At 40.9% G+C, this 570456-nt stretch overlaps 35 protein-coding genes and 1 long non-coding RNA gene across 71 annotated transcripts in view; 19 read left to right on the top strand and 17 right to left on the bottom strand.

Annotated features, from left to right (window-relative positions):
* The window catches only part of gins4 (GINS complex subunit 4 (Sld5 homolog)), a 3797-nt gene extending 3039 nt beyond the window's left edge, over positions 1-758 (top strand). The window contains exon 8 of the mRNA XM_018669659.2: positions 1-758. This exon is cut by the window's left edge and continues 328 nt beyond it. The gene's annotated coding sequence lies outside the window, so the exon portion shown is untranslated.
* A 732-nt stretch (positions 759-1490) lies between these two features.
* On the top strand, positions 1491-3592 carry ppp1r3c2b (protein phosphatase 1 regulatory subunit 3C2, duplicate b). The gene is made up of 3 exons (XM_018669663.2): positions 1491-1631; positions 1747-1803; positions 2047-3592. The coding sequence occupies exons 2-3, from the start codon at positions 1784-1786 to the stop codon at positions 2915-2917; spliced, it is 891 nt and encodes a 296-aa protein (XP_018525179.1). The 5' UTR covers positions 1491-1631; positions 1747-1783; the 3' UTR covers positions 2918-3592.
* A 449-nt stretch (positions 3593-4041) lies between these two features.
* On the bottom strand, positions 4042-10166 carry LOC108878712 (phytanoyl-CoA hydroxylase-interacting protein). Its single transcript, XM_018669660.2, has 5 exons — positions 9855-10166; positions 7393-7569; positions 5677-5851; positions 5343-5460; positions 4042-5257 (listed from the first exon to the last, which is right to left on the bottom strand). Exons 2-5 carry the CDS (start codon positions 7567-7569, stop codon positions 4711-4713), a joined length of 1017 nt encoding a protein of 338 aa, XP_018525176.1. The 5' UTR covers positions 9855-10166; the 3' UTR covers positions 4042-4710.
* Positions 10167-12933: 2767 nt separating this feature from the next.
* polr3d (polymerase (RNA) III (DNA directed) polypeptide D) lies at positions 12934-16816 on the top strand. Its single transcript, XM_018669156.2, has 9 exons — positions 12934-13078; positions 14513-14680; positions 14818-14861; positions 14961-15115; positions 15220-15344; positions 15436-15598; positions 15723-15970; positions 16047-16199; positions 16308-16816. Exons 2-9 carry the CDS (start codon positions 14519-14521, stop codon positions 16422-16424), a joined length of 1167 nt encoding a protein of 388 aa, XP_018524672.1. The 5' UTR covers positions 12934-13078; positions 14513-14518; the 3' UTR covers positions 16425-16816.
* Positions 16817-17588: 772 nt separating this feature from the next.
* LOC108878448 (glycerol-3-phosphate acyltransferase 4) lies at positions 17589-29800 on the top strand. Its single transcript, XM_018669157.2, has 13 exons — positions 17589-17742; positions 18504-19151; positions 21649-21718; positions 21825-22125; positions 23859-23933; positions 24062-24151; positions 26212-26305; positions 26452-26567; positions 26696-26751; positions 26872-26957; positions 27108-27236; positions 27473-27552; positions 28369-29800. The coding sequence occupies exons 2-13, from the start codon at positions 18984-18986 to the stop codon at positions 28475-28477; spliced, it is 1374 nt and encodes a 457-aa protein (XP_018524673.1). The 5' UTR covers positions 17589-17742; positions 18504-18983; the 3' UTR covers positions 28478-29800.
* Positions 29801-31494: 1694 nt separating this feature from the next.
* Positions 31495-47800, top strand: inpp5l (inositol polyphosphate-5-phosphatase L). 2 transcript variants are annotated; one of them, XM_051074893.1, is made up of 16 exons: positions 31495-32064; positions 35902-35943; positions 36340-36440; positions 36824-36911; positions 40078-40141; positions 40802-40905; positions 41175-41227; positions 42590-42709; positions 42983-43115; positions 43221-43316; positions 43402-43476; positions 43811-43884; positions 43981-44092; positions 44607-44675; positions 44771-44830; positions 45854-47800. In XM_051074893.1, the coding sequence occupies exons 1-15, from the start codon at positions 32005-32007 to the stop codon at positions 44810-44812; spliced, it is 1233 nt and encodes a 410-aa protein (XP_050930850.1). In that variant the 5' UTR covers positions 31495-32004; the 3' UTR covers positions 44813-44830; positions 45854-47800. The 2 variants fall into 2 exon arrangements, with proteins under 2 accessions (XP_050930850.1, XP_018524676.1); XM_018669160.2 differs by having other exon boundaries at positions 31509-32064; positions 43031-43115.
* A 1872-nt stretch (positions 47801-49672) lies between these two features.
* Positions 49673-52355, bottom strand: nkx6.3 (NK6 homeobox 3). The gene is made up of 3 exons (XM_018668378.2): positions 51582-52355; positions 50763-50932; positions 49673-50282 (listed from the first exon to the last, which is right to left on the bottom strand). Exons 1-3 carry the CDS (start codon positions 51994-51996, stop codon positions 50052-50054), a joined length of 816 nt encoding a protein of 271 aa, XP_018523894.1. The 5' UTR covers positions 51997-52355; the 3' UTR covers positions 49673-50051.
* Positions 52356-54958: 2603 nt separating this feature from the next.
* LOC108878009 (E3 ubiquitin-protein ligase NEURL3) lies at positions 54959-57745 on the top strand. The gene is made up of 4 exons (XM_018668294.2): positions 54959-55105; positions 56019-56531; positions 56664-56822; positions 56952-57745. Exons 1-4 carry the CDS (start codon positions 55075-55077, stop codon positions 57122-57124), a joined length of 876 nt encoding a protein of 291 aa, XP_018523810.1. The 5' UTR covers positions 54959-55074; the 3' UTR covers positions 57125-57745.
* A 6058-nt stretch (positions 57746-63803) lies between these two features.
* Positions 63804-85570, top strand: sorbs3 (sorbin and SH3 domain containing 3). Of its 7 annotated transcripts, none has more exons than XM_018668934.2 (21): positions 63804-63943; positions 72309-72381; positions 73119-73307; positions 73525-73597; positions 73851-73984; positions 74135-74198; positions 74801-74839; positions 74938-75025; positions 75719-75827; positions 77393-77446; positions 77610-77717; positions 78388-78443; positions 79855-79925; positions 80540-80601; positions 80787-80833; positions 80963-81077; positions 81162-81287; positions 82286-82837; positions 82965-83056; positions 83174-83280; positions 84071-85570. In XM_018668934.2, the coding sequence occupies exons 2-21, from the start codon at positions 72370-72372 to the stop codon at positions 84130-84132; spliced, it is 2160 nt and encodes a 719-aa protein (XP_018524450.1). In that variant the 5' UTR covers positions 63804-63943; positions 72309-72369; the 3' UTR covers positions 84133-85570. The 7 variants fall into 7 exon arrangements, with proteins under 7 accessions (XP_018524450.1, XP_050930846.1, XP_018524452.1 ...); XM_018668936.2 differs by lacking the exon at positions 63804-63943 and adding an exon at positions 66639-66819 and having other exon boundaries at positions 80543-80601; XM_018668937.2 differs by lacking the exon at positions 63804-63943 and adding an exon at positions 66643-66819 and having other exon boundaries at positions 84694-85570.
* A 1385-nt stretch (positions 85571-86955) lies between these two features.
* pdlim2 (PDZ and LIM domain 2 (mystique)) lies at positions 86956-121147 on the top strand. Of its 2 annotated transcripts, none has more exons than XM_018668943.2 (10): positions 86956-87210; positions 95275-95403; positions 97365-97516; positions 100764-100833; positions 101377-101528; positions 102705-102768; positions 114254-114372; positions 118453-118601; positions 119365-119476; positions 119905-121147. In XM_018668943.2, exons 2-10 carry the CDS (start codon positions 95311-95313, stop codon positions 120092-120094), a joined length of 1101 nt encoding a protein of 366 aa, XP_018524459.1. In that variant the 5' UTR covers positions 86956-87210; positions 95275-95310; the 3' UTR covers positions 120095-121147. The 2 variants fall into 2 exon arrangements, with proteins under 2 accessions (XP_018524459.1, XP_018524457.1); XM_018668941.2 differs by having other exon boundaries at positions 86957-87314.
* Positions 121148-124634: 3487 nt separating this feature from the next.
* On the top strand, positions 124635-162307 carry adgra2 (adhesion G protein-coupled receptor A2). The gene is made up of 19 exons (XM_018669593.2): positions 124635-125999; positions 142699-142770; positions 153266-153337; positions 154382-154453; positions 154554-154625; positions 155095-155258; positions 155644-155857; positions 155997-156161; positions 156240-156438; positions 156564-156713; positions 156817-156978; positions 157485-157685; positions 157806-157995; positions 158257-158465; positions 158563-158690; positions 158773-158896; positions 158980-159128; positions 159879-159968; positions 160125-162307. The coding sequence occupies exons 1-19, from the start codon at positions 125695-125697 to the stop codon at positions 161542-161544; spliced, it is 4158 nt and encodes a 1385-aa protein (XP_018525109.1). The 5' UTR covers positions 124635-125694; the 3' UTR covers positions 161545-162307.
* Positions 162308-163930: 1623 nt separating this feature from the next.
* Positions 163931-176998, top strand: rab11fip1a (RAB11 family interacting protein 1 (class I) a). Of its 2 annotated transcripts, XM_051075052.1 has the most exons (6): positions 163931-164671; positions 169758-170194; positions 170306-171245; positions 172578-174350; positions 174701-174806; positions 175328-176998. In XM_051075052.1, exons 1-6 carry the CDS (start codon positions 164322-164324, stop codon positions 175529-175531), a joined length of 3810 nt encoding a protein of 1269 aa, XP_050931009.1. In that variant the 5' UTR covers positions 163931-164321; the 3' UTR covers positions 175532-176998. The 2 variants fall into 2 exon arrangements, with proteins under 2 accessions (XP_050931009.1, XP_018524905.1); XM_018669389.2 differs by lacking the exon at positions 172578-174350 and having other exon boundaries at positions 163935-164671.
* A 58-nt stretch (positions 176999-177056) lies between these two features.
* On the bottom strand, positions 177057-180903 carry prlhr2a (prolactin releasing hormone receptor 2a). The gene is made up of 2 exons (XM_018669390.2): positions 180346-180903; positions 177057-179369 (listed from the first exon to the last, which is right to left on the bottom strand). The coding sequence occupies exons 1-2, from the start codon at positions 180879-180881 to the stop codon at positions 178733-178735; spliced, it is 1173 nt and encodes a 390-aa protein (XP_018524906.1). The 5' UTR covers positions 180882-180903; the 3' UTR covers positions 177057-178732.
* A 6462-nt stretch (positions 180904-187365) lies between these two features.
* got1l1 (glutamic-oxaloacetic transaminase 1 like 1) lies at positions 187366-193164 on the bottom strand. The gene is made up of 8 exons (XM_018669674.2): positions 192905-193164; positions 191816-191997; positions 191366-191489; positions 190217-190434; positions 189957-190107; positions 189239-189404; positions 188866-189008; positions 187366-188240 (listed from the first exon to the last, which is right to left on the bottom strand). The coding sequence occupies exons 1-8, from the start codon at positions 193083-193085 to the stop codon at positions 188101-188103; spliced, it is 1305 nt and encodes a 434-aa protein (XP_018525190.1). The 5' UTR covers positions 193086-193164; the 3' UTR covers positions 187366-188100.
* Positions 193165-196625: 3461 nt separating this feature from the next.
* adrb3a (adrenoceptor beta 3a) lies at positions 196626-206812 on the bottom strand. Its single transcript, XM_051075221.1, has 2 exons — positions 204873-206812; positions 196626-197666 (listed from the first exon to the last, which is right to left on the bottom strand). The coding sequence occupies exons 1-2, from the start codon at positions 206183-206185 to the stop codon at positions 197648-197650; spliced, it is 1332 nt and encodes a 443-aa protein (XP_050931178.1). The 5' UTR covers positions 206186-206812; the 3' UTR covers positions 196626-197647.
* Positions 206813-242035: 35223 nt separating this feature from the next.
* Positions 242036-265237, top strand: LOC108878465 (AP2-associated protein kinase 1). Of its 10 annotated transcripts, XM_051075036.1 has the most exons (21): positions 242036-242914; positions 246781-246899; positions 247548-247656; positions 248151-248293; positions 248445-248566; positions 248642-248723; positions 248879-249011; positions 249151-249254; positions 249709-249788; positions 249867-250030; positions 250490-250680; positions 251767-251982; positions 252444-252631; positions 252925-253118; positions 253222-253290; positions 255761-255865; positions 256111-256212; positions 256820-256990; positions 257366-257455; positions 258028-258125; positions 262506-262630. In XM_051075036.1, exons 1-20 carry the CDS (start codon positions 242755-242757, stop codon positions 258120-258122), a joined length of 2637 nt encoding a protein of 878 aa, XP_050930993.1. In that variant the 5' UTR covers positions 242036-242754; the 3' UTR covers positions 258123-258125; positions 262506-262630. The 10 variants fall into 10 exon arrangements, with proteins under 10 accessions (XP_050930993.1, XP_050930994.1, XP_018524715.1 ...); XM_051075037.1 differs by lacking the exon at positions 257366-257455; XM_018669199.2 differs by lacking the exon at positions 258028-258125 and having other exon boundaries at positions 242037-242914; positions 262506-265237.
* Positions 265238-265940: 703 nt separating this feature from the next.
* Positions 265941-269062, bottom strand: LOC108878034 (homeodomain-interacting protein kinase 1). The gene is made up of 9 exons (XM_018668329.2): positions 268877-269062; positions 268310-268500; positions 267979-268170; positions 267621-267802; positions 267345-267465; positions 267097-267216; positions 266899-266982; positions 266625-266794; positions 265941-266533 (listed from the first exon to the last, which is right to left on the bottom strand). Exons 1-9 carry the CDS (start codon positions 268965-268967, stop codon positions 266173-266175), a joined length of 1512 nt encoding a protein of 503 aa, XP_018523845.1. The 5' UTR covers positions 268968-269062; the 3' UTR covers positions 265941-266172.
* A 2995-nt stretch (positions 269063-272057) lies between these two features.
* On the top strand, positions 272058-276027 carry med22 (mediator complex subunit 22). Of its 3 annotated transcripts, none has more exons than XM_018668987.2 (5): positions 272058-272210; positions 272432-272588; positions 272826-272906; positions 273665-273873; positions 275338-276027. In XM_018668987.2, the coding sequence occupies exons 2-5, from the start codon at positions 272466-272468 to the stop codon at positions 275528-275530; spliced, it is 606 nt and encodes a 201-aa protein (XP_018524503.1). In that variant the 5' UTR covers positions 272058-272210; positions 272432-272465; the 3' UTR covers positions 275531-276027. The 3 variants fall into 3 exon arrangements, with proteins under 3 accessions (XP_018524503.1, XP_018524505.1, XP_018524504.1); XM_018668988.2 differs by having other exon boundaries at positions 272102-272210; positions 272383-272588; XM_018668989.2 differs by lacking the exon at positions 275338-276027 and having other exon boundaries at positions 273665-274947.
* On the bottom strand, positions 276026-278672 carry lg13h9orf78 (linkage group 13 C9orf78 homolog). Its single transcript, XM_018668984.2, has 9 exons — positions 278501-278672; positions 278227-278286; positions 278061-278112; positions 277891-277961; positions 277724-277801; positions 277190-277387; positions 276931-277067; positions 276733-276837; positions 276026-276484 (listed from the first exon to the last, which is right to left on the bottom strand). Exons 1-9 carry the CDS (start codon positions 278575-278577, stop codon positions 276387-276389), a joined length of 876 nt encoding a protein of 291 aa, XP_018524500.1. The 5' UTR covers positions 278578-278672; the 3' UTR covers positions 276026-276386.
* A 14-nt stretch (positions 278673-278686) lies between these two features.
* nfu1 (NFU1 iron-sulfur cluster scaffold homolog (S. cerevisiae)) lies at positions 278687-282766 on the top strand. The gene is made up of 8 exons (XM_018668986.2): positions 278687-278780; positions 280604-280704; positions 280806-280941; positions 281379-281445; positions 281553-281670; positions 281769-281832; positions 281932-282106; positions 282354-282766. The coding sequence occupies exons 1-8, from the start codon at positions 278722-278724 to the stop codon at positions 282390-282392; spliced, it is 759 nt and encodes a 252-aa protein (XP_018524502.1). The 5' UTR covers positions 278687-278721; the 3' UTR covers positions 282393-282766.
* Positions 282767-283406: 640 nt separating this feature from the next.
* LOC108878362 (glutamine--fructose-6-phosphate aminotransferase [isomerizing] 1) lies at positions 283407-298938 on the top strand. The gene is made up of 19 exons (XM_018668982.2): positions 283407-283539; positions 285553-285660; positions 286134-286241; positions 286378-286503; positions 286629-286687; positions 286779-286913; positions 287004-287065; positions 287149-287228; positions 287328-287436; positions 287599-287762; positions 289411-289506; positions 289977-290074; positions 290295-290415; positions 290809-290966; positions 293867-293981; positions 294437-294564; positions 294947-295114; positions 295685-295846; positions 297003-298938. The coding sequence occupies exons 1-19, from the start codon at positions 283533-283535 to the stop codon at positions 297045-297047; spliced, it is 2049 nt and encodes a 682-aa protein (XP_018524498.1). The 5' UTR covers positions 283407-283532; the 3' UTR covers positions 297048-298938.
* Positions 298653-301254, bottom strand: LOC108878366 (uncharacterized). Its single transcript, XR_001960221.2, has 2 exons — positions 299767-301254; positions 298653-299632 (listed from the first exon to the last, which is right to left on the bottom strand). It is a non-coding gene; the product is annotated as an uncharacterized LOC108878366 (long non-coding RNA).
* A 918-nt stretch (positions 301255-302172) lies between these two features.
* Positions 302173-331148, bottom strand: LOC108878530 (anthrax toxin receptor 1). Of its 2 annotated transcripts, XM_018669341.2 has the most exons (21): positions 331003-331148; positions 330369-330444; positions 328773-328878; positions 325770-328681; positions 322714-322785; positions 322550-322621; positions 321877-321958; positions 321653-321686; positions 320947-321026; positions 320206-320274; positions 319461-319541; positions 318564-318624; positions 317957-318055; positions 313448-313517; positions 313257-313335; positions 312830-312925; positions 311044-311085; positions 310042-310137; positions 309614-309781; positions 308741-308821; positions 302173-304032 (listed from the first exon to the last, which is right to left on the bottom strand). In XM_018669341.2, the coding sequence occupies exons 4-21, from the start codon at positions 325949-325951 to the stop codon at positions 303607-303609; spliced, it is 1890 nt and encodes a 629-aa protein (XP_018524857.1). In that variant the 5' UTR covers positions 325952-328681; positions 328773-328878; positions 330369-330444; positions 331003-331148; the 3' UTR covers positions 302173-303606. The 2 variants fall into 2 exon arrangements, with proteins under 2 accessions (XP_018524857.1, XP_018524859.1); XM_018669343.2 differs by lacking the exon at positions 330369-330444 and having other exon boundaries at positions 331003-331144.
* Positions 331149-334005: 2857 nt separating this feature from the next.
* On the bottom strand, positions 334006-335126 carry LOC108878757 (beta-microseminoprotein). Its single transcript, XM_018669727.2, has 4 exons — positions 335020-335126; positions 334682-334763; positions 334414-334519; positions 334006-334320 (listed from the first exon to the last, which is right to left on the bottom strand). The coding sequence occupies exons 1-4, from the start codon at positions 335020-335022 to the stop codon at positions 334191-334193; spliced, it is 321 nt and encodes a 106-aa protein (XP_018525243.1). The 5' UTR covers positions 335023-335126; the 3' UTR covers positions 334006-334190.
* A 595-nt stretch (positions 335127-335721) lies between these two features.
* Positions 335722-348974, top strand: kansl3 (KAT8 regulatory NSL complex subunit 3). 7 transcript variants are annotated; one of them, XM_018669433.2, is made up of 22 exons: positions 335722-335930; positions 337176-337450; positions 337544-337714; positions 337858-337948; positions 338724-338909; positions 339034-339162; positions 339292-339408; positions 339514-339612; positions 340091-340162; positions 340260-340334; positions 340458-340615; positions 340705-340768; positions 340944-341132; positions 341933-342089; positions 342466-342543; positions 343666-343845; positions 344225-344327; positions 344551-344678; positions 345085-345191; positions 345967-346165; positions 347143-347258; positions 347910-348974. In XM_018669433.2, exons 2-22 carry the CDS (start codon positions 337239-337241, stop codon positions 347913-347915), a joined length of 2637 nt encoding a protein of 878 aa, XP_018524949.1. In that variant the 5' UTR covers positions 335722-335930; positions 337176-337238; the 3' UTR covers positions 347916-348974. The 7 variants fall into 7 exon arrangements, with proteins under 7 accessions (XP_018524949.1, XP_018524950.2, XP_050930987.1 ...); XM_018669434.2 differs by lacking the exons at positions 347143-347258; positions 347910-348974 and having other exon boundaries at positions 335723-335930; positions 344240-344327; positions 345967-346849; XM_051075030.1 differs by lacking the exons at positions 347143-347258; positions 347910-348974 and having other exon boundaries at positions 335723-335930; positions 344240-344327; positions 344592-344678; positions 345967-346113.
* Positions 348975-350821: 1847 nt separating this feature from the next.
* Positions 350822-381064, top strand: bmp1a (bone morphogenetic protein 1a). 2 transcript variants are annotated; one of them, XM_018669011.2, is made up of 20 exons: positions 350822-351216; positions 359331-359444; positions 362730-362855; positions 363441-363558; positions 364982-365160; positions 365667-365772; positions 370809-370933; positions 372608-372723; positions 372888-372990; positions 373375-373491; positions 373903-374048; positions 374150-374345; positions 374589-374714; positions 375794-375987; positions 376137-376317; positions 376437-376562; positions 376761-376888; positions 377366-377579; positions 377922-378172; positions 379594-381064. In XM_018669011.2, the coding sequence occupies exons 1-20, from the start codon at positions 351072-351074 to the stop codon at positions 379726-379728; spliced, it is 2946 nt and encodes a 981-aa protein (XP_018524527.1). In that variant the 5' UTR covers positions 350822-351071; the 3' UTR covers positions 379729-381064. The 2 variants fall into 2 exon arrangements, with proteins under 2 accessions (XP_018524527.1, XP_018524528.1); XM_018669012.2 differs by having other exon boundaries at positions 350824-351216; positions 375794-375954.
* disp3 (dispatched RND transporter family member 3) lies at positions 380553-396143 on the bottom strand. Of its 3 annotated transcripts, XM_018669010.2 has the most exons (22): positions 395352-396143; positions 394993-395094; positions 389805-390812; positions 389490-389709; positions 389234-389370; positions 388989-389123; positions 388461-388621; positions 388145-388284; positions 387932-388023; positions 387641-387805; positions 387092-387253; positions 386855-387001; positions 386630-386766; positions 386354-386526; positions 386122-386252; positions 385622-385806; positions 385394-385520; positions 384929-385074; positions 384633-384792; positions 384393-384506; positions 384086-384258; positions 380553-383891 (listed from the first exon to the last, which is right to left on the bottom strand). In XM_018669010.2, the coding sequence occupies exons 3-22, from the start codon at positions 390802-390804 to the stop codon at positions 383535-383537; spliced, it is 4062 nt and encodes a 1353-aa protein (XP_018524526.1). In that variant the 5' UTR covers positions 390805-390812; positions 394993-395094; positions 395352-396143; the 3' UTR covers positions 380553-383534. The 3 variants fall into 3 exon arrangements, with proteins under 3 accessions (XP_018524526.1, XP_018524523.1, XP_018524524.1); XM_018669007.1 differs by lacking the exon at positions 395352-396143 and having other exon boundaries at positions 394993-395344; XM_018669008.1 differs by lacking the exon at positions 395352-396143 and having other exon boundaries at positions 380553-383888; positions 394993-395344.
* A 326-nt stretch (positions 396144-396469) lies between these two features.
* si:dkey-32e23.4 (dynamin-1-like protein) lies at positions 396470-403956 on the bottom strand. 2 transcript variants are annotated; one of them, XM_018669641.2, is made up of 18 exons: positions 403780-403956; positions 403083-403209; positions 402724-402865; positions 402380-402418; positions 402100-402146; positions 401939-402010; positions 401757-401843; positions 401429-401591; positions 400759-400879; positions 400249-400587; positions 399712-399832; positions 399430-399585; positions 399232-399321; positions 399022-399120; positions 398703-398819; positions 398491-398600; positions 398197-398356; positions 396470-398066 (listed from the first exon to the last, which is right to left on the bottom strand). In XM_018669641.2, exons 2-18 carry the CDS (start codon positions 403182-403184, stop codon positions 398010-398012), a joined length of 2022 nt encoding a protein of 673 aa, XP_018525157.1. In that variant the 5' UTR covers positions 403185-403209; positions 403780-403956; the 3' UTR covers positions 396470-398009. The 2 variants fall into 2 exon arrangements, with proteins under 2 accessions (XP_018525157.1, XP_018525158.1); XM_018669642.2 differs by lacking the exon at positions 402380-402418.
* Positions 403957-404255: 299 nt separating this feature from the next.
* ubl4a (ubiquitin like 4A) lies at positions 404256-407765 on the bottom strand. The gene is made up of 4 exons (XM_018669755.2): positions 407562-407765; positions 406391-406496; positions 406054-406262; positions 404256-404857 (listed from the first exon to the last, which is right to left on the bottom strand). The coding sequence occupies exons 1-4, from the start codon at positions 407607-407609 to the stop codon at positions 404750-404752; spliced, it is 471 nt and encodes a 156-aa protein (XP_018525271.1). The 5' UTR covers positions 407610-407765; the 3' UTR covers positions 404256-404749.
* An 862-nt stretch (positions 407766-408627) lies between these two features.
* Positions 408628-416872, top strand: prkg1l (protein kinase cGMP-dependent 1, like). 3 transcript variants are annotated; one of them, XM_018668297.2, is made up of 20 exons: positions 408628-408795; positions 409805-409997; positions 410100-410223; positions 410427-410593; positions 411175-411288; positions 412861-412966; positions 413251-413314; positions 413595-413672; positions 413868-413962; positions 414162-414227; positions 414335-414412; positions 414508-414604; positions 414708-414847; positions 414945-415034; positions 415250-415391; positions 415481-415644; positions 415745-415867; positions 416157-416219; positions 416311-416377; positions 416483-416872. In XM_018668297.2, exons 2-20 carry the CDS (start codon positions 409808-409810, stop codon positions 416564-416566), a joined length of 2052 nt encoding a protein of 683 aa, XP_018523813.1. In that variant the 5' UTR covers positions 408628-408795; positions 409805-409807; the 3' UTR covers positions 416567-416872. The 3 variants fall into 3 exon arrangements, 2 of the variants coding, with proteins under 2 accessions (XP_018523813.1, XP_018523812.1); XM_018668296.2 differs by having other exon boundaries at positions 408629-408795; positions 409792-409997; XR_007814414.1 differs by lacking the exons at positions 416311-416377; positions 416483-416872 and having other exon boundaries at positions 408629-408795; positions 409792-409997; positions 415481-415640.
* A 634-nt stretch (positions 416873-417506) lies between these two features.
* Positions 417507-431164, top strand: acsl2 (acyl-CoA synthetase long chain family member 2). The gene is made up of 20 exons (XM_018669180.2): positions 417507-417614; positions 421958-422208; positions 422321-422435; positions 422860-422924; positions 423025-423126; positions 423782-423881; positions 425635-425813; positions 425925-425957; positions 426164-426215; positions 426372-426445; positions 426758-426835; positions 426922-427056; positions 427172-427306; positions 428939-429107; positions 429183-429271; positions 429359-429475; positions 429582-429725; positions 429832-429933; positions 430036-430107; positions 430206-431164. Exons 2-20 carry the CDS (start codon positions 421960-421962, stop codon positions 430344-430346), a joined length of 2151 nt encoding a protein of 716 aa, XP_018524696.1. The 5' UTR covers positions 417507-417614; positions 421958-421959; the 3' UTR covers positions 430347-431164.
* Positions 431165-431275: 111 nt separating this feature from the next.
* bin3 (bridging integrator 3) lies at positions 431276-460098 on the bottom strand. Its single transcript, XM_018669181.2, has 9 exons — positions 459968-460098; positions 453054-453102; positions 452258-452298; positions 447437-447498; positions 445663-445799; positions 441325-441365; positions 436384-436525; positions 435168-435302; positions 431276-432819 (listed from the first exon to the last, which is right to left on the bottom strand). Exons 1-9 carry the CDS (start codon positions 459973-459975, stop codon positions 432673-432675), a joined length of 762 nt encoding a protein of 253 aa, XP_018524697.1. The 5' UTR covers positions 459976-460098; the 3' UTR covers positions 431276-432672.
* A 2961-nt stretch (positions 460099-463059) lies between these two features.
* Positions 463060-469458, bottom strand: egr3 (early growth response 3). Its single transcript, XM_018669707.2, has 2 exons — positions 468927-469458; positions 463060-466248 (listed from the first exon to the last, which is right to left on the bottom strand). Exons 1-2 carry the CDS (start codon positions 469078-469080, stop codon positions 465170-465172), a joined length of 1233 nt encoding a protein of 410 aa, XP_018525223.1. The 5' UTR covers positions 469081-469458; the 3' UTR covers positions 463060-465169.
* A 5442-nt stretch (positions 469459-474900) lies between these two features.
* On the bottom strand, positions 474901-523405 carry LOC108878493 (phosphatidylethanolamine-binding protein 4). Its single transcript, XM_018669258.2, has 7 exons — positions 523268-523405; positions 521919-522022; positions 521512-521644; positions 501964-502062; positions 481896-481941; positions 481316-481432; positions 474901-475110 (listed from the first exon to the last, which is right to left on the bottom strand). The coding sequence occupies exons 1-7, from the start codon at positions 523271-523273 to the stop codon at positions 475019-475021; spliced, it is 597 nt and encodes a 198-aa protein (XP_018524774.1). The 5' UTR covers positions 523274-523405; the 3' UTR covers positions 474901-475018.
* Positions 523406-523443: 38 nt separating this feature from the next.
* On the bottom strand, positions 523444-534709 carry LOC108878492 (rho-related BTB domain-containing protein 2). 3 transcript variants are annotated; one of them, XM_018669255.2, is made up of 10 exons: positions 534256-534709; positions 532118-532319; positions 531880-531983; positions 531604-531789; positions 530534-531474; positions 530311-530429; positions 529493-529643; positions 529289-529377; positions 527905-528010; positions 523444-527399 (listed from the first exon to the last, which is right to left on the bottom strand). In XM_018669255.2, the coding sequence occupies exons 1-10, from the start codon at positions 534315-534317 to the stop codon at positions 527179-527181; spliced, it is 2181 nt and encodes a 726-aa protein (XP_018524771.1). In that variant the 5' UTR covers positions 534318-534709; the 3' UTR covers positions 523444-527178. The 3 variants fall into 3 exon arrangements, with proteins under 3 accessions (XP_018524771.1, XP_018524772.1, XP_018524773.1); XM_018669256.2 differs by having other exon boundaries at positions 523444-527384; XM_018669257.2 differs by lacking the exon at positions 534256-534709 and adding an exon at positions 534055-534238.
* Positions 534710-537565: 2856 nt separating this feature from the next.
* On the top strand, positions 537566-541912 carry ido1 (indoleamine 2,3-dioxygenase 1). The gene is made up of 10 exons (XM_018669773.1): positions 537566-537753; positions 538304-538399; positions 539974-540093; positions 540208-540326; positions 540436-540450; positions 540551-540650; positions 540794-540911; positions 541006-541057; positions 541153-541301; positions 541401-541912. The coding sequence occupies exons 1-10, from the start codon at positions 537661-537663 to the stop codon at positions 541775-541777; spliced, it is 1239 nt and encodes a 412-aa protein (XP_018525289.1). The 5' UTR covers positions 537566-537660; the 3' UTR covers positions 541778-541912.
* Positions 541913-570456: the final 28544 nt, after the last annotated feature.

The following is a 570456-nucleotide window of genomic DNA, read 5'->3' as shown; positions in this document are numbered from 1 at the left end:
ATCATGTCACAACATAAGTTTGGTTACATAATTCCAATGTATTCTGGTTTGTTGAGACTGGTAAAGACTCTTAAAGGCTCTGATTCAACATTCCCTCTGTTACTATATCCAGATGACTTGCATTATTGGGCTTTTGCTCTGCTGCTCAGTAACAGGATGCATCAGATGACCTGAAGGTGAAATTTCATCAGTTCACTTGGCATCACAATGCGTGACCATCCCAAGGTTCAGATGTTAATTTGTGTTTATATGTGAAAGAAAGCTGTTTCTTTTGGTGATATTCATACTTAAATAAATATGTATTGCTGTTATCATAGATAATATGACAACAGCAATACAACTTCACACTTGAAGTTTGTTTTTATTGTGTGTTTTTAGTTTCAGCCTAAGAGGATGTGTGTAGCTTTGTCTTCTCCGAGACATAATTGTTGTAACAGCATTGTTATGTAAGCGTTTCAGAGGGAGCAATCAGTGCTTATTGTTTGCCCTCACACAAATTACCCAGTAATTGGAACCAATGAGAGACTGAGAGAACTGAACTACATGTCAACAGATGGTCTGCTTGAGCTGCTCTGTTGATCTAGTTAATATCAAATCTTATAACCATGTGTTGTTAGATTAGGGATTTAAGCATTCAGAAATGACACGAATGCTGTAATTCATATTAAAATGTTGGAATACAGGTTCCCTTAGACCATGAGAATGGTTGATACTCTGGATTTGAGAAAAATAAAACCTTAAAAATGTAAGTGATTGAATGATTATGAGTATTTCAGTATATTTATTATTCACAACACCCTCAACCTCTATCAGCTTTCTGGATGTCAAATCTCAGCCAGTATAACCACTTTTATACTAATTTTGAGGTTTGAAGTCATCAAAATGTCCTTTAATTCGGTGTCCAAATGCACATCTATTAAAACTCAGAACGTATTTGAAGTAATTCAATATGTTCACACGTACTAGGCATGATTCTTGAATAGCTCTCTAGGTTAAGTGGCTGGCACGCTGAGACTCGTTTGTAATCCGGCCCCTAATCTGCGTCACACATGGTGATGGGTCTGTTGGACAAGGATCCCTTCAGGACACGGGCCAGCTAGCAGTGGTCTTGGATCCAGGCCCGGGCCTCAGTGGTATCCATGTCCATTGACAAGTCTGGGAATAGAGTCCAGGATGAGTGGAATAGTTTCCACAATGTAGAGTACAATTACAAGTACATATAGTAGACCTGTATGTGCTTTAATGCCATGTCAGCACAGGACAACATTGATCTGAGATGACAATACAAGGTCATAGTTTGACAGAAATCTTTACAGCTGAGCATACTGGTGTGACAACAAATTTTTGTACTGACCATCAAATTCAGAATTTGGCTACATACAAAGCACCTAAGTTAAAAATAAGAACTGATGTTGTACATGACTTAAAATCATTATTATATGCAGGTTTAAAATAACATCAGCAGGACACAGAACAACAATACTCAGCTGATTGGTCAGGAGAGAGAGAGGGTGGGGTATACGACATGACATCTTAACTGAGGTAGTATAAATAGGACATTGTGCCAGATTCTCCTGTGGGCAAAGGGATGACTGAGGCTACTCTCTACAACTTGCAGCTCATGCGTGTTTGTAAGTAAGATTTTGTTGTTTTTTCTCAAGGTTTGTGTGACAACAGTTATTTTGCAACATATCAAAATACTGTGCTGTGATATTGACATATTGTTTTTTTCCCTCTATTTTCTAGAACTCCAACCAAGTATTGAGGATAGTATTCCTGTACCATGGAGATCCCTAGTACAACGTAAGCACTTGTGTGGAGTGTGTGGTGATTCTGCTGCTGTGGGGTGCATTATCTTCCATCCCCTCTTCAATCATTTTTCAGAGAGAGAGAGAGTGAATTGTAATTATCACGGTTTTAGTGTCATCTTACTGTTGTGATGCATTCCTTAATGCACCTCACAGCCCAGTCACAGCACAGCTACAGAAGCTTAATCACACTTCTAGTGCAGCAGTCTTTATTAAAATCATCTTTATCTTTTGCAAGTGTTCAGCCAGCAGTTGGCCTCAGGTCAATGGCCCAGTCATCCGGACTTGTGGAGATTGCTGTCAGGCTGTGCTTGGACCAGCGTAAACAACTGTGTCCTCATGTCTGGGTTCCCATCCTGAAACCCCAGCGCCCTTGCATCCGTCCTCCAGTTTCAGATCAGCTACCCTCTGACATCTTGAGTCAAGCTTATCTGACCCACCCTCTCTCATCCTTCTTGGATGACTTGGATGACCTTGATGATGAGGTTTTGATTCCAATCAAGAACAAACGTGTGGTTTTCGCTGACTCAAGAGGATTGTCTCTAATAGCTGTGAGAGAGTTTTCTGATGAAGAGGAGCAGTCTGACCTCGACCCACTGCCGTCACTGCAGGGCTTGGGCAGCATGACAGACGACAGCTACAGCTGCACCGTCAGCACCTGCTGCCCAGGAACACGGCTCAAACTGGGCTTCTCACAGCCGTCTGCAGATTTCCAGGCCTTCCGTGCCAAGCTGGCAGAGAGCATGGTTATCCTGGAGAACTGCAGTGTTACTGAACAGGCCCTCCAAGGCACCGTCCGAGTCAGGAACATCAGCTTCCAGAAGGATGTGCGTGTCCGCATCACCTTTGACTCGTGGCAGAGCTACAAAGACGTGCCCTGTACGTACCTGCAGAAACGCTTTGGAGGACCACAGACAGACATCTTTGAATTTGACATTGCCATTCCTAAAGTGCTAGATGCCAAAAGGAAGATAGAATTCTGTTTAAGTTATTTACCAGGAGGGCAGAGCAAACCTTTTTGGGACAATAACAATGGACAGAATTACAGCATTGCGGTGTGTGTGAGCTCACATCTCTGTTGCGGGAAGAATCTGAGTGAAAGGGCATGAGCTGCTAAACTTACAGAGGATCCCTGTCTTACTTAAAACACGTGGGTAAAGATGAGGTGTATATATTTTTTTTATTACATTTGCATTGTTTTCACTCTGAATTGGTGCTTATATTTTCATAAAAGTTTAGACATTTCATTAACTGCTTTGTGTAAAAACTTTAAAACATATCACTTCTGCTGCATTTGGTTTCCTTTCCCAGTTCACATTCAACATCAAATGGGTGACCTTGCTTTTCAGTCCCCACTCTCTTGTCATGGTCCTACATGTTGGTCACTTATCAGCCTATGTGTTACTGTTGTGCACCAGGGAGGGGATCCCTTTTCACTCTGGGCATTTTTGGGATTCCCATATAGGTCAGAGATTACTGGGGAGGGACAAACAGAAGCAGGAGAGAAGCTAATCTTAGCTCAGCCCTGTTTATAGAGCCGAGGCTTGCTGTCAGAGACTGATTGCAGGGAACTTTGTGATACCATCTTCCCCATTACTTTCCTGTAGTTCTCAAAACACCAAACATACTAAATGGCCCTGCTCTGTGTCACATTGCACCATATTTTTCCACAGTAAAAGCCTGTTTGTGCAACATTTAAAGAAAGTGTGTCATTAGGATCACAATGAATTCCTGAATTATAACTTTACAGTTAACTTTAAGATGGATTAAAGGTGCTATATGTACGTGTTTGCTATCCTTACTTAGCTAACATTAGCATTAACAACTGTTTGCCTTCCAGTCTAGAAGAATCATTGTGAGCTCAACATCAAACTTCATTCCTTTACTCCACAAGAACTGTCTCTGCCGGAGGAAAGCACCACTAATGTTAGCTTGTTTCGCGTCTATGTCATGCTCTTATTATAATGAAGTTTGCATGCTAACCAGCTAACCCGGGCCTGTCCTGTCTCATAATATTTTGCCATAGTGAGACACTGTGGCATCCAGTCTGCCCTCAGTCCAACATGAGAGGATGAAGAAATAGCGCTGCTCAGAGAACGTATTCTAACTACAAAACACAACAATGACTGAGATTCTTAGTAAGTAGACAGTGGGTAATGCTAACTGGCTACGTAGCAGTAGCAAAAACTTACATACAACAAGTATCTGGCAGGAATGCTGAAAACTATAGTTAAAGCTACAATGTAGCATTAATGGTTATACATTTGACAGTAAGAAGTCTTTTTTTTTTAAAGACAAAGAACATCTGGCAGTAACTCCATAGAGCATCACAAGAAGCAGAAATAGCAAAATATTTGTTATGACCTCTATAATATTTAAAACCACTGACTTATAAAAGGGGCATGCTTTGAGCAGTTGAACTTCCAAGTTGTATCAAACACACAATCACATCAAACTAGCAGTCCAGCATAAGAAAAAAATAAACACATCTTAGGGGGAAAGCTGTAAATTAAAAAGGTTTGAAAAAGATACTTAAAAAACACCACAAAGACACCAGAGAGCACCGATGACTCTCAACAAATAAGGAGCTCAAATTTTCTCTGTTCTTCTAAAGCCTATCATGTTTTCAATTATGCTTTTGTTCAGCAGTCACGGATGGACGTTTACTGTATTTCCTGCTGTGATCATGGCGGAGTTCTGCGATACACATTGTAAAAGTCTAATACTCACTATTCTAGTCCAGGCAGGAGGGAAGAGGGAAAGCAGCATGCACACACCCCGAGAGGTGGGCTGTTTCCACTGTGTTCCGACCTACACCTGATGAACTCAAACTGTTTTGTCTTTGTCTTTCAGCATTGTAGGCTCACATGTTCCCAGCTCTGTATTAACATCAGCATCTCCATCAGCGCCCCACACTAATGTTGCACACTTTGCAGCTTGGGTCTTTCTTAGCGTTGGCTGTGGTCAGACTCATGAGCTGGTGGTGCCCACTGATCTGCTCCACACTGCCCAGATCCAAACGAACTGGCTCAGTAAAAAGCACCTCAAGGATGACGTCGCTGGCGTGGCAGTACAGAGGCTCCTCCCCCGGCCTCTGGGGGGCAGTGTATGTCAGGAAGGGGTTGGAGGCCAAGTCCAGCATAGGGAGGCGGGTGCGACAGAAGGTATCTCCCTCAGAGCCAACGGGGGCCAACACCAGCACCACATAGTGGTAGGCTGTGTACATGCAGTAGAAGTCTGCAAAATACAGGCAGATTTTGGGGTTCAGCAGGTGTCCAGCTGGGATTTGGAAACGCAAGGGGCCATAGGGGGAGTCTTTGGGAGGGAGGCCTGTGTCAAACTCTGTGTTGCAGCTGAAGAAGACTCCCTGCAGTTTGCCGTTGATAGGGGAGCCATGACTCCCACTGCTGTCTTTTAGGGCTGAACGCATTAGTCCTCCGCATTCCTTCCTAATGCAAGGCATGAGGAGGAAAAGAGTATTAGACTTAATTGCAAGAAGCACGGCTTTAGGTACACAATCAATGGCGCACTGACCTGACGTTGTCGAAGTAGTCTGGGTGCTGGTTGCGATAAAACACAGAGAATTTCAGCAGCCTCCCTGCAGAGCCCTTAGCCTTGTCAAGGAGCTGCTGTAGGTGTTCCATGGCATAGTCTGCAAAGTTGATCGGAACTGTGTAATTATTTCAAGTCTGCACTGCTTTCAAATGCTAATGACTACCCAGTGCTGAGACAGGATTGTTATTTTGCCACTTCTGGGCACTGCACTTCCTTGTCCTTATCTTGTATTGCTTCAGTTAAAGCTCTCATATTCCACCTCCTGCATACATTACAGTGTTAGTTTAGCTGTCACACATAGTATATGTCTTACCTCCAGTGCAGAACTCCACCACCTGGCTCCACTCTGACACCAGGTAGTCACCGTCTGGCTGTCGGACAGCAGTTTGAACAGCAACACAGTACTCGGTCCGCGGGCTGAGGAACCAGTGTCCCCTCACCGCCATGGGGAGGGGAACAGCCTTGGCCACTAGCTTGGTTGGCACATCCTGGAGGACAAAGCAGGAAAGAGTTGACATCAGGGACAGGATGCAAGGCTATAACAGGCTCCTGTGTGTTTTAATTTACATTTCAAAGCAAATGTAAATGCAATTGTTAAGTCAACCATTCTCCTCCATAAACTTTGCCTTATTAGCATGATATTCCACTTCAAGCCCAAGCTGCTGTAACTAGGATACATCTAATCAAATCAGCTGCTTTGTTTTGGCCAAGGCTTCTAAGAAGCACAGCTAATTACTACAGGCTCAGAGGCCCATATATCCCCATGGTAACATCTCTGATGCAACTTTGTTTGTGCCACTTTGTGAATCAGAGAGGGAGAGCTTATCACCCATTGAGGAACAGCTCACTCAATCCTACACCTGCCTTTACTTCACAAAAGCACTTTTTTCAGCTGCAATAATATGCCATAATTACAGTCAGTATTTTGCATCTGAAATGAACAGAGATCATGAATGTTAGTCTTTGGCTACTTGAGCTAAATTTAGACACCTGCTAGCATAACCACTGTCAGTGTAACACTGTGAAAAGGTAAAATCCTTCTTTAGAAATAAATAGACAAATAGGAGACTATAGCCATGCTAGCGGCTCTGTGAGGGAGCCAGCTACTTAGGCACAGCAGTGAGCCTAAATGTTAACATCAGCATTCTAACATGCTCACAATGAAAATTCTAACATGCTAGTGTTTACCACCTCACCCAATCCATCCAATAGTTGTTGAGATATTTTAGTTTGGACTAAAGGGGTGGACTGGCTGTGCAAACAACAGACAGGCTGACTTTGCCATGCTGCCAGCATAACTAAAAATAAATAGGTAAACATCTGTGTGGTACTTGAAAATATATGTCGTACATATTAGAGGTGCAGTTCATCTGCAGATCCAGGGACTGCAAATGGGAAGTAGCTGGCAGCTAAATTTGGTACAAAGCATCTTCTCTCACTGTTTGAGATAAGTGGTACCAGACAAATACATTTTTTTTAATACAAAAAGGGACAATAAACCAGCTCATATTGTCTTTTTGTCACTTTATGTCTGTGCTGCCTGAATTTTGCTTACTTTGGGAATTTAGTGATGTACTTTGGAAGTAATCAACATGAAAACTGTTCTGTGCTGCAGCTGAATTTGTCAGTTTTTGTCCACTTTATGAGGAAACAATGTACAAGTGAGTCAGTGGCCTGAAGCCGTTGACTACACTCATTTTCCTTTTACGCCTGTATTGGAAGTGACTGAAAGGGCGCAACCGCTGTTTTCTGTGTTCAGACTAACAGAGAATATTATATGGCAGTTAGACCCGTCTTTTAACACAACCAGACCTCAGTAAAAACATGTTTTCCTGTTTCATTTAAGCTGCCCTCTTAGGGGGGATGCAGTACAGGGTGGACTGCAATCATATGGTGAAAGGCAAATTTCTCAGCAGCAAAAACTGATTGGTGCAAATCTGGAATATGAGCGTAGGCAACACAGCAGGGAGCAGATTGCATTCAGGGAGCAGACAGGGGAAGGTTATGTAGCAGTTTCAAATTGTCAGACCCTGTGTTTAAAGCGGTTTGGGTCCCTGCTCTCCTTGCGGCTCAGGTCGATGAAGAAGTGTGTGGCTCTGGCAGTGTCCTCTGGGGTCATGTCCCACATGATGCGGAAGGAGTCGCAGGTCACCTCGCAAATCTGGATATTGCATGGGGTGGAGAGAGGGGCGTCCATTTCTGTCATCTGCCATTAACACGAGAGATAAGAGAGGATAGTTAGACTGGAGTGTAATCTGGGGTTGTAATACCAGTGCTGGAGAGCGGCAACATCTGGTAGAGGAGATTAAATTGTATCACCGAGAGCTACAAAGTGGACACTGTATAGCAGTTAAGAAACGCTGCAGCTGAAAACACCTCACAGAATCCAATTAACCTTTCATTTAGGGATCTGTGTCTTTTTTATTCACTGTCCTGCTCTTTTCTCTCCACCTCCTCCTCCCCCCTTTTCTTGCCCTTAACTGACATTTCCCATCATTACACAACTCAATGCGCTCCCAGCTGAGTGACTGGCCTCTGCTTTCCCCATGCATTTCATAATCCACCTACAGCAGTCTCCCGGCAACCACACGTCCGCAGCCTCCCTCTGCCCTCTCATGCGATTTTTTTGAGGAAGGGGTCACAAACACAAAAATTGCACCTGCACCCATCAACAACAATTTAAACTAAAGGCAACTTTTTAAACACTAACACTAAACCTTCTCAAAATAGCTGAGCAAGTGAACTCTCTTGCAGCTCAAGGGAAATCAAACAGCTTTTATTTTGTTTGGGCAGAAGTAGGGGAGGTTTAAGCAGGCATCAGCAGCAGGTGATGTATGATCATATTTCCTTAGTTGCCCATCAGCAATTCGATCCAGGCTGCTGCACACAGCCTTGAGCACCGAGATGGGGGCAATCAGTTGGTCAGCCTGAGTCCGAGTTTGATTAGTTGTCACCTTCCCTCCTCTGAACTGATGGTTAGTCTCTGCAGTGTGTGCACAGTGATCATCTTCCTTTGCCCTGAGACTTAGCGCACATCCATTCATCTGTAGTTTACTTGTAATTTTCATCCATCTTGAGTTTGTTATTGCTCACTGATCTAGTCATGCATTTTATGCCTTATCCCTCTGCACTCTAGCATCTCGACACCAAAGCCGCACGTTGCATGCTTTTCTTATTGAAACCACTCTCACACTGAGCATATGCTAAATCACAGATGCGCCTAAAATAACCTTAAAGCAATTCGGTACAAACAATATTAACATGCTCATTTTGTTGTCAGTGTGATCAGTCAGATTGCCCCAGCGTAGTAGTCACTGTCTGGTTGCCAGGTCTGCTGAGGTGCTCTCCAGTCAGTGTGATGGACAGGCTGCGGCAGCTCATTAAAGCCCATGAACTGTGAAATTTGTGCGGTAGCTCGTTCACACAGGGGCATCACGCACGTGTGTTTCCACACGTCTGTTTTCCAGCTGCTGTTCCCATTTCTTACCCGTGGTGTCTTTTCAGAGATAGAAACTGGGGCAAGAGGAGATTCTCGCAGGACAAGTCATCAAAGCTCCCATGTCTCTGCGTGTGCTCCACTTTTGGACAGAACACATGTGAGCACAGTTCAAACACAGGTTTCCATACCATTCATACAACCCCATTGCCCTAGTGTATAAAAAAAAAGAAATGTGAGCCAATTACTTCCATTAGCTTTTATAGACAGTTGCTACAAATAAGGCAACTCAGTCTAACTGATAATTACGGCAGGGACACGCATCATAAATCATCATTTACCAAGAAGATTATGATTCTTACACCAGCTGAAATAGATAACAGACACAGAGATGTTGTTATCTCTGTGAGACAGCATCATGAAAGAAGCTGCTGCATTCATGCATATGGAGCAGGGCGCAGAAAGCAACTCTTTTGTTCAAAGCCTGCTTTTTTTTTCTTCCAGGGAGAATACTTTAAAACACATTTCGATGGTTGCATGAGGGAGGCAGAAAAGGCACATTTTTCTCTGGATATTTCTCAAACTAGGGGGGGGGCTTATTAGCCAATATGAAACATTTCTGTGTGAAGTTCAATAAGCAAGCTGTTAAATGAGACATTGTGTGACTAACACAGTTTTGCACCCCCTTGTACGATTAAATAAAGCATTGACATTTAGGGAAACAAGCGCACTGAATCTCATCACATGCTGCTGTATGAAAGATCCTCACGGTCTCATGTGAACTGGCATGGAGTGGGTGGGAAGTCATAAATGTCATCTCACATGCATGTGTACATCAACAAGATAACATGCAGATAAAACTCATGCAGAATCACCTCAACTACTGCATTCATCTGATTTTATATCTGATAGTACTTGAGAAATGCACAAATGAAACGCTCCATCACAGCATAAGATAATTTCATGTCCAGCAACTTCAGAGTAGAATACAACAGATTCATTTTCTGAGCGCTTACAACCTTCAATAAGCAGCACGATTTTAAAGAATTCCTTACTTGTACGAGGTTCAAATTTGTGATGGGAGAAGATTGCAGCCGGGATGAACTGTACTATCTTCTTTTTCCGCTTTTCCACTTGCCTCCTCTGCTGCAGTCGATGATAGATCCCCCAGGAAAACTGATTAGGAGGTGAAACAAACACACAGGCTCCCCTCTCTCTCCCTATCTCCCTCTCTCTTCCTCTCTTTCTCCAGCTCTCCGTCTGTTTCTCTCTCACTCTCTGTGTCACACAAACGGTCTAACCCCCTCCACCTCCTCGCCCCCCCCCCCCCAATCTCATTTTTGCTCTGGGCTCTGCATGATGTTTACGTGACTCCTATGCAGCCACACAGGATGAATTAAACCTAAAAAAAGAAGGGGGAAAAAAGGCAGGGGGAGGGGGGTGGGTTGTAGTGGGATGGAGGGATTTTCCAACTGGAGTGTGACCACAGTGAAACACTCAGTCAGTCAAATACATCACTTGCCAGTAAGTCTGCCCCCGAGGCACAAAATCCACACACGCTCTAATATAAACTGAACACTTAGCTGCTCGCATAAATGTCATCTCTCAGATATGGAGGCAGTATGGACGCTGGGGGTGTGAGGAGGAAAATGAACCATTTTACACACACTCCACTCGCTGCCCGGTTAAGCTAGTTAGTGATGTCCCAGTGAATTACATACAGCACCATCAAGACCTCAAAAAATATACATGTGCCAACTGTTATGCCATATGGACTAACTCCACGGGGCATCTCCCCCACCCTAGCCCATTCGGAGGCGAGGGATGCCACTGTGTAAGTCCAGAGTAAGCAGATTTCCACCAGCATTAATTTTCAGAGGGGATGTTTTTGTAGTGGTTCAATCTCATCAGACATCCTCATTTAGGATTTCATCGCAGATTAAAAGAGACCCCTCCCAGATTAATGGCTATAATCTGCTGCTAAAACAATGGGTATGGGCATAGAATAAAGACAAATAACAAAGGGATAAACCAATAGTGAGAGTGCAGTCCTCTCACAAACACATATTTGTAAAATGACAAAGATACATTGCCATAATTCCACAGACTGTGTGAGGTATTGAAAAGCTTCATTTATTTCCAGCCAGCCGCAGATAAGTGATACCCTTAGAGTGTAATTAAACTGCAATCATCCATCATTAGTCATGCCATGACGGCCTGCCTCTGTCCAAATAACCCTCTCAGCTCCAAAGATGGGGACAGCCCGTTTGTTAGGGGAGGGCTGGCTGGGTGTGTTTATACAAGGGATTTTGGCCTCATCTATGTAAATTCATGATGTCAAAAAAAGAACAATACTTCTTGTATTTGAGTGATGCATACACATTGGTGTATTTTATGTACTCCAAAAACTGCAGATTTATTCACTGCAGTCCATCATATTACCAAGACCAACCCTGAGGTCTATGCATTATCAGCAGGACCAGACACCAGCAGGTTGGACTGGGTGTCTGGTCTGGAACACCAAAATGGTCTGAAGCAGCCTGGAGCAGGGCTTTATTTCTTTGTCTTGTTCCCCAGGCAGGATGGCACTGGAACAACTTCACAGATGTTTATGTATCATATCTGCATTTTCTCATATGAATCTGTGTGCACCAAATTATGGACAAATTTCACTAGTAACTTAATGCTGGCTTGATGCTCATGGGCGTTCAAATTTTCTTTGACTACATAAGCCACTCATGACTGCTTTTTCAGTCATGGATATACAAATATCCATGCATCCATTATCTATACTGCCTATCCTTAAAGGGTCACAGGGAGCTAGGCCAATCCCAGCTGATATTGGGTGACAGGTGGGGTATACCCTGGAAAGGTTGCCAGTGTATCGCAGGGCTGACATAAAGGGCAATTTTAGAGTATCAAGTAACCTAACCTGCGTGTCTTTTAGACAGTGAAAGGCAGCCTGAACCCAGAGGGAACTCACACAGGCACAAGGAGAACATGCAAACTCCACACAACTGAGGATTAAAGCTGGAACCTAAATTATACTGATGTTGTGATATTAAACTAAATATTGCCATGGATGGATTACTGAGTGGGCCTACAAAGTACATGCCCAGGAGCCCAAGAGGTCATGGGCCCTTAGACCCAAACAACTACAACTACACACTAAACAACCACAAGGAGACGAGATAACTACAAGGAGACACAAAACAACAGTAGACCACAAAATGACCACAGGGAAAGTCTAAACCTCTACAAAGAGATGTGTCAGTTGTGATCGTTTTGTTTCTCTTCACTCTGGGGACCTGCTCCTTTATAGGAGAATTCCTGTGCCCAGGTGCCCATTGTCTCATAATCCATCCATGGACATTGTTTTGGGTCCTATAGTCATTGTAATAATTCAGCTTTAGTGTGCTCCAATGTTTCTATTAAGTGATGCAATTTTGTTTCTGCTTTCATTGGAGCCTTCTAGCTAAGAGAGAGGATTACCTCTCCTCCTGCGAGTTGGTTACCATAACTATACAAGTAATATTTTTAAAAACATAAAATGGGTGGAAAGGCAGTTGAAAGAAGAGATTCATTAGATGTTAGCAGTTACGCAGATTGGAAAACACTGTCTCTTATCAGAGGTTAGTCTTTCAATTAATATGTTAATATGGCATGATGCATATTATTATTATTGTGCTGTATTATTATTCACATCCATTGCACTGTACTCTAGGCTATAAGAAATTCAGTGCATGACTGTTAATGTAGCAGGCCAACCCCATGATCTCTTCATTCAAATTCTGTAGGCCCAGTATGTAAATGTTGCCTTTAAGTGCTTGAAGTATAATGAATCTAAAAGATTCAATGAAAAAATGTGTCTGTTGTACAATGTGCCTTGTCCATTGTGGCTACCCTCATGACATTTTTACCCCAAAGAACAAAGTAAAGCAAAATACACTTTAAACTGTTCTAGATGCATCAGGCAATTAATATACGGGTTTATTGATTCATTGCAGACTCGAAGTATATATAAATTATAGGCACCGTCGGCGAAATTATTGATGGATGAGAAGTGAAAATAGAATTGAAATATGATAACGTTGAATATGCGAGATTTTCTGCGCAGGTTTGATCCACGTCAACACAGAGGCTGATGACACAGCGGAAGTGTCATGGCGCCGCGCGTTCTGCAGTGTCAGAAACATCGTTAGCACAACACAATTCGTAATGACTCTCCTCTTCCAAGTTTGGACTTAATATCTAAGTAGGACATCCGAGGAATCATAACGTAAGTATCCGGAGAAACAGAGTGTGTCAATATTTATACCTGACAGCCTGAAAATTCAGTATACTTGTAGAATATGTTTGTATCCGTGCTGTAATTTGGCCACGTGTTGCTGAATTTCTGATGTGTTGTTGACACAAATTCAGTAAAATGTTGATTAAAGAAAAACAGTGCGGTTTAAAATGGTCAGTTCTCTTGTACATTCAAAAACGACAGTCAGTCGTTTATGGCACTGAAATACCAGCGTTTCTGTGGTGCCAGACTTTTGTTTTCTCCATTCATAACAACACTATTTTTGTAATTAACTGTATTTCCCACATTTATATGACTGTATCAGCCATACAGTCTATGGAAACAAGATAACACTGAGGCAAGTAAAATCTGTTTAACAAACTTACTTCAGAATACTTCAGAATATTGTACTTTATAAACACAGTACATAATTCATTTACAGTATATTTTTGCCTTTCACGAAGACATCAACTTGCCATGACATTTAGATTACTCAAATAAAGCAAGTTTAGGCTTAGACCCTGTAATGTGTCTGTCCAAGTTTTACAACTGTCAAGATAAATGTTATCAGTTATGTGTAGATGATTTCTGTTTTACAACAGTTACTAATAAAATGCATGATTAGCTGCTAAGAAAACATCAACAGTCACGAAGACACCAACAACCACATCATCTTTGTTATTCCATTATCTGAAGAAGACCTGTATATCAGTGCTAAAGTAATCAGTGTTATCTAAAGTGGTCAGTTGTATTGCATTAGTGGTTGACTTGTCACTTTAGCAAAATGACATGTTGTCATTGTCTGAGTTTTTCGAGTGCTGTAAATTGCAATAAAATGGTAAGTGCTACAGAGCTGTGTTTTTCATGTTATAGTCAACACAAGAAGAATCAATCAAATCACCATATTTCTGACTAGATCTCTCCAAATGGGCCAGTATTTTAGGAATAACTGAAGTTAAAGATCTTTATGCACAAGAAACCTTGAGTGATGGGATTATGATAACCAGATAGGTTACAGCTGCAGTGATGATTAGTTGATTAACCCATAAATCAATTAGTCCACCGACAGAAACTTTAACTTTAATTGTTTTAGTCATCTTTAAGCACAGACTGTGAAATATTTGTTGTTTCCAGCTTTTCATATAAAAGGATTTAATGCCTCTGTTTGTCACACGTGACAGCAAACTGAATGTCTTTGGATTTTGGACCAATGGTCAGGCTAAGATTTTTGAAGATTTCACTTTACTCTGAGTGAAATTATGACTGATTTTATAGAAAATACTGTCTGTCAAAAAAAATTGTTGATGGGCAAATCAATAATGAATGAATAATGAAAATGATCGTTAGTTGCAGCCCTTGTTAATTTTACTCCTGTAAGCCTTTCAGTGCACAAACAAGTAAACAATAAAACCACAATGTCTTCAGTTTAGGATGGCTGATTCAGGCTCAGGTGACCCCAGTGGTCAACATGTGCCAGCTGCTGGAGGGAGCAGTATAGGACTGCTGATGAGCCGCCGACCATCAAACGCCATCTCTCCCGGCCGTCTCCCTTCAATGCGATCAAGGGACCTCACCTTAGGAGGAGTGAAGAAGGTAATGCACTGTGTTTGACCAAATATATTGAGTGAATTATATATAATGAAACAGTTCATAATAGGTAATGCATACTAACTGCTACTATTTGTGACCATTATAATAGTTGAGTCCTGGCTTTGTGTTTATTTTTTTAGAAAACGTTTACACCCAACATCATTGGCCGAAAAGCCAAAGAGGAGTAAGTCTGTGATTGATGTTAAAAGAACAAAATATGCCAAAGAAAATGGATTTGACTTTTTTTCTGACTGTTGACCAATAACCTTGTCTGTCATGACAGAACAAAAGTTGAGGGCGGGCAAAGGAGAGAGAAGAAGGATGCAGATCGAGGTCGAGGCCCGAGAGATAGGGGCAGGGGCCGAGGTCGCCCAGAGGTCATCCAGTCCCATTCTATTTTTGAACAGGGGCCTGCAGAGATGATGTTGAAAAAGAGAGGTAGGAGTTCAGCTGGATAACCAGTCACTCCGCACTTCTTTGACTGATTTATTAATTTATTTTTTTAACTAGTGCAGTCAAGTCAATTCTTGTATTAAACACAGGTGGCTATGAAAGTGAGAGAGATGCTCCGAGCGTGGGGCCTTCACCCATCATCAATATTAAAAAGGAGAAGAGGGAGACTGAGGAGGAGACCAAAGAGATCCTACGTGGTCTGGAACGGGACAATGTGAGTTCTGGTCGTCATTCATCTTTATTGAGTCCCTTTATTTTGCATTTCCTGTGTACTTAATTTGTCTTTTCCTGTTATGCGCTCTCAGTTTATAGATGATCCCTTCCTGAGGAGTGAGCAGGGGAGCTGCCCTGTCCAGCTTCCCTTGGCTGTGTCAGGATGGGGTTTCAAGGAGGAATTTAGTAAAGCTGCTGTTAAAATTGAGAAGGTGGAGGAGGATTGTGATGAAGCCATGGAGCCTGCAGTTGAGGGTATCGTAAAGATTTTATCATTTTAACTCCTTCTCTTGCTTATTTCCGATTGCGTGTGAAAGCAGGAAATAACTTTACAAGCTGGATAGCTGCTCTCTCAAAATACACATTGTCTTCTCTTCAGTCAAACAGGAGCCAGAGGAAATGGAAATAAAGACGACGGAGGCAGCTTTCAAGCCTCCTCCTCTCCCTGAGCCTGAAGTTCTGCCTGACCTGCTGCATAGGTGGAGCCTGAGCAAAGGGGAGGAGCTGTTCTTCATGCAGCTGCCTGACTCGCTGCCTGGCCAGCCTCCCACCAAAGAGCACAGACCGGTGAAAACAGAGGTTCAGTCAGAGGACGGACAGTCTGTGCTTCTGAAAACAGAGTCTCAGGTAGATCTTGTCTGCGTTTTAAATACATGATGACGCTGAGGGTTTATGTATAAAATGGTCATTTAATTTCAAACAGGAAGAAGAAACAGAAGACAACAGCTGCAATCTGAAAGATCTGCGGGAGGGTCTTATAGGAAAGATGCTGGTGAGGAAGTCTGGACGGGTACAGCTCATACTGGGACAAGTAACGCTCGACGTGTCTCTGGGAACATCATGCTCTTTTCTTCAGGTATGAGAGTTGGATATTTATTGAGCCACTGTTCTATTAATTTATCATAGTATAAATACATACTGAATTATGAACATGTCTGACGGTTTTTCTCTTCCGTTCTCTCAGGAGCTGGTCTCTATTGGTACAGAAGGAAAAACAGGTGACTTGACTGTATTAGGAAATGTCAAACACAAAATGGTTTGCTCCCCAGACTTTGAGGCTCTACTCGAGGGCAGCGCTTGATGCTCATTAGAGCAGCGCAGCCTCCTCAAGCCTGACAGACGGATGCACTTGTGGTGGGTTGTGATGTTGACAAGACGCTCACCGTTACTATAGACTGTCCCTTTGGAATGTCACATCCAGTAGAAGTTTGACTGCCGCTGATTGCGCTTTTGTGTTTACACTGTGGGTATAATAACATATTGAAATACACTATCTGTGAATATGAAACATAACTGAGCTTTCATTTTCTTCTTGTGGAATAGAAGTTGAATTAAATAAAATTAATTCAGGGCTCAAAGGCTGAATGGCGTGCCAAAATTTCAGAACTGTTTTCATTTCTCTACATCTGAAATTACTTGACAAGACTGTTCATGGATGTAAATTTGTGAATAAAAAGAATGTTTTGTTATTCATGTCGATGCCAAATGATTTCAATTGTTGGTTCACCCAAATTACAAAAACAACATTTTATCACACTGCACCGCACTGAAAGCACTGAAGAAATACATTTGAAAAATTGGTTTTCCTATTTAGTATTTATAAGAAGTATTCATACATTAAATAAATGTTTTACCATAATGTAGTTATGAGCAGCTATAGGGACATTTGTAAGTGTTTATTAATGTCAAGTATGTGTCAGCAATAATAATGTATAAAGACTATAATTATTAGATCTGTTTTTCACTATATTGTATATACTATTACTATTATGTTTTTAAGGCAGCCTCCATTTATGGTCTCCCACAGGAAGAGTTATAGTCATTACATTAATAAACACTTAAATCTGCTCACAACTACAAAGTAGTGTGTTGTCAATCATTTATGTAATGCTTAAAGATGCTAAATATGGAAAAACAAAAAGTAACATAGCCCCTTGCCCACCCTGCTCATCTTGTCCTAAGTCTTTTCAAGTGAAAAACAATGTTTTTAAGGTAAGTTCAAAGCTAAATGCAAAGCTTATGATATTTTAAATTGATTTAAATGCACCCATTCTAGCTTCATGTTTGCCCTTGCCACTCTGTAGAGGGATTGTGGCAAAGATGCTAATATCAAAACATTGCTCTACAGCGCCACTGGTGGTCAAAAATAGTACAAATCTAAATTTAAAAATCCGATGCAGTGTCCTCAGTTGGCCACCAGGTGTCAGGGCAGAGCTGAGCGTGTTGTCGGGGGTTTCGGGCGAGGGCTGGTCGTTTTCAAATACGTAGCCTCCGTCGAGCAGCCCGTCGTCTGCCCATGTTGTCCGCCGGGTGGAGTTTGGCTACAGTCCGCGAGACAAAGACAAGTGATGGACCAGTGAGGCGCTACTGTACCGGCGCTGTACACAACGTGACTGAAGGTGGGTTGACTACTGAGTCTATTAAACTGCGAATATTTGTAACTGTTAGTTAGGGTGATAACCTGTTAAAAAATAACGGGGTTGGCGCACCGAGCTTATAACAAAAAGGTTGGCTCAGCATTTCATGTAAACTCGGCCGGCACTCTCAAGGGCTCGGAGCGAGCTAGCTGAGCGAGGTGGAGCACGCCAGGAGACGAAATTTAGCATACCGTTAGCTCGGAGGCCACAAGCCAACTTAAACAGACACTTTATTTCGTTCGTGTGGACTCAGGAGCCCTCGGTGTCAACACTAGCTTAGTTCTTTATTGCATGTAATTAGCTTTGTGGGGTTTGGAGGCGTTGTGTAGCTAGTAACTCTGGGTACTGATGAGGCAAGCTAACCCAGTGTGGTGTTATCCGGGATGGAGCCTATCGTTAGCCGTGCTGCTGCATCACCCGATGGGATGAGGACGGAGGGCCTCCAACGTTATCTTTGCACCATGGCTGATAACAGTTAACATTTAAACTTATCTGGTCCTTCACAGAAAATGGAAAAATGACCATCGAAGCAACCTTTTCTGAGAACACTGGTATCTGTTTCTTTACACTATAGGCAGAGGGTTAGAAGTTTGTACACCGGTGTTTATCATGTACATAGGAGACACTGACGCAGCGACACGTTTTCTGTTTTGCATTATTATATTACAGGGTGTGCTCTGGCAGAAGAGGACATATTACTGTGACGTGAATCATCCTGAGTGTTGATTTGTCCGTGTTTGCAGGTCTGTGTGACACTGAGCTGCAGAGCCCCTGGATCTTCACCAGACGAGAGAAACCACCTGCTGTGCCCACTTGATTTTGTTTCCATTGTTTACATTTCCTTCACCAGCTGGAGGCTTTGCTCCAATAGCAAAGGACATCTGAAGCGAGGACAGACCACTGTTTCGCCGCAGCTGTTTTAAAGACTTTACCCTTCTTTTCCTGGAATTGGATTGAACTGAGGCCCAGAAACAGATTTATGAAATGAATTTAACTGATATTGTCCAAGAGGGCAACGTCAAGATGGCCACTTGTACTTTTGTTGATTCCCTGTTCAGCGTGAGGAGAAGCTCCATCCCCTAGTTATCTTGATGAAGTCTTTTTTCTGACAAAAGATAAGGGCCACTTAGGGCCAGGAGGTGGAGTGCAGTTCCTCCTCTGCCGTCTGCTCTACCCTCTGATTTCAACTATTCAATACATTTCATTGCCCTCCTGACTTCAAGATGGAGCTCTTCTTCAACCCTTTCGACAACTTGTTGTGTATCCTGCTGGGTATCTCCTTCACCGTGTGGTTCACCCTGCTCCTGGTCTTCATTATTGTGCCTGCCATCTTTGGGGTGTCCTTTGGCATCCGACGTCTTTACATGAAAACGCTGCTAAAGATCTTTGAGGTAAGAGCTTGCTGCAAAATGTCTTATTACTTCATGTTAATTTGAAGAAACGAGGAGTTATAGGATGTTAACTGCAGTTTGAATCATACGTGTTTACTTCTGGAATCAAGCTAAGGATAGGATGGCATAGGATAGGATAGAAACCTTGTGCACACAACATAAAAGTATAGTTAAAGACTTTGTTACGGTCCTTGCACAGTTCCCAGTTGAAATAATTCTCTGTGTCTTCTCCTTCCAAACATCCTGTCATTCACCAAACTATAGTTTGTTAAAGTTGTTGGCCCTGCTCTTCAAGGACAGTCTGTGTTTGCTCTGGCTGTGCATTTTTTTCCACCCTTTTAATCAACATAGTTTGCTTCTGGAAAGCAGCTGCCCTGTATGTAATTTCATTTCTACAGTTGCAATTCTGATTAAAGAAGTTTTAGAATATTTGCTTCCTCCACAGGCACATCTCAGAGCAGCTGGACAGGTGTAGGCTCTCTGCTTGCCTTTAGCCTCCAGCCAGTGCCCATTGTATTAACTGTCTGATGCAGATTAACAACTCAGCTACAGGGCCATTATTCCCTTGTTATGTAACCAGAGAGAACAGCGGTGTAGCCCTTGTCAGAAACTGTCGTCTGTGACGTGGCCACAGCAGCCTGGAATATTGCTTATGGATTTGCCACTTTCACTTTCTAGAAATTAATATGAATCACTATTGGTGGCATTAATGCATTGGCTTCACTGTGCAACAGGGCTAGTTCAAGATTTACCTTTTAATAGTCATCTCACTTATTTGACTTCAGACACAGTTATCCAGTTTCTCTCCTCCTGCTATCTCTGGTGTATCCTCACTAGTAAAGCTGTCATCACTTTACAACATGTACATGTACCTCTGAGAGCACATCTTGTGCCAGAAATAAACGGACTAGTGGGAGATGTGATTAGAGGTTTTCTCAGCACATGATTCCAGCAGCAACCATGAGATTTAGAGAAAAGGTCAAAGGACAAATGCAGTTCATGCATATGTCTCACTGCTTGCAGAGGTCTCTGTTCCAGGCTTGTTGAATTAAGAAGTGTCATGTTTGTCATGGGCATGATTAGGTGTATAACCAAGACTGCCCCTGATTCCCACACCTTTAATACATCAAAGGGGATAAGTAAGTTTTAAAAAACCCTCCTCTTGCACATGCAGCTGTGGATCCACATGTTAGCATGATAGACCCACTTTATTTTGTCATTGTTCTCTCGCTAGACTGAGCAGCTTTCTTTGTATCTCCTCTCCTCACCCAAAGAATCATTACTGTCACCCGCAGCTGCATTTCAACTGGATGACTCAGTAATACGTGTCACTACACGTTTTAAAGGTCGCTGTAAAAGTAAGCAAAAGAAATACTGGATGTCTTTTCTATTTGAGCAATGATAACTTGTGTAGATCAATCATATGGACTTCATTACTGTAGGCTAAATGTCAAAATCTTTTCAGAATGTTAGTGAAATGTCTGTTTTTAAGCCTTGTCAAACAACAAACAACGTATGTGCCTTTTTAGCTTACGTGAAGTATGTAGAAATACTAAAATCATGTGGCTAAGAGCTCCAAGTTTGTTTTTTTTTTCAGCATTACATCTGCAGCCATGGGGTGCAGGCAAAACCTCTGTATCACTCAACATTCTTGGCATTTTTTGTACATGTGCCCTTGGCTAATTCATGCAGGCATAGCATGACTGTATTTGAGTATACTTGAAAACATGCTACTTTCTTGCAGTTTGAGTTTATTCGCTATTATTGTTTAATTAAGTAAACCTTGGGGTTATCACCTGCTAATCTGAGACTACTGACTGTCACATCCAGCAACTCCCTGTCCATAGTTTCCTGATCTCTCCTGCTTGTCTTACGACGAGGAGAACACTGTGTCCTTTTCCGGCCTGTCGGTAGACATTACCTGTTTGTTTTTGTCTCAGCGTGCAAAGTGCACTCAAAGGGCAAGACTTTTACCTCAGAGTATATGTTTTATTGCGTACTGTAGTATAATACATCAAGACAAGATGTATGAAACTACTACAACAGGGAGAAGTGGGCATTATAATGTTAGTTTTTTAGAGCAACTCTGAGGTCACAGATAAGCCTTGTGTATTACTGGCCAAGGATGAGGTCAACTTCTGAGAATTCAGAATATAGTTTCCTCAGCAGTTTACAACATGAATAACCACACACAGAACAGACAGACTACGAGTAGCAGTCAGCAGTTGTGACTCTCTAACCATAATAACTTGCTGTTTTAATTGAGTTTCTTGAATATTCAAACGAAGAACATCAGACATTACATCAGTTGTGTTGACAGTGGCAGCTGGTTTCTACAGAATGTTTCTGCATGCTGTCTGGGCTCCATTTTGTATTTCAGTCTCAAACAAACATTTAATGTGAGAACATCTTTGTTTAATTTGTTTAAGAAGCAGTATGAGCAAGCTCTGTTCCATCCCGCATGAGTTTTTACACACTTTTTGTTCTTTCTCTGTAGTGGGCCACACTCAGGATAGAGAGAGGAGCAAAAGAGAAGAATCACCTACTGTACAAACCCTACTCAAATGGTAAGATGTGTTATCAGTTTGTTTTCATGCACGTGTGCATGTTCACCAGGTGTATTTGTTTTAGAGGTGAGTATTGCTGACCTCTTGTCTCTCTGGCTCACTCCAGCAATCATTGCCAAGGAGCCCACCTCCTTGGAGGAGGAGATCAAGGAGATTCGACGAAGCGGCAGCAACAGAGACCTGGACTCAGCCCCTGAGTTTGAGATGTCTGACATCTTCTATTTTGCCCGTCGAGGAGTGGAGAGCATCATGGACGATGAGGTGACCAAACGATTCTCTGCTGAGGAATTAGAGTCCTGGAATCTGCTGACCCGCAGCAACTACAACTTCCACTACATAAGCCTGAGGCTGACCGTCCTATGGGGGCTGGGCCTGCTGATCCGCTATGGCTTCCTGCTGCCTCTCAGGTAAGCTGTATCTCCAACATAGAAGTTGTTTGATATTAGAAGAGTAACCCTTATTGTCAAGCACATTCTCACCTACTGGAAATACTCCGATTGGTTAAGGTGAGGGGTTGCGCCTGGAGTGTGCACAAGGCAGGATAGAGATGTCATCAACATGCCTACTTGCTTGCTGTGAATTTTCTGGGCAATGACTAGGTCTCTTCACACATCTGCTCAGTCTATCCAAGTCTATCCAGGGTAGCCAGTTTAACGTTGGGTCCAACTGATTCACACTTACAGACACTTGTGTTCTCACATACAGCAGACATTGTCTAAATAAGTTCACAGCTGCAATGCATGTATCAAACCATCTTGACATTAGGGCTGTTTACAACAGTTTCAAGATTTTAAAGCTGCTGTCAGTAAAATATGGTTACTAAATACGGCTGCAACAATTTGAATTTCATATTTGACTGCTATTTGAGGAATCACAGCTGAATTATAAAAATGTGCCAGCTGTGCATGCTGGATGGTTCAGGAGGCCTGGGAGATTAGAGGTTAACAATTATGTCATTTGACTGTGGGAGCAGGCCCACACAGACGCACAGAAAGAAAACCTGCAAAAAGGCCCCAACCACCAGCGTCAGGGTCAAATCCTGGATCTTCTTGCTGTGACAGGACAGTGCTAACCAATGATCCACCATGCAACCCCATTGTCTGAAATCAAAGGCTTCAGTTTTCTTCAAGCTTTGTCTTGTTCTGCAGTAGAAGTCTCAAAAATGTTGAGGCTTGTTGTTGCACTAGCAAGAGGAATGATAGAACAAAAGCTGCTTTTATTTTCCCATATTTTCACTAATGAAATTGATATTATTTTCCATTATAGCTGTCATAAAAATGTGCCTGACATTTTGTTGGCCAGACCAGTGCTTACTCTATTTGGTCTAGGCATAATTTAAAAGTTGTGGTAAACTGATTTGGGGAAACTTCATTTATTTATATTAACAACTGTATTCATGATGTGTGCACACTATGATAAAGCAGAGTTTGAGACCACTCCACAACACAAAAGTAACATTAAATTTTGGCACATGCAGTGAGTAAACGAGGGAGATCCTCAATCCAGGGTCGGCTCAGAGAGATGCAAGGACAGTGCCTCAGTACTAAGCCTGGCTGGCTCACTTCCAGTTGCCAGTGGGGAGACGAATCAGGCCACCACTGCACAGACAGACATCATTCTAGTCTCCCGTCTAGCTAATAGATTCTCTCATTCAGTACTTGTCCAGTGCAGTCGAGTAATGGCCTGCCTCACCACTTGCATGAAACCCTCACCTCTCTAACGTTTTTCTAATCCTCGCCCAGTTTAATCAGCACCTTGTCTAACCCTGGATGAGCGGTTCATCCAGATTAAGTCGACCTGTTGGTCATCTTAACCATTGCCTAATATGCCCTCCTGCAGGTTCTGGAGTCTATTATCAGTGGTATGTAGAGGAGAGCGTGATATTTTTAATTGATAACAAGAACCCTGCTCTCCTGGATAACATTACTCATGACCTTTACATGTTAACTGAGTGCTTAATCCTCTCAGGGAAAAGTTGTAGTACAAAGGGAAACTTTAAACACTAATTGAAACTGAATTAGTTTTAAATGTGTTCAACCAAAACATGGAATTTCTCCCGTTTGTGTTTTACACAAGTGTAGCGTTGTAAGATTTTCTGTCAAAGGATTGTTTGTAACCTGCTCATCTGTCCAACCTCCAGGGTAACTCTTGCCTTCACTGGTGTAGGCCTCCTTGTGTTCCTCACCTCTCTTGTTGGGCTGCTGCCAAATGGAAGGTATAACGATGACAAGCTTGTCTGTTTTCATTTATCAAAAATATCAGCTCAGACCTGGATGTAATCATCTTAGATTTACTGTCTCGACACACAAAGTAAATCACGTTGATGTATGCTCCTTCTTGCAGGATGAAAAACTTTCTGAGTGAAAAAGTCCATTTGATGTGCTACAGAATATGTGTCAGAGCTCTAACGGCCATTATAACCTACCATGACAGGTAAAGGACCTATACTTTTGTCTATTCTTATTTTAATTTTATTTAAATATTTACAACCCCTAACAGATAAGGACAAGGACAAGACTGGTAAAAGGGAAGGTGGAGCACATGTGGGAGTTAGTACAGTCTCTGAAAGACTGTATGCAAATACATGAGGCAGTCAAGTCATCTAATTAAGTCAGATGCATATCAGTCATTATAATGATGTCAACAGAAATAATGGAACAAAATAATGATCCATTAAAGACCCAGAGCACCCAGACTGGTTTAGTCAAACAGTGACAGTTGGGTTACTAACACTTTGACATTCAAAATAGAAGCAGCAAGTGAAGTTATTTTGACACCACAGTGGTGATGATATATACAAGCTGTTAGTTTTACACATTTCTACAGACTTGAAAGGTACTTATGTATATATTAGAAACGACAAATTTTTCCTCCTTTTTATATGAAGGTTCTCTGCCATGTTCCCTACAATATTCAGTTGTTACTCTGAATGCTGTATTTCCATTTCCACTGCATGCATTTTTCCTGACAAATTGCCATTGGCTCGGTTGTTGGTTAGAGTTTGCTGGCTCCTTATCACTTCCGCTTTTTGCCTTCAGTTTGGTATGTGTTCTCCAAAAAGGTTAGCATGACATGTTCTGCTTGTTTTGGTTTTCTGCTTTTAGACATTGCTGCATCAGTGCAGTTTCTCAACATCTTGGTCAGTTTATTTTCTGTTCTTTTCTGTCCTGTGCCTTGCCTAATGAGCCACACCTTTTATATAAAGCTCCTCAAAAGCTTCTTCTAAAACATCAGTCACAAAAGTTCAGCTGTGCTGCTGTTTTGTTGGCATCATTAAAATAAACAAGTAGTAACTTGCAGGTTTGATGTTATAAAGCATTGCATTTTTGGCAAAACATTTTTTTCATCAAAGTAAGATAACAAGCATCTCTAGATATAACATAACATAATTTAAGATTTTAAATTATCAGAAATTTGAATCCAGCGGGGTATAATATAAAAAGTCACTGCAGCACTTTTTGTTCACATGGTCCCATTATTCTTATTCTCTCACAAACATGATCTGCCGCAGACCCTCTTGCCATGACAGGAGAGAGATCTGTGTGAGATTACATAATGACAGATGAGTTGTCTTTGGAGAACAGAAATCAGGGTGTGTTAGCAGTTGCACTGTGAGCACCCTGAGTGTGGGTATGAGAGGGAGGATGCCTAAGGCTAGACTCAGACTGTCTACATTTATATTCATTGCAGCAAGCATTATGAGCCTGGGTGCATCACAAAACCCTAGTCTATAATGTTGCCTTATACACAAAGCCAGAGCACACTCAACCAGGCTACAGTAGTTTACACAATGCATGGAGCTGCTGGATTCATATAGTAGATATACATACAGCTGAATAGGTGGCAGATTGTGCTCTGGTATTATAAGTAAGAATCGAGGACAAACATGAAACAGAAGACAGTGCTTTTATCAAGAGGATGGCACATACAACAGGATGTGGAGGAGGAAGTTGATGCTTCATGTATTCGCCCATAAACTGAAGTATACAACAGCTGGTGTTGTTTATGGTTAACTGCAGTGCAGGCTTGACTGAATTTCTTTCATCTTTCTCTAACCTGTAATTAATTGGGGAAAAACACATTGACACATATAAAGTGCTCATGTGAGACAAGCAACTTTATTATTTCTTGTGGCTTTCTGAATATCTGTCATCAAAGCCTATCGTGTTGTAACAAGTATTCCTCTTCAGTCTGGGGCTAAAAATATACAAGTGACATAGGAAGTGTTGGTCTCTCTCTATTTAAGATTGTAACTCTATCTTTGGAATGTGGACTCAGTACGTTCAGGTCCATGCTCTGGGGGTCAAACCTTTCCCATAGACACCATGAGTTACTTTGTTTTTGCATTTCAGTAAAGAAATACAGTTTGTCTTTGTGCACTGAAAGTGCATTTTGATACTTGAAACCACACTCAGACTTGTTTCAGTTCATGATAATAAATCCCCCCGGAAGCGGCAATAGATTAACAGTCTTCCTCTTTCCACATTTTCCAGTGAGAATAAACCCAAGAATGGAGGCATCTGCGTCGCCAACCACACTTCGCCCATTGATGTCATCATCCTGGCCAGCGATGGCTGCTATGCTATGGTAACTATACTGCTTCTTCGCAGGAAGCTAGAGAAAACATTGACACTGGTCACTTTTTCTATGGCAACTGCTTGTCTGTTGAAATGGCAATTCTCCCAGTAACAGATGTGTTGCTTTTTGCATGTGTTTGTGTTGTGTTGTGTCAGGTTGGCCAAATTCACGGTGGCTTGATGGGGGTCATTCAGAGATCCATGGTCAAGGCCTGCCCACACATTTGGTTTGAACGCTCAGAAGTCAAAGACAGACATCTAGTGGCCAAAAGGTAGCATTACAATCTTTGTTTTAATTCAGGTTTTTGTTGTTGTTTTTTACCCTGCAGATTGTATTTTTTGTTTTGAGAATCTCAAAATGAGATTTTTAACAATAACCTACATACTTGTTTTATTGCAGGTTGAGTGACCATGTAGAAGATAAATCTAAACTACCCATTCTCATTTTCCCAGAAGGTGAGCTTGTTCAGTGATGTGATACTGATTATAATTAGAAATTACATAATAGTCATCCAGTTATCTTAAAAAGACTCAAAAGTCTCAATTTATTTAGTTATAATTACTCTAAATCCTCAGGTACCTGCATTAACAACACGTCAGTTATGATGTTTAAGAAGGGCAGTTTTGAGATTGGTGCCACAGTCTATCCTGTGGCCATTAAGGTGAGAGTGATGTCTTTTTCTTGTTATTTTTTCATCAAATTTCCATCAATATTTCATTTTTTTCAAACATTTTTTTCCAACAGTTTATTCAAATATAAAAATTATAAAACACATGTTAATTAATCATTCTGGTGTGTTTAATCCTTGCAGTATGATCCCCGATTTGGGGACGCCTTCTGGAATAGCAGCAAGTTTGGCATGGTCAACTACCTGTTACGCATGATGAGCAGCTGGGCCATTGTCTGCAGTGTGTGGTACCTCCCTCCCATGTCTAGAGAGGTGAGACTCCATAATTAGCTCCAGATTTATCAACAATTTTTTTTCCTCATTTGATGGTTGAAGTGGTTTTACTGCATCATTTTACACCCAACCTTCAACAGATATGGATAGCATGTCTACAAGCTCTTGCACAATGATTTCAGAACTTACCAGGCATCTGTGTGCATCCACAAAGTTAAATCACTTACAATCACTTGTTTGCCTGTGTTTACATTTATTTCAATCTTCACCAATAGGAGGGAGAGGATGCTGTACAGTTTGCCAATCGTGTAAAGGCAGCCATTGCCAGGCAAGGTGGACTGGTCGACCTCCTGTGGTAAGATAGCACCCATTTAGCTCAATGGTTTCTACCACTTGCATAACATGCAAACCTTGACAAAGGATAATGAACACATAGGTGACCATCAGACATAGATGTTCTGACACGTCATCGCAGGAAAAGCACAGGTGTAATCAATAATATTATTAACAGCTGTATTCAGTTCAGATGATCCAGTCAGATGGTATCATGTATGCTCACTCACTGCAATGGTTTCATGGGTCGCTTAATACAATTGAGCCATCACTAATGTCATTGGTTCCACCTGTGCTCCTTGTTTCTATCAGTGATATATGTGGCCAATTAAAGTATCAAAAACAGCTCATAGTTTGTCATTTGCAGTTGACATTTTGACTTGTCGGTCACAGGTGTATCTAGTAAGATCAATTATGGCTGCACTCCTTCCGTAGTGTGCTGGTTCCTCATCCCTGCTATCATACATGTTGGTTGGTCAGTTAGTATGTATGTAACATCCATTACACCTGTGCTTTTTCTGCAGTAGCGAATTAGAAATAAGGCAAACCTGGTGTCATACATACCACTGAGATGAATTTAACACCCCTTTCACAGAATGTGAACTACAATTTGATTTTTTTTTTTATAATCTAAAGTAATAAATAGTAAAAGACTGGCAAATTGGATTGTGTTTTATTTGTGATTCTGGTCAGCTCTGTGATAACAGTATACTGCATAACATGTCTGTTGCAGCGTCAGAATCACTGTTTGTGTTACATCTTATTTGATGTGCATTTCATTTCTTTGTCCACTGCATCAGTAACTGCATCAGTCGCTAATTTCACTGTCTTTTTGTAGGGATGGAGGATTGAAGCGAGGAAAGGTAAAAGACACCTTTAAAGAAGAGCAGCAGAAGCTGTACAGTAAAATGCTGGTGGGCACCCAAGAAGACCGCAGTCGCTCCTGAAGGACTTGTGTGTAGGTGGACTGGCTCAGAGACCCACATGGGCACCTCTGACTAAATAGGCAGTCAGCGGGGGCTCACTCTCTGTTGGAGCTCCTAGACTGGAAAATTCCCTCTCAGATGTCAACAGCACTCCATTTGGCTTCCTCTGTCACTGCCTCAGCCTGGCATGTTCAGTTTGCATCGCTGTTATGGGTCTTTCTGAGTCTGCTGCCTTTTGTTGGATTAGCTTGACTGAAGCCCTGCTTGCATTAGAAATGAAATTAAGGTGTGCACAGAAAAAGAGTATTGTCTTCCTCGGTGGCAGTCTTTTGAGGGAAAACTTATATAATTATCTATCACTGAGTTCCTGTCTTTGTTTGATAGTTTCAACTTTTTAATTTTTTCATTTTACTGTCATGTTTGTATCACACTGTGTTAACATTACAGACCTAATTTTACCTGGGATGTAGGAGAGATATTGTAGATAAAAACTAGTTTGTTCTAAAGCTAAAACCTGTTACTAAGTTGGGGTTTTGCATGACTGGCTGGTGCCCATGATTTAGGGCACGATGCCAGGTTTTGTTACATTTAAAATATTTTTATGGGCTTTTTTCCAAGAGAGAAAAAACTTGTATTTTAAGCTTTGTGTTTTACATTAAGACTTGTATCTATACATGTGGTCACTATAGGACTTGCGTTGCAGATGAGCTCTTGATATGTTGTCTGTTCCTATGTTTTTTCCACAGAATGTGTAAAATCTCACATTATGAAGTGGAAATCGTGTTCCCACAGTTACTCTGATGGAGGTTTATGGACTGAGGAAGATATTCCTGTTCCAGCTAATGGAGTAAAAGGGTTTATTGTCCATTCATTAAGAATTTATTTTGGATGCTTTTAACATTGTCCCTTTAAGGCCCATGGCACACAGGTAGTGATGTAGGATAATGACCATCACAACTGGTCTCCTGACTAAAGCAGTTATAATGGCAGTTAGCTGACTCACATTCATACTAATACACTTCATAACAGTCATCATGTTTTCATGGGCTTCCTGCTTGTGCAGTGACCATCTTGCCTAATTTATTTTAAGTGAACTCTAAAAGCTATTGTCTTGATTTCCCCCTCTCATCAGTGATCTTTCTCCTACTTGGCTGCCTCTTCAGTGAGGTTTCAAGGAGAGACAGAGTGCAGCTGTGGTTTTGACTCCCCGTTAGGCTGAGGAACATGGTGGACAGCCTCATGGATTTCTCTCTGAGGCGTTCATCCCTCTAGTTTGCTGTTATCAGGGATAGTCATTTAGATTGTGTCAAATCTGTTCATCAAAATAAATGTTCAAGAATGTGACTACCTTTTTGTGTGTTTGTCACACTGTTGATCACATTTGCTTTCCCCTGATAGTAAGGATACTTTAAGGAAAGTTTTGTCTATAAAGATAAAAAGATTAAATTCAAATTAGACATTTTTAAAAGCAACTACTGATGAACTACAACTAGAATACATATGTTATTAAGTGTATTTTAGCCTTTCTCATCTAAGAGTTTGGGTTATTTTTCTTTTACTGGCAAATATTTTCCAAAAACAAATCATTTTCCATTTGATATTTTTAGTTTAATTTAATGTTTTTGTTCTCAACAGTTCTGACTTAATTAGCTGTAGCTTTTGCTGTGCTATTCTTGGCGGGCAAGCCAAGACTCTGGTAACATTTCCTGTCTGATTTATTGTCCAGTGGGCACAAAGCTACAATAACACAGTCTGGGATGAGGACTGAGAGCTTTATTTTGAACACAATAAATTTTGCATTTACTCCCCTAGCTGACCATCAGGATCAAGTCTAAATAAGATCAATCTCTGTGGATGTTTATGGCTAATTGTTTTGCTCTGTCCAAACCCCAGGCCTTTCCTCCTGGCTTCAACAAAGTCTCCTTTCAGAGAGGTTTCCCCTGTTACTGTCTTTTGTTTCCAAACCGGTGATGGACATGGCAGCATTCTTTTGCATCTCTGTTACAATAGTTTCTAATGGATCTGTTGATGCTGGTGAATAATGCACACAGTGCTCGGAGGAGGAGTAAGAGGAAGCAGGGAGACAAGCTCAAAAGGTTGCCTGCGTAAACCACGCCATGGTTGAACAGCTCACTAACGGCACTATGGAGAGCCAGAGTTAGGCCCCCCAGCAATCTTTGCTTTACCCTGGGCCGGGGATCAAACAGTGGGATGGCACAGATCCATCTACTCCAAATAAGCTCTGCGGTTGACTGGGTAGAGAGCAAACTACTGTAGCTGTGCTGTAAAATATTGTGGTTACTCTGCTGTTGTGATGACTGGAAGCTGTAGGAGGCAGGTTGTTCTAGAGAAAATGACTAAACTGTAGGTCACGCACATAAAAACAAAACTACTCCCAACACTGATATGTTATCCACTGCTGGTGCAGGAGTATACACAAGAACAGGACATAGGGCCGTGTATTCGTTGCAATGAGGGTAAAGGTAACAAAAGTGATTACTGGTGATCACACGTAATGCAAAGTCACAGATAAAGATAAGACCCCCCACCACATGTTGTGTAATTTTTATGAGGCTTAACAGCTTTAAAAGAAAAAAAAACAGGTATGAAGGAGAAGTTACAGAAACGAAAGCAAGCTGCCCTTTATTGAAAGGATATTTCATTGAAAGAAAAGGGTTTCACAAAGAGAAAATGACTGACTTCCTGTTGAGACTGCACAGAATGAGCCTGTGGTATGTTGAGTGGTGAGTTGAGAGCCATTTCAGGTATTTTTTAAGTCCCTGGGTATAGTCAAGCTGTTAAAACTATACAATGGCTTTTCATGCCATCTTCATCAAGTCAATAATGCAATGCATTTTAGGGATTTGAAGTGGATTGAAAATGATTATGCTAATTTGCTCACTTGCAATACAAGCTATGAACACAGGTTTCTTTGACACTCAGATTTTATGGGATTTTCTTCAGAGGAGCTTTTGGAGTGATGGGCACGACGTTTGCTTAGCGGTGATAAACTTGACATAACACGAGGAAGACTCACTGTAATTGACTGGCTCATGCCTAATGGGCGGAGCAGCACAGCAGTTCCCAACACAAACACCGCCTGTGTGTGAAGTCTTCAGTCCGGTTGTCTGAACGGTTTGTAAGGGCGACAGCAGATGCACTGTCCAGCCTGGTTTTTTAAGTCTGCTAAGAAGCTACTAGTCCAATTAACCGAGGGGAGGCGGAAATCCACGCGCGCAGGCTGTTACGAGCTAACTTACCGCTCCTCCTCGGCTCGACGATGGATATGAGCGCCGCTCCGGTGCTGTATGATGACGACCTGACACCACAACAGCCCGCCATCCGCGAACAAGTTGGACCAGAAGCGACGCGGCGTCTTCAGTGAGATGCTTGTGTATTTCGAGCGGTCGTAGACACGATTCGGGCTCTCACAGTGTAAAGCCTTTATAAGCTCCTGGAGAGGAGCCGCTGACAGGCCTAGGCGCGCGTCGTTTGGTGAGGACGCTGCGGAGTTTCCTCGGACTGTCTCGTGAAGGTGTATTGTTAACATGGAAACGTTCACCGACGTGCTGCTCGTCACCGCAAATGTCGGCTCACTCTTTGACAATGTAAGTAGCCTGGTAAGAGTAAAATTAAAACTACACCAGACTGCAGCGCTGCCAGAGGATTAAACTTAATGCTGTCAGGCTGATAGAAAAATTATTAGCGGAGAGGGAACAGGAGATAGGTTATTTTTATTTATTTATTTTACCTTGAATGAGCTCCATTGCTAGTATATCTACTAGAACAAGGATGTAACGAAGAGTGTTAAAGTCTTCACGCGGTTAATGGCCTATTACTCTAATTAGAAGTCATTTATATCTTGTATCTAGCCACACAGTCGAGTTACTCAGTCGTGTTTCCTTGTCAGCTGTCAGTAGCATGTGTTCAATACTACTCATCCGCCGTCGTTGACTTTAAAAAATGCCACGAGCTAAAGTTGATGTGGGATGCCCAAGTTTCACCCCTCACGTGACCCACTCGCTGTCTGACTAGACAAGTCCCTGCGACCTGTCAGATAGAGTGACACTGAAAGAGCAGCTGTGAAAAAATACTGAAATGTTCAACAAACACTGATGGTGTGGAGACCTTGAAATCATCACTTAACAATTAAATTGTTTCATTTTTCAAGTGGTGTACACTTGAAAAAAATAAATAAAATATATATTAAGGATAAACTAAAATTATGGGGGAAGTTGTTTGTGTTGGGGCTGCCTATCTTTGGCAGAACCTTTTTAATCTCAAAGAGGCTACCTGGTTAAATAAACTGTTAAAGGACTGAGAGTCTCAGAATGTGACAAGTCAGAGACTTGACTCTGTTTACCTCAGTGGACTCCTGCGTAAAGTTGTTTTCATATCTTATATTCCCCCTAACATTTATGACATGTCACATCATTCAGTATGTGGATACCTGGGTCGCTGCAGGGGTCCTCCAACCCCTTTAGAAGATGAGATATTAAGGAGGATTCCTAGATATTTAGACTATACAAATTTCTTCTATGTGGACCCTGTCCATGGACCCTTTCTAGGTGTGTCCCCACAGTATCATCATCATCATCACCTGTCACAACTGTTGGTGTAGTCAATCCCTGTTTTATAATCACTGGTTCCAATGTTAGAATAGAGAGGATCTGTGTTACTCAATAGTCAGACAATAGTATGCTTATCACACAGTGTAGAATTTACAGCTGCAGTGGTATCACTGTATTTGCATAATGTTATATAAGTTGACGTTTATAGCCTAGTCTTAGATGTTCTCTAAAAAATGCAAGAGCATTTTTTTTTAAAGGGATCAAATTGATCTGACTGTAATTTAAGTCCTCTAAACACTTAGCTAAACATCCAGTGGTTTTTAGTTTTTGCGTAGGCTGGTTTGACAAAACTTTTAGACAGAGGAGGGAGGAGGGCTCTTACACTCATGGAAATTTGGCTCAGCACCATGTTTCCGGTTGCCCGGTCTGGCTCCAATGAAAACATGTTAGATCCCATTGTGGGAGATATGTAAACAGATGAATATCTTCCCCAGGGGACTAGAGCTTTTCTACTTACGTAGCCCCCCCCCCCCATTTCTATAAACAAACACTGTTCTCTCAGCCTTTGGGATAAGAGCAAGACCTTAAGCACATCACAGGATAAATCCTATTGCTTTACAGCACTGGAGTAGGCCAGTGTCCTGTCAGAGCAGCTCAGCCCGTGAGACGGTCAACTCTTCTGGCTGCCCTGTGCCACGAGTAACATTTCTGTGGCACACCATAGCAGTATCCTGGAGATTATGTCTATAGTTTCTTGTGAGCTTGTCTAATGACTCAGTTGCAATGGGCAGATATGTTTTTGTTACACAATCTTTCCCCTTACTCATACAGATGATGTTAAAATGACCAAATGCAAGAGTCTTAGTTATGGGAACACATTATTACCAAAGACACATTTCAGCAAATTTTCCCAAGAATTATGGGACAGCTTGGAACAACAAAGCCTTAACTTAATCACCATGCTGGATTCATTATGGCTAACAGTTTGTTTGGAATGGTTCTGCTGTGGAAGCCGGCACAGAATATCTTTTATTCAACGTGCCTGGTCTTGTTGCCTGGCACAGGGCTCATTTTTGCCTCAGAGGGCAGTGGCATGCATACCTAAGAACTGTTGTGAAGTGATTCAGGTTTTCCTCCTCTAATTTTTAATGTGCTATATTTCCTTCACTTGTAATAAGCAAGCACAGTTTAATTATGAATATAACTGCTGTATGAATTTTATCTCTAAAATGTATATGCTACAGTTAGATGTGGATGAATCAGGGTCGTGGACAGATCCACTGGTGTTTGTGTTCATGAGCACATATAGTAGCCACAATGATGTGCGAGGAGTCCTTCACGTCACGATTGCTGAGCTGCGGTCATGCAAATACACTATGCAAAGCCATGTCTCAGGTGGCATGAATGCATATGGCTACGCAACAGTCTGTGCATGACCCTGCAACTACACTGTGGGCCTAATGGAGATGAAATGCCGAAGTTTAGTTTTAGGGGAGATAGTTTGTTGTTGTACTACTTAATGCCTTTAAAAAGCCAGAGAAGCCAGTCGTAGAGTTAGGAAGGATCCTTTGGTATCAAAACCGCATTTACCATTACCATTTACCATTACAACAAAACATTTCATTTAGCTGAAATATTTCTTACATCCATCCGGGAGACTTTTTTTCTGTCACAATTCAATAAATTCCTCATATTATTCCTGAGTATAATAATATTATTTTGAAGCTACAGCAGCAAGGCACACTGTAGGTTGTAGGTTACTGTTTTTATGTGCTTGCAACCACACTTAAACTGCCAAAATTAGTTTATCTTCCTTACAAATTTTGTCCAGGGCAGCTTTAATATCTGCAGTATAAACAGAAGTCTACCTGTTGCTCAGGGAAGCACCTACTTAGTAAGCCTCGACCTTGTTTGACACATTGCCATGTGAAGAAGCTGCTTTTCTGATACATGTTTTACAACACACTCAAATGCCAAGTGACCATGCAATATTATACACACCTTCACGGATGATGCGTGTGGACAGGGGCCAGATTATGACAGGTGGAACTAAACTTGAATGAGACTACATCCTGGAACACTGAACCAATGGAACGCGCAGGATAATATTTCCAGGCAATCATTATTGTTTGTTTTAAATTGCTCAGTTAATATTAGCTTAGAGTGTTTCCTTTTTGTGATTAATGACTTCTTGACTTCCATTTGACCTGTTGTTCTGTTAGCTGGCAATGTAATTTTAAACCCAGAAACTTCATAATTAAAGCTGCTCTAGTCAATATTTTTGTGTTAATGACAGATTGACTGTGTAATGTGAAAGGAGTCGCTCATAGTGGCAAAGCCACAGATATAATTATCACCTGCAGATAGCTTTAGCCACCAAATTATTTTAGGTTAAAATTATTTGAGGAAAGGCCTAAAGCTTCTTATATACTCTCCATGTTGATTATTTAACCAATAGTGTTATTATTGATATATTCAGGTATATTTTTGTCTTATATCAGTCTGATATCTGTTTCCTACATTTTTAACTGTTTCGGGGCTCCATGATCCATGGTCCACCATAGCAGGTGAACATCGTAGAGTGTCTAGCTGCACATTATCCTCTGGAGTTGCTTAAGAACAAAACACAGCTAAATGAGACAGACCTGGAGAGCTGATCGTGTTCCATATGTGCTGGATGTGTTAATAGGCAATTTTATCTAACGTGTTTGTCATAACAACTTTATAAGGAAATGATACAGTTAAGTTAATATTGTGTTTAAAGGTTGTTGTGCTGCCCCCAGGTGGCCAAAAAAATAGTTAATGTAGGTTTCATATTTGATTTTGCACTGTTTCTTTCAGAATGATTGCATATCTATTTTTCTCTTTTTATAGTTGGGTGAAATTCAAAGCGAATGGTTACAAGAATTGTACAAGGTAAGTTTGGGCCTCCTAAGTCTTGCATTAATAATTCACAGTTTTAAACACATTACTCATTTCTGGCAGTATCATATTATTCTCTTAAATTTTACACAGCCAAATAAAAATTGTGTATGTAGCTGGGTCCAGCCCACTTTTGTAGGCTGCTGGCATCATCACCCTGGTCACATCCCAACATACACAGCTGCTCCATGTTCCTCTGGAAAACGGACACTGTGTTGATAACTGATAGTGTAGCCCAGAGCAGAAATTCAATAACAGAAAAAGTCTACATGACCTCTAATGGGTCATTAACCTCATCCTGTAACACACAGTGTTGACCCTCTTCACTCCTCATTACTCTGTAATATAAGACTCTGTAGACTGAGACCCGTTTGCTGCATTTTGTTACAGACTATCCACATCTACAAGCCACAGTTCATCGCCCTGCACTTCCAGGAGGTGGGAGGGAAGGACTACATGGTTAACATGGGCCATGCAGAAAACTTCTTCCGGTAGGATTAATGTCCTGTTCATAATCTGTGTTGTCCTGTTTAGTCATATTCTCTCTTCACCATGTATTTGATTTTATCACAAACTTTCATAAAGAGAGTCTGGTCTCTTTCTTTACACATTTCTTGGATTGAAAAATACTTTAATTATCAATAAATCTGTTGATTATTCTCCAACTCTTGTTTAGTCTATAATATGTTAGAAAACAGAATAAAGAATAAAAAAAAAAAAAAAACACTAAATAATTATCTGAATTATTCCAGATTAATTTTCTGTCCATCGACTAGTCAATTAATTGTCTAATCTCTTCAGCTCTACATCCAAAGCAACAAGCTTTTTAGTTCTGTTGCCTAATGATTGATCTGTTGTGCTCTGTTGTTTCCAGGACCATTGAGTCCAGTGAGGAAATGAAAGATTATGACAGGGTCTGCATCTACGTGGACAACCAGTTCCAAGCAGAGGACGGCTTCACGGTAAGAAAAACACAATCTTTTTTCTCAGCAAGAGTAGTTTGAACCTGCTTCCACTAGATGGAGCCCTCCTCCATGTTAGTGCTCAGTGGTGGTTAGAGGTGCTGGATGTGCTCTGCTGTTGAGGGTCAAGGAGCTGGGCTGGCTGTAGACCCCAGTGGAGCACTGGAAAAAAGGATTTCTTTTGTCAAGGCTTACATTGTAATGCATATTTTGGATTATAAAACAGGTTGTATCAGAGAATGTTATGTGGTCCTATATGAGAATTAAGTCAAGTTCCACATACACATCATTGTAGTCTTGGCTTTGTTTGTATATGTGTATTTAATCAGTTTAAAGGTGTGGATTCACTGTGAAAGATATATGGATAGAGAGCAGTCTGTTACAAGAACTGACAGCATGTGAAGACCGTAAATATCACCACAAAACAAATCTGAAATCTAAAAAAAGATGATATTTTATCAGCAATTCTCTTTTGATCAGGCGCGATGGCCATTATCGGATATTTGACCAAAGACAAGCTTGTCCTATATGTCTGACCTAGGAAGACCAAGAAATTAGAAATAAGAAAAAAAAGTGAAAATCTTGGTGTGCAGATTTATCTTCCTGACTGTAATCTGATTTGTTGTGTGTCTGTGTGTGTTTGTGTGGGTTTAAGGGTTTAGTGCATCAAGGCCCACTTCACAAGCTCAGACATGTGCAAAACAACGGCCTTATGTAAAAGCATAGATCTCAGAGATATAGTGTAAAACAATGTTGTAGTAGTTCCACAGCATGGGCACAGACAGAGGAAATATTCTTAAAGACAGGTTTGTTAAGTCACTCATGCCACTACCTACATCTCTTATCGCCATCTATTGTTGAACCCAGAGTCCGTCTCTATTGCTGAAGTCTGAGCTGGTGCTCTTCATGCTACTAAAGTACCATTACAGAGCTGCCGGGACATTGCTCGGGTCATGAGCTCAGCCTCAATCTTCACACCTGTCGGGAGAAGCCATTTCTGGCATCCAAGTTCTTTTTAGTGACCTAACACAGCCCAAGCAAGTTTTTCTAGTCTCTTTCTTGGAATTGCATGATGTTTGTAGTTGCTCACAGCAGCTTTGTCAGCGTCGGTTCATCTGATTTTCTGCCTTGGTTTGGAAGTAACACCTCCCTAGCCGAGAAAAGTGGCTGAGTATCTCGTAAACTATTAACCCTTACTCCTCCCAGGTGATACACTCACACTGGCTGTCTGACAGTAGGGGTCAATGGCTGCATCTGTAGACTGAAGGTACGTGAAGTTAAAAAGGGGAAAGTCAATGGCCAGGTGTTGGGAGGAGTGGGGACAGGCCAAAGTCAATACATTTAACTCTAGATTAAAACTATTGATTCCAGCCTATTTGTGTACGATAAATAAAGTGTGAGGTGGGGAGGGGGGTTTTGGAGGACAGCTGGGACTAAGTTTCCCCTGCACTCAAGAGTGTTTGCACCCTCTACTCTTTGCCCTGAGAGGGCTGCCCCCCCCCCCCCCCCCCACACACACACACATACACACATACACAACAACAGCAGCACTCCTAATGCCTCATTCTCATTTCGTCTGTGCCACCTGCATTGATTTTCAATTTGTTTCCCCCTGGCTGCGGATCATCAGTTATATGGCCAAGAGAGAGTTTGGGGGGGGGGGGGGGTTCTTTCGGAGGAGCTGCAGGAGTAGAGGGAGCAGACTTGCATGCATTCCCAGTACAAATGGTGTTTTGATAAAAAATCACTTGTAAGTCAATATTTTTTTATTAAACTGTGCACAAACCTGATTGATGAAGATAGGTGTTTGGCAGAGTATGTGGAGGGGAATGTGTATCTGTGTTTGAGTGTGTGCATGTGTACTTTGCTGTACGGTTTAAACACAACGTTGCTGATCCTCTGATCCAACATAAACTAGGCCAAATTTAGATGTTTTTGAGCTGATTATCAGAATATGGTCCTTGAACTTGCTCCAAGAATGGTAATTTGGCACCATTTGTGAGCTAAAATAACAATTAAGCTTTTTCCAAACTTGTTCCTCAGAAACAATCTTCAGTGAGCATGTATTTATTATTTTTTTAAAACCCTTTCAGACTAGTTTGAATAAATCCCTGGTCGTGCCCTAACCTCATTCCCTTACTTTGGACAAGTTGGTCACTAATTGCCGCTCACTGGAGCCGACAATGGAGCCTCTTCCATTTTATTAAATGAGGATGACTTTGGCACCCAAGATAAATGATCTCTTCAGGGAGAGATCTCTCATGCTCTGGCTGGATGAGGAGGGGGTGGGTTGCATAGTGGTCCGTCACGCCCCGAGCCCTCCGAGCGCCGGCTTATTTTTCTTCGGGCCCCCCCAGTCACAGCGGCGGCGTTGGCAGACAGCAGGCCTACTGCTTAATACCTTTTAAATTGTTTTAATTTTCTGTCTTTATTGATCTCACAGGCCATGATTAATCAGATCAGTGGAGCAGGCAGTTAGTACATTAAAAATTGTCAGCCCCGTGTCAGGGATGATTGGGTGCCGAAGTGTGTGTGTGTGAGGGGCAGCGTGTGGATGTGTCGTGCAGTTATGTGTTCACTTTGCACGTCTAAATTCTTTCATGTGTCTTTGGGAGAGTAACAATATACTGTGTCTGCTACTGTATCGTTCAATACGAGGCTCACAATTCAGCTCACATGAGGGGAAAATGAACAATTCAATCCATCATCTCAGTGCCTGAAATAATTTCCTGTTTTTGCCATTTAGTTGTCTTGGCTTCATTGTGGATCGCTGCTGAGGAACCCCTCTGGATGGGTCGGACAGAGCTCTATTGTTTAATTTAGCTCTGAAATATTTAATGCTTGTATAAAGTTTAAAGTTGCAATTTGAAGATGATTAGGCACATGTTCAGACACTCTACTCTGATGCCACTGACAGCATTTCAAATGAAACTAATGAGGCTGTGTTGTGAACTGGCTTTTGGTCATTTTCTTTTGTTCTTTGCAGCAGCAGGTTAAAAGTAAAGATGTCCACAGAAACAATAAAAGCAATGCTCCATTTTAGTTTGATTTGTCTTTTTAGATGTTTTGGTTTGAAGGTCTTTTGACTGAATCTTGCAAACTGTAACTTGTGTTGCTTTTATCAGATATTGTAAAATGTATGTTCTTTATTTCTGTCTTCTCACAGGCTCTGGGGAGCATGTACTTCATCCACAAGACCCTGAAAAACATCTATCAATATGACTTTAATGGTAAAAAAAAAACTTTATTTCTTACATGTGACATTAACATTCATTAAATATTGTATTATTTGTGAACATGTGATGGATTTCAGTAGCTTTTTTCCCCCTAAAAAACAAAGGAAGTGGTAGTCTTTGCACATCTGAAACAGACAATTTGAGAACTCAAAGTAAATCACTCCGCTTGCGTCCTTTACTGTTTTGGTAATGCCTTTAATGACGTTAGAGTAATGTTGGGTACAAATGGCAAGATTCTTGTCATTTTTTTGATACCAGGAATAGCAAAACATTTCCCTGTGTGTAATGACAGTTTGATGGCCACCCCACCTGGCCAGATATTTTGCAAAGAACCTGAATTTAAAGTGATGCTGTTATTTTCCTGCTGCATAGTCCAGTCACGTTAGGCGTGAAAAAGCTCCTCAGAAAAGCTTATGGAAGAACCATAAACATCCTGGAGCTGCCACTCGCTGTGTGGCCCAAACCGATTGTTGTTCACCAAACACAGTCTAATGGCTCGCTTATAGATCCTCTCTCATCACGTATGCCGCTCTGATGAGGTTAACACCAGTTTATTGATTGCTGTTTGCATGTTTTCTCACTCTTTTACATGTCACACCTCTCCCCCCTCCTCTCCATTCCCTCCCTCTTTCTGCCTCCCTCTCCCTCTCACAGTTAAGGATTTTAAAGCAGTGTCGGGGCAGAACAAATACGTGGGCTCTCTGGATGGGGTCACCACAGTGGAGAAAGAAAAATTTCCAAAGAATTTCTGGCCTGATGTGAGTATGTATGCATGAGTGTGCATCTGTGTATGCCTGCATGTGTGTGTGTGTGTGTGTGTGTGTGTTTGCAGGTGTGGGGAGGGGTACATGTGGGCCAAAGGGAGATGTTGGGACAAATGAGTCTACTGGGGCTGTAGGGGCTGTTGGCCCGCTCTGACAGGGAGATGAGACAAATTATGTGGGAGAATCAATAATTATCAGTTTGGCCCTTCAAAGACACGGCTCGCTGCCATTTACTGACTCACTCTGATTTGTCTCTGTTGCAGTTCAAATGGTCCAGGAAAGGCTTCATGAGGACCCGCTGGATCATACACAACCAGTACGTACTGTGCACTAACCTCACCTTGATAAACCAGTCAGGGCTGAACTCAACTCACTTTCACTTTTGGGTTTTTTTTTCCAGTTACTGGGAAACTCCCCTGACAAAACACTGTACATGGAATAAAACTGGCAGTTTTTGGCAAAGAAAGCCAGTGCTATTTATCTCTGTTCTGTTCTGTTCCTTTATTAGCAAAACAAAGATGCCCTGGTTTTTGAAGTTCTCAGAAATTGGACCTCAAAGAAAGTAAAGCATCAATTGTCTGTCAACAAAAGACAAGGTGTTATCGTTTCAGTTTCCAACTCTTACATACCTCTGAGTTGGGCTGGGTATGTTTTTTGTTTTGTTTCCCAGCCCTACCTACTTGTTGAAAACAAAACCTACCTGAAGATCTGTTAAAAAACAAAACTTCCTATAAGCAACTCTAATCACTATTTTTATATTAATGGATCATGTGACTATTTCTATGTAAAAGAGGTCACTCATAGTGACAAACCCAAGGTTGCTGTTTTGGGTCACTTTAACCGCTCTTACCAGTGTCGCTTTCAGATGCAGCAGGCAGCTTTTTTTTTTTGTGAAGAAGCTCTGATAAAGCTGTCCAGCACCAAACAGCAGACAGACAAAGTTAGCAACTGGCTGGTTAATGTAGTTGAGCATTTAGCAAAAAAAAAGAGCCAGATATTTCCTTAACTAAAACAGACTGAATCTTAAACATAGCCAGGGCATTAGCTTTCATTTGGATGGCAACTGTCCTGTTAAAACTTATCAGCTATTTTACATACAGTACAGACAATGCAGCATGTAACCCTGGTGCTAATCCACACTTTTATTTGATCAGCAAAGAACGTATCTTTACAATGTATTTTTTGAATTCACTGAATTGAATTGTTTATTACATTGAATTAAATATAGTCAGTCATTAAACACACAGAGCTGCTGCTACAGCTTGTGCTTTCTGAGAATTGTAGTCACTGTTTGCTTTGCCATGTTGTTAACTCTGGGTAATAACAAAAGGAACCCACAATGCGTGTGCCACAACATCATGCTGTGAGTCAACACCCCTCATTTGTTGGATGCACATTAATTGTTTTCCGGTGACAGCCAAAGAAAAGGAGCGAACGCTCAACACAAAAGACAAATGTGCTTGTTTGTGGACTCAGCATTAACACAAGTGCAATCACTGATAAGAGAGTGGCACCTGCGTTGGCAAACACACACACACACACGTACATACTCACCTATCAGATGTCAGGCTTTGGTGTTATCAGATTGTTTCCTGTTTTCTTCCTCCACCTGCCAAGTATCACTATATTTAGTCCACGATCCTGTGTGTGTATGTGTATGTGTGTGTGTTCTTCGCAGAGGTCTGGACCTGGTCAATGTCCACCTTTTCCATGATGCCTCCAACCTCACTGCCTGCGAATCCAGTCCTTCCATTTACTCAGCCAACCGCAAAAATGCTCTCAGATATGTCATAAACAGGTTGGATTTGCATCTACACACAACTATGCAAAAACATGACTGTAAAACACTCAGAATGACAGTATTCATTGAGTTAAACCAAAAAGTACAATTTAAGACTGGATTAAATAACCTGTGAATGGAATATGCGTCTGATACTGTCCTGTCCTATCATCTGCTATCATACAGCCTTTCCTGTCTTGTAAACAAGATATTTCGGGAATTTTCATGACCTCTATTAATTAGACTATGATGGAAATTTTATCATGTTAATGTGAATTTGTACACACTCAGAGCAAGGCTAATGGAAACAAAGACTACATCTTCGTGCTTTCCCTCCAGGATATCAGACAGCTGCTACACTCCTCTGCCTTTCTTCCTGTTTGGGGATTTCAACTTCCGTTTGGACACGCTTAGCCTGGTCCAAGTATGTAGCAACTTGAATTTCCCCTGAAGCTCATGTGATTAAGATGTGTATTAGCCTGGTATTTTGACACAGACCCCTTCTTGCATTTTGTGCTTGTATGAGCAGCATCTGTCCACTACGGCAGATGTGCAGACAGTGAAGAAGGACAGCAGCAACCAAGTAGAGAAAATCATCTGCGAAGAAAAAGACAATGACCACCAGGTGATTAAAACTATCACACAAGACAACAGCTGACATTTTGTTTTTAGTGCTGCTGTCACTTTACTTGAAATCATTTCTCATGCAGGTGTTGCTTCAAATCGAGGAGAAACTGTTCACCTACCTGCACCAAGCGTATTTCCGCGAGGACAATGTCCCATCAGTGAGACCATGAACTCAACTTTCACCCACATCAATCCCATCAGCTACACCACAGTCTCACAGAAACTCTGTGATGTAACATATAATTCAACGGACTGCTTAGCAACAATCTGGCATGTTTTCACAGATTTTAGATTAGATCCTATCAGAGGAAGTAAAGTCCTATGAATGACAGTACGGTAAATAGAAAAACTGGCAGGTAAACAAAACTGCGATAACCGTGACAGTAAATTGGCTGTTTACCTGTGCTAAAGTTGTACTCACTCACATCATGGTTGTTTTTAATGTGACAAGATTTCCCATAGCGCTAATCAGCGATGGCTTCTGCTCCCCAGCTTTTGAAATATGACAAAGAAGTTGCAGCCTTTCATGATGTTATTAGGGAAGAGGAAATAAAGTTTCCACCCAGGTAAGACTCCCTAACTGAACTACATGCTGATAACATGTTAAAAAACCTCCCAGCAACCCTTTTGATACCTTACGTGTGCTGTTGTCTCGTCCTCAGCTACCCTTACAGTGAAGAGTACACTAAACCCACCCAGTACATGAACACTCGCTGTCCTGCCTGGTGTGATCGAATCCTCATGTCACACTCTGCCCAAGAATTCATCCGCAGGGTCAGTCAGTGCTTACTGTCATTGTGTTTAAAGCTGAAATTCATAACTTTGTGTATGTTGTCTACTTCCACTTCCACACAGTGCAGAATCTAGTCTCTGGTAAAAGGCTTATACAGTATAAACACAGTGTTTAATACAGGATTGCTATTAAGAAGATGGTGGTAGATATAATATATAATAAAGTTTATTACAATATTAGTGTAATTTATCTCAGAAGCTAATCAAAGGTTGCATTAATATTAGTTATTCACCCTGGACTCCCCAGTGTTAAAATATGATGAGGTAAAATGTAACATCAGACTATTATACTCCAAGTGAAAGGTTAGATATATGCTAACTACTGAAGTCTATTATCTACATTTACTTTCAGTGTGCAAAAAAAAATTTGTAGCTTCGTTCTGAACAGATTTTTTTTTTTTGGCATGGTCATCATAACGTCACATAATCCAACCCAGGGGAATGTGCCAGTCTCAATATCTATTTTGTCGTTAATTTTGCTGTATTTTCTTCTCAGAGAGATGACGATGAGAGGGGCGTTGTTTACAACACAGTGGGCCCTAATGTCTGCATGGGAGACCATAAGGTAACAGTTTAAACAGCATGGAGTGCAAGGTTCAGACAAGCAAAGCAGCCATGCAGTTGGTTAACTCTGTGTGTGTTCCTGTGTTTTTCCTACAGCCCGTTTTCTTGTTCTTCTCACTGAAGACAAATGACCATTGACTTGGATCTTTCTCAATGGTAAGAGCATGTGCCAGTGAGCTTGTGTGTGTGTATACTGTACAACACATGGAGGTGTAGATGTAAACTCTGTGGTGATTCCAGAGGGAGGATTCAGCGTGTGTGAGAGCGATCACAGTAATCTCGCTCGTGTCCCAGGAGAGCCATAACCCAGGCTGGCCCAGTGGAGTCAGGATATGAACTAAGATGAAGTGCCTGTGGGACACCAGTGCTCCTTTGTGTCCAGTATAGTTGGGAGCACTAGCGATCAGCACCTTTCACTGATCTATGTCTATTGAATCCTCTCCACTTGTCACTGTGGCTACACGCTAAGTGCATTGCTGGCCCGCTTTTCATTAATTACCATCTGGATGGTCGGCCGGAGAGACATACATTGTGCCGGACAGCATATTGGCATTTTTACGGCCATGATTTTGTTTTGCTGCCGTTTAAATTTTTTTTTTTCCAACAATGAACTGCTTTTTCATGAGGGTCCTTCTTCACAGGACTGCAAAATGATGAGTTACACGCAGTGAAGGGACTTCAGAGATTTTCACTCTTCTTTTCATGTTTGACATTTTCAGACAGAGAACAAGTTCATTCCAGTGCATCAGCAACTTAGTATTTCTCAGGCTATATTTTAGCTCAAAGGCAGATTTGTCACACCATATATACAATGTAAGTTGATAGAGAGCAGTAGTTTATGTATGTAACATTTTACATTTTGTAATTTGAATAATGTAGAGCAGTTGCATAACAGCGTCATTTATGATCACATAGGATTTGTTTCTAGATGGAGGTGTTTTTGTTTGTTTTGTAAGCAGCTTTGAATGGCTGCCAATAGCATCTAACATGGTATACATACTTTTTATTATTTATAATCCCTGTGAGCAAAAAGCATTGTCTCCACCCATTGTATCCTGCACTTTGATTTACTTGGAGATGAAAGAGGAATTTCCATAATAGCCTGTTTATCTGCTCTCATCCCTGCACTTTTGTTTTTGTTGGTGCACAATGTATGATGCGTGTGTGTGCCTGTTGCAGGTCCCATCCTCGGAGCTCCGCCACAGTATCAGTACCAGAGGGTAATCAACATGATGGCTTACCCACTACAACCCACCCACCAGCCAGCCGCAGGCCCAGACTCAGTTAGCCTGCTGCTGTGAAAACCCCATCCTCACATCACTGGTGTCTCAGATCTGCTCATATTTTCCACAATGGCTTTAGTGACTCGAGCACAGATTTATCTGCAGCTGTCATGAATCTCTGAGGTAGTTCTCAGTGACACTGAGGGTGTTGCTGGAGTTGGACAATGATGACAGTGACAGTGATTTAAAGACTCAAGTGTGTGACTCTGGATCAGACCCTTTGCATGGATGTGTACATGCATATGCAAAACCTTCTTAAATTTCTGATTAGAGTTATTTTAGATGTTACATTTTTTTCAAAACATGCCTTTTTTTTCTATACAGACGCACCCCAGCCAACAGTTTGTCATTCCTCATTGGCCCCATGTTGTAGCAACTGAACTGGATAGCTTCTTTGCAGTAAGTTTTAAATTAGCAGTTGAATTCAGCCAATCATAATCCAGTATCATAAAAACATAGTGTAAGTAACTGTTGGTTAAAGTTTTAGAAGCATATTAGTGTTATCATAAACCATAGTGTGTGTAAAAATTAAATCATGAAAACTAAAAAAAAAAGGATTTTTAGCATCAAGTATTGACCTTGTAATGGACTACATATGTACACTTTTATTTTGAACTTGATGCCATTTTTAGTTCAGGTATTTATTTTTTTTAAGTTGTTTACTACGACCGTAAGCAGGATTTTACACCAGAGAGAAAACACAGTAGAGGAATGCTGCGACATCTCTGATCAGATGTTCTCTGTAGATAAACACATCATTTATGAAGGATTTTTTCTCACATGTTGTTTAATGTATATGAGATTTTTAATAGTGGCATTATTTAAAAATGACACTAGACAGTCATAACATTTTGAAGGAACAACAAACCAATTGCAACAGTTTTGTTTGTATATGAGCGCTGTGGTAGGGACCGAATTTATTAGCATAACGCAGAATCTTTTACCCTGTTGAATTTATGGTGACACTCTTTCTGTGTACCGACTGTACATTTATACCAAGTGCTTTATTCCACAAGCTACAGCTCAGCAATTTTCAGTTTGTCAGTTTTAATCATCTTCACTCAGAGAAAGTTATCTTTTTAGAAATCTCTTTCGTCCTGTTTTGGCTGGCACCGACCTTACTTCATTGCCAAAAGAATTATACTGCAGGCCTCATGTGTTTACTTCTAACTGTAAGGAGTGTGGATGTTCACATGGTCAAATGGCTTCACTACAACTTCACAAAATCCTGCATGTGTACAGTATATACACACAACACAAACATCTGCTTCAGGATTTCTTTGATTTTTGTTTTATTTTATTTCTTTGATTCATAGTTTCATACTGTAGCACCAGCTCTGTAATATATTTTTGATGTGTGGATTATTGGGTTTGATTTTTTTTTTTTCTGTTCTGGCTTTAATAATGACTAATTGAGAGACTTATATATTTGTGGTTTGTTACTTACTTAATTTGATTTTTTGATTTGATTTTGAGTGTTTTGTGAAAGTTCTTCTGTCTTAAACAGCTTGGTGGCACTCAGTATATATTCATACATACATACATGCAACTTTTTTCATGCATGAATTCACAGATATTCATATTAAGTTTGGACCCAGCAGACATATTTCTACAGAGGAACTGAAGCCTCGCCATTACAAGATTAAGTTAAGACTCAGTGATGCACGTGTCTGTGTAGGTTGAGAACAGTTTGTAAGTAATAAACTTTTAGCAGTTCATCGTTGAGCAGTCATGGGAGTGGAGTTGGTTATAAGGCCAGTATTACCTTTAGATTAACTCTGGTCCAACACTACATCATTGTGATATTTCACTTTTGTAAATAAAATATTACCCTCATAGATAAGTTGCATTGTTATTTGTTGGCTTTACCGGAACTGTGCTTTACTGTAAATGCAGTCTAATGTACGTTGCAACACAAAGTCAGGAATTTTCATGTTGACAGCTGTAGTTTCTGGGAAAAACCACAATCATTTCAGAACTATTTGCTTCAGTTAAGTCTTTCAGGAGAAGTGCTAAATGAAAGACGTGATCATGTCCTTCTACAGTCTCAGTAGTATCATTTCTCTCATGAAGTTGATGGACCTGATAAGCTGGGTAAAGTTCCGCATGCCACAGGCCGCATGTTTCTAAATACCACTGCCTCTCTGGTTTTAGCCAGTTATTCATCTTAACTGGAGTTACATAAACATTCCAAGAAATAAACAGATTACTGTACACTTGTATTATGACATTTTCATTCAGTTATATTGATGTGAAGAATGTAAAATTGCACTAATACTGACTTTTGCACAGGTTGGATTGAAGAAATGTGGACCAGATTCTGCAAAATGGACATTCAGCCTGCACTAACTTAACACAAGGTGTATATTACTATATGTCTGTGTCATGCATTCAGTTTCCATAGTTTTCTAGAATTTAGCCATGGGCTGACCTGCGCTTTGTGGCAGAAGAAAAATTATGTCTAAAACAGACGAGGTATCGAGTCTGTCCTCTAAAGCTGGAATGGGCTGGCTGTTTAGGACATGTTGTTCAGACTGAGAGTCTTCAAGGGCCAACAAATCAAGAGACTGATTCAGACCATTATTGCATTTCATTTGTTGTGTGTGCTCTGACACAGATAAATCCAGATTTGAAAATAAAAAAACATCAAACAGCAGCATGTATTGCCTCCTGAAAATCCCTAAATCACAAAGATTTCATAATGTCTGATCATTTTAAAATATTTGTGTTATCATAGCTCCAAAATGGACCTGAGCAACATTTGCATAATGACACTAACATTAATACAAACACAGAACATTGTTGGTACACTCCAGCGGATTTCCTTTGCCTTTGTGATGTGAGTGTCTCGGCAGCATTCCTCGGCTTTTCCTTTGACTGAATCATCTGGCCTGGTGTCAGTCGCCTGAACCAGATGGAGTCTAAACTCACTGAGTCTTAGTGGTGAATGAGTTGGTCTGTTGCTATTGATTTTGTGTTGGAGTGGGTTGCGGGGGTCATTGTCTTCAATTAAGCCATACCACAATGGTAAATCACACAAGATTTGACCTTTGACCTTTGCACTTCTCCTCAGCTTTTGTGCCTTTTCACTTGCTGTTTTATTTTGACTGTCATTCAACAGCAGATGCACTGGCAAACCCAAGTTTGATAAATAATCCACAATAATTTCCTGTGCAGTATTTCCAGTGTTTTGCACATTGTCCACCTTAATATTTTCAGCGTAAAGTAATGAAAACCAAAACTGTCAACTTTAGTTTAACCAGCTTCAAGTCAACAAATCCTACTTGAGGGATATTTTACTGGGTAACATTGTGTGAGCATAGACTGCTTCCTGTTAAATGTTTCCATTTCCTACTTCTTTGCTCTGCACTGATTTTATGTAAACAAAAATGTATTCCTGCCTTTTAACAGCACATAAACCCATATGCACTGTAACATAATATCCTTGTCCTATCCTTGTCTTCATTTTAAAATGTATTTTCTGTAGTATAGTTTTGACCGAAGGGCTAAGAATATTTGCCATATTTTACCTTTAATGTCTGCAAGTACGGTTTATTGATGAATTAAGAAAATTTCAAGTTGCTTTACTGTTATGGCACAACTCTCTTTTATTCGGTTTTATTTTGAAATTCAAATAATTCCAAAATAACCACAAACATCTTCAGGTGTTCAAAAAGGGGACACGTGAATGACGTCAGGATACGCTCTCTTTTTTTTATTCATTATTATTACCAATAGCATCATGCAGTTTTTTCATGTCATTTTCAAATGTTTTTACAAAATGAAGTGTATGACATAGTTCCCCTACATATCAGTGTAACATTAAACAGGCCACACATATAGTCTTACAGTAACTTATAAAAGTAAACATCTTCTTTACCTTCATTTTTTTCAGCCTGTTTGTCTATGGAAACTTTGATGCTCATTTGTTGGACGAGCTCAAATGATCTGTTCTGAACATGCGCAACTGCCCATTGATTTAAATTTGTATTCAAAACTAAAGATTTTCAGTTAATCATGCAGGTCTGCTGAGAAGCGTGTGTGTGTGAGTGTGTGTCTGCATGTGTGTAATTTACACGGTGTGTGTATGTGTGTCAGACGTGGTGTGGCCCGAGGCGCAGGACGGAGAAAGCCCTGCGGTGTTTGCGCAGCAACAGTCGGATCTTGTCGTCGTCAGAGTCCGGGTCCAGAGGCTTGTTGTACTCCTCGTCCTCCACCTCGTTCTCCGAGGCCTCGCCGCCCTGACCCGCGTGGCCGGCCTGCGTAGAGCTCGGCTCTGAAGCGCTCTTCTTCCTCCACTTAGTGCGTCGGTTCTGGAACCACACCTGCACACAATTGGGATGAGGGTTATATTTAGCGATCTGAGGCCTCGTGATGGGTGAACTCTGGTAGCTTAACAGGTGCGTCTTGTTTGCAGACGTTAAGACATATAGAAAGCTGTGATAATCATCAATGACCCCATTTCTGAAAGAAGCTGATAACCTATTTACAGTTGTATGTGGGTGACATAACCTGCCACTGTTGACTCCTTATGTGATGGTTGCACAGATTCAGAAGTGTAAGCGACTGCTTTTCTTCCACCACAAAGTAATAAACTTTATTTTTGTGGCACTTTTCAGAACAAGACTCACAGGGTACATCTCAAGTGCACATAAAGCCATAAAATATAATTAAAAATATAGGAATGGTCAAACATAGAAGAAGAGTATGCTTATATATTTAAAAGTCACCTACCAAGTTGCATGTCATCTCCCAGTAAAGAAATATTTTAAAAGCCATTATGTTAAATATGCCATCAACTTTACCTTGACTTGTGATTCAGTCATTCCCAGAGAATAAGCCAGTCTCGCTCTCTCAGGTCCGGCCAGGTATTTGGTCTGCTCGAATGTTTTCTCCAGAGCAAATATCTGATGTCCGCTAAATGTTGGTCTGGTGTGTTTCTTCCTGCCGGACATCTCCCCGAGTGGACCACTACCTGAAAATATAGAGGCAGAAAACATGACACACATGAACATTTTTGGTTGAGCTAATTTATCACATGGAATAAAACAGTTCAAGTTAGTGATTGTATTTCATGTGTGTGTAACAAGGAGGGTAAAAACAGAAGTATTTGCTTTCTTGTAATTTTAAACATAGACATTGTGTGCCATGTTCATGCTCTAGTCACAAGTTGTGTGTATTTATTTCTCATACACTGATTGATTATTTTTACATAGGGTTATAAAGAACTCTGTGTAATATCTACATTAATAAACACAATTTTATGCAGCATGATGTACACATCAACTACACATTATCAAAAAATGACATTTTATACATATTTGACTGCATGTTTTAAATGTCACCTTAAATTCTAGTTTTGTTTTTCTCTTTTAGAGCTTTAGAGCTAAGTCTTTAACCCATAAATATTACACTAAAAATAAAACCCTGACCTAACACACAATATACACATTATTTAATGTGTCAAAACAATTTCAAAAATACAAGTTTTGGGTCAAATCATGCTTTTAATCCACTTTTTCTCTCACTAATGTCTTTTGGTGAATCCTCATGGACAGAAACGGGGAGGTTGTCATGTAATGATGGGCTGGATGCTGAGCCCAGCCTGCAGTATTTAGACTCACTGTTGGTGCACTGCTGCCTCCCTCCTCTCCAGTCACAGCCGCTCTCTGCCCAGCAGCTCACATTGCGAGCCTTCATGGGGCACTCTGTGCCCGGCTTGGAGAAGCCGCCCAGCGAGGAGTTGTAGTCTCGGTTGTAGTACATGGACGTGCTGGTGACGGAGGGGCCAAACCCCCCCATGGTTGAGTATCCCGACAGCAGGGTTGTGGTGCCCGTGGAGCCCATGCCGACCATGGAGCGGCTCAGGATGTCGCTGATCCCGTGGGGCGTCCCTGCCTGCAGCTGGCTGTTCAGGCCCGGGTTGAGCTTGTAGAAAGAGTTGGGCACTGAGTACTGGCACACCGGTGCCTTGAGGTCCGAGGGGAATTGGTTTAGGCTGTTGTTGAACAGGAAAGACCCCTGGATGTTTGGATCCATGGAAAGTTTGTAACTCTGCCTCCAGGTCTCAGTAACACATCCAGTAAGATCCAGGCAGGAAAAGACCTCTGACGGGCCCACGAGGAGTTCTCTCACCCACAGGGGATGTCTGGATCTGGGATCACACCTGCCCTCCCCAGATATTCAAATAATCAAGTGTACCACTAGCAGTTTTAACAAAGTCCCTGGTGTTTGCCAAAGTTGCTACCACATCAGAAATGGTGCAACAGCAGGAAAACCCTTCACTCTCGCCTGTCACCTCTGCTCAGCCACAGTGTGGCGTGTGATAGCTCCATACCTGAAGTTTTGGGCGAGCCCTCTGGACACAGATTTTAGTGTTCTCCCAAAGACATGTACCTCCTGCCAGCTCTCGCCTCAGAAATCATAAATAAGCAGTATCTGGAAATGGAGTGGCACCTTGATAAAGATAGGCCACATTAGAATGCAGCCTGGGATTGGCCTGGGTCTCACTGCTTTAATGCCTTTCTATTGGCTCCTCTGTGAAAGCCAAGCCTTTTATTGGAAGGCAGCAGATTAATAGTGTTTTGAACAGGTGGAGTGGGAACAAGTTGATTTTTTGATGACCTGCCATGTCTGACCAAGTGTGGTGGAGCTGAGGCAGCTGGAGTACACAGGAGGAGAAGGGTTGCTCTGTTTCTGCTTTGATACTGGTGAAATGTAGATTTGAAACAAAAAATAGATATATCGTTTTATTAAATAACCATAACCCAACCAAAGCAAAATCTATGTTTATGCACCAGTTTATTTCAGTCATAAAGTTATACGATTCAGTTCAACCAGTTGTCTTGCAGTAAATAATGATATAAAGGAGAGTAGATAATAAAATCGTCATCCGTCCATCCCATCGTCATCCGTCCTGTTATATCTTACTGGTTCAACATCAGTTCTTTTCTTATCTATAGAGTATATAATGTGAGTCTTATAAATGTATTTTGTTAACATACTGTTGGTTTTGTTTTAGAAGAGAGCAAGTAACTGTTTCATTTTACTGTTAAAGATTTAAAAACATCTTTAAGTATGTATATTATATATATGGAGGACCATAAGTGTCACATTAATAGTAATAAAACATTTAATTGATTAATAATTAATTGTACAATAAAAGTAAGTATTAATACATTTGTTTACAAATTTATTTATTAATCTGTAAATAAATAGACAAAATGGCAAAGTAATCTATTACTTTATATTTAATGGTCGATAAAAAAAGAAATTATAAAAAGAATTTACAAACCAAATGATAATCTGAAATGTATTTTAAAAAGAGAAATACATAACTGGATTCACAAGTTATGAAAACATATTTTAATCAGGCATTTAAAAGGGCAATTTTCTTTCCTGTGTGCATTTCCATTTCACTGCTGCTATTAACTATTCAATTTGCTCAGCTTCTCCATTTAGCCTTTCTGTGACACTTTAGGCCTTGTGCTGGTAAAATGACATAAAACAACACAAATTAGCCATAGGGTGGCACAAGCACACACACTTATGTTTCTAAAAGGGTCTTCTTGGTGCCTTGCTGCTGGAAAAGACAGCTTGGGTATGAGGGGGTTCTGATATTTATTATGACATATGTTATTATAAGTATCTGTCACTGCATGTGACAAGAGAAATTATGGTTTTAATGCGTTTAATTCCACGTCACTTTATCACACCAACATAAGCTATATGATATTGTTATCCTTTTATGCTGTCTTAGTATGCCTCAGATGAATACTGCAAGTTATACAGTTGTTAACATTATGTGGTCTATTGTTATGTTTTTGAATTAGAGGGAGAAATGACAGAGCTTTACTAATATACAAATACATACATATTTTACTACAGAATGTACGGAAAATATTTCATTCTTATATGAAAAGAGTAAAAATCCACACCTAGAATCAAACGTTTGGTCTACAGGAGAAGTTTTGTTTTCCCTTTATGTCCTTATACAGTAAAAATGCAATTCATGTACAGTTGTAATGCTTAACACATTAAAATGTTAAATGTGTGCAGTGCTAGTTTATTTTCGGTGTTGCCTGCAGTGTCTGTCAAGGTGAAGGGATCGTGAAATTTCTTGGGAAAAGTCAGATGATTTCCAGTAACTTTCCAAGAGTGATGATGTCATTTTGGATTTTCAGTCACGGGCTCATCCTGTCACATGATCAGGAATAACCAATGCAGACTGAAGAAATGAAAGCATATGTTTCCTGTAGAGGGCGACAAAGCTATTTCACTGAAGCGTCTATGACTGCACACTAACTAAGAGGATGAGCATGATTTCACCGCTGAGCCATGTATGGAGTTCCTTCAAATGCCTAGAGCATTTCTGGGAACTGATATCCAGTTCTGTAGTGGCATTTTCCATTATAGGATCAGTCAGGTGACTCTGCCAGTGTTTCACCACAATGAGGCCATATTGCATTGCTTTACCTCAAGAGCAATATTCACAATATTCACAGTCACTTCAGCAGTGTAAAAATCTAAAACTAAATATATATATATATATATATATGTGTATGTGTGTGCGTGTGTGTGTGTGTGTATAAGGGAAAAACGTAGCAATTAGGTTAAGTTGTATGCCTTTCTCATATAGTATATAGTATATTGTTTCATATATGCTGTTGGTGATGTATGTAGTTTTTTAAGTCAATTCAATATTGTGCACAGAAAAGTACATAATCATGTGTTTGCATGCCTCATACCTCAACATAAAACATAATCATAAAACAAATGTGACAAATGATGAAAGTGATACTGTTGTGCATGGATTTATGTCTGCAGTGCTGCTCTAAAGGTCACACACACACACACACACACACACACACACACACACACACACACACACACACACACACACAGACGTACACACACACAGACAACGGAAGGTAAATTTCCAAAGTTTGGTTCCTCCCTCTGCCCCTCCCCTCTTCTGCTGCATGGGGAATGTTTGTGTTTTGAAGGTGCACGTGTGCCAAGTCTTAAAAGCAGCCAGCACTCCCACTTCAACAGAACTGAACCAAGACACAGACGCGAAGACATCTTTTCTCAAGACACAACGAAAAGTAGTTCACGATGGTGAAGGAGAACGACAATGGGAATTCTGGTGAGATATTTATTTTTGGTCTTTTATCTTGAGAGAGTTTAAATACTAAAATACTGCTTTAAATATCAGTGTGACAATTTTGCCATGTTGACTTTAGAAAATTTTGTTAATCAGCTAAATAGTAGATTTATTTCTGTGTGTGTGAAAATTTTAAAAACATTTTAACCTGTTGATCTCAAGCAACAAAGCTTATGATTTTATGGTAATAGTATAATAAAGTATGGTATGTAAATCCTTACTTTTCTCCACATCTACTGGAGGCTAATTACAATTGTCAATTAAAACAGTGATCATTATTGTTAAGAATATGATAAGGTGAGAAACAAAACAGAAGCAGGTTGTTCATGCCCAGGTCTTTTTATTTTCTGTTACAAGTGCTGTAAAACAGCTGATTAGATCTGAAATGAATAGCAGGAATCCAGGATTCATGACCTGTGCTGTAAATTGTAACTTAAAAGAGAAAACTAGACACTACAAGCTGTGGTTTAGTGGGAATGTGCAGCTTGTCACTGATGAGTAAAAGGCTTGTCATACTCATAAGAAGTTGGTTAATGCTATTGCTACATATGTGTGAGCCACACCTTGAAGATAAATGGTTTATTATTTACTGTAGCTCATCCTTTAGTAAACTAATAAATGCCTTCATGTGGAATTTTCATTATTATTTACAGTTTTACCTTCATACAGAAGTTGTTAGATCTTCACCATCATCAACTTTACACTGTAGTAAAGCATATGATTAACTAGTGGTCATATGGTCATAATTTGTATTAGTATTTATGAATTCACTGATGGTAAATCATACAACCAGATCTCAGTCAAGTTATTCACCTCCCATTGTCCAAAATTCAAGTTTGCAGAACAATTCGTTGTTTACTACACTATTAATAACGTTGGTGTTGTTCTCCTGCAGTTGTTGGATCAGAGACACCACACAGGTGCGGCCTGTTCTGCCTCGGCCCTCTGACCTTCCACTCTCAGGCTGTGGGACACAAGGTCCGCCTGAGCAAGGGGGGCCGACTTGCAGAGAGGACAGGGACCACGTTCAGAAATGGTCTGGTGCTCAGCAGCCGCCCGGTGAAGATCCGGGAGAGGATTCGCCTGAGGGTGGAGAAAGATTTGTTTACGTGGCATGGAGCTCTGCGCGTGGGCTTCACCAACGTGCCGCCCTCAGACAGATCTCTGCCTCTGCCCTCCATGGCCATCCCCAACCTCACAGACACCCCTGGGCACTGGGCTGCTCCCGTGCATGAATCCTGCTGCCGGGAGGGTTCAGAGCTGGAGTTCTGGGTTTCATACAGCGGCACTGTATATGTGTCATGCAACAACTGCACACAGCACAAACTCCTGACAGGGGTGGACCTCAGAGAGCCACTGTGGGCCATGATAGACATCTACGGACAGACGTGCTCCATTTTCCTCCTTGGTAAGTTTACTATCTGATAACCATGACGTAATGTTTACCTTACAGCCTGTTTTTCTAGTTGTTTGTTATTTGTCAATGACGGTTTGAATAACTATTAAAAAAGCTGAATGCCTCTCTCACTCTGTTCTGCAGGCTCAGAGAAAAGGGGGGTGTTACGCACTAGAAAATCCTGCCCTGCACCTAAACGCCTCCCCTCTCCAGATGTGGACAACCTCTCTGATTTGATTTCTAATCTCTCAACCTTCTCTGAAAGCAGTGATGAATCCCTCCCCTGGCCTGACAGCCCAGCAGGTAAGAAAGAGTCCTTCCAAACAAATTTTGTCATAATCTCACATTTTTAACCACAGAGGAAGAGGATACAATCGTGTCTGTGTTGAAGTCGTCAGTCCTCTCAATAAGATTCGTCTCCTCTGATCACAGGTGAAGATTGCGTGGTGTGCATGAGAACAAAGGCTGCTGTCACTCTTCCCTGTGGCCACCAGTGTTTGTGTGTCCCCTGCACCCCGAGAATCATACAGCAGTTTGGCACCTGCCCGCTGTGTCGACATGTGATTATAGCTCCATCAGAGGAGGAGAGACGTGGGCCCCTCTGAGCTCCACAACAACAGAAAGCTACTAAGTGATGGAAATAAAGAATGCACTATGAGTGTCACCTACTTAATGTGTCCTTGCAGCCCGGCGGTTGGGGATGTTTGACATGTGGCCACGATGTCCCTTGCTGAAGCCCAGCCAGGAACCACAGTTAGATGTTTCTGAACTCTCTCTCAAACAACAAAACTTACAATTTTCTGTAAGCCAAGGGGGTTGACTTGTAGAGAGGACAGGGGCCACGTTCAGAGGCCCAGTCAAGAAACTTTGTCATGTGTTTTTCAACTCTCTCTTCCTATATATGTAAATGTTGTACTGAGATATCTATGTGAAGACACTGGACTGGAGTATTTTTGGCTCATGTAAAAGCACATGTGAAACTTTACTGCAAGTTTATCTTGTTTTGTTAAATAAGGATGAAGGCAAGCATAAAATATGTGACCTGTAACATATCTATACATGTATAATATATATAATAGTAATATTGTACAGTTTATTTTCCCCTATGGATGTTGTAAATCTTAAATCAATCTTTATTTTTGTAAATGTAAAGTTTATCTGAAAATTATTTATATATTTTTTGATTATTGAAATGGCTGTAAAAATAAATGTTATTCTAAGTATGACTCAAGTCTCCTTTCTATTATTCTTGTGCCAGTTGAATGTGTTGATATGATACTAAAGTTAATATCCATTCCTTAACATTTTCTGAACAAGGTCAAGAATTATCAAGCTCAAAATAAGAGCTTGTTATTCAATGGATTTTGAAAATGCAAACTCGATGCAATGACTGGTAATTTTGATCCACACACTGCAGATAGACCACAGATGACATTAAACTTCTAACTGCTAATTATTACTCATTAACAAAGTGACAGTTAATCAAGCAATGGATAGACTGTCCCCTGATCATTTAACATCAAAACAATATATGTTGTTACATGTTTTCAGGGGGCTCTTCAAATGTGAAAGTGTGATAATCAGCTAGTTTCATTATTACGTGTCAGGAGGTCGAAGCAGCCGGAACCCTATTGTTTTTGTTCTGATTATTCTTCTTCGTGCTTATTTTTCTCTGCTAAAAGTGTTGGTGCTTCAGAAACCATAAGACCTAAACACATGAAATGGTTCCAAATTCCCTCCACTCCACTATACATATCCACTACCGCATTCACTGTAATTATTTTACACTTAACTTACACTCGAAAGTATGAGTGTCTTATTACTTGTTTACAATTTTATGTTTATATAGTGGTTATTAAATTGGCAATATAATCAACTTCATTGCTGTAGTAAAGCATATGATTATTTAATTGTTGTCTAGACCTTGTTACTTCCTCACAACAGCTTGGTTTTTGAGAAGGAGTTATTTGTGATTTCACTGGTAAATCATACAAAAGGCGTTCATTAATAGCATTAAACTCAAAGGGGGAAATAATTCATTATAAGAGGGAGGACTCCATTATTCACCTCTTATAGTCCAAGATTCTGCACTAATTTGTAGAACAATTTATTGTTTACTACAGTGCAGTAGATACAATAGTTCCTGGCTTCTTGTTGTTGTCATTGTCTGTTACATTGTTGTGCAGATGTAATCAACAAGACTGGACTGAAAAAGAATTCACTGTATGCAAACACTGTATGCACGTCAAGATTAATAACTTTCCTGGGAATGTGCAGCTTGTCACTGATGAGTAAAAGGCTTGTCATACTCATAAGAAGTTGGTTAATGCTATTGCTACATATGTGTGAGCCACACCTTGAAGATAAATGGTTTATTATTTACTGTAGCTTGTACTTTAGTAAACTAATTAATGTCTTCGTGTGTAATTTTCATTATTACTTACAGTTTTACCTTCATACAGAAGTTGTTAGATCTTCACCATCATCAACTTTACACTGTAGTAAAGCATATGATTAACTAGTGGTCATATGGTCATAATTTGTATTAGTATTTATGAATTCACTGGTAAATCATACAACCAGATCTCAGTCAAGTTATTCACCTCCCATTGTCCAAAATTCAAATTTGCAGAACAGTTTGTTGTTTACTGCACTATATACAATACGCACAGTGTTATACAGATATAATTGACAAGACTGGACTGAACGTGAATTCACTGTTTGCAAACACAGCTTGCGCATCAAGATTAATAACATTGGTGTTGTTCTCCTGCAGTTGTTGGATCAGAGACACCACACAGGTGTGGCCTGTTCTGCCTCGGCCTTCTGACCTTCCACTCTCAGGATGTGGGAGACAAGGTCCGCCTGAGTGAGGGGGGCCGAAGCCCAGCCAGGAAACTTTGTCAAGTGTTTTCCAACTCTCTCTTTCTTAATCTGTAAATGTTGTAGTGAGATATCTATGTGAAGATACTGAACTGGAGTATTTTGATCATGAAAAGAAAATGTGAAACTTTCCTACTTGAAAAATGAGGAAGCTGCACTTTTATTTTGTTTGTTAAATGCAGATAAAAGCAAGAATAAAACATCTTGGTGCGGGCAATCTACAAGTTATATATTTTTTGCACTCACAGTGTAATGTGTAATGTATTCTATACAATATAATATTGTACAGTTTATTTTCCGTTAAAAAGGAAAAAATAATTAGGAAAAAATAAAGTCTAAAAATGATGCTGTATATGATTTGATTTTCAAAATACGGCTGTAAAAATGAATGTTATTAGAATCACTTAAGTCTCCTCTCTGTTATTCTTGTACTAGTTGACTGCATTGTCATGATTCTTGTTGTAGAGTATGTGTATGATACAATTTCCTATTAGCTAATAAAGTTAGCAGGTAACTGTTAAAGTTACTTTTGAAAAATGAATACAATAGTTGCGTATGACATGAAACAATGATTCACACACTGCGCACTGCACATGGTGGTCAACAAATATTAGTCCTTTGATAATTTAAAATGAATACAGTGTCTATAGTATCTTTACAGTGGTAGTTGCATGTTTTCAGAGGGTTTTTCAAATGTGAAAGTACAACAATCAGCTAGTTTCATTATTACTAGTGTACAATCAAGAGCGTTTTTAACAGCTGTAAAGTAAATGTTTAACAGAGGTGGTTAAGATAAACCAAATTATAGACACGTGTTATAGTTTGACCTTGAAGACCAAATATGGCTCATGGTGCAAGAAATGAGCACAATCATCACCAAAGCTTTTTGTCACTTATTCACGTGTTCACAGTTTTTTTTTTTTTTTTTTTCATATCCATAACTGACAGAGCTCAATATGTTAATAAATGATTGCTTGTCTGTCACATGTAGGTTTAAGGACAAACCTACATGTGACTGACAAAAAAACTGCCTTTGTCTTTCCCCTGTAAGGTGGCCCTCATGGTTTGCATAACAAAAGAATGCATTTCAACAGTATAGACTTCACGTCGGCAGATCAAACTAATAACAGGTTTTGTTATTAGTTTGATCTATGAAGAGACACGCTCTATTTACTGGATGAGTTTGGGTGATGGCGTGCATTTCCTCTATGACGAACACGTTTTTTCCCCCCTCTCATTTATTACCTTGATATGTCACATGTGAAACCTCAGCCTAATAATAATATGAATATATGAAACAACATATGTATAACACTCATCTCTGACTGTCATGGCACCCAGATGTCTTGCCTCACTTGATGCTGACACTTGCTGCAGTGTGGACCTGAATGGAGTCAAGTTAAGGAAAATCTTAACACAGCCATAGAAACCCCTACAGGACCACAAATATTGTCTAAATATCAAAGAGAAAATAATTCTAATTTAGAGCAACTTATTGTTATGCACTTTGCACTGGGTCACAGAAACTATGTTAACTTGCTGTTGTTTTGACTTTTGTTTGCAGATGTAATCTACTTGACTGAACTGAGAAAAAATGTGTTGCTTGTGAAGAGCGGTTGTTTTCCTTCATTATAACCCTCATGATGTACAGTATATACATTCCAGGCAAATGTGTGTCCTACTGTGCGCCGCTCCGTCAGAGAGGTCACACAGGTGTGGTCCATGATACATATCTAATAGATAGACATGTTCCAGTTTGAGGTCATGATGCTATGCATTTAGAATTTAATCTTTTGTGATGAAATTATATGTTTCCCTCTTGAATATTTTATTCTGTGCTCTTGTTCACTGGCAGGGCACATACCCACATACAAAGAAATGTTACCAAACTTCCTCCTTCACAACTGCATGCTGTTTTTTTTTTTTTTTTTTTAACCCAGAGAAGGAAAGGCCTTGTTACTATTAATGATCTGTACTCTTGTTTTGCTCTACTCAAAGACAAATAGACATTGCAGACATTTTGAAACTTCTGACTCTCCTGATGAACTTTAGTCCGTACTGACCTTACACCAAAAAGTTGGTCTCTGTGTTTGTACATGTATATATGGGTCACAATGCACCATCTACACAGCACCTAAAGACATCTTGGGAGACTTGAATAGGAGTTGAAATTTCAGAAGATGCAATGGCTAAATGTCTTCACAGCATTCACGCTTACTCTGTTAACTCAAGACATCAGTTGATTCAGCATATGTTCATACATACTATCACCACTTTGTATTAAATGCAAAAAATCTGACAGAATGCTGGCTCATATGTTTTGGCTTTGTACCAGATTTGATCGGAGGTTTATGGGCATGACCTCCCTCTTAAATCCAGAAACTGTCATTCTGGGCAGCAATTAGAGACTCTAAGTCATTGGAAAACTTTGTCGATACAGTGTGGAATGCTCACTGCAAAAAGTGTCAGGGGTATCCCAGCAGCCAGGACCCTATTATTTTTGTTCTGATTCTTTTTCTTCCTGTTTACTTGTCTCTGCTAAAAGTGTTTGTGCAAGAGACACCACAAGACCTAAACACATAAAACAGTTCCAAATTCTCCCCACTACAGCATTCACTTTAATTATTATTATAACTAGTTAATTATTATAAAGTAAAAGCATGAGCGTCTGCTACTTTCGTTATTACTTTACAATTTTATGTTCATGCAGTTATTCATCAACAATGTCATAATCAACTTTATTGCTGTAGTAAAGCATTTGATTGGTCATATGGTCATAAGTTTGATTAATAATGAGTGTTATTTATGATTTCATTTATAAGTCATACAACCAGCTTTCATTAATGGCATCAAACTCAAAGGAGAAAATAATTAAAAAGAGGAAAGGTCTTCATTATTCACCCCTTATAGTGCAAAATTCTGCACTAATTTGTAGAACAATTTATTGTTTGCTGATGATGTGATCTCCCTCCTAATCCAGAAACAGCCATTCTGGACAGGTCACAACAACTAGACACTGGAAAATTGGAAAACGTTGTTGATCCATTATAGAATGGTCATTGCAAAAAAAGACTATTCTCAAGGTCTGGAACAAATAAATATTTCTTTGTCTTGAAAACTACAGAGTGGTGGTGGCAAGTTTGTGATTCTGGTGCCATCTGTCGGTGCACCTGTTAAAATACAAACCACACGGTTCTCTCGAGAACCACCAGGGGGCAGTGTGGTACTGCTAATCCTGTGTATGTCCACAGCAAAACAAGGTCTGTAAAAGTGAAATGAGAGAATATTTTGGCAAAAAGTCAAAAACCAGAAGGAATGATCCATTTATGAATATTCTAAATGCATTTTCAGACCAGGGGTGAAAACGAATTTGCAAGTAGAATTTTTCTCACAGTTGTATTAAAGGCAAAATATGAATCATAAACCAAATATGTCTTTCCACATCTGTTAGTTGCATAGTTCTCGTCTGAAAGTCATTAAAGACGTCACTGTGGAGCTGCTGGGTGACATCTCCTGGGTCCAGCGTGAGGACGCACTCCAGAGAAAGACACAGAGACGTGACCTTTGGTGTCTGATCTCACAGCCAACCTGTTAAATATTTATCTTGGATGGCAGAGCTGAGCGCTGCTTCTGGACTCAGGGTGCAGGAATCCAGTAGGGGTCAAAAAGCCTCACACTTGTACTGCAGTTACAGAAATACAGCTGATCTGCCATGATGACATGGTGTACTTAAAAAGGAAGGCAGTCAGTGCTACTTGTTTTGGCCTGGCTGCAGGGGGGTTTTCTAATGCAGGCTGAGTAAGTCGGGCCTGGTACTGGAACAGAACATGGAAATACTGAGGCTTCTCTCAGCCTCTTAAGTGTTTGAGTGTGTGTGGGCCTTAGCACATGTGTGTGTGTGTGTGTGTGCATTTGCACTCAGGAGTTCATTGAGAAATACTCCTTCCTGGACCTTGTAAACAAAGTGACAGGTGAACAAGACAACTGATCCATCTGGATTTCATAGAAATTGCTCCAGACTATCTTTTGTGCTTGATATGAATGTGACACACACAACATCTAAAGACCTAAGACAAGGACCAGACAATACTTTTATAATGAGTGTCACTCATGCCTATTTATTGAGATGGCTTTGGAATTCACCTCCTCTTCCATTGCATGTAAAACACTAGAGGGCGGTGCCACAGAGCCTGTGCGCCTGTATGGGAATCTCTATTATTTCCAGCTGTGGATGGAAACTATTACTGCGCGCCTTCTCCCTGATGAGCTTTGCAGTGCGCACTCACATACACACAGACATGCAAACATCAAGCCATACACACACACATTCATACACACGCCTACGGACACCCAGTCAAACATTCAGACCCACGCTGAATCATTCACCAAAGATAAAAGACACCCTGTTGGCCTGAGAAAGAGAAAAAGGGAGGGAGAGAGAGACACACAGAAGAGCAACAGTGGTTCCCTCCTTCTTTTTCATTCACTTCCTCTCCCTCCTCTGCGCTGAGGAGACCACTCTGCTCAGCCTGCACTCGCCTGTAAGTACTCTACAACTTGTGCTGCCACTTAATACCAGAGCCAGGGTTAGTATGACAAAGAAATAAATGCTCAGAATTCAAAAGATGTTTTTCCAAGCCTTTGTTACTGTCATGTGACTGACTGCAGTTTTGATTTAGTGGTTTTGAGTTTCATTTTGATTTGAAAGTGACTGCCTCTGGCACAGATTTGAGCATCATGTTGTTGCTGTTCTTCACTGCTGGATATTTTATCACTGGGAACCACCATGATAAACATGATAAGACAGGGCTGTTTATCTGTTGATCTGTCACTTTTTTCTTTTTGTATTTTTTTTTTTTCTCAGAATGTTGTTGAGCAACAGTTGAGCAGTTACATAGAAAAGGGTGGATATGAGGAGGACTTTACTTCAGCAGAAGCTAAATCTTTTATTGTCTGTGGTTCAGATGATGGTTATCACCAGCCCCTCTGTCCAAAGGCCACCTCCTGTTCCTGGCTTTAGTTGTTGTTCTGGTTTGAAACATTTTGGTGTGTGAATATTTGTGCTGTTATAAAAGTACTCATTCATTTTTCTTTCTAAACCAAACTTCTCAAAATAAGCATCCTCCAAGCAGCAGGTCTCACGAGGATTTATAACTATACTAGAGATGTTTGTCCTCATCAGCCAACAGTGTGACCCGCAGTCCTGGGGATGTGCACAACTCAGAAAAAATGTTGTTTACTGCTAAAATAAACCCTGATGCTTTTGTGTTTGCTCTCAGAGACATTCCATGAGGCCTACCTCACAGCACAACCTGTGTTATGAATGACACGTAGCAGAGCTGTATGATGTCCAGAGCTCCTTATCTGTCCTCCACAGTTACGGTGATGCTTGTTTACCTGTTGGCTCGTGTCTCTCTGGTTACATCCTCCTATTTGATGATAACTTTATCTTGTTATTTTTGCAGACTTGCTGTCTCTTGTTACCTCGGAGTAGACAGAACTGGCAGTTTAGAAAAAAAGCCCAAGGCTATAGTCATTAAGTGGTGTAGTTTTTGATTATATAAGAGATTTATGTCATGGTTTATTCACTCGCTGGAACCGTTGGCTGTCAGGCTTTTTAATGAGCTTCTGTAGTAACATACTGGCACATACCACTCAGTGTGTGAGAGGACACTGGTTGGCCTTTACAGCACAGTAAAGTGGTGTTGGAATCCATCCATCTCAGAGGGGCTGAGGTAAAACATCATGCCTCTTTCCTCCTGTCCTGACAATTGTTTCTCCGTAAGAGTGAAGCCTTGTGTTTGTTTAGCAAAGAGACAAAAGCGAACAAGGGTCCAGTGTGGGAGAGAGGTGTCGAGTCCCAGGCCAAAGCTCGCAATCACCTCTTGCGTGATTACCTCATTTAGCTGCAGAGTGACAGGGTGTCAGATGTGGACACAGTGGGGTGAAAGTCTGCTCCAGTGGGGACAGGGCACAGATTACAAAAGCGGAGCCTCTGCCTGCCCTGAGCTGAGGCCTGCACTGCCCTGGCCTGCCCCTCAGGTTTGGCGACTCAGGCCGTTTGGCAAAAACAACCATGTGAGGAGAACAGGCTTGGTAAATGGATATCTGCCCCGCTCTACCAAGCCAGACCACTGAATTATTAAAAAGAGCTGAGACCTTCAATTTCAAGTTGGAACCGACCAGCACATGCACACACACACACACACATGCACTTTAAAACAAACAGATAGACCACTGACTAGACTCTGTTACATGTCGGTCTTTGCCTGAACTTTAGTTTATTGCCAGAACCCATGGTGTGCATGAGATAAACAGCTAATTGCATCTGTCAGCAGGTGACTGCATCACCCACCTGCAACATGGACATTGTAACCCAGTCTACCTGCTGCAGGCTCAGCGCCAAAACGAGCCTGTCAGCACATTCAATTTCAGGTTTTGCGGTGCTTGTCTTCACTGGCAAGATATGTGGGCAAACTGGAAATCCTGGTTTTATTTGGGAAAGTGCTTATTGCAAGAGCAACAGCGGGATCTGAGAGTGTTCTTCATTCCTTTTTTGACTGTTGTTGGCTGTTTGACCAACCATCCGACCGGAATTTGACTGACTTATCAGTGCACATACCACATCTCCTACTTTGAATAATTTGTGGTTAAAAGTGCAAAACACGTCTAAGTCCTCAGTTATTTCCTTCAGCTTTGACGAACAACAGTGTTGCTGCTGCTGCTGCTGTATGTGTGTGTGTGTGTGTGTGTGTGTGTGTGTGTGTGTATGATCATGGGAGAGATGGCAGCAGGACTTGTGCTGTCAGTGTTTGACTGTATGTTGTAGAGTAATGACTGTGAAACACTTCCAGAACAACTGGAACAGAAAGAGCTACTATTCTCCCTTCATGCCTTTAGCTAGGCAGAGACCTGGCCTTTGTACACACACACACACACACACACACACACATATAGAGATACACACACACAAAAGGAGAGGGAGGCATGGGAGAGATAAAGTTAGGAGGGGGTGCCATGGAGTCACTGGTCAACATTTGGGAGGTGGAGGTGATGAACTATTTGCATTCCCCTCTGGTTAACCCTATGCTGTGAAATATCACCGTATCGCAACAATAGGGCCGCTTCACTGAAGGAGGTGCCCTGGACTGACAAGCCAAGAGCAGGGTGGCTTTTGAACGGGGGCCGAAGTGGGTTGCTATGGCGATGCCTGTCAACCGGGAAGTCCTCCGACGGAGGCAGGCCGAGAGAGGGCTGGGAGTGTGTATGTGAGAGAGAGAGAAAGAGAGAGAGAGAGAGAGGGCAAGCTTGTGTGTCCTGGCTAGTTTCATGAGTGAGAGGGAGACAGAGCAGGGAAGGTCTGCGGCGTGGTTTACGTGCAGGACGGGGAGAGGTGTCGAGGTGCTGCTTTTGAGAGGTGAGTACACCCTTTCCCATGGGAAGCACAGGTTTATATGTTTGCGTTGGAACTCTTGTCTGGCAGACTGTTTTGCAATTGTGTTTTTTTTAAAGTTGAGTAACCTGTCATCTCCCAGGTTGATGTTAACTGCTCAGGGCTGCTCTACAGGATTAGTGCTGCAGACTTACCCAGGAGTCCAGTGTCTTAAAAAGCTTTTGCTTTACACCTGAAAACAAGTTGACCCATGTGATCTGTGTAGTGTTGAAACACATGTGAGTTAAAGCCAGAGCACAGAGGGAGAGACAGAGTGAGGGCATTTGTGGGCAGTGTTTCCCAACATGCCATCCCTCATTGCTCTGCCCAGTGGGTAGACAACCTGACAACTGCCAGGTGAGCTGTAGAGAGTCAGAGGAAAACATTTGTTCTGTCAGAATACTTTCCCAGTCCCTGCAGCAGATATCGAGCCTAATGGCCCCAGGACCGTCCAGGCATCACTGGAGGCTCCCCTTACTGTCAGGATGATTTCCACAGCCGGCTCTGATTCCCTTTGTGATATTACTGAGGGGTCTAGCTGCCAGTGCTCATATCCACAGGTTGCACTCAGCTTTGAAGATGCAAAATGACAGGCATGAGGATTTGTGACATTTTTCTCCAGTTACTGTGTATTTTCTCATGGTTTGTCTGACAGATTTTGCCCTTACACACTCACACAAATAATGAGTTATGTTTAATGATGTGATGTCTGCTTGTTTTAAGAGCAGATCTGATAAAACTGCACAGTGCTTCAGCTCAGTGTTGGGCTGTTCTTGGAGAGAGAGAGAGAGAGGCTGTGATTTATTGCCACGCAGCTCCTCCTGGGAAAGCATTGCCTCTCCATTGACAAGAAGCACACAGACTGACTCCTCCTGGTGCTCGGGCTAGAGGAGCACCATACAAGGAGGTGAAATACTTCCCTCCCTGATAAATGTGTGTATCCCCCAATAACTGCATATCATAAACTTGCAGCTTCAGGACCTTGTATGGGCTGCGTCCGCGCATCTGCTAAGATGCAGGAGGGCAGCTTGATTGTGATATCAACCTCTCAGGACCCCTAACATCTCTCACATAGCTGCACAGTGACTCATTTCATGTGTTTAGAAATAAATGCCCGCTTTATTTATTCACCAAATGTGCTTGTAATTACCTTTCACCACTTTTTAAGGCAGTTTTATAACCTTGTTATGTAACTTGTCGGGCAGCAGTAACATTGTGTTCGTGCAAACGGGCGATAAGATTTGACCCTTCTGTCTGTCGCACCGTTCACAGTTAATATCCAGGAAGTTAACACTTCATTAGAGGATCTGGATCTGTTTACACTTTTTGAGGCTTGTACGATATCTGTAAGGGTGTTTGAGCTCCAATATGATGGAGGTCAATGCTCAACCAAACATAATGACCACCTTAAGCAAATATTTAGCTCATATTTTGGCCAGTTTCCATCATGTAAATGACTTAGATCCGTTCATAGGAACGTGTGCAGCAGTTTTCCTACTTGTGGTGTCAATGATTAACTCTGTGTTTCTGTGTTTTTACCATGGGGGTGTTGTCCTCTGCACACAGGAGCAGAAGACAACAGTTGTGCTAATGAAGTGGGGAGATCAATTCATAAGTGACAGTTTTATTTGTTTTATTTAAGCCCATTGTCCACACTCATTACCAGCGCATTCTGGGACGCCACTCGCTCTTACAAGTGATTTACGGACAACGTGATTCTCCCCCTCTGACCGCAAATCATTACTTTCCTCAGACGGCAGATCGCAGAGGTTCATGGGTCGACTACTGTGACGGTTATTCATCGGGGTATGTGTGGTCACCTTGACAGCCTTGTTCTTAGTGGGAACAATGTGAAAAGCTCTGTATGTGGTGGAGAAGGAGGGAGGTCATCGCAGGTCAGGGTCTCCTCAGAAAGACCTGGTCTCATCCTTCTACGGAACAAAGACAAGGAGGGAAATTTCATGACTAATGGGCGTTGAGAAATATTGACCTCACAGCAAGTTCAGATGTATAAGCTGACCTTGCTACTGAATGATAACCACATTGGATGGTTTCTCTTGTCATATGTGTTTGTTTTTTTTCTTTTGCAATAGTGTTACTATTACATTACTATTGTGTTGCTGTTCCCAGCTGTGGAAACCTCCCATTGTGATTCACAGGAATCACAGGGGTGTGGTGAAGTTCACTGACCTTGTAGCTGCTGAGTAGGTTTGCTCTGGCTCAGCAACTTCAGATAATAGTCTGGTTCCTCATCCGCTCCTTTCAGAAAAAAAGGAGAAGAAAATAAATCCCCATGCCCGACTAACGTAACTTTCTGTTTTAGAAATATGTCACGACACAAATGTGCAATTTTATATAGCTGACATATAGACTTCTGTTTCCAGGGTTTAGAGAGTTTAACATCTGGTCCAGTGCTTCGAGAGACCAGATGAGTTTCCTGGGAACAGAGGCAGAGATTTCCATACCAAAATCCCTTGATTCTCATTTTGCAAGTCCTCAGTTACCCTATGCTGCCGGACTAAATGTAAAGCAAGAGTAGAGTGCTACATGAGAAGCAGTGTGTTTTCAGTGAGCTGGAAGTATAATATGCTGGTGTTTTAGAAGCATGTCTAAAGCAGGACATCATCTCATCTTCATCTGAGATGCACATGGGCCTTTTATGGCTCTGTTTTTCCTCCATCACAGAGCTGATCCGGTGGTGATAATGGACCTCTCACCTAGCAGGGGTTTTGACTTGTAAATACATGGGCTATAACCTCCACATATTTCAGAATGATAGCATCAAATTGCTCGCACACTCCACCAACTCTAAAGCTCTCGTCTACATGAGAAAGCTTATAGCTGCCTCCACTGTTGAGTCTCAGTAATTACATAAGAATGCACTGGGCGTTCAGAGCAAACCCAGGGAGAGCCAGACTTCTGGACAGGGATTTTCTTGCTAGATATCAACACTGATTTTTCCTTATTAGGAAGGATTGTGTTTGGTGCTCTTAAAGGGGGAAATGCGTGCAGTGCTGGAGTATTTCTCTGTTGGATTTTCGCTCCCTAGGGAAATGAGACACAGACACACTGTTATGACATGAGCTTACTCATCAGGATGCTACTTTGATGAAGCAGGGGGTTTCAGCTCTTAGGACTCTGAGTGGAGGGGAGGGATCTCCAGAGTCAACTTGAAATGAAAACAAAAAGTAATCCATAATTCATGTTATATTAATTCGATGTTATTACTTTATTTACACAGGTTCAGCAATTCAGTCCCACAGAGAAATAATGAGGGGTTAAACTTCACTGCACTTCATATTGTAACATATTGCAGTGTGTGCTAAAGGGGTATTACGCCAATAGGTAAGGAGAGTTATATGAAAGGTGTTTTTGTGTTGCATTATGAGAAAAGGTGGGATTCAGGGTTTTTGGAGCTTGACCCATATTTAAGATTAAAAGTCATCGCAGCCACTGCTGCTTCAATCTCTTATGGAAGTTAATAGAAGTGCATTACCAAATCTATGGTGTAATTCTTAATTCTTAATTCTATTAATACATTTGTTAATATATTTCAAGTAACCACACAAAACTGTGTAAAGCTTGATTATGACAGAGGGCAGCTGTCATGGACTCCAGCAGCTGCTGCTGATGCTTGAGCAGTAAAGAAGTGAAAGTGTCTCCTGGATTAAAGAGGTTTACTTCTTCTAAATGCCATGGGATTACTTATCATTTGTTCATCAGTGTGATGGGGCCTTTAAAATGAGCAGCAGCCTGTTCGGGGGATCTGTGGTGTAAATAAGCACCAGCATGTCAAACACATTGTAAATGGGATTACTTTAAGCCATTATTTGTAAATTCTGCTTGTTTGCAGTATTGTCAACTGTGTGTGATTGCTCTGGGGGGATGATAGGTCATTTGTCATGCCTGAGCAGTAATGGTATTGTTGTAGACACAATCCTGCAGTTCCCATATTTTGCCTGTTATGTAACACTGTTTATTGGGAGATGATGACTCAGATAGAGTGACATCGTTGTCTGGAAACTGGAACATTGATTCTGTCACCGCAGGGACTCTGTGCTGTCTTCTAACCTTGTGCACAGAGACACAGAGTGCGTATAGTTTTCTTGGTCTCAACCACAATGATTATAGACTCTAATGCTCAGCTGCAAATGCCACATGGAAAACTCATCAGTGCAAACTGTGCTGGGCAGCTCTCAGCCTGTAGTAGCCTGGTCCACACTTGGTCATTACTTTCTTGCCAAGCTACAAAGCCATCGTATGCACCAGAACAGAAAAATAGTGTATTCCTTACATTAAAACAAATCTTTGGATCATTTTTTTCTTGTTGCTGTGAGCTCACAAAGAGTCACTTAACGACTTTCTTTTGCAGAGACCAGGGTTACAGGGATGCAGGGCTGTACACTGGCCTTGGTTCTTTTGCCTACACTGTCATTATGGGCCATTTAGCCACTGTAGATGAGAGTTGCCTGCCTCATACAGGAGCGGAAATGTCCTCCCCCTCATTCTCCCAATGCCTTTGATGTTGAAACAGCAGGCCCGATCTGTTTCTCTGAGGTGTGATTGATTAGGGGTCCAGAGTAGGTCTCCACTTTCAGTAGCAGACCTTCTCCATCATCTACTCCCCTCAAGTCCAGCTTATTACGGCATTGTATGACTGGGAAGAATGAGGCAGTTATGTGAGTCACACTCATTGTTTTGGGTGGGTTTTTCCATAGTAACAGGGAAAAAGTGGGTGACGCTAACTTTCCCTCTTTGGAATACTGGTGGGACGGGATAATGGAACAGTTGTCAGCTCTGCCTGGATGTAAAATGTGATTTATGACAGAGAGGCTTTGTGGAACCCCACACAACTATTGACTCAAAGGGTTAAAAAAGAACCTGCTGCAAGTTTCAGAATAAAAATGTAAGAGATACCATCTTCCGATTTTTCATTTCATTTCAGAGACATTGATTCAATATCTCCAATATAAAAAGCAATACATCTACAAACCATAAAGGTCCTACAAACCTATTTTCTCATTCAGCTTACAATTTGATTAACTGTAAACTGAATGAACATACAGTTTTCTGAAATACAACAGTTTCAGTTACAGGATTTAACAACATTTAACTTCTTGTTGTTGCTGATTTAGTCATGAATATTTGATTTCATATAGAGACAAAATTCAGGGGTAACAATGGGTAACTTATGTAAAATTTCTCCAGGATATCTCTAACAATTTATCCTCAAAGTGGTGCAATCATGAACTGGCAATATAATGTGCATGTTGAGAAATTCTTTTATATCTAAATGCACATTTGATTCAAGACACCAGTAGATTTCAAGTCTGTCTGGAGGTGCTTGTTACTTTCCCTTTTTAAAAATATAGCATGGCTAATGTTCATGATGGGGATATTGTAACACCTTTACAAAATATTTCAATAAAAAATGAAAAAAGTAAAATGATAATGTATCTTGTATGTCTTTGCAGACACTTTTGATGCTGGGTGCAAGAATTTGATATCCATCACGCAAGGACCATAACAGATCACATGCAGTCTCAGGTAAAGCCTTTTTTAACTGTTCTAAATATCCACATTTCCAGCTGTTTCACAAATGCCATTGTTTTTAATAAGCATGTTTAAATCCAAGAGGAACACTCATGAGTGACACACAGTCCAGTGTCACAACAACATGCCTTTGGTGCAGATAAGAATTTAACTGTTGGCTACTGTAGATGAGACGCACGGGGGTTTTCCCACGAAGCACCTGACTGAAATACATAGTTTTCCAATAGGAGAGCTAGACTGGCCATCATTAGCGGGAGGGGGGTTAAAAAGATCACCATGGAGACCACCGGACCACTACTAGCCCTGCTAGACTTTGAGGTTGACATCAACGACCCTTTCCCAACCTCTCTGGCCCCGGCTCCACCCTCTGGCTGGAGAATACGGAGGCCTGGTGAATAGGGAGTTAATGGGCTCATAATGGTCCTCTCCTGTTTCAGTGCCCCCGCTCTGCACCTTGAATGAGGCCTTTCTGCAGTTGTGGCAAGAGAGATGATGAAGTGGGTGGAACACCACATCCCACTGGTCCCGCTTTAAATAAATTAGGGGCCTTTTCATCAGAGGCTCCCCCACAGAGGCCAGTTATTCTCTGGAGAATAGCGGGGCTGCTAACAAGTTCACATGACCTTCCATAGAGAGCGATGTTTACCCAGAGCCAGCAGGAGGACATGACAGGAGCAAAGTTCACATATTGTTTTCGCTCATGCATATTTCTCATTTCCTCTAATGTTTAGCAACTCACGGAAGTAGTTGGCGATCCAAATGGCTCCCGGATTATCTTCTCCGGGGAGCACAGAGTCTCTTCAGGGCAGCAGATACTAACCTCTCCAGAGATGACCCACGAGGTGGTCATCTCCCCCGGCCTCCCTACTCCTCCTCTGAGCCCTTTTCGCTCTGCAAGGCTGCCATCTGGAGAGTTCAAGGTATGCACATAAATGTCTTGGAGACTGTTAATAACAATGCTGAGGCTGAGTGCTTGGAATTCAGTAAACAAGTGCTCCTCCCTGTGGAAATATGCAGCATCACAGTCTATACATACAGCCATGGACATGTCTTGAAACCACAGATATTGTAGTTGTCAGTCACTTTACTCTGAGATGTGTGTTTGAACTGATTGAAAATAATTCTGCCCTTCTCAAGGTTTCAGAAGTGAATGGAAGTGGCCCAACAACTCTCAGCTTTGGATCATACTATGGCCCCTCACAATCACATGGTAAGAATTTTCAAATTTCATCAGTGCTGGACAACTAGAAATAAGTTTTTGGGGAATAAATGATGATTAAGGTTAATTTCAAATGAGACTTAAATGAGACATCACAGGAGACAATGATTAGAAAATTCAAGAAAATAAGACATCTGGGTTTCATGTGATGTGGTAGGGTTTAAAATCAGATTCATTGTTGTATACTTTCCATGAAATCAATAATGAAACATAATTACTAAAACTGTTGTGTTGTTGTAATCAGGAGGGCTATCCAATGGTGTCCAGGGCTCCTCCACTTTACCACGCAGCTGGACTCCCACCAGGGAGGAGAGGCTTATCAAGTTCTCTGGAATTGGTCCAGTGGATGAAACTGGGATGCCCATTGCCTCCAGATCTGTAAGACAAAAAAAGCACTGCCTAATATCAAACACAACTTTTTTTGCACACCTTTTTTTTTCTTCTGTTATATCCAATGTGTTTCATTTCTCAAAGCCTTATTGGACAGGTTTGTTTACTCTCTGCACCTCCCCTCTCTTCTTATACTAGAGCGTGAACAAGCCCAGAGACTGGTACAAGAGCATGTTTAGACAGATTCACAAGAAGCCAGAGGGTAAGGATGTACCTCCTCCTCCTCCTCCTCCTCCTCCTCCTCCTCTCACACACTCAAGTCTATAGTGAATTCCTCTCTGTCAGTGTCAGGTACCACTGAGGTGATCCAGCAAACAGATTATGGCAGAGGCAAAATAAGATGCGATGAAAGAGCCCTAAAGTCTCATGTCATTTTGTCTTATTAACTCTGACAATAATCCAGCTTCTCATCTCAGCCCCTCCCAAATCTAGCTTTTCATTTGTCTCTTTTACGTGTTGCGTAATACTGTAGGAACACATTCCCTGTTCTTTGTGTGGTTAATGGCAAAGTCACAGCACAGAGGTGGTTTTAGTGGATTACTCTGGATCAGTTCTATTCCAGAGGAATATTTTCAGCTCTCTGCTTCTGTCATTTGTCCTCTTAAACAATACTGGATTTTAAAGCACTGAGAAGTGCTGCTGCAGTGTAACTTACTGATGACATTTGGCAGTTATAAAAGCAGGATTACTGTCTCACTGAGGGAAACATTTTTGTAATCCCTTACTGTACAACTATGATATTTTGATTGATTTGTTGATACAAAGTACTCTTTAAAAGGTGTCTGTGTTGTGTTTGTTTGCCAGAACCTGAGCTGGAGGATTCAGAGCGGTGGTCAACTGAACGTAAGTGAATTCACCAAAGTCCACATTGTTGTCCTGTCCACAGACACATTAACAACTCGTTCTTAACACCTGATCTCTACTGATCCACTGCTCTGCAGGGCTCAAGTTATCTGCCAACACAGAAGAAAGTCCAGATGCAGACAAGAATCTCTTCAGACTGACACCGTATGGGGCTCTACCAGACTGGTGAGTTCAAGCTGACTTGATGTAACTGCTTCAGGGTCACAGGGTGACTTAACATATCCCAGCATGCACTGGAGAGGAGACAGCCAAATTGCCAGTCCATTACATTACATTACACCCACAGCACAGTCTGACAGTCTCTCATTTTCACACCTTTGGGCGATTTAATTAAGTCTTGATTCAACCTGAGCTGCATGCTTATTGAGTTTGGTAACGCACGAGAAACAGGAGTCAAACTTAAAGGAACAGACATTTTGGGAAGTACGCTTACCCTAAATGTTTAAATATGTAGGTACAGCAGCCTGTTAGCTTAGCTTAGCACTGGAAACACCTGGAATATCTGGTGGCAACCTCGCAGTGCCTCCAGATTCTGAAATGCTGAATTCTAAATGTTTAGTTTTAACAGTATACTGATGTTTATGCATGTACTGTTGACTTTCAATTTCTTTTAACTACTAAAAGTAGAATGCACACCTTCATGCATTCATTCCTTACATCAGATAAAGGCTGCAGGTGACGTCTTTGCTTGAATACCAGCAAAAACTCAGGCCAAGAGCAGTGGAGGGAAAGTGTGTGGGAGAGACAAGTTTGGATTTGTTGTTACAGGCACTCACAATGAAACCATGATTAAGTTGCTGTCCACGGTGTTTGTGTCTATGTGGGTGTGTGTGTGTGCGTTGGGGTGTTATGTTTCAGGAGCGAGGATGTAGATAAGCTGTCAGACCCTGGGAAGCAGCACCCTCAACCGAAGAGCATATTCGACTTTGAGCCCGGGAAGACCACTGCCTCAGAGAGCCACAGCCAGGTACGACCCCACATACAGTCATGGTTTAAAAAACAAGCTCAGATATCACTCTGATTTCAGCAAGAAAAAAAAATGCTTCTGCCTGATTCTTTGACCTCTAGATTTACTCAGCATTGTTGTTGGCTCTAATCACGGGAGTTTCTTTTTGTAGTCTTGCGCTGATGTTTTCCCAGTGTGAGGCTCAAGAACAGGTTTGAGGATGGGCACCTTTTCTTTAAGGATTACAGCCTAAGTCCTCATATTTCATCTTCTCACGCAAGCTTTCTAATAACTTGTGAGTGTGGTCATCCACCAGTGTACCTGCTGCTTACCACCAGATGTGCTCATTCCTTTTATTCTATCATTCATTTAGCTTTTCAGACAAGAATAGACATGATCTAAGTATTTTTTATGAGGCTGACACTTAGACTCATACAGCATTTATTTACCACTGGGGTTGTACTTTATTGTCTGGTTTGTCTTGTCTTGAGAGTACAGCCGTTTTGACGTGTCCCTGTGTTAAAACACCCCTGGTGAGTTATGGAGCGGCGTTTCTAAAGTTTTTCTGAGTGGCTCTTGCAACATTGTCCCAGATCTGGTGCATATTGTGCCTTGCGTCTGCACTTGTGAAGAAAAGGAATCTTTGTTTCCACCCCACCCCCCCATAGGAGCTGAGGTGTCTTGTGATCCGTATTATGGTGTTAACCTCTTGTGGTGTATAATGGCTCACAGCATGGAGACTTATTTCATTTCCTTTTTATGACATGTTGTATCCCCTGGACAGCATTTAGAAAAGCAGTGCACAGACCATATCAGGTGTTTGTGCTGCTTCACAGTGACATTATGGTTTGTGATTGTAGTGAGGATGACTTCCAAATGAGGGGAAGGTCTTGGCATTCAGAGAGACACATTTAGCCAAAAAAAAAAAAAAAAAAAAAAAACCTGAAAATGGAACAGGGGGTCTGTAGTTCTCTCCAGCACAGCCTTTTAAAGTAATGCTTGACAGAATCGTTTGTATAAAGGGAGGGTGAAAGCAGTAATGGCTGGCTACTTAAATCAAGCTTACAAAAATATGGATGTTTCCTTATACCTCTGCTGGCATCTCGACAACCAGCCTGTGTCCTTAACTGTTGTTCACACATTTTTCATGAAGGAAGTTGAGTGCCAAGCTAAAACTAAAACTTTCATTGCTATAGCTTTGCCTTATGAAATTAGAACACTCATACACACTGACCTTTACAGCTATGTAGGTGGAATTTACCTACAAGGGTTGTGGGCCCCTATTATACATGGCAGCATCACTATAAAAACATAATTTATCAACCTAGAGGTCCTAAAATGAGATTTTGGTCCCTCTAAAGAACAAGCTATAACATTAAGTAAGGCCCAATATTAAGAAGTTGATATTGCTGCAAATTCCTAACCAACTTTGCAATTATAATTATATACAAGCAGTTGTTATGGAGTCTTTAAGGCTCCTGGATGTCTATGGCCTGGGACAGTTACCTGCTTTGCCTGGGTGGCAGGTGTTCATAAGTTAAGTTAACTTAAGCAACATCTGTCTAGTGTTGTTTTTCTGTCCTTAGACTCATCTATTCCCGAAGAAACAGCCTGAAAAACCAAAGTCCCCTTCAATTGAGGTGAGTAGCTTTGACACAACTTTGATTTCTGCCTCTCTGTATCCACTCTACCAAGACTTTTGTTTTTTAAACCATTAAAAAGGGACACCAGTAGCTCCAAAAATTAGACTCTGTATTATTGTTTTAATTTTGCCCTTCCAACCCCATCATTGCTCGGGCTCAGGCCAGTCTGGTCTCTGAGCTGAGTCGATTTGAGGCTGAACTTGACTCGGAGATCCAGGGCCTGGAGAGGAGACTTTCCCAGAAGAAGCGGCATCGAGGCCGGGGTGAGGTACTGAGCCCCCCTCCTGACTCTCTCTGCTGAAGCATCCCTCCTACCCCCCCCCCCCCAAAAAAATCTAGCAGAATCCCACCCTCACCCTTACTCCCCTCACGCTCCCAGTGAAGGCTGTGTGCCTCAGGGAGATCCCTCTGCTTGCTAGCTTTGACCACGTATGTTTTTGTGACCTGGATGACAGCCTTGAAACCGCCTGCTTGCCTTGCACTCAGATTGATCTGCTATGTTAATCACCTGCCTGCAAGCTCCTCCCCTCACCCACCTCAGCAAACGTAGACCTGGCTGCCAAAAAATGAAGAAAATCAGTTTTCTTAAAAAATCTTTTTTTTTTTTATAATGTTGTTTAGATTTTCCCTCTGCAATCCCACAAAGCTTGTTTTTAGAGAGCTGACTTGAACTTGGATGCCAAAAAATGTTGATTCTCATGCTTTTCCTGATTCTTGTGTGATTAAATCAGCTTTATAGGCTGTAATTTGACTGAAATCACAGACAGCCCAGACAGATCATGAGCGGTGTGCTGTTTGTAGCCCGAGGAGGATAGGACCCAGGGGATTTCTTGCTCCTTTGGGAGTGGTCAGCACCTCTACTTTGTCTGAGTTGTTGTGAGATTTCCTCCAAGCTGTGAGATACCGAAGGCTGAGTTTAATGCTCACTGTGCTTGCAGGAGGCCAGAGGCAGAGATCCTGTTACCGCTCCAAAGACTGTAACTGCAAACTACAGGTCAGTGACAACATTACTAAAGAAGGCAATATGCAGTATGATTACTCCAAACAATTGATCGGCAGCTTATAATGGCATCTTTACTGACCTTTTAACCACATTTTTACAGTTCAAAATGCATTTTTCTGTATGAGATTCCACTGAAGCACTAACTAAAAGTGCTTGTGCTCAAAGTGTACAGATTTTCAGGTCTTTCAATGGTGTCTTTTTGCTTTTATTTATTTTAAGTTATGGCACTCCTGTTTTCTGTCCTTGTTACTTTGTTGCAATGATGCAGTATTTTCACCAACAAGAGGACAAGTGGAGTCCATGTCAGGCCACCTGAGAAATTGAAAAAAGTTTTTCTGACAACTTAATGCTAATCATGCTATTGATGCCGATGTTTAGCTGTTATTAAAGTGGTTTTTATTTTAATTGTTTGGATTTTATTATAGACATGCAGGGCAGGTTAATGGAAAGGCCAGGGTCAATCACCACATAACACGTCTTCTCTTGGTAAACACCCCGCCTCTTAATCTACTTTAATATTGTTTCATCAAGTGGGAGTAACAGCCCATTGCTTCCTGCTGTTTTGAGAAATCGAGCACTGTGATTGGACCAAGCAATAATAATGCTTTGCAGGGTATCTGTTAGTTGATCAGGTGACTCTCTGTGCTACACACTCTGGTGAAGCTGGTGAACTTTAACAAGCTCAAGTACACTATTTGTTACTTCAAACAGCAGCAGACAGCATTCCACATTTCTCACCATGTGTGTAATGCATTCTTGGAGGATTCTCACTGTTGTTTGCTAAGTTGAGCTCATGGGTTTTGACCTTTCTGGCTAGGTGGGATGAGGGGCTTTTAAAAAAAGAAGAGTTTATTGCTAAGGATGTTAAATTTCAACTTAACGGCAGAAAGAAAGTGTCCATTTATTTTTTTTAGTTTCCAGTTATCCAGTCAAGTTGTTTATCTATGGGCATCCAGCTGCAAACGCTGGAACACAGAACAACACTGTCTGGAAATATGCAAATGAAAGCCGAGGCAGTTAGGCAGGAAGCTATGGGGTTTGGATTAATTCTTAACCCAGAAACGACCAGACTCATGATTCCGATCATGAATAAAGTCTCAGGGCTGTAAAGATAATTTAAGATCCAAACTTCATCCAAACCAGATTTTCAATTAGAGGATTACAACATGACTCAGACAAGTATCATCTGCATGTCCCTTTCAGCTGTCTGATTATTTGTCTCATCTCTGTCCAGTGTTTGAAAACCAGCATCTGCAAACAGATGCACTGTAATATAAATCTGCAGGACACACACACACTGCCTCCTCACTTCATGTGTGTGTCCTTTGATGCCATTAGAAACCTTTTCCTCTTACTGGGAGAATATAAACATGAAAAGCTCATGTTTTCTTCACTTTTGCAGCAATCCATCAGCATCAAAGCAGCCCATCCATCGCTCTGTTGGTACATTACTGGCGTCCGCTCCCACATATGGTAAACATGGACTTTATAACCTTTTTCTTCCCACATGCATACTGTGATTTTCCCACCAACTCTGTTGTTGCTTTGATAATGATTTTGATAAGAACCCTGGTAGTATTATTTCTAACTATTTCTAACAGTAATGTCCATACGTTTCTTGAAACCTCCTGACCCACCAGCAGACACGTGTACTTTCAGCAAGCAGGTCATTATTTAATCAGGCTGCATATATCTGATGAAAGCTTTTAGTAATCTAATGTATTCTGACAGTCTCATGATTCTCTTTTGTTGTCTCTGTTGTCCTCTGCTCTGGTATTTTACGTTTTAAATGAGGCTGTTGTGTGCATGGAAAGCTTTTTTTCCCTATAGAAACAGAAGGTGCTTTAGATGGGTGGGGAGGAAGCCCACAAAAATAGGAAGTGGAACTCAGAAGACCTGATCAAAGATTAGCTTTATCCAATTGTTTTTCCTGGAAATTCAAGATCCCTTTTTGAACTTATGTACTGCAGCTGTTAAGGCTCTGATTACTTTTTCATAGCAACACATTCAAAAACAAGACTTGCCAAAGAGAGCGTGCACATTTTGACTCTATTGTTTTACCATTGTGTCCTCACTTTGTTCCACAGTAGAACGTCTTTCCCCAGCAAATGAAACCATGGAGCTCCCGCCTAAGAAAGAGGAGAAAAAGGTATGCTTTTGTGACTTACTTGTCACTTAAAAGACTGGAAAATCTTTTTGAAATCCATTTTGTTGTGTGGTGATTTTAAGTTAAGGCCTTTTGTTTTTGTGATAAGAATAGGTTCCAAGTTGTTTGTATGATAAAGGCATGTGTACAAATTCCCAAAACACTGAATGATTTGTTTGTTTTTCCAGATGAAAGCTGCACGAGCCAAGTTCAACTTCCAGGCTCAGTCACCCAAGTGAGTTAGACTATTAGCTGATATAATAAATACAGCATTTCCTTTCCTTCATACTCACAGTTGCAGCAATATCAGATGTAAAGTTCTGGATTGAATCTGAAGTCTAAATTCTCTTGTTCCTTTCTTCAGGGAGCTGACACTGCATAAAGGCGACATTGTTTACATCCATAGGCAGGTAGATGCCAACTGGTTTGAAGGAGAACATCACGGAAGAGCTGGCATTTTCCCCACATCTTATGTGGAGGTGAATTTCTTCACTGTAAAATGTAAAATGTTTATAATTGAAGACCACATGACTAAAAATGATTTCCTTTTCTTTCCTTCACAGATTCTGCTTCCTACAGAGAAGCCGACACCTATAAAGTCTCCCACCCTACAGGTGTTGGACTATGGAGAAGCTGTGGCGCTGTATAACTTCAACGCTGACCTACCTGTTGAACTTTCTTTTCGTAAAGTGAGTATTAATATGGATTATGTTAAATGAACTGTTACTGAATTTATTGCTGCACAAGAGAGGATCTTTGTATAAATAAACACCCTGAGCTAAAAATTGGAACTGCAACAGAGACGAATATGCCAGCAGCTGTGTTGTTGTTTTCACACTTTACTTTTTATATAGATTGAAGATGAGATGCTTGTAAATGAAAGCTTTTTAATTAGTGAACTTTAAAGCTGCTGGTAGGTGGATCTTTAACCTGACCTCAGTGTTACTTTAAACCTAACCACTCACCTCTGCTACACCTAATCATAACCTAACCTAAGCCTGACCCTATCTGCAGAAAGGGTTGTCACAGGAGACACCATTTTAAATGGAGGAAAACACTGAAAGGGAAACACATTTTGACACAACACTGGGCTCTGTCCAGGGGTAACAAAATCCACCTACCAGTACCTCTAAAGCTCTCTAATTAACATTAATATTGTTATTCTTTCATTCCTGGAACTGTGCTGGGATTTTAAGACTCCAGGAGGTTACTGTTTCCAGTCTTTGTGTTAAGCTAAGCTTAGCTAATTGACTGCTAGCTATAGCTTCACATTTACAGAATACACTGGATCAGGAGTGCTATCAATCCTCTCATCTTACTCTCACTTATAAATAACGATTAACATATTCACCAAAATATCAAACTATTCCTCTTAAATCGTCTTATCAAAACCAAAATAGGTTTCTTAACCTGTCGAAAAATGAGAAGAAAAAAAAAAAGTTTTACACCTTTGCCACTTCAGGTGGTCAAAGCAAAAAGCTCCTCAGTGCAGTTTGAGAACATATTGCATTTTCAGAGGTTTATATCTAAGATAATGTTTCTGTCATTAATGCCATATCAGAATTGACTGATTAGAACTGACTTAGATCGGTGCATGATAAACAGACATCAGTATGTAACTCGCAATGTGGATGATATTTTTGTGTAATAACTAACTCTTCAAAATTCTATTTTATTTTTTCCTCAGGGTGAGGTGATCAGTATAACCAGGCGTGTTGACGATAAGTGGTTGGAGGGGAGGATCTCAGGGACCAGCCGGAGCGGCATCTTCCCGGCCAGTTATGTCCAGGTCAACAAGATGCCTCGTACCAAATTATCCACGGACGACTACTCGCCAGGCCCCATGTCTCCTGTCTCCCCTGGACCTCAAAGTCCAGGACGTCCACTTCACTCACCCTGTCCGCGGTCACCATTGTTCCCTTTCACCCCTACTTCCCTCAGCCCCAAACCCGAGCACTCCCCCCTGAAGCCGTCTTCACCTGTACCTTACAGCAGCCCAGCTTCACAGTCACGCTCCCCTACCCAGACACCCACACCCAAAGAAATGGCCAATCGGTGGCTCCACAGCACCTCCAAAACTGCTTCACCCACCAACCAGAACAACCACTGGGCTGGGACACCCTCGACTAACCAGAGCTCCACAGCTAGAGCCGTTTCACCTTCCACTCAGTTGTCAGCGTCTGCACACAGAGCAGGAGCTACCACAGCGAACACTCCCAGATACACTGACCCCTCAAAGGTCTGCTCTCACTGCTTCAGAAAGTCACTGCATGTCCTAACCCGTGGTGTTAGTGTTTATGTTGACAGGATTGTGGCTCATCATTTCTTATTTCATAATGCCTGACATGAGGTTTCTATTTTTTTAGGGTGCAATACCAAACCAGGTTGCTCCATCTAATCCACATGTCAACTCCCTGCCGCAAACACAAGTCCCAAACACAGTGGTGCAACACCAACCGTATGTCCCAAGATTTCAGTGTTTTATTTGTTGACATTTGTTGACAAGTGTTGCAGCTTTGGTGAAATTGTGGCTCAGACCATTTGTTTGTCTATTTATCTATGTTCTCAATTTTAGATATAAAGCAGTTTACAACTACAAACCACAGAATTCAGATGAGTTGGAGCTCAGAGAAGGAGACATTGTACAAGTGATGGAGAAATGTGATGATGGCTGGTTTGTAGGTAAGGAGTAAAAGATTTATTTTAAAATCACAAATAATTCTCAGGGTTTATTACACCCTCAATTGTTTTCCTGTGGAAACAGTATAGTGAAGCGGGACATTATGTAAAGATTGGTGAAAAAGTGTCTTGACTGTCGTCTGCCATGGGCCTCCAGAACAGCTTCAGTGCCTCTAGTGGAGGAATCAAATATCAATCTTCTAAAATATATCCTCTCATTTGGTGTTTTGTGATGGTGATGTGGTGGAGTGCACTCATTAACATGTCACTCCAACATCTCCCCAAAGTTTTTATTTGTATTAAGTTTAGGTGACATTGAAGGCCATGATTCAAAAATATTTTAATATTCGTCAACATCAGCATTTGTTATGTGGATTTTTTTTTTTTTTTTTTTTTCAATTTTATCCATTTTTTCCCCATTAATTTGTTCCCTTTGTAGATTGTACACCAATGGAGTGTCTGTTCGGGACAGTAAAGTAGGTTTTTACAATAGGGATTGATTAAAAAAAACAACAAAAAAAAAAAAAAACAAGAGCAACAACTCTGAGTCACTAAAGAAACACTTTCTATGAAGTAATGAAAGAATGGGATTTTACAGTAGGTCTGCAGTATTTAAAAATATTCAATAAAATTTCATTGAGATAAATATCAAAACATTTAGCAGTGTCAGCTCCCCCTCTAGTGGACATCATGAGACATTGCAGGTGTAATTAGCACAATGAAGATTTTGGATACATGCCTTAATATATTTGTTTCTGTTGTCTGACCACAGCGTGTGCTCTGTTTTCTTTAGGTACGTCAGTACGGACACAAGCTTTTGGGACTTTTCCCGGGAATTACGTGGCACCGGTTTGATTTCCTCACTTCCTGCTTGCCCACATCTTCACATCATCATCTGGACTTATAAGAGCCCAATTAATCACTCCAGCTTCACTCCAACAGATCCTGCTTTGACACCCTAGCATTTCTTCCTCCCATTACCCAAAACACTCCCAAACCTGGTTTAGTCAGACCTGCATGTTTCCCAGAACAGAGGCAAAGGCAGGGACATTGAGTGGTTTCTCACCTCCCTGCACGAGTGTATGCATGTGTGTGTGTGTGTGTTGCACTGAGACTCTGAGAGTGTTTTCACACACACCACTTGAGAGGAAAGAATGAATGCTGATGATACTGTTTCAGTTGCGAAGAATGGTCTTTTTTGTTCCACAACTATTTGCAGCTGCAGGAAATTTGCATTCCTTCCCACTGAAACAGCACTGTTCCCTCTGAGGTCCTGATACAGTATGACGCAGCATCCAGCTTTCTGTCGCCATAGTGCCATCACCAACCACTGCTGAGAATTTTGCTTGAGGATGGCACATTTTTCTAGGATTTTGTTGGATTATTAATGTTTCCTTCAAATATCCCCCACCCCAGACTTTCTTTCAGATCTCTGAAAATCCCCTGGGCAAGTTTTGCAGAAACAACACGAACATCTGTAGATTTGTGCTAAAAGTAAAGCACAGTAAGGGCTCAGACATGTCAAGATAAGTTTACAGCCTATAGGCTTTGCAGAAAAGCAAATATAATTAATGCATGTGCTGGTTTCTTAAGTAAGTTGTTTATTGTAGAATATTTGGCTTTGGATGACATTTGTCCCTCATAAGCCATGGAGTGGAATGCCAAAGTTGAAAGTAAAGAGGCAGATCATGTTGGGTGCTGTAATAGAAGTTGCTTTGTTCTGAAATTAAATGTAAAACCTCTGTACATTGTACAAGATAATCTGTGTTGAACAGCTGTAAGTTAAATCTAGACAATGCCTCCACAGCAAATGGTTGAATGATATTTTGAAGTATTTGAAGTAATGCTTTATGTGCCAAATCTAACCTTTGATGACATTTCGCCTTTAAATTCTCCACTGAAGAACCCAGGCTCACTTTATTTCTGCTATGTTTGCTACTACTGCTTTTACAGTGTTTTCTCTGCTTAATTAAGGAGATAGCATTTTCACTCTGAAAACAGTATTCTGAAGGTCACTTATGTCTGTGCCATGGTCACCTTTGATGAGTGTGATCTCTCTAAGCCTGATTAGAAATCCTCATCATGAAGTCATTTTGCTATTTTATATGATATATTCATGATTTCACTGTAAAAAAAAAATCATATGTAGTAGACACAGGAGATGATTGTACAGACTGTAACCTTTTATCAAATTGAAAGTATAATATATATTTGCTTATAAAACAATGTATCTCATATGTATGGTACGCACTTTTTTAAAGCAATTAGACATTACAGAGTGATACTGAAAGGAGTTTGTGATCTTGTGTTTTTTTTTCTCTTCATTTAACAACATTTGAGGCAAAAAGACCAGGAAATGGAAACTTGTATAGTTTCATACAGGTTTAGTATTGAATCTTATAAAATATACAGATATCTCATAACATAAAAGTGGCAACCAAAATGGAATTAAAATACATAAAAAACAATTGTAGAAGCAAGCCTCTTTTCAATTTCACTTTCTTGACTGCAAGACATTTACATCCACAATTTGTTGATATATTAATGAAACCCATTCTTCCCTCTGTACCACTGACAAACTCACAACCCCAAAAATGTATATTTCCACCCCCATGCTTGACAGTCGGCAAGGTGCTTCCAAAATGACTCTGGCTAATCCAGATGTGGCTTTCCAGGCCTCAGGCGTTGACTTTTGTGATGAGGTCACAAGTAAGGTTTCCCTCTGATCACGTTTCCATTTAGTTCCTGTTTGTGCATCAACGCTGCACAGTGGAAAAGTGCACCGCCACTCCTGTGTCAGCTAAACCTTCCTGCAGTTCCTTTGCAGTCATATGTGGGTTTTGTTTCACTTTTCTGCCAAGTACATGTGCAGTTTTATCTAAAGGTTTCTGGGATTTCCAGATCTTATCATGTTTTCCACAGTTCCCAAAAACTGCTATTTCTTAATGACATTTCAGACTGGAAATTACAAGTTAGAAGCACTTTTACTGCTTTTTGTAGCATTCCCTGCTGTGTAAGCACCAGCTATCTTTATTTTCAGATCCTCAGTTAGTTGTTGACTGTTACCACAAGGTTTGAGGAGTCAGTGAATTTATCAATCTCTGGAAATGTGATCAGCAGAAAATTTTTGATGACAGTTCTTGACCTGCCTTACAAGTCCTAACAAGTCAGTTAGGGCCTGAAGGGTTAGTTCTGAGTGTTTTAGAAGTAGGAGGGAGCCCAAACTTTTAAATGTGCCACAATAACTGTTTTTTTTTTTTAATAAAAAAATGTTTTGTAACTAAGTTCATAAAAGTAAGTGCATAAAAGTGCATTAATATTGAAGAAAGGCTTATTTTTATGTTTGTTTGCTGGAGAGATTGTATTCAACAAATCAACAAAATTAATTTAATTTGCTCTGGGACAGTCCAAACCACGTTACATACTTGACAAAAAACAGTCATCAAGTCCAAGCATCTAATGAGCGTCATGTTTACATCTGTGTCACCAGGTGAAAGTCATTAGCTTCAATTAGCAGACTAGCTGCGCACGTACTGCTGTTGCTGCACTCCACCAACAGATGGCGCGCGGACACAAAAACGCAGCCTCAATGTGATTCCTGATAAATGGCTCAATTATCACCGCGGCACCCTCCTCCCCTCCCCTCCCCTCCCCTCTGACGCGACACGCCCCGGTTTGCCGCCTGTGTCAAAACCTTTATTTTGGTAACAGCACATGGCATCGCGAGCTCACCCCAGTGACACTACTGCGCGCGCAAGCCACAGGTGGCGTTCATGCGTGCCACCTTAGCATCTGAAACAACAACCGAGACGACAGACGAGCGCTTCATCACAGCGTCAGTGCTCCTCTGCATTTTAACGGAGAGGTCTCCTGAAGTTGCTCTCTACTTTGTTTTTGTCCGCATTTTGGAGGCGGTCGTCGCTTCAGGCTGAGGTGAGCCAGGACCTGCTGTCTCCTGGGTGTGTATGTTCAGCGTTTTGTTGAGGACAGATTAAACAGGTCGAGAGGGCACCTTAAACCACACTGTACTCACCTTGGTAAGTAAACATTGTGCTATTAAAAGTCTCTCAGTGGCAAAATGTTTGTAATTTCTGTTTTACGAAGTTGTTTTTACGGCGGCTATGGTGATTTATTATAGGTTTATTATTGTCTTTAAAAACGAGAGACCCATACCTGTTCCTGAGTGTGGGAAACTCAGAGAAGCAGTGAAGCTTTTCTAAATTATGATTGATGTCGAGCATGTACCCCCATACAGTATGAGCTGTTTTGGTTAATGAAGCTTGATTTGAGTTGAAATTAAGTCTGTGTAACTTACTAGAAAAATTTTAAGCCCACACAGAGTGCAGGTTTCCAGCACCTACTGTAGACCCTCCACCCTCATCTGTATTCAGGAGAGCAAGGGAGGTTATTGTCGCACATTAAGCAGCCAGTGTGATTTGTGGAGGGCCTGGACCAGGTGCAACCTCAGGAAACTTTAAGGTGGTATTTATGCCTCATCTCCTTCACTTTAAGTGGCCTGTTGAAGGTGATGACTCTGAATTAGCAGGTCCACTTTAAGTTCAAGTTCAACCCCAGCTCTCCAGCACTGTAATTCTTCCTCTCTGTCTCCCTCAAAATGTCTAGACATGGCTATTCCTCCAGTCCACTTAATCAAGTGTTAAGAAATAAATAGGCCTGGTTTGTGAGCTCAGCAGGTAGGTAACTACTCAAGGTGTCTCTCGTGTACTAATCCAGAACAGTCCCAGTGAAACCTCATGTTCCCAAGCCCCCACCGCCTGCTGTATGTGTAACTTCTCCATTGTGATTGTGCCCGACTGCCTTTCATGTGTGTGCTGAGCTCTACCTAACCTCCTCTCACTTTAAATTGTGTTGGTTTCCTGATGGCTTTGCTTTTTTGGAGAGAGGGTGGGAGGGAGGGAGAGAGAGCTCCATGTTGTTACTCAGACAGGATAAAGCAATCCAGGAACCAAAAACAGACCACTGTAATTTTGGATAGAGCAAAGCAGTGGCTTTTTGAGAAAATAGGGAAACGGCCAGCTTGTTACCTTCTAACTCAGAAAATGTTTGTTTTTACAATTGCATTGAGGCCTTAACTGAGGCAAAAGAACATTTTAGGCGTCCTTTTGAGTTTCGTTAAGTATTGCCGTGTTGCTCTGTTTTCTGTTTAGCTCAAGGCTGCTTTTCTCTGTGATGAACATGTGCACAGTTATGCAGGAAGTCAGTGTAATCTGTTAAGTGAATGATGAAAGTGATTTTTGGCTCTTGTCTCGCAGTTGTGTGGTTTCAGTTTTAGCTGAGGCACAGGTTTTGCAGGATGGTTTTGACTGTCACTTCCTTAACATCACATCCCATCTAGAAGAAGCAGCAGCTTGTGAGGCAGGGGATGTCTTCAACTTTACCAATAAAAAGAAGTCGTTACTCACCAAGCATCAAACAAGTTTCTAAATGAGATGCTTCGTTGCAGCAGCATATTTTGTGAGAGTGTGCATCTAATGAACAAAGTGGTGCTTGGTGTGTGCCTTTTTTTTTTTTTTTGGTGAGGAGCGTCTAATGAGGCATGCAGAGGATGTGGTGAACTGTCCTGATTGCTGAGCGGCAGAGTGTGGAGTCTGCTCAGTGTGAACAGCAGTAACATGATCTCCAGATGATGATGCAGAGGGAGATAAGTGGAGCCAGTACCACAGCGTCCTTGTCTTGTTACACCAATACACTTCACAGTGGACACAATCCAGTCCACTGTAGCAGTGCTGCAGCACAGTGGTAAGGGGATTTCAGAAAGAGATGATGAATAAATATAGAAATTGTCTTTTTTTTTTTTTTTTACTGTAGTAGATAAGATTTTTAAATTTTTAAAAGTGTTACCCTACAGGAGTGTGCACCCTTAGAAGCTTTTTTACTGAAAAGGGAGTAACCCACAAAAATTACAGGTATGGCTCAGTCTATGATTGTTTTGATGATACATGAGCTATTAGTGATAGCAGTCATATGTCATGATACAGAAACGCATCAACCAACGCCTGTTTTAACATCATTTGTTATTGTTTGATATGTTCTCATCTCCTTAGTGACTGTAGCTATATCTGACCAAATGGGTGTGATTTGGAGAATGCACAGAATGTTATTTCACTCTGCCCAGTCTGGGGAGAGGTTTTCTGGTTGCATTCTTCTCCTTTTTACTCACTGGGTGTGTGTGTTCAGGTAGGACCGGCCAGCGTAATGTGTGACACAGAGGGTAGAGTCAACAGTGGGCCTACATCACCGACGAGGGCTGTGGAAAGTTCACACTGGCACATGGCCACCAGTGAGAGCTTTGACAAGCGTGATTCATACCAAGAATATTCCCCCGAAGCCACAGTGGTTCATCGGAGTGTTCCTTTACATCAAAGCTCAGCCTGAGCTTTCAGTTGGATGTATTGTGTCTGCTTTGTCCATCAGCCATTCTCTCAGTATTAACATGTTGGAGGGCCAGTGCTTGTTCATTTCGATCCAGTGGATTTTGGCGCAGAGTTCGAGGGGAAATAAAACCGTCTCAGTTAAGAACTCTGCTGATTCAGGGAATAGGTGAGGAGTTGATGTAGGTGGCCGGATTTGGCTGCCAGACGCTTTATTATACTGAGGCCTAGGCAGCTATTTACGCACTTAACCTAATGTTGTTCAGTTTACATGAATTTGATTTTCACTACAGAACATATAATAATAACTTGTTTTTCCCACATGTTTCATTCCTTGGATCAATTGAGGTGTTGATTCTAAGGATTAGCTTTGTCAACATTCTTTGCATCAAAAACATTTTCACTTCTCTGGATAAAACACTAATATAACCATCAACACAACTACTGGTTGCCATAACTGTGTTATGGTGACACACAGATCAAAGTTAATCACGCATCAGTCATGAGTCATCATTTTTGCAGCAGCAATTACACACACAGTTTCAGACATGTGTTAGCAGGTTTCACCCATTCAGCCCAAACTAACCTTAATGATGCATTACATTAAACACCAGTTAGGTGTTATTGTGTGTCTTTGAGCCTCAGTCTAATGACACTGAGATTTGCTGCCTCTGACCACCAGGAAGTTAGGCTGGGGCTTGTAGCATGTGTCATGAAAATACCTGCCATACTGTTTGCAGTTGCTCTCACAGCATTAACAGCAAACACAGTGTGACAGGTGGGTGATTGATTTTGTTCTTTAACTTTTCTTCAGTATTTCATAAAATAGTATTACCATCAGTACTGTCAAAAATTAATGGAAAATCAACATAATGCTGATTTTGGCACAGTGATCCCCATTAATAAGTTTTTTCCCCAGATGTATAAATTCTAATTAAAAATTCTTTGTAAATGAATCCCTCAGGGCTTTCTGCATGTTGGAGCAGTGAGTCTTGAATCTATGAAGGGCCCATTCCCCCTCATACCTCCACTATCTCTTTTTGCCTGCAGGGTCAGTCTCTCATAGATGTGACAGGAGCCAAAAGGCCTTTAACATATGGAGTGTATACATGACAGGCTTGAACTTCCCTCAGAGAGTGAGAATTTCCCTGTGGAAAGTAAAATGCAGCCTGACCCGAGTGATGTCTGAGCTCATTGTGGCTTTGTTTACCTTCTGAATATCTCATCAATCCTGCCACCTCAGAGTGTGCTTTATAGGCACAAAAGCATTTACACCCCAGTAGATCTGGGTCTTTGAACAACATGAATCCACATATTTCTCTCAGTCTCATATTTCTGTTTCTCTGGAACGTAATGTGACATCATCAGGCAAGACGCTGCATTGGCCAATCACGCAAGTGAACAATTAGATAAAAGATGCCCACAGGAAGAAGAATCTTTATTACCATGAAGCATTGTTACATTCTGCTAGAAGCTGAACATGGAAGATAACCTAACCTCAGTTGTACAACCCTGCCATGAAGAAGAACAAAAACATAACATCGCCGGGCATTTTTTTCCTCAAGTCTGAATTTTTGGTTAGTAATTTCCACTTGTTTGTGCAGGCAGCACAGCTAATCAAAACATTATTGAGACTTCTTTGTATGTTTCACTAGTATTCACACTCAAATCTTATATCATAATTCTAAGCATATGGCATGTGGCATTCCCCCAATGTTGGTGACCCCTGTATGATTTGCTGCATTGGGGGTTTTTGTGTGAATGCAGCCTAACAGTCCAGAACCCAAAGATATTTGGTTACTATCACTACTTACTATCACTATTTACTTAGACAAAGAAAAGTATCAAATCCTCACAATTTAGCAGCTGGCGTGGGGGAATGTTTGGCATTCTTGCTTGCAAAATGATTCTAGCCATAATTCAATCCTCAAAATGGTTGCTGATTATTTTTCTGGTGGCTGACAACAATTAAGCGACTAATTGTCTCAGCGCTACAAAATACTAGAACCCCTAGTCTTGAAATATCTTGTATCTTGTAATATTTTCCAGCAGCACATGCCTAATGCCTCCAGAATTACTATAAAGTTGAATCTACATCTCTTTTAACTAATTCTGAATATAGGATGTAGGATTTATCACAGTGTTGTTATATCACACTGCATTAGCTTAAACTAGGTGTAATAAACTGACAGGTGAGTGTATGAGCCAAACCCTCTAGGAAATGTTGTCTCTTGAAAACTGTCAGACTTGACACCTCACTGTTTGTCGGTATGTATGTAAGTATGCCGGTAAGTCGTAAACTTGTCCTCTGTGTTGGTTGGAAGTGAAAGCATTTCACTACAGTTACAGTACTAGTTTCCGTACTCCTCATGTTGACATACTGCTGTGCGACCGGTGCTGAACTGCGAGCCATAAAAATGACTTCATGACTCGAATTCCTCTCATTGTGTTGGGTGCACTGGATTGTCCCGCCAAACTGGCATGCTAGCAAAAGCAGCGAGATGTCACCAGAACAGAATTCACCTTTTATGTATATTGGCAGCTGCCCAGCAGCACTTTTGTGTGATAGGGAGGTTTCATCAAACTGTGTTCAGCACTTTTGTTTTATGTGAGAAGCAGAGCAGTGCAATCCTAAAACCTCATCAGTGGCCAATTAAGCACAGTCCATGAGTGTGCCACTTATCCTCACCACCACCGTGTTGTTTTTCTTCTCTGTTTGTTAGCTCCGCCGCATACCATCACTGTCCTTTCACTGAGATTATCCACCACTAACGCTTTTATGATGCAAACAGTGGACGTTTACACAGAGAATTAGCAGGGTGCTTGGTTGATAATGGCACTCTATAGGAGACGCTGCTGAGGCTCATGGAACTAATTGACACCTCCAGAGGCTGGGAAACTTTGGGGCGGCTGCTCCCTGTCATTATCACAACTGCACTTATTTCTGGAGGCCACAGCAATTAAGGGAACTTAATGATGGTGAGCCCAGTAACCCTGCTAATTGGCCCAGACTGTTAATGAGTAACTGGGTCTGCACTGCTTGTCCCAAACACTTGTGGAATGTGCAGACGATGAAATGGGCCAGTGTTTTGAGGGATTTAGGGGAGTAGTGTGGCTGATGTCCTAGATCCACTTTCTTTGGGTCTTTCTTGCTCCTCATATTGTCAGGAACTTTGATAAACTGTATTATGCAATATTCGTAATCATTGACAGGGCTTTATTACTTTATTTATAGAGACATTGAGCAAGATTGTCATTTACACACAGTTGGCTACAGAGTGTGTCAATGTGTACAATGCTTTGGATCAACCACAGCTTTCCGTATGATAAATTTTATTTTGCTCTTTAGACATTAACCTATGAATTGGCTGATAGGTGCAGTTAAAGGCACAATGCTACTCCACAATACTGCTCTACCATACTGCTGACCATGCTTTTGTCTGAACTAAAGCATGTATGAAAAGCTAATAATATTAACGTGGCGATCATAGTTAAATGTAATACAAAACAAAAACAATTGATGTGCAGTTTGTTGTGATCTGAAAAATGAATCCGTTACATCTCTGTAGAAAGTAACAGTAACTGCAACGTGTAAGTTCTCCATTTACTTTCTAAAGGTTGATGCAAGACCAGGCTTTGCGTTTGTGTTGAGAGTTAAGCAACAGATAATGGATCACTATTTGGGTGTAGACATTTTCTTTGTGTTTTGTGAGAAGCAGCCTATACTTAATTAGCTTATGTCATTGTCTACGAGTGCACCTATATATTAGAGTTACCCTAATGTCTTCAGCTTAAGTGAATGCACATTTTCTCAGTGAGCTGCGTTTCAGTCACAGACACAGTGGCTCTGTGTGTGTGTTTTGCAGTGTGCAGGTGTTGATGTGTTTATGAACCTGTAACCACTCATCCCATCATCACTGTATGCCACAGAGCTCTCCACATGCTGTTACACAACAAACTTCCTCTACAACTATGAGCAGAGTCTCAGTAACGTGGCAACAGAATCACAGGTTAATATTTCATTGCTTTTAAATGTTTTCTGCTCTGGTTTTGGGCCAAATATTAGTGTAGAAGATGGTGTAAATGTTAATTATGTAACAATTAGGTTAATTTGTTATTTGGGACTGGATCTTCAGTGACAGAGGTGGAAAATATTGCTTGAGACACCTCTTTAAAAACGCCTGTTGAGAATGGATTAAACCCATTGCCAACATTAGTCCCTCATTATGTAACACCCATCTTATTACCCTTTAGTACCCTGCTGATAGGGACATTATCATCTTGTCGTGCCATTCACGTCAGCAGCATACTCACTGGTGACTTGTGAATTTTGACACTGAGTGAATTGTATATAGGAATGCCTAGAAACAACCTCATCACAGGTCCATTCTTTATCATGAACCAGTTAAAGTCGAGTAACATGGATAATCAACAATCATTTCTAGGTCAGAGGTGCATTTATCAAACAGTTATTCACATGGATCTTTGTTTTTTTTTGTACGTCGACAAAGATGAGCTCATGCAGGCTTGTGGAAAAAATCTTCATACCAGCACACAGTAGCATACAAACCCTGTCATCACCAATTATACATTTAGAATATTTAAAAAAACTCCATTCTCACCAGTAATTAAAGATCCACATCTGGGGGATCTGTTACTTGTTCATCCTGTCATGTAGCTGTCTAGATTAATGATGGAGAAAAATAATTAGAAAAGGCTCATACATGATAATCAGTACTGACTGTCAACTCAAAATATTGTTCAGATTAATTTATTTGTTGCATATAAAAAATGAAAATTACTAAAATTTGTTCTTCCTTAATATTGCGTCAGTGCTGTTCCCAGCAAGTCATTCTACAGGAGAAATAGAACAATCATAACTCCGCACATGGTTTCACTATACACTGGCGTCTCTAGTGATTTGATTTTAAACACTAGATTTACAGTATTAAATTTTGAACTTCACAGCAGACTTTGTGGAAGGCAGAATCTGTACATTTCCGTGCAAACGCTCACCATACACATATAAAATATCCACAGAGGAACTACAGATTTACAAAACACTTTTACAACACAGCAGAAGTGATAGACAAGTTTGTTTATATGGCCTATTCTCATAAACTTGATTTAAAGGGCTGCCATACTACATGTCATAAATCATACTACGCTACTGTATACTGTATACATAAACATTATACTCAGTGGTCACAGTTGGACACAGTGAAACGTTGTGCGAAACGTTGTGCTTGCAAGACTTTTTGTTTGCGTTGTTTTCTGTCTCGAAAGAGCATTTGGATTTAATGAAACTCTTTGGCTTTGCAGGCACTTTAGCAATGTTAGTCATGTGTCTTTGGTTTCAGATTCTTCCCATTCCTATTTGATGTGGTTACACAATCCATGTCAAGGGGACTTAGGCCAGTGGAAGCGAAGTGTTGCTGGAGATGAAAAGCGGCTTATGCAAATGTTCACTGTCCTCACCTGTTGATCTAATGTATTAAGCCTGGTGAGCAGAAACATGTGACTGAGCCATGCACATGTTTCAGTGTCACATATTACTCACACTCAATTTCATGATCACCATGTCTCTTTTTGTGTTTTTTCTCAGGGTTTTGACGAGCGAGCGTGCTGACCCGATCACTCAATGGCGCTGACGGTGAACCTGATTGGTCCTTCACCATGGGGCTTTAGAATATTTGGAGGAAGGGACTTTAAGAAGGCCATAACTGTATCAAAGGTACTCGCCAGCAGCTGCCCCATTGCTGAACCTCATCACACCTTATCAAACCATATCCTCTGTTTTTGTCAAAACAGTCTGTAATGGCATGTCATGCAAAGTCAACTTCCTCCTCACTACGACTCTTTCTTTTCTTGTCTTTGTTTGTGTCCATGGGCCACTTCGTACCTATTTCCTTGACTACTGAACCCATTGGAACAGAATGGAAGTAGATTACATTAGGAGGAAACCACTGATTACAGTTACAGTGGAAGTTGTGGTGGGAGGTGAGGGGGGTCCTGATCCCAGAGTGCACACACGTGGGTGTGGATTTACGTTTCAGGCATGCATAATCCACGTGCATCAGTAAATTTGTACTTTAGCACGTGCATGTGGTTTTTACTGTCCATATTTTCCCAGTCGCTTAAAAAAAAAAAAAAAAAAGAGAAGCTCTATTGGAAGAAGCGGAAACATTACCACCGTAAGCAAACGGCCCACAGTAAACATCACCAGGAAATGTTCAGACTAACTTCTGCATGCCAGAGACACCCAGCTCTGCCCACTGCACATCCTGGTCCTATATCATCCCCTCAGCCTGGATTTTTCCAGGAGTCTCTCAGACCATAAAGGATAAATTATGGTAAAGTCATGGCAGAGTACCAATGCTTTCAAACATCAAGGTCCTTCAGAAGAATTTCTTGTTTGCCCCCTCTTGACAATTTATGCTAGAAAAACAAGTCTCCTCGTGAATAATGGGTTTTAAGTCTGATTTTATTACTGCTGTGTAGTAAACACCAGCATGTTTGGTTGTCTCAAATATCAAACAGGTTCTGTGAAGTGACAGGGATTCCTGCTGAGTGAAACTTCATCACTGAAATAGGTTTGCAAAGCCCAGTTTGAGAAATGGCTTGTCTTACCCCACCACCAACCCCCCCTACACACACACACACACAGATAAGCAACCATATAGAGTTGGAGCATCTGAAGTGGTTGTTGCTTGGCACGGAGACGACATTGATGCTCTTTTATTCCTGTTGGCCTGAAAGATAGCTTGCCCCTGTTTCTCTCAGGCACAGACGCTGGAAAAAGAAAGAACCCCCAACTGCTTTTAGTTTATGTGAAACCAGGCGTGTCCTGATCAGAAAAGGCACGCACTATTGTGGGTCACTACAGCAACGCTTAATTGTCTCCCGGGTGGGCACACAAACATGGTACCTCTGCCCTCTGGCTTGGCTAAACGTACAAACAGCCTGTTGACTGGCATTCTCTTTGCGTCCATTTTTCCTCTAGAGATGAAGGACGGAGACTTTCATCCTCATTCTTTATTTATTTTGCTTCACATTCTTTGCTTTATTGCCTCTCTGTTTTTAATTGGCAGGCGAGCACTGTTTGTGGCAAATGTCATACTTCTCCCTAGAATTCAGGCAGTTGCAGCATCAACCGCTCCACATTTTTGGCTTTTGTTTTAGTAAGCCTGGGCCTGAGACACAGGAACCAAGCTGAAACCGGTGGCTTGGATGTTATGTTTCGGCCCATTAGTGTGGAATTCACTCTGATGTGGTGGTATAGCATTGGCTTTGACATGCGGTGAGGCTGGTTGCAAAGGTCAGGCCCAGTCAAACCATCAAGTAGTGTCACACTAATGACTTCTCCCCAAGGGTGTCATGAATCTGTCCATTGTTGACCGGCACTACCTCACTCCATGTGTGTGAAATGCTGTGGCGTCTATTGGTATTTACTATGAGTGTTATGTGTCGTCCAGAACAGACATTTGGATGAAGTATGTGACAAAAGTGTGAAGCAGCTCATCAGCACCTTTTCTCATTTACTCATTTGTTAAAGTAACTGACAAATTGTCCACACAGCCATAAGATACAGAGCTGTCTGTGCTTGCCAGATAGATTGAGTCCATAAGGTGTTATTTTCAGAGCAGGACCTGAGGCCAGTGGGACCTAACTGGAGCTCATTCTTCTGTTCAACAGGTCAATGGGGGAAGCAAGGCAGAGCAGGCAGACTTGCAACCTGGTGACATTATCTTGGAGATCAACGGGGAAAACACGACCGATATGCTGAACGTGGAGGCTCAGAACAAGATCAAGAACTCCAAGACCCATCTGCAGCTAGTGGTGCAGAGGTGGGCAGATCTGCTATTGGACAAATATTTCTGCTAAAATGATGTGTAGTTTTGTGTTGTGAATACATACATGCTGAATTTCTAGACATAATATACATATAATATAGTGCAATGCAACTTTCTGCAGCATAGCTCCCCGTATGAATATCTCAAATGTCCCTAATTTTCTGTGTTTGTGCCAAGACCACATTTTCCAGAGATTCCATCTTTCTTTACACTGTCTTTAACTTTATCATGCAAGCGCTGTACAAACAGAACAAGTGATCATAATCAGGGGAAATGCCAGCATGTATGAGAGTCACACTGTTCCCTTCCCTGGGCCTTCTTAATAAACCCTGTTTTGAGATTTGCCAAGACCTTGTTTGGATGACAGGGAGTTGGCTACTACAAAGCTTTTCCTTTGAGCCGGGACTGCTCTTGGCTGGCATTTTGATTAAAGGTCCTCCCTGAATTCTCATCTCTTGTCACTGTAGCTCCCTGTCGCTCTCTTTCTCAGTCTTATTGCACACAAACAATGCACGCACGCACACGCATGCACACACACACACACACACACACAAACACACAATCCCTCTCTTGCACGTACGCTTTCACATACTTCCTCCTTGGATGTCCTACGTCCATGTGAGTGAATTTTTCCCTGCTGACCTCATGTCTCCCACCGAGCCAGAAACAACACCATTACTCCTTGCCTGCCCAGTACAATGCCACTGTGTATCTCTGCCATGTCTTTAATCCCACTCTGTTAACTGTCAGCGCTTTTCAACACCAAGGCTCATATGTACCTCACAGGCTCCTGTTTTAATGCTACTCATCAAGGATATTACCTCTTTGAATTATGTTCAGACAAGCTCTCGAGGTCTGTAATAGAGTAGCACAATCTGTTTAATTTGTTCTTTGCTTAGTTGAGATCACTCCCTTTTTCCAGCTCCACATCTGGCTGGCAGTTTATTCTCATCAAGCCAACAGTGATGTGGGTACTAACCCTCATCACACAGATGATGATGCCTACTGGAAGAAGTTGGCATCAGCCCATCCTCAGGGGAAAAATGTGTTGTTTTTACGCTTGTCTGCTGCTTTATACAGAGGCAGCACTTTATCTTTTGTGCATCTAGTAACGGTAACTGCAGATATTTTTACATGACCAACCAACCACTCCATCATTGTCCTGTTATTGACCCTAAAGGCTTTTTAGTCAGGCTTTGTTTTCAGCTTCTTGTTTGGACTTCATTGTTCATTGATGCCTTGTGGGTGATGTCAGGTTTGTCACTCTGTGATCAGAACAGTAGTATTTCCTCTTTAATACTGAGATGCTGTGGTGTGCATGCATGTTCTGCTTTATATTTATATGTGTGTGTGCAAACAGCATAAGTCACTATCACATTTGATCACCAAAGATTCAGAACACTTAGTGCAAACTGCAGTGACAAAGAGCATATGAACCTGACTCTATTAGTTTGAGTTGTGCTTGATTAGTAAAGCCGCAGGGCTCGGTATCAGACCTCAAGAGGAAAGTCAGTAAAACTAGATTTTATCCATATAGCACAAAATCACAAATGTGCCTCAAAGGATTTTAAAATTTCTAGAATGTTGTATGTTCAGTCCTTCTGTCCTTAGACCTGTGATATGGATAGGGAAACAGCTCCACAAGCATTTTACTTAATTTTTGGTAGCTATCTAAAACACTACCTCAAACATGTCAGTAACATACTGAATGTTGGTGTCAAATTCATGGTCAGATTCATAGTTTTGTCTATTTATTCTTCCATCAGAAAGTTCATGACTTAAAGATTTTATTCAGGTGGAGTTTGTGAGTTTGTACAACAGTGAACGTTTGAGAACTTTGGCTTATTTTGTTTGATGAAATACAAGAGTTTGTAGTAAAGTATGATTGTGTTTGAAAAAAGTATCACTTTGAAAATTTGAATTGCCAGACTGTGCCCAGTCCTATAAAATGGTGATTTGCCTCGTCCTAAATACAGATCACAGCTTGACATGAAGTAAGTATTTGAATCCTCTGAACTCTTGATTAATATTAAGTGTTTTTATATTTTAGTTCTCAGAATGGAGAGATATTCTTACAGTGCACACATTTGAAGAATCTGCCTCAGGCAGGTGAGCGTGAGAACTCCAGGTCCTCTACATGACAGCTGTGAGCAGCTAATATCAGCTAAAGGTTTCAAGTGCTGATTTATGTTAGTTTCGCATCTCTGTGGTGTAAAGTCTGACTTTGCATTTTGACCAGAAACTCTTCTGTAAAGGAAACCTGTAACCACAGGTCATTGGTTGAAGACACTGTTCTGATCACTGTTTTAAAATATGTCCCCTTGTCTAAACTACTTCCTCTTGTGTTCTGATGAACTCGGTAAAAAGCGAAAGCTGGAAGTACAAGGTGAGCATTTTTAAGCTGTTCAGTTCCTGATTCAGAGCAATGGGTTTTTCAGGCCTGACACATCAATATCTCTCTTACGGGACGAAATGTCCTATGGCTGCTGTGCTCTCCTGCACACAGTATGTGGAGCCCAGGCCACGAGAGGTGTGTTTCTGGGTGATTTACCACAGGCATTCAGGCCTTCCTGTGTGCCTCATTACCCCGGGCTCAACCAAGAGCCAGTCAGCCTCTGGCCCTGCAGCCAGGGGGGCACTGTTTGTTTGCATTGGCGCTTATACTACCCATATTTTCCCCTCCAAATTCAATGATGGAATTGCTTACAGAATGTGTTTTCTATTTAAGTAAGTAAAGCAAAAGTGACTAGTTGGAAAGACGAGATCCATCAGGAGAATAATTCCAGAAGAGGGACGGAGCCCACAGTACTCGTCCTCTGCAGTAATCTCCAAGATTCATGGGAACATATCGGTGGACGCTTGCCAGAACATTAGCAGAAGGGATGTGAAAATATGATGTTTTTGTTTTTACGAGCGTGTCCTTCAAATGAAGTTCATTAAGATTTACAACTCCTAGAAAATGTATTATTTTTCCTTCACTCAGCATTTTTCTTGCAAGTTCTTGAACGTGATATTACATACTTTGAGTATTTCAGCTTGTGTGTAAATGTCATTAAGACTGGGTTAAACACTTTGCTTATTTATTTAACTTTCTTACTGCCTCAGTTCATTTTTTTTTCTGTCTTTTAAATTTGGCGGTGATGGAATCAGACTTTATCCCACATGCTACATGGATGGAAAATGAAACTTTGGGTGAAAGTGTTGACAATCAGTTGATTTTTGTGGTTTGCTGTCTCTTAAGGCCGGAACCTTCCAGCCCTGGACAGACCAACGGCATCAGCACCCCTGAACAGCTCACCGGACGCTTTCAGGTCAGTGCTGCAGCTTCACAGGAGTTTTAGTTTGTCTACACTTTGTCTTGATTATCGGACATCATATGACAAATTTCTGTCCACAACAGTACTCTCCATCTCTTTTTGCTCCGTAATATTGCTCACATGTGCCTGCTTAATTTGGATAATGTGTTGTTATGACTATACAGGGTATTCTGCTTCATTTTTACTAATGCATGTAATGCATCACACATCTGTTTATTACATTTCTGTTTACTTTACTGTCCTCAAGATGGAGGCAGTACAAGACATTGTAGTGATTTAGTGCTTGTTCCTGTGTTTTATTGAAATGATGAGTTCCAAAGAACCACCCTCAGTTTATGGTGATACTCATTACAGAGCCTGTAGACCTGATACAACATTTATGTCTGTGTACTTGTTTGTGCTGACATTCTCACAGGTGTTCGTTATGCCTATCACTAAAGCCTCTCATTACTTGTATGACAAAAATGCGGCATTAAGATCAAGTTACGTTCAACAGATACTAACGCAGTAACACTCCTCTGATGTGATATTTTGTAGGAGGCAGTAATAGTGAGTCGAGATGAGAACCAGAACTACAGGGAGTACACCATCTCCAGCCCTGCATCACTGTCCCCTGGACCTTATTCACCAGATCCTCCTCCCAGCCCTGATGGGAAGAGGGAGAGGCTGACACCCACCACCAACAAGAGGTAGCTCCCTTGACCTGCTGTTTTTGACTTCAGTGTCATCTTCAAGTATGCAGATCAAATTGGATTTTATTGCTTATCTGAAGAAGGTGTGAAGTGTGGAGAATCCACTCTGCACCACAAAATTTGTAAATTATATTTAAAAAATGCTGAAATATTAGTTTGCCTGGTACCATTTGGTGTTGTTGGACAGATACTGAGCTCTCAGCCAGCATGTCCATTCCTACATTATTACTGTGCTTACCAATGCAGTGATGAAAGCAAAGGATTATACTGTCTGAAGTCACACACATGCGGTCTGGTTACTTGTAAATTACGGTTTGAACAATGAACCTGAAAGATTAGATTAAAAAAGAAATTCTTTCAGCATGAACATGGTCTAAGATAAAGTCTTGGGACATTTTTGAACTCAACATTTGAGATGGACAGTCCTTTTTAGAAACTCCTCCATTCGCTGCTTAAACAGGCTTACATCTGGACAAAAGGCTGCAGCAAGTGCTCTCTTGACTCCACAACGGGCTCAGAGTCAATAGATATGGGAATAACAGACCGAAAGTGGAGCCATGGGATTGTACTGTAGTAACAAAGGATATGCACAGGGTATCACATTCCACCATTTGCATTCACTTCAACAAAAGGCAGAATGTGGAACGTTCACCGAGCTTTCTCTATGCATGGTCATTTGTTGACTCTCCTGGTCAACTTTTTAGTAGGTCACAGTTCAAACCCAAATTTTATCCCTTGTCTGGACTGATGAGGTTTATAAGTGTTTTTTCTTAAACACTTGAATCATATAATACTAATAATTAATAATCAATCTAGGAATTGTTGTTTATTTCTCTTTTATACTATTCTAATTAAACAAGTTTACAGTGACATTATATTGGGTTTAGCATTATTCCCTGTTTTGGACTGGAATATGTGATGGTCTGTGAATACTTATGACTTTTTATAATGAATCCTCTAGAGATGGGTGGTATAGATAAAATCCTATATCATGGTATATATAATTTTATATCACATTTTTTTCTCATCAGTTTTACATCACATCATAAAAAAATCCAATATTGCTATCAATCAACCTGGCTTATTTGCATTACAACATTATATATACAGTTGCACATAAGCAACATAATCATACAAATGTATTATTGACTCTCTGTTGTATTTATGTCACAGTGTCCAGCTGCGCTCGTGGTCTCCAGAGGACAAGAGTCACAGGCTGTCCAGACCACTGTCACAGGTTGGTTTCAGGTCTCCTTGTTTCTTTGTAACTACTACTTTTGAAGCAGGTCTTTAGCTGTCTGAGATTTTCAGTTAAAAGATGTCTAGCATTTGTTTAGTCAGTAATTGTCCACCCTGCAATAGAAAAGCAGATGAATTACAGCTATAAAATGTCTTTAATTAGATTAGTGAGCAAGAGATTACTCTCTTCACCAACCATAGAAAATAGTTTGCAGGTGTCCTGATCTAAATTCTGTCACACAGATTTTCTATAAAAAATCATTTGATACTTTGTGTTTTATGTGATAGATTTAGGGTCATTGTCTGGTTGCATGGAACATATGCTTTTTTTGAAGTAGTAGTGCAGTACTGGACAAATACATGCACATATCCTCACAAAGTCAATCTGTCATCCATCTGTAGCTGCAGTTTCAGGCTGGAGTTCACTCAGACAGTACAGTTGAAGGTGTTTGTCCTCTTTCTAGCTCTCTCTGAGATGTATTTATTTTGACTGCACTGCCCTAGTCTGTAAGAATAACATGACTGAATTCTTAGCCTTTTCCTCTTGAATTGTTTCTCTGATGCCACAGAAGATGCCCTACAAAAGGTTTGTGGACTCGGGCATAGCGCATGTGGACTTCACAGCAGAGACAGGATATGGAAAGGGTTTGACATTTTTATAGCAGGGAGTGCATAAACTAAAAAGGTCAGTCTTTGAAAATATCTGACATTAAACTGAAGAACAGTCTGGAGCTGTTTCATTCAGAGCCTGTTCCAAGGGGAAAAAAATGATTACTTTCCTTTAAAACAATGGCCTTAACCTTTAGTTGTCTGAGTGGAGACTCATTAGTCACGGCAAGCTGTAAAATATGGAAAGTGGTAAAATACTGACTTGGGGTTATCATAAGACTGCAGCTAAACTATGCTGTAGTTATTTACCACTCCAGCACCAAAACCAAGAGGTGGGGGGACTTGGGTGTCTGGAAAGACTTCAGTGACTTAAAGAGAGAAAATGTTGTGGGAAAGTTCATCATGAGCTATTTGAGCTATGCCTACATGCTTAGTTTCAAGCCTGGGTCCCACTGAGGACAGAACATGTGAGATGACAGAGCAGGAAAAACATACAAGACCTTTTGTAATGACACAAGGAATTCCAGCCATTTTTATAACTCTGGACATTACATAAAGTTAGATAAACATGCAGCGGTTTGAACTTAAAAACATTCAAGCGTTCCTTCCAAGAGGCCGCTCGCTGAGAAGGTCCATTTTTAAAAAATTTCTCTTCGAGTTTGGGATTCTTTGTGTTAAATGGGATTCAGATGCACTGTCACTCATGTTGAAGGTCCAGTCTCTGAGATTGGTGGCTTGCGTCACAGTAGTTTTTGATCTCGATTACACAGGCAGAAAGATGAGCCAGTCTAGCCATGATGCAACTGAGGTCCAAGTGGGTCTTTTGAGTTTGTTGTCATTAATTTTATGACCAGTTTTGGCTTCTCTTCATGGAAATAAAATGTTTCTGTCAGTCATGACCGCTATGAAATCTGGGCCCAGCAAAATGTAGTCTTGAGGAATGCAAGACGGAGTCCCCTTCTAATAACTAATTTGATGTGACTGCAAAGCCACATGGCACACTGTCTCCTTTCGAGTTGTTTTAGGGCAGTCAGGGTGTGCAGAATGTCTGTGTGCACAGACATGAAATCAGGTCTCTGACTGGCTCGCTATTTATGCAGATTCAGCTGACATGAGTGTGATATGTGATGTTCACTTGGCCGACTGACGCCTCAGGCAGACAGAAGACTGGACTAGAGATGACAGAGCTCTTTAGTGTCAAGCCCTTAACACTTGGAAGCGAATTAGCTTGTCTGTGCCATTGATCCCTTTTGGCTGAGAAGCTCATAAATAAACCATTCAAGATTCCAGTTGGGAATTTTGAAGCTTTTAGAGGGGCACTCCACCAGTTCTTACATGTGAAAATCAGTTGTCATGAAGAGTAATACTCACTCTTTGAAAACTGTTGTGTACTGTCTTCTGTGGCTCTGTAGGAAGCTTTTTAAAGTCTTAGAAAATTATATCTTCCAAGTTATTTTGAGTTGGGGGTTGAGTTTGAAAGACACAAGCCTTTACCAGGCAAAGACGGTTTAATGAAAGGTACTATTGAGCTGCATTATGGGAAATGTAGGATTTAGTGTTCTTAGAGCTAAATGTCAGGATCTTGTTCTCTGCTGCTTCAATTTTGTCTCTTGTGAGTCCCCCAGACTTAAAGAAAGTGCAGAACTAAATTGCTGGAGCACCCTTCAAAAAATCTTAAAAAGATTGCTATGCTATGACTGAAAAATCATTGTGTAAACTACAGTGGGTTTGTCACATCTGTATAGTGTAATAGTCAACAATACTTCAAGTACAAATGCTCGATTCAGCTTACTGATATTACATTGTAACTTTATTATTGTATTATTTCTCACTGAAACTGCAAGCCTCTGTGAAATACAGATGCTGATGTTTTCATCAATCCAAAACCACATTCAAAAACCCGCTGTGGAGTCATAGTGAGGCTGCGGCCAGAAAACCATGGTGGAGCAAACTTCCGTATTGGCCGACCAAAAAACACATTAGGAGCTATGTTGTGGCTGAGAGCTCCATCAGTAGGAATGAACTCACCCCTGTCATGGCTGTCCATCTGGGACGGCCTCGCATGTTTGTGGTATTTATGGAGTCGCCCGTTCTCCCATTCTCCTTACCATTTTTAAATTCACCCTTTTCTCTCATTTTTTCTGATGTTGGAATTCATACCGTCTTGTATCCTCTGGGAGTCATTACATTCCTCCTATCTCCCTCCACTCCAATATCAACTTGGCTTTTTTTTCACTGTTAACTGTTCTCTCAGTATATTTGCTGTCATCACAAAGTCTATAGCTTGATATTAATTCAGTTTGAGATGTTTAATCACTGCTTTGTCCACCTTCTTTTACTTTTTCTGTCTGCTCTGCTGTCTTTGCCTGACAGCCTCTGTGTTTACCATCATCCAGCCTAGTGGATGAGAATTTTGGGTTTTGGCTGACCCCTTCCTCCGAGGGATGTCTACCCTGGTTTTAAAGTGGTGACGAGCCTCCCGCCGCAGCGCTGTGATTAGTGAGTGGAGTTCTTTCAGAGCGCTCAGTGGGGAAATGGCTGGGGAGAGGCCTGCCATGGGCACACTGTGTATTATGCATCTCAGGCTGGCAGGAACACAGCAGCCCAGTGAGCACAGAGATGTGGAGCCTCCATGACAAGGGCCTCTGTCCTGTCTGAGAGGTGCAGAGTGCTGCTGTATCAGGTGGTCAGCCTCTCTGAAAAGCTCTTAAAAGGCTTTTCCACCCCTGTTTTGGCTCCCTGAGTGAGGAGAGTGGGATGCGCAACAGGATCCCCCATTTTCCAGGGTGCTGGATATCCTGAGAAAATGCCCCTGTACAATAGGGGCTGTGATGGCAGGGGCCGTGGAAGGCTAGTGCTGCTTTTTCCCTCGCGTCACAAGGCTTGTCGTTGTGTGATGGGAGCTGGAAGAGGGAAGGAGGTGGGGGTAGGGGGTCAGGGTGGAGCAGAGTGGACACCAGGGAGCCTGCTGACATTCCCTAACTGTACTTAAGCCATCATACGCCTCTGCAGAGCCCAGCGGCTGCTCAAACACAGCAATGTCCTTTGTGGCTCATCATGGTGATAATATACAAAGGCTAGAATTGCATGTTTACAAATGGCATGTTTAAACAGACAAACAGCCTTGTCTTGACTTACAATTTTTTACATTACTGTATATGTGTAGTACCTATGGGATTTATTGCGATAAAGACATTTACATTTGAATCAATGTTAAACAGGATATCTTGATCACAAACTCTGAAGGGTAGTGTGAAAGTGATCTATAGAAATTGTGGGTTTGAGTCCCTGTTGAAGGAAGTATCCACCCTTCTGCAGCAACAGCAGCAGTCCCAACCTACCAGCTTACCCTGACCTCTGGCCTCAAGAGAAATGACATGCAAAGAGCTTTAAAATGCATTGCTACTGAAATACATTGGAAACCTTTGTGGGAATGAGTGAGTAAAACAGTTTCCATCTATGATTCTAAAGTGACTTACATTAACTTTATTATGTGTAAGATTGAACTCTACAGTTTTGTTTTTTCATTCAGTGATGTGACCGGCTATGTTCATGGGAATTGGTATCTGCTTTCTCAGCACCATGACAAAAGGAGCCGTGGCATCCTATAACTCCTCTAAGCTGAGCATGAGATTGTATCTGAACTGGCCGGGCACCGTCATGATTCAGAGGATCTGTTTATATCATCAAGAAATGACCACAACAGGATCTCTATTACGATGAGCTGGGCCAAAACCAAGCTGCTTTTCACGAGACATGACCCGTTACTAGGCCATTAGGACCAGGCTCCATGTCTGGGTTTGCATTTGCTGCACTTTGAGGTTCCTGAGGGTTGCCTTAGCGGGCTGCCTGATCCTGTGCAGGGTTAGGAAGGCAGCTTTCTAAATATTCTTCCTAGTGTAGGATGGCCAGCTCGTGCAGGGTGACACTCTCAGTTTTAGGTCTGTGCAGACCAAACTTTTCCTCTCTTTGCTAAATTGGGTGGAGTGGCCTTGGCTGTACGACATGTGTCACCAAGCTCTTTAGCCAGACAGGGCAGGGTAAGTATCCATCCATACATCCTCTGTTCCATACATTTCTCTGTCTCTCATTCTCCTCACAGCACACCAGTCTGCACACCAGCGGCTGGTTTTGTACTGCTCTATTCTGGACGTTGTGGTGGACTAGAGTGCAAAGCTGTGGTCATCGCCTTGGAACAGAAATGAAGAGTTGGTCTCCAGGAACAGAACTAAGTTTATGTTTTTTAAATGGAGTCAGTATGTAAAACGTTATATTACATGCACTGTTGGTTGAAGAGAGAGACAGTCTTTATCTTCATGACTGAAAACTTGTAAATGCCCCTCACCTGTAGTGGCTTCTCCTCCAGCACTAAATACAGATATGCGTATCATTTCCTTGACGATGATGGCTTGGAATGATGTACTATTTCAGGTCTGACATGAGTGGGGCTGCTGTTTGGTTTGGCAGGCCAGAGCTGTTCTAAGCCAAGCCAGTGTCAAGGGAGCGGTGCTGGCTGTGGCCACGGTGGAGGGATGTTTTCTTCTTCTTCTCTGCACAGTGAGCTCTGTGACTGGACAGTGTGAGGCCTTTTCACGTGGACTCGTAGCCGTTAAGCTTGGGGTCCATTGTGGCCATTGCACGGGCAGCGTGCCTCTCCTCATCCCCACTGATTGATCAGCACGCCTGTTTTTCTTTCCCCTGGAGTGGAAAAGCAAACTGGGGCACTTTTGATTCCCCATGCTTTCCAGGCCCCTGGGCGCACTCATGGGGACATTCGGCCCTGGGAGTTTTATGGGGAAATGTTGGCTGGGAGAGATGGGCCTTTTTACTAGTTGGTGCTGTTTACGAAAGTGGTTGAGCAGTGTGTCAACATTCCGAAAGTTGTTGTCAAGGGAACGACCTGTATAACTGCCCCTCAGTGTATTCACGCCAACAAAAACAGACATGTCAGCATATATTCCCCCAGTTTTACACAGGACAACACCTACGTTTTAGGGTGATCGTTGCTATGACTGCATTTGTTGGTCATAAATCATAATTGTTAAGCTGGTAAAAAAGCATCTGCAGTTAACACTGAAGAATAATTCTGCTACACTGAAACACCATAAATGCGTGCCATTCTGACATTTTAGATATATGTCTCAGCCATTAACGGAAATTCCAGTTGAAATATGAGCATTAAGCTGTACTCCGTCATATTGTATTGCATTATAAGTCATAGTACTGTGTTATACAGTAGAGTTACTCTACCTCTGTGTGAAACAAGAGAATGAGACGTACCAGATGGTTTCTGTCTAATTACTGCAGTTGTGATGCTGTCGGACTCATTAACCATTAGAGCCATTTTATGGAGGGATTTTCACTGATGAGCTGTTAAAAGTGGCACTATACCCAGACCTCCCAGCTCATAATGACAATTTTGATCAGAACATGTGGCTTAAATTCAGCCTCTTGCTTGTTAGTCTTTTTTTGTGATGCATATGAAAAGAGGCATCTGCGCGACCATAAATTAAAAGTTTCACAAAGTCCAGCGATTTTAGTCCAACCATAATGAACTCCAGATGTCTGATGAGCTTGATATGCAGCTCGAGTCGGAGCCTTGTGGGGATTTTAATAGGGATGAAAAATGCGTTGCTTGTAGCACCCTTCGTGGATAAATAAACGCTCAGACTCGTATTCATTCTTCATTGTGTGTCTGACTTGACTTTTGGTGGCAGTGTAGGTGGGTGCCTCCCCCAGACCACCTACACTATGATCACATGAGACGGCTTTGGCTTCTCTCTGGGTCTGAAAGTATTCCCACTGTGCCATAACTTCCTTCACAATTCATTCATTTATCGTGCTGAGCTTCAGAAATCATGGACATGAAATTAAAATTGCTGTACAGACTTAACTGTTAGCTGATGTTCTTGTTGTCAAACATTTCTTGAAGCACATAAGTGTAAACTCTTTGGTGTAACTGAATATTCCCTTTGGCACTAGTAGTGAATTAAGACTAGAAACTGGAAATTAAAGTCCCACAGGCTGAGAGTTAAAAAACCAAATGTAGATCTGGTATAGCTGACAGTGGCAACAGCATGCAGAATGAATTACTGTATGTTCACAGTCATCCTGTTGTCCTCATCTCTCTGCTGTTCATTTGGCCTCTAATCTTGTACATATGGTTCATATCTGCAGCAAGTCTGATGGTGTGTGGCCGTGGTGAACGAATGGAGAGAGGGGGAGGTATTAGCACAGGCATCACGAAGATCTGTCACTTTATTCCATGTTATTGAATGCTGCACTATGTAAGACTGTGCCAAGAATTTATATGTAGAAAGCATTATAGAGGATTGGGAAGATTGAGTTTGACTTCTATAGCTTAGTCAATATGCTGCAGTATGAACTGGGTACTGTATATGAAGAATTTCACATCCCTATTATGAAAAAAATGTAAACTAAGCATGCCTTAAGGTTAGGAAACTAGATAACAGCTTTTGTACATAAACCGCTATAGTTGAGAATACATATATGACATCAGTTGAAGCAGCCTCTACAGGGGATGTAGTCAGTCTGTACCCATCAGCCCACTGGTCTAGTCATATCACTCTTCTTACTAGCATTTCTTCTGTAGAAGCAGCTGCAGTGGGATATGAGGCAATAAAAAAGGTAAAAGAATGTTAATGGAATGAGTTTTGATATAAAATGATGCCCTGTGATCAGCCGTAGATTGTGTTTTATTTGTTACAGAATGTGGGCACAATAATGAACCATCGCTCAGACATAATTACAAGGCAGGGTCCATCAGTGACAGTGGATAACGAGCAGGTTACTGTCAGCCTCAGGTCTTTGCTCAGGACCTCCACCAATGCACACGGCTGGATAGGAAACATTGTACAAAGCTCTGATTATTACCCAGCCCAGGATGTCTGGTGTCCCCTGCCTCATTTTAGTTCAGCAGTCATGTCTGTGGTGGAGACAGTGAATAAACAGTTATAGCACTTTCTTACAACAGCACCAAGCTTCCCAAAATAAAAGCTCCTCTAGGCATCGCTCCTGTGTCCTGCTGGCCCATGCCCTGTAATTGAAGCTGCAGGGTGGTAATGATGATGATGCAGAGTGGCTTGCTTGGAGCCAGACTGAAGGCTCCTCCACTGGCACTGTCCCCAACGTCTCCCATAGGCCTTGATCGGAAACAGCTGCCCTCACTTCAGTTCGCCATTTCCTGTTTGTTTGTGTCTTGAAGTGGCCAATCATAGACGGAGCCTTGGTGCTGTTTTAGAGTGAGTTTCTCACATGTTTTGACTTTTTTTTCTTCCCCTCCAATCTTTTCTTGAGCATAAGCCAGTCACTTAGTCATTCACTCACTGAGATTATGTCAAATTAAGTGTCTTTTGTGTTATAAAAGTCATTGAGTGCCTTTTAGAGTAATAAATGGCATCAATTTTAAAAACAAAGGGAAGAAAGCTAATCTTAACAGATCTTAAAGCTGGTGTTTATAATGATCATCAGTAAATCACTGATATAAAGCGTTTGTTAAAGCAATGTAAAATTCTACTCTAGTGGGAGGCTCCCTTCATATTTTGCTTTAGGATTAAGTGTGGCTTGCCATGGCTTGCCGGGTTGCACCTGTTTTGGCTAATGATGCCAATAAAGTGCGTTCACAACAGAGAAAACACACCAGAAGTGACACATTTTGCTTTTGTATCTTCACGTGTTGAAATTCACCTACTAGTGTTAAATTTTGCTGACTCCCTGTCTCCCAGTGCATGCTGGGATGGGCTCCAGCCCCCTCGCCTCTGTCAGGGACGAAGCGGGTATACAAAATGTATGGATGATTTAAATAAATAGCAGGTTTCAACACAACGATCAGAAAACTGTGTTTTGTGTGTCTTGGACCCTATCGCTCATATTAAGAAGCTAGTTGAGAAAATAGGTTTGCTGGGCCTTTAAAAAGTGAGAGCCCGTGTTTGAGTGTTTGCATGTAGTTACACATCATTTTAAGTACAACAGTCTTAAATGGCAAACATTTAGATTAGATATGTTATTGTATAAGTAGGCCAAGGCCAGCACAACATACCAGTGACTTGCCCTAATGATCCTGGGTATGTTGACTATGAACTCCTGATTACAGTTCAGTGCAGCTTTAATCAGAGCTTCCTCCTTTAGCCAGCCACAGGAACCAGGAAGGATTGGCTGATGATTTTCTCCAGTGGTCTCTTCCATCTCTGAACCATTCTCCCATCCAAGACAAAATAATAGGCTTTCTTCAGCTCCCCTATGGCCTTCCCTAAGTTTGCTGGTGCATGAGACATAGGGGCTTTGTTGGCACTGCCATGGTGCAGTTTACCAAAAACATTGCAGCTCTGAGATCAGCCGTGTGTAATGGTGTGATGGCTTACAATGGAACGGTGATGATTTTAGAACAAAGATGTTTTGGAGAGCCCAGTTTCGGGCCATTACCAGCCGTGCCATGGTTACTGCTGTAAAATTCTGGCATCGGTTACTGCAGAATGGGTGATGGTGATGGGAGAACTGCTCAAGTTTTTTTTGTTTTGTTTTTTTTTTAACTTTCCAAGGTCAAGCTCAATCACAGCTGCATTCTCCCTGTCACAGTGGAGTGCTTTTTTTCTCTCTCCTTCCTTTTGTTTTTCTTTACTTCAATGCATTCCTCTTGAGTCACATAGATTGGAGTTGTGATTTTATCCCTAAGTTCTCCTGCTGTTGGAGAGCTTGAAGATCCACACTCAGTAGCCAGACACTTACATAACATAGGTTTGGTTTGCATTAGTGTGGATTCATATGTACATACTGTGTGGCTCATGAGGTCTTCCTGAAAGAATCCCTAAAGCATGTATATCTATCAGGTATATGCCCTTTAGATTGGTTCACAGCAGGAGAGGGCATAGATGTCTCTATTTTTGTACTCTGATGATATGGAATATGTGATCTTATGAGCCTGCAGTTATTATGCTGGGTTTATCCTGGGAGGAATCGCAGGGAGACGACCCAATGATCGTTTCTGGTAAAGGCTTCCTGGCACGCACCACTAATCTGCCCACTCGCTAAGGAAAAAGAAGAGGAAAATTGGACTCAATTGAGAACAGAGACATTGTTCAAAGAGTTGCTGAATTGGAAGCGGGTGCTGGCATTGGACGCACAGATCTTTGACTCCATCAGTGCCACTGTGTCAGCATCGAGCTCCAGCATCAGCTCCAGCTTGAGTCTCAGACATGTACTGGTTCAAAGAGCCGGGTGGAGACATTTCTCCCTCGGATTGAGCCAGTGTAACACGGATGCCAGCTGGTGACGGCTGAGGGAGAAAAACTTGGTGAGCTTTATTGTGAAAGCTGTACTCTTGAGTTGTCTGTGGGCTGTTTGCACTCTTAAGTTTTCCTGGACTGTGCACAGACCTAAAATAAAGTAATAGCTTTGTTTCCCCAGTAAACTGGAAGTTGTGAAACTGTTTTGAGACTTGTTCCTTTTTTTTGTTTGTTTTTAAACAAAGTCATTTTGTTAGTCAGAATATTGCAGCAGTGCATGACTATGCTCTGTGTGGTCAGTAAGTGGTCAGTGCTACAGGTGGACATGGTTAGATGCCAGACAGTGTCGTGAATAAAAACCATTTGTTTGCTGGGATTCCTGACAGTAAAAGTGCCTGGGTTGAATTATGTGCTGTGCCGACTTACTCCAGGTGTGTCGAGTGTTTAGTGTGAACATGTGCCTGAGGTCAGTTTCACTAGTGGCTCACTCAAGCTTTCTCTGTGACATAGTTAAAGTTAAATAAATCAACCTTTGCACTTGTATTTTGTAACCTTGTGTGTCTTTGGGTTCTGCTAAGAACGGCTACAATAAAAATGCCACTGGCACATCTGCTGAGACATTAGTTCATGAGCTCCTTGTGTACAGTAGGTACACAGCGCCCTCTTCTGTCAAGAGACAGTTATTATTTACTTTGCTCAGTTTCCTTCCTGAATTTCACTGTTTGTACAGTAAGTGTTCAGTTTTTCTGAATGAGGTTCTCACCGTGTGGAATGTCTTTCCTAATTCCATGACGGGGGACACCATTTATAACAACCATGAATAATTATGACATTTGCACGTCATCTGGAACCCATTGAAGTACATGTTTTCCCATCAAACCAGCACTGGAGTTGGTGCCAAACATCTGTTGCCAGACAATCTATCATCTATCAGCTGTGGGGCTCAAGTACAGCTCTGATTATAAATGGTAATCAAGATTCAAATGTTGATGGAGGTTGCTGTGATTGTTGAAACTGATCTCAAGCTGACTCATGCAAGAAAAACTTTTATTTGAGCACACAGGGCACCAAATATTGCACAAACAAACAGTGACAAAGTACGTTGTTTGCTCTGTAGTTGAAACTGAAAGAACTTCTCCAGGTTTCAGTTGAATGTGATCATGATGATGATGATGAAGTAGAAAGAAGGAGCTCCAGTGTGTATCTGGTCTTTCTCCATCTGGAGCTCATTTAAGATACTGATAAATCTCTCTGTTTTGATCTTGACTTAATACATCCTACATGTCGATGTGTCAGACTTTGTTTTAGTCCAGGTTGTCATACATTACAGTCTCCTCAGATTTAGAGCTTCCTGAAATAGGGACATTACATTTGTTCAGCGCCAAAACGCCACTTCGTAGAGCACCGATCCAGAAACACTGCTGGTGAATTCCTGCTCTCTGCTCTCAACATAGCTCTTTTGTGACTCTTTTACAGTAACATTGCATCATGGTCTAAGCACTCACACAAGTGTCTCCATAGATTCCTCAACTCTGAACTGCAAAGTTAGTTTCAGCTGCCGCAGGAAGTTTGACTTTCATGCTTACTCACTCTCTCTCTTGCTTTCATTGTGACTTTTCTCTTCCTCTGCAGGAGTTCTCCCCTTCAGACTACAGAAATAACTCTGTGTCCAGCAGAACCCCGACCCCCCCAGGACGCTACTCACCCCACAGTCCCATTGATCGGGATGTACCCATGTCTCCCCGACGCAGGTAAACAGCAGTCCCATCACAAACAGCAGCATTGTATTAAAACATGTTACGACAACACAGTAGCAAATTTTGTTGCAACAAAACATGGAATATGATACAGTCTAACAAATGTAACCAAACAAAATTGTTCCCAACCAGTGATTTACTATATATACCATATATTCTTGATTATAACCCAGTGTTTTCAGTCTACAACATGCAGAGCTGCCTATTAGTTTTAATCCACTTTAGTTTTATAATGACTACCTGTGTATTAAAGTGTAACCCTTTACTATCAAATGATATTGTTCAATCCAAAATTATACCTTACAATCTTGACACCCCATAACAAAGTGTGTAGGAAGTACAGGCAGGCATTCTGAACCATCTACAGGCCAGTAGTGGTTGCATCCACAAATTCAAGCCTAAGAAATCAACATTACCTGGCACTGAAAAGCTCGTAGCCTTTTCATACTTGTAAGAAAAATAACAAGGAAAGTTTTCAGTATATGCTTTCACATCTTTTCACATCTTCTATCTATGGTAATGTTTGAGTCCATGGCTTTGTTGTAATGACTTGTTTTATGAAAGTGTTATCTCATTTAATCAGCAGCTTTGACAGTGTTTCAGCATAAAATGGTCAACATAACCTTTACAGAAGTGATCGCTGTTGCAGGGTTATTATATTGGATTACATATGGCTTTATCAGTGGTTATAATATTACCATATTTTCCATATTTGTAATTTATCTGGGAAGGCAGTCTCCGCCAGAAACATTCCTTTGTATGTTTGTAATCATTGTTTCTTCCTTTCAGAGGTCTGAGTGGAATGGCAATTGAAAGTGTAAATGGACTGAAAAGTCTGCTAGTCAGCTTGTGAATTCACTGCTGTGTTGCAGCTGACTCTTGGTGCTCAAAGCTGTTTGCAGCTGCACTCTACAAATGAATTTTCAGCCTTTGGGAAACACTGCATTGTGTCCACCACCTGCACTGTAGTTTGCTTTTTCCTTCTTCGCCCACTCTGATGAGGTGATGTTGCACTAATATGACTCATTTCATAGTGTGCAGGTGCTGAATAGTCTTTGGATTCACTCAGACTCACCAGTGGTTTTTTTTTTTTTTTTTTTTGTCTCAGCAGAAATTAACATCTTCTTTTTAGTCTCTCTCTTATAATCCTTTGTGTCCACTCTCTCTGCTGGAGAGCCTAGTGCCTGTGTTTCCACAGTGCAGGATGGTTGACTTTGGCCCCACTTCCCTCCTGGGTAACCACGGCTAGTGATATGACGTGTCAGCAACTGCAGTCATATCCAAACACCCCATATTGCCAAAAAAAGTCTGATTTTACCTCTCCCCCCTATTGGACCCCAGTCTGGAGCCCCCAGCCTGCACAGCAAGCCTCTCCCTGCTCCTCCCCAGCCAATCACAGACTCAGTGACACCCATTTACCCACCCCTTTATGTCGTGTGGCCAATGAGTTTCAGCCAAGGGGCACACCTTTCAGTCAGACTCTTGTTTTTCTGTCCTGTCTGGTTTAGATAGAGGTGTGTGTTCAGCATCTGAGTGTGTGTGTGCTAGTATAGTTTTTTTTTCTCCTTGTATGCTCTGAGTTGTTCTAGGAGTGTTAGAAATAGGACTGTTACAGTGAAGAGTAGTTGAGCTCCCTCTCTTTGTTCTCTCTCTCTTTCTGAGGTGAGTCATGTCATTTTGATCTCTTTTGTCAGGATGTTCTGATTTTGGTTTAGTTGTTGTACTGCAAGTAAGCCGAATTCAGGAATATGGATGGAATTTAGTCTCGTGATCTTAGATATGTTTTGGCTACATGCATTTTGAGTCCCTGACTAGATCGTTATCACTGCTCCCCTTTGCCAAGTCCCCGTATGGAAACCGGCAACACATTTGTCTCAGATGCAGACATAGTATAGATGTGAGAACATCTGAAAGGACAATTCCCAGATGACAAACTAATCTGAAGTTCTCTGATACTCTGTGAGATCTGCACGCTTCCACTCTGTATCTGAGCACTCAGCTGTTTGTTCAGATGCATGCTGTTCTCTCGGACCATCATTTCTGTTATTTGTTTTCCTCCCATTTGACCTAGACTTTCCATTTGTTTTGAGATCGCATGTCAGAGGGGATGGTGAGCAAAGCAAAAAGGGGAAATAGATTGCTGAGGGTGGAGCTGAGCATGTGGAGAACTTGGAGGGTGTGCTTTAGAGGTCTGTTTTCAATTTGAACCATGTTCAGTGATGCAGAGGAAAGGGTCTGAGCATTTGTTTCGGTCGCATATTTGTCATCTTGTCTGTTCGCCATTTCTGTCTTGATTGTTTGAGGAAATGATGAGGGAACTCAACAATGAGGAAATTTGTGTGTTGAAATTGATATAAGATTAACTACAGGGTTAAAGTGCTCACGTTAAGCTTTTAACAGGGTCTCAAATGCAAAACTTAAAAGCCCTTTTCATGCAAAGTCCCCCAATTTTTTGGACAATGCAGCAGGACAGTGATCCTAAACACAAAACCAGAGCAGCCAAATAGTTAAATGTTCTTGACTGGCCAAGTACATCACCTGACCTCAGCCCAACCAAGCATGTGTTTCACAGACTGGAGACAAAAGCCTGAAATAAGCAAGAAGTGAAGATTGCTGCAGTACAGAACTGGCAGAGCATCACCAGGGGAGAAGCCAAATATTTGCTGATGGCTGCCGTTCATGAATACCACAGACTACAAAGGGTTTGACATCAAATACGTGACCCAACTTTGTCTATGTTTATGTTAATTTGACCAATTACTTATCAATCCAGTAAAGTGGGGGATTGTGTATAAAAAGCACACCCACGCTACTCGCCCAAACTAAAGCTTATACTTGCCATTTTAACCTTGTCATCGTTGTTTTAATTCAGATACAATAAGCAGGAATGCAGAGCAAGCACAGCAATAATAATATAACCAAATTCAAGGCCTCATAGTGCAGGGATGATAAAAGGTTTACATCAGTATGTTAAATCATAGCAGCAAAGAGCTAACAGTGGTGAAGTTGAGGTCATTGTCTCCAAGCAGATTCCTCACAGCACAGGTGTCAGCTCAACAGTAAATATTTGGGCAGATTTGTTGTATGTGACAACAGGTGGGACAGTCAGTCAGGATCAGTTGACTGACTCTGGCTGACAAATTGGCTACAGGTGGAAGACATCAAACCACACCTGGCCCAGGGAGTGTACCTGGCCAACCGGTTCCTACTGACAGCAAACACTCAGCAGCTCGCTCCAGACAAACACACTGGCACGAGAACACACTTTGTGTCTTTGAGTTTCTTTTAACTTTACCAGTACATCTGTCAGTACAGATTTGAATGCATGTGTTTCTTCAGCATGGGTTGGGGGGGGGATTGGCGTTCAACCACATAAAGTATGGAAGCAGCAGTAAAAAGTAACCGCTTTTCCACCACACCAGGAGCAAAGAATTTGCTTGTAAAGTGAGCCACTGTTCTTTTTGCTAATTGCTTAATGAGCTGATACATATGAGCTGATGCATATATTACCCCAAGGTGAAAGTTTCCTCCCTTCTCCCATGCATCGACTGACTGCAAATGGCCACAAGACGCATAGTTAGAAATGCTTTTCATGTTGTTTGGCTGTTTTATATTCTATTAGTTCAAGATACAAAGCTCATGTCCATTATTTTCTGTCAGGCCTTGTATCAGGTGTAGGATTTTCTAATTAATTTACACAATCACATTATTAAAGACACACGTGCGATATTGCTTCCACTGTTGGCCTTATCTTGTCGTTTTTACCTTGGGGCTGTTTTTTGAGTTAGATCAGCACCTCTCGTAAGAGGACAGTAGGTCGATCCTTTTGAGCATGTGATGTGCGATGGACTCTGTTTGGCCTCTTGCCTGTAGTGTGCAATCTGCCTTCATACTTGGAGGTCAAAGTCTCAAAGCCAGCTGTTGCCCCTTTTTTCATTTCCTCTGGATTCAGTTAAACCAGACTCACAAGTCTTTCATAAATGTACGTTTACAACACATCACAAAGAGTTGGACATTCAGTGTGATTTTAGTGAATGTGATAACCCAAATTTTTTTTATCTCTTCTTTCTACAGCAGCTCAAGCTCTGACTTCGCCATGCACAAGTTCGACAGGGACTCAGAGGTGTACAAGATGATCCAGGAGAATAAGGAGTCCCGCACAGCACCCCGTCAGTCCAACACCTTCAAAATGCTCCAAGAGGTCCTGGAGGCTGATGAGAAAGGTTAGAGGCATTCTGCAACATATGTGCACAATTGAAAAGAGAAAGAATCTGGGGGACATTATGGGACATTAACTAGTGTACACACAAACGCATCCTAAATAACTTTAATCAGACTTTTTGTGGTGGAAAACGGGTGATGTTAAACTTAAATGTAAAAACCTTCAGAATAAGCAGCCGTAAGACAATGGTTGGAACATGAAAACACAAAGGAGCAAAAACAATCAGACCGGATTTGTGTATTATGTCAAATGCAGCATAATTTACATCATCTCTTAGAGTTGTTTGCTGGCTGCATCTCCATCTTGAAATCATCTCTCAAACGTCCATCATGCAGAACAAGTGAGTGTGAGTTAGTGAATGGTGACCTCCATATGGTCATCACCTGTGTTGGATGGAGATGGAGAGAACAGCCTTCCAGTGTGCAGTTCATAATATGAGCTGCATATCATGGAATGCATCTGTTCTCCTTCCCTCCCCCTCTGCTTTGATAAATGTCAGGGAAAAATAAATCCAGATCGTAATAACATTCTTTCATGACGTGATAATGACCAATGTGTGGAAACCTGTTTCATGAACCGTGTCCCACGGGTGATGAGCTAGTGATGACTAGTGGGAAACACAAACAGGCTCCACTGACAGAGGGCAGTGAAGACAAACAGTGTGTTGATGTGATGAGCAGAGACACAAGCCTGTCCGATCATCCTTGTGAGCAGCTCTTTTTGTGTGTGTGTGTGTGTGTGTGTGTGTGTGTGTTTGACTCCAGAGGCAGCCCTGCGGTTCCCAGGGAAACTTTCGCCCAGCCCCCCCAAACCAGGCACATCAGTGGGAGGAGTCAGCAAATATCACACCTGTGAGAAGTGTGGCACCAACATTGTGTAAGTCACCTACTCACCGGGATAACGTGTGCATGAATTACTATAAGGATCATTTTCCCTTCGGTAAAACATGTTCCAAATGTGGAGTGTGATATTAAGTGTGTAGTTGTATTACTGTAGTTATTAGTAGTAGCTTTATTATTTATATTTATTTTACTTAAATAAAAACAAATCTGCCCGTGCTGCAGTTTTATTAAAAATTAAAAAAAAAAACAGGATTAGATCTCTCATTTCTAATCAATATGACCTGAACATGCTAATGTGTCAACGTCTCACTTTTTCTTTAAGATTCAAGTTAAACTGTGACGTTTGTGTGTGCTTATCTCTTCAGCTCTCAAGTTGATTTGCATTGGAAATGAGGGAAATCATTTTACACTGTTGTCAGATGGACTCGTGCACTTGTCTTGACTGCGTTCATCTCTCCACAGCACACAGGCCGTGCGCATCACGGATGACCACTTCCGCCACCCAGAGTGCTACACCTGCACAGACTGTGGCCTTAACCTCAGGATGAGAGGTCACTTTTGGGTCGGAGATGTGATGTACTGTGAGAAGCACGCCAAACAGAGGTACCAAGGCCCAGGTTCCCTCCAAGCCACCGTGTCCCCTCGCCAATGAATCTGCCGCTCCACATCTGTCCCGCCTCGGGACGTAGAGTGCTGCTTGTCTGCCCGGGGATCCACCTCATCTGACTCAGTTACAGACCTTGGGATGGGGCATGGAGGTGGACACTGATTAATGATACAGCAGAGGATGTTTCTTTTCTGATCACATTTAACTATACTTTGCAATATTATGATTCACTTTCTTGCCTTTCTTGTAATTGTATCAGAATTCGGGCTTTGTTTTTCATAAGGCCCAGCCTCCTCAGTCTCTTTAGGTTATTCTTAGCTCTAATGATGCACAGCTGCCATGGACTCAAGCCACATTACATTGTACTAAGGCCAGATTTACATAACGACAACACTTTAGACAAACTCAGCAGGACTGACTCTCACTCACTCTCTGAGGATCTGGATAATCATTTATATTTTAATCTCCTGCTGACACAAAGGGACCAAAATCTCACCTACACTGCATGCCATTTAAAAAAAAAATAAATAAATAAATAAAAAAGCACTGTACACAGACAGTGCTCTGTGTGGGTGTGTGTGCATGTGGGTGTGTATGGGTGTGTATGGGTGCATGCTTTCACATGCAGAAGTGTGGTAGCTTCTGCATGCCTTCTCTGCATCTGTGTGCATGGTTGAAGAGACAGACAGAGAAAGAGAGAGAGAGAGAGAGAAGGGAAGGGGGTTCCAAGTTATTACAGACAAGAGTTTGTGAAATTTGCGCTATAGTTAGGCCAAAAGCCCTTGGGTTTTTCTGTATTTCTTTTGTAAGCAGAATTTATTAGTAAAAATAATGATAAAATACATATTTACTGACTTGTTTGGCTGTTTTGATGCTTATGAGGGACTATAGATTCATTCAGCATACAGTATTTTTGATGTTTTTGTGATTGAACTGTATTCTATGACATAAACCATTTAAAATGCATAATGTATGCACAGGACATTTAGTGTGAAAAGAATTGATGACAATACTACACTTGTCCACTTACAGCAGTACTCAGAGATACACAATAATGTTCGCATTTCATGTGGCACTTAATAAAATCGCACAACCTGACGCTTTTTCACTGATTATGATTGTGTTGGAATAATGTTTAGAGTGAAAATATCTTCCTACATCATCACTGTTTCATTACTTTTTGCTGATGTCTGTCCTGTTTTTTTTTTTTTTTTTTTAACATATTTTTAAAATCAACTTCACATTATAAAAGTACATTTCACATTATTACTGCCTACAGGAGTCAAATAAGTTTTTTTGTCTCTCTGCCATATAGGTATGGCAAATATCACATAACACATATACATAATACTTACTTGTTTGCACAGCTGATATTTTGTCGGTGAATCCCAGGTGTAACTAATTACATTAACGATGACTCCATGACACTGAGGTGTCTCACTAAGTCGACACTACACAAATCTCTTTCTATGGGACTGGATTGAGACTGAATCCCTAATTCATCGTTCACATAAGCTGATTTGCTATTCTTGAAAAAACATGATGGCTGCTGGATGGAGTTTACAGCATTAAAGAAGGGAGGGGAACGGTTTCATTGCTATTCAAAGAACACAGGTTTGACAGACTATGCAGCATATTAGCAAGGTGAGTTGTACCTTACAGTCCCTTTGAGAACCTCCTCATGTGAAATGTGAAGCTGACTGTAGCAAACAACACCCTGGGTTGTCCAACTGTCCTGTCACTCTTTCATTGTCCACATAAAATATCACCCTGAAAAAGATCATTTTATATAATATTCGTGTAATTCACTGTGCCGGCCATCAGAGGGCAGCATTACTGTAGTTACAAATGTGTCTCTGAATGTAGGAAAGTGCTGCGAAATGTGGAAGCAAAAGTCAAGCCATGACCCCTATTATACAGCAATACTTAAATTACACATGTATCAAGGCTTTGTCTTGTATTTCCATAGAATCTCTGCACAATAAATTCCTGGTTTAGACATAAAACCTAATTTGATCACCACCATGGAAAAATGTGACACTGAGATTTATATGAAGCTGCAGCAAACAGAGCACATAAGTAAAACTTATTATTGAGAATAAAAGGTAAGTGCACAGATTACATATATGAGGTAATGCAGTCATTACACTATTGAGTGCTACCTTAACTATGCATAGCTAAATATTAAGTATATATGTACAAAGATCATAAAAATAATTTTGCAATATTTATACTAGATGAAATGCTAAACTGTTGGAATTGATACTACTGCTGGCACATCTACTGCTACTAACAATAATTCTTAATGATCAACAAAGGTATTTAGTGCTGAGAAATATCGCACCACATTATGATTTGATAACCCCATAAATTGTGGAAGCAGTGGGTTTAATGTCCCCATAAATCCTTAATTAAAACCAGGCATCCAGGAAATGCCCACAACTGCAGGACTGACTGGCAGACTGACAGAGCAGCACACAGAGGGTGTGTGTGTGTGTGTGTGTGTATACTGCTGATCATACCACTAGATGTCATGGCGTTCTCAAGAAAGACTCAGCCCACAGATGAGGGCCTTATACAGAGCCTGATGTTTGCATCCCTGCTGGAAGTTTTCTCTTGTTTATTCACTGGCAGAAACACTGTCCTGAGCTATGCCTCAGTCTCAGCTCTCACTCGGTCTGGTTTGCATCTCTTTTTGTGCTGAAAACCCCATTGTTTTTAGACATTTCTGCTCTAGCGTGTGATTTTGGAGGACAACAGGAACATGCCCGAGAGGAATCATCAAACAGCCGTCTCACGTACTGTCTGTCGTCCCTCATATCGTCTGTCATGCATCACGAAAGCTTGCGTAACTTTGACCAAAATCTCCCCCCGAAGACATTATCTCAGCTCTACTTTTTGAGCCTCCAAGCTTCTCTGCGTTCCACCTTTCCATCCTGATGTTTTCCCCTTTCTCAATACCCCACCTGGAATGGAGTCCAGATGTGGAACAGGGAGAAGGAGAGATTGCTTACTTGGCTATAAGGAGCGAGGGGGCTGAGGGGAGCATAGAGAGAAAATGTTGGAACGACATTAAAGTTTGTCTGGATGCCATTAAGTACAATTTGATGTAATGTGCAGTTTGGAACGTGACATTTTAAATGGAAACTGTGCTCTCCAGATGAGAGAGATTTTGGGCCTTGCAGAGTTGGAGGGGGGTGTTGTACTTGAAGCCTTATTTAACAGCTTGGATAAACAGCCCTCTGTTTCGTTGCTGAGCAGGCGCCCATCCACTCCTTGTGCTTTCTTTCGATAATCATGCTGGCTTTCTGAGCCCACTCCAGTGTACAGTATCATATACAGGAATAACAAACCTGGGGTCCACTGTGTGGGTCAGAGCACAGTACACCATTATGCTGCTTGCATGACTGAGGTGCCTGGAGTTTGGATATGTCAGCGAATACATGTCAAGCCCAATTGCATAAAGTCCCTTTTCAAAAGCTTTCCTGCTTCACCTTCTCATATTTTTGAAATATTCTCCAGATCTGAATCGCCACGGTCTCCGTCCTCCCCAGGCCTCTCGTATATCAAAAAGTATTTTTAAAACTGAAATCCATTACTGCATTTTGGGAACCTTCCATACATGGGATCAAGAAAAAAAAAAAAAAAAAAAAAAGTGAAAAGGAGACCTTGAGGAAGTTTATGATCCTCTGTATTTTTTGGATTTAAAAAAATATTGTTCTTTCCACAAGAGATTTAAGCTTTGGAGTATTTTTCTCTCAGAGTATCTCTAAATCAAAACATTTGGCTTGTGCAAGCATCAACACACAGTTGTTCTGTTAGCTCATGTATTAAATCTACTTTAGCATCAACAACATACGGTATGTAAAGAGCAACACTCACTCTCTGTTGACTTTAAATTGGGCTTCAATACTTGTTAGTGGCCATTACCACATAAAAACTTGTATTCAAGAACCTATATGTTGCAATGAATTATGGGTAGCTTGCCGTTGCCCACAGCCTCCAGGTGGACATGAAAATAGCTACCTCTGGGACACAAAAATATACCATTAACTCATATCATAAAGTTATCATGTACAATATGACAGCTCAGGCTCAGTACATTTTCAAGATCAAACTCCACTGTGCAACCATTACTCTCTCTGCAGCAACAATACAGAATTTAGTAAAATGTAGCCTATCTATAAAAGTCTTCACTTCCTCCTCCTTCCCGCTGATTGAATGAAAAGCCTTTGATCTGCTGAAAACACACAATACACAAGAGGCCTTCAGCACTCATTCATAACTTTAGTTTGCTCTCCCAATGGAGGCACTCATTGAAATCAAGACCTTCCTGTCTTCTACAACTTGGATGGAAACGGGCCGATTCAAATCGAAAAGCAGCAAAGCAGCAAAGCAACAGCAACGTGGCTTTGAACCACTTTACGTGTCATTAATTCAGCCATTATTTCACCAAACAGGCTTTTCTTTCTCACAAACCAATGGTTTCCTGTTATGACATTACACAGTTTGGGTGTTGTAGTTCATGTCATATAATGATGATCAGTTGCCCTTACCAAACAAATATACATTAAATCCTAAAGAGGAAATGCTAATTATATAAAAGTGAAAAATAAAAGAAACTTTAAGTTGATCAGTTGTTCCAAAGATACAACAAACATTATGTGTTTTGTTTTTTGTTTTGTGCAGTCTAACATATCATTTAAGCCAACTACAAATATCCCTCTGGAGTGTGTCTCATCAAGTTTGATGTAGGTGTGTGGGTTGAGTTCAGGTGGGTGAAACCATTGGTCACATGTGAAACCTCCTCTCTGGCTGGATGCGCTAGGACCGCGGGGACCAGAGCGCAGACGGAGACGGAACGGGCGCACTTGGGGTTGTAACTAAGTGAGTTTGAGTGTGACAGAGGCAAGCAGGCAAAACCGCTAGCTTGTGGGAATTAACAGGGAGCCGATCAAGACCAGCTCACTTATTTTCCAGGTCCGAATTCATTGTTTTTTTTTCCTCCCTTCGTGTTTTATTACAAGTTGCGCTCGAGATAAAGTTTACGGAGATCTCCGGGATCCGGGAAAAAAAAACAGTGAGGAAAAGTTTTAAGAGCAGCGAAACAACAGAGAAAAGTTAGAGAATATACTTTTTTTTTCCTTTCCTCATTCAAAAAGGTGACAGTGCGGTTCTGGCTGTGAACGCTTGGTCATAAATCTCATCGTCTTCTGGATTAATTTTATGAGGGCGAGATGGTAATCTATACATCCTCAAACATCCTAAAAGAGATGTAAATCTCCTCTAAGGTTATCAATACGACCACCAACTCTTAAGGACAGAATCCCGCGCCTGTCTGTGGGTGCTGAAGACGTCTGGATGGACTCACACACACACACACACACACACACACACATCCCTTGGATTAATTAACTGTTTGGACCAAAGGGAGTAGTGCGCCCGGGCTGCCATGACATAATGGGACACTTGGAAAATCAGCGGTGCTGAATATTTTTGGAATGACCGGATGATGTGTGTTCGTTACTGAGCGGAGGATCTACCAAGTTTACCATTCATTCAAAAAAAAAAAAAAAGAAGAAGAAAGATAATTTTCTTCTTGCCCCACTTACTCCCTCCGCAAAGCTTCATGGTGGAGATATGGGATGATGACTGGAGGCGGGGGTGCAGCTGAGGTGAGATCCAGCCGAAGGACAATGTTTGCGCCCGGCGTTGGCATCCCTCCGCTGCCGGGGCGTCTGGTACTGATGCTGCTCCTACTGTCCGCCTCCGAGCCGAGGCTCTCCCGGGCTTGTCCCGGGCTGCTCGCCTCCACCAGCGGCTGCAGCTGCACGGACGAGCGGTCCAAGGCGCACGGCGTCCAGGCTTTGGGCAGAAGGGTCAGCTGCAGCAAGGAGGAGCTGACTGAACCTCCGGATCCCAGCCTGTTCCCCAACAGGACAGTCACTCTGTGAGTCTGACGAGTTTACTGTACCCTCTGAACTAATGACATGACACTGTGCTAACAATTTAATCATTCTATTGTGGCCTACAGTGGCTTGTGCCTGTGATACTGGAAGAAAATGAATTAACCAGTCTGACATAGTTAAAGTCAGCGTGATCTATAATTGGATGAGAAGTCAGAGTTTCCACAGTGTCATATTATAGGTTTGTTCAGTTTTAATGCTGTAATTCACATAAAAATACCCAGTATGAAAAAACCAATGGCTTCACATATGAGTTCAGTATTCTGATCAGGCCCACACACCCGAGACTCTGACCCCATGACCTTACAGTTAACTGCACTGAGGACTTGTTGCAGTAATAGGGCTTGTTAGGTCAGAAGTTTACATCTTGATCTAGTTTAACTCTGTAGTGGTGGGCTGAGTGGTTGGCTCTCTGTAAAGCATTAAGAAGATCAGTGAGAGGGCAGACTGACTGTAGCCATCATCGTGGCCCAGCCTCTTTGACACAACTCTGTCACTTTAAATTTGTCTCTGACCCAGCCAGGCTCTCAGAGTTCAGCCCCCGCTTTCTTCCTCCACCACCACCACCACCACCACCCTGTGCACATGGTCCAGCTGACTTGGCCTTGCAAAAAGTGCAATAAACAGAAACATATTTTGAGTATTTTATATCAGGCCCTGTGTTTTACTGGTGGGTTGGCGCCTATTTTTAATACAGCAACACCCTGTCTCAACAAGCACCTTCAGGGTGAGGACAGAAAACACCAAAAACCATTTGGTGAGAACCAGACATCAGTGATTCCAGGCCAGTTCAGTTTGAGATTTTTTTAATTATGGAGCAATTATTTGTGTGGTCCATTTGGACACAACTTGAAAGGGTCACATCGTGGGCCAAAACACACTATCTTTCATGACGGATGAGCTACCAATCTGTCAATGACACATTTTTTGGGTGGTGTTTGTGCTCAGTCGAAATTCAGCATTCTCTTCACAGCTGCTCAGACTTCTCTGAAGGCATTGCTCATTCCCACAGTATGTTACTGTCTCCGTTCTCTGACCCAGTGGGAAAAATGTTAGCTGCACATGGGCACAGTAAAAAAAACATGTTCAACTGTCCCCACTGCAGCGAGTCTATGAGGTAAAGTAAGGGGATTTATGCCCCAGGAGAGCTAAAGGCAGCCAGCAGTCCATTTATAGGGCCTTATGTTTCTTGCTTAATAAAGGCAGGGTAAACATCTGGGGAACACATTGCTGAAAACCCAGAGGGAAAAAAAGATGGCTTGGGTGGCAGTGGTCGAGGTGATTGAAGATAATCTTCCATCCCCGTACCTACTAATTTTGGTTGAGTTGTTTTTGTACAGATGTTTAGCATTCTGTGACACTTCCATGAGGCTCTATACTAGGAGCAAACAATTCCACCCATAATCCGCCATTTTCTTTACCTTTCCGCCGAGAACAGCGGTGTCTGGAAAGTTCATTTTCCTGAAAGATTCGGTGAGTTCCTCAAGCGCCCGTGCTCCCATTGTTGCTCATGACATTAGCTCCAGATGTGGAATGTGAGAAGTTGTGTTGATATTCGTGTTGTTCCTGACATTCCTCAGTCCGCTCTGAGACTGCAGACAGTATCCCAGGTGCAGCAGGGGGAGATTTCTCTGGTGGGCCTGCACCACCTCGGTCCCTCCCCGCAATCGACCGGCCTGACAGCCAGCCCCGCTGCCCTCCATCCTGGGGCAGCCTGGAGGAATGCTCTGCTCCATGCTGAGCAGGCAAAGGCTGGAGGACACCAGGCCCAGGGCTTCCGGGGCCGGCTGCTACGTGTAATGCACAACAGCTGGACCCTGTGAACATTCCAGCTGAGGCCCCTCAGCCTCATGGGAAATCCCAATGGGGATTTGTTTATTAAAACTATTAGTTGGCTGTTTGTTGTTCCTGCCAGCCATAAAGGAGCAACCAGTCACCCCAATATTATCACCTCCTTCTTCGGTTTGTGAATGCCTGCGCCATACTTTGATTACATTGCTGTGTGTCAGGTCATACACCGCTTCTATAAACTCACACTAATCACTGGTTTAATGATGCATCATGCTAGTCTCAGCCTTCCTCCACGAGCTCCAGCCGTCTGTTCCACTTTCCCTCTTTTTCTTTATCTCCAGCTCCCCATTTCTCTCCCCTTCCCACTCCCTCTATCATGAGTTCATCCACACGCAGTAACTCTCAACCTAAATATTTAGTCGTCTTGGTAGGAAACTGCCATCTCCAAACTCCTTCCAGATGTGAGCCTGCGCAGGCTTGTGTTTAGGCCTAATTATGCACGTCTGAAAAGGAGCTGGATCACTGGGAGAGGAAGAGGAGCGGAAGGGTAGAGAAGGGAATATAGATAAGAGTGCGAAAAAAGGCAGGAAGTGCCCTTGTAGAGGAGGAGAAAGTAGGAATAAATGACGGAAGTTGAAAAGAGACTGAAGTGAAGGAGAAAGTTGAACATGAGGAGTAAGAAGAAGTGGGAAGAGGGAACGAGGAGGGGAACAAAAAAAAAAGAGAGAGAGAAAGAGCAGAGCAAGAGAGAGGATGGAGGAGGGAGAGGAGAAGCTTGGCAGGCGGTTCAGAGAGATGTGCCCCTGGAGACTGAAATCTCCCCAGCCCCTGACTAACAGATCTTCGACACTGGGGTGAGAGGGAGGAGGAGGAGGCAGGGCTCCCTCAGTGAAGCAACATAGCTTCAACTTCCAAAGCATTGCTCCATGTCTCTATTATTATTAGTCTTTTGAAAGAGTGTGAAAGAAGAACTTTGGTTATTTTGGGGATGGAAAGAAAATGCTGTGCCTGCGGATGGATATATATCATACACATTTAGGGCTATAATCCCGAAACACGCACAGCAATAACTCCTTTCTCAGTGTTGTGTGGCGGCAGCTGTGCTTGTTTTAATGTTTTAATGGATAACAGACAAATGAAGGGATCGTACAGTGGCAGTCAATGTGTGAATGCACTGGTGCTTCATAGCTTGTGGTTTTTACCCAAGTCAAAACCATACTCCTCCCTTGGTGTATTTTGTTGTCATCGTCGTCAGTGACTGATGGCTTCAGCTCAGCGGGTACCAGGCTGAATGAGTGGGCGCACATGGTGCGGGGTCAGAATGCCTATCATTGGTCTGATGCCGCTTCACCTAAGACAGCTGCGAGACAGTTGCTCCCTGCATGTTTGCACTAGAGCCCTGTATGCCGATGTTGCTGGCCGGTAGTCAGGGGTTTAAGATAAAAATATTCCAGCTAGGGTGGTAATATTTTTATCACTAAGGGTCATTGTTGGAAATGAACAGTTAAAGTTCCAGTTTACACTGGAGGAGGGGGAAGGGGGGTTGTTGCTGAACAAAGGCTTGACTATAGTTATGATTAATATGCTTATTTGCTTTCTCGCCTGGAGTCAGATGTGAAGATTGATACCACTTTCATGGCTGTAAACAAGATCTGAAGCCACAGCTCGCTGCCAGTTAGCTTAGCTTAGCATAAAGACTGAAAACAGTTTGCCAGTTCTGTCCAAAGCTAACAAACTCTGCCCACCCAGTTGCTCTAAAGCTCACTAATTAACATGTTACATCATGTTTGTTCAATGCATACAAAGTGTAAGCGTATGAGTACCCTTGTTTCTGGTCTTAATGCTAAGCTAAGCTAACCGGCTGGTAGCTATGGATAGAGTGTTCTTCTCATCTAGCTCTCAGCGTGAAAGAGAATAAAAGTATTTCCCAAGATGTTAAAACATTCCTTTATCCAAATTTTGTCTTGATCTTGTGTTGGTCATAACCTCAAGGCTTGAACAGCTTATATTATTTTTTATTTGTGAAAATAAAAACACGTTAAGTGTATGAAACAAAATGATCTAAGCTCAAACGTCTCCTTACTAGCTTTTCAAAGCTTTCAATTGCAATTTACTGTCTTCTTGAGCAGCCAAGTGTTGACATCATGTGAAGCAGTTAAAAGCTCCAAAAACCTAGTAAATGGACCTGTGACATTGTTTCATTTTACTGTCTTTATGATTTGAATAATAAAAAGAAACTGGGGACAAAATTCACATCAATAAAGTATTTTATTAGCTGCAAATGTAAAGAGGAGCTCAAAAGTAACACACACTGAAGGAAAACCCTGTTGCATTGCTCTCTGCAGATTGAAATAGTTGAAATGACGGTTACTACTATTTTCATTATTACCTTATTTCATTTCCTCATGGCACCTCTCTGGGGTCACTTCTTTTTTTGTCATTTTGAAAAATACACAAGTTACTGTTCCTGATAGTTTACACTTCTGTTTTCATACAGATTAAACAAATGAGATTTAACATGTAAATTCCTGAGTTTTAGCTGTGCCGTTTGGCAGATTTCGTTACCTTTGTACAGAGCCAAGCCAGCTGTTTCCCCGTTTCCAGTCTTTGTACTGAGCTAAGCTAACTGGCTCCTGGCTCTAGCTTTATATTTACCAGACAACTGAGTGCAACACACCAGAGTTTAACCAATCTGCTACAGGAAAGGTCTAGAGGTTGAATGTGCTTTAACAGCAGTGTCTGATGGAGCGGAAGGGGCTTGTTTTTTACACTTAACCCCACATTTGTCTGGTTTTCCTGTATTCATTTTTTGGTTCCATTTTGGCAACCATCATGCAGTCTGTTATCGTTTACTGCATCTGAAAAATCCTCTGCGTCTCTGCTCAGTCAAAGCCGACTCACCTCAACAGTATCAACGACTGGCTACAGTAAGACCCTGTGTGCCTTTAATCACCATTTTATCTTCTGAGTCACATCGTCGGTCTCTCACTTGTGGCCCGTGTGCATACGGATACCAAAGGGCCAGCAGATGTGTCGGTGGTTTATGTTGGGTCTGTGAGTCAGTATGTGCTGAGACAGGAGTATGACGATGAAACGTCCCAAACATTCGTCTTATCAGCGGGGAGAATTCCAATAGCTGGGTGAGCACAGGACCCCGGGCATTCCTGCAGCGATAGGGTTTATTTATGTGGGGAAAGGTGTTGAGAGGAGGAGAAGCGGGCTCTCCTCCGCACATGTTAGGTGGGGCAGTGGTCAGCAATAAATCAAAACAGCAAACAAAGGCCTGACACTGGATACTCTGGGCTTTATACCCAGCTGCAGCACCTGCCAATACCACACAAGCCTCTGATTTTATTGTGCCCTCGCAGGTCAAGGTAACATGACCCGGGTGGGACATCTCCACAGGCTTACTGTGCCGTACTGTGGCTGCCCGCCTGTTTGGATGATGAATGTGTATTTTACTTATCACCTTGTTGTGTTTGTTGATTAAAAGGCTGCGATATTTCAAAACTTGGCAAAAACAGAGAGATGTGTTGTCATAGTAATCTCATATCCCCAAGTGGCTTTTTGTTATTTTAGTTTTTCTTTTCGCGCCGCTCTCTTCTTATCTTACTCCAAAAATGCCTGACTTTGACTTTTCATTGCCAGTGCTAACTTCCCTCTCCCTGTGTCTGACCACAGCGGCCCCCAAAGTTCCTGCTCTGGGTCGACAACACACGGATGCAGACGGAGATAATGGGTGTCTATAGTGGGAATGCCTGTGGCTTCAGTGTGTGTGTGTGTGTGTGTGTGTGTGTGCGTGTGCATGTGCATGTTCTGTCTGTTAGTTTTCCTGATATGCTTACCCTCGAAGTCACCAATCTAATCTGAGTATTCGTAAATTACTTTTTAATGAATCTTTAGTTGGATTTACTCCAAGTATTTATCTACAATAACATATCTATCTATGAATATCTGCTAGCTTTTATAACTATCAGCATTTCTTTAATTTATCTTTCTCATCTGAGAGTTTTATATCCAAATTTTAAGACAAACTGGCACCCACTACAGATCTTATTAATTAGCATATTTGAAAATAAAAGTTGATTGATTTGTCAATATACAAAAAACTACAACTCCAATGAAAATCTTCCAGCAGGATCTGTGGGAGCATCTGCAGTCAGGTACTTTTTAGCTGTGGGATCTGCTGTCTAGAAATTTCTGCACTGTCCTGTTGAGCTGTGATTACAAACATGTCTGAGCCCCCATGATGGTCTAGGGCTTATGGGAAATGGGATTTATTGAAGGCAGCTAAAAACAGACATATTGAGTAACCAATGCTATTAAATCTTCTTAAACTATACAGTCAAGATATATGGAGTGATATACACAACATACTGTTGAGTTAGGCCATGTTCCAAAGCTGGATCGTTAGTTGTTTGCATTCTCATAATAGTAAGTGGGATTTTGATTGAGGTTCTTGTGTTTGGAACAGAACCCAGAAGTTCTGGTTTCACTTTGGCTCTTTGTAGGATATAGTTTGACATTGTGGGAAACATACTTTATATGCCTTTTTGCCAAGAGTTTGATGAGAAGTTTAACACCACTCTTTTATTTGTCGGCTCAATATGAAGCTTGAGCCAGGAGACAGTTAGTTTAGCTTAGCATAGAGATTGGAAAAAGTGGGAAACAGCTAGCCTGACTCTGAGGTAAGTCCATGTGAAAAACATTTTGGTTTGTGTACTTACTAAGTTACCAGACACGACAGGTCAATAAGTAAAATTCAGAGGTGCTGGTGGATGTATTTTTTTCATCTTTGGACAAAGCCAGGCTATCTGTTTCCCCCTGTTCCCAGTCTTTATGCTAATCTTAAAGTCTGTTGGTTCTAGCGTCATACTTAACAGATGACAGTGTTATTAATCTTGTCATCTAAGTCTTGGCAAAACAGTGAATTTCCCAAAATGTCCCAAAACTATTCTTTTAAGTCTGCATATGAAGGTTGTAGATCATGCAGGGACAAATAAATGAATCCCAGACTTTTCCTCTGTAACACAAAGTTACTCATACATTAAATTTTAGTAGATTATCAATATAGATTGTGGCTACTTTTTCTAATTATTTGATTACATGTAAACCAACCAACATCAGCTCATTTTCAAAAAGTTCTCTGTTGTCACTCCAAACCATTTTAATGTTGAGTATGCTATTACGGTAACATATTACCACAAGATATTAAAAATCTGTCACTGCAGTTCTTTCATCCATTGCTCCTTCTGTCAATATGAGTTGGTTTATAGCCCCAGTCAAAGGCACAGAACAAGTTGTGAAATAAAGCAATAAACTTTTATTAAAATCTTTGCTCATGGAGATAACCACTGATTAAAGATACAGCTCAAATGTGTATTACTTCAGCTGAAGTCAAATAATTCTTTGGAAAGCATGTTGGTCTACCATATTTTTTTTATAGTACTTGCCTTATGATTGTTTAATAATTGTTAACTAAATTCTGGTGTCACTGGTTGACACGCAGTAATTAGGTTTGGGGTGATATGAACACTGATTCACAAGATTTTGTGGTCACATAGAAACAAAAACAAAAAACACAACCTTCTCACAGATGCCTCTAAAGACACTGCGAAAGTATCTGGGGCAGAAAGATTTTAGCCAACTCTTTGTAAAAGCAGCCTGATTTGCCAGCAGTCTTTGCTCAGGAGCAGAAAACAGAGGCTGGTTATGAGGCAGAACAATGAGACAATGTTAGCCAGGCATACACCACATTCCACTCTCACTGTCTCAAAAGGCAAAATTCACTAAATTGCCTCATTAAAAGTGTAAAAACACTTTAGACAGTGATTAAACTGACTATTGTGTTCCTACTCTGCAGCCATAAACTTTAAAGTTTGGTTTGTCTTAACTTGTCTTTGACTCTAAATATTGCAATGATTTATTGCAGCTTTACGCTAAGGCGGTGGTATTTCAACTTGTGTTCCCTGGCTGTTAATATTCATAGCAGCTACTTGTTTATGTCTTTAAAGTTCACTGGTTGTCCAGCTTTAGTAAACTGTGTGTAGACGGCACGAGAAGTGCACTTCAGGGACGGTTCCTGTTAGCAAAACACGATGAATTGTCTAATAAGACTAACTCAGAGTGGGGGACCTTCCTCTCCAAAGTGTGTATTGTGTTTGTGTGTGAGTCTGTTTGCCTGTGTGCACACACATATGGGAAGGGCGTGCATGGCCACAGCTCTCAAAATAGGCTTCAGTCCTCCCCTCTCTAATTAGAGACATTTCAAAAACCCAGATTTTAATTTTAGACTAGTAGCTTTTGGGCCACTTATGCGCACATACACACACACAGTGACACACACACATGCACATATTGAGTTAAACATACACACTTTCCGTATAAATAAATCTGATAGGTCACACACTTGAGCATCTAAATCTGCACACACATACACACACACACACACACAGAGCCACAAACCACAAAGCCTTACTCCCAGCCTGGTAACCCAAGCACAATGCAGTACACTCTATAATAAGTGGTTGCACATATCAAATGCAGGAGCACACTCCCCGTATCTAGCTTCAAGGCAGGAAAGTATAATAATAAAACAAAGTAATGTAAGATTCTCTACATACTATAAATCATCCAACTCATATTTTTTTTTTAATCTCTTTAACATGTATGACAAGAATCTGTTCCTTTCCTTAATGTGGCTTCTCTTGCCCTCCTCTCCCCATTTGATGAGCGAATTACTCAATCAAGGGGTTCGTGAAATGATTTCATAAAAAATATTTTGCATGCAATTACATGGATGCCCCCTTCCATGACAGGCGGTAAATGGGGCTTGTAGCTTGGCAGCATTCCCTGGTGGCTGCTACAAGCCCCTCTGCTGGGTCATGCACAATGGGCACATTCAAATCTTGACATGCATTTGCTGCTAAAGTGCCTGTTGTGCTCAAGGGCATTTAGTCTCTCTGTTACATTCAGTGCCGTGACAAGCCCAGGGTGCAAGGGGCTCCTGGGACTGCTGGCTTAGGTGGCTCTCGGTCTTTTGAAAATGAAAGGGTTAAGCTATTTGGACGGACCCAGGCGCTGAACAGTCTGGAGGCCTCTTATAAAGTACTTATTGTAACAAAGATGACACAGCCACCTCCCAGTCTGAGAGATCTCTTTGCTTATGCTCTTTCATTCCTCCTTCCTCTCCTTGTCTCTGCAAAAAGTGTCTATTAGCAGGAGAGAGACTGAGAGACTACAGCTGGGTTCAGCTGATGCAGGATTTTTGAAACCTGACACATATAACTGTAAACTGTCAACAGTCATGAATGTGCCAACAGTTGGATCATTTTCATACCATAAAATGAATGACAATAATTCTAATGTTCTCAAGCTTAAGATCATGTAATGCACAGCCAGCACAGTAGCAAATCTATAAATCTACAGTCCAAACATAATCAAACCATCTGCACCATATTCATTATATTTGGGTCGGGTTGACACCAGCTGAAATATGAAATTTTTACTGTTTTATTTTTTCTCCACAGACCACTTACGCACATTTCCTGAAATGACAATTTACTTTACCAAAACTATAAACACAAAAAAAGCCACACATAGGCTGGCCAAACCTCAGACACTGGAGACAAAATTAAACACTTTATTGAAAACATGTTATCTTCCATCAAATTTAAACTACAGATTACTTCTTGCCTTTGGAAGACATACAGGAGCTGCCAATTATAGAAACGCCTCTGAAATAAATGAAAAACTACTATAATGAATCAGGACACTGGCAAAAAAACAAAAACGAAAAACAAAAAAACCCCCAATTTTTTTCCCATTTTGAACAACTTATTCAACTTGTTCATTTTGTAATTCTGTACATCTGAGAATTACTAGTATTGGTTTTGCTGTATTGACAGCATAGTAATACATTACAAAAATGCATTACATTTCCTTTGTTGTCCCTGGTGTTTACATAGTTCATCAGTTTTTCATCAACATGGTGACAGGCATTCAGTATTAGTAGAGAAGAAAAGTTGGGAAACCAATAATACAATAAAATTTTCACAGAAAGATCTGATTTAAAATAATTCATAATAGTCTTTACTTTATGCATTTAGCATTCATCTTTATGTTTATTGTCCTCGCTTGGAAATCTGTTGCATCTGTCTGTCTGCATGTGCAGGCTGAATTCTTTTTAGCTGCTTCAGTTTCAGTTGTCCTGATATTGTACATACTGGCTCACTGTCATGACTTACTGGGACACTTGAGTAGAACAGAGACTCTGTTAATGTCATTAGTGACATCTGTGTTTTACCTGTGAAAACAAGGCTTATGTGTGTGAAAACAGGCCAATAACTTTCCTTGATTTGCTGAAAGTGTTTCTTTAGTGGTTGTAAAAATAAAATATCACCATGCAGGATATACCAGCAAACCTACTGTATGTACCATTGGCGGACACACACACACACACACACACACACGCACACACACACACACACACATATCATGTGACATGACATGACCCAGAATTCCCGGCCACTAATGAAGGTCCACGCCAATTACTGCTGCAAGTTTGTCGCTGCAGGAGCCCCAACTTGTGTGTGTGTAAAGGTACACAAGTGACTAAAGTGTCTGTCACTCCAACCTTTTCAAGACAGTTATCGTGCACACAATTGATCTCTCATGTATAATATTGTTGAATACACAAATTTGTTTTGTGTATTTTGAAGCCTGTGCCTCTTCAGATATGAGTCAAATAAATCATTTTCCTCAGCATTTATCTCTCAATATCTTAATTTCCCTGATGTAGCAAAACCTACCTATGAACAATTTAGAAACGTCATAATATCTGAATGCAACATATAACACCGGTATAATGATATTATTCCTTCTCTTTGATGTATTCTGACCTCTGAAATCAGAGTCTTTGAATGAGGCCAGCTCCTCGCCTATGAGGTTAAACTGAGATGTAGTGTAGTTCTGTAGTGGCTTTTGATCTATTAGGCCTGGCATGTGGATGGAGGAATGGCAACCTCGGAAAACCTGGTAACAGCCAAATTCAGTAATACAGTTTTTAATCCATCTTTTGGTTCAACCACAATATTTTGTAGATCCATTACGTCTGTTCTCATTACTCTGAGTGCTATGTGTGTGATGTGTATATAAAGAGAAATGCTGCCGTGTCCACTTAGTTCTCCTCTGTGAACTGCCAATATACTTGAAATGCAACTCTGGCAAGCAAAAGCTACTTAAATGGAAAGTAAAGAGGGAAAATGCAGTTTAACACACACACACTCACACACACACACACACACACACACACGCTAATGATACTGTATAGAAAGTTCCTAGCTGTAACATACACAGATTAAAGTGCTCACACAATACTCTGCTGTTAGTGTAAAAGTGGATAATCGTATTGCTTTCAGCAGAATTTAATTACCTCTAAGGAAAATTCCCTCAAGGCTAAATTATTATGTTTTATTTTTATGAACTTAAGCGCTGCTGTGACATAGACCAGCATGTGCATTATCAAGTCAGCATGCTAATTAAACCGGGCTTAATTCAATAATGACGCTCTGAGACTCTCATTGAAAATCACTCTCATTATCTGGCTCCCATTGGTCTCCGAATTAGGACTGGATTTATGGCACATTACCAATCTCTTTCAAGGGTTCTTGTCTTTCACCTCGCGTGTGGTCCTTGAGGGTAAGAGACCTATCCAAAGTTAAATGATGTTTACACAGTGGCCCGTTGGGTTGTTTTGACTCTCTTTATTACACAGAACCTGCACCTCTCTGTCTCTGTTGGCCTCAGCACGCTAGAGATCAATGCTCGGGGTGAAACGGGAGGTGGGGCGCTCAGTCTTTACACTGTGATCAGCATCCAGTCAGACTTCAGCAGCTTGAGGTGTTTTGGGGGTGATGCTGCATGCAAATGCACAGAGTAGTAGAGTGAGCAGCTTAGCCTGCAGATAAATTCTTATTAAATATGAAACCTTCCTTAAGATGCTTGTGGGGGTGGTTTGCTGGTAGAGGCCTGCAGCTACATAGAGCTCACTGTCTAGATCCAAGATGCCTAAATATTTGGAATGCAACCGAGGCCAACTGGAATCAGCGCTTTTTACTCAAATGCATCTCATTCATGTCCTGGACTACATGCCAAACCAGGATGAAGCATTTCCTGTATATTTTTCCCACTTATATATAAAAAAAACAGAAGCTTTAAGTGTTTTTAGTAGAGAGACAGGATGAAGGGTGCAAAGTTATTGACACCAGACTTTCAGTGGTAACCGACTGCACACAGGACATCCTGTTGTGTTTGGGTTTATAGCATTCAAGCTGCGGTTATAGGACAGGAGATAGAAGGATGTGTTTTCCCTCTCTGTCCCTCTGCACCAGGTTGCGATCTGGAAAGCTGAAAGGAGTCTGTTCAAGCTGCTGCTCCCTGTGTTTGGTGCATGTGCACCACACAGTGGGCCTTCCCAAGCTCCACCACAGAGATGATTCCTCAGTCAAAATGATGACTGGTTGACAATGACCCAAAACCAAAAGCAGATGTAGGAAAAGCATTTGACAGACAGTTACAGTTAACAGTACACACAGGTACCCGTGCACACATACATCAGGCACTCACAGACAGCGAGACAGCCCTCCAATTAAGTGTCAAGGGGGAAAGAGCGGAAGTAAATCAGTGAGCAAATACGATTTGCGACATGCTGTCATACCCCCGTGTGGCTCTCAAAGGCTTTGTGGGTTTAGGAAGCAAATTGAGCAAACCAACAAAGTAAGTGGCACGGTGCAGGGAGGAGCTGCTGTGGTTTACTAGACAAGACTCTTTGTATGGCTTTTACTTTTTCACACTCCATTGCGCACCAAGGAAACCCTGAGCTTACACTGTGCTTTGGAACTTAATCCTGACACATGAGGGGGATACTAGTAGTGGCCATACTTTATGTGTTATAGTAATTAATTAACTGAAATGACCACAAAAACATTTTTATTTCTTCCAATATACTTCTGTAAATCCACACTCAACTGTGCAACTAATACTTAGTTAAAGTTTGCTTTGTCAACAGTATATTTGTTTGGATAGATCTCTGCCAACATCTGGGATAAGGAGATGTGAAGGATTTTTCATCCATTTATATTGGCATTTTGAACAGGTCATGTTAAAAGACTATATTGTTTGAATTGTAGTTTGAATTTATGTGGTAGAACACTGCAATTTGTACCCCCAAAGTTTCAAAATTACTGCAATTTTCTCAAGGTTACTGCTGGCTTAATGGGGTATTTTTGAAGGTTTTTAATCTTTATCCATTTCTCCACTAATCATACCCTTTCAGCGGAAACCAGATTTTATTCAGAAGTTTGCCAAAGGGCTCAACACAATCAACCAAAGTCAACTAATTTTGAAAAGTGTAGGCTGTAATTAGTACAGTTAGGCAGTTATTAAAACAGTTTTGGAGCAGGTTTGGGTCCAGGTAAATAATAGAACACGTACAAGGACAGAGCACAGGATAACTTTCAACCATAAGATGATGATGATTTTATAAGAGGCTCAGGTTTGTCACTGTTCAATAACATACTCTGTAGCCTTTTATTTTTAATCTTGGTTGAGTGAAAAAAAAAGATTCATATGCGTTCATTTTAATTTTGTGTCTGTCTACCCTGTTTAACCCCTTTGCTACATATGAGTAAGTTTCACAGTGGAAGCTGGTGTCTGTGCTTCTGTTTGACCTGACTCCTTGTTTATGACATAAACTGTTTTACGTTCTTCATGTAAATGAATTATATGAAATGGTTAAATGGGATCCTGGAGCCTTTATGTGGCCCTGTTTCTTTCTTTTCTTTATTGATTAGATGGATTCAATTAGCCGATCTGATTTCTCTAAGGCCTTTGTGGTCTGAAAGAGTTAAGTGAATGAGAGATGCTAAGTGCAGCTCTGAGATACCATCCATGGTCTGGACTAAGTTAACACGCTGTCGTGCCATGTAGTGTACAGTTTATTGCTCTTGAAAGAAGAATAACTCAATCTTCCATCTGATCTGTCACTGATGTTGAATAGAAATAAGCTACTCGTGTACAGTAAAGCCTCAGTAGAAACAGTACTTAGCAGACGTCGGGCTTCCTGGTGGCGTGGACTTCCACGATTAAGAAGCTACTCATCTTCTGTGCTAGTAAAGCTCTGTTAACCTTTGTATACTCTGGTGATTAAGTGATGCACTCTCATATGCCTCAGCTGTCACCTGCCTCCGGACACAGCCCCGTCTGTCTGATGGCTGTCCAGGAAGTGCTCTCTCTACAACCCCTGACCTCTGAAACCGGGTTCTGAATAAACAGCTAATTGACTGGGTTTCCTGTTTAGCCTGATGGGAACGCCGACTATTTCTGTCTGTTTACAGAGTTCTGCCCCTCTCTCTCTCAGAGTTGTACGGTCTGCATTGTTTATGAAAGAACAATGTCCTTCTCTACAACTGTGCTCCAAACATCAGGCTTTGGGGATTATACAGTAGTGTCCAGCCTCTGCAAGTCCCCTGCGTTCCTGGAAATCTGCGCCTTTTGTTGTCTGTGGGAGGGTTTCAGTTAGCTCATTTTGTGGTCTTTGTTTATTTATGAAAGTCAGCTTTCAAGTCACGGTGTACAGAGTAGCAAGCTAATTGAAATATTATGTGTTGAAAAGTCTTAACTTGAGACAAATAATGGTTATTGTGATAGAATGCAACATGTGAATTTCTTTTCTTCTTCCAAGTGCACATGAACACAACACAGAAATAAACACATCTGAATAGTTTTTTGAGGAGGAAACTCTGTAAATCGTACTGTAATCGTATGAAAGGTCATATTTTGTTCTTAAAAGGTTTGCGGTCAGGCACATGTAGGCACATTTAAGCGCACCAAAAACCAAATGTACACAGGCCTCAGACTAATAGCTTTTTTCTGCATAATAAGCTTAGTCAAAAAGGAACTATCTGTATCTAAACTGTCTGTGTTGAATTAAATGGCTTGTTTCTTTGCCAGATGTGACTTTCTCCTCTCCTATCTGTATTGAATTATTCAGGCAGTTCCGGATCTTCTGTAGCTTTCATCTGGGGCCTGCATCCAGTTATAGAAGAGATATTGTGCCCAAAGTCAAGTGACAGACCTTAAGGTCCAGGAGTCATAGGTTCAAATTCAGGCTACACCACGAGAGGACCGTTCTCATCTAGCATCCACTCTAAAAATGTCTTGACTTAATAACTCCGATTTATTTCAACAGTTATGTGTGGATTTGTGAACATGACATGTTTTTATTTTTTTCCCCCCAATGTTAGCATAATGCTTTGATGACTCTGGGCTGACATCAATTTCTAAGGCTTTAAGTTGGAAATTAATGTGGATTTTGAGATAGTAATTATACTGATCTAGCACATTTTCACAGCACAACTTAAAATAAAGATGATTTTGGCTTAAATCCTAAATAAAACAGTCAGAGAGGCCTCGGTTTCAGTATTATAGTCATTATCAGTGGAGCAGCTTTCCTCTCTTGATTGCAGCCCAGTTTAAAAATACATTTCTCTGGTTTCTAATTTTGGTAGATAATTGTAGGAAGATATTGACTGAGGTGTGGAGGATAACTGGAGCAGAAGATGACTTTCCATGTTGGATTTCCTTTTGTTTTCCTCTTGGATGGATAACTTTTCTGCCACCAAATCATCCTGATGTTGTGGCTGTCAGCAAAGTTACTGAAGTGAAGAAGTAAGTCGGGCCAGTTTGTCCCTGTATACCAAGACTGAATGATTAAATCTGGTCATTAACTGAGTTGGAAGGCGCAGAGCTGAAGGCAGTGTTTTTATTGATGTGGCAGGAAACGGGGGGGCTGACTGCTGCCGCTGAATCTGTAAATCTCACAGACTGTTCGCAGTCAGCTCCCATTTTTAAAGGCACACACACACAGCTTGGCTCTCTCGATCAAGAACACACTTAATGTTGCAAACAGCCCATTAAGCGCCATGTGGTAGGGGTGAAGATGATGTGAAACTGAAGGGTGTGTTAATGATGGCGGTACTGTCGCCACTACAGGGCCCCTGCTGTGCCCTGAGTTCCTGCTGAGCAGACATGGGCAGGTGTGTGGATCCACAGGGCCAGACACATTAATGTGAATATTAAACCCTGTCTCAACAAATTTGCCATAGCAACGGCGGTCTTGGTCTTGGTTGAATATTGAAAAAATCTACAAAAAAAGTTAAGTAAAGTTAAAGTCCAATGATACTTTGGCGTTTCGTGACTTTTATCCACCTACACTGCTTGTACAGGGGATAAAGGTCTATACAAAAGTCTGTCCTTACTGACTCTGACACTGGCAAGGCCCTCCAAGCAAAGTGATTACTCTAACTATCCATTTCCCATGATCCCCTGTCTGACAAAGTGATCTCAGCCTCACATCCAGTGTGTCCTAGAGCCCTCTGCCCTCTGGTCTGATAAGAACCCTCTAAGCCAAGTGATTCGCCAGCAGGGAAAGGGCTAATTAACTTGGTCTGCGCCGCCATTCGTTTGATGTGGAAAGACATCCTTTTGATGTAAAAATGTATGCGAAATGATTACCAAGATTACAGCTTCCATCCTAATCTTGATGTTCTATTCTGTCTTTTGCATTAATTGGAAACATCTTTGACTAATGTTTCTGCTCACACTAATCTCTCGTGTGACTACAGCAGTCGAGTGGGCATTTCACTTTCGCTCTCATCCGCCTCATATGACCCCCCTCGCTGCGTGTTTGGTTAAACCTGAACTCTCCCTCTGGAGTGAAACTGATGTCAAAGATAGTAATTTTGCATATTTGAGTTCAGCATCATAAAATGTGCCTCAATTTATTCTCAGTGGAATATCTTTTAACAATACTGTGGGTTTTCTTTTTTACAGGATACTGAGCCACAACAAAATTCGAGTTCTGAAAAATGGATCCTTCTTTGGACTTTATGCTTTGGAGAAGCTGTGAGTAGCCAATTTCTTATCACTCTTTATTATTTTTGCACTTCGGCAGATGGTAGAGTGTCACGTTTATGGTTTATATTAGATTTATGTGCCTCTGGGACTTTGTAGAGAAATACAGATAGGGTATCAGTGAGATCTGAGCAGCTCTGTGCTCTTTTATCCAATCGTGGGCTTCTGTCCAGCAGGGAGGATGATACACTCAGACTGGCTATCACAGAGTTATGTTGAAAAGTTCACATAATTACACTTCAGTGCTTCATTATCAGGTAAACCCCACTCCACAGGACAAGATAAGAGAGATCTCTGGAAGAAGGTGCATGTTGGCAGCTTCTCCTGTGGCTCTCAGACAGTCTGGCCCTCCTCAGTAGCATCATAATCTCTCTGAATGGGGTGTGAGACAGGTAATAGACAAGATAATTTCTTGGGAGTTATGACTGTGCAGCACCCCTGGTGACAAACATTAAAGGAACCATAGTAAGAACTGTTGCCTATCAAAGCTCCTTTTTAGCTGTCCTAGCTGCATGGCTATATCGGTCTGTTTGGTCCTCATCAAATATCTCAACAAGATATTTTGGATTGCCATGAAATTTGGTTCAGACGTCCATGATCCCCAGACGATGGATCCTAATGTCTTTGGTGATCCCCTGACTTTTCTTCTTTTGCCACTATGAGGCTATGACACTGGGGTTTTTAGCAAAATATCTCGACACTCTTGGACAAACTGTTTTGATATTAGTTACAGACATTCGGGTTCCCAGAGGATGAATCATAATCAGGGTGAATCTTTAAAATTCTGAAAACTCTTTTGTTTATGACAAAACTCTTTTGTTTATGGTGCTAATTACCAAATGTTAGCATGCTAAGTCAGTGAACATGCTCAGCATTGGCATGTTAGCATTGCCTTTGCATCAGCATCTTAGCAGTGTCATTGTGAGCTTGTTAGCATGCTGGAGGGCGAGGGAAATAGTATGATATGTTATATATTTGTTTGTCTTCAAGACTGGTGTTTACCGGCTACAACCTACCATTTCTGCCTCCTTGGATACTCTTATACTCTGAGTTTGTGTTTCCCAGACACAAAATTCCAATACAAGGTGTGCTGTTTTACAGAGCATCCCAGTAAAGCTTTATAGCATCCTGGCAGCTAACAACACACATGGAGCAGCTTCAGTCTGGATACTGTAGTCTGGTAGACATACTTATTTTGTCGGGGCGGGGGGCGAGTATGTTGAAGGGATATTAGTTCCACATGCCACTCGGAGCTGCCACCCATGAAGCTAACAAGCTTCTCAAAAATGTTGAAAGAAAGAAAAATATGGTAATTTGCTGCAGTTGTTACCTTGTTAGTACCTACCTACTGGAGCTCACACCAGAAGTGCTAGTCAAGAACAAAAGCCAAATTTGCTGAAATTGCTGTTTTTATGTCTGGCATGTGAATACCATGGGTGAATAGTTTCAAGGCCAAGTTCTCAGCCCTCACCTCAACTCTCTTGTGCCAGAGACGCTGATGAAGCTGTTGACAGGAAGACACTACACCAAGATCCCATGACTAATACTACTTGGGAGGATAAATCATAGCAAAGTAAAGCCCAAGGAGATCTGTAGCTTGATGTGTTTGATGTAAAATGAGCTGATGTTGCTTGTTTTTATAAGTGTGGACAAGATTCCCTGTAGCGCCGCAGGGTCGGTGGGTCGGGTAACCTGAGCTTACCCACTGACTGGCCCTTGTACCTGAAGCAGTGATAAAACTAGCAGGGGGCAACGGGGTGGAGCTTTTCTGCAGTCTCATAACTAAAAGACCTGGGAGAAAGACCTAGAACAGACAGACAAACTAACACACACACACACACTTATGCTCCATGGAGGGAGATGTGGGTGTCTGGTGTAAGGAGAGGACATAACGTAAATCATGCAGGCCTCATTTCACTCCTCTGCCTCAACCTCTGCTGGCTCTCTGACACACAGCAGTGGAGGTCTGCTCACTCACTCTGACGTCTTCAACCTTTAATTGAGCCCTGCACAGCTTATAATTACATCTGAGCTCATGGGAAAATTGCTGTCTGATGTGAAAAATGCCACATTGAAATTCACCGTTGCTGTGATGGAGGGGTTTGAAGGGACGAATTCAGACGTGAGTTGACAGTAAAGGTCTGGATTCGAGTTTTTGTCTCTGTTTTTTTCACATTCATCCCTGTGAGATTTCAGTTTTGTTTCGTCTCTTTTAGCCCGCCGTCGCTCTCCAGGTCCTCTCATTGTTTCCAGTATGTTGTCTACATGTGCTTGTCATTTGGAGCAGTAGTGAACAGTTACTCATATTATGTGGTCAGTGCTGTAATCAAAGGCCAGCCCACTAGGGCTGAGTAAACACACATCAGGGAATTACACTGCATCTCTTCCCCTACGAGACGAGGATAAACACAGTCTGCTCCCCTGACTGCACACACACACACACACACGCACACACACACACACACACACACGCACACACACACACACAAACACACACACACTCTCACTTTCGGCCCATCTCTGTTGTGACTTCAGTGTGTACTGTAATTCTTGAGTGTCTTTCCTAGTATGGGCACCCTCATTTCTTGTCCAGTCATTTCAGATGAGTCTGGTAACTCTCTCGGCAGACACACACTCACACCCACACTCTCGCACCAGACATGTATTCAGAGCTGAAGGCAGTCTGATCTGCTGTTGTTGGTGGGAGAATACAGCTCCAAGGCAGGCCACCCTCCTCCTGGCCTGGGCCAGACAGTGCAGCAATCTACACAGTTAGCCCTTTCATTGGGACAAACCTCCTCAAAGCCACTATTGCCTTCATAACCTGCCAAACCACCCAAGTGCAGAGGAGCAATTTAGCCTTGTTTGTTTTTGCCCTCTTACTGGACTACTGTGTTTTTGTAGCTCTTTTAAATGGCCTTGCCATCCAACAGCTACATTTGGATCTTGGAATACCCTGTTTCTTTCCAGCTTTTGGGACAAAGCACCAGCTGAATCATACCTTTCCTCTGTGGTGGTGCTTGCTATATGCAAAATAGGTCACATTCATACACACCATTAGGACTTTGATACTGTACTTGCGTACCTATTTGAGTATATCCACCTCTGTGCACACCCTTTCTGATGGGAGCTGACGCTGGCAGCCCCACTAACGAGCCGGGACCTTTATGAGTTGTGGACAGATCCCAGCAGCCTGTCCTGCACTGATTTGAGGCGAGGTAATGAGAATAATGAGCAGAGAGGGCCGAGGCGGTCTGGCTCTTGTCCAGCTGGGCCCCACTGCACCATGGGACACAGGACAGGCAGGCAGGGCACAAGGGGCCCTCATTACCAGGTCTGTTCACCCTACGGGGAGAGAGAGAGGCAGCAGAGAGCAGAGACAGAGAGCAGAGGGCAGCAATGATGATGGATGAGGGAGCAGCAGGGCGCTTGCAGTGGACAGGTCTGAAAGGCAGGAGTGAGGCTCTGCGGTTAGGAGTGGTTAGAGGCTCAAGGTGTTGGCAGCATGATAGACTTTTTCAACAAGAGAGTCTGAAATGATCCCCACAGTATAAATCTACCTGATGGGACTGTAATTTTACTTTTGTTGTGCTACATGCACAGGAAACATCACACAAGATTACTAAAAACTTCCTGTTGACTTACAACAACTTCATTCATGAGCAGGAAATATGGAGTTGCTTGTGATTTATGCTTCTAGAGCAGCAAGAATTAAGGGAAGTTTGCATAGAAACCTGTGACCAATAAGTCATTCACAGCATGAGAATGTGCAGATATGTTTAGAAAAATGTTTATAGATAATGATAGAAAATATACACACCATTATCACATTATGGAATTAGGAAAGCCTAGGCCAATATATTACTTTTTGACTTGACAGTATCTGTGTTACAAAAGGAGAGACAGGCCACTCATTCTTTGCCTAAGCCTCTCTGAAACCAACCTTGAAATCGCCTCTGCCATTCTGAGCAGCTGGGGTTAGGATGCAGTCCAACTTAAACAACTTTACCATCTGACACAGGGGAAGTGGAGCCGAGATGGCTAAAGATGGTATGGTGGCTGGAGAGAGCGGGAAAGAGAGAAGGAAGGAGGGAGAGGGAGGGAGAGAAGGAGGAAAACAAACTCCTGCAGTTTGTCTTATATAAATCTGAAGTTGTTTTCCTTAGTGGGAGATTAACATTATTTCTACACAGGGCCAAGCAAATTACCTAGATGAGTGGGAACAAAGCAGAGGTGGGCAGCGCTATAGCATGTAAAAACAGGGGAGAATGTGCGGACATGGCAAGGAGCCCCTGTGTCTAGACCAGTCTGGGTAAGACAAGGTTCAGATTGTACCAGCCGACCACTCTGGAGAGAGCTGAGGCCAGCTGTGGAGGTCGCACATGGGAGCCTCATTTCTCCCTCCCAGAAAAATGAACATTTGGGTTAGTATGTTTTCCCGCACACGCCACTCAGTGGCCCCCGGTTAGGCAACGGTTACCTAATGAGAGTGCCTGACATTAAGGGGTGGAGCGGGTGAGGAAGGGGTTAAGCGTGCTGGAGAGTGGAAACAGAAAAAGGGGTGGGGGGTGGGGGGTTGCTGCTGGAGTTGATAGACTCCAGATGTGTCTTTCAGATAAACTGAAGGAACGGGGTGTGTTTGCATTGCAAGCCTAGCTCAGTCATGGCTCTGGGGGTTTATTGAAACAGCGAGCGAGCCCCCTCATAAGCCCATTACCAAATCGTACGCTTTATATGCCAGTAACTCTCTTGCACACTCATTCGGCAAACTTGATATGGTTTCAATGGCATTTTCCTCTGGAGGAACTTGAGCTTTCTCTGGACTTACTTCCCCCCACTTCCGTTCCTTTTCTGCTTTATTTTTGCATCTCCCCTCTCCCAGCTCACTGGGTCGCTTGCTGTTCCTCCCCCTTCTCACTCTCTACAAGCTGTAGTCCACCTACTGGCTAAAAATTCACTCATGTACATGAGTTTATCTTTTCATTGATACTTTGAATGAAAAGTGTTTGTTCCGGTTTCCTTCCTAGTCATAAAGTGAATTTTTTGAGCCTATGTTATGAAGGCTCTTTCTGCTCAACAAATGACATGAATAATATTATAGTTAAGATCAATAAGGGGAATACCAGCCTATACAGCCTACACTCTCTTCAGAATACTATCACTTTCAGATCCTAAGAAACATTAATCTTACATGATCATACAGCTAATATACAACTATTATAATTACTGTATGTTGCACTAATTTTATATGACTCACTGTGCATACTGGTATATCTCATGAAATTTGACAGAGCTTCCAAAGCGGGCATCACCCCCTTTTCTCTCGACCGCTCCAAAAGCCATAGCTGAAGTCAGTAACAGTCCGTGGTTCCAGAGTTTTCCTTGGCAGAATAACCCCCAGCTCCTCTTGCAGCAGACTATAGAAACATATAATCAACTTAGGAAATTTTACACTTCAAATAAAAGTGTACATTGCTATTTCTGTACATCCCGCTAACGGCCATGCAGTTGGACCCACAGTTTATGTTACTGTCAGTAATGAGCAGTAAACCATAGTACAGTTGGATGATCAGGTGGCGGGTGTCCAGGTCTGAAGGAAATATCTTAACCCCTCAACAGACATCTCTATTTTTGTGCCGGAGTCTGAAAATAACGTAGCAGAAATAGGTTATTGTTCTTCAACCCTTTTGATTGGTCTCCTCTGACAGGTAATTTTACAACCAAAAGGACAGTATGAGTATAAGAGATACTAAACCAGAGCTACAGTGGAACAAACATGGTAGAAACATCTTTTTTTTATTTTTTATTTTTTGTTCCTCGCCTGGGAAAATACTTTGGAGCCATAGCAACAAGTCTGAACAAATTCTGTGTCAAGAGCTGTTGCAATGATATGGATGATCTTAAAATGCACAAACAGAATAAGGAGACTTGGAGCTTTCAAACAATGTGTAATTTGTCAAGGCTGTGTGAACACTGAGTCCGGTACAGACCAAAACACGCCTTAAGTATCACTACCAAGGCCAAAGCATCCTGTGGATGGGGCGGTGCATTCTAACCCCAACCCTAAGTATGTGTCCAACGGTAGTCCAAATGACAGCAGTTTTATGAATATAACACAGACTGTCTATTTTTGCTCCTTCAGCTTCAGCAAAACAATTGGTTTCCAGATGAATGCAGACAAAAAGGTGATTGGGTATATCCAATCTGAGAGGAACCAGAAAAAAGTAAAGAAAATAATCTGGGGAAGGGGCAGCAAAGCAGGAAATTAGTAGAAAAACAAGAGCTCGGCAGATCCTGGTTTCCTGTTTTGGGGGGAAGGCAGGAGTACGTTTGGGGCCTGTGTTACAGAGCCCCCATTGTGAGCAAGTGTGTTGAGGAGTAGGGAGGTGGGGTCTGCGGGGCCATACACGGGGACATTTTTGCTCAGTACTGATTCCCCTAACCCACCTGCCCCTCCCTACAGGGGAAAGCTAGCTAGTAAAAAAAGGAGAAAAAGGAAACTGTAAAAATAAACGAGCGAGGGCCTCTACGAGAGACGCCAACCAGACAGGAAATGACACGCGGCACAAAAATGGTCTCCACTGACCTCTGCCAGGAGCCAAGGTGCTGGTTAACCCCCCTTATTTTCTTTTCCAACATACCTTTAATCCATTGAGTTATATATTCATTTCTGACTTCAGGCAGGTTCTTACATTGGTCTGGATTAAGAGATACGTGCAATTAAAGTGTAGAAATTGGCCCTGTTATGCCATGTCATTCCATTACAAAAAAATTCCAGGAACGGGAAATTCTTGATTCCAGTCTGGTGATAATGAGTGGCCATTCCCTGGCTTCAGTCATTTTCCCAGCTCCCTCCGGGGCCAGGGCCTAAACAATTTCAGTGGAGCACTCCAGTCCCTGCCGCTGTGCTCCCTGATAATGGAGCACTCCACGTCTGGAGCGCTTTACAGAGCATGTCTTCATTATTACCCTCTCACTGCCCTACAAGCACGTCGCTCCTCTCCAGTCTGCATGGGGCCCCAGGTGCTCATCCCATATACCCGCAGAGAGATGACTCTTCAGAATGGCAGAGGACCAACCCCATTGATCAGGAGGAGGTTTTGGGAAAAGAAAAAGACATTCTTAATGGCAGCCGCTGGTGTTAGGCCCAGTGGCAGCCGACAATGGCCCTTTTTGGGGTGGGAGTGAACTTGAATCTGTCACAACCCAATCACACAGGCCACATGTGGTGAAGGGGATAAAGCAATGCACTCCCAAGGTTACAAAGCATAACTCAAAGAGGAAGGCCATAGTCATAATGATGCAGTCTCACCAGTCGTGTAGCTTTTTTTGATGAACAACATGCTGCTACTGAGGAAGCTAATGAAAGCGTAATAACTACAAGTTGCAACTTCTAACCTGTTTAACAATCATATTTTCATGCCCAGCAAGTGTGAGGCTTTGAAGTACTTCTTGTCTCTGCTATTATCCTCTTGCTTGGTGACAGCTGTTGTCATCAGTGTCAAGGCTGCTGGGCTGTGAAGCTGTTGCCTGTCTATTACAGAGGGCACACAGACAAGTCATCGCCTGAGTGTGAGGCCTGCTGTAGGTTTTAGATAAAGTTGGAAATAAATCTAAGAGCGTGGACGAGTTGCGAGGGGCTTCAGCTGAGATTTAGCCTGGATTACGGTGGTGAATGAGAGCTGACATTTGGGCTACGGCGGGGCTAAGAACTTGGCGAGGGCTTCAGATCCTGTCGACTCTGGTGAGCTCCTTCACATTCCCCAGCTTGGTGATAAGAGAGAGTAGTTGACTGCTGATACTCCTCAGGCCAGAGCACAAACAGCACTGTACCCTTTCATGCTGGGTGGGAAATGCAGCTGTTTGGGGTGTTGTTAGAGGAAGATTGGTCTTACAGTTCAGTGGCCATAAGGCTCACCTATCTGACTCTCTAGGCACGACTGATAAAACCTCCTGAATGTGCATGTATGTTTGTATCTTGCCTCTTAGTCAGTTAGTTATTGTCAGTTATTAATGCGACAGTAAGACTCCAAGAATGTAACTCAGTGTAATGTCCTCAAAAAATGTGCCTGTGTGCTTGTGAATGCATATTTGTGTGTTTAAGGTCTGTTTGTTTGATTTAGGTATTGTCTCTTTCCAGCCATTTCAGTGATTAGATTAGATTTTCCCTTTTGGGTATAAATAATGTATAATCTTTAATCAGGTATTTTCATTGAGACTGAGATCTCTTGGTTCAAGAGAGCCCAGAGTAAAAAAGGTAAATTAATCTTTACCTTGACAGACTCAAAACGTGAGGTTTGAAAGAAAACTAATCACCTAATCTGGATTTGGTATTTGCATTTTTTCTTTCTTGTGTTATCATACTTATCCACTTGTAAAGGTATGTTTTAGTGCATATGCATGGAGGTCAATGTTACACAGCCAATGCTTGTGTGAAAGGGACAGGGAGGGAGAGAGGGAGAGACGGTCATCAGAGAGAGGAAACATTGGGCAGTGCCTTGTCTTTCATCGCTACACTAATGAGCCCCGGGACGCACAGACTGGAAACAGCAGTATTGTTCTCCCCCCACCCACCCTGCTCCTATACAGCTACTGACACACAGACATACATGTACATCCATTGTTGCACACATAGGAACAAAGATTACCACATACATAGTGACAGACCCACAAGGCCACACACACACACACTTATGGGCTCTGGTTCTATGTCGATCACACACACAAACTCTTCTTTTGATTTGATATGAAGCTAAAACTGCATCAAGATATTTATTTTTTGGCTAACTTCTTGGTCACAATCATAAAGGTGGAAACATCTCCACCTTTTTTTAAAATCTGTGAAGTTGTTGCAAAATGTTCTCTCTGACAAGCTGGCACACACTCAAAGAGCTGGGCTGAGCTGTCCAAGGCTGTCTGCTTTGAGACAAACACAACAGACCTCAGGCTTTTGGTCTGAGGCCAGAGAGTTTGCTCCATCATTATAACCTGTCTCCTGTCTATAATCCAGATATGAGCGATGGCTTGGCGAGAGCTTGGACCAATAGCAAAACCCCTGATCTCTGACTCTATCCCAGCCATACCGCATGGTCTAATTTTTTACTGGAAGCCATTTTCTAAAACAATTTTCCTGCCCTAGTTTGATCAAAATAGCTCATCTGTTGGAAAGTGGACAAGAAAATGGTTAAGAGATGCCTGAGGTTGTACATGGTGTGAGGTAGCGTGGTCGAGAGCTACGATGACAGATAATCTTTGTGGAAAAAAGGACCAGAAAGTCCCCTGAGGTCTTGCCTACCACAGTGGCATCTCGGTTAGAAGCGAAATAGACAAAAATGCAGCCACTGCGCTGATGCTTGTGCACTCCTGTAAAGAAATCCTCCTCGGATGGGAGCAGGCATTTTTCATGCCGTAGAAGCATGGATCACATTCCAGCCCACATCAACCATGTCCAGCCGATAACCATCCGTCTTCTGACCTTGCTATTCCCACCTGGCCAATAAAAAACGTCTTGGATTCAAAATCTGATGCAGGTTAGCTGATGGAGCGGGGGCATCTGGCTGAATAGTTAAACACGTGGGTCTGGGTGCAGAATGGAAAGAGGGTGGAGAAAAGTTCAGCAGATAGCATGAAATTAGATCTTCAAAGGCAGTTAAAGGAATTAATATTTATGGTTTGCAATGGCCAAGTCTAGGAAGTCATGGAAAGAGTCATTTTGAAACAAGCAGAGGAATGACAGAACTGCTCACATGCAGTTTTAGATTCCACCAATATTTTATTTAAGTATTTCAATCTTGCTAGCCTCAAGCCCAGGTGGCTGATGGGATAAGATTTCCTGTCTGTGTGCAGAAATACCCCTCTGTGTCCCACTGGAGGGGCCAGGTTTGGGAAATGTGTCTCCACTCCCCTTCATTTTGCTCATATTTGTCCTTTAGGTCTGAAGTTACCACCAGCAGCCAGCTAGCATAGCTTAGCTTAAAGAAGCAGGGGGAAACAGCTAGCCTGGCCCTGTCCTGAGGTAACAAAATCCCCCTATCAGCACCTCTAAAGCTCTCTAACCAACATGTTATATCCCATTTGTTTAATCTTTACAAAAACCAAAGTGTAAAAAACTATTTAGTGGAGATTATGTTCTGGACTATTTCTGAGCAGTAACTCACCGCTGCCAAGAAAAGAACAACTCCTTTTAAATTGCAATTTTGTGTGGATTTTAAAAAATTAATACAGTATAGTGTGTTTATATGTGTATTTTACAGGTGCTGGTAGGAAGATTTTGTTACCATTGGACAGAGCCAGGCTAGCTGTTTCCCCCAGTAGCTAAGCTAACCACCCACTGGCTCCAGATTTACTGCACAGACAGTAGTATTGATGTTTTCATCTAACTTAGGCCTCAAGCAAATAAGCATATTTGCCAAATGTTCCTTGAAGATGTATCTACATCATTCCTGCATGCATTTTCACATTGACCTAATATTTTTTCTCTCCTCAGGGATCTCAAGCACAACTTAATCAGCACCATCATGCCTGGAGCCTTCCAAGGCCTGTCTGAGCTTCGGAAACTGTAAGTAGACATTAACATGACTCACATTCCATTCGGTTTCAGAGCAGCAAACATATTAACAGAAATCATAAACACAGGCATGGAAATATTGAATTCAATTGTTTGGTATGAGGCAGATGATAGAGTCTGCAGAGTTGTTTTTTTTTTTTTTTTTTGTTCACCAAATTGACAGTAGTTGTAAAAGGAGACAAGCGTATACTGTTTTGGCAGCACATGGCAGATGTCACGCATTATATTGAGCTCCTGGTGTTAGTGTGACCATAAAGGCCTCCCTTGCTGAAGCGTTTTGTGCTGATCCTTGTGGAGGCCATGCAGTGTCATCTCTGGTGCCCCGCTCCACCACCGTGGAAACCTCAGGGCCCACGCAGAGACTCCTCACACGTCACTGGATGTGACAGGGCGGCTGTTTGCAGCCGCTCGCTGCTCAATCTTTGTGTTTTTGGACACCGAGGTCTGGTTGCGGCGTGGGTCGGAGCTGGTTTCATTGCTTCACCGCGTGACTCCCCTTCCCTCCTCCCCCTACTTGTGTTTTCCCTGCAAAGTCTGGGGCTTCTCAAAACAAACAGGGGGAGATAAACACATGCTCTGGACAGCTCTCTGCTGGGTAGTGTCAGAGGTGCAGCAGAGCAGATCCCTCTCTGGCTGTGGCTATACATCACACTCAGGGGTGGACGGCAGAACAGGGGCCCTGCTTTTACCCCATTGGTGATAAGCCTTTACTGGGGTCCCATGAAGTTGTGATAAGGGAAAGTGGCAGGGACTGTTGGCATGCTTATTTAGATTTTTAACTTTCCAAAGCAAAAAAAGCAAACTACAGTAGAATATATTATAATGATGCTGGAGCCAAAGAAAATCCTATAATGTCCTACATAGGAGGTCCTACATAGTTTCACCTGTATGTTGGATTTGTCTTTGATCTGATATCACAAAAACAACATGGCCAGTCAAAGACTCAAGATATCACAATCTGTGGCTGAGTGCCTGAGACAAGTCCTCTTAATTCAAATGTAACCAACACATTCCTTTGTCTTCTCACACTTTTAGCGACCTGTCCAACAACCGCATTGGCTGCCTGACTGCAGACATGTTCCTGGGGTTGACCAATCTCACTAAACTGTAAGAGACAGATAAATTCATTCCAAAAGAAAAAGTGACTTTCTGTGCTATGGGGAAGCTTTGGAGCTGACTTGCTTGTATCTAATTTGTTTTCTGACAGGAACCTCTCTGGCAACATCATATCGACCATGGATCCAGGAGTGTTTCAGGAGCTGCTGTCCCTCAAGCTAGTGTGAGTATCAGACACTCTCTGCACTCTCATAGCATGCCATTCCATATCTGAATAAAACAATAAACATTCTAGACAAAGATAACATTTATTTCAGTTACTATTTATTTTGCCGGGGTGGGGGTGGGGGGTTAAAATCCCTTCAAAAACTCAAATAAGCTATGAGGATTTATTTGACATGTATTTATTTGAATTTAGATATTTTTGTCTATGTATTACTTGTGGATGAAAAAAATATTTCAACTTACGCTATCATAAATCTGAAGATAAGTCTGCCTATAAACATTTCAAATCTGAACAAACCTTCACTTGTTTTTTATATATATTACTGCTAGTCCTTTAAGGTGAAGGAGTGAAAACAATAAATCTGTATTATTAAACAGATACAATGTACTGTTGTGGCTATAATTATGATATGTAAATCCTGTAATATGCAGCTATAAGTAACACTTTATTTGACTTTTCTCTCCAGAAACTTCAACTCAGACCACCTGTCATGTGACTGTGGATTGCGTTGGGTCCCAGGCTTTTTCCGCAGCAGTTCAGCCCGGTTGGGGGACGAAACCCTGTGTGCCTACCCCAGGAACCTGAGGGGAAAACCCCTGCGTGGACTAAGAGAAAGCCAGCTGAGCTGTGGTGAGAGCCAGGCTAGAACAAGGCAGTTCACCACTTTCAGACAACACTTGCTTGTGAATGACAATGACAGTACACTCATTACATCACTCAAGATCATCTCAGTAATTTGAAGAATTAGTGGACCAAAAGGGTTGACAGAGATCTATCCCAGTAGCTCAGCGGGGACATATTTCTAAAAGTATCAGTGAGCTGTGTTGACAACTAATCCTGTGGGTAGCATTTATGAATTGCCGCTGTCTGCATCCAATCTGCTCAAGAACAGCAGACTCATAATAGCTTCTGTGGAAACATCTAGCTGAGGTTGGGTAATGAGAGAGCGGCAGGAATAATTCAGAGCGATGTGTAACGGTCACATCTGCCTCTTTTTTCCCACCATGGCGCTCAGATGGTCCTCTGGAGCTGCACACACTGTCGCTGCTGCCGTCCCAGCGCCAGGTGGTCTTCAAAGGCGATCGGCTGCCCTTCCACTGCACTGCTGCCCTGGTGGACAAGATCACCACCTTGCACTGGCGTCACAATGGTCAACTGGTGACCTCTGACCCGGAGATGGGTGTCCAGCTGGAGAAGAGTGTGCTGCATGACTGCACATTCATCACCAGGTGTGGTAACTAGAGCTATACAGGCACTCTGAGGGCTCTGTTTTGCCTTAATGTGCAATAATTTTTACTAGTTAAAACACACCTACAAGTATATTGTGGTAATATGTTAGAATGAGTTGTCTGTATCATCTTTATCCAGCGAGCTTATTCTATTCAACGTACATGTGGAGGCCAGTGGAGAGTGGGAGTGTGTGGTTTCTACTGGGCGGGGCAATACATCTCGTAGTGTCGAAATAGTGGTCCTGGAGAACAGTGCCTCCTTCTGTCCAGAGGATAAAGTTGTCAACAACCGTGGGGAGTTCAGGTCAGTTACAGTTGCATTATTTAAAATCACATACTTGAGCATTCAGCATTCTCATTATTCTCTGGTTTTAATCCCCAGGTGGCCAAGAACCCTGGCAGGCATCACCTCTCATCAGTACTGCCTACAGCTACGTTACCCTTCCCTATCTGTGGAGGGGGGTATGGAGCAGAAAAAAGCCTCTCGTTACTGTGATCGTTCAGGAAAGTGGCAGGAGGGTGACTACTCAAACTGTCACTACACCAATGGCATTACCCGCGTCCTGCATACCTTCATTCTGGTCAGTGCTGCTGTCAGTGCAAGGTTTACCACAGTAAATAGTTCATGCTCAGTAAACACAATGTAGATTTAGTTTCATGACATCACACCTCATGCCCTTGCCATGTGTTTGCTCTTGCTTTACAGAGACCTATCAATGCGTCCAATGCTGTCACGGTGGCACATCAGGTGCGCACATACACCCTGGAGGCTGCAGTCTTTACTGACTCAGTAGATGTGCTGTATGTGGCACAAATGATGGAGAAGTTTATGGACTATGTCAAACAGCTGCGAGAGGTGAGAAAGATTTATTGCATGTTTAAAATGGCTATGTAAAGATATATGTATGCCATATTTTCTCCTCATGATACTGTAAAATTTCTGTGTGTGCATGTTCTAGTTGTCAGAGGTGTTGGTTGAGATGGGCAGTAACCTGATGCAGGTGGACGATCAGATCCTCGCTCTTGCCCAGAGGGAGAAGAGAGCCTGCAGCTCCATAGTCTACTCTCTGGAGACACTGGCCTGGCCTCAGCTACATAGTCATGCTCAGGACTTCTCCATGGTAGAGACTAAGTTGTCAAATTTTCTGTTGTATTTTCACAATGACTTTGCCCATGTAGCACAACAAAACAATCAGCTGACCAGAAAATTTTAGGAGCAAAATGTAAATCCTATATTCCTTACCATCCATCCATCCATTATATATACCACTTATCCGTTAAGGGTCGCAGGGGGACTGGAGCCTATCCCAGCTGACATTGGGCGAGAGGCAGGGCACACCCTGTGCCAGTCCATCGCAAGGCCAACACATATAGACAAACAACCAATCACACTCACATTCACACCTACGGGCAATTCAGAGTTATCAGCTAACCTAAGCTGCATGTCTTTAGACTGTGGTATGAAGTCAGAGTACACAGAGAGAACGCAGGCACAGGGAGAACATGCAAACTCCACACAGAAAAGCCTCAGGAACCTTCTTGCTATGAGGCGACAGTGCTAATCACTGCACCACCGTGCCACCCTAATATTCCTTACCATTTATATTTATTTTTTACATGTGCACAGGTGTCGAGGAACATTGTGATGGAGGCCCACCTAATTCGACCAGCCCACTTCACCGGCATAACATGCACTGCGTATCAGCGTCGTGAGATCTCAGCAGGCGGCCTGGGAATAGAAATGGCCGAGTCTGCCCAGGAACAACAGCTTCGTTTCCGCTGCAGCACTGGCTCACATAACACCTCCCTCAACAACTTTCTCTTAAAGGTGAGGTGTGAGCACCCACCTTTTGCATCCAACTGTAACCATTAGTGACCTTATGTATCTGCACCTACAGTTATCAAGGTTTAAAGGTGGACGATTTGCATGTGTCTTTTTCCTCTCCAGAATTCAGTCGCCCTGGCCTCTGTGACTCTCCCAGCTACTCTGTTTCCTCCTGATGCTACTGCAGACTGTAAGCTGCAATTTGTAGCCTTCCGAACTGGCAGCTTTTTTCCTCTGTCTGGGAACTCGAGTAACACTGGGGAACACTCCCGCAGACGTACTGTCAACACTCCTGTCATCTTTGTAGGCCTAGGTAAGGAAAGTTCTCAGCCTATTTAGTGAAATTTTGAATAGATTTTTTTTAAGCAGAGAACCACTTTCCCTAGCGTAATGGTTTCAGTTTTACAGATCTGCTACAACATGAAAAAAAAGGTGTAAAAACATTATAAAAAGCTGATGGAATGTACTTTATCTGTGCTACTGTTCTTTGTCCACTCACTTTTTCTTGGCCTTAAATAAGTTACAGTTTTACACTACAGTTTTGTGTTGGTAATTTCATCCCTCTCTGTGACAGACGGTTGTAGCATGTGGAACCACTCAGAGCCCATCTGGGTGTCACTGCGCCACTTGTCCCCTGGCACTGATGCTGTGGCAGCCCACTGGAGCCTGAGGGGACTGGAGAAGCAGGGAGGTTGGAGTCAGGAGGGCTGTCAGCTGGTGCACAGTGACAGCAGCACCTCCACAATGCGCTGCTCTCTGCTCAGCAACTATGCTGTGCTACAGGTAGGATAGCCTCGAGTAATTTATTTATCACTGATCCAGCTATTACTGAGGTTGAATGAGACTTTTACTTGGCCTGCATGTGATTTTTTTCCCCCAGGAGGTGCCTGACTTCCCTAACCCCACACCCATTTCTGTAAGGGTGCTCCACCCTGTGGTTTATGCCTGCACTGCAGTGCTACTCCTTTGCCTCTTCACCATCATCATCACACACATACTACATCACAGGTACTGCAGTTTATGTGCATTAACAGACCTCTCACTGCTGTTTGTTATTTGCTCTTCATTATTTTACTCTGTGTCCCTACAGTTCTATTCACATATCAAGAAAAAGCTGGCACACATTACTGAATACCTGTTTCCACATCGCCATGACAACAGCCATCTACGCAGGAGGCATAAGCTTGACCAGTTACCCAGTGGTTTGCCAAGCAGTAAGTCCTGACTTCACACAGACTGCTCATTTTGATCGGTGGCATGTAAGCTCGATGTCTGATCTGACTGCAATACGTGACAGGTGGGCATCGCCCTGCACTACTCGTCGCTGTCGACCCTGCTGTGGATCGGAGTCAGTGCCAGGGTCATCTACAAAGAAGCTGTGTGGAGATTGCCGCGGCAGCTGGAAGGAGAGTCCCCCACTCCACCTACTCAGCGACCTATGCTCAGGTCAGGGGGGCAAGCCACAACTCACCTTCACCCACCTCCTGCACTATGAGATTGTTGTTTGTTGTCAGTACGGTTTATGTTTTAGACAGATGCAGGAGTTCTTACACATGGCCACCCAAACTGTGCACCATCAAAGGTGGCCATTGTGCCCGACAACCAAAGTCCCTCTGTTTTTAAAGGAACTTTGGAGGGACATAAGAGAGTATTGCTGTAAGGCACAGAGAAGCCATAAGATGAGATGAACTCAGAGGAGGGGAGGAATGTATGAAACCAACACAACAGAAGCAGAGGGGGTCGCCATAAATCTGAGCAGGGTGATTCAGGGGGTGCACTGTCTTTCCAAATATTCCCTTCTATTTCTCCCCTTGCTTTCACCCCCTCCCCCCTGTGATCCTGAAGCTGTGATCGTACACTGTGCCCCTGACCTCGCTGGCCCTCCAGCCACCCCTTTGTTGCCCACTCAGCCACATGGGATCAGACTGCAATAAATCACAGCCTTCTGGAGCCTATCCTGACCTTTTTAACACTCTACCCACCAAGATAATGAAGGATCACACAGCTCTGTTCAGATTATAGACAGCCAGAGGGACACAAAAGCACAAAAAGGAAAATGACACGGACATGTACACTTTAAAAACACTGTAGCAGCCAAAGGTCACGCGGCATCCTGTGGCACAAATAAGAACTGCTCTTTATTTCTAAAACTGCAGCTGTGAGCTTGTGTTTGATATGTTTTTCTTTGTTATCAAGGTTCTATTTGATAGCTGGTGGAGTCCCTCTTATCATTTGCGGGATCACTGCAGCTGTCAATGTCAACAACTATGGAGACAACAGCCCTTAGTAAGTACTTCTCTCTTTTTCCTTGAGCCATTTGTCTCTTGTCTTTGTGTTGTTTTGTTTGGTGCTGAAGTGAATAATTCTGTTTGACATGTTTAATACACAGAGATGTCCTTGTCTTGCGCTGACCCTCCTGACCATCCTCTCTGCCTCTTGCAGCTGCTGGCTGGTGTGGCGCCCCAGTCTAGGATCTTTCTTTGTCCCTGCAGGCCTAGTGGTGTTGGTGACCTGGATCTATTTCCTGTGCACTGTGTTTCGCCTGAGGCATCATGTGACCAAAGAATGCACAGGAACCACCCTGTCCTCTCCCGTGACAGAGAGCCAGCCTGCGCTGGCAGGAAGCACCAGCCTGCTCTCCACAGACTCAGCAGTGGGACCTATAAACCCCATCGTGGCTCCAGAGGACCAGTACTCGCTGAAGACACAGTTCTTGGTGCTGGTGGCCACCCACTTCCTGTTTGTGGTTTTGTGGTGTTGTGGAGCCATGGCAATGTGGCTGACAGGGCACACTAGCTTGTTGTTCAGCTGTCTCTACGGGATGGCTGCCACAATTTTGGGGGCGTTTCTGGTGGTGCACCACTGCTTCAGACGTCTGGATGTGCAGGCCTCATGGCTGGCATGTTGCCCAGGCTACCGCCGTTCCCATCCCATATCTACTTATACACACACCTGCACTACGGGGAGTGGAGTGCAGACCTCTGAGCAGGGATCCCAACTTTTCATCAACTGCCATCCACCCGGTGACTCTCATAACTCATCATCAGCTAGGTCGTCATCCACGCCAAGTGGGATCAGCAGTGTGGGCCCCGGGCCCTGCAAGCTCACCAACCTGTTGCAGGTGGCACAAGACAATCCAAACAATGCCTCACGTGCCCCAACAGGCAACAACACCAGCACCAGTACTGACAACATCACCAAGCCAACAAACAATATTCTGCCCACCATTAACTCTGCAGCCCCAGTGCATCCCCAGAGAAGGAAAGTGAGTAGCAGAACTAAACAAGGGAGCAGCCAGTATCACCATCGGGGTGAGGGCAGAGGTCACTATCGTCTCAAAGCTCTAAGGACTGCTGCAGGTGGGGGCAGCCTAGGAGCTTTAGGTCCCACGGGTTTAGAGCACCTCAGTTCTTCACATGCGGCTCACAAACAGGCCACGAGTGAAAACGGCAGCATCCACCACAGCCTCTCAGAGAATCAGGCCAGCCCGCTGACAAATGGTAAGCGGGTGGGCGAGTCGGTGGCCACCAGCCCCTCGGAGGGAAGCGACGGGGGAAGCAGTGGGAGCCGCAAACCCTTCCCCCTGCTGCCCTCTATGGCCAGCAGAGCGGCTATGCACGGCGCTCAGAGACGATGTGCCAGCAGAGACAACTTGAAACTGGCTGCTGCCGCAGAGCGAGACACAAAGCGCTGCTCCTACCCTTTGAACAGTGTCACCACCACTGTGCCAGGGGCCGCTGCCCCAAATGGCACACTGAAAAACTCAGTGCTAGAGCTGGAGCAGGATATGAGCGGCACAGACCAATCCCAGAGCTCTGTTGGAATGAAGAGTGGTTTGTGGAAAAGTGAAACCACAGTGTAACCTATACTTATATGTGAACTTCTATGCATGACCTTAATGGACTCTTAAATGATCGGGTTATGTTTTAATGGTCTCTTGATTATAATAATTATATAATTTAAGATATAAAATCATGAAGGCATCCAGGACCCTAAACTGGTACTCTTGCCTTTGTAGCATTGTAAGAGTTTGCTGTGAAATGGTGAAAAAATAACATGGCTGGTTTTTTTAAATTGTCATTTTCAAACATAAAATACTCATTTATTTTATCCATTTCACAAAAAATTGTACAAGATATCACTGAAATTGGCATATGATGTTGATTTTGGATGTCTAATGAAAGCTTTATTGTTAGTATTGATTTTTCTATGCATAAAAACTATAGCATGAAATGGAATGCAAGATGGTCCATTTCCAAAGTACAGCTATATGCATTTAATCTGTGGACAACTTTTCACCCTTACGTTTGCTTCAAGTAATTGTTTGCGTGTGCTCATGTATGCACTTGTATGTCCTGTGTGTGTGTGTGTGTGTGTGTGTGTGTGTGTGTGTGTGTGTGTGTGTGTGTGTGAGCGAGTGAGTGGTGTGTGTGCACATACAGTAAGAGAATAATTGTATGAATGTGGCTGTACAGAATCTCTGAATTAAAAAAAGCTATGCGAGACTTTTGAATATAAGATGAAAATGTTTCATTTTTATTTCTATGTACTCCCACTAGTACAGTCAGAGCTCCCCCCCATCTTATAAAATAAGAAAGAATAAAAAATCACAGGGGAAAAAATAATTGTCTTTTTCACAACCTGTCACTTGATACCAATTTCCACCTCTAACAAAAGACTTCTTGTTGACGAACGTTTGAATGGCTGCTCCCTCCTGGGTAATAATGAAAGTTTTTGCTCATTGTCAATGATTAGAAATGTGCATGTGAGTCGATCAAATCTCACAGGTTTTGTAATAAGAGACTTATCCAACCCATACTGACTTAATAATGAACCTTCTCACTAGAATTTTAGAGGTGTTAGTATTAAAAATTTCTCAAAGGAGTATCCACAAAAATCTTGTCACATATGAGGGGCACAACCAAATAACATCACTGCATACATTGAATGAATTCAATCAGAATATTGCCTTCACATCTGAGGAGAGATTTTTCAGTTTGTTGATACACTTGCAATTCAGGAAATTACATTAACGGGAAGTAGTTTTTCTACTATGCAACTCATTGTCACTGCTTTTCCAATTGTTCTTTGAGTGGAAGTGCTCATGAAATCCAAAGCATTGCATGCTGTATGTGGTTACATTTAGGTCAGTCTGTTGTGCATACTATTGTAAATTCTGTATGCAGTATGAGCTTTTTGATCAGCCCTAAGCACAAAACATGAAAGTTACCATCTATTCCATATGACTATGACTTATACTGAACCTCTCATGGAAAACAAATATAAACATTAAGATCATCTTGTCTTGAATGTTGTGGTTCAGTCATGTCACTGTGTTCAAATTGTCTTCCCCTAATGTCTGCCAAAAGGCCTGTGATGTTGCTCAAGAATGGAGCATCTTTCAGTTGCTTTTTCAATCATTCACATTAATCATTTATAACCAAATGTGAAATTCTGCAAAAATATTCCACCCTTCTCTTCACTGACTGAAACTTTCCCTCTGTGTACTCTATTTTGCATATTACACGCCTGCAAAAACCCATGAAAATATAGTAATATGAAACAATTGTTCTCCACTTTAAACTCCAGTAATGATACACCATTAAAGGGACATTGCCTGAAATTAATTTCCACTTATATATAACAGATTTAGCGCAAGATCAGTGAGAGATAAAAGATAAAGTGATTTCATCCTGTTTTGTTTTGGATGATTTAGTGTATTCATGAGTTAACATCAAGGCCATCTCATAAAATTACATCAGTCATCACCTGAACATACTGTTCCTTGAGCGTCCCTGAATAAACAACTCTGTCATCAGTTTTAGTGTGCCAGAACAATCCCCTCAATAAGAAAATTACATTTTTAGATTTGCTTATTTATACTTTATTTATCTAATATAATACAATATCCTGCACTGGTAGTCTTTAATTTTTTAATTCACTAATATATTTTTCAAGAAACCTCAGACCAAAATAAAATGAGAAAAGTAATTTGTCTGGGCATCCTCTGTCCTTTTAGTAATGAATTAGCATCACTGGACTCAGTTCAGTATTAATTGTTGCCCTATATAATCCTTTCAGGACTTTTGCGGGGGTAAACTGATTCCTGATCAGTAACTGATATTGCTAGTTAACGGTTCGCGATGTCTCAACGCCCACCGCCTCCACTGTCCAACCACTGACACACTTTAAAAACTGACAGAAATAGTAGCCAATAGGAAAGCGCTATGTAGAGTATGGGTGGGAACTCATAACATCAGGGAAGTGAACTGTGTAACTTAGCGGAGGCAACGCAAAGGGACTGTTTTTATGAAAGCCTCTTATAGGAATTACTCGCACCGCAGTGATGTCCTGGTAGGGTAACACAGGCTAGAACCAGCGTTAAGTTGGTTTTAACTCAACTCAAGTGTTAATAGAGGCCGTAAATGTAGCTTTACGAAGAGGAGGGGGGAAGTATTACGACATCAACCTGAGCTTCCTGAACTGAAGTCAAGCTAGGTAACCTAAACCTACACCCGCAGAGGACGCCGAAGGTGAAAAACACAGCTCAGGAAAAGGTTAACTAACAGTCCGACGTCGTAAGCTATTCTTATAAGACAATTCGTATTAACTTTTGGTAAAGCCTAGCGGAGTTTCGCCATGTCCCTGGCCGACCAGAGCCAGCAGTGGTTCCCTACGAGTGTACAGGTAACGGTGCATCAGGCTCGGAACCTTCGCGTCAAGGGTAAGAATGGCACCAACGACGCCTATGCCATCATCCAGGTGGCCAAAGACAAGTTTTCTACCTCCGTGGCTGAGAAAAGTGTCGCTCCGGTGTGGAAAGAAGAGGCTTCGTTTGACCTGCCACTCTTCCACCCGGGAAACGCTGAACGCTGCACACTGTACATCATAGTAATGCACCGTGCTCAAGTGGGGCTCGACAAGTTCTTGGGTCAAGCTGTGGTAAACTTGCTGGATCTTCATGACAACAAGTCTCGCAAAAAGACAGAGTAAGTGACAACTGTTGGTCCTATGATGTTCATCACTCACTCATTTATAGCCTGTTTGTTACACTGTGTCACATCAAGCAGAGAATCTTCTTAAAGTTCAGTTTAAACCTTTATTCATGTTAAGTAACAGTACAGCATCATCCCAGAGAGTCCTGAGAGAATGAAAGTGTAGTCCATCCACATGACTCCACAAAAGCTTACTGTAGTCTACATCGTAGTTTACAGTCTGGGTAAGCTGATAAATAGGTCAGGCAATCAAATAATATGCTATTTTATCCCCCACTACATGCCTGGCTGTTGTTGATATTGATTCACTTTTGTTTTTTGCTAAGACCGACAAAACTACTACCTCTGTACATATTTTCCTGAGGGGTTGATCAGACTTTAAAGGAGCAAGTCACTCAAAACCGATTGGTGCCAAATTGGCCCCCAGTTTTTACTGTGGCAGCTGATTGATTGTATTTTATTTGATTGGATATTTTTGCCCACACTTGTGTGTTTTGTTTTTGAAGTGACAAGTGACTTGTTTTGTGTGTGTGTGTGTGTGTGCTTTTCTTAGTTGTCCTTTTATTTCAAACTTTGGCTGGCTCATTTTAGCTTTTTCTATGAAAGCATTAACAGAACCTTTGTGGTTTGTGAACACCTGCCCAGTAGTATTTTTTACTGACATTGTAATTCAGTGTTGGTTTAGATTTTGCCCAAAATATGAAACGTGTTACTCTCCTTATTTTAACATCAACAGTGGCTACATTTTGTTGATATTTATGTAGTTATTACCAGACACAGCCAATGTGTCTTTGAAAATCTCCATCCAGTGAAAAACAGTTTAGAATTGGCACATGTTAGCTGGTGTCTGTTTTGCTAAAGACATAAAGTGTTGTAGTGCATTTCACTTTAATCTTTGAGTTTACTCCACATTATGTTTGTTATTGAGGAGTTTTGGCATTGTCCAGCCATTCAGGGCAAGTCTTGCTTTTGGGATGAATGAGTACAGAAATGAGTAATTCAGTGTTGTCATGGCACTTCTGTGTATACACATCAAATACTTTGTATTTAAAATAGGTTGCAAAATGAAAAAAAAAAAAAAAACACACACAGACACACACACACACACACACACACACACACACACACACCAAAACATGTGCATGGTGATAGCAGGCTCCTCCTCTTATCAGTGTTTGGTAGGAAAACCAGAAACCACGGGACTGATGGGAAAACAGTCCAAGATTATTCATTTTTTTCACATTATCTAAGCCCTCTCTTTCTGTCTTCCCTCTCTTCGTTGGACCACACCTAAACGTTTGGCTGAGACTTTTACTTCATAAACTGGTGTGAAGTCAGCTCTGTCACTGGCAGCTCGCTGATGGAAGCATATCTGGAAATCATTTTCTCACATCACCGCTGTTAATCCTGTCCATTCCTCTGGGTTATTTACTTGTTTATAGTACGTCTGCTCACACCCAGATGTGTTAAATGAGTCAGGATGACATCTGCGGTTTGACGTAGCATGGGTGTATCGTGGGCGTAACAGGACTCAAAATAAAACATTGCATTAGTGTTGTACTGGGGAAATTCACACCCTCTTATGTAAGAGAAATTTTAAATATGAACATAGCTCAGTATAGAATTTGCCAGCTTTATTCCACACTGGTAAACCTCTCTCAATGTGGCCTTTAATTCTGAGGTGACCTTTGGTAAAGACTGAGTGAGCTGGTGGTGGTGAGTTTTCAGTAATCACTCAGCCAAGGGCAGTCTTGATATGGTGCTGTGATGACCTCATTCACTTGGTTATTGTGTCGCTGTATCTGAAATCTTATCTTTTGTTTGCTCAGTGAGTTTTTACACTTTAATGGCAAAGCTCATTCCTTACTCTGTCTTTCCTTCCAAACTCTGAACTCCCTCACTCTCCTGGCTTGGCCTGCTCCTCAGTCTCCTTTAAGGGTACAGTATGCAGGATGGGTATTGGATGTTACTGTTTTCGCCTGGAAGCGTGGTGTTAGATTACTACCCTGCTTCCCTGTTGTGCTGGTACAGGGTGTGACATGGAGGACTTTGTTTTTCTGCTGAAAGGGAACTCTACAGTTACCTCTATGACAAAAGAGTGTATATGAGATGAAATGAAATTATAAAGCCTCATATTTGAGTCATTCACTGTCCCTATAGTCATCTGGCAAATAATAGAAATACCTGAGAAAAAATGTATATTACATTTAGGGAGTTGTTCAGTATGGAGTGATTTTAAAGTCTGACTGTAGGGCTGCAACTGACTAGCTGGTTTCATCAAAAAAATCTGAAATCGAAAAAATAAAAATAAAAATCTGTCCATTATTTCCTCAATTAATTGATTGATCATTTAGTCTATAAAATGTAAGAATGTAAGAATACTGTGAAAAATGGCCATCACATTTTGGTTTTGTTTATCCAACAGTCCAAAACTCAAAGATATTCAATGACTTAAAACCTGCCAATGATTTTCTTGAGTAATCGATTAATTGTTTTGTTCTATAAAATGTTAAACAAGGGTGAAAAATCACAAATTTTCAGTTGAATTTAATTTCAAGTTGACATCTTCAGATTGCTTAATTTGTCCAAGCTATTGTCCAAACCCCAGAGAAAGAAGACGTTTTCTGCCACATAACACAAAGAAAAGCAGAAATTTCTCACTTAAAAACTGTGACCTAGTGAATGTTTGGAACTGTTGCCTGAAAAATGACTTAAATAATTAATCCATTATACCAGTTACTTTTCTGTCAATCAGCTGGTCGTTTTAGCACTACATGTTTTGGAGTAATGATATTGGACCAGTTCCAGTTGTGGCAGAGGCGGTTCTTCAGAGTCCAGTTCACTTGCTCAGACACCCGAGCTTCAGTATTTATTTTGTAAACAAAGAGCAGATCAGTGGCACTAAAAATATCTTCCTTGCTGATGTAAGATTTATTTTCACACAGCATGAGAATCACCTTCAGTGAATTCAAACAACTTATAAAACAGAATATTTTAAAATGTGATATTAATATCTGAGAATTCCTGAAAAACATTGAAATCTAGTGCCAGTGCACGTTATCAGCAACTGTTAAAACAATATTTTGGAGGGACCTGTCAATATTTTACTCTATTTGCACCTTGTTATTTTATTGGCTGAGTACATTCTGGTGTCCACTCATAGGATAAACACAGGCTTTCTTGTTAATCATTACACATGCACAAGAGAAGTGCCCTTGACAGTTAACAGAGGGAACCTGTCCAGCAGGACCGGTAGGAGTGTGCGTCAGGGGCACGGCTCTGTATTCTCTGTATTTCTATGCAAACAGGACAGAACATGCACACCCTGTCAGCCTGTTAATAACCGTAACAATGCATTGTGTTTTGTTTTGGATTTTTTTTAAAGTCATTTAAAGTGCATACTGTGCTATAATTAATGTAGACAGGACAAGAACAACTGTAACTTTTTTGATTGTTTCCAGAGAGTGTGATCTCTGTCTTTGTGGTTAGCAATTGTTTGACTTGGCATACTTGGTTTAGGGTGGGAGATGAGGAATGTTTAAATGAGGCACAGTGTAACTTTCATTACCTCACATACTGCACAGCTCCTCCCTGCATGTTTGAAAGTTTTGAGGAATGTTGGTTCACTCCCATGCTTGTTTCCTGACTGTTATCCCCAGAAGAGCCTGTCTGGGTGTCTGCTACATGACACGGAAATGGATGCCGCAGCCGTAAACTCCCTATGAACTGCAGTTAACTGCCTGGTTAATCTCACACCATGATTTCAGTGATAGATATCTTCTGTATATTTATCTCTTACAAGGTCTGATTGAACTTTAATAGGACCCACATACAGTATTACTCTACAGAATGACACAAGACAAATTCACACAGTGACCTTTTACTTTGTGAAACAGTGTTGGACTCTGCTGTGGAACAAAAGAGTTCAAAAGGGGAAAGGCTCACCATCATGGGCACTTCTGCTAAAGTATTAGTAATGCTAATAATAGCAAGGCTTTAATTATACGAGCGGAAAGCATCCATATGTAATGGCACTAATAGCTTGTTTTGGCATGGTTTTACACAGGGCTCTCCAGAACACTCCTACCTTTCCCTTGCAGACAATAAGTGCTGATCCTGTGCAACAGAGAGGACATGGCAGGAGAGGGTGGGGGGGTCTGAACAAAGCTGTAATTGTGAGGCTTTATCTGTGGTTGGCATGGTACTACTCCCAACAGGAACTGGAACAAGCCGTACACGGGTTAATGACACCTATCAGTCTCAGGTCTAACGAGACACAGCAAGATAGTGCCAACAAATTTGAAACATTTGAAGTCAGAGTCATTAGGAACCAGAGGATTTATGTTGGGGATTTATTTACAGTATGTTGTTTTTTGTACTCAGCTTGCATTTAACATCATTTAACCCCAGCATAAGTGAGCCTACATGTTCCTTTGTTAACACTTGTGTAGGGCCAACCCAAAATCAAATTACTGTGTTAAAGAATAACCCTGCCACCAAAACATGATTTGTTCCTGGTTTATGGCAACACTAATAATATTTTTTATTTTTATTAATCGATAAATTGTTCAATTTAAAAATTGACAAAAATGGTTAAAAATGGTCATGTTGGTCAGATTGCTTATTTTGGTCATTTTGACCAATTGTGCAAAACTCAAAGATTCTTAATTTATATAGAACAGTCAAAGCAAAGAAAATTCCTCGTTTTTGAGAAGCTAAAACCAAAAACAGCATTTATGCTCAATAAATGATTAAGAATCAAAACCGATGTTGTTGAATTTTCTGTTGATCAATTAATTCATTAATTATTTCAGCTCTAGAGCAGAATTAATTAACTAATTTAACTAATAACTAATTAACCTGTTAATTTATGTAATGTTGAAAAGTAGTTAAAAGTAGTTGCCCATTCTGTATTCTTAATGCATGGCAAATTTTAAGAAAAGAGTAAATCATCACATTTGAGATGGAGAAAAATTTTTTTTTTGTGTAATATATCTTGAAAGGTGACTGTAAGACTACGGTAAATGACCTTATAAGAAGGAGATTTCTATCATTATTTCATTTTTTCTGTCATTTGCAGTTGGTTCAAGCTGGTGGACAAGACGGGGAAAGAGGACAAGGCGAGAGGGGAGGTGCTGCTAGATATCCAGTTTATGAGAAACAATATGTCAGCCAGCATGTTTGACCTTTCTATGCAGGACAAACCGCGCTCTCGCATCTCCAAGCTGAAGGACAAAGTCCGTGGGAAGAAAAAGGACGGCTTCTCTGACTCTGCTTCAGCCATTGTCCCCTCTGTCAGCCAGGTCCTCACTGACAGTGAGGGGGAGGCTGATGCACAGTCACTCAGTCAGTCTCCAGGGGTGAAAAAGAAATCAAAGCTCAAAACCCTCTTTGCCCCCAAATCAAACTTGCAGCGTAACATCTCCCAGTCCATGTCTACACTGGGGACTCTTCCCGAGAAGAACTCATCTCTCAGTGGCAGCCGCTCATCTGGCCTCAATGTAGACTCTCCTGAAGGTAACTTAACCTTTCTGTACTCTGTGTACTGCATGTGGAGAGTTGCAAAGTAAATAATGGGGTTTTGCATGTTAGCATTGACGTCATGCTTCACTCTCTCTCCTTCCACAGTTAAGAAGAAATTCAAATTTCTGGGGCACAAGCGAACGGGCAGCTCTGACAGCAAGGTGTCTCAGGGTCCTTTCTCCCTACTGGGTCGCTCCAAGCAGAGCAACAGTGACCTGAACAACCTGTGCATCAATGGCAGCCATGTGTACACAGAGGAGGCAGAGACCAAGAGTGGATCTACACTCAGTCTGAACAGCTCAGGCCAAGGCTCTGTAGAGGATGTCCGGAAACACACCTCTGATGTCTCTGCAGATTCCTTTAAAAGTATACCTGTCCCCACCTACAGGCGTGAGTCTACAGATAGAGCTATACTGGAGCAACAGCGCCATCAAGAGGAGGAGGAGAGAAGGCAGGCCGAAGAAAGGCGCATAGCAGAGGCAAAGAGGCAGGAGGAAGAGGAGAAATACAGGGCTGAGGCAAAGAGACTGCAGGAGGAAGAGGAACGCAGATACCAAGAGGAACAAGAGAGGAAGAGACGCTTCCTTGAGGATGAAGCAAGGAGGAAGAAACAGAAGGAAGAGGAGGAGGAGAGAAGAAGGCAGGAGGAAGAGCGCAGGATGCTGGAGGCAGCAGAGAATCAGAGGCTTGAGGAGGAGCGTCACAAAGCAGAGGAGCAGAAACGACAGGAGGAGGCCTCCATGAGCGACAGGCTGTCCACTCTGTTTGGAATGATCAGAAAGAAGGAGGAGAAAAAAGAGGAGGTGCAGCAACATCCTAAAGAGGAGCTAACTACAGCAGCCCCTCGCAGTGACTCAAAAGATCCCAATCAACCGATCTCCCACCACTCCACCAATCCATTTGAGGACATTCCCCTCAGCTTAGAGCCTACAGTTAGCACTAATGAAAGCCCAGCTGATCATCTGAAATCCAGCCGCAACCCACAAACGCCCTCTGCCACAGTCTTCCTCAACCGCACCGCCAAAGTGTCTGCGGTCAAACCCAGGTAGGCCTGCTTCTCATTTGTTTGCATTATATTGTATTCTTAAAAGTTATTGTTATGTAATAATGCTGCTGTTACATCACTGTTATGACACTGGGGATGCTTGTCATCACACTGATTTTAGATTTGTGTGACTGGAATATGATTTAGGAATTGTCCTAAGTGCCTGCATATACTGTGGCTTTTTTAGTGGTATGTGCATTATATTTAACCAAAAAAATAGTGCTGATCCTGTACAACAGCAAAAGCAAAAAGTTGTTGATTTTCTTCTTTATTATCAAGACACACACATAAGTTAGCAATGTCATTTAAGAAAATCTCAGAACTTGTTTCTGATTATCAAGTTTCATCCTACACCATGTCAACACTGAAACTTGGGAATTTCACAACTTTTTATCCTGTTTCTGTTCACGTTGACTCAGCCTTGTGACTGTCTCAAATTACCAAAACTCTGCATTCTATCCAGTATTTGACGGACCAGTTCGACCAGTTTGGTCTATATACAGATGAGAATCTGGGTGTGGCTTGAGTTTGTGAAGATGTTGTAGAGCAGGTTGTAGACTGAGCGCAGTTCATAAGGAGTGACTGAGCCGCAGTGCGACTCTCTGTGTGCATGTCTTGGGTAGTCAGATTTTGTTTTTAGATTTTTTGAAAGTTGCTTGTGGACTCGATTGGACTGAATTTTTTATTTTTGAACCATAATGGTAAGAGGCTTGTTCTTGCTATTGTCACTGATGTTACAATAGTCATTGTTTACAAGGAAGTTTGCTAGACATCAGATAGCAGCCGACACTTTTAAAGTTGTATTATTTAGTTGTAATATATATTTTGTTACATTTTGATTCCATGTTGGACTACCAAGTACGATCTGTGACAAAATCATAAGGCAGAAATGTCACATTGTGTTCTTTACATAGCAAATCACAGCTAAAAATAGAAACAGTAACCACAAGACACGTGAATATCAGAAGCTCTATTTGTAGGTTGCCCATTGACATTGAACAGTGGACCATTTATGAATAAATTATTTTGTCATATTTAATGGCACCCTTTACTAGTGCATAACTGATAGGATGAAGTTTGTTGTCACAGATCACAGATTTGTTCTCACTTTTAGAAAATTTAGGATAGCTGTTAAGCATTAAGTAAATATTGATTTGTCTAAAGGCTACATTATGTGTAGTTGTAAATGTTAATTTGATAGTTTTTGTTGGCCGGCTTGTTGACATGTGAGAAGCTAGTTAAATTGGTGACGGGTTGTACCTTGGTGGAAGTGACTTTAGGTAATGTGATGGTCACACTGACCTGTAGGCCTTTGTTTTCACTCCTTGGCAGATCGGGTCAGTCTCTGAAGTCTGAAACTGCTGACTGCCAAACCCCCAGTCAGCTATGTCCTTCCCCAGCCACCTCTGAGTCCACCCTTTATAGTATCCCATCTCAGTCCCCTGATAATTTCTCCGACCTCCACTCTTCCTTGGCTCCGTCGAACATTAGTCAAAGCCTGACTGGTCCCTCCTGTGGCAGTACAGAGAATTTGTCATCTTTGCAATCTGTGGGATCTTCACCCACCATGTCGGACAAGAGGAGAAAAGCCCCCCTACCACCCACATATGGGAACCAAACTGGAGGAAATCATGTCCCTGTCAGAGAAATCAAGAACCCTGCGTATGTAGAGGCAGATGGATCACAACAAGTCAAAAAAACATCTCTCCCACTTCCTGATTATGAAACCCTCTTTCCACAGAAGAGGCATGGAGTGCTAGGGCACACTCGATGGGATCATATAATCGCTGAGGTTAATCAGAGACACAGGGATGCTCCACCTGAGCTTATGGGTCCAGAGATGAGTGTGGACAGCCCAGAGGAGCATGAACCAAGTCCTAGGTCTTCCACATCACGAGAGAGTCCTGTTATGAGGCGCTATCAAACACAGCCTCAGGAGACCAAACCAGTATCATCAAAAAAAGTACTGGCACCAGCTCCCCCTAAACCAGTCACATCTCCACGTTCTCAGTTAGTGGTGGATTCTAGTCAAAGGCAAAGCCAGAACATGTCTCACCAATCTGTCATGAGGCCTAATCCATCTACAGTCCCAGGATCTGTAAACACTGACATCACAAGCAGAGAAAGTCTCTCAGGGATGTCCAGGGATGGAGCAAGGAAGGTGTTGCACCCATCACCTGCAGCAACATATGCACTCAGACCAAGTAGCCCAATGGATACAACTCCAGCAGACGAACAAAGGAAAGCGCAGGTCTCCATGAACAACGAAGCACCCACAGCCAAACCTAGACAGAGGGTTAGCGGCAGAGAGCCAACACAGCAACAAGATTCTGCTGTAACACCAGACAAAAGTATAAACAGTAACACCCAAGCATTATTTAATCAAACTGTGAGCAGCATGGACAGAAAGAGCAGGCAGGCAAAGGAGAACTTTGCAGAGTTTGACCCATTCCCCAGCACTGAGCTTCTCTCCAAAGACCCATGGGCACAACTGAAGCAGAACCAAGAAGCAGACGACCTTTTTACTGGAAACCAAGAGAAAGAGCAGAAACCAGAGGATCAGGGAATGACACCAGATGACCTTGATAAAATTTTTACTCAAGAGAAGCCAACGGATCCCTTTGCTAGTTTCAACAGCAGTGACTTAAACAAACACAGTGAATACGGGAAAAAAGATGATGATTCAAAGCAAGTTAGTCCAGTTTTCCAAAGGAGGAATTCACAGAGACAGAAACAGATCCTTCCGCCAAAAGGTCACTCAGATAACAAAGGTTCCAAGTCTCGACAAGAACCAGCATTTAAAGAGAAAACAACCATAAACACAGCTAATCAAGGCCTCCCCGCAAGAGATGCCATGAATGAGCCTCAAGCTGATGTGAAAACACAAAGTAATTTTTATGGAGGAGAGGATCCGTTCGGAGGTGAACCTTTTACTATCCCCTCTAGCTTGACTTCCTCAGAGCCCCTCCAGACAGTTATGGAGGAACCGGCAGGAGGTTTGTCTGGGGGGAAGTCTCTATTGCGAGCATGGGTCTCACCGTCTGAAGTACAGCCTGTCAATGCTCAGAATAGCAATGGAGTTGGGCTAGCCTTAACTCCACGCAGGTGAGATTGAAGAAGATATTTACAAAGAATACATTGAGGACTGTTTACCTAGGTTTACATTTGGCTGCTGCTGTTGTATTGGGAGGCAGATTAAGGTGCTGGGATTTACCTTGGGTGTGACTACTTTGAAAGCTTGTGATTTTGTGGCTCACTTTCCTCATTTTTAGCTCAATTTTGAATACTGCACATGGATCACAGTGAAATTATTGGGAAGATTCTCAAAACACCAGATTAAATGATTTAGTCTTTCACTCCTGCTTGTAACACTTCTGTGAACTTTCTCCACATATTGTCACACTTGTAGCGGTCTTTCTGAAGGCTTTATGATAATGTATTCGCTTCTTTTCTAGGCCTCATCCTGTGAAGCCCCTGACCCCAGTTGAGAGCCAGCATGCCACCAGCACCCAAGCTGTGAAAGAGATAAAGGTCCGCGACAGCACACCAGGGAAGATTAAGGTACTGTCACAACATAAATGACACACTGGGACGCCAACAGATTTGGCATGCTCCCTCACAACAAGTTAATTGGATTTTCTTGCAGGAGGAACGCTGGGAGGCATTATATAAAATCTCCTTTCACCCTGTAACATAAACTACATTATACATATTTACAAGTAGTGTTTTTTTCAGGTAATCCGTCAGTTTCATTTTTGACTTTGGAAATAGCAGTTTGACAAAAAAAATAATCCTAACTGCTCACCATGTTTTTTTGATGCAGCAGATGGAGTTTTTCTCAGTTGTCAGTTACTGAGAAAATATCCATCTGTTGATAAGAAGATGTGGCTGTAAGCTGTGGAAAAAAACAACCAAGTGAGACTTAGTGATACGATTTTTGTTTTTGTTTTGTGAAAGCATTCTTGAGTATATTCTTTCAGGGGATAAACCAAAGAGCTCTTAACAGTTCAGTATGTACTTAATTAAATCAGTCAATATGTTTAGAAGGCATATACTGTATTGACCTTTGTTGTGCCCCTCAGGTGGCAGACTCGGGTGAAAGTGGCCCTTACACTCAGCTGACCCAGGAAGAGTTGATCACACTGGTGGTGAAGCAGCAAACGGACCTATCCAAAAAGGACGCCAAGATCATCGAGCTTGAGGAGTACATCGACAACCTGGTGCTGCGCGTCATAGAGGAGAAACCCAGCATCCTGCAAGCCCTAAGCTCTTCCAAGCCAGTGTAAGGTAATGGTTGCTGGAAGGAAATAGTCCCACTAAAAGACCCAGCTTTGTTTCATGTGTGAGTTTGTACTGTTGACACTGTGTCCTGAGAGACACCATCTCTATTAAGGTCTTAGAGCATATGCACTTTTTTAGTTTCAGAGTCAGATTTGTTTGAGAATGCTGGAATATTGTCTCTGAACTAATAATAATCATTGATTACTTAATAACAAGCAAGTAAAAAAAAACTTTATATAAGTAAATGAATGTATTTGTTTTGACACTAAGGTACTGGAATTTGCTTTTTAAAAAACTTGTTACCTGAAAATATTCAACATCTTGATTTATATACCATACTTGATTAAATTTGGGTTGAGCTTTACTTAATATACTTAATGCAGAGAAAAGTATAGTTTTCTTAAACTATTCTCCAGCCTTTTTTTTACTCTTTACACTGGGCTTTGTGTAGATTACTACTGTGTGATGCATGAACATACATAACCTTACACAACCATTCCACATTCATGCACCATCTTGATGAGGTAAGAAATAGTTCTCACATTATTTGCAATAAAGTGTTTAATTAACTTACTTGCTGGTAGTAACTATCAATTCTGACCTTATCAAGCTGAGATTGTTTATATAAGTGCATGTCAACTTTTCCCTCCACCACCAAAGTCTTATTTTTATATTTTCTTCATTGATCCTTTTGGCAAGCATGTATTTTTTTAAACCAGACAATTAACAACATTCCTCACCTGTTTCACTCACCACAGTTGAATGTCAGCTGGTCGTCCAGTCCTTAAAAAGATATTGTGCCTACTTTAACTTCTAAGAGGTGTTAGTTTAGAAAACCAGCAACTAATAAAATCAAGTAGCTACTGTGTACTGTACATGCTTTGAATTACACAGTAGTTACAGCTGTTATTTTTTCCTTTATATGGTGGTAATGTAGCCTGTGCACTTGGTTGAAAAAAATATGCAAATAATAGTACAGAATCAAACTCTTCTAATAATAATGTAAGATTTTGATCACTGTGATGTTTGTGCTGTATTTATAAAATAAAAATCCAACAGATGATCAAAAACTAATCATCAGTGGAGCAGTAATAGATTCAGTATCAGTAATAACCAGCCTTGTCTTTGTATTTGAACTACACTAATGAATGAAGCCCGCATCTATGCCTTTACATGATAATACTGTTTGATGTCTTGGCAGAAATTATAGCAATATTAATCTTCAGAGTGTACAGACCTGTGCCTTCAGAACCTTTTTCATGACTTTTATGTTTGCTGGATGGAGGGTTGTTGGCTACCTCTCTTCTTTTTCTGGAGTGAGAGCAATAAGAAAGTAAAGAATGTACAGCCTGATGTATCAAGTGTTTGTAGGACGTGAAAATAATAACTACAGTCACTGTAAAACTTATGAAAGGAGTGATGCTGAGCAAAATATGGTTTTATTTGAAATAAAGACACTAATTATTTCATCAGATTGTTTGTATCTGTGATTACTTACAATTATGTACATTTTGAAAGCAATATAGGCCACATGCATAAGACAACTCCAGTTGTTGTCTTATGCATGTCTTATGCACGTTTTTCCAACATCTTGCTGGTTTCTGTTATGTTTAGAAATTATTTTATTAGTGGTAAGTTTGCAAATCCTTCTTTCTGTCCACAGTGATTAAACCAAGAGGCTGTCAAAAGTGTAAATGGGGCTGTTTATGTAAGTTTGTAGAAGTCCTAGTTGTCTTTTGAAAAAGACAAATACCAACAATGAAGTGATCCTGTTAACAGGTACAGTGTGTCTACATCCTGATGTATCTGCCATAGACCTCCATTCTTGTCCAAAAGCTATTAAAAACACATCAGTGAAAGTGATGTGATCCCTCATTATGATGGACACGGCACTGTAGTGTTTCCCCCAATCAATCCCACATACACTGTCCTGCTGCCATGAATACTACCCAGTGAACCAAATCCGCAGTTGAAAAATGTCCCCAAGAATTCACAATTTACTCCTGTTTGTGTGATGTTTGCAGAAAACCACTGTGACCAGCCGTTAGAGGAAATTATCTAGTCTTTTCTTTTTTTAAGGTTGAAAGCATGTATTTGGGACCCATTCTTGTGACCCAATCTTTTGCCTTAATTAGTAATGAACAGGCTTTTGATGAAACAGAAAGGCCAGGGAGGTCAGAGTGTGGAGAGACAGATTAACACACTGCTGGTTTAGGTCTTTTCATGAGATTTGGTAACGTTAATAGAAATACATTTTCAGCCTTATCCTTGAACAATGGATAAATTAAAACTTAGTTTACAAAAGGCATGATACTCATTGTGATTGCATCTGTATAAACACATGGTATTCAATTATCAGTCTACTGTTTTTGTGCTTTAAGGGGGACTCCATCAATTCTACAAGGTCTGTTTACAGGTCTTGATTATGGATGTACGTGTGATTTTTTTTTTCCTGTAAGCACTGAGCTTACCAGACTTTTACATGTCTTAAAAAAGGCAGTTGCTATCAGGTGGCTAAATGGAAGTCACTTGTTTTTGAGTAGCTATTGATGCTCTATCATCTTTTTATATACAGTTGATGTACTGGACATGTGAATAGCTAAAAATTAGCCTAATGCTAGCTGGTACACAGTCAGTGTTGCTGCATATGCAACCACATTACTACTGAATTTCATTTCTCTTTGTATGGTATCTTGCTTTTGATGGGGTTCCTTTCATGGATCTACTCCATGGTTCATTAATGGTTTTTTTCTTTCTTTGACATTCAACATGGCAGCAAATGCAATGCATTCTGGATAGTCGATGGGAACCAGAGTGATGCTAACCTCCGGGTTGGCCTACAAATAAATCCTTGCACCACTCTGTCTCTAACTGAACTGCTGGCTGTTAAACTGCACTATGAATAATGTAGACGCCAGGTTTTTGCAAAAGAAGGAGAATGCATGGAACAAAAACCTTTTTTAAAAAAAAACAAAAAAAACTGTCCATTGTGAGTCCAACAATGTCACATAAGTACAGTGCTAAATCAATGAAGTTCTCTTTTTTAGCATTATATTTAAAGAGGCTACCTCAATTGAGAGCTAAATCACCATACAGACTAGAGAATGCTACCTATATACAGCTAATTCTGAATGTCACCAGAACAAGATGGGTATACTCTACTGTCCAAAGAATTAAAGACTGACCAACAGTAACCGAAAAACGCTTCACAAAACCACACTGGCTGTGGCGCAGTTATTGGCTGAGATGCCGATGCGACGGCGGCACGTGAACATCTTGCGGAGCTCAGCGCGGAAGCGGTCGTGCAGCCAGGCGTAGAGGAAGGGGTTACAGCAGGATGAGCTCATCGCACACAGGTGGCAGAGCAGCTGAATGAGCAGAAAGTACCGCTTGTCAATCAGGTCAATGTCAATGTCCCGCAGAACGTTGAAGACGCTGATGGGCATCCAGCAGACGCCGAACGCCGCCACCACCAGACTCACCAGGCGGAAGGTCTTGCGTTTGCGCATGCGCTGAGCTTCCGCTTGGCTCTGGGTGTGGTGGCCAGGTACGACACAGTTGCGCAGTTTGACGGAGATGCACAGGTAAGAGATGCAGAGCGCCGACAATGGCAGGACGTAGGTGATGAAGAGGGTGCTGTACGCGTAGGCCAGCCGCTCCTTCTCCTGACCCATCCAGAACTCCTCGCAGATGGTGAAGCCCTCGTTCTTGAACTCCACGTGGTAGGTGTGGGCGACAGCTGGAGCCACCAGACCGCAGGACAGCAGCCAGATCCCTGACAGAAGGTAGGTGCACGCCAAGACTGAGATCCGCTTTTTCAAGGGGTGCACTGTGGCATAGTATCTACGAGGGAGGAGATGAGAGGATAGAGGAGAATTGGGGGAGAAAACGTGCCAGACAGTTAATTCCAAAGAAGAACAGCAACACGACAGTGCAGCTGTTAGTCACCACAGAGTACAGCCTCATGAAGCACAGAACTTAGCTTCCCAAATATCAAATCTAATTCAGATCTGCCACTGTATCCAAGGTCATCAGACAAAGCACGATCTGGGCTCCACAGCTTTGCGTCAGGAGCACCAAACCTTGGAGACATGAGCAATGGGTATTTTATATATTTTATTTATCATAGTCTGATGATTCCTCTCCCATAACTTTTTGTCCATCATACACAGATTTACAGAGGATAGGGATCAGTGCAGAGTGTCTGTTTTGAGCCATTGAGAATGTACTGGAAAGAAAGAAATCCTCTAACCTTTCTACAGAGGTAAATGGTATGTTCTGAATTTCCAGGGCCGCAAAGATCACCACAGAACCATCATTAAAAGAGAGCAGAGAGAAAAACACCTCAGGTTATCCTTGAAACGTCTCAAGTATCGCCTCTCAAAGAAATACCATAGTTCAGGCCTTGGCAAAAATACTTATGGTCTAAGTTATTGTGATATATTCCCAAGATATGCTTGTATATGCTTGCTGCACTCCTGGAAATTCAGTATGTAAGTTCATATATTTTCAGAGCTGGTATAATAATCCACTGCACGCAGGTGCCTACATTTGCATCTGCCTTTGCAATTTGGTGCTTTTTTTTTGTCAAGAGATAGTGACATTCATTGTGAGCCATTATGTACCATATTATTTATACATTGGAGTGGAGTTTATAAAAGGGTGACTAAGTAGCTTTGAATAAATGCCTCAGGCTGACAACCTCACACTTGATGTCTGATGACGCATGATGGGGTTTATCAGTCAGAGACAGGATGCATGTAAATAAGTTTCTTGTTTTTAGAGATTGTCTACAGTCTTCTGACTCATTATGACATACCTGTCCACACCGATGGCAGTGAGAGTGAAGACTGACACGTACACAGTCACGGGCTGGATGAGGTACACCAGGTAGCACATGAAACGCCCGAAGACCCAGCCGTGTGGGTTGAAGGCGTAGGCCAGCGTGAAGGGGACACACGTGGCGCACATCAGCATGTCGGAGAAGGCCAGGTTTCCAATGAAGAAGTTGGTGACGTTGTGCATCTTGCGGGTGCGGCAGATGACATAGAGGAGCAGGTAGTTGCCAAACACGCCCACCAGGGCCACCAGAGTGTAGCAGGGGATGATGAGCAGCTTGAAGGACTGCAGCAGCTCCACGCCCACAAACTGCGGGCTGCGTTTGGACGAGCTGTTCTGCAGTGCCACCTCAAAGACCTGACCGGTGTCATTTCCATTCACATCATGCATCGCGCATGGGGGGGTGAGCTCAGCTGCCCAGCCACTGCCTGTGCCTTCCATCCCACAAGGATGATGACAATCTAGAGGGTTGACATCAAGATTACAATAAAATACAGTGGATGTATTCAACAACATGCACAACAATATATGAAATACTGCCAAGCCAAGAATATGCTGAAAGACATGAGCATAAATCCTCCTACCACTGTAGACATCTTCATACAGTTTGTGTCAGTTAATTAAGTTCAATGGAAATTTTCCATTTTATCATAATCCTGTGTAAATGCAGATAAACTGTTCAGCTTAGTTCCTCTGTCCAATTATAATTCTTTCCCTTGCGATGACACATTTTCCAGTCCTGTGAAGCTCCAAAGAGAAAATCACTGCACTGACAGTTTCTTCCTTTTGTTAGAATACAGTAAAGTTTCCCCGTAGCCAAATTTAGAAACTGACACACAAATGTGTTTCTCTCTCTTTCTGTTTGAAGTCTTAAATGAGTGAGCTTAATTGCTGCAGTGCAATTCTGTGGGTTGTTTATCACCACTAGTCGTCTGCCTTTCAGTTATTCAAACACAAATTTCAGCACAAACAGCGAGTAAATGAGACTCTACCTGCTCTGGACTATCCATATCTGCATTTGCAGCACAGGAGGTGTTGGCTCAGATTCGTCAGTGCAACTCAAATATATTAAACCCAACTGAGGAAATTTAAAGGACGCACATGATGGCAACATAACAGCATGACAGGACACAACAGGACAATACTGACATGGTAAACGCTGTTGCTTCTGATTTGACAATATTAAAGCCACAATTAAAGTCTGAAATACCCTCCCTGGAATCACTGTCAGAAAAAAAGGGTCTTGTATAGAAGCGGTTATGTGGTGAACTGACGCTACAAAGTCGGACATATACTGTGTCAAGTAGAGCAGATGTTTTTGAATAAATTGTTCATAACACTGCCAGACAGAATAAATACATAATAAAATAGTGCCGGCAATGTTTTCTGACCAAGCACATTTTGAATAAACATCAGTGTATCAGAAATATGTCTTTAAAAAAAGTGAAAAGAGAATCTGCGATGCAATTACAAGGAAACTGTACAGTTATACAAATGTATGGATGGATCCTATCATGAACAAATGGAAACATTCAAATTCACGCATGAACAAGTCATTTGAAAGATTTCTCTAAAGGGAAAAAAAATTGAAATAATTTGCAGTGATCGACTTGATGCGTGTGTTTGCATAATTTCCATCTTTCTCTTTTCAACTCAAATATTTGCTGCACCGATATTTAGTCAGGTTTAACTACATTTACATAACATACCAATCTCGCATCTCGAATTGAAGAAAAAAAAAGAAAACAGAAAGGAGCCTATGGCACACCTACCGTATGTTGATTTCTCGGTCACGGAATATGAGTGCGGGAGAGATCCGGCGCGGAGCCTCTGTGCGCCTCTGGAGAGATGCGCGCCTCTCACACAAATGAGCGCTGAGCAGCACCAGAGCCATGCATCCGCACCCCGAACCTTTGGTATTTCATGTGCAATGGTCGTTTTGCATTGGCAGTTACCTAGGTGACAATCGTCGTAAAGCCTTAAGGGAAGCGATCAACAGGTGGAGTCGGGCTGACGAGGATGGCTCACTTTTTATATCTGCCTCTTAAACTTGACTGACAGCTCCGATGACAGCGTCTGTGGCTTTGTCTGTGGATAGTTTAACCTGAATAGCCTCAAGGAAAAATCATTCACAATGCTCACAGAACTGCAGTACAATTACACAAATGATATTTCCCACTAATAAAGGTTAGATTTTCACATTGAAAAACACAGAGGAACCTTTAATTTTCCATCATCCAGTTATAATATCAGTGATAGGTGATGGATTATGGTGACAAGCAGCTCTTTATGCACGCTCCATAGGTCACACTGCTGTCTGGATGAATGCAGCAGAGGTCACTGCCACAGTGGCTCTAATATTTGAACTGTCTTCCTTCACTGGTCACAAATATTTGTAAAGAGGACTAAGGGGCAGACTGATAAGGAGGTGACTCGATGTGATGTCTGTACGCTGGGTGGCTTTTGTGAGGAGAACAATTAAGAGACGGTTGCTCTGCAGAGCATGGTGTTTCATTTGTGCAAACCGACTCCCAGTTTCTCCTAAACATGCCAGCTGGCAGAGACAAAACAATCATTGCTACGTGCTGGTATTAGTGGACTGATTCTGAATCAGTAGCCCAGTGTGAAGCTAGATGACCAGGCCTGGCAAAAGGAGATCCCGGTGTGACATACGCAGGGGAAGTGGTATACACAGTGTGTCTGAGGCTTCAGCCTGTTCATTTAAACCTATAAGAGTTTGGTTGTAATCAATAGAGGTTAACTGGCTGCGCTCCTCTCCTCCTCATGCAGCAAGTCAGTCCCCTGTCAGCAGGATCTGTTAAGACAGAACTTAATCCTGAGGCTCCTGTAAGATGTCAAAGCACAGAGCAGAAAATACAATGGAAAAAAGAATCGTGCTAAAAAAAAATTTACATCTTACACTCAACTAGTAGTTGTGTATGTAGTAGTAAAATGTGTCATATGACTTTTGGGTCCAACTCAAAATTGTTGGTCAAGCAATTCACCTGGGAAGGAACCTGCACAGTTAAGTTAATCAGTAGATCATTGTGTTTGTTTCCCTGTCAGGATGGCTGGGTAAAGTCTTTCCAGATTTCAGGGCATTCAAGGGTTTTGTATTGTATGTTCTCCACTTCACATATGACAATAAATACTGTGCATACTACAGTCATCCTGTTTGACATCATAGGCTTAATTTTTTGTTGCTATAACAAGCAGACTGCTGGGAAAAACATGTTTTGCCTCATACATTCACTTAAGTAGAATTTACAGTTCAAGCATCAGATGAAATATTTAATCATAGTATCGTTTCATCCTTTTGATCATGAGCAGCTGTACAATTTTGTTTAAAGAGAGTTGAACCTACTGTAAAATACCTCAGACTGGCTCTGATGCCGATTCACCCCAATTGCAAAAGCAACTAAAAGGGCAAGGTTGGCAATCACCAATTTTTGAGAGTTAAAGTAACAGAAGATAGCTGACAAACTCATAGAAGTTACATGGGCAAACTGAATCGGAGGAGTAATGGTCACAAACTAAACCACACTGACTCTCCTGTTAATCGACAGACACTTGAGCTACTCAGCAGTAACACTATACATTAGCATCACAATCTAAGATGGTAGTGTCACGGTCTAAGAGCATGTGTTTCCATGGTCAAGCATGTGCAGAGAAGACAACAAAACGTCAGACCCTGAGCAAGATTTACCTAATGAGTCATCACGGAGCGTTGCTCCCGCCTGCTGTCAGCTTTACATCGCACTTGAATGATTCAACATTCACCATTCTTGAACCTTAAAAGACACATTATCAGTATGACTTCTCACCATTTAACCATGAGGAACTTGTATAGAATCAATCGGTCGTTCAGTTTGAGTAATATGTTCAACACTTAATTCATTAGTTTTTACCATTAATTACAGACATTCATGGCCCTCGGAGGATGAATCTTACTAAGTATAGTCATCCTCTTTTCTTGCCATCTTGAGCTTGAGTTTGTTTGAGTGAAGTGTTGGGTCAACTATTGGATAGGCCGCCATGAAATTTGGCTCAGACATTCACGGTCCCTTCAGGATAAACTGCATTTACCAAAAACTAATGACTTTCCCATCAGATTCTTCATCCTGCTTTTGACTTCCAAATACACAAAATATTATTGTTAAAACAGGAATTCATTGACATCCTAATTATCAAGCAGAGCTGATTCATGTAGGTGATGTGTTGAAGCCTCTGCAGATCAGGTCACAGCTAAGTAATACTGTTTAATGTTTTAGAGCTGTAGACACTGTAAAAGTATTTCAGAGAACTTGCTAAAACCTTTTCAACTACCTAGTTCACTGTCATAAACATCAACCAGAGCTCTTCTGACTTATGACTAAGCTGCTAGATAAACAGAATGGGATGGTTTTTGACAAACCCAGTTTACAGAGAAGAAATACTTCACGAAAGAATTGAAACCTCAAATTTCATATGGTTCCATTAAAGACGGAAAATATAATTTATTAGTAAATCAGAAGAGGCTCTTTAGTGAGAGAGTGTCCTGTCACAAGTATTAAGGCTTTTCAAAGTGTAGTAGAGGGTAATGCACAAATGAAGCACTATTTCTAATTACTGTTATTGCAGAGGATGACACAGTTCAGATGATTTGTGTGTCATTCTTACTCAATTTGAAATGAATTATTATGTTGCCAGGAAATCATTGTGATTTAGATTGTATTAAAGGCTCTTTTTGTTTGAAGTTAATAGCATTTGTTCACTCAGTGTGAGTCATGGCTAATCACTGATCACTGTCAGTCAGAGCAAAGTGCTCTTGAATACTGGGCCAACAGATAAACACCTGAAATCATTTATTGCCACGGTAATGACAAGCTGATCTGTGTCCACGCAGTTGTACCCCATCTGCCCTAAATTTACCAACTTGATTGGCATCTTGCTGTGACAGTCTGCTCAGACAAGACAAACTTAAATGGGCAATTATTCACATTGCTATCTGGCTTGTGATTACACCTTCACAGTCTGGGTTAACATCAGTGTTGCTGCTGGACGTGTGTACTGAGGAGAGGATTATATGGCAGAGACAGAAAACACTGGTTATCTGTTTTGTTTTGTTTTTATCTTAGTTTCTTCTTGCTCTGTGAAGCTATAGAGCTACTAATGCTGACATTGGTTATTTAGTAATGTCAGTAACTAATGGCATCATGCTAACATGCTCACAATGACAACACTCAAATGCTAATGTCTAGCAGCTATCACGTTTACCATGTTCACCATCTTAGTTTAGTGTGTTAACATGCTAACAACTGCTAATTAACATTAAACACCAGGTAGATTTGAGGCTAATGGGAATGTCATTAGGCAAGCAGCATTGACCCTTAAACAAAAACACTAAGCAAACTGAAATTTTGTCATTTACTTACCATGCTTTGCAGATCAGATATAAACCATTAATAAGAACAAATTTTGGTTTGTAGGTTTTGAAGAATCCCTTTGATCAACCGATCCAAATCGATAGTAGGCTCTTGTAAAAAAACAGTTACTAATGCCTTAGTGGCTCATTAGAATGTGAAAAACCGATGAGTATTTATGAATGGATAATGAGTACTGATAACAGAATTAAAACCATTACTTAAAACTCATAAAACATTTAAAAAGGAACCCTATTAGAAAGTGATGCCAAAAATGCCATCCCCAAATGGATACTGGTGTCAGTCTGAGCATTTCAAATTTGAACGCAGACAAAATGCATGAATGTACAATGTTTTGTTGTTTTTGAAACACTCACTTGCATATTTTATATATGCTTAGGATACGCATTAAATTCAGTGGTGGTCTGGTCTTGTTATTTATTAACCTGATTGATTTCTGGGAGATGCTTTTATTAGCTGGCAGGCAAGCAACACATTTGCTATTTACTTGTGGTTTATGCTATATAAGTTCAGTTTCCATGGTAATATTTGTATTTAGGCAAATCCTCTTTATTCATGTATGCAGTGAATAACTGCACATGGAATATAAGAATGCATGTCAACAACTTATCCTAAACTTGAAACTTGTGATAAGAGCAAAAATCTGCCGACACCATGTCCATGTAGCATGCTCAGATGCAAATCAAAGGGATCCAGACTGCGTCTAATGGCTCAGAGTCTGTATGATGGTGGATGTTGATTATCCTTGTTGTTCACCCGAGGTCACTGAAATGAAAAGACTGAGCGCACTGCCTCCATTAAATGCCCTGTTGCAACCTGTTTCTCAGAACTAAACATCAGGCAGTGACAATAGTGGCATAGCTCACCAATGAAAGGTGGGCTCCTGAGGATATAAAGTTAGTTAGATAAAAGCCGTATGTTTTCTAAAAAAGTGTGTTTTTCTTTAACAAAATAAGAAAATAATTCTAATTTTTGTATCGCTCCATTACTGCCACACAGACATGCATGATAGGAGAGAGGATTACTCATTGATGTTTCCAGCTGACCAATCATTTGCTGTGAAATACATTCATATTATTTGGAAATGTTTTTTAGTTGAGTGGAAAGGAAATGCTCCTAAAACCATTATTTGGACCATGTGACAGTAAAAGCCCCAAATAATTAAATACAAATAAAAACTCTTTACAGATGAAAGGTTACTCTGTGGGAAGCACCCAGCAGCATCAAGAAAATGAATCTTGAAATAAATAATTAAAAATAGTTTGGTCTCTTGTTTTTCCAATGTGGTCTTTTTTGCCACTTGGATAGTCAGACATGATTGTAGTTATTGATAGTGTAGTCATGGTCAACAAGTAATATAAGGCAAAAGATGCATCAGTCATACTGACCTGTGATATTTGAAAAAAAAAAAAAAAACTGGCAAAGAAATGTGTCGAGCTCACGTATAGAAAAAATGGTAAATGTCTGTTCAAAAACACAGACACAGAGGACACTTAAGACAATGTTTTAGTCAAGGTTGTTCCCTCAGCAAACCCAGTTGAATTATGAGTCACTGAAGACACACAGTCACTGATATATAACACAAGTCAAATCAATTTAATATAAAATGCCTCACATGTCAAAAGTCATGACATTAATCACAGACATGTCCATTATACATTATGGAATAATTACATAGGAATATATAATATAAATATACATAAATTATACTTATTATTAGCTAGCCTGGCTTTGTCTAAAGGATAAACTGGCCATGCTTCCAGGAATGGAAATTAGAAGCTGACATTATAAGTTTTTTTTATGAATTAAAGAAACCAGGTGAAACATGTGAACTTAAATCTTTAGAGGTGATGTTACTGTTTCACAGAGTCAAGCTAACAAGCTAAGGGGAGCTAGCCCGCTGCTGGCTATAGCCTAAAATTTGAATATATAAATATACAATGAAGTCTGTAACTCTTTGAGTAACTAGCAGTGTTTTGCTGCAGACACCAAGAAGGTAAAGAAACAAAATTTTAACAAAAGGTTCACTGCATTGCTGTCATATTGTTTTACCCTAACATGGCTGACCTATTGCAGGACACATGAACACATCCCTGGCTTGTGTATCTCACCTGAAAGGACATCACACCCTGATCTCTGATACAGTTACTAATGGCTGAATGATGAAAAGTCAGCGGCAGTTCAATAAGCAATTGCATTTTTCTAAACAGAACAATTTAATGTGATATATGAAAGGGTCAATCTGAATATTTTACAGTGAGGCTGAAAAACCCCCTTGCACTGATTTCAGATCTCAATCAAAAGCCACATGGTCAGAGTGAAGTGGTCAGCGCCAGATGGATGGACTCAGCTACATATTCCAGGTTACGGCCATTGATTGCACTCACATTTAGACAGCCACCAGGAAGGAGGTACACATGTCTCCTCTTTGACAGAAATTCCACCTGCTGATCTATAGCAGACCAAAAAACAGTAGAGAGAAACCACATAAGTATTCATGTCAATATCATGGGCTTTGATGCTTTATTGTAAAATACCAGTAGTGTTTAAAGAAAAGGAGAAAACATTCTGGTAAAATAAAAAAAAAAAATAAAATAACATATATTAATGAATTACAGATGTGATTATTAGTAAATAATCAGAGACCGTAAAACTTCTGTAAACAATGTTCCCTGCAAATCCCTTTGATGGCATCAAAATCATGAACATTTGTTTAATGAACACAGATTATGGTTAGGATCTGTGACTATACAGGCATAAAGTGAGTCAAACATATTTCAGAGCCAACTACAAAGTGCAATAATTGCATATTCTATTCAAACACAGACAGAATTACTCAGTTCAAAGTAATGAATCTATAAATATGTACGGTAAATGCCAATTATCAAATTCAAAGGATTATAAAGAGGAGAGCAGTAAAGCAAGCGCTGAGAAAACTTTTTTTTATTAATCATTAATACCCGACTGCGTTCTGTCATGTCATTATTAGAGGCTTGTGCGGTGAATCAGTTGCTGTAGATTAGTTAGAGACATTTCACAAGTCCAAAATGGCAGAAACTGTGCTGTTTCCTCCTCACCATTCAAGCCTGTGCAACAGTAGAGTCCACCCTGTTGAGTCAGGTGGTCCTGGCAGCCTGGAGTACCCAAAAGCCTCAGCTTTTCTTTCAGAATGTCTCTGATCAGCATACATCTCTCAACAATGTGCCTAACCTCTCCCTTCCTGTGAAACACAGTGGACAACATTCAGTGCAAAATGTTGAAAATGAAGAATTTTGTCTCTAGAACCATTAAATGCTAAGGACACTGCCTGTTAATCTTTTTGAAGCTTTGCATGCACAAAGGAATTGCCCCAAACAGTCCAGCCATCAATGGGGGACATCTACTGATACAGCAGCAATGCTACCATCCGAGCCACATTTTTTGAATACCAGATTGTGGAACGTGACTCACCACTCAACAAGATGGGCTGGGTTACTGAGGACTGTGGCAACGACATGTGCTCCTCCTACAGATGGCTGGGCCCACAGTGATCTGACTGCTTTGTCTGCTTGAGACTGCACAGATAACAGGAGGGAGTTCTGCTTTAAGACACACAGGAGGTGTCCAACAGCCTCACCTGATGAAGGGAAGAAGAAGAGGATGAACAGGGGTAAAGAAACACTTTGTTCCAGTGATAATGACAATATCACTGAGAGACATATTTGAATGAAAAGACAAAATAACCCCTCAGTTCTGGGCAAGTCAATATTCACCAGGTCATAAAGAAACAAGCAAAAAGATGATCTGCCTCACAATGAGTTACATGATGCTAATACAGAACTCTCAACAGAGTAAAACTGGAAGGCAACAGAAAATGTGATTGTGACTCTGTTGATACCATGAGCATGTACTCTCTGGTGGATAATCAGTAAGACAAACGTCCTTGTTCCTCTCCATTGTATGCAGTTCTAACCCTATCTGACTGCACAGAAGAGAAGAAAATTGAGTTCAGATTGACTTGCTGAGTTACTTTTAAAACAGCAAAACATCTTTGGGTTGTTCTTTGTGTTGATTTAACGTCACAGATTGGACTCTTAGTTTGTAGTGAAGGTTCATTTTGACGAGCAGCAAGAGTCCCTTTGGCCATAGGGGTGACAAATTCTTGAAATAAATTACATCATTATCTCACCGTATAGGCCAAAGCAGTGGGAGAACGACTGAGCGCAAAGGAGGTCCATCCCCTGCGATGCACAGTGCTGTACAGGCCACGCATCCCGCTCTAAATCTCCAGAGCAGAGCGCCTGAGCAGGCAGCAAGAGGAAAGGGAAAAGCCTGCGCCTCTGTTGAAACAGTGCCGAGACAGCAAATGACGATCCAAGCAGGAGTGAGGAGCTACTTGTCTGATAAAAATAACTTTAGGCTCTGAGCACAAGTGTACACGTCAGTTACCATCAAGAGTTGTGTAATCACGGCCCATTGATTCTGAGAGAGATCAGCTCCGGTTGGGTAGTGGGCAGATGCCGACAGAACAACAACACTTCGCTCAGGAGCCCTCTCCAGATCCTCCAGAAGCTTCTCCAAACAAACGCCCCGCTGCTTATCATCCCAGTAATAATACTCACGGATATCTTGGATCCCTGCAGCCTGGAAGATACCAGCCAGTGAGTCTGTAGCAAGGATCAAGACAAAATATTATATTAGATGCCTAAGGTAGAACAAACTCCTCAAGATTACCTAGCATGTAATTACAGTATGCTGCCACCACTGTGACTGAATCTGATTTTTTTCCTCATTTTATGGTAAATACCTTTTGAAAATCAGCTAATTATTGCCAACCCAAGCTGCATTTGTAACGTGTATTAAGTGTTTTACTTTAAACTGGCGTCTATATGACACACAGTATATTATCACATTTAAAGATCATATTCTATCATTTCTACACATGCACCCACACTATGCACACTGACATTTTTAATTCTAGCAATTAAATAAATAATAAAAAATCCCATTTCGTAAGCCTCACTTCCATGCGGAACTTAATTTTAATGTATCCGTTTTTTTCTGTTTGCAGGTTTCCTCTACCTCCAAATCTCCACGAAATCATTGGCATCTGCAAAAATAGTGAGACTGGAAGGTGTTAAATTCTCTCAGCGAATGTCTGCCAAGGGTCTCTGTGCCTTGAAATTAAGTCCTTCACATTTTGTCTTCCTTCTACACTCACTATTTTCATTTCCAACCTAATTCCCTCTGAAACCTCACAAATTAAAATGTGTCTGAAAGTCACAGTACCTTATGTGAAGGAAAACTTAGTTGCATGCTTATGGACAGTCATTTTCATATTAAATCCTTTTCTACACTACACGTAGGTTGCTATGGATACATTTGGAGGCCACTGTTTGCAACATTTTCTCATATGTTATTTGTGGTATGAATCTTCTTCTCTTGTTGATAATATTATGAGGTAAACGTAGTGTATATACAAGCAACACACTGGGATTATCAGCCACAATAGTTTGTTTTCTTTCAAGATTCAACATTTAAAAGCCTGTAAAGTCATGGTTCTATCTTTATGTTTTAACAAAGTGAGGTTGTTCTTACCATCACAAGGGGAAGACAGGTAGACTGGCCCACACCAAGCAGCACTGATATCATACCAGTGTCTCAAGAGTTCAGCCCCAAGACGCACAGCAGCAGTAAAACCAGGAGTTTGGACACCTAACGCCTGCAACAAAAGTCAGGAAACACCTCAAGTTTAATTATTAATATGACTATGATGCTAAAACACTGGAGTGCTGATCTTGTATTGATTTACTCTTGAGTTGAAGCTGGATATAAATCTGTGAGTGAATACTTATAAATCCCTCTGCACAGTGTGTTCAGGTAATGACGGTGCTGATTGATTTGATGATTGACTAAAGGCTTCTGCTTCATCTCTCTGTTCGTTCCTGTGCAAACTGAGGTGTAATTATACACTGTCAGTGTATATATACACTGACACATATATACACTGACACTGAGATACATACATACATATACAGTTGAGATTACCCGATTCTCCACTATAGCCCGAGAGCTCCTCCCCAAAGCAGCCTCTGTGGCTCGCCTGGTGAATTCAGATAGCCCGAGAGAAGATGGATACTCTGGACGATGAGTGGGATCAGAGCTTAACTGTTGCTTTATTTTCCCAATGAGGCGCAATTCAAAGGTCTTCCCCTCCTCGCTGTAATACTCTGTAAAAGACAGTTATTGCAAAAGTTTTTTTCATCAAATAAAACACAGTATAAAAATCATCAACTGGAAAAGGACAGGAAAGGTTATCGTGAGGGAAAACTGTGAGGCTCTAAGAAAGTCCAGCTTATATAAGAACTATTCCTCAGATATATGCGCTTCAGTTTTAACAGGCAGCAAGAGGTAAAAAGTTTAAACCAATGTGGCAACGTAGCTACCTTATAATAATAATCATTATTATTATTTTGTTATTGTACCATTATCAAGAAGATAATAAAGTGTAAAAGGGATGATTTCAGGATTGAGTTCTCTCACAGGTATTTCAAAAACACTCAAGCCCCCAGCTGCCCTAGATTTTTCAGCTGCTAGGTGATTAAGGTGAGTGGGAATCATACAAATCCTGGAGCTGCAGATCCCTAATTGGAGAGCTATTGGGTACACCACGACAGTATCTGTATTTATTGATTTCACTGAAGTTCTCTCTCTAGTTCACAGTAATGTGTCAAACAAAATGTCTATGAACCTGCAGACTGGGTCAGTAATTTAGCGTAAATGGATTACAGGCGTCGACTGTATCATTTAAGTCTCGTGCTCTGATTTAAGCTGATGAAAAATACACTCTGTAACAATAGCTCTTGTCTATGTACCGTGAACGCTACATGACTGACACCCGCGTGCATTTTTTCAGGCTACTCGGGCCTGGGGAAAGCACGTTATCTCACACATAATTTTATTTTTACGAGGAAACGGGGAAGACAACAACTTAAAACAAAATAATTAACTGAGGCTCAATATACGCAAATTGAAAGCCGTGAGCGACTATAAAACCCCACCCACCTCTCTTGTTTCCGGTTTGGACCTGTAAAGAAACACAAATTAAAAATCGTCAGGAATAATGTCGGAACTCACCTCTCCCCGCGAGGTAAACTTTCCTGGCCTGAGTGTCTTTCTTGAAGACGGACAACAGATTTGTTTCAAGACTCGCTGCTGCTGCTGTGGGGTGAGTATTGGTAAACACAGAGAGATGACCTCCTGAGTCTCGATTTTGGTTGACCTCTTTTTCATCATGGCCACTGCTGGGTCGGCTCATCTTGAACCCAGCCAGCTAAAACGGCCCGCTAGCTGCGAGCCTTTTGTTTAGGCACTGTTGCCAGGCTACAGCACGTATTTGGATACTGTCACCCCGGCAACGGTGATGGATGAGTTTGTCACTCCCTAATTTGTGGGGCCTGGTGAGTTTACTTTTGCCATCACAGTGAGCTATCATCAAATAGGCTAGCCTTTGTGGAGGGGTTATCAGTTTTGGTCAAGACGAGGCCAGTCCCGCTTGTATTGGCTTCAGCCTCCAACGCTGACAACAAATCAAAACTGACGAACCTTTGCTCCTCATTAAGGTTTGTTTTGGTGGATGTAAAACAGGCCTGTAGCCTCCTCAAATTAATGAAGACACAATGACAGCGTTTCAGGCTCTTAGGAATCAGCATGAGCTGGACATTTTTGCATATTCTTTGCAAAAGATTTCCTGTTTTCCTGACTTTCACTGATCCACCTCTGTACAGAGTAGATTTTTTTTTTAAATCCCAGCAGCAGAGATCAGTAGAGATCAGTCTTGCCTCTAGCTTTGCTGTCTAAATCTGTTAGTGATGATACAAAATGTGTTGGTACAGTAAATCACACTTCCTCACTCAGATCCTTTAAAGAAGAGACATCCTGCCTCCCCTCAGTAATAATAAAACACCACCATAGTGCTCAAGCGTCCGGCCTCTGGAAAATAGAGCAGTTCTTCTGGGCAGAGATTGGAAGAACAGCCATTTTGTGAGGATGAAGGCAGTGAATCTCACAGTGATTGAAAACTCAGAATCAAAGTAAATATCTTGCAGCTATTGTATGGAAGAGAAAACCAGTGAGCTAGGCTTTGTAGTTCACTTTATGAAACTGTTGATCACAAATCACTGCACTAGATGGCAGTAGATGGCCAAACCAGTCTCCTTTTAAAAGGAGTAATTTAAGAGACACTTTTCTGCAGCCTTCTTCATCCACTGTACTGTGTGCTATTTCTCCCAGTACTTATCATCAGAAAATAGCATTATTATGTGTAACAGTGGAGTTTTTCCAGGTAAAGAATAGGGGGAATTACATCCTTTCCTAAAATGTATTATATACCTTAGCTGTGGCATTGTATTTTGGACTAATGAGACAGCTGCCTGCCTACAGAAATCTTTATCTTTGCTTACTCTGTGATGGATTTTTCCCACTGTTTGTTGAACATTTCATGTCATTCTAGGGGAGTGACAACAAAACATTTCTGTGTGACTTTGTCGATTGCTGGATGTGTTTTCTTCACATCAAATTGCATTGTGGCAGCAGTTGAAATGTTTGTGTGATGTCAGGTCAGGATGTCAGGTGTGATATCTTTGTTTTCCCAATTGTCCCCACTGGAGTTAGAAAAATTACAGCCAAACAACAAAATGGGCCCAGAAACACAGGTACAAAGCTTTAAAAGCAAAGTTCCTATAATGAAGCCACTGTTAAATTCTGTGACTCCAGTCTTGTGGTCATCAAAGTGAAACACTTTGATTCATATATCAACAACTATACTGTCATATCAGGAGGCTATTTTTAGTGCGAGTAGTGAGAAAGACGATGCTAAAGCAGAGGTTGTAGGCTGGACCCAGTGGTATGTACCTCAGTCACGCCAATGTGTTACCAGGATGAATCTACGATACTTTATCCAATAAAGTGCTGTTGACTCAATTAGATTAAAGGACCTCTAACTGGTGAGCTCTGAAGTCTAGTGTCAAAGGGCTTTTTTTGTTTGTTTTTTTGTCCCGTGTCCTCAAAATATCCATCTGTCCTGAAGAAAACTGTGCTGTATCACCCTGCTCAGGACAAGCTGTTTGCACAGAAAAGGCTCAACAGAAAAAATAATCATGTTGAACAGAATACTGCATATTTTAAGTCTAGTGATTTGCATGTGCAATCAAGAGAAGAAAGAGAAAAATACGGCACACTTCAAAGTAGATCCAAGATTAAAAATATTTTAATCAAACACCACTGTTTTGATTAGAGTGCCTTTGTCAGGATTAATAGAAAACATTGGAAATACATTGTTTAAAAGTAATTCCAGTGAAGTAACATGGAATATATTACTACGTCTTTAGGAACAGAGAGTCTTCTTATTTAAAGAGCTGCTTTTAAACAAAAAAAAACTATTGGATTTGCTCTTTAAAAACTGTTCAACTCCTTGTTTTGACTTGACGCGCGCGCATGTGTGTGTGTGTGTGTGTGAGTGAGAGAGAGAGAGAGAGAGAGAGAGAGAGAGAGAGAGTGTTACACAGATAAGTTTTAATTTGGGGGCACTTTGTGTTTCCTGTATTCATATTTTATCAAATAGACCCAATTGTATCTTAAGTGGTGGCTTCTCTTTTCTTTTCCCTAAAAAATGTTTAGAATTGATTTCAATCTAATCCTGCTCATGGAAAACATTGTAACAGGAATCAGCTGATAAGACTGTGGCTTAACTTCAGACAGGATAATTGTTTCCACTCCGAGTTGTTGTGGCTTTTTGCTGGATGATATTTCAGTAGCCTGGCAGCTAAAGCAATAGCTGGTCAAAGTTTGTTTTCAAATATCTTGCTTTCTGCTGTTGGTTTATTTTTTTAAGGCCCAAATCTTGTAAATTCCTCTCATAACATGACATGATGTCTGCTCAAACAGTAGCAGGAGCCAGAGATGATGGTGGTTTCAGTGGGTGGCGGATTGCTTAAAATAGAAAAAATGAAGTTGTTTAGAATTGACTCGGTCTCCTAAGCTTGTATTAACAGTAGTTTTACATTGTTGGATGTTAAAGAAAAGTGATTCCTGGTGTCTGGGCCAAGAACCCCTAGGGGCTCCCATGATAAATCCATGGCTTCACTTGTAGATTAAAGGGATGGGAAAGGAAAAAAGATATTACAGTTACTTGAAATGATGTTTATTTTGTCCTGACTTGTGAAAGTACTGGATACTTTCACCTCCTCAGGCCTCTAAAAATCCTTAGAATGAAACAGCCAAACCATCCTTTAATCAAACTGATCACAACTCCTGTCCGCCTTGAAGTCATAAACTGTGGTGAGGGGTCACAAGTACAAACATTTATTAATTTTATGGGGTCACAAATGAAAATATTGTGGAACCTATATAGTGCAGATTGATGACGTGATATGACTGTGGTGTATGGAGGTCAATAAAGGCCGTATCATTTCAATTTTAGTTTGTAAATTTAATGTCAAAGACAACTGAATATATAAGCATTATAATAAATGTATTTCTAAAATCATCTAATTGGATTAATGTGGTTTGAATTCCTCACTTTGAAATTTGTTCTTTTTTAAAAAAAACTTCACAAAATGTAAATAATAATTTTGTTTAATTAATTAATTTACAATGAATTATCCCTAACTAAAGTGTTCATGGTTTCCAGTTTATCATCTGTTTGTTTTCTTTGGCTCATGTTACTGCTAGAATATAACATCATCGGACAGAGGTTTGATTATTACTATTCAGGCTTGATCAGTGGTATTGATCATCAACTAAATTTCATAATTATGTATTCAATTGTTTGCACACAAAGCACACATGACCATTGTCACACAGTTTAATAACATTTTATTTCTCAATGCAACAGATGATGTTATGTAATTAATAACGCACAACAAGGTGTCCTAGTACAACAAAATAATGGCTGACCATGTCAAGTCCATTATTCTTCTATATTTGGACATTTCAGAGTGAGTTATTGAGCTTATACCATGACCACTTACCAAAGGGAAAAAAAGGGTAGGGAGTTTGCTGGCTACACAGCATGTAGCGGACGTATTTTGCTACGTTAACCTGCAGTTTATAATACTGTACCTTGCACAATGACTTACACTGATGCTTAAACTGTAATGAGTTTTGTTTGCGATGTCCTGATATAACAGCCATTTTCCATAGCCATGGTATAACTTAATATAGAATAGGGGATTTAAGCAATATAACTATTGTGCGGATACAGGCTCAAAACAGAAAGATTAAGACTGAAAACAGACACCAGATTTGAGTATTTGAATGCGCAGCCCTTTTGGTTTAGCTGATATTACACTGAACAGTTTGTGTGATGAAAATGAATGTTTCTTTACTGGACAGTAAAGACAGCCTTGCCAAAATTGTGACCTTACATCAAGTTAGACAACTTTTGTATTTTCCTCCAGATTCAGTGTATCATAAATATATAACTTATCAGATAATATACTGTACAAAATGTGTTTACGTTGTCATTTTTGAAACCACAGGCCACATACACTGTGTCCAAAAGTTTACTGGAATGCATTTAAAACTTGCAGCTATTCAGGAACAGAGAGTCTTTTGCAAACAGTATTTAGGTGACACTGGGAAGTTCAACTTTGGTGTCAGCTAATGTCTGTGAAGTGCTGAGTTGCAACAGTCACTGTCTGTTTCCATACAGTCAATCCAGTCACTTCATTGGGTTTGGCTACATTTGTCAGAGCCGGTCGTTGTACTCTTCCTTAGCTTCTCCTCACTGCTGTTTGGTCTCAGCCTCTGCAGGAATCACAGTAACATCTGGAGAACATAGTTCCCTTCAGTAGCTTGACATTTTACAGTTCGTCCGTCCTATTCCTGCACAGTGAAGCTGAAAAGAGACGGACATGTTAGCATATAGTGTTTCCATTGAGATGAATTTCCTTCTACAAAAGATGTGTGATTATTATGCACATAGAGTATTTTAAAGGTGATAGGAATAGATGAGGTGACATCATACTGGGAGGAAATGCCATTCCAATCAGTCTGACTTTCTGTTTTGTAATTGTGTCATTTTCTAAAAGTTAAGATAAAAGGCAGCAATTGTCCTAAATTGACAGGACAGCATTCATCTCTGAGTATTTCACTCTTGTTTGCTTTAAACTTCCTATCTCTCCTTTATGATTCTGGACACATAGGCCTTTTTTAAAGTCTTATTTGATTTCAGTACAACTGAAAAGTACTCGCTCCCTCCTATCTCATTATGAACCTCATTATATCTTTGACTTGCTTTTTACTGTGCATTACTGTATGACTTGTCGGCCTGTGCTGGTCACACCCTGTACAACATTTCAGTTTCTATCAGATAAGAAAGCTCCAAGACAACAACAACGGTTTGTTGTTTTACAGGTTATTTATAGGTATGTTAGTGGTTTCATGGGGAAAACAGCATTGATATAATCACTGTTACCTATTCCCTTTTATTTATTTATTTTCTTCTAATTACAGAAAGTTATTGCTAAGTTGCCCTCATCCTTTTATCCTTTGTGAAACTAAACCTTTTCCCCCAACAAGACAGGAATTCTGATGCTATCACCTCTACTGTACATGTCTCCACAGGAAGACATAAACTACGAAGAACTGTAAGCTTCACAGAAATGTGAAAGCATACAGGAAGAAATATGCAGGAAGCAATTTACAATGTGGTTTCATCAGAATTCCCATAGTTCTGGAGTCTAACTCTTTCTACAGTATATACTATTGCACTCGTGTTAAAGGTAAGAGTGATTTTAAGCTGATGCATTTGGAAGAAAACCCTCCAGGAATAATATTCTGTTATACATTCTGTTGAATCTCACATTCACTGTTGAGTCGTTGGATTATTTTAAATTACGAACCACAGACATGGCGTGTGCACATTTTGTAGTCTCCATTAAGTCAAAGGAGCTAAGCTCATCAGAACTAAGGAAAACCCATCCATCATCTGTGGCATGTGTATTTTCTGTCTTTAAACCTGCCTCTCATCTGCCTGGCATTCACTGACATCATGACTGCAAATAGACATCAGTTAGTTACCTTATTTTCAGTAATTTGCTGTTTTGTCCCTTGGTAGTTCTACAAATTGCTGGAATGAATATTAAAAATGTACATATGAAAAAAAAAAAGTTCATGACATACCAGAGTCTGATTATAAAGCCACTAACAAAATTCAGCTACAGATTATTTTCCTGTGAAAAGTAAGGCTTGATAACATACCAAACTTAGTGTAATGTACGGATCTACATTATCAATAATTAAAAAGTCTCAATCTCATATAATTTAACTTAGAACAGCTGGCTACAGACACCAGTGACGTGAAAATAGACATTCAACCAGCTAACCAGCATGAAGTCCGGTATAGAAATCTATAATTGTCAAAATTAGTTATACTGCAATTAATCCTAATAACCATTAAAAAAAACAAGTCAGCATGAGAAAGGAACTCTTGTGTAATAATGTATTTAAAATATACTTAAAGTTACATTTTACATACAGACTCCCTCTGAGTATAGTAAATCAGTGTACTCTGAGATTATTTTTGATTATGACCAAGCCATGGGCTGCGTGTGTGCTTTTCCAAATGGCTTGAATCTATTAAATGTTTCCAGCAGCTTTGAAATACAAAAGTAAATATTTTATTAAAATTATTAAAATCATTCATTAATTATTTGTCAAGTATCAAACATTAGAGTATTGATATCTTGAATTCTGCTGTTAATATAATGCACAGTCTTGAAGCTTCAGTAATGCAAAGAACATCCAGTTAGGATTCATTGCTCCTTTTTTTTTTTCTTTTTTTTTTTTACCTGTCCAAACTCTAACATTTTAGAGTTATACCCTTCTCAAGTGTTTGCTCAACTCCCGGATGCCTCCATTTAAAGACCGTGATTGGCAGTGATTGGCTCTGATATCAGCCAGGCTTGAAAAGGAGTGCTGGAGGTTTCCCACAGGTCACTACCATCATGTTTTGCTTTAGCCTGCCCCTTGTTTCATGCTCTCTTGGGCCTGATCTCACTCTAAGTTAACTAAATGCACATTATGGAGGTTGGTGTGTGAAGTTGGGTCAGAGGCACAGTTAGCGTACTGCAGAGAAAAGCTCAGAATTACAGGGTTCAGAGCACAGGGAAAAAAGCATTAGCGCACACCAGCCCCTCCTAAGACGTCATTAAAACATCATGTCGCCCTAATGTGTGCCTAATGACATGCTCACTGCAGTGTCTTAACTTATTACACCAGCATTCACTTTGAAATCACATGTAAGCTGTAACCTGCCACACATTAGCAGCTCAGTGTAGTAAAAAGCTTGTCAATCACAAGCTCTGCAGCACAAAGTCTGTCGCCTGTTCAAATTCCTGTTTAACACATTATCCTACACACTAAATGGCATATTAGACTGTTTATACTGCTCACACTTACTGCATGCGATATTTTTTTACACTAACAAAGTGTCCCTCAGTACAGCATCAGGTGCTCTGGGAGGATACAGCATGCATGTGTGAGAAATACAATTATATCTTCATATTTAGCCAGCATAATGATGACAATTTGTTCCAGTAACACACAGTTACTTTCAGTATAAACCTGAAATGCCAGGCTCATAAACACAATGTCCTTTTAGATTTGTCCTTATGAGTTGTCAACTAATATGTCTGAAATATTTACACAATCATTTGGAGTAATGAGCCACTTGCAATGACTTTAGTGAGTCAGTATTTATACTGGAAATGTCATTCTCCACCATCACTCTCTGCTTTGTGTGATGTCTGGTTATTTGTGTTTATTTAGCTCACCACGGCTGAAAGTTCACAAGCTGAGAACATATATCCAAATATATACCATATTTATCTATTTTTATGTTTTATGAGCAGATTCTTTTGTGGGCTACCAATGAGAAGAGAGTCCATACAATCTGTTCTCAGCAGCAGGTCAGTGTAAACGCCTGCACTGCTTGTTGTGACCCATCAGATGTTGCTTTAGAGCAAAATCTGGACTCTGTGATTTCTTGTCCATGTGCCATTGGTGTCTGCTTTTCGCATGATATCTTATTAATGTTTAGTGTCCTATAGTTTTTTTTCTACGATGGAAAATTTTTTTGAGTGCGCATTCGACGGCTGTGTGAGATTTCTTTCCTCCAGTTTTTCGAGCTGTCTCCTCAGTTACTTGGCAACAATAAGCCGTTTCCTCATGTGTGTCTCTTGATACTTTAATTGTGATGCACCAGCACAGCTGAAGCACACAACGTGTTTCCTGTACAGTGTGAGCTCTGTAATAATGATATTGTTCCACTCTCTCACTTGCCCCTATGGTTGCTGTACTGAGGCTCTGCAGACATATTAGCCCTGTGTCTTTCATAAGCTCAAGAGGAGAGTTTTAGTCATGTTTCTAAACCAGCTCTATCAGACATCCAACAGAAACTCTTCATTTCTGTTCCGCTTTCACGCTGCAATTTAGTCCACAACCTAGTTGGCTGCTGCCCTATGAAATAAAATGTTCCGCTCTGTGTTAGCTTAACTTTAGTGTTCCCAATCACGGATAAACTGTGCTAACAAACTCCCTCTGCTCATAACACAGAGCGATGCCTTTAAATACATACAAGATTTTGTCTTGAATAACTCCAATACGCATATTAGGACTAATGTAGGGGCAGGCTGTCTCAGTGTAGAGCAGCATGACTGACAACAAAGGAAGACACAACAAAACTATTATTAATTCTGTGGCAAAACATCATTTTTGATAATGAAAAATGAATTAAAAATGCTGTCATGCAGGGAATCTATGAAAAGTTGCACTTGTCATATAAACATAGTGCATACGTGACAGAAGCTGAAGGCTGCTGTGGATGTTGATAAGGGCAGCAGTGATATGCCTGCATGTATTTCTGTGAAAACAAAGTAACTATTGATAATGGCTACTCTGTGCAGTGCGTGCAGTGCAGCCACCTGTCCTTAGTAACCATTTATGTCCGTGGTCGTGCGTTGCTTTTTATCAGACCTGGGATACATCAGCCCCTCACTTAACCAACCCTGCTGTTACATGTTGTCCTTTGGGTTTAAAGGAAATATGCTGTTTAATTGCTCGTTTGTGTTGCAAGTTGATAGATTCTACAATAGATATAGAAAGTTGCCAGTGGTGACTGTGGAGCACATGGTCCTGACTCTACCCGGAACAGTTTGTCATACTCTTTCAAATCTGTCTTCGAGCCGTGGCCCCCGTTAGAGTCATTTCGTGAGCGGCTGGTCTTACTTACGTTTGTAATCCTGCTCAAAGCGCCGGGTGAGTCCGCTGAGCCTTCCCCTTGGGGTGATTTACTACAGAGCACAACAGACTCCTTTTAAGGAAGACTTTTATATGCTCCTAAATGTCTCCCGTTTTACAGCCCCATTGATTATGTCTGTAAAATTCCACTGAGGAGATGTCATGTAAGGAGAAGAGAAACATAGATATATAGTTTGAAGAGTAAATATTTAAAGTGAAACATCTCTCTTTCATAAAACTGGGTTACTTATGGGAATTCACATGCCAAAGCATGCTGCGTGGTATAAAAGTTGTGCCACCTGTCAAATTAAATTGAATTAGGAGTTGTCCATTTAAATATTGTGCTCTGTAGTTGAACTACTTATTTTATATTTGTATGTGCATTACTGAAATTAAATGTATGTATTTTAATCTGAATTTAGTTTTTTTTTTTGCCTTTATATATAGGACAGTGAGAGAGAGACAGGAAACAGGGAGAGACTGGGGGATTGACATGCAGTAAAGGTCCATCCGGATCGGGAGTCAAACCGGGGTCCGCCTGCTCAGACCACTAGGGCCCACATGGTACGCACCCTAACCATTCAGCTTTGAGGGTGCCTCAATTTAGTCATTTTTAAACAATTTCAAACTTACTGTGCATGTTAGTAGAAATTCATATGCACAAGCTACAATGTCAAATGCAAATATTAGTCATTATAAGTTATAACTTTTTGAACTCTCATAAAGTATTCTTTGTCTTATTTGTAATAAAGCTGTAATAATATGTGGAATTGATGTTGCAACAAGCAGAACATTTCTAAACTTTTTGTCAGAAATGTTTTTCGCAATTTCTAAAATTTTAATTAAATTTTGAAAAAAGCAACTTTTGAACTAAATTCAAATTCAGACCTCAAATTCAAATTGACAGCAAATATTGTTAATTGATTATGTAAATGGAACAATTCTCAGACCATACACCAGAATTGCTTCATAAATTAGCTAAAGACATTCAACCAATTAGACTATAACTCATGATTATTACTACGTATCTTCCTGTATTTGGTGACAGGCCTGCTGTCAGTTTGTGGCTGTGTATTACTCTAATAATGAATCATATATTTAGCTGTCCAACCCCAGTTAACCGGTGTTAATGAGGGTGTCCTCATTGGCTGTCAGTCTTGTAAACAGCCTCTCCAGTTCTGGGGGAAGTCTTGTGTGTATGTGATAAAGATTTATCTGCTGCAGGGGATGTTGGGCAGGGCACACTGAGGCCCACTGACAGGCAGTGAGTCGCACTAATATTTGGAAATGTCCTCATGTCTCATGCAGTTCTCCAAATCAGCCTCTCACACATCACCTAGTGGTTTGACAGAGCTTCTTTACAGCCATTTTTATCATGATGAGACACCATTTTTTCAGATACCAGATAATGAAAAGAAAATCTACACTTGAGGTTTAAATGGCATTGTTATCTATTGTTAAGTGTGTTAAAAAACATAACACCCACCCCAAACACAGTACCAGCAACTGTACTGTAGCCATCTGTTATTTTGTCTTCAGCTGGGTTTCAAAGATTGGTTACAGGTACCACAGTGCAGTAACTGATACAGGTACACTCCTCAAATGTTTGTTGAATCGTGCATCAAAACCTAAATATTAAGTTTCACTTTTAGTTTTGTAACATTGTAACAGCAGCCAATACTTCAGAAATTATTTATTTTTCTGCACTTGTCCACTCAATCTATTTTACTCCTGGACAGCAGCACACTGATGTATTAGAACTTTTCCAAATATGGATTTCTGCTTTTATTTTTTGCACAGTGGAAAGTAAAATATCCATTTTCTATCAAACTCATAATTTCTCAAATTATATCTGTAGCCTTGGGGATATATCCTAAAGATATATCTTAATTACGAGTTTCTGAATACCATGAAACCCACCCTTAAAGACACTTTAACTGCATTTGATGCGTGTTTCAAACTTGTTTAAAATGTAAACTTAATATTTCTCTAAAAAGTAGTGGCTTTTTGTAATACTAGAAATAACTAGAAAATTATAAAGTTTTTCCTATTCAGTTTTTTTCTTGGCAACCATTATTTGTCTAACTGAAATTAGCACACAAGTATGTATGCATAGGTGTGTTTTTATCAACATCATTGTGCAGTACCCAGCAGGATGTCCAGGAGCAGTAAGTCATGTAAATTGTTTGATTCTCTGTGACATTGATTCTGCACTCTAAGTCTTCACACTTCTGCATCAGCAGTCAAATGATCCGCTCACATGTCATATGATAGACCATTGATGTAACACTAAGCCGTATGAAATTAATGGGAAAAAAGGAACAAAGGCAAGTAGGAAATCCAGGATTTCAAATCAGTGGCCACATTCACAGACTCTCTAATATAACTCTGTCTCACAGAGAGTTGATCAGAAGTCTATGAGCTACTCTCAAATAAGATGCACTGAGATTTCATAATAAAATATTATGTGTAGTATTATAAAATTTGTATTTTTAAATAATTTTATCAACTGAAATATTCAGAAAAGTAACAGTAATGCATATTAATGATATATAATCAGGATGTTGTCATTGTGACTGGTAGGTGTGCTTCTATTAACTGCTGTTGTTGTGCTTGTCAGTGGATGTACCTGAGCAGTCAAAACTATACACTTCATTGTCTTTAAACACTGATTTCACTTTTCATACTAGAGGAGGTAGATGTGCTTTTGTGTTAGGAGAAAGTGGAATTTTTTAAAACATTCATCACAGTTAAAAAAAAAAAAGACTGTATGGTGAAAATGAGATAAGACAAAGGAACTTACAATTTGGTTTCTGGTTCTGATAAGTCACTGAACTGAGTGCTGCCGTTGGACTGTTGGGGAGTGGGGGAAACCTCCTCACTTTTGCTGCTTCCCTGTGAACTGGCCAGGCTCTCGTTGCCCTCGGTCCTACTGGTAGGAGACTTTTGGAAAGAGCCAGCCGTGCTTGACTCAGCTTGCCATAGAAAGCAGGAGCAACGAGTCCGCAGCTCTTTATAGAAAGTATTGAGCTGCAGGGTGGACAGCCACGGGCAGCCCAGCAGGTTCTTGAACCCAGTGCGAAACTCTGGACTCCTGCAGTAGATGATGGGATTGAGGCCCGAGTTGATGTAACCCAGCCAGTTTAACAGTAGGAAGATCCTCTCAGGGGGAATCTCTCTGTTGAAAGATTTGATGATGTTGGTGACAAAGAATGGCAGCCAGCACGCAGTGAAGGTCCCCATGATGATACCCAAAGTCTTGAGGGCCTTGTGCTCTTTGACCAGTATTAGCCGTGACGGCCTTCGCTTGGCACTCTTTCTCTTCACTGCACTGTTGCTGTTGTTGCCACTGGAGCCCGCAGACGCAGATGGTAGGATATTGTTGATGTTGGGGATAACTTGGATCTGTGCTGTTGCACAGTCATTCTGGAAACGCATGCGATTCTTATCTATCATCTGGACTTGTCGTGTCGCTATTAGAAAAACTTTTGCATACACAAAAATCATTATGAGCAGTGGAATATAAAAAGACACTGTAGATGATATAAGGGCAAATTCCCAGTTGGTCACAAAGTCACAGCATCTAGTGTCATTGTAGCAGTCCTGTGCTTCTTTATCTTCTGCTTGATAATACCCATTCATAATTGGCACAAAGGAAATTAAGGCAGACACAACCCACACTAAACAAACTATTAACCTGGCGCGGCACTTATTGAGTAGAACCTTGTAACGGAGCGGCCTCGTAATGGCTATATACCGATCAACTGCTATGACACACAGTGTTTCAATGCTCGCCGTCACACACAGGACATCCACAGAAGTCCAGAAGTCACAAAACGTGTCGCTGAACCTCCAGTCACCCGTCACCACAAGTGTGGCCCCCAGAGGCACCACAAAGACCCCCATGATGAGGTCTGCACATGCCAGGGACATAATGAAGATGTTCGTTGTCGTCTGTAGCTGCGAAGTACGTGCTACAGCAATGATGACCAGCAGATTTCCCACCACTGTGGTCAGTATGATGATGATCATGACTACTAGGCTCCAAGGTCCGACCGGATCATGGTAGGATGTTGAGTCATTCGGCAATGTTGAAACGTTCAGGTTTTCAACCATTATTCACCAGCTCAGTTCAGGCAGAAGAAGGTGAAGGGGTGTTTTTCATGTCAAAGTTAACAGAACTGTAAAAAATGCACTTTTTACAAGCATCATAAATCTGCTCAAAAAAAGTTGTTGAAGCTTTCCTTACTAAATAATAGTTGTATTTACTTTGCAGTCACAGCTTACATTTCACACCTCCGGAGTCTTGTCGGGCGGCATTCAAAAGGCAATAGAGGCTCTCCATGTTTCCAAAGATGTGATTGTATGTAGAAGAACATGATCTCCAAAAAGATGTATCCAAACTGTCCACAGCAGAAACAATATTAGTTCAAGGAGTTGCAGCACTTTCATGAATCCAAGAAAAATGTCCAAATATAACAAGTTTAAAAAAAAAGAGGTTGTTTTCGAGAAGAAAACCCAGCGTTGTCCTTTTAAATGCATCCACTGGGATTAGTTTGCAGTGTTTTCGCTGAATCTTGCATGAGCCACAGTGCCACAGTTGGACTGTTTGGAGATCAAGCAAGCGGTGACGCTGCTGCAAGAACCACCAGAGTGCACCAGAGTGGCTGCCCACTTTTTCTTTTGCTCTCTCTCTCTCTCTCTCTCTCTCTGTCTCTCTCTCTCTCACTTAGTCTCTCACTCTCTTTCTGCCTCTCTCAGCGCAGGTTGCCCAAGACTGCATTGGCTTTAATCACACCCTGGCTGAAGGCAGAGGGGAGGAGTTGAAAAGTGTGCCTGTGTGTCGAAGCCATACAGGGATCAGTACCCTAATAGAGCCACACACATATTAATAATGACACACACACATATATAGATATTACTATAAGCAAAGAACTATCCCTTCTCATCAGAGCCTGTAAAATGTATGAAGTGTGTAAAAATGTCACACTAAAACTGCAGAATTATATCAGTGACACACACAACGTTTACTGGTACGTTTAAAAAGTATGTGATGACCATCAGCTCCTTATTCTTTAATGTCACTGATTCTGTGTTGCATGTAGCAGCTACACTGAGCTTGTTACCCCATTAACAGTATCCGTCACCTGACTATGTCAACAATGTGACAGGCTTTTCCACAGCTGGCCCCTGTTCTGACCATCAAATGACGCTGCAGTATGTCAAACACATACTTCCAAGGCTCAGCAACATTTTTTGTCATTCATTTCTACAAAGGTTTTGCAGTAAACATAATAATATTGGACTATTTTGTTAAGTTTAGCTGTTAAAATGCAATTATAGCTCGTTATCTCCACTTTAATAGTACAACTAGAAAGGTTTATTTGTAATACAGTTTGTGGTCAACTTTCCAGACCACAAGGCACGAGACACCCCCAACTGTAGAGAACAGGAAATAAGTGCCCTCCTTTTGACTCAAAGCAGTAAAAGAAAATAATAGATTGCTATCTCAGTGTTACTCAAGCCGGTGCACTGAAGAAGAACAATCAGGCAAATGCCTTCCATGCGATTCACTTCAGATATCCAGTGGTCTGCCGCGGTGCTTAGCTGTCTTGTCACCGAGCAGTTCCTTCTTTGGTCTGATCAGCTCGACATCTGCAGCTGTGATGACTCTGTGTTTATTCCCACCTTGAATTTTCCATAAGAACTCACATAAGGATTTACATATATGTTGGTAGATATATGCCTTTTCTGATGATTTTCATCCTGAATATTTCTAATGTTTTGGTATATGTTTGGTAGAATTATTCAACCATTTCTTCTTAAAATCAACTATGATCAATATTTTTATATTAGCAACAGTATCAACTGACACAATGAAAAAAATGACAGTGTGAAAAAGGTTGCTCATGGTGATGACTCTACTGAGAAATATTATTTTGTCACACTAGTGGCTCTGAGGGGAACGATAATCATGCAATCACTTTATAGGAGTTATGATGCTAACTGAATACAAACACTAGCATTTGTCATTAGTAAAGGAAGTTTGTAAAGGAATAAGACAATAAGATGATGCTTTAGTTCACAGTACTTTATGTTTTCGCAAATACACTGATTCACTTTCTTGTGCAGAATTAAACAAGACAGTTAATCTCATATCTGTCCATTAAATATCCAGCTACACCCAAGAGATGGTTAGCCTGGCTCTGTCTGAAGCTACCAAAAGCTGACCACCAGCAGTTTTGTACAAAACAAACAAACATGTTGATTTGTGAACTTTGGATGTGCTGGTATTTGGATTTTGTTACCCAAGGACAGAGCTGTTCCTGCCAGTCTTCATGCCAAGCTAAGCTAACCAGCCTCTGGCTCCCTGCTTCTTGTTCAAAATAGTGACACTAGAGTGCTGACGATCTTCTCATCTAACTCTCAACAAGAAAGCAAACAAGCACTTTTCCCAAAATGTTAAACTTTTTTTTTTTTTTTTTTTTTTTTCCCCAGAGTGGCTGTATAGTATTATTTTTGAATTAGTAATTGTATCGTGACAAACTCACTGAACATTTCACAGACTACACAGAGGTTCTGTCCTCATTTCACTGAACAGGAGTTTTTATGTCCACAGTAGATAGAAAGCTTCATCTGTATTTATTAGTTAATAAAAGTCAGTCCTAAAACAAATGATCTTGAATCTAACATTTTAATCATATTGTGTTGTATTATGCTTTTCTTCACCATCATATACATCATATATGTAGTCTCCACTTCCTTTTGCCGTGCTCAGGTTTAAATAGTTTTTTTTTTTTTTCTTTCTTTTAGTCTGGGTCGCTTTGTCACTCATCTGACAGGAAGTTGTGGAGTTGTAAGTGCATTCACAAAAGGGAAAAGCGGGCAAAAGCAAAACACTGGCGCCTTTTTAGACTTGATGACCAAGAGGCCCCATCTGATGGCGTTTCTTTAGATGAAGGTCACTGCTGTGGAGCTGACAGCTTGACAGCTGCTCATTTGTCTTTGCGTGAGAATATGTTGTTGGTGGATCTGGACCTGGTCCTAGTCTAGTCAAGCACAACAGCTGGCACAAGCTGAGTTGTTGATAGTGGAATCAGCCATGGCAGCTTTCTCACCATTACAGAGAGAGCCCTGTAATGGTAACATTAGTGTACTGTGCATGCAGTGATTTATACTGCATAATAAGCCATTTGCAAAAATATTTTTTTACATTCATTTTGTGCAGCTGACAAGACTAATGTGTGTTGCCGGTGAATAATAGTTTGTGATTTTAATTCATCATGTGTTTAATCGTGTGCAAATCCTTTAACGTGGTACTCCAGTGCACTTGACCTCAGCAGTATGTCATCAAAATGTTTGCAACACCCTTACCTTTTCCCTGCTTTGTGTTAAATGAGTTGTAACTCTGAAGATATATTTGACACCAACTGCATACTTCCTTGAAAAAGAAAACCCAATTTACAATGTGCAGGACAGTCCCGGATTAGCTCAGTTCATGACGGCAGCCTGTAAATCATCGGAGCTGTCATAATGCTTTGGAAAGCCTGTTTATTACATGCTCGCTCCCCACATATTATATTCCCTGGGAATGTTTCCCTCTTCTCCATGGCAACCTCATAGACGATGCGTTCTAATCGGTATTTCTGTCTTAAGACCAACAGCATATAGGGAAGGCCTGATCTGTGGCAGCCATCTGGACTTTACAAGCTTGCATTTCAATTTGCACCGCAGATCGTCTGGTCTTTGCCAATACTCCCATGCTTGAAAAAGGCTGCACAGTCACTCTCCCACTCCCTGCCACTGGCATAAGCCTGAGGGTGTAAATCTTGCTGCCATCAGAGCTTACTCCAGGCCATTTGTTAAACACTAAATGTGGATTTTTTTTAATTGAGTGGATGCTCAAGATGTTGTTTGGATCTGCTGAAGTGCCCACCATCGCTTTAACATAAGGAGACAAGAGAGACGTTTAATGTCTTCATCTTGTCAAACAAAGGTAGAACAGGAGCCAGTGGTGCAAGTGTAAACACATCATAAAAAAGGGGTCAAGCTTTTCCATTTAAGAGAGGCTACACTTTTAATTTGACTGCACAATCTTGTTACATGTTCATGATCCTACAGGCTGAAGGACTGTGATGGAAATTCAGATTAAATCATTCTTTTCACACCACACCTTCACTGCACTTTGGTTTGTTGTGACTTTTTTGTACATCTGATGTTTACGAATGTCTCCTGTGAATTTGTTTGGTGCTTATTTTCTTGTGCGCAGGAAACTCTCCATTAGCTGGAGAAGCTAATCAAGACTGGAGGAGGGGGAAGGAGTGGCTGCAAGTGTAAAACAAAACTGCCGACCCCAGAGTGCTCATGATAGCTCTACTTTTTTTTTTTTTTTTTTTTTTTTAAAGTGTAATAATATGCAAAACATGAATTGTAATATACATCAAGAATGTTAACAAAATCAATCAAGGAAATTAAATTAGACTAGAGAACATTTCTTCCACATGTATGCATCCTGTGGGGGTTAAAGCCCAAAAGCAGTTCCTCTGCCAGTAGATATATAGTATGAGACCATGTGCTGAGGTGAGAGGAGGGTGGTTTGGAGACCGTGCTGTTCAGCCCTCTGCAACTATCATGTCGTGGGGAAATCGCAGTCATTATGCTCTGAGTGGAACCACATGCTGAGGTTTTCTGGGTTTGTATACAGGGAATACCAAGGATTTAAGACACTGATGGTTTCTGTCCCTACGTCCACTCTCAGGAGAGACGTCTGAGACCAATGTCAGGCTATTTCTGGGACCATATTAAATATTTAATTGGGAAACCCACCCTGAGTGCACACAGATGCTTCCAGTCTCAAGCTCATCCTCTTCATAATGATAAACGGAATTAGTTTATTGATACCATGCCAAAAGAGATGGTGCACAGTCCAGTACTCTGCTTCCTTCCTCTCTTATGCGATTTGCTTTAAGAGGAAAATACATTCAGAGAAAATCAATTTCACTGAGAAGCTTTTATCTAAAAAAAATCATTATATTGTATACCCTCAGCAATACTCTGCTATATATATTGTACTCATTGTTTTCACAATTTATAGATCCTAGACAAGTGTTACAGAGTCTGCAGTGTACCACTGGAATAACTGTAAACTTTTTCTGTGTTTAATTAGGACCCCTGACTTGTCAGACTCCTGCCAACACAGCAGCTAGCCAGTCAGAGCTCCAGCTGCAGCTCTGTACGTTGCTTTTTAGGTGGTGCACAGTTTACACAACTTTAGAATGTAGTTGATTCTACAACTTAAATTACATTAAAAGCATGCAGTGAATGAACTGTGGGATATAATTTGATAGGCAGACACATCAGTAAATGGGTTAACAAAATGAAATATGTTATGAATTTGCTTTTGTAATGCATCATTTAAATTCAATTTAAACACTGGAAAAGTCTGTTCTTATTCCTGTGGCACAGTCCAGGGTTTATGAAATGTACCCATCTGTTTATTTTCTAAACCACTCATCCTGTTCAGGGTCGTGGAGAATCCCAGAAAAGTGATCATGTTGATGTGTGGTTTATTTTCTTAACTTAGTTACAGTGGTTGCTTTGTCAGTAGTTTGCTGTTTGCTTGTGTGAAACATCACTGAGGTCTGTTCATGCATGTATGTATGACAACATATGGTGATAAAAACATGTTTGACATGTATCCATGGAGATCATTTCATGCCTACGGAGTTGTTTGGGCAGTCCTCAACATACACATTAAATGTCCATTCTTCAACAAGTAGGGAGCTTTGCCTGTGATTTCTGGGAGTAATCATACAGAACACAGCTTTTACTGACAAATGGTTTTCTTTAGTACAAGACAGGACACATGCTGCCGGCAGAAGGCCAGTTAATAGGAGTATCTTGTTCGGCTAGTTTTGAAAGCAAAACACTGTCAATGCACATTATGAATAATAACCATGCTGGTGTTTCCATTTGGTAAACACTGGGGCAAAAATAAAAGTGACATGCCATGTCCTGCTGCTTGTGATATTCACATCAAACTCCTAAGTGTTCAGCAGGAGCAGATTGTTACAAAGGTTGTAAATCTGTGAGACTGTTGACGATAGCCATTACAACATGCTATTAAAAATCCATACAGCCGCAAGGTCTGCCATTATTGTTTCAATGCAAGCAGTAAATTAGAGTCAGAGGTTGACACTGGCTCTATGTCTTGATAAAAGAAGTGGATTGCGTCTGATCATCCCCTGAATCTGAGTCAGAGTGAGGAAGGCAGGAGCGCAGGGTGCTGGCGCCAGGGCCAGAGACGCACGGACATGGAGAGAGAAGGGCTCTGGTTCAACTCTCATCTGGTCCGGTGGGGATTAACGACTACAGCTAGTGTCAGCAGCGTGCTGCCCCTCTGCAATCAGTGCGAGTTTAGTGGACATTAAGCACCACAATTACTCATCACCACCTGTGATCTCACTGAATTATTGATGCCAGTACAGGTGAGATCCAGCAGTAGGTGAAATCCTCTGTCAGATAAACATGCCAGATAAAGATTGACCTCGTGGGATATCTTGATGACAGTCTTGTCAGTACAAAAGAAGAATGTGAGACAAAACAACAGGCAGTTAATTGAGCATAGAAAACTTGAATAGGGGCACAAGAATAGCCCATAGCAAACATGGAAGAGGAAACTATTGAACAGATGCCCTAAAAACAGGAAGATGTTTTGAAAAAGAAGTCTCCTTATGTAACTGCTGTATTGTATGTGTGGTTATCAGATGGTTGCACAGGTTGTCCACTAAGTTGGTTTGATGCTGTTGCACGCTCATTTTGAATTTTCACCATTTACATGCCAAGTACATGTCATTTTATTAGCAACCACTGAGACACGAAAGGAGGCAATTTAAAAAACCCCAACAGTATGTCTGAATAGAATATAAATAGATATATTTTAATGGCATAATTAAATATACATGCTGCATTTAACTTTTTGCATCATCATAATAAAGATATAAGATCAAAATGACCAGTAAAATGGAAAATGCGTCAACTGCAGTTCGGTCCATGTGTTCTGTTTTTGTTTGTAAAACCTGCATTGTTTTCCACATTTCGACTCCTGGCATTGTGATTGTATTGCTAAGCTGCTATCTTTTACCACATTTAATGCACTCTTGTCTGTGCTGAATGTAAGATACAGACAGTACAGGCACTGATCATAAACTCCACAGGGCCATGCTCCTGTCTTCAACAAACAGCCCACAGTGTATAACCAGGTCAGGATGTAGGGAGGTTGGAGACTAATCCTAGCACATCAGGTGCGAGGTGGGTCGATCGCAGGGCTAACACTGAAAAGACAGACAACCATTCACACTCATAGGCAGTTTGAAGTTTCCAGTTTACCTGACATGCATGTCTGAACAGTGGGAGGAAACCCAGGACATGGATGAATTTCTGTGGAAAAGCCAGAGCTGGCTGGTGGATTCGACCCAGGTGACAGTCCTGGAGTACCCTGAAGACAACACCTCTGTTTCTGTAACTTGGTACTTCATTAGTTGTTGAAAGATATAGTGCTGAGCAATTGTTTATGAACTAGGACAGGTTTGTAGATTTGACATTATGAACATCCTGTTCAAGATAAGATATGGGTAATTCTAAGAATCACCTTGTTGACCCAGTCATCGTTATCCACCAAATGATCACAGACTTCTCAGATACTGGAGACAATTTCATGTCACGACAGCCTGCAAAATGTAAACCAGTTATTTTTTATACAGCATTTGTATATTCAAGAGTGTTTTAAGTGTTGCGGGCAAAAGCTTTTTGCTCAGCAAACTCTCTGTCCTGCTCTAAACAGAGGTGAGAAATGAGACACTCTTCAGACATTACCTGCAATGACGTGCTGCTCCAATACACAGTTTGTACAGTCACACTGACAGAGGGAGAGATATACACTCATTTTCCAGACTAATGTCAAAGCCCAGCCCTGAGCGAGTGAGCAGTTTGGGCCCTGCTTAATAAACAAGGTGTACCACCCATTTTCTCTGGCTGCATGAAGTCCACTGTATAATAATTAAGACATGAGAAGCCCGTCAATCAGCCTTAACATGTTGTTTTTTGTACTAGAGACATAAACAGTCTTTATTTGGGCTCACAGAACCCCTTTTGACTGGCCTGCATCCTCAGCGGTCATGCTGCAGTAACCAAATGTTTCCACCGACATGTCATGTACGTTTGGGTGAACAGAGCTCCAGCCACAGTGTTTTCAACGCGGCTCATTGTATCTTGCTTTGCACCACACCACCCACATTAAGTGGCCTCATTACAGACCGAGTCCATTTATTGTATTTTAAGGGTCAGTGGGAAAGCTCTCTGAATAATTCTTGTAAAATGCTGTTTTTCATGTAGCTGTGGTGTATCTGCTGAGGCCACAAATCATTCTCCTTTACAGTTAACAGTCACCTGATAAGACAGATGAAACAAACACACCCGCAATCCCACTAGTACACACACACACACACACACACACACACACATGCTTGTTCTTGTTAAAATTTACAGGGACTTTACAGTGACTTCTATTCATCCCTTAATGTCTAACCTTAGCCTGAACCTTCATCACTTAACCTTACGCCAACCTAATTCCCCCATGTACTACATTCCTCTGATTATATTCATTCTACAAACACACATGCATGAGTACTTGCATATATACTGTATTTTGAGTATGTAAACATTACTGTTGAAGGGAGGGGGGACCTATACATGCTGGGTGCCTGGAAAGTAGGAAGAAATTTCCACAGAAAGATTGTAGTAGATAAAAAGTGTGTGGGTGGAGAGTGGGAACTAAGGACACTGACAACTTTTTTATCTTTAAACTATACTATATAAAGTACGTGAGTTGTGTGATTTCCTGGAATAGCTCGTTATCCAGTTTTTCAGTAATATACTGTACTATAAATGTGATTTACTGCTAATTTGATCCAGTTGAACTCAACAAACAATAGTTTTCCATTGAGCTGATTCAACATGTCTTTAACATTACAAGCTTCATAAAAACAGAACATATTGTTGTGTTTGTTTATTTGTTTGTTTGTTTGTTTGTTTTTAGAAATGACCAATAATATATACTTAATTGCAAGTCTGCCCACACACAACTTTTCATGGTCTTTAAATAAATTAAAATTCAGTTGAGTCCAGAAAGCTGACTAAATTAAATATATTTACAAGAATCTATCGAATAAAACTTTAATTAAATTTCATTTAAATTAAATGTAAGAAATCAAATAAAATTTACGTATACCTATTTTGTTCAACATTTCTTAGTTCCAACACCAATATGAAGTACACAAGGAAACTCAACACAGGGGCATTGAAATCCCTCCACCAGTTTTGGCGGTGTAATAGCAGTAAATGCTCACAACAGCGTAGGCCACTTGTGTTGGCTATGGCATAGACATAGAAGTATAAACCAAGCTTTAGCTTTAGCTTCTGGACTGCCTCTAACTTTTCTCACAGCTTAAAAAGTACTGTTAGTGCTAAAATGTGTTTAATGCTGCATTTAGCTTTAGGATGTTTTGTGAGTATGGCCTCAGATGTGTTCATTCAGTGGATAACTCAATATAAGTAAACCAGCATGTGGCCTGCAACTCATCACATAACATTTCAGACAAGTTCTGCTAAGCAGTATGCGCATACTGCTGCCAACTTGCCATTATACCAATGTGAACCTGTCAAATTCAATCTCCTCTGGAGTACACTACCAGCCTTGTCTTTCAACACACATACACACAAAATATGATTGGTTATGTTGACCTAAGAAGAAATTGCATTTAATTTCATGATAACAATTAGAAATAACAAACCGATAGAAGTGGTTTTGGCATCTGTGCAGCACTATGCCATGTTGTTTGTTTTAAAAATACAGCTTCAACATTGATAAAGTCATGAGAGTTGTGCCAAAAGCTTTTTTTTTCCCACCCTGAGAGTGGAAAAAATGAGCAGAAAATGACTAAATCAGCTGCATCAGCTGCTATCAGGCTATCAGGTACTGAAGGCTGTGATGCATAGAAATGATTTACAAGAATCTGGGCTTACTTGCTGGTGTCATGACACGTACCATATTCAGGATCTTAAAATAGTTTGGCCACATGTTATAAAAGAATGCTCATGTTTGGCAACAGTTATGTCTCTAGGGCTTTGTTTTCCTCATCAAAATCATATATTTAGCAGGGGACAGCACTGCAATTTTTGTCTAAATCTAGGGGAGGGCCTAAGGAAGCAGCCTGATTTGAAAACATAAGAAATGTACGTTTCAACCCGTCTCCCTACCTGATAAATTTTGTACAGTCCCTAACAGATATGATTGTAGGTTTTATTCCCTGAAGCTGCTGGAGATGGATATGTTTGTGTATTGTTTTAGTATAACTGTGGGCAGGGGGCAAGGGCGGGGCAGGGATTTGGGAGTGAATAAATGACATCTGCATTCAGAAAATGCTCAGCTGCCATTTGTTTGGGTGTCTCTGTCAACCTTATTTAATGTCATAGCCTTGTACAAGTAATGTGCTGGAGCCTTTAGCTCACTGATGCTTAAACACACTGAAAAAAAAACTCCAATGCTGGTTCTCTGCTCAACTCTACCCAAGTGTTGGCCAAGTTGATACATACCAAAGTTTCTCATCACCGATCTGCATTATTTGCATGGAAATTCTTCCCTCTTTTCCTTCTCTCGTAAATCAACACATTGTTTTGAGAGCATGAAATCTTTTACCAAATCATGCTTCCTCTCCATCACTGTCTGTTATTGTACAGTAGATAGATAGATAGATACTTTATTAATCCGCACGGGAAATTCACAGTTCCAGCAGCATCAACAGACTTAAGATAAAAGGTCAAAGGCATGCAATAAATACTGTATGTTTCTGGTTGGTCAAAATGTCACTGACTTCTCAGCCTCAGTTTGATGTTTATATTCATACTGTGTCCAAATTGTTTAGTATATTCTTAGACTAGATTGTAAGTCCCTAGAGGAGGCGCAGGGGGCTACAGTGACTCTTATGTCACAACATGCATTGGCTAATTAGCAGAACTATGGGACTGCAACTTATTCAAGATACACATTTCTGTGTTGGTCATCAAGTAGAAGTCAGCATTTATTCAGCATATTTCACACAGAAAATTACAGAAAAGGTAGACGATTGTGCTTGCTGCCAGGAAGCTTTGCATCATAACAGACTCTACAGCATAGAGTATCCTGTAGGTTCAGGAATTTGTCAAGGAATTCCTTCGTAATGATCACTGCCATTTTGTTTTGCTTTCTACCTAGAATGCCAGTTTTGTTTGTGTTCACTTTTTTAATTGCAAGCCCCTAACATATCCTTTTAAGGCATTTTCTTTTCAACGGTAATTGCTCTGACCCTCTGCCTATCACCGCCCCATCAAATAACACAAGCTCACTGAGAAAGCCTGTTATTATCAGCAATGCTGAGAACCTATTGACATTGTTCCACACTCAGGTCCATGGATATTTTGTTTAATAGTTGGATGCATTTTAGAGCCGACATAATGCTGAGTTTGTTGTTTTACTTTATTGTAAAAACTTTTTTCTTTGTCAGAAAGTTCATCTTTCTGGTAAATCCACATGTGTGCTTGAGTGTTCTGTTTTCTAAGTCAGTGCATTATTCTACCACAAAAAACTCATTCTACAGTCTGCTTGTTGTACAGTTTGTATACAATGTTCACAGTGTCTACTAGATTGAGAGACATGAGTTTCCTTTGTTTCTGCATGAATGGTGTACTCTGAGAATGTTGACTGAAAGGTTGCCCCAAACTTTACCTTTACAAATTTGTTCAACCAGGACACTGACTAGCACTGACTAGCCAGCATTGTTGTTGTGTGGCTGCCTGCTAACAAGTTACCACTTGTTTCAGCTACTGTCCTATCTTCCAGTGTTATCTGTGGGGGTGGGGGCATTTATTTATTTATTTATCTTAGGTTATTGCTCCCTACTTGACACATTACAGCTGTACCTGGTCGTTTTCTGTTGTCAGTTGCAGCAGGAGAAGTTGTAATGGAAGAGTAACCATGGAAATTTGGAAATGTTGAGCCAAAGACCAAGTGTTAAAGCAGCTGTAATCAATATGTTTTTATTCTAACAATGGCTCACAGGGCTGTTTGTATGTCAAAAGTGCTTGCTGGTAGTGATGGACCCACAGAGAATTATCATATTCAGCTATACAGTGCATTTCAGCCTCTGTTAGCACTTTGCTTTTGTTTTCAGGCTTGCAGCTTTACTGTTTTAGGTTCAGTCTCTCTGCTCTCATCATCCAAATGCAGCAGGCAGCTCCTCAGTGAAAAAACTTTAAAAACCCACTGTGCTACCTGAACATCAGCAAAACTACAGCCAGTCAAATTAGCGACTAGCAGGTGAACGTAGTGGAACATTTAGCAGCTAAAGAGCAAGATATTTTCCTCAGACATTGGTGGAAACCAAAACAAAGCTAAAAGAAGAGTGGACTTAAAATTGTCAGGCAGCCTGAAACACACCACCGTTTGAATGATAATGTTGTTCCATGCTAGAACCACTGGATGTGTGAATAATAGTCTGCTAATGTTCTCCATACCAATTAAAAGCTGAATACACGTCAGTGTGTTGTGTTCTCTGCCCTCAAATGACTAAAAAAAATCATAGCTATTGAAACATACATTTACATCGAACACACATTCAACAGGCTTGCAATGCTCACTTAATATTTCATGCTGGTTAGTCCTGTTGATGTGCAGCACTTTGAGTGTTTAGAACAATTTTGCTTTTTGTTCTCCTTCAGTATCTTTCAGTACAACTTAAAGCCTTTGCTTGAATGATATTTTCTGTGTTGTGTTGTCCAATGAACACTGCTTGAGTATAGAGGAACGAAAATGTTTTGCAACTGAAAATAGTTGTTTTTCTCGCTCATTTTGTCATTTCCTACTAAAGTGAAGAGGGGGTGAAGCAGATATACACTGGTGTTTGGTGTGACTGCACCTTTAAGACTTTGTTAGAGGGCTCAGCCCCTGGCGCCATGTAAAGCATATTGTAATAAGGCTTAACATGCTGATTGAAGATAAAGCTGAGAAAAGGAAATGTAGAGGAAGGGGAACTGGGTTGTGTAATCTACTAGTGAATGATCCCTCATTGAGAAGAACAACACATGCTGTAGTATGATGACTTTATTTATTTTTCGTTTTTTCTTTTTTAGAGGGTGAGTTTTCTTTTATGAAATAAAATAATTGTCTGTATTATTACTTTGGGAAACCTTCATGACAGTATCTCTAATTGCCCTGCTGGTTATCCCAAGGGGCTTTAGAGATAAAGGAACAAGAGGCCAGTTGGGGGAAGGCGGCATCTGCCTTCCTTTGTTCTGACATTCCTGTGCTGCACGCAAGTCCCTTGACATGCTCACCTCCTCGATGCCAGTCAGACTAAGATTAGGAAGACACACCTCAGCGCCACTTTCGAAAGTAACATGGCCTGTTTACCTGTGTGTTTGGAAGAATCTTGACTGGCCAGTTTATGCTTGAATTGCACTGGGGAGACAGAGTGACAGAATGAGCAAAAGGATAAATGTGAACGTTGGAGTGTGTGGGTGGAAGCGGGATAAGCTTGAAGGGGAAGATAGGTAGGAGAGCTTTTAGGCTTCAGATTGAGACAGCTGAGGGACATGAATGGCATGAAAACATGAACGCACCCTGCGATAGCATCTCTTCAGCCGGCTTCCTTTTGCTTTGGAACATTGCTGGCATTGCTAATGGTATATGTAGGCAGTTGACGAGCTTAGACCTGTTTCTCCGACTTTTAAAATAGAACAGCCAGCCCCTGTGTTTGGTTCTTCCTTTGCGGCAAGGCCAGTCAAGTACCAGCCCAAAAATGCAAACAGGACATCTCATTGCTCAGGGGAAACCAATCTTCATTATGTAGGGGGGAAAAAAAACAACATAGAGAAACATGCCTTGTTATCCTGAAGTCATTAGAGATACTGCCTTGCCACTGAGCCAGAATAATTGGCAGTAAATGCTGCCTTTTTTAGGGAAACTGGCATAAAATTCTCAACCTTTGCGTTCTGCGCCACATGGACCAGCACTTGCACGATTAGGCACCTCAATAAAACCAGAAAGTGTCAAGTATTGTGGATTTTATGTTTTATCCATCTGGTTATCCACCCTCTTTCTCTTTGGAAATGTCCTGCATAGAAGTGTCGCTGTGTCGCTGTTTGTCACCTCATTTCCAGTTTGCCAAGCCAGTTTGATGGAAGCAGTGTCAACAAGGTCAGCCAAGGGTTAGAGAAGTGGGAAATAGAACCAAGATTGCACTCTGTTGATTGCAATTTACGACAGAAGGACAGATTTCTAATGGAATTACATGTCACTGAGACTTTGATTGCTCCTGTAATTACCAGCAGCGTGATCAGGTGGGCAGGGCTACCTCAGTGCCCTGCTGTGTGTTTCTATTTGGTTGTTCAGACGATATTAGTGTATAATGCTGGGTGAAGCAAAGATAGAAATCTGATCGCTCAAAATCTGTACTAAGCAGTCGTGTTGGGTCTTTGGAAATGACAACCCGGAGCAATTTGTTAAATGAGCCCAGAGACGTGGACTTGAATGAGACATCAATCACACAAATGAGGACTTGACTGCTCTGAAACTAGGCATCGCATTTAGTCACATTCTTACCATATTTTGCATCATGAAGACAAAGCTATGTAAAAAGAAAAAAAAAACACAATTGATGAGATTAATGAAAATAAAATGTCCTGCTGTCTTAATCTTCAGTTTTAATGCTTTAGATCTGCTCTAACTACCACTTGGGGGCAGCAGAAACAAGACCAACACAACACCTACATATTATCGCCTTTTAGGTTGTTAATGTGAACCTGACTATTTACACATCCAGGAGATACTTCATTTGTTGTGTTTCAGGCAACCTGATAAAGTCACTGTTCTTTTAGCTGTAGTTTTTATCTTTTGGTATCCACGACGCCTGAGGAAAATATCTGGCTGTTTAGCTGATAAATGCTTTACTATGTTCACCAGCTGGTCACTAACTTTGTTTGTCTGCCGTCTGGTGCTGGATGGTTAGCTTACAGTGGGTGGGTTTTTAGAGCTTTTTAACTGGAAACAGATGCACCTGGAAATAACACAGATGAGACTGAACCAAAACAATTATGTTTTAGGCTGCAAAGCCAAAACAATGAGCTTAAAGATGCTAAAACACTCCACAGACCCAGGACTGTTTATGTGTTTGTTCACGATGTGAAAACCCTTTCACATACACTTAGTCATTTGATCTATTGTTAATCTAAAGAAAAAAAATTAAACAGCAGCTTTAACAACTTGGCAGCCCGACTCGTAATGTGCCTCTTAAGTCTTTATTTCCCAAATGACTTAAAAACAGCCCTGCATGAAGCACAGCTTGTCTAAATAGGATGTTGGCACGTGTTGAAGCTTGTTGAAGTAGAACTTTCACCTTCTACTTTAATCCTCTATGAATGTGTTTCCCTGTCCTTCACCCTGTCGGCAGCAGAAATCTCCACTTCCCAGTGCTGCTGCAGTCTGGTGCTGCCAGATTAGACCCAGAGTAACGAGAAGAATTGTCCCCTTATAAACTTATTTAAATGGTACTTAATACCCAAATGGGCACTTGATAGCCAACGGGAAGTTATTTACTGATATGGAAGCAACTGCCTTCTCCCTTTGTGACTCCTTTATATGCCCCCTATCAGCCCTATAAACAGAATCATATTGAAATGATCTATGGCTCTTGTGGTGCACATATTGGACTGAAGGAGGAAATAAATTCAGTTTTTTACATGTTTATGCCTCTGGCAGTTTCCCATTCCTGTGATCTGAGCCTTGTCCTGTTTTTCTTGATTTAATGTTGTTGTTTTTCTTACATGACATGAGGGACCCAAGAACCTAATTAGTATTATTTAAGAAATGTGAAAGGTGCATGTACAGCTACCTGGACCTAAAGCAAACAGCTACCTTGACCTTGAGAGTAAAGTCAGTGCCTTTCCATGGCTGCATTCACTTTAGTTTGGAATGCTAAATAAATAAAATGATTATATTAACAGATTAACATGTACAATTTTACTGTTGCTTTATTGGTTATGTTTATCCTCCCTTTGAGTCCAGAGTATGCAGGTTTATCTATCACTCTATGATACCCTCTGGTCAAAGATTAAGCTGAGCGGCAGACCATGATCCCAGGCGCATCCATGCACACAAGTTTTTTCCATTATTTTATGCACCCCACACGTGTGTGTGTTTATACAAATTCTTGCACGTTTTTGTATGTGTCTGACGTGCAAAAAGCTGACTGCACAAACCATTTTATCACGACAGTGTGTGCCAAGTGAGACCTGTGTGAGGGGGCTGCGAAATGAAGTATGCAAGCGGTTAAAGTGGAAACAAATATTTGTTCATAGACCATTTTTCCATGCTGTGTTGAAATGATAGCCAGTTTTCCTAGTGAGGAACCGGGGGATGAGGAACCAGGGATGTGGAAACACAGAGGAGGGTTAAGCTCAGTAACTAATCGTGAAATTGTGTGATTTTGCACAGAGGACCTTCCCACCAATAGTCAGAGGTACTACATGCTGCCAAGAGTCTGTAGTTTAAATCAAATAAAGTTATCTGATTATCCTGGCTATTGTCATGACCCACTTAGCCTTAATAGAGTGGATGATAAAGCTTGTGCGCACCAACATTTTTGCGAGAGTGCACAGGAAGAGATGAGTTCTCCTGGAGCTAACACCACAAATAAAAAGTTCATTAAATATGCCTCAGTGACTTCTCATGAATTTTTTTGGAACACCCACTCTACTTCTTGCATGGACAGAGTTAATGCAGGCATCTGCAGGGGAGCCATGGGAAACCAGGAGAGTTTTTCTTTCTTGGGGCAGAGTCTCTGAATTGGATTGGATTGGATTAGTGTTACCTCTGTCTATTTTGGTCTCTCCCTGTGTCGAGTCTAGTTAACAGTGTAATGTATAGCTGTACAGCCAGAGTTGCTGTTAGTGTAAGAACAGATTTACACTGTATTTTTAAGGTAGCTTTCACATCGCAGGTAAACATATGCATTATTTCATTTCTTGCCTCTCTTGTCTCACTCTGCTCTTTGTCACTTTTTTCAGTTGTCTCACAGAGTGTCTTCTAATTGAATTCCTCATTTATCTGAGAGTGAAATCAGGCTTCCTTCTTGAGTTGGAGTTTCCTGGGTTGCTGCCTGTTTGGTTGTCTCCAGCATTCCCCTATCCCCCCACCCCACACACACACACACACACACACACATACACACTATGATGGATCCCTGATGCCAGGAGGGCAGGTCCAGGCTTAGGCCAAAGACAATTTTATGCTTGGGAGCTGGGCTGAGTGCTACCCAGTACAACAGGGAACAACAGTATTCAGTTCTGTTTCTTTCTTTCTTTTTTTATACATATGGGTTTGTATTTTATTTTGTATTATTTGGCCCATGTTATGTGGTCTGGCAGTGCCAGCTTTCTGTCTACATTAGCCGTGCAGAAACATGCATATGAATCTGAAATGTCAAAACTGATCATCATCAGGCTGAGGAGGCAGCTCACCACCTGGTGACACCTGCATTTTTCACATTCTTCAGCAGGTGTGGGACACATTTGATCTCACTTTAGATTGTACACTGTGTCTAGTGGATGTCACTTATCACCACAATAAGAGAGAAGAGTTGTTCTACATGTTGTCTGAAAAACATAGAAAAATTACAATAAATAAACAATACACTGTAACTTTAATTGTTGCTCAGTAAATATCACAGAATATTAAAAATGCTGCTGCTACTGCTACATAACTGTTAACACTACACCACTGTGTGAACATACGGTGTATCAAACTATGTGTTAATTCATAACAGGTGCACACTCTCAGGCTTGTCATTGACAATTTCCAGAACCGCAGTGAATCAAGTTTCCCCCGCTGAGCTTTTTTTAACCCTCGATGTGATCACGGTACAAAGGAAATTTCCAGTGCTGCATGTCGGTGTGTTGAATGAATGGCGTTGCTGTGTGTGCTGTGTAAACTAGACCTCCATCTGTGGTTCCTAAAGCAGGTAAAGCCCAGATGGCAGGATTGCGACTGACCACGCTTTGACCCTAAAGCCTCCCTGACCAACAGCATCACAACTCCCAAGAAAAAAAGCAAAAAGAAAAAAAGTATTTCACTGTGCATGAAAGTCCCATTAAAGAGAAGAGATTGACTTGTTTTGGACCAAATCACTTGGCTCGTGTATCACTTTTCTTGGCCATCCTGGGAAGAGGGCAGATGAGTGATTAGGTTGGCAAGCTGTTCAGTAAATGCTCTCCAATGCTGACCACTTTGACAGAACATAATAACATATACATTACAAGGATAGATTTTACAAAAGTGACTCAAAGCCTTGTATACGTTGCACAAACTTCTTAGATGATGTTTGAGGTTAACTTTAGCTGCAGTAAAAGGAAACTTTCTGTCCTCTTAAAAAAAAAACAAACCAAAAAAACAGCTGTAGTTGTTAGTGTGTGGTCTGAGAACAAGCCCCTTTCCCCCAAAACACTGCATTGTGTTTGCCCTCGCTGTGTCATCTCTCCGGGGCTTTAGGGAGTGACCTAGGTCTGTGGGATGGTATGCCGTTTCAGTGAGGCGCCATTTGTAAATCCAGACACATTACATCAGATGATCAGATTCTTTCAGGCTTTCATTCCAAATCAGATAAACCTGTATTTCACCTTTCACCTTCTGGCCTAAACCTCACATCCACCTGCAGCTTGTTTGTTCTCCAGTTTGAAGGAAAGAAATGAGTCAGCATCTGTGAAACTCTGAGCTGATTGGACATCACAACATACCACAGTGCTGTGTGCTTATCAGTACATAAATTATGCAACTTAAAAAATATGATGAAACTCTGATGTTTGTGATTAGCTGTAGTTCCAGTGCAGGGAGCAGCCTCAGCCACAGCTGGCCCAGATGGATTTCAAGGGGAAGAGATCTGTTTTTAGACTTGGGTAATAAGTTTCAGTGTGATAGTAGCAGCAAAGCACAGAGGCTTTTGTGGTGAATTTAGTCCATAATGGCTGAACAAACAGTGTTGCATTTGCGCGACTAGCATTATCAGCAATCCAGGAGATAACACAGGCTGTTTTTACTGGAGGAGACAATGGGAAATGAGGACTTGGGGTGGGGATGGTGGGAGTGAAGGGTGGGGGTACATGAGACCATTGTGAACTTGGAGAACGTCTGGGTTTTCTTACACCAGCACGATTAATGTTACACACACACCCACAGAGAGCCATGGCCAATGGCCCTGAGTTTTCATTGTGGGAATTTTGCTCAGACCAATGGGAATCCTCAGTATAATTATATTCTTCAAAGGCTCATTCCCTCGAGACCGAAGGTATATGTTCCAAATAGGAAATCAAGAGATAGCTGCATAAACCTATATATTTATTTATAATGCCTCTGGGGTTTATTTTAGGCCCAGCAGTTTACAGTTTCTTGTGAGTTGGTATGCTGACATTCCAGTCTTGTTCTCAGGCCCTCACGCTGGTCTCCACATAGCCATCCCCTGAGTCAATCCCTGCCACAGTGCAGGCACAGTTGAATTTAGTTCAAGTTTTATTCTTACTACACCAGCATTGAGGACTGACAGAGTATTGCCAAATAGATTGCTCCCAAAAGCAAAGATATTATATGAAACAGCAAACTGGCATTTTTACACTTTTTACACAGTTTTTTTTTTTCCAGATTTATGAAACAAGATATAACATGTTAGTTTATGACTCTTTTCCTCTGTTTCCAGTCTTTATGCTGGGCTGAGCTAAATAGCTGCTAGCTGTGAATAAGTGAATTTCCCAAAAAAGACTATTCCTTTAAATGATTTAATACATAGTAAAAGCTGACTTAAATGTAACTTTTAAGCCAACACAGTCCATCACATCAACACATTGATGAAGACTGTATTATATATTTAAAAGCTCCACAAAAAGCTACTAAATGGACTCAGTGTTATTTTGGATTATTTTGTAGAACTTATTTTAAGTTAAACCAGATGTCTTGTTTGCTTATTTGTGCAGTAGGATAAATACAACAACATATCGTTATCTAATTGGTAGTTATTGGTAATAATTGCTTCCTATATAACTCTGAATCAGGGACTAACTAATCAATAATGTTGTTACTTAGACTGCTGGATGCAATGCTAATGAACCAGTGTCTCATGACTATTTGCTATCTGTGAATCTGCATACTGGTCACTTAATGTATCCTTCCTGACCAACTCAGCATCAGGATCTTCTTTATTACACACATTTTCCCCATTCATTTTGTGTTCCTTGGTTCATATTGCGTTCTTACAAGGAATGCATTACTTCATGATACCCTTACCTAATTTGATAGAAATTTACTGAAAAAAAAAAGTATTTCTGTGTATTTTCAGCCTGTACCATAATATGAGAATTAATGACAGTCTTGCGCAACTGTAGCTGTGCAAGCAGCTGTGTTGTCACAGACAATCTTTGCCTCACTTTCATAAGATCAGTTATGACTTTTAAACCATTACAGACATATGCAGACTGCTGTGCACAAGGCTCCAGCTGAGGCATATGCTTTTCTCCGACAGCTCTCTGGCTCTGTCTCCTACTGTTATCTATCTTATCTATCTATCTACATATCTTCTGACATCTATCTATCTATCTGACAATATATATATATATATATATATATATGCCATTATTTCATACCACAATATCTTCATGTCAGTTCCAAAAGGGGAAAAAAAATCCTTAAATGGCTCTTACAGTTAAGAGTCATTTAAGGTGCACATTACATGTGATAATGTAATGCATCAGACCCAGCGTATTGCACCTTTTGCCCTATAATGGTGGGTTATTGTTGTGATGTGAGTTCACCACACAGTTGTTATCAGTAGCGACATATTGGCACGCTGCCACAGTGCAGTCCCAGTCTCTTCCCTCATGATAATTGGCATGATTACAGGACACATTAGGCATTCCTGATTAGATTGGGAAATGGCGTTCTGAGGACACTGAATTGCCCTTTATAGGTGCTATTGTCAGTGCAGAGTAGCTTTGCAAAAAATAAAAAAGCGATGACCATGTACTTCACGCTGTCAGCAACCGAAGACAGTCAGTTTTGGATTTTAGCCTGGGAAGTAACATTAATGATGTGATGATGTGTTGTGTTGATCTGTCAGGTCAGAGGCCAGCAGATACGGTGGGTTGAAGTAAACTTTCTGGTGCTTCCACTTCTGTGGTGACTACTTGGCGCAGGGCACTCAGCCCAATCTCATACTTCATTAATCCTCTCCCTGCCTGATGCTGCCTACAAGCAATGATCTGTTGGAAGAGGGGTTATTTCAAATTGTCACCACTTTACCCACCCATCTGGTACTGTGATTTATAACCAACCGCAGCCCAGGAAAAACACAAGGAAATTGCTTCTGCGTGGTTTAATATGGCGACGACTTTTAACTTCTAAAGGAAACAAACACATCCCTCCATCAAACAGTAGTTAATAGTTGGAGACAATGATTTATTGAATTGGGTCAACAGAGACAGAAACAAAATCCCTCCAGTTTTTTCCAATCCCTTTTTATAAAAGCCAGTGAGTATTCTTCCATATTTCCTCTGGATCAAACTTATCTGTCTTGCTGATGAAAATGGCTTAAAAACATGGAGACAAACACTCACTTCCAGAGACTCAGGTTCACACTGCAGAGCCAAGCGCTGAGGTAATCGGTTTCCCACAATATCCACAATAACATTCTCTAAGTTATTGTTATTTGAACACAGTCAGTTGCCTCTGTTTAGTAAGCAATTACTCAGAGGCTCTATAAACTCACCTCTCTGTCCCGCCTCTAAGGAAAACAGTAGCATTTAGTCTGATTCTATGTCCAAATTTAACACTATGATAAGACTTATGCTTATCAGTTCAAGGGCAGTTTAAAATGACCAAGGAAAAAACACAGCTTTATTAATGGGAACTTATATGGTAGTATGTCCTTTACTGATGGAACTTAAAGGATATCAGTTTGGAGATTTTCACCATGACTTCTGACTTGCGGTAACACTGTTGTTGCCAAAGTAATTGCTGAGATCTCGGGACACAGTAACAACACTACAACAAAGTAAGACAGGACAGTGAACTTGATAAGACAGCCCACAGCTTTGCCAGTTTATCTATACCACTTTAGTTGAAGATAAATCCCAAAAATTGTCAGTAAAAATCCTTAATTGCACAGTAAAACAGTGTGTGTGTGCACAATGCCATGTATGGAAGGTCAAAGTTTTACCAGGATGGCAGGCTGTAAACTGTGATGGGTTTACAACCCATTTTTGTGATATTAAGGTTGTTTTATCTTTCTATTCTAAATAACCTTGGCTAAATGTCCCAACTGGACATTTGTTTAAAACCTGTCTGATCATCTGACGGCTCATGTTCTTTACCCTGCCTGACCTCTTTTTTATGATGTGATCCTGTTCCCAGAGATCAGCAAACTTAATGGCCATAACATAGTTATGGCCGTCAGTCCTGTTGGTTATGAAAACACTTTCCTCTCCAACTTTCTGGGGATGCGGAGCGGGAAATGGAGTCTAGTAGGGCTACACAAGCTGTTGGTGAATAACAAGTAAATAAATAAAAATATATAAAAATATGTGAGTTACATATAAGAGTTATCATCAGTTTCAAAGTAGTGGCAATGGAACAGTATTTGAAATTGGACAATTGAAAGCTAAATCATGCATGTTGTTTTTTCACTTTACAGTAATCTGCCATGAAAAGGTGCAGTGGCTCCTAAAAAGCATTTCTGAAACCAGGCTCTAAGCAGGAGAAAGCATTAGCCTCGTCAGTTTGTTATTTCAATCTGGAGCGTTTTGCCTGCCAGAAACCTGTGTGTTATTTTGGAGACCAGAGATGAGATGTCAGGCTCAGGAAACATTGCTGATGCGTATGACAACCCCCTTAATGCCTGCTTCAATTCACACCATCCATCTCATTTTACAGTGACTGGTCATTTGTCTTATGTTTGTCAACCTTTTCCCTCAGCCAAGCATGAAGTAGGCTTTGACTGAGCCTCCTCTTTGGGGGAACTCCGATCTGCACGTACGCCATGAAGGTTCACTGATACATATATCTCATTACCCTCAGAACTCTTCGTACTCTTTATTTTTAAGACCCCTACTAATGCTGGTGAAATGTACATGCATCATTCAGATTAGTGTGAAAGCATCAAAATTTCTGTGTATATATTGATCATTTGAAGCTAACATTAGGCTAGTTGTTTGGTTGATCAGTCTATATGTGTCACTCTTGTGTTTTCTAATGTAATTTGCTTTTTCAGTGAGTAATTAATAATTTATTACATTTTTCAAGAAAGTTGTGCAACATTGTATATTGTGTACCAGATCTCTGGTGTGTTTCTGAGCAATCTCAACTAATACTTTATATTGATGTGAGACAGGTCAGTGTAGTTCAGTTGAGTTATTACTTTCCACTGATATAAGCAGCTCTTCCACAAATAGCCTCAAAAAGAAAACCATGTAAATAAGTAGTCAGTCATTAATGTGGTGTTTTGTATGAATGACTTGAACTATATCCCTGTCACAACTGATGGTTGCAAATACTCACTAATAATGTGTAGCAAAAAGACTGAATTCTTACAGTAATGCTGGCATCAGAGTTACATAAATACAAAGCATTTATACCAAGCTGAAAGTCCATGTCACCACTGGTCCAAAATAAAAACAAAATGACTCACTGTAGCCTGCTGCTCAGAAACAATGTTCCCTCTCATCTCACAGTGGTTTTCATCTCAAAAAGGTGAAGCCAGTGTTCACTTCAATTTTGGCCCAGAGATGGTTTATTTCCTTTTATAACATCCTTGCCTCTCTGTGGGTGATTAAAAAGCTTTTCTGTTGCTCAAAGTTGGGTTTGCCATGTTGTTTGTCACCACCATTAATAACTGTCGAATGTGTACCCATTTCATTCTATACAAGCAGTTGCTGCTGCTGCTTCAAAGAAACCACAACAAAACCATCCATTTGTTCAGATGACAACCAATACATAGCAAACTCAGGCTTGAAGTTGAAGTGTAGAGTTTTTGATTGTATGTATGATTAAAAACGGCTTACATGGAAATATGGGCCCCAAAGTACAAAGTCAGTGCAACAAAAGTGAGTACCTGTGATCAATGCAGTAAAGGGTGCCTGTGATTTCCAGTTTAGGCTAACTGCATGAACAAGGTTATAAAAGCACCCATGAACACCACAGCCCTCTCAGTTTCAGCCTGGGTTGTGTCTAATTCAACATGGCTCCATATGGTAAGAAATTGCCTGAATAAGTAAGAAACTAGATCTTGAGACATCATAAAGATGGTAGCAGGTATACATCTGCAGGCTAAAGAGCATGAGCCAAAACACAATTGTAGCGGTGGTTAAGAGGTACAGGAGGAGCCATACTACCATTATCTGTCCTCAAAAAATGATATCACCCTCAAGTCACTATTTATAGAACTTTGCATTCAAAAGCAAACAGTGCACTGAATTCAAGTTTGTACAAATACTGAATGAAAAGATGAGCCCCAGTCTCAAGAAGCTTGGCAGGAGATGAATTTTCCAACATGACAATGAGCCAAAACACACACTGAAAAAAATCACACAAGAATGTGTAGAAAAAAGTGAAAACTATGACCTGGCCAAGTACATCCCCTGACCTGAATCCAATAGAACATCTTTGGAGTATTTCAAAGCAAAAGGTAGAGCAACAAAACCCCTCCAGCAAAGAGCAGCTGAAAAGAATCATCTGTGAAGAATGACAAAACATCTCTCCATAGATTTGTGTAACTGGTATCATCCATGCCCAGGAAGATCAAATCTGCTATCAAAAATAAAGGTGGACATACAAACATCAAACAGTGGAATCTCACCAGTGAAGGGTTTACTCACAATATGCACTAATATGCACCGAACAGGATTTATAATTACATCTTAGTAATACCAACCAGGGGTATATTTGTATGTATGTATGTTGTATACTATATGTGTATGATGAGTGTGTAGGAAATGGGTCATTGAGCAGAACTAAAAAGGCGGGAAACTTTGTGCTCATTGTTATTAATTGATAAATTTCATTATAGAAGCATTTTGTTATTTGTAATTCGACAAAAAAAAAACTGCAGTTTCTCTAAAACTGGACTGCCATTTATGTCAACAGAAAGGTGTCATCTGCTGCCTGAGCCATCATTATGTAGAAGGATGACTCTTAGGCTATGTGACAGCTGACTCTCCAAACCAGTCATGTCACACATGGAAATAATGAAACCATCTGTGTGTTGTGGCAGTGCCATCATATCCATTTTGCTGCTGTTACCGTTGCTCAGTGTCCTCAAGGGAGTCTGAGGTCAGGACCAAGGACTCCGCTGACTGCTCATTAGTGTGGTACTACAAACCACCAGGGGTTTGTTGTACATTTGATGAATGCAGCCTGTTGTGCCAGGAGGTACGATGAAAGTGGAATAGATATGTGTTCCAGTCACTCTTGGGAACAAGCAGCTTTATTTTCATCCACAGAAAGTGGTGTCTAAAGGCAGTATGAACTTTGCACAGAAAATGAACCTCATCTGAACTCTTAAGCTATCAAGAGTATTGATTTTTTTATTTTATTTAATTTTGTTTTTGTTGGTCATCATATAAAAATAATTACATCATTGGCATCGTCTGTAAAGAAGAAACTGGAGTTAATTAGAGCTGATGATCTGCACTTGCAAAAAAAATTGTTGATAGAATAATTCAATAATTCAGTAACTATGGAAAAAGGAATTGTCAAACTGCTCATTTTATTTTCTAAACCAATGACAAAATTACTCATGCTGAACCACTCATAAGCATCAGTGATATCATTTCAGCAATTAATATTCTATGTTGCATCTCCAATTTCACAGCGCATACACACAGACATCTGTTATTAATGACTGTGGTATTAGGTCATAATCAGTCTAATGAATTCTTTATGGGTGCAGATATTTAAACACTTGTTTTCATATATGAGAAAGTTACTCCAGATAAAGATCAATATGGACTTTATTCTGACAGTTTCCCATTGGGACTGTGATGTCAGGGTCATCTCGAGCAGTTTCTCACTGTGTTTGGTTCAGTAATCCCCTCTGATCAGACATCAGAACCAACCAACAGTTATACAGTTATACAGTTATACCAATACAGGCAATATTCTAGATGAATCCGAAACAGTTAAAAACAAGTCATGTCAGATGTACACTCGATGGACATCGGTTTCTCTATGAGATTGTTTTCTAAATTCTTACCATGTGTCTCCTTAAATCCACTATGGGAATTATATTTTGTTTAAGTGCTTTAGTTCACCAAACAGACCTGAACAATGTTTCAGCCACTGGCTGATCATTCTTTTTTTTAGGTTTAGAAGATTTTGTTCCTGAATGTACCCACAGTAACAACTTTAAATTTGTGACTTATTGTTGTTATCAGCAGTTGGTCATGTCACATGCCAGTTATGTAATAAGTGGGGAGTTTGTAAAAATAAGAATGCATGGATGTCACGCTAAGAAGAAGATTAAAATCATTATCTAAGAGGAAATAAACAAAGAACATCCTCCTTTTTTAATTCAAGGAAACATGAAATTAATTCCACAGGCTTGTACTTATGCTCTCACAGAGCTTATCAATTTCAGGTTTTTTCTCTCTCTCTCTCTCTTTTTTTTTTTTTTTTTGGTTTAAAAAAAGGCTTCACAATTTGAGCCAGTACTTTTCACACATACATTGCTGGCCAGCTCTAATAAATAATATTTTAAATACATGATGAAATGCACCATTTGAAATGAAGATAATCATCTGACATGATACCACCAACTGGTGACTCTTTCGCTGTGTTACCAATGAGTTAAATGTTCTCTGATTCACTCAAGGCTTTGAAATCACAAGGTCATTTCCTCACTGCTGAAAAAACAGTCTTATCTTCCGAAATGACTGTCTCTGTTTACTAACACAGGGAAGTATTCTTGCGTAGTGTACTGTAACCAAAAATAATTCTTAAAAAGAAATAGGGTAAAATGCTCCCCTCTTCTGTCTCTAAGAAACACTCCACCCTTTGCTGGAGAAAAAAAAGGCACATTCCATAGGAAGTTTACCCGTCGCCTCTTCCCTTCATCCCTCACTCTTCCTGACTCGACCGATCTTCACTGATTACTGCTGGCTAGGTGGGCCGATAAGAGATGCTAATGAAGAGAGGAGACCTTTGGACATTTAGTGGTGTGAAACTTTTTCAGACAGTGATAAGTTATGACAGCATTGCTGAAAACACTACATTATCACTATTATCAATGTAAAAATTATATGTAGAAATGATGATGTCCACAGCCTACACTGAGTTGAAAGCACAGATGGGTCACCAGCCCATCTCCAGTATAACACAGCAAACATACACAGCAAAGTCAGCAGTGTTAATTCAACACCTATTGAGTTAAATTCTACACTTTGAAAGTATCTATATTGGTCTACACATACATATAGTATACATAGAGATACATAGAGACATACATAGAGTTAAAACTACACTTTTAACGTTAAATACTTCACACTATGACAGAGTTGCAGCAACTCTCTTAATAGTTGTCAGTCAACCAGTCAACACAGGTCAGTGTTGAATTTATGCAACACTAGTGTGTAGTGTCTTTTTTAACACTGAACAGAGTTACTGTCATATTAACACTGCAGAGGATGGAAAATTGAACTCAATATTTAACTCTTTGTAGAGTTGATCTGTATTTTAAAAACACCATCCATCCATTATCTATACAGCTTATCCGTTAAGGGTTGTGGGGGGGCTGGAGCCTATCCCAGCTGACATTGGATGCTGATCGCCAGTCCATCACAGGGCCAACGCATAGAGACAAACAGCTATTCACACTCTCACATTCACACCTATGGGCAATTTAGAGTCACCTGTTAGCCTGCATGTGTTTGGACTGTGGGAGTAAAGAGTCCAGAGTACAGAGAGAGAACAGGGAGAACATGCAAACACACAGAAAAGCCCGGGGCCCGACACATCATAGGGAGTCAATTTATAATTCACCCTGTTACACTACACAATATTATTCCCTACTGCAATGAAAGAAGGAAACAAAACAAGACCATACAAAATAAGTTTAGATTTCAAGCAGAAATGTATTATCTGTCGCACCACATATTGACAGCACTGGTTTTACAGTAACATTATCCTAACAATGGACAGTAGTCCTCAATAGCACAATATGGCAATGTGGCACTATATGTGTAAACATGATAGCAGAAATGCTAATCTGCATACCTCAAAATAAGAGTCTGTGTTTTCATTTGAATTCACCCATCATCCTGTCACATCACACTGCTACAAAAACTTAAAGTCTAGTCTAAGTCTAAGTCTACAGTGGCCTTTTAAAGAAATATATATTTTTAAACTAGGGCTACAAACAGAAACAGACCAAGTGCATGAACTTCCGTGAATAATCTCAAAACACACCGTTACTGTGTCCTTGCCTTGGAAATAAAAGTGTTGCCTCACTGTTTCGTTGCTGTAAGGGACCAGTGGACTGCTCACTGCTATTTTCCCCATGAGCAAAACGTTACTAGATCCATTAATTCACTTAGCAACACATGTGACAGAGGTTTATTCTTTTCAATTAACTAGGCAGTACATGGTGAACAACCGGGATACTTAGCATAAAGCACCAGCTAAAATAAATAGTACTGGGTAGGTAATTTCAAATTAGATGTACACACATCAATGCTCCTGGTCACAGTTGGAGTGTCGTCTGGTCACGTCCAGTCAAAAATGAAGACAATAGTCTCCCGCCTCGATGCTGGAGAAAACAGACACGTTGGACCTCTGGCAATAACACTGGCTACCTAGTGAAATCAGCTCTGTAGAGTTGTTAGCAGAGTATGTCATTTAACTCTCTGTATCAACACTGACACTGTCTGAGGAATAATCTTGTAGTTGAATTAGACTTTAAAAAGTTAACACTTGATTTTGCTGTGTACTGCACATCCAGACTTCATCTAGTGAGGGTCAGAGATTTGATGAGATTTTTTTTCTTCTCCACAAAATATACTGTTATAGCAGCTGCCACAAGTTCCATCAGATAGCGTGAGTGCTCCAGGCAGGTCGGCTATTTGTCACCACTGCCATCAACACCATCCACTCCGAGTCAGCACACCTGCTGCTACTGCAATCAGAAGACTAATCCGAAATCTGCTGCTGCATTGTCTGTGGCTGACAGAATAGCTGCCTGTCACCACAGGCCTGTGAGAAGAAGCACGTCCCAGTGCCACAAACATTCAGTACTTTGCTGTAGAGCAGGTGGATGTGTCTTTGATACTGTCGCTGACACACATGCACAAAATTTAGCTCAGGAGAGCACACCCATCATCGCGGTGGCTCAGGGGTAATTACTGTTTACCTCACAACATGGTACCTGCATGGCTTTTCCTCTAATCCATGCATGTCATGTGGATTGATGAATGTGTCTATCACAGTGTTAACACAGTGTTTTTCTGCCTGCTGACCCGTGTATGTCAGGAAGCTAGGATTTGAGACACTAGAGACGAAATAGACTCCCATGTTGATGACCATCGAGGCAGCTGTCTGATTACAGAGCTGATCATAGGAGGATTAAAATATGACAATATGGTGAATAAATAATGCTGATTAAATCCTGTATTGACACTGTTTCTCAGACGGAAAGTCATGTTTTGATGAAAGAGCAGAATTTTCATACATGCTAATGTTGCAAATATAATAGCCAGAATGAGAGCACCAGTATAACGTTCATTTTTTTTTTTAATGCTTATGCTTTTCAGTTTAACCTGTGCTGACAGTCTATGTTCACGTACAGGTCACTTATATCTACCTGTGGAGATAACTTTGTGTATAGCCTCATTTAGCTGCTGTTTCTCTTTTATCATATTAGCTGCCAGATTTGTCTATCAAAGGTTTAAAAAAAAAAATGTATGCAAATCAAGGATCTGTCCCGCATACAAATTCACCTCTAAACAGTAATTTCACAGGTTTGAAGTAAGCTGCTTTATTTCTAAATAAAGTACCTGGAGCTCAACTCAACTGCTGCTGATATCAGTTCTCAAACAGACTTGCTGCCCTCAACACTTCCTGTACTTGCTGAACTGCAGCCCTTACACTGGAAAATAGAGAGCGTCTGCAGAGCTTCAAGTCTTGCTAGATTCATTTACACAGTAAACTCAGTGCCTGTGGATATTACTCAGTAACTACATGTCTTTATATACAATCATTGATACTACTCCTGATTCCAGCTGCCCATGGACTTTGGAGAGAGTGGCTACTGCAGTTTGGTTAAGTCACACAACAAAAATATACACCCATCGGTGTATGCCAGGTGTGTTAAATGCAAAACCATCACTGACCACCATCACTAGATGTCAAAAGCTTATTGAGCTAACAGGAAGGGTTTTTTTGTTGGTATATTAAACGTTTCCACATATTACTTGCAATTCATGCAGTTTATGGCACAAATAATGCAAATAATAAGTTTTCATGTTGATCTCCTCATAAGCACTCAGTCTGTCTGCTTTCCTTTCTACCCCTCGTATACCTCCTCTTCTGATGCAGAGGTTTCTTGGAAATCCATCCTATTTAAACATATTGAGTCCAAAATAGCAGAATCAACTTACCAATTTGATAATATAAAGTCCCCTGTATTACTATATTATTAAAACCTTTAAATTAGCAACACCCCCACCCCAACAAAAAAACAAAAAAACATTAAAGACTCAGGGGATATAACCTCATTGTCCTCAGTGGCAGCTATGGCCCTGATTATATGATACAATGTGCAGGTTTAAGATTCAGCCACATAGATTCTAAATGAGGATAAAACCACTCGATGCATAAGAGCAATAAGTACTCACTGAAGTGCCTGTAAGTGAAGGTGGCCCTTTTGTTTTTGACCTCAGTGATGCACTTTCTATATTTTGTTATTCACAACCAAAAAGATGACTACGTCCTTCAGGGTTTTGAAATGTAATTTCTATTGAATTAGCACTTCAAGGGGAATGAAAAAGAAATGAGCTTATGTTGGCTGGCGATGAGGCATTACAGGAAGCTTATACGCATCACAGCCAACTTAAAATGCAAAAGGGAAATCTGCTCTCAATTTTCTGCACTGTTACTTTCCATGTTTCCCTTTTTTAAAATTAATTCAGCACAACACGGCTGAAAAAGGTTGGAATATCAAGTGAGGAAGAAGTTGAGGGAATTCTGTTAAAAGCATTCATATATACGCAGGTAAAGGGCCCCATCATTATCCATGATGCTGGAATATTGGGAAATGGGCCCAGCCATGAAAAAAGAGTTTTTCTCCAACAGCAGGGATTTGAGGCAAATGTGTGGCTCTGAGGAAGGCGAGGAGTGTGAAGACTGAAACAGAAGGATGGATTGTGTTAAGGTTAAAAAAACAATATTCTATGATATGAACCATAACCTGCACTGGGCTATGGTATAAAGAAAGTGATCATCCTACTCCTCTAATTTTTTTCCCTTTGATACTCAAGATGCACTTCACTGCACAGTGTCAGTGCTCTTTAGCAAGCCAGATTTCTTTCAAAATGTGCCTGCTTGACTTCCAGAGTCCAGAATCTCTATATAATATCAGATTTTGGACCATACCTATGGAAATCTTTACACTTCTGACAAATGGGTGCAATAATTAAAGTTTGAACCTCTCCATTGCCGAATCCCAAGAAAGTCAAGAGTGTTTGCTCAGGTATGTGATGATTGGCTTTCCCTCACAAGGGATGAGATCCAGATGTGTAGTGTGTCTACTACTGGAGCGAAAGAGGGCACTCCAGTTCTCACATGTGGGTACGTTATGTCTCACACACTCCAAAAGTCTAATAATCAGCTACTCTGAAATAGTAGTGAATGCCAAAACAAGCCGGCAGATACGAAGGTATCTGACAGTCCCTCTTCTAACAATCGTGTGAGATTTGTTTTTCAAAAATAAATTACCATCTATCAGGAACTAGGATCCAGGTGCTTTGATTGGGATTTAATATACACAGACATCTCTACATGACTACTTTGTTCTGTTTTCATCAAGCTTGATGGAATATCTAATCAAAAGTTGGATGCTGGTTGGAGTGTCTTTGATTATCTGCTGTAGGGAGGGATGTGCCATATTTTTCTTGTGTAAAGCAATTCTGCATTTATTAACAACATTAAAGTTTAGTTTACCATCAGGGTAGAATATTAGTTCTATGAATTTCCTGTACCATTGGAATTTACAAAAGTCACCATCCTGGAGGTAATGCATCAGAGAAGTTAACTATGACACCAAGTTGTGACAGGTAGACAATAGACAATGAAAGATAGACTGTATGACATTACAGTAAGAACAATGGAGAGTTAATGAAAGGTCATGTCAGGCCGAAAAAGGCCATCTTGATGAGAACGGCTACCTGGAATTGAGGAAAGATAAAGGTCAGGCCGTGTCATTAAGTGGTCTCATTTTCTTCAGTGTATTCAAGAGCTCAGGGAGTTTCAACAAAAGCTTGCAGAAGTTGGGGATCAAATCAATCTTCTAATTCACTCAGGCAGGCATCGAGGTGAAGTTGAGGTAAAAGCATAAAACCAATCTTTGTTTTCTTTTCAGTTATTTCAAAATTACTGTAGAAAAAAGTGAGGCAAAGAGGTGAAAATATTAATACCACTTTCATACCCCTTTGATCTTAGGGAATTAAGAAAATGTTATTTTGGCTCTGTCTCATTTAAAGGATCATTTCATGCGTAAAGAAGAAAAATCTGCTGTTGGGGCATTTTCAGGCCTATTTTTTTAAAGAGATATTACACCCAAACCTCATGTGCTATCTTGTGATGCTGCTGGAAATAGTGTATTTTGTTTGGATGGCCAAAAGAAAAGTTGATTATGACATGAGAAGTTCCTATATATGGGTGTGTTGATTTTTTTTTTTTTTTTTTTTTTTTTTGGAGTCCATTGTAACTGACAGAATTCAAGCAGCTGTTCTCTGTTAATGTGAAAATTACAAACATTTTACAGCTTTCTTTGAACCATACAGAGAAACATTTTGGGAGGAGTTCCACTTTAATATTTCAGAATCTCTGATATTTCGGATGTCAGAGATTTATTAATGTGACCACAAATCCACTAGGACACACAAAAATTGTTTAATGTCAAAGTTAGTGAGACATTTTTGAAAGTGACTGATCCAGCTTTTCTAATGATGTAACTGTAGCTCTGCTCAGTTCACAGACTATTAAACTCAGTGTTCTTGTACTTGCTGGTATGCATATATAATGCTTGCTTTTTAGACCCTGCCTTTTCACCTTATCTAAATCCAGACACCAAATTGTAAGCATGTTTTGGTTCTCAGGGGACCACACAAAATGAGAACTAAGTATGTTTACCTTTAGCTTTTGGGACAGCTAGCCAATCTAGCGTATTGTAGATGACCACAGAGGAAAGAATGCATCAGAGCTTTGTCATTTATCACCAGAGCACTAACAACTCTGCAGCTCAAATAATTTAATGGCTCAATTATTTTAGCAAAATGGTCACCACATGTTTTTAGAAGTGTGGCTACCCTGAGTCCAAGGCATTAGCTGTACTGGAATGAATGTTCTGTACTCTGTAACCAAATAATTATGCATGCATACATTGACAAGGAGAGATATGAGACCGTAATATGAATCAACATCTTAAATCTTAAACTGTTCCATAATGCATTATGTACGTAAACCACTTACTGTTGAAATGTAAAACACATGTACTTGGTGCTTGATTAATAATCTGTGCTCCAAACACTTTAGGTGGTGCTGGTAGTCAGGAATTTAGGAATTAATATGGAAAGTGGCTCCAGTGGAATTTAACCTGACAGCCAATTAATAAAATATCCACAGAAGGTCAAGAAAATTCTTGTGTAAAAGTTTGTTCAAAGCCTAATATGACTCCTCAAAACACACACAGATGTATACAACTCTCCTACTGAAGTGAGAGATTACTATTGGTGGTGTCGTCCTTGAGTCATGGTTTGTAGGTTTGTAAAGTTGTTGTGAAGGTGGAAAGTTTAAAAAAAAAAAAAAAAAAAAACGTAGCTGCATTTATTTAGTGATGAAATAGTGACCCCTGCAGGAGAAATTCTCACACTGTCATAAATATGCAGCCAACCAAGGCCTCCAAGTTATTTTAAAACTTACTTAGAAATTGTGTAACATTTCATGTGATTACTAAAATCTATTTTAGTTAGTTTGACTTTTGATGTAACAACAAATTCAAGGAATTGGCTGACCTTTTATTCCAACCCAAAGTTTCTCAACTTTGATGGTGGAACGTCCTGCTGGCTTATTGCCTGTCCACATGGGCTTATAGGAGTAAATGTGATATTCTGATTTTGTTTTCCTTGTCTCCTCCTTCTTCTGAGAGACTAGTAGGATCAGTGGTAAAACACACCTTTTAAAGACTGGAGAAACTTGAAGATACAATAGCCTATAAGGAAACATTTCTGCACAACAGACTAAATCCCTGAATGTATGTAAATATTTATCCTACATAAGGAGGTACAAGGTATATCCTACATAAGGAGGTAATCAGAATATTCCATCCAACTGGATGGAATATTCTGATTGGCACTAATATCACATACTGAGTCCTCTCCTACCCATGACACATGATATGTAAGAGTGGTTTTCATATACATATCATGTAAAGCCAAATGGGGTTTCTTTGACAAAAAACACAATCATAGCACATTCCATTGGGGTTGCAAATATAGTTGAGCATTCCTGACAGGCTGACTCTGCTGTAAGTTTGCAAATAATGATATCACTAAGTTTGACTTAATATAGGCAAGAAAGAGAAGGATCCTTTTTTAGCAATTTCCTGTCCCCTTTACTTATCAAAAGACAGTAAAAGAAATTCCTGAAACATGTGGCATTGTCTTTACATGGCAATTCTTTATGTAAAGGTTTTATTATTATTATTATTATTATTATTACTTTTTGATTTAGAAAAAAAAGAAAAAACCTAGGTCCTAAATCCCCAAAATATGACATTTGTGTTCCACTTCACTGTAAACAAGATCAGTAATATTAAGACTAAAGATCATCACAGATATTCTGAAGACATGTTACCTGTTGGAGCTGTCAGTGTTCTTTATGCTGTTGTAGTACATTACTCTGACATTGGAATGTTCAGTGTTTCATTGTTCTCAGTGATAATCTTACCTCAGCCTCATCATCCATCCATCCATGTCTCTTCCTCTCAGATGGATCCCTATCAGGTTCAGTGTGACATGGTTCACCTTAAATCCCCTGTCTGTCAGTCATGGAGGGTCTCACCTTTTGCCTTCATGTACTGTACATGTACTGCAGAAGTACAAGGTGTGTAATGTGACAATGAAACGACAAAATATGCTATATTGTATTATTTTTAGCCACACAGGAAAGGGAGTCTTCACAAGTAGATCAGAATTTGTCATCCATTGAATGACTCTTTCTTTTCCTTAACATATCCGATGCCACCCTGTGTACAACAGATAATTAACTTCATATAATCTCCTACATCACTTGCTATGGCCAACATATACATTTTGAACCTTACTACAATTTTAGAAATCTAGTTTATTTAAGTGAATCAGCCACATCAAGAGCGCAAAAAATAATGCACTGCTAAAATATGCTTGTAATTTATATAATTTAGAGATTAGAATTTATCTGTGCTGTACCAGATCAGACTGTTAATTTTAAAGAGTTGGGGACACTTTTGGTTTTCACAGAGGGGACCTGAGCCTTGTGGCTGGAGTAGATTGACAGGAAGTCGTTGTTCATTTGACCAATCACATCACGAGAAGTCAAGCCGAAGGGAGCCCACAGAGAGGAGCTGGAGAGAACTCTTCCCACAACCACCTACTCTGTTTGTAGCTACGTTAGCTCTCTCATTAAGTTACTTTACCAGCCTTGTTGTTAGACCCTGCTGGACGCACTGAAGCAGAGGGGCTCTGTCATTTTCACAGCGACACAGACGGGTAGAGAATTCGGCGAACTAAGTAGCATTTCGGGTGGATGAATGCAGTGGAGATGTGTAATAAACTGCATTGGACACTAAGGACCTACCAGTCTGCCAGTCTATCAACTGACAGCTGTCACCACACCTAGCTGCCCAGCTAGCTGGCTAAGTGAGCTAACGGCTAACAAGTGTTTTTTCGGGCTCATAGCCTGGCTAATTTGGCCAGCCAGCCAGCGCCACTCTCGACTCAGAGTGGAAAGGAGTGACTTCTGCATAAAGGTTATATTTTATTATTTTCTCAGCAATATTTAACTCCGCCTGCTTTTCAAATCATGAGTTAGCCAAGGAGCGTCGGCCAACCGTGTTGGGAATATTTTTGAGGTCCAGCTAGTTAGCTAGCATTTAGCTTGAAGCTAGCTAGCAGCTTTCATTCAATTATTGGAAAACTGCTTAAGCGTTAACAGGAACACCTAAGCGAACAGGGACTGGGTGCATCCAACCATAGTTTTTGTTAGGATACAGATACATTTTTGGACTTGACCGTGTCCTGGATAACAGTAGGAAGCAATGAAGAAATTTTTTGATTCTCGTCGGGAGTTAGTGAGCTCCGGGCCTGGTTCCGGAGCCGGTGGAGGAGGCGCTGGTTCCGGCGGCGGTGGCAGCTTTATCGGACGGGTCTTTACCATTGGAAGATATCAAGTCACCGTCGAGGAAATTGTGGCAGAAGGTGAGCTATGTGGCTTTCTGTAGTGTGAATTACACACTTGTAACACAACCACTTTTAACCAGATCCACAAGCACCTGAATTGCACCACATTGTTATGAGGATGGAGAAATAAGTTAAAAAAAAGCGAGTGGGCCTGTTTTGTTGGACTATGGCCCAGCTAGAGCACCAACGTAATGATACACTATCACCTCACCTTTATTAGGTGTTATTGTAATGGTGTGGGACAGGCAGTGGTCATGTTTCTTAGTACAAGGCTATAACAGTTATACTATCAGTTGTGACCAGCCCAGGCAGCTCTTTTGATGTTTATTTACTTGCCAGGTAGCTTTGCTCCAGTCAGACTTTTCTTTTGTTGCCTGAGCTTGCTCACTTCTGTGCAGTGAGAGGAGAAAAAATGTTTCAAGGCTGTAAATTCAAATTTGGGAGGGGTTATTTTATAAAGCTGTCAGTTGTCCAGATTGTCTTCTCCTTGCACTACTTAACTCTTTACTGCAAGGCTGGGAGGGACATGGTATAACTGGATTTTCTACTGTGTTGTAAAACGACCAATGTCAAGCTGAGTCATCTGTCCTGATATTGACAGAAGGAGTGACAAATCACAAATATAGATTCAAGACATTTGCATGAACATTTTGTTGTTTTTTGGAAGGTGGGTTATTAGGGTTTATGGTTAGATAAAATATTACCTCCTGACAAAGCGGGTCTATAACACCAAACTTTGTAACATACTACAAGATTCTGGACATCTCCATGTAAAAACCATCTTACATCTTGATTAACTGCAGGGGAATGCAAATTCAAGGGTGAGAAATGTTTTGTTGGAAACTGGTCTTAACTTTTAAGGTAGTTGGTACCAGAACAGGGTTAATCAGGCTTTGTGATGGGGTAACAGGTGTTCCATTGGCATTTGTCTTTGCAACGAGAGTCTGCCATGCTCTGTTAGCTAAGAGCGCCTGTTACTAAAAAATGGATGAATGAAGACTGATTAATTCATCAGTACTATAGATGGCTGCCATCTGTTTGGTCACACCGTGGCTTTATGAATGGGCTAAACTTCTAACCTCAGCCCTACCCTGAACTGAGAAACTTTTAATGGAGTTTGTTCATTTCTGTGAGTGAGGAGATGGTGTAGTTTTCTTATCAGCTCTGGAAAAACTTTGGCCTTGATGCAGCCATTCACTTGAGAGAGGCACCATTCAGATTGGGTGCTGTTTGGCCTCACAAACAGGATTTTGCATAGACAGTACAAATTAATAATTTCCCCAAGATTCAAAATCTTACACAAAATGCTAGTTGGAGTGTTTTTCTGCAGATAGTATTTTCTTGCTCCGGCTGTGGACATACTGCTTGCAATGTGACTCCCCCCACCCCCTCAGTGTCACTAGACCTATTTACTCAGATGGTTTTGGTTGTAGTCTGGCCTCTCAGTTTCTGTTAGCTTGCTGCTCCATTTGGAAATGTGTTTTTTTTTCTTTCTCTCTGTCTATTCCCTTTGTTGTCATTATTGAACTTCATTGTCTGTAGCTGCAATAAATACACTTTTCACAGTATACAGACGAAAGCGTACTGGCCAGTGTGGCTTAAGACCCTGAGGTACATACTTGGAATCATATAATTTCTGTAGTTCTTATTTGAGACATTTGGTTTTAAGAGAGATGTCTGTGATTTCTTCCCAGCCAGTTGTCTCAGGATTCTCTTACACATTGTTCTCTGTTTTTTCTGTCGACAAAACGTGTTTTCTTTTATCCGTGTAGAATTACTGCTGGTAACATTAACCCTATTCTGGTGATGCATTTAACATGTTTCATTGTAACAGAGAATGTATCCCCAGTTCCTGCTTTTAGACTCCATAACACGTGCTTCAGTGAGTCATTCCTTCATTTGTAAACCAAAATATTCCAGTTGTCTAAGCAAAAACTGTCTTTAACAAAGACTCATCCATCCATGCAAATTTTTTCAACAGTAGATCTGAGGTGCTGATGTTTCTTGCTGTCATTACAGTGTCGTGTAACCTTGTAGAGAGCATGTTTGTTGAGAGCATAGTAGCATTGCAGACATCTAAAACGTAGAGGGTAGTTATGCAAGTTCAATTACACTAATGCCAAATTATGAGTGAACACTATAACCATTCACTGCACTGCCTAAAGGTGTATTTTTGTGTGCATTTGCTTGAGCGTGTATGCATAAGCTAGAGTGCTATAATCCTGACAGTCAGTTACGTCAAGGGGCAGCGGCTATTTGTAGCTGTACTTACAGTTGTTTGGTTGCACTGTCTGCTGAGATTGTAGACCACTGCTAAATGTTGCTTAAGAAGGCTGCTAATCCTTCTCATTTCTTACAGGCATCTCAGATTAGACTGTGCGAGACAACAGGGGTTCAGCTGTCTGAACTCACATGGACCACACATACACACTCACACACACATTCAGGCCTGTGTGTCATTCTCATGAAGTGTGTTTCTCTCTGCTCTGTATTCAGATTCAGAGTCTCATTTAGTTTTATGTTGTCTGAATCCCGCTTCTCAAACACGTTGCTTCTCTGTGTCTTGATGACACTAATTACTCAGCCAACCAGTGCTCTGCCAGTACCATGTCTATTGGTGCAGCACTGGGTTGCAGATTTTTGCACTTCATTGTAAAATTTCTAATCATTGAATTTATAGTTGATGACATCAGTGAAATTATTATCCCCCATGGTGACCTAGCTCCACCCTGCCACTGACAGGACAGAGTGATGAAACACACATCATTTCAAATAGGTCTTATTGTATTTATTGGCCCATTTTAGGCAAGCCCGTTAAAAATAATTAATGTTGCTGACTCCCAGTCTCTTTTTGTACTTCATTCATTTCTTTAATAATAATACAGCTCACACGGTAGTAACCCAAGGCTGTTCTTATCAAACGTCAACCCGACAGATCACATGGAACTGTCCTTGGCTTAGTAATGCCAGCTGGATGAGTCAGCCCAGTGCATGGAATTAACACAAGCTGTGAGAGAAAAAAAAAACTGTGAACAGAAGAGCTGCAGTAACAACAAAATTCAGGTCTGTACAGTGAAAGCTACTAGATGCTGTGGAAACAAAATTTAGGTAGAGCCAAATGAAAGCTGAGGCAAGTTTAAATCTACAAGCCAATGCAGATAAAGACCAGCTGCCTGCCCTTCAATGCAGTGAAGCCAAAACGGTTTTATTTTCAAATACAGGACTTTTACTTTGCAATTTACAGAAATATAAATGCATATCTGTTGAAATATACATTTACTCTATTCATCTGTGAGGATGTTGGTGGTTTCAGTTACCATGGATGGACACAACCATCTTGTGGTTTTTCTTTTGCGTCAGCATCACTGTGACCAAAGGTGGGATGATGAATTCTCTCACTTCCTGTATCCTGTGTCAGTTTTGTCTACTTCTTCCATCCTTCCCCTCAGCACAACTGCTGACTCACATGGTGCTGTTTCAAGCTCCACTTACCAGTTTGCCAGTTAACCTTGCACTGCATGTATAGAAGTACCTCTTTCCTTATCTAATGACTATGATAACATAAAATACATACATACATACATATGTTAGTTTATCAGAGGCCAATGCCATTACTCCCATCAGTTCGCCTCAGCTGCTAGTATTAAGAGATGTCTGATCAGGGTCACAGCACAGCTGAGACACATTTGGCTTGAATAGGCTTTCAGAAAAGATAAATTATAGTATATCATGTTGCTGTAAGAATCACTTAAACTGACCTACAATACTTGTTTAAGAGTCTTCCTTGATTGGATTACAGAATTATTAATATTTTGTTGATTTTGAACTTTTGAAATCTGTGTTCATCCTCTCTTCTTGTCTTCTCTATCTCTACTGTTTTGTAGGAGGTTTTGCAATAGTTTTTTTGGTGCGGACTCATCAGGGTGTACGTTGTGCACTAAAAAGGATGTATGTCAACAATGAACATGATCTACAGATCTGCAAACTTGAGATCCAGATTATGGTGAGTAATATATTGCAATAAAGCACCGCTGAGTGCAGCTAACTGGAGTGGACTGTGTTATTGTGCGTCAGTGTTGAAATAAATGGAATCCGGTGCATCGGGGAAACATTACTGTAACATACCTTACCACACACAGGGAAACATGGAATTGGCATTCAAATATTTACTTTGGTTTTCTGAACTTTTTGGTCTTAAAAAGACTCACTCTGAATGCTATATGCTATGTGCTTAAAGTACAAACTCTGAAAATTATCTGAAAATACTCTTTGACCCAGGAAGAATGATGGTAGCAGAAGGCAGTTTAAGTAATTAATTCCCTTGTAACGCATGGAATTCTGCTGAAAATATTGAAATGTCCATCTAAACTCCCTTGCACGTCCATTTCCTAACTGGAGTCCCCACTGTAAATTAAACTAACCAGTTCCTGCAGCCACACCCTGGATGGCATGACTATTACTGGATGGTTATCATCATTACTTCCAGACCAGGCACAGAATCAGAAGGTCTACAGATAAAAATAGACTGAATAATTAAAAACATGGATGTATGTTGTAATTTTCCAAGTCAAATGTTTTCAGACTGTAAAATTTACAAAAACTGTATCTCCATTGTTTGTCATTGTTTCTCTGTCTGTATTTGTTTACACAGAGGGACCTAGTGGGCAACAAAAACATAGTTGGTTTCCTGGACTCCAGCATAACTGCAGTTGGAGCTGGCGATGTGTGGGAAGTCCTAATCTTAATGGACTTCTGTCGAGGTAAATTGGCCCCACCCCCCTGTGCTTTTCTGTCTCTGTTGAATTCAAAGCTCCATCACCCTCAGCTTCACTCAGCTGATAGCTGCTTTGGTCAATAGGACTTCTGTGTCAGTCAATACATAATTGAGTGGTGTTAGTTCAGATATTACACTGTGTTGCAGCATCTATAGAGTAAAGTTAACATAAACAAAACTCTGTGAAACAGTTTGGCTAACCTCTTTCGGAAGTACCATGTGAAAAAACAAAAAGGTAAAAAACTGTTAGATAAATGTAAGCTTTTGTGTTTATACAAGGTTGACAAGTCATTTTAGCCCTTGTTATAACCTCCATACAGGAAGTCACTGTTTACCTCACAGATTCAAGTCTCTCAGAAATTGTAAAAGAAGTAGTTTAAGTTTTAAACACAAGTTATTTGTAAAAATACAAAAAAACTAGCGATCAGCTTAGTGATCACCTATTTATAAACCCTTAGCTGACCTGTTTGTTTCATGTAGGTGGGCAGGTGGTTAACCTAATGAACCAGCGGCTACAGACAGGCTTCACTGAACCCGAGGTGTTACAGATCTTTTGTGACACATGTGAGGCGGTCGCTCGTCTGCATCAGTGCAAAACTCCAATTATACATCGAGATCTTAAGGCAAGTCTTAATTCATTTCCCAGAATTAACACGGTACTGTTACTACTGCAAAAGCTAGGTAACTAGCTAACTATGTGGAACTAATTTATTGTGACATCGTTGTTCATGTACTGTCAGTTTTGACGGGTCTCATCTTGTCTTCCTCATGCAGGTAGAAAATATTCTTCTGCACGACCGGGGACACTACGTGCTCTGTGACTTTGGAAGTGCTACCAACCGCTTCCAAAACCCTCAGACAGAGGGGGTGCCAGTTGTGGAGGAGGAAATCAAAAAGTATGTTTTTCTTTATATCTTGTGTCCTTTCTCTAACTAAAGTTCAGAAGCTCACCGGTCATCTCTTAACACCAGGTACACGACTCTGTCATACCGTGCTCCAGAAATGGTCAACCTCTACGGTGGAAAGATCATCACAACAAAGGCTGACATTTGGGTGAGAGTGACTGTGCTCATTATCACTATACTGTATTAAGATGACCATATGATCACACTAATTCACTGTGATAATGATATGTGCATTAGTAAATAGTGACGTGCTGATATAGACTCATATTTACATAAAGAGTGTTCATTCTCTTGTCTGTATAGGCCATGGGTTGTTTACTCTATAAACTGTGCTACTTCACACTTCCTTTTGGGGAGAGCCAAGTGGCTATCTGTGATGGCAGCTTCACAATCCCAGACAACTCCCGCTACTCCCAGGACATGCACTGTCTCATTAGTGAGTAACCTTGTTTGTCAGATAATAGTCATTGTCCTACTTACTGAGTGTGCATCCTGTATATGTGCGGTTAACTTTGAAGATGAATTTTCATGTTTCTGACTCAAAAGAAACATCACTTTGTTCATTGACTTCTCAGGATACATGCTGGAACCTGACCCAGATAAGAGACCAGACATCTACCAAGTATCTTACTTTGCCTTTAAACTGGCTCGACGAGAGTGTCCAATCCCAAATGTACATGTAAGTCAGCATGGCAAGAGGAATGGCAGGAATTTGAAATGAGTATATACTTTATGGTTAATGTTAAATATTAACATGTGAGTCCACTTCTTTTTCTCTCATAATTCAGATCTTGTCATGTATCTTGTGTACAATGGTTTCAGTTGTCTCCTTGCTTTCCAAAAAAACAATGATATTAGAGAGAAGCTATGCTTCCAAGCTTGTGCCATCTGGCTGACCTCCGTTCTTCATGCCCTTTTCTAATGTCTTTACAAAGTGGCTCTGCACTGGAACATCTGATTCAGCCAAATTCCAGACTACACGCTTAAGTGTTATTAAAGTAGCCAATTGCTTTGCATTCATGGAAGCAACAAATCCATACTAGAGTGTAGCAGTGACTCTGTGAAATATTTTCTTAGTACCTCCCTGAGATTTTATTCTCTTTAACAAATTTGAAATCCTCTTACTGTTGTAGAATTCGCCCATTCCTGCAAAACTTCCTGAGCCTATCAGAGCCAGTGAAGCTGTGGCCAAAAAGAGTCAAACCAAAGCCAGGTGAGTGGCAAGCAAAGCATTTGAGTGTTATAAGACACTTTGATTTTACTCATCAGTTCTCTCTTTTCCATCCATCAGGCTTACAGACCCGATTCCTACCACAGAAACCTCAATTGCACCTCGACAAAGGCCTAAGGCTGGCCAGGCTCAGCCCCAGCCGATATCAGGCATTCTACCCATCCAGCCAACTCTCACCCCACGCAAGAGACCCAATGTGGCTGCTGGAGCATCCCAGGCCATAGGTACAAGTAGCTCTGTAATATCTCAATATGTCTATGTTAACACACAGTGTGACAGTTATACTGTAATAATATACTGTATAATAAATTCAAAGGGACATGCTCTATTGGACTTAATGAACTCTTTAAGAATTTGTCTGTATTCCCAGTGGTTCAATTAGCACTTTCTTAAAAGGCTTTTAATCGTCTTTTTTTTTTTTTTTTGAGCCCTCTGGCACTTTGTCAGGACCATCCATCCGTGGCCCACTTATGAAGACAGAAAAGACAGTGGCCTGATACATTAATTACAGTAGCATGGTCCCATACAGGGCAGTACAAAAATACTATTGAAGAGCTACCAAAAACTTTTATTTGTTGATTTATATTTATTTGGAGGGTCCTTTTTGACATTCAAAGAAACATATAATCACACAAATATAGAATATAATTTTGATGTGATAAATGATTTTGTCTCCCTTCCAGGTGTTGGTATCAGTGTCCCACCTCCAGTTGCAGCTGCTGTCCAACCTGCTCAACAGGCTCCCACTGCACAGGCTGCACCGCAGCCAGCTCAGACAGCAAACATGCAGCCACAGGCTACACCACAGCATCACCAGCTCCTCATGAAGCAGCAGCAAGCTTCAGCCTTCTTAAGCCCACAGAGTAACCAGCAGGTAGGCATACTTGAGATCAAGAATGGAAATACGGTTTAGCTGCATTGTGTGCATTTAACTCTCAGCCAGGAACACTGACAGATGGTGTATTGTAATTCTGTGTACATGTTATGAGACATTTTCAGGCATAACAATTTTCAAGCCAACAGAAATGTTTGGAGCTAACTTGTGGAATAAATGTTCCTTTATTCGCAGAATATTTCTGCTTCCTTCAGCACAGTCATGCTTGATTTTCCACCACATCTCTGGAAACATTAGACCGATTACAAATTAGACCGATAACCAATTAAAAAGAGATGGGTTGGCTTGTGATGTGATTTTTTGCAAAATATTTGCAGGTAGAGTACATGAGTCCATATGCTATTGTAAGAAAAGTTCTTACATCTGAAAGGCCCTCTGTGTTGACCTGTGTAATTGACCATTTTCAAAAGGGAAGGTACTTGTGGTGCATGGGGACACTGGGATAGCAGGTGTCACCAGTGTATTTATTGTAATTAGCAGTACAGCCACTGTTTGGATTACCAGTTGTTCAGCTACTCTTGCTTCAATTCACAATCGCTATCAATGCAATAACACACACAATGTGATACCACACACAAACCGATGTGTTTAGCTGGTAATGAGCCATAATCTAAAACCACTCAAACACATTTGGCACATTTGTTTTACCATGCCTTATCTTTTTTTGTTTGATGTTTTCAATGTAAGTCTTAAATTACCCATTCAAGTTTCCATGAATATTACGGTTGGTACTTTTTTTTTTTTTTTTTTTTTTTTTTTTGCCTGTTCCTGATTTAGAGTGTGTTTTTAGAAAATCTGCTGCTAGGTTCAGTGAAGTTAAAATTTAACATGAATTCTATTGATCACTGGTGTATTTTGCTGAACAAACTCATACATTTAGAGAGCTCTGGACCTTAAGAGCCTTTCAATTTCTCGTCTCACCCTCCTATGTCTCCTATTTCTCTCTCTATTTAACTCTGCTGTGTTTGTCAAAGAGCAATACATTATGACAAAAATGTATCTAAACTGGGCCGAAATGTGAAACTGAGCCTTCCTCATGATTGGCTGTGTGGTATTCCTATGTAGCATCAACAGGTACAGAGTCTCCATCACCAACAGCAGCAACAACAAACAGCATCTCAGGCGTCTACCCTGCTGCAGTCCAAAGCTAAACCTGTTCCTCCAGTTGTTACCCTGCAACTGCAGTACCAACAGCAGCAGCAAATAGTACATGAAACAGCAGCTCCCCATCTCATGCCCATCCCTGAGTCTGCAGTCATTGGTCCTGCAGCTGACCAAGAGGTCGTGGTAACATCCTACTCCTGCTGCCGTCTGCTGCTCTTTGGGTTGGGGCTGATTAACTTATCTCTAACGAATCACATCCAGATTTTTACTCTTTTCTTAGCAGGAGTGGTCTCAGAATACGATAGAGCATTGTAGTGTTAATGCTGTGTAGCTAGAAATGCCTCCTTTAATATGTGTTAGAAAAATGCCATTGCATTGGAACATAGACTTTGTAAAATCATGTTTTAACTAAATTATGTCTTTCTCCACTCTCACACTGCTTCTGTCATATTCCTACTGTATTGTGTATATGTATACATTTATAGTCTTCATCTTCAGATTCTCTTTTCCAGCTGATTATCTTTGATCTTATATTTGTGGGTCTGATTTGTTTCTTTTGTATGCACTAAACAGACATTCTGCTTGTTAGTATAAATTTTTCCTAATCTCCAATTAGCATCTTTATCTTCTCATTACAGGCGGCTGGCCGAGGAATTCACAAAGTCGGCTCCTTGACACCTCCCTCGTCGCCAAAGACCGCTCCTAAGAGTGGCCACAGACGCATCCTGAGCGATGTCACCCACAGTGCCGTGTTTGGGGTTCCAGTCAGCAAGTCCACCCAGCTACTTCAGGCAGCCGCAGCTGAGGCCAGCCTCAACAAGTCCAAGTGAGCAGAATTAACTCCCTTCAGTGATCTGAGGATGAACTGTCCTTTCATGGCACTGAGTGATCTCAGAGGGCCAATAGACAGTCCATTCATATGACAGAACCCTGAAGGAGGATAAACGACCCTTTTACATCTCAGAGAATCCTGCTTAAGAAGAGTCACTTAATTCAGTCTGTAAATAACTCTGCTCACTCACTCTTATTTGCATACATCAGTAGGCCAGAGTCCATCCATGATCAAATTTCACTGTGCACTCTTGCCCTCGTTTATGTTTACACCTCTTTGCACTGCAGATCGGCCAGCACTACTCCCTCTGGCTCCCCCTGCTCATCTCAGCAGAGTGTGTATCATCCAGGTGATGGCAACACCCCATCAGCCCTCACTGCACCCAGCACTCAGCCCAGCTGGAACCCCTTTGGGGATGATAATTTCTCCAAGCTAACAGCAGAGGAGCTGCTGAACAAAGACTTTGCAAAGCTAGCTGAGAGTAAGTTCAACTTGTCCATCATTCACTTGCATATACCTGCCACAACTTAGAGACAATTGTTCTGTAGTCTAAAAATAATTGTCTGTTGTTTGTTTGTGAACAGCTGCTGCACCAGGGGAGAAGATCACAGGCTCCAGTGAAAATCTTATTCCAGGGCTCAATGCTTTTCCAGGTAAGGCTTTGCTTAATTCTTCTCAGTATGCTGTCTCATGGCTTTACATACTACATGTCCCAGGAGGCCTCTCTTTGATTGATATATCCATCATCAAGTGGATGTTTCTCTAAATATCCAGTTATGTGTGTTGCTGTCCTCTTGAGAAAGTAAAAGTTAGCTTCTCTATACCCTAGCCCTACCCATTTTCTTCTTCCACTGTTCATGCTCTCACATTCCTTCACTTGTTCTTTTCCATCTTTATTCACTGTGCAATGTTAAGCTGAAAGATCTGCAGACATCATGTGTGCAGGTTCAGCGTTGTTGACTGTCCCGGAGCCTTTTAATACCCTCTCTCTCTCTGACACCACAGGTAATTTTCTTGCCAGAACATGACACAATATGAGCCATGACTTTGATTCTCTCAGGCCACGGGCTCCCAGATAAATATATTCCTCGAGCTTACAGGTCATTTTTGTATTTACTGAGGTAGTTTCCTGGATATCACACTTCTCAGAGGTTAGTTTATAAGTGCTAGTTTTGTGGTTGAGATTTGTACACTGTCCTATCTTGTTGACATAGCAAGCAGCCTCACAGTGGCTCCTTGTCAGCTTCCATGAATAGAGACCATAGCTACAGCTAGATGGCATCTCATTTGCAGATCTGTGCTATTGCTGTTGCCTGGTAACGCAAAGGACAGATTCTCCTTTGTTAATTGGATTGCCTTACTGCTAGAGGAGCCTGCTTACCAGTACCGCTGAGAACAAGAGAAAGTTAAGCACACTGTCTTGTTAAAATGATCACCCATTCTTTTATGTTCTCCTCAGTTTAAGCCTCAGCTCTTTTTGGAAGTGCATGCTTTTTAGCTGTGTAACCTCCTTTGTGTAGTTGCTGTTTTAAGGCCTGAACTGACAGGATAAAAATGTTGAGGGTGTTACATATTCAGGGTGTGGTTAATCTTCTCTACCCAGCCTAAGCTGTCTCTTGACTCTCTGTCACTCATTCAAATAGAATGCACACAAGCAAACACAGAGACAGAGAGAGCACCATCTGAGTGGCATTTAGAAAGAGAATAGGTTTAATCGATTAAAAAAATATATTGTATTTAAATCATTTTTTATATCACATGTGTTCCCTATTGACTTTACTGGCAGAATTAGCTTTGTGACTTAGGATTTGTAAAAAGCTTTTCATCAGTGTTGGCTTCTTTCCTATAGTGAAGGGGGCAAAAGGTCACATCTGCTGTGCCATTTTCTGAGCCAACACATTCTTTGTCTAAGACCCCCACCCCATTTTGCCCCATAGCAATTTCCTGTAAGTATGAGCTTCAGTAAAAAGTCAGTAATTTGTCATTTCATGCATGGACTGTATTTCAACTTAATCAAATCAGTCATGAATGTACTAATTTCAAAGTCTTAAGTTTTGCCTATTATGAAGATTTTCGCACGCAAGGAAAAACCCAACTTAGTAAAGATGCTCATTTGTTTGCACTGGTCCAAAAATGAGCTGAGAGAGTTGGCATGTGGACATTCTAGTCTACTGCAGTGGAGCAGTCTGTATCCACTGTCAAGACTAGAGATTGACCGATATGTTTTTTTCAGGGCCAATACCGATACCTATTATTAGTAGTCAAGGAGGCTGATAACAATATTTGGAGCCAATATTCATTTGCAGTAAAAATATGCAGTGAAAATATTGGCAATAAAAATTTTGAATAATACAAACCAATGTAACCAATCAGATGGTGCTGTGGGTGGGACAATGTTGGAGACAGAGTAGTGACTGCAGACAGAGAGGCACGGCTGCATCAGAGCCAAAATAACCCAGTTTTAAATTGATCTGTTATCGGCCGTCAGATTTGATATGCGTCAAAATGCCAAATATCTGCGCTGATAATCGGCCTGGCGGTCGGTCTATCCCTAGTCGAGACACTCACTGTCTGCTGTGGCTTGTTTATATGATTAAATGTTTGCTTTTTGTAGTTTGTAAATTCATAGGATGAAAAGAAATCTGTTTTTGTTTGGTTCATGGAGTTTTGCCATTTGAATCATGGAATTTAATTCCACTAATCATCTAGAAGTGTGGTGGGGAGAACTAAGTAAACTAACACATCATACAATAATTTTATCACAGTATTACAGCTTTATCAACTCTGCAAGCAACCTGATTTTCAAGTCATGGGAGAATGTAAGATTACCTTGAAATGTTGACATGATTGTCATCATCCACTCATCATCCTGTCATGGTTTTTTGCCTTCTGAACATATTTTATCCCTAAAAATGTGGGCAACTTGATGTCTACTATATATTACTTAACTGTAACCATCCTCATTGATTTTGGCTACATGCCATATTTTCCGACATTACTGCAGTTTCATATTTCTACTGCTTGTTTTTATTTGTATGCTAAATCCTCCCTCATCGCCTTTTTCTCTCCCTTGCCATTTGCCTATTTACCTCTCTCCATCCTCTCTCTCTGGCTCGCTCACAGAGAAGCTGATTGAGGGACTGAAGTCCCCTGAAATTTCTCTGCTCCTCCCTGACCTCTTAACCCTGGCTGACCCCTTCCATAGTTCTGCAGAGAGCTCTACCAATGGTACCTGCTCTGTTCTTGTCCCCTGCCTTGCTCTAGAATTCTCCATCTGCTCTGTATGTGTCCTCCTGCCTTCCTTCTCCTCTTTCACTCACATGGCCATGAAGTCAGAAAGACCCACTGGGAAAATGAGTAGAGAACGCCCTAATCAGTTTTATCCCTACTGAGGCAGTCTATTTTCTTTTAATCATTACTAACAATTTCTTTGTATTATTGCTTTGTTTTCCCCACTTGATGTCTTTATGTAGCAAAGGCAGAGGTGTGTGTGGATTCACTGATTCCTGGTTTGGAAGCCCCCCAGGCCCAGCGACATTCAGCCCAGCCAGAGCTCATCCCTGCCAGCTTGCCAGGTTAGCATCCTGGGCCACAGAATAGGAAATCTTAACATAATTCTTTGCAGCATTTTCACCCAAGAATAATTGTCTCCAGTTGTGACCCCGTTCCCCTTGTCACCCGCTGATTTTCTCTTGGCCCAAGGTTTTTACTGAGACTTTGCTTTTGATGTGGAAAGCACAAAGACAAATCATTTTGATCTGTGGCTCTTTCTAAATGGCAGCTAACTTCAGTGACTTGAGCAGTTGCTTTAGTTAAGCATAGTAATATGAGGTTTTCTACAGTGTGAAGCAGTCTATTTAGTGAAAACTTTGAACAGATTTTTCATTATCAATATTAATCTTGCCCAAAATCCACCCACAGTCCACATTCTTCTGTAATCATCAGCATTAGCTGTAGAGAACATGAAGGTTTTGGACTTGCAGCTACTGCCCCTGACTTTGCAGCTTTTTTTCTATGAGATTTGCACCAAGACTTTCTTTTGATGCTGAAGATTATATGCGCTCAGATATCAAACAGTGAACTGTCTTACTAACAAAATGCATTTGCCACTGCTCCTTTAGCTAGCAATCTTATTTTTATTGTAACCCCTTGTCTCTATGGCTTTGCTTTATCCTGTCTCAGACTCTCTCACTGGTGAGGACTCTCTGCTGGGTTGCGATCTGTTATCTCATACTTCCCCTCACGGAAACCAGTCTGTCTCTGCTCTGCCCTCCTCCTCCTGCTCCTCTGCTCCTCCTGGCTCCGGCTCTGGATCCTGTCTGGAGGAGCTGCCGCCTGGTCAGACAGCTTCTGGTAAGACCTCCCGCTTGCAGCACCCCTCAGCTAGCCCTATGTCTGCCAGGGGATTTGGCCTGTGAAACTATTGCAGACCACAGTTCATTCCCAAAACAGGAGGGCATGTCAAAAACAGAAAACACAGAAAACAAAAACCTACACATGTGAAACAGAAATTGAAGTAGACACATTAAGTGCCAGCTTCAACAGACCCTTGACTCATTTGTATAAGAGCCAAAAGCCACCTAAAATGCATGGCTTAAATACTGTGACTGCCCTGGCTCCATCTATTTTTAATCTACTTGCATCCTCCTTTCTTTTTGCTCTTTTCTTTGGCTGAGTTAACTTCTTTCCCCCTCCATCATTCCTTCACTTCCTCTTCCTTCACCGCAGACTCTGCTTTCCTCATGTCGTGTGGGGAGAAGGGCAATGACGACGAGTTTGATCCTATTCCTGTGCTCATCTCCAAAAACTCAAATCAAGGTAAGGTTAACGGAATCCCGAGATGAGCACTCACACCTCCCGAAGCCCAGACTGTGAGCCACAAAGATGAATGACTTAGCCCCCAATTCAGTAACCATAGCCTGTTCCTGTGACTACTGATGTGAGAAGTCTTGTATGGGTGTGCTTGTCACATTAAGGCTTTCTATCCCATCAAGCTCTCACATTAGTCATCTTTCTCTCCTTTGTTACTGATGTTATACTGCCAGTGCTTCTCCGCCTTGCAGGTGTTTGGCTCTTGTAGTTTATCTTGAAAGTCTGCTCCTGTTAGAATGGCATTCCCTTACTCTCCCCCCTGTAATGATGCAGCTGTATAACAATAATCCCAGCTCACTCTCTGCCTGTTTCTCTTTCTCTCTCTGCCCCCATTCATGCATCTCTCTGCTCTGCCATCCTTTCCCCTCATCCCCATTAACTCCTCGCTCTTAATTTCTCCATACAACTTCTGTTAATATTACTTATTCTTTTGCTTGTCTTTCACAATCTCCCTCGACTCTTCCATGTCCATCTCTGTCTCTGTCTCTCTCTCTCTCTCTGTTTCTGGCACGTTTCAGGTGGTCACTCGCGCAGCAACAGTGGCAGTTCAGAGTCCAGCATCCCCAACTTGGCCCGCTCCCTTCTGCTGGTGGATCAGCTCATCGACCTCTAGAGGGTGTGGGAGAGGTCGAAGGGGCAGTGTGCAATCCTAACAAAGGGACAGGGGGAGGGTTGGGGAATAGAGATGGGGAAGCAGAGGCACTTAATGTAGCACCTTATGAAGTGAAACAGAGGAGCCAGCATAGATCGGTTCAGTGGAACCTTTCTCTTTATGTGCCTCCTTGGCCTCAACTCCATCTCTAGTTGCCTGATACGCTGGTTTCATGTATCTCTGCTGGCTGTTGACATTCCCACGCTGGTAAAAATCTTTTCATTAATGCCTGAGCATATCGTCTGCTTCTGTCCCGGCTACACCATGGCCTTGCTCATGCTTTCCTCATACTTGCATTAATATCCCTCATTGAGTGCACTGCCACGGTGATCAACTGTCATCATATGCACATGTTAAAATGCTTGATCACAGCTGCATTGTGCTTACTTTGTGTACTTGTTCAGGGTCGAAGCTTTATTTAAACAAGCCACCGTCAGGCACACTCATTTGTGTCAGGGGTCTGACTAAAGAGTGAGGACTGAAAATGTTGTAGACCTCCTGGATAAATTGATGCACTTTCCTATGAAAGCTTTGAACTACACTTTTGACCAAACAAAGACACACCCTAAGTGAACCGCTGATATCCCTTTTCCACCAACATGGAGCATGTTCCATTCTGGTTCTAACATCTAATTTTGAACCGTAGGTCAAAAATAAATTGCATACTTAATGGAACTGGTTCAAGAACCAGAGCTAATTTGGTGGAAAAGAGCTGTCAGAGCTGTTTGCACTGATTGAACCAGTTTGTGAACCAGTGAAGGAAAAAAAATGTCAGCTTTGGGCAGCCTGTACGGATTTCTCAAACTGTTGTGGTTTACTGTTGTGCGAGGAGAATAAGACTGCTTTTTTTTCTCCAAATATTTTCCTTGGATATGATCTCAGTGCACACATACAGTCTGCACCATCTTAGGAAGTCAAATCTGTTCAAATCTGTGCTACTTTTCCCATATAGTATACAGTAACCATGTTTTTAACAGCTATTTATCTAAGCTTAGTACATGTATTACACTTCATAAGCTTCATAACTGTATACTGATACCTCTTTCTGGATGTTAAACAGGGTATTATTTCTCCCAAAACTACACCTGTAAGTCTGTCAGTCGTGATGATGTCTTGAAACTCTGAAACTGGTGAAGTCAGTGTTAACGGGGCTGGCCAATTCAGCTCTATTGCCACAGCCAAATGCTTTCACTGTCAGCATTATCTACAACATATAGTAAGACCATTAATGGTATGTGTGTATTTTGTCACATCTTTTTATGTGCAGGGTCATGAACTCATCATCATATCTTTGACCCACTGTCAAGATAAGCACAGCAGAAATAAAAGGGAATGAAATTATTCCATGCCAAAGCTAATGGAAAGATTTTATTATTACAATATATTTGCCATGTATTGGTCTGCTCTCAGGATCAGTGAAGATGACCAGATATTTAGCAGCATACCACTGTTACAGAGAGGGAGGTACAATGTAGATGTCATTGAGTTACTTTGTGTAGATACTGTGCTAACAAACAAGCTTTACATGAAATCCTCCCTCTCCCATTGACATACTCTTAACGTCTTATCCAGCCAGCCCATTCCTACCACATACCTTAGGTCATTCGGCCAATGAGACGTTCATTTCAGCCAGAGGAGATATTCAGAAAAATCCATTATATGTACATAAAATCACTGTTAATTTTTTTCTCATTTTTTGCTCATGTCAAAAGTAAAAGTAGATTTTTTTTAGTGTGTAATATTTAAAGGCATTTCATCTATCATGGTATGATTAAATGTGACTATTATTGATAGTGCTTTAGAATGAATGTATGAAGTAAGTACCATTATAAAATATGTAAAATTTCTAAGGATATATAGATAAGAAAATATTTGTGTATGAAGCTGTATTTAAGAGTGCAAAGATGTTGACCCGGTGTCCAAAGTCCTTCTGTCTTTTCTCTCCATTTACAGTCAAACATTCAGCTAGTGCTTTTGGTTAGATGTTATCATTGAGACATGAAACAAAGTGCTTATGACTTACATGACTGAGTAGTACTATTAGCTCTCTGCTTCTTCACATAGTACCGGTACTTGTAATTTACTGTAAATTACTGGGATATATTTTATCTAACACACAGTAAAACAGAGTTGATGACGGAATTTACTTCCTGATATCTCTGCAGCAACTGTCACCTCTGTCATTTGGCTGATCATCACAAGAAAGGCACATTTGGCTTGCGAACCAGCTGTATCTGTTGTATTGTTACAGTACATGGGATCACAGTAATTACAACTGACTTTGCATTACATCTTTAATGTCAAAATCCCACCAAGTGTTACCTTTCATTCAGGATTTTCTCTAGCCAAGGAAGATCCATTGCACAGGCATAAGTCTCTTTTAAAAGATTCATATCACCTTATGTATGTACATCCAAACAGAAAACTGTATTTCCCCTGATATGCCATCTCTGGTATATGCTTAAAGTTTGGGGTATGAGTAGTTCTCTCCTCCTCCTGCTTGTATAACATATTGTGAAGGTTAGTCACAGACATCGACAACACCAAGAACTGGCATGGGTAAACAGAACTATGCTTTTTTTTTCTCTTTTCATCTAATGTTGTCCAGTTAAGTCATTTGCATTTGTGTGGCTAATCTATGCAATCCTCCAATAACGCTTCATGTTCTTATCAGACACTACAGTGCTGTATCCTGTAGAGTTCTTGCCTTTGCCGTAGAGTTTTTCTTTTGTTGCTGTGTGAAACTAATGTGTACTTACTGTGCTGGTTGGGTTGAAAATGGTGACAGGCATAATAATTACTTTGATTATATCAAAATGTCTGACTTGAATTGGCAGCAGATGGCCATATGTCAAAGCAGGATCATTATCAAGTGTGTACTTCTATTTTTATGAATTATGGTTCAGAAAGAGGGACACTGAATAAAACGCATTAATGTGAATGTAAATGGGTTCTCTTTGGGTTACATTATTTGATTTTTACTCTCAAGAGTAAAGGAGCCAGCAGACTTTATTGACAATCTGAAGATTCTTCAATTCTTCTTGTTTTAATCAGCTGACAGATCATTTTTCCTTCTGGGAGCCAAATTAAATTACAGACACACTTTATGGTATCCAGTAATGCTTTTTCTGTGCAGTGTTATACCATTATGCAGTGTGTACCTTGCACCTTAGAAGCATTTTTACAGCTTTTTGAACAAGCATCATCAGACACTTGTCTGCCCGAGGACTTTGACAGTTGTCCTCTTGAGCTTCTCCTCTGAGATTTAAGGGAAACAATCAGTGTTTTCTAGGATTTTCTCATCATCCCCTCATATCTTAGTTGTTCTATGCATCATGAATGTTGGTAGATGTATTTTAAAATCACATTATTTGCTGTTGTCATGATTCTAGGCCAGAAACTTGGGTAAAGGGCTTTGGGTCCTCGAATTGTGTTCCTGCTCATTAGGTTGTACCACAGCTAGACAGACTGTAGAGTCTAGAGTTGTACAGTGAGAGATTGATAGCTGTTATTCCACATGATTACGTGAACAGTTTCACTGTTGGTTATTGTGATTGGTACTGGCTCTGACCAGTGAGATTATCTGTAGGTAATTTATCAGCCTGATTAACTCTAGCTCAAATCATGTGGAAAAGTGTACAATACTGGAAATGGGTTGTGGACAATTTAAGATGGATGAGTGATAAGGGAAATGAGCTAAAAATTAAACTGGTGTTTTCCTTTAATGGCTGCAACTAACATCTTCCCAAGAGCTGCCAGTTAACAGCTGCTGTCAACACTGCTGAGGTAAGACTGATCTGTCTCTGCTCATCTGTGCAAACCTGTCTGTCTCTAACTACTACTACTTTTACCATGAAGGCTCTTTGTCCTTGTTTCCACAGACCTTCCTACTGACTCCCTCTGAGCTCCCTATACCTCAACACAAACATTCCTAACTAAAAGCAAACTGTTTCCCCTAACATGAGGCACTCCTTCTGAAAGTTGAGGATACAGAGCAGCTGAGCTGAAACCTATTTGTGGAAACAAGGTTATTTGATGTTGTAATAATAGGGCTTGTATTCTTGCTTGTTTCATGTGACTTGTTCAGACTAGAATGTGTCTGTAGAATGTTGGAGTCTTGTGCTGGTTTCTCACTGTTGGGTCGTTCTCCTTGATCAGTGGTTTACAGATCCTAGAGATGATCCATTGGTCATACAGTATGTCGTGTGTGACTGTGATTTGATGGCCTGGCAGATAAACAGACAGTTGGACCTGAGATGGGAGAATTTCTTTTTACTGAAAATATTTTTACTGTCTCTTTTGTTCACCTCTGATTATTTTCTCTGTCTCTGCTTTCCTTTACAGATCTTCAAGGAGAGAGCAATGGCTACTCTGTGCTTGGAGAGGGACAAGAGACTGAACCTCCAGAAGGAGAATCGCAAACAAACGAGGGCTGTGTGCACTCCAGTGATGAAGAGGAGGAGAAAGAAGTCCATAAGGAAGAGCAGCATGATGGGAGAGCCATTGAGAGTCATGTAGCAGTCCATGATTGCACTGGCTCAAGGCCTCTGCTGATGGACTCTGAGGATGAAGAGGACCAAGGACCTCAGTTAGCCCTTCACAGCACAGTACCAACACAACCATCCACTACCTTCCACCAACCTACTCCAAGCACTTTCAGTCAGAATCATTCCCAGCATGCACCCGAGCCAGCAAAGGGGACAGATGTTGCTGCAGATGTCTTCTCAAAAGCCCCATTCCGGATTGTGCAAGAAGACGCCGGCGATGTGTTTGCCAATGCTCCGTTTCCACGAGCCCCCCTTACAGCTCAGCAGCAGCAGCAGCTTGATGTGTTCTCTCAGGCTCCCTTTGGAAAAAGAAAGGAGGTTGCAGGAGCTCAGCCCAAGACCTCCTACCCTCATGCAGGTGGAGTTCATGCTGTAAACCCAGATCAAGATGTGTTGGGACAAGTTCCCCCTCAACCATTCCGCCCTCAAGCCCTGGCCAAATATTCCCGGCACTTTGAGGGACCTGTGCCCCAGCAGCAGCTAGTAGCAGCTCATAGGGTAGTGTCTAATGTGAGCAGGCAAGCCGCTGTGGCATCAGTCCCTGTTGGACCTCTTCACTCATGGACATCAGAAGTGGGCGCTGTAGACCCCTTCGTATCTGCACCCTTTCACCTCAAGGCTCCACAAGAAAAGCCCTGACCACCCCACACTCAAGAGGTCAGGGCAGCAGGTGTCGGTGGCCACTGAATTATGCAAACTAACAGGCATACTGCATGCTGTCACCAGCGCTGCAGCTGGACTGCAGGCCTGCATGAATCGCATTCTCAACTGGCTCCAATTAGATCTGATAGTGCAAGGTCATCTTTACACTTGAATGCTCCATCAGAGTAAGAAAACTGACATCCTTCCCAAACTCCTTAGTCACTTTTCATTTTTCCTATCACATTCTTTTACCTTGTTGAATTGTCCTTAATCCTTTTGGTACGTACATCTACACAAAGACCATATAGTGGTCAAGCATTTGATTGTTTTCTTGCCTACCTCAGTTACTTTTTATGTGAGCGCTAAAACACCACAAAAGTGAGGGAGATTGTCTGAGGCTTTGGCAGATTCATTTCCTGCATATTTGAGCTTTACTGTGAAACTACGATCTGATAATGCCTTGTTCCTCCATTGTATTGGGTCGCAGAAAGGACAGTTTCAGCTTGAATCACAAGATCATAACTTCAGAGAAACCTGAAAGAGTAAAAGACACAGTGGTAGCACTATTATTGAGTGAATTCTACAATTCTACAGTCTCTGAACACTACTGTAAAGGATTTGTGACAATGTTTTGGTGGAATTCATCTGTAACAAGAAATTTGTGAATAGTCTTACAATTGGGCCCTTAAAGTCTAGAGTTTTGGGAGCTGTGGTCTTTATGCTTGACAGTTTATGAAGCAGATGCTGGATAATGATGCATAGACATTTCAAAGATAACATTTGTTGATGTAATTTTTTGTTTTTTCCCAATCCAAAATGTTTGCATTTTTTGTCGTGTATTATCTTTGTGGTCACTGTCCTGTCAGTGTTTTTGCCATGTAATGTACGAACCTTATATAAATGTTAGGCATAGAAAATTCATAATTGTAGTTCCTATGTTATATAGTAGAAGAGTCACTCTTCTTTTTTTCTCCTTCCTTTTACAAGATGATATCTCTGAAGCTTTACACTCTTACAGTACTTCCCTCCCACCACACCAAGGTGCATAAATCACTTTTACCTTTTGTGTCCTAAAAAACTGCTGCATTTACACCATTTTATTGCACTTGCATTCAGCACCAAATACTTGTGTACAATCATGTACAACTTCCGTTTGCTGTCTGCAGTATGCATATGCACCTAGATTTTCATTCAGCATCTTTATCAGTACACATCTCTATAAATTTTAAATGTGTAATAACTGTGACTCACACTTAACAAACAACTGAAGTGAAAACAATGCTTTCCTGCAGTCACACAAATATCTACAGCAAATATGCTTTGCAGTTCCAGTCAGGGATTGTAATAGTAGTATCTTGTAAGTGAAATCTTGAATGGTGACTGATTGATAACATTCCTTTTGAGTTTATTTCCATTGCCATTTGGAAATATTTTATTGTCTTTGTGCTTTGTAAAATCATGGAATGCTTTTTGCTTCCCACCAAGGCACTTTTAAAAAAGGGGATCCGACCTGTTTCAACCCAAAGTTAAATTCATGTATTCCTCTGTTGCAATGTAAAATCTTGTTTTCTTTCTTTTTTTGAAGTATACAATCTTTTTTTTTTTTTTTTTTTTTTTTTTAAGTGCTCACTTTTCCTCACCCAACATGTATACATGAAGGTTGCACATAGTCACTGACACAGAGTCAGGGTTCTCTAAGAATGTGGTTTGGAAGGTTTGATTGTAACACAGCTGTAAAGTTCATTTGCATAGGAAATCCTTTGGAGGATTCAGCAGCTGATGATACTGTTGGACAAAAAAAGCACTCAAAACACTTATGCTGCACAGCCTGCCTTTGAAAACCATGTTGTAAGACATAAACAAAATATTAAATGAATGTAAATCATATTTTGCAGTTTTTGCAATTCTTTATCATCTCTGAAGCATTCATTTGTGGATTTAACTAAGTGTATTTACTCAAGTACCTACCTTAGTACAGTTTTGTGGCACTTATTATGCTAATTTCTAATACGCTACGTTTATCTGACAGCTGACCTGTCTAATTTAGATTTTACTTGAATTCACTTGACCAACTACAACAATGAAGTTATTGTTATGTTAATGCAAACAACAGTAATAATTCTGTATTATAATAAGCTGTAACACTGACAGGGGGCATTTTGCTGCATAATCACAACTTTTGTCCATGAAGTCAGGTCCATGAGGTCTATGAACCTCCCAGGGGAAAAAAAGCTGGTGAGCAGCGAATATCCAGACATGTATTAGCAAAACCAACCAGTTGGTCATACTGTCTTTTCTTCTTGTAGAAGTATATATATATTGCTTTAAAGCACTACCACCAAAGAATGATTTAACTTTGTGTGACCTGCCTCAGACTTTTATATATACTTACACTGATCAGCCACAACATTAAAACCACTGACAGATGAAGTGAATAACATTGATGATCTCGTTACAATGCAATGTTCTGCTGGGAAGTAAATGCTTTGAATGCTAAACTCTAAGCAGTGTTTATTGTCTGAGATTGACCAATTTTTGGATTTGTGTGTGAAGTATTGAAAAAAAAAGAAATAAGAAAGCATTTGTCAAATACTGTTAACGATCAGTCAATCAACATCAAGTTAATAGGCAACTATGTGAACATTTGTCTTTTTTTAAATATTATTTATTGGTGAAACAAAACAATTTGAAAATGTCACCTTAGAAACCCAAATCATGAGAGAAGTTATGTTTGGGTATTTTTAATCTAGAGCAGGTCTAGATTAAAGAGAGAAAGAGAGGGGTGGGGGTGGAGGTAGGATGGAGAATAGGTGGGGATTTCCTTATTCTCCTTTCTTGAGTTCAAACAAGGTCCTGATTTTCCTGCCAAACAAATTAAAGATTCTCCTCATCCTGCTCTTCTTAACTTTGGCAGGTGGATCCTCATCTGGTGACTCCTCAGCTGGACTGGCTGCATCTACATCTGAGACAGTAGTGTCTATCACGGCAGCAGCCTCTTCTCCATCAGCCGAGTGAAGCACTATCTTCACAGAGACGAGACTGACACAGGATGGAGCCACTGATGGAGGTTTCACTGAAGGCTCTCCAACTTTCGGCTGTTCCTTAGCCTCGCCGTCAGGACAGAGCTCCTCATCCAGGTGGTCCACTGGTAACATGGTCATATTCTCAAATGACTCCTCGATACTGAAGGAAACATGACAATAAATTAATGGATCAATCAGTCAGTAAACATGTATCTATCCAACACTACTGAAAACAAAACACAGTCACTTACTATGAGTTGGTGTCTGTTTCATCTCCCAGATGGACCATAGTCACAAAGGGGTGGGTGAGAGCCTTCCCTGGAGTGATCCTCTCCTCAGAGTTTGTGTGGAGGAGGCAATTCAGGAGGCTGACGAAAGCTCGTTGATCCTCCAGTTCAGCTTCCTCCATATCTGGGTAGTGCTGGGTTTAAGTAAGTAGGTGACAGTTCAGCTTAAGTGCTTCCTCTTTTTCAGCAACACAAATTTGTATTAATTTATTCTTTAGTCACGAAATGGACCACTTACCATTATCAAGTCATCCAGGTATCTCAAAGGGCTCAGCCATCTTTTGGGCTCAATGCCGGTGCCAAGCTGGTATTCAATTGGAGTCTACAGGAACAAAATATGAGGTCAGATACTTCTTCCTCAATGTGTTGAACATTTTAAAAGGGTTGTCTAATTGGCAAATTAAAGAATGTGAACAGCTGAACAAAGTCAAAATACCTTCATCCACCATATTGGCTTGTCCCAGTGCTGATTCTTCTTAAAGAATTTCTGGGTGTAGTACCCAGCACTGAGGAGGTGGTCAGCGGGTTGGCCGAGCATGTCGACAATTCCTTTCATCTGGAGAGAGAAAATAAAGAATCATATCATCCCACATCCTACATCAAATCCCCTGTTGGATTTGGACATGTGTCTGGGGTAGAATGTAACAGTCTTTGCTTTAAATCTAGATATACTTATTTACTTACTGACTGGTACTCAGAGTCTGCAAAAAGGTGTCTCCCGAGGTACAAAAACGCAAGCACACAGCCAAGACCCCACATGTCAATGGCCTCGGAGATGGGGAGACCCAGGATGACTTCTGGTGCTCTGTGTATAGCGTATAAGAATCACAAGAGCTATTGAGTACATTGTTAAGTTCAGCAGGTATACTGAAGATTGGAACAACCTTTGCTGGATCATTTACAGCATAAACACACAACTGCAAACATGTTAGAAGATGATGTTTTGCAGATTGGACTTACCTGTAACCCAGAGGCTGAATTGTCATCCCCCGTGTGTCTTCTGAGGTTTGGAAGGACACCCCAAAATCAATTAATTTTACCCTGAAGGGCTCACACAGATGATTTGCCAACATGATGTTATCTGGCTTCAGGTCTGAATGGATAACACCAATCCCCTTCAGGGCGTCGAAGGCTGTCAACAACTGCAGAGACAAAGGATGCAACATAGACGGTTAAAGATACCACTGACCAGGGTACAGGGTCAAACAGATGAAAGATAAATATAGTTATGTTACTTCAGTATGAAACTTGTCTCTCAGCTGGCTGAGTATATTACCATTAGTTGTTGATAGATTGATCAAAGCCACATAGTCTTTACCTGGTGTGTTATCGGACGGATCTCACTGAGAGAGAGTGGCATCCCCTGTCGTTCTGAAAGAAGGGCGAAAAGACTCTTGTCCAGTTTTTCAAAAACGAGACAGGTTTGTCCTTCGTGGTCAAACGTCTCAAGGAACTGCACCACACTTTTCTTGACTGGGTCAAGAATGCTCACCACATTGAGCATTTTGATCTGTGAAGAAAATAGGAAAAATGACATAGGTACCGTTAGTGACGTAGCATGATATCAGCAGTTCACTTAATAAGCAAATCAATATGAAAGAAAACATAATTACATAAATAATACATAATTAACAAATTCAATGATCTACCTCTCTTTTGGTGGTATCCTCAGTTTTGAGAATCTTGAGGGCAACATCCTTTGATGTGATTAAATTCACAGCTTTGGTAACTTTGCCAAAGGTGCCCTCTCCAATGACCTCCTGAATGAGGTAGCGACTTGTGCTGCTGCACAGTATGTTGTTGTTTCGCACCTCAGAGCTCTCAGGTTTGGTCTTGTCATCTGTGATCCAGGACAGAGAAGCAGTTCATGAAGAGAAAAGGAGAACATGTGGGGGTTACAACATGAAGTCAGCAGGGGTCATTCAGTCAACACAGCATGCACAAATGTAGCTGAATAATTCATCATACTCATGTAAACGAACATCTGATTATTGTTCTACGGCCACATGAAGAAAAATTATATGGAAAACATATGATCAAATATCACATTGGTCTTCAGTTTCCACATACTTAAGTAAAAAGAAGTAATGTCATAGTGTAAAAATACTCATTTACAGGTCAAAATCTTGCATTGAAACTGTTATTCAGTAGGTATGTATTATCAGAGAAATGTACTTTAAGTATCAAAAGTCAAAGCATTTTTTCCAGCTCTTTACCTGCAAAGCGACTTGTAGCTTCACCTGATGTCGATGCAGGTGGTGGCATTTTGCCATTAAAAATGTTTCTCCAAATGTTCCGGTTCTTCATTGTGGTTTCTTCAACTAACTCGTTCGTAGTGAAATGTTTTTGGCTGAAGGTAAAATGACCAAATGACCAGTTTTTCAATATTTAAGGACTCTTGATACTATAAGAGAGCATCAGTTCTATTCCGAGGACTGTTTCATCATGGTGACTGTTCCATTCTAAAAACACTTCTGTTCTAATGACTGTTGGAAGATTCTATGAAACCTTTTTTATCACTTAATTTACAGTTTGTTAATTTGTGATTTCTGCAGTTGACCACTTTCTATCTAATATTTGTTTTAAGTACGAGTATTCTTAAGTATTTTCATGTTTAATATTTTTATTCATACACAAACACACACAGATACATATGTACAGTTCCCATGTCAGTAATAGACAATCACTTGGTCTAGACTGAAATATCTCGACATATATCTGATAGATATGACATTAAAGCAGACCTTCATGGATGATATTAAACTGGCCCCAGTGATTAGAGCATGTTCATTATCAAAATTTTAGCCAATTTTAAAAGAGCATCCAAGACTATTTTAACATTTTGCTTAATATTTTAATATACAGCTTAACATACATTCAGAACCATTCCAACCACAGAAATGCATGTAGGAGAACTTCCACCACAAAATTCATTCAATTGATGCCACAGCGAGAAGGATTATACAAATGACACACTCATTAGTACTGGGATGCTCATTTTTAACATGGTAATTGACAAAAACAGCACCAATTAAAGCAATTTCTAAGACATTTTAAGATTCATTTTGTATTGTTTTTGTCAAATATTTACTAAGAATGCAGTTCTTACTTCCAAATCCTAAGTGTAGTGGCTTCAAGAAGATATAATGTTACAAACATTCCTGCAATAGAAAAAGCAGACGAGCTGAAACTTGGAGTGGATAACATCACTATGTGACATCAGCCATTCTAACCCTTTCCAATACGCATCCCTTATAAACTCAAAAACTGTCAGCAGCTTAAAATATAAACTGTGATTATGGAAAAACAGAACAACATAACAAAATAGATGGCAAAATGCAATGAATAAAACACACATTCAGTAGCTAACAAATTTCAAGTAATTAAATTCTTTTAAAATACAATAAGAACAGTTATTCATGTTAAAGAGGTTTTCAACAAACTTTATACAATTTGCATGCCATACATAGCATGCTATCTCTCATAAATTATGATCATGTGCAATAGACAGCAAGTCAGAAAACAAACCTGGAACTGCACAGTTGAGACAACTGAACTGTCTATACTGAACAGGGCAGACCTTCAAAGACAACATGAACTTTTGATTGCAGTGTGGGATATTCCTTTGTGAGAGTGAGGTCTTGTGTGGATATGTATTGTGGGTAACATAAAGTGCTTTCTCACTATAATGACCATTTTCAAGGTACTGGAATTGTCTATAAGACACCTGATTAAATTCTGAGCAATATATTTTCCCTTTTTCTACTCTGTTTACATCATATCTTATACTGCTGCATATCATTACTTCCCGGGACTTGGGATGGCAAAAACAACATTGATGTGAGAACTACAAACATGGGAGAGCACAACAAAACCTAAGCTTCTGAGACAAATACAGACAGACAGAATAATTTATGTTGTATACGCCATGTCTTGGTCATGTGACACTTACCCTGCAGTATCAGTCGAGGAGTGGTTAAGAGGGTCTGGGTGCACTCAACACTGGCTGCAGTGGCAGACATCTGTGGGACATAGACAATGGCATCCAAATTAAGATAAGATAAGATAAATTAATCTACAACGGGGAAATTTTCATTGTTGCAGCAGCATCAGAGATTGAAAAGATAGGAAAGAAACATAAATATGAGAAAAAGACAAGGTATAAGTAAGATAATATTATAAAAAAAATATATAAACATAAGAACAGTATGTAATAACAATATGAACAAAGGAGCAGTATACACAGGACTATATACATAGAGACAGATTGAACTAAATACAGATATTACACATTTTGAAAATGGTATTGGACACAGTGAATGACTGACAGCAGCTGTTTTGTTAGGATGGATTAAAGTGCAGTATGGGTCTAGGGGGCACCCCAGGACAGCACTGGCCTTCTTGATCAGCTTGTCCAGTCTCTTCCTGTCCACTGTTGAGATGCTAATGCCCCAGCAGACCACTCCATAGAAGATGGCTGATGCTGAGTTCTACTGGAGGTCTGCAGTGTAGAGGGTGAAAAGGAACAGGGCCAGGACCATTCCCTGCGGGGCCCCTATGCTGCAGACCACCATGTCAGACACACAGTCCTGTGTCCTCACATACTGTGGTTGGATGGCGAGGTAATCCAGAATCCAAAATGTGAGATACTGGTCCACCCCCATGTGTTCCAGCTTGTCCCTCAGGAGCATGGGCTGTATGGTGTTGAAAGCACTGGAGAAATCAAAGAACATGATTCTCACAGTGTTTATCCAGGTAAGAAAGAACTCTGTGAAGAAGGTAGATGACTGCATCATCCACCCCCGATGCCAGGCTGGTAGGCAAATTGCAGTGGGTCCATTGACTGTCTCACCAGGGGCAGGAGATGGACGAGAATTGAAATTGTGTGGACAGTCATAGTGGATGTGGGATGTTGCAGCTCAAAAACCACCTCAGCTTAACTTGTGTGCATTATCTTGAGGAGAAAAAACTTCCACAGGACTCTGATATAAAAAAGAATGCCACAAAGTTTTATTCCACAGCTTGTAAGTCTTTTTACAGGAGCATTCCAATCAAAACTCTCCTAGGAAAATTGTACTTCGGTAAGAAAACCATATCGCTCTGTCTCTTAAGCCTCAACTGAATAACAAAATGAAACTTCTCTCTCTTTAAATAACAGTAACCTACATCACTGTTTTCACAAAACTTATTTAGTGTTTCCCTTTACGTGTACCCTGGCTTAACATGAAATATTATCTGACTTTTAACCAATTGCTATCCATTAATTATTTATTGAATGAAATTACTTATTTATCTAAATTAAATGAATTATTAAACAAAATAAAAACTGCAGATATTTATTAAACTAAACATACACTTTGGCACCCACAGCAGGCATGAACAAGGGACCAGCAGTAACGCTAGAGGGCAGTAACACGTGGACACACCGGGTCTTAGCCGCCATTAAACATCAAGAAGAAGAAAAAAAATTAGTAAAAGAAGAAGAACAACAAACGGAGAGGTTCTGATTTACTACAATAACGACATTGTTTTCATAGTATGCGGTAAAAGGTAAGTGATAATTATTACAAAAATTGCAATAAAATATAATAATGCAGTAATATGGGTGTGAAAACCACGTTAGGTACGGGTTTATCTTGTTTGTCGCTGTAGTGAAAGCACCCGCCTTTTCATGCTAGCTAGTTGCTCGCTGGTGCATGATGTTTGCCTTTTGTATTCACAGTTTCCTCATCATCTGAACCGATTTCTGTGTGTTAACTTGATGTGGACAGGTAGCGTGTGCTGTGTTGCCTTTTCCTGAGCACGATGGCTACTCAGAGAGTGCTCCCTCAAAGCAAAGAGACTCTGCTACAGAACTACAACAAAAGACTGAAAGATGATATCAGGTCCATCCTGGACAACTTCACAGAGATTATCAAAACAGCAAAGGTGCACAGATACACTGCTTTCTCATTGTTATGAGAATTACACTTTCTTTGCCGTTTTCTGTGTTTTACTTGTCTGTTATTTCTAATGGAAAGCATGGAAGTCCGCAAATATCACAACCTTTTATATTTGCTAATGGTGTCATCACCCTCTTGTCCCCCTGTCTTCTTCTTGCACGTTTTGTCACCTGCCCTCCATACATGAGTTTTGTATTATTCTCACACCAGTTTCTTTCTCCAGATAGAGGATGAGACACAGGTTTCTCGAGCAACTCAAGCAGAGCAGGACCACTATGAAATGCATGTCAGGGCAGCCAACATTGTAAGTATCAATATGATGTATGTACTCTTTTTCTCTCTAAATTGTTTGGGGTTAGCTGCTCTTTTTATTCAGAGGGACAATTAATTCCCTACATTCCCTAATGTAGGGAGAGCCAGTCACATCTGTTTCTGTGCTCTTCATATCATGTAAAGTGGAGGCATACATCAAGTTTATTAGAAGTAAGTGCACAATATCCCTTGAGGACAACATTACACCATTGTCACCACTGTCGTTAGGTGTTTGCTGTCTTATATAGTAAATAATTATCACCAGCAATTTACTTGAGGGGATTTAATGTGAGTTTGCTTTCAAATTAGGTCAACTTTTTCCTTTTTATTTTCCTCTAAATAACTCCGGGTTGGGAAAATATTCTTATTCAACACTGTCTGACAATATAATCTGTGTCAGCTTGTTCATTCAAGCTATATGATTTTGACACTGAGATGGATATTTATGCTTAAGAGTGTGTGTTTATTATGGCTGCACTGTTTCATCAAATTGAAACATTTTACATGTCTTTTTAAATGTTAGATCATCTCTAGAATTTAAGATAAAGCTAGTTGGTTTTGAGTAAAGTTTGGTTGCACAACATGAACTCATACCTACTGATTGGTTGAATATAGAGGATTAAGAGACTGATGCCACAGTTTCTGTTTGTAGTTGATAGTTTGGTGATGTCTAGAGCTCACAAATATGAACAGAAATGTCATAATTTTTCATTTCTAAACCCATTTCCTTCTTCTATGTTATTTCATCAGGTACGTGCTGGCGAGTCCCTGATGAAGCTGGTGTCAGATCTGAAGCAGTTCCTGATTCTGAACGACTTTCCCTCAGTGAACGACGCCATCAGCCTCCAGAACCAGCAGCTCCGCTCGCTGCAGGAGGAGTGTGACAAGAAGCTCACCTCGCTCCGTGACGAGATCGCCATCGACCTGTATGAGCTAGAGGAAGAATATTACTCCTCCAGGTACAAGTAGGCTCATACTTGTCCCCATCCCACCGCCCCTCTGCTGTCCCATGCCCAGCACCATGTCACCTTTTTACCATTCACTGCTGAGCCCAAGGAAGGGTTTAGTTCTGCCAGCATCTAAACTGACACCTTTTATGTCGGATGTATCTCATTTTCATATCCACACGGTACCATTCATCAAGACAAGTCATTGCTGAGGGTCACTGTGAGCTCGTCTCACTAGGTGACTTTACATTGTTATTGATTAGGAAGTGCCTTGACTTTTTTTCTGCTCTGTGACATATAACTGGTCAAAGTGGAGATGACTTGAGCGTTGAAGGGGTATACGCTCAGAATCAGTGGTGTAAAAAACTCTTGAACTTTAACAGTTTAGCTCGTATTTTGAGGCTCAATTGCAGTTTACTGATGCAGTTTGACAGCCAGAGGGCTTTTCTGAGCGGAAAGCACTAGTGAGGATTCACTGCTAGGTTTATTTCTACAACATAATCAGACTTATAGGCTTCCTGGTCTGCAGCATCCAATAGGTTTGAGGGAGGTCTTAACAAATATTGTCTGGTACATAGGAGAGAGATGAAAGTAATGGGGCCTCCTAGTTCATTTGTAACTAAATATTTTAAGTTGAAGTAACACAAAGCTTTGTAGGGAAAGGAAACACACCTTTACAAGAATTACACATGAACAAAAACTTTAAGTATATCAGAATATAGATTTTATAAAAGTATCATTCATTTAAGATTATTTATATGTAATATTTAAATCAGAAATATAACCGTGATGCCCTATATGCTACATTTTAAAGATGGACTATGGATGAATGTTGTTGTTTGTAGACTGTATAATAAGACCCAACTTTGCTTTTTTAATGAGGTCAAATCTGAAGCTAAGACCTTAAGTAAATGTTTTCTATAAAAACAATCAGGTGAAAATATTTGACTCCGTCCCAAGACCACAAGCTGTAACCATGCAGGCGGTTGTCAGTCACACATGGTATGGTTGTACATGTCTACCAGTTTGTGTTAGCTGTTCCAGTAGACCCAAGAATGATTGAGAAATAAAGTAGAGACAAAACTCTGTAGTAGTTTGTCTTGTTTTCTGTGAGAAAGTATTAAGAAGTGTCTCTCAGTCCTGTTTGGAGCATGCTGGCTTGGTGTTGGCCTTCCTTCCTCACTGTATTCGCTCTCCTTTCTCCTCCATCAGCAGCTAATCTCACCTTTTCGCTGAGCTATAAAATCAACAGTTGATCAGTCATGCCTCTAAATAGTGCCAAATCAACAAGCAACTGTTACATGCATTGATCGTTTCCATTGCTTCTGCATAACCTCCATGCTTTTATCCTATGTGTGCCTTCACACGCTCCTCTATGTGTATGAATGTGCTTATTCTGACCTGCTGCTCTTGTCTGCTCCTCTCTTTCTGTGCTACATTGACTCTTGCCCTCCTACTGGTTTCTGCTCTGCAAAGCTACAGTCAGTGGGACAGCACTGATCTGCCGCTGTGTGAGGCCTACCGACAGCGAGACAGTTGGGCCTCCCCAGGTAGCAGCTGCAGTTCTACCCAGGGTGATAGAGAGGATGTGGACGGACCTCCCTCACAGGAGACAAACCCCCAGCACCACCTCAACGGACATGGGACCGCTTCTATAGAGAAACCATGAGGAGGAAATTTTTACGCTGATTGGAGTACACACTTGCACTCAGTTTGCACAACAGCAGTTTGGCTTACTTTCCTTTACACATTGTGAAGTAGTGTCTGATTAGGTTTGCCACTGCTTTTTGTGATGGGACTTAAAACTGGACTAAAACTTTGGCATTTAGGTTGTTTTCTTTTGCATTAACAAATATTGCAGGGAAATAGTGAAATAAAGAAACTCTACTGAGCAACAAATATCTGAAAAATTCATTACAATCTGAAAAAAAAGTTAACATTCCCCTCATTTTAAATGTCTTTCACAATGAAGATAAAATTTGCATACACTATATTTACACTAATGAAATAAAAATTTTAAGATGCAGACAATTTTTAGTGTACTTTTGCAGCATTGAAATGCAATGTATCTTCTTACATTTATTTTAAAAAAAATTGCTTTTGTAATATTTCATTTCTGCTTTTTTACTCCAAGCACTGATTAAATTAAACAATAAGTAAAATGTTGTTGGTTTTATCTTTTTAATCAGATCTCATTTCGAAAAGCCTTAAACACACAATTTGACAACTGAAAGTCGAGACTTCTACGTGGACCAATATGAAAACACTAAACAATTTGGAGCAAGAGGGTTACACATTTAACCCTAACCCTAACATATGTTTCTGAACAACTTCCTCAGCTCAAATTATCCATAACACATTACACAGCAGATGGACTGCCTACAGGTAATGACACAGAGCTATACATAATATTTACACGATACAACACTGTCTTGGGAGTTGCGTTGTTCTGGGAAACCCGTCTACAAATCATTTTTAGGGCTCAATTTATATAAAAATGGACAACATGTTGAGAAATTCTATCCTCAATATCGTCGATTCATCTTCTTGAACTTCTCATAGTGGTAGTCATCTGTGGCCTTTTCGTTGTTTGGACGTTTGCGGTAGTTGGGTGGCGATGATGCTGTGGATTACAAACAAGTGATGTATCAGAATTCAGAAGGTTTCAAAAGAAGTGTGAAATTATACCATTTATATGAATATGGTTCATAATGCTACCTAATTCCCAACAGTTCATTAGAACATACACAATGTTTACCAACTGAGGATCCTCTGGCTCATTGAGTGATTATTCTACAGTCTAGTGATGTACTGTAAAAGGACTATTCTATGTAGATCAATGTGTGGGCATAGCTGTGTGCGGTCTCTTACCTTCTGGACCTGGTTTCTCAGTGTCTCCCACACGCAGTGGTCTTGCCTTGGGCTCCTCTCTGTGTCTGTGGTGTCTCTGTGGTGCATTCACATCCTCATGATAGACTGAGAGAATAAATAAGCTTGATTAGCCAAATTTTCACCTCTCACTGCCTCTCACAGTTTAAATCTTAGTGTTTACAGATTGGCTAAACTCACAGCGGTTGTGTTGGACGTAGTTGACAGCGATGTTAGTTGGTACAAATGATGTGCCGTGGTCTTTTTTCTTGTTCCTTTGTTCTGCCAGAAGCTTGGCTTTTGCCTCTTCCGTAAAGATAATGTTCTTTATCTTTGCACTAAGAGAGAAATCACAGAAACATAGTTTTAATCCCTTCTGCCTCTCGTGTCCTAATGTAGAATGTTTTTCTCTTGAAGATTACATCTACAGAGTCATTGTTTGAGAATCTTCCATACGCACTCAATGCCAAGATCGACTTCAGGGATTCCACTCAGCATCTGATTGGATAACATCTCCTCCGTCTTCTTGGCAGAATTGACTCGGATGTTCTCAGGCAGCTCATACAGGTGGTCCTCTGCATTCTTCACCTTAATTTTCTGTTCCTCAGCCTCCACCAAGCCCTTCTTCTTTTTCAGCTCTGTCTCAATATATTTCATCCTGTGAGATTAAACACATTTCTATGAAACACTTTGTAAACAGCTGTGTGAGTATAATTTTAAACTAAAACAAATTATCTAAACCAAGTATGTTGGGCCTCCACATTTAGATAAGGCAAGTGCTGAATATTGCTGTGAGACATGTAGATATACTCAGGCCAACAAATGTGGAAACAGGTCCTTTGTCGAAGATTTAGATTAGGATGAACCTGTTAACCTAACTGATGTCTGACCGCTGTGTGTCCCCTGAACTTCTGTCTGTACACTTTGAATGCCACAGAGAGTGAGGGTGTGTCTTCATGTGCGTGTATGTCACAACTGAAAAAGGCATACATACATGTCTGCATCCTCGTCTCTTCTGTTAGTTTCAGCAGAGAAAGAGGTGCCCAGGTTGAGGTCTGTCTCGTCTTCTGTCCTGCATTGGAACAGAGGTCATCTTGGGTCAAAACAGTGTCTTATGCCATGACACACATTTTCCATTTTGTCAAACATTTATTTACTTACATGTCCCTGTTCCTGTCTTTGACTTTCTTCATGTCTACAACCCCTCCAGTCTTCAATTTAAATGGGTCATTCTGTAGGAAATATTTATCTTAATAACACTGAACAAACAAAATGTAAACACACACATTATGGTCAAATATAATGAATTCTAATTCAATTCAGTCTCTTACATCAATTTCAGCTTCTGGTGGCAGTTTCTCTCCAACCAACAGGGCGGTTACACTATACAAAAATGAAATATGATTACCAATTTACATCTCAAATATTTCTGTATTCTTAAGAGACTTTACTAACGACAAATAGCGTAACAAGTAATGTTACATCATTTCACGTTACCTGACCCCGTTCTGTCGTCTCCGCAAACTCTGAAGCTCTTTAGCCTCTTCCACTTTGGATCTAAGAGAAGAAATACATAAAATGAAATCACATCCGCTAATTATCTTATTAAAAAGTACAATTAAAACGAAAAATATATAATTATCATTTTTACCCAATAATTTTACCTAATAATTATCGTTTTTACCTCTTACCTGCTTAGCTACGTTAGCATAACGTTACTTTGTGTGGTATTCTTGATCACGTAGTTAGAGTTTAAATTAAGTATTTTTACCTGACTTCTTCGGTGGTCTCATCTTCCTCCACATCTGACGAGTCCTTTCTCCTCCTAAAATTTTTGCCACAGGGCATTTTTAAGTTGGTTTAATGTTATTTCAGTTTTCTCAAAATTGCAGATGGTTGAAGTAAGGGGGGAATGCAATAAACAAACGTACAACAATAGTGCGTCACTTCCGCAAACACCACTTCCGTTCTTTTTAGGTAATCATAACAAACATGGCGACTTACAGACAGGTCGGCAGGTTGTTGGGTATTTCAGCAAGGCTTACGCGTCCGTAAGTTTATCTGTTCGTCAGCTTTGAGGCTGTGTTGCCCTTTCATTTTGCTTTTTAATTATTGTATGAATGCACGGATCTCTTAAGAACCAAAGTCCTGCCGACGATAACTATTAGCGGCTAGCTAGCTAAGTCGGCGTGTGACGCAGACTGATAATTGCTTCTCACATGACAGTGTTTGTTTTATTGTTTTAAGTCTTTATTCAAGAGTCAGTTACGAGAGCCTTTTCAGAACTGTACCGCTAAATTACGTAAATGAATGCACTCTCTCCAAATTAATTTAGTCATGGTCTCTTTGAAACAAAGTTCACTACAGCCTTCAGTCCATGTGCATACCTGGACACTACAGTGTTAGATCAGTCATTTTTGCAAAACTGAAGACTATGAGTGAAAAACAAAGCCTTGCCACACATTGTTGATCGGGCTGAGGTCTTGACTCTGACTTAGTTTATATTTGGAGCTGTTGTCTTAGTGAAAATAAATCTAAAATAACCTTGCTTGCAATTCACAATACTCTGCAATAATAGCTTTCTCGTAGTTACTTTACAATGACTGTCGTATGCACACAGTGTACCAGATCTCATTAACAGCTGTCATAATCTTGAATTTTTATGACAGACCTTAATTGTATTTTAAAGGGTATTCTGTGACTTTGTATCAGTTGCTAAATCTGTGCATTTCTTCAACTCTTGTGGATTCGCTTTGAATGTGCCTTTGTTATTAATCCAGACACATAAATATTAAACCTACAGTAATAAGCCACACAGCAGTTATTAAATCACATTATCTCCGAATAACTAATTATGCGACTTCCAGTAACAGTTAGCGGCACCAGTGATGATTTGGGTTTGTCATTGTGAAGGAAATAAACGATTATGTGATATTTTGCGTTTTATAACGATTTTATTTATCTTAATTTGTAAAGATGTGGCTTGTCAAAAAGCTCAAATTATTCATTGCGGCAAAGTGGTGAAACAATAAAAGAAGGAGGTTAATTGGGAAATTCTGGGCTGATACCCATGTTCAGAATAATATTTTAGCCAATAGCAGATTCAGGTACCGATGCCGAGCATAAATTCAGTGATACAAAATTATGCAACTACATTCAATAAAACCCTCTTTCACATGACAGGCAGTGGTTGTTTTTAGTGGTTATAGTACCACTTACTGGATCTTCTCTGAACCTGCAGCTCGATAGACTTCTCTTGTCGAGGTCGGACAGCGTATAACCACCACATTGTTCAGCCGGCGCAAAATTGATGCGACACAACAGATAAACATCTGCCACTGCTATCAGTGAATGTCATCTTATTTGCCGATAGGCCAATGGCAGTCAACAAGCGATGTTCAGCAGTGATATCAGTGCACCTCTAGGGTTATTGAGTTTTGTTGACAATGTACTACACCAGATAACTATCTATTTCGTTGTTAAAAAAAAAAAAAAAGTTTTCCTGCTTTGCATCATAGTCATGTTAGGTATGTTCATTTATTTCATACTGTGTATTAGCTCCAATAATGATTCATGCATCAGTCATTATACAGCTACTTTACCTAATACCCCATGTAACAATTTGTACTACCTCTGTTACTGACAGATTACATGTTCTATTAACACTGTGCACAAAAGGTTTTAGTAGGTTATTATCATACAATCCCTCACATTTTGAATCCTTTACTGAAAATTGAGAATGAGACAATGAGAAAATGAAACAGGCTTATATGTGGACTCAATATTCAGAATTTTACCATCATAAATTTGTTAATTTGATTTTCACCTTTACTTTGGAAATCTTTTAAATCTCTCTTTTTATGTGCTGTCTCAGGCTTGTGGGCTGTGGATATCAGAATGCCGGATTACATTGGCTTTCACACAACACTGGAATCTCAAACAAATGGCCACAAAACCCCCATTGGGTTGTTCCAGGTTTGCATCTCTGGTCACTGTTATGGCTTTCTTAACCTAGAGGAAACACTACATAATGACTGATGTTTTATTCTTGTTCTTTGTGTTTTGTCTGTTCCCAGCAAGGACCATGTTTGTGCAGACACAGGACACACCGAATCCAAACAGCCTAAAGTTTCTGCCAGGTCGCACAGTTCTTGAATCAGGAACTATGAATTTTGCTGGCCCTCGGGACGCGTTCTGCTCACCCTTAGCCAGGTATATGACCTCTTAAATACAAGGTTACTGAATGAAGGGTTAAAAAATGTTTTTACAATAGGCAATTTTGAATGGCATAGCAAGAAAAGCACAGGTTTAAATAATTTTGTTGATAGTGGCTGTGTTCCCATGTTTCATACCTGAATGGAATGCCGCCATCATTGTTATGAGTTATGCTTGCTGAACCAGTAGCCTAAGAGCAAAAGCTACTTGTGTGTGTGTGTGTGTGTGTGTGTGTATATCTGCATGTGTGTATAGATATTATTATATGTACACAGTGGATTATATATTACTAGGCATGACCGATGATGTATATGCATGCTTATCCTTCTATTTTCAGCATAATAACCATTAATGGCATTTTTAAAATTCTGTTCAGTGTAAATTTAACTTTTCAAATGCAATCAAACCTCAGTAATGTTCTGTATTATCTACAGACAGTTATTTAGGATTGATGGAGTCAAGAGTGTCTTCTTGGGCAGCGACTTTATCACAATAACAAAGGTAAAACCAGCTCTGGTTTATATTAACCTCACAGTGTAGCACTTTGTAATGCCATTACTTGATATAATTTGTTTTAATTCATTTTTTTCTTTTTTCTCACCACTTAGTCTGATTCAAGTATGGAATGGAAAGTAATCAAACCTGATGTATTTGCTGCCATCATGGATTTTTTCACCTCTGGGCTTCCTGTTGTCAATGAGGACAGCAAACCTAGTGCAGATACAGGTAAAGGATTCAGCCATCTGTGAAGGGCAAAACATTAAAACAGAACAGGTTGGGCAGGCTGTTTGTGAATACCAAGTAATCTCCACGTCTCTTTTCAGCACCGTCAGAAGATGATGATGAAGTAGTTGCTATGATCAAAGAGCTGCTGGATACTCGAATAAGGTAGCTGCTTGTGAAGATGCACTCTGATATCAGTGCCTGTTACCTGTCACCGTGACTTTCTGTTCTTTTCTCACACATGCTGATGGTCTTGTTCCATAGGCCAACAGTGCAGGAGGATGGAGGTGATGTCCTTTATAGGGGGTTTGAGGACGGCATCGTTAAACTGCAGCTGCAGGGCTCCTGCACCAGTTGTCCCAGTTCCATTATTACTTTGAAGAATGGAATCCAAAATATGCTGCAGTTTTATGTCCCTGAGGTTGAATCAGTGGAGCAGGTTTGTTCTCCCGCCAGAGGATATGTTGTAACCTTGCTACTTAATTTAGTTACACATGCACTTACATCTTATTTCTCACTTCCTCAGTGATATTTTGTATTTATCTGCTGAGTGAAATGATGTGGTTCACAGTAGTGGGGAACAGTAATCAACTATATATTTTAAAAAAACATTTATTGCAACAGGTTTAGGTTATCAGTCTGCAACTTGAAATCTTTAGCTAAACTTATTATGTGTTTATCCACAGGTGAAGGATGAGGAAGAGGAGAGAGATGCTCAAGTCTGAACTACACTGAACTGCACTGAAACCAGAACCACATTAACACATTCCTCTCTCCCCCGGTCACCCATTTTAATGCAGGTCATAGCTACAATAAATGAGCTGGTGTATATCACGCCTGTGTGAAAGACCTCCTCCTCACCACTATTGTCATTCACCCAGATGTTATTAGCGATTTTGGTAGCTGTTTTCTGTACAATGACATTATTTCATAAAATATAGGACAGATGAACCCAGCCACAGAAACTGATGACTATAAAGCTGAAATTAATTCTATTTATTATTTCACACTGTAACACATTTTCTCAGTCAGTCACTAGTCAAATACAATACATATACAATACTGTATGTATGTAAATAAAGTTTATTGAAATATTTTACAGGTGTCTGCACCTTTCCTCTCTTTTTTATATGGAGTGACTTATTATTTAATATTGCGGAATCATGCTTTTTTCCAGGCCTGACAATTACCCTTCTAGATATCAGCAGTCAGCACTGCAGTATTAACTGTTTTTTTTATTAAGTATTTTTCCATATAGGGATATTGCTGTTATTTTTAGTTTATCAAAAATGTAATACTTGTCCGCCTGGATAAGCGTTTTTATTTTTTCTTTCTTTTCTTTTTTTTTTTTTTTTTTTTAGAAAACTTGAAGTAAATGGCTTATAGATTTAAATTTTTTTGGCCCACTAGTCGCGATTCTTAAAAGAGATGGTTTACTAGAGGTCTTGCATCCTGCTGTAGACAAGTATAATTGCATTTGTCTTTAGTTGACATTTTATCGCCTAAAATTATTTATCAATTAATCTAAGCTGTAAAGATTAACTGGTTACAGTCCTGCCCTGTTGTACCAGGTTGTGGCAGGGAAAACAGGCCTGCCATTGTGCGGTGATGTTGGTTTTAGCTGTGCTGGAGGGTTGCAGCAGGATCTGTAGTCTGTCCTACCCACGGATCTGCATCCTGATGCCACGTCAGGAGTGCCTGCGTCGGTAGGTGCACCCTGACCGACAGGCTTCTCGACCAATCAGAAGATGCCATGGAAGGAGGCGGTTGGTTCTGATTCGAAGAGACCGGAGGGGGGGACGAAGCTTATTTGACAGGCGTTCCCAGCTACCCGAGTAGCTGTAACTGGCAACCAAACTGAAGACATGTGTGGTGAGTACTGAATATATCCTACATTTATATTATTCCGTGGGAAATGTTTGTTATTCCCCAGGTACCAGAACAGCAAGTATGTCATATATGAAACACGGCTGGTATGGTTTGTTAATCCTGAAGGAAATCAATTGAAATTAGCTAGGGGTGGCTAACCTGAGTTAGCCAACATAAGCTGGTGTTGCTGATGCTGTTAGCCAGCTAAATATAAACCAGTAAATGTTTCATTTTCGTGTACATACGCTCTGTGTGATTTGTGGTCAAAAGTGTTAAACGGAAAGTGGATGTCTGGTATTAACGAAACAATTATTTCCTGTTCTCCTCCTGCTAATTCCGCACAGACAGCAAACGTGGATTTTGTGGTGACATTATACGCCCACCGCGTAACTTTCCACTAAACCTTTGTCACTCTGGTTTGTTGACCTAAATGTTTGGACTAGCTGTGAGCTAATATTGCTGTTATATTTTAGCTGGAGTCTTCCAGATACTTTCTGTGTCTAAAAATGTGATCGTGAAGGGTGAGAAACACTCGTGCATCGCTGCCACAGTGCACTAATGTTACCACACTCTAATTCAGAGAGATCCCGGAAAATAATGCCTTAGGTCGGTTTGGGAAATGTAGTTAAGAGGTTTCCCAGTATCGGTCACTGACCCATTTCTGTCTGTCTCTTCTCTTTTCTCACTTGTGACTGATAACTGATGCCTTTCTGTCTCCCATCACTGTCACTACAATCTCCGTGGGCATCAGTCACACCAAATAGACTAATTGGTAATCTCTGCCCCCACAATAAGATATAACTGTACAAAGGTTAATAGTTTCTCTTGTTGGTGGGTCTTGTGATTTTTGCCCCCTTGCTGTAGCACGTTTCCCTGGCGAGTTGCCCCCGACTGCTTCCCTCCATTCCCTGCTGTTCTCAATGGATGCTCTGTTGAATCAGACTTTCCTCTAACTCTGCATTTGCATTTACTTGTCAGTACTTAGTTGTGTAACAGGGCTGCATTTCATGCCTCCCCTTTAGCCAGTTAAGGTGACACTCCTTTCAGTGTGTGTTACTCATTGGATTAACAGTAATTTCCAAATACTTGCAGGAAGAACTGCTGATTATTGCTAAAATGCGTCAGATAAATGTGTAAATTCTTTATGTGGGCCTGTTATTGCACCAAAATAGTCTTAAAGTCTGTTGGGTAATCATACACAAATAAATCTTATTCTAATTGATGAAGTCATGTGCAGCCATAGCTACATATAAGTATCTTGAACAAAAACCAAACATCTTGGTTGAGATTTCTCTGGTATTACTTTGACAGTTACTCACCCCACCCCACCACACTCTTCCCTTGGGCAGGAGATATCAGGTCTATAGATAGACTCCATTGTCTCTAAACAGGTCCTGCTTGCTGTAACTAAGAGGAATTTTTGTGGTGCTGTCACTCCTCCCCTAAGACTGGTTTGTCTTGCATTACCTACCAGCTTTTGGACATTGAGCTCTTAACAATAGGGCCTTACATTGCAAAGTAATGCTTGTCCCACTTCAAGAAGGACATATTCATCACTCTGGTCATAAATGATCATATCAAGCCTTTGTTTTATAAACTCCTGTCCAAATGATTTTACTGAGACTGAGACTGAATAAAGAGTATTGTTTTACATGTATAGAGAGACCTAATAATGGTAAAACACAAATGATCTTATGTGATTTTTGTATACCTTGTGATATTGATTTCAGCCATGGCACCCAACTATAGTCTTAAAGTCTTAAATCCAAATGCAGCGATACACACTTATTCTGTTGACATTATATGTGCAGGGCTGCATTAAACCTTGAATGTCAAGCTGAATTCACAGACCTGTAGATGTACCTGTCTGACTGACATTTCAATCAACCTAAGCTTTCCACTGCATTTCTAAGCAGAGTGGAAAGTACAAAAAATGTATTATCATAGTATTATTGGCAGACTGAAATTCTTTGAGAGAAAACCGTTTGAGACTTGAATTTTTTTTCCTCTCTCCAGGAATCTTTGCCTATCTCAACTACCATGTGCCAAGGACTCGTCGTGAGATCCTTGAGATCCTCCTCAAAGGCCTGCGACGTCTGGAGTACAGAGGCTATGACTCAGCCGGTGAGAGCGATGGAAAAAGCCCATGTCACCAGCATGCTCTTGCTTGTTCATCAGGCCTTTTTCCTTCACTGTCCCCTCACTGTCTGCCTGATAATGCCACCAAGTTGCTGACAGTATTTACAGCGGGTCCCGTACAATATTAATGCAGAATAGGAATTGCCTTTATCAGTCACACTCGATGTTTTTCTAATGAGTTAGGAAATCGAAGCAAGACAATGTCCGCTGTGAATTATTTAGCAGCCATTATCATGTGGCTTGGTTAGACTTACTGTGCCATTAGGGAGCTAATTTACTACATGTTAAGTTCATTTGTATTTCTTGCTTATATAAAGAATTTTTGCACACATTCACTGAATGAGGTCCTGCTCTGACATTAGACCAGAAGCAGGGCATGACTTGTGAAATGGTAATAGTACCATAATACTTGTTTAACTTCTTGATACTTAAAAGTCTTATTTTTTTGGTGTTGTTAGGTGTGGGAATTGATGGGGGTAACGGCAAGGAGTGGGAGTCGAACGCCAAATCTATTCAACTGATCAAGCAGCGCGGAAAAGTGAAAGCTCTTGATGAGGAGATCCACAGTAAGCTGAGATGAAGTTTCCTTACTTGACAAGAATCAGTTATTAACAACTCAAGTCTTGATTTATCGTCTACTGTAGTAATGCAGCTGGGATGCTAAATATAGTCTCTGTTGGGTTGTGTTTGTTTGACCTTTAGAGCAGCAGGATATTGACCTGGATGTGGAGTTTGACGTTCACCTCGGCATTGCTCACACCCGCTGGGCTACCCACGGTGTACCAAGCCCAGTCAACAGCCATCCACATAGATCTGACAAGAGCAACGGTCAGTTGTGTTTAACACAGAGGGCTAACTCCACACAGCTAAATGTTTTACCTTGCATTCCACAACAGCTCAGCTCAAGTTGTCTTGATATCTTAAAGTTCATGACATGCCTCTCTGGTCTACAGAGTTCATTGTCATTCACAATGGAATTATCACCAACTACAAAGACCTGAGGAAATTCCTGGTGAGTAAATATCATTCTTGAATTATTCCAGACATCTTGTCATCACTCTTGACTTATAGATGGGACTTACACTCTCACTCCATCTCCACAGGAGAGCAAAGGCTATGAGTTTGAGTCAGAGACTGATACAGAGACCATTGCCAAGCTGGTGAAGTACATGTACGACAACCGGGAGAGTGATGACATCAGTTTTACTACGCTGGTGGAACAGGTGATCCAGCAGCTGGTAAGGACCTTCTCATGCACTTTGCTGCTCCTTATGTGATGAGTGGATAAAAGTGCCCTGTCTGATGTGTTTGTTCTTCCCATCTGCCAGGAAGGAGCTTTTGCCCTGGTCTTTAAGAGTGTCCACTACCCCGGAGAGGCAGTTGGCACAAGGTACACCACCACTTGATGCTGTCAAACTGTTGTTAGTTATTAAGATTAAAGTGTCACTGGCTCATTAAAATGTTGCTGTGCAGGAGAGGAAGTCCTCTGCTGATTGGAGTGAGGAGTGATCATAAGCTGTCCACAGATCACATTCCTGTGCTCTACCGCTCCTGTAAGTTTAAATTGAAGAATGTATGAAATGTCCGTTTCAATTTTTTCTACATGTGATTGCATAAGTGTAACTGAGGCCTACTTACTTTTTTCCCCTCAGCTGGTAAAGACAAGAAGAGCTGCAGTGCCCTGCCCAGGACAGGCCAGGACACCTGCCTGTTCCCTGTGGATGAGAAAGCTGTAGAGTACTACTTTGCCTCAGATGCAAGGTAAGCAGATACCTGTGTCTTTGTATCCACCTTTTCACAGATCCAAATTCTCTTTGAAACATGCAACCCATTTTCTCTCAGCTTTAAAAATGAAATGTCTGGCTTTTTTTTTTTTTGTTTGTTTTTTGTTGGGTTTTTTGTCCATCTCTCTGGCTACGACAGTGCAGTGATTGAGCACACAAACCGGGTGATCTTCCTGGAAGACGACGATGTGGCTGCTGTGATGGACGGCCGTTTGTCCATCCACAGAATAAAGCGCAGGGCCGGTGACTACCCAGCCCGCGCCATCCAGACCTTGCAGATGGAACTACAGCAGATCATGAAGGGTGAGTGGAGGGTCAGCCTTTGTTCTGTTCACATTTTCTCCACACCATAAATTACTCCAGGCCATTGTTGAAAATAAATCATTTGTATTCTACCTTGTAATTTTGTCCTGTACCCTGTAATTATTTTGTAAGTCTTAATGGGAGACTGGCTACTTATATAGCCTAACTGGCTTTTAACATCCAGCCCTGAGGCCGTCCTTGTTATCATCCAGGTAGTTACAGCCCTGCTGGATCCGTTGCATCCCCAGGGAAGCTGCTGTTATTAAAATGACCCCCAAGGCCTTTATCCCTCTCACCTTCCCTCTCTGTGCTTGAAGTGATGTGTAGTGCACTCAGTGTGTAGCAGGACTGTCAGGGATTCTGATTGGTGAGATTTGGAAGGTGCCAGTAGGTGGATTTTGTTATCTTTGGACAGAGCCAGGTTAGTTGTTTCCCCTATGTCTCCAGTCTTTGTCCTATGGTAAGTTAACCTACTGCTGGCTGTAGCTACATATTTGTTATACAGACCTGAGAATAGTGTCAATCTTCTCATCTAACTCAAGAAATGCATAAATGTATTTCCCAAAATGCCAAACTATTACTTTGAGGGGTTCGGGACTATGCTTTCATTGTTGATTCACCTGCCATATATTTTTTAATAAGCACAAATAAGTAGTGAAAATTCTTCCCAGAGCCTCAAGTAATGTCCTTAAATAGTTTGTTTAGTCTTACTGACAGCTCTAAAAAATATTTTAATTTACTATCCTATGTGGCTGAAACAAGCAGCCAAAATGACTGAAATTATTTATCAATGATCAGAATAGTTGCTGATTAATTGTCATTCAATCCACTTATTGATTTATTAACTCAACTGTGCATATCTAAAGGGGATCAAATGTATCATCCTGCTGTCTCCTTCATCTGGAGGTCTGAGTATAAAAAGGTGATATGGCTTGCACTGTTCACCCAGTATGGCTGTGAACACCCTTAAAGCTGAAAATCAGCACTTTCACCTCACTGTCTTTGTTTAATGTCAAATCCAATGTGCTGGGCTACAGAGCAACACAATGTAAAAAATGTGTCACTGCCACAATAACTTATTGATTATAAGTCTGTGAATGTTTTTTTTTTTTTTGTACTTTCTTCTCCTCCAACTGACTCTTCCTCAGTAATCCAGCAGAGGGCAGAGTTAAACTGATGCTGGCTGCTTTTGACATTCCTTTGTGGTCCTGTCATTACTCAGCCTCTCTCCTCTGTCTCAGTGTCTGGAGCCTTTCTGCTGAATAACCTAATTCACATTACCCAAATTGCTGTCAAAGGCAGGCCAAAGAGATATAAAACAAACTCTCGCATATGTCATTGTCACAGTTTGTAATTGATGGAAAAACACTCTCAATCTCCCCAATGTCTCATGTTTGTTTTCCTTCATTTAAGGGATGACCTGACACTGTGGCTATGAATTCTAAATCAAGCAACCAAAAAAAACAGTAACTCCCTACATTTCCATTGAAGCCTGATTATCAGTGAAACATTGGAATTTTTTTTTCTTGTTCCTCCATGAGCCTAATGTGGGTCAACAAGACTCTTCACAGACGACATTTACTTTTTTTTCTTCTTTTTTTTCTACTTGTTGGAATCGTTCCCCTGATTTCTGATCCTCCCACTACAGGCAACTACAGCTCCTTCATGCAGAAGGAGATCTTTGAGCAGCCAGAGTCTGTGGTTAACACCATGAGAGGGAGAGTCAACTTCGACAACAACACAGGTTAGACAGGTGTTTTATTAGTTTTCTCAGTGGAGCACTGATTTAATAATACCTGCAAAATGCACCGTTTTCCATTCTGTCCCCACCTCTTTCTTCATATTTTACATCTCAAATAGGGTGCAGTCACTCTTTTCCTTCATGCATTTTACTCAGACATATGCTCAGTTCAGCACATAGGAGCACACTAATTTCTTTCAGCTGCCTTCATACCACTACATGTCATAATAATCTTGAGTTTAAAACAAGGAGGACATAAGTCCACCTCCATTCTGTTATACTTACTCCTTTTGTGTGGTGCATTAATAAATTCAGCAGTTACTTACATGTAAAAAGAGCAGAACTTACAGAAATACCTTGTGAGTGATTGCTGTGTTAAAACATTCTTTCTCAGCAGTGTCACCCACTCTTTTAAATGAAGTGGAAAATAATGTAGCAAAGATGATTGATTAGCTGTTTGGTTTGCTTTTCAGTGACACTGGGTGGACTGAAGGACCACATCAAAGAGATCCAGAGGTGTCGCCGACTCATTCTAATTGCCTGTGGCACCAGCTACCATGCTGGAGTAGCAGTGAGTAGACACTTAAGAAATGCCTTTTTTTTTTTTTTTTACTTTGGTGTAAATTCACATCATGGAAAGGTGTCTGTCTCGCCATCCGTGTTGAGTCCATCAGACGAGTAGAAAATGTGAGGTCTGTATTGTGGACACAGGTGTGTGAGGTGTCAGCACATGTGCTGGACTGGTTCATTTTAACAGAATGATGCTAAGCAGTCCTCTGTTACTTTCCCAGACCCGCCAGGTCCTGGAGGAGCTGACCGAGTTGCCTGTCATGGTGGAGCTGGCCAGCGACTTCCTGGACAGGAACACACCCGTCTTCCGAGACGACGTCTGCTTCTTTATCAGCCAGTCAGGTGGGGAGGCTGGTGCCATCTGGACTTGATCTAGTGCACATTCCCCATTTGTCTTCCAGTTTCCATCTAGGGGAGCCACTCTGGATCTTCTTGATTTATCTCTTCTTGTGCACTGCTTAAGTTTTGAGTGTTAAGTCAAAGTTCTGCTGTACAGTTGGGTTTTCTGCACCAAAGGGCTCTGCTGTAGCCTTGTGTGATTTTTGTGTCACAGTTTTTTGTATGTGTGGTATGTCTGTGGTGGGCCTTGTGGTTTTTCTGTGAAGCTGTTTCAAATCTGAGTCCTGTATGGTGCAAAAGCAATTTCCGACTAAACTAATAAATCAGTTAAATTTTATTGTCAGCACTGTTACATTGCACAAACTGTTATGTTTTCTATTCCCGCCAATCCTCTAGGGGAGACTGCTGACAGCCTCATGGCCCTGCGCTACTGTAAGGAGAGAGGGGCTCTGACTGTGGGGGTCACCAACACAGTGGGCAGCTCCATCTCCAGGGAGACTGACTGTGGAGTCCACATCAACGCTGGGCCTGAGATTGGAGTAGCCAGTACCAAGGTAAGCCATGACAACTGCTAGCTCCGGTTAACTATCAGCTCTCACAAATTTCAAGGTCAGTGGGTGGCTCAGGGGTAGAGCTAGTCGCCCACTAATTGAAGGGGACAGTGGTTCATTCTCCGGCGCCTTCAGTCCACATGTTGAATTGTCCTTGGGCAAGATGCTGAACCCCAAATTGCTCCTGATGATGTACCATTGGTGTATATGTGTCAGTAAAGTCCTCTATGTGTAGCAAAAGCGCTGTATGAATGTGTGTGTGAATGGATAAATGTGATGTGTAGAGACTGGAAAAGTATTATATAAATGCTGTCCCATTTACCATGCTTCTACCACAACATACATTTATCACACATTATCTCATAGACCCTCAGTGATGGCAACAATGCCCTCGCTCATTACATCTGGAATATTTATAGTATGTCGTCATTCTGTCAGCAGCCAGACTAAGGGACTGGTCAGGTCTCATTAGTCACACAAATAAATGCATTTTCAGTTTGTTGTTACAGAAGTAAGCCTCCAGAGCAGGTTTTGTATTGGTCTGTATAACAGCTTAGTTAAAAGCTATTACTGGAATATAAATTCATACTGATACCAAAGACTGCTGGCATGGGTTTTTCAGATAAAGCATTAGTTTTGCACAAAATTTAATAAAACTTACTTCCTCCTGACCAGCCTGCTGCTATAAAATACATTTAAATGACTCTTGCTTGAAATTATGACAGTAACTCACAATAATTGAGACGTTCTGTTTTAATTAGAGCTGAAACAATTAGTTGATTAATTAAAAATTAATTGAAAATTTATTTTGTATTTTTTTTAATACACAATATGCCAAACATTCATTAATTGTAATTTTCTGGTTTTCTTAGTCTTAGTCATAGTCAAAAAAAGCTCCTAAGGCTGTTAGAAAATGCGATGTACATTTTAACAGTTTATAGACTAATAGACTAGCATTTTTTTTATTTTATTTTTTAGTTGGAGATCAAGTTTTAATTTATGCACACCTACCAATTGTTCAACCAATCACTGAAGAATGTTTTCCAATACAGTTTGACAAGACAGACCAGTTGGTGACAAATCAAGTGAATGTCAACAGCTACCAAGCCACACTTAACTTACATCCATCCATTTTTCTGTCATCACAGGCATTTGTTCTCCTGAGGCGCGTGAGAAACAAGAAAGATACTTTTTCTATAATTTGTTTGAACTGACCTTTGATACTGAGTTTGAAGCAACTGTACACCAATTTGTTGCATCATCTCATAAATGAACTCAACGCCCACTGACACAGAATGAAACCCAGATGAAAACTTCATTGCGAGTCTGGTCCAGCCTCTTGGAGACTGACATTTTCCTCTACACTGATCCCGCAGGGAGCTGAAGAAGCCTGATATTCTCATCTCAACTCATGTAAAGTCAGGATCCTTGCCCCCCCCCCCCCCCCCCCCTGCTTTCTCAAAAACCAAAAGGATTTGCCAGTTTGGAGAGAGAAATAGTGAAGCCCTGGCCCCAGCTAGTGAGCATAGAGAGAGCGGGAGAGAGTGGAGCAGGTCCCTCCCTGGCCCAGCCCTTGGGCTTGGCTCAGCGACTCTTGGGCTGCTCCAAAGCCCCAGAGCACGCCTCAGAGACGCCATCATTTACTGCTTGGCTGGCTGGGCCACACACCCACACCCAGCTCAACCAAATGCTGCACAACCTAGCTCATGAAATCACTGGAGAACATGTATCGCGCCCAGCTGCTAAATTACTCCAAATTCATTTACTTGGCCTTTATTTTTTTCTGTTTCATGCTAGTTTCAGGTTTTTCTTTTTTGTAACCTGGAAAAAAGGAAGAGCGCTTTTTCCAGTTCATTTGGTCACATTCAAGATTTATGGAATAATTTGGGACTTAAGACAAAATACTTTGCTATCAGAAGGCAATTCCTGCTGGCACATCAACTGACAGTAAATTGAAGAAGCCTGCCTTTTCAAATTACATACCACTGTCCCTTGGGAATTAACAGGGTTACAAAGTTTGTTTTCCAGCCCAGAGGTTCTTTGGTTTGCAAGAAGTTTGTTCATGTTTCAGCCATTTCAGCTGCATGCAAAGTTGGTCATCATTGTAGGGAAACAGTTGGCTTGTTCTGCATGAAAAACACTGAAGTTGGTGACATGAGCACAGAAAAACAGAGTTTGCTATGTGGATTAAATATGTTGCCACATCTGAGCCGACAGCACGGACTGTCAGAGTTCTGTCAGGGACTGTGGCTAGCGTGCTGTCAGGGTGTAAGAAAAAAAACAGTGTAAAGGTTTTACAGCTCTTTTCTTGGCCTCAGACACTGGCATTTCTGAGTCCGGAGGGTCCCGTCAAATGACTTGGCTTTGTTCAAACACTGGTTAAATCTCCCAAATGGGCATGGAAGGCCTCCAAACGTGTGAGAGAGAGAGCAAGAGCAAGAGAGTGGGCGGTGATGACGACAGGCATCGAGTCTCAGATGTGCTGACGTTGTGAGCAGTGACATTTCCAGAATGGTCAGAGTATGCTCTCTGTTGTGATATTGCGTGTGTGTGTTTGCCAGGTTTTCCAGGATGAGCAGCAGTAGTTTGACTGAGCTCGACTGCATGCATTGTAATGCTGCTTGTTTTGTACTAAAATCTACCTCTTCTTTCCTCTTTCATCTGGTCTAAATTATTATTAGAGAGGCTAAAGTCAGGATCAGGTTGCTGCTCCTTGGTTTCAGTATTGTGCTGCAAAACAGGGGAACTACTTTCCCTTTAGTAATCAGGTCACCACAAGCAATATTGCAATGCCCAGGAAATAAAATGAAAAAAGCTGAACCAGGAACTGCACAGCTCTGCCTCTCAACATTATGTGACATTAGTAACACATACACTTTGCTTTTTTTTTTTTTGCTCCGCAGGCCTACACCAGTCAGTTTGTGGCCCTGATCATGTTTGCGCTCTTGATGTGCGATGACAGGATTTCCATGCAGCCCAGACGCCGTGAGATAATCCAGGGCCTGAGAGTGCTTCCAGGTAAATCAAGCCCCGAGTGTATCTGCAGCCAAGGAAATCCTGATCACATGTGAGATTAAAATATGTATGGATGGAAAAACGACTCTCTGAGCAAAGATCAAGCACACCCAAAGCCTGCCTCATTTTTGTTGTTTGTTCAAACAATCCTCTTTGGAAGAGGAGGCTAAGTGATGAGAGAGAGATCAGAAGAAGAAAGGGCAAGAGGAGGAGGGAGGACTAGCCTGCTGGCTGGAAGCCCTTGCATGCTGCTCTGGATCTAAAGCATATGATGGCATGTCCTCAATGTTAAACTAATGAAGAATGTCTGGCCACTCTGCCGCTCCCTGCCCAACATTACGAGCCGGCTCAATCCAGGGTCTAGCATGTGCAGCAGCAGCGTGTTTACACAGTATCTTTGTAAGATTACACATAGTTGTTTTAAGCTTATATCTGCTTTTCCTTTCTGCCTGTGTCAGATCTGATTAAGGAGGTCCTCAGTTTGGATGATGAGATCCAGAAGTTGGCGACAGAGCTGTACCAGCAGAAGAGCGTGCTGATCATGGGCAGAGGCTACCATTACGCTACCTGCCTGGAAGGAGCACTGGTGAGCAACACAACCTTCTTCTGATATTTTTCACTATTTTATACATTAAGTGTCTCTGGAGGGCCTCATAAAAGTAATAACAGACTGCAGGAAATGCCTGCCAAAAAGGTTGGCTTTCTGTAGTGAAGTATTTTGCCATTTAATTATTGTTAATTATTGTGATTTATTTTGTTATTTAATTATTATGTTATTTAATAGTCTCTGACAGTACATCTCACTCTATACACAGTCTGTGTTCTCATTCCTCCACTAAATACTAAAATAATGAGCAAAACAGTTCCAAGTCTTGAGGTGGACAGAGATTTTATGATTTCAAATGTAATCCATAATGACTACAGCATAAGCTTTTCTTAACCTGTGGGTGTTTGTTCGTCTTGTGTAGAAAATCAAGGAGATTACATACATGCACTCGGAAGGCATCCTGGCCGGAGAGCTGAAACACGGTCCCCTGGCCCTGGTGGACAAACTCATGCCAGTCATTATGATCATCATGAGAGACCACACCTACACCAAATGTCAGAACGCCTTGCAGCAAGTCGTTGCCCGCCAGGTGAGGCCTACACACACACACACTCACACACCAAATAATCAAAATGATGCAGTCTTAAATATCCTGTTTCAGCGCCAAACCCAAGTCATCAACCCTGCATCTTGTTCATTGACTCACTGAAATGCTCGGGAAACACACACTGTTGCAATGAAAAAAATCACAATGTGAAAACTGACGTAGTTAACTCATTTAAATTTTGACTGTACTTGTAAGTTTTCCCTTTTTGTAGCGCTGTGAACCACAACATGTAAAGTTCAAACATCTGAAATATTGGGTGACCACGGCATATTTTGCATGTTAGGTTAATTTTCACAGTGCTGTCTGTGCCACACCTGTGATCCTTCACCTCAGTAAATACAAGGGAGGGGTAGGTTCAGCATGACATCATTGCTGTCAGTAATCTGCAGCAGATGTGGGACTAAGAGGTGTGAAAGTCAACTGAGAATGGGGGGGGGGTCATTGTCAGTTTTTTTTTTTTGACTTGTATCCCGCTTTAGGACCACATAAAGATGCTGGAAGATGATGTACTTGACATTTAATCCTTTAGATTTTTCTTTTTTTTTCCCACAGGGCCGTCCTATTGTGATCTGTGACAAAGACGATTACGAAACCATCAAGAATTCCAGCCGCACCATCAAAGTGCCTCACTGTGTGGACTGCCTGCAGGGCATTCTGAGCGTCATCCCTCTGCAGCTGCTGTCCTTCCACCTGGCTGTCCTCCGAGGTTACGACGTAAGTAACGTCACTTCAGGCTCAGAGGGAACTGATAATCCAGTGTTTTGCTAGTTGAGACTCATTTCCTAAACAACCACAGCACAAAAAAGCAGTATAATGTTGGTTTCTTAAGCCCCACATCTCCACCATTTTCACCTGCAGCCACTGTAACTAAAACCTTTCAGCCAGTGTTTACATATGCTGTTCACTGTGGAAAATTAAGCTGAAATAAGAGTATGCAAGTGAGGAATTTTGAAGTTAAAGATGCTGCTCTTCATCCTAATCGATGAAGAGCAGCATCATACACTCACACTGTTATTGTAAGCTCAGTGTCCTTGATTGTGTTTATATGAGCAGGTCATAGTATTCCTCAATCGCTTAAACAAGTAACCAAATTTTTAGTCAAAGCAAGTAAACATCCTAAGAGCAAAATCATCATAAATCAGAACACTATGGTGAAGATGATACTCTGAAAGTGAGGTTAGCTGCCACACTGTAAATATTACAATTACATGTAAATACATCTGTCTATGCACAAATTTGGACTGGTCATTTGTTCATTATTAATGGTAACAAAAAAAATGTCGACATAGAGCACCAGCTATTACTGTCGGCTGTGTTATTGATATTATTGTGTCTTTCCGCAATTTTAGAGGCAGCTCACTGTTTAAACAGGATTGGGCTGGCTGTCGCGTATGTGTACTTCATTGGCTTTGCTGTATTTCAGGATGTCAGGGGTCAAAGTAAACAGCTTAACTGAAGTACGGCATGCAAATACAGCTGATGTTGATGCAGCTTTTTAAAGCACTTCACTTCAGAGGGATGTCCTGACAGTGCAGCCCAGTTAACTCTTGTTTTTGTGTCAATGAGTGCTCTCCACCATGCCAAGTTGTGCTGCTGTTCTGACAGAGAAGCAAACATTTGTGTGCACACAATCCCTTCACACGCCCACCCTGCTTTTTTTTCTTTCTTTTTTTTTAAAGTTTGTCCAAGTATCTGGCTGAGGATTTGGGAATCATAAGAGCAGTCTTGTCAAGCTGCCATATCACTGGATCACACATTAAAGACTTTGACAGTAGCATTTAGTTGACAGCAGAATCCCTGTGTTTCTTATTGTCCATTCATATGGCTGTGTTTTGTCATATTGTAAATGACCTCTTCTATTTAAATACAGGTGGACTGTCCAAGAAACCTGGCCAAGTCTGTGACAGTAGAGTGAACCGCACCATTCATCACCTAACAACAAAAGCCTGGCAGACGCATATTCAAACACAGACGGCGAGGGAGCGTCTGAACAGAAACCAAGAGAAGACGATGTCGCATTTTTGTGTCTCGTGTCACGGTTTTTTTTAAATGCAATCTTTCTCTCAACAGTCGTGTATCTCACTGTTGCATATTATCTGTATCTCACTGTCTATTTTCTCAGAAACCTTAATCATTATTGTTACATCATTGTTAGAGAAGCTGTCTTTGGTCCGTGGTGGCAGGGTCTGGGCTGGCGCTGGTGTATCTTCATCACTCTTTTTGGATTTGTGAACCTGTAGCAACTGACCCATTCATGCTGAAAACATGTGAGCGAGCCCCTCATGTTTATTTGCCCTGATTGGTCTCTCTGGGAGCTGATGTTGAAGTTGCTGACTGACAGAAGTTAGGTTTTAAAGACCTTTTTACTGGCTTTTTTTTTTCTTTAGTGCAATAATTTGTAGTTCAGTTGGAATATTTTTCTTTGGCAGCTAATCATTTGAAGTGTCTTTACTCCACAGTTGAAGTAAATGACAGTCTTAAATCATTCCAAGCCACTGGTCATCGCTTCTTCATAATTACAGCGGAGTTTGCCAGTTTTGACTCATTTTCTTTCTTGGACTTTGTTCTGAGGAAGCACAGCTTACTGCAGGACCAGCATCACACTGTAAGTCAGATCACAGAAAAGCTTATGAATACACTACTGTGTAAAAAATATTCTTGGGTAGATTACAAAAGCTTGTTCTTTGTATAAACCTTGTGTTTCAGATTTCAAACTCTGGTTTTGGTCCACTCTGTTAGTGAGCAAAAGCTTTGTGTAGCAAGTTACCTACACCAGAGTGAGGTTTTATTTTGTTACCATGCACTGTTTCTGCTTTCACTATTTTCTGCACATGATACTCTCACTGTAAAGCTCTGTGCCCAATTTAGTGTTTCATTTTTGTACCTCTGTTGCTTAACTGCTCGAAAGAGAGACCTTATTGTTGATTTCTGGTCTCCAGTTTGCACTTAATTCCAAAACTGAACTCGTTCCAGTGAGATGAAGTTACTAACCTGAAGTTCACCCACTTGCCAGCCCATGCCCTGCCACCATGACTGCTGCAACATGGGACCATTTGTAGCTATGATTCTTTTGTCATTTGTTTGGTTTTCTTAAAAAAGGATTTTATATTACTGAAGTTACTCTTTGATTTGAAATGTGAATGTTACTGTCATTTGAGATGTCCTGTCAAACCAAAAACCTGTACAATGGCTTTGGCAGTTGTAAACCAAAACATATATATTTTATATGTTCATCTTATGTTGTTTTTGTAGCCAAACATGTACTAATGCTGGCAGATTGTGTGGTGTGAAGACACTTAGAGGCCTAAAGGGGGCATATACACAGTTACATGGCAGTAGTGTAGATGTTTACTTAGTAGAAAGTGAGATGCCAGCTCTGTGTGTGATCCCAAATGTCTTTTGTTTCAGAAGCCAAGGAGAGAGTGATGTACACACACAGTTGTGTAGTCAAGAAATAGGAGCTGCTTTTTTGTTTTTTTTAATCCATCACATATTTTAGGTTTAAAGGTATTTATCTTGCTTTTGCAATCAAGCCTTAACTTGGATTTTTTTTTTTTTTTTGCATTTCGTTTCTCCAACATTGAGCTTTTCCTGAGCCAGTTGATGGGGTTTGAAAACTGGACAATGTTGTTACAGGTACTTTTGTAACTCACATACATAAGCAGAATTTGATTTCTCGACTTGAAGCATTGATTAAAGAAGGATGCTGCACCGAATCCTTGCAACATCTGTTAGAAGCTGATGGGTTACTGAGGGAGTGGGGCACTATTTATTAGTGGAACTGATGCAATAAAGTGTCAAGTATTTCTCGTTTTAAGTGTCTGAGGTCACTTGATGAGAAGGTGGACCCATGCATCCGAAAATGTTGACAATGATGTCAACTGTTGTGTTTGATTAGACTGGTCGGCAAATATTTCACAATTATTTTATTAAAATAAAAACAGGCAATATAAATCTAGAAATCACTGACTTACATTTGGAATAATGTTAAATTTCATGTACATTATATACAAAGAGTTCAGGCACAGGAGGCGTTCAGGGGCTGCTTAGAGAGATGACAGATCCCAAACAATGCCAAGTGCCTGTGTGGAGTAACTGGTCACTGACTGTAAGGTGAGCAGTATTGGTTTGATACATCCACATGAAGTCATAATGGTGGAGACAGTGAGTCTGAAGTTCTTGCACAGAGCTGACAGGCCTGATAGTGCCACATGGGTGAGGGCCAAGGTGGTCACGCAAACAGACAATGAACATTTGCAGAGCACAGGCATGGCATGCAGCACTGACTGGGCGAACTTTAACCAATTCACAACTCTCTCTCCTCCACAGAACAGGAGAGGAGAGCAGCTGTTGTTTCCGATGGTCTGTGATGAAGGCCAGGTGGAGCAGCAGAAGCGTCCGCGTCGCTCCAGCTCCTCTCGTGAGAAGAGCACACCCGCCAGCGTCAGACTGAGGAAGGTATTCAGCCTCAACATGGCTGACAGGTAAAAAGTTAGGCTGCTGGTGAAAGCGAGTGCAGTTTTCAGAAGGATTTCATTGCACTGACTGACCACAACAATGGCTTCACATGCAACTGCAGAGTAATTACAGAAGACAGCCATGGCTCTAAACAAAGACAGTCTCCATTCTCCTACCATGGGGAGCATTGTGGGTAGGTTTTCATATAAAAGGAGCATCATGTGAAGCATTTCAGGTAACATCCTCTGTGCAGGAGCAGCCAGGTCATCAAAACCAAAGCACCACAGTAGCTCTAGTCAAGGTGTGTGAGTGTGATTAAATAACCATTAACAGGTGCTGTGACCTTAATTGACGCAGCTGCACAATGTGAATAGTTTATGTGAATAGTTTTGGCAACTAAATCATGACCCACACTGAAGCGAGTGGATTTTCTGTGGGCTGTGGTGAATCACAGGTGTAAGCAGTAATATTAACAATGGTTCCACTGGATTTAAGTACGCCATGTCAGTGAGCCACCACACACAAAACCAGGAGCCAAATAAATTAAGCAAACTAGCATACATTATGTAATTTTGTAAGGTTTTTAACCAGTAGATTCATTAATATTGAAGACACTTTACAGTAGAGTCAGTGAGAGATCAGGTAGGATATTTAGAGGATATTAATATTAAATGTGTGTTTAAGTGTAAGTTGTCTTGCAATCCTATATTGTTATGAATTTGACCTCTGGTCAGTAACTGACAAATGAATCAATATTTTTAGCACAAAATACAGTGCTACTGGAAGGCATGGGCGGATAATTAGATAATGGCCCACTGGACACAGACATGTAAAAGCCCCTACCCCCGCCCTACGTAGGAGCAAGACACCCAAACTGAGAGAGACACAAAACAACTTCAGATGACACGTCTTTAAGTTTTGCATCTCAAAACACAGAATGCATTCTGCATTTGTCATAGCTCTGAGCCTCTGTGGTCACTTGACTGCCAAGAAATGTTAACAGTCACATCAAACAGAGGCCCCTGGGCGTGTGCCCCGTCAGCTCATTCAGTAATCTCTCCATGCTGGAGGGTTTTTCTCAACAAACTTTATCACAATATTTTTCTTTAATTGGGAATACATTCCATGCTATAAAGTTTTTCATAAGGAAAATTTCATTTTGGCCACAACAACACAACACTTCTGATTGAAGGGAATTTGTATTTCCATTGTGCGAAGCTGGTAAAATGAATATGTTTTCCTTTTATGGTACTCTTTGAGTATCATGTACTCTATGATACTCTTTGAATATGTACATTTCATTATTATATAATCACCTCATGTCATGAATTCAAACATCTCACCGATATTAGGAAACTTTCTGTTGAATCGTACTTGTCACCTGGGCCCCTACACAGATAACTGATGTAGCGTAACAAAGCTGGAAACAACTACTGGCAAGAAATTTCTATCTATCTATAACTAGCTACAAAAACACAGAATGGACCAAAGTAAATACTGTGACATCCTGCCTCTTAAAGAAACATTTGCACTAAGCAGAGAAGTGGTCTAAAGGCTCACAAGGAACTAAAATTGTTGATATAATCTTAACAGCATTCAGTGTTTATTGTATTTTAAAATGAGGCTGAAAGCTTGAAACTGCAACAAAGCCATAGTCTTTTTGCTGACAAAGACTCTAGAATAAATACAATAACCCATCAATTAGGAATTATGTCTGATTTTAAAGTTTCACAGTGTCTATAGTTGTTGATTTTTTTATAATATAAGAGAAGTCTGGGTAGTTGTTATGTGTTTTGACCTGTTTATATATGTACATGTTAGACATCTGTGCTGTAATGGTTCAAATGCACTGAAAACAGCCCAAATACAAAATGTCTTTGCATCTTGTCAACTTCAAATGCCAGAGGAAAGCTTCTTAATCAAAGTCACTGTCTTTGAGACACCCAGAAGCTGGAGCTTATTGTCCCACTCTGTCCTATGTCCGCTGTCCCCAAATTATGTCGCAAACGATTAGCACCAGCATGCCTTTCCTGCAGACTGTCCACATTTCCTGAGGATTAGATGGTGTCTAATATTTTCCAAGATAGCTCGCTCCATTCGTGCGTGTGACATAATGCAGCTTATGAACATCTGGAATCAGTTAGCCATGCTCTGCATATTCTTTTCTCCTTTTTCCCCCGATCACAGGGAGTGAGTGAGGTGCTCTGTGTGTTTTTTTGCAAGCAGCCACTCTCCACTGTGTGAACCCAATGATCCCAGTGGCAATATCAGTTGTCTGACTGGACTGAATAGAAGTTGTACTTTCAACCTGAGAGTTACAGAATATCTTTATATCTTAACACACTGGAGAAAAAGTAGCATGTGGGAGATATTCTGCAGAGTTAGGAAATGGAGGAAGCATTGTGCATAGAAAGCCACTGAAATATGAGAGTAAACCCATAAAGTCTTTGTTGGTTTTTGTTGAAGACTTGATGTAACAAACTACTACTCAGTGGCTGTTTTCAGCTTGTCAGGAGGTAAATCCCAGTGGTTTACAAGTCAGTGGTTGTATTTGAAGAAAAATACAAAAAACAGAGACCAAATTTATACATTTGAATTCTTTACTTTCAATGAAACAGACATAGGTGTCTACAGACTGTATTGATGGAAAGTTACATACAATCTTTCTGATTGCTAAAGATGGCCTTGCAATCTGCTTTGCATTTTGCTGAGACCTCTCTGATCACCATCAAAGAACAGCTCCATATTAACCCCTCCTTTAATCTAAACCAAACTTTATATGACCCATGAAACAGCATGCTTTTATCGTGATCCAAGCTTTAAGGAACTGAAAGCACCTTGTGCATTAAAAAAAATAGATAATTTTGTTAAAGATGATGAAACTGGCAACTGACTCAGGTTAGTCTACTTAGGGACTGGCTGTCACGAATACATATAGTACACTAGTCCCTCTTTCTCTCTTTCTTTTCAACACACACACACGCACACACACATGCATACACAGATATCTGAGCACACATGGTTATATCAAAATGATTATTTACATAAAACCCAGCTTTCGCAAGAGGCCATGGCTGGATGAGCGAGACGATGTGCAAAGCTTTTTCCCTGATTCTGACGTATTTTTGTCCACATCTTGATAGATAGAGCATACGCAGCTGTAGCAATGATTGCAGTCATCTTGGTTGTAGCAAACAGGACTAGTTTGGTGTCTAAATCCTGGTTTGTCGTTTACTCTGATGTGCACAAAAAATAGGCCAGCTATGAGTCACATTAGGCTGGTTTAATACGGTGTGGACGTCAAAAATTGCAAGAGCAAGTTCAGATATGTTGCGTTGCCGTTCAGTATGCTTATTGTACATGTGTTTATGAGCAATGATTGTTTTTCTAACCGCAAAAAAAAATTCAACTCAGGAAATGTGGTCTATTCAACAAAAAAGTACAAATAATTCAAACACTACTGCATGCAATTGCCCAACATTCAAGAATACAAAAAACAGGATGTTTCGGATCCCTCTAATCATCTTTTATCGGTTATCAGGAAAGATAGGAATGTACATAGGCACATATTTTAGTGTTATGATCATTCTGAACATGACTTAGGTCCTTGTTGAGGGCCAATGTACAGAGCTGGTTAGGATTCATCCAATCTTGTGTGCTCATGGAGGGGACATTGGGGCCTGAGGCAGCTCAGAGGATCACAGAGGCAAATGTTTTTGAGCTGGCCTGAATGACCTCATTTACAGGGAACGTCTGTGTAATTCAAGCATCAGAGCAATTGCACTGTTGGGCTAGATGTGTACAAAAGTCACTGTAGACAAATAGCTGAAAACAAGTCCTCACTTCTCCTCTTCACAAGGCAGAAAGGCCACAGCCCGCTAAGCGTGGCACAAGGCGCTCACATGTCCTTGCTTGCAGGTACAATCAAGGATGGTCATGTGCTGATCGCTGGTGGGACTCCGTGTTGCCTATTTTTCCAAACTTGTGGGACTCTCTCTCTGTCTCCTGCCAGAGCTTTACAGACTAGGGCGAGGCGGTGGGCGTGCAGGTGGAGGGGCTCGCCCGGGAGGAGGCCCCTGTGGAGGAGGAGGCAGGGAGCCAGTTGGGGAGGTGGAGGGTGGAGGGGTGGGTGGGAGCGCTGGCGGGGTAGGTATGTGCAGAGTAGTTGGAGGAAGAGCCCTGTTGGGCGGTGGCGTGTAAGGGGGAGGAGTGATGGGAGGGGAGGGAGTGGTGGAGGTGGGAGGAGGCGTGGGAGGCAGTGGTGGAGAGGTGGAGGAGGAGAAAGACGGAGATGAAGGAAGGCTGCTGGGGGTTGGTGGGAGGATACCCTGCGGTGGAGGTGGACTCTTGCTAGAGGGGTTGTAGATGGGAGATGGATGGTGGTTGTAGTGTGGGTAGCGAGGAGAGGGAGACTTAATGCGGGTGAAGTTCATGCATCTGCCCTGAAATTTAAAAACAGACCAGATTTAGAGTGATAATAAATAAACAACATAGTGTATGGGCAATTGAAATGTATTTGATCTCATAGGATTGCTGCCCTTCTAAAATGTCTATTTTCCCCATGTAGCATTTCCCATTTTCCTTGCTACATTTCCAATTTCTATGATGCATAAATGAGATGGGCATGTCCTTGCATGTGCAAAGAAATGACTGGTCCACAGACTGTATGTGTGCGTGTTTGTGAGTGTAACATCATTAGATCAACTGCTGGCTGGCCTAATTGTAAAGACTGAATCTGAAAATCACTCCCTCGTTTACTTATTCAGTGCTCCCTGAAAGACACTCAGTGGTTTAGTGTAAAGTGAGCAGACAATCTAGATTTTGGACACTGATGAGCCATAAATTTCCATCATCATGAGCGAGTGTAGAGCCTCACAACAGTATTTTTTACATTGTATTGCAGGTTCAGAGGTCAAAAGTACTCTTCTGTTCCATTGTAGGGATCTTTGAAGGCACCATATATTGAATATTTTTCACAGTCAGAAGTCAGATGGTAAAATAAAACGGTAGACACTGACTAGTCATACAGAGCCTGGCAGCTAAACACCGTGAGCACCAGCTTTTTCAGCCAGCTCCCTACATGTAGCTGAAAACAACTTTCTTTACAAAATGAGGACACTCAGTGCACATAACATTAATTAAACATATACTCTACGGCATACTGCTGTAGCACTGCTGCTAAAGCATTTCATCTAATAGCTATGTAAAGCTATCTAACACTATTTGATCAGCAAATGAGTATTAAATAAGAGTGCTGAATAGCTGTAGTTTTAATTTATTTTGTCAATTGATAGAAAAGGAAAAAGGCCTTTTTGTTTGTTTTTGCCACAGGAAGTTAAAGAAAGTATACAGCTTTACATTTCATTTTGCAGAATATAACTTCTGATAAACCCTTACTAAATTGTGTGGCTTTATTTTTTAACTCTCATAATGCATCTAAGGAAACTGGAGTTGGAAAATTTTTCTAAATCTTATTTCTTTGACAAAACACATACTTTTCTTGCTCTGACAGCTGAATTAGTTTAGAGATATAAAAATGTCCCTTGCTGCTTTCTGTTAATGACTAGAGCAGACGGTGTGACTCTCACTCACTGAAGCCTTGCCTAAATGTCAGCACACAGCTACACGACTGCATTTTACTGTCAACAAACCTCAACCTACATATGTTGTAATTCTCAATCACAGCTTTAGTTATAGGCACTTATGTGTACATACTCCACTCAGCTGAGCAAGTTAACCTGCCATCACTCTCCCTGATCCAAACCATAGTGAGGTCATGCAAGAGCAAGAGAGACTATCACATTGCAGAAACAAGCTACACCCCTGGAGCAGCTGCACCAAAGGGATCAGGGAGTTGCATTGGACTGATAAGGAATGACATCTCTGCTCTCATTAATGACCGACCTCTGGGACAAAACCAGGCAAAATGATGCATGTTAAACACTCAACAAGGATGGAAAAAGAAATTCAACCTATGTTTTTATTGCTTTAGTGCCTGAGGGACACTGAATGCCATAGATCTTAGTATCTCTTGGACTCCTGAACTGTAGCCTCTCATAGTTACAGCTACACTCAGAATCACTCAGTACTGAAGGAAGTATGTGTGATAGAAAAATGTTTTAAGATGTCTGGTGTTGAGTTTTTAACATGCTGTTGTGCCCTGTGTTGGATTCCTTTACTAATGACTGAGACACACCAGTCTTTAGAGGCTCAGAAATACATGGGATGTTACTGGAACCTGACTTGAGTTTCTCTCAGGCAGGCAGAAGGGTCAATTGGCCTCCTCCCTCCTACTGCTGCATTCATTTAGGGGAAGTTATAAAAGCAAGGCTTTGACAAGAGACTCTTAATTGCAACCAGAACAACCTTGTTTACTGCAAGTCATCAAGGATACTAGACCCAAGCCTTTTTTCCAGTGCACTAATGAAGAGCTTTATAGTGAGGAGGACTCACTTCTACACCTCTAATTACAGAGTGTTGCATTAGCTATACTTACTGTACTGGGGGGAAAAAAACAAGGAGCCTAAATTCCTGAGCTGTTGACATTGTTTGAGTGTGAGCGTAGTAAGGTGAGCTAGTCCACCTTAAAGACCGATTCATCCTCAGTGGGCCCCAGGTGTAGCCTCCCATGCTCTAGCATATGGCTAGACTGTGCATTTCCTCTGTATCGAGCTACACTGCATTCCTGCCTCGCTGACTGAAAACAAGGGTTTATTTGATCAATCTGAAAATATGCCAAAGCTTAAGTCACAGCTAGTCATGTTCTTCATCATCAAGTTGTCTTCATCCTGCTGAGGGCTCTCTTTCTCCTTCACCCCCCAGAATGCTCAAGTCTTGAGAAAGTCTTGTTTGCCTCTTCCAATAGCCTCCTCCCTCTCCACTTTGCACCTAATGGCACGTGTCACAGACATTCAAGTCCTTTTCTTTTTCATTTTTTTCTCCTGTGACCTCCCTTTCTCCTTCTCCTCCCAGAACTGTTGTGTCTTTTGGAAACCCTCTTTCTGTGTCTGCTCATCTGTGTCTTTAGTTTCTTCTGCACACTGGAAACTAGGCTCTAGAATTTCTTCTTGAGAACCATCCTTTATTCCCTCCCTCTCCTGTTTGCTCCCAGGTCTCAAACTTTGTTCACTGTGAAAAAGGCCAGCATTATTTTTTATCTTTATTCTTTTGTCATTGAACTGTGTCTGAAGTATCTCATAGTCCCCGCAGAGTGCTTTGTTCTATCTCCCTCTAGTTCTGCAGTGATCTGGTTAAGAGTCTCACTGTGTTACATTAAGGTCTCATTATTTTGACACAGGGCCTGGCTGTTTCTGTGGAAGACTTCATTTTGTTGTTGCAAACTGTGATTGGCTCTCTGCAGGTATTCAAAGGCCTCAAGTGTGAATGTCTACATATGGGGACTCATTTCAGCCTCTTAATGTGATTTAAAACAATCATTTTAATACTATTTTACAAAACTAAAGGATTTATTTACAGCCAAAAGGGGAGAAGGTCTTCTTTTTGTGATGAGAAATTGACTTGTATTGTATGATGCACCATGTGATCCTCAACTTATGTTTGTGGAGAGACTAAAAGTCAAGCCACAGAAGGTTTTATACAGTATAATTCAAGATACACATCTGCAGTAAAATCTATAGAGGTCCTCAAAGATAGTATTTCCTTAAATTGTGCGCACAAGATGAAAAAAGAAACACATTATCTTTGGGGACTACAGATGTTCCATAACCCTCAGAATTAGTACAACAAAGGTTAAATAAACCACATATTTTACTACTTTTCTGAGTGAGAGAGAGTGTAATGGTTGTGCACTTTGGTGCAGCCAAACCACAGGCTACAGATATAAGTCACAATCTGCTCTGTTGTAGATATTTTATCAGCTGAAGGTGAAAGCTTTTAGACCGCCTGAAAACATTTGTGGATGATAGATACAGCATTAATAAAGAGCAAAGATAACATTATTGCCAGCTTAGGTTGTTTAATGTTGATGAGTGTATCTGCCTGTTGGAGAATGTTTAATCGAAGTTGCATTACTCTGGAACTGATAGGAAATCACTTAGCACATTAACTTGCCTGACAGTCTGATAGAATCAGAGGATTATCAGATGCGTGAAGATATTGTGTTTGAATTGTTTGTGTGTTTGAACCGTGAAGCCCCAAAATGTTCCATCACCAGATTCATTCTGTCAGCTTATTGCAACATCTCATTCCACTTGCAGGTATTTGATGCTTGCACTGAGTGAAATATTCATATTTTAATGGCTCCACCATCATATCAGATGAAAATATCTTATTGCATTTACTGTATAACTTAATACACATTTCTACACTGGTCTGACACACTCAAACAAATTATGTTTTACCTGTGCAAACTGGGCATCAGTTATCCTTCTCTACTCATGTTACTCATGTTGTCCTCCCAACTCAGCTACACAGTATATTCTTCTAAGACTTGAGTGTTAAGACAGCTGTGGGCCACCCTATACAGCTTTATAACAGCAGATATAACTGTCTGCGTTATTTGTATGTTCATAACTCAAGTTTATACATAATATACATATAATATCCTATAGAATACACAAAAACATTTAAGTAACATTGACTAGAAATTATGCTAAAATGAATTTAGAATTCTCCAAGGATCTTTTCCAACTTTGAGGGTAATGGCTGCTTTTAGATTTCCCGTCTTACTCAGGGAAAGATGAAACATTACATAAACCCTTGTGGGTGAGGGATTGTTATATACAGAATTCCCTCCGATTGACTTTTTTCAACACTTGCAGATCCCACAGTCTCAGACTCCACGTTAGCTGCCAACAGTAGAGGTCATTGCACTGTTACACCCTCCCACCCCCAACTACAGCTGGCCTTTGAGGCATTACATTTGCTTTAATATGATGACTTCACCAGACGTCTTTACATTGCAGCGTGCTATGGCCAGACGCTGCAGTCTAAATCCCAACTCACCGCAAGTTTTCCCATGAGTCTCTCTGCGCACACTTCATTGCTTACAGCTGGTCCATTTTCTCAACAGTGTAAGATACAAAAGAATCTGCTTGTTTGCCAAAATTCCCAGTGCACAGCCAAGGCCTTACGTCAGTTGATAAAATTACTGATACATGTCTTAATGTGTACCTTTCATGTTCTTCTTACCTTGTCACCTGGATGAGGTCTCATTACAGATACACGGTCATAGCCTTTCCTTAAAAGTACCCACAATGCATCCAGTTTGCTCTATAGAAACAGAGAAGGTATCAAAACATTACTGTTAGAGTCATCTTAAATTACCTACATTGCTATTTTTAAAAAATGCTCATTTTTTGTGACAAAAACTTGATCAGGTCAAAGTTCCACACTGCGCACCTAACTCCAGCTGCATTAAAATGACCAGTATTATTCCAGCCCTTCAGTCATTTCAAAGTGTCAGACTGAAATTGTTTCAGTTCATCGTGAACTGATTCTTCATAGTTTTAAACACAACAAATACTTTGAGGATAAGGGCAGAAAATGCAGCTGTTTATCCTCACAAAACTGCTGGCTGTGCAGCCCTGTTCCCTGGAGGTCAGTCCAACAGGAATCTGGTTTCTATTAGCAATCCCCCGCTGACTGGGAAGGCTTCGTAATGACTCCTTTAACCCCATGCTGGCCCTGGAGGAAGGGACTGTGTGCCAGTAGTCACCTAAGTGTTATTACCTTAACACATCTCATGCTACTTTCACGACAACGTTTTAATAATGCTATTACTTACATATCCTCAGCCAGATTAACATGGAGTAATTTGTAACAGATGTTGTACTTTATACAGTACACATGCTAACAGCTGAAAAAAAAAAAATTAAATTAAATGTAAGCTGAACAACTTGAACAACTGTCTCACAAATCCTCTGCCATTTCTTATTTTTTATGTTAAACAGATAAAACTCATGATTCCTATATGTTTGCCATTTTTAGTTGTCATTGACAACTTGAGACTTGAAAGAGCATCTGTAGACCAAATACACTCCCCAGACAGTTTCCTCCTGGTACCTTGATTGGTGAGTACCACTTGCGTGGCCCGGGGGGTTTGTGCATGCCATTGTTGAGAACCCGTGTGGGGGGTGGCACATACTCCTGCTCAGGCATCTTCACTTTGGCATTTTTGGCCTTTTCCAGCTTTGCTCCTTCTTCTGTAGAGCCTTTCTCACCCCAGCGAACCTGATAATAGAGGGTTTGGAGATTTATGATGGTGCCACACACTACCTTCGGTGTTTTACATCATCGGCAAAAGTGGGAAAAGATGATCAGGTGTCTGTAATTATGAGTCTGTATGTGCTAGAGTTATTTGAATTTTCTGAAGGTTGTGGTCCTTAATTAGAATTGCCTTTAGAGCAGCCCCAATGGTCTTGGATCTTGGTAGGTTACTTTTAAGGCTCAGCCTAGCTAATTAACCCAACAGATCAGACTTCAGAGCTTACCTCCATCCTTTTGATTCCCCCAACTCCCCTTCCTCCATAGTAGGAGGCATCTACAGTCGGCCATTTCTTCTTAGGTGCTTCAAAATCCTCGTCATCCTATGGGAGAGTGACAGGAAGTGATACATTTATTAATGAACCACCAAATGGGTAAAATTATGTTTATTTTTCACTTTTTGTACAAAAATTTATTCATACCAAATGAACACCTAGGAGGTACCTAGTATAAATATCTTCTCACTGGTTGGCAGGCAGTTCATTTGAAGTAAATACCTCTCTGTCTGCTCTCCCCACTGAAACACCAGCCCTCATTTCTGTCCCCTCTGAGCTAGATGTCAGATCAGAGGAAATTACAAAGCCCACTGGCCAAACTTGTGATGTTTCAGCTCTTTAATACACCCTGTCTGACTCATAATCTATCAGCATGTCAAACTGAGGAAGCCATAATGAAGCCTGAAAGTTGTCTTTGAGGCCATGGTTGCCATTGGAGTCTGTTTTTGAAATAAATTCAGCAGTTAAACCTAATTTCCAGTTTAATTGGTGCAAATAAAAGTAGCCTGGTATGACCTGCTGTTACATGCTAGCTATAACATGAATTTGTTCATCTAATTCATGTGAAATAATGCTATTAGTCAGTCAAACTTCCATTCCACGGAGGTCCAAATGGCACCAGAGAAAGTGATTTGAAAAACATGAATTAAAGTCTTGATTACAAAACAGTCCTCTTTAAAACAGGACAGCGTGGGGGAAAAAGCCCAGTAAAAGTCAGGATTTCATTGTTATTCTAAGAGGGCGTTAACTCACATCACATCTGATGAATCGCTAAACGAGTGAAATCAGAGTTTTTTGCCAGGGAGTGAGTGAATGACTCTGAGATTTAAATTGTCAGTGTAAACTCAGCAATTACACAACCTAAACACTGGCAGCTGTCTGAATCTTAAATGATGAGCTTTTTTTTCTTTGAGTCATAAGAAACAGATCGAGTGGAGGCGGTGCAGCTCCTACCGAACTCTCCTCCACAACTGGCGGTGGGGGTTCATGGATGATCTGTGACACACACACACACACACACACACACACACACACACACACGCACACACACACACACACACACACACACGCACACACACACATACAGACATACATGAGAGGAGAAAGGAGAAGGTATTGTAATACATCAGAGGATGACAGAACTTATAAACACGTGTATCAAAAGTGTTTCTTTTGAATATAATCTGCATGTCAGATCAATGTGTTCTCTGTGTGCAACAAGATGGTTACACAACAACACATAGCTGAGGAATTGTTTTTTCCTACTTACAAGAGCAATGCACTGACCTAGAAATCTGCTATCCAGATTTTTTGGCCTGAGGTTGGTGTAGGAGAAGAGAAGACTAACAGGCTCATAAATACTGCTCTTATTTTCTGTAAGGGGCAATGTTATCCATAAAATGTAATAACATTTATTCTTTTTGTCTTTCCTATTCCTCTGATTTTTACTCTATATCCATCTAGTTCAGTTTTCAGAGAACATCATACAGCTGCAACACTGCAGCTGCACACAGACAGAATTTATTTTTAAGCATGTCCAGTTTAGTCTATGTCTTCCACCATCCCCTCGTACCCTTTTGCCCATATATATTTCACCACATGGGCTGTCAGTGTGTTTTTTCACCAGTGTAATAAAGACAGTTTCTTCTACATTAAATGCACTTGGCAAATTAAATGATCCTGATTCTTATTTGTGATTTTTCCTCCGTGCTTCTCCAAATCCTGGAACACAAAATGATTCCCCATGGTAACCTAGCATCGCTTTCCTAAACAGACTTGCTTGCACAGACTTGAATTTGCAGCTAAATGGACAAGAACAGAAGAAGTAAAGGGAGGGACAGCCATGTTGTAAAAGCTGACATCTCTCTCTGGCAATTCTCAGCTTTCCTGTTTCCAGCTCTGGAAACACTGGAGTTGATTTTGAAGAGACACTCCGCTTTTCATTTGCAAGGAGAAATACAGATTTTGACAGAGAGCAGCTGGTAACAAGAGAGCTTTTTCAAATATTGTGATGCTGGACTATGATTTTGACCACTATCTAAATCATTCTTATTTAGACGACTATCTACATTATGGCATATGACATGTTTTTTTCCAGACTCATTTCCTCCTTTCACTGTCTCCAGAGCTGCATCTGGAGCAGATAACTGTCATAAAAACACTTTGTAAAACTTGTTATTTCTGATGAGTTATCTTGCTTCTAAAAATCTCATAGTAACAAAGATGTCAGCCCACATTATTCAGCCTGTGTGGGTGTTTGTTTCCAAATCACTAGCTGGAAATTCAAATAATTCTGAGCCATTATTGGTGGAAGAATTTGTTAAGTCTTCCAGTGAATATAATGATGGAGTATTGAGAGGCGAGACTAAGAGGTCAACTGCTGTGACCTTTGGAAACACAGATTATTTTAACAGCAGCATAATTACTTAAACACATGTTCACCCAGTGGCCTTGACCTCCTCTGGTTGTGAACTAAATTCAGCTGCAGGGATTCAAAGGAGCCATACGTCCTTGTTTGCTCATAGATTCTAACCTTCTCACCATGGGAGTGCTGTTTAGGTTAATAAGATGCCTTGGAGGTGGGGGGCAGCGTTAGCCAGAGAAGACAGACCTGGAAAACATTGCTACCTTCCAGAAGTGTTTTAAACCACCTACATTTATGTAGAAGAGTAGACCAGAAGCTATCTGTAAAGCACGATGTGTGCGTGTTATTCTTGCATCAGTGTTTTAGAAAACTCACCACAGTGCAGCAGAGAGGCCAGAACCACCAGAGAAGGGCCAAGACCAGGAGCAGCATCAGGATGAGCAGGGCTATAGCCAGGATGGTCCCATCAGACTGTGACAGAGACAGACACGTCAACGCAGACAGTCTGAATATGTAGAGCATTAAATCCATGTAAACCACTTCTCTAGGCTTAATGCCTTTCGGTTTTATCTTCCACAGAATCACTACTTAAAGACAGTGACTGCTTATGCTGAAGTACTTTTATTAGTCTGCATCCATTATTTAGACATCCTATTAAGTTTGTATTGGACTGTTTGGATCAGTTTTACTGGTTTGTTGTCTACTGTTAGTGCTGGTCTGTTTTTTTTTCTAATGCAATACAGCGTGACCCCAAAGGAATCCAGTTTCAAAGCTAAATGCTGCTACATTGTACTGTACTCACACAGCCCACAGTGGTAATGGTGACTGAACTGGAGATGAAACTGAGTCCTTCGTTCATACTGACATAAAGGTTTGCTGCCCTGGAAAAGAGAAAGAAAAATGTCTCAGCTGTCATTAATGTGGTGCCCTAGAAAAACAGTGGATGGTGTCGTATGAAACCTCACATTCATTTTAATAAATTATAGGACTTACATTCCCTCATCTTGAAGCACTGGTGCAGGGCAGAGAAGATATGTATCTTCCACAATCAAAGGCTTCACCACTAGAGCAGAGGAGGGAAATGGATGGATGAAAAACAGCACAAGCATCAGCCAAAAATCCAATCTTGTCTTGTGGTAATAGTAAGTAGTAGTCACTGACATACAAAGCTCCTGAAGCAGTAGTTTTACCCACAAATCATGACCTGAATCACCTTCCAAATTATGTCATAATTTAGCCTGATTACAGAAACATTACTTTATTGACTAATGCCACATGCCTTCACTTCAACAAGTGTTGGGCAATAAGAGAAGGGAATCCATGCACATGTTCAGTTGATATCACATCTTTGACTTAATTAACAAACTGTCTGAGAGGAGAGTTTCTTCAAAACAAGTGTCTTTGTTGTCTGCTGTCTGAGGACATCTGCATCCCCATCAGAAACGCAGCTACAAACTATCTCACCACAGCTTTTGTTTTTCAGGCAAAATCTAGGTCCCTTCCTTGTCCAGCTGGCTTTTAGGAAAGCGGCTCCAGCAAGCATCATCGCCCAAGCCTGTCTGTTTATCCTGGCAGGGGGAGAGCATACCCCAGAACTGAGGAAATCAACACAAGCAGTCACATAGGTCGCGACTGCTCCTCCCTGGACACACCATGCAGGACGGATGAGGAGGGGTGAGGGATGGGGGATCAATGCCGCCAAAAACAGCTCAGTGCCAATACAAACTGGGCCAGATATGGTCCCACTCTTCTCTGCACCCACTTCGCACTCAGAATGGCCTCACACTATTAAAGCAAGACGAAAAGGACAACTACAGACATGCCTGGTAAAGTGCTGATGGGACCTGAAATCCCCTGAAGATACAGATAAAGATACTGGCAAATAGGGGAGACCGGGGCATGTTGTCACACTTTTCACAATCTTCTATAAATCTTGAAATCAATGTATCATATTGTTAAAAAAAACTGCATACCAAATGAAAAAAGTCTGAGGCACATATTTTTATTCACTACATTTTCATTTCTTGTTTCAGTGCAGAATTATAAGCATATGAATAGTGAGTGTGAACATGTGACACATTGCCCCATCAGTGGGTAAGTTGTCACACTATGTGGGGTAAGATGACACACTGGATTTTACAACAAATTAAAGCAAGAAACAATTAAATTCAGCTACAGAAAAGGTTCGATGAATCAGTGAACTTTAATAAATTCCTCAAGTTCGATTAATCAGTTCCAACTACAACTGGAAATTCTTTTTAGAAAAATAGACTGGATTTAAGTCTTTCTCAGTGGAATAGCTCTACTGAACAAAAACAAGGCACAGATACTCATTCTCATCTGATGAAAAGGTATCTGGACTTTCTAGAGGAACTACTTTTAAAGAAGAGGAACTTTCTTTACTGTTTTAGATTTGGTTCTCTGGAAAAAATATGTTTCCTTGTAACTTAACTTCCAATTCAGAAACAAGTTCAACTACAGGAAAAAAACACAAATTAATTATTTAACTTGAATCCATCCTGAAATGAGGCCATGAAACAATCAGTTACAACTGAAACAGGAAAATAATTTCAAACAAACTTAGCAAACAAAATTAAACCTGGCAACCAATCAATCAAACCTCAAGTCACATGTGACAACTTGCCCCAAAATGCCTGAGACAAGCTGCCCCAAACTGCCATGTTTTCTAATGTTAGCTATATCTTAAAGTTAGCTTAAAGCAGGACATTAGCTTACGCATTGAAAAGAAACTTTATCCGTCCCTTAAACAAGTCCAAATGCACAATTATTGGGGTTTTTTTTAACTAGAAGAAGATCATTACAAAAAATATCAAGTTAATATTTTTTATTCTGTGAAATGTGAAAAGTGGGGACATTGGTGCTCACCATGTGCTTTGCTTTTCTCACACAAGATGTGACATCAGACCACATAGAGTAGTATTTCACTTATAAGTAGCGCCCTCTAGTTTTATAAATATTAACAGTGTGACAACTAACTCATGTGACAAGAAGCACCAGTCTCCTCTACTCCTAGTCCATGTCACAGTGTTTTATTGGACTGCTTACTCCCCAAGTGTAAGGAGAGGTCATGTTTTATTGTGAGGTGCAGACAAGTGCACATAGTTCAACTTTAAACAGTAAATTATCTGGAATTATTGCCTAAGATGGCGTTCAAGCTTTGAAAGACTATTCACAGGAACGGATTGTCGGCAAGTTCAATATACAGACTTCCTGGGAAAACAAGTCGAATATTTAACCTCTTGAGTAAAATTTCCATGATCTATTTCAACTTAGCTAATGTCATCTCTGAAACATTAGTTCAGTTATTTGGGAAATAATCTTATTTGCTTTCTTGTCGAAAGTTAGATAGGAGGATTGATGTCTCATGTTTGCTCAGTAAAACACTGATATATAGCCAGGAGATAGTTGGTTTAGCCTAGTATAAAGATTTGAAACAAGGGTAAACACTATCCTGGCTCTGTCCAAAAGTAACAAAAATTGGCCTACGAGCACCTTTACATTTCATTGATAGCTCACACATCTTGTTTGTTTATTCACACAATAGAGACAAATTTAATGTTTAATGGGCTGTTATGAATCAGCCATTTTCTTGGCTGGAAGCAGTGACTTCAGGAACAGGTCTTTATGATGTTTCCAGGCAACCAGGAAAGACTCAGAAAATAAAACTGCAAATTGTCAGATTCATATCTTGTTTTTTGGATGAATTAAACAAATGAGATACAACATGTTAAGTAGTAAGTCTTAAAAGGGCTAGTAGGCAGATTTTGTTACCTTCAGACCAAGTGAAGCTAACTGCTTGCCCCTGTTTCTAGTCTTCGTGCTAAGCTGAGCTAACCAGCTGTTAGGTAGAGCTTCATAATCATCACACAGACAAGAGAGTGGTATGGATCTTCTCATCTAACTTTTGGCAAGAAAGCAAAAAAAAATATTTAGCAGAATGTCTGTTGCTCTTGTCTCTCATTATTCACATAGTTCAGTGTTGTCCACTGCAGCATCTGTCACCAAAACAATGGACAGCCTGGGACAGGACCTGCCAAATCCCAGCTCGCCTGACTGTATTTGCTGCTACTTTTTCCTGGCGACACATGCTCAAACATCGATTCATCTGCTCAACACATGTTAGTTACATATTGCTGCTTTCCTTTCTATCATTTTACAGTATTTGCAAAATATGCTGAGGGCTGGAGCAAAGGAGTCAACAAAGGCAAGTGAAGATAATGTGCTATATAAGAAATGTTTTTTCTTATGTGACTGTTGCATATTTATCTCGAGGCGAGCTAACTGTGGCCTAATTATTTTCATTTAAAGTCCACCCCTGATGTAAACAAGTTCCAGAAAATTGTGTGTAAACACTTTAGAGAAGTGAATGAATCTGGAGGGGCAGTATACAGTTACAATGGAACTGACATAAGGAGATAATTTTACTCAAATTGTTTCCATGTCCTCTGTTTTTCTGCAGGAAGTTGTGTGTTGTGTCATGCAGAAAAGAAAACAATTCAGAGGAACTGTTAATGTTTGATTAACACTTAAAGGACTTTAAAAAAAAAACTTAATTACTAGACTTTTATTCAAATAACAAGATGCCTATGTTGAATGTTAATGGTGTCACCAAAATACCCATCATCAAAGTGAACAAAACTGTCTCTGGATTACTAATAAGTGCTGCATGTGTGATACCATGCATAGACATACCATATATGCTTGGAGTATATGCATGAATGAGGTTTTAAAAAAACATGAAAAAGTAGAAAAGATGGTTAACTGTCATGCAATATCAAAACAGACCACTTGGAGAGAAACAACTTCAAAGAGATTTGATAGTCTAGATAAACAGATAAAAAGTTAATGAATTTGATTCACTGGAACATGAGGATGCAGTATGCAGAAGTCAAGAAAGAAACATGTCTGTTTATCCTTTCTACATCAGAAGAGCAGACAGTTTGTTAGTGCCTTGACTCTGGTGAATGTGTTGCTTTGTAATTAAACCAGCACCCCCTGCAGTTACTGTGGCACGTATGGTAGGAAGTGGTTTTAACAACTGCTAACAGTAAGCCACTAGTAAGGACTGAGGAGAAATTGGTTGTAACCCTGAGGCCTTTTCCTTCCCACTGCCTCGTGTGTGGTACTCTTTCTGGCTGTTTTCCAGGTTGCAAAATTACACAGTATGTTGTTTAAAACAACAACAAAAAGAAAAACAAACAAACAAAAAAACCCCACGCAATTCCAGTAACACCGGCAAGGCTGTTTGCTTGATCAAAGAGGATCTCAGCTGTGCAGCTCACTTGGTGTTGGACGTTTGGGAAGCCCGACTAAGTGTAATTCTGATGAATTTTACAATGGTCTGCTTACTGAACTGTTGTTGAGTGATCAGGTTTGAGTCAGCAAGTTCTCAGTTAAAACACTCAGCATTCAGAAAAATGTAATGAATCAAGGACTGTGTTGTTTCAACATGTCAATGACATTCAGTTGAATATCACTCACTTTTAGTGAGGGTGTCGTTGATTCGAAAGCTGCACAGGACTTTATCAACATTTCGGGCATGGAGGAATCCATTTCCTCTCACCACCACCTGAAAGGATTCTGAATGCGGAAAAGAGAAGCAGAAATGTCACCTCTACAACAGAATATAGCTTTAAAATTAGGTTGTTTTTTTGTTCTTTTGGTCCAATATAATAAACAACCCCCTCATTACTCTAATATGGAACACTCAACTACCACTATTTCCTTGTCAGTATGGGCAGTGACTTGAAATGCCTTTGGAGACAGAAAGATTTTGTTGTCAGAGAGACTTTGAATAGTTGATGTTGGTCAGCATATGGTATAATGCTGATGTTCCTCTGGAACCATTATCACAAACCCAGCACATGCCACATTGACACCTCTTTACAATGAGGAAAATGATGTTTTCCATAAAACAATGTATTATGACTGAGTAGCACTAGGAAGAGTAAAGATCCACTGTGTGTGGTAAGTGTTACATAGGCCCTGATAAGACAGCTTGTTTGTGTCTCCCATGACGAGTAGCTGAAGATTTCATTTTCAAGCATCCTAAAGAGGATGAAAGAGAAGAAAATCTTCCTTTTCTTACCTCCTGCGCAGATACTAGAGGGTTCTGCTGCCAGGATCTCGATACATGACTTCTTCAGGATCTGAGGGGATAAGGAGAAGATTATCACAGAGTTCGTTGGTGCAACACTTTTTCAGCAGCCAGCCTGCATATCTCAGATTTTGAAACATCCTTAAACACACAAAAAGACTTGTGGTAATCTATCCTCCTCTAAACTGACTAGTTTTAGCCACAGCCATGACTTCTATGTACGTATTTGAAAACCTTTTGCCGCTGGGGTCTCTTGGCTTAAAGCTTCCATTTACACTCCGTTGTGGTTTGTAGACACATCTGATGCTCTCCAGGAACATATAACCCTGAAGACGAAGACGGCTGATTCATGACCCACTGCCCCGCTCACATGAATAAGAAGCAACAGCCCTCAGTTTGCTGTTAATCTGCTCCAGATGACAGTCAGCTGCCTGACCTTTAATTCTGCTCCACAAACCTCGTATCCCAGTGACAACAGCCCCTCTGTGACAAACTGCTTTTCATTTTCTCAAGCTAGAGGATACAAAAATTTAAGTCAACACAACTGAGGTGGGTCTTAAGAGATACAGCACGCATTTTGATCATGTTTGGCCAAACGTCGGTCGCACTGATCAAAAGAAGGAAAGTCACAGTCACAGCAGGTTTTCCTGGAATTCTGTCCCTGGCCAGGCTCCATGGATGGAAAAATGTATCGTGCTTCAAACCAATTTTGACTTGTTTCCTGTGTGTTATTTGATCAGTGTGTTGATGAATTAAAGGTGAAGTGATGGAAGAGATTACATAGAGACCATTAAGGCAAGATGATTTCCTACCTTAGAGTTGTGTATCAGCCCTGATTATAGTTGATGCTATTTGAACATGTTTTGATGGCAGAACTGAAATGCTTACCGAATCAATGACCCCTTGCAAAGCCTCAAATCCATCATTCACAGGGAAGACATGATCCTTGCTATCAGCAATCTTTGCCAGCTAGAAAGGAAACAAGTCATTACATTCACAGGTAAAGTCACTGTTACAGTCATTCATCTAAGACTTCTTTTCAGTCATCATCTAGTTGTCTAGATGACTTGAAACCTCAGACACAAAATCAGTTCAACTTGCGGGATACCTGATTAAACAAGGGAAGTTCATATGAACACAATTAACAAAATGACCTAATAGAAGACAAAGTGAAATGATGTTCACACCACGCAAAGGAGAAAAATAGGCTTCTTGACTCACTTGGCACTGACTAGGCTAACAATTACTTGGATAATGCTGTGGAAATTGATCAAAGACATTTGAAATAAGTTCATGTCCTTGCTGAAACATTTAACTCACTAGAATACATTTACTGCAGTTGTCTAGGAACAAAGTTGGCAGCCTAAAGGCTAAGTTGTGTGTCTGATGGTTGTATAAATAGTTTCAACTGATATGAGAAAATAGATAGTGACCGAGTGTTTGGTTGTGAGCTGTGCATTTATGTAATATAAAGCACTTTATAGCTACTTAAAACATTGGTTTCAGTGTTTTCAAAATACAATTTTGATTTAAAGTGCTTCAAATTTAAAATCTAACTATCCATTTCACTCCTTTAAAGGCAGATGTCATCAAGCATTAAGGCACAGACGAAAAAAAAACAAAAAAAACACACCTGTGTCTCATTGAAGTCCTTCACCCCCACACAGTAAACTGTGGCACCCAGGCTTCGGGAACGGTTGGCCTGTCAGGTATGCACACAAATTCACAGCAAAAAAACAGGAAGAAGATCAACACCTGGGTTCAATTACACCTCTGCATTTCACAACATTTCACAACCAAAACATGGTGATAACAGGCATGTTTTTGCCTGACCTCTGAAAAGATTTAACAAGAATTTGGGCAACAACATTTTCCCGCTTGAATAATATTATTCAGACGTCATATGGCAACAGAAATCTCACACAGATGCCTTAATACCAAACATAACTCAAAAGCCAAACACTTCATTTCTAAAAAATAAATTTGATGTTGACACTGAATGTCTAAGACCTCCCACAGCTGCCAAGAAACAGCATCTCAAGCTACTGTGAATGTCAGCCCTACTTTGTCCCTGCCATCAACATGTGTCTGAGGACACAAGTCTCAGGCTTTCACACGCCTTCACCTTTAGTACATTAATGGTCTGAGGAGCAAATAAAGCATTAGATCCCAGTGCAGATGTGAGGAGGATGACTGGGCTTGGATGTATAAATCTAACAGATGCTTTGACCCCAATTTTCCAGACTGAAGGAAAAGGATCAAAGTGGTGATGTATGGGGTGGCAGTGTTTGATCTGGTCCATCATGAGCAGAGTCACATATTTCACCTGGTTGTAATTTGTGTGACCGATTTAACCTCTCTTTAGCTCTCTCACCTCTCTTTCAGCGTAGTAGAAAAGATCCTCGTGCAGCTCTCCATCTGTCAGAGCTATGATAACACTGGCAGTGCGATAACCTGCAGACAGGAAGAATGTGATCAGTCCTTCTCACTTAACTTATTCTCATATCCTTTACAAATAACTGTGCAGCATTATTTAGATCACATGAATTACTTTTCTGATAGCTCACAGTCTAATTTGTTGTACTTCCAATCAGAAATAAAAACTCATTCTGAGCTGTCACACAGGTTGGCTTGCGACACCAAAAAATTATACAAAGTCAACTCATAGAATCCCCATTCAAGGTTACATACACTTACTGTCAACTTTATTAGGTGCACCAGTGTGTCAGATGTAATCCAATACAACTGCTCTGTCATAAAGTTAACTTTTGTGACACTCAGTTTTTGTAGAGACTGTCATAGAAGTGTTGATTAAATCATACATTTTAGCATTGAGCTCATAGTTAATGATTGTGTTGTACCAGACTGCATTACATTCATTAGATTCTACAGATATTCCTAATAAAGTGGGCACTCAGTGTATTTCTATTACCTGTGAACAACTGAAACAAAGAATGTGTTCTACTTGGTCAAGTTGTATAATCTGAATAATTTGTGGAAGCCTGACATTATAAACTGTCCATTTTAAAGATAAATATACATGTCATAAAAACAATAACTGTGCAACATAAAGATGTTACCTTCAGTGTTCCCATAGTATATCTGTTCACTCGCCTGTGAAAAAAGAAAAGCTGGATTGAAACAATAGATTATATCTGGTAGCACACAGTGACTGAAAGAACTCCCCCATTTGCATTAACACAACAGTCATTCTGTGCTCTGGACTGAGTGGAGTTTGTGCTGAAGAGATCCTGGAGACAAAGCAGATGCCAGGTTTGGAGTTGGACATACAGAGGCCACTCACCCTCAGGATGCCTTCGTGCATGAAGGTGTCTCCCCCTGGAAGAACCCTCTGAAGCTCCTCCAGACCTTTGCGAATGCGTTCCCTGTGAGGACATAACGAAGACAAGGTAATTTGCATTGTTGATAATCTAATCTAATATATATAAATATTTATTTTGTCACATTCATTTGTGAACATACTTTTGACTAAAACCAGACACTGTGAGGTGTGGTAACAGAATAACAGTTTCCACAATGACAGCATTCGCAGAAAATACCAGCAATGTGCAACAGATGAATAAATTGAAACAGTATTGGTGTGTATTGGCTTGAGAAACTGTCACGCAGATAGACAGGAAATGGGCCCTTTGTAGAATAAGATATGAGGGAAGCAGTGAAACAGTGAAAAGACTATGTGGCTGCTGAGACACTCTGCTGAAGTGAGATTAGACACATAAGCTGCCCACAATGTGTCGAAAACCACATGATAAAGTAGTTGTCCAGACGGATGACACTATAGACAGATCACAGCGAGGGAAAGTATCTGTCTGGAATCGCTTCTTGATCGTAAAACTGCAGTTGGGATCATAACTGTGTGTGACCTGTGTCCAAATCTGGTATTTCACTCATTCCTTTCAGCTGGATAACAGAAAAATAAAGGATTAAAAGCAATTTTGAGGGGGATGTGCACCCACCTGTCTTCTGTCAGGCTCATTAAGATCCTTCCCTCAGTTGAGAACACAATGAACGACATCCGCAACTGTGGACTGGGGCAAGGAGAAGAGAAAAATATAGATCAGTAATCATTTCTTTTAACATGTTTTCCCACAGAATGATGACACAATTATGAATTTTTTACCTTATGAATTTATGAGCTAGATGTTCAACAAAGTGGTAGATTTCAGTCCAGTGATTCTGCACACTCCCAGATCTGAAGGAGAAGAGAAATTTCAAATTAATGAGGAGCTCTTTCAACCACTGTTGTGCATCTAAACTACATGACCTCTTTTCTCTACTACTGTTTGACTGCTGTGAAATTAACAGTACACCATGGACAGTTTATGAGACAATGGGCCCCTGGACACTGACTTTAGAAGATCCCCCACCCCTCTTACATAGTAGCAAGAGACCAAGACCGAAAGAGACAGAAAATGACTATGAATGATGCAACTCTTTGTATTTGTTTTGTATCTCATTTTAGTCATTTTGTGTCCCTCTCTAGCCATTCACTCTCATTTTAATTTATTTTATTTTATTTTTACTCTATGTACATATTTAACATTTGGTTTATATTCATCAACCCTATTTTATAATGTCTGACTTTGCAGTCATTATGTGTCTCTTTGTAGTAATTTCTCTTAGTAGTTGTTTTGCATTCCTTTGTAGACATTTTACATCTCCTTGCAGTTGTTTTGTGTTTCCTTGTAATTGTTTTGCAAATCTTTGTGATCATTTTGTATCTCTTTGTGGTAATCTCTTTTTTCTCAGTTGTCGCCCCCCTGACCCTTTGAGCCCCGGGGCCTGTGCCCAGTTGGCCCATTCAGTAATCCACCCGTGGAATAGACTGTCTCTACAGGGAGCAATTGAACAAAAAGAGTCTGCAGAATAGTTCTGCATGAGTAAACACTTGAAGCAGTGCAGCTGGTTTGAGGAGTAGCAATGATGTCGTACTATTCAGATTACTGTTAACATCTTTATAATGCACCTGCAATTATATCAGTGTTATTGGAGTCAGATGAATGTATCCTCATTAAGCTTTCATGCAACCAGCTCCATGATCACAACTAGGTCAGTGTGAATGTTAGTCATCTTGCACACTATTCCCTCTCTGCTAATGAACTGAAAACTGAGTTGTTGCTATTCACATTTTTCCTTGATGTTTTTATTGGACTTTATAGCAACTGCCACAAAGTCCTCTGTATCCTGCTCCATTGTTGTCAAGGAAATAAAGATAAAGGGATTAAAGATTTAGAAGCATAGAAACTTCTCATTATAGTTATCTATCATCTAATTTAATTATCTACAATTAGCAATACACAGTTGTATCTGGTTAATGGGGATCAGTTTGTGAGCTTATATGTATCAGTATTGCTGCTTATCGAAATATCTTTCATTTAAACTGTGTTTTTATAACCCAACGCCCCCTTGAAACATTTCTCAAAACACCTATTTTTCCATTGTTACCATGACACAAGTCCCAGCACAAACAGCCCTGCCAACAGGCTGAAACACTGGAACATCTGGAGCTAATGGAGAAAGGGCAGCGCAGACATGGAGAGGAGAGAGGAGAGAAGAGGAGAAGAGCGATCAGGGAAATACTGCAAGAGGACAGTGAGGGTAAGTGGAGGGCATCACTGCTAAAAGGCAGGCGAAGCTCCCACCTGGAGAGAAGAGAGCAAAAGGAACAGCCAAGGCAATTAATTGGTGCCTGATAATAAACGTGTAATATAAATCTATGTCGTCAAAACAGTGGTCAGGTTAACAATTACTCTCTGTTACACACAATTGCCTAATTTCCCCTCAGAGGAACAGCAGTGTGCCTGGCGTTGGCACTGACATGTACTGTAGGACAACTGGAAAATCCATCACCATCACTGGAGGCAGAGATTCTTTAAACAGTCAAGCTACAGAAAGAGAAAGAGGGCAGGCTGTACTCCACTAACTCTATCTTCCAGATAAGAAAAAATATGAGTTGGAAGATAAATTTGTTGTTGACCTAGTTGGAAAACATTTTTGGCTTGTGGTAAAAAGTAAAAAAAAAAGTAAGAAAAACAAGTTGTTTTAAACTAGGTTTGCAAAAAAAAAAAGGCAGTCCAAAGGCAACAGTCTGGGTAAGTTGATTGTCAGTGCCAGAGCAGCTGCGTGTATATTTACCTACAGTATAAAGTGCTTTCCTTACAAGTCGTAGTCAGGGGAACTCAGGTAAACACTGCTCATGAGTGACACTTGCCATTTTTGGGAACTGTTTTCACGTGACGAATTTTGCTGATTTTACTTACAAATGCATCATGCTCCAAATAACTGCAGGAAATTATAAGAATTTAAAGGCCATATCATGCAGCATCAAAAATGTTTGATTCATTTGATCAAGTAATCGTTCACTGTGGTAGCTTTAATCAGGTGACCCTGTTGCGTGGCTGAAAGGAAACAGAGAGATCACCAAAAACCAGGTTAGATAAACATGGAAAATGTTTCTAAATCAAGACCAGTGTATCCAAATGACTTTGCAGGCAGGCTAAACATCCTGTGTCCTACTTGAGATACACAGACTATTGGTGAAAACATAATGATGCAGGAACTGGATGCATTTACTGGCAATAATAATTAATTTGTTATTTAAAGAGGATGAACACTAACCACAGCAGTCAGCAACAGTGTTTATAGTCTCTGCAGCCTGCAGCAGACTGATGAATGAGGGAACACCTAACACACCACTAATCATCACCATCTGTGGGCATATAACATGCTGCCATGAAGATTGATGCTTATCAGAGTATTGCATCATCAGTCCATCTATCCATTTTCCTGCATGACATGACACCAGGGGGCGTAATTATAACAGAAAGGGTGATGACATCATGAAAACATTTTGGCAGGCAATGACTTTCACTCGGAGAAGCACAAGACCGACATAACATGATGCATATTCACTTTATACATTCATATGCTTACAATGCATAAAGAATTGCATTGTGATACCTTGTTAAGGCCCTCAGCAGAGACAGGTGGGTGGAATAGTCAAATCTGGTTCAGTCACTGGAGATACAATGCAGGATAACAAAATAACATATTGTTCTTATTCAACCCCATACATTAGCTGATGCTTTTCATCAATGGCTTACAATTGTCAACAAAAACCATCCTGTTCATCCATCCCCTCTAACAGTGTCAGGTAACGTGTGTCAGGTAACTCACTTGTCCAAAACAAAGTAGAGATCAAAGCCTCCAAAGCACGAGGACGACCCAGCCTGCCTTCTGTCCTGGTTCGGTCCAGCATTACCGGCAGTCAGAACAACCAGCGCAGCACCAAACACCACTGGAAAGAAGGAATTTCTACACCAGCACGAAGGCATTATTCCAGCTGTGGAAAATCTCATACAGATGAGATGATGAATAAAACCACGTTCGATTTTTTAAAAATGAAGTTAATCCTCTTTGCAGGTTCTTCTTTCAATACTCCACGGGCGTCTTCACCATTGGAAAAAAGCAATAATCCAAAGGAAAGCAGTGAGTGTAACTCAAAGGCTGAAGTGCAGTGGAGAGAGAAAGCATAAGTGTTGTGGGTCTCACTGCTATTGTTGTTGATGGGACCCTCTCATCACTGGGTCCAACGCAGCATGCATCTCAAAGATGAGAAGAGCTCCACAACCCTCCCACTCTTGCTGCTCTTTGTTAATGATAAAGCCATGCAACGGAGAGATCCCCAGACCCTGGATGTCTAACTCTTAAAGAGTCTTTGCAAAAGTCTCCTTGCATTTTCGAGCGAGAGAGAGAGGGAGAGCGAGAGAGAGAGATGAAGAAGTGATGAAGACAATACAGTGGAAACACCAGAATCCACTGGTTTGTCCTGCCACCTAGTGGCGATAAGCAGCTGGTTGCTGCTTTTACACCAGTGGACCATGACAAACACAAAATCAATGACCCACGAGTATTGGTTATACTGGGAAACCGTGTATGATCTACTTGTCTGGAAATGAAGCTTCAGTTTTGGGAGAAATTGCATCAAAGAGGTGTTGACTCGCCTATGTACAGTCACTGATAAGTGAAATTTGGAAACACAGAGAGCAGATGAATAGTGTATCTTTTTGTCACGTCTGTAATTCATTTAGTTGGGCAGTTCCAACTGACAGACGTAGTAACCCAATCCTGCCAATGGTATGCACATGCAGGAAGTTACTGTCAGTTGAAAGAGGACAGAGGACTATCTTATCTGTTTATTCTTGGCAATAAAATGGTTTATTCAGTTTATTTATCATCAACAGCATATTGTTTGTTTTCACATGTTGAGACAATCCATTAATGAGGAATTTGCATGAGTTAAATCAGCACAATTATCATTCAGCTGTTAGTGCTGTCTAGTTCAATTATTGTGTAAACAAAATTTATGTTCTGGTAGAGCTGATATAGTTCCTTTTATGTATATTGGTAAATAAAGAATGAGTGCATAGATCAAAAAATCATTTCTAATTTTGGAAAGTTATATGATGATAGTGATAGACCAGAATCAATCCATCATCAATTGAGAGAGAATATTGACATCACTTCCCTTGTACATGTAAAATGATAACATGTATATGAAGTAAAATATGGTTTGAAAGAATCACTACAAGTGTAACATTATTGATATCTAATGTCATGCTCACAATATAGTACCATCTTTGCTTAAAGTGCAGCTGGTTCTCAGAGGAACAGCAGAGGATTTGACGCAAACAATTTTATCCAGAATGTCACATTTACTTACGATAAAAATAAAGTTTTGCAGTACTCTACAGGTTACAGCTCATCAGAAGAGCTCCCTCTCACATTTGTAACATGCAACAAACAAGCAAACTGGAAATTGTTCTGTGGATTAAGAAAAATAAATAAATGAACCAATACATTCAAATAACCAGAATAAATCATCAGAGGGAAATATGAGAAATATTCAGCAGTAAATATGCAAATACAACATGTGGAATACAGGTTTTAATAAAGATCCAGAGAGCAGTGACATAAATGAATTTGGCAAATGACACTTAATTATGAAAGTGCTATATGTTCATTTACTGTTGAGGACAGTAAAACCAACAACATTTGGGGAAAATGATGTGAATAACAATGAAATCACACAGACCCTTCTCAAGAACTGTGTGCTACAGATTAACTTAGTATCAACTCTTACCGGGAAATCAGGGAATGTTTGTTTGGAATTGTCACTATCGCTGGTAGATGGAGTTTCCCATGAAATTTTCCCTCTGAGAAACTGGATAAAGTAATTGGAAGAAACTGAAGGGGTCTTTCCTCTACATACTGATGCTCTGACCATTTTGCATGACCATTTTGCATGTGTGGAAGGGTTATACTATTTTCATTACTTTTTAAGTAGTGCCAAGGCACTGAGTCTGTGAGACTGAAGGCAGAGCATAAAACAGCCAATCTAAATCCAAGAATTTCTTCACAAGAAAAAGAAACAAAAAGCATTATGGGTTTATAACTAAAACTAGATTAAATAAAGCTACACTGTAAATTTACATACATTATTTTCTCCAAAAGTACAAAACAGTACAAACAGCCAGCAAGCAATAACGGTGAAAATGCACTGTGAAACAATCACAAATAAGTAGAATTACTGCAACTTGTGGTTTGTTTAAAGAAGCTAGTCAACAAAGCTTATTTAGGACACAAATTGGTCCTAAACTTGATACATGTAAATCTGAATTCAATTTGTTGTGCTATTGTGGAAAAATATTGTGGAAACAGCAAAAAAAGAGAGAATTCATGAACAAATTTACACATTTTATTTGAAATTTTATTCATAACAGAGATATATCTCCAGCTGCTGTGCCTTCTGCTTGCTCATTTATTCGAACTGGTTCCAACCAAAACAAGAGTGTTTGCTGGTGGGAAGCCAGTGAGGGATCACAGCTGCATGTCTGCCTCACAACCACCATTTCAAAAAATAAGAACATCCCTTATGTCTTTCAAAACAATCACTCTAACATGCCCTTCCTGCAGAATAAATTGGGCAAAGTACAGATGGGTTGTCCTTCTTGTGTACTATGTAATCACATTTTTCTGGGTCAAACACTGTCACACAGTCATTAGGAATCCTGAAGGGGGTGGAATACCTGCAATCACACATTAAACACTTGTATATGTAGATGATGAATTATTTTTCCTTCCATTTAAACATTGTAATGTTGTGATCTGTTTACTTACGCAGGACAACATCCGTTGCAAGAACAGTCCATACATAAACTGTTTCTCCATTTGGATCCTACAGCATGCCATGTCTTTTCCACATTATCCATACAATGTGTCCCCTCTACAGATGGAAAGGAGCTGGTTAATACTTTCCAACCATAATGTGGCACTACATTGTTTTTGATATTACTGTAATAAAGACACATACATATTTTTTTAAAAAGAAAACATAAAGAAACCTTTGGCATTGAGGGAGTGGTGTTCTGGCCTATTTATAAGTTTCAGTAAGTTAGGATGTAGTTATGTTTTTATTAAAAATACATGGGCATATAGATCAATAGATCAATTTACTCATTTGATTTGGTAAATGATATGACACAATGATTTTATTCCTAAGATACAGAGAAAATCTCAAATCTTATTATTTCAGGTTTGATAGCATGATATGAGAAAACTACAGTCTCTGGCAAAATGTTTAACTCATTATTTTTAGACATGGGGATGGAAATGGCAGTTTGTGGGTTGGTCAGCTGGTCCACCACTTCAGATAACTCAACACCTTAGTGATGGAGTGTCAGGAAGTTTGGTATAGACATTTGAGGTCCCCAATGCATGAAACCATAATGACTTAGCACCACCAGCAGGTCAAAATATGCATTTATCCGTGAAGTGACGGTGCTGCCCACAGCAATACTATGCTGCCCAGAATTTCCACACAGTTGTGAAAAAATTCAAATGGTCTCTAGAAGATGTATCCTTTTGACTTTGGTTATCCTCTGACTTTTCCTCTAGTGCCACCATGAGGTTCACATTTGTGTTTTGAGGGAGACAAACTTGCAGGGCATTACTATAGCAACACCTGTGCACCTTATTCAACTACCAATCATGTGGCAGCAATGTGGGGGAAAAATAGGATCTCAGTGACTGTGACCATGTATGTGGGTGCCAGATGGGCTGAGTATTTAGGACATTGCTGATCTCCTGGGATTTTCACACACAACAGTGTCTAGAGTTCATTCAGAATAGTGCTAAGAACCAAAAAATCCAGTGAGTGGCAGTTCTGCAGACAGAGATAACAGCATCAGACCATGTTGGCTGCTCTTCTCAGCCAAGAACAGAAATCCGAGGCTGCACACAGGGTCACTGAAACTGGACAGTTGAAGACTGGAAAAACATAGCCTGGTCTGATGAACCTCAATTTCTGCTGAGGCTGCAGACGGCAAGGTCAGCATTTGCAATCAACAACAAGAATCCCTCGACCCAACCTGCTTTGTGTCAACAGTCAAGGCTGGTGTTAGTGGTAATAGTGCAGGAACTGGAGGACTACGTGCATTTACACACACATTAATGTTCCCCTCTGGATGTTCTGCAATAACTTAGATGATCCCCTGACTTTTCAGCTAGCCATCATCAGATCAACTTTGAACCACAGATTTAAGAGGTAGAAAAATTGTTGTAACATTAGTTTTATATAAACATTAATTCATGAGCTTAGTGTTGTCATTAACACCAATATTCCTGAACATATACACAATATATACATATGTAATTATAGTTATGTAATCAATCTAGTACTGTGACATTTATTTTCATTACTTTGTTTAGGTTTACCTGGATTCATGATGTTGAAGTACTGTTGTGTCACTGAAGGCAGAGCACAATGCAACAAAACCCAAGCCAAGAGTTTCTTCACAAGTAAAAGAAACAAAAAGCACTGTTTAAGATACAGTATATTAAATCAAGCTCCACTGTACCTACATTTACATACAGATGGGTGACAAATTAAAGGAAAAACTTGAAAAATGAGGAAAGAAACAGGATGACAATACCCCTAGTCATAGTTTGAAAAAATGAAATGGCCTTCACAGTGATATCTTTTGAAAGAAAGGTGTTCCATCCCAGAGACTCAATGCCAAGTCACATTGAAGCTGTTCTGGTGGCTTGTGTGGCCTAATACTAACTTTCTTACCTAAATGTAGGACATGTGGTCATTAGGAATAATGACAGGAGCAAAAGGGGAAGCCTTATTATTGTAAATTTACTAGTGTAAACATTTATAATCTGGAATCCATTGCAATTTGGAGCAAATCCTTTAAGAAACGCTTTTTTTTATAAGAACTTTGCTTCATTTCTACCAATTTGTAAACATCTAAATAATATTTAAAAAACCTTTGCTTGCTACAAAATACAAAACAGCTGAATATCAACACCCCAAATTTATTCAAGAAACAATCATAAAACTCACCATGGTAATATCAGACTTATTGGATTTGAATGATGGTCAACTCAGAGCAGGAAGTCTGCCTGAGCTTAACAGAAACCTCTGGACTCAAACAAGACAGAGGGGCGGTCTCTCTGTAACTTCCAGTAAACTGGGACAAAATGTTTGTATTACAAATCGATGAACCACTACATTACCACATCATCTAAGGCCTGTTTTTCAGTTTATTTGTTTGATTTCATACATTACATAAAACACAGTGATATTGTCCTAAAGAGAGAGAGTGCCAGATCATATTCAGGCTACATTTTAGATTTGATACATACTGTGAGGAAACTGTACAGTTCTTGTCAAAATGCTCAACCTATTATTGTTACTATCATTTTTCAGTATCCACATTAATACATACTTTACTTTTGTTTATCATTGATTTTGACATTCTATCTTGAGTTTGAGATCGAACAATGAAGAGACAAAAGTGCCTGCCAAATCAATTTAAAATGAAGGGAATTCAACTTTTTGTGTTGTGTTTTCCAGACAGATTCTCAGACCCTGCTGTGTACCTCACTCTCTTTGTAAGAGAGTTAGAGAGAGACTGGTATTAAGTTGTTGCTGCAATACTGTATTTGTCTCATTGTCTTTCTCCCAGGAAAACTGCAGTTGAGGTGCTCATCAGGCAGGCATTCAAAGAGAGATGTCACCTTCCCCTGAATTAGTAAAATCTTTTATGACTGAGTTGTGCCAGGTTTCCATGGGTTGCGGAAGAGATTAAAAAATGTAGCACTCTAAATGTTTTACATAAATAATTTGCAACCTCGGTAAATAATTTGCAAACATGATAAATAATTTCTAACTTTATTTATTTGTAATTTGTGGTCCCATATCTATCTGTGTTGATCTGTCTGTGTTGATGGATAGTGAATTATGAACATAATTAGTGATAGATTAGTGAGCTATTGGTCACGTACGCAACAAAAACACGACAGTTGAGTTGAATGAAGTTCACTGTCTCACTGGTTAGTTTTATTATCAAGTTGAAGAAATACTCCAGCCATTTGGGGGACTCACAAGAGATGAATTAAAAACAGACTTTTTCAAAACCAAAGCAGCAGAAGTCAGGTATTTTAACTAAAAATTTTTAAGAAAAAAAAAAGAAACAAGAAAAACCTTCACACCTCTCAAACCACTGACCCCATCACTGGACATAGTACAGATGGGTCGTCCCTCTTGTGCACTACATATGCACATGCTTCTGGGTCAAAGACTTTCACACAGTCATTAGGGAACCTGATGGGGGTGGAATACCTGCAATTAAACATTTGAATATGTAGATGATTAATTATTTTTGTTTCCATTTATTCACTGAAATGATGTGATCCATTTACTTACCCAGTACAACATTGACTGCAAATAATGTCTAATGCAGTATTTGCACTTCAAGTATAAGAAAAAGAAAAAAGTGTGTTATGTTATTGTTATAGTTCTGATTTTTTTTTTTTTTTTTACATTTGAACACTGTAATGTTGTGATCTATTTACTTACATATCTGAACAACTTCTGCAATTACAGTTCATACATTTACTGTTTCTCCATGTAGATCCTACAGCATGCCATGTCTTGTCCATGTCATCTTGACATGGTGGTAAATATTTATCATTTTTAATTTTTTGTTGTTCTTAAAGAATTTGTGTGTGCATATACCATAAATATACTATATATCATACTGTGTGTGTGTGTGTGTGTGTGTGTGTGTGTGTGTTTTCTTTCTTTTACCTAGTTCTATGACCTTATAACCACAACTAGCGTTTGATAGTGACAGCAGACCGCATAGCAGCACAGCCAGAGCCAAATATTTCTTTATAAGAAAACAGATATTATAGTTTCAACATTTGATCTAAGAATACTGAATCCTCTTTGTGCTACACTGAACAACTGACAGTGATGGCAAAGCACATAGCAGCAAACCCAGAGTCAAACATTTTCTCACAGGAGCAAGGAACATCATCATTTTAAAGAATGAGATCCCCTCATGTTGAGACATGGGTCAGTAAAATATACTGTAATCATATGCTGAACTGTTTCTTGGTTGAGTTCAGTGAGCTCCTGGAGTCTTGTCACTACTCCCCATCAAGGAACAGGCAGATTTTATTACCTGTGGACAGAACCAGGCTACTTGCTCGCTCTCTCATGTTTTACTCACACTTCATGAAAGTAAAATCAGGGAAATTTCAACCAGGAATCAACATAAATCCAAGTGTTTATTATGTAAGATCAAAATGAAGTAAAGGTCCCTGGATTGTAAGGAGTACTCAAAGAAATATTTTCATATGTGCATAGTCATGAAAAAATGTCTCTCAAAGGAACATCTAGCAATTTGTACAATTAAAAAGCTAATATATAGGTAAACATCTTTGTTATTTAAGAACAAAACTCAGCAATTGCAGCCCCAAATACTTTAGTGACAACAGTAAAAACTTACCATGGTGATTTCAGACTTGTCAGATTTGAATGATGATCAACTAAGAGCATGAAACAGACTGTATTTATGAGGAAAGTCCTGCGTGTGCAGAGTTCTTTGGTATTAAATGAGGGAGGGGTGGGTGAAATTATGTTTGTATTGGAAACACATGTCACTACAGGTCATCTAAGGATGGACTAGCGATTTGTTTGTTTGATTTGGAACATCATGTAAAATACAATGTTTTTTTATTCTCAAAATTCCAGATCTTATTATTTTAGGTTTGATACCATGGTATGAGAAAACTCTACAGTCAGCTGGTCCACCTCTTTGGTCCAGACACAAATAACTCAATGGAGTTCCAGGAAATTTGGTACAGACATTTTTGAGGTCCCCAGCGCAAAATTTTCAGTTTGTTAAAAATTTTGGGTTATGCCTTCATTACCCCAGTATACTCCATCAGCTTCAGATGTGCTCTATGTTTAGTGTTAATTTGTAAATGTTAGCATGTTTCTCCTCTTTCTCATACAAAGAATTTTTTTAAAAAAAGAAGAGAGAAAGTCATGAAGAAATGTTGATGATTTATTCTTTAATTTATCTATGTATCTAGTCATTTGAAATTTTATTTGTAAAAGTATTTTTTTTTTTTTCATTTTCTGACAGTTCATATTCCAACCAACAAAACAGGCAGCATTTGCTTGTGAGACTGAATAATCATGGCTGCACCTTCAGACCACCCAAAACTATTACTGTATCACTTCCCTACTGCAGCATAAATTGGACATTCCACTGTTGGGTCGTCTCTCTTGTGGACTCTGTAGTCACATATCTGTGAGTCAAACACTGACACACAGTCATCAGGGAACTGCTTGGGGGTGGAATACCTGCAATCACACATTAAACAGTTAAATGTGTATTATAGTGATTCATTATTTTTCTTTCCATTTAATCACTAATGATGTGATCTGTGTACTTACGCAGAACAACATTGACTGCAGTCACAATCCATACATTTACTGTTTCTCCATGTAGATCCTACAGCATGCCATGTCTTGTCCTCGTTATCCTGACAGTGTGTTGTACCTGTAGGTGGAAAGAGAAAGTGGTAAATATTTTAAGCACTGCCATAATGTGGCATCATGTCTGAATTTATTATGTTGTTCTTATGAAGAAAATTTGTTTGTGTATGTATAATAAATATAGCATAATGTGTGTGTGTGTGTGTGTGTGTTTCTTTTCTTTTACCTGGTTCAATGACCTTAAAGTAGCAAAAAGCATTTGACAGTGACAGGAGACCACATAGCAGCACAGCCAGAGCCAAATATTTCTTCACAGCAAAAACAAGTAAAACAGTTAACAGTTAACATTTGATCCTGAATACCGAATCCATATGTGTCTATAAGCATATATTTGACAAGAATTGTTAAACAGTGTCAAAATGTATTATTTTCATCACTTTCATGCAGTAGTGAACATCACATTTTGTAGCTCCCAATTCTCTTTATCTCTATGATTCACATAATTTTAGCCTGCCAAAAACTGCATAAAACAGATACCAATAAAATGAAACTATTAAAACTTACCATTGTGGCGATCAGATTCGTCAGATTCAAAGTGCGTTCAGGTGAGAAGTTAAAATAAATTGTGTTTCTGACAAAAGGACTCTCTCTTTTAAACGGTGTGTTTGCAGGGACCTTTGGAATTAAATAAGGAGAGGGGAGGAGCAGTTGGTTCACTGGAAGAGGTCACCACCTCTTCTATACGTCTTAATAGAAAAATAAAAACAACATGTAGTGCAATAACTCAGGTTCATTTAAAGGAAGGTTTTACAAACATAATTAGTGATAATTTTTTAGTGTTCAGATGTTTCTATCTTTTAGTTGCACTGGGGGTTCTGGCAGACTAATCTGTGATAACAAATTGATCTGAAGTAACATTTCATACTCTGCCTGACTGTCAGTGTTTGCTTTACTAATCTGCATTTTGAAGCATGTATTACAATTTAAACGGCTCTAGACTCCCACTGACAAAATCTACGTCTTTGTATAAACTATATTTATTATATTTATTTATTAAAACATACATTTTGCATAGAATCTTTACAATTAGATTTCATCCTTTTCATTTTTAATGTATGAAATGTACACACTTGGCTCCGAATTTGGAAATTCATGCAAAATGATCCAAATCCACTTTAATAAATCCAGTCCATGTTTTGCGTCACTCGCTGACGCGCCACAAATGAGGTTGCCAGTTTAGTTGAAATGAGGCGCTGACTGTTCCGCCTGTTTTTAGTACTCAAGGAAGGGCGGATGTGGAGCACAACATGGCAACGAATCTCATAACAAAAGGAAGTGAGGCGTACACGCAGTAAATGTTTGCGTTTTCTATTACTTGTAAACTTACGCAGAATTACGAGCTTCTTTGCTCTCCTCTTTCCTCAAAAGAAGAGTTTAAACTCGTTTCGACGAAGATGGAGTAATAGAGCGAAAAGGTGAGCAGCAGAACACAACGATAGCGCCAATCGGTTAGCTCTTAGCTTGCTATGCTAATATTAGCATGGTAGGCCAGCCCACAGCCGTCGGTCGCTTGACACAGCCTTAATAAAACAGATAAATGTTAAGCCTTCAGTCATAAGAATGAGTCAGTCTGTTGAACTGGTGTGCTAATGTTTAATTTGAAAGCTATATTCGGTCCAAAGCAGGTCAATTACACCATGTAAGCTAACAGTATCTAGCAGTAATGGGTGGTGCTCTCTGTGGACAAAGCACCTGCAGCTTTGTACGTCAGTCTAATGATTATTTTCGATTAATCTGCTGCTTATTTGCTCGACTGATCGATTCGTCCTTTCTGTCTTTCTGTCCGTCTGTAAAATTCCAGAAAATAGTCAATAATGTCCATCTCATTCCCAGACTCCAAGATAGCGTCTTAAAATGTTCTGTCTTCACCAACAGAAGGCATGCAGTTTACTGTTAACATTATAGGGTTTACTTAACCAGTACATAGTTACACTGAGCAGCTGGAACCAGTCCATTTTTGGCATGGCTTTTGAAAGTACTCACATGATTAATCCATAGTCAAAATTGCCACCGATTAGCTATTCATTTCCAAATTATTTTCAAGATTTCAATTTCAGATTTATACAGTTGGCCTATGAGTTTAAAAGTGTGCATCGCACCTACAAAATGAAAAGAACCCATCAAACCCATGCTGAGACAACCCTGATTCTGTCAGGTTTGACGATGATCTTCCAGAGCCACTGAAGATATTATACCTTTATATTATACATACGGTTTAGGCCTGCAACAATTCCTTGATTAATCTATTAGTCAATCGAAAGACAATTAATTGGCATCTTTTCTTTTAAGTGATAAATTGTTTTAGCCACTTCTCAAGTGAAAATGTGAAACATTTGATTGTTTTAGTTTTTCATGGTCATATATGATGGATTAAAAAATACCTTTGAGCTTTGGACTGATGGACGGACAAGGGGACGTTTGAATGGGCAAATTGTATAGTCTAAGGAAATAATAACAAAATTAATTAATTAATAAGAAAATAATCATTAGTTGCAGGCCTAACATGTTTTCACAGGCTGTAAAATCAACATTAAAATGAGTAAACTGATCTTCCTGTGTAAAACTGGCTATTAAGTCCCTTCGTGGAAGACCATGATAGGAATTCACTGTTTTCTCAAGCTGTCTGTATTAAAAACATGTCACCTTCTCCTCCCCACCAGTTTGGTCTGAATCCACACAAGTTACTGCGCCCTTCCCAGGGCCCTTTGGGGCCCAGGAGGAGGATGCATCGTGGTGGGGATAAGGACTTCCAGATATCAGCACGAAAAATGGGCACATCCTTGCTTTTCCAACTGTCAGCTCATGAAAGAGAGCTGGACTTGGTGTTTCTGGACCACAGCTATGCCAAGCCATGGAATGCCCACCCAGATGCCAGCAGCGCCCGGCCCACAAGGACACTGTTTGTTACCCCTCGTCGCCAGCCTGAAGCCTTGTCGTGAGTCAAAAAGCATAGATATCAGCCTCAGTTTAGTCATGATACTATTGCTCAGCTATGCAGTAACTTGATATATTTTTGTTTTGTCTGCAGAGACTCTGATTCTCTCATTGATGTTGAAACAGTCACACCTACGCCTGTTCCTCTATATGACAACCACAAAGCTCTTAGTGTGATGAAGGAGTGTGAGCGACATGTCCTGTTTGCTCGCACAGTTGCTGAGAGCCCTCCACCCCCCGATGACTGGGAGGAACATTTAAACAAGTAATTAAACTTCTAGAGCAATCCAATGTTCATTCATTATCTACTGTGATACTTGCTGTTCATGCTCAACAAGTATGGAAATTATGACTGAAAGAATCTCGATTACAGTGCATTGTTTTAACATTATCATTATTCTGTTTCAGGGCTGGATGGTCAGTGGCCCAGAACAAATTGTTCAATAAAGTCTTAAAAGCTCTACAAGCTGAAAGACTTGCCCGTCTGGCCAATGAAAATGTGAGTTGTGCTCATTTTATCTAATTATGTTGTAGAGCAAAAATTCAAGATGTTGTGTAAGTTCTTCAGCACCATTTGTGAGTGCTGGATTTTAACAGTTCAACATTTGTTGCTCTCTGAAGTTAGTGGCACATTGCACAGTGTGCATGTAATGCTTAGCCTACATTTGCCACAGCGTGAATGCTGTGGTCTCAAATTAGGGTCCATAAGATTTTGAAGTAAAGTGATGTTCACAAATTCAAAATTCTGTAGTTGTAAATCAACCTTTTGTAAACCAGTAAGATAAATCTGCATGAGACATTCAAGAATAAAAGTCAGCACCCAAAGTTCCCACATTGTGTGTGTGTGTGTGTGAGACGCTGTTGTTTACCCATGAATCTGACTGGACAATTATAATCCAATCACAAAGAAGAGTCTAATCAGAGGGCAGCTGGCTCAGTTTCCTGAAACGTGAGAAAACAGACAGACTTCTTCTTGTATAAGATTTTCAAGAAGGATGACGGTGCAGCCTCTTCCATGAACCCATGCGGGTTTGCATACATAGATAGCACATGTTAACCATTAGTTGCCCTCGTGGGTTACTTTTATATTATAGCTTCATCCTGTGAAGTAATATGTGTGCCTAAAGTGATTTGTAAATTGGCGGTGTTGGTGTGACAGTACTCGTTTTAGGGTTTGTAGATTAAATTACAGCATGTCTGTGAATAATTTTAATAATTGAGTTCAAATTTATTAAAACATTCCTGGGTCTCTGGTGTGATCTTGTTTCTCTTAGGCTTCCAATGAGCCGATTTTGCGGAGGATAGCCGTGGACAAGTGTGCCAGGAAGGTGCGGCATGCATTAGCCAGTGTGAACTGGGACACCAAATTGACACAGTGGTTACACACCACCATGATTGAATCTTTAAGCCTTGCCATGCTTGCTGCTTACCTGGATGTGCTGCAGACTCTCAAAAGCAAGGTACTGTATCTGAAATTGAATGAAGAGTAAGAATTGGTGTATATTTTGTCAGATATGTGCTGCAGTATCTGTGCAAGCTCTGCATTCTTGATTCATTTTTACCCCCCTCTCTGTGCTGGGGAAGTTGCCCTCACTCATTGACAGAATGTTGCTGCCATCGGCAAAGACTGGAGCTCCGAGTGCAGAAGCTCTGTCGCTGCTGCTGAAACGACCTTGGGACCCAGCTGTTGGAGTTCTGTCTCAAAACAAACCGGTAAAACTAAACCATTCACTCTTTGTTTCCAAGAAAAAAACATTTTTAAACAACTTTTTGCACTTTGTTCTTCATGATCTGTAACAGTTAAAGACTAAAGATCCCTGTCTGTTTTCTCACATGTTTCAGAGCAAGCTCCCTGGATCCCCACTCATCTTAATTGCACCATCAAGCCCAACCAATCCCGCCCTCTCTACCTCGCGACGAATGAGATTCTGGCAGTCGCAACTCTCCTGTTTAGGAAAGGTCTGAAGTGTCATTAATTTAAATTTATATGTGTTACCAAGATCATTGAGTTTTTTTTTTCATTTCTCTCAGAACAGTGCCTATAACAGCTGTTTTTTATGTCAGGTCATACCGGTGCACACGCATGTGAACAGCGGTGCCAATATTGGCATTACGCAGTGTCTAGAGCACATGTTGGGTACTGTCAGGGCCAAGGTCATGGAGGTATGTTGCTCGGTTATTACTTGGTGTTCACTTGACTGTACACTAGTAAACTGGTAAAATGTACTCTTGCTTAGATGTGAAGACAGCAGCATTTGCTTTCATCAAGCTGGGATCAGGATAAAATCACTGATGTGAATTATTTGTTTCTTTTACTCTTCAGTCTTTTAATTTTCTTAGTCCTTGCAGTGTACTTTCTTATTTTGTGTGCATTGTGAAAAGGCAGCACTCATTACATGCATATTAAAGCACAATCTAATCTACTAGACATGGTGTTGAAATGTCGGTCATAAAAATGAATTACTCCAAAAAACGATCTTGTCTCAGCAGTTTCTTTTAACTCTTGACCGATCATGTCTGTGAAGGCAGAATGGAAATAGCAGAGCCATGTTGAATAGAGATTCTGTATTGCGTTAAGTGAGATTCTGCGTGTGATGTGTCTGCAGCTGTATTGATTATGTGTTATAAATTTAACCACCAGGTTCACAGTCACTTCCCCCACAAACCCATTATCCTGGTTGGATGGAATGCTGGTGCTCTTATCGCTTGTCATGTAAGACTTCTTATAATGTATCAGTTTTACCCATGAAAAAAAAGGCTAATTATTTTTTGAGTTCGTCATTAGTGCATTCAATACTGTTTAATTACAGGTATCCCTCATGGAGTATCTGACTGCTGTGGTGTGTCTTGGCTTCCCCCTGCTAACTGTCAATGGGCCAAGAGGGGTAAAACCTAAAAGCTTATATTATTTATATGCATTTTGCCTTGAAAATTTGTTATTTCATCGCTTCTTCTACAAACTGAGCTTTGGCTTCTAGTTGAATGCCGATGTGCTACTGGTTTGTCAGGATGTGGATGACCCACTGCTGGACATGAAGACCCCAGTGTTGTTTGTGGTCGGCCAGAATGCTCTACAGTGTAGTATAGAGGGCATGGAGGAGTTCAGAGAGAAGCTGAGGGCGGACAACAGCATGGTGGTCGTCGGAGGAGCCGACGACAACCTCAGGTCAGTAATATTGTTTTCTTTCTAGCGTAAGGATAGTGTAAGGATTTCAGTGTCACTCAGTAGTAAAACTAAATGGTGTCTCTCCCTAGAATCAATTCAGCAAAGATGAAATCAGAGGGACTGACACAGACCATGGTGGACCGCTGCATTCAGGTTGGTCCTTGTAACTGGAAATATCAAATTTTCCCATTTCCATTTTCTCTGGAGTGTCTTTCGTTTTCTGCAGTACTACTTTTTTTTTTTTTTTTTTTTAAAGAAACAAAAACAAAAAAACCCCATAATGATCTTGATAACAAAAGCTTCTTCTTCCTCTGTCACTGATCTGCAGGACGAGATAGCTGACTTCTTATCAGGCGTCCTCACAAGGGCAGAGGGCCATGGCCATGGCTCAGGGGAGATGAGGGACATGGACACAGAGAAAAAGAAGAGGCCTCGACGAGAGCTTCCCTTCGACATGGAGAGAGGACGTCCTTCCTCCCCTGCACTTAGAGTTCCCATCTCACCATCAGGGTCAGAGGTCAGTTAACAGCAGCTACAATTATCATGATTTTACAAAGGGTTTGAAATTAATTTAAGGCTTAATTTTAGCCTCTAGATGAACTATCAGGGCTGCATCTCATAATTAATATAGGAATACTAGAAAAAAATATTTCGAAGTTGAATGCTACATGAAATAATAACTGAACTCAGCTGCATCACATCTAATGATTGGTTTTATATCACAGAAATTAGAAAGTTCTAGACTAGCTCCCCAGTAATGGAAAAATAGTGGAAAATAAGAAAAATGGCAGTAATTTGAAAGTCATTGCATCTTCCTAGTAAGGAACTGACATGGTTTCACATTTCTCATTTTTGCCAAATACAAAAATGCCACATCTGCCAGATAATGTAAAAATGTAATCTGCCAGACAGCAAAATGTTGGTGGTGGGAAGTTTTTTGTTTTTTTTCTCCACTCACTAGAGTTAGAGAATTCTGCAAAATGGCTTTTAGAGTGAATGGCTTTAATATTTCTCTTCCATGCTGCCTCTATATCACTGACAATGTCTCAGGAGTACAGAAAAATGATTTAAGAAAATGTGATTTTTTTTTTTGTATATATCCTAACTTTTGTGTCTTCAGTTCAGTGAACAAACATGTTGTGTTTTTTTTGCATTTATAATTATCTATAAATTTGTACACAGACCTTTGCCCCTTTCAAATTAGTGCAACGTATCTCAAGAATATTAACAGCAATAGGTTTACACTGTCTCCACGTTCAATTACTGACACTAACAAATCATTACTCATTAAGTGCTTCCTCTTTATTGTGCACTCAGGACCTGTCTAGCGTCTGTAGTAGCCCTACTTCAAGTCCCAAACCCAAGACGTCTGGTCTGTCTCCAGCTCAGAAGTCCAGTCTGATCACGGCTACACAGCTCCTCAAGACACACATGCAGCGCTCTGGCACAGTACTCACTCACAAGCAGGCTCAAGGTTAGTTCACCACCACACTTCAACTGTAGATACATTGAAAACACACTGAGCATTCACGCTCACCAACACGTGCACAGTGGTCTGGGTACCTGTGCGTACACAGCTCTCACATTTGCCCCACTTGTTTATGTAAACTTGTTAAATGAGTCATTCACCTCAACTTCTGCTGAATTTTGCAAAAGCTGCGTGAGCTGAGCAGGCGTGGGTGGTATGGGAGATGTGAAAATGATTGTAAATTTAAAAAAAAAAAAAAGATTATCACGTCACGACATCTGATGGGGCAAGATGGAACGTGACTGAAATACTCTCCTCTCATCTTCTTGTCTCTTCTCTTCCTACAACTTTCCTTTCCGGCTTTTTTTCCAATTCATTCCAGCTCAGTTTGCTGCTTTTATGAAACAAAACATGCTTGTGAGGAAAAATCTTCCTCCTGGCACCCCTCCTTGTATTTTTGGTAAGTGTCTATCCCTCTTCCTTTCTCTTTCCTCTTTCTCTTTTCACTCCTTTCCTTGTTTCCATTGCTCTAATTTTAGGAATGTTGCATACTAAAATACTGCACTAAAACACTCATTGTCATGCTTGAGATTTTACATTACGTAAACTCAGAATAGTACATTTCATATTGCTGAGCACAGTTTAAAGTAGGGATCGACCAATTATCGGCCGGGCCGATTATCGGCGCCGATATTCGGCATTTTGACGCATATCGGCATCGGCCGTTTTTTTTAATCCGCCAGCCGATAAGAGATCAATTTAAAACACGGTTATTTTGGCGCTGATGCAGCCGCGCCTCTCTGTCTGTAGTCACTACTCTGTCTCCAGCATTGTCCCGCCCACAGCACCATCTGATTGGTTACACACAGAGCCATGGCAACAGCCAATCAGCATGAAAGTGCATGCACAGTGCTCACACACAGAACAACTCTGCTTTTTGCACCACAATCTGGTGCTGCTCAATTGGGACTACTAATTGATTTGAGATTCACATTTCTGTGCAAATTTTATTTAACTTTGTTTTATTGACTTTATAAAACTTCAGGAAGCTATTTATTTATTTAATTAAAATTTCAGTTAACTTTATAAGAGATGCTGCTGACCCTGGGAGCTCCCTGCACTTTTTGTTTTTGTTTGGACTTAAAGATAAGTGAAAGATAAAATAACATTTCAGTTATATTGAAAAAAGCTGTCTATTGTCTAAGATAAAAAAAAAAAAACATTAACATGTTGCAAATCTGAAAAGCTGTTTAATAAACATATTTTTAAAGGCATTTAAACAAAGTTAAGCGCCGGAGTTTGTATTATTCAAAATTTTTATCCCATTTTTACTGCAAATGAATATCGGCTCCAAATATCGGTTATCGGCCTCCTTGACTACTAATAATCGGTATCGGTATTGGCCCTGAAAAAACCATATCGGTCGATCCCTAATTTAAAGCAGGTTTACATCACAGACAACAGAAAGTTGTGTAAAGATTTACAATCAATGGTGGGGTACAATAAGGATAAAACACCCCAGGTTTGTGGCACCTCAGCAGTCTGTTGAAAATCTGTTTGTTTGTTTGTTTGTGTGGTGCAGTGCCAGTGACCAGTGATCAGATGGAGGGCCTGGACAGAGATGAACTGAGGTCCCATGGCAAGAGGAGGCAGACGCCTAGTCCCACGCCAAGTAAAGCCTCCAAGAGAGCCAAGATCAAGGTCACCATTGTTTCCCAAAGTGAGTCAGCAGGGGGCACCATCAGCCCTGCTGCACAGGAAGGTACAAAACCTGCTACCCTTACTTCATTACTTGCATATGAGACTGTATAAGCAGTAGTTTGATTAATACTTAAGAGGATTACTTCTGTTTTCTTTAAACATTGAGAAAACTTGTCTGGAGTAAAGAGATACTGTCTTTTGTTTTCCTATGGACTGATAAAATCAATAGTGGGAAGACAGGATGGAAAAATTTGACAGATCTCCAGATGGAGTGATAACGAGAGAAACATGTTTTTGTATGGTCTGCAATATATAAAGTGAAAGTAAAAGTAAGGTAAAAGAAATCATGTATTCCTGAAAAAGTATGTTACCTGTAATGCATGGCCATCGAGTGCTTTTATTTGCTTATTTGCTCATTTAATTTGCTTGTCTTACCAAAGACTCTTTCCATGCAGTGGGTGTCTCTGGGAAGCCCTTAACAGTGACAGTGGGGCAGACTGTGGCTGGAGCCAAGGAGCTCTCTGGACTTCTTACAGGCCAGCGGTAAGCCAGCCGGCCTTGCTACAAACAGGCACATTCAGTGTAGAGCGCTTAAACCCCTACCCATGCCTGCACCCCCCCCCCACCCCACCCTGTTGGACAAAAGAGTGTCTGGTGCAGAGGGATTGATGAGTGGTGTACTCAGAGTTTGGGAGCTGAGTGATGGCCAAACAGCACTTGCTGGGGTAGCTCCTGAGTAGATTGGTGGTTATGTGTGTCACTGCAGGTCTGGTAGTCTCTCAGAGGTGTCTGGTGCCCTGTCCCCAGGCTCCAGCTCATTCAGCAGCGTGCAGCCTTGCATGGTGTCAGGGTCCTCCACACCAGTCCAGGCGCAAGCTCCGGCTACTGCCCAAGGTATCTCTGTCCTGTCCTGCCCTGCACGCCTGTTTGCACTCTCAACTGTGCAGCTAATCTCAGCGCAGTAGCCTCAACACACAGTGCAGTTCTAACCGCTTTTGTAGGATGAGATTAAAAAGAACACTGGATGAGAACAGTGTGTGAGGACAACATGATTAAGCAAACATTATCATTGATCACCTCTTGCGCCATTGCTGTCTGTCGCTGTCCCAAACCTTATCCTTTGGACATGGCTTTCATATGGTGTGTTTGTGCGTGCGTGTGTGTCTGTCCATCTAGTTTAGGCCTGTGGGGGGGATTGGGTGGGAGCTGTTTGTAAAAGTAGGATTTGCTGTTCTAATATTTCCTTGGCATTGATTTCATCCAAAGTTCAGCTTTGTTGATTGATTGTGTTTGTGTACAGCTCCTTCCGCCAGCAGTCTACTACAAGGCCTAAGTTTCAGTCTTCAGGAGATCATCACCAAAGCTCCTAGCCTGCCCTCCACAACAGCCAACACAGGCAGCACCCAGGTACCTCATGATTACATGGTTGCAATGTATAGAAGTTTGAAGGACTGTGAAAGTTTTACTTGTTTAAAGTCCCTTCTCTATGAATTATGTGTACTATGTATATCAACAACCATTTATAGATAGTTGTCCAAAACATGAAACAAATACTGGGTTAAGCCCGCACATGGCATGTATAGGAGAATTAACCCACAGCAGAGGATGGATACACTAGATGCATATATCTCTACTGACTGATACACAGGTTTAACAGAGTTGAGTTGATTTCTTGCTTTTTATAATTTAAGTTTTAAAACAGAAAAATGTATCCAGGTCTGCAAATAGGATTTGATTGCCAGTCATGTTGCTATATTCACATGCACTTGCTAGTTTTTTAGGACCACCTAGCTAATACACATACACCAGTCCTGCAGTAAAGTACCTTCATTAAAGTTATGATGCCCAGTTTTTGTTTTTACTGAAGGAAGAAGGTGTTGATTCAAATTATTTTTTAGTTTTGAGGATGTTTGAGGCTGTGGGGCTGCTAATGGTTTTAAATATTTTGTCCACCCCATTTATATCAATAAGGGTTGAGTAAACATTACATGCGTTTTGTCTTTGTGTACCTAATAAAATGGCAATGGAATGTCAATTCTGCATACACCAGGAAAATGTGCAGGCTGTCTTACAAAACCTCACGAATGGAAGTAGAAGATGAAATCCATCCTCAGTCTGTTGTTGTGCACACGTATGAGGAAACCTTGAACTATTTGTTTGTCTTCTTGTCCTCCACCCTCAGGCGGTTTGTGGGAAGCCCCAGGGTCAGGTCCTGAGCTCCGTCGGTACCAGCAGCAGCACTCTGCTCCGGGCGGTGCCTGTGGTCACCACAGGAGGAGTGGCTAAAACCACCGCCATCCACCAGCTGCTCACCAATGGCGGGCTGGCCAAGCTTGCCAGCAGCTTGCCCGGCTTGGCACACATCACCAATCAGACCACTGGTATGTCTCGAACTGCCAAAACACGACGGCCACGTTGAATGCCCAGGGTTCATTCATCCCTTGTTTTGGAAACACTAGATCAGGACGTCTGTAGGCCAGAGAGGATTGTCGCAGTAAAGGATCATAGAGGACAGCTCTGTCGACATGTGTAGATAGTTTGCCTGGAAGAGCCTGACTGTTGTAAGGTTTGCGGAGTCAGATGTGCAGCTATACAGCATCTGAGGGCAAATCGGTAGCATGCAACATGTTGTGCGTTCATGTTTCAAAAGAGCCTAAAGAGAAATGTAAGGTCAGATCTTTGAGTTCCCAGCTTATGTTTGACACATAAAGTTTATGTAGATTATCTGTAGATCTGTATGAATGCAGATGCAAAAATATACATGTATGAAACCATTTGATACAGAAGAATTGTGACTTACGTTAAAACCAATGATGGTAAGGTTGACCAAACTGCTTTTGTATGTCAGACCTGTTTGTTAGAGTTTTCATTTCATGTTTGTTTATTTTGTTTGCCTCTTCATGTGGTAACATTTTGCAAACCCTTCCATTAAATCACCTGCTTATAGTACCCATAAATACGAATGCTGACCTCTTACAGAGATGTGTTGAAAAGCAATAACATTAGTATTTGGCATTACTCAAGCTCTATTATTGTTGTTATAATAAAGACTGGAATCAAACTCATGTTTTCATTGCTCCTGTTTTTTTTTCTTTAAGTGTGAATCAGTTGTATTTCTCACTCCCCTCACCCAACTAAACCTCAAAATTTGCTTTTACCTCTCATTTTGTTCATTGTCCAGTGTCCTGCTATTCTTTTAATCTGCTATCAAAGCAGAAAAGATCAGTCTGATCATTTCCATCAAAAAATGTATGAAAAACTTTTATGGTAAAGTAAAATGCTCAAGTCCTAGTGTATTTTGAGGATTAGCATGTGTAGCTGTTAGTGCTGAGCGGTTTTGTCTGTGTGTTGTCAGTAGGGCAGAAAGCCCCCACTTCTATAACGGTGACTCTTCGAGGAGCGCAGCCAAGTAGAGTGGGATCTCTCAGCCAAGTTGGTGAGGTTGTGGCGCCAGCTCGTACCCATGAGCCCAAGGTGTGTCTCTTTTTAAGCATCTAGTAGACATATTTTACATATTACTTTTATTTGCTTATTTATTTACTGTTACCTCTAATGTGAGAGCACATGTTGGTGTATTGAATAATGAATAATTAAGATGCTGCTCCATAGTGTAATCTTGTACATTGTAAGACAGATACAAGTAAGCTGGAGATAGTAAGTGTATAAGCTGTTATTTATTTTGTTTAAAATGACACTGACAAATGAGATTTATTTAAAGAGCTTGTTTTATAGAAGAACTGTTTTCTCAGATACCCACTTCTTTTAGAGTCACTAGGACGTAAAAGTTAAGTAGTCATTTTTTCATATTTTGAAATCAGATAATAGGAAATTACTTAAAAACCTGCAATGACTGCAGAGGAAAAATGCATTATCTTAATCTGTCTAAACTGGAGAGTTTGTACAAAAGGAGGCTGTTCTTCTGAAAATGTTCATCTGATGTGGCTAAAAATATATTCCCAGTGTTAGTACTGAAGATACTGTGTGCTCTCTGAAGTTGTTAGTCAGCTCTGGAGCCAAAGTACCATAAATGTCAGACATTTCTTTGTCCCCAAGACTTGTATATAAATAGTTTTTTGTTTTTTTTGTGGACTTTGAGTTGATTAATTTCACTGTGCCCTTTTACAGCCGTGAAAATATCGGCTCACGGTTTCCATGTGGGTGAGAACACCTGATGTAAGCTGGTGCTGTGCCAGAGGCATCTGGGAGCCAGAGCCTGCTGATGAGACTGTACCCTCCCTGTAATGATGTACACGCCACCCAACAACGTGCAGAACACCTGCCTCTCATCCTCCAGAGGGCCCATTGAGATGGTTGGAAAAGGCCAGGCTGTGACTGTCAGTTGTGGCTTTAAGCATGCTTAACCTCTGTGTACAGACGGATAGCACTGACTCTGCTAACGCCACAGCAGAGGACATCATGCTGCAGTTTGTGCTCTCTTCTATCACCTTTAACTTTAATGAGCAACTTCTGACAAGCAGATATACAGCAGGATCGCACGTTATCCTCTGAGGAAGAAATGATGTCATTTGAGGATAAACTACAACCCCTGGACTGATAATACCACTGGAAAAAGACAGATGCTTAACTGTGTGCCTACAGTACATCACAACAACAACAAATTGAAATCTTAAGTAATATTAAGTTTAAACCCCTTTGTCACCACCTCTCCTATAATATCTCCCATTTATCATAGGTCTAGATAAGTATGATTAACAGAAATATAAGATAACTAAATTTGAATGTGAGTCATTGCTTTGATATTATTTATCACAGTATTTATATCATCATCACTATTATAATTCATCATAATAGTTGTTTTTAGTGTAGCAGTTTTACCATGACAAAAAACTCCACTATATGATATGCCTGAAATCAGGTAGAGAAAGAGCTACATTTCAAAGCTAATTAAATGTCAGTGTTGATCATAATCATGTGATTGCAGAGGCTACAGTATATTGTCAGAGATGCCTTGCGTTGACTGTGCACCTGTGCAATGCTCACTATGAATAATATGTACTATGCACAAAAAAGCTGAACAGGTCATATCTGTCAGTATTTATGATGAGCAGTATTTGTTATGTTTCCTCTATAACCTCATGTCCCATAGTCTAAACTCTGCACTGTGTTGTCGCTTCACTGTATGTGGACTTTTTGTTTGAAACTGCCGCAGTAAAAAAAACAAAAACTGAATTTGCCAGAAGATGGTCAACTGTGTTCCCTGTTTCTAATCTAAATATTTGGTTGTGTGTGTTCAACACTTGTAGCATTGAGCAAGCTGAGGAGCCCCTCTTATTCAAAATACAATGAAGGAGATTAATCTCATGCATGATAGTTATACTGCCGTGTTTACAGCAGCAGCATAAATACAGCCCACTCATCTCAGCAGACATCCTGTCTTGAATTCCACACATAGGCAGCAGTCAGATAAGATAAAGAGAAGAGTGTGTCGCTTCCCTGTTATATAAGCCAGGCTTTGTATGTAATAGGCAGGGATAGGATAACTGATGCCAGTCAGACAGAGAACAACAGAGCTGCTGGCATAGCCTCCCATCATCAGCACCAGTGGATATTCAAGCAATTCATCCGAGGTCTCCCCATCCAATTTCCACTGCAGCTCTGTCTTAGTTTGGTTTTCTTCATAAATTAGTTTGATGTGTGTGGAATTGTGTGAGATTGGGTATTTCAGTATTTCAGCTATCAGCAATCTTCACTGAGATACTGCATCAGTTCAACAAACAGAATAGAAGGGTTCCTGCATCTGATATCATTACTAAGATTTCTATATCCAATTTTAAAGACCACTACTAGTCTTTTAGAGGGAGCCAAGAAGTAGGACCAACAGAAATATACACTGAATATGCTCTACACTGTGCAGTGTTTAATGCCAGGAAGATACTTTACATTAGTAGTGCAAGTCAGATGGAAATGTTATATGCACATTTGTCCTTGTACATTAAACCGGAACTGTACACTGAATATAATTATACTCACGGGTACAGTTAGATAATAAAAATAATAATAACGATAGTTTATATACTTTGCACGGTTTATGTATGCCTGTGTACATACAGGTATTTATCTAAAATACAAAAGAAATATAGAAAGTAAAGGTAAGATGAAAAACAAAAGTCAGCAATTTATTATTCATAATTGATTATATAAAAATGTAGGCTACAAACATCAAAAGAGCAGTCTGTAGATATGTGAGGGAGCTGATAAATGACCGCAATGGAATTAATAAATTAATAAAACACACTGTTTATTTACTTCCTAATTCTGCGTGTAATATTGCGTGAATTGCCATCAGGTGGCGCTGTAATCACTTCAACGTGCTCGTGACTCCTTGTGTGAGTGTAAGCCTTTTTCAGAAAGGTCAAGCACAGTCTGTTTGTTTGTTTGTTTGTTTGTTTGTTTGTTTTATGTGCGCGCGTGTGCTTGTGGTAGCGTGAGGTGGGGTGGCTGGAACCGAGTGCGCACGCGAGAATAATCGTGCGTGCGTAAGACGTGCGCGTCTCTGCAAGGCTGTCTCGTGCGCTAGTGTGTGTTAAATGTACAAAAAAAAATCACACACACAAAGAAAGGAGGGCTTTTTGACACAACTTAAAGTGCAAAAGGATACGGAAGATGATAAGAAAATTGTCATGTAAGTAGGAGACAGTTTAATTTAAACTTTTGAATTTTACGCAGGCTACTCTTATAAACAATAAGAGAGCCACACTTGAATATCAGGGGGCCATTTTAACAGGCTCTTGTCCCAAGGAGCTAAATATAATTTCATAATTATTTTACTTCGGTCGATTTAATATTGAATCACGGTACAAAGAGAGGGCTATGGGGATAGCATAGGGGAGATTTTCATTCCTCGCAAAGACAATGTGCAGTGAACCAAACCATGCTCCCCCATAAGCTCTTCAAGGACCCCTGATGAACCTACTAGGGAGCAATATAAATGCACACGGGCATCACAGAGTAAAAGGGCATTTTCACCGCCCCTGTGGAGCTGCCATATCATCAAAGTTTCTCAGGCAGTACTTGCACTAGCCCGGAGCTCGGGCTGGAGGAGAGAAATCACTGCCCCCAGAGCCAAGAAGACACCGGAGAGAGGCTGGATTTAAAACCCGCCCTCCGGAGGGATCTCGTTTCCCCCCCCAAAAAACCTCCCATTTTTTTCTCTCTCTCTTTCTCTTTCTCACTCACTCTTCTCTCTCTTTCCCTCTGTCCCTCTCTCGTCCCTCTCTCTTCCTTCACCTTTATCCCTCGCTTTTCGCCGTTTCCCCCACCACAATCATGGATCTCACGGCGAGATGTTTGTTTCTTCTGTCCTGTCTCGGCGTGATATTGGCGATCGATTTGGAAGCGATTGATCCAGGCTACTACGTGGAGCCCACTGCCACATCAGAGGCGATCGACTATAAAGATCCCTGTAAAGCTGGTGAGATTTCCCCCCCTTTTCTTGTACTACGCTGTGTGATTTACCTTATTTATGTGGAGGTAGAAACATGCCACGAATCTGGTTGTGGAGCTTGCAGAGATCAGCCACAGAAACGCTTTTAGAGAGATGACAGTAGTGGATGTAGTTTTTAAAAGGCTCGAGAGAACATAATGTGCATTTGTTTTGTACTGAGTGACATAGTTTCTGCAGTTTGAAACATTTGAAGCACACACTCAGTCGCCTAGAATAACCCCGCTCGGAGAGTGGCTACATGGATTGTAAGAATGAAAATAAAAAAAGATGATTCTCTGATTACATTTCCCGAGACATGAAAAGTTTTGGCTTAAGTGCTTGTTGAAAAGTTACAGCCTACTGTTTGCGGCAAATGCACTTTTATTCTTCAAAACGTGATCATGTAGCGCCTGCAGGCTGTCTGCTGTGTATTATTAAAAAGTCTGAGCTGCTCGGAAAACAAAGGATTTCTGCACTTTGATTGTAAGACTTCTGCTCCCGTTCAGTTTTTTTTTTTTTTTTTTTTTTTTTTTGTCACTGCACAAATAGTCTTTTTTTCCACCGGCTGTTCACACGGCCACTAAAACAAAGTGGAGGAGGGGAGAGAGAGAGAGAGGAGAAAGTATAGTGGAGCTTAGAAATTTTGCACACATAATTCTGTTGGCGGTCGTCTTATGGCTCAAAGTATAAATATGTCTGCTTCTTTTCTGCTGTGGAAAGACCTGCATATTTTCCCATTATTTGGCCAAAGCATATCAGACTTGTCATTGTAATCTTCTTTTTTTCTGTACTGTGAACTCACTGTCTTGCCAAATCCCTTTGGGGGAGTTTGAACAGATTGTGTTTTCCATCTGGTGAAAGTATTCAGGTTACAGATACAGAGAGTTGGCTTCAGTCAAAATGACCTCTAAAGTCCGGGAAGTGTGTACCGATTTGGCATTTGACAATTTCTGATGTGGCAGCCGATTATAAAACACAATTCAGTCCTCCAGCTCTCGGCTACCCACCTATCTGTTTTCTTCATCTTTCCCCAGAGAAGATGAATAAGTGTTGAGAGATACGTAAAGATGGTTCTTTAGGAGTGTTGTGGCTTTACATAAACATGAAAAAAGGTCAAGCTGCGGATGAACTCATGTCCCATGTACAAGTTGGTGAAGGTGTTGCTTCCTGTTTTTGCTTCACTGTTTACACTGACTCATTCAAGTGGTCATAGCAGATTGTTTTTGCATCATTAGTATGAATTTACCAGATACTGACGAGGTGTTCAGAATGACCCCTTAAGGTAAACTGATGATGTGGTTGACAATGCTGTGTTTATAGTATCCTTATGCTATTGTTAGGAAATTGCTGATATTTAACGGAAATGTCTCAGCAGGGACATTCCCACTTGATATTCCCCAGCCACAATGTCTTCTCTGTGAGGATGTTATCGTTATTAGTAATCCAGTTTTAAGTGTCACTTGAATAGAGGATAGTTTTGTTTATGGTTTCCTCTGGGCACGTCTGTAGACAGGTGGTTGGGAGACGGTCACAAGTACATACTCCCACTCTCTTAACCCTCCCAGTCTCCAGCTCTTCCAACACCCACCTGCTTTTCTCCTTCCTACTAAGTTGCAAAATGTCCAACATCTCTCAGCTCTCCTTTTTTACTCCTCACTCCTCCTCACTCAGAGACAAAATTTTCCGCTATAGTCAACTCCATACTAGCCTCTGTAGACCCCTAGTATAGAGTTGATGTTTTGTGGATTACTGAATTTCTCTCTTTTTCTCTCATTTTTCAATCCCATCACTGCACCGTGTCCATTTGATCGCTTACTGTGGCCTCGAGGTCAGCATTTTCATGTCATTCTGCTTCCGCTCAGGAAAATGCTTACAGCCGTGTGAAGTTTCTAATGCAGTGAGGCTCTGTGAGGAGTGCATTTCACGTTTGTCCTCTGCAGGGCTGCCCTTGCTTAACACTGCTCTTCGATGTCAGGGGTTTTTACCAACTGATTAGGGAATACATGTGTGAAATAGTTTTCTTGATAGTGAATGTAATGAGTCCCATTTAAGTGTTTGTGAAAAACATGACGACTTGAGAGAATTGCCGTCATATTCAACTAATTTGCGATGGCTAATCAGTCGGCTAATTGACCAAGAGGAGACCGTTTCATTTCTTTCCTCAGTACTTTAAAATGCACTTTGGGAGTTCTTCATTTCTTGCCACAGCTCATGCGTGCCACTCCTGCTCAGTTAAAAAAAATCCCTCCAAAATGTTCACATTTACAAAGGATTAAATAACTCATCACTATACCAGACATGATAGAAATGTGCATTGATTGAAGTGAGCAGTGCAATAACACTGAAGTAATGCCATCTATTTAGGAAGCTAACCAGTGGAAAATTCCTTAGTTTGCAGAACTCCAAACTTGGCAGCATCCCAGGAAGTCATTTAAGACTCTAACAACCCACTGAGATTAGATCCACTCGTTTTCAAAATGAAAAATGGATGAGAACCGGTCACGCTCATTGTCTTCTCTGCTTAAATTATAGTCATGGAAGAAGTCACCGGTTTGATGGGTACGTACGCATTAATTCATGAAGCAGACATCTTAATCTGCCACATCGTCTGCCTGTGCAGTCTGTTGTTCAAGCTTTGGATACGAGGCTTTGCGTTTGAGCTCCTGCGCTGCTGCGGCCTCAGCTGCAGACAGGGCAGACCTGAACACACCCTTCGTCTGTTGTCCCCTCTTATGCAAGTGGTTTTTTCGTCTCCCCGGGCCCTCTGCTCTCTCCTCTGACTGGCTTGAGCGCTTCTCAGACAGACTGTAGGTCATTCACCTCGTGCCAAGGGGAAAGCACGGCTGCAAGGTGGCGGGCAGGCCAGTCACTCTGTGCCACACCAGCCCAGGTGAGGTGAGTGCAGGCCATTCATGGTGGGCCATGGTGGGTTATCTCCTGTCTGCACGCTGCCTCTGTAGAATTTATTGCTGTCAACAGAGACTCCTCCCCACTCAGTATCAGGCCTTGACTTTGAATTGGTCATTTGAAACACAACAGCTGGACTCTTTTTGATAACAACAGTTTATATTCACTGAAGTGTTACTCATTTGCTGAAAAGCCACTGTGAACTACTACATTATAACTACTGATCAGGCAGTCACTTGTGTGTCATGAGAGATTTATAATATGATGTTAAGATTGTTGTTAAAAAGCAACATGAATTTTTAACATAAAGTTGACCCTGACCGGTGGATTTTCTGTGAATTGCCTCCTTTCACATAATTGTAAACTTTGGTTGCATTACTATCTGTGTGTTTTGTTCAATCTGAACCTCTGACAATGGCAGCTCAAAACAGATGACGCTCGTTACTCAGCTCCATCCCTCAGTCCTGCTCTGGCAGTGTGATGGGCCTGTTGAACTTCATGATTGGGCCTTCAAGCAACACTTAAGCAGATGCTTTTCTTTATCATGGAATGCAGGCTGCACAGCCGAGCCCACACTGGGTGTTTTTTTTACATTACAGGACCCCTGCCATTTCTCTCTCCGCAGGGTTCGGGTGATTAGGGAGCCGATCTATTGGCATGATCTCGGTGCATTAGTTGGAACAATATGTTTGTCGTCAGAGCTAAGTAATAACTAATCTTGCTTTACATTAATACCAAGTCTGCGTACGGAGCCTAAGTAACGGCAAATGCATTGTGAGAGAGCTCATTTGAATGGCTGAAAGGCTGCCCAATTATCCTACAATAATGAGCTGCTAAACAGTCACTTCTTCATTATTCACAGTGTGTTTTTTCTAAATAATTCATCAGTGCAGTCGCTGCTCATCTGGAAGAATTGTTTTTCTTTTCCCTCCACCTGTAGTGAATACATAAGGAGTTTTCTTCAGCTGCAGATAGCTATTATTTATGGAAAGTGTTGAGGGTTGAAGATATCTTCCAGATTTAGTTCGTCCACAAACCCATTTAAACTTTGCTTTGGACATCTGTTCTGAGAAAACCTGCTCTCCCCTCACGCCAGACTGTGTGAGTATGTGTTAGTCTGCCATCTAAACCAAAAATATGAAGTCTGGATGGTCAAAATAAGTTTTGTCAAAGGTGAAAATCCCTGCAATGTGGCGATGAATTATTCATCTATGTAAGGAGCTCAAATACTGTGTATCGTTGACATTAAAAAAGACAAATGGCTGGCGAGCTGATGAGTCATTAGAGGGGGTTCGACTGGCAGTAGGGTATATCAGTAATCAGTGGCAGGGATGAGCTGGGAAATCCAATCTGCTAATGGGCTTGATGGAGTGTGAAATGTTAAAGGGGCGGCAGTCTCTTGCTGTGTGCCCTTTGCAGCTGAAGCCGCTCTCATCTTGTCAATAAGATTGAGTCTGTGGTGTGGTGACAGTAAACTCGGTCTTGATCGGTCTGTTGCTGATGAGACTTCAGGCTTTTATTGGAAAATAATTACTCAAATCTCAGGCTGTAGCTTGAGACTTCACCAGAATCTCACTTCTAATTATACCTTAGTTACCTTTTCTTTCAAATGACTTTTTTTTTTCCTCTTCTGCCTTGGGCTCAAATTGCAGTGTTAGGAAATGTCAAGGTAAGCATTTGCTGAAGAAACAGCTGGTGTTGTTTTTACAGAGAAAGGTACCATATTTACATGACAACAGGCCTACATAATACAATTCATCATTTATTTCTTAGGATTATGCATTTTCTTCTTCTTAGAAACAGTTTGTCTCAATATTCATGTTTCGCTGGCTTTGCTACTTTTCTGCTTTTTTCTCTGCAGTTTTAAACACACCAAGTCTGCAGGGAGAATGGTACATTCGAGGCTGGTACAGAATGAAACCTGAAAAGTGATACTTACACTGTCATCAGATAGTAATCACCTTAACGCAATACACTATTGGCCTCTATTGGAATTCAAATGTGGCGTTTGTTACCAAACACAGGCTGTGAAAGGCGGTGCCAGGGTATTGTGATGCATTCCAGGCTTACATATTGGCCAGGCTTTTCTCATCCCTCATCATTAGGGTCTTGTATGGGGAAAGACTCTATGAGCATAGAGAGGAGTGGACCGTGGCCTCACAGTGGAGCAGGCCTGCTAAATATAGGCTGGTGTTAGTGTCTGTATAGGCTTAGTATTGATGTTTGTGCATGTTTCAGTGGCAGATGTCGTGGTCTGGTATTCACGAAAGGAGATTTATGGGAATAGTCCTGGTGTATTTGACTCCGTAGAGGTCGAGGCTAGGGCATTACACGAATCAATGGGATTAATTTGATTGAGATCTCATGTGTAATCTGACTGGATACACTGATTGATGGGGGGGGGGGCAGTCTGAGATGAGAAGGATTATGATGGTTTAGATTAACTAAAAAACAAATTCAAGGGTTGGGAGAGGTTGGACTTTATCACACGTCAAATTTCTTAAATCCAACATTTCATCTCTGTCATATTTTCACTTTAGTCATGTTACTTTGTGTAGTACACTCACATACATTTTGTAATTTAAAACTTCTTTGTTTTTGCTTTTTTAAATAAAAAGAAACACGTGAGCTAGAACAGCAGCTAAAAACCCCACTACCATTACCTAACTATTCTGCATAGACGTTAGTATTATCGCTGCAGCTGTTGTCATTTAGGTAATGAATAATGTTTGGAAAGAGATGCGGCACTGTACTCTATGGTGATCATTTGCCATCTGCCACATTCACTGGGCTTTAATCTACAGTACAACACACACGTCTCCCTGTGTTTGTACTTAATATCATTACAGCACTCTGTATCTAGATGAGTTTATCACCTTTCTCCATAACCTGTTCTCAATCCTGGGACACAGTTGTGTACAAAAGATTCCTAAAACCGTGTGTCTGTGGATAATTAAAGCCAGGAGACAAGGGGATTAATTCACAATCCCTGCGAGTCTTTCCATAAACCTGCAACATCGTCTCCAGGACGACTGCTGCGCCTGGGGGAAATGAGTCCTAATGCCGCTGGGCCGTGCATTTGCTCACTTCAATCTCCACTGCTGTTTGAGAACAATGACACTGCGGATTAAGCGGCCTGTCTCCAGCACCGTGGTGGATGATTGGGACTCAGCCATGGGCAGAGAGCGCAGCCCTCTGTGAACCTCATGGGGGTGGGAGAAAGCCTGCACCTCGTTATTTAGTCACGGCCTGCACACAACATCGCTAATATGGTGCAAATTGAATTGAAAGGGAGTTTCAGAGAATTGTTTTGAACATGGTCTTCTTATATGGCAGAAACTTGGAATTAATTGTTCAAGTACTGCCTGTTCTTTTCACTGCTCGGCCTTTTCCGGGAATCAAATAAAAAATGTGACGATAAAAGAGAAAAATGTCCTTCCTATACTGCATGACATCTGGTAGCTTCCCCTTATCAGTGATGTTTTTGGCAGTGGCTGTCAGCGTGGCTGCAGATTGCGAGTTGTCTGTTTTGTGTCCCACGGATTTGGTCGGAGTGAATAAGTGTTTTTTGCAGGCACAAATTAGAGGATCCCTTTGACCTCTGGAATTTAAACCTGTCCTCTGTGCATGCCCGGTCTTGCCGGCAGTGATCTACACCTTTCCTTATTGCTGTCATTAGCCTCAAAACCCAAACACAGTCATTCTGCTGTGTATCCTCTACGACCTGCAGGGTGGAAGGCTGGCCTGCATCCACCAAATCCAGCTCCAGATTGTTTCAATAATACTCCTCTAGTGAATAGGGACTCGAGCCAAGTGTTTTTTTTTTTTTTTTATCTTTGTCTCTATTGTGTTTTTCATCCCTTTCTCTGCTGTCTCAGTCCTCTGTCAAACTTTTATACAAGAGCAGGAGATAAAAGACTGTTCATGTCTATGTTTTTCTGGTGTGCTTAAATTAAAAAAAAAAAAAAAGAAGCCACGAGCTGTGCCAAAGCTAACTACACAAAATGTATTTTCTTGGTTATATCACAGTAGAGGTAGCTCATATCGGGGTGAGACATTGAAGATTTACAGATTCAAAGTTTCAACAAACACAACCACTGTAAATCGCTCCCATTAACGCTATAGTTCAGTGGTTCTCCTGGCTTCTTATCCTTCAGGGTTGGTCTCCCCTCCACCACACTAACCTCCAAACACACATCTAGAAGGCTGTCATTTTCTCTCTGCTCCACATCTGCCTTCCCTATTCAGAGTTGCGGTGTGGGCAGAGGGGATATGCCTTCTTCCTCTCTTCCCTTCCTGTCTCGTTGTCATCCACCATTCACAGCGCCACCACTTTGCCTTCTCTCCTCTCCCTCTGCTTCTCCCAACCTACCCCCCTCCTCCCATCACCTCCAACAGCAACCCCACCTCCTCTCTCCCCCAACTCCTGCACACAAGCCCGGCCGTAAATTCTGGAAACGTGCTGGTGTTAAAAGCCTGTAAAACTACAGCACCCTGTCTCTGCGGAGAGGACTCCCAGCTTATCCTCCGCAGAAATGGGGCATTTAGCAAGGAATCCCATAAAGCACATTCCTCATAAAGTGGGACTGTTTGGTTATTTTTCCCTCTCCTTGGCCTCATTAAAGAGCCATTACTTGTTCAAGGTGCCCCACATTACTCCATCGAGGCAGTGTCAGTGTCTCACTGTATCATATCTGATAGCTCTCATTAACTATCCAAGGGCGCCAAAGTGCACAGTGTGAGTTTTGTTGTTTGGTAACATCTGGACTGAACTTGGCTCAATTAATCATGTCACCGGTCAGTGGTCTGAGTTCATGTTCTTTCTTCGTTGCATGAATCTTCACGAGCCATGTGCAATACGTTGCTTACATTTGTATCCTGTAATTTGTCGTGACAAAGTGGCCTTCCTGTTATCCAAACACATACACTGCTGTCTCACAACTCTATTTCTGTTTCACTGCAAGGAAAGGGTAAACAGAACAGAGTCAAGAAAGGAATGAAGTCTATATTTTTATATGTGTTGTCTTATGCACTCCAGGCTTTTCTTGAGTGCTTTGACTGGGCCTCCATGCAGCCTACTCAGTCTGAGTATCAGGAAAAGCTTCAGGCTACTGGGCAGCGCAAACTGATGCTCCTTATAGTGGAACTGTCTTGCATGTTTTCTGACATGTACCGTCTCTGTTTGTCTATTCCAGCTGCCTTTCTGGGAGACATTGCTCTGGATGAGGAGGACCTGCGGTCTTTCAAAGTGGACAGAATAATAGATTTGGCTCAGAGAACCGTCCACACTGTCAATCACACAGATCCAGGTAATTACAGTAGAAACCACCTCTTCAAACATTACAATCTGAGGTGAAAATTCATCATTAGAGCACAGAGAGTGAGAGTGTTTTGAATTGTTACTGTGGATAAAATTGCAACAAAACACCTAAAATTAACTTAGCTCCCACATTTTTTTTTCTCATTTGGAAATAATTATACACAAGGACATTTTACTCTCTAACACCACAGCTGTCAAACCACTCAGATCCTCTCCAACCATGTATCAGCAGCAGCACCTGTCTGATACCAGCTCTGTGTTTTTCATGAGCTCTTTAAATGTTATCATGTTATCACTGCACATTGCTACACCTGTACCTCCATGTTCAACAGTAATTACTGAGCTTTGTCAGGGTAAATGTTGTTCTTAAAATGAAAGGCAGTATTTAAGCAACAGCTGTGAGTCAGCGGGGACCGAGATAGGCTTTGCAATCTTGTAAACTATAGGTGAGCATGAACCAACAAGTATGTGCGTGCTGCTGTCTGTGCTTGAACGGTATCAGTTTGCTGTTTTCCACTTAGAGTTAATAAGCATGCTGAGGAAAAGAAACATTTTGTAGGATTAAAATTACACTTCAACTGCTCTTAAAATATCCATTGGGGAAGATTGATTTTCAGACTAAATAGCGACCTTTGAGGCAGGGAGTGACGAGGAGACATGGCTCAGGACTGCAACAGAGACAGACTGTGTGTACACGCTCATCTCTGAATATCCATTTGTCCACTTGAGCAGGTTAGTCACAGCACATCTAATTGTTGCGAAGTGGAAAGGCCACTCTAGTGTTCAAAATGAACTACACAATCAATATAGTGATATTATACAATACTGTTCTCTAAATAAGCACTTATCCCCAGTAATGTTTTGTTCCAATGTTTCCTCCTAAGGCCACACAGGCAATCTTTCACTTCAGTACATATGCCAGATTACTTTACGCAGGTGTGGCTCCTAATTAAAAGTTGAAACAATCTTTACATATTATTCTTTCCTCATTAGGTCACCTTGAATGTCTGAGGTGCATACAAATCAATTAAATGTCCATGAGTTGAGCATGCTGGTCATACAGTATATGCTTATAAGTCTACATATTATGTATTTTGAAAGACAGTCAAGTTTCACAACAAATCAGTACCAAACTAGGACATACGTCATTCAAAGGTATCAATCATTAAACAATTCATCTGTATTTAAGGAAACAGCTCAAATAACAAAGAATTTATTTTGTGGATCAAACACATTTCTCAACACAAGTTTACTCTGTCACTGTCTCTCCCTGGACTATGAACCTGCATGTCCTGCATACACCAAAGAACATTTGGTTAAATAAATAACACAATCCAAATAACAAGTGATGAAACCTTTTAGCCTAAAAAAACATCCTTGTATAACCATGAATGAAGAGATGGTAGATTTAATGACGTTATTGTAATTAGCACATCTCCACAAGTTTTGTCTCCCCAGCATTCCTTCTTATCAGTTAACTGAGCAGATTTGGCTGTTATCAGACTTTTCTTCAACACATGCACAAGTGTAAGTGCTAATTGATCTTGCCAGGCTGCTGAGATTTACTCCTGCAGACCAAAATTCAACAGAACACATTGTTCCAGAAAATTAAAAAAACTTGCTGCAAACTGTGGTCCTGCATGTTAATCAAACTTAGTTAGAGAAGATGAGGGTTCATAGGCGCGCAGCTTCAAATATTGTTACGGAACAACAACCATTGTGCAGGATGTGCTGAAACCAGATGTACTTCTTTTTGTTTCTGCAGCGATGCTTGTAGTATAAAGAACAGTGTCTTTGTAGGATCAATACATTTTGGTTTGTGGCCTTCATCAGGATCATCCAGGTGATGTCTCACAGTAAAACTGCTCTTCATATATATTATAAGCTGGAGTTTTAACCTTTTCAGATCAGTTCACTTGTTCAGCCTGGCAAGATCCAATAGTACTTACACACAATACTTAAGTAGGTGATATGCCCGAAATCCCTACTCCACTGTTTCTACAGCAACCACTTAAGACTTTCACAGTGTATAGAAGTCATTGTCAATATTTTGACTTTAGAACTGGTTAAGTTAATCTTTTTATTTATTTATTTATTTTCTTTAATCTTTAACCAGTGACAGGCGTCGATGTGCCATGGGTATTCCACAGTAAGTCAATACAGCTCAGAGATTTAACTTACCTTCACACCTTCACCCAAAAATGAGGAACTGAGAGAACAATATAAAGGCACAACAGCACATTGTCTAAAAGCTTAGGACAAAATCTTAATTGTACAACTTAATCAAAATTCAATTCAAAAAAACACACCCCAAGAAAATGGTCTGTTTCAGCAGTTCTAAGTCTTAGTCATCAGACTCCTGCAGAAATTTACAGATCCTCCCTAAGAACTTTGATTATTCCATAATATGATTAAAATGTCAAGAAAACAATATGTTGATGGTGCGTTGCTAGGTTACTATATTTCCTTGTTGAAAGGGCGGGATTTTGCTGCAGGAAACACACTGAATCATCACCTCATTTCCAGATGTAATGCAACTTATAATTAGATTGTCTAGAATTGTTTGACATTTTAGTTTGGTTTTCGATAACACATCATTGTAACTCTTTTGTCTGCTGTGTCAGTTAAATCATCATTGTAATGACCTAATACAGAACATAAGATGCCAATTAAAGTATTTTCATCGGACACTTATTGCTGACTTTTATTTGACTGTTCAAACATTTCCTGTAAAATGGATCGGGTATATAACAGTTCAAATCGGTGATACCAGATGCCATTTTCTCTATATTTGCCTCAGTTTAAGTCCCGCTCGTTCTTGAGCATAATGAAGTACAGTAGAGTGATTGTGCTATATATGGTTCACATATGAATGTTTCTTATTATAATCACCAGGTTTAGGTGGGAGCTTAGTCTCCATGGTTACTCTGCATTTATGTGTGTCTGAGTGACATTAATGGTGAAATTAATTTGAAAGAAAAAAGAATTCAGCTTCAATAAAACTAATTTGTGCAAAACAAGAGGAACAATGCTGTTTGAACAAATGTCTCTTTGAGGAAGTAAATGTAATTTCTTAAATGAGAAATGATAATTAGAATTTCTGAATGGCATCAAACCTTGAATAATGTCCTCATTCTCCATTCAAGCAGCTACCCAGATGTACATCACATTTACTCTTTATACAAATGCTGGAGAAACATTTGCTCTTTCAGACCCAGAACAGTTCTGAATAATTTATCTTGTTGTTTTTGTTGTCTTGGTTTGAAATGGTCAGGATCAACCAATCAGAGCAGCCAAAATAGGCAAGGCTCACATCGCAGGAAAAGGGCTGCCACCTCCCGACCTGAGCGCGTTTGGCCTGAAGGTGTTATCCCCTATGTCATCAGTGGTAACTTTAGTGGTAAGTAACAATGACTTACTGATCCTCTTTCTAAGGAAAAAAGTCTCCTGTGTATGTGATGTAATGTAGAGTACGTAATCAGACGTTAAAATTTATAGCCTTTAAAGGGCACATTATTCCTGGATGTGGTTAAAATGACAAGAATAAGACATGTTTGTGTGATTCACCATAGTTGAAAGGGGATTTTACTAAGGAAATAAAGTGCTGAGGCATCATCTAATTCCTCAAAATAGAGATACGAAGAAATACATTGCTGTTACATGTCCTCCAGTCATATCACATCTTCATAGAATAAACAGAAGATTAAGAAAGCATGTAAATATTATTATTCAGCATGGGTATATTATGATGGTTAACAAGGTGGAAAACGTATTTCGTGCTCATCTTTATTTCCAGTAACACTTTATTCAACTGAAACGTCTTCAAGCTGTTGCCAGCTGTCCGCTTTTCTATTCATCTCCCTTTTTTCGATAAAACTCTGTGTGTGTGTGTGTGTGTGTGTGTGTGTATGTGTGTGTGTGTGTGTGTGTGAGAGTGTGTTTTTGTCAGCTCCACTGATCTCACCCTCTCTGTCATCCTATTCAGGCAGCCAGCGGGCTATATTCCGCCAAGCCATGCGGCACTGGGAGAAGCACACCTGTGTGACCTTTATTGAGAGGACACAGGAGGAGAGCTATATTGTCTTCACCTACCGACCATGTGGGTGAGTCAGTGGGGTTTTGAGCTCCCACATGAAGGAACTGAACAATGGTCACCCTCTGTTGAGCCTTCGTTATCTACAGCTAATTATTTAGCGCCCTAGTAGTTTCCTTGCCTCCTTCTTAGCAGCCTTTTACCATTGTTCATCCTCCCTGTTCTCACAGTCTGTGTGAGTTGTTATTTCAGCCCCCTACCAGTCCTGTTAGAGATGGCCATTCAGTGGCCAGGAATGTTTCCTGTGCCTCATCATCACACTGCATCACTCACTGAGCACTTGTGTCATACATGGTGTACAGAACTGCACCCAAGGGAGAGACTTCCTCAGCCTCTCCATAACTGTGTTTTCCACACTCCACTGAAGTTATGCTCAGTGTCCACTCAGCGCTTCTCCTTAAACGCAGGGGAAGTGCTCATTGTGGCTCTTGTTGTTGCTAAGCAACTATTGACAACCTGTTTGAACGGGCAGGGCTCTTTTATTTACCGATGAAATATTTCTAAATTGAAACACTTTCTGCTGTTGGGATCGCAAACCAGTGCAACCCATTAATTTGGGATTTTAAGAGAAAGAGGTCAGAGATGTTAGGAGAGGTATTAGAGTTTCCCAGGGGACACACAAACCTAAAATGTTCCCAGTTCCCATGTTTTAAAATCACACAGATTTAGACCAGAAGCTAGAGGCATTATGTCATTACACATAATGTACCTCTCCCACTGATATGTATCATTTAATACAAACTGCCTAACAGAAAGCGGATACAGCTCATGAAACACAACTTTTTTCCAGCCAACTGTTGATAGCCATTTTTAGCCTGGTTAGCTGGCCTCTGGAGCAACAGGGATGACATTATCCACGCAGGCGGCAGCGGTTAGCAGTGGGAACGCTTGACTCTGCTGCATATTCAGCAGGCCCCCATCTGTCCTGTGCAAAGTTCAAGGCGTGTCTCAGGAGAGCCTGACTGGGCCGGCAGTAATTAGAGAGCGGCTGTCTGGCCCACAGGGCCGTGATGTGTGTGCCCGTCCTGCAGACTCCCACACTGAACCTTTCATGTCACGCTGAGATGGAGCGCTGCAGTCAGCCAGCCTCCACCGTCACTCTCAGCATTTGCATTGGCAGATGGATGAATGAATGTCACTGCTGTATGTGTGGATGATGGGTCACCTCGTACAAATCTCCTGTATAACAGACCAGAGGTTCTTAAGCTTCATTATATAGGTGCAGAACATGTTGAAATATAGACATTACAGAGCCAGAGACACATTCCTCCTTCTCTCCTCAGAAACATGACTTTTTTGGCCGCTCGTGTAGTTTCCACTCACTTGTTAGTGACTTTTTTTTTTCATTTATGAAAACATAACGTTTAGTCACTATATTTTGGCTGTGGTAACACTGCCTCTCTGTGTTTGCATGTGTGGCTGCTGATTCATAGGTGCTGTTCCTATGTGGGTCGCCGTGGAGGGGGACCCCAGGCCATATCCATTGGGAAAAACTGTGACAAGTTTGGCATTGTGGTGCATGAGTTGGGTCATGTGATTGGCTTCTGGCACGAACACACACGGCCTGATCGAGACGAACACGTCAGTATTATCAGGGACAACATTCAACCAGGTAGGAGGACAGGACTCACAGCAATCCCTCAGCAATAATGTTAGAGACACACAGCGGGAGACAAAATAATAAAAGTCGCATATTTGTACACACAGAGACCGAGCTAAGATTGTGAAAACACAAGAAAGATCAGTGAGGTCTACACTCAGCTGCATCTTCCTGCAGGTTTCTATGAAAAAGTGGTTTTAGATTTGTTGAACTGCATAAAAACAGCTGACTCTGACAGCCAGTCTCCAGGCCAACTTAAAATTACATTTTGCTGGTTTTAACAGACTGTGACAGTCTGTAAAATATTAAGAGTTAAAACACTTTGTCATGCCAAAGTGCCTAAAACATCACAGGCAAACCAGCTGTGTCTCGTACTTGCACAGGTGGCACAACTTCATTGTTTGATAAATGTTTCAGAGTAGAACTGTATTCACCTTTGACATACATACATACATACAGGCTCACAGTATGACTCAGCTTCATATTTCAGCTGTGCTTTCCCCTTTTTCCTTTCACAGGACAGGAGTATAACTTCTTGAAGATGGAGCCAGGAGAGGTGGATTCCTTGGGAGAAGTCTATGACTTTGACAGTATCATGCACTATGCCAGGAATACTTTCTCCAGGTAGGAGCCAAACCAAGTTCCATTCCATATGGCCCAGACATGAAAACTAGCTTTAGATCAAGTCAGGCCAAACTGTTTCCCACTCTGCTGCAACCTTTTAACCCATCATCTTTTTTTTTCCATTTCTGTTCATAGTGTTTTATGACTATATAGATCTGTAATGCACCAGCTCTGTGTCTATGGGCTGCTGCTGAGTAATGTGGCTTGATTCCCAAAGCTTGGGAAGAAGAAAAGAATGAAACACTTCATTCTCTCCAATAATAAATCACTAGAAAACTAACCTGTAGCCTGAGGACATCAAATTTTGAAAGGCCTCACTGATGTTGAATGTCTGTCTCGGATCTGAATTGTTTTCTCTGCATTTGAGTTTATGCACAAAGAGATAGCAACATCTGGATATTTTGTGAATCTTTATGAAAACGCTCCTACAAAGCTTCTATTTCGAAACAAGGACTCTCCTTCTCTTGTCTAAGTTTCTTTTGGACTGACTTTTTAACAATCAATGGGGCGTGGGGCTTCAGGGAGACTGGAGAAGCACTCATGTGATTTATGTAATATTTGCGATGAAATTGCTTATTGCTGCATTGGGACCAAAAACTAATGCACTTGGTGTGTGAACTAACGTGTTCAGTTCCATTTAGCTTCTTCCTTTAGGACGCAGAGTGGATCAGAGTAAATCTGTCCATTTCATGTCAAGCTGAGTTGTTGCTTAATGCTGTAGATTTTGTTTGTTCTGGCATCTAAAACAGTATCTTTTACACTTTTCACTCTCATTGTGGCTTTTTCAGCAATAAGATGTGTGGCAATAGGAACACAAGCCCTGAGCAGTGTTTTAAAATTATTACGAACGTAAAATGATTCATATTTTATATTTTTTTTCTTTTAAGTGAAAGCCAAGTCTTCATATCCATAGTGAAAGTGTTTGACTGGGATATGCCAGCTCCTTCCCACAGCCTGTTCAAATTACAGCTCCTCTCCTCAGTTCCTGCTGCTTTTGCAGCAGCAGCAGCTCCAGTAAAGCACCATCAGTCCAGGAGCTGAGCTAGACCCGCAACAGTAGCCCCGCTCCATCACAACAAAATTTCTGTGCGCCACTTTCAAGGCTACATGAAGCTTCTTGTAAAAGTTTTGTTTTCTTGCCATGAGCCACCTCATTATACTCCTAAAGGCTCTTTGAAGAGTCTTTGATGATTAGCAGCGTGATATTCACCCTAGGCTACTGCAGGGACTCTTGATTTATTTCCAACTTGTCTGCTGCAAAGCTCTGCAGCACCTTCATAGCGCTCAGGTGTTATTATACAAGCCTTACTGCTAAATGTTTTCTGCACTCCAAGCACAATTTAGGTCAACTCCTAATAATCACCTACATATGTTGAAATGTTATTGTCCCATCAATGTGCCCCTTACATATAAAAGGAAAGTTTTTGCCAAATTGCTAATGCTTCCCAGCCTCAGCAAATGGATTAACGTTACTCTAAATATGTGTATCATAGATTTTAGACAGCAAATAATAAATAGGCCTAAATGGCTAAACTTTGGAGGCCCAGCTGAAACCAAATTTGGTATTGAATTTGCTGGATACTGGAAACATCATCACAGATAAACTCCTGTTTATAAAAGCAGAACTGGATAATATGTCACACTGAAAATGACACTTAAATTTGTCACCAGCCGACCTCATTCTTTCCTCCCTGTCTGATGCTGCAGGAAGCCCTGCCAGATGTTGTGTTGTCATTTAGTGCTATTGTCATTTATTGCAGCATCAGCAGAACAAACTTACTAGAAAAAGCCCCATGACAGACACTGTTCGGTCTACGTTCATACTCTAGTCATCTTAGGCTGTGGTTAATTTGAAGCGTTATTTACCAGCTGGGTAACTGCAAAGCCAAAATAGATCTCTTGGGAGAAGTTGACTCAGATTCAGCCTCTGAGTCATCGTTGTAATTACAAAAGCATCACTACACTCACTGCAAAGTGGCTTCTTGACAACCTGTCCATGTACATTAAATTATTTTGTAAGCTGTGACAGCCAAACTTTACATAAAGTCTTGTAAATGTTATGGCTACCTCCTGCTGCCATGTGCAGGATATGACTTAAGTTTTGTGTATGAAAACTGCAGTTTGACCCTTGCCTCTGTTGCATAGATAAACAAAATGGGAGAATGGACAGCTGCAGTTTCTCCAACCATTTAGTGTTCTACCTATAGCAGGAATCGTTTTGACAGCCCTCAGTAAGTCAGAGAGGGTTGTAATGGGATCTCTGGGCACACACAAGTCAAAGCAAAAAAAGAAAAAAAAGTGAACCCAGACTATGATCATTACTACCTCAGTCTGATATGAGAACCAGCTGTTGGCTGTCCTTTTGTTCTTACTTGGCACTCTGTGTCAGCTGTATATAGATTTTTTTCAGAGTTTTCCTCACTACAAGCTCTGCCATGCACTGTGTTGCTCTCTCAGTGTATGGGCCTCTTCGCAAATCAACTGCCATGCGGCAAACAGATTCTGGGAAGCAGAGAGGGAATCTTTGTCTAAACGGAGGCTGTGGCTGGGTGTAGGCCAACGTACAGAAATGCCTGTCTGGCTGCATCCAAACTTTAGGTCAAGAATGCACTGCACACAGAATGGAGCTGAACTAGTGCACGTTTATTTGGTTTTCTGTAGAGAAAAACAGGAAAATGACGGAACAGAGTGGTACAGAGTAACATCTGGTATGAAATGGAACATGAAACATTATACTTTAAAACTTCTACTTCATATAAATAACCTTTCCTTTCTAGGGTTAGGGTTAGGGTTTGACAACCTGAATAAAGTCCACTGCAACTGATAAATTCTTCTGTTTTCTAAAAAAGGTGTCTGCTCAGCATTATCTGTTCTCACTCTTAGGTCAAGATTTGGACTTAAGCTCATGATCCTGTAGATTTGTGGTATGCATTGCAGCTTTCTACACAATGGAGCAGCTCAGCCCTAAAGTATGTTTATGTCCGCTAATCTGCCCTGTTCTGTTTTCACTCCAGCTCCGATTCTGTTGCTATCCTAATTCGTGGAACTGTGTTGATCAATAACACTATTTAGACATGAGAGAGGAATGGCTGCCACTGCTGGGGAATGTTTCACAGAGTTGTATTAGCAGACAAGGGGCTCCTGTTAGCTTTTCACAAGTCATTCCAAGCACTTTTTCTTGAGCACTGATTGGCTGATTTACCTGTGCCAGTGCCTTTCTTTGTTACCCCTTCATTATTAGCCAGTGTGTTTGCTCGGTGTTTTACAGTAAATCACCGTGGGAAGCCGGGGCCTTTGCTGCGGGTGTTGTTCGGAAGATTTCATGGCTTGTCTTGATGTTTTGCTGTATCTCCTGGGGACAAGCAGGGCTGATCCCCATGCTTTTTGTCTGGGGTGTGTTATCCGACCCACAACTCAGCCTGCCCCCTCCTTTGCTCTAGAGATATTTTTCAGGACTGGTGCATGGAGCAGTGCCAACTCAAATAGAGACCTGCCAGTGTGCCCTTTGTCTGGTCTGACACCGACTGGAGTGGCGTTTTTCACGGACAGCCAGCATACGGGCTCCTGGAAGCTCACAGACAGACAGGCAGGCAGAGTCTAAACTGTTAGCTCAGGCTGCTCTGTTTGCACATGCCTGGCGTTGATACACATGTCACCATGGGAACGGCCAAGGAGCCAGGCCGTTGCTCGCCAATACTTCGAGAAAGATGGAGATGATAAACTAGCAAAGTGTCAAGTGAGGCAGCAGTGTGAAAAGAGTCTTTCTGGACTAACTGTTCTGTTCTGGCATTTTTCTGAAAAGCTATGTAGATGCTTTACCTGATCATTTTTTACAGTCTTCATTTCAGACTTTGAAATCCAACAAGAAATCTGGTTGTAGTTCATGCACCATCACAGCTTATGCAATCTATTTTGATTGCTCTGTAACTCTGCAGAAGATCTTAGGCTCTTAGTTTGGGTCCATCTGCAGGGCAGACGTGTGAAGAATGATGTCAGTGTTAACCTCAGAAACAGACTGCGTGACCTCGACCTCAAAGGAAAACCGTGATAAGAGGCCGCAACTGTCCATCTGTTGCATTTTAGCTCAAGAAGAGTAGATCTAAAGGAATCAAAGAGCAAAAACTTATTGCTTTTTAAACAAAATAAACAAAAAATAATCAGTAAGTCCACAAACCTAGAACCTTCACAAACAAGTTTTTTTCCATTCGTGTGGAGTAAATTGCAAATTAAGCACCAATGATAGGGAAAGAAAACACTTGAGCTGGAGTCAAGATTGTCAATTTTTAAAATAACCTCATAGATTTAATGTGCCCTATTAGAAACTGATGGATGAATTGAGTGTAAAAGTTTGTCAACCACAACCTTGATTGGTTACATAGTAAAAGCATCTTTACTCAGAGATAAGAGTTTTGTGTGAGAAGTGGTCTTAATGATCTAATGTTTATTACAGTACAAGCAGCTTGGTTTTTATCTTTAATGATAATACTCTTGTGTCTACATGGGTGTGCATGCTCATGCTGAGGTCGACAGTGGGTAGAGGGCTTCATGCTGTCCAAATTATCTGGTAGAAGGTCCTTGCGAGCAGTGTCTTTATCTCTTAGCATCACCTTATTTAGTTGGAAGAAATGTTGGATTTATTAGATGTGGGTTTTACAGCAGTCTCTCATGTGTTTATGAATGTTATATATTGGTGTTCTGAACTGCTACATTTACATCTTTGTTTAAAAGCTAATCTAATATGAACATGAGCTCTCTGTGTTGCTCTTGTCTGGGAGATGGATTTGCTGTATTTTTCTACAAAACAACCACATTTTGTTTGGCTTAGTCAAGACTGACAGTGCTCATTTTCACCATGGTATTTAGAGGTCTCAATCCTTTAGAAATGGTTAATAATAATGTTGACAGTGATTGAATTGCACTGATCGATGGTAAGTCACTTAATCCTTAAGCAAACATGTTTTGTGGGTTGCGTGTGTGTTGGACTACTCCGCAGGATTCATGCAACATTAACATCAGTCTCTGCTTCTGAATTACAGAGGCATCTTCTTGGACACCATCCTGCCACGCTACGATGTGAACGGAGTCCGACCACCCATTGGCCAGAGAACCAGACTGAGCAAAGGGGATATCGCACAGGCACGCAAACTCTACAAATGCTCCAGTAAGACCAAATGACAGATCCTGTCTGCTATGGGTTTTTCCTGTCTATTTTTGCATGTGTGCGCTACATAGCCCTGAGAGAGAGGTCTGTAGCTCCTCCTGCCTTCCCCAGATACAGCTCACACTGTGTAGAAATAGCTAAGCATCCATCTACTATTGATGTGGTGCGGTTCCTTGGCTACAGTGTCCGAGACTCCCAAGCTGGGAGGAGTGTAAACACTACCCAGGGACAGGAAGTTTGTCATCACTCTTTCCCAGATAGACGCAAAAGAACAGCTGGGCTGGAGAAGACAATGACTAAAATGATTGTTGGGAATCAACGCTCATGTCCGCACATTACAGCATGTACAATGTAAACTGTGTGTGCAGCTATACACTAAGGAGAGTTATGTAAGCCTGGCACTTCCCTGAACCACTCACTTTGTTTATGCTTCTAGAGAGCAGAGAGAGAGAGGATTTAATGCTGTTGAAGTAAACAGAATTTATAGCATTAGCAGATGTACATTGAGAGCAGCCTTCTGTTGAATAGATTTGATGTCAGACAGTTAATTGTAGGTCAGGCCAGGATAGCTGAGCTGTCAGCCTCACATTAAAGCTCAATGAATAAACATAGCGATGGGTCACCATGATATGTACCAGCCGGTGTGGTTTTAGAGTAGAGCTGGAAGTTTTAACCTTAAATGGATCTATATGTGTCTGTGAAAGCACTCTGTTTCATTCTTCACAACAATCTCTGTCTTGTGAGGAAGACTGGATGATGTGGCGCACATTGTGGGGGAAGAGGTAGTGAGTCTCTCCACGTGTTCTTGGAAAAAAGATCCTTAAAGAGCCACGGATCTCCCATTCGTGCAGCATTCCTGGGAGTGTTTGTCACCCCCGGTGTGTGCCTGTGCTTGTTAATGGTTTAGAATTGGCAGACCTCTGCCAAGGATTATTACGCACATCTCGTGGCTCAGGGCTCCTCGTTTTATTGCTTACACACAGCCCTCGAGGGAAGCAATAAATGCAAACAGTTGGGGGACGTGTTTTCCTTACTCCTACTAAATGCAGCCCAAGGTAAAGATAACACAGAGGTAATAATGAATGCATATCCCAAGATGGATCTCTATCATTTCCTCTCAGTCTTAATTAAACACATCTTTCCCCCACTTGGCAGCAGCCTCCCTCTGTCGTCGGCTGTGTATTGTGTTTGGAATCAGTCTTCGCACACTTGCACACTTAGTTGTGCCAGTCAAACCAAGGGTGGTTTTTCACTGGCAACACGTACATAATGCATCACATCCTCCAGAGGGCTGGTTTATTTATAGTGGGCCAGGTTTATTTTCAGAGGATGCTCAGAGAAAGTGTCTCACACTCTCTATTCCTTTGTGTGATCATCATCTGGAGTAGGTGGGGGTGAGGGGAGGGGGTGAGGCGCGGGGTTGAGGGTGAATATTATCAGCAGATGTGCCTTTGAACATAAAAGAGCTGCCCTTTACTTCACATTCGGTGTTATAATTCCAGCGTCAAGCATCTGTCTCTGCAGCAAGATTTCAGGGGATTTACTTCAGAGCTGATGTCTATATAGCTTGAATTAGTGGCTTAGTTGTTTTCAGGCAGAGACTAATTGGCAGTGTGTCATGCTTGCGGCTCAGGCCTTACATGCAGGTCTGTGTGTGTTTGTTTCCGCGCACAGGATGTGGGGACAGTCTGCAGGACAGCAGCGGGAACTTCTCCTCGCCTGGCTTCCCCAATGGATACTCAGCCTACATGCACTGCATCTGGAGAATATCAGTCACGCCAGGGGAGAAGGTATGAGCATATGGAAACTGCCAGATCAATTTTGAGACATCTTAAAACAGCTGAATGCATACACTGATATAATTCTGATGACTTTGTTACATCTTATTTGTCTGAGCATTATCAGTGTGTGATATTGTTTAACTGTCAATAATCACCCTCTCTTGTTTTTTAAGATCATTCTGAACTTCACCTCCATGGATCTGTACAGGAGTCACTTGTGTTGGTATGACCATGTAGAGATCCGAGATGGATACTGGAGAAAGGCACCACTCAAAGGTCAGTTTATCTGGAGAGTACTGTCCTAAGGCCACAACTAACGATTCTTTTGATTATTGATTAATCTAATGATTATTTCCTCAAGTGATTTACCACAGACGCATTTTTTTGTCCAACTAATAGTCCAAAATTCAAAAATATTCTGTACTATCATAAAAAAAAACAGCTAATCAAACCCAGGATATACAATATATTTATTTATTAAATTGAAATGTTAATTCTAAGTTTAGTTCTCGTCTATTTTTGTTTAGGCTTTTTAACACAGTCTCTCTTATCCTCACAGTGGATTTAGTTCCTTTGAAGCAATGAGCTGTGCAGAGGAATTTCAGGTGTCATAATGAGCAAATCTTGGTTTATCTGTGTGTGTCTTCACCTGTGACCCAGGTCGTTTCTGCGGCGATAAGCTCCCAGAGCCAATCATCTCCACCGACAGCCGTCTGTGGATTGAGTTCCGCAGCAGCAGTAACTGGGTGGGAAAAGGTTTCTCCGCCGTTTATGAGGGTATGCACCCACTCCACGACCTCCCTGCACTCCATTCCAGCATGTCGCTCAGCTGACTGAACGCATGGCCAGTCACACATCCAACAATGTGCCTAGAAGCTGCATTAATATCCACAGTTTTTGGCTCCACCACTGCTGATGTGTCAGGCACTTTACACTGCATTAATCAGATTTTGGCCAGCCTTCACATTCAGCTCCATTGTTTCCAGACCATGCAAAGGGATGATGTGTGTTTGTGTGTGTGTGTGTGTGGGAGCTGGTGGTGGAGGCATTTGAGCTAATCCACATTGCGTAAATCAGAACAGTGAGCACACATTTTTTAGTTTTTTTCTTCAGAGGCATGTGCTGATGATATTGGTATCAAGGGAGCTCAGTATTGTTTTTTTTTATTGTTTTTACTGTCACATGCAGCCATCTGTGGTGGGGAGGTGAAGAAGGACAACGGCCAGATCCAGTCCCCCAACTACCCCGATGACTACAGGCCTAACAAAGTGTGTGTGTGGAAGATTTCTGTAGCTCAGGGCTACCACGTAGGCCTTACCTTCCAGTCTTTTGAGGTAAGACACCAGTCCTTTGTTATTTAGTACATCAAATCATGTTTATTTTTTGTAAACTCCATGACCTGTTTGTCCACCTCTAACCTGAAACCCCTCCTCAGATTGAGAGACATGACAGTTGTGCCTATGATTACCTGGAAGTGCGTGATGGGAACTCTGAAAACAGCCCTCTTCTGGGCCGCTTCTGTGGCTACGATAAGCCAGATGACATCAAAACCAGCTCCAACCACCTGTGGATGAAATTTGTTTCAGATGGTTCTGTCAACAAGGCTGGCTTCGCTGCCAACTTCTTCAAAGGTGAGGGGTTAAGAGTTATAAAATCTTGGAGGAAATGTTCCAGCAATCGCCCTGTCAGTCATTACCTTTTAAGCGTTCCAGCAGCAGACCTTTATCTCAGATATTTTTGTTCCACTTGCACCTTTGGGTTCTGTGCAACCCTCTTTGCCTGCCTCTGCTGGTTGTTTTGGAGGGTTTCTCTTGTAAAAGCCGTCGAACCGGGGGGCCAGCTAACGGGGTCCCAACATATCTTTGTGTTTTCAGAGATGGATGAGTGCTCCAAGCCGGACAACGGTCGCTGTGAGCAACGCTGTGTCAACACACTAGGCAGCTACAAGTGTGCCTGTGACCCAGGCTATGAGCTGGCTGCTGACAAACGCAGCTGTGAGGGTAAGTACAGGGAGAAAAGTTACCAGCCCCACTCACCATGTAATTTGCATGCTAAAGCACTTAACACAGTTAGCCACCCAAATACAATAAGTACAGTCATTCTTAAAAGCCAGAAAAGATACCAGCATGGAACAACATGTTGGCTGGGCACTATCTTTTGAAGATTTGAGTCACAACAATGCAAGTATTATTTTTATCTTAATCACATGTTGTTGTTTAAGATCTAACTATGAGTACACACACTGTACAATAGCTGGGTGACCACATTACCGCTGTCCGCCCCTAGAGGAAGTCAGCTATCACTACAGCTTTGGCATGTGAGATTTTTTTAGATTTTGTAGAAAATATAGAGGCAGTGAAAATTAAACACAGGCACATGTGATGCAAACTGAGATAAGATTTGAAAAAAGAGGTTGAATACAGTGCAATCACAAAAATATAATGGTATGAATACTCACATAAAGAATCCCATAGGTACATAAACAGTATGGCAGAGAGTGTTTGCATCTTTGTAAAAGTCTCACACCAACATTGTGATGCACTCCACTCTCATACAAGAGTATCCTGTCAAGAAAGTGAAAATATTGCTGTAGTCAAACAACAAAGACAGTAATATTTTACTATTATATTTACTTGGAAAAAAGGGTAATTAACTGGTGTCTTACCTCCATTGTGCATGTAAAAATAGCAAAATACTGTAACTTTTACCTTTACGACATCCACATCTAATGACTTTACAATCCTTACCAACTGCAATGATCAACACTGCACATAAATTTTAGCTAAGAATTACCAGGTGAGGGAACAGGCACCACCAGTTGTTGTAACATGTTGTGTGTTGCGTAACTGACACAAAGCTTACTTTAGTCCTCTCAGGCAGGTCAGGCAGTAATCGGGTTTATTCAGGACACAGAGAGGATATTTCACAAAGCTCTCAGTTTAACTGTACAGTTTGCAACATAACGTTTGGAACATGTCCTGTTGTAACATGTGGCGATATGATTTATTTCCTGTCAGCACATCGGCATCTGCATCAACTATTCGTCCTTGTCTCTTTCCATGCTGTGTTTTCTCTACAGCTGCCTGTGGAGGCTTCATCACCAAGCTGAATGGGTCAATCACCAGTCCGGGTTGGCCCAGAGAGTACCCTCCAAACAAGAACTGCATCTGGCAGCTGGTTGCCCCCACGCAGTACCGCATCACTCTGCTCTTTGACGTCTTTGAGACTGAGGGCAATGACGTGAGCACTGGGGTTATTATGAATCGGCACGGGGTGGGTTTGTTCTGTGTTTTCTTTCTCTCTGTCATTGCACTACATCTCTCCACTGTCACAGCAAATAAAGCCTTCCTCTCTTTTGTGTTTCATAATTAAAACCAAGTAAAGCGTCCCAGCCTCCTCACATGCTCTGTTTCTCTGCTCAGGTTTGTAAATATGACTATGTGGAGGTGCGCAGCGGGCTTTCGGCAGATTCAAGGCTCCATGGGAAGTTCTGTGGGGCAGAGAAACCAGAAGCTATTACCTCTCAGTACAACAACATGCGAATTGAGTTTAAATCTGACAATACGGTGTCCAAAAAGGGCTTCAAAGCACAGTTCTTCTCAGGTGAGTCTTCTGGCAGCGTTGAATCAGAATATCATCTTTTCATTCAGTCACTCAGAGCTGCGATCTGTCAGTGCTCAAAGGGAACAGTCACCAAGGTTGTGTCCTCTGTGCTTCCTCAGACAAAGACGAGTGCTCCAAAGAGAACGGCGGCTGTCAGCATGAGTGTGTCAACACCTTTGGGAGCTACAGCTGTCAGTGCAGGAGTGGCTTTGTGCTGCATGAGAACAAACACGACTGCAAAGAAGGTATTTCACCTCAGATTTTATGTCTCTTTGATATGGTGGCACATTTATCCCTGCTCTTGACTTACTCTTATGTGATCAGAGCAGCCATTAGAGTTGCTGTGTGGATGCTGTCGTGTGTCAGGAACAGTTTTGAGTTGAGCCTCTTCAGTTTTAGGATGATACAAAGGTCTGTGTTGACTCAGTGATGTCTTTTTGCAGCTGGCTGTGATCACACTGTGAATAGTGTGAGTGGTATCATCACCAGCCCCAACTGGCCGGATAAATACCCCAGCAAGAAGGCATGCACCTGGGCACTCACCACCACTCCAGGCCACCGCATTAAAATCGTACGTTCCTCTTCCTCCTGCTCCCTGTGTAATTTCACTTGTCAGTCATGTATTTATTTGTGTGTCACTTATTTGTATAATTGAATTGCTAAATCCACTAAGGACATCTGTGTTTACTGTGCTGATGTCAGAGACTGTCACGGCACTCCTAACAATGATGTGTGGCTCCCCCTTCTGTTATCATCTGCATTTCTGTCTACTGACATACAGTCAAGAAAATCAGTAACCAACTATAATATCAAAACATATCTGTCCGTTTCTGAATAACAGTATTTAAAAATGGATATTATTTAGTCTGATATTTCCTGTTAAACTCAAGAGAATTACAGTAGTTTTCTTTATCTTTTCAGACAAGTGATAATAATATCAAGATAATTTCATTTGTTTTTAAAAAGAAGCCTAAAACACTATAAGTTGGAGTCTCTCTTTAATTAAGAAAAGATTTAATTACTCTGTCCTAATTTTGTTTTGTCACAGGCCTTCAATGAGATCGATGTGGAGGCCCACTTGGAGTGTACTTATGACCACATTGAGATTTATGATGGGCGTGATGGAAAAGCGCCGAGTCTGGGTCGCTTCTGTGGCACCAAGAAGCCCCAGCCCATCACATCCAGTGGAAACAAGCTGTTCATTCGCTTTTTCTCTGACAATTCTGTTCAGAAGAAAGGCTTCGAGGCTTCCCACACTGCAGGTGGGAATAGATGTTGTTTTAACATCCTTCATGGATGGTTTCTCATCCTTCTTGTTTTCAGGGGATCAAGTTAATTTCAGGTCAATTAATCGCACGTTAAACTTCATAAAGTTTTTTTTTTCTGATCTAACAAGATTTAGCCCTGGTCACAATTCACCACCCTGTCTGAGCATGATTATGACTCATTTAACTACAGAGCGTGTTAAAGATTCCTTTGTATCCAGATGACTGTAAAACCACAAATGAGCCACAGACCTACAGTTACAGCAGCTGGTTTGTTTCTTATCAACTCTCCCCTCTGTCTACAAAATACCAAACTCAGCTCAATTTTTCTGTCCACAGAATGTGGAGGTCATCTAAAGGCTGAGGTCAAAACCAAGGACCTGTTCTCCCATGCCCAGTTTGGGGACAATAACTACCCCGGAGCCTCCGACTGTGAGTGGGTGATCTCGGCGGAGAAGGGGTACGGTGTGGAGCTCATCTTCCAGACCTTTGAGATTGAGGAGGAGGCGGACTGTGGCTATGACTACATGGAGCTCTTTGATGGAGATGACACCAAGTCTCCACGTCTGGGACGTTATTGTGGCTCAGGGGTAAGAACAGTTTTAGAGCAACCACTACTCTCTGAATGAATTTAATTCCAACTGGCTTTTCACAGCACTTTTTTTACAGTAAAACAGCAGGAGTGTTGAGACAATTGTTTTGGAATTAGCGCTGCTGTTAAGTAACCTTTGCCAGCGATTTGTAATGAGGTGACTTTGTGAACTACCCTGGGGCTTTTGATTCCAGTCTTTACTCCAACTTTAATCGCTTTGTTGAAGTCGACATGTTGGGGAGTGTTGCTGTGGAGGCGTCTGTAGGTCAACACAAGCCATCACTCCCCAGATGCCAATAGCCTATCAGAATCTCTGGCATTGGGTTGTAACTGCAAATTAATCAGCCAATGCTGAGACTGCAGCCGGAGTCTGGAACAATGAGGGCAGCAGGGAGACGCAAGTTTCCTCAGGTCACAGAACAGCTTGATTTCATTTACACACTTCAGTAATAAGCTCTGGCCTTTTACTCATGCCTGTTCCAATGAATCATTTGCTAGAGGGGACATAACACCCTCAGAACCCCGGGGAGCAGCTCCTCAATCAAGTTTCCTTTTATAAAGCAGGTCAAAATAAACTGACACAATTCAATCCAAAGTAGGGTGAAAACTCATTATAGTGCGGGGAGGCTTACTTTTAGCCCAAGGGCTTTTCACAGTTAAATAGTAGACTACGTTTTGCTGGGTCTACAATAAAATTTGCAGGCCACTTTCTTCTAGCGTTGGAAATTCTTTTCTCAATAAACCAAGACTTATGAGCTATTGTAGATATATTATTCATGTTGTGAATGGCAGCTTTAATCAACAGTCTGGTGTTTTTACAGTTGGATGCACAAGCTTTGGCTGCTTTGACGTTGCAGCACTTGTCTTCGTCATAGCCACAGGGCAGCTGCCAGAGCACCTCAACCAGCTAATTATTTTTCAGTATGATGTTCTGAATTAATATTCATGTGACACCACTATTCTGACAAACAGTCAGGTCAAGTGTTGCATATTTTCTGTGCTCACATAATGCGGTTAACTCCTCGTTTGTTTCATTGGAAACAGTTTGGCCGGCTTAATACTCAAGACAGTAGAAATATATGAAGGTCTGTGCAGTATGTGGTTTTGTTCAGGGAAGAAATGAGCTCTCTGCACTGGTGCACCTGGCACTAATCATCAGTATATTTTATCTTCACTTCAATAGCAGCCAAAGCCTGAATCAGGATAAAGCTGGAATGGGCTAGTCCTGGTCCCGGACCCTTACGTGGCCCCTGGCTGTTACAGAACTAGCTGTCCTCTGTAGTTAGAAGCCATTCGTCATGGTCACTGATTTGACTGCGGTTTCAGCATGTGAGCAGTCTTTAGTTTTAATTGAAGTGCAGTCAAAGAAGCAGAAGGTGACAGTTCCAAATGAATCTGTTGTTTTGTCTCTCCTCACAGCCTCCAGAGGAGATCTACTCAGCCGGTGACTCCATTGTGATTAAGTTCCGCTCTGATGATACCATCAACAAAAAAGGATTTCACGTCCGCTACACCAGCACCAAGTTCCAGGACACACTGCACTCACGCAAGTGACCAGCGGGGGCCGGAAGGGGCCGTGCGGGGCAGAGGGGCAAACGGAGGGGCCCCCAGGGTAGGCGCCAGCCTGACGCTCGGAAACCTTCGGCCACCAAGATGAATCAGACACGACAGAACAGCCGCAAGACCACCAACCGCACCTCAGCTCCTAGGGGCTCTAGCTCCCCCCACAGACTGTGAGGAGTAAAGCCATTCTGCAGTACACCTTGTTTTTACCTTTTTATGGTTAGGATTGGGGTGGGAGGGTGAACGTCTGCCTTAGGCGGACAGTAGGGGAAAATTTATTGACCCAGTCCCCTCCAGATATTTTTTTTTTCATTTGTTTCTTTTTTTAAAAACAAAACATGCCTCCTAATGGGAGGCACAAAGGAAAACAGTGGATTCTCAGGACCTGTAGGAAGGCAGGCATCAGCTGGACAGATCCCTGCTTTTGTCGGGCCAGCCCACCACATCCAGGGGGGGAGGAGAGGAAGAGGAGGAGTATGGGAAGGTCTCCTGTACTCCTCAATAATTGCTCTTCTCTCCTCACACTTTCATCCCTTTGGTTCAAGGATTCCTATCCGTAAGAGGATTAGAAGGACTTGACTTGAGATTTTGATACTGTATGTCAGTCAATTGCATGTAATTACAAGGAGAGAAAGGAAAATTGTACAGTGACAACACCAGCATTTGTAATTGGCATTGTCCTGGCAACCAGTGGCAAGATTCTCGTTGTTACCATTAACAAGGAAATTAAGGAAGCAGTTATCTTATTAAAGGACTAATAAATGAAATGTGGTCCATGTCTTCTGGTTGGTAATTGCTTGCCTGATGACTGGCTATTACTGTACCTCCATGTATAAAGTAATGTGTATGATCTTTCAAAGGGAACATGTGCTTTTCTCAGCTCGAACCAGTTAGCACTTTACAGTGAATTGTTCCAAAATCATGAGCTTATGAATTTTTGTGAAATGCAATGCCAGTTCACTTATTTTTAAATGCATTTTATCTCTCTTATTCTTCATTGTTTTTTTGTTTTGTTTTTTAAATTGCTCCATTTAGTTCCTCAGGCATACTTGAACATTGTGTGTGCCCTGTAACATGGGGTAATAAAGATATGACTTATGTTTCAGTGTTGATTTACAGTTCTGATGTAAAATAATTTCTCTTCAGAGAAAATGCCTTTTCTTGGTACAATGAAGTATTTCTCAAGAACCAAATGAGCCTGGGTATTTATTGTTATAGTAATTACATATATGATGTAAAGGTGGAAAGGTACTGTTAAATTAGCCCTATAATTGCCTTCTATTGTATAGCCATTGGTCTATGTTGAATATACTTTGTTGCTCACTCATTCTTTTTCTCCATTTATTTCTCATTCAACATTATGGGAATAATATTGTGTGACACTGCAGCTGACACATCTGTTTGATGTCTGACCTTTGTTCACAGTATTGACTGATTATGGTAAACCTGTTTTATGCCATTTAAATTTAACATACTACACTGCATTGGCTGAGTTGCTGGTTGAGTGCAATCCAGGACACAAGAGTAGGAGTAATAGAACCAGGGACTTAAATGACAAACTGGTGTGTGTTTGAAATAAGTTTCAGAAGAACTTTCTGACACCCAGAGAACACAAAGAACAACCACGCCAAATATAAATATCCCTTATTCATCTTGATCTGTGATTCTCTATTTATAGATGGAGCTTGTCGTTTCAGACAGTAGGAAAGCTTTTCCTCTTCCACCTCGCTAAATATTTATCCCCTTACATGAAACCTCGCTCCCCCTCAATAATTACCCCATCACTATTCTGTTGTGCTTTTTCATAAAAACAGGAGGAGCGGAGCAGCACTGTTGCTCTGGAAAACTGCCAGCGTGGCACAGCTGAAATTGGGGCCCCCGCTCTACTTAACCCATCGAAAAGCGCCGCTAAATGCACACAGATGTAACAAGACTGCAGTCTGGGTGAGAAACAGTTTTGGTAAACACATTTTAAAAGGATCAAGATATTTTTCACACTCATGAGTAAACGGTAAAGATTCCTGAGGGTACGTTAGCTTTTTCTTTTGATGATGGAATAAAGATTTGTCCAAGTCTTTATTCACTTAGCTAATTCTATTTTGGATGTGTGTAATCAGACACATTTTTACAACACTTTCAGACTGAAACATGTCCCTGCTCATTTTAAGAGTAAAAACAGTGAAGCCATATTCTTATTACAAATAAAAACATTAATGCAGAAACTATCATTCAGAGATGAACAGAGGAATGAAATGTCTTTGCTTCAGCAGGGGCAGACTTTCATTATTTCATTATTTCATGATCAGGAAACACAACATCTTACCCTTTAAAAATAACATTATCTCTTTATTCACCAGCTGCAAATGAAAATGTGATCTCTGTGTAATAAAATCACCTTACAGATTAAACAAATGTGAATGGACCACTGACATTCAAACTCTCTGTAAGTATAGAATAGAAATATACTGACAAATGGTAACACAGTTTGTTATAATCAGTGACAGCCGCCCAGACTTGGGAGCGCTCTCTACTGCAGCGCTACCAGTAATTATGTGACTGTAAGCAAACAGTGGCAGGTCTTCATCCTGCTCCACTGCTCCATTACGTAACAATGCAGAAGAAAACAGTGCTGAGCCTTCACAAAAGAAAAGACTTGAGGCTTTCTGCACCTGTTTTATTTGACATTCCCAAATAACACACACACACACACACAAAACAGAAATTTACTGCTCTTACTGCAATTGAGTCAGTCCCCTCTCCCTAACCATTATTGTGTTATGTGGTTTGACAAATGGCACTCACCTTCACTGCGGGGTAGACCGGAGCTGGCGCTGATGGGTGTTTGAGTGGTGCTCTAAACCCTGTGAGAGCAGAATGGGTAACAGTGAGTGCCTACAAGTGTGGTGGAGGGCGTGTAGAGGGGACACCTGAGGAGCTGACAAGAAGTCTCTTTCAATTGGCGCTGATGGCAAAAGTAGAGACCTTGAAGCAGTTTAAGATTCCAAGATATAAACACATGAAAGGGTCAGAAAAGAGGATAAAAGCTTGTGGTAAGTATTAGCAAACACAGCTCTTTAGAACAAGTGTGTGCTGGCAGCATCAGGTCAGAATGTGTGAGAGCAGCATACTGAGACATTTACATCACGTGTTAACATTTAACAAAACTGTGCACAGTATAAATTTCTCTTAGACAACTTTTTTAATCCAGCCACAGCAGGACATCATAACGTGTGTTACAAATGTGGCTGAGAAAAATCACATTCAATGCAAAAAAATTGTGATGTTTCACAAGATGGCTATGAATCATATGAACACTAATCTTCATGGACGTCAGAGCGCAGTGTTGGGTGTTGGCAACAGCAGGCCACAGAACAGTCAGCGGCTCTTCACGACTCAATAAGTTACACTGATGAAAACTGTGACTCAGCCAGTGTTTCCCAATCATTTCCACCTCTAGGCTGAGGGCAGATCAAAAAAATTACCTCAAACTGAATCATCATGTCAACCCCAGAAAGGTCAACCCACTACTATGAGTCACAAACACTATATTTCAGAAGAGATAACCAGCGGGTGATTTTTTTCCCCAATACTTACAATCCACTGATGAATAGAAGTGAAAAGAAAGTGAAACTGCTGCTAATTATGGAGCTGATTCTGACATCTTTGTGCTGTAAAGTACAAGATCATTTACTGATCTGATGTTCCTCCTGAACACAGAGGAAAAAACAGTGCTTACAGTTGTGTCCAGAGAAAACTCTTCTGCCTGACATCAATGTGAGTTGAGGGACTGTTTGTGTTTATGTGCTGATTGATTGCCAGGCCAAAGCTCCCAGCTGGCCTCCCACCCAGCACAGGGCCGCTCCCAAGGCCGCGGCCACCATCACGGCCAGGCTGGCCTTCAGCACGGCGCCGGGGGGTCTGCTGAAGCGGGCGGGGGCCATGCACGCCAACATGGCCACGGTCACGGTCAGGGTGAAGAAAATAGAGACGGCGGTGTTAATGGCCACTATCTGGCCGAACTTGGCGAAAGGCACGATGACACAGAAGAAGAGGGGCACCGTGGAGATCACCGTGGTGACAGCGCTGGACACTATGGCAACGCCCACATGGTTCACTGCCTCCAGGGTACGTCTCTGCCTCTTGGCTGGAGACTGCTGCGGACAAAGCATAGATTAATGGGACGAGCCGCTCCTCTTTATTCATCAGCCTTCGGGGCGCTTCTCGCCTTATTACCCAAAATCTTAGTCATTAGCTTGTTGTAGCATGTGTGTAAACAGAATAACATGCTGTGGTTGTTTTTCTAATTGCTCATGATCAACTGCTGTGAAGCAAATTTACACTCCCATACCGAGTCATGTCCAGGCGTGGAGGGCATGGTCTCCCCAGCCAGCAGGTATCCCTCCACCAGGTGCAGGCAGTAATCCACTGAAGATCCCACCAGTATAGACAGAGAAATCGCCTCCACTGCTCCCATCTCCCAGCCCAGCCAATACATGACCGCCACCACCAGACAGATCACCCCTGTTGAGTTGAGGCCAAACACTCATAGCTATGCACTCGATCCCAACACAGGCCTGGACATTCAGTATAAAAATCCATTTTCGTGTGTCTAAACAATTCACTTCCCACCCCGCATATACAACCTCCTCTCTTACCTAGAATGGTTATGAGTACTGGCAGCAGCAGCAGAGGATGTGCAGTAAACACAGACACAGCTGCCACACAGATGGCCAGAGACAGCAGCAGACTCCAGAGGGCACTCTCCACACCTACAAACAGACCATAGAGCACCGCTTTATTACATTTTTACATGCTTGCAGATGAATCCCTCTTCTTGAAAAAACACACACATGCACACGCACACACACACACACACACACACGCCTCTCACTTGCCTATGATTTCCATGAAGATCTGCTTCCAGTGCTCACAGGTCTGGAAACCTCGTTGCAGAGCAGAAGACTGCGGGAGGCTGGCGAGCTGCTCCTGGATGAAGTTCTCCCATTGAAGGAAGTCAGAATAGGTCTGAAAGGAGGATTTCCCCTTGTATGTGGTCTTAGGAGAGAAGAGGAGAGGGTGGAGGGGAGAGAAGGAGAGGAGAGGGGAGGAGAGTTAGGGACAGTACCCAGCTCTGAAACGAGCAGCTCTTTGATGCGTGAAGATGAAAAGCTGAAAAGATGAAGGGACTTACGGACTCAAAGGCCATGGACAGCCAGCGGACTTTGCCTCCGTGCATTCCCACCGCTCCATGGGAGAGCTGCCCTGGGAGCAGGTTGGGTTCAGGGAGAGAGTGACACTCAGGATGGAGCAGAGGCAGAATAGAAGACAGCTTGTTGCCTGAGGGGAACAGGAGAAAGAACATAGCCTTAAGCACTTTTATCCTCTTTGATGCATTTATTTACTTCATGTTCAGAATTCGATTTGCTGAGTCTTGTGTCTTTTTACACTGTTATTAAGCAGTGGCTGCAACTACTGGTGAATTTCTAAGAGTCCAAAACTCAAAGGTATTCAGTGTACTGTATAATGAATCTCTTAAAAATGACTCAAGCAGGTAATTTTGTCCATTAGTTAACTGCATGTTTCTGTATACGGTTCATATTATAATTCTGTGTTAGGATTCACGCTGGTTTCACGCTGAGTTGTGTGTGGGTGTTACCTGAAGGCAGGCACTGTGCTCCTCCTGGCTTCACAAGTTGCTTGTTTGCGCTTACAGCTTTACAGATTTTGCAGAGATGCCCCATCTCCTGGAAAATATCAAAGTCTGGATCCAATATAATGCTGCCCTTTGGAGAAAATTAAACAACATGTCAACATCATGAGAAAATCTTGTAAAAATCTGGATCTGCATTATTGCTCTCTTGATGATACATAGTGTAATGCTCACCATATCTCCAATAACATGGTTGTCCTTGTGTTCAGTTCGGTTGACTCCCAGGATCCCGAACACGACAAAAACCATGGCCCCGGTGTCGACCAGAGGACGCACTGCTGGGCGGCCACACACACCGCCGCTGCACGGGTTGAAGCCAAACGTTTTGGATGGTTTCGTTTTGGCAGCAGAAGAAGTATCTTTGAAAATAGAACCAGAGAGGAATCTCTCAAGGGCTTTTGTTTATACAGTGTAAAAATATCTGTACAACCGGAGGACTGTGGAAAAATCCTCCAGTGAGCTCAGAGATTGGAACTTTAAGAAGCTATATTTGAAAAAAAGTAGCATCATCACTGCATTTTCTCTATTTTTAAGACTCAACATGAGAATAAAATACATAAAAAAGACATTTCAGCAGTGTGACACATGCAGTGCAAAAATAGTTTTCCTGATGGGCTAACAAACCATCTCTATGTTAATGATGCTTTCTGACGCTGTGACACTTCCTTGCTCACCACTGGGAAGAGGAGCATAAAAGGCTCCCTGTGTGGGTCCATCAGGCCCAGAGCTGATGCCACAGCCGGGCGGGTTGACACACACTCGACTGGGATGAGGTCTCAGGTGGTGCTGCGCAAAGTACAGCCTCCTGAGAGGAGAGAGTAGAGCTGAAATGACAGATAGCCCACTCCAACAAGGTGACAGCCCATCTAAACTGTGCTCTGATTTTTATTCTTTTTCTGCTTTCACCTGCTGCGCTGCTGCTGCGGAGATGCTGCTACATAAAAGGAAAATTCTGGCGTCCAGCCATGACGGGGCTCACACAAGCCGGATGTGATCATCCAGCTGGGGTACGGGTGATACACATGAGAAACGCATACTGTCATTCTGGTGGAGTAATTGCTGTGGGGTTGGTTATAAGCCTGTATGGATAAAACAAGATTAGTTATAAGCCACTTTGGGTGTCACGTCTCAGAGACAAATCTCTAAAAAAAATAATCAAGTTGACTTTTTCTGCTCCCAAACCTGAAATGATGACACCTCTTCATGCTCTGTGCTGCATAGTTTCCATGGGGAGGGGGTGCTGGTGTTAAGGGAGAAACGGTAAAGTGTTGTAGAGGTTCCAAGGTCCAGCTTTGATATGTACACAGTCAGCAAAGAGCCTGAAAACAGTACAAAGTGCAATATTTCAAAGTAGTGGAAAAGGCCTTAAATAATAAGGAAGGGGGGGTTACGTGCTGGATGTTTTACCTGTTTGGTTGGTGCCTGAATTTGGTTTTACCGAGCTTCGGGGAGCAGTGGAGGTTGTCGAGCTTGGGGTCTGCTGATGTGCAGAAAACTTAAATGCTGATAAAGAAGTATGGGGGTACAGAGAGTGTGGCTTCTCCATGAACACACCTACAGGAACACAATGTTCATTTCAGATTGTCTCGGATCTTAAAGGTCAACTGGTGAGCAGTTTTTCCATCACTGCCTCGCAAGTCTCACCTGAGCACATGGGGCAGGAGATGCCTTGACCACTCAGGTTGCTCCTCAGAGCCAGCAGAGTCTGGAGGTTGGTGTCCGGGCGGAAAAGCAGAGGTGCATGAGTGGCCGGCCTCAGGAGACAGCAGCACCCAGCAGATAACAGCAAGATCAGGAGGAAGACACCTGGGCCGGCAGGATGACAGTGATAAACAATGGCAGAGAGGAGGGTCTGATCAAGTAGATAGAGTAGCCGAGGGGGACAGATCAGGAGCAAGGATCAATTACAGTCACTCCTGAAGAGGGTGGATGAATACTTCATGAGAGGTGCCTACTCTTCCTCTGACAGAATGAATCCCCTCGAGATGGACAGAGATAACTGTATTTCTTCAGCAGTTCTTATTTAAGCTTGAGGTTACTCTCATGTCTAAATCATCAAGGGCTCAATAGACAATATCTGAGAGAACCAAATTATAGAAATTCACCTTGATCTCTTTAAGGTTTCTCGGGTATAAATTGAGCTTAGCTGTGTCAGAATCCCAGCGAGTTCTCAAAGTTTATATCAAATCTCACCTAGAACGGTTTTTCGTCGCTCCACAGCTGGCTCTGCCACTAAATGCTTCAGGGCCCACTGGAGATTTGTGCTGACCACACCCACGTGCTGCTGTCCTGGAGGAGACAGAGGTGTCTCCACTGACAGGGACAGAATGGCTGCATCTCCGTCTGTGTCACAGGAGCCTAGCCGAGACAAAGAGAGGGGGCTTTAGTGGTGCCTGGATAAGCAGCGTTTTACAGCCTGGACTCATTCCCTTCCCCATTCTCCGCCCGTCATTCACTCAAAGCAACAGGAGATAATAATCTTACCTGGCTCCATCTCCACTGACAGAAGTGCCACATCATCATCCACATCTGACAAAGGGCTGTGGCTGGCTGACAGGCCCGAAAACAGCTTCCAGCTTCAGAGAGGGAGGAGGCATTTTAGGGAGAGGGACAGCTGAAGGGATTACAATTCGCCTGTGGTGTCGCACAGCATGCACAAATAACATCTCGCACAAAAGTAAGGAAATAACATCTCACCAATTCAACCATGCGTGTTCATGGGGCTCCACACACTGAGTCCAGATACACAGGGCGGCTGGCATCAGGACGGACACCCAAAGCCAGCAGCAGCTGACAATAAGGGCCATGAATAGGCCAAAGTCATGCACGGCTGGGATCTGAGGGTCGGTTAAACAAAGCACAGCGTAAAGGACCGTGACACATTCAATTTGGGCTTATCACATGAAAATGTCTGTCTGCTGAGAGAGGCACTTCTATTCATCAAAGGCAGGGGTAGTCATTTATACTTCCTGTACATATCCTATTAAGTGCTGAACTTTTCCTCTGTGATTACCTGAGAGAAGGTGTTGGCAGCATAGGCAGCTGCAGTGGTGAAGGAGGTGAGGAAAGTAGCTCGGCCAGCTGTTTTAATTGTGTAGATCATTCGCTGCTGCGGCTGACGCAGATGAGAGGCCTGTCTGAAGGTGCTGATGAACACAAATACATCATCCACCCCTGAGAGATGATGAGAAAACAAAAGAGCTGTCTTATTACAAGGTGTCATTGTACACTTCATCCACTTCAGTTTTCATGTGGATCAATCAAACAAGATATAACATGAAAATATGGGAGCTTCAGAGGTACTGGTAGGTGGATTTTGTTATTGTGCTCAGAGCCATGCTAACTGTTTGCCCTTGTTTTGAGTCTTTATATTAAGCTAAGCTAACCCGCTGCTGGCTTTAGCTTCATAATTAAAATAAAAAGATGATAGTGGTATCAAATTTCTTAACTAAGTCTCAGCAAGAAAAAGAAAGAAGCAAATTTCACAAAATGTTGAGCTATGCCTTTAATGAAAGAAACCGGTGTATGTCTTTTTCCTTACCAATACCGATAATAACAAACGCTGCCACTCCATTGAGAATGCCCAGGTACCTTACACCAAAGACAACGTGGTATAAGAAAAGAGCCATCAAGCAGCTCAGTCCAATGCTGGCCAGCCCAAAGAATGTCAGAAAGACTATCGAGAGACAAGGAAACAACGAGGAGCTTATCAACATGCACATTTATACTACTGAGAAAAAATGTTGGCCTACACACTAATGACATTAGAGACAGGCCACACTGTACCTGAAAAGGATGTAAGGACATAGACGAGCACAGTAATGCAGGCTCCACTGATGACAGCCAGCATCATATCATTGTGGAAGGTGTGCCTCACCTCATCATCAAACAGCTCTGTTCCCCCATACAGCACCTTCACCTGGCTGGGACAAGGAAAGCAGGTACAGAATAACAAAATTTGTGTTGCAGCAAAATAAACACCAGAAAGGAATGATGATGTCCTGTAATAAATGGTCAATATTGCACTAATGTTCTTCCTGACCTGGTGGATTGCTTGGCCAAGATGTCTGCATACTGAACCACAAAGTTTTTGAAGCGTGCTCTCTGCTCGTCTGCTCGGTCCTGCAGGGAGTAGTAGGATGGCAGTGGAGCTCCGAAGTGGATCTCACTGCGTAAGAGAGAGGAGGAGAGATGCTCAGGGGACAGACTCTCGTCCACGTACCAGTAGAACTGTGGGTGGGTGATGGCCAAACTCAGAGAACCTATAAAGCAATACACACAAGATAAATCAGCACAGTTAGTTTCTAGTCCTTGAAAATTGTCAACCCCTCCCCCAACTTCCTCACTGTGGACTCACCTTGAATATCAGCCAGGTCCGGACCCATGCCATCGTAGTATATCTTCCCTCCTCTCTCGCTGGGGTAGAGATAAGACAGGAGTGAGCTGGGTGGGGAGCAGTAGGACGGTCCCAGTGGCAGATCCCTTAGCACTTCCAGAGGCTTCCAGCAGAACTGATGAAACTGAGGGTGCTGCATGAGCAGACGCTCCACGTGGTGAATTGTCTGCAGACGTTCTGGGGTGAAGATGTTGCAGTCGCCCTTCCCTTGAGCTACGAACACCAGCTCGATCCTCCACAGTGCCTGGCTTTGCAAGTAATAATTGGGAGCAAACCTGCGCTTCCTAACGAATGACGAAGTATGATTCCCGTCCCATGATCTCTCATCTTGTTCCCCTGCTCTGTAATTTGAGCTCGTGTGCTTCCCCATTTCCTCCTGACCCAAATCAGGCACTGTCCTTTTATCTCTGCTCACTGCATCTCCTCTCTTCTGATAATCTCTGGCTTGTAAAGGGTCACTTTGTAGAGGCGAAGAACTTGTACCCTCATTATCTGTCCTGTTGAACACTCCCTGTCTGCCCAGCTTCTCCAGCAGAAGGTCCCGCAGGGCCTCAGACTCGCTGTTATCTAAGTCGCGCCTACGTCTGTCCCAGGACCCCAGTTGAGTCTTCACAGCAATGGTGAGGGCGTCAAAGCGCTCGGCGGAGAAGTGACTGTGAACCTCAAAGGCACTGTAGGAGAGATCTATGTCCAGAGGAGGGCAGTAGAGGAGCATGTAGGCAAACAGGGCGCATGGTAGCAGGATGACTACTCCTAAGACCACACCACTGGCCCAGGGCTGTGTATAAACCCAACCCACCACTCTCCACACACCACACACTCCAGCATCCCCAGACCAACAGCTCTGCCCTGCTCTGTGTGCGACTCCATCATCCTCCTCCTGCTCCTCCTCCTCCTGCTCCTCCTCCAGCCCTCTCCAGCTGGTCTGAAACAGCAGTGGCTCATCCTCCTCCACATCCATGCTGGTACCTGTCAGGGACACACAACACCACTCCATCATCACTCACTTGAGGCACCCACCCCCATTTTCCCTCCCCGGGCAGGTGAACACGAACACCAAATAGATGTTTGAATTACCAGCAGCTGACATAAGCATCATGCAAGATGAAGGACAAGGTAACTTCCAAAAGTTTCGCTCAGTGAGAGCAAGGACGTGAGAATTAAGTCTGTCCTCGAGCAGCTGTCGACGCAGGGGCTCCCACTGGCAGCTCACATGGAGAAAATTGAGGAGGGGAGACCTTTTTTTTTTTCTTTCTCAAGGGCTTATGCGAGAAAATAGTTTGCTAGGGTCCTGCTTTAAGATGCGGATCACAAGGGCTTGGGGGTGAGATGGGCTAAAAGCTGTGATTTAATTCTTCTCTCTGTCAGCGCACGCAGGCCATTATCACCCAGAGAGAGTGTCTGCTGGTGGCTTTCTACATATCAGCAGTCGACGTAGCTGTGTCGGCTCTGCAGCAAATTAAATCATCTCACTTGTCTAATTACTGACAAGAAGAGCGAGTGGAATATTAGACAGAGTTGTGGAATAAGAGAGGGTTTATCTCCTGTGATGGGCAGCCTTTGACTAATAGTGTCAATAGGTGCCACTTGTTTCCACTCCTCTACACACACAATACTGCAGATAGTTTGCATTCAAGTGGCAGCGAGCCTGCTAACTGCAGCAATTTATCTGTTCTTTTTAGAACAGTGCTTTAAGGTCAGCCAGGTAAGACAGTGAATCTTGATTATGTGTAAAAGATAGCTGCACTCAGCTCTGTAGCTGAAGTGAAAATCAATCATTAAAAAGAAGAATTTACCAATTATACTGTTTAATCAATACTTTATAAAAAATTATTAAGACTCCTGGAGTTAGAAAGGAGAGAAGAAAGACTCTTGAGACAAACGCTAAGGCTCAAAATGAACCGGAGGCTTGTTGATTTATGGGATTTTTGTTTGTGCTCTTACACCTGAATAAACGTATTTCATGGTACGTGTTAAGGCAGAAAATGTGCTCATGCCTCCTGAAGAAAATCATCTCATGTGCGGTCACTGTGTCCACAAAGTCATTCTCCAGTTCAGAGATAATGGAGCGGCTCATGGACGTGTTTCACGGCCATGTCCCTAACAGCCTCAGCTCTATAGTTCCTCACTCTCTAAGAGTGAGACAGTTTTTTTAATGTTCTCAAATGTCCACAGGACTTATATACGCTAATCCAGTTTTATGCCGGATTTTTCCCTTTTACGAAAGAGATAAAAGGAGTTGAGTCAAAAACCAGGAGCTCCACACTGTGTCTAATATTCTTTGAAAGGGAGGCCAATTGGAAGCCATTTTTTAATCTGACAACACTTGGGTTTATTAATTACCATGTCATCTAAATGCACAGACAAGGACGCCACTGCACCTTTTAATGGGAGAGATGCTGACCAGCATCTGCCCACGCAGTGTGAATGTGATCTTTCTGCTCTTTTTAGAGGACACATTCATTAATGTTGCTAGGAAGTTCCACTTTAAAGTGGAAAAACAGCCACCGAAATATGCAATCTCAACAAAATCATCTAATTATTTTTGAACCACAGTGCTGTCTACTCTTAAAATAACAAGGAAAATAATTTGTTCCAATTTGCAGGCTGTAATCTTGAAGGCAGTATTGCCGGTTGTCTTTACCCATCACAGGCTGTTATTTAAAATGAGCACTATTATGCTGTTTTCAGTGATGCTATAATGCAAGTCGCTTTTTCCCTCCAAACATATTTCTGTTCAAGCAATATGACCAATTATGTGACCAATCTTTAAGAAATATGTGAGATATAATTGTGCGTTTACGGCAAATGAGCTGCTAATTTTGGTAATTAGATTATTGTAATCCTGTTACATTTCATCTCAGCCTCTCCAGCTTGTTTTGACGACGGCACTCTCATCAACAGGAGATGAGAAGAGGCACGCAGACGAGCATGAAAATATGACGAGAGAAAAGCAGTGGAGGGGAGAGGAGGAGAGATGAGAGAAAATCCTGGGGAATGACTGAGGACACATAAGCCACAGCCGTCACCCTTCAAACAAACGACCAGCACCTCAAACATCTGTGAAAAGAAACTGTGCTGTTTAAAATTCATGGGAGAAAAACAAAATCTAAATGAGAGGGATATCGGCACTTCAATTCTGTGTCTGTTTCAACATCAAAACAGACTGATTAATGGTGCAGAAGTCTGACAGTTCAAGGAACTCATTAGAGACTGACAGACAGACGTGCTGCTTATTAGACATTTGAGGCAGAGCTCTGTGCTGTATGCTAAACCTCCATTTGCCTGCTGTGTACTTTGCTACAGACAGCAAACGCAGGTACAGTGGAGGAGAGATAACTACAGTGAAGCACGGCCTCAGGGACACATCCTTTTCTCTTGTCTTGATGAGTCTGACGCTTCTTCGCATCCAAGAACATTGCACCTCATGCACAATAATTATGAGCGGTGTATACAGCTGCACAGCACTGCGAGCGGTGCAGAGCCTGGTATAACTAATGTGTTTACAAGCTGCCAGAATTGTTCAACACTGCTATTTTTCTGCAAAGATTGGGAGAACACAGTCACTTTAAACCCTGCGCAGGTGTGGATTAAAAATAGAGTGTAATTTGGCATCCTGCTTTCTGTATGAATAGGAATAAAAAGCTGTCTCCCATATGGCTCAGTCAATTTTAAAGCGTTATGTCATTGTTAATAGTGAGGCTGCGTTTGTTTGTGTGTGATGTAGTTTTAAGAATCACACCTGAAACAGACAAATGCACCAAAAGGCCTGTAATGTACCATCAGAGGTATGAAATCTTGTACTAATCGATTGAAAAAATGAACCTGCTCTTGTATTATGGATCCTGAGTGACCATGTATTGGATTTTTTATTATTTTATTCTGCAGCCCAGGTGGTTGGCTGTGCCTGCTTATCTGAAGCACAGCAGCTCTGTTTGATGGACTGTGTTGTACAGCACAGAGAGCTGTGTTTGGGGCTGTCTCATGTGTCGTGTTCAGCCAATTGTGAGCAAAAAATAAGGAGGGTGAACTGTAAACTCAGCCAGACCAGATTTTCCTGTATGTATGTGTGTGTGTGTGTGTGTGTGTGTGTGTGTGTTTGGTTTTTTTTTCCAGTAGAAACATGGATAAGCTGAGTGTCAGCGTTTTTACCCTCCACTACATCTCTGGATTGTGTCTGGTAGGCGAGGTGGGAGCTTTGAGCAATCCCAGCATGCTGTGAGCCTGAACCCTTCACCTATCTTCATCTTTCTCAACCCCACCACCCCCTCCCCCAACCACCTCCCTCACTCTCTTGCCCTTTTCCTTCCTCCAATCTTGCTACCTTTTCTCTATGCCTCTATCTTGTCCACAAAGGTGAGAGATTTGTAACCTTCATTACTGACAGCAGCTAAAAATAACCCCCCCCCACCCCTCAGTTTATCTAGTCTCCATCTCATCCAATATGGATATCACATGCTGCCTCCTGCCCCACACATATTCAGCCTGGTGTAAACTCAGCCAGCATACCACCTCATTTAAAGGGGCATTGATTTCCCCACTAGTGCTCTATGAATATATTCCTTATGCATGAGTGCTCAGCAGTGTGTTTCTAGTGGACGTGCCTCCTATTCTTTAGGTGCCATGAAGCCAGAGTCCACGGTTCAAGCTGCAACTCTCAAGATCCATTTGCGTCCAACACCAGCAATAATTTTTTCATTGTCGATGAATTCCTGCTCACACTGAAGGACGCGCAAAGCCCTCTGTGTACGCGGTGTGAAGGCATCCTGGGGACGTTACACGCAATTTCCCTCACTCTGCTCAATAAAAATGGAATAAATAAGCCTCACACTATGCTGAAGGTAGTTTCTCTGTGGCATTGTTTTGCAAAATGTAAAAAAAACAAATTCAAATTCAGGTAATGAAGCCTATTTTCCAAAACTTATCTGCTTCAGAGTTACTCTGATGAAAAATGCTTGTTCTCCAAGCTGCCTGCAAGCAAATAGGATGAGCTTTTATTAATTAAAAAACAATTTCTTGACTTCTTTTTCTCATTTTCTGGATAATTGAACAGTGTGCTGCTGCCAGTAATTAATATCTGTATCAATATATATAATCAGGCAAAAACAAAATCACAAACATCAAAGCAAATGCCTGAGGAGAGACTTACCTGAGGTTGATGAGGCAAGAATTACAGGTGGAGCGTGCAGGCCTACTGAGTCCACTTGTAATGTGCTGAACTTGTGCTCTGCAAATTCATCTTCTCCGCGCTCTGGTGTGGGGGGGAAAAAAATAATCATTTACTGCTTTATTGTCATACTTAATAACTCATCAGGAGAGAGAGACACCAAGGGACTCCTCACAAGAGAATGACACACAAAAATCCACTGCCCCCCACCCCCACTCCCCACACACACTCTACAGGAATCCTCTAATCTCAGCAGTTAATAATGTGTTGTTTTCCTCTCCTTTTATGCTCCCCGGTCCTTGCTCTCTCTCTTTCTCATGCTCCCTCCCCTCCTCTCTTACCCCGGTTGTCCAGGCGACAGAGTCAGTGAGAGACATTTCTTCCCAGAAGCTCCTCTCTCTCTCTCTCTCTCTCTCTCCCATGGCTTTGTTCAGCCTGCTCTGCTGACTGGCTCACCAGTGGGAGAGAGAAGAGGAGGGGAGCGCAGCCCGAAACCACGTGCACTCCTCTGATGGAGGGCCAGTAAGCATAAAGGGATTCTTATAAATGAATCAAAACGTGTCTTGGACTGGTTCCACTTTAATTAAGCTGCTTTTATGAGACCAAAATGATGCAGTTTGTCACGATGCTGCAGTCGAGCCCCCTCCCATCCTGTCAGAGATGGTATGGTCTAGTCTAGTCTCAGTTGGTGGGGAGGTGGGGTGTGTTATAAGAGGGTGATCAGAATAACTGGCTACAGTGTGAGACGAAGTGCAGGCAATTTAAAATAATCACCTGAAGTAAGAGTTTATTAGCTTGTGATCATATTCATTTTGGAGCATGGTGCTCATGCACCAGACGCAATGAAGCCGTTCAATCGGGCTCTCTGTTGTAGGTGCAGTTTGACTGCTGTGTGTACAGCACCACTAATAGCAGGCTTGATTTGACTCATCATTGTTTGCCTTGTGCCAACAGTCCTTCCTCCTGCACTGTAGTGCCCTCGTTCACTCTCATCTAACATTAATGACCAGCTCTCTGTTCTACCACCACCACGTTCAACTCATCCATCACCTTTAACTTAGATTGCCTCGACATCAAAAGCTAATAATCCATCATTTGAATGGGAGCGGATAACTCTGAAGGGAAATTTCACTCTATGTAGCTGCAGTGTGAAGTCAAACATTTAGAAAACAAAGAGGTTTGGAGCTCATGCCAGTGCAAGTTTGTGAGTGTGTGTGTGTGTGTGTGTGTGTGTTGGCACCCCTCAGGACACTTTGTCTTTATCCCGTTGGTGCAGCTATGACAGACCCATCTAACCAAACAGACTTTTTCAGTCACTCTGAGATCAATAAAGTGAAGCAGAGTGAGCCTAATCACATCTATTGCTGCAGCACTGTGGCAGACAAACAAACAAATCTTATGAAAACTGATCAATTGTTATAACTGCATATCGTCAATAACACCCAAACAGACTGTGCAGTGTCCTTTGTTAGGGTTTAATGAGCCCCTCAAATCTCAACAGACTTCATTTGGTAAACACGCATCACAAGATATTGGCAAGCAAGAACTCAGAGGCAGTTGACACATGATAACAATATACATTTAAATAACACAAAATGTACGTGAACCATTCGTTCATACATCCACACATGCATACTGGACACACACATGCAAGCTTGCACAGGGTTTTCAGAAAGACTGACTGGATGTTGTGCTCACTCCCTGATCACACAGAAGACAGAGTTACTGTTTGATGGTGTAGTTAAGGCAGGTCTTCCTGAAAAAGTCAAATTTTTAGGATGTTTGTTTTAGCTGAGGGAGACGGTTTATATCAGTTGCTACGGTACTTAGAGGAGGACTCTACCTGAACTGTCAACCTAAGTTAGGAACAGCAGATGGTAAAAGATGATCTTTAGACATTGAGCAAAATTACACAGTGAGGTGATTACTGACTCTGAAGCAAATGGCTCTGGCTAACTTAAGTTTTTAAGTTCACAGAATGAATGCATGCAAGAGGTATCCACAAAAAGAAGTCTGTAGATGTGTGTGTGGATAATTACTTTGGGGGAAGTGAAGAGAAGCTACAGAACATTTAAGTCATACCATCTACCCTTGTAATGTTATCTCCTGACATTTTTTAAATAAATATTTTAATCATAAGAATACACCAATACCATAGTATATATACACTGCATACTATAGCTTACATACTCAGTCTCCTAAAAACCTGACATAAACAGAGGGAAAGGAATGTTGGGAATGTTTGGTCTCGTTGTTTAGGACTGCACAACTAACAGTGTAAACAGACTGATATGTAAATGTGACTCTGGAAAATAAACCTAATTTTGATTTGCACAACACAGCTGGAAAAAACAATCTGGATTCATCCCGTAATTTCTGCAAATGACCACTTCACTGTTGCAATGCAGTCAGCATTGATTTGAGTTGGATTTCCACTTCATTTCTATCTCCAATGAGGGCTCCCAACAAAAGGGGATTAAAGTTGGAAAACAGCTAATCTAACATAGTTTTTAGCACCTGCTGAAGGGGCTCAGAGGAACCCCAGTTTTTGGAAAGAGTGGAAACTGTACAGTATGAACATATTTTGATCAGAGAAAAAAAACACCCCCGGAGAATAATTTAAATACTCCACATATAATTTACATTTGACATTTACGGCAGCAACCCAACAATTTTGTCACAGAATGATACAAAGAGATTTTGTTCGCGGCTGTGTCTTTCACATTTCGGCTTTGCAATAACGGTTTCGGCCTGAGTGTTAAATTAATATCCATTACAATACAACGTTCACAGAGAAAAGCAACAGCCCCACTGTACTGCTCTAGATCTGAATGTGCTATGGTCATCGGTCCATGAGAAAACAGTGGTACTGCCACACATTTAGAAACACACACACACCGCACACCAGACACACACTCTCACTTTCTCTGATGTAAACTCACATACACTCATACTCTCAAAGCTGTCCTATGACAAGGGAATTTGTTCGTGTCCTCTGGCTACCACAGATGAGTCTCGCGGATCTCAGAGATGATGTTATTGGCCTTTTTGAGCGCCTGAGAAAGACGAAAAAAAAGGAAGTCATATCTTTGCCCTTAAAATAGGAGATAAAAGAAACAGAGAAAGTGGTTGCTGTACTTGATGCTAAGAACCTACTCAGAGTACAAAAGCGTCAGCCAATTTTACCTCGAGCATTTGAGCAACCTCAGTCCGCTGCTGTGCCGTGTCCTGTGACTCAATAAGCAGCTCCTGCAGCAGTGGCTGTTTGTAAAGCTGACCCACCAGCTCGCTCTGCAGATGCTCTTTCACAAAGTTCACCAGGAAGTGCATCACTGTCTTGGGCACACTGTGGACACACAGCCCAGAGGCAAAGTTAGAAAAATCTGCATCAATTACAACAACCGCACTCAAGAGTAGAAATAGAAGGGGAAATGGGAAGAGAAGGTGCCCCCAGGAGCTCTGGATTAGTTCCAGTCAAACCTGTCTTGGATGCTTTTGCGGACAATGAGGAAGTAGCACTTGATGAGACGCTGGATGACCTCGCAGTCCCTCTGCTCTCTCGCACTCAGCTTGCGGGATACGGGCACCGCCTGGCAGAGAGAGAGAGAGAGAGAGAGCCAAAGTAAAATGTTGATAGCGTGCAATGAATTCACTGCTAAGTGTTTTGTCCGACTGCTAATCCCACCACTCACTGTGTCGAGGAGGTTAATGGCCTGGCCTTTGCTGGGGCTGCCAAAGCCTGCAGGCGGGGCCTTCTCTTCTGCAACCTTCTCATTCTTCCAGCGCTTCCCTCCGTCAAGGGCCTCTGCCTGACAGCAAGAAATCCAAAGAAGACACAGGGTCAAAGCAATTTTGGCTGAGCCTGGAATTCCACTACCAGCTATGAAAGGGACTGTAATGTCTGGATGTGAAACATAATGGTTAAGGGCTTTACAGAACACGACTTCTGCTGTTTACCCTGGCAGAATCAATGATAAATGTGAGTACCTGTTGTAAGGGACAAATAACTACCTGCTGACTGTTGACAGATGCTGAGACCTGCGCTGCATCTGTGAAGTCTGGATGCTTTGTGTTGATGTAGGCGAGCTCTATTGCTACTAAATTGTGTACCTAAGGGGGAAAAAAAGCAGGAAAAATGCCTCAGAGCGTTAACAGGACTTGGCTGTTGGTTATTATAATTAGTATGAAAGATCATCTTAGCTTTGCTTAAGTGTGGATTACCATATCATTAGTAATCGGCAAGCGCTTCCTCAGTAATCCAGTCACTACTTCCACAATGGAGTCATGCAGTTTGGGAAATCGCAGAAGCTCCTTGCAAGCACAAGGACATATATTCTTAACATGTTGCGATCATAATAAATGCAGCACTGTTTTAGGAAACCGCTAATGTGTGAAGTACATCACCGTCTCCTGGCTAACCTGTGTGCTAAAGGAGGAGCAGTGCTGGATGATCCTCTGCAGCTCCTCATGAACGAGCTCTACACAGCGCAGACTGGGCTCCTCCAGCCGCTTAATTTGCCGCTTCACCAGCAACTCAAAGGAAACCTCGGGCACAAAAAGCGCTGGCCGTGGACCCTGCAGGGCAAATCACACACACACATACACCAGCTCTCCTATTTACCGGCTATTCCTCCAAATGAGAGAACTTGAGCAGAATTTGGATGAAATAAATTACACAGATAGAAGTCAGGAGAAACTTACCGTAGCATTGCGGATGGCAGTGAGGATATCGAGCTCAGTCAGTCCCCCGAGGGGGTCGATGGATTGCAAAGTGCGGCCAAAGGTCTCATGGAATATGTAACAGATCCGAGCACCCCCACAGCTGCAGAAGAGATGGGTTCAGCTGTGACACCAGTGCTGGTTCTCAGTGCTGTGTGTCAGCAATGTTAATTGCACCAAAATTAAATGCAGTCAACCAAAAAAGGTCAATATTTGCTCCGTACATATTTACATGAATTAATCGCCTTGTGGTGGTAAGAGAGCTGTGAAGATGAAGGTGCCAACAGAAGATGCTGATAGCACTTTAATTTACGATTACATTACCCCAAGGACATTACCCTCATGACATACATTGTGAACCAGTGTGTGTAAAATGCTGAGCTGTGCAGTAAAAGCACTAAATTAGATGACGACCTGAGAAAATTAGAGACAATTCACTACAACATGAAACAAAGCCTGCTGTCATCATAAAAGCATCTGGCATTCAATAAAGATGTACTGTAGAGAGGTCAGTCTCACAGCTCTGAGGTTTGGATGTGCCTGGCTGTTCCCTCGATGGTGTTGCAGTAATCACTAGCAAACTTGGTGACAATCTGCAGCAAGGTTGCGCTGTGGTCCTCTACCGGCTGCCCATAGCTGTTGAGCCTTGCCTGGTACTGGGCACTCAGCACGGTCACTCTGGTTTTGAGGTCTGGCAGGCAGTCCCGGATGTGGTGCATGAGAAGCCTGCTGAGAGTTTTGGCCAGATAGCGTGAGCCGGCGCGGGAAGCGAGCGAGGGGTAGTGGCGCTGCAAGAAGGCCTGCTCATCCTTCATTGAGTCCTCCAGGCTCTTCTGGGTATTGATGTCATGCTGGCTCCTAGGAGGAACGCCAATTAGGGAGAGAGCAAGTTGTAGCAAGATGATCAGGATAATTAGGGCATTAAAAAGATACTATAGTTTATGATAAAAGCTAAAAAAATTACATAGCTAAAATAAAAAAAGGCTTTGATCACCAAACATAAGAAGTAGATTTACTATTGTTTCAAACCTGTTAACCACCCCGATTATCCCCAGCCTGACTGGGATGACTCGACCCAGAAGGACCTCCAGTGCATCAGTCCCTGCATCCATCAGGTCCAGCTTACTGACCACCAGCAGTGTTCGGCGACCTGTCAGACAAATAAACACAGCATGATATCATACATTTTTAAGGGAAGCAGACAAGCCCCACCTAGTTTAGTCATCTTTTATTTTGACAAAGCCAATGGGAGATCTTACAGTGGAACATAAGGAGGAGAGGAGAAACAGGAAACAAGTCTCAGATGGGATATCAGGCCAGCTGGGGAACATTTGGGCCTAGATACAGATATCCTAGTAGACAATCACTGTGTACAACAGGCATAACTAGGCCATGCTGCCAGCCACCCAGACAATTACTTCAGGCAGATCCTCATTATTGATCAATCTATTCTTCAAAGTGCACCATGACAGCAACATTAAATTTCTAAGCTACTGTTAACAGGAGGATGCTGTTAACATTAAAGACTGACAGATCCGATAGCCTGAAATGACTTGACTATGATGTGCTCTTCCTCCACAATTAATAATTTAAAATGCATTTCTACTTGAAGCATGTTATGTAATACACACCATTGGAAAGAAGAGAAAATCTAAATGAAATCTGAGGAGAAGAGGAGCCTGTGTACAAAATGTCCTACCATCTGGATCAACCTCACGCGCCAATTTCAGTGCATCAGAGGTGGCCAAGTCAGAGTTGGCAGGAGATACTGCGAGGATGAGGGAGTTTGGGTTGGAGATAAAGGACAAGATCATCTCTTGCACTTGAGCCTCAATGTCCTCTGGCTGGTCCCCAACAGGAACCTGAGACAACAACAATAAGCAGCCAAAGTTACAGTCAACACAGCGCTTCTGTGAATCTGTGATGTTGACAGATATGCAATGTAATCAGCATTAATCGTGATCTAGTGTTGCTATGTTTGTACACATGAAACATAATCAACATCCTTGTCAAGTGGCTGAGTTTACTTTAGTAATTCCAGGTAAATCAACCAGCGTGAGATTGAGGACTTTGGGGGAGAAAATCTTCAAGTATATGGGCTCGGGGCTGATTCCCTGGAGGGTGCGAAAAGAGAAGAGAAATGCATCAATGCAGTGTAAAAAGCTAAAATTAAGGCATCATTAATTTCACACCAATGCTTCCTTCTCACCTTGTTGTCGCCTGAACTGCGATCAGTCTCTGCTTCAATCTCCCGACGGATCTCCTGAAAATCTGTGAAGATCTATCAAAAAAGGTGAGAGAATGATGCATCACCTAAACACAGCACATAATGCAGTGAACACATCATTTGGATGTTTTCAATAAATGTACCTGGTTCTTGCAGTGCAGGAATGTACCCCATTCTTCAGCTTTGACACCTGAACAAACAAGAGTGTGAAACAACAGTAAGTGATTTCACAGTTATGTGTCCAAAATTAAAGAAATAAAATTAAAGTTTGGGGTGAAAAAATGTAATTTGAAAAGATTACAACTGAACTTCTATCATACTTGACGGATGAAGATCAGAAAAAATGAAATGTGTGAGAGAGTTCACAATGGAAATGATGAGGCTATACAAGAATAAGTCCATGCAGACCAAATATACAGAGACCTGGGTAGCTGTTTTGGACATTTTGTTTTACCCCATTTCCTGAAAAAGTAGTGAAGAGGAGGAGGAAGAAAGACCGCATGTTAGCAAAGACAGACAAGGCTCTACAAGGAGTAGCTAGCAGCTCATACAGTGAGTGAAAGTGGCACGCCTAAGTGGTAATCACACATCAACTACTGCAAGCAGACTCTATGCCTAGACAGAAATATCAAACTTGCTGCTCTACTTTAATCTGCTTATACCCTGCATATCACAACTTCCAAAACCTGACTATGTGTTTATAAAGATATTTAAAATAACTTCACTCTTGACAGAAAATAACAATACACAGATTCATGTTTGGGTACCATTCTCAATCTTCAGTCTCTCCTGCAGAGGGGCAACATTAACAAGTTGCAACACCAGGGGTCGTCTTGTGACTATTCCTGAGCCCCGAGGCAAGAAATCCCGTCCGACCAGGCTCTCTAACACAGAGCTCTTTCCACTGCTCTGTTGTGGAACATAATGAGACTATTTCAGTACTGTTTCCAGCAGCATTCATACAGACAGTATCTATCTGTGTTGTGTGCATTACAGACACATTAACAATACATCCTCAATATCTGATCAAATCGAAAACTCTTTACAGTTTTAGTAATGGTGGAAGTTCAGAGAAGGGTTACAAATAATAGTTAAGTTTAGCTCATTGTGTGTTTTCTTGGCTGACCTGTGATCCAACCACGACTATCTGAGGCAGCTGTATGATCTCTGCGCCCACAGTGAGAAAGACCTCCTGCAGCCGGTTGATGGTGGGGATCAGAGTTTCCATCCTTCCAATCAACTGGGCACACGTACTACATGGGTAAAACAGGACAAACACGAGTGGACAGAGAAAGCACAGAAAAGTAAATCAGATGATGTTGAATCACACTGAAACGAGTGTAACTCCAAAGAACTAAGGCTAGCTAGGAAAGTGTTATTCCCAAAACACCAGTGTTTGGAGTTGGCTGCAATCTACTCCAACGAAAACAAAACATTGTGTGGAATAACTGCGACTCTGGTTGACAGGTACGGTAAAGTTATTCCCCTCTTAGGACAGTATAGTTTCGCCAATGGGAAAAGTGGTCCTGATGAGAGGGGTGTAACGCCCAAGCATCAGTTACACTGTGAACGATCATCCCAGATTATACGGTTTAGTAGGATTTCAAACTGAAAACTGGCTATTAGTTAACAGTCACGACACTGACCTACCGCCAGTTACATGGCAACAAATGATGTAGCTGCACGGGCCGAAAGGCTCAGTATTATCAGATAATATTAGCCGGCTGAAGCTAGTTGGGAAAGGCAGGAAGTGAGAGAGTTGCTAGCTTTGTGCTAACGCTAGCTTAGCGGCTGGAGCAACCGATGCTCCACGCTGAGCTTACCGATATTCAGACACAAAATATCCCTCCTTATCCAACGTGTCTATCCGTCATACTTTGAAGGGAAAAAAGCCGAGCGTCAAAACATCGCTTTTTGCCCGGACTGTGATTCAAAATTAGCAGCATAGGAGATAACCGTCAGTTTACCACATAGGTGGTACCCGCAGCACTCTCCATCGATCTGATTGGTCATAAAATATGACTTACGAGTGTTCCCGTCACCTGATTGGTTGACACGTAACGAGGCATTGTTTGGTCCCGCCTTGTGAAGTCATCTTTGAATAACATCCCCTTTTATTTTTCCATCTAATCACTTCTACTTTTTATGCTATACAATAGGTGAAAACACTTCCCAGTCAACCGCCATCACTTCTTTTATAATATCAACACACAAGAGGAAACATAAGGAGTCTTTTTTTTCTGTGTTTTAATGTCTGTATATATAAACATGATATTTACAAATCATACAATGACCATCAGTTAGTTATGGGATAAAACATGTATTAACTTCGCACAGATGCTCAACAGAAAACACCCTGTCATCATCATCATCAAACACAGACAGTACTAATAAATACCCTCCAGTAGAAGTTAGTGTCCCCTGGGAGTTGTAGCAGCCAGAGATCATGTGAAACAAACAGCATGAATGGATTCCTTTGTATACAAATATTATGTTATCAGGTCTTGTGTCACGACTGCAACATCAATGACAAGGACCAATTCAAAGTGACAAAGTTTTCTTATCCAAGTCCTTCAGTCGTGGATAAGAAAGCCCTATTGCTGAGATAATCAACAGTCAGTGTTATCCGTGTTCACTCAGCCACTGATTAGGCACACACCAGGGGCTCTCCGCAAGAAAACTGATACTGTATTTTCCATGCCTCACACTCTAAACACTGTATGCATCTCCAAGCACTGAGCGCCTCTTGAAAGACAATCATCAAAAAAAGTAGTAACTTCCAGCTTGGCATTTTTAGTCCATGTATGAGGTGTCCATGCCCTCGCCATCTGGGTGAAGGAGTCTTCCAGCTAAGCGCTCAATATCATCGAGACTGAGTTGTCGAAGTGAACGTTCATAGTCCTTGAAGAAAAACAAAATAAAAATACTGAGAAACAGCAGGTTGAAAAAATATTCTACTGATTTTGTTTTAACCATATTATATGTGGGAGGATGTTTTTTAAAGAAGCATGGAGGACAGGAAGGATGACCCTCTTGGATGTCTTTTAAGTTCTGTTTTAGTTTGATCAGTCTAATGCAGACCTGAATTCAAACCAGGTAATTTCACATGCTGGCAGCTACAAATACCAACAAAAGGTAATCATTTCAAGAATCTGAGGTAATGTAAACCCTATAGAACATGGTTGCATTACATCTTAATTAAACTGCGCCTCCCTCCAGAATGAGAAGCTCTAGTCTCACAAAGAGTAGTGCATTTATAGGAGGCCCTAACCAACTTGACAAGTCAAAGATTTCCCAATCAGACACTGCCCTTAAACTTCCAATTTACAAATACCAGTGGTAAACTGTTTGAGTAGTGTAGTTTCATTTCAATACACGACGATGACTATCAATGGACATGTCCGTATAACAGAGTCCATATAAAGCACTTACACATTGGACAATTGTATGTTGGCTGGCAGCTTTCTTTATTTACACACTACAGTGAGCTCTATAAATTGTGTTCTTCCTCTGGTCCAGTTCAGTGATAGATTTCCCCCTCAACTGAAATATCTCATAAAAATTACATTATCACATGCTGATTCCAATTTTTTGACTTGTCAAGTCTTGTCTGAGCGCCCTTGTAAACAAATGACCACAACACATTGGGTTGTGGGATACAGATGACTTTCTGTTTCATCCAAATGTATACAAAGAGGACTGCATGTCTTGCCCATGCTTGGATGAGATGCTGAGATGAAACTGTCCTTGTTGTGATGTAATATGTCAAAAAATGAGGACTTGAGAGGATCCAGTCTCTAAATCGAGGCACAGGACTTATACTAACAGGAAATATGTCAAATATTAATACTCAAATTTACAGAATATATCAATTTATTATCTTGCCCTCACATACACACCATCATTAAGCATTCATAATTGAGCCAAGGCCTTTTAAAACTGCATTTGATGCATTATTCATTAACATTTTCAGTCTCCAGCCTCTACTGTTTGTTGAATGTTACGCTGTACCTTTCCACATCTCAAAATGGAAAAGCACAAATTTAGCTTTGATCAGATTAGGCTAGCCTAGGAGCAATGACATGACATTGAAATACCTTAATAAGCTGCTCGTGGACTTTTGCTGCATCTGCTGGACTAAAGTGTCTAGCAAGTATAGTGGACACAGTCTGCCACACGCCTCCATGTGTGCTGCTGCTGCTGCTGGCAGCCGTCCCTGAAGCTCCAGTCCTCTCCCCCACTGGACGGATTACCAGATTCAATTTAGCCTCTGGCCCAATGGAGTAATCACTCAGTCTGTGTTCATCTGAGGAAAGCGATATAGTATGCAATCGTCAAAAATGTACAACATTTGATTCATGTGGAAAATAAATTGATGGATCACGCAATTTCAGTTTTGCACAAAGGTTATGAAACACCTGACTTGAAATCTACCTGCAAGTGCTTTCCCTTTATAAAGCAACCGCTGCTGGTTTGCAGGTATGTTGAGACGTTCGGCCACAAGTTCCTTCACTGTGGAGACTTTTTCATCTTCAGTCACCTGGAAGATCAACAACATGATGATGTAATCAGCCTACAAGATCAAATTACAGCTAGTAAGTTGTCCCTCTTTCAGTTTAGCTGAAGAGTAATCAAACTACAGAGGAGCATAGCCAATCTGAAATCCTTACTTTGCATTAGCTTTACATGAAACCGACTATCAGGTGACAAATGCACCTGTACCTTTGTAAATTCCTCCCATAAAAAAAAAATAGCAGCCAGTGACTTACAGTGGTAGTATTTTTCCCATAAGCATAACAGACAAATCCTGTAACGGGCATTTTTGTTTCAGAGCAGAGCAAGAACGAACACGTCCTGATCTTGATCACGGACAGAGTTTAAAGGATGATTTTTGTCACTTCTCTTCCACTGAAAACAAAATGTAGTCCAGTTTGAGGAATACTTCCCTATTTGATGCGCACACTGTGTGCCTCACACAGTGACGTTATCACCTTAAATCATGAGAAGCACAAACTGGGGTTAGGACTAATCTACGGTGTAAAATAGCGTCGCAGACTGTTAAAGTTGGTCAAATAATGATAGTAAATTGAAAGGTGGTAGGTTATACTGCTATGCCGGTCTAATCAAACCCCTTTCCCTAAAATGCTGCTACACCAGACTAGTGTCTTCGCTCTCCTGTATGTACCACCAAATAAGGAGTTACAGAGCTTCAACTCAGCCTCTATGTGAGAGTAGTAACACATGTTAGAGGAGGTAAAAGAAGAGACAAAATCTGATAACCCTACCGGTATTGTGCCTCTCTAAGAGCTGTCTTCGGCAGAACAGCTTCATTAACGTAAAGTCATACCCAGGCGACGATGTGTCTGTACCTAAGTTCAATTTAAACCACACTGTATAGAGTCTGACAAGCTAGTTGAATTAGATTCAGTAATATTTATTTACACCCGAGCAGCATATGTGTCGTTGTTTCACTCAAATGTAGCTCAGCATGAGATAGGACTACCGCTAACTAGCTAGGCTCCCTGTAAAGGCTGATGTTGCAAATTAAGCTAGCGTTACATAGCTAACAATTAGCGGTTAACTGGCTCTGTGGTGCCTAACCTACCTGTACACTGCATTCTTTTCCTTGAAGCGGTTTCACGGTGAGGATCATTTTCGATTACACCCCCAAACAAAACACAACCAGACACCGATACGTTTAGGGATTAAACGACAAACTCTAGCCAAGTAACGTTACTTTGCTAGCTCAAGATATCCACGGGGGTTCTTCCCTTGTCAACGGCCCATCTTCCTCTCGGGTAGCTGCGTGTGTCAGAGGACACTACTGCCACCTACCGGCTGGAGTATGGTATAGCCTCTGAGGGCTGTCCTCTGTGCAGGATAATTTCAACAAAGACGTGGCATATTATTTTCCTGTTGTACAAGGAATAGTACGACCACAATCTAATATTAAAAGGAAAAAGAAAGATTAATTTAGATGTACCAAGGGACAACATCTAAAAACGATATAATCATTATGTAGTTGTTATTAGCTATTAACCTACTACAAATTCTCGGTTGCATTTAAATTTTCCTTCAGTGCTGCCCATCGGATTGACTGTTAAGCTTCGGTCTTTGTTGTGAGTGTGTGTGTGTGTGTGTGTGTGTGTGTGTGTCATAAAGGTATAGGCCTGTGGCTTAGTTCTCCTTTTAATTATTTACATTCATTAATAAGTAATCAGCCAGTGTGATAGATTATAATCGCATCAAGTGTTAAAATAGTTTAATGTGAAAACACTATTATTGTATTGTATTGTAATTTATACAGTTTTTGCTGTTACATGCGTTTATAAGAAATCCATATCATAGTGTCAGTGTTGGTCAGTTAAAATGGTTTTAAAAAGTCACAATTGAGGCTACAGCTTTTAACCAGGTTAGGCCATTTTGCTGTGTGGATGAATATACCTCTGATCAGTGCACACAACCAGACTTTCATCTCTTCCACATGTTCTTGACAGTCGGGGTTAAAATGATTTATGTTCAGCACTCAGTTTGCCGCAAACCCACCTATACTCCCCCGGGGCTCGGAAATACTCTACAGACCCTCTGACCCAGTTGGGATCCGGTCCATGCATTTCTCTATTACACCCTCCCGGACGGTTTCCACTGTCTTGATCATGTGATTGCCTGACTGTCTGTGCCCAGCCCTGGTCAGCCCCGAGCGAGAGAGGAGCATCTTTCACTGGGGCGGTGACAGAGGAAATTTGCACCTGTCGGATGGACTGTCTGCTGCCAAACAGGAGCAAACCTGTTCAGGACAAGTGAGAAAGACTTCCACAACGCCCTACAGTCTACATGTGGTAAGTGATATTTGTGCGTGACGTGAGGTACAGCACGGCGTTATATTTTACAGTACTAAGGTAGACTGTTTGTAAACACAGGCGCATGATTTAACACGCTTTATTTGGGATTTCACCAATTCATTCATGTATTAGAAAGCCTGTTATCAGTGCGTGTGGCTGCGGGCGCGCCTGCGACCCCAAATGGAAAAATCTATATTTTATTTCTGTTGGGACTTGAAAGTGTGTGGGATTCAATAATGTTTATTTAATGTTTATATGGATCCCTTTAAAAAATCTGTTTTATCTCTTGTATTATTATAGCACCTATACTTTCTCGTCCTTTATTTTCTCGCAAGGGTGTTAAGCGTCCTTGAATTCTTTTTTCATTAAGATGTGGGAGAGAAAGACCAACAGACAAATACAGACTGCACAAATAGACTCTAACTATAATGCACTGGCACATATGTGCTATCATTGAAAATCAAATCAAGCACTGCAAGCTCTCAGTACAAAGAAAGGTTGTAGTCTTCATCTTTTATTGCATGGGAGACTGTGTCATTGAATTAGATTTGAGCATGTTTTCCTCCCTATTCAGCCTGTTGAAGAGTAATGTAATTGAACAAGTGTCCTTAAGAAAAATCTCTATCTATCTATCTATCTATCTATCTATCTATCTATCTATCTATCTATCTATCTATCTATCTATCTTTAGAGGTAGCATACTCTCCTGTGTCTGAGTAAAAGCCATTAGCCCTCATCGATCCCCCTATTATATCATTAATATTAATAACATTAAATAATATTAATATAAGAAATCCCTGGAAAAGATGCATATTAATTAGAGAAGAACTGTCAAGCTTTGAGTCAACTGTGATTGTAACTATAAAAGGGGACTCAATGCAACTCAGAATCAGACAGAAATTTTGTTGTAGTTGGACCCACTCTCTGTGTATGTACGCGATTTTCATGCTTGTGTGCAGAAAGAGTTATCTTTTGCTGACATTTGTTTGACAGCCTGTATTTGCAGGTAATGGGTACACTTCGGGACCTCCAGTTTGCACTGCAACTTAAGATTGAGGAGCTCCGCCAGAGGGACACACTAATAGATGAGTTAGAGCTGGAGTTGGATACGAAGGATGAACTCATTCGGAGGCTGCAGGAAGAACTGGATCGCTATAGAGCCACAGTCTCCCTACCAGGACCATCTGCAGTCAGTGCAGGTGCAAGACACACTGCTTTTTATTTTAAACCATCAACAGGCAGCACACCGGCCCTAAACCTAAGCTAAAATGATGACTTGTGTGTGTTTTATTGTCCTGTAGCTTGCTCAGCTCAATTTGAGGACCAGCAGAGGGCCAAGAGGAAGACAGTCATTTCTGAGCCATTCAGTCTGGACCCGGTGACTCTTGCCATGGTTTCACAGAGAAGCTGTGACAAAAGCCAGGAGTAAGAGCACACAGTGTTCCCTCAGCTCCCACCTGCTCCAGCTGAAAAATCTGTCTCTCAGATGTTCAAGGCTCGCCCAACTGCTTTCCGCATGACTCAATAAGAATCAATAAATATTTCAATTTTCATTTTCAAACACTGTAGCGTATGACACTGCATTCAAGGCTGTTACATCAGTATCCTACCTGCCTCCATGCCCTCAGGTCTCAGAGGCTGATTCAGGCAGCATTTTTGAAAAACGACTTGTTGAAGAACCTCGATGAAGGAGAAATCAGAGCCATCGTAGCCTGCATGTATCCCACCACCATCAGTCAAGGCTGCTATGTCATTCAGGAGGGGACCAGCGGGGCTCAGGCTTATGTGTTGGAAGGTAAATCATTTTGTTCTTTATTAGTACTTACTTGAGATGACAGGTGCTTATGAACAGCCTGTTGAAATTATAGATTTCATCATATCTTTGTATATCAGTTTTCCCAGCTGGCTCACAATTTGATTATGAGATAATCTGACACTGCTCTCAAGCATAATGATGTGACAATTGTGTGTTTGAGCAAGAAAAGAGGAAGCACTTTGGGGAATAACAAGTGACCTACATTTACGTTTTGTGTCGAAATGTCAACTTAAGCCTGAAGAGACAGGAGGAAAGAGGTTCTGCTTTTCTTTGGTTGCAGAGTTAATCAGTGCTTAATTGTCCTCAGGAATCTCAATTGCATTTGTAATGTGACAGCTAATGGAGGGTGGCTGCTCCCTATTCTTTTCTTGTCATCCTAACCAGTGAGGCAATGACTTTCTTTGGCTCAGGGTTGATTGCATATCTGTTGTTTACGCAGACAGTGGACGCTTCCTGGCAGTCACTCTTCATTTTCTGACAGATAAACAGACAACGCATAATTCTAGTTCTACGTATTGCGCACATACATATTTCTCCACTGACTGTGTGTTTATTAACAGAGGGGAAGCTGGAGGTGACGAGAGACGGAGTGAAGCTATTCACAATTGAGCCAGAGGACGTGTTTGGAGAGCTGGCTCTCCTCTACAGCTGCACCCACACATGCTCTGTCTCAGGTATCAAAGCACTGTGTTGGCTTCTTGGTTTTATATTTGCATGTGGATGTCGCTGTCACCCCAAAAAAAACACTGGTGCAGTTTTACTGTGATTAATTTTGATTGATTGCTAGGCATATAAATAATTCTTGTTTAAGAGACTATCACAAGCTGGCGGATTTCTGGCAGTGGTCTTAGACATAAGACGTCTGCTGAATTTAAAATCAAAGACCTTTTGAGATCTTAACACTACAGCTTCAAACGGTTTTCTCAGAGATGTGGGGAATTTAAAACATTCCCTGCTTTACTGCATAACCCGGCTGTCTGACTGCCACATCTCCTCTCTACAATCCAGCTTGCATTGAGTGAATTTTCACAAACATTTACAAATAATGCTTTCAGAGATAGTTTGCATTCAGTTCGCTCTTCTCGTGATTGGTTCATAACCTGTCATACATATATTTGTGGTGTAAGAATTTGCTATATTCCTTAGGAGACAGAAAGCTTGCTATCATTTCCTTCCAGCATCTGATCATTGAGTCCTGTGGGAAAACTTTTTCAGCCATTGCCACATGCATCTGACCTGGTTTCACAAATAAATAGGCTGTGGAAACAGCCAAAATCAGTTTAAATGGAAAAATCAGTTTATTTGCCTCGTTTGGTCCCTAAGCATCTCATTCCCTTTACAGTGCTTTCTTTATCTTGTGACCGGTCAGCCTTTCCAATTCACTTTTTGCACACTATCTGTCTGCAGTCACAATGTTCAGGTCATGTCAGCAGCCTGATATCCTTTGTTCCACATCCATTTCTCTCACTCTTTTACCTTTGGCTCTGCCCAACCCCCACTGTGTTTATCTCCTCCCTGACCTGAAATTACTTTTTTCCTCCCTTTGTTGCCATCTGAGACCATTAATAAGGCTTTTGCTTTCTGTGCAGCCTCTTTCATTCTGGCAGTGATAAAGGTGCAGGTGGAAACAGCGGTCATGCTGTCACCGGGTCGTGGAAGTTCAGGGTTGCAAAGGAAAGAAAATGTCAGAAAAGCCTCCCTGGAGACTAGAATTTAACTTTTTCAAAATACTCACACACACAGGATTCAGATGCACATAAAAAGCAATGGCAATTGTGTGTCATATGGTGCTGAAGTGAAAACCAATGAGGTATATCCAAATGGGGGAACTGAGATATCAAGCCTGCACCATATTATCAAATGGTGGATCTAATTAGACTGTCTAGAGGACATCTACTTCCGTTAGCAGGAAGCTTCAGTGAACCAATCAGTGTGGGTCATTATTAATTTACAATTCTTTCAAGCTCTATTATAGAGAAAGAGGATAATTAAGGCTAAGGAAACCAGATCAGATTTATATTAAAAGTCCTTTGTAAGGAAAATAAGCACTTACACTTCTTTTTATTCTAACTGGTACTTATAATACAGCTTACTGTCCCCAGGCTGCAGCATCCACATCTGTCACCGGCCTCACATGTCACCAAGAGCTGTTTCAATACCTGCTCGTTGATCATGCTTCCACCTGAGCTCCAGTGTCACTGATGCAACCTTCTTCACCTTCTCTGTCTCTTTCTTTTGATCCGCAGCACAAACGGACAGCAAGCTGTGGGTTATTGACCGCAAGAGCTACCAGACCATACTTATGCAGAGTGGTCTCAACAGCCTTTCTCATTCGGTGGAGCTGCTTAGCAGGTGAACATCGGGCAGGTGCACTTCATTTGATGTGGAACAGGCCCAGGGAGCTGTTTTGTATTCTAACGCCCTCAGCGCAATATCACTGGGGTCATGTTGTTTGCAAGTCACCACAATGCTGCATTCAGGCCTTTGACGCTGACCCAAAATATCAACATTCCCATGACATGTTTCTGATGTGCTTAAACGCCTAGAAAATGTGGAAAAATTAAATCAAAGCCTTTGCACACCTGTCACTGTGGATGATATGTGAGCGTGTCCTCTTTGTACCTGTGTGTCTGCAGTGTTCCCTTCCTGCAGTCATTGCCAGAGGATGTCATCATGAAAATGTCTGATCTCATGGAGGAGGTACAGATTAAGTTCTTAAAATCTGAAGCAGGGTATTGTGTAACCGTCACTCGTTCTTCAAACAGAAACCAGCCGACAGATTATGTGTGCAGGCAGAAGGGGAACGCGTGTAAACACGATTGTTTACAGGCGGTCCCCCTGCATTTTCATCTTCCTCCATGTTGCATCAGTTAACAAGCAGGTGCAATGATAGTGTCAAAATTAATCCTTCATTGTTAGAAGCCCTCATGTCTTTGACTTTCTGTTGTTTTCTCCTCTACCTGTCATTTGGCTTCTGCAGACACACTACACTGAGGGAGACTATATAATTCAACAAGGGACCACAGGAGACACCTTTTACATCATTAGCAAAGGCCAGGTAAAGTTTTATGATCTTTGCTTGCTGTGCAGATAAAATGAGGCTATCAGAGAAAAAGATTTAGAATGTAGAGGACAAAATGTCAGCGCAGCTTTAGAAATTGGTTTATGATGGCGATAATTGACTTTGGCACTTTTTCTACATTGCTCTCCACCATTACCTCTTTTTCATTACCTCTCATTTGGTTTTTGCCAGGTGAAAGTGACAGAAAAGAAGCCAGGGCATGAAGAGCAAACAGTGCTTTCTAAGCTCTCGGAGAGACATTGGTTTGGAGAAAAAGCTCTGTGGGGGTAAGAGGGGGAAAATACTGCACACTCAGAGAGAAAATGATACATAATTTTCAGCAGATTTTATGAAAACAGCACATGATGGTAAAAAGAGACATTTGTGCCAGCATGATAGCAATGATTTTCTTTGCCTTTTAAATTGTGTGGTTTGCATCAATGAGATTATGATTTCCTTGTGATATTTTCTCGACTCTGTCTTTAGAGAGGATGTTCGGACTGTGAATGTGGTTGCTGCTAGTGCAGTTACATGCTTGGTAATAGACAGACAGTAAGTGGATGTTTTGTCTTAATAAAATTGAGCACATAGAAAACATAGGTGTTTCAGTACACTCTAATTTGAGATTTGGAGAATACTGACACGCTTCTGTGTTTCAGGACCTTCAAAGACATCATCGATGGGATGGTATTTGACTGCAGTCATGAGCTGCAGCAAAGCCATGAATTCAAAGTCGAGTGAGGAGCATTACAATTCTAATTTCTACAAGAATGACATGTTATTTGCACTTACAGAAAACATAAGATATCAGCCCGCTTTTCCTTGTGAACAGGTCCGACAAGGACTGTGCCCTGCTCTCATCTTCCACCTTAAGTGATTTCCACATTATTTGCACTCTAGGGGCTGGGGAGTTTGGTCACGTAGACCTGGTAAGGGTCGATTTTATCCTGTGCTACACCTGTGATCCCTGTGCTGCTGCCTGCTCAAGATTCCATGTTTCTATAATGTAATCTATTGATTTTCACCTGTTAGGTACAACTAAAGAGCAACAGCAAGTGTCTTTTTGCCATGAGGGTCCTTAAGAGGAAACTGATCCTCCATAACAACCAGCGAGAGCACATCCTGAGAGAAAGGCGCATCCTAATGGAGGCTCATTGTCCATTCATAATCAGGTGTCTGCTCTTCAACAGTTATCTAGTTAGGATTAAACAATGTGTTAATGGTCACAAAGAGATCTTTAATGTGTTTCTGTATTTTTATTGATCACAGGCTACATAAAACCTTCAGAGACCCTGAGTGCCTGTACATTCTGACAGAGGCTTGTCTTGGTGGGGATCTATGCAGTCTACTTAAAGATAAGTAAGTATTTTTGGACTAAAGGAAATTAAGATTCAAGACACCTTTTGTTATCATACTGGTAAAGTATTTATAATCATACCACTGTGTTTTTATCCAAGCTTTCATCACAGTTCAGTTTTAGGACTGATTACGGTCTAATGTTTTGCATCTGTCTACATCAGTACATCATTTGTTCGTTGTGATGTTTAAATCAGCACTTCTACACACCGTTTCAGGGGATGTTTGGACGAATGCAGCGCCAGGTTCTACACGGCTTGTGTTATCGAGGCCTTGACCTTTCTGCACTGTCGAGGTGTCATCTATAGAGACATCAAGCCTGAAAATGTTGTTCTGGATGAGCATGGCTATGCCAAACTGGTGCTATAATTGGTTACAAACTTAAGTTCACATTTTGAGTGTATTTTACTGAAGGTAACTGTTAATGCACTGATGTCTGTCTTTTGTAGATTGGCTCCAGATGTCTAAAGAAGGTTGAGGTGGGTAAGAAAACCTGGACATTCTGCGGCACAGTGGGCTACATGGCACCTGAAATCATCCTGAACAAAGGCCACAGCACATCTACAGACTTCTGGGCACTGGGTGTTTTTGTCTTTGAACTACTGAGCGGTGGGTAAGTTTTACAATTCTGTGCAGCCCTGCAGAACTTTTAAGGCTCATTTCTCGAGTTGTAGATTAAAGTGATAATGAAAGGTTCATGTTTTCCTCTTCAGGCTCCCATTCAGCAGCTCTGACCCACTGAAGACTCTCACTGCAACCATCCGTGGCATCGATCACATCGACCTCCCAAAAAACATCAGCAAAAGTGCCTCCAGTCTCATAAAGAAGCTGTGCAGGTGTTGTAAATACAGCCCACTAGACACCATGAATTATTATGTGAAAGTTAATGACAGTTTTCTAGTTATTTTATAGCACTTCTTCAGATATAAAAACCATCCTCCATCCACCCACCAATGTGTGATATATTATAGTTCCTCTCTCTCAGCTCCCACACACACACAGACAGATTGAGAAATGATGCAGGTGTATTTGGACACGACCTGAGCCACCTTTTGAATGAAAGAATCTGATTATTAATTCATAGTTTATTTATTTGTGTGCTCTCTCTCGCTCTCCATCACCAAGGAGCAATCCCTCGGAGAGGCTGGGCAGTCTGAGAAATGGGGCCAAGGACATTCAGAAACACAAGTAAGGAGACAGATTTATTACACTGGAGAAAACACTGAGGCCTGGGTTTGGAAAACATGGGTTTATGGGTTGTGATTCTGTTTTTACCTAGATGGTTTGAAGGATTCAACTGGGACTGGCTTTGTAAAAGAACATTAAACCCACCAGTTATTCCCAAAGTAAGACATTTTAAGTTTGGCTTCTTATTTTTTGTTTTGTGATTAATCAGAGAGTAAATATACTATATTTTTGTGCTTACTCTCCCCTGTTACACTGTGTTTCAGGTGAAGCATCCTCTGGATGGCAGTGCCTGTGGTCATTATACTGAGGACTCAGTGGAGCTGTGTGCCAACTGGGATGATTTCTGACTCTATGAGCTGTGAACTGGGGGAGAAAAAAAAGGCTGTCAGACAATACTTCATCACTTTCAGGTTTAGTCCTCATAAATAATTCACTGCGCTCACTCTTACTGCCATCAAGAATTAATTCTATTTTCGGACAAGAAATATTTTCCACAGTATCAGTAACTGCAGATATTGTTTGATAAATGAACCACGCTGCCTACTGTGTTGAGCTGAGACTGTTTTTGATGTAAAACCTCCATAGATTTATAAACCCAGGAGTTCAGTGATGTCACTACAGTTGAATGTAACTCAATAAACTAATAAGCTGCATCAGAGTCGCTTTCCTATTAAAACTTCAACCTCACCCCGAGTTTTGCTTTTTTTGGGACAATAAAATTATTCTGTCATTGATCTTTCTGCCACATGCATGTAAGTGAGGAGTGACGTCAGAACGGCGTCAAGAATCAGAAAGGGAGAAAAATACGTACAGGAAGTTTAGTTTTTTATCTTCAAAATAAAGTAACTGAATGAAATTGTTTTTAAAATGTTAGCCTGTTGGGAGGAACACAGAAGAATGACTTTAATGATACACTGACTATCAATAGATTAGGCCGAAATATGAGATAAAGCTCGAGTTGTTTAAAGGAATGTAACAAATGTAGACAGTAAAGGACAAATGGAAAAGAGGAAACGCAAAAGGTAAAAATGAGATATTTTGCATTATTTAATTATAAATATTTTGGTGTATTTTCCCATTTTTTAATAGCGTCAGTTCCTGTCTTTGTTTTTTTTTTTTTTTTTTTTTTTTTTTTTTGGAAAAAGGTGTAATGGCTTGTGAAGTAATAATGGGATAAAATAACATAATTATTCTCTTTTTAACTTTCCATGTGAACCAGCGTTTTAAATCTCTGACGTAACTCGGATCTGTTGCGGTTTTATTTTGAAAGTCTTGACAGGATATAAACGTAAATGGTCTCTAACTTGACCTCCGCACAGATTTCGATGGATGGGCTGTTGAAATAGTAACTTAGAAGCAATCTAAGGAAATATTGGAGGCCTGCGTTTCACTAAGGTAAGCTCCGGTTGGTCTTTCTGTCTTTGTTTATCGTTTTCGGTCTTTTCAGCTCAACTCCTAAAACACATTCCGATCTAAAAATACGAAAAGTTTAATTGCAGCCCGCTGAGTTTCCAGGCCACCGAGCTGAGTGATTGTTAAAGTCTGAGGAGCACAGTGAATCAACCTGTTAACAAACTGTTGCATGGACTTTTAAAAAATTCACCTCTGCCTTTCAGTGATCCAGTGATGAGATACAGGCAATGAGTCTTAACAATAACGGCTTCTCTGTATGAGTTTTTTTTGTTGTTGTGTAGTTTGTCTTTGCTCAACTGAAGCTTTAACTTGTATTAACCTCATGGCGCTTTTCTCCCCTTGTAGAGTTACTTTATGATGCAAAGACCTTAGGTTTTATAGATTTTTTTGTAGTGTGCTTTCAAATTCTCTAAAAGATCTGGGGTGCACTTATGTGTAACTGTTAACTGAAGGACAGTGCTGTGGTATTTTGTCCCTAATCCAAGTTGGAGATAATTATGGTTGGCTCCAGCTCTGAAATGTAGGTTTTCTGACATTCTTTTGTCAAATCATGATATTTCTTTGGTCTAAATCTTTTTTTTTTTTTTTAACCTGCATGTGTACATATTTTGGGGCATGCAACATACTTGAAGTTGCCCCCATGGCCAGATGCCAGCTCTCAGGCATCCTCTGTGAGCGTGTGACAGTTACAGAGTACAGTATGGCAGCTGAGGCATGTGTGCCCAGCCGTGCAGGGCTGGAAGATCTGCCCTGGTGCACAAACGCACTCACTGATTCAAAAGTGAACTGTGAGGTGTGGTGCCACAAAAGCTAAACACTGGAAGATTACCCTTGCACAATGATGTTTTGGACCTGGTGCTGCTTAGATACATGAAACTGAAAACTTGTTGCTGCAGGAAAAAAAAAAAAAGCACAAACGTTGCCTTGTTTGTGAGTATCCTGATTGGTTTCAAGTGAATCTGAGACCATGGGAGATTCACTACCGACTTGTGGAAAGTGAAGGTGTTTTCAACGAGCAGGATGTGAGGTGTTTCTCATTTATTCTTCACCTCCTTCCTGCTTGACAAGAAAAAAAAGGTCATTGTGGCCGAGTGTGTGTCTGTGTTCCTCACGCTTCATTTGGGAATCACAGCCGGAAAACACCCCTGAGTTTCATTCTTTCTCTTTTGCTTGTTTTCCCCCGCTGCCCGGCCAGCCTCACGTGTCCCCCCGCCCCCGTAACTCTCTCCCCATCTCCTCTTGCTCAGACCATTCACTTTTCTGGGCACATGGAAAGTGTGCAGAGTTCATTGCTGCTCCTGCTGCTGCTGGTCTGGGTGCAAAACCTTGTCGCCTCTCTCTCCCCTAAACCCCCCCCCCCCGGGTGTCACCTCCTGTAGTTTTCTAGGTCAGGGGGCAGCATTCCCCAGCATTGCTCTCATCAACACAGAAGCCACTGTAGGCCACTGTACAGATCTGCCTCTCATTCAGGGACTTCTTCTGTGCAGGAATCATTGCTTTGTGGGGGAAAAAAATATTACTTAATTCTGGCGCTTCTAGTCAAACAGATCTAGAGGTTTCATTTAACAGGAAGATGGCAAAAGCAGCACTCTCTCACTTAAAGAACATCACTAGTGTCAGTACATTTCTGACTGCCTGCGAAAAAGAAGATATTTTCTGCATACATTTGTTAAAAGCAGCATTGACTGCTCTTTTGTGCTGTCAGGTTTGACCAAAAAGCCTTTAAAATAATTTAAAACTTGAGCAGAGTCTGGCTGCCGGAGGTTTAAATAGAGCAAGAAATTGAGTTCACTTTCCTCCACTTTGAAAATATCTGCACCGGCTCCTTTTTATGCATTAATACAAGTAGATTTTATTTGTGTACTGATGATGTTGCCAAAATATATTTATTCTACTTCTCACTGCACTAAAAACATACCAAAAGATAAAGCTTCCATTTTGTATTTTTTAATGCAAAACATCAACTCTCAAATGATAAATTCAAGCCTTGATTTTACCTAAGGCAAGCTTCTCTTTTACAATTAATACTTTAAGAATTAAACACTTAAATAAATTCTCTAATCATACATTTTATTTTTATACCTGTTGTAGTGCAGCTCACAAATAGTGTTTTGACCATTTTAAGTTGTAGTTATTAGTGATTTCATGCCAGCTTTGTCTCAAAACCAGTTTTTTGGTTTCTGTTTTTGCACGTTCCACACGCTGTGTTGCCTTTTTGTTTTTATTACAAAGTATACTTCTTTGCTCTTAGATGTGTCTCTGCTTGTCAGCGGCAGTAAATGTGCTCAGACGTGCAGACTGCCTCAGGCTGTCTGTTACATGCCTGCTGTCTCCCTGTGAACCTGCATTCCGCTGTTATATGGCATTTTACTGTGCACTCCATCAGCAGCATGTCAGTTTATTTCCATATTTACATCATTTGCGTCAAACATGAATTTGATCCATCCACTTGATGTTGCCTGATCCCTCACAAGCACGTCTCTGTCATGTGTGTGTCCTGCTATGCCGTCAGCCCCCATTAATAGAAATCCAGGTGTGAACCGTCATAGCATTCAGGTCCCTCTCTCCCAGCAGGGACCGCCACAGGCTGTGGAGGTGCATTTGTTTCCCTTTAGTTTATTTTCACATGTGTGTGCCATTTTCTTTTGTCTCATGTCTTCTAGGGAGTAAAAGCTGGGAGCACAATGGTCCCTGTCTGGGCCTTGACAATAGCCATTATGAATGGGTGTGAGAGAGAGAGGAGGGAGCGGCAGAGAGAGACAGAAAGGGGCTACAGGAAGCTCTCTTCACAGCAGACTGTCATTTTTTGGGGATGTGTCTCATCTCACAAAGCCTTTTGCTTTCCATTTATTTACCCAGTGAAAGGACTCAAGGGGATCACCAGCTGCTTTGTTATTCCAGCAGGTGTAAAGTGGCTACTGAGCAGCTTTAATTCACAGAAAATTGATGCTTAAAAGTAGATTATAAGTCCTCTGAAGACAAGTGTGGCATTGCTTTGCCCATTGCAGGGAAGGGAAACAGCACAGGATCGGCCCGGTTAAAGAGGAGGGAGGGGTATGATATCACTCTTTATCCTCTCTCCTATTGGGTACAGGGGGAGAAAGTGGGTGAGAGGTTGAGGGGTGTTCAGGGAGGGGAGTGGTTGTGGGAAAGGAAAGACTTATTCAGTGAGGTGAATTCCTTGCCTGGTGGAGGATGAAGTGGTTTGTAAGAGGGGGTGAAATGAGCAGTGTTCAGGTGAAGAAGTGAAGCTGTACAGTTTGTGCATTAGCAAATGCTGTCAGAGTTTGTTTCATAGCTACACGTCGTTCTCAGTCTGCCCCTCTTTCATTCAGTTTTTGATATGAACAATAAAGTCCCTGGCACTGAATCATGGGGGTGGACTCAGCCGGTCCTCCCCCTCACCCTATCTAGCCGCCAGCCCCATCACTACTGTACGCACCCCGAGCCTCTCTCGGCTCCTCTGTTGGATGAAAGACTGAGGGGCACAACATGCCTTGGAGTAACCCTGGTGCCTGTTTCTGTTAAGCCAATCGTTATTACTTCCTGGTGTCTCTCCACTCCCCCCCCCCCCCCCCCCCCCCCGCGCCCCCTCCCACCCAGCCACCCAGCGCCCTCCCCTCCATACAGCTCAGGCCTTTTCTTCTCTCCCTCTCTCTCTGTGTTTGGTGCCAAGCCTGTGACCCAGTGAGATTCAGTCTTTTAACCACCAGACTCTCCAGACTGGTGGAATGATGTTTTTAATTGCATTTTTTCCTTTTGGTTTTGTTGCATTCTGTGTTTAAGTGGAATTGTAGTATATGAACAGAGTTTCCTGTTGGACAGAGAGAGGGGGTTAAAAAGTAATTCACTGGAAACTTAGTGATTTTCTAGTACTGATTCAGTGGGAAAGGAGTTTATTTTGTTGAATAGAAAATCCTGCAATAACACTTTTACGATTGAATAACTTGTAGTGCAATGAACTCTATAATTCCTTGGCTGTATTACCCTCATTTAAAAATGCATTAAACAGAAGCAGCTTCTGTCACCTGTTCAATAAAGTTACAAAGTGCTTCACAGGAAAAGGAAAAAAAGGGTGAAAAGAAATGCAAAGACAATAAAGTAATGAATTTGTCAGATACAAATCAAGTAAATGACACAATATAAATAAGAGAACATGACAAAAATGCCTCAGCAACAATATAGTCGTGGTGCTTCCTGCAGGAGATGCTGCATTTTTTTTTAACCGCAGCACAAAGGAACGTTTGTGATGTGAATGCACCATGTAATTTCCTTCTGTTTCACTGGGTGTTGTTTCTTTTTTCTTCCCTGTTCTCTTCTCTCAGCTATGCATTTCCAGGAGTGGTTACGGTCACTTCGCTCCAGCGCGGGACTCAAAGGTTCTGAATCGGAGGACTTCTGGAGTCTTCTGCCGTCTCTGCCTCTGTCCTCCTTCTCGCTGTCCTCCCTGTCTCTGTCGCCCTCCTCTCTGCTGGGTCTGGGAGCCCTGGCCTCCATCACTGCGTACTGGCTGGTGACCCGACCTCGACCCATGCGTCCCCCCTGCGATCTGCAAGCCCAGTCCGTGGCTGTAAATGTGAGTGGATCGTTGGTCACTGTTGGCATCACAGTGTTTTAGACTTGTGTGAGTGGCATGCGTCATGATTGAAGGAGTGTTTTAAGGCGTTTCATAGCTGTGTTTGTTGTAGGGAGATCCCAGCTGCAGGCGATCCGCGCTTCTTAAAGATGACTCACTGCTGGAATTTTACTATGATGACACCAGGACCGCCTACGACATGTTCCAGAGAGGCCTCAAGATCTCAGGTGATGACACTGGACAGTTTCACAACATATTTTACTGAACTTTATCCTGAATTTTATTGTGAAATCAAAACTGACATTCAGTAGGATTTCATGCAACAGCACTGATTCACAGGTACAGGTACATTGAGGGAAATTTATTAATGATTTACTGGTATATCTTCACAGTAAACTTACTTGTTTCTTATATGTAACAGTCAAATTTATGTTAATGACACTAAAGTGCACATAAAGGCTGAAAAAATCTGTTTTATTATTAGTTAATCTAATTGATTAACATGACAGCTGTGGTGTAATAGTTATTATTATTCACACAATAAAATTCCACTGGAACAAGTCCCCAGTAAAGAAGAATATCACAAACAGCATACTGTAGATCTTGTTTGTGTTTGAACTGGCATGGCACCGCTGTCTTGTGCCTCTTCAGGAAATGGTCCGTGCCTTGGATACAGGAAGCCAGGCCAGCCCTACCAGTGGATCTCCTACACCGAGGTCTGACATCTTTTAGTGTATTGATCCTCCAGTTGTCATGCAGCACCTCTTCTGCATTATCTGTTTGCTGTTACGTGACTCTACGTCTTCGATCCTTCAGGTGGCTGAGCGGGCACAGGTACTGGGCTCTGGGCTGTTGGCTAAAGGCTGCCAACCGAACCCGCAGCAGTTTGTTGGGATATTTGCACAAAACAGACCAGAGGTATGAACTCATCAGTAATTTGTAATGTGACATTTGCTCCCATATTGGTTGATTGCCTGTGAGCTTTAGGATCTATCACATAACATTTAAGATGTTTATTATTCTTGCCTTTAATCAAAATTGTTGATCCTTAATCTTCCAAACAGCCCTATGGTTGAAAATGATATTTCACCTGGGTGGAGCTTAGTATATTCTCATACACATCTCTGTAGAGGTTTGAGAATGATTATCCTGCCCTGTGAACCTAGGATCACATCTTTTTCTATGAGTTTTCAGATTTAAAATATGGTGTTTTGGTCTGTGTCTCTCCTGAAAGTGTGTTTCCATTTATTCATATTCAGAGCAAAGTGCTGGTGGTGAATGTGGGTCTCTAGGGCAGCTAATATTGGAACATGTCTGCTCCCAGACTCATTTAAAATATATCCATCAGACAAGGCCTGAAAGTGAAACATAATTTTCTGCTCCATCAGACCAGTCTACACACTAGGTGTTTTTTTTTTTTTTAATAATGTGGTTTTGTTTGTTTTTGTAAATATGAAATGCATGTAATGTAGATGCTAATGCCCAAGTCCCTAATGTTGCGATATTTGACTCAACAAGTGCATAGCAGTGAGTGGTCTAACAGTGCTGCTCTGTCTCCCTCTGCTGGTGACAGTGGATTATCTCAGAGTTGGCCTGCTACACCTACTCCATGGCGGTGGTGCCTTTGTATGACACACTGGGGCTGGAGGCCATGGTCCACATACTCAACCTGGGTGAGAACATCTTCATGTACAAATAAAAAAACCCCACAGCTGATGAGATTTTACTATTCTTTAAAGGAATGGTTCAACGCAAGATATAAACTTTCTCTCTCAGAATACTGTTTTGGAGACTGACATACAGTACTTCTAACTCACATATAGAGAATGTATCATCTATAAGACTATATAAGAAAATTATACATATGTTATGTTGGATACAGCAGACTCCTCAGAAAGAACTTTTCAAAATACTCAGAAAATTTGATGTTTCAGAAACATTTAAAAACAACAAATTCTTGAAGATGGAAGAAGAAAAATGAAGAAATATGTAAGATTCAGCAAATTTGGGGCATTGACTAACTTAACGCCTTTGTACAAAAGGTCAGATTTCTTTGAGTTATAACCTTTTCATTGAAGCATACATTCAGATGATACTGGATGGATTTGATCTACTCATCAGGCTCGTTCACGTAACTCAGTTTGCTGCCAATGTTCGCCTGCTATAAATAAGTCTGTGCCTCAAGATAGTAGGAAAAAAGGCATCAGAGCCAAGTGAAGGTGTCAGAAGTCAGATTGTTATTCAAAGCAAAGAGAGGCTTTCTCAGCGTCAAATCCTGGCTAGACTAAAGGTTTCTAGGAGGACAGTGCATGGAACTGCAGAAACTGGATCAGCTGTATCCAAAGCACGATAAGACAGACCAAAGGTGACCACACCATCAGAGGATCAATCCACCAAGCTTAGTTCCCTGAGGGATAGACAAGCAACTTCATCACCGATGTAGAATTTGATAAATAAAGAACACAGGACTCCAATCAGCAGAGGAGGGCTGTCTTGAATTAGTCTCAGAGGATGAATAGCAGTTTCTGAGCCATTTCTTGGGAGAGGAAACAAGGACAAACGCTTGGGGTGGGCTAAGAAAAAACAGAATTTCACATTGGATGACTGGTAAAAAGTCTATTTAGAGATACATGGTTATAAGAGAAGGGTAGATGTAAGAAGACAAACAGGAGAGAGACTAATACCGCAGTCTATCAAACAAAGCTTAAAACATGCTGGTGGGAATATTCAAGACAAGAAGGGGGTGTTTTGCCTATTCTGGTGTAGGACCTGCACTGAATCGACTACACCCTGACTAAGGAGAAGTGCCACTCGTCTTCAGAGACATGCTATACCCTCTGATTTACATCTTTGTGGAGGAGGATTCATACTGCAGCAGGATATTGACCCCAAACACGCCTCAAAGCTTTGCAACAACTACTTGAAGACCAAAGAAAACCCAAGGAGCCACAGACTTTCCTCCCCAGACACTGAACATTCATGGGGGTGCTTGAAGACTGAGAAAGTATTCTATGACACCACAGGGAAACTCTTTGGAACAGTGTCAAGTTATGCTGCAATGACATGGGTCATCTATGCCAGCTCGAGTGTGTGTTGTCATTAAAGCAAAAGGGGGACGTACCTAATACTACCACCAGATAATCTGAAACATTTTTCAAAGACTCAAGATCTCACTCTAGTTATTAAGCTAGTATTGTAATTTGTAATGCTAATGCACATTCAAAACAAATGCAACAGAGAAATATCTTGACTAGTGGTCTCAGACTTTTGGACCCTACTGTGCATTATGTTGGAAACTGCTCAGACTCTTTGCTTCTGAATGTATGTACTTTCCATAATTAGTAGATAGTTGAACACAGCATATATTATTCAAAATTTGTACTTCTACTGCTGTGACACTTGAATTTTTTTGTGGCACATCCTTAGCCGAGATCTCTCTGGTGATCTGTGACCGAGAGGAGAAGGCAGCGGCTCTGTTGGAGAACAAGGAGAAAGGCGTGACTCCGAAGCTCTCCTGCCTGGTCCTCTTCAACGATTTCAGTGAAGACTTCGTGGAGAGGGCGAAGACCTGCGAGGTGGAGGTTTTGAAACTGGAGCAGCTCATGGTGAGCAGGGTGGAAGCACCGAATCCCCTGTAATGCAGGCTCATTTCTCCCCTTTAATCAGTGCTGATGTGTTAATTGATATGAGTAATTCCTCTTTTGTCCACATCTTAGGACCTGGGAAGGCAGAACCTCAAAGATCCTGTGGTGAGTTTGTCGTCTTCTCAGCTGCAGCATCACCGCATCAAACTGGTCCCAGTAAATAGTTAATCCCCCTCTAAATGCTAGGTTGACATTTTTACCGATGCCCTGTCCCATAAGATATCATTAACACTCACTTGTAAACAGGACTTAAATTAAGAGTGGAGGAAGCCCGTTGTCATATTCTCATATTTTATTGCTGCCTGCTGTAGCCGCCCCAGCCCCAGGATCTGGCCGTGGTTTGCTTCACCAGTGGAACCACAGGTATCGTCTGATCTCATAAGCCTCTACATAATTATCCTTCACTCACATCATTAGAGAAGTGTCCTTCAGTGCCCACTAACAACCTCTCTTTATGGCACCGCTGCAGTTTCCTTTGCTCTGCAGAGCTCTGCAATAATGTCTTGTTTATTTATCCAGGAAAGCCCAAGGGAGCCATGATCACCCACGGCAACATCGCCTCCAACACTTCCTCTGTCATTAAGATCCTGGAGGTCTGTCTACACTTCCACCTCCTTGTCTAATTGAGAACAGCTTCCTTCACTTCCCATCTGCTTGTGTCTCTGTATCTCAAAGCTGCCCCTCTCCCTGCTGTGTCTAATGGTATGATTAATTGGGTGTTTGATTGCCCCCGTTGCCGAGAGGTACTTTAACTAATTGCCCCGGTATAAAGATTCAGCTATCTAACTGCTGTTGAAAAAGCCATACAGCATGTTTGATTGCCTGCGAGGCTTCGCCGAATGCTGCTGCTTGAACTTTATCTCTCCCTGGTGCTTTGCTCATTTTTATTTCTCGTTTTCTCTCAGGGTTCATTTGTGATCCAGCAGGAGGATGTGTCGATCTCATACCTGCCGCTTGCCCACATGTTTGAGAGGATGATTCAGGTAGTTGATCCTCTTCTCAGATGTTTTGTTTTCTTCCTGGTATGTGTTTATGTGTAAACCCTAAATTAAGTCTGTTTCTGTCACAGGTCTCTATGTTCTGCCACGGGGCCAGAGTAGGATTCTACCAAGGGGACATTTCTCTTCTTATGGACGACATTAAAACCCTCAAACCTACCTTCTTTCCTGTTGTGCCTCGATTACTCAATCGTATCTATGACAAGGTCACTAAATATATTCCGATATTGTCATATACATAGCACTTAGAAGACATAATTCTTGGTCGGTATTTTAAACCTTGTTTTATGTTTATGTCCATTTTCACTGATTTCTGTAAAGATCCTGGGTTCTGTGACCTCCCCGTTGCGACGGGCTTTGCTTCACTACGCTGTGAGAAGAAAGCAGGCGGAGCTCAGCAGCGGGGTTGTACGTAACAACAGTCTGTGGGACAAACTGGTGTTCAACAGGATTCAGGTCAGTTGCTGAAATCCCCCTTTTTTTTATTTCTGCCTGGATCATACACCAATCAGCCACAACGTGAAAACCACTGACAGGTGAGGTGAACAACACTAATTATGGTGTTACTATGGCACCTGTCACTGGGTGGGACATATCAGGCAGCAAGAGAACAGTCAGTTCTTGGAGTTGATGTGTTGGATGTAGAATGAAGTATAAAGATCTGAGCGACTTTAACAGGGCCAAATTGTGATGGCTAGATGACTGGGTCAGAGCAATGTGGTCCAAGAAAGGAGAACCAGTGAACCAGCAACGGGGTCACAGGCACCCAGTGGCCGACTAATGTGTTTGGAGAGCATAGGCTGGCCTGTGTGATCCAGTCTCACAGAAGAGTTACTGTAGCACAGATTGCTGTAAACCTTAATGCAGGCGATGATAGAAAGCTGTCAGAACACACAGTGCATAACAGCTTGTGTAGCCACAGACCGGCCAGAGTGCCCATGCCAACCTTGTCTACCGCCAAAAGTGCCTTCAGTGGGCATGTGAGCATCAGAACTGGACAATGGATCAATGTGTATGTATGGGCTTACCTGGGGAAGAGATGGCAGCAGAATGCACTACGGGAAGGAGGTGAACTGGCAGAGGCAGTGTGATGCTCTGGGCAACCTTAGGCTCTGTCCTCATGTGGATGTTACTTTAACACGTACCACCTACCTAAGTATTGTGGCAGACCACTTCCTTGGCAACAGAATTCCCTGATGGCAGTGGCCCCTTTCAGTAGGATAACACGACCTGCCACACAGCAAAAAATATTTAGCAATAGTCTGAGGAACATGACAAAGAGTTTGAAGTGTTGACTTGGCCTCCAAATTCCTCAGATCTCACAGATGCTGAAAAAACAAGTCTGGTCCATTGAGGCCCCACCTCACTAATGTAAGACTTAAAGGATCCGATTCTAATGTCTTAGTGCCTGCTACCACAGGACACCTCCAGAGGCCTTGTGGAATCTAGGTCAGGTCAGAGTGATGGGGACCTACACAAAATAGGCAGATGGTTTTAATGTTGTGGCTGATTGGTGAATTTTCCCATGTTGTTACTGTCAAATTTTCTTGGCTGTAGAACTATGTTTTTCATTGCCTTGCAGTTCTGAATGTTCAAATTTAGGTCGTTTACCCACATATTAGACATTGTAGTGAAGACCTACGGAAAACTGCAAAAAACAAAAAAAACATCTTTTTTTTTTTCCTACACACTGGTCTATGCTGCACACAGTCTTAAGTGACATATTTTCTGTTAATCCCAGACTTTACAGTTGTCACTATTTCTGTTTCGTAGTGCTTAACACAGTGGTACCAGCAGCCCTGCAGATAGTCAACAAATTTGTATCCAAACTTTACAAGAGAAGCACAACTATTCCAGCAATGAGTGCCAAAATCACCCAGAGCATATTGGCCCTGTGGGAGTGTATTGGAGAAGCGCACACACAGGCAAACAAGAACTGAAAGATTCTGGCTTGGTATATGGTCAATGCAGATGGGAAGTATGACCAAGGTTGAAAATGGTTAAAATGGAAATTAGCTTGTAAACACAATCATATTGTGTTTACAAGCTATTTCACACAAATATTCCCTGTGCTACCTCTTGTTTCAGGCCAGTTTAGGAGGTGATCTACGGTTTGCCCTGACTGCCTCAGCACCCATCTCCCCCGCAGTGCTGTCCTTCCTCAGAGCCACTCTGGGTTGTCTGATATTCGAGGGTTATGGTCAGACTGAGTGCACTGCAGGCTGCACTTTCTCTATGCCCGGAGACTGGAGTGCAGGTAAGAAACAATCTGATTCTTAATATTTTTTTTCTCTCAGTTGCTGGTACCTCAGCAGATATGTGTGTCTGTCAGGTCACGTTGGTGCTCCTTTACCCTGTGCCATGGTGAAGCTGGTTGACATCCCTGACATGAACTACTATGCTAAGAACGGAGAGGGAGAGGTGAGTCTAAAGATGCAATCATACTATACATATTTACCAGACAATTTGCTGTCTGCTGACACTTCTCGTGGTTTTATCCTGCGGTAGATCTGCATCCGTGGCCCCAGTGTGTTCAGAGGATACCTGAGGGACCCGGAAAGGACCGCAGAGGCCCTGGACAGCGATGGCTGGCTGCACAGTGGGGATGTGGGCCAGTGGCTTCCAGTAAGATTAGACAGAATAATCAGCCTGTGGGCGACTCACTGTATATATAATCATCTAGCTTCCTGTAAGTGAGCAAATGTGTATGTTTACACTTCTCTTCTTCCAGAACGGGACACTGCGTATCATTGACAGAAAGAAGCATATCTTTAAGTTGTCACAGGGAGAGTACATTGCTCCGGAGAAGATAGAAAATGTCTACATGCGTTGTGTTCCTGTGCTCCAGGTGTTTGTGCATGGAGATAGTTTACAGGTACAATGCTAATACGATGTGATTTCTATTCAGTTGATCTATATGCAAAACATTTGCCTAGGTACAAATTAAATATTTGATTTTCTCTTGTACTTCATGTTACCAGTCTTATCTCATAGGCATAGTTGTGCCTGACCCTGAGGTGTTTGTTGACTGGGCTAAAGAGCGGGGATTTGTGGGGTCCTACGAGGAGCTGTGCCAGAATCCTGTAAGTCAAATCTCCAAATTTTGAAACATCTCTTTAATATAATTACCTAACGCTACGGTATGGATTCTAAAAAAAATGTACTTGGTATCTGTCTTTCAACAGGATGTAAAGAATGCAGTATTAGAGGACATGAAAGCCGTGGGGAAGGAAGCAGGGCTGAAGTCCTTTGAACAAGTGAGCAATCTCTGCCAAGGTTAAAATTTGCAAGCTGTGAACCTCACAGTTACTACTTTTTATTGTGGTTTTGTGTCACATATTTTCTGCCTTTTCAGGTGAAGGACCTTCACTTACATCCAGAGACCTTCAGTGTCGCGAACGGCCTTCTCACGCCCACCCTGAAGAGCAGACGTGCCGACATCCGCAGAGTCTTTCAGGAACAGATATCGAGCATGTACAGCAAGACAGCCATTTAAAAGACTCTACTCAGTAGATCACCCACAACACCCAAGGGTAATTCATATCCAATAAGGGAAAAATATATGGGAGAGGGACCACGGGGGGAGAAAAAAAATTTACAATCCTAAACGTCCAGCAGTGCCTCATCTGAAATATACACTTGGATATATTTTAGATTATTGGTGTTTTGCTTCAAAGAAGTTTTAATTCATGTCCTCGTCTTGCACATATGGGTGATGTATTAACTCCTCACATGAAAAATAACACAGAATGGGTCCAAACCATTTTTATTTCATTTTTGTTCCAGTCTCACTGTTGTTCTTGTCACTAATTCAGCATTGTGATTCAATGGGAGATTTTACTGTTGTGTAAATTATTGTCTAGTTGTAGAGAGAAGAATCACATTGGTTTTTAGGAAGCAACCTGCAGAGTAAGTTAGATGTTTTATTCTGCGCTGCCCTGTTCTTTTCCCAAGCAAGGATTTTTAAAGGGACACTGCACTTGTGAGGCTGGTAGAGCTTGCATTAATTGTAGGTTTGTATTTTAAGGTTGATGGATCATCATGATATAAGCTTTTCATCAACAACCTTGATCTTAGCTCGATGCTCATACACTTTTCTAACTGGTTCTGAAAGACTTCATAAACCAGTGTGAGCATGTAATCCTTCACCTGAAGTTAAACCATTACAACTAATGAGTGTTTCAACCAGCGATGCTGTGTTAAAAAAAAAGGGGGCTGTATTGTAAATACTGCTTATATTGAGATTTGTTGACGGGACACTACTGACTAATTCCAGTTAAGCAAAACTGAACAGAAATAAAGACTAGTAACTGATTACGCCTTTGTGTGATTAAACTACAGCATGTTTGCAAGGCACTCAAACACTCACCCTGAGAAACATGCAGCGGAAATCTAAACTCCAAACAATGTAGATTGTAGACATGGTTGCTACTCTGAGTTTTATTTCATGATTGATTATACATTAAGATGACAGCAGAAAACATGTCTTTTAACAGATTGATTCAAAAACCTAAAAAAACCCAACACTAATGTTAAATTATTAACTTAGTTATGTTAAAAAAAATCAACCATTACTACAAGTTTAGAAAAACACCTTCATTAATACACTTTTTACATGTAACTAACAGTTACACGTTGCAGAACACACAGACAGGAGACCGACTCTCAAAGAATAAATAGTCAACTTCTTGGTATGACACTTTAAAAAACGTGATAGGGGAGCATTCAGTGTGTGCACATTATCTCATAGCCCCATTAACTAGAGTGTGGTCATCATACAGAGGCCGTGCCTGATAAAGGTGGAAACAAAGGAGTGCAATGACTGTGATTTGGTCCAAAACCAGTAAAAGCCAAAAAAAATGGCTTCCACTCCTGGTGTACACGGTACAGAGAAAGGATTTCCTCTAGAGTGCCTACAATGTGTGAGGTTCTTTGTAAACAGATGAACCGAACCACCAACAATAGAACAAAGGATGGATGGTGTGAATAAAAGGAAACCAAGTGTCCTGATCAGTATTGGCCACTAGAGGGAGCACCAGCCTTTGTTTTGGACAGTGACTTGTTCTCTCTGCAGCCCGAGTGCTCGAGGTTTCAACAACGCTGCACAGGCACAATCTGACTTCACACAAGTTTTTATGTTACATCCACTGTCAGGACAGTGTAGGCACATTATGTACAGGTGATGTTACTACTATCATCCCGTAAATCCCCATCAGAAGCCCTCACACACCATGGCACAGAGATAAACTTAAAGATCACCAAGAAAAGGCCAAAATACAGAAATGTATTTTCTTGCCGATAACCTACAGTACCTTACATAACGTTCAGTCTGTAGTGTTTGTAATTTCAAAATTGGATGATAAAAACTATGTTTCACAGACTGTTGATAGCATAGCAGATGTGACTAATAAAAACGTTTCCTTGCTCATTTCCTACTTTAGAAACAAATGCATAGACATCTCTGAAACCAAGAAGTGTAACCCTGTTAATTAGTTCTGACGAGACCTGCTTGATTCCTTTTAAAAAAAAAAAAAAAAAAAAAAAAAAAAAACAACATATTGGCTTATAATGTTGCACTTGGCTGATGGCTTAGTTAATGTGGCATTTCAGCTGCTCTGAGTTGCAGAGAGTCTTTGTAGAGAGAATGAAACATGGGAGTGTAGTGCAAGAGGAATGGGGGGTGATGTGGCCGCAAGGAAACAGACTGATAATCGAGTTAAGGCCATTGCTGTCCGTTTGAACTGCGCGGAGGAGCCTGAAAAGAGTGCAATCCATTCAAAGAGGCATGAAAAGAGCCCTTCCCGGTTTTCGGCTTTCCTCCCTCAGTCGTCGGCGACAATGGACAGAGCACGCAACTCGCTGAGCTTGGCCTCGGTCTCCCTCTCCCTCTGCTCATCAGTCAACCCTGCCTGGTCGATCTGGTCTGTTAGCTCGCTGAAGATCTTGTACATTTCTGTGAAATAGACCACCTGAGGGGCAGGAGGGAGAAGAGGGAAAAAAAAGAAGCTGTGATTGCAGAAAAATGAGTCCTGTCTGTCCTCTGATGAAGACTGGACGAGGTCAATCCACAGACCTTTCTTAGATGCTTCTCAGGAAAAACTCCAAATTGATGTCCAAACTCTGCTCCACTCGCACAATCTAACCTTGGTTTTACTTACACAAGTCTGATGCTGCTGGTCTCATACCTCTTCAACCCCGCTAATGAGAACTGATTCGAGAGGAGAAGAGGGAGCCCACAGATATCAAACAACTCCAACAAAGCCCCAAAAACCCAGCACTTCAGTGGGTAGTGACCCTGCTTTTCTCTCCCGATCTGAACAAGAGATGGAGAGTGTTCACTGAAAGCTTTTTTGACACTTCCCACCCCTGCTTCTTCCCCTTAGTTCATGAGTCAGGCTCCCCAGAGAGTTGCTTTGATGATTAATAGACTTTAATCACATTACAAGACTCCAGAAGAGTAGGCAGAGAATGAAAGTACTGGGAAATACAACCCCTTGAAACCCACACACAAATCTCAATATTTATGCACGCAGCGATGCATATGATACCATGCTCTTAAGGGGGCATTGTTGGCTTCTCTGAAATTGCATGTGTGTCCTACTGTAGGCCGAAACATCAAGACCAACCAAGATATCAGTGGGAGAAATGCTTACTGATTCACTGAGGGTCACAGCAGGATAAAGGCTAGGTCAAGTTAGAAATAATGTAAAAATCCCGAATCTTATACAAAAATTACATTTGTCTCACTATGTCCTAAGCAGAGCCAAAATGGATGGAAAGAAAAAAAAGGTTGAGTACATTTTTTTTTTCTTAAGGGCTCAGTCTGAAAGAACTTTGTATGTTTATACCAATATTTGCCACCTAAACCACGAGTGGGCCATAAGTATTGGGTTACTGATGTTTGTGGGGGTAAAGCGGATATTTTTTTTTAAACCAAAAGTGGCTTGTTGAAATGGCCATCGGAAATGTCCATATGACCAATGATGATAATGTACACCAGATCAGTGTCTGGGTGCCTTCTGTCGCAAAGATACACTACTGTTCCAATTAGTAGAGTCACCACGAGGAGTAAACGCAGCCTCACACAACTGTGACCACCTACATTACAAAAAGGAGCCTTTGGGTAAAGCAGAGCTTTAATTTACATGACTTCTGTCTAGGCATTCTGACATACCATGGTCCCAGCTGCCTCAAATGTATACAGAGAGGTTACATTTTGACTTCTTAACCTAAAAAAGTAATGAATAATTTAAACAGCGTTCTAAGTCCTTAAATAGTGCGTGACCACTGTGGAGGAGACAAAGAGGATCAACTCAAAAAAAGACAAAGAAAGTAATCTTTTTAGTGTTTTTCAAATTGAATACATGCAGCAGAGAATTCAAAACTGAGGAGGAAAATAAATATCAAGACAATGTCTCAATTCATCAACATCTGTACAGGTGGACAGGTCAGGCTGTGTGTCCCACTGACAGTCGCTGGACAGGACTCATAGTGGTGAAGCTGAAGGCTCACAACAAAGGCAGCCTTTGTGCCTTTTCCTGCTGCCGCTGGGAGCTGAGCAGTAACAAGCGGTTGGGAGAGAAGGGAGTGGAGGATGAAACCGATCACATGCAGCAAGGCAGGGGATGAGGTCCACTGGTCCACTGACCACCCACGTGTGGCTGTGTGTGTGTGTGTGTGTGTGTAAATGTGTAAATGCTCATTCATGTGTGTGAGCTACATGAATAAAGATAATGTAGATTAAAATAGCTAGTGTGACTAATCAGAGCTATTGCACCATACAAAGCCAGGTAAAAGCTGAGCTTAGATTTGTGGAAATATTTTATGTTGATTATAGCTGATAGCTCAGTTTGCTAATTTTAAGTTCAAAGTACATCATAGTACTCTGTAATTGTCATTAGGTCTCCGCTAATCTGGTTTACTAATTAGGAGTGTGCCAGTGGCTGTCCCAAGGAGGAAATGACATGGCCAGGCAGGTCTGGGGTGGGGGAGGGGGACACGGTGGCGCTAACTTGAGACACCCAGCTGCTTTAAGAGAAGCTTCAGGTTAAAGGAAGGCTTGCAGGGCTGCAGTGGAGCCAGACAGATGAGGCCTTCCTGGGCTAAACACAGTAGTGTGGGCCGTCATTGGGGGTTAATCACATTAGGACAGCGTGGAGGGAGACAGACTGCTAGGATTATACACTCCCTTCCATCAGACACTTTATCCACTGTTTATCCAATGCTAACAGGGCGTAACAGCACACTTTGGGGTGGCTGTGTGTGTGCATGCGGGAGTGTCTCATTGTGTATGCATCTCCGGGGAGATGTCACTAACCTGCGCCCGGATGAGGGCCTCAAAGCTGGGCTGGAAGTAGTCAATGCGGCTGTGGTAGAACTTGGGCATCTCATCCAGCAGCTGCTTGTTTTTGGCCTCAAAGTCTTCCCTGACCGGTCGGAGCTCCTCTCTGGCCTGGGGTGTGGGGTGGGGTGGGGGGACATAAGAAGAGGCCACCAGCGGTCATTATCGGTTGTGACTTGACAGATCATCCGCTCGCTTCATTTCATTCACACGTTCATGTTATAATTCACACTACACATTAAAGATTCTTCCACAAGGTGCAAGATTGAGAGAAAATAAATACCTGCAAAAAAAAAAAACAAGTTAGTTTTAAGTAAATTCAGCACTTGTCCTTTTTCTTATTGTTCAGAAAGATATTTGCCTAATTCCCACGGAGAAGCAGTGCAAAAAAAAAAAAAAAGGCTGTAATCACGACCACAGTGAGGAGGAGTGGGTAATGTGGGCAGACTTGGCTGTGAGTGGACTCCAGCACCACTGATCTGTGTGTGAATGTATTAGTGGGTAGTCTACTGTAGGCATGGAGTTATGGAATGCACAATGAATATGTGTGAGAGGGTGAGAATTTTTATTAAGGGGAAGGGGGGAGATGCTATATTCAAACTACAACATATTGTTTATCTGCTGCATAATGGTATGGTCTCTTCACCTTAGTTAGTTTTCTTGCCAGTTGAAATGGCATACAAGTGTTTTGTCAAGATCATTACTTTAAGTGCACAGGGATTCAAAGGGCAGGGATGTAGGGGCCTCTTCAAGGCTTTGTTCCCCTGACAGTGCTTTTCTCAATGTGTGTGGGTGGCTCGCCATGCGAGGATGTGTTAGAGGCAATAGCATAGGCAACACTGCAGCGCTATCTGTGAATGTGTGCGCTTCTGTAGTGGCCTCATGGTGTGTGTGCGTATGTGTGTGTCTACAATTCTCAATTACGTGCCTGTAGATGTGCAGCACTGCCTTTTTGAAAAGGCACTACTTGAGAGCCTGGTAGCTTGCGTGGGTGAAGGAGCGCACATGTACAGTATGCATGTGCTCAACTATTTTTGTTCATATCCAGTCAGCATTTGTCTTTTTCCACTTATTGCGCTCAATTCACAATATGTGCAACATGTAAGAGCAGGTGAACTTTGCTCCTCTGCAGATAGAGGGAGCATTCGAGTGGACCAGCACGTGCACCGATGCAAGCTTTAAACAACAGTACCTGATGTAGTTTGACCATAACGGGACCAGTTTTTTCTTTCTCCTCATATTTCTCCACTTTGGACTGCAGCCGTTTATAGTCCTGCAGTGCCTGTTCTCGACGCTTCACTGCCATGTTGAGGCTGGGGAAGACACCACTGTACCTGCAAGACAGGTACAGACAACCTTAGACATCTCTGACACAAACAATAGGACATTCAACAAAACACACACACACACACACAAGCCTGCATGCATGCAAATACAAAATACCCAGACACTCATACCAGCATATGGTTAGGAAAAACAAAACAAAACACAACAACAAAAAAAAAAAAGAAATCAGAGAAACTAAAATTACTGAAATCATTAAGACAGCTTTCTTTGCTGCATGAAATTTGTAGACATGCATTCTGTATTGCATCCCATCTTAATAGATGTCATTATGAATTAATAAAATCCCTCTTTTCAACATCTTATTGTAGAGGTACTCTGAAAACCCCAGAGGACAGCTCTGCATTAAGCTTCCTCTAATCTATTATCTAATTACTGTAGTTCAAAATGGCATGAAACAATTCATTTTGTGACAATTATCATATTCCAAATGAAAATATATTCTTGCACTGAGAATCCTAGTCTTCAGCACTAAAAATAGGAAAACATTCATCTGTAACTTAGCAACAGGAGTCTGAGCTTCATCCTGGGACTTGTTGCATTGGTTTTGTGGCTGCTTTTAATGGGAAGCAGGAATACTGTAATACAGTAAATATTAACCTAATAATATTTAATAAAGAAAAATATGAAAACCAACCCTAATATACCTGGAAGATCAAAGCTATCAAGCTAGTATCCTTGAATGTATGCAACATTAATACACAGAATGCAATTAATATTATTTCTTTAAACTGAGGTAGTTATGTTCTGTTTTCATTCGTTTTAAAAGACAAAGGATATACAGCAAATAACGCAGGTGAATGTGAAGGGGAAAGCGGTCATTAAAATCCCAGCAGTCATTAACAAGTTAAAAGCAAACTAAGCAAGACCACAATTAAAAAAATAATTTTTGGCCTTTCTAACTTGTAAACACAAACCAGTGACAGTGCTCTTAAAAAACAGGCCACAAGATTATTCACACAGGTGTCTGCTACATAAGTCAGTAATAAAAACAATTGTAATGAAGGGTGAGAAACAGTTTTTTTGAATGACTCATTTAAAGCATTTCATCAAGTGTGTAGGCACACTACTACAATAGTTTATTATGTGTGCCTCTGCCCATAGTGTTATTAGCCACAAACTGTGTGGGCTTCATGATTTACGTTCCTCTCCATGCCAGCCCTTGCCCTGCTCCATGCGGCAGATGAGGGAACCGCTGAGAACCTTGTGGACTGATTGAGAAATCCTTGATTACGACTGTGTCTGCCTGTACCTTACCAGAGGGCAGGAGGGGGGAGTAGAAAGTGACGTGAACTGAGGCTCAGTCTTAGACAAGCAGGGATTGTTTCCGACAGGAAGTTAAGCAAGGAGTGGTCTTGTAGCGTTTGAGTGACATCACAGAGCTCAGCTCAGCCCAGCCCCACGGCCCACGCTCTACCACTATTTATAAAATACCACTTTGGCCCAGTTTATGGCAGGGGTGGATGCCGATCCTCAAGTCTACTATCTGCTTCAGTGTACACATACTTGAAGTGCCAAGGGATTATGTAACTGCCCTCCAGGCATGACTGCTCTCCGGCACAATCCTATTGACTGATGACAACGCAGCAGCAACCCAATTTTAAGGCGACACAATAGCTGATCACATTCTAACCTGCATACTTCACCTGACAGAACGATGCCATTTCCTCATGACGCACCATGATGGTGTGCTGCTCTAAAGTGGGATAACATTGCCAACAACTGCCTTGTTTCAGCACACAGGGAGACTTAAGGGCCACTGCTCTTCTGGCGTGGAGAAAGGAGGAAGAGCTAGACACAAAGCCAATTGCTTGTTAACCCATTCCTGTCCTTTCCATGCTGGTTTCTTAAGTCTCACTGTTACATTCAGGGTTCTCTGTGTCCAGTAGTTACAGTGACTCAACAGTTTCAAAGGCTCCCACACAAGAATATGCAGCAGAATATGCCCATGGTTGATACATCCTTTGTAATGATAGTTTTGTCTAAATACTGTCCAGACACTGGACATTTCCCTCGATGTCTTGGCCTTGGCTGGACAACTACCGGTCAACCCGGCTAGGTCTGCATTTGTGGTCAGCCTCGCCTGAATGAGGTCTTACACTGGTTGAGGGCTGCACGGGGGCCAAGGGCACACCACCGTCCATGTGACAGGTCAGGGTGTGGTGAACAGGCTGGATGGAAATAGCATCTGGACCAGAGTGTGTGTTTATGAGCAGCTGCCAATCCACAGACAGGCCAGTCTGACCTGTCAGCCAAGCCCAAGTCTGGTCTAGACACCCTCAGTCTAGGAGGTTGGCTGTTCCTCCTGACTATCACAGTCACATAACCCACTACTGCAAAAAAACAACACAGAAAACCGCTAAAACTATGGGAAAGGGAATTATTTATGTGCAAATAACGACCTCCAATGTGTCACAGAAGACTTAAGAGTATCAGACAGATTTACATCATGTGGCAAGTTTTCTTCAAATATGCTTGCTGTGAATTTAAAATAACTACCACCTGTTGTATAAATTATTTAAGAGCAGTAGGCCATGCGAATGCACGTGTGTGTGTACATGCCAGCCGAACCCCCCCTTTGTCTCAGCAGAAACCAGAAGGAGTTTTCTTGATCTGCTGCAACTTGCCTTGAGCTTTTGTTGATCAAAACTCAGACAACTCACGCAGCCTGGATACATGATACACCAGATAAGATGGGAAAAAAAGATAGCTTCATAGCAGACATCCAGGGTACACAAAAAAAACAACCTACACTTGGATTCCAAAATTCAGCAACAAAATGAGATCGAATTCATCACTGCCCCCACCCCAAAACTGCACCGGCCCCACAGCTAAGGCCAAACCCAACCCTCGGCTTCAGGCCTCACAACCTGCTCCAGGGTGAATGGTCTTCCTCTGATTGAGAGGGGTGAAGTCGTGGCTTCAACCCAGGGCAGAGGTCTCAAAACAGGCTTGACTTCTGTCTCACCCAAAAGCGCAATGGAGCAGAAAGGGCTAGGTTAGGAGGCCTAGATAATACAAATTCCTCCATGCCCACGCTCTTCACTCCCCTCCCCTCACATAAACACAGTGATGTCATTCAGTGACCCCGCTGAGTGGATGAAATTCACGTCTGGGCCTGAGAGAGACAAGAGGGGAGTGGGGGCCTGCCTCTTTTTCATGTATTTACTATATATTTTACCACACTAAGTTTTAAGGATGGATGCCAAATTTTTAAATAGCAATTACACAGGGACACTTCAATCATGTAACCCCCCCCAACACACACACACACACACACGCAACCCATTCAAGGTCCTCCATTAACATTAATGTTCTTTCTTTAATTTTCTTTACAATGACACAAGATCATCAACAGAGTATTTTGAGACCCAGTAAATGAAAAATATTCATTAGCGAAGGACTAATGGAATCTTAATGGAAGCTTTAAAGTATAGTAGCTTTTGTGTCTCAGTTTTCTACAGAAGACACTTTGATAAACTAATAACTAATAGTGCTGTGTTTTTAAGGAGGGAAAAAGTTAATGATGAGGTCAGTTTAGCTCGGCTTTAAAACTCGTTTATGAACTTACTTCCTCCGCTCTATTTCAGAATCATGTAAATGCCTAACTTTATGGTCTAAAACACCATCTTTGTGAGACCGGGGGCCCCCCCAAAAAAAAACTGGGTTGGTGTTTGTGTATCTGTATGTATGTTTGTGTGAGTGTGTGCACTGTCCTGAGACAGTTCTCCTCCTCAACCAGTCCACGGCTCTGGGCCCAGGAAGCTGGGCCCTTTGCCATATTCTGAGCCTGCCCACACGTCCGCCTGCCGCCCACCAGGAAGAGGAAATTAGAACCATTCCATCCTGTCATTGCTCCGCCACCAGAGCACACGAGGAAGAGAGGGCTTAACACACACTCACACACGCAGACACTGACCCAACCTATTCATGTTTTACAGACGAATCTCTTCCCATTTGTTACTTAAAAAAAAAAAAAAAGACAAGTTTATGGAGGAGAAAGTTCAACATAAACTTGCAATAGAAACATATGCACATGCTCTCTTACAAAGCATGTGTTAAATCTCCTGGGAGGAGCCAAGTGGAGGAAGCAAAACCTTAACAAGCGCTCCGGAAGACGGGTGGGATAGTCCAACCACTCCCTTCAGTAACTCTGCTTTGCATGTGCATGTGTACACTGAGATCACAGTGTGTGTGTGTGTGGTGTGTGTGTGTGTTGGAGGGGGGGGGGGGCATGTTAGAAAAAGTGAGGCTTAAGGAATGGAATAGCACTCACCGCTTATTCAAATGGGGGCGAGTATTAGGAATGAGAACCAAATAAACTTTCTTCCAGACATACTACCACCACAGCAGCACTACGCACTCCCTAGTTCATTTTTACAGTCGGTATTACTACACTGTAGGCCTTCCTGTGGTTATGCAGTGCAGCTGTACTTTCCACCCTCCTAGTGTGAGGAGCAGAGCAAGGTCCAATAATAAAAATATTATGGGGCACTGGACTTGATCTCCCCAGAGTGTCACATGTATTTAACACATTAGAAAGATTAAGCTGCTAAACTTAACTAAACTGCTTTTACAATATTTTTCCTGTGATTATGCAATGCATCTAAATTCACTGTATGCTCCAATGTGAAAAATTCCACCTTTCTGCTTTCTGCAAACAAATGTTAAACTTATTGACAACAACTATTTGACCTTGGTCTGGTATGGAGATCATTTAAGTTAATCTTTAAAATACAGCAGTAACAAAAAACACTCAAGAGAATGAGAAATCAGGATGGACACTTACTTTTTCAGAGGGTCGATAACAGTCTTCTGGATCTGGTTGACCTGTAATAAAAAGAATAATTGTTAATGTAAGCAATAAACAGCTCTACATTAAGGAAGTGACGTTATAAATTGTTATCCACTGTCAAATTGAGTTACATCAAAATTAAATTCAGAACAAAACAGCATCAACATCTCTCGCTCATTAGCTGCAAAGTAATGCCACTGCACAAACATCAAGAATCATGTTTATTTCCAACAGAGCACTCAAGAAAAAAAAAGGGAGGGGGACTTGCAAAGAAACTTTCATGACGTTGACTCTTTTATTGTACACAAGCCCTGAGGAGAAACCCCTGAATATTCATTGAGCTTGCGATACAAAAGGATGGAACTGTCAGGGGACGGACATGAAAGCAAAGCCCAACTGATTTCAAATCCTGTGGAGGGTGGGCTGCCTTACAAGATGAAAGTTCTTTGCAAACAAACATTTTAACAATAACAGTTTATATTTTCCTGCATTCTCCTTCTGGTTGCCAGAACCGACAGGGGAGGAAAGGAGGGGAAGGGGGGTGTTAAATGGAAGTAAACGAACATCTCATCTCGAGGCCTCCAGCCCCGGCACCAAGTCTCATTGACAGAAGTTGGCGCACAATTAATAAAGTTTCCAGCGTAATTTACATTGCAGATTCAAAATGACTTTTACTACTAGATCTCCTAGCATAACTGAATGCTATGTTAACCAGGCAATTGAGTCAAGTGAAGAGCAAATGCTAAGAGCGGCAAATGAGAATTTAAAGCAGCGAGATGTGAAGTGACAGCTGCATGAGAACAGTGAGCAGCTCCACTAATCATATGTTCACTCGCTATTGGAAGGACAGTCAATCACACAACAATAAGGAAGCAAGATCGCAGCTGTGCTTTGTAAAAATGCCCTGACCATCTCTGAGAACATACAGCAACACTCACTGCTTCACACAGGCAGATTTCCAAGTACAAAATGGTTGATTGTGGTTTGAGGGAAAACAGAGAACCAATAACAAATAAGTACATGGGAATTCACATTTTCTTTGTTTTACATATTCACACCACTACTCCCCCTCCCCGACTTGAGCTGCGCTGCTGCTTCTAAGGTGAGAGCATGCAGCGAGGAGGGAGAACAACAGCGGCAGATTTGCTTAAGCATGCTGGTGCCCTCTACCCTCTGCCCCTTCCCACAGAGGGGGGGGGGGGGGGGGGGGGGCAGAGCTATTCCTTGGAGGCCCTGCAGAGCCTGAGGCCGGCGCTCAAGCAGCAGTCTCCATCAGTGAGTCACGGGGCAGAGGCCATCCCGGCACACAGGCCTCCCAAAAATACACACAGATCGCAGAGGAAATCAATATCCCTCCAAACGGAGCATCCTCTACTGTGCTGCCGCCATCTACACTGGGGCTCAGCTTCGGCAGCAGTGTGCCGGCGGGGCTGTGCGCCCTCCTCAGCCCCAGAAATAAACACACAGACCTGGGCCACTGCTGCCTTCATTATCGCTGCACGTTTTATCTGCTGGCTCTCTCACTTGTGAGCCCTGCGGTGGAATATCTCGTCTCAACACGGAGAAGAGCAAAGGGTGGATGCTTTTGTGTCTGTTGTGCTGGAGCAATAGGGTTTGCTGCTGGTGCCGTCAGAATCAACAGTCAGCTTGAAGGGAAAGCTCGAGTAGTATTCGAGTGAGCCGTGCTGGATTTTAAACACCTAGCAAACCTGAGGTGATATTCCACACAGCAGACTGACCAAAAAGTGCTCACACTCACCATTTTGCCTTTAGCTCACTTTTAGCCACTCTACAAAAGGAGCCACACAGCCCAGCCCAAACCTGGAACTGAACCATTGCATTAAAGCAGGGATTTTTATTTAGTAAGACTGAAAGAAGTGCACAGAAAATCAGGTGCGACCTAGCTGTCAAAATCCACTCTGGATCAAAGTGTGTTAAAAAAAAAACATACAACCACGTCAATACAGTTGGTGACTGTTGTCCTCCGTGAGTGAGAAACTGTGCTGGGATCAAAGTGCCTGGCTGAATCACTGTCAAACACATCCCAGTCACAGAGCCAAACAGGAAAACTACACACCATGGAGCCAGAAAACAGATCCACTGCTATTCACCATGAAGACAATCTGTCTTTTACTACTGGAGGCTACTTAACATGTGAAAATACAAAATCACATTAAAATGAGAGATGACTGAGTTGATGAGGGTACTGAGGAGAGCCTGACCTGAGATCAAGGTTACATTTTTAGCCAGGAGGAAAAAGGAAAAGACTGATGAAGGAGTCAACTACAAACTATGGTGTTCAAATGACATGGAAAGAAAGAGGTGGATTTAGAGAACCGAACATATCGATTGACACTTAAGTGTGCGTGGCAGCAGCAGTTAAAAATTTTCTTCAGCTAAGAATTCAAAGACAGTGAAAATGGAAAAAAAGCAAATGTGATATTGTATAAAATCTGAAGAATGTAAAACTTGCTCTATCCTGAAAACAGTCAAACTGGCAGGAGTGCTCTCCTGGGCACTCGACCAAGCCAAGTCCTGGAACATACGCACCCGGGGTCACAAACCCACACGCTCAGTCCAACCCACATTCTACTTTGTCTGGTCACTCAAAATGGCTCCTGTAAAATTTGATGAGCTGTGAGCAAAGCCAGTCTGAAAGACTGGTATGTTAAAGCTGAAGAGGAAAGGAAAGAAACAAAAGTGACTTTGCTTAAGCTCCTCCTTACACATTTAGTTTATTTTATAGTAATTACAACAATCTTCCTGTTCTGTGTTTGAGTCTCTTTCTATCAAAGTAGAAAGAATGCTCTTGGCAGGGCATTATACCTAAAATACAAATGTAGTATTCAACTTTGTGATAAGATCTATTCATCAACTTGCATTACTTAGTTCATGAGGTTTCACAGAAAATATAAGTCATCTCTTCAACCTAATATGTATATTTCCAGATGGTGTGCCATTTCTGAGATACTATGCTACGCTTAATATTCACTTTTTTTTTTTTTTTTTTTTAACAAAGGTATTCATTTTCTCCACCTTGTTGGATTGCTGTTGTGGAAAAGGTTATGAAATCATTCTGGTTCACAACAAAATGTGAAAAGAAAGGGGAATATTTTAAGGCAACAAATGTGAAAAGCCCAGAACACCTAACAGCAGGGCAATGAGTCAAGAAAACACAGATGGAAAAAAGTCAATCGGTATATGCCTTAGTGTGATCTCCTGTGTTCCCTCCTGTATTTTTTTTCCCTCTTTAAAAGTCTACCCTTCACAGTGTAATGCCTTGAGGATGCACACATGCGGTGCCACTATGATTCACATTATAACTACCTGTGGCAATGATTCTAATCAAAAACTAAAGTGCACCCAGCAAATAATGTGAAGAGGCCTAACAGCCAAAGAAGAGATCTTCACAAAGTAGAGCTATGAGAGAGTGGGCAAGAGTCTGTTGTATTGCTTACAGTTTTATGAGAAAATGTCTGCATATCTACAGTTGCCCCTTAGGACAATACATACAAGAATGAAAAGCACAAACATTACAAGAAACACACTACAAATCAACAAATACTCTACATATCAAAATACACACAAAGGGCTGCAACACAAGAGGAAACATGGGTGAAGGATCTGCCAGATAATTTTTTCATGGATGGCAATGTTAGTTGAGTCTGACTGTCAATCAGTCTGTTGGCATGGTCTGAAACTTTGGTGATTCCCTGCTTGTTCTTTCATCAAGTGTTACCAAAAGAAATATGATGCTGCAGGAGAGATTTGAGAAGTGATGTGAGAAACTAACTTTTTGCTGTAACATTCCAAGACTACAATGATATGAACCATCAATGTAAGAAAAAACTAAAGCCCAATGTTTGTTACAGTAAGTAATACAATAGAGTTGTCCACTGCACAGGCTGTGAGCAGAGTAACTTCTGTGGATTTTGTGGTAGGGCATATTATCCTGTTGAGAAAAGGCCTTTCCATTGTATGAGTTATTTTCGACACCAGTGAGTCACAAATGCATCAGTTTTCACAGCTGATAACCAGTAGCTTGAGCTTATAGAGGATGATGCCACAGATGCTTTTCAAAAAACAGCAGAAGGAAAGACATACGGATAGTTTTTAGTCCACAGGCAGCACAATATTGACAAATGTGAAAACATGCATTTTCAACAAAAACTCGTCTAGTTTCCTACTTTGTATATCTGAGGAAAGACATTTCCCCTGATACCAATCTAATACCAATGGCAAGTGCCAAGAAAACAAAGCAAAGAAAGACAGCTAAAGAGTGAGAGAGCACTAAATATTTGAAGTGAGAAAGACGGTGGGACTGAGTCTGACCTTCTCTTGGTTGAAGGTGTCCATCCTTTTCATGGCTGTATCTAAAGCAGTCATGGACTCCAGGAAGGCCTGGTCCTGCTCACACAGTGGGTTATTCAACAGGTCTCCAGAGATCTTCACTGCTGCTTTGGACATGGCTGCCAGACACACACACACACACACACACAAAGCAGAGAATACTGTTAAAACTTAAATAACTTTATTACAGCCCATTTAAATGGTTACTGAAGATGTCCTCATCTACACATTCTAATCCAATTCAATTATTTCTTTATTTTTTTTTACATTTTTCTTAAACCATGGGGGCAATTTATGAGGATTACACTATGGATTTAAACGTTTCATCAGTATATGTGTTTGTATGTGCTAGGGTGTTCAAAAGTGAGCTAAAGAAATAAAGAGCAAAAGTAGAATGGCACAGTGCTGCCCCCATTGTAAAAAACTGAGGGGGTGGTGGGGCTGCCTGCCGTGTTGAATATTCACCAAAGCACCAAGAATCTTTGCAATGTTTCTACACTGACAGCACCAATTACTGTTAATCTGCACTCATGCCACTTTGTTTAGACACAGAGCACATATCAGATTATGGCTTCACTGTCAAAATAAATGAGCTGCACTGGCGAGACACGAGCTGACAGGAGAGGCTGTGGTGAAAATGGGCTTCATGGAGATCTGGAGCAGTCATTGGTCTCTTTTCACACTCCCTTGGGATTTTCTCAAGACCAATTTTCAACCAATCAATTATTATGGTGTGGTGTTTCTGCATCTGTTTTTTTTTGACAAGTAACAAATTGCTTGATTTGACCTTGCTTGACATGACTGAGACATGTTGATTATAAGGTCATGAAAATCAAGAGGGGACATGAGGGTAGTGAAAATCAAGAGGGGACATGAGGGTAGTGATTTTATCATTTGTGTTAGTAGTGTTCAAATAAGTGAAACTCATGTCCCTTGTAATCACCTAGGCCTGAAAAAAGATGAGCAATTTCTCAGCAAGAAAAGCACAGTTATCCCTGCCACTTTCTTACTTAGACTAATTGAAACTGTGAACAGAAGCAGCCCTTAAAAGATATTGAAGATATTGACTTGATAAATGACGGCCAATATAGCAAGCAGTGTATTAAATGTAGCGCTGAAATGCAGAGTGGGTCCAGTTCTTTGTTTGGTAGCAGTTGGTGGAGACGGGACCTGTGCGACAGATGGAATCCATTAACGATAATGAGGGCCTGACAGCTATGACACTTTGATGATGCAGACATCCATATTCCCAAGCACAAAGGAGAGGAAATGAAGAAGCCTCTCGCTCCTCCATCCCTCCCTGCTCCACCACCCCCACAACTGACTACTTACCACAGGCCATGTCTACTGCTACTTCCCAAATACACAACTCCAAAACCAACAAATAAGCACATAAAAAGTAGCGTAAACATGGTTTCTGTGGCAGAGAAATGCATGAATAAATGAAGGCATAGAATGGTAGACAAATCGCACCCTTACTGAACACTGCACAAAAAGATACACTCGTAAACCCAAAACACACATACTATGATAGCCTAGGAAAACCTATAAAAGAAGATTAAGGCAGAGGCTTGCACTTTCTCATCTCATTTGTCAAGTTACTCGGAGAGCTGACGCACCACCAAAGAAACCAAGACAACCAGACGTCTTTCTAGCCTTGAAAAAAACCTGCCAAGCAACATCAAGTATGTTGGTGAACAAGTGGAGATCAATGGCACAACAGGCGACAACACAAGGGGTTGGTGGAAGAACACACCTAAATCAGCCTCAGTGCTTTTCTTCATGTCCTTGTGAAGCTTTTTCGTCTGATCCTCAAGCCTGTAGGACAAGAAGAAGAATGATTATCAGCCAGCTTCTAGTCTTGTAATACAGTAAAGCATCAGCAACACAAACCAAAACTGAAAATGGAAACTGAAATGAATCACAAACAACAGCATAAGACAGGAACAGAATAGGAAAAAATGGTGGAAAAAAAGTATACCGTGTCCACATCATATCCTAATTTAATAATAATCTATAAATAATTTATGATCTATTCCATTCACTCAAGACATGTTGACATGGACAAAGAAAAGCACCAAACCAAAAACCTAGAAAAGGAAATTAGTATATAAAAACATGGTTCAAGAAGGAATTACACATTTCATTGATTCCACATAAAATGTTATTATAACATCTGTTAGCTAATTAACAATACAGGGAATCCTTCTTGTTGCTGTCAACTACATTTGCGCTCAAAAGCATTAATGTCTTCAATCATTCCACTGCACATATTCCATTGATGGGTGTTAAAAATGGCAATTACCAGACTATGGAGGCTGAAAACACATGCCATTCATTATATCAATTAAGGCAAATGAGGGGTTTAGAATCTCCCCTGAGACTGCTTTCATATCACTTCTCCTGGTTTGATGATAAAGGGAATGTGGTGGGGTTTCATTTCCATCATTGCTTTGAGGGATTATATTAACCAGGAAGACAATAGTTGTGTAATCCCACAGGATTTCTGGTGGGGGCACTATGGCCACTGGCCACAAGATGTAAAGACACTGGTAACACACATATAGCTATTTTTATTGTTTAGTGGCTGGGAAACCAACAGTGGGCTACTCCATCATTCCCACAGGTTCATGAACCAAACATAAATGTGACTGGCTCTCTAATGCCCTAACACTGGCTGTTAACACAGCCTACAGAGTAGGGCTTCAAAAGAATAATGAACCTCAAAATTATTATTATTTATGGTAGCATACTTTGTTACAAAATTATTCTAAGCAGCTTGCACAGCATCCTCACAAGAGTTTTGAAGCAAAATAACCAAATTTCAGCCATTTCTAAATTTCTGCATCACATACAGAACAATCGTAAGAGAGGCATTTTATAAATGCTTCACAAAATGGTTTGTGGGGTCCCGGGAACTTAAACAGCAGTGGTAAAAACATTTTGTGGTATCAACCCATGTCAGATTATACTTGCATTATAACAGCTTTGTTAAATAGATTGCGATCTGCTATCACAATTTTATTTTGATCGTTGTTTGTGTCCATAATAAAGGTCTACTAGACTCAGAAGATTTAGGGTCTAAGGGTAAGTAAAAATCATTAATTATTTCCTATCATAACATCCTCTACATGCTTTTGTTCGTCTTGACGTTTTTTAGGATTTTATACTAAATCGCCACAGACCAGATGGAGGCTGTTCCAAAAATGTCATTTGCAGTACATGATGTAACTTCATCCCTTATTGTTCACGCTACAGGAAAAAACATTCTGTCAGAAAAATCTCCACAGTAACTTCTTGTATCCCTCTAACCAATTAAATGTAACTGGTTCTCAAATGCCATATCAGCCTTTCTATAAAGTAATACACACTTACATTTCAGATATTTAGAAATAGGCATTTCTAATTGCAGCAGATGCTACTCACATTACAGAAATTATTAATAGCAATACTTAAGGCAGGATTTAGTCAGTATCTAATAATTCCTGTTCTCATAATATGGGTTGCACAGTAAAAACATTTTCAGTGTACACATAGACCAGCATAATGAATGTGCTGTGAAGAGTTCAGAAGAGTTTTTCAGTTTTGTTCGGACAGAGTATTTAAAAACTGACCTAAGAAACAATATTTCCATGCGGCTATCACATTACAGTTCTGTTCTGAATCATACCTGCAACTAGAAAATTTATTCTGACATGGTTATAAACATCTGGAAATTCTGATATTCTGGTCAGTTTTATCATTCATCACACTGATGGCAGCAAGCAGAAGCCTGAGAAGTCACACTACATAAATAGACTTTGTTTTTGAATGCAATTCTGAATGCCAATGAAATTAATGGAGGGCATCATGTAAGACAAACTGAAACTAAAACAGTGTCTTTTGAATTGGCTGACACAATTAACACTTGAATGAAAGGAGGCAAATAGGAGATGAGGAAAATAACAGTATAACAGTAAAACCCTGCCAGTCACAGAGATTGTTTTTTTTTTGCAGGATAGTGGGTGAAAGCATCTCATTATGTAAACAAACTAGCATGCTCTGTGACCAATGTCTACACTTTAAGATATGTTCTTGTGGAGCTTTTTTGTGCATGTGATGTAAATCCTATGATCCAGATAGTACCTCCTACTTCAAAATGTGTTGCAAAATGCTGTTGCATCTTCCCTACTTTCGTCAGCGCTGACAGTGAGAGAGCCATTCTGGATAAGTGCCAGGTGAGCCTGGAGTCTCTTTCCAAAAGGTGCTAATAGAGCGGCCTGGTGGAACAGCTGCTGCTCCTTGCTCAAGTGCCTCAATGTTGGGCCAGTGCAGCCACAATCATCTATTTACATTGCCTACTGAAAACTGGAAAGACACTACTGCATTTCATATGAGTGTCACACAAAAACCCTTTGTATGACACTATGTAATAAACAGGCATTCAACCATGTTCTACTTTTTGGGTAAATGCCTGGTTATAGCCATGCACACAAGAACCAAGCCAGGTACTACAGTTACATGTAAATCACTGCTAAAACCAAAAAAAGTATACCAAACTTTGCATAAACCTAGTTACTACCTACAGTTCTCTTGTTTAGTTCATTTAATCTTGCCACTGTAATATTTACACTACAAATTCAACGTGGCATGTGTGCATTAATCAGAATACTTCACACCAAATGTCATTTTCTCACATCCTTCTGACAACATGTTGATCTTGAAAAGTTGGTTAGATACTCCCAAAAGGTGAATGAACTGATGGTTAGTGAGCCAGTAAGCATTCAACCCGCTAAATGAAAACTGAGCCTGTCACATATTAATTACATGTCTTTTTGTTTTGTGTGTGTGTGTGTGTGTGTGTGTGTGTATACCTAGCTTAGAACTAATGCAATTCAAGATCTTTTTGAAGTGATGCTGTGACATATTTTGTCACAAAGACGAGACATTTAAAACAACAAATTTAAAGTAATCAAAAATGTTTATGTATGTTATGTGTTTATGTTAATAAAAAGAGCTCAGCTATGAGAAGCATGCTGCTGTGCATGTGCCAATTATACTTGTTTGGGATTCATTATTATCAATACCACAACGTCATTAGTCAAATTACACCAAATACCTTTAGTCAGCCAGACAAAATGTGAAATCAGGCATCATGGTTTAGGCCTACCAAATATATTTAGGCCACAGATAGACCACAATGTGTTGATATGGATCTCTAGGGTGGAGAACCTAAATGTCTGTACATGCCTGCTGCTCTGACTCATCCATAAGGTCTATTGGCACCACACCTTTCTGATAAAGGGCCCTCCTACTCAACAGAACCTGAGAGGAAAATGGTGCTCCCACTCGTACTGCAGGGCCCTCAGGGAGTTTCTCTAACCTTTGCCTCACAGTAAGAGAAGGCCCAGATGAACTGAGCTTTTAGGCCTTAGGTTCTTAAGTGCTCTGAACCCCTCTCGTCTTTGTTTCATAGAAACATTGATATTGTGTTACTCAATTCGAAGTAGACTAGTTGAGTAATAGCTGTTTAGGCTTTTCAGTTGCCACTTAAGAGCATAAAAGAATGAAATAAATTAATGAAATACTAGATTTAAAGTATTTCTTAATTTAACACTAACCACGCACAAACAAGAAATTTCATAAGATTATAACTATTAGCTTAAATCTAGGTTTATCAGAGAATAAGCTGTCTTTCCCAATTTCTAATTTCAGGCTCCACCATAGCTCAAATATGGGTCCTTTCACAGTTCAGTGTTGAGAAAAAAAAGTGACCAAGCACAGCAGGGATTGGTAAATTGTGTGGAACAAAGAAACTGTACTGTACGAAAAGGAGCATGTTACGTGTGAGTTTCTCAGAGTGCTTTGTAAACATGTAACGCCAAAATACCCACATGTATACAGTAACAACAACCACCTAATTTTGGATCAACCAGCATATATTTGTGAAAAGATCTCCCAATGCTTTCTAAGATCCAATATCTTTATTAAGGTGTGTAGGATACATATTTCTTACTTCTTACATATTTCTCTGATTAGGGAATGCATCATAACTAATATATATTTCATAATGACTAATACAAACACTTATATTAATAGTATAGCTTTAGCTCTAATTGTAATTATTACAATAATTGACTGTGGAATATAAAGGGGAATTGCCTCATACAACCAACATTGGACTCAGCAGCAGCAGCTGGTAAATACCCATCATAACACATGCTATAGAAAGCTATTATATTGTAACTTCACTTTTCTTTAAAAACACTTTTCATTAGACTATTACTTGTTTCAAATTACCTCTAAATACACTGAAAATTGAATGCTGATGAATTTGTCATATTGGCACAGGGAGACCTCTGAGAAGAATTTGAAAATAGATTATGTGGGCACAGATACGGTGTAGGAGAAATCACATTTCACCACACTGAAGGCACCAAAACACAGTTTTACACACATGCATACATGGCCCTCCAACACACATGGCAACACACACAAATGATAAAACCTGTAATAATAATAGTAGTAGTAGTAGTATATTAGTAATAGTAATAATAATCATCTACCTTATAACCCTTAGTATAAAATGCAAACTTACTTTTGGAGTTTGTCATATTCACGCTCAAAGTCTCTTTCAACCTAAGAAAAGAACATATTTCATATAAAATTATGTGTTTCCATTTTATTTGTTTAATCACAGAAAATGATTAATCGCTAGGCATGAACATGATAATTATATATCCCTTTTTCACCACAGAGCCACCACCTTTACTTGAAAAGTTATTAGGTCATACATTTTCTCAGTAGTTGAAACACAGGTGAAATACATCAAATTCTCAGGGCGAGCAAGGGCTAAGACAGTTTGTCCAACCATGTCTCTAAAACATGTCAAGCGGGTTACAGAGGCCTCAGGAGTTCCTGTCTTGTGGTTCTGTGGGCTCCCGGATTTAAACACAGAGGCCACAACACTGAGGGTGGCAGCTGACACTTTGTCACTAGTGGATCATCTAACTGGGCTGCCTCTAACCCACTCCCCGATTTTTGCTTAGGATGGCACAGGAAGCTGGAAACCCAGTCTGACAGTGACTGTGGGGCCACAGACCCATTACAGTGGAAGTGGTTTTCTCCAGCAAGGAGAACACCCACTCACTGTCACTTCAAGGTAACCACCCCTGCTCCTTTGAATGGCTCAGACAAATTGGCATCCAATAAACCTTTTGGCATTGTGGCTGTGGTGCTCAATGACATTATAATTTGGGAAGCTTAATAACTACGGCTAAACCTTCACAAAAGCATTTTTTGGTAACAAATGCTCTGTTAAAGCAAGGGTTTTTTACATACACTCAAATTTTCTGCACTAAATCTTTTAGAGTGAATTCATTCTAGTGACTTACAGTTTTAGAGACAATCTGCTTCTTGGGTTGTCCAATCTTGAAGGGAATCCTGAAATGACACAAAAAGAAGTGACAGGTGACATAACTGAAAGATTACTACCTAGAAGGAGAAATTACAGAATGCTTATACGATCACTGGTTGCATGGTGGCTGACCAGAAGTTGGTACAGGTCTCAAGGTGAACAAGCAATCTGAAGCTGTTAATTCCTGCTCTCAAATATGCAGTCGAAGCCATGTACATTATGTGCATGTCATCACTGAAAACATCTGGTTCCCACTGACGGCGGATATCACTAAACAGAAGTGGTTGTCCCTTCTTCTCTGTGTGGCTTTACTGCATGACCCTGGCTGGCAATCAAACACAGATGCACTCACTATACTGCATATCAGGAAAATAGCAAACCTATTTCAGTGTGTCAGGCAGACACTATAATAGATTGGCACTCACAAAAAGGTACAACCAGGACACTGACTTTCCTGTGAAAGATCAACACCAAAACATGTCATGAGGTTTAGTGTAACTGCAGCAGTTGTGCCTAATTTTCAGAATACAAACTTTTCCTCACTCTTGAAAGAAAAACACACACAGATCGCAACTATAGTTTTGGTGAAAGTAAAGGGAGCCTGTTCCTTCTTAGTTAAAGCACAATCTTTTATCTGCTTTTCAAGCCCTTGCCAATGCCTTAATAAGTTGCTACCGAGCATCAGAGTGCCTTGAGAATCCATGAGACAGAAAACACTGCCTTGCCAATGTGCTTGGCTGTAGGTTGTCATTGATGTGGCACTAATGGCCTGAAATCTAAGCTATATGATGGACAGTTGCTGCTGACAGGTAGGGTGAGGCAGCAGCTGCGTCAAAAGAAAGGTGTGTAGAATAATGAGATGGAAAAGTGAGGGTGTGATGTAGGGCCTCGTTGTGCAACCAGGGAATGCTACTGATGTGTGGGGAAGATCCTTTTGATGACAGCTCAATCACAAAACTCAACATGGCCAAATAACAGCAAGATTAATCTAGTTAAAAAAAAAATACAGGTTTCACTAGTAGCTCAGGTGTCAAGATTTCCTTTGATTTGGTGGCTCAGTGTTGATTCTATGCTTTAGGTAGTATAAAGAAACAATGGCCTTGACCTTGTTTTCAGTTATGATTTTAATAAACTTTAGTCATCCGATTCTGAACCGATTACAAATGCCCAAAAACATTCTGTTGCTTTTGGCTCAGGAAAGTAGTTTCACCCACTGTGTCATCATTTGGGTGAGCCAACACGGAAAATAACCACAGAACTTACTCAGCCCTATCTGACATGACTCACCTTTCTGTGATTACCTGATTAGCACATAACGTCACATTAAATACAAAACATACGTACATATCGGATTCCCTTTCCAAAACACAACACAACAAAACACTAAATCATTTAAAACAGAGTTCTTTGATTAGAAACTTAGGCTGTGTACTCTCAAAGCTTAAATGGGGAGCCCCAGCCTGGCACTACATCTGCAGTTATCACCATGAGATTTAAGTCTGGAAACCACTTCAGAATAAATTCAGCCTGGTCAGACACATACCAACCAATCACCAAACATTTATGACTTGCCCACCTGAACACCAGTTTCTGGTATTGAGTACATATCTCAGTAACTCTTTCAGTCAGTGTGGGTGAGCACCTACTTCTTATGACCACTAATGCTAATGCAGTATTCCTTTGTGTACCCACACCATTTTCCCATGAGTGTGATTGATGAAACCACTATTTGGGTAGAGACAACAAATACTGTGACACAAGTGACTCATATATACCAATTGGTTTTATACTAATAGGTACTATGCAACTATGAGCTTTCCTGAATAAATGAAACTCACAAACAAATTTGTGGAACAACAGTGTGTGTCTGTTCAGTCTAACAAGAAACACATTTATAACTGAAATTTAAGGGAACATAACAGAACTCATACATAAAAGACACACTGCGGTTGCACTGTGCTAAAACAGAGCCAATGTGGTTGTGCTAAAGACAACTGACAAGTATACTGCCACTCTCCACTTTGGAGAGCATTAATGGTGTATTCAATTTGATTTTGCAATTTTTTTCCTTCTGGTTGGACAATTGGTTTACTACCAACATTGCACAGCAACAGCTTTTGATGTTTCCTCTCATTTGGTGGGTGTGTCGGGAAGAAAATCATGACATCCACTGCAAAAACCCGATGGAAGAGTTAAGTATAAATGTTGCAGTGTTCCAAACAGCCATCAGTACATCACGAAATGTATATTTGTGTGCTTTCAATGTCCTCTTTTACTACATCTTGGCAGAGCTGACCATAACAGGATTTGTTTCTTGATGACATCAAGAATCCTTCCAAGTATAACTTTATTAGGGTAGATTTTCCCTTTAATGTACTGAAGGATATATTTGCCTGGAAAAAATACTGAAGAAAGCCCTTAATGTTATAGATTCAGATTATATTCAGTTCTACAAAGAGCCAAAGGAAAGCGGTCACTCTCCTCAACTGCTCGTGAGAACTGGCAAACGCACTGAGTGAAGTGTGCTTCAGGGAGGGAGAGGGAAAATGTAGCAGGCAACCAGAGGGAGAGAACGAGAAAGAGGGAGGATGGTAGTCACTGTGAGAATCATTTCTAATGTTTCTTCACACCGCAATATTTCTGTAGGGGCTGTCACATTTAGAAACATTGGTAAGTCGGGTCCTGTGAACCCAGAGCTAGTGTCTGACATGGCAGAGGCCCGGCCACAAGACAGCTGAAGACAGAAAACTTGTGTGTTACACAAACTGAAGTCCAAATTTTTCTGAAAACAAATCTAAGCCTAATGGTGGCAGGCGTGGGTAGTTCAGCTGAACACTGGCTTGGTATTTTGTGCTAAATATTTTTTACAGTTTGAAAAATACAATCTAGTCATTATAGTATATGACCACGTTACTGCCCTTGAATCCAAAAGATTCCTTTAACACGATTTACTCACACAAAATGTTAGATAGAGAGATAAAGAGATAAAGATTTTTAGATTTTCACTGTAACTTGAGAGGTTATTGGTAATATTCAGTTTTTGCCCATTTTTTAGGCCCAGATGCATAAAAAAACTGCTCTGTTACACATTTCTGTCATTATCAGCAAGTTGGTCGACTTGCATTCACAGAGCTATCTGATCTTTGCTGTAACAGGCAACACGTCACCGGCATCATGTAAGCACGTAGGCAAGAACAAAGACATAACAGTCTTCTCTATCCTGGACACATTATGCACTGACTGGAAGAACCAGTGGCTTTTCACTAAAACTGCAAATGTGTATGCCATTAGAGGGATAGTGCATCATTCGACCTTGGATATTCCATGGAGCACAGAGGGCTGGTTGAAGACATTGGGAAGTGGGATTGTTCAGATGATGACCCCAAAGTCAAACCCCTCACGTCATAGAAGCAAGTGTGCAGGCCGTGCTGGAATGCATCAGTCAGCAGAGTCCATAAAAGACTCTTTTCACTGGTCGAGCACCCCACTCTTGACCTTGTGTTTGGCGGTGCGTGCTGGTAGAAGCGTTGCTTGCCAGCTATTGACTGTCTGACTGAACTGAGTGACGCCATCTTGCTTACTTGGTTACAATCGTCTCTGAAAATGACACAGAGAATGTGTAACGAATTATAAAGTGAGTTAACGTACATACGTGTCACAGGCGTATTGAAGGAGTTGGTCATTTCCTCTCGAACTGCATTCATGAATTGTGAGAAACAGGCCTGGATTATATGTAAACCTCTTTTTTAAATCCTCAACAGTCACACACCATTGAGGACTGGTATGACAACCTTTCCCATATTTTAAATCAATTATAGTCATAGCTGAATCCTTAGTAATACAATGGAATCAAAAAAATACAGTCCAAAGAACAAGACAGACTACAGCTACTGTGGATGTTAATGGGTTGCAAATTTTCTAGGCATTGTAGTAGAGATAGAGCCGAGCTTTATTTCCTGCACAGTCTGAAAGCATGAAAAGCAAGGATAATATACCAAACGGGCCATTACTGTCATAACTGCTATTTCTTTGCATACGTTTTTGTAAAATAACCAAAACGTTTTAACTTGTAAACACCCAACGCACTCGATGAAAGACAGTGAAACCTGCCACCCCCATGTGACATGTGCAATAGATTACACACCTTGCTGAAACTGGTGGGCAACCATTTTCCAGTTACAGAAAACAAATCTTGCCAAGGAAACAGGAAATAACCTGTTGCCAAAAAATACAAGATAATACAGGCCTGTCTAAGTGAAGAATACATTATAGAGTGTATAGTTGCTTTTTGATTCAGACTGTGTCTGGATGAAGAGCAAAAAGGAGAAGAAACGGTGGAGCCAATGATGAATAAACTCTCAGTTACACTTGAGTGAAGTTTCGTTTCATTCCCCAAAGGAACGATTTAAGGGAGTTTTTCTTTGTCTCCAGAGAGAACTTGGGTTGGGTTAGGCACTAGTGCTGATGCGTCAGTGCCAAGTTGAGACATTAAATAAATGTAACTAGTCTGAGAGAGGAGTCAAGAATCAGAAATGCATAACAAATATTCTGTTGTGGAGAAATATTTTTTTCGCTGATAAAATTATAGCACAGTCTAATTTTCAGGGAGATCACCAACAAGATGTAAGATGTCTAACTATCAGACTTGCAGGGCTAATAAATGTGCATCGTCCACGTGGACTGTGTCATAAGTAGGGTTAAACTTCGGTTCTTTTATGGCACCGACCGAAATGCTTCGATACTACCTGGTATCAAAAGATGCTTTGTTTTTCGGTGCAAAGTTTCGATACCAAGGAGTTAATCATGTGATCAAGATCTGATTGGCTGTAACGTTACACGCAGTAGAGGCGTGCAGGAAAAATACTTACATGGTTACACCCACAGACAGGATTCCCATGTATCTGTGTTGTGAACTACAATGTGTGTGTTTCAAAGCAGTTAAAAAAATGCAACCAAGGTCAAAAGTGTCTCCATTTTAGCAAGATTGATGCCAGTGATGCGCAATGCAATATTTGCTAAAAGGACACCGTTGCTAGGGCCGACAACACGACCGATTTGACGAAGCATTTGAACATGCACGGAATCAAGTTACAAGCAGAAAATTGCTCCGTGTTCAACTGCACAAAGATTTAAAGGTACTTAGTATGCAGGAGTGAGCATTAGACACTGACTTGTCACTTGTTCTTTCACACTGAAAATTATTTGTTGTATATTTTTTATGTTAGAAAACTGCTTTGGGTGGAAAAATGCCAAAACTGAAAAATAAAACCCAAGATTTGTACAATAGTATGTAATGTAATTTTCTTTGTTAGAACTGATTTGATAAAATTGGTATCGAAAAAAGTATTGTCCAGGAACCAGTATCGAAGTCAAGGTATCGGTACCGGTATCAAAAATTTTTTAACGATACCCAGCCCTAGTTATAAGATCAACTGTTCCATTTGTCTTCAATCACTGAACTTAATTCCATAATATTCTGTAGCTCCACAGAAAATTACATTACTAAAAACTTTCAAATCATTAAGGGGACACAATTTGATTTGAAAGTACATATTTTTTAAGTAACACAATAATAATGACTTGGTGATCATTTTCATATTCCTTGCTGATTTTCAATATTGAATAATAATTATTTGCTCAATCTGAATAATGATCAAAATGGTGAAAACTGCCCATCACAACAAAAGGTGACATCTTGAAATTGATTCAGACCAAAACCCAAAGATATTAATTTCACTATCAATAAGACAGACAAAATATAGAAAAAGAGAAAATACAGTTGCTAATGGGTTTTTTCAATCAAGCAATTGTTTAATCAACTGTCTCCACTGTAATGCTTATTCAAGTTAATTAAGTTGTGGGGCTATATTGCAATGACATTAGTGCTTCCAAGTCAACACATGCCAGAGACAGGGTCTTCAAACATAACTGTATTAACTGAGCCCCTAAAACCTGACAGTAAACTGTGCACAGCTGTCAGAGGCTTCTCCTGCTGGATTAATAGCCCGAATTCATATGTTAAGGTAAGAGCCCACTGATCAAACTTGTGCTACACTACTAGAACAACATCACTACACTACTTGAACATTTGAGTGTCCTAAATACTTGAATATACGTGGTGAAACCGACCGCTTTGTTAGCAGCACTGAACATGTTAGGGTAACAACACCCTGACCCACCTACCTACCTACAGTGAAGGAAATATTATCAATCCGTCACTACACTACGCTATAGTCGTAGATGACACACGACACCACGCCATCTCATTATTATTATGTCTACACTGGAGGACAACAAGGAACCGAAATCCTCCTCAGTGGTTTAGGAGTGCATGTCAAAATGCTAACGTTAGCCAGAAACAGTTCTGTCAACTTCAGTTCCCTTTAAATGGCTTCACTGTTGACCCCGATGACCTGACAATTAGCTTCACTGAGTTTACAAATTTTGCTTAAGGCACAACCTAACTAGGTTTATACATGCAATAAAAACAGTTGTAACTTCAGACAGCGATTAATTGTATTTTTGTAGATGAAGTGTTTACTAATGTTTTAGTAACCAACCTAACTATCGTTACTAGCTTAGCGACTGTACAAGACTTTACCGCACACCCCTAGATCGAGGCTTGCAACAACATTGTCCCTTTGCCAGCAACTGTTTAAGAAAACACACTCTGCTTTGTGCAAACTATCGACGTGTGAACTGTTTAATTAAACGAGTTTGAAAAGTTTAAAGTTTAACAAGCTAGGGCTAACTCTTGTTCTGCTACTGTTTGTGTAGCGCTTCCGGGAAATAGCCGGAGCCCGATCAACGATCCGTCGGTCCTAGGTCATTGTGAGTACAATTTTCTATCTAGCTAATGCCTTAAGTTAATGATGTAGCCAAAATACATACCAACTCATTTTGAGTGAACTTTTATTCCGGTTTCATGGGGTTGTTTTACTATCTTCCGAGAACCTCATCCCTTTCTACCAGTCAACAGTCGAGGATTGAACAGGAAGTCCGGAGCTTAGCCGCTTGTGTTTCCTCTCAGGGATTTATTTTTTTTTTTTTAATTTTTTTTTTTTTTTTTTTTACTGAAATGAACAAAGTGAATAGTTATCATGCGCTAATTTTATTATATCAGACGGTGAATACTCGCACGTGTTTATAAAACATCTGTATGTAATGTTCAGTGTTTTAATTTGGCTTGTGCGTTCGTGTCGGGTACGCGCGCTGGCGAGCGTGCGTGCGCATGCATGTGGGGACCCAAGTAAACTGAAGGCAAGTGATATTTTTCTTTATTCAAGTACTTACATAGAAATAACAAAACAATTGCATTACAACAAACTGAAGTGCCAAGTAAACAGGGGAGTACATCTCCCCATCACAAGGATATAGTAAAATTCATTTCAATATTCAGCTCATCATAAAAGGACCTTATTATAAGGTAATAAAAACATGAAATAGGCTAAAGACATCCACAACATTTTAAACAAGACCCCTTGTTTTCTTTAAAAAAAAAAGAAAGAAAAAAGGAAAAAAGCCAACAAAACAGTTATCCCAGTGTGTGTTTCCAATTGTCTGTCTTGAATTGTTGTTAGATTTATCCCATTTCACCCAATGTGACTTTTATTTTCATGCATAATAAAGAAATGAGCACCACCCACAGCATCTGGGGGTAGCACTTTGGAACATTTCCGTGCACATGCAAACATGAGGATATACTGTAATGAAAAGGAAACACAACACAACAGAAAACAGTGAGCATCGACTCCATTTGAACACCATAGTGTCACTGTTGAAGACCACAAAATCCCTGAAGCCACACTGTAGTCCATAAGATGACATGAGTAGCCTATAATATCTACACATTATTGAAATCTCTTCAAACGTGTGTTGTTTTTTGTATGTTTTTTTTTAAATCCTGTAATTATTAATTGCCATGGATGAGCCCAAGCCTATTGCCTTGCCGAAGGCCAACTTCACGGAGACTATATTAAACAGTTAAACATAAACATTAGCACAAGGCTGCGTTCAAAATGCAAGCAGACTGAGGTCACATTTATGATTTGTTGCTCTTGTGGAGTTCTCATCACATATTGTTTTTGATCAGCCAACCCTGCAACCCAGTTTGGCACAAAGATGGCTGCTGATGTTGGCTCAGATCCAACATGGAGCAGAGAACGAGGATGAGGCAAATTCCAATTTCAGAGCGTTCAGCCACCCACTTTTGGACAAAAGAACATAAAAAAACATAAAATATATTATTTTTTGAGAAGCATTATTAGGAGAGGGTTGTTTCTGAGTTTGTTTAACAAGTCACTGACATATAGCTATAGCATTCACACATTACACAGAAGGATTATTGTTCAGAAGAACATGGTACAGCCTGTATTGTTGTTCAACCACCAAACTATGTTGAGGGAGTGAGATGGAGGGGGTTCATATAAATTTTACAAAATCTATCTGTCCATTACAAAAATGTCACAGAACAAAAGTGACAGACACAGTCAGATGATATGACTGATGAAATATTGAGCTTGCAGAGTTGTAATTACATGGCTTCATTTAGACATGGAAATAGTTTGGTGTAGTCTCCGCCTTACTCTGCATCAACCCTTAACACAAAGCAACATAAACACAGTTTTCTCTTAGAGGAGGCCACATTCAACATACTATAATTAAAAAAATCCACTCTCACCAGCAAAGTGTCAAATCTAGAGCACACAAGAGCATAATTTTTGGTCAAATAAAGTCAAAATGATCCAGAGCCTATAACGTTCGGTGTCTAACATCAAATTATTCTAGGTTAACATTAAAGATAAGCATTTTGTTTTTCATATTACCTCATATACTCTGTTGTGCTGACTCCATGAGGCTGTCTGCTACAGGATGTTTACATTAAAAGCCATTTCTCATTGCAAGATATAACCTGGCAAATCCCAGTCCAATGTTTGAATATCAGTAATCATCAATGTAATCACCTTAGATCTGAAATAAGAAATGCTGTGTAGTGTTATTTGTAAAAGTCCCATTTCCGAGAGTTAGTCAAGTTATGATTTTCACTTTGGTTGCATTTCACTGGGATAAGCTCAGAAAAGTTTCATTAGTCGATGACCATCCATGCGATAAAATAATGTATTTTTTATTATACAAAACTATTGATTTACAGTTAGATGTTGCAGGGTGTGTGAACTTTTAAACTATCTGTAAAAGTGCTAGGAGGTCTGCTCATTTAACCATGTAGATGAGCTGAGAAAAGACTCTCTGAGGCCAAATTAATTGGAAAATAAGTGGACACTTGCCAGGAAGCTCAGCAGTGAAAACTGGTTGTTACAGGAAAGGGAAAGCATGGCCTTGGAAGCTCATTTCTGTATGTACTGTGTTCTCTGTGGCACTGCTTTCCTGAACCTCTTTTTTGCCCTTTGCATTTGCCAGTCGATATTCTCTTTAAGTCTGATTGCCGTGTCTGCTGACCGGCACAATATTTTTTTTTTCCCAGCTGATAACAATGTTTATATAAATTCTTAGCCTTGCGTACACCATACACTTCTCAATAGTCGGAGAGCACAGTCAATAACCAGAAATACTTTCTGTCAAACTAGATGGAGAAAAGAATGATTCTTTTACAAGAGGGATAAGTTTATCAAGTATTTAACCGAAAGCATTATAATAAAATCTGAAACATATCATACCACACTGACACGGCTATTGCTCCTTAAGTATTTCATTAACAGTAATTGTGTAGTCAGTACCAATATTTTTGCCATCTGTGTTTTGTGCAAACCTTGACAGAAGTACATACCTTGATATTTAAGGTCTTATATCTCCCTTATTCTTATTTTTTATTGGTTTTTGACCAAAAGATGAAAATGCTATATTAATTTCTCTGTTATGACTTCTTGCATTTGCTCCACAAAGCCATGATACAGTCTTGTAAAAAAACAAACAAACAAACAAACAAACAAACAAAATCTGCTTTCCAGAAGTAAAGCAAAACAAGATTTGCGAGAAAAAGCAAAGCTTTATGAAATGTGGTTATTTTTTGTCAATATCATTAAAATACACTTAGGATCCAAGAGAAGCCAGTGGCAGAGATGAGTCTATACAAAACCCTTCACTGAATGATAAAAGAGGTATTCCCTTCAGTCACCACAAAGATCAGTGAGGAGCCACATGTGAAAAATATTGGCACTGCCCTGTAGTGTATTATTTTTAAGAAAAGATTCAATCATTTAGTCTCCGAGAACATCTATTCGAGAACAGCCGGTGTTTTCTATACAACGGGGAAGATGATTTAATTGAAATAATTGATTGCAGCTATAATGGAGATACATAAAATGTATAAAAACTCTTGTCATTTATTCAGAGAACACATTAGTGCTTCCTTAAACCAGTTACCACTTTAAAGCGTACAGATGGTGCAAATGCTATTATTCTTTTTTGTTTTTTTAATGGAAGATAACACACCATATTTGGCACTATTGTAGTGCTCCAAAAATTTTTGCAATGACCTATGACAACAAAATATTCTGTATTGTAACTACATTACTAAAAGCTTTAAGACACATTCCGCACAAGCATTCAGTCAATTGAAAGTTCTTGTTTATGCAGACATTTGTATTTACATAGTGTGCATGAAGGCATGCACATATATGCACAATTTAATACTGAGTTATGGTGCATTTGACATTTGAGTACAAAAGTGAAACTTCTACTGTAGCTACCTGCATACATATTTGTATACTGTACAAAAACAACAAGTCCTTAGTTTACAACTCAGTCTCAGTCTCTCTGTATTAGAAAAGATGTAAACATGGATTTGGACATTTTAATTTTTCTCTTCCTATATGATGCTCATCTTTTGGTGACTTAAACCAAGTAATTAAGTCTTTTTACACTGAGAAGCACAGACAAAGGGCCTCATTCATCTCTTTTCCTTATTCATCTTTGCTTTCATATGCTGCTGGTTTGCAACCCAGTGTCATTTACTTAAGTAGTTCAGTCTGTCTAACTGTGCTTTTAGTTAATTTGATTTATGGGTTGGTGGCACATGTCATGAATATATTGCATATAATTGCAGAACTCAAGAAAACTGAAAAAATAACAGTATTGGTGAGCTCTTCAAAAAAAAAAAAAGCAACAGAAATTGTATCTGGTAACACCACATACAGCCACCATATATAAAAAAAGGCAACAAAAACACACAGTGTCTCTCAGTGACTACAAATAAATAAGTATTGGCAAAGGCATTGATTGCTGCAGGCATGTTTGTTTTATAAGTACAGGTAAGAGGACAAGACATTGGTTTGCTTTGTGTGACCCATTCAGTTGTTATCTAGATTTAACCAAGCTGTTCAGGTAAATCTAAATCTGAGATGCGGTGTTTGAATATGATCTTTCCTCGAACTCAACATGTGTGCTAAGCTGATATCACTTTTATGTTTGGCAAATGTCAGGCACAATAATAAGAACCAGGTTGGCTGTATCACCACAATACATTTGGCACATTCTTTTGAAAAAACAACATTCAAATAGAAAAAAAACAACAACAAAAAAACACTATACACCTCAACAAAAAAACAACAAAAGACAGTCAAGTGCCACTATAATAAGGTATCCATGACAGTACACAAATATAACCAATTGCACTTTTAAACAGCCTAATAAAATTAATGCATACATCCCAGACAACTCATCTTTAAGCTAAGCTCCATTATAATTCTGTCTGTTTCGACCCTTGTGATGGATTCTGGCTTCCCTCCAATTTAGAAATTCTCAGTAAAATTTACAAAAGTGTATCCACCCCAAAACCTATAGATACACAGTGGCCTTTTGGACAGAATGTGCCAGGGTGCCCTTCTTTGTGTTGGCACTATGTTACAGTAGCTGAGGCTCTGAGTTGCTTGAAAGAGAAGGGCGTAGCAGCCTTTCCCCTCTTAATTAAACTAAAGGCATCCATCTCAAAATAGAAGGAATACGACTGAAAGGAGCAGGGGGATGTAAAAGAGAGGAAAAAAGTCACCTATTTATCTCATAGTGGACGTGATCCCTTCTTCCTAAGTCTCTTTATGGGGCATGGTGAGGGTCCAGTCCAAGTGCACGTAGTGACGGTCATGATGTTCCCACTGTTGGCCCCCCACAGGAGCTGGGTGGCGAGCTGTGGCTCCCAGCTGCCCCACTGCTCTTGTCAGCTGGCTTCTTGTCCTTCTGTTTCAGGTGAACCTTTGCGTGTCTCTTTCGCTCGTCACTCCTGGCAAACTTGCGTCCACAGAACTCACAGGAGAAGGGCTTCTCGCCTGTGTGCGTGCGGATGTGCGTGGTCAGGTGGTCACTCCGGCTGAAGGAGCGCATGCATATTCGGCACTGGAAGGGTTTGTGACCTGTGTGGATGCGGAGGTGACGTGTGAGCTCATCTGAACGTGAGAAGCGTCTGTCACAGTTCTCTGCCGGACAGGCGTGCGGCCGTTCATGGACGGGGGTTTTGCTGGGACGGTTGGGGTACTTCCTCGGTCGGATGGGTTTGAGGGTGAGAGTCTGTGGCGGTGGGTGGTGCTGAGGAGGGTGCTGCTGCCCGCCGATGAAACCTGGGTGAATTTGCTGCTTGTCTTTGAACGCTCTGATGGTCTCTAGGGGCGTGATGGGTGGAGGGTTGACTCGGATGGGGTCCATGGTCTGAAAGGGCTTGTGCTCCATCACACCAACCTCTCCCTGGTGATGGAAAAGGTTGTAGTCAGGGATCATGGAGAAAAGGCTGCCATCCATGGAGGCTTTGGATGTGGAGTGATAGTCATTGCCAGGGTAGGCTAGAGCTGTGCTGGTGGCAGGGCTGTGGTGGAAGGAGACCTGATCCTGGTACAGGTCACTGCAGGTGGAATAGGCAGGCAGTGGTGGACCATATACCTGCTCCATATCTGACGTCTGTCCGCCCATGCTGGCTGCGGAGGATGATGTCTGCGTCGTTACCGTGCCGGGTGATGGAGAAACACCCAGGATCCCGGCGCTGACGAGACTTATGATATTGTTATCAGAGCACCAGCCAGAGCCACCGATGCCACCTGACGGAGGAGTGTCAAAGGCAAACTTCCCCAGATAGGTGACAGTCTGCCCGCTGCGGTTGGACTGGAAGCTGGATCCATACTGAATCTCTGCGCTTGCTTTCTCGCTTCCCATGCCCAGATCCATGATATTATCTACATGAAGCAAATTAAAAAAAAGACAAATATCATGAACAAATCATCCACGTGGTTGCTAAAACATGGACATGAAATGCAATCAGTTGAGCAGAAAAGCCTGTAAAAGTGATCATGTGGCACAAGTTGTGAAAAAAGTCTAGAAAATTCACTTTGTGACCTTGTGGTGTTGGTCCTTGGTTTGTCCGAAATTCAGCTTTTTTGCATATTTCTGTAATAGTGTGCCAATGGGAGATCAAAAATTAAAAGAAGTCCAACACAGTTCATAAAGAAATGTGAGCGCTGTCAGACCTGTAAGTTAAGTGAGTGACTGCTGCATCTGAGACAGTGGTGTCTCTCTCTCTCTCAGATCCCACAAGCTCTCATAAATCAAGACCTAAACACCCCCTTTGATCCAGTCATTGTGTCCCTCAGGAGGACAGCCAAACTGAATGGCAAGATCGGATTTCTTTACAGCAGGGAGGATTATAAAGGCAGACGCCACATCTATCACGCTCAAGGATTCAAAACACATTTGCAGCAAAGAAACATCTGCACATAACGGGGGGGCGCCAAAAAAAAATTAAATGTTAGTCTTTACAAATTTCCCTGATATATTATTTGTACAGAATCTTACATTTCACACACACAGACACACACACACGCACATGCACACGTGTTTATGACTTATCCTAAAGATGCCATAAAAGCCATCAAATGCAGATGTGCTTAATGGGGATACATTTATGTGCTGATCATGCTCTGAAGGCTAAATGTGAGGGATTTGAAAAGTAAACAGAAGTTAAAATAGGTATCTCTTTTCATTTGCAGGAAATCATACACAGGGGTGCTTATATATTCACTCCCAGTAATTACAGCCTGCTGGAATTTGGCTAAAGGCAAATTATAATGAAACAAACAAAATCAAAATTATGCATATCGCACTGTTCAACACATGAACAATGATTCACAATGACAAAATTTTGTTTATGTGAATGACGTTTAGAAAAGACGTCAGAGTTGACATTGATGCATTTTCCTCTAAATCTTCAGTCCTTAGGAGGTCATTTGACTGGTGGGATATTTAAACTGAGTGAGGGACATGAAATAAAGTCATCACCCTTTTCTTAGAGGTCAGTACTGAAGAAACCAGCACACACCTGCTACACCTGTAAAATTATAGTGTGGTACTATTAACAAAAATATATCACTGTTATCCCTCAAAAAAAAAACCCATATGTTTAAAAATGAAGAGTATTTAATTTTTTCCTGTGTATGATGTGAATTTCACCAAGATGAACACACACCTGTGCTCTGCAGCATCTTTTTCCCCCCACAGTTTCATTCAGTTTGTTTAAATATCCCCTGTCAGAGGTGACATAATATACATTTTATTACCGTGTTTATAGAAAAATGAAATATATCACACGTATATCATGTACTTGACAGTCGCTTATTTTTAATTCACGTATATTTATATATGAAAAAGAGGAATACTATTCATAAGACCTGGCGCTGAGATAATTTAAACGCACACTTGTTGGGTAAATGAGGGGGGATTTTTCAAGGTTATTTCAAACTTAGGTGTTGTTTTAATTTGCGAACAAAAAAAAGTCAGAGGTTAAAAAAAAAAAAAAAAAAAAAGCTTTATGAACAAAGTTCGACAAGAGAAACGTAAATTCACTGAATCACATGCTGATCTTCTCAGCCACATCAGGGAACTAAAGAATGAGTGTTTTTGCGAGCAGCGTTGACCCCTCACCTCAGAAGGTGAGTCTGTACAATTAGTGATTGATTTAATGCCAATCTACGACACTGAGCCGAGCTAACAAGTCAGCTTTACTACGGCGCCTGAATTCATTAGAAATGTACGTTAATCTGGACTAAGCAATAAATCAATCTATAACCCCGGCCTTTAAACATTTCACATTTTAGTGAATATATAAGATGGTTCGCAGGCCTGGCATCTAAACATGTTTCATAATATAGTGGAAAAACAGCCACACACGCCCACTAAAATCCAATCTGTGACATGTTAATAGAGTTGTGAATGAAAGTCATTGTGTAAAGTAGTTGAGCCATCTTTGCGAATGGATATTAGATCAATAAATCAGCGGCATTTCTAGTTTGACCACATTAATTAGACACATTTCCTCATGTTTCAGTTTTAATCACCGGCCGATTGCGTTTTAGTGATGAGTGCGTAAAACAGCCTTTTTCCACAACCAGTCATATCAACACATTTCCTCAAACACGCCTCAGCTTTTGGTTTAGATGCGAATCATTAGAAATACTGTAGATTTGCTTGAATAGAATACCCTGGCCTGGGTGTTTTTTTCTTTTAAAGTTTTAAAATGAGCACAGTTGACCTTTTCACGTTGGGTTTGAAATCATGACATTTCGGTTACGGACAAAATAAAATACGGCGAAATAAAATACAATAAAAAAAAAAGAAACCAGACGGCCGGTCACTCGTTTTAAAGGTGTCTCTAATTCACAGCGGGGTGTGTTACACCTGACCCCGAGAAAAGTATTGAGTACGGGAATCTGCCTTTGTGCGCAACAGCCACAGCGCAAACAGGTGCTCCAAGCCCCAAGACAACTGTTGCCTTCCGCGCACATCGCAGTTTGAACCACTTTGACCAAAACACTCACACACATGCACAGAGACAAACAAAAAGTAGAATAAAATTTTTTACCTGTGTTCATTTGTGAATAGTGGTTAATAGATTCCGTACTGGTGAAAATATTCATAGACGTCGGGATGTCCTCTTCTGGGTAGAGACTGTCAGGGATCGTGTTTATTAAACTGCTCATGGTAAGAGGGAGCTTCTCCGCTAGTTTCCCTGTCATAGCAGTTATGTTCAGTCCGACATTTATGAAGGACAACGCGCAGGTATCCAAGTAGTTACTCAAAAAAACAGCGGGTGTTCTCAAAAGTGGAAAACACAGGTGTGGATCAGGCGTGGAGAGAAAAAAAAAGAGAGGAGAGAGGAGCAGGGATGGATCCTGTTGCTGTAGCTATCCAAGTATCCCGCGGAGGACGAGCAGCGCCGGTTATCTCCTCCTGTGTGATCACAGGCTATTGTTGTTATTAATCTGATCACTGTGGAAGCTGATGGGCTGCTTGTGAGGGAATTTGAAGTCTGTGAATCAATGGAGGAGGTGGTGGTGTTGGTTGCACAAGAGCAGCTCTACTTGCTCTATTGGAGCTGGATAGGGGACTCCAGTCTGCCTGTATTAAATAGGGGGATGGAACATTTGCGTGACGTAGATGACCATATATGGACAGAGCGCCCAGCACCAGGTTCTCCGCGCGTCAGTCGGTGGAAACTACTGTGGAGGCAAAAGGCTCCGACAGATAGATAGCTACAAAGTTTACTAAAATCTACATGTCACCTCCAGCTGCGTCCGTTTTTCGGGATGAGCCGGCGGTTCTCCTCTCTTCCCGCCATTGTGGAAAACATTAGAGCAAACTGAACAGAGAGTTATCTTTATTATTGTCAGACGTTATAATATCTCTAATAGCCTATAAGGTACATTGCGAGGTTTTTATGTAGCTATGCGTGTCAGAGAGGGAGAGGGGAGAGTGTGTTATGGCTATAGTGACTGTCACTCATAAAGAAGACGACTGTATATCATGTGTTAGGCCTACATATTGTTTGTTAATAGTCTTCTACACACTGTTTGTGTTCATAGTCTTCCAAACACTGACTAGATATTGGAATACTTTTCTTTGTTTGCTTTCTATCCAAGCGTATTTTTATCCAAAGAAGCTCAGATGGGAAAATTAATTTTCAGTCTAAGTGCTTTCATTTTGTTCTTGGCTCTTGGTGAGCATGCACTCACACTTTGTGCCGTCCCGTATTGCAGAACACTGGTTCAAAACCCCTTTTCATGCAACAACACTGTCTTACAAAGATGATAATTGACGAAGTTAATCGCTTGTAAATATTGCAAGCGCTTTGTAAATCCACAGGCTTGCTTTGACTTGGAACCCAAAGTGATCGCTTAAGTGGAAACTCCAAATAAGGCAGTGTCCGGCCCCGCCCCTCCATGTCTCTATTTGGACATGTGAGTTCCGGGTGAAGTAGTAGTGGAAAAGTGATCGGAAGCCACAGACGTTCAAAGAGATCACAGTGGACAAAGCGTCATGGCTCGCTTTTCACCAATTTGCCAGCTTGTGAAAAAATACCTCCTCTGGTTGCCTTATAACGTTTCAAAAATATCCCCTTTGTATTTTGGGTTGTTACACAGAAAGCCAAGAATTACTGAAAGCCTCTGGGGTCACTGACTTATTTGAATGAAGCCTGTCACCATCACACCATAGTTACTAGTTTTTGCACTCCTTTGTGAATGTTTGCTTAGTTTTGACAAGGATATGATCTGTTTTCTTCTGTGGCTATAATGCTAAAAAAACACATGCTTTAGCAAAATCCACAGAAAATACTGAATGAAATGTCAGTGCCTGAATATTCAGACCTGAGAAATTAATAGTACCTCAATGAACCAGAAGTGTAAACAGAGTGTGTGGGAGAATTAGTCTGAATCATGCTCGGTGTTTAGGGGGCTTACACAAACAGAGCAGCCAGTGATCTCGTGTGTATCTCATTACCACAGGCAAGTCCTCCATGTGTATATGTCTGTGTGCGTGTGTGTGTGTTTTAAGAGCAGCAGTCATACCAGCGGGCAGGAGCAGAGTCCTCTCTTGGTGTCTCTCTTTTCCCGGTTTTGTCTCTTGAATCAGAAAAATAGACAACGATGTTCCTGATGGAGTTGATTCAAAGTTCAACAGCAACTCTTTTGTCTGACCAAACATAGATTTTCTATCTTGACTTCATCCTGTGCCTCATACTGACTCACTCTCTAAACTTGTTCTCTGTATCACTTTTTGCACACTAGTGCAGGTCGAAAGGCATCACGAGTTAAAATGATCATTTGTCTGCTCACAGAGTTGGAGCTAAAAGTTGCACAATGTCTATCTGCATATGTACATCTGTCATCAGGCCTTATTGAAACACTAATTCAGTGATTTTAAATGTATGTTAGTATTTTTTGTTTGTTTTTAGCTGGTGATAGAGTGACTGTGAAACCTGTCTGAAATTCAGTTAAGAGGGTGCTAATGTTGTGCTATATATCTATTTGTAATATAAATGAATGTAAAAAGACAAAACATATTGTGGATGGGATACAATGTTCTGAGTAGTATATTAAAAGTTTGATTTCGATAAGGCAAGCTGCTTCAGAAAGAAAATGAATATTACAGTGTTAAATGGTGAAATATCCTCTGAAACCACAACAACCACATCTCTGGAGAGTGAATGTGTTAACATATGAATTTATTCCATAGCTGTATACCATTGCATAATTAAGTGAACCGGGGAATGTACAAGATATACTTGGTTTAGACTAAATAACAGGAAAGCCTGACAGTTTATTGTAATGCAGAACAATGCTGTGACCTATGGCCTCATAAATTACAGTTTAAACATAAAGAATATTAGAGGCTTATAAGAGGTAGTATTTATTGCATCAGATTGTGTTATATTGTCGCTATTGTTGCTGTTAATTTGCCCAACCCATGAAGTTGCACCAGTTGATCAATTCGGTAGGAGATCCTTGGAAAAGGTTGCCTCAACTGACGTGGTTATGGCTGCAAACCAATGAGAGGATCCCCTCAGGTCAGGCTGAGGACTGACTGAACTATAGTGTCTGTCCTCGGGGGGGGAAAGCATTTGTGTGGCTCTGTGGTTGGAAAGTTGGCCAGCCCATCTGGAACACCTACCTGTTGCACGCTTATTTCCTCGACTGTGAGCTGGGTCACATGGGGCAGGCCTGCAGTGTTTGTCAATGGCTTGCGGCGTTAGAGCTCTTTGACTGCAGTGTCCCAGCTCCTTTGCATATGGGGATTCCATGGAAGCACAGGCTCATTTTAAAGCACAGTGGAAAACTGCCCAGGCACTGTGGATATATAGTCAAATTAGTTTTGTTTTTTCCAAGCTCCATGGGGGAGGCTAAAATTGTTGTTCCCTGCTGTTAGTTAGAGATCTGGGAAGATAAAATGTTGCCAATTTTACCAACTGTAAAAATACATCCATTATTTCACATTACTTATTTAAGCAAATACCTTGTGGATCTTGCAATACTAACAGCCAGACATGAGAAATATATTCTAATACAGTAGTCCAGTCTGATGATAATGGTGACCCAATAAGTAAAAATCTCAAAACTGTTACTATTACTGTTGATCAGTTACTGCTGTTATATTTCCAAACTATGTCCTTTTTAAACACTGACAGCTAAGACATCAAATTTCAACTTTATCCAGTGGACATTATCTGAAATGATGTTAAAGTAATAAGAATATACTGTATGCTTTTCATATGGCAACGTGCTTGACACAAATCTGTTAAACACTGAGCATTTTCAGAGCAGCGGATGATAAAAATGTACAGAAGCTTTTTGCTTCAGTTTCATCATCACATCATCTGGTCCACAGGTATCTTTATATAGTTTTCTATTAATCCAGTAGTCTGCAATAGTTCCACTTGAACATCATTAAGCTTGAACTCTATCTGCTATCTGTCTGTGTATATACAAAGTTAGTTAATAGGAGAGATGGAAACATACGAGGTCAGTGCAGATACCTCAGCAAAAATCTTTAGAGGTCAAAAGGGGCATTTAAAATTCCGCGCTCCTTGTTGGTGACTGTAGACGAGAGTTCAGCAGAGCCTAAAAATGCAGATATTCATGTGAATTTTCTTTAGAGGGAGGACTCAGATTTCCAGGTGGAGTAAACCACTCTGGACCTATGCAGTCAGATTTGCAGAACAATACCCGTCTGTTGAGGTCAAACGCACAGTAAATAAATGTGCAAAGTGGTCAGCGGACCATACTGTTGACATGCATTGAACAGATGTCACCCTCAAATTCAGTTTGCCACTGCTCACAGCGAGCGACGAACTGCAGAAATCCTCCAGTGAAATAAATCTCCTGCATCTCTTCAGCTGAAGAGAGAAAAGAAGAATGGAGGCTCAAGTCATCATGCAGATTAGATCACTTAGTGCCGGTTAGGCAATTGAATTGATTATACAAATTCCTTTTAATTAATGTAAGTTTGAATAAATTAAGAAAATATTAAATGCCTTTCCTATATCATCAGGGGATGTGAGAAGTTATTTTTTTCAGACAGCAATATACTGTGCAGCGCTGAACTACAGCTGTCAGTTTTTCTTAATCATATTATTTCAACTCTCCTGACATTTGGAGTAAAAATAAACACATTCAAGGAAGCTGAGTGGCAAAATCCAGCTGTTTTGGCAGGATATCTCCAAGATATAAAGGAGAAAAAAAATGCACAGTGTATTTGGAAGTACAAATCTTGGCTTTCATTGGTGTACTGATGGATTCAAGTAGGTGGTTTTTGGAAGAATGCTCTCCCACTTGGCATGCTTCACAATGAGTGTGGAATTATACTGCACTTGCCAATTGTTAAAAATGTGATTTCATAAGTCAAATAAGATGGGTAAATCAAGGTCAAGAGCGATATTTCAGCCAACGGATGCTTAACATTTGTTCAAAAGCTATGGACTCTGACTAACTGTGTGCATATGTGCATTGTTTTGGTCGTTTTGTTTGTGGACCCGGCTGCTTTGACTGCTAAATCAGGGAGGTAAACAAAGCAGATGCAGGACAATTTGATCAATGATCTCCCAGAGTTCATGGAGGGGGCACATAGGGGTTTACCAAGGCTGGCTTAACCACCAAAGGAACAAAAACCTCCATTACCTACTACTGCCTAGCCCACTGATGAGACACCAAATTAGGGTCAATGAAACCACCAACTAAAGATTGATCATCAGAACATCAAAGTCCCTCATGTAAATCCAGCCTTTTTCAGACATCTGGGGTATTGATACAAGCCCCTCCCAGAGGAGAGTTGCTGGTTAGAAACCAATATTCCTCATGGGGGGTATTCTGACCCAACCTCTACAAAGACCCGTGAAGTCAGAAAAGTATCTCCTTGTGAAAAGGGTTGAAAAGTTTAAGTTTTCACACCATCCTCTGCAGACCTACCAGGTGGGCCTCTTATGCAACTGTCCAAAGTTCAAAACGGGTTCAACATCCCAAAGTTACATTCAAGGACACTTCAGCATTTAGACAGAGCTGAGTTTACTTCAGAAAAATCAATCGGGGACCTGAAAGTAGCTCATTGTTTCCAATTGGGGTGAGAGTGGTCAATGGAAATATGATAAACAATCACACAAACAGTAAGTTCCCTTTACCCGATACACCACAGGCCCTGCAGCCCCTCCCCCTGTCCTGTCACTCTGTAGAGTATTTTGGTTCAAGTTCCACTGCAGCATCCGGTTGTGTTGCGGTCTCGGTTTCACCTCCCACTTCCTTTTTTTGGCCCTGACGTGTTTCCGCCCCTGAATTAGAATCAACTCTTTCCACACTGAATTGTGATATCAGGCCGTCTTCCTTCTCTTGTCAACAGTGTTCGGAAACTAATAAGAAATCCCCAGTGAGGTCAAAATCTATCTCCCAAATCCTTTGCTCTAAACCACGTGACAGGCATACAGGCTAACATCAAAACCTAGCAGCTGCTGTAACACAAAGAGGAAATCTCTTTCTAACTCTATGATAAGATAGAGGCAGAGGGCTGACCTGTTGCAAGCTTTGAAGAATTGATGCTGTTTAATTCAGGGAAAGTGGGGGAAATGTTATTTTATATTATTGTAAAGACAGATTCTTCCACCACAGCTTCTGTCAGGCATCTGAGCATCTTTCAGTCTTTGTAGTTTTGGGTGAGAAACTGCAGAGTGGCCACAGGCTCTCCCAGATCAAACCTTGTGATGAAGGCCTGGAGATCCCATTTACCTGTGGGAGGAGAACGACACAGAAACAGATATTTTACAGATATTCAGAGGGGAAATGTAGTTAAAATCCAGGTTAGTTTTCAGTCTGATACAAGTTTGTACTGCAGATAGTCCCTCGCAAGTTTATTAGACAACATGTTTTTATCCTAACAATATCCTACATAAATTTAGTACAGTCTAAGTGCAGTCTCTGGTGTATTTCAAGAGCATTTCTCATGACCGCTCGGGTCCATGTTTAAGGGATCTGAGGCCTAACTGAGCAGCACATGGCTCTGGGATGTGAGTCACTGAGAACAGCACTGCTGAAAATAAAACATGTTGCTGTAATGATGGAGGTGGGAACACAAGGACGTATTGGCAAGAAGATATGATTCAATCGCCTGGACTGTTTTTTTTCTTCCCTCCCCTTTTAAACAAACACCAGACGGCCATCCGGCTGGTATGACAATATCACTTCTTAGATTTTGACAACCGCTGATTCCCTGCAGCTTCCCCTCCCTTTACAAAAAAAAAAAGAAAGGAAAAAAAAAGACAAATTCACAATTATTAGTCCAAGGCAACAAAATCCTGCATGCCTTAAACTTCACCAGATTATAGAAAGAACGAGTGTCTGTCTATCTGCGTCCTCACATGTTTGGGTGTACATAAGACAATGCCTTGCTCCGTAATCCAGGGAATCGCTGACATTCTGGTATTTCCGTATGTGGAGTAATTACATTAGCAGCTGCTCAAGAATAGCGTAGGAAAGTTAATCTTTTGAAAAGAAAGCCAACTATTGAAATGGTCCAAATCTGTAGAGAGAGTGGTCTCACGGTTAGGGGTTGAATTTGACTGCGCCTGGATAGAAACATTACTGCTTTTGACTTCTTGCTGCAGCTGCTTTAAAAGGCCTTTTGCCGTCTCTGTTTTCACCATCAGGGAGCCACATTTTGTATCCTCCGGCATCTTGGAGGAGATCTGGGAGAAGAAATACACTTTACCGGTACCACGCACATCAAGTGCACTCACCTACCATCAATGCAGAAACAAATCAGGGGGTTTCATTTACATTTCAGACAAAATGACTTATTCAAGGCTGTGATATTTCAGGCTTTTTTTAAAAGAATATATTATTGTACTTTAACTCTTAGTGAATCTTAGAGAAGAGTATTTATTTGTACATGTTTTGATGGGAAAGTTCTGATGGGAACTCCTGATCCTCCCTGCATGTTTAGCTTATGAGAGTGACACCTCAGTGTGTCCGGGTTTGTCATGAGGTCAGGTCAGGTTTTGAGCTCAGCTGGGGAAGATGATGAATAATAACTGGGAGATGAGCAGATGAGTACCTGAACCTCACCAGGTCCTCACTGTGAATGAGGATTGCCTGCAGAAAGGGCTCGAATAATCAAGTGAGGGCAATGGAGTCAAGTGACCTGTCTGTATGATAGGGTATGACCCTGATGGCCTGTCTGGCCTGTGCTTTAGTGGAGGATAATGCGCCGCCTCTGCAGATCCCAGAATCCCCTGCATGTCCAGAACAAGGTCCCTCACCCCTCACAGGCAGCACTTTAAGGGAAGCTGAGGGGTGAGGCAGCTGGGGAGGGTTGGGGACAACAAACTTTACACTGAATATAGGGATATAGTCCATGAGTCATGTGGCAGATTTGACTCTCATAACAGTCAGGTGTAAATACTTCGACTTTCATGAGAAGAGCAGCCTTTACAATAGTGTTAGGCAACATTTCCTCTAACAGAAATGTCACACTGAAGATCATTTTATTGTAGAATAACGATCAAACGAAGAGTCAAAACCAGGCGCTGCTTGTAAGGCTTTGCACACATAATCCTGTCTAAAGCTGTGCAATCATTGGGCGCAATCCAAAATGAGGCAAATTCACAATATCTGGTGCTATCACGCTGGCTGGTACCCTGCAAATGCCTAGACTTACAAGTGACCTTAAAATAGGCTGGTGTCTGTTTGTAGTGCAGAGACGTGTTTCCGCCTCTCCCATCTGCCTGCTCATGGAAAGGACAGATAGTGTGGGACCTGAGGGCGATGTTAAAGTCTTCCTGCCTCCCCTTTTGTTTCCACCTTGCTTCTCTGTCTGGGTATGGCAGGAAGATCAGGACTGCTGTGAGGTGACACAGAACTGCTACATTTAGTGGTGTGGGCGGTGTCCCTGTTAAACCTCTTATAGTGTCTCAGAAATGCTCAAAACCAAGTGATCCTGTTCATTGCAGTAGAGTAACAGGAGCCATATCAGGATAAGAGCTTCACTGAGCTGCTTTACCTAAGATTCACAGCAATCCTAATTTCATGAGGGGGAAACTCTTTAGCAGCCATCAGAGGTCAGGGGTTAGCCGCAGAACAGTGCCTCAGAGATGCTTCAGTGAGACAGATGCCTGCTGTGGAGGGACCTGGGTCGAGGAAAAGTGTCCCGCTGTTTGGCTGCCGATCTCAGCTCACAGCCTGCTGTCAATATAGCAGCCTACATCGTTACCAAATGCTGTCGCCTTGCCGGAGACTCCATATTCAATCTTAAAGGGATAAGTCCCATGTTGATTTATATTTGTTTAGTATTCTTCACCTGTAACATGGCAGGAAAAACATTTTGAGTTTGTCCCAGTCAGTTACAAGGTACACACTGATTAAGGGCAACAACTTGGGTTTCATCTCATGACTATTTTAATTGTTGCTTAATTAGCAGATTATTTATATTCATCTGTCTACAAAATGTGAAAATAAAGAGAGAAAAATGTTAACCCCAGTTTCCCAGGGTTGAAAATGACTTCCTCAGTGAATCCCTTCATTGATTTATCAATTAATGATCTAATATAAAGAAAAAAAATAGTGAAAATGACCACCACAATTTCCTACAGTGCAAGATAATATCATCCAACTTCTTGAAAAGCAGCCATTCTTTACATCTGAAAAAATGGAACTAGGGAATTTTACCTTTGCTAATGATTACTGATTACTTGATTACATTACATGATTACTTTTCCTGTCAGCTAATCGATTGATTGACTTATTGTTTCAACTCTGCTTTGATGACTGATTTCAGCAATAATTTCTAACAATACTATGAACCTGAGTGGGTGAATTTGAAGAAAAATCTCAAAAGTTTTACCCTGAACCCAACAACTGTCTGTTGAAGAGGAAGAAGAAGAAGAAGAAGAAGAAGAAAAAAAAACAACACAACCAGCCAAAATTAAAAAACGTCAAAGTGTTCCTTTAAGGCAGCCGACTCCTGGCTGAAACTCAGGCCTGCTGTAGCAACCAAATCCTGGCTCTCTTGACTCCACGCAGCTCTGATTAATGGTAGAGGCTGTGGGTGGGTGGTAGACATGGATCTGCCCATTACCACACTGCAACATTGCAAATGGCTTCAATTACTGTGGAGTGTGCTGAGCTGGCAGTAGGGCCTCTAGGAGGCAAGATGAGCAACGTGCACCATCCAGCAGCTAACTCCACTGTGATCCATTCACTCACACAACATGATCGGAAAATACATCCTCTCCCTTGTAATTTACCAGGAAAAAATAAGCAAGGATGACGATTTTGATCAATTTTTTTTTCATTTTCAACTTTCACTTTCATTTTTAGCCAATAATTCTTCTTCTTTTCATCACATTTTTTGTTCCTGATCAGTCGACATTATCTGTTGAGGTCCCAGTCAGGAGACAAAGGGCTGGATATGAACAGCATATGCGCAAACTTCCATGTAGGCTGAAACAACACTAGATGGCCTCTCTCAAGGCCTCGGCGTATCCCTCCCCGGCAGTGTAACACTGTTTCCCTTGACAAACTGACTCCGCGGCACAGAACAGTAGCAGGACATATTGAGGGCTTGCCAAGTGGCTGACAAGTATCACGAGGGCCTGTGTGCCCACGCTTGCCCCCCACCTTGGCACAGGGACAGCCTCCATTCAGGGACAGCCTTCCTGAGCCAGAGCAATGGGGATTCCCTACGATCACGCCCCTGTGCCCGGTGCCAAGAGCGCAGCCCCCCTGTAGTTCCTTGTGTAACAAACCAGCTGTCTCCATCAGTTCACTGACCCACATTCATAACCTTAACACAGGAGGCACACCAGACTCCCACGGTTCCTCACAACAGCCCTGCTCCACCTCTCATTGTTCACCCCCTTTATTACTTAAGTGATGGTCAGAGATGAAAAGAAAAAAGACAACAAATTTGCGATAAAATTGAGTCAATGACTGCGCTACTGGAAGTGGAAAACGATCATTAGGAGTCTCCCACCCACGACTAAATGCTCTCCCTTCACAAATCACATCAATTAATGTCATGGGCTATGAAAAATGCTCTCTGTGTCATACCACATGGAGGGAGGACAGACGCTAATAAGTGAACATACTTAACGGAGGAGGTGGGGAGACATGGGATTCCCTCTGTTCCTCTTGCCTGTGCGGGAATACTGTGCTCATGGCCAAGTGGAGGCCAATAATAATGCAGCAGGTACGCCACTGATTTCAGCCAAACCAATAATGACTGTAAAATCAAATATTTTTCTATTCATAAACCATGACTAAGCTTTCATTCTTAATATGTCACACAGCATCTATTTCCATTACCCTCTTTACAAGGGCAGTTATCCTCTCCAGAATTGACCCATCAAATGAAACATTTGATTATCCGAGAGTGAATTTCTTAATTTCATTTCCCTTGAATGGAGAGGACAGTTTGCAGGAGAGAGGAAGTGCTACAGCAGGAGTTAAAGTCATCCAATAGATTAAGGATGGGTGGATCCACTCAGTTCAATCACTTCATAATGTAGGGGAAACTGCTGTATTCGAGCTGATAGCAGAAAATTAGTATTCTCCAGTTTATTTTGCACAAAAAGTATATTAAAATATTCAAAATAGCAGGTTATTATTCATGCTATTATTTCTTCATCTTAACCAGCTCTGACACAGTGAATACGCTAACAATGTGATAAGAGTTCATCTCAATCTCCCCAAATGTGATGACAGATACGAGAAATACTGTACAGTACATCTCTTTTGACATTTCTTTTTCCAGAGGTTTTCAACATCAAACAGACCTCAGCCTAATGTGCCTGGATTGTTTGCTGACATAGCTGTCAAAACTTCAAACAGCAGAGACTGGCAGCCCCGCTTATTCACGGCCGCAGCACTTGAAGTCTCAAAACGCCCTGATCTCCCCTCAAATCACCGGTCGTGGCCCGAGTAGAACAGACAGATGGGCACGCCTCCTGTGAGGTGCTGCACTGTACAGGTGCCCACCTTCAAGAGACTTTTCATCAGGGGGGAGGAAAAGTCAAAAAACCTGAAGTATGTAAGTAAGCAAAACAATAACTCTGCTTTCTGTGAGACAAACATGGTCGTCCTTTGAGCGCCGAACTGAGTAAATGATCTGGTAATAATATCAGCAGTAATCAAGGTTCTAACTAGACTGACTGTTCAAGTCTATTGTGGCTCTTGAATTTCAGGTTTTGAGGAGGTTAACGAGAGATGGTCAGGCAGACTCGTGCAGGTGTGCGTGGGAGCCAGTAATACTTGTCTTGACCCTGCAGACATTAACGCTGCAGCAGACTTACTCACTAACCTCATTAACATTTCCCTTGTTAAGTTCAAGCACTTGGAGAAAATGATCTTCCTAAAGCAACTCTGAATGCTTCAATTAAATGCTCATAATTGTCTCTGAATTATGTGTAATGACATTTGTCCAGGCCAAACACAGCCACAGACCAAAACCTGGATCTAAAGATGGTTAGATAGCGTCTGGCTGCAGTGTCGTGGAACATAATATAATAAATCAAATCACTAATAATAGCAGCCTCAGTAGTGTCGCTGATACATTATGACCTAATATGGTAAAATTTCATCCTAGATAAGCCCACTCAAACAAATGAGGCAATAACTAGATCAATCTAATGTTACAAAATGACACAACTTCCTACTGTATGTTAGGAAGTGGAATAATCTACTAGCTAATGCTTACAAAAATACCTGCAGCAGCCTATACAGGTTCTTAAAACACAAAAAAAACACAAAAACCTACAATGTGGTTAATTTGAGAGGGAATGTTTGGGCCTCGAGTTTCACTGCCTTGGTGTAATCTTTCTATTGCTTATTCAACAGCTAACTGTTGGCAGTTGTGTTGATCAGTGTTGGTATATGACAGATGATACTGCAGAGGCCAAAAGCAGTCTGAACTCAAGGTGCTGGTGAGTTGGGTCATTACCACGGGACGAATTTTCCTGCTTGGTGAGAGACACCAGCGTGCCTGGGGGCTGCTCAAACAACATGAACTGGTAGCGATGAAAACCAGACTTCTGTGGCGGGGTTGGTGGATGATACTCTGCAAAGACAAACAAAGAATCAGAATCAGAATGAGGGGAGCTGAGACTGCTGAATGGTATTACAGTGCATTACATATGAGTATTACAATGAGGAAAGTAAAATCCAACAGTGGGCTTAAGCTTTGATATACCAGTTTGTTTTGTTCTACAAGATTTTTCATCATTTTTGGCTCAAAACACTGTCCTATATGTGGATTATTTTTTAGATTTCAGTATCACATCTGATTCTACTGTTGCACTTGTTATACCCATCACACTGACAAATGTCTGTTGCAAGACAATGGCTGCAATAATGAAGTAAAGTTAAACTGCTTCAGGAATTAAACATAAATTATTAGTGATAAATATTAATAAGAATTAATACTAATGAAACTTCATGTATAACTTCATAATTACAGTAAAACAAGATGTAATGAGTGACTAAGGTTATGATATGAATGGTCAACTGAAAACTATACTTACCAGTCAGGGTGGTTCCTTGTATCTGTCCTTCCTTGAGTTCATTGGCCTGTTAATTCAGAAAGAGTCAGTCAGGCAAAGCATTCAGGAGATGTTGAAGGACAGTCAGTCAGTTCACTCCAAATCTGACAGTTGTTTAAAAATGACGATAAAAAATGAAAAAAACTGACAGAAAGACTGCATGAATGACAGCATTGCCTCATTGCTTCCTATAACACACATCCCTTAGTTTTGTGCTCAAACAGCCAAATATTTTGCTCTTGCTGTAGCTCAGTGGTAAGTCTTTGAATTAGCACCCACTGTAGAGAGGATGGAGAGGCCATTTAATCCCCGTCTAACCCAGTCTAACCTGCTGACGTTTGACTATAGCAGACATAAACTGGCACAGCAAGGGATTTTAGCAAATATAGATCCAATAAAACATTGAGGTTTTGGTGATGACTGGGAAAGATAACAATTTTTCACATTTTTTTTTAATAAAAATAAAATAGATCATAATCCACTACAGGATTACATCAAAACTTTTAAAACAAGTTCAAGTTAAATATATAAAAGATCTGTTATATTCACATCTAAAGAAAAGAGGCAACTCCTAGACAAAAGACTGTCCACTAAGTGGATTTCTAGGTAGTAATTTAGTAATATTATTGACTGCATATGAACTTTCTGTTGCCTAGAAACAGACCTCATGTAAACCGATGCGAAGCACAGATATTTTTCATAAGCATTTTCTACTGTATATGTGTCAGGTTAAACTCCCTCTTCCCCAGGAAGCAAACAGTCAGGGACTTCACACTGCAAATTGTGCACACAGGAATGTTTGTTTAATAGACTTGGCTGCTTACTGCAAGACGGCTGCATCCTTGAGTGGGAGGAAAATGACTAAATATCTCGTCTGTGAAATGGCCCAAAACCCACTTGAGGTAAGCATGGAAGTCCCCATCACAGGCATCAGATATCTGGTCTCAGCACCTATTTCTGTCCTCTTTTTCTCCACACACAGGCTCCCCCCACAGGGTGACAAAGGTACTGTGTTACTGGACAGCATACAAAGACAAAAGACACTCAGGACAAGGGATATTTTTCTCATCTCCTTTGGTCCTTAGGCATAAATGTCAGTTTGCTGGATGATAGAACTAAATAAAATACAGAATTCATTAAGATATATAGATTGAGCTGTATTTCTCTTCAGAGGTGTCGACTTGACCAACTCAGAACATACAGCAACAATGGCATTTTGTGGTTTATTCTTCCTCATCCTGGCAATGGTGGACATGTTTTCTACTCAGCATGATCTTTTTTTTTTTAAAGGGGATAAACACATTACACCGTTAGAAAGACAACTTGATCCATCTATATCAGCAACCTATTAAATAACGTTAATATCTGTGTTTCTTGACAAGAAAGATTTCATTTGGTTTCTAGTTCTATGTGGAACAGAAGACTGGGACGCTGGACCAATCACAGTCTGACTGCTTTTGAAAACACTGCACCCGTCACGTGGCAGCCGATGAAATGCTGTTTGGAGATAACCATGGTACATAGTGCCAAGATTTTACAACTCTATAGTCATAAACACATAGTGTGTCTGTAATTCTCTGCCAAACTAACTGAGATGCAGTTATAATTTTGTAATGATGCATTTATTAACATCAGTTATGCTTCATAAAAATGATTTTTTTTAAATTAATAATGTGGCACTAGTAAAGCATGTGCCCCCTATTGTGCATCATCTTATCTATAATCCTGTAACTGCTGTTTAGGAGGTTTAGCATTAAGTATCAGAGTGCACAGCACCATTGTTTACACAGATACACTGATACAATTCAGAAGATTAGTTTCAACTGTGAGTATCTTCATCCACTGATCAGTGAGAAAAAAAAGCTTTATTTAGAAATAGCAAGAGTCCTGCAGCCTGCAGGATTCAAACCCATTGCCATAGCAACAGGTAGTCAACATTTGAGCGTGCAACATTTTCCCACATCTTAATGCTTGGTTCTCGCTCACTCTCTACAGCACCCTGTGCCCTTTTAATTTCATTATAATACACAGAGTAAAAAAAACAGCAAATGAATGCGATATTGAAATTCAGCCAAATAATAAAAGGCAAGTCAATCATATGCAGGGCTCACATAAAATCACATATATTGATATACACAAGATATCATAATCTTATAGTGGTTTATCTATTCCAGAGCAGAGCTGGTATCACAGTGGTTGTGACAGGGCAGGACAGTGTTGAGGGTGCTGCTCACTGGGTAGTGACGGACTCGCTCACACTAATCTACAGGACATTCTCACATGGTGGGCGGCCTCCCTCAGGGACCCTGATGCGGGGGTGGGACACAGAGTGTGTAAAAGGTATGACCACTAAATGATTGACAGCTTTAAGTATGGGCTGTCATGTGTATACCTCTTGCAGTATTTTAGATTATTAGAGCTACACTTGCAATGTTCATATTTAATGTTTCTATGGCTAAATTTGTGGACAAAACCAAAATGCAACAATGGCAAACAGAAGTACTGCAAATTGAAATGATGATTCATGTGAATCAAACAGTATTTGTCAGGGTCTGAATTCATCACAGTTAATTAAATTCACCCAACGGTGCTCAACCCAGTTGAATGATTTTCTTGTTAACCCCACCCATGCAAAATCTGGGAATGATGATGTCATAAATTAGGGGTTTAATATAATTACAAGGCTCGCACAATGTGTGCTGTGTTATACCCACAAATGAGCCGGTGAACAAGCACTTACACAGGTCTCTCATCTTAGTTACTTCATATACAGTCAACTACATTTGCTGTATTTCAGCACAGGTGATGGTTGTCATGCCTGTTTGAAGCAGACAAACTTTTCATACAGTAAATCTATTACAGCTTTGTTAGGGGGAATCAAAAGCCACATAGTGCATTGATGAAGTTAATCTTGGATCAATCATACCCTCAGCTACAATGATACTCTGAGCTCAGGGTTAGAAAAGTTAAAAGCGTTGGGACTCCATATCCCAGACACTGTTAAGCTCCCCAATAAAAGCAATAACATGATGGACTTTATAGCGTAATTATGTTAATATGAATTAAATGTCTGCTGACCACAGACAGAGCCAGAAAGAATGAAAGTTATTAAATAAACTTAAATAATAGGTAAGAGATATATAATAGATAAATGATGGTTTAATGACCATGTATAGGGTGTAGATGAAAATCTGATGTGAAGTAATTGTGTTGGCTCCTTCCTATATTCTTTATTCTCCAGTATGATATACTATGGTGCACTAACAATATATTTCTCTTTTATAAAATATCTCACTTCTTCAAACATAAACACAAACAGTATACATAGAGAATAAATAGTGTAACTCTGTTGCTGTACAATATCTATGTTCACCAACAACAAACAGTTATATTATTGGATTGTCTGTGCTGACCTCAAGCTGAAGATAAAAGTTACGTTATATAATACAGATGTCAGAAAAAAAACAGCAGTTTTTACTGTTGTGCACTATATGTTTACTCATAATCCAAGCATGCAGCTAATTCATTCATTAGAATTCATTCAAAGCAAAATTAACATATTCACCTGCATCAGTTTCATTCTGTAAGCGATTTGTTTATATTGAGACACTGAATAGAAAAGCAGCAGAATATTAAAAAAGTATCTTTACTAGAAACCCCATTAGAGTAGTCACAGCCACCGTGTCAGTGTTTCAACTGTTGGAAATTTGCAAGTTATGTCATTTCACCAGCTGAAAGTCGAAAAAGACTCTCAATGGTTTCATTATGTATGCAGTTACCAAGGAACAAACTAACAGTGTTTCTCTGTAAATATTTTCTCATCCAGGCATTTTAAATACATGTTCATCAGTATCATAAATCACATAATTTCTTCTCTGTTCAATCATTCATTGAACTGATTAAATACAGTACCACCCAACTTTGAGGCCATTTGTATATTTTGGACTATTCTGTGTACATCTTTAAGAAATATTTGTACCAAAGGCAAATATTCTCAAGAGCTGAGAAAGATATATGCTTACACTCCTCTTACGTGGCAGGTATAACACTTACATAGTGCAATTATATACATTTAAGATGTTGTATCAGTTCATATTGAAGGAAATGATAATATCAGAGCCACATCATAAGATTCTGCAATTTAGAAGACACAGAACAGCTCAGTAGTTTAAGGAACCATTGCAATGACATAAATACTATACTTACTGACTATACTGATCCTGGTGTAAAGCATTAATTTTAATAAATACATTTGAATACTATAAATCACTGTGACTGCAGACAACATGTATTATGAATGATTCCTGTCACCAAGGCTTAAACCCTGTAAAACCAATAAAATCATCATTCTGCATGACAACATGGGCATTTTATGATCATCAGACAGTGCTGAGAGAAACAGAGCAGGAAGTAAATTACCTGGATTAAATTAATGTAAGAGTTATTCGAGAGGTTAAACAAAATGTGACTACACTTTGCATTCTACTGCTAGGGGAATACCCATTCTTGTAGCTGTGATAGTGAATCACACACTGAGCAGTGTGGGAGAAGCAGAAACTGACAGAGATATAAACACTGAAAGTGTCAACATGGCCGTTTACTGTTCTAGATATTTAGCAGAAAAGACTAACAAAACTCTGAAGAATAAAGGTGTTTAGATCTTTCAGCTGAAGAGCATTACTCCATATATAATGTAACAGACCAAAAACCAGTGTGCAGTGAGCAGGAGTGGGAGAAAGAGCAGTGAGTAGGGTTAGGGTTCGGGGGCCTGAGCTGAAGACAGCACAACAGAAAACATGTGCTCTGGTAAATGGCCCACGAAAAAGACAGAGTCTCTACAAGCTGTTGTGTGGCCGACCCTGACCTCTGATCTGCCTGTGGAGGGCAGTAATGGAAAACATCGTTGTGTGTTTAAATACAAAAATTACCATACGCAGACTGTTTCTAAATCTTAAAGAAACCATTTTCACAAGAGATTTCTTCAGTTTGTTTCTACTCTGTTTAAACGTAGGAGACAGTTAGCCCTGTGGACACCAGAGTTAGCTAATGTGAGTCCAGCTGTGGTGTTGCGGACACTTCATCCTGCCTCTCCCGGCTGTTCATCGTAGCAGCTTGCCTTCATGTTTTACTGACTCTATCTCACACTCTGACTCAGACAAAAGCAGAAAGGATCCCAAACAACCTACACGTTATGAGCAATGAATAATTTTGAAAATCTGGAAAAAGCTATGCAGCAGAGCTCTTTCTGTGGGTCACGCAATAGCCTGACACTCCAACCACCAATATTCAGTGTACTGTCTCTCTGTTCTAAGTGAAGCACCACTAAGGTTGGTCCAGAGCAACAATTTTATATTTAATACACCTAATAAAGAAGAATTAGTTGATAGCAGTGTTACTACCATCATGAAATTCTTGAAAATGATAATTGATGGGACACTGATGCACCTCCTGTGGCTCTAAAAGTGGCTAACAAAACAACTGCAGGCATCACCAAGGTAAACATAATCAATTTTTGAAATTACACTTACTATGATACATGAAATGTTAACTTCTCTAGGCCTTAGAGGAGACGTTGAGCAGTTTGTTTGTATAATGTGTCTACATAACTTCCGCTAGGAATCCTCTGACAAGAACCAATAGGTAGGAGTCTGTGAGGAGGTGGTGGGTGGGTACAGGGGTGCGGTTTCACCAGGAATACCCACTTGCCCAACAACCCTTCTCCTTCTCTGTGTGGGTGAGTGCTTCCCTTTGTCAGCAAGAGTTACTCATGCACCTACTTGTGTATCCACCACTTCCCTCCCCCTCCCTTGCACACCCTGTAAACCCACACCTACGACAATCAGCACCCACGTCGTTCTAATGCAGTTCTGAGAGCATCATTCTCCCTTTTACTTGCAGTCAGGCTAACAGACGGGGAGAGAGAGCATGACAGATGGTGTTCACAGCTCTATTTCTGAGGCTGGACTTGTACCGCCACAGCCACCCCTCCTCCCCCCCTCGCCTATTCCACTCAAGCCAAGTGCTTATGACTGCCTCCTCATCTTCGCCTCAGTAATCAGCCCATTCATTTGCAGGGTTATTGTGAATTAAAAGTCGGTGTCTCACAAGGAACTTCACCGTTTACAGGTTAAACACACTTCTTCTTCCAAAGTAGAAGAGGGAATTACATTACTGCTCGACTGGGGGACTTAGTTATGTTAATAAGGGAAAAACAATGAATTTCTGTTCATTGCAACCTAATTGCTTCTTTTCTGATAATTCTGGAAATAGAAGATGTAAGAATAATCTGCCACTTCTGCATTTAAAATGACAAGGGTGACAAGATTCTCTTGTATTAAAGTGAAAAGAAACCAGGAAGATCACATGACTTTTGACTTTACTAACACAGCAGGCAGTAATTCTCCAGACTGTCACTCAGCTTTCAACCATCAGTCCATGTACATGGTTGTCTAGCACCTGTGCCATCCCTGCTTAAACTGCAGGGCAACGTCTCTGCTGATCCTCAGAAGAGGTTGGAGGCAAACATAATCAAGCAAGTCGATACATTGCAGAGGATTTGGTGGTAAGAAAGAAGCCAGACATTGAAAGAGGAATTCCCCAGCCACACTATGTGAGCTCCTGTGACTATTTGCCCTCAAAGATCTCAGAAGAACAAGTCAACTTCTTTCAGGTTCAGTATGATCTGTCATGCTGGAGCGAAATCTGCACAGACCTCTGACTCACCTCTGACGCCTGCTGCTGACGAGCATGTATCCTTTTCATGGACCACAAGGGTCACCAAGGCATCATGAAATTAAACTGATGGTGGTCAAAGGGTCTCTGTGGAGACATCATGCATGGTCACAGACTTCCTACAGTTGCTTTTTTGAAAAGTAGCTTCAGAGCAAACAGACAGCTCCATATTTTCAAATGCACTGCAAACGCAAGGTGCACCTATTCCTCTACTGAAACCTCTCTGGTGCTCCGCAAAAGCTGGTCAGTGGCCTATGCATGTAACAGTTAGCTGGGATTGGCAACCCTTTGCAGATCAAGATCAAGCAAAACCCAGTGCTGCAGGACCTGGGAATAATACCTGCCTTTATTTAATAGCGAACAAGCTTTATTTCTTGGCTGAGCAGCTCGTAGATGACCATGATTGGTGAAAAAAATAATAGTTCCAAATTTAAAATAAAATAATGATATGAAATAAACAGCTACATTTCTTTAAAAACAGATAATAATTACCCCTATTAAATCAATCATCAGCCTGATAATCAGTCTTGAGTCTCTTAATGGTATTCGAGCCTGTGTTGTGTAAAAACCTAATGGGCTTGAGTCTGGGGTGATTGGCTGGCAAAGACACCTAATGGTGATCAGCTGAGCAGGGGGGATTGGCTCAGCAGGACAGGGTGAAAGCCAGTGGGGGAGTCACCCTTGATCTGCTTCAGTGCATCAACAAATTAACCCACTTAACAATAGCCTGCTGGACTAATGGCTTTCGTAAAGAAACTCATTTGTCCTTTGTAATGAACTGTTGGAAACAAAAACAGTCCAGTTATTAAGCGAACTCCTGCCATCACTGACATCACCCGACACACTGTGATGTACCAAACCTACACTCCTCTGGTCATGCTCATTAGTAAGAAAGCACACTATTACTCAAATCACTGACTTAAGAAACTAGCCGCCCAAACTCATTATCACATCCGTCTATTCAGCCTAATTTGCATACATTACAAATTCGCCTTACCAAAGTGGCCGTGGCGGGTTGGTCATCTCATTCTCAAGGAGCAGATTGGGCCTAACGGGGCAGAGCGCAGGCCAAAGTGAGAGCGTTTTAATAAGCTAATTTCATCCAACCTGGGTGCTGCTTCCTTTACAGCTACTGTGTGTGTGTGTTTGTGAGTATGGGTGCTGATGAGTCTGTACTTTAGTACTGTTGAGGGAAGCCCAAGCCTGAGTTCCCAAGGTAACAGTCAGTTTGAGTGGGGGCTGGCTGACTCATTTGAAGGGAATCCTGGAACCTGAACAAGGCTGCCCACTCGCCCCACCCCCAGCTTCATCAGCACAAGCAAACAAGGCACTGACATGTCCCCATATAGGGCTTCCCACTGACGGGGGTGGCACTGGAAAATCCCAGCCTGAGCTTGCCTACAAGTAGCATCAGAAGACACGCACACATAAACATGAGGCCTCCATGGAGATAGTAAATGGATAGATTATAATAGAGCTGTAAGCCTACAAATACATCCAGCCACGTGCTGGATTTTGATTAACACATGAAGGGATGGGGATGGGGGGGGGTTAAGGGGGTGGGAGTAGAAGAGAAAGATTAAGCTTATTAAACAGTCAAAGGCACAGAATTAAAATAGTTTTTGAGGTGTGAACAGTGACAAAAAATAAATGAGCACTGAAACCTCGTGGGCCTGGGCATGGAGGAGGACGAGAAAAAGAAGTAAGAGGGAGAGGAGGAGGATGAAGGAGGAGTAGGAGTAGGTGGACAAGAGAACGAACTCTTTGCCCACACAACTAATCTAATTATTAAGAAATTAAAAGAGATCAACAGGCGTGTAATTGACCACTTAATTAGTTCAAGGTCACTTGGTTCTTTTGACTTTGGAAGGACGGTGAGCCAACACGCAGCAAGACGGGAAAATTTTGGTGTAATTTCCTGAAATTTACATAAATTAAATAAATACATTTAAATTTAAATTCATAAACTGACTAATAGCCACAAGTGTTAACACAAAGATGTGGCATAGTTTACCCAATAAATCATAACAGTTTTATGTACCATTAATTAAACAATGTGTTATTCACAGAAAATCGAGGCAACATACTATTTAAAAGACAGAATAATAATTTTAGAAACAGTGAATTCTGGCCTTAAAACAAAAACTGTACATGTATTGTCAGTAATCTCTGCTGTTGAGAGTAGCCATTTGATTTGCTTCTGTCCACTGTTATATCTGTTGATAACTCTATAGTTCATTCAGTGTCTTTAGTCATTAACAACTGAGAGCTGGTACAAAGGGATTTAAGAGGCAGCATTACTGTTTTGAATCGCTGGATGTTTAATTCTTCTATTATAATTGAGGTAGGAGCGAGACAGAGGTTATGGTAACTGCTGGAAACCTGTCCCACTTCACAGAAAGGTTAATGAACCTTACAAGTCCTATGGGAGATGGAGTATGCTGTTAATTTGACAAACGTGGGAAATAAATGCTTTTATGCTTTTATTGACGGTGACCAATAGCGGCCTTTGCTGGAATGAAAGGTTTTAGTCTTTTGGGTGCTTTGCTATGAGGCAAAACAATAATGTGGAATGCATTTGTTGGAAGAAACTAAGTACATAATTGTTTGAATAGCAATTTCAGGCCAAAAAGCATCTTCATTATTAATTCCTACTTTTGGGGAACATATACTGCGCAAAATGTACAGTAACCTAATTCATGTTATGAAACAACTGTCTTTATTCTGAATACATTTGTGGGAAATGAGGGATTTTAAAAAGCTGTGCTTTAAAATCTACATATTTTCACATTCCATTTTATGCACTGCTGGTCCAGGTTTCATTTTAACAGGGCACTGAGGGTTTAATATACTGACAGCCCGAGAGGAACATGTGTAACAGTGTCGGCATGAACCTGAATTAGTCTGTGGGTTAGAGAGAATCATGGCAAAAGGTGGCTATGATAGATCTGATCAGGACAGAGGTTTTAGGCACAGGACCAACTATGTATACAGTGTGCATGATTAAGAGATTAAATGGATAATCTCCTTCCCATTCAAAGAGCCTGACGGAGGCAGAAATCTGGTTTCACAAAGATAGACGTTGACTATGGCTTAAATCTAACCAACAGTCAGAGTTCAGATGAACATCCAAGTTTGTTGTTGCTCGAAACTGTGTAGTTTTCAACAATCTTAGGTAAAACAAATTTTCCAAGCATCTGCAGCAACTCAATACTTTGTCAATAGGTGATATTAATGGTTATTTGACTCCTAAATGCCAAAAATATGTTGCTTTGCTGCTGCTATGGTTAAAAGATGGACACTTTTAAGCAGTGGTTTAATGTAACTAACTACATTTACTCAAGTATTGTGCTGAGGTCTGTATATTCGAACTGGAGTTTCCTCTGTTCCAGCAAATTTACTGTATATTTGTCCTACATGATACTACATGTCAGAGGAAACAGTATATTAAGTTGTTAAAATTAACTCCAACATGGTCATGAACAACATTAAAATGATTCTTACATGTGCATGCATCTCTAGTAATATCCTTTAATACAGAATAATATATAATGACATAACTTTGTTGCATAAAAGTACTTTTGCCTTTGGTGCTTTAAGTAAATTTTGCTGATTACACTATGCAGTTTTAATACAGGACTTTTACTGATAAGAGGTACTCTATTATTCTATAGGTTAGGGAAAGACAGTTTTTAGGGTTAAAAGAAACCTATGTTGACTATTTGCAGAAGGACACAAAAACCAGACAAATTCAAACTTTTTTTAAACTTGATATTTGTTCTTATATATGTATCTTATATATAAAAAGGTTGCACAAACATGGGTCCTTTTAAGCAGCTTGAACAAACCCCCAATGTTCATTGTTCAATCTACTACAATCAGCACATCTCTTTTTAAGATAGAATCAGTTTTAAGTTTTGTACAGCTGTCTAACTGGCATTAGACTGGTCTGTGAGCCAAGACTGTCCTAACCCTATAGACCAGTATAACATATCTTTGTGAAACTGGCCCTGGTCTTGTTCTTTTTGATACCCCCTCTCTACCAAGCCAACTCGCTCTCTGTCTCTCACTCCTTCTTTCTCCCAGCGATACTATGGGCAGTGTTTCCTGTGCCTGTGCGCGCAATGTTTGCCAGAGGAACACTCAAGAATCCAAGCTCCACAATCCCTCTTAACCTTTGACCTTGGCTTATTGTTACCTGTGAGCAGCACTGTGGCAAACATGTTGTACAAGTACTGTACAGCCCTGCAAGCTGTTTGTGTTCTGCAAGTATGGAGGGCAGGGGAGGAGGGAAGGAAGAGAGGGAGCTATTTAATCCCCCCCAAAGGAACTCCCCTCTCAACCCGTATCGTGAACTCGCAGGCAAATCGTGTTGCTGGAAGGCACACCACACACACACTGCTGTCTTTTTAATTTCATCAGCTGAAAGAAATCTATACAGTGCTTTGGAATCCGACTGAGCTGCGGAGAGAAGTGAACTATACAGCACCCTGGAATGTAAACAGGTTTCACACCAACTGTAGCATAAAAATACCACATTGTAAGAAACCTCTTGGCTATGATAATGGTCAATAGTACAGATCAGAGGTCTTAGTAGATTTTATGGTTGTTAGTCCTACAGCATATCAATAAGAACAAGTTGAACAAATCCAGAGAACAATTCAGAGAAAATTATTCAAGAGCAACATGGACAAAATATTGGCTTCTACAGAACGTATTGTATTGATGGTGGCTTTCCGTTTGCCATTATGAAAAGCATTATCTCCTGAGAATATTAGCAACGCTGTCATTAAATCCCATGCAGTCAGCTGCTTGGTTAGGAACAGATATGGGCTGTAATCTGCAAAGAATGGACTTATCCTCCTGTACAATATTTGTAATTGTCAAGTATGTGCAGCATTCACAAAAATAGGCAGAATATTTATTTAATATCAGTAAAACAAAGCCAGACTCTGTTCTACGATTTCTGTCTACATCGACAGATAATTGTCAATCCTCCATCACTAAGCCTTGGTAACTCTGATGCACTCAATGTTTTTATATTCATGGCAGATTCCAACATCACTGTCTCTGGTATGTGAGTGCACTTTATTTTATTACACACAATCGGAGCTGCCACACCAGTTCCAAGCATTTATTCATTATACAATATACACTATACTGCAGTTTTCTAATCTTATAGTTCAGTATAACTTTTGGAGTACAAACAATCATAATCAGTATGTAGAGTTAGACAGGCCACTATAATATCTGCCAACTTTGCATTCATAGCTGTCACACTTAATTATCATGCCAAAATACAAGAAAATACATTGGCTGCAGGAGGTCTTTTGTGAAGTCTTTGTTTTTGTGTACAATTAACTGGCATGCATGCTGTATACTTAAGTAAGGGCTATTTTAGGTGACCATAATTGTTAGTGAGTTGTTTTTATCAGCATGCCTCACTCCCCTTTACCGTACCCTATCAGCAGACACCCCTATGAGGAAGCGTTTGCCACAGCCGCAGCCCCAGCAACCCCCCACTAACCCTGACATTTGCTCATTTACCCGCCCCTCTTTCCCTCCTTCTGTTTTCCATGCCTGCCCCCCCTTCCCCGGGTCCATGTCTGTCAAGATTGACCAGGGGAACAGGTAGGCAGACTCCAGCAAGCCCCCCACCTGTACCCTGAAAACACACAAATTCGCACGTGGGGCCGGCTGCCAGAGATCCTGCTTTACTGACTGAAGTGGAGGGGAGGGAGGGGGGTATGACAAAGACGACAGCTTGTGTGGGGGAACATTGTCTGCGGCTGCGACTAGAAATCTTTTCAGGAAAAACAGGATTTTATACACAATGGTCGTGGGTGTGAAGAAAGGGGGCACATATTAAAAGAAGCGCCTTTATGTGTGCACAGCTACTGGTTTTTAAACTGCATTTGCATGGAGAGGGTCCAATCTGTTCTTTTTTTTTCTCCTAGTAGGCTATAGTGTGACAGACTGGATCAAAGAGGGCTTTCCAGGTTGTCCTTGTTTTCTTGGAGAGTAATCGTGATATATCCAGGACAGTGTGCAGGGTAGAAATTAAGGTTGCACCCTGACACATAGCAGGCATACTTCCTTAAATAAAATAAAAGTGTACGAAATGTAATATTAATTTCCCTCTCTGTGAGATAGAAACTAAACCCACGTGCTAAAAATCAATAGGAATTTGGTTTCCTAGAAAAAACTATTAGGCAACATGTAAAAACTGTAATTTATGGATGATTATTCCCTCACTGCCCAAACAGAATTCACGACTTCTCACAGGAAACCATAGCAGCTCACGTTCCTCATGCAGTGAAACCTCCTCAATCATCTCACCACGGCAACCACAGCAGGGAGGTCAGTTGTTATAGAGATGGCAAGAGGCTTGGTAGGTTATCAGCTACAGTACTGTGTGTATATAAGTGTGTGTGTGTGTGTGTGTGTGTGTGTGTGTTTGTTGTATGTAGACGGGGGATGGAGCTGACAATTGAGCGGAGGATTCTTATGTAATTCTCCCTTTAGGTGGCAGAGAACAGTGAGAGCAGCAGCCCACACTGAAGAAGAACCTGTTTGTTAATAAGCAGTAACATAAGATAAGATCGACAGGATTATCACAGGGTGTTTGTACACAAGACCGGGGGGGGGGGGGGGGTCCAGATGCATCAGAGCAACAGGGACACAGCCACAGTTACAGCAAGGTATGAAGTTGATGCGTCACCCCCCACATAGCACTGCTTTCTACTCTGTTCAGCCGCTCTACAACTCTGTCACACATACGCATAAAATCCACGCGCGTGGCAGTGGAGACATATGGACGCACATGAACGTGTGCAACTTTGAAAAAGGTCACATTCAAAAAAGCTAAAAAAAAAAAAAAAAGAAGCTGAGCTGAAGCTAGGAAAAAAAATTTTTTTTTTTAAATTTGCAAATTGCATCCCAATCTGGTGGAGAGGCTGTGAGGAGAGTCTGATAAGGTTTAGTGAGGGAATGACTTTCCAAAAGCTGAACTCCATGAAGTACCACCTCTGACATTTGTCTGGCTGTAGCTGACAGCAGGATGAGCACTGCTCTAAATGTTAAGCACCTCCAGCTGGGCCTCCATGTGAAGGACTATTGTTGACTTGTACCTAGGGAGGTTTCGGTAGTTCTGAAAAAAAAAAGATGAATGACCTGCATGTAAACTTTACAAGGGTCAAACTGATTCAAGCTGCAATGTAAAATGTAAAACATACACTATTCATATATATGTATACTAAAAAGCAGGAAAGTGATGACTCTTGTTTGCATAAACAGGTGCTTAGTTTATTTACTCCTCACATATATATTATTGACAACAATCTGTTCAAATTGTTTATGGCACTTAACACAAAGGACATGTGTTTGTGCTGTCAGTTTAAGTTTAAACAAAGAAAGACAACAGGTGCACCGAGTGGAGTTTAGATTGGATAAAGTTGCTTCATATGACTTGGAGCCAGGAGGCACTTCTGTGTAAAAGTTTGTGAAACCATAAACAAGCAAACTGTTAACCTGGGTTATGAGCATGTTTAGCAACTTTGGAGGGAAAAAAAAAATCACATTAAAAAGGAAAATTGTTCAATTCCTTTGCGCCCACCCCCTTGTCATAAGATATGGATGTCCCGTAAGGTTATTTGTGTTTGCTGGGAAATGAAGTGCTCAACTGGATTAAAAACATACTGCATATGTTTGGAAATCTGTTTCCCTGGGCGTATGAGTGGAGTGAGCGAGCGTGAAGCAGCAGCTTGCGTCTCCTCCAAGAGAGAGGGCAGACACTCTCATCATTAGCTGGGCTACAATGTGCTCCTCTACCTGCTCCAATCTGCACAGCCAGGCTCCACTCTGACGCCAGACAGATGTTCCCAGCACGAGGTGCAAAGTACCGAGAGGGGAAATGAGAGTGAGCAGGAGAGAGGCAGAAGAATGGAAATATTCAGCAGAGTACACAATAAGAGTTTAATTATGAATAATACCAATGGCTCTTTGTTCTCACAATGAAGCTAGCTATGGTTCGCCTGGCCTTTGGGAAATTGTTTTTGGCTTCCATATGGGGGCAGCTGTCTGTCAAAAATAAACGCTTAAATCATAACATGCCACAGTAGGGATAATTACAGGATAAAGAACAATGCAACTATGTATGTTTACTTGCAATATTGGATAGGTATTTTGCTAAAACAAACTCTGAGACTATTGCAAAGGTTAAAAATGTAATTTCAAACACTCAGTGCTACCATTTGCTGCTACTGATGATCTACAACTGAGATTGTTTTGCAAAACTTGACATCAACTGTAATAAAGACATATACTCTAGTCACACACATATGCAGAAATGTTTCTGTGACAACACATAGAGGACGTGCCATAATTGACTGAGGGACTGTTCTGGCTGCACCCTTTTAAGGACTTGATGGATGTAACTTTAGCTTTTCATCACATGTATTATATGTATTCTTAAGACTCAAACCAATTCATCCTACTAGCAAACGTAGTCTGTGCTGCCACAACCTGATGCAAACATGAACTTTTGTTGTTCCCAAAACTATGAAATACTAGTAAAACAGCCATATCATGACACTTGTTATCACACAGTATATCCTCATTACAATCAAACCTGCACTTGCTCACATGAAAAGAAATAACCTTTTTTGGGTTGTGATCTGTTCAGGTAATTGGTTTAACAAATGATCCTTTTAAGAGTTAAACGCTGAATGAAATACTGTAAGGAGCTACACGCCTAATAGTTTGCAGTTAAAGGACATCTTGAGGTGTGGAGCAGACGATCTCCGCAGGCCACAGAATTCACAAACACAAAGCCAGCTGGTCTGATACACTCACAATACTTCACTGTTTGTATTTGCCTGACCAGCAGCAGAACACAGGCTCTGTCCTCCTTTGGGAGCTGTTACAATAGAGATGGATGTTAAAGCATGCATATCCCTCATGCACCATAATAACGAGCACACCACGCTGTGTGCTGAACTGTCCAACTTGGCCCTCGATTAGCCAGGGACAGGAAGTTAACAAACATATGATGGCTTCCAATCCACAGAACTTATTGAAGTGAATCTGGAAGGGAAGAAGTGCACTGACTGAGAAGGACACAGGTTACAATCGGTCATGAATCTCTTGTCTTGTTTAAAATGTATTTCATGTAGCATCTCTGTCATTAAAGTGCTATTCAGTCAAATCAAACAATAACAAAGTTAACAGCCTTTATGTTTTTGCATCTGGTAGATATATATACATACAGTTTTAATATTTTCATTATTGATTTTTCATAGAATCATTGTACAAAAAAAAAAGAATGTGAGCAAAGAAAATCCAATAACTATCCTTATGTTAACTTCTCTGCACATTATTAGAAAAAGTTAAGTGTGTCAGACAACTAATACCTTTCATGGAGACAAACCCTCGGCAGAAGAACTTCATACATTATAAAAAGTAAGAAAAAAATCCATAAAAACCTAAGGCTATACATCTCTGTTTAAATGGGATTTTACAGCGATAATGAACACCTTGGCTTTTCTCAGAGCAGAAAAGAGCATTAACTGTAGCACTGTTTTGCAAGTTCATATTGCATCATGTTGACTCTCAAACCGCCAAAACTATAATGAGAGAATAAGTATTAACAAGTAAAAGTAACACCCAGTGCTGTATTTATATAAGCTGCCTCTATTCAGATACTAATGATTTGCTTGTTACAGTAATTATCGCTGCGAGACCATACCGGAACATCTGCATTGATTTAGACTCTGGGAGAGCAGAGAGAGGGAGGGAGAGGCTCACAATCTGGAATTCGACTTCGAGAGCGAGACAACAATCTGTTGATGGTTATTTTGGTAATTGTCCATAATTGATGTAAAACACAGAGTGTTGCAGAAGATTCTAAATTACTGTTTCTGTAGCTTACGGGGTCATTGAAAATGGGCAGTTGCGATAAAAATGCATATACAACATCTAATAATGTGAGTTCTAAAGGAAACTGGACAGCTGGTGGGAGAAGACGAGCCCAACCTCATAGTTTGCACTTAACTGCTGGAGTAAATTGCTCTTGGCTGTCAAAAGTAATGGTGTGATACGTGATACATTCAGTTGAATAAAAGATTTGATACCTGAAATAAACATTAAAATATGACGACTTATATTAAACATTGTGTCATACATGTACGAAAGCCCAGCCCACATGGACTTAAAATAAATACTGTTGCAGGGGATAAACTTTGTGGCTGTGCAAAACCTAAATGCACTAAGTGTATATTCAGTCAAAATGCAGTTAAGACCAGAATCTGACTTTTTGACATTTGTTGTAACATATAATTTGTTTTATGTCATAGAAATGTATAATTTACAGCTATAAACCAAACCAAGAGAGCAAGAGAGCCAAATCCAGTTAAATCCTGCTGGTGAGATAACCACAGCTAAATTTAACCACCCCCCCCAATGTTAACTAGCTAAAAAAACGTAGCTTAGCAGCGTAGCATTAACTACCAATCACCCTCTGAGAGGAGGTCATAATTAGGTGTGGTTAAGCTACTTTTAAATTGCATATTTAAATATATTAAATGCATCAAATTGGAAATGGATTTAGTGTACAACTTTAAAAGAAATTATTGACAAATGATGAAAATCTAAAGAGCACATTTTGTTTGTTGACACTAGTTTTTCATAAGGCTACGTGCAGTCTTCTTATCTATTGTCTGTCAATTATTTTTTGTTGTGAAATAATCAGTTTCAAAGACACAAAATGAAGGCATTTTATCTGTTATTCAGTCAGCCAGAAAACTTAAAGTGTAGATTTGCCAGACCATAACTACTTACATATGCCATAAAAATGCAAACAAAATGTTCTGTCTTCTGTCCAAAACTCTACACATAAACCTGCCACAACAGAGGCTCTGTTCCTAAAACACAACTCAAGTGTTTTATTTAATAATCATCCATACGGAGGAACTTATCAGCAATGAATGAAATGTTTTTAGAAAAGTGTAGCAAGTGTAACAATGTCTCATCTCTGCAGAGGGACCATTACACCTTGTGTTTCTAGAGCTGATGCTAAACTCTGCTCTGCACTGTAGCTGTGGATGACTGCTCTATGTATGTGAAGCACTGCAGTATGTGGCAACAAGTCTCTCAAACGCCTCTCTCTGTGGCTCAAGAGGGTTTCAGCATGGCTGACACACGGTGAGGAGCTCCTCAGCACATGTTTTGGTAAGTGAAGAGAATACAGCTCAAAGCAAGGTGAGTGATGTACCTGTAATACACAGGGTAGTCCAGTATGTCCTTGTTTTGTTACCATCGCTTCTCTAATGAGACATCGGCTGAAGAATCAGTGTAAATCTACAGTGCCTCGTTGTTCAGTCCAGCCTGACCTTACTTCACTCTCGGCTGAATTAAGGAAATCTTTTACCTTCATAGCTGTGTCTATGGATAAACAACACACACTAATTATGGAAACATCCACAAACTAGGATAAGACTGCATGACCTTGGACTAATGAATATATAGGAAAAGAATATGGCTGCTGCAGTTCGCACTGTTTGACGAGTGAGGATCAAACCACTGATCCATTTGACATTTGAAAGCATGACCTCTGACTTCAGCTAAAGGAACTACATTCCTTTAAAAACAATCTACCATCAAATACATTGCCAGACTATCAATTTAAATGCCAAACATCACTTTGTTTACCTTATAGGCAAGTTAACAATTTCTAAATGACATTTAATCACTAGTTTAAGTTTTTTTTTTTGCTGAATTCCACATAAACACATTCATTCATGAATTGACCTACATTACTGTCAAAATCACAACTGCATTGACACAAAATCCAACAGATTCACACGGACACTTGAAAAAACACAAAACCAAGGTTGTGTGATGTCACCTAGCCACCCTGGTCAATTAAACACCTCCCACTATGGGTTGGCATCACTCAAAAGGCTCATTAACCCTTTTGACCAACCACCAGTCACAATCAGAAAAACATCCCGTCACACTGGCCAATCCCTACATGGGCAACGTAGGTCAACACCCACACAAGTGACAGGCAATTGAATTGCTAGAGAGAATGTGGTCTGTCTGAGCACTTGAAAGACATTTGTTTATTCACAGCTAGTCACACGGCCAGACAGACTTCATGGGCTTAAAAATAAGAAGCAAAGGTGATGCCTAATGCAATTTCATAAAGGGGAAATTACTTTTTTGTATACTGGTGATGTATGTGAGTGATATGAGGTAAATATTCACAGATCTTTAAAAGCAAGCAGGAACGTGGCTGCATAAATCATTTCTTATTTGCAGTACAGATGAGGTGAATCACAAAATTCAGAATTAATGCCTTTTGTAGGTTTACTGAAATATATATATCCCAAATACATCACATTTGGATCTCTGAATCAATGTGGCATTTACTTAGTGTACAACAACGCCTTATAAAATGAAACAGGAGCAGTGATACATTGCTGAAGCGTCTTTGTGTGCTTGTTTTTCAGACCACTAGTCTTAATCTACTGGGTTGATCTCCCGGTTCCCGCGGGATTATAAAATGTCTGCAAACCTCCAAATATTTGAGGCAATCAACAACTCAACACGCATTTGGCGTTAGAATGCAAGAATGTGAAAACACACAAACGAATGGATAAAAAGGAGTGAAATATGAAGAGAAATAAGGGGATCGGAGCCGTGCCCATTTCGGGGGTGTAAAATATGGAGAAGTGTGGATCATTGGGGGAGCTGCTCTGCCTGGGGGAACAGATGAAGGGAGGACACTCTGCCAAGATCTCTCCACTGGAGGGGGAGCTGAGGGACTGGAGCTCTATGGGAGAAAGAGTGTGCGCCTCGCATGCTGCTCTCCTCAATCTCAGTCTCACACGCCTGCATTGACACGTCCCAGGCTCTCTGCAGCAGAGGGAAATTGCTGCTGACAGGGCCTTGCAAACTTTCACAGCCATTTAGAAAGACTTACTCCCACACTTTTGTCACAGGCATTTATTGCACAAGATACATGATATGAAAAATTAACATTTTTTGAACTTGGCATCCTTTTCTTCACCAAGTTAGGCTTAAAAACCATTCATAATTTTTCAGCCTTGCAATCGGCCCCAGTGCAGATGTAAACACAAGACATGCCAAGTGAGACCCCGAGATTATGAAAATGCACAATTTTCAAGAAAAAAAAAAATCCAAACACTAAATTTGTACCATACGAGTTCCTAATTGAATAAGAAATGCTGTCCGTGTCCCCATCACCAAACCACACGAGGCTGTTTTTAACTGAGAGCAGAGTTTTTTGCAGCTTTACCTTTAAGTTCACGACCAGCCAGTGCCTCCAGTAAGCAGATTTTGGATCTGCGCGGTTTGGAGCATCAGGATCAACCATCACCAGAACATACGTCTTTTTCTGCAGACAGAAGGAGATGCATATATTTAATATAGAAAAAGTGCTTTACTGCAGTACCACACACATTGTGATTGGCCCAGAGGCAGTTCCAGGAACTGCGCAGTACCTGATCCCTTTCGCTTCCTAAATGCAGCCATGTGCTGTTTGTACATCACGTTGCCCAAGGCTTGACTTCCATCTCTGCAGCTAACAATACTTGGTTTAAATTCCTCAAAACAGATGCTTCACTTTACTTTCTTAGCTTTAACTTCTTGTACCTAAAAATGCTTGTAAAGACTGAATTTTATTCTATTCACATAATGTGTTTTTCTTGTTTTGGTTTTTTTACGTAGTCACTTGTGTTCTCGAGTGCAGAAAGCTCACAAAGCCAGTTGATACCAGAAGGCTGGGTTTGCCTTTTATTGACTTGACACATGATCATAACACAGTCTTACTTCAGCTGTCAAGGCTGAAATGTTAAAATGTTTGAAAGAAATTAACAGACAATATTGTTATAAAAAGCATGAAAGAAAACTGTCCTAAAAAGGCAACAAGACACATGAGAATATGTGCTGTAAGACGTGTAATCACAAACTGCAGTACACTCGATTTTATAGAAAGAGTAAAGCTCTGTCTCTTCTGTTATTCCTTCAACTTAATATAATTACTGTGACATCAATAAAAATGACAACGTTTTGGATCTGATACCAACTCATCTCGTTAACATATTCACAGTAACTTTCTGCCACTTACCCAGTATCTTTATACCCCTCAATCTGTCAATAGATAAAGTGAGAGAAAAAGCATCTTAACTAACACTTGATCACAGTTATTGGACGTTGACTTGGCGGCTTAATTGCCGGAAAATGTTCATTCTGTCTGTCCCTAAAAGTTAGAGAATTATGAGAGCAGATTGAATTATTGCGAGAGCACATTTGTCATCCCTGGTCCGGTGCCCAAAATCTGCCAGACCATATGATGGGCTTTTTTTATTTTGTTCACTTCCTCTACAAACAGAGACATTAATCGAGGCTGTTTCAATCCACAATGTCCTCTTACTGTATATGCACTTACAACTGAAGCAAGACCATAATGTTATCAGCTTTAATACATATAAAACAGATGTAGTGTTTCTTAAATTCCTACACTGACTGCCAAACAACGTTGTCTGTGGTGCAATGAAACATTTAATAGAAAATGCTCAAATGCTCCCATGTAAACATAACCCCTAAATTTCTGTTTGTTGTGCCCTATCAAGACACTCTTAAAGGCCTCTGAAAATTAAGCCGATGTACTTGAATGAGATAAAGAAGTAGTCATGTATTTTTCTGCAGATGCTCATTTTCAGAAGGATTCTCTGCCTACCTGACAAGCAGTAATAAGCGTAAACAACTAAGCCTAATAATAGGATAATACTGTAGTCTCAGTGATAGTGCCTGCAGGTAACATCCAGACACACCAGCAACAATAGAGCCTCCTCCACAGCCTGTCAAAAGTGACTCTATATCAGTGACCCCCCCGGGCAGCTTACCAACCATGACCTGTTGCCTTCTCAAGAGTTGTAATCCTCATTTGTACATGTTTGCTACCAGGCAAAGACACTGTGATAATGTAGTTACACTAATATTTAAGTCAGACCCTGATGCATTCAGAAATAACATGGTTTCAAACAACAGCATGCACACACAAACACACGCACAAACACACACACAAACACACCGACTACAAGGCAATTTAAGCATATAAATTAAAAATGACCTCCAGTCACAATTCTCATTCAAAGAAATGACACTTTATTGGATATTTCACGAAAGTTACCATGGATAGAGATACACTATATAGGACAGGCTTAGTCTTCCTAAAGCCAAATTTAGAACAACATTAAGAACATTTCACATCCATTTCCAACTGTAAACAACAAAATCATGGCCTATTTATAGTGGGCACTGAATTTCAATGATTTCTGTGCATATTTAGTGCTTGAATTTCTACCTGTAAGAATCTGGTTGGTCCAGCTGGCACAGGCAGCAAATAATACAAGAAGCTCCCTCCGTGCTTGCACTTCACACATTGTGGCATGTACCCTTCTCTCTTGCAAGGACATTTTTTTCTCCATCTGTCAAAATCCACATTAATTACACACAGATATGTGCGAAAGACTCCAGGGAAAAACAGATGCATATTCTGCCATCTGAAATAATTTACCAGGGCTTGAACAAACTAAATGTATATCAAAACAGTTCTAGTTCTCATATCTGGATACTGTAACACACACATTTTCCAAGAATATGTTGGAGCTCTACCTTATTAGTGCTAATTATTAATAGTAATGAGAAAACTTAACATTTGAGCCTTGATGATAATTTGAAATAAAGATTTGCTTTTACACTACAGCTAATCAAATCTATCACTGATGACAGTTCATTTCCATAGATTTTGGGGGATACACAAAGCTATCAGTAAAGACTTCAAATTGTTTTAATGCTCCTGTGTTTTACCTACATAATTTAGATTATTGCAAAAGAGGTGAGCGGGCAGATGCTTGCGCTGTTATGCTCTGTAATCATAGCTACAGGGCTTTTAAAATGCCATAATATTCTGAGAGCTCAGAGCAGAAGTGAAACCTGGGTAGGTGCTGGCCATGGTAGCTCCATCGGGCCATTATACAGGAGGGGATGTGAGGCTCCTGGGTACAGGCTGGAGGCGGGGGGAGATTGAGCCTGCATTCTCTTGGGATTAACCTCCCACTGCCTGCTGTGATCACAGCAAAACGGCCCACTGGGACCACACCTCAGACGCCAGGCGGCTGGAATAAACCCCGCAGCTGACTGGGCGTCTCTGTCACGGCTACTGGTCAGTGGTAGGGAGGAAACGGGAAAGTGCTCTCTTCAGTGACACCTATGAAAATGCGGGGGGGTATTTACTGAAGATCTTATGATTAAATAAAGTATTTCTGAACTGCAGGTTTCATTTAATGAAATACATTTTTATATTGTATTCTCAACAGATGACTTGAAAATCCCACACCATGCCAGTAGCATCGAATAGATACGGTATTTGCAAAACAGAAGACGGTGAAGAACAAAGGCAGAGGAAGACCAGTGTCTCTGAGGATGCAAACTACTGGCTTACCTTTGAGTGAACTCTGCTGGGGCTGAGAATCAGAGAGATGTCTAATCGCTGCTCTAGTAGAGCTGCCTGGGCTATTGAGCCTAGCTCTGCTAACTGATGACACCATGAAGGGCGAGAGTGAGTTAGCAAGAGGGAGGGAGGAGAGGCCCCTCTGTGAGTTTACAAGTTCATGCTTTATCCCTGACCCAATACCAAACAGTGTCATCCATGCAGCTGCCTATTAATATACCCATTGCTTTATCCTCCCCGTTCTTCATCTCCTTCAGCCTCTGTGCACAGAACCCACAACATTTCATTAAATGGTCAACTGTGCTCACCACTCGACCCAGAGCAAAGCAACGCATCGATCCCAAATCCCTGTTTAAGTAGCAAAAACACTTGAACTCGTTTGGTAATTAACAGGTATCTGTGTTGTGATTAAGAGACAGCGATGGCTTAACAACCATCGACTGAAGCTTAGAGCAAGGTTGAAAGATCGATCTGTAAATACAGAAAAATAGAAACTCTAAAATACAGCAGTAGAAATAAATTTGTCAGATGATGGAGAAAATGAAATGAAAAAGAAAAGAAAATGAACCTCAGCTACAATTTCATTGTTTTTGCAGCCAAACTATTAAAAAAAAGATTTGAAATCAAACTGAATATGTAATGTAGTATGGAGTGAAATCAGACAGCAAAGATATGTGAACTTTTATACAAAGTAATAAGGTCTAATTTCGGAGGCAGGGTAGCAGTGAGAGGTGCAGACGATCAACTGATGGGGAAGGTTAACACTGGTACCACTGATGAGGTTCATCCTGGTGGAGGGGAGGTCAGGGGTCAGCCAGGCAGCAGTAATTGAATCCTGCCCAGAGAGTGGGGGAACCGTAGACCCAAAAATGAGATGGAGATGGAAGGGGGCCAATGGCCACTCACCTAGAGGTCACCGACCTTTACAGGTGAGGAGGTCCTCATTGTCACTGATAACAGCCCCACACACCCAACTACAATCTGCAGAAGCTTTGAAACCTCATTGTTTCCCCGCTGCAAGCAGCGTTACAAAACCTCCTTCATAGGCAGGCATAAAGGGCAGATCGGCAATCTGCTACAGAGGAACTGTCTCAGGAGGAATGATGAATTTCATGAAATCTTGTTAAACAATAGCTTATTATTCTAGCGATAAAAAGGTATTGTTATGACTACAGAGACATGATCTGTCCATTGACTGCAGCTCTCAGGTACCATTAAAAAAAAGAAGGTCTGACTATGCTTCAGCAATTTTGCATGTCAAAGTCAATTGACAAGTCATTACAGGGATTAGTACTACTCAGCCTGCAAAGACTGTTGTAACGTCTTCTGTGGCTTTAAATGAAACTTTCTGAAGTCTGAGAAAATGACTCAAGTGAGTAATGAGAAAACTACAAATGTTTAACAGAGCAAACTAGGAACACTGAGTTTGAAAGCCATGGGTTTCTACAGACCCTAAAGATGTTGAAGAACTGCGTTATGGGAAGTGTGGTATCAAATGTGCCTATATACAGACAATATTCATTTCATTTATGTTAACATTTAGTCTTTCTCACCAAAACACACTGGTTTAACAAACATTTTAAACATTTTTCCTCTACATAAAACATTTGCAATTATATTATTATATATTTTTTTATTTCGAAATGTTAACTGTTTACATCCATGTTTCTTTGCTGGCAATGTTTTTCTTCATTGCTTTGAACCATTACCACCACCAACTGTCATCAGACAAGTGTAAAACCAATGGCAGGACCCACTTCTAAAAAAAAAATTGCTCCATAGGGCTAGTAGTGGTCATAAAGTCCATAGTGTACCTTTAAGAATATGTTTAGGTGCACAAAGCTCTTGGTTAATTAGGGAAAGTTCAACAATGACTTGTTTTCTCCCTCAACATTTAACTGTTACCTTTCCTAACCTCACCTTAACCAAAGTTCTTTTGTTGCCTAAAACTTACCACACAAGATACTAACTCCAGTCTTCAGTGTCACAGTGAGTAGTACAAAACACAGCATTGAACACTGAACATAATCCAGGCAGCAGTTACACTTCTCTCAAAATGCATACAGCAAAACAAATTAGCAGCATACAAATGCAATTTGTAGGAGACAGAATTGACTAAAAGCCAGGATATCTCAGCCTCCTCTGCTTCAATTTTGACATTTTAACTGGTTCTCAAAAGTCCAACAACTTCTTTAAGATGGTATATTAAAGAAACACATGCACATAGGGTCAGTGAGCTTAAGGTGGTGTTTTGTGCTTGAAGCCACTTGATGTCATAGATGTTGTGGTTCAGCAGGAAAAGAACTACAGATTATTACTGAACTCCATAACACACAATGTCAGAGCTTCTTGCCACTTTGGTGCAACATGAGTGCTACTGATGCTTCTGTGACTATTACACAAGATGATTTGGGGAATTTCACACGAGCCAATAACAACCACAGTTACTGGTTTAACATTCACATTGATTATTGACACATATAAATGATATGCAAACAGACTGCCAATACTCCTCAGTGTGTTCTTAAGCGCCTCACACAGTGCGGGCTGCTCACTACCTCCAAACCTGCCTATTTTTAACTCAGCCTCCCTCCCACACAGGAGTGGAGTGTGAAGTGGCTTATAAATCCACACTTCGAGGAGCCACATGGTCAAAGGAAAGCCACATGTGGATACAAACGCATATTTAAGGCCTAAAGACAACACAGCTACTAGATCCCCACTAGGTAGCCAAACAGAGGAGTGAGCGAGCTATGAGGAGGCAGCGGTTCAAGAGGAATCACAGCGGAAAATGAAACACAAGTTTGCATAATTACATAATCACATAACACTTTTATATGTATTAGATACTATATTCCAATCAAATTAACACATGAAAGAAGATGAGAGAATGCAATATCATTTATATGATATATGCACTACATATAATCATGAGTGTATTAATCATGAAAATTCCTGAACAATACATTTTATTTTGGCCTCCAAAACCACAAGTGAACAACTCCTTTATGAATTCTAGAAATGTTTAAATGCAGTCTGTCCTGAACTCTGTTTGTAAAGCCTTGTACTTTTGCAGTGCAGTTTGGAGCTGCTATGAAGCCATAGCTAACAGTAAGATGGTTCACAGTCTGATTGAAGCTTGAGGGGGGTTAAGGAATTAGTGGCAGCCTAGGGAACCATTTCTGCATTTCTCTCAACACTGAAGACTTCTTTCACCGCGCCATGCTTGCGAACACAGCCGTGCTCATGTTAAGCTTATTAGTCACCCTGGATGCGATCTTGCTAGCTGAGGCTTTCAACACTTTCTAGTGGTGGCTTTACACACATACACCTACTCACTGCCATGAAAGCATTTCTGCAAATGCACATGTTCTAACACAGTAACTACCACTAACAGGTACTCTGAAGTAACATGCAGCCAGGCGCCGGGATATCAGCCTCGGATCCAGCCCGTGCTAAATGAGGCAAGAGGGAAATATTTTTGTCATGTAGTTTCGCTGCTGAGAACACAACACAGTCAAACAGGGCAAATTACAGCACTGGACTCATATCCATAATTAGTCTGTCAAGCATGTCACACACTTCGAGTCACAGATCTGCTATTTTACCACCAAGTGCAGCCTATAAAAGTTAATGGTGAGCACATTCTAATTACTTCACCGGGATTTGGGAATCTAAATCAACTATTTTGATCCTAGAGGCCCTTAGGGGAATTTGGAGGATGAAAAGTAAAATAATAAAGATCTTCTGGGATTAGTGGATATTTTAGTTTGGTGTATGTGCAACTGAAAACAGCAAGTTTACACAGTGCATGACATGAGATTTCAAAGCTGTGAAACCCTAAGCTCATATTTAACATGTTCTAAAAATTTACTTTATCTGGGTCATCACATTTTATTTTGGCAGCTATTTTGTTCTTACGGAAACCAATTCTTCCATTTTTGCTTTTGTCACATCTATTTGGACACTTACTGCCACATTTTGACAGACTTGAGACTGTCTGTAATTGCATTTTAATTAAATAAAATAGATAAAGGCTTATGACAGTTACACTTCATGGAGAACCGTCATGCAGCAGACACAATTCTGAAGACGATGGGTTACATGCTGCCATGAAGGCAGCTTAGTTGTAAGCACTCTGACACCCATTCCTATTTGGCCATCAGAGCTGTTAAAGGTGTCAGGGCTGTTCACAGGCACTGTGTGTTTCACCAGCCAAGATGGCTTCCACATTTTTTCTATCATGATTAATTATGGTTTCTGATGGTAGTACAGTGAGAAAGTGTAAATTATTCCCACATTTTCTTGTGCCCTCCGTTCAGTCACTGTTGTGTAGGAAGATGCTATTGACGCCATCCATGGATGGCGACCAAAAGGCATCTACATGGGGTGGCAAACTCTAGTGCCTATTAAGGGGTGGAAGTGGCGGTGGGGGGTGGGGGGGGTGCTTGGCATGTGGGCTGAACCTAGTCCAGACTGCCAGTTGACAGGGCCGGATTTTCCAGTATGGAAGAGTCTTGTTTCAGTGGGCGAAGCTGGGTGTTGGGAGACTGGGAGAAAGGACTGCCCAGGGCTTGGAAGCTTGAAACAGAATATTTCAAACAGACAAGCACCGTCTGTGTTCCAGTGTCACCAGCCCACCCGTCTGACAATCAGGGCCATGTCATCACACGGGCTCTGAGTAATTCAGGGAGCACTCTTATCACCTTAGAAGATGTGGCAATCTCAGACGTCAGAGCAGTCTGAGGTTCCAGCAGCAGAAATAGCATTAAATGATATGCAGCACAGGGTATGGAAGACAAAAAAGTACAGTAAAAACGTTCACCTAAAGGCAAAACATTAAGAGCATGAATAGCAAAGCTGGTGAAATGCAACCACAATACTGTGCTTTGCTTTGAATCCTTAACAAAATCCACAATATGTCTTCAAAAACACACACTGCACACGTAGCACTGAAAATCCTTAGTTTTGGAGAACTGGCTGAAATAAAATAATTCGTCTGACAGATCATTTTGTGTATGTTGATATATTTAGCGCTGTCAGAGAGGACATCACAGAGAATGGCACTTATATCACAATGCAGAAACTGTTATCAGAGGAGGTACAGGTTTATGGTTCAAGGGCTCGTCCATTCATAGAGAACAAGCTCAGCCTCTCTGCCTGACACACTGATAAAGACAGCACAAATAAAACAGCTCCACAGCTCCATCTTTGCCTCTCCCCAAGGGAATAATATATCACCCATCTGAATGTGGCACATATTGAATCATTTCCAGCGTTGATGATTCATTTGAATAAATCAGCCTTTTTTATTTTGCCAACTTGAACTGATACTGAAATAAGGAAAACTGAAGTAACATTGTTAGATATGAGGAAGGACAGGTGCTAGAGTGTTCTATAGGACTGGTAATCCTAATCCCCTTTCAAGCAACAATTAATGACTACAGCAATAATCTTCGTATATATGTTGTTGCAATTCCTTTTTGACTGTCAACGATAACCTGCCTAACTCACATAGACCAAATCCAGGGGGATATGTCGCTGCAGGCAGATAGGATCTTATCCTGGATTTGCATAGATAAATGCACAGCAATAATTCAAGAAGCGCACAGGACAGATGTAGTTTTGACCTAACATATATTCTCAATCTGACCATACACTATTGACGTGGCCTGCTCTCAGGAGCTTAATTTTCAAAGATGGTTGATCCACAGAAAGAGGTCCACTTGTTATCTGCATTAACTGTTAAGAATATCAAATATTTTAGGGAAAAAAATTTAATATGGAAGCTTCCCTCACAAAAACTTTCAATGTCTTCCACAAAAAGCTACGGATGCACAGGATCAGCCTATCGGCAAATATGAAAAATCAGCAGCTTGTGCAATGAAAGGGTTATATCCGCATTCAAGCTAAGAGACATACTCTAACATACACAGACACAAATCCTGTTGAGCTGAGCCGAGCAGAGATACCCTACCAGCCCTCCAAGGCACAATTAGGATTTCACGGGGGGAAGAAATCTACATTCCTGCACACATGAAAAAAAAGTCCTTTCTCCCTCCCCACAACAATATCAACTTTTTACTCAAGGAAAAAACCTGAAGCACCACTCGATAGGATTTGGACAAAGAAATAAAAAACAAAGCCAGAAAAAATCTAAATTTAAGCTGCAGTTGTTAAAGAAAAAATATTATGGTTGAGGAAAATCCAGTCCTAAGCCTCCCAGTTCCAATCAATTTCTCCTATTCTCTGTGATATGAAAAGAAGCAACCACTCATAGTTTGTTTGAAGTGCTCGACTGTGTGGAGCTGTGTTACGTTCAACAACATTTTGTATGGACAGCCTCAGTGTATGATTTTAACACCTGTCAGACATTGCCTCCAAGCACAGGAGGTCAAGTACCTGTCAGAATGAATAAGAGAAGAGATAGAGTGAAACAATGAATTTCATTTCATCAGGCATCCTAATAAGTGGCCATATTAACAGAAACAGATAATGGTCAAATCATTGTGGTACAGCATGTATAGGACAGGGATATACACCAATCAGCCACAACATTAAAACCAGTTAACTAGTTTTGATGCTGTGGCTGATCAGTATATGTTCTCTGCAAGAGTAAGAAATCACTATGCGCTCTCTACATATATTGTCTAGTTAGAAGCAAATGTATTTCCTGCTATATTTGTATGCTACACAAATTTAACTATGTCAATTATATCTTCTTCTAAACTCGGGCACATTTTGTCAGATTACAAGAGCATTACATTCTTTAGCTGCAAGCACTAAGTGCTGTAAAAACCTGAAACGACTGGTTATTGGATTGACATAAAATGAATGAGTAACTATTTTGATAACTTCTTATTTGTTTTCAAACAAGAATGACAAGATTTGTTGCTTCTCTTTCTCTTATGTGACAGTAAACTGTCACAAACTTTGGCTTTTGAGTTGGTGGTCACACAAAACAAGTGGTCTAAATATGATACCCTATAGGAAATTGTGATGTTTTTGACTATTTCATAGACAAAGCAATTAATCCATTATTATATAATAATTAAGTTGCAGGCCTACAGAAAACATTCAAAATGTATTAAATATGTGATTTCATAGCTGCAGTGTTGAAATCTTTTGCTCTCTACTGCTATTTTTTGGAGTTTTTAAGAGTTCTGTGGTAAAACCTAAGTAAACCTAATGTCCTCACCACAAAAGTAGTTCACTGCTTTTGGTCTGGCATGTCAGAATAACTGCTGTCTTAATTAGGTAACCAATAAAGCAGTCCTTGACCAAAAACCCTTCCTTATTTGTCATAAACAATACATATTTATCCATGAAATAAGAAATCTGGAAACTAATTTGCAGAGATATTTTTCAGATCATTGTAAAACTGTCTCTATATTTCAGGGAACTCTTTAAACTCTTGTCCAAATAAAATGAATTAGGCTTGTAGCACGGCCACATTTACTTTGACCCCATCACGTCTGATTTAACTTTGACGGACATTACGCTAAATACCATTAAGACAATAAATGGACCCAGGCTTCAGCTACAATGAATGTCTCCAAGTGTAAACTTACAGTTCTGCTGATGCGATCTGGCAAAATTAATGCCCTGAGGTGCATCCATGGAGCATTATGCCAAATAAAGACATTAGCTGTACTTGAGTTTGACCAAGACCTTTTAGCTGCCCGGCCTGTGAAGTGGTGTTTTAAAGAAAAACACATTGTAACCGTCACTACCGATTCTCAGATTTGTGTCGCGTCTGAAGAAAAGGTTAAGCGCATCATCTATCTGAAAATGCCCAAATCTGCAGTCAGGCATAGAGTTGGCACCCAGATAAATCATGCCATCACTGTGCTTCAGTTTTCTCATTATCCATACCTCTCATGACATTCACAGAAAGAAACAAAGCATCCTGCCAACACCTACTCTGTGAGAGAGCTCTTTCAGTTCAGCTCAAAAGCTGAGAGCTCCAAACCTCCACACCACAGTGTGGGCAGTGCTGGCAGAGCCATGTGCCTAAGAACACTGACTGAGTGCAACAGTTGGACTAATAACAGAACAAAAAAAATAAAATGGACGCACAGCAGGGACAGCCACAGCTCCACAGCTGAGAAGCAGGTTGACTTCTGCCCACCTCTCTCTTTTTCAAGAGCGGAAGATGTCCACAATGCCTCTTAGGTCTTAGTGCCATGAGGGGCGGTGAGCTTGCAGCTTCAGCCACTTCAGGGTAAAGCAAATCACTTTAATATGTTAAGAAGATTAAGCTGGATAAATGTCTAGATACATTTTTTGAAAAGCCACGTAAATCTCTAGTGTTTTTATTTGGGGAGGGGCGGTATGTGAGTCAGTTGAGACGATCAACACAAACCCACCAAAATGCAACGCGATTGGCTAGGGAAAATTGGGCTTATTTGAGATTTTGCATTTTAAGCTTCTTGAATCTAAGACCATCCCACCTCTTTCTTATTATTTTTAACACCAACCTTTGGGACAACAAAACTATGGGGGAAAAAAAAAAAAAAACACTGGTCACATTTTCATGTGCCACTGCTCTCTCGGCTTAGACTCAGCTGTCTTATCCTGCTTATGCTGATATTATATCCTTAATTGTTCAGGTCAATGTTTTCCTTGAGAGACTGTTAATCTGCTGGTGAAAGCATTTAAGAAAATATACATAAAAGAAGGGAAAGAGGTTAAAAGTTTAGAGTCTCTAAAGTGAAGTACTTGAAGGGCTTTCGAGGTCTATTTGTGCACTTTTCAGGTAAAATATTCAAGACAAATTAATTAATTGAAGCAAGTATATTCTAAATGTGATGGATGGCTGACTTTTTTTTCTATCTTAAGAATTAGCAATCTGAGGGTGTCCGCCTGTCAGCTTGCTGTGCTAGAAATTGAGTGTGAAAACGAAAGGGAGAAATGGAACAAATAATGTAAAGGGATTAACAAATCATTTGCATAACATTTTCTCTGCTTCCAAACTACAGGATCAGGAGAAATGACAAGGAAGGCAGTTTTATCATCCCCTGTTCTCTGATCAATCAACACATCAATGGACCTGATTGCTGTTACCATTAGCAGCCTTTCATGCCAAAAGCAAAGCGAATCACTGGTAGTATATTTAAAAAAAAAAAACAGTAAAACAGACTGACAGAGTAACTAAACAAGTTGAGAGAAACAGGAATCATCTGATGAAAAACATTCTCAAAAAAGAGAAAAAAAACCCTGAATAGAGTGTATCTTTGAAAAGATACTTTACTTTCACTGTGCCAAATGTGTATTAACCTGTTTTTTCTTAACACTCTGTTTCTCCATCCAGAGTTAAGACAATAAGACCACTGGGGAGATGAAGGGGATGGCATTATGGAGAGTTAAGCATTATGAGCAGCCCCGAAGCTGTTCTTAAAGAAGGTGAATCAGAGGATTGGGACACGACTGTAACTAAACCCTGTGCCGGACCACAAATGAGAAGCACAAAACATTTTGGGCAACACGCCACTAAGCCAAGCATCTGGGTCTTAAGTAAACTTCACATGATCACTTTTAACTTTGTGATTACTTAGTTCTAAAAGAAAAGAGGCTGTCAAAGAAGAAAGAAAGTCAATTATCTCAGTTTCAAGTGTAAGTACCACAGTACTCCTGTCTGTAAAGTTATGAAGAGTGTCTATATTCACACACTATGAATCTAAGATAAATTATTCTACAAATAAGAATTTAAATTGAAGTTTACAGTTCAATTTCCATCCTCACAAAAGGAAGGAGCTCATTAAAAAAAAAAAGCACATTCACATCCAGAGATTTCTTGAAATCATATAACACACAAGATAAGAAGACAAAATGAGAACAAAATTTTTGGGTGTCATGAGGCTGCAGACATTTCCCTGCTGGGCCGAAATGTACAAGTTTCTTACTGTGCCAAAGTGCAACCGAGTCGTCTCCAGATCTTACAATGATTCCCTGGCAAATGTTAGGTTTCTGTGGCTCATATAAATAGAAATTTAATCTTGTATGTTTGTCTAAGTATCCACAGCAGCAGATGCACTTCCCATGCAGATTATGAATCTCTGTTTGAACAGATCTTGCCGTCAATGTATATGAACTGACAAGATAGAATTTCTGTGTGAATACTGAATAATAATCAGGAGGCACAGGTTCAGGTGGTATTTTTATTAAAGACCTGCTGCTTCTCCAAGTGTTTGCTATTGCCTCTGTGCCGACGCTTCTTTGCAAATTTGGATCTAAATTTTAACTTTTGCACATTCTCTCCAACAATGGATGCTTGTATTTTTATTACTTGGTTGGTTTGCTATGTTAAAAAAGTTGCCCTTTCAAAAATGATGTCCATGTAATGTCAATGCTAAAAAAAAGTTCCTATGTATCAAAATCTCATCTTAAACATATCAGGGCCTGGGTCGGCTTTACGCGTTCAACCACCTCCTTTCCTCAGAGCTTTTGTCAAATGGTGAAAATAATTTTCTCCAATACTGCTGCTTGCATAGAAACCTGACCATTGTCATCTGTAAGAGCATCCCAGAGCTTCCTTAATCTGTTCTTATCCTCCCATTGATAATACAATACATTTTCATGGTAATTGAAATCATATTTTACTCACAGCCACAGAGTAAAAGTATTGCTGCCTACGCGCTTAGACCAAATATAAGGTGAAGGAATACCATGCTACTGGAACAATAGGGTACAAAACGGTAGCTTCAAATAATAAAATAGACTGTCAGTATACCAGTAAATGCATGGGTGAGTAGAGGGATGAAGAAGAAAGGGAAAGGAGGTGAGAGAAATAAGAAAAAAAAATTAAATAATGCTCATAAGATATAAATGTGTCAGGTGCAGTCTTAGTTAAGCCTGAAAGACACCTGCACACATCCTTTTGCCCTCAGTCCTGCCAACCAATGGGCAAAACTGAAACCTTACTGCGCTACAGTGAGCAAATAGTTTCGCTTTCACCTGAAGTCGTCTGCACGCCACAGATCTGCTTCGCGAGGCATAAATTATTCTTCTGTGTGAGATGATGGCTTGGGAGGTTTATTGCCTCTCTTCATCCCCCTGAATATGCATAATCAATCATACTAGTATCACAGGGTTGTAATTCTTTCCTCTTCAGAAGCGTGCATGAATCATATATGCTGTGTAGTAATGGGCAATGACTGAATGGAGCGGGACACGGGTCAGCTTAACATGGTGTTATAATGACAAAGGGGAACATTAGCTAAGGAAATAAACTCTCTGAATCTCAGCCAAACACACTGATTTAATCCAGCAGAGCCAAAAACACCCACCTGATGACAGTGAATATGCAATTAGATGGATATTACAGTACATATTTCACTTGTTGACCCTCACTGTCATATAAAGGCTCAAGGAAGTGCCTTGTCTGTTTATCTAAATATACATCCATGACTCTTCACTGAATAAAGGCCATCGCCTACTGAAAATAAAATCCCGATCACTGCATTCTCACTTCCCCCCCATGAAGACCTATCAGGAATCCTGCATGGGTGGACATGTAGGCTTTCCTAGGAATGACAGGGTCTGCTAGAGAGGAACCCCACCCTCGCTTTCTCCAGCATGCCAACACAGAGGAGAGTGGGCAGCGCTGAGACGGCAGCCTGCCGTGGGCACTGCCAGGCTTAAAGCTGCCCTGTCGTCATCAGAGGCTTGCAGAAAAGAACGCTGAGATTCACCAAAAAAAAAAAAAAGAGGAGGGGGATCGTTGCATTTAAATCCTCTCTCAACGCCCCCACATGTTTTAGCAAAGCATAAAAATCATTCACAGAGAGAGAGAAAGCGAAAAAGAAAAAGATAGAGGGAAATAGAGAGGAAACAGCTATTAGCAGCAGTAAGCAAGCTCAAGAGATCATAGTGAGGCAGCTCTAATCGCAGTAATGGTTTAAACCCTCATTCCATCCACCAGATGCAAGAAATGTCTACCCAAAAACAAGGCTTTGAAATCCCCCATGTCTAAGAATGTGCCCTGTGGCTATGGTCCTTACTGAAAAAAGAAAAAAAGAAAACAACAACTCCAAAACTGTCTCCACTTTTGGAGTAACTACGAGGTAAAGCTAGCTCCTGTGGCCTGTGTTGTTTACACCAAGTACATCCAGGAATGATGAATGTGTGTGTATTAAAACTAAGATTCAAAATGATTTCAAATAATGTGTAGAGTATGTTAATATACAAATACATAAAATAGATTACACACCCACCCACATGCATATATATATTTATATATACATCCATACATACACACACACATATATGAATTCACATACTTACCAAAACAGCTTGCATGGTAAAGTGACACTACATGTTTTTTTATAAGGAACTGTCTTGTAAGCAAAATACTGGGCCTACTAAAATACATGTAACAGTGCTGTTAAATAATAATAATGTTAATAAAAAAAAGCTCAAAAGGAACTCATTTTAACATTCCTTGGTTGTGTGTGCCAAAAGCACACCTGGACGATTTGACATGTAGCCAAATATATACAGAGCTTTTTAATCCTTTCTAGCTCAGAGTTCTTTGGTTATTTTTGTCTTCTTCTTAATTTTCACTATTCTTTTATTCTTTTCTGCAGGCAAAGTTTGTTTTCCAAAGGGCTTCCATCAACAGAACCTGTGCACCTCTCCCTTTCTGTGAAACAGAATTTCCTAAAAGCATCTTGGCATTTACAGCAGACATTATGTTACACTGACACACTAAGAGCATAGACTTTAAACACGACAGGGTGTAAATACATTCTTTTGACATTTATAAACATTTCACAGCATAAACCATACAATTAATCTAATTTTTTATTGAATGATTTATAATTTAAAAAAAGTTACTTTGGTGCAGTCTAACATTAAAAAAGTAAGTAAATAATGATCTCTCATACAGGTAGCACAGTGTTAGCAAAGGTTATTTTTCTGTGCAAAACTGGGCAAACTTGTTTATGCCAATCAACTGTGGGCTGACTTTCCTACACATAAAAAATGATTTCATAAACATATTTATCTTATGAGTCTCCAGGAAATTGGTTCCAATTACAGGTTTGATTCCTTGCTCCTGAGGGTATCTCTTTGTTGAGATCATTCTTCAGAGACACTTAACACAGCAAGGTGTCACTGTAACAAACAGAAGAGTTGGTCTGGAAAACCAGGAAGGATGCTATGAATGCACAGCACTGGCTCTCGTGTTAGGCCTGCTGAGCATATCATCTCGGGGGGGGGGGGGGCTTCTTTCCTAAATCAAGTCTCAAATAGTAACTGACATCATTATTATCTGGTTTTGTTGGGAGTCATTCCTATGGTATGTCAAACATGAGAATTTTAGATTAATTAAATTACATTAGAATTCCCTTCTGCTTATTAGTTTGATCATTTTGACACTTTCTCTTGATAAAATTGAAGTTTACTGATGGCTGTGGTCACTACCAAGACAATTTATCAGGGGTGTGAGACTGGAGCAAGTAATGACCTTAATTTCCACTTACTATCAGGTGACTGTTCTTTGTAATTTTGGATATTACAATGAGGACTACAATCAAGAACATCTATAGGTCTTCTTTCAACAAAGAATAGTTTGTAGCTGTCTTACTATCACACCAATGTTAGGACCTTGCCTCAAAACACTAGCTTTTTCTTTTAGTGCAAAGCTTTTCTTAGTCTAGATGGTACAATTAAAGTACAGTATTTCAAGACCTTCTTCAACAGGAAATGAAGCAGAAGAAAGTTTCATTTTCTACTGTTCTCCTTTTAAAGTTCAGAGGTTAATATTTTCATAAAGTCAACTGAGAGAAAGTTCATGACCTTTAACATTTACATTGTGACCTCCAGCAATCTGCACTTTCAGTTTATTACAGTGATTTCAGAGCATGTTCTCATTAGATAATATAGTCAGGTCTGCTATCTAACTTATGTAACTTTATTTATCAGACTAACTAAATCATGTTGTTATAGTTTAGTACCGTTAGCCAATACATATCCCACTTGTATCAAACTGTAGATGCTTTTGAGGCTTGTGAGTGTAATTAGGACTTCTAAAAATGCTTCATTAACACACATGCCAGGTTTTGCTAACACATGAGTTCAAGTGGTGAATCGCTGCTCTGAAGTTTGGACACAGAAATCTGCAGTTTCTGTGGCCCTTTGCTTTTGTTTTTGGTCATGAGCACCTATTTAGAGGCGGGTTTATGGGACTACTGCCCATTGCGCTCCATTACAATTACTCAGCAGGCATGCATCCCGTCCCAGTAATGAAGTGGGTGTTACAGTGGGTGGATTTGAGCCTGAGCGGCCACTATTCTGTATTCCTACTACTGGGTACAAGAGCTGAGTGGCAAAGAATAGCAGCAGCGCTGGCAGCATGGCACAGTGACAGAAAGCGTGGTGGACCAGCAGACCAACCACAGAACCACAGGCAACAATCTGAGCCTTCAACAGTGCGTGTTTGCTTAAGTGTCAGGAGAAATGGAGAATTACATTTCAAAGCCCAGTAAATAAAGTTTGTATTGATTTAATCTAACATGTAATCTGTTTTGCTGTCTAGCACTGATTCTGGCAATAAAAGAGAATCATGTAAGACAGCATTATAGATAATACGACCATAGATCAAAGGGAGTTTGAGCGAGAGAAGGGCAATAGATCATGTTCAAGCTAGACTGCTTAGCTCTGGAATTCATAAACTAGCTCCTAAATCGAGGTGGCTTTCAATTTAAGTTTTCAATTTACAGATATAAGATTTGGTGTACACTTGATGTAATTTCATTGTCAACTTCAGCAGGGGGTTCTGTGGACTGGGAGGTGTATCTCTCTCAATCTGTCGCTCAACAATAAAACCACATAGAAAGTGAAAATACACTTATAAATAAATGATCACTACACAGGTCATGTGAATGAATCGCTGTGATGATTTCATGTCTGGCATGAAAAGAGTAAGTATTTAAAGAGGAACATGACATTCAAACCCTACTTCATGTTCTGTCAACCCATTCTCCACATTCGTGTCTCCTTTCAGTTCATGTCATTTAAAGGGTATTTCCTGACTGTGATGTTAATGTCATTCTCTTCTTACAAGCATTTCCAATCTTCCTATGTTATCATCAGCAAATGACATTCTGACACTGCATTATTTTATTCCATTATATCAAATGTAACTAAATTTTTTACACTACATTCAGACTTTAAACAGTAGTTTTAATGCATTACTTTGGATTGCAGCCTAGTCATTTTGGTAGATGAATTATTATTAGTAATCTATGAATCTTATTCTGCTCTATCTCTGAGCTACTGTGCTTTTAAACTTGACTTAAAGTGATTTTGTTCTTAAATTTGATTTACTGTTAAAGAATACTGTTTCACACACTAATTCTCTAAAGCATACACAGCTTTGTTTGCTGTCTGCTGCAGTTCATTCTAATAACTGCAACTGACACCTAACTGAGGACGGGGGATTTATTGTCTGTAACGTCACTGATATGATTAGAGTTTTTCTCTATCAAAATGGAGCAATCATAAGTTACTGAATTAAGGATAACAATGACAGTATTACAAGCTTTATAATTTATGTTATATGATGTTCTAAATAGCATAAACTACATGTGCAGATACAACATAACTGGTTTAACACAATTGTTCCTCAGGTGGCTCATGAGTATGAGGTGCTAGCACCCCACTGTGGTGCTAAAGATTATCACAGTGAACTGGTAATCAGCAGAGGTGATGCAGATAATAGAAAGTGACAGAGATGCTCAAATCTGAAGAGTAGACTGACATATTAAATATTGCTGAAGTGTTTTCTGATGCTTGTCGTTTTGCCAGCTATTGTGAACATTTTGTTTCTTGTGGCACTAAAAACCCATGGCCTGCTCTGCCTCTGTTAAAGCTATGATGCAGCCTGTTTTATACATTACTGCACTCTAGTGTTAAAAATAAGCATGTGCATGTTTGCCAAATAATACTGATTACATAAAGACAAAACTTCACAGACGGTATAATGTCAAAAACATCCTCATAAAACCTTTTAACATATTTCAGACCCCTTTCTCTGAGATATAATACATATGCTTCTGTTTAATTAGGGTGGAGGAAAGATAAACTATTAAAAACTTGCTTAAATCTGCAGTATACAGTTTAAATATTCTAAGATGTACTGAAGAACTAATGGATCAGTTAACATTATATAAAATATATGTGTTCTGTGACCATTCAGTCTACCAAGGAAAAAGTGACAGTCTCATATTTAATTAATAATTATAACAAAGTATAATCACTGCACTGTAAATACTATTCAGGCCCACTAGAGCTATTTGATTACTCTGACACACATACATCTCTTACCTTTTGTGCTGCAGTGAAGTAAATCTCTGGGGCTTCCCAAACTGTGCTGACTTTCTCTCTGAGTTTCCGGTCCTTTGGAATTATGATGCATTCATCGATGTCCAGCTCTGGATAGATCACTTCTAGTCCGCCACTTTAATGATGAGAGATAGAAGCTGAAACTCATTCTACACAGATTTATGTTACATTCTGTACTGAGGGCAGAGTAAACAGACTCACGGTCTGATATTACGATGGCCAACTTAGGTGGCCAAAAAAAGTTCCATACTGCAAAGTGCGTGACATTCAGTGAGCAAACAAAACTTCAGTTCAGATTCTTGTCTTTGCCGTGTTCATTTTGTTTATGGTTTCCTTGTCATTGCTATTCACTATGATCACAGCTTTCTGAAGCATTATGATCTACTTACTGACAGAAAGAAGCATCCTGAGAGCTCAAGGTGTCTGGTGTTGCTTCCACATGGAAAAGCCCCAAAATGAAGGCAGATAACACCAGAAATGACCCTGGTGCAGCCTGCAGAACAGCAGCACTCAGTTAGGAAAGAAGCAATTATTTCAGCAAATGTGCTTTGTTGAGGAAATATTTTGAATCTGAGATTCAAAGAGTTGTACAATCTTTTGCCAAGCAATATATTAACTGAAAAACAGCCAACTAGACAGTGACAGTCAGGGTCAAACGAGACCTGTCTGTACTGGCAGCTGGTTTTATTAGAGTATCATACTGCTTCACTTTGTCATTTCTAATGAATGACAGTTCAAGTTACATTCATCTGTCAGCATAGTTCTTGAACAGTAAATAAAAACTGTTTGTAAGTGGTGGAAAGCAACTGTGACTGAAGTGCTTCTGAATTGTAGGTTTGATGTAGGCCCTCAACTATCAGTTAATTTCACTATCAACAACCTGCCAAATAAAATTATTACTTGTTTGGTCAGTAAATGGTGAGAAAATTATATAAAATACCAGACACAAGATCCAAAATATGACTTCTTTACAAAGTTTACAAAGCCTGAACAATTCAAAATCTAATGCAGCTGAGAATCATACAATACAAAACACAGAGAAGCAGGAAACCTGTACATTGTAGACATTTCCCTTAAAAAAAATTACTAAAATGGGATTATCAGGATCAGTGATTAATCTTTGTTAAGTGACTGAGTTATATGCTACATGAGTTTTATGACCTCTTTTCACCTGTATACACTTGACCCCGCCCACACCTGTTGAACTAGATGACACGTTAGCAGCCGGACATGTGACACTTCGTAGGATGAGACGAATTCTGACTGACATTTAAGAAAAAAAGACCACTGGTCTTGACTTGTACCCTTAATTGTAGCCAATGTCACTGTTTAATTTCAAAATGTTTAATTTGTGTTGCGTGTAAACTCTGAGGGCACGTGTTACACTGCAAAAAGTGTGCTGTTTATGTGTTGCTATATTTAAACTTAACTTGGCTTCGCGGCAGCGTCCTTTCATATCATTACCTTCGGTTACTTATTTCCTGTTAGCAAACAGGCTATGTTACAAATGACACACAACTCTCGCCAGACTAGTGAAGGAATTTTTAGAGGAATTATTTTTTATGTGAAACACTCACTAGCGGAAGTTTAGCCTTCACTTGTTTTAGCTTGTTTACATTTATGCAGAGTAAACATGTCAACACGGTGCAGTTTGTCAAGTATAAGTGCAGACGGAGAACGAACGACAGTCGTCTACACTAACGTCAGGGTATCTACATCCATTTATCACTTATATTACCATCATTCAGTGGTTGTCCACTCCTGTTTTGCAGCCGGTTTCTTCCTCTGGTTCAGACGCTGACACTGTCGCCCCTGCGCAGTGCAGGATCTTACTGACGTATGAGGCTGCAAAAGTTTCATATGACATAACTAAAAGAGCTTTTCAAAAAAGACTGGCGCCAAGCCCAAACTGCACACGTTGCTCCTTTTTTTTATTTAGTAAATATTATTTACACATTTTCAAGAACACATGCTACAGAATTTCAGATTTACAGCTTCTAAACAATAAAAACAGCTCTTGAGAACAAAAATACCTGATGACTAAGGAAAACGTCATCTAGGCTTTGAACACTGAGAAAACATTCAAGTTTTTTTCTTTTCATTTATTGTTTTTTTTTTTTAAATTTAATTTTCAACCATTTCTGAACAAGGCCTCTTAAACTATGCAGTAGTGATTGTGCAGCATATATAATATATTCCTGGTGCTGCTAAAGCTCCCTTTGGTTTGTGCTTCTCTGCAGCGGTGATATTAGCACCCAAACATATGGAAAAGGGCCCCAGTGACGTCGTCATTGTAATTTATGATTTGATCTTTTTTTCTTTTTTATTTACCTGATGTTGTCTATCTACCTAATGATGTTGCAATACGATCTAATGCAATTTGAATATTACCTGGTGCTACAAAGCAGTGCAAGTTTGTAGTTTCAAAGTCAGACATTTCAGTATGCATAGTACAAAAACAATACCTACTTAAACTATGCAATAGCTTGTATCAATTGCTATGTCAAGTTTGAATTGCAAGTCATCCCACAATTTATATTTACATGTTTTAGTTAAAATCTATCTTCCAATGGCCATGCTGTCTCAGCATTTTGTAACTATGCAGACTCCAAAAATGGAGCTCATTAGCATAAAGCAGCTTTAAAATAATGAAATAAAATTTAAATCCCTGCATTCATTTCATGGCTAATGTCACAAATTGATGGTTTTGTTGTGGTAAGTCTAGTGCGGCCTTGATGATCATCAGAGTCTTTAATTAGTTTTGTGTTTCAGCTTTATAAGAACATAAACCCTATGCAGTGTTCAAACTGAAGCACACTCATCGGACTCCTCAAATCACACACCAACTGATTGCTTTACATCCAAATTATGGATTATGTACATTTACGAATACACACACAGCCTAGAGAGCACCATGGTAACTTACAGCAAACAAACGAGTAACCATAGTAACATTACTTTACATTCGATACCATACACTACACTGTACATTAAGGCATGAGGTGTTGTTGATGCAGAACATCAGCAGTAGATTAATTGATAAATGCAATGCACTGAGGAATGAAATGCATGTCTATGAACATTATCAATCACACCACCAGGGCAAATTATAAGAATGTAGACCCACCTGCTGTTAAACTATTATAATACACTGCATTTTTTGTGAAAACTGGACATTACCATTTGTTATTCAAATTAATTAATGGACTTATTTGTATTTACTTATGAATGAAAACATTCAGAATTAGGATAAAGCTGGCTCCGTAAGAGTGCCACGCTCCCGGAGGCTCATCCCTCTGCCTAATGTCTGACCATGTTTGTCAAAAGATTTGAACAATTAAGATATTCAAAATGACAGTTCCTATGTTTAATTAGCAACATTCAAAATTAATATAATTGAGAGCAATTTAAAGCTACTGCTTAGAGCACCAGCACCATCAATTAGCTATATCTTATACTTTAAATGATGATGAATAAACGTCTCCTTTGGAGAGCCCTGTTCATGCAGTGTAGTTAGGTCAGGAGTTATTACGAGCAAAAATTGGTTTTGTCAGTGAATTGATTCATATCACTTAATCAGTTTAAGCTCTTTGTTGGGATCTATCTAATGTCTTTCAGGTAAAAACTGTTTGGAAAAGTATAACCAATTGTATGCAGAATCAAAGCAAGCCTGCCTTTAACATATGCTGGAATCAGAATTTACTCTTGATAACAATGGTGTGTTTTATGAATGTACCATAAGTCTTTATAATGTAATTTATATAAATGTGTCTATTTAGCACTGTAATCCTATTTTACTATAAGTCAACTGTTTGAACTGCCTGTAATTTGCATGTATACTACAGTATATAATAAATGTAACTGGAGGTCAGCACTATGAGTATTCAGTTATTTTCAACAATAGTTTGTAGCTGCACAGTAACTAAATGCAAGTCAGATAAGTCAAGTCTATATTCTGTATATGTATTACTCAGTAATACTGGATGATTCTGCTCACTGCCTGCAGTGCACACTATTAGGTAACTGCACATTAGAGTGATGCAAGTTACTTGCAGTTCATTTGATATTTTTGTACAATTTACAATACTACCCATCTTCACTGAGCACCACGCTTACAAACCCAAATAATGCTGCAGTCCACCTTACAATCAAGTACAACAGTAGATGACAATCTTGAAGATATACTGTGAGGTGTGCAAAACAAATCAAGAAAAATGATTTGATCTAAACCTCTTAACAACTTTTTAAAACATTTTTAAATATCATAGTCTTGTGTCCTCCCCAGTTCCTTTTTTAAAATTTGCCGCAGCATGTCATGACACCATACTGTCTTTAGTGCCGTTCACCAGGATGCTGCTACTGGAGGTTTTTGTGTGTGTCTCTGTGGAGAAGAGTCCAGAAAGTGCTCAATGTGTGTAGAAGAGTATGGATGACTTCATCCAGGTCTGAGGAAGCCTCCTGCATGTACAAGTCTTACACAGCCAACTGCAGACAGTCAGGGGGCATCCTCTGATCAACTAAGACAAATCTCTAAAGGCCAAATCACCACCAAGTGACAGATATGACAAACACTCCTTCACGGAGGAATGATAATGTATATGTGGTCGCTTCAGCTCTGGAAATGCTGCCATTGGATCTGAGATGCATCATGTGTAGCTTTCCAGGATGACAGTGATCAAGCTTATGGGACCTTTCAATGTAAAGCTGAAGGACTCAGGAAACATGTGTGCTAACGAGCCTCATCAAGCAACACATAGGAAATAATAGTGATCTGGTTTTGTTTTTGCTGGCATTTTACAGAAAATACAGATATTTTCCTTGATTTGGGATCTCTTGTGTCTCGGGACACTGAATGCATTCATGTAAACTAAAGCCCTTTTGTGACAAGAGGCCACAAATCACAAGATCACAATATGTAAATGCTGAGTGTGTCCAGACTCACATCACTTTCAGCTGTGCAAGCCGTACACAAACATTCAAAGACAGAATGGCTGTACAAAAATAAACTTGCCCGCATTTTCATTTATGCATACACGATCATAATCAGCATGGTTGGAGTGAATGACGTCAATAATTGGTTCCTGGCAAGCTTTACCGATGTTACATCCTGTTGAGGAGATCATACTGTACATATAGTTTGGTAGATTGTACAAACACTTAAGGGCAAAGTGTTATATCTCTGAGACTTAAGTTCTGTGTTGAATTGCTGGTTGTTGCAGCTGATCAGCAGCACTTGGTTATCAGTTCAGGTTAAATTGATGATAATTATGATCATAGGTGGAAAGTTCTGTGCCAGCAGAGTCCTATTTTTAAAACTTAAAACTCAGATGGTGGAACATTTAACAATCGATATGAGTTGTTATTTGCGCCAGTTACACTGTGCCATTTGTCAGTGAGGCTCACATCACTGAGGTTTGAGTCTCATGTACACTGAGCTAAAAATATAAGGAACAAAACTCTACTTTAACCGCCAGATTGAGCTGACCCTGCAAACCTGGAGGAGTGCCGTTTGACTGCAGAGGCAAACAAACAGGAAGAGAAACTATGTGCCTGAATAATTGGGGTGGCGTACCTAGTAAGCAGTGCTTATCTTCTTCTACTGTATTGCACACTGATGTACTCCAGAGTGAACCTGGCCTTACCACTTGGTCAGATGACAGCGGACGAGCCAGAGGAAGGAGAGTTTGAGTTAGGCGAGGAAGGAAGGTTCCAGAAGAGCCACTTGCGTTTGCATTGCCGTCTCTGATACAGGTAGTCCTCCTTGTCACGCTCTTTGCGTGCTCTTTGGTAGTGGTCATCCTCCTTAAGATACCACACAGGTGGCCAGCGATGCTTCTCAAAGTACTCTTGGTTCTCTGCATCAGAATAATCTGTTTTAGGAAAATGCTATGTTGGATTTTTAAGAGTCAATTTTCAATAGTCCATTTACCTACAACAGTTTTTGTATTTGGGCATGGTCATAACAACAAATTGCAGCACATATCACCTGGAAGAAACAGATTTAAATTTTCTATATTTTATACATTGTTAAAATTATAGTTCAATAAAGAAACACAGCCTTAATTCCCAACATGTGCAGTACAGCATAGGCAGTAAACATTCATTCAGTCCTTCACTATATCTGAAGTGCTAAAAGCTATAAATCTCGCTCAGGTGGAATGAATCCACAGAGCTTAATCTGCTTTTACAGATTTTTCTTCAAAGCCTCTTAAACATTTTCTATTTGTTCCAAGACAAACAGGTCTTCATGTACTATAACACCCAAGTGGCTTTGTTGCCTAACCATATGTCAGGTGTGGTATTAAGTATGAAAGAAAAGGCAATAGTGGTCATTAGACAGGTCGCTAGCATACAACCAGATCACATGTGTATTACCTGTAGACTTGGCCTTCATGTCTCGGGGAAACTTGCGGCAGACACTGTTGTAGTTGGTGCAGATGTGGTGGAGACACCAACCAGTGAGCTGCTGGGCACCATGGAACTGTCAATATACAAAATCATTTATCAGTGTGTTTGTAAGCCATTTTTGTATATGACCAGCGATGTTGTGGAGGTTTGCTTTTGGTGTGGATGCAGACATCTCCTTAATTATAATAATACTAATAGTTACAGGGTGCTTCACAAAAGCAGTACCACACAATATAGGTGCAAACACAGCAAGAAATGATGAGAAATAAAGCAAAACATTTAAAAGAGCATCTAGAACATTGAAAACGTTTGAATAGAAGTTATAAAATATATATAGCATATAGAAATGCCAGTCTGTACAGGTGGGTTTTTGAAAGCGTTTTAAACTGAGGCACTGACTCAGTTGTTCTGATAGTGTGGGAGAGTTTGAGCTAAAGTGTTGGAGCTAAAACAGTAAAATTGTGGTCCCCTTTGTTTTAAGCCCGGACCGTGGAACTTTTAACAACATTAGATTGTCTGATGTCAAATCTTCTTATTTGAGCTAAACCCAAATGAACTGGACTAAAAAGCCATGGTCATTAATGCATGAATGAAAAAAAAAAAACCCTTATCTTTATCTGACAAGAACGCAGTGGCCATTTTATGGGACCCCAGGTTAAGATTGTCATGTTTACACCTGCTTAATCAGGCTTGGTTCTACATTTTGTTAGAGTTTGCTCAACAGCCATCAGCTTCAGCTGAAGTAAATTACTACTGAACTGTCAGTTGTTGCTCATCAGCTGCACTCAGGCACTCCTACTTTAACCTTATTACTAACATTAGCATGTTAACATTGACATGCTAATTTTAGCACGCTGGAATAATTATGACACCTGAGGAAGAACAGCTGAAGGTGAAGTATTAAGCCTCTGGTATCCACACACACAGTGATCAGTTGTTTCTTCTTCTTCTTTCTTTAGTGGTGCATATCACCAAAGAAATTAATTTATCAAACTGCCACAAAATGAACATGTAGATGGTAGACCCTGTGGATATTTGCCTGACTGGTATGACGCTGATGAGTTAAAGCTGAAGTGAAAATACAGCTGAACCTGTAGCAAATCTGAATCTGAAAGATGAGATAAGCTCTACTGCTGAGTCTGTCTTCTAATATTCACCGCCCCAAAGATCCTTTGCTCTTAATTTTGCCAAATAGCTAACTTGCACTCTGGAGGACTACTACATGTAAAGATTACTTCAGCTTCCAGAGCAGTTCTCCCTGAGAAATGCCCTCATTAATAAAATACAATTTGTCAAAGCATTATGTAAGTGATTTAACTGCTGTCCTTGTTTTGAGATGACTGACAGGTACCTGGGCCATATCCAAGTACACCAGCACATCTCCATCAATGTCAGCCCCCATCATTGCTGCCTCTGTCAATACTGTTACTGTGTAAAGTTCTGAAAGAAGCACAAAAGGGGAGTCACAATAGGCAATAACTTAGAAACACACATAATGGCTTTGTGTAATACAATCCTGTGGTTTATAGGGTAATAACTGTACCAAATCTAATACCTGTAAGTGCAACCAGGTGGGGGAGGCAAAGACGATTGGCAAGAACAATAAGCTCCATTGCATCCAAGTCAGGCCGAGAACAAAACCGCCCCGTATAGAGATATTCTAGCACAGCCCTCATACAGCTGCGAGTTGTGTTGGGAAACAGCACCTTAGAAAGAGGAACATGTGACAGTCACAAGGTTTTTGTTGTGTTTTGCATTTGACAGAAAAGTGAGAAGAAATCTTTTTTTCACTTTTGTGTTTATACCGTATGATGTGAGGAAAATAAAATGTAGTTATTTTCTACTTTTTCAGTTATAGACGTTCAATGTCTCAAAGCTGATACCTGGTCAGCACATCAAAAACAGCTTTAAAGAGCCATATGATTCAGATTAATATCTAAATCTCAAACTACCTGCAGAGGTAGTTCTTATATTACATGCATGCATTATCTTTCAGTAGTATTATTAAGGCAGAAAAACAAAGTAGCTGAGTTCAAAGACCTACAGTATGTTTAGATCACAGAAGCCACCGTAATTGTATTACAACAGATCTGCAATCCCCTAATCAAATTATACTTTGTACACAGACCACGTAGTTCATTGGCTCTCTACCTGGGATGGTACATGTATTGATCTTTGCTGCACTAGTGTGCTTTGTATAATTACAAAGTAATTAAATTTTAATTGCTATCGCTTTATAAATTGACTGGCAGCAGGAATGCCACTGGAAATTATGAACAATGTAGAGGAAACCTGGCATTGACTTTGGTCTGAACTTGAGGTCAGTTAATTTTATTTCACAGCCCAACAGACCGGAGATGTAAGGTGACTCACCTCTTTGGTGCAGCTCTCCACAAAAGGCCCGCCAAACATAGCTGCCATCCAGTCACAACTAGAGATGAGTAAAGGCTTGTGGGCCATGATCGTTCCATCATCTAGCTTGAATACTACATCTGCAATACAGAGGTGAGACACTGGTAGCACCTTATTTACACCTGGATCCACTGTATTTCAAGCAGAACACATGAGCAAACATGGACTGACAATTTCCACTCACCAGAAAAGGTGCCTTTAGCCAAGCACTCTTTGACTCTGTTTGTGCGCCGTACATGGAAGGCTTTGGTGATTTCTTGATTCATGAAGGCTTCGTTGTTAAGTATGTTTGCCACCATCATCCGCAGGTCAAAGACCTCCAGCAGCTCAGCAATGTGTGCAATGTGCATTAGCTCTTTCTCATTCTCATCTAGCTGACCTGTGTACAGGTAGCGAAGTACTGCTCGGAAAGGACCAAGCTGCATGGACTGGTCCATGTGCACTACAGTCATGGGCCTGGGGCTGTACGTCAGAGGGTCATCTACCAATTCCTCCTGGATGCTGACGAAGGCTCGGCTCCACGACGAGAGCAGTCTGCCACGCCGGCCCCCCTCGGAGTCCTTCAAGGTTCCGTCGCTAGTGCAGGCCCTCAGGTTGGCCCTGTCTCCGTCATCGCTGCTCTCGCAAACATCAAAGCTAGCAGCACGCATCAGCAGCTCTCGGCCAGAAAGAGGACCACGAGGGGGCCTCTCAGTCTCCTCATTTTGTGTGTCCATGATAAAGAGGTCATAGAACTTTGAAGAGGATGTTGCCAAGTATATCTTGTGTGCAAAGATTTTCTGTCGCTCCTGCAAAACCAGGATGACATCAGCACAGTGTGGGTCCTCCAGGAGGCCGACTGGATGCTCCTCTGTGGTGGTTGGTGGAGGAGGCACAGTGATTATAGGCGGGGGAGGTTTCGGTGGCAGGAAGGGCGCCTGAAGGAGAGGCCGCTGCACATTTCTGAGGTGAGATTTCCAAAACTGCAGGTGGCGGCGTGAGATGAGCGCAGCTCGGATAGCATTATCAAAGACGTCCTTGACTCCAAATTGAGCAACAACACTGGTTTCATAATATGGCACTCCCAACTCTTTGGCCACCTCCCGGCCTCTCTCTGGTGGAAGAATCTCATTTGATTTAATGGGTCTGAAAAAGAAACAAATATATTATGGGCAATTCAAGCACTAGAAAAGAGTAGACCAAAACAAAACTCAAACAATCTGACTTTTACATGAAAAATTTTAAATTCTTCCATTCAGACATAAGTCCCACTACCTAGCTAAAGGCCTCCGTGCCCTATTCACTGCCTCCAGGTCAGCATAGCGCAGGTCCAGCTGACAGCCCACTAGGATGACAGGAGCACGGGGACAGAAGTGCTTGATCTCAGGGTACCACATGGTCTTCACATGGTACAGAGAGTTGGGATTGGCGATTGAGAAGCACAGAACCACCACGTCAGACCTGGAGGGAAGACACAAAGCACATTCTCTCAACTCAGACAACACCAGAGCACATGCTGGTGGACTAACATTGAATTTTACGGTAACTCACCTGCCATATGCAAAACGCCGGTCCTTATGATGGTCTCCGAAAGTATCCCAGAGCCGAAGGGACACACTGACGTCATCCACCACATCTCTGGAGCGCTCTAATACCTAATAAGAGATAAAATAACCATGTTTTATTCACATATGAATTTAATTTAGTCAAGCGAGAGACTGAAATGCTTAAAAACATGCTTTCAGATCAAGGAAAAAAAACATGCAGGTATAGTAACATGCTTACTCACCTCCTGGCATACTCTGTACTGGTCAATTGCCCAAACTGTGGGCACATGTGTAGCGAGTAACTGGTACTGAGTCAGTGTGGCATTGCAGGCCCGGGCACAGATAAGGCGGGTCTTTCCAACTGCATTGTCTCCTACCACCACACACTTGATAGTTTCAACGTTTGGCCTCTCATAGTCCATATCAGAATCCGTCAGCTGGGACCTGCCGAAATACAAAGATGCACAGCAAGCTGCATCAGCACCAGAAATCCTAAACTATTGTCCTGAACAGTACAGGAACATGGATCAATATGGAGATTAGACACTGTGACTACTCCTCATCATCTGCACTGCTTTTTCTGCCTGCAGCGCTATCAATGGATGTCTCGTGACTTCCCTGTGCCCATTCACAACTTCCCTGTCCTTGTTACTGATACAGGAAAAAATTTAAAGGGACAAGCAAACAAAAAGGGATTTACAACACGCCCAGTGCTGCAAACGAATGCAATGATTTTCAACACATTAGTTAAACACATTAGTTAAATTTTCAACACATTCAGTTTGAAAACAATTTAAAAACAAACTGATTAGTTAGTCCTCTATGGATTAATCAAGGCTGATACAATCCTATCCAGATATTTCTGTAATCCCATCTACCATCTGCAAGCCTAAAATACTTTCCCCTGTTCATGGTTCTTATATTACAATCCAGACAACCTTACCTTAAGGCTTAGCTTCAATTATCACAGCTGTAGTTCATAGCGATGAGTATTAGAAATCTGACATGCACAAACACACCTTCATTAAATGAAATGGAGGGAATAGGTAAACAGACTATTTCTGTCTCTTGAAAATGGTGGCTGATGATTTAGGTACCCGGACTGGTTTCCAAGGGAACTGTAGTCTGTGTCTCTGTGTCACAGCCTATATCAGACAATCCTCCACGTATTATACTGATAACAATCCTCCATTTTATTCTACAAAAACAGCAGCATATTAACATGACAATAACTGCAGAGGTGACTGAATCTCATACTAGTGTATCTGCTGTTGTTGTACAGCCTTATTTTAAGAGCCTTGTTTTAATTTGTGCCACCACAGCACACAGGGTGTCAAACTCTGTGTACTGAATATCCACTGGTCCCAAACTTAGTCTTGTCTGAGTCCCAGATCCAGAGCCTGTGTATTTAAGCACCAGACCACCATTTGAATTTCACACCACCATCTTCACCCCTTTGAAAGAGTTATTGTACTGGGAGCCTTTGATCAAAATAGTCATTCATATTCAGATTCTCAGATTGTGCTTATGAATGAGAACAGCTAGACCTGCATGGTGTCTCTGAAGCTGACTGGACCCCAAGGACCCCACTATAAAGACACAACTGCTCCCGTTTTCACTAGGATTCCTAGCATCACTATCAGTCATCTACACTACAACCAAAGGTCTGACTCTGACGTGGTACGATCAGAAAACAGTATTTACCTCTCATAGCAGGAATTTGATATTTTTGTATACAATGCTCCTCTAAAGATTACTGTCAGGGGATACTGTGATTTATTCATTCATTCCATTCACAAAATCAGCCTTTCATTGATCTGCATTCCCTGTATGCCCTGTATGTATATGTGTGTGTGTGTGTGTACACATATATATATATATATATATATATATATATATATATGTACACACACACACACACACACACACACATACATAGTCTGACCTTAGGCTGGGCCTGTATGACACAATAGAGATACACCGCCTCTAATATTGCCTATTCCCGTTACAGTCTACACTGCGCAACCCTCGAATTCATTAAACATTTTTGATAGGGTCAGATTTTCTATATAACCCCTACAGCGTCTTCAGTATATCCTCCTAAATACATAGCCATTAAATAAGCTCGCAGCCTCAGTTATCATCCATAACAAAGATGATAAAATTGTGTATATCCTACCAGAAGGACCGAACAGAACAGTCCCTCCACCACCGAGACACTAGTCATGAGGCTCTGCTGCATTATACGTTATGTAACACCCCGTCACTGACTCTTGAGCCTGTTTATCTGGCTCACTGTTCATCGCAAAAAAACCCACCGATAAGGAAATAAAAAACAGTTTGATTCCCCTGCAGGATATGTGTCATTTCCCCCCCTTACCGCAACATAAGGAAGTGCTGCATCGGGTTGGTCGATGGACGAGATAAAAAGCAGGGCTCCATCGGATGCGGCTTGCACCTGACGGCAGATCGTATTTAACTTCATCTTCAAGGCAAGGTGAACGAGGCTTGAAAATAGGTGGCCGACCGCAGATGTTTCGGGAGAGGTCCTCTGGATCAGCGCGATAAGTCCGATTGCATTGCCAAAAATACGAACGCTGATCTGAAGCCTGTCGGTGCGTTGCAGAGCTGCAGCCCTGACCGTCATGGAACCACCTCCACTTACTGTAAGGCCTCCGTAGCTAATAATAGGCAGGCGCACCGACGAAAAAAAACCCATTCATTACAAAACACTGATCCATTTTAAAGTCGCACAAATCCCATTCCACGGCTCCTAAGCAGCCCAGATAGACTGGCCTCTAGTGCAGCACTTTTTAAATCTCTCCCTCAAGAGAATCTGGATTGTACTTTGCACCTTTTGTTGACGTTGTGAGTTTGATCAAATACATCGTACACCCCTCATGCACTCAGGCTGTTTTAAATAAAGTGTGCACAATATCGCACTACAGACTTCAGCGTGAATAATCAGCTCTCTTAAGCCCTAATTGATAGTGTTGTATCCAGGGGCGGTTCTACTGCATTTTCAGTTGGGACAGGTGGGGCTCATCCCGCTGAGAGAAACTAGTGATTAACTTGTGCATGTGTGTGTGGATCCCTGTAGGCGAGGTGTGTGTGTGTGTGTGTGTGTGTGTGTGGCACTTGTGTGTGGGGAAAAAAGGAATCACATACCTGGCACACAAATAATAAAATTGTCTGATTGGATCCATGTATCATTGTGTCATTGAAGAGCGCAGTAAAGAGAAAAATGCATGAGTCACGGTAGCTGCTGAGCTCTTTGGCTCTTTTAAACTGTGCATTATGACTCTGCATGAGTTCCTCTGATCTGTCACTACTGATCAAACCAAACAGTTATCATTTGACTAACTGACTGGGTCTGGTGAAAAGAACAAATAGATGTAAAACTGTGTCAAAAAGTTGATTTGTAATTGTGAGTTTGCATGTTTAAATTCTAGTACAGTAGGATATAAAGAGCATAGATAATGGAAGTCAGATTGATGCCCTTTTTGGGTTTTGTTGCTCTTTTACTGCAGTGATTTAGTGCTGCACTTTCATAAAGCTGGGAACTTAACAGAGAAACATATTACAGAGACAGGTTGTAAAAAGAATGGTAAAAATAGAAGTAGCAGCGGAACTATCTTGACTTCTCATTCCTATAGGTCAAGCAAATGATCCCAGTTTGTCATGCTGCCTTACTGTTTCCATTTAATACAGCATTGATCTACTGCTGTGATCAACGCTGCATTAGTAGATCCTTTTATTATAGATTCAAATGTACTGGGTGAGACTGACAGATTGCAAACAATATCCATAACGGCATTACATTCACAATTATCTTAACATTTATCCAAGACATTTATTGGTACAGTGTTAATGATCTTTCTTTTAGTTGAGTTATTGTTTAGCAGTTTGGGAAATCTGATGATAACTCAGCTTCAAATGATGCAGAGCAAAGAAATTGCTGACCAAGGTTGGTCTTGGATAACAAGAAGTTACTAACTTTTCTTTCCACTGTTTATTGAATGTCAGTGTGGGATAGTGAAAATAAAATTTTACATTATTCCTGTCATTTTAACCACTGGCATATGACTGACACAAGCATATGACTTAAACCTGTGCAACCAGGCACATGTTAACCCTCCACTGACAATGACTAAAAATGGAGTATATGGAAGGTACAATCAAACAAAAAGCTACTTACCACTCAAAGGTATTGAGAGCCATAGTGCACAGATGGTGGAAGGCCTACTGAGAGAGAGTCTTTACTGTAAGTAAAATAGCTATTTTTCCACTCCAGGTCAGTGCAATAAGTCTAACCTCACAGCCTCAGGTGACATAGCTTAGGAAAGGCTTTAAAATCCACAATAAACCACTATCTCGAGAGTTATTTTAACTTTTACCACCCTCGCTCTGCACTGCTCTGAGCTACGTCATTCAAATTGCACAGTCGAACAATGCAATCCAGTGTTTGTACATCTTAACTTTGTTCCAGAACCAAGAGGATCAAATTACAGTTGACCTTTATACTTATACTTTATACAAATTAAAGAATGCATTAAGTCCAACGCTACACTGCAGTTGGAAAAGAAAGGCCTCAGTTTGCTGAGCTGATTGCATTAAGGATCATTCTGTGATGTTGAACAGATTTACATCGTATTGTGTCTTTATTTAATGAGTCACTTTTCTGAGTGGACCACAAGCATGATAAAGTTCCTAAATGACCTCAGCCAATCTACAATGCTTTGTTCTGGAGGACTGGATGATAGTGACATATTTAATCTTTAACTCCTGCAATGTTCAGTCTGCTCCACCAGGTGAGGCTGACAGTCTGTATTTCTTTAATCCTTCAAAATAAAATAAATGAAAGAAAATATATATAACAATGTATATGTTTTTATAGGAGTTTTGTTGTAAGTAAGAGTCTTCTATTGACTTTAAAGTCAATTAATGATTATTTTTGCATGAGCAGAGAAACAAGCACTTAGCAAGTAAAACATATTATAAATCTGTGATTTTAAAAAATACATAAAAATTAGACATAAATGAAACCCAATATTTGGTCTCAGTATGTGGACATGGGACTAGATATAATTGGAGATTGGAGAATTTCTCTTTTACTCTTGTTCATAGAATTTATGTTTTTTGATCATTGAGACACTTTTCACCAAACTACTACTGTTGCTTATGTGTAGCAGCTGCTTTTTCCTTCTGTAGAGTTTCTCAAAAACAATTTAAGACTGATTAAGGTCTGTAAATCATTGTAATTCTGGTTTTATAAACGTAACTTTTGAATATTCCTTTCTCATACCTGCTTAATAAGTTGAAAAAAACTGAGAAATAAGAGTGCAGTAGTTCAGATAAACCCCACACAAAGTATCTCCTCTGCCAGAATAGCCCAATTATGTATACATACTTGATAGATGATTTTGGAATTAATGACAAAAGTAACAGCTCTGCTTACTAATATAATTCAATAGGTGCTGGTCAAATGCCAGTATGATGAAGAGAGTGTGGCAAACCCTTTCTCTGTTTAGATGCTTGTAAGTGTAGAAACTATAACAGTGGAGGTCTTTTATTTAATGATTCACAAGCATAGGTACTGATTTGCCACACTTTACTTGGAACTGTGCATCAGCAGAAGTGAGGGATAAATGTTGTGTAAGCAAAACCATTGATGACAACAGCTGAAAAGTTAACTCTGTGCCAGAGTCCAGTCAGGTTAGAGTCTCTTGAGCCATTCAGATAGTCCAAGGATTGTTGCTGTCTGCGGGTTTCTGTTACTTTCTCTATGGCTGCTGCTGAAACGGACTCGAAAATTACTTTCTCTCTAGACCTCTACCATGTCTCTGAAGAGCTCGGCTTCATCCTCCCTGAACCACTGGTAGGTGGAGAAGCTTCTTGATTTAAACAAAATCATTTTACACAGGCAGTTACAAAGAACTGAATGAATCGTACTGTCAGGAAACTGTAGTGTCTGGGTCATAGTGAAAACAGGACTTTGACTGAAAAAATTACAGTGATGCTGATTTTTATATAGGTAGAGAAACAAATATGGTGCAGTTTAACAGTTAGAAAACTGTGCACTCAGGGCTGGTGGTATTGATTGAGATCAAGTGACTGAGAGAAGTTGAAATTTGGCATTGTTCATGTTTGTTTTGTGTATTGAACTTTATTCCTACACACAGGAAAATCACATTCTGTTTAAGCCTTTCTCCAAATCCAAGGTCACTGTACATGTAACAACATAACAACATGAAATCGATGAAATATATTTTAGGCTCACAAGCCAAAAATTCAGAATAGAAAAACATCTCTGATTTTTCCATCATTTGCTCATTTACAACTGTGTAACTGTTGTATTTCATTTCCTTTTGTCATAATGATGAACATCTTTTCATGACACACATGATACTGCCATTGCACATTCAAAGAAAGAGCTTCCACCTTACTACCAGCCATGGATGGATATTGCCCTGCGAGTCCCAGAGCTTGTGCACTCTCATGAGTTGCGCTCCCATATTAACAAGGTGAGTGGGGACAATAAACTTGCAAGAACAGTTCACTACAGTGCATTCAGTAAGTATTCAGACATTTTGTTATGTTGCAGCCTTATGCTAAAATTGTTTAAATTAATTTTTTACCTCATCAATCTATAGTCAATACTCCATAATGACAAAGTGAAAACAGAATTTTAGAAATTTTCACAAATTTATTAAAAAGGAAAAATTTAAATATTGCACTGACAGACCCTTTTACTCAGTTACTACTACTTACTTGCGATTTAGTTGAAGCCACATTGGCAACGATTGCAGCCTTGAGTCTTCATGGGGTGATACAACAGTATTTGCACACCTTCTCTGCAGATCCTCTCAAGCAAGTTCTGCCAGATTGGATGGCCATTTTCATCACTCCAGAGATGTTCAGTTGGGTTCATGTCAGGCCTCTGGCTGAACCACTCAAGGACATTCTCAGAGCTGTCCCCACGCTACTCCTGCATTTTCTTGGCTGAATGTTGAAAGGTGAACTTTTAGCCCTGAGGTCCTGAGCTCTCTGGACCTGGTTTTCATCAAGGCTTTCCCTCAACCCTGACCAATCTCCCTGTCCCTGCAACTGAAAACACCCCCACAGTATGATGCTGCCTCCACCATGCTTCACCACTGGGATGGTTTTGGGCAGGTGATGAGTGGTTCCTGGTTTCTTCCAGACATGACACTTAAAATTAAGACCAAACAGTTCAATCTTGTTTTATCACTCCAGAGAATCATGTTTCACACAGTCTGAGAGTCTTTAAGCTGCTTTCTTTCTTCGCTTTCCTCCACGTGGGCTTTCATGTGTCTGTCACTGAGGAGAGGCTCTCATCTGACCACATTGTCATAAAGCCCAAATTGGTGGAGTGTTGCAGTGATGGTTGTCCTTCTGGGTGGTTCTCCCATCTCCACACAGGATATCTGGAGCACAGCCAGAGTGACCATTAGGTTCTTGGCCACCTCTCTTACCAAGGCCCTTCTCCCCACATTGCTCAGTTTGGCTGGGCAGCCAGCTATAAAAGGGGTCTTTGTCATTCCCAACTTATTCCATGTAAGAATTATGGAGACTGCTGTGCTCTTGGGAACTTTCAAGGCAGCAGAAATTTGTTTGTAGCCTTCCCCAGATCTGTGCCTCGACACAATTCTGTCACTGAGTTTTGCAGGCAATTCCTTCAACTTCATGATTTGGTTTTTGTTCTGATCTGCACTGTCAATTGTGAGAACTATATAGACAGGTGTGTGCCTTTTCAAATCATGTCCATTAATTTGAATTTACTACAGGTGGACTCCAGCCAAGGTGTAGAAATATGTCAAAGATGAAAAAGAGAAATGGGAGGTAGCTGAGCTAAATTTAACATGTCATGGCAAAGAGTCTGAATACTTATGTCAATGTGATAGTTCACATTTCTTTTGGTTAAAAAAAATACAAAAAATTCTAAAAGTTTTCACTTTGTCATTGTGGAGAATTTAAATGATTTTAGCGTAAGGCTGCAACAAAAAATGTGAAAAACAATAATACAATACACTGTGTTTTTGTGGAGATGTGGTTCAGCGTTGTTGGTCCTTCTGTCCAGATGCCGCTGTTGAGCAGCAAGTTTCTGCAGAAACACCGTGAGTTACGGTTGGCCCACCTGGCCCTTGGCGTGATGACCATGGGCTATGTCTGGCAGGAGGGAGAGAATGACACAGCTGAGGTAACCCTGTGTCTGTCAGTTTTTCTTTTTGCCATATTTACTGTTCCCTTCCTCCTTCCTTCCTGCACTGCTATCAGCTTTTTGATTTTCCATTTTTAATAATCTTCCTTTAAGATACTGCCATGTAATCTGGCTGTTCCATACTGGGAGGTGTCACAGCGTTTAGGACTTCCCCCAATTTTTACCCATGCTGATGGGGTATTGGCTAACTGGAGGAAGAAGGACCCTGAGGGGTGAGGCCACTAATGGTCTGCAAGTGCTTTTGATTACATCCCATATAAGTGTCAGGTATAAATCTGCCCTGTTTCTTTTTCATGTACATCTTTGTATCTCCTGTTCCAGACCTTTTGATATGGAGTAAGTACATTTCCATTTCATTTGGTTCCTCTACACACAATGTACCAAGATATTCAGACATATACACATTTTTTTTTTTGATTTATTTATTTACACACAGGAACCTGGAGCTGCTGTTCAGCCTCCCAGGTGGAGACAGTGTCCGAGGTTTCTTCATGGTCACTCTGCTGGTGGAGCTGGCTGCAGTTCCTGCACTGAGGGTGAGGATTCACACAAAACCTGTACCTGTGAAAAAGCAACCTGAGGATTAACTGTATTTAAGGTGTTGACTGAAAACTATAAAAGTCACAGTAAAACAAACAATTAAATCCACGAATTTACTGTAACTGGACCTGTGTTGCAGAGCATTCCCAATGTGATCAATGGTGTCAGGTGTGGTGACACTGAGGCTGTGGCCAGAGCCTTAGAGGACATCAGCCAGTCTATACAAGACATGACAGATGCACTCAAATTGATGCATGGTAGTCACTCAGACATATAACTTAAATAAATTAAAATTAATATTTGTTCCATTAACAAGTATTTTTGATCAATATGTATTTCTTCTTTATTAAGTGTACGTGAAGCCCTCCATCTTCTATGGCATCATGAGGATCTACCTGTCTGGGTACATACATTTTTTCATTGTTGTTGTTGTTTTTTTGTACAGTGGAACACGTTTTTTAAATGTGTCTGTATTTGTGTCCATGTAAACATAAACAGGTGGAAAGACAACCCCAGTATGCCAAAGGGGTTGGTTTATGAAGGGGTCCAGACAGAAGCGATGGAGTACTCAGGAGGAAGTGCTGCACAGAGCAGCCTGCTGCACTGTTTTGATGAACTTTTGGGAATCAAACATGGAGAAAACAGTGGTACAATGGCTGATTTTTTTTTCTCTGTCCTTTGAATGTCTGCATCAGTGCTGGAGAAGAATAAAAAGGAGTCACTCTGTTAATACTGCCTTTTTTCAGGTGCCTTTCTAACCCGCATGAGGGACTACATGCCACCTACTCACAAGCAGTTCATCCAAGACATCTCGTTGCAACCATCCCTGAAGAGTTTTGTCCAGCAGCAAGCCAGCGAGCGGCTAAACCAGGCCTTTCATCTCTGTGTCACAAAACTGTTGTCTTTGCGCAGCTACCACATCAGTGTCGTCAGCCGCTTCATCACCGTGCCCGCTGCCCGTGCCCGACAACTCCGCAACCAGAGCCAGGACTTTGAGAAGGAGGTGATCAGCAGAGCACCCACAGCACTGGAGGAGAGGGGCACCGGTGGCTCTGGTATCATGACCTTCCTTAAAACAGTGAGGGACCAAACAAAAGACGCCTTCCTGCCAGAGACAATGTGATGATGTGAACTGTCATCACTGAGGATAAACAACAGAGTGTCAACTACAGCACATAAAACAGGCAATAAATCAACTCTGATTACTTAGCACACTGTTTTATATGTCATTAAAAGGATGGCCTTTGGCAGAATGAGAGTGAGAGGCCTCCGTCACTTGTCTTACATGGAGCTTTGTTGTGTCTGCAGACAAACCTCAGCCTAATAGACATGAGTGATACCCATCATTCAGTCCAAACCATAATTCAAACCATTGCTGTTACTTACCATTAAATTCAACCACTAATTCCTTATTTAATCTGAACTGGAACAAAAAATGCATCAGGCGTCTGTTCCAGACCGATGTATCTGGGGATACTTGGACATTAGACAACTTCAGTCAGTACTAAACCCCCTTACTTTTGAAGAAAGTGGTTGTGAGATTCAGTTCAGTTGTAGTTTAGAAATAACAATGAAGATTTGTCTTCTGCAGTTTGAAAATGTGGCAGCATTTATCATTTATCTTTAATTGGCCACTGAGGTTACTGGTTACTTTAATAGTAAAAACAATAACAGAGAGAAGTTCCCAGCTGTCGGTAAATGATCAGATGAAAAAATAAAGGCCTGCAATACCTACTGAAACCATGGCAGGGCACTAAAAGGCAGCATTAAAATTCTGAGCAAGGGAAGATTTCACAGAGTTTGCCTTTAAAAAACTATAACTGCACCCGCAGCATGCACTGATTTGGCCTTGTCGAGCAAAACTGACCTGATGACATAATGTACTCATTATTAATCAATGTCATTTGTGTGTTGAAATCTTCACTTGCTAAAACCTTCCTAACACAAAGGTATCGACAGGCTGGAACCTGACCTTTCTGTCTCAGAAAATAATAATCCTTTGTTGTGTCTCAACTCTACGGTGCTGCCTCACAATGGGGTTGTCATGTTGAAGCACAATGCACAATGTGGTGCAGAGATGCATCACTTATCAGAATGGTTACCTCAGCACTCCTGCCATCCTCCTCCAGCCCACATCCAGCCCTCACATGCCCCACTATACTTCCTGGACTGGGAGTGTGGAAAACCCAGAGCAATGAAGGGATGGATTGTGCCATGAATGGCTCACGCTGTGTAATCTTCACCTTTCTTGGCTTGTCTCCACTGGTATTTCATTACAATAACAGCCTTGTGAGATCAGATAAGAAAGACGATGTGGCAATTAGACATTACAAGCCCCCCTAACCTGAGCGATCTACTTATCTTGTACTCTTTCTTTTCACATGCTGGGTAGCAGGGGAGACAACAGAGGAAGAGCAAATGAGAAAAAAAAATATTACACCTCCAGCCTGTCAAGATTTTAGTGAGAGAGAGACATTTGTTAAAGGTTTTTTTGTGTGTGTATGTGTGTGTGTGTGCATGAAGTTTTCAGCCATTTATTCTGACTGATGAGCAGCAAATACATAGAAATTGTATAACTGAGCAGTCACTGGGTTGGTAGTCATTCATGCTTTCAATCACTGCAAACCATTCACTCACACACGTCTTGCAACCTGTTCGTAGAAAATGACAGGAAGACCCGAGGTGAGGAGGTGAAAGGTGAACAGAAACTACGCAGGGATGGAGAGAGTTGGGTGGCGCGGAGGACAAACACGATCACATGTCACAGTGATCTGATTAGAGCCTGCGTCCACAGCCAAAGCAAATAATCCCCTTCCTTACTGCCTCACTGTGGAGGACTCCCTGACAACCCGGCAGTAAACACAAGCCATCTCTAAGTATGCCTTCATTGTGTAGTCGGGGCTGGGGCTGAAGTTTCACCTCGTATCACAACAGTGGCTGAATTTGGTCTCGGTGTAGGTCATGACACAAGCATAATGCACACGCCCGCTTACGCATCATTTATATTGCAGTGACAATGTTGTGTGATACAAAATACAAATGAGTAAGGAATCAACTACAGACGTCCTGTAGTATTTGAGTTTAAACTTGCCACGCAAATGCTATCGAAAATCAACTCAGCAAGCTAAATAAGTGATTTTCCTCACGGCAAAGGGCATCTGGAGTCACTCTTGTTTTCATGAAATCCACTCAAACATCCATATTCCATCTATCAGAGCCGACAGGATTACAGGCGTGGGTTCTCCTTTTGGTTAGACAATCGGATATCTGTGCCTCGGTGGTTAACCACAGGATATCCTGGATTCTGTTATTTCAAAATTGAATTTATGATGCTTCTACTTACCTCAAGCCAAGCAAAGCCAGGACCTTTTCTCACCCTGTGAATGAGCAGTTTCAATGGCAGCAGCTCGGGATTGATTGTCTTTGGCGTGCACATGACGGGCGTAGCTGGGAATTATGGGCTGTGTGTGCAATACAGTAGGTGACTGTGGGTGTTTTTCCACTTTCTACTCATCTTGACTTCACTATCTTCATCAAACATCTGTGTCTACACACCCAGAGGTCAGATACATCTTCATAATTCACTTACTGATCAGTTTGGACACACCCTTGGTTAAATTGTGTTAAATCTGAGGTCAATATATCCTAATAGGCTGTCATCACCATTTTTGCATCACCATGTTCAAAATTTGCCCTTAGACCACAGTCATCAATAGTCTGAAATGAACTTTTGTTTGTCCTCTTATTTCTATGTCTATAAATTTTCATTTAAGATCTCTTTTACTTTGAGGATGGAGGTAGTGAGTGCCCAGATTCCTCCTATAGGAAATCAATATGGTGGTTAAAGAACTGAAAGAAAGATCTGACAGTTCACCTCAGGGGTAAGGGTTTTGTCATCTATAGTCCTCTGACTAACTAATGTCACAGTCACCTGCATACTGGTGTGAATCAGCCCTCTTATACATCCTTTTGAAAGGTTTACATATAAGCCTCTTTATATTCCTTGTGTTGTGGGTTTTTAGACTTTACTTTCATGCCTACTAGTCACCATAAAAAAAACATCAAGCTCATCTCTCACCGACCCTGTTTCTCTAATCATTTTTTTTTTAACCCCAGTTCCTCTTTGTACATCACTTGTGCGGTCCGTTAGAGCAGGTTAAAGGCTTTTGATGTAGTCATCTTACAGCAACTTTATCACTTCCTCCCCAGTGAGTCGACTGAACTGGCAAGCCCACATGAAAAAAGAAAAAAAAAAGAGGCTGTCATGTTCACAGCCAGCTTGAAAGGCTGCTTTTTCAGGTGTAGAATTACTGTTGTTGCCGGTGTTGATCCAGCCCGGGTGATGTCACTGACTTGACAGGAAAGCACACGTCATACTGCAGCCTTTATTCTTCCAGGGAAAACTTGTGACATTTTGCCCCCAGTGTTGTAGATATATTAGATCATGCTATGTTGTACGGCGCAGAGATTCTCTCAGTTTTGCATCTGATGGATAGTTGTGCAGTCCTGTGAGCTACAGTATTAAGATGGTTAAACACAGGAGATTGTCTGCATGTGTTTATTCAAATGACTCTGTTGTGCCAGTATTGATGAGTCACCTGTAATGTTTTCAGAGCCTAAGAGGAATTGTGAAGTATAACTAGACACAACTAGACACAAGGTTAACATAATAATTTACTTGCAATATATTGCAATATATATATATATATCAATCAGTGTGCTAACATGCTCACAATGACAATGCAACAGGGCTTCTGTTGGGGGATGGTTTCTCTAATGTACATAGCCTCTATCACTCCTCTTTTAAACCACCTATCCTCCCCATCCAAAATATGTATATTGTTATTCTTCAGATAAACCACTGAAGTTGGCTATCCTGTAATGAGCCTTGCGACTGGAGCTATGTATATGTTTTCTCTGTTGTTGAATGTGTGGGTGATGGTGATATCACTGCATTTACAATGCAAGAGGTTGGAATATGCCCCCTGAACAGTACTACCACCTCAAGGCAGTCTTGACAGTACAGTAAGTTGCTATTTGAAAGTGACAAGATGACTGCTGGACTGTGGCTAGCTGGTTAACATGCTAACTTCAGTAGAAGAAAAGAGTCGATACAACTAGAGGCAAAACACTGCTGTTGCCTTCCATGAAGCTCTTGGCGAGTAAATATGTTTGATGCTGAACTCTCAATGCTTCATCTTGACAGGTAAGTAGACAGCTATTAATGCTAACAATGGCTATGTAGAAATTGCAAAACTTACTCACTTAAAAGCTCCCTTAAGGATTACTTTTCTTGTGTTTGGATGTATGGCCTTTCAGATGGAAAAGTTGCTGTCTTAGCAACTAATCACTAAGACGTATTCCCTCCTGAGACTACCACCCACATCCACTTTTTGGAATATAGATTGTATCAAGATTTTAGAAAATCTGGACAGCAAAGAAACACATTAAATGTGATTTTTGTAAATTGGAATGTGATTCCAATTGGACGTCTACAAATGTGTCTGAGTCTGGATGTTCTAGTTGCTCGGTTCAGATTTCAAAGTGTGTTTTGAGTCACTTGCAACATGACACACAATGTTAACGTCAAATCCAGAGTGACAGTAGCTACATAGTCACTGACGCCTACGTTGTTACCACAGAAACCCATGCAGATAGGTTGGTGATGTCTGGACACACAAATCCAATCTGATCACATGCAAATAACAGTGTGGACAGTCTGACCTAAAGATCTGATTTGAGAAGCAAATCTGATTTGCCTGCAGTCTAAACAAAGCCTTAGTGACACTAAGTCACCACGACTTAGTGTCACTAAGTCACAAGAGACCTCTTGGCCAAATGACCAAGAGGTCACTTGGCCTCGGGTGACTCGAACGACTCAAACAACTGGTGTTACAGCAGGTAGGAGCACTAACAAACCAAATGGCACCAACGGCCTTAACTTAGCAGATCTAATATTTACCATCTTCACCATTTTAGTGTAGCGTTTTGGCATGCTAACATTTCTAAATGACACCAAACACAAAGTTCAGGTGAGTGCAGGCACTTGGTCAAAAACTAACAAATGTTAACCTGATGATAATGTTAGATGAAAAAATGTTTAAAGTTCATCTTAAGTTGAATCAATGTCTGAACCAAATTCCTACCGTTAAGACATTTAAAACCACAAATGCAAACCTCATGGTGGCGTTAGAGGGAAAGGCAGAGAATCGCTCAAGTCATTAGGATACATTGTACAGGGATCTTAAATTTCTGAATAAAATTTCAAGGTAATACATCCCATATTTTATGAATTTGAACCAAGGTGTACCAACCAGCTGATCAACATTGTCATCCCTTGAGCCATGCTATTGGCATGTTTTCAAAATGTAAACTTAACTGACTAAACAAAAGTTTTCCCTCCTCTCAAACTTTCTTTTGTTCTTTTATGCCTCTCTTTGTCTTGATCACTTATAATAGCTCTTGGCAGTCATTTTCTGTGTTTAAAAACTTTTCAGGGTTCAAATACTGTCCTACAAGACACTTGTACTGTGGTGACCTCCAGCTTATTGATCTGCCTTATTTCACTCAGGGGGAAGATTTGGCCTTTTTAAAGAATTGCACTTATGCAATAGAACTTGAAAAAAAAAAGTGTGTTTTTTTTCTTTCATATGTACTGTGAAATATGCTTTGACAAGGTTAATGAAAGAAGAATTTTTGCCACTACAAACTGTACCCTCAGTGATCTGTGTCATGCTTTCATTTTGTTTTTGCTTTGTAGTGGCTGTTGGCCAGACAGTGAATTCAAGGACAACAGATATTTTAACACATTATCAAAATCTGTGGAGAACTTCAGATTTTTTACACTGTCAGTCTTATCTTCTTTAAATTCTACACAGTGACTCGTGGAAAGTAATGAAATTGAAAAGAAGTTAGTTAGAAGTTCAGAGAGATGTTAAAAGTACAAATGAGTATGACTCACACCCATAATCATTTCTGGAAAAAAAAGAGTTTTATTGGCCTTAAGTCCTGTAACAAATGCTTTTTATTAACACATATTTTAGTCAACTTGAATTAGTGAAAGGCAAACAACAGCAGATCAAAACAGCACATCATTTTGGAAGCTTCTACACTTTCCTGTGTGTGGTGGGTCCATCTAATCAGACTACAGTCTAAGTGAAAGTCTCCCCTAAAAATGACAGTAGCCTGAACCTGAGTGTTGTTAGAACACCACTTCACAGGGAGACTCACAGTGACCAAAATGCCCTTACAATTCAGTTAGACTTGCTGAATGGTTTCCCGAGAGAGCTCAACCACACATTTTAAATCAGATTTTGATGGCTGCAAGAAGAATACATGACATTCAGTTGGTTTCCCTCACAGGATTAGCAGAAGCCCACACACGTCACAGCCTTTTGTCTTAAAGGTTAACACAACTTTGAGCAGTGTGACAGGGAATACAGCTCAAGCTCTCACCACTGCTGACTCACTTCTGGCCGGGCCAGGTGTGAAACGGACAATTGTGTGATCCCACACACACACACTCCCACACGTGCGCGTACACAGACACACACACATGCAAATGCACTTAAATCCACGGACACACGCCATGCCCAAATGAGCATGCACGTGCTGATGCAGTCCCGCATTCCATCTGACCTGCGGACAGAGATACCTCACATGTGTGTTTACTCCCACTTTCCCCACTTGGCTTTCCTCTCATGCCATGCTATTGTCCTCCTCCCTCTCACTCTGCTGATTGACTTCCTCTTCCTCTGAGTTGTCGCTAATGTCACCTTCCCCGCTGGCGCCCACACACTCGTGTTATCAACAGCTTCTCATCCGGGTTACAAAAATACAGGAAGTTCCCCGGGGTTCTCCTGTATGGAAAATAAATGTCCATCTTTCCCTGTCACACACTCACATGTATTCAGTGCTATGTACAGAGACACGCTGCATGATAACGGGGCCGTGAATGAGCTCAGGGGTAGATTACACAGTTAGGGGTTCGAAGATAATACCAGTAAGCTCAGGAGCTGGAGATAATATCTGCACTGGGATGTTCACACCTCTGTATCCAGCATCAGCATAGACATAGAAGCTTTGCCACAGGTTGACTGACAAGCCAAATGCAACAGAAATAACACAGTTACACGGACTAAAATGGACACACACTGGCAGATCTGATTTCACTGATTAATAAAGGAGTACTGTAACTCACTACAAAATTGTTTAATCACTGGGCAGCAAGAGAAAAGAACCTTTCTTCCCAGACTGTGTTGCCATTCAGTCATGGACACTCTGTACTGCAAGTTTTGGACACAGAGTCTAGTTTGCTTTTTCTGCATGGGATAAAGCTCATTAATCCACACTGGCAATGGCTTACTTATGTAAGACAAAAAGGGGGCTTCCTTTGGAGTGCAACTACCGAGAGATGGAATGAAAATCCTGCAATGGTCGTCTAATCCCAAACTTCCCAGTAAAAACATTCCACTTCCTCCCAGGCGAGATCCGGACTTGTTCGCATGCAGAGCTGAGGCAGGCAGAGGGTGGGCTGCTCCGTCCAGGGGACAAGCTGGAGACAGATGGGGTCAGGCAGATGGGAGGAGTGGTCAGGTGCAACTTACAGGCCTGGAGAGACCACTGACGTGAGACGCTGCACTGTTCGACCATGGTCAGGGGGAAGTATGCAGAGATTTTTTACAGTTACTGCCAGATAAATAATCATTTTAAATGAGTCTAAATGCAGAACAGGATGTGCTATAGTTGGAAAAGAACAACAAAACATCAGATTTTGGCCATTTAAATTTTTCAACACCACTGGCAGCAACATTCACTTACCTGCAGTGAATAGTTTTGGCAGATGGACACTGTCTTTCACCAGTGTTTCACTGATTATGCCCACAACACTTCAAGAAGGCCAAAAACTGTGCTAGCATCACAGAAACGCTGCTGTTTTTGCCCAGATTTTATGATTGAAGGAAACCATGTTCATACTTTCATGCATGATCACTTTACAGGCATCAAGAGGGGTTTAGTGGTGTGACAAGCTGTAAGACCTTTTAACCCCCTGTGAGAAAGACTGAAGTCCAGTGTCCTTGGCGAGGTCTTGGTTGGCTGTACTAAAATGTAGATCTGGTAACATTTGAGCTGAGACGCTGATGCCAGCCAAGTTTGTATCTTCTTTTTAAGATCACATTAAGCTAATGTTTTTTATAGACTTGTTTCAAAGTAAAAGTAATGTTTGTTTTTTTTCCACAGTTGGCAGCTCCTACTGATGTTAATTTTTTAAATTCATATTTTGGGAAGGGATTTTGTACACCTGTTATTAGATTTAGATAAATAAATGTTGATCATATTGTATTATCACATGTGTGAGTTTTTACCCCAACATGATTATTGATCATGAGTCTTCAGCCATACTAGTGGCTCTGTGATACCGTACATCAACATGCCTTCGGTGACAATTCTAACATAGTGATGTTTAGCAGTTATAATGTTCACTATAGTTTAGCATACTAATTAGCACTAAACACAAGTACTGAGGTTGATGGGAATGTTTTAGTGCTAGACAAATAAAAAATTTGCCTTGATGGTGACATTAGAGAAAAACCATTAGTAAAGTTATCACAGTTTATACTATGAAAGACATGATTAATAATTGTAAATTTCATGATAATCCATCCAATAGCTGTAAAGATATTTCAGTCAATGGACAGGCCATCACTAAAAGGTAATGGTCTGGTTTGGTTGTCATGGAAATTAAGATATTAGATATAATATATAATTTGCTGATTGAGTCAGGACAGTGTCATTAAACAGAAATATTGGTTGATTAACACCACAGCCAACTGTTCATATGGACTAAAAAGATTCATACACTGGTTTGATCGGTCCATGTAGAAAAACATTGAGACCCATCCTGAGGTTGGCCCTCTGCTGCCCACACAGTGTGAGCTTACTTTGCTCGTCTCTGCTCCCATGGCACCATGTCCTGAAAAAGTGTATTCATAAAACAAACTATTACAATTTGTTCTGCCAAAATACGTTCACCTAAGCCAAAAACAACCAAATTTAGATTTAAGACCTTGTACTGTCTGCCATGTAATTTACAAAATTGGGGAAGCCAGTATTGTTAGTTTCCGCAGTGGGCTTAATGCAAAACATATAAATAGATGCTTGCCAAATGTACTTGTTCAGTATTTTCATGGATAAAATTAGTTTCTGAGAACTAAAATATTTTTCACTGCAAAAATCAGGAAACCCCAAAAATATTGTTCCAGGTCTGGCAGCCTCATATGTGGTGTCATCTGGATTACTACTGTGGAGTGCAAATATACAGTAGTCAATCGAAAAGTTATTCCTCATTTCTGTTGTGTAATTATATAATCTAGTCTGCAGCTATATAATCAAATAACTGAGCTTGTTTTAAATACTCTGAGAGGGCCTTTGTGCTCAGATGTTTATATTAACCATTGTATGCAGAGCTGGCACACATAACCACAGAACAAAGTGGACAAGCCTAATACAAAAAAAAAAAAAAAAAAAGAAAAAGAAAAAAAAAGATTGCCAAGATCCAACCATCTCAACCTCAGTTGCCTGACTGGTAGCAGATCCCCATAAATAACTGGCAATGCAATTTTTCAGACATCAAGTGGCACCTTGGCAGCCTCAGGCACTCACTTGATTCTTATTCATTCTTATGTGGGTAAAGTCCAGGAGTTTCACTCTGGCTTCTGTGCACTGTTTTCAGCCCTCCTCCCATCATCTGCAGCATCGCATGCTGATGGTTATTTGCTCTCCACTAAATAAAACCTTTCTCCAAAAATAATTCAGTAAAATGATTCTCCTCTGTGTCAAGACAGTGAGTCTGGCCAGAGCTAATTCAATAACTTTAAATAGACTTGATTGTAAAAATTAGTTGACAAATTACAGTGTTTGGCATTTTCTCCTCTTTAAAAAAAAATTCAGAGAAGCATATTGAAATCAGCAGTGCAAGCAGCAGCAGAATGGGAGTGAAGAGGTTTTTTTTTTGCCAAAACAGCGCGCACACACACACACACACACACACACACACACACACACACACACACAGGGGAAGTAAATCCTCCACAGCAGGGGCCGAATCTTCACTTTTCAACACCAGTCTCTGAGCAAGAGAGGTCTATAAAAAGTAATTACCCCTGAACAGACTGTAGCAACACTGCAGTGCACTGCGACCTGTTCAACACACTCAAATTTTCAAGATTACTCTTGTAACATGAAATCAATGTAACCCTGTGACAATACAAATAATATTTGTAAACTAGAGAAGAGGATCTTCCAAACTGAGAATTAATATGATACTGATGTTACAGAAGTTATTTGTCTGAAGTTGGGCAGAAGGACAGAAGGTTCATTACTGACCTTTGAGGTCACAATTTGACAAAAATTTCCTAGTACAAGGTCCACTTACTGAAATTTCCCCTAAGCTTTCAGCCACAAATCACAGCCGTCATCAGCAGATGGAGTTTGTTGAGTTGTCATGGTGACAGTTTAGTCATTATCATGTGACTTGAATATGAAATTTCAGTCATGTGAGAACATATACTTGTAGTGAGGGTGAGGTGAATCTACTGATGAAGGCCAAGATGTGGCTGAAAGCTCCAGTAAGTTGTCAAACATCCTTGTATTCTTTATTTATTGTTACAATTGCATTTCCTTGAATTTTCTTTATTCTATTATTCTGTATTTCTTTAATAATTTCATTGAAAAGTGTATTGACTTTACTGGTAATTACATTTTTTGTCATTAATCCAATGGCTTTTCTTTGAAAATGGATACTAGTTTAAACCTGAGTTGAAGATTTATCTGACAATAATACTCTGTAGATTTATCACTCCCTTCACATTGTCACACTGTTGTCATAAAATATTACTTATAGCCACTTAATCTGTGACATAATTTCTCAGACAGACAGGGCCAGACACAGGAAAACAACTTGTTCCCAAGTTCAGTAAGTATTTCCCTTTAATGAACCCAACAATGAACAACATTTCCTAAAACCACTGAAATAATTTTAAAGAGGAGAAAATCCTCATGTACAGAGGGATAGATTAATGTTCATCCTCCAGCATGAAATTATTTGTCAAGAGGAGCAAAACATAAAAAAACAGGACATTGTGTCCCTGTGCAGTCCCAGTGTACAGCACTGTGAAAGGCAGATGTACTTTTATTGAGCTGATTATCCTCGAGCACATTGTCCCGCTGTGAGGGATGCTTGTGCCTCAGCTCCACTAAAGAGCGTCAGTTCTGTAGCAGTGCGCTGAGTGATGTTTATGAGGTTCAGTGACTTTTTGTCTCCCTCTTAGCTCAGAACATACTGTATCGTGTGCTAGTGGAGTGGTGAGTTTGATTTCAGCTGAGGACCTTTGTCACGTCTGGTATTCTTCCCTCTGTACATCTGCTGCTGAAATGCTGCAACCTTCATGTTTAGAAACGTAAGTAAAATGCAAAATGCAAATACAAACCGCTTAAAAGCTATTAAGATCCAAACAGACTTAATGGCTGCCTGTTTTTAATATGAACAGAAAACAGTCTGGAAAATGTAACTGTTTCTTCATAAAAACAAATGACATCTATACCTGCGTGTTTGAAGGGAGTTCTGAGAAATGAGTCAAATTATTAAAAAATGTTGTGGGAACCAGAGTCAAGGTCCTGTCTGGATAATGGGGCAGGATGCTCTGGCTGTGTAGCCCTCACCTGCTGGCCTGGCACCAAACATACCCAGAAGAAATTATCACGCAGCGGCTTGAATTAACCGGTCTCATGCAGACAAGTTTGTTCCATTAGCAGAGGACTACGGAGACAGGCATGTTCCACTGTGCTCCTGGTGTGTCTGAAGTTTTAGGGTACAAAGCTGGATGCCAATTAGAGGCTTTGTAATGTGATTTAGGTGGAAAGGATCTGTCCTTTGAGGTGGAGTGTGGTGCTGCATAGAGCAGCTTTAAATTTGTCAGAAGAAATGGAAATTATGCAACTGGTTTCACACAAGAGGAACATTATTTTTTAGTTATAATAACATTAATCTCAGCTTTCTGTGCCAACTTCTACATGAGTTTTGTTTCCAACAGTGCCTCAAGACAACCCTGCTGTGTATCATGAGTTATAGAATAATGAACACAAGTTTGAGCTTTTTGAATTAGAAAGAAGTCAAACTCCATATGCAAAATACTACCCACAGTGTCCTGTGGCTCTTATGGATTCTGGTCTGTGGAGTCTGTCAGTTAATCTTTTACCATCCACACTTTGCAAGCTAAATGCTAGCAATATGTAATATGACTGACTTTTAATACTCTGATACACTTACATTAATATGTCTCTAGTGGTCAGTGGAATGAGCTGAGAAGACCATTTTTTTCCAGTCATATTTGCATTATTTTGGTCAGGATTACTGTATTGTATTGGGATTGATGGGTAGATTTATATTAAAATGGTTACATAGCATTTACTCAACAGTCTAGAAGAAATGTTCTGCATTCAGCATGAAATGGCATTTCTTTACATGCCAATAGCTGTCTCTAGTGGTGGTAAGCAACAGCAGTGTTTTGATTGCAGTTCTACCACTTCGTTTCTTCTCCTGAAGTTAGCATGCTAACCAGCTAGCCCTGGCCCAGTCTTGTCATTTTCCAATAGCGACTCACAATATCATCCAGACTGCCCCGATGAAGTAGTGCTGTGCAAAGGGTGTATTCTAACCTCTTGTAAATGCAATGATGGCTGAAGTTCCTGGCAAGTGACCATCACTACCACCTGCTCCCTGCAACCATGTTCGGCAGCTGAGAAAACTTACAAATTGCCCCTTTAAAAGACACCACAACGCTCTTTAGAGTTGAGGAGGACTGCAGAGTGTAAATATAATTCTCTGTGCAGCCATATAGTTATTTGGTCCACTGTCAATAAGAATTAGGTCATTCAAAAAAGTTGCTATACAGTGTGTATTTAACACTGTTAAAGAAGGGAAATCCAGGCAGCCCACTGAGCACTGAAGAGTGGACATCCCCTACTTTCTTCTCATATTGTAATTTCCACTGTATCATTTTTCTGCCTAATGTCAGCCATGAGGACATCAGACAATACATGTGTGAGATAAAACCCAGACCCCAAGGAGCCAGTCAAGGTATAGACAGCACAAACAAGTGTTAACATGTAGAAGCAAGGAATTTTTTAAGGATAGACCATGTTACTTTTTGACATAATGATCCTCCATAACCATACATCAGAAAATATAAATTGATATCTCTGTGGGGGTCTTGCCTTTTCATCAAGTTAAAATAGATGCTGAAAAATGTAACTAAGAGTGTACTGGTCTCTTAAAACCTGAGAGCTTGGAGATAATCTGCTTGATAAAACACTATTCTCATTTGTTGCAGTCACTTTCAGCAGTATCCAGACATATGACTGGATTTTTGTATCCATGTCTGAAGAGTTGGGTTTGCTCTTGCCATTCTGCCACAGAAGCAGTGAATGGACTCATATTGAAAATGGAGTCATTGAATCTCACAGCTGATGTCAAGAGTAAGATAGAAGGCTATTAAATCTCTCAAGGGAAAATAATGCAAGTAAAGAGTCTGCAGCACTGAGGGAGTTGATAGCATTTTTCCTGTGGATAGGAAAATGGAGCAACCTCTGTCCTACACCGCTGGTGGGAACGTCTGTCAGCAAGCCACAGCCGGGTCACATTAACTACCAGTTTTCCCACAATCTGGCCTTTATTAGAAGGGCTAATAGCAACCCTAGAATCAGGTAGATCTGAACTGCCCCACAGAGAGAACACTGAACACTGCCTAATTCATACAGGACGGCCTAAAAATATCTCCCTGTGTATGACATGATGCCAAGGAAAGCAGTCAGTTCCTCAGCTATCAGAAAGGACGTTGTTGATCTTGAGAGCGCAAGAGGTTGTAGAGCAACAATCTTAAGTTAATGTTAGACAGGTTAATAAAAGGTTGCTGGTTTGAATTCTTTACTCTTTAAGAATTGATCCAGAGTTTATTCAAACATGGAGGTGATACTGAGCTGCAAGGTGGGCCAGAGCGAGGCTTTGAATCTCATTTGTACAGCAGTTTTTAAGATGTAATGTGGCCGCGGTCCAGTTTGGTTTGGAAAAGGATCCATGACTCAACAAGAACACACACCAAACTTTTGCACTCAGAACCTTAGAGGAAAGCACCGATCCCTGTTGCCTTGTACCGCTTCCACCTCATTCATGTTGAGTCACAAAGCAGCAACAGGGAAGGATATTTCCCACTTTACAAATAACTCATTGTGGTTTTCTTGGAAGCAATGTTTGACCAAGATAAAGTAAGCTCCAAACTGTATCACTTCCACACTTTCCTTATATCAGGCGCCAGTTGTAAAGTGGTGAATGCTCAAATTAACAGCTCAGTGTTGCCACATTACCACTCTAAACAGCTTTTAAAAAACAGAACAAACTTCCCTCTAGGTAAAAGACATGTTAGAATCTCAGTAGCTGAAATCTTCCCAGTATGAAAACCTACAACAGCTTGACTGTGATGGAGATGTAATTTACTGATCAATGTAATGTTGCTGTCAAGATTACGAGTGTAATATTTATATTTAGATTTTAATGTTTAGATTAGTTTTGAAATTAAATATAACATTTATATTCTCATATAATCTGATAACAGGCATAGCTTCAAAATCTGCTCATAATCATGCTTAATAATCATTACACAACCTCAAATCCTCTGCTTATTGTTCTTGAGTTATGCAATCATACAACTGATCCCTTTGTCTTTTAGCATCAACATGTTCAGTTGACAAGACAGTCAGAGTAGGCTAGTAGGCTTGATTTTGTTTGTTTCCAAAGGACATAACGCACACATAACACGCAATTTCCCACAGATCTCATTTCCTCATTGCAATCCTTCACAGCCTTCTACACAGGTAGGACAGTGCTATCCTTCATCTTTGAGGGAGTCCTGCGCCCGTTACACTGTCTTTTGCTGTGACTCTGAGCCACCAGGGAACCTGACTGCTCCTCATACAATGGTTCAGTTTTCAGCACTGAGTAAACAGGGGATGTAGCTAATATTATCTGCACAAAGACAGACTTTCCAGCAAGTGGAGCGCAGAAAAGCAGCTGTGCATCCTGGGAAGACTGGAGAGACAGTATCTGTGATGCTGATGAGTCCCAGTATGAGCAAGTGTGGATTGAACAGCTCTACAAACACATGGGAACCAACTTAAGTGTGAAAGGGAAAGACTATTTAGTGCAGACTGAAAGGCAAGCCGTTTGAAGTGTTCATGATGGATAGACTCTATCCTGGGAAGGCATCTCGGATGCTTGTACGAATCTACGTGTGAACAGAGTGCATAGAGGAAGAAACACAGGATAAACAATACAGTAACAGCAACAGGAGGAACTGGAGTCAAGCGAACAGGAAGTTGCCCAGCTTCCCGTTCAAGATGTGAATAATTGGTGTTAATGATTCCGAGTGCTGAGAAGGCAATCGTTCACAGCTTCTTGGTATTTGTGCACATTTATCAGTAGCGCTTTCAAACATAACAATATGATACTTTGTCATTTAACTGACCTTTTGACTGTTTCATAACAAAGGTTGTGTTGCTGCCACTTTTGATTATCTCACCTACAAAATTTGCTCCTTCTTCTGCTATTTGATTTTTGCAAGAATCATCTTTATTCTGGATCATAAAAGCCAGACTTGCCACAGAGCACAAATAAAGCATATGAGATGCACTAAAGTGAGTAACAGCAGGCACCATATTTAGCAAAATAACCAATATTTTCCAGGAAGGTTAACTTGAAAACCTCTGGCACCACACATGGCGATGGGGGAACAGAAAATGAATACCAGATTTTTGCACCCAATTAAAGATATAAAAAAAGAAATAAAATATAGTATAAAACAGGTCTACTAGAAGATGTAATTACTCTGTAATGCAGGTTTGTTTGGATCCAGATTATGACCTTGTGTTATCATACTTTATAGAGCTATATTGTAAAGGGCCGGCATGGCATTAGTGGGTAATCACATTTGGTACAGACTGAAAGCATTAGGACAGTGGTATTTAGGGTTTCTTTATGGACTATTATTTTCTTGTTATTTGCTTTATTTTATTCCTCCACCTCTGCGTTTACATTAGCACTGACTTTGTTTATTATTCTACACCCGAATTTAAATTCAGCTAGGCTTATTTTAGGTTTCAAATTTAAAATCTTTTGCGTGCAAGCCAAGGTGACGTCACCCACAGATGAAGGGATTTCTCACTGTGATGTTAGTATCAGTCACAATGAGCAGTGTCACCTCAAAGAGTGCAAACCAAAGATGAAGAAATGAGAAATGCAAGCAGAGCATGGCAAAATGATGTGACTCAGCTCACACACGGTTGGCACAATGGCAGCTTTATGGCTGCTCACAGGTGGCCCTTTAAAGTTTACAAACATCCTCTATAAAGCTGCTAAGTGACTTTGTACTGACTCATCTTCACCAGCACACGGCTCTGTGTGCACCTGCATGCTCACACGCAGGCAGAGGTTGCTAAGCACTGAAAGAAAAGCAGCTGTGAACATGGACACACACAAGCATACACACATAATCTTAATCTACTGTAGAGAGTTTTTTATAAAAAAAAAATTCTGGAACAGAGGTGAACACCGGGCCAGGAGCCTCTACAGGGTCTCCTACATAATTAGTGTCGGGCTTATTGCAAAGTGAGCCTGGAGCTGTTCTTGTGCAGAAAAACAGAGAAGGGTATGTCAATGAAAACAAAATGAGTGGTATTTCTCCAAACAGGCTGGTTATCATCCTAGCTGTAACTATGCTTCCCAGGACCTGAGCTGTTTACAAGCTCATGAATTTCTTAATGGAAAATATTCGCCCCCAACAAAGTCACCGCCAGTGTTGTTGGATGCGTTACTAAGTGCACGCCTCTCCTTTTCCACATAAAACCGCTGTCTCTAAATTGCGTACTTTTCAGTATAACCTCCTTTGAATTATCATGTCTCCTCCCCAGTTAGTGCACTTGGGAAACACAGATGAGAAAATAAGTGAAGAAAAACAAGAAAATGACCTGGTACTCTTAAAATTCACACAAAAACTAAACATTACATGTTCCATGACCTCATTTTATGCATGAACTATTCTATTTGAGTGCAATAGATAATCTATTCATTATTTTGCTTAAGAGTTATGTTTTTAAAAAACAGTATTTCTAAAAATTTACCAATGGATTGAATATCATGAGGGTAATTCTCCAGTGCAATGAGTTATGTTTTGTGGAACTGATAGACTGAAGTAGAAAATTCTCTTTTCTTTCACTCAGTCAGCTCAACAGAGTTGCAACCACTAAAGAGAAGGCCAAGCTGAAACAACTGCACCACTAATTTGCCTGGGCTACTAATCAAAAGCTTATTATATGCTATTTGAATTAAATACTTTCACATTAGCCTCTGCAAGGTCCTTTTCCACTGTAACACAGTATTTCAAAAGAGTCCAACAAGTAGATATGGATGAATATCCTCCTCAGACACAGTTTTTTCTTTTTTTTTATTATCAAGATTATATTACATCTGCTAACATATTAACATTTCCTTTCAAATCCATCCAGACTTTTATTATAGAATCAATCATTTTTTAAAATCGTTTTTGCCCCAGACTACTGAGGATTAGGAATCTGATTTATGATTGCTGGAAAATCTGTCTTTGCTCACTTATATGACTTTAAATTCTTCACCAACACAAACAATGTGGGAAGACGTCCTGATAAGATTTTGTGCAATATGCCTTCCACCTGCAGCATGGTGAGTTTCCATAAATGTGTTATATGCAAAAAAACAAAAAACAAGTTGTTTTTATTTCCAGCCTTGTCTTCACATAATGCAGGCTGCTGGGTAAAGGGATACATGTTTGACAATCCTGATATTGAGTAGGGTATTATAAACCCTTGCGGTCTGTCAAAATATGAAAGAAAAGTAAGGAGATTATTATCATTGTACCATAATACCATAAAAACCAAAGCCAAAGTCATACACAAGTAACATGAAGAAAATCCACTTGCTTCAAATCAAATCCAACACAGAATGATGGCCCGTCGCTCTGCCAGCTGTGCATGTAAACCATTACATCTTCAAACTCCAGGGACCTGAAAGATCTTGCTGGGGTCCAGTGAGGACATTTGCAGACACTGTGGTTTACGCATTCCCCACTGTGCACAAAACCATTCTTCATTTCTGCTTTCCATGCAAGCAAAGCTGGTTTATCTGTCATCCTAGACAAGAATGCAAACACACTCACTAACAAATACCAGGAGAGAACACCATGAACATTACTGGTGGTGTCTGCTGAACTCTAATAATTAACCAAGGCTTTTGAATGCACTTAGAGGTTGGTCAGAGTTGAGATCATCAATTTCACTATGAGGTTAAACCAACTTATCATATCCTTTCTGGACACTTCTGGTATGCAGGAGCAAAGAAAGGACATGCTTGCCTATTCTTAGCTGAGACACACACATAAAACCCTAACAAATGATTAAAGTACACTGAACTTAATGCTATACACGTGCTCATGAGCAATACATGTGCCAATTAATACATCATAGCTCCAACTCTTTCAAGAGCTCACCAACTGGGTGGCAGAAATGTAAAATGTCTCAGGGAAGTGAACATGGATTTGCCAAGAATGCTCACATGAAAGGTTACAAGGACCCCTCTTGTTTTCGTTATTCGTCCCACTCACTGTGAGTGTTCGATGTGGTTTATACTGCAAAGTTATATAAACCCACGGGACCAAAGTGCTACAGAAAAGGAGTCATAAAAACAGTACTCATTTACTTTCCCTTTGACTCACACATACACACCAGCCACGCAAGAAAATACCTTTAGCAAGACTTTCTTGTTCCCTTTCTTCTAAATCTAATGATTGTGGACAGTAAGGAGTAAACTGGTCTCAAACTTTCCAAAACAGGTCTAATGAAAAGACTGAAAGATGTTGTGAATATAAACCAAAGCCACTGGACTCATGGTCTCAAGCACGTCCGCTGGACATGCTATATCCGGCTGAAAAATGATAAATCTCCAAACAATGAGTCATTCACTAATTATGACTGTATGTGTTTTATTTCTTTGTAGAACCTTCGCTCTTACCTTTCATCTTTCAACATAAGAACCTGCATGCTGTTAAATGTCTAAATACTTATTCTTACTCTTTAAAGCTGCACTAACTGATATTATTGCTCTCTAGGGATGGCAATATTGGTCCAGACTGAAATATTTCAACAACTACTGGATGGATTACCATGAGAATTAGAACAGAGTTTCATATTGTTGACAAAATGAGGCCTACCAACTTTGGTGATCCCCTTACTTTTCCTCTAGCACCACCAGCAGCTTCACATTTAACAGCACAGTCCACACGTTTTTAGTAAAATGTCTTGACAACCACTGGATGGATTGGCATGAAATTTGATACAAACATTCATGTCACTGAACCATTATGAGGTCAAAATTTCAATTAGCCCAAAACAACACTGCAATCAGTCACAGCTGTTTTTGTGTTTAGGGATAATGAGTAAATGTTAACATGCTAACACTCTAAAATGGTGCACATGGTAAATGTAATACCTTAAGACAATCAATGTCATTCACGTCATCTACAAGGTATGGCTATTAAATAACGGGACTGATGCTGTAATACAATTTTATTGAACATAAACATTTTTCAGTGTCTTCCTCCTTCAACATACTCCCCTTCTGCATCAACACACCACTGTATTTGGGTCTTCCACTGATCTTCTTTTCTTAACTTCTGATACAGACTCAGAACATGTTCCTCTGAGCTGAAAGATTTGATCTTAGGAAGAAGGAAAAAGTCACATGGTGCTAGATCAGGTGAATAGGGAGGTTGATCAAGCACTGTGATTTGTTTTTGGGCCAGAAACTACTTTATCAAGAGTGCAGTGTGAGTTGGCGCGCAGAAGTTTTGAGACAACTTTGGCACACACTTTTGTCATGTTCAAATTTTCATGCAAAATTTGCCGAACTGTCTCTTTATTAATGGAGACTATTTCTGCTGTCATTCTTATACTGAGTCATCAATCATTTCGAACAATTTGTTCAATTTCTCTGATGTTTTCAGAAATTTTTGATGACGCATAGACGCCCAGAAATCTTTTGTGCCATTCAAACGCACGTGTATGTGACATGCAGTGTTCCCCATGCAATGTATGAAAAGATTCAGCTGCTGTTTTGTTCAATTTCACCAAAAATTTCAAGTTAATGCGTTGCTCAACTTTTAAGCAAATCATTTTCCAACGCCTTAGCAAAAACATATGCACTTCAATCAGTAGCTAGCAGTGGACTAAAGACATCACTTAGAGCAGTTGTGCGCAAATTCCCAACCTTTAATATATAACACTCGGTGTGACTGTGAACCACGTGGTTTTACCCTCATAAGCACAGTCTCATTATTTAATAGCCATACCTCATATCAGTGGTTTAATGTTTTGGCTGATCACCGTGTATAATCAATAGATTAAACCTTGCTGCAGTACTATATGTGTTTAAATAACTTTTGTCACCATGTTTGGAATAATGTGTTGAGAGGATGTGTTATTTTGATGCCCTGGAAAAAATTACACCACTTCAACAATGCTTATTAATCTCATTTAAGAGCAAGTGTTGTGATAGAGATGACTGATAAGAGAAAAAATAACTGAGTGTGTCTTTCCGAAATGTATCCTTTCTCTTTGTGTCACCTTTTAATTTATCTGCCTTATCTCCTATTCGTGGGTTAATATCCGCTCTACAGCTAACAGAGACAAAGAGCAGAGGCTGTGACCCAGCCTTGCCTTGTTTGCACTTCCCTGGCTCTAACAGTTTGATTCAGTTCTTGATGGATCGGTGGAAAATGCATGGCAACTTTGCCATCTTAGCCAGTTGCACAGAGATGCAGGAGGATATATTTGTAAGTTATAAATGCCCTTCTGTCAGTAGAGTTGTCACTGAATAGACTGAATAGACTCCCCATACTGTCCACAGACAGCAACTATTACATTTTAGGCTTTTAGCTGACTTAGCTTATACAGAGTGATTTACAAAAAGGGAAAAAGCACTGTCTGGCTCTCTACTGACAGTTTGACAAGTCATGTGGACGTTGATGGACACATAGTTGGCTCTTACAGGGACTCAGCCTGTACCTATTTGGATTAGCCTCTCAACTTCACCCTTTTACAAGGGGACCATCTTTCTAATATTTTCTTCCCATATGACTAACAATCAACAGATGTTTTGTTGAGCTTTGCTTTCACTTCGTGCCGTTGAGACAATGCACCACTGTCCTTCCCCTGAACCGCAAACAGACTGAGAATGTGTCCATCCATATGACTGATGTGACCATATGTCCTGCTGCTGTAGATCCTGATGTCCCATGATGTGAAGTAGAAATCTAACTTTTGTGCATGAATTTTATATAAATATATGTGTAATATGAGGGGTGAAAGATTTAATACTGGAAAAATGGATGCATACTTTATGGTGATTAAATTCTAATATGGTCTTTTGCTCTCTAGAAAAATCAAATACATGGGTATAAATGGATGGTGAGGTACATTTAGGGGGCAAAGTGAGACAGCAGAAAGCAGTGAATAGGTTGCATTGTAGAGCAGAGCCTTGGGGAAGATAACTTCATCATGATGGTTGCTCTCACCCTGTGGAGAGGGAAAAATGGCCTCTATTGACAGACTTTATTTATAGCCTCAGAAATGAAAGTCGATGAGAAAAGGATTTACAAAAAAAAAAAAACTTTAAACCAAGTATACTGAATTAAAAGGCTGTTGACCGAGGTTAATAGATGTTAGATCATTTTCCTTTCCCACTGAATAAGATCTTTATCTAGACTGTGAATGAAAATTATGTAACCCTTAAGAAAAAGTTCAGTGAGCACAGGAGAAAGTGTTGGGCTGGTTGGATGAAGGCTAAGCAGATGGCACTGTTTCGGTCAAATATTATATATAAAATGAAATAAAGGGCTATTACATTTGTGCAAACTATAAACTCCCACACCACTGTGTACACACTCATTGATTTTGTCATTATTACCCCAAGTATAATGAGAGTGAAATACAAGGATTTTTATGAATGTCAAACAAATATGATATGCTGTAGCTGCAGCTGGCAGGCACTGAAACACCTCAATTTATCATTTGGAGGAATTTACATTAAGGTTTCCTAACTGAAAGCAAGTTTACAGAATCTTTCAAACAAGATCATGTTTCTGACAAATGTAGGTCTATATACACTCTCCTTTTAACTCTGTTTTGGTCTCCACCAACTCTGTCTTACTCTTTAGCTGCTTAATTTTCCACTATGCTCGCCAACCAGTTGTTAACTTTGTCTGTCTGCTAATCAGATAATGTACAGCTGATTTATAAGAGCCTTTTCACTGAAAACAGACGAACAATGTGATGAGTGCTGAGACTGAGCCAAGACAGTTCTGCTATGTAACTGTGAAACAATGAGATGAAAGACACAAAAATGCTCCATAGAGTTGAGGGAAATTGTAGAGTTGGGTGATAATTTTCTCATCACATCGAGCAACCTGTTTTGCATTGTACATACTCTTTTGACCCATTGTTGACAAACAAATATCAATTAGTGCAAACATCCAAACTACACAAATCAGAAGCTGTAACTTACATGTTGCTCCCTTTTCTCCTCCTGACACTGTCAAGGATGTTGAATGCAAACGCAACTCCATCTGTAACAGACAAGCTTGGGCCGCTGCCATTCTCAACTAAGCATCTAATTTTCCTGATATGGTGCTTAGTAACTCAGGGCCTAACCTGTAACATGGCATATCAGCTTTCTGGCTGCTCCCAGGAGGGGCTACATGGTGAGGAAGTGGACTGCCATGAGCCCACAGAGGGCCAACACAGCTCCTGGATCTAGGCAAGCTTCCAGCCCCCAGCACGCACACCAGCCCATCTTCCTACCCCCGGGGCATTCTCACTGATGGCTTAGACTGGCTTTTCACTGTGCCATGATGCTTTCATTAAGCTAGTTTATTCCCTGTTTTCCACTGCTGGGCATCTCTCCCATCTGCATTCTCTCACAGCAACTGGCCAAGCTGCTGAGGCTCTGAGAGACATGGAGGCTGTATTTCAGTGAGGATGCACATTGCTTTTACTACAAATCCCATTGCTTTCTCCTTTATCCATCACAGTGGTTGTGTGGTTAGGGTGTCTGCCATGAAACTAGTGGGCTGTGGCTTGGTAAGACACTTCTTGCCTTTTTTGTACTTCAAGGCTCAACTTTGGAAAGGCAGGTCAAGGCTGTGCCGTACAGAGCTGTGGCAGTGTAGAAAAGTTGCCAATGAGTGAATAACTGTCCTTTTGTGATTACCAGCATTGTTACTATCAAATTCTCCTCTCATAAGCACTCTGCATAATCCAAAACAAGTTATGTAATCAATCTTAATTGAGCATTGCGAAAGTGAAACCCACACGTTTAGCTCAAGCAACTCAGATACATAAACAGAACAATGAAAAAAAAAATGATGGAAGCAACAGCTAATGACAAACAACTGGGTGCAGAGATGGCTGCAGAGTCAGTTGCAGTGGGTGCAGGATTGGTAGTTGCTGGTTTTGGAGCTGCTTCATTTTTATTTTTTCACATATGCTCTATTGATCACCACAGCTTGTTACAGTCTAATTGCACATAATGTCTGTAATTAAACAGTAGTAATGTCGGTTTGATTTGCGGTTGTCATGGTGGTTGCACCTCTGAGGCAGGATGCCCATCTTTGAAATGCTTTTATGCTAATTTCCATTAGATCCACTTGATATCATCATAGTAATTGACACAACAAGTTGTATGTATTATTTTATATTAAAGTCTGTGTAAAGCAGTAATACTAATGCTTTCTGAGTTTGTCACACCACAGAGAAATGTGCTATTAACCACCCAGCTTAATTTGAATAGTTAAAAAAATCGGCAAATATATAAAATTAGGTTAGGTTTCACAAAGTAGCTCTCTCTGCTCTGAGGTGCTGGGGGTGTGTCCGAAACCACGCCCACTCTCACGCTGCAGCACAGTGACCATTAGCATCCTGTTAGCACGGTGGGTTCGGACTCATTCAAAAGCGAGCAGTGGATTAGTGGTTGATTCCCGTTGTCTCTGATGAAAGTTTGTAAAACTAACCAGAGTGAAACAGTCACTTAATCCACCTCCTCTTGATGCCTCTGAAAATTTAACTACTAAGCTACAACAGAGCTGTTCTGCAAACTCAGGCATTCAGGGAAGATACATTTGTGGGACGTTGACATAGCTAGCTAACAAAACCTACAACAGCTTACAGTTGCGCAGGCTCAAGCACTGATGCTAACACAGTGCTGCTATTGATGAAACTGATGGAAAACTGTGAAACAGTCTAACTCCACAATGCTGTAATACATAGTTTACAGTGTTTACATGATTTCAAGAACTATTTTCTGACATAAATTATGTGTTTAAAGACAAATCTCTGAATTTGCTTTACACAGACTTTAAACACATTATCTTTACATCCAGGTAACTTCTTCTTTGCTTTGTCTCAAGACTGAGTAGGACTACTCCTGCGCAAGGTTTTCGTTCATTCATTCATTATGAGAGAGAGCAGCAATTGTGGTGAGAGGAAGGTTTGCAGTGGGGATTGCTTTGAAAGATAAAACTCCACTTCATTCAATGACAACATTTTTCATGTCCAATTCCAGTGTTTTGACAATTTTTGCTTTCTACAATATCTGCACACAATATCTGCACTACATCATGGTTAAGGTTAGAAAAAGTGCATGGTTGAGATAAATGGACTATGGTTAGGGCAAACTAAAACATGTGGTGAAGGTTAGAAAAAGGTAGTGTGTGCAGTTCATAAAAAGTCAGTCATCTGTAATTGACACAAACTCCATTGCTCTGACCTCCACACACTCTGCCTCACTACAAATTGGACACAGTACTTTCTGCACTGGTACTGCACATTGGTACTGGGTATAAAACATGATAATATGGATGTTATCCCTAAAATATACAGGGCTATAGATAGGTGACAAATTGAAGTATTATAGCAAGGTGTTGGGCCACAAGAAGCCTGCAGAACAGCTTGAGTTCTCCTTGGCATAGATTGTACAAGTCTCTGTAATGTCTCTTTTACACTAGACAAAAAACCCACTAACATCTGGGTTTTGTCTTTAGTGGGAAATGGTACAATCAGCATTCATTCCAAGGGTCAAATGACTCTACAGTCACGGGCATTTATCAGCTTCATGATCAGCAGTGATGGAAACATGACTCCCAGGTGGACATGCTAATTTTTCGCTTTTTCCGGCGTGATGCTATGATGCTCGTCAAAGTAGGGATGTTGGCACATGAACAGCCAGGAACATTTGTTATTTTTCTATAGCCTATGGGAACAACATGCCATGGCAATTTTGTTCCTCGTATGCAATTCTGCAAGATGCAACATCGCGATTAAAGGTGAAGAGGAGCCACTGGCCTCCATATTGCTTTCTACTGTTTACTAACCCTGTTCAAACTTGTCTGCTGGCAATGGTAAAGGAGTCAGTTGCCTTTTTTTTTAGCAGGTTTACCCACTTTTAAAAAACCCACATAAATGAGCTAATTTTGGTATAAACAGGGCATTACTTTGCTGGAGGAATGAACACCATTATTCTAAACGATCTTCCCCCATTTGGTGTTTTGATGATGGTGGTGGAGAGCACTGTCTGACGTGTCGCTCCTAAGACCATAGCATGTGATTCACGTAATAGAAGTAGAATATAACAATAGACACATTTGAATAAGAATAATAGTTAGTCATGTTTTCTTTGCCAGCATCTGACAGAGCGCTGTAATGAATGTACATGATGCATATCACTGCTAACACCAGTTTCATTACTATAACTCAAGATAATTACTTGAGATGTTTTTGACCATAAGGATGCACTGGGCATGGAAAATCTGGCTGTAGCGAGAGACAGAGGTTGTGTACACTGCTGCCCACAAAGCAACAACGCCATAAACATCCTGGCATCTGGCTTATGTTCCCATCATAAGCTATGCTCAAATTCAATTACCAAGTCAACATTCTCTGAGCAATGTTGAAGGGCTCTTGATGGAGTGCTATGTACATAACCCTGATTAGGGATTACGCATAGATGTGATGAATACCGCAAGACCATTGAGAAACACTCCAGCATCATAAATCAAAACCACAACGATCCTCCAGATTTCAAGCTCTGTTCTGTTTCAAGCTGTATATAAAACACATTTAACAACATGGGAATTAGTGTAATGGTGAGAATTATAGCTTGTTGGCATATGTGGGGATTTTTAAGGCTTTATTGACTTTTTCAGCAATACAAACACACACATATACACGGGTACACACAAACACTGGCAGAGGGACAAAAGCTCCATAAAGAATGTATATAACTTACAAACTCATGAATTATCTTTGTTTTATCTTTTTTTCCCCACTAAACTATTGGTCCTTAATGAAAATCAATTTAACCACAGAGTAGACTGCAACCATGAATGTGCTCATACGCAGACAACACTGCAGTTTCCTTTTGGAAAATAGCTTATTTTAGATTAAGACATTTTCAGCACAAAGTGTACCATATCCATAGGCCAAAGTTAGGCTGCAAGAAAATGCATGGTGTGCCCACTGTTGCATTTTCATGACATTTGAGTCAGAGAGCATCAGATCAGTTTTTCTGAGAGATACACAATGACAAAGTCAGAACAACACTCTTGGGGGGGGTTTTTGGGGGGTGGGGTGGTTACAAAATACAGGATAAAAGACAGTAACACCAATATAGACAGCTGTATCTGATTAAAAACTTTAAAATTTTGATTAACATAATACAGATTTAACAAAGATGTGTCATTTCCAGCTATAATCTTAATGGGTTTCAGATCTGTTGTACTGTGCAGTGGACAGACTATTTTTTAGTCTTTAATGATTCTGGAAATACTCTCAGAACAGTGGTAAGTGTTTTGCAGTTTCTATTTTTGGCTATTCTAGTGGCATGAGTCCATGAATGACAGTGCTGGGTTTGTGGTCCCCAGAGGACGAACCCTAATGACTCCTGTAGCACCACCAGCAGGCCAAAACGTTCACCTATTCTGCAGAATGAACATCTACTAGACAGTTTGACACAGACTCTCTGATTCCCAGACAGACATTTTGTGTCTCTCAGCTATTTAGTGAGACTTATATTTAACAACTGTCCTGTTTTAAATTGCCAGAGAGTTAAATAATATAACCCATTTTAATTCAAATGACTTGGTTGGTCAATGATATTTCAGTTGTTCGTTGGATACAAACAACGATGATGTGAAAATCTTTATGGTCTGCAGGTCATGGTTTGGTTAGGTGTAGGCACAGAAACAACTTGGTTAGGTCTAGGAAAAGGGTTGAGTTAAAATACTTTGTAAGTACTTTGTTAGTATAACGATGATAAACACATGGTTAAGGTCATGGAATGGTCATGGCTAAAAGAAACAACACTGACTATAGGTTTGAAATGGGAAATGAACAGCAGTTTCCTGTATCAAAGTCCTGTGTTTTGTGTTTGGCTGCCAGAGATCACCTGACAGTAAAATGTAACTATGTCAAAAGAAGTCACTTTTACAGATGAGGTTTGATTTTTAAGGGGAGGGCAGTCTCCTGTAGACTCTTCCTCTTCTTTTTAAACAAACAGCAGCCAGTTTTATCTAGATTTGGAAGCTGTCTCTTTGTGTTTGATTGGTCAATACGCTGCATTGTCAGATGACATTGCACATTGCACATGACACTGTGGCAATAACTGAGCCTGAATCAACTTTTTTCCCTAGACTTTTTATAGGTGCCCCCCTCTATGAGCCGCAGTAATCTAATTGAAATGAATGAGGAGGCTACTTTTTTGACGCAGTGCTATTGTCGGTCTGAAGGAGGCCTTACAACATTTGAATAGGATGCTGAGAGCTGCTGCAGCACTGATGCAAGATAGATGTGAACCATGGGGACTGGATGCCTGATGGGGAACTTATATGAGGGCTACCACTGTGCAGCTCATATCAGATTAAATCAGGAATGGTATTAGCATGCAAATTGAAAAAAGGGGCAGTATTTCCTTTGGATTAACTGCCACTGCTTGTGACAGTGTATAAGTGCCACACTATAGACCTTATCACACAGCCATGTGAAATACTGTAGCTGTATGGGTACATGCCCATGGGCATCCTGAGGAAGGTCTCCACTGGTTTAGTCATAGAAGTCATTAAAATGTGTTGTTGGACACAATTTAAAATAGATTCAGGTATAAGCGTCACTCTGACACAGCAGAATTCATCAGGGTGGATTAATGTGTGAGGTTGTGATGCACACACACAAGCGAACCCACACACACACACACACACACACACACACACAGACAGTTCCTAAGGAAATGGGAAAGTTCTATTAGAAAGTATCAGAGAAATTGTGCAAAATACTTGAAACAACAAGAAGAAGAATCCAAAACTCCCATTATCCAATTTCTGAGTTGTGTTAATTCAGTGGATTGGAATAAGCACCTGCCATAAATTATAATTAAGAAATTGGTAACTGATGTTGAATGCATCAGAAATGAATCAGTATCAATTAATATGAGCTCCAAGCCCCATGTAAGTGTGATAAACTGCTGTAAACCTAAAATATCTTCTGTTTTTCATGATTCAAACCGGAACTACACATAAAGCTAACTCACTCTTTTTGGTGTGGAAGCTCATGGAATCATCC

The sequence above is a fragment of the Lates calcarifer genome, linkage group LG13 (assembly GCF_001640805.2).
Source record: "Lates calcarifer isolate ASB-BC8 linkage group LG13, TLL_Latcal_v3, whole genome shotgun sequence".
NCBI lineage: Eukaryota > Metazoa > Chordata > Actinopteri > Centropomidae > Lates > Lates calcarifer.
This window is presented reverse-complemented; position numbering and strand designations above follow the sequence as displayed.

Bases quoted from the DNA above. Each gene is read 5' to 3' on its own strand.
- ppp1r3c2b (XM_018669663.2), top strand. From the start codon at position 1,784: ATGGAGATCCCTAGTACAAC. The intron at 1,804-2,046 runs GTAAGCACTTGT...ATCTTTTGCAAG, and splicing joins ATGGAGATCCCTAGTACAAC to TGTTCAGCCAGCAGTTGGCC.
- LOC108878712 (XM_018669660.2), bottom strand. From the start codon at position 7,569: ATGACAGAAATGGACGCCCCTCTCTCCACCCCATGCAATATCCAGATT. The intron at 5,852-7,392 runs GTCTGACAATTT...TTTGTCCTCCAG, and splicing joins CAAACCGCTTTAAACACAGG to GATGTGCCAACCAAGCTAGT. The intron at 5,461-5,676 runs GTAAGACATATA...TCAACTTTGCAG, and splicing joins GGTGGAGTTCTGCACTGGAG to ACTATGCCATGGAACACCTA.
- polr3d (XM_018669156.2), top strand. From the start codon at position 14,519: ATGGCTGATTCAGGCTCAGGTGACCCCAGTGGTCAACATGTGCCAGCT. The intron at 14,862-14,960 runs GTAAGTCTGTGA...CTGTCATGACAG, and splicing joins GGCCGAAAAGCCAAAGAGGA to AACAAAAGTTGAGGGCGGGC. The intron at 15,971-16,046 runs GTAGATCTTGTC...AATTTCAAACAG, and splicing joins TTCTGAAAACAGAGTCTCAG to GAAGAAGAAACAGAAGACAA.
- LOC108878448 (XM_018669157.2), top strand. From the start codon at position 18,984: ATGGAGCTCTTCTTCAACCCTTTCGACAACTTGTTGTGTATCCTGCTG. The intron at 19,152-21,648 runs GTAAGAGCTTGC...CTTTCTCTGTAG, and splicing joins CGCTGCTAAAGATCTTTGAG to TGGGCCACACTCAGGATAGA. The intron at 26,306-26,451 runs GTAACTATACTG...GTGTTGTGTCAG, and splicing joins GCGATGGCTGCTATGCTATG to GTTGGCCAAATTCACGGTGG.
- inpp5l (XM_051074893.1), top strand. From the start codon at position 32,005: ATGGAAACGTTCACCGACGTGCTGCTCGTCACCGCAAATGTCGGCTCA. The intron at 43,885-43,980 runs GTAAGACTCCCT...TCTCGTCCTCAG, and splicing joins GAAATAAAGTTTCCACCCAG to CTACCCTTACAGTGAAGAGT. The intron at 44,676-44,770 runs GTAACAGTTTAA...TTTTTCCTACAG, and splicing joins TCTGCATGGGAGACCATAAG to CCCGTTTTCTTGTTCTTCTC.
- nkx6.3 (XM_018668378.2), bottom strand. From the start codon at position 51,996: ATGGATCCAAACATCCAGGGGTCTTTCCTGTTCAACAACAGCCTAAAC. The intron at 50,933-51,581 runs GTGAGTCTAAAT...CTATATTTTCAG, and splicing joins GAGGCAGCAGTGCACCAACA to GTAGTGGTCCACTCGGGGAG. The intron at 50,283-50,762 runs GTAAAGTTGATG...AATTGTGTGCAG, and splicing joins TGACTGAATCACAAGTCAAG to GTGTGGTTCCAGAACCGACG.
- LOC108878009 (XM_018668294.2), top strand. From the start codon at position 55,075: ATGGTGAAGGAGAACGACAATGGGAATTCTG. The intron at 56,532-56,663 runs GTAAGTTTACTA...TCTGTTCTGCAG, and splicing joins GTGCTCCATTTTCCTCCTTG to GCTCAGAGAAAAGGGGGGTG. The intron at 56,823-56,951 runs GTAAGAAAGAGT...CTCTGATCACAG, and splicing joins CTGGCCTGACAGCCCAGCAG to GTGAAGATTGCGTGGTGTGC.
- sorbs3 (XM_018668934.2), top strand. The intron at 81,078-81,161 runs GTGAATTTCTTC...TTTCCTTCACAG, and splicing joins TCCCCACATCTTATGTGGAG to ATTCTGCTTCCTACAGAGAA. The intron at 82,838-82,964 runs GTCTGCTCTCAC...CTATTTTTTTAG, and splicing joins GATACACTGACCCCTCAAAG to GGTGCAATACCAAACCAGGT.
- pdlim2 (XM_018668943.2), top strand. From the start codon at position 95,311: ATGGCGCTGACGGTGAACCTGATTGGTCCTTCACCATGGGGCTTTAGA. The intron at 101,529-102,704 runs GTAGCTCCCTTG...TTTATGTCACAG, and splicing joins ACACCCACCACCAACAAGAG to TGTCCAGCTGCGCTCGTGGT. The intron at 114,373-118,452 runs GTAAACAGCAGT...TTCTTTCTACAG, and splicing joins CCCATGTCTCCCCGACGCAG to CAGCTCAAGCTCTGACTTCG.
- adgra2 (XM_018669593.2), top strand. From the start codon at position 125,695: ATGATGACTGGAGGCGGGGGTGCAGCTGAGGTGAGATCCAGCCGAAGG. The intron at 156,439-156,563 runs GTCAGTGCTGCT...CTTGCTTTACAG, and splicing joins TCCTGCATACCTTCATTCTG to AGACCTATCAATGCGTCCAA. The intron at 158,691-158,772 runs GTACTGCAGTTT...GTGTCCCTACAG, and splicing joins ACACACATACTACATCACAG to TTCTATTCACATATCAAGAA.
- rab11fip1a (XM_051075052.1), top strand. From the start codon at position 164,322: ATGTCCCTGGCCGACCAGAGCCAGCAGTGGTTCCCTACGAGTGTACAG. The intron at 174,351-174,700 runs GTGAGATTGAAG...CTTCTTTTCTAG, and splicing joins CTAGCCTTAACTCCACGCAG to GCCTCATCCTGTGAAGCCCC. The intron at 174,807-175,327 runs GTACTGTCACAA...TGTGCCCCTCAG, and splicing joins GCACACCAGGGAAGATTAAG to GTGGCAGACTCGGGTGAAAG.
- prlhr2a (XM_018669390.2), bottom strand. From the start codon at position 180,881: ATGTTGTTGAATACATCCACTGTATTTTATTGTAATCTTGATGTCAAC. The intron at 179,370-180,345 runs GTATGTCATAAT...CCTCCCTCGTAG, and splicing joins ACTGCCATCGGTGTGGACAG to ATACTATGCCACAGTGCACC.
- got1l1 (XM_018669674.2), bottom strand. From the start codon at position 193,085: ATGAGCCGACCCAGCAGTGGCCATGATGAAAAAGAGGTCAACCAAAAT. The intron at 191,490-191,815 runs GTAATCTCAACT...CTTTTGTTGCAG, and splicing joins GGGCTATAGTGGAGAATCGG to GCGTTAGGTGTCCAAACTCC. The intron at 190,108-190,216 runs GTAACTGACGTG...CTGTTTCAACAG, and splicing joins TGATTACACAACTCTTGATG to AGGCGCAGGCTTTTCCCTTT.
- adrb3a (XM_051075221.1), bottom strand. From the start codon at position 206,185: ATGGTTGAAAACCTGAACGTTTCAACATTGCCGAATGACTCAACATCC.
- LOC108878465 (XM_018669199.2), top strand. From the start codon at position 242,755: ATGAAGAAATTTTTTGATTCTCGTCGGGAGTTAGTGAGCTCCGGGCCT. The intron at 249,255-249,708 runs GTAAGTCAGCAT...TTACTGTTGTAG, and splicing joins GTCCAATCCCAAATGTACAT to AATTCGCCCATTCCTGCAAA. The intron at 252,632-252,924 runs GTGAGCAGAATT...TTTGCACTGCAG, and splicing joins GCCAGCCTCAACAAGTCCAA to ATCGGCCAGCACTACTCCCT.
- LOC108878034 (XM_018668329.2), bottom strand. From the start codon at position 268,967: ATGAAGAACCGGAACATTTGGAGAAACATTTTTAATGGCAAAATGCCA. The intron at 268,171-268,309 runs GTAGATCATTGA...TTTTCTTCACAG, and splicing joins AGGATACCACCAAAAGAGAG to ATCAAAATGCTCAATGTGGT. The intron at 266,983-267,096 runs GTATTTTGACTT...TTGTTCCTGTAG, and splicing joins AGCCAATATGGTGGATGAAG to ACTCCAATTGAATACCAGCT.
- med22 (XM_018668987.2), top strand. From the start codon at position 272,466: ATGGCTACTCAGAGAGTGCTCCCTCAAAGCAAAGAGACTCTGCTACAG. The intron at 272,589-272,825 runs GTGCACAGATAC...TTCTTTCTCCAG, and splicing joins AGATTATCAAAACAGCAAAG to ATAGAGGATGAGACACAGGT. The intron at 272,907-273,664 runs GTAAGTATCAAT...TTATTTCATCAG, and splicing joins ATGTCAGGGCAGCCAACATT to GTACGTGCTGGCGAGTCCCT.
- lg13h9orf78 (XM_018668984.2), bottom strand. From the start codon at position 278,577: ATGCCCTGTGGCAAAAATTTTAGGAGGAGAAAGGACTCGTCAGATGTG. The intron at 277,388-277,723 runs GTATGTATGCCT...TTAATCTCACAG, and splicing joins AGAGACGAGGATGCAGACAT to GATGAAATATATTGAGACAG. The intron at 276,485-276,732 runs GTAAGAGACCGC...TGTAATCCACAG, and splicing joins TGAGAAACCAGGTCCAGAAG to CATCATCGCCACCCAACTAC.
- nfu1 (XM_018668986.2), top strand. From the start codon at position 278,722: ATGGCGACTTACAGACAGGTCGGCAGGTTGTTGGGTATTTCAGCAAGG. The intron at 278,781-280,603 runs GTAAGTTTATCT...GTGCTGTCTCAG, and splicing joins TCAGCAAGGCTTACGCGTCC to GCTTGTGGGCTGTGGATATC. The intron at 282,107-282,353 runs GTTTGTTCTCCC...GTTTATCCACAG, and splicing joins AGGTTGAATCAGTGGAGCAG to GTGAAGGATGAGGAAGAGGA.
- LOC108878362 (XM_018668982.2), top strand. The intron at 289,507-289,976 runs GTTAGACAGGTG...TTTGCTTTTCAG, and splicing joins CAACTTCGACAACAACACAG to TGACACTGGGTGGACTGAAG. The intron at 290,967-293,866 runs GTAAGCCATGAC...TTTGCTCCGCAG, and splicing joins TTGGAGTAGCCAGTACCAAG to GCCTACACCAGTCAGTTTGT.
- LOC108878530 (XM_018669341.2), bottom strand. From the start codon at position 325,951: ATGAGATTTTCCACAGCTGGAATAATGCCTTCGTGCTGGTGTAGAAAT. The intron at 313,518-317,956 runs GTGAGTGATATT...CCTCTGCTCTAG, and splicing joins CAACGACACCCTCACTAAAA to TGGTGAAGCCTTTGATTGTG. The intron at 309,782-310,041 runs GTAAGCTCTGAA...CTCTATTATCAG, and splicing joins GGGGAATCAAAAGGATGGAG to GTTCGCTGGGGTGAGAAAGG.
- LOC108878757 (XM_018669727.2), bottom strand. The intron at 334,520-334,681 runs GTAAAAGAAAAG...TTCCACCTACAG, and splicing joins CTTTAAGGTCATTGAACCAG to GTACAACACACTGTCAGGAT. The intron at 334,321-334,413 runs GTAAGTACACAG...GTGTGATTGCAG, and splicing joins TGCAGTCAATGTTGTTCTGC to GTATTCCACCCCCAAGCAGT.
- kansl3 (XM_018669433.2), top strand. From the start codon at position 337,239: ATGCATCGTGGTGGGGATAAGGACTTCCAGATATCAGCACGAAAAATG. The intron at 339,613-340,090 runs GTATGTTGCTCG...TTTAACCACCAG, and splicing joins TCAGGGCCAAGGTCATGGAG to GTTCACAGTCACTTCCCCCA. The intron at 343,846-344,224 runs GTACAAAACCTG...GTCTTACCAAAG, and splicing joins CAGCCCTGCTGCACAGGAAG to ACTCTTTCCATGCAGTGGGT.
- bmp1a (XM_018669011.2), top strand. From the start codon at position 351,072: ATGGATCTCACGGCGAGATGTTTGTTTCTTCTGTCCTGTCTCGGCGTG. The intron at 375,988-376,136 runs GTGGGTTTGTTC...TTCTCTGCTCAG, and splicing joins TTATTATGAATCGGCACGGG to GTTTGTAAATATGACTATGT. The intron at 376,318-376,436 runs GTGAGTCTTCTG...GTGCTTCCTCAG, and splicing joins CAAAGCACAGTTCTTCTCAG to ACAAAGACGAGTGCTCCAAA.
- disp3 (XM_018669007.1), bottom strand. From the start codon at position 395,122: ATGATTATTTTTTTCCCCCCCACACCAGAGCGCGGAGAAGATGAATTT. The intron at 389,710-389,804 runs GTGAGTCCACAG...ATTGCTTTATAG, and splicing joins GGACCTGGCTGATATTCAAG to GTTCTCTGAGTTTGGCCATC. The intron at 384,793-384,928 runs GTAAGTCCCTTC...TTCTCTCCTAAG, and splicing joins TGTCCATGGCCTTTGAGTCC to ACCACATACAAGGGGAAATC.
- si:dkey-32e23.4 (XM_018669641.2), bottom strand. From the start codon at position 403,184: ATGGAAACTCTGATCCCCACCATCAACCGGCTGCAGGAGGTCTTTCTC. The intron at 402,147-402,379 runs GTCTCTGTATAT...TTGTTTGTTCAG, and splicing joins TGTCCAAAACAGCTACCCAG to GTGTCAAAGCTGAAGAATGG. The intron at 398,601-398,702 runs GTGAGTGGTGGG...TCTCTCTGCCAG, and splicing joins CCATTAACCTCCTCGACACA to GCGGTGCCCGTATCCCGCAA.
- ubl4a (XM_018669755.2), bottom strand. From the start codon at position 407,609: ATGATCCTCACCGTGAAACCGCTTCAAGGAAAAGAATGCAGTGTACAG. The intron at 406,497-407,561 runs GTAGGTTAGGCA...TTGATCTTCCAG, and splicing joins GAAAAGAATGCAGTGTACAG to GTGACTGAAGATGAAAAAGT. The intron at 404,858-406,053 runs GTATTTCAATGT...TTTTTCTTCAAG, and splicing joins TCCACGAGCAGCTTATTAAG to GACTATGAACGTTCACTTCG.
- prkg1l (XM_018668296.2), top strand. The intron at 415,035-415,249 runs GTAAGTATTTTT...ACACCGTTTCAG, and splicing joins TGCAGTCTACTTAAAGATAA to GGGATGTTTGGACGAATGCA. The intron at 415,868-416,156 runs GTGTTGTAAATA...TCCATCACCAAG, and splicing joins CTCATAAAGAAGCTGTGCAG to GAGCAATCCCTCGGAGAGGC.
- acsl2 (XM_018669180.2), top strand. From the start codon at position 421,960: ATGCATTTCCAGGAGTGGTTACGGTCACTTCGCTCCAGCGCGGGACTC. The intron at 422,925-423,024 runs GTCTGACATCTT...TCGATCCTTCAG, and splicing joins AGTGGATCTCCTACACCGAG to GTGGCTGAGCGGGCACAGGT. The intron at 426,216-426,371 runs GTATCGTCTGAT...TTATTTATCCAG, and splicing joins CTTCACCAGTGGAACCACAG to GAAAGCCCAAGGGAGCCATG.
- bin3 (XM_018669181.2), bottom strand. The intron at 441,366-445,662 runs GTCAGACTCAGT...TTTTTATTACAG, and splicing joins ACACCTTCAACCAAGAGAAG to GTCAACCAGATCCAGAAGAC. The intron at 436,526-441,324 runs GTAAGTGTCCAT...CCTGTCTTGCAG, and splicing joins GTTATCGACCCTCTGAAAAA to GTACAGTGGTGTCTTCCCCA.
- egr3 (XM_018669707.2), bottom strand. From the start codon at position 469,080: ATGACAGGGAAACTAGCGGAGAAGCTCCCTCTTACCATGAGCAGTTTA. The intron at 466,249-468,926 runs GTAAAAAATTTT...TGCTTCATGTAG, and splicing joins CTATTCACAAATGAACACAG to ATAATATCATGGATCTGGGC.
- LOC108878493 (XM_018669258.2), bottom strand. The intron at 521,645-521,918 runs GTAAGTAGATCA...TCATCATTAAAG, and splicing joins CAGGATGCTTCTTTCTGTCA to TGGCGGACTAGAAGTGATCT. The intron at 502,063-521,511 runs GTAAGAGATGTA...TTCTGTCTGCAG, and splicing joins ACTTCACTGCAGCACAAAAG to AAAAAGACGTATGTTCTGGT.
- LOC108878492 (XM_018669255.2), bottom strand. From the start codon at position 534,317: ATGGAGCCCTGCTTTTTATCTCGTCCATCGACCAACCCGATGCAGCAC. The intron at 532,320-534,255 runs GTAAGGGGGGGA...GTATTTCGGCAG, and splicing joins CAGCACTTCCTTATGTTGCG to GTCCCAGCTGACGGATTCTG. The intron at 531,984-532,117 runs GTGAGTAAGCAT...ATCTCTTATTAG, and splicing joins AGTACAGAGTATGCCAGGAG to GTATTAGAGCGCTCCAGAGA.
- ido1 (XM_018669773.1), top strand. From the start codon at position 537,661: ATGGCTGCTGCTGAAACGGACTCGAAAATTACTTTCTCTCTAGACCTC. The intron at 538,400-539,973 runs GTGAGTGGGGAC...CCTTCTGTCCAG, and splicing joins TGCGCTCCCATATTAACAAG to ATGCCGCTGTTGAGCAGCAA. The intron at 541,058-541,152 runs GTACATACATTT...AAACATAAACAG, and splicing joins ATGAGGATCTACCTGTCTGG to GTGGAAAGACAACCCCAGTA.